The sequence below is a fragment of the Marmota monax genome, unplaced genomic scaffold (assembly GCF_021218885.2).
Source record: "Marmota monax isolate L192 unplaced genomic scaffold, Marmota_monax_Labrador192_F-V1.1 WCK01_AAM20220418_F8-fsc00001, whole genome shotgun sequence".
Classification (NCBI taxonomy): domain Eukaryota; kingdom Metazoa; phylum Chordata; class Mammalia; order Rodentia; family Sciuridae; genus Marmota; species Marmota monax.
In genome coordinates this window covers 36,780,255-37,356,970 of record NW_026693777.1, presented here as the reverse complement: position 1 = coordinate 37,356,970, position 576,716 = coordinate 36,780,255, and the positions used below count along the sequence as shown (strand labels likewise).

General features: G+C 38.4%; 3 protein-coding genes and 1 non-coding gene across 14 annotated transcripts; 3 read left to right on the top strand and 1 right to left on the bottom strand.

Moving 5' to 3' along the window:
* The first annotated feature begins 36,321 nt into the window (after positions 1 to 36,321).
* On the top strand, positions 36,322 to 113,246 carry LOC124104744 (neuroendocrine protein 7B2). 4 transcript variants are annotated; one of them, XM_058584669.1, is made up of 14 exons: positions 36,869 to 37,203; positions 38,463 to 38,533; positions 40,283 to 40,379; positions 40,664 to 40,917; positions 41,889 to 42,052; positions 42,220 to 42,366; positions 44,647 to 44,721; positions 45,655 to 45,822; positions 48,900 to 49,029; positions 60,138 to 60,370; positions 98,547 to 98,696; positions 101,714 to 101,823; positions 108,870 to 108,923; positions 112,701 to 113,246. In XM_058584669.1, exons 1-14 carry the CDS (start codon positions 37,075 to 37,077, stop codon positions 112,794 to 112,796), a joined length of 1,878 nt encoding a protein of 625 aa, XP_058440652.1. In that variant the 5' UTR covers positions 36,869 to 37,074; the 3' UTR covers positions 112,797 to 113,246. The 4 variants fall into 4 exon arrangements, with proteins under 4 accessions (XP_046317790.1, XP_058440652.1, XP_046317792.1 ...); XM_046461834.2 differs by lacking the exons at positions 60,138 to 60,370; positions 98,547 to 98,696; positions 101,714 to 101,823; positions 108,870 to 108,923; positions 112,701 to 113,246 and adding exons at positions 50,052 to 50,160; positions 52,306 to 52,444; positions 52,790 to 55,185 and having other exon boundaries at positions 36,322 to 37,203; XM_046461836.2 differs by lacking the exons at positions 36,869 to 37,203; positions 38,463 to 38,533; positions 40,283 to 40,379; ... (4 more) ...; positions 45,655 to 45,822; positions 48,900 to 49,029 and adding an exon at positions 58,547 to 58,702.
* Positions 113,247 to 134,004: 20,758 nt separating this feature from the next.
* On the top strand, positions 134,005 to 146,196 carry Grem1 (gremlin 1, DAN family BMP antagonist). 3 transcript variants are annotated; one of them, XM_058584668.1, is made up of 3 exons: positions 134,005 to 134,236; positions 141,160 to 141,252; positions 142,245 to 146,196. In XM_058584668.1, exon 3 carries the CDS (start codon positions 142,246 to 142,248, stop codon positions 142,798 to 142,800), a length of 555 nt encoding a protein of 184 aa, XP_058440651.1. In that variant the 5' UTR covers positions 134,005 to 134,236; positions 141,160 to 141,252; position 142,245; the 3' UTR covers positions 142,801 to 146,196. The 3 variants fall into 3 exon arrangements, with proteins under 3 accessions (XP_058440651.1, XP_046317781.1, XP_046317780.1); XM_046461825.2 differs by lacking the exon at positions 141,160 to 141,252 and having other exon boundaries at positions 134,005 to 134,206; XM_046461824.2 differs by lacking the exon at positions 141,160 to 141,252 and having other exon boundaries at positions 134,007 to 134,236.
* Positions 146,197 to 174,080: 27,884 nt separating this feature from the next.
* Fmn1 (formin 1) lies at positions 174,081 to 575,660 on the bottom strand. Of its 6 annotated transcripts, XM_058584664.1 has the most exons (21): positions 575,546 to 575,660; positions 574,938 to 575,077; positions 561,908 to 561,972; positions 540,043 to 542,046; positions 469,349 to 469,524; positions 452,284 to 452,401; positions 412,027 to 412,088; positions 378,640 to 379,424; positions 373,923 to 374,073; positions 325,375 to 325,462; positions 311,113 to 311,174; positions 308,959 to 309,047; positions 302,337 to 302,466; positions 301,294 to 301,440; positions 299,985 to 300,044; positions 292,918 to 293,038; positions 265,253 to 265,345; positions 214,641 to 214,692; positions 209,605 to 209,754; positions 185,805 to 185,889; positions 174,081 to 182,632 (listed from the first exon to the last, which is right to left on the bottom strand). In XM_058584664.1, the coding sequence occupies exons 4-21, from the start codon at positions 541,913 to 541,915 to the stop codon at positions 182,588 to 182,590; spliced, it is 4,287 nt and encodes a 1,428-aa protein (XP_058440647.1). In that variant the 5' UTR covers positions 541,916 to 542,046; positions 561,908 to 561,972; positions 574,938 to 575,077; positions 575,546 to 575,660; the 3' UTR covers positions 174,081 to 182,587. The 6 variants fall into 6 exon arrangements, with proteins under 6 accessions (XP_058440647.1, XP_046317408.1, XP_058440648.1 ...); XM_046461452.2 differs by lacking the exon at positions 575,546 to 575,660 and having other exon boundaries at positions 574,938 to 575,154; XM_058584665.1 differs by lacking the exons at positions 452,284 to 452,401; positions 469,349 to 469,524.
* On the top strand, positions 387,321 to 387,425 carry LOC124104868 (U6 spliceosomal RNA). The gene has a single exon (XR_006855552.1). It is a non-coding gene; the product is annotated as a U6 spliceosomal RNA (small nuclear RNA).
* Positions 575,661 to 576,716: the final 1,056 nt, after the last annotated feature.

The window sequence follows — 576,716 nt, the reverse complement described above, 5'->3', positions numbered from 1 at the left end:
TTTAGGGCTGAGAGTACCCCACATCCTCCTTTGATATGTGTGTATGACACTCATACTAAACAAACAGGGTGAATAAATTCTGGTATCTGCTCATTGTCTGGATTATCGTTTTGTTTTGTTTTTTGTATGTGTGTGCTACCCATTTGGTATGTGTCCTAAACAAAGTTGTAAAAGTTTCTCTAAAGATTATCATGTGGTTTGAAAATAAATAGACACTCAAAGTTAGACAAGAATAATCAGACAGAACCACGTCATGGAAAATCCCCAGTTGTTTCATACTTAATGTGCCTTTCAGTGACAAACAGTGATGGGTGGACAGGGAACATTAGGGCCCAAGCTACTCTTGTTCATGTACTTTTATGGGCTCTAAGAGCGCTCTGCTAAGTAATTCCCTCAACTGTGGTTCATTAACGGATGTTAACAATTCCCTTCTGGCCTCAATTAATTACCTTGCTTTGGAGTTAAAGAGGGGAATGGTTGTCAAGGGCATTATTTGCTCAATTACCCAAAAGCCATAGATAATGTGTGGTAATGAATTGGAAGATAGAACACCAGTCCTTCTCCAGTCCTGCAACTGTAAAACCTCGTTCTGTTCTTTGAGGTGCGCAGTGTCAGCCCTTGGAACGAGCCTGCACTCAGGGCAAAGCTGCATGGAATACGAGGACGCAGCATCCCCATTTTCCTTCCAGCAGAAACACTGAAATTCCACATTGCTTATGAGATTCCATTTCTAGATAATTTGAGGACAATTATTGAGAACTCTAGCTTTTCTTTCATTGTCTGCCTCTCCTCAGAGACTGCTTTTGGGCCATTTGGTGACTATTTTAATGGTGACTTTATCTGCAGGCTAGTATTTATTCCCTTATGATACACTTAGCACTCAGCTTAGAGGGTCCCCGATGATAAAATTATACTTTACTTAAGTTTGCTTTCAAAAATCATGTTCTATTAGGATTGGGTTTGTAATTATAAAAGGAATTCTTTCTTCATTTTTAAAGAAGTAATCTTCATTAGAGAAAAGGTAAGTCGGATCCTATTTGAAATAGTTGCTACGGAGATAATTTATATCATGTTGGAAATAACAGAGCTTTGTTGGGTGAAGAGCTACAGAGAAGTCAGTCAGAGGTCCTTGGCCTCTTCTTTAGTATCGAAAAGGGATCATGACATTTTCCATTGATATATTTGTACGTGTGACTGATATCTTCCTCTTTTTACTTGAACCAAGGGAATGGAAATTCCTTCTGATTTAATCAGAAGTCCTCCATAATTTGTAGCTTCCTTTTGCCCACTTATAACAAATTTTAAGCTGACATTGGCTTGCAGTTCCAGAATGACAACATTACCAAGGTCTGCAGTGGGGTGGGGTCCAGAAATGGAGTTGCATTAAGTAGTGACTACAAACCCCTGTAGAATTCACCCCACTTGAGATATTTTAATTGAGTGTAACTTCTTAATGTAATTCAAACATTGCCGTTTAGAATTGTATATGTATTACAGCAGAGGTATGTCAACTTTCATTGCTAGCACTGAGGAAAGTATCCTTAAATTTGTAATATGTGTGTATATGCACACATGTGAGTGGGGTGTGTATGTGTGTGTGATTGGCATTTCAGTGTGTTGTGTGCCTGAGTGTGTATCTATCTGTCTTGGTGTGTTAATGTATGTTGGTAGTGGTGATGGTGTGTGTGTGAGTGTGACTATGTGTGGGGGGTGAGCAGTGTGATGCTGTATGTGATTGCTTTGTGTGTGGAATGTGTATGTGTGTTGGTTAGTGTATATGTAGTATGTGGTGTGTTTAAATGTGTCTGTGTAGTGGGGCGGGTTTTGCTCAGAAAGTATCTCCTGGGCTGAGTTTTGAAGGATGAGTGTCCCAGGAGGGCAAGAAGATGAGGTCTTGCAAGCAGAATAAAATGCACTTCCACAAGGCACTGCAGAAACAGAAGCCAGATTGGCTAATGCACAGCACGCTGGGAGATGGGACTTCAGAAGGGGACACACACCAGGGCACCAATGACCTTTGTGCCCATTCCCAGGCAAATTACACAGACTTGAGGGGAAAAGTAGCTAGCCTTGTCTTTGATCAACAACTGCCATTCAACTAGCAGTGTGGAACTTACCCTTGGAGGCTGAAATATGGAAAGTTGTTCCTGGGCAAATCTGCTCCCTGCCCATCTCCTTGGTTTCCCTGATTTCAGATGCTAATTTGCCAGTTTGTTTAGACTCTCAGCATTCAAATTTTTGTCCATTTATTTGGTCTGCCTATTTCCCCCTTGTCTAGCAGACACTTTAGACTCTGACTTCAGTTAGCTGACTCAGAATCTTCTTTTCTGCTAAAGGTACATGTGATTCTCTCCTTAAAACAGCTGAATTCAAGATCCTCCCCTCTGTGCATACCTCACCATTGTATCTTTCATATCTGCCCTTTCAAGCAAGAGTTTATTTTGGACATTCTTTTTAGACTGTGACACCAACCTTAAATGCCTCTTACTTACCTATGTGAACAAGAGGGAACATGTGCTTGCACACATATGCTCATTCACCACTACCACCATCACACTCACAACTGAATGAAAAACTGTTTCAGCAATGGCACATTGGCCATTTAGACCAAAGAATCTACTCTTCATCATTCATGGTTTGGAACAGTCCTTCTCGAACATAAAAAGATGAATTTGGAACCTATGTGAATTTTTAACAATTCTGATAACTTTTTAATCCCTAGATTGGTTATCTGAGTAGCACATACATGCTACTCACAATGAAAGATAAATAGTGCATTTTTCATTATTTCTTTTCAAATTTATGATCCCTTTTCAAATTTCTGATTACTTTTCTGTGTCAGGGTAAACCACGTTGATACCTCTCTTATAGAAAGAATGCAATGTCACCAGGAGATCCCCTGCTGCCAGCCCAATGGATGAGTGTTAATTCACTGCCTAGGCATCAGGGCACCATCAGCCTGCAATGTTTGCTTGGGGCTCCCTCATTCTGAGCTATAATGAGAACAGACATATTTCCTGACTTCAGTCATCATCTGACATCCAAGAACCTTGACTATCATGTTGTAAGCTGATTTCTGTCTCCCAGTTCACATTCAGTTGTATCCCATCACCTGGCTCAGCTTCAATGACATTGTCATAATCACTGGAGGCATGTAGTACCCTCTTCTCAGATCAATCCATGAACTTGCAATTTGCAAAACAATTGGGCCTCTAATGCGATGATTTTGAAGTGATTGATCTGAATATTTGGCATGAGGCAGTTTACTTGTTTTGAACTATGTGGGTGTGGGATACTTAAAGAGAAACTCTCTTTTCCAATCACGTCTTATAATAACTCTATTTCTAGTTCCCATTCAGCACCCCACCCCATATACCTACATAATTCCTCTCTGAACTACCAGCGTGTGACAGTTATGTAAAATTGGGACCCCCCCCCAAAAAAAATTAACTATGACATTGACTAAAACAAACCTGTCAAGAAAGGAACACCCAAAGAATAGGGAAAACAGGTGAGAAGATGGGGAGAACAGGACTAAGGGAGAGGGTTGATATTGGAGACTCAAATTTTGGGGATATTCATTGTGGAATTATGCAACAAATACTCAGTTGAGGGGAAAATAGCTTCAAGCAACACTTGCACAAAAAGAGAAGCTTCACAGACTAATTTTGCTGTATAATTTTAAGAGGAAAACCCTTCATGTCTTCCATCTCCCAGGGAGCTCTACAGAATAGCTTCCACCTGTTTTATCATGGGTGCAAAAGAGTTGGGGCTTCTACAAACCTACTATAAAGGGCATTTTATATTCTATATTCTTTTTAAATGTTGATGGTTTTGTTATCCTGGCAATTAGAAGTCTGAGAGGACAACAAGAAACCCTCAACTCTAAAGCAATTTAATTAGGACTTGTAGTGTGGCCAGTCTCTAGGATGGCCCTCAGTGATCCCTACTTTGCAGAATCTCATCCACTGCCACATTGAATAGGGTTGGCCAGTAACCACTAGGATTGATATGGGCTAAACATTTGTGTCCCCCCAAATTCATACATTAAAGTCCTAACCCCCAGTGTGATGGTATTAGAAAGTGGGGTCCTTTGGGAGGTAGTTAGATTTAGAAGACGCCATGAGGGTGGAGCCCACATCATGGGACTGGTGCCTTATCAGAAGAGAAAGAGACACCAAAGCTGCTTCTCTCCACCATGTGAGGATACAGCTAGGGAGAGGGCCCTCACCAAGAGCCCAATCTGCTAGCACTTCTCAGTCTTCCAAACTATAAGGAATAAATTTGTTGCTTCAGCCACCAGTCCATGGTGTTTTGTTGTAGTAGTGTGAGCAACAGAAGTGACAGAGTGAAAACGTCCTGGACTAGGTCATGAAGAACATTGTGGATCTACCTTGCTTTCTCTAGGATCGCTCACTATGAGGGAAACCAGCTGCCATGCTGGGAGGAGACCTTCAAAGAGCCCTATGAAGAGCCCTATGAGGGAGGAGCTGAGGCCCTCCACCAACAGCCATTAATGCATGAGTGAACCATCAGAGAGCGGATGCTCCAGGCCCAGCCAAGTTCAAATGACTGAAACCTAGATGACGTCTTGAACCCTTTCTTTAGAAACCCCAATCCAGAATAATTCAGCTAAGGTGCTCTTGAATTCCTGGCTCACATAATCTATTAAGATTGTTTTAAGCCACTATGTTTTGAAGTAACTATGACTAATACAGAGTTCTTTAAATTAAAATACTATCTCAGTAATTCAGATTTATCATAATTGTTTTGTTATTTATTTATTTATTTGATACTGGGGATTAAACCCAGGGGCACTTAACCACTGAGCAACAGTCCCAGCACTTTTTATATTTTATTTTAAGACAAGGTTTCCCTAATTGCTTAGGGCCTCACTAAATTGCTAAGGCTGGCTTTGAACTCACAATCCTCCTGCTTCAGCCTCCACAGCCACTGGGATTACAGGCGTGTGCCACCGTGCTCAGCTAGATTTATCATAAATTTTCTAAAGGGAAAAACTAAGCAATCTGCATATTCTTAAGTACCTCTTCTTAGAGGTCATATCAACTGCACTATAATTAGTTGTAGGCATTATCTTGCAGGAAAAAAAACGTACAGAACTTCTCTTGGTTCAAATTGAATCTTCAGTCTGCAAGTCTAAATGGTTCTCATATCACACTGTGTGTGTGTGTGTGTGTGTGTGTATGAACATTTTAAAATTGAAGAATTTAATTAAACATGGACTTAGGGTTTCTATTCTTTCAAAAGTAGAATAAAGTAACAGTGGGCCTGCCTTCCACAATGACAACAGTTGGATGGAGCTGAGTGGCAACTGACCCCTTTGGATGAGCCATATGTTTTCTAATTTGCATTGACTGCCCTGACCCACTTAACTCATTTCTATTTCTTGCCTGGTCTCTCCTGATGCTGGAGTTTGGACCCCTGCACTGGGCTGTGAGGTCCTCCAGCTAAGTGGGCATTCTTATTATTCTTAATGCCCCCAACTGACTTCTTATCTCACATCTACTTGGCCCTAAATACATGTTCTGACATTTGAAAATGTATACTAATAAAAATTTTGAATTGGGAACATTTACTACTTTTACAACTACCTACATAAATTGTACTAAAAGTGCAATTACTTAAGCACATATGTGGTTCCTATTGTGCCAGTTTACCCCCACTTAAATGCCCCTTTAAATCCCTTATAAATTTGTGTGTATTCTTTTAAATCTATGGTTAGAATTATTAAATATCCCTTTTTCTGGAGTCAGTATAAATTTATACCATTTTTGGTTTTTGGTTTTGGAAATAAATCTAGGGCTTTGCATATGCTAGGCTCATATTTTACCACTGAGCTGCATCATCAGCCTCCATTATATTTTTAAAATATGTATTTCCTACATCTTTCCACTGAGAAGTCCTAGAAATGAGTCCCACTTCTGGTTACTAAGTATTATTTCCCCGTAAAAAGAAACAATGGCCTTTGTAGAAATTCCAGGCCTGGACTCAGAAATAAACAAGATGAGCCTGGAACATCTTGTCATACCAGAAAGCAAGGAAGCTTTAAGACTGTCTTTACACACTATATGTTATAGTGTGCATCTGGACTATCCCCCAAAAGCTCATGTAATGGAGGCTTGGTCCCCAGGTGGTGGTGCTACTGGGAGGTTGCAGAAACTTTAGGAGGTAGGGTCTAGTTAGAAGAGGTGGGTCACTGGGAGCATGTCTTTGAAGGGCTATTTTGTCCCTGAACCTTCCCCCACCCCACCCCCCCCACACACACACACACTCTGCTTCCTGGCCACCATCAGGTAAACAGGTCTACTCCACCATGCCTGTTCACCATGTTGCTCTGTCTTACCACAGGCCAATAGCCAGCTGACCAGGGACTGAAAATTCTTAAACTGTGAGACATAATAAATCTTTCCTTCCTCTAAAGTTAATTTTCAAAGATGTTTGGTTATAGTGAGGAAAAGCTGACTAACACAGACTGCATGTTTGTGCTTTCTCAAAATTCATAGATGAAACTCTAATCTCAAAGTAATAATTGGAGGTGGGGCCTTTGGGGCCTTAGATCATGGGGGTGGAGCCTTCGGGAATGGGATTAGTGCCCTTATAAGAAGACAAAAAGATCAGAACTCTCTCCCCTATGAATCTACAGTAAAAAATCGTGAAAGACTCTCTAAGAATGGAATCAGGAGGCACAATGATCTTGAACTTCTTAGAACTGTTAGACACAAATTTTTGTTGCGTAAGCCACTTGGTCTATGGTACAGTCATTCATAACTCATGAACAGGGATATATTCTGAGAAATGCATCCTTAGGCAATGTCATCTTTGTGTGAACATCACAAATCTAGGTGATACAGCCTCCATTTAAACTGGTACAGCAGTTTAGGAGGGAGTCTTGGAGGAGAAGCTGGATTACACAGGGCCTCTAATTGCTCCTGTAGCACACTAGCAACGTGTGCTTATTGGTATGCTTGAAGGCCCTAGGGTTCACTGTTCCAGATCACCAAGGGTTTCAACCCGGGTCCCAAACAAGACTCCTGTTTTTTCCTTGAAAGTCTTGAAGCCTGGCATTGACTTGTTCATAGGGACGAAAGCCCTTTCAAGCATCCATTTCCAGAATAGGGAGTTTTTATCCATAATAAAGATATGCTCTGGCAAGTAATCTTCCTCCACAATCTGCTTTTCTAGTATTTCCAACAGTCTTTCAGATGCCTTCACATCAGCACTTGCAGACTCACCACTCACTTTCACATTATCTAATGGATAGCAGTTCCTGAGTCCTTGAAAGCAACCAGAGCCAGCAGTGAATCTACCATCACAGTTGGGCTCAGACTTTTCTTTCCTTTTTTTTTTTTTTAATATTTTTTAAGTTGTTGATAGACCTTTCTTTCTTATTTACATGTAAACATATATTTATTTATTTACTTATTTACTTACTTATATGTAGTGCTGAGAATCGAACCCAGTGCCTCACACATGCCAGGCAAGTGCGCTACCACTGAGCCACAGCCACAGTTCAGCTTCAGCCTTTTCTTTCTGCTTCATAAACAACCTTTCAGCTTTGGCCGTGATCATCATGGTTCTGAGAAGGATATGCTTTTGTGTCTAGTCTTCAGCTAGGGAATTGGAAGCTTCTCCATATCTGAGGTAAAGCCCCTTGAGTTTTTGTTACTGTTCTGGCCTCAGTGAAGTCGATCCTTCAGCTGCCATCGCTTAGTTCTTGTTCTTCAAGACCCTTGCTAAGGTGGAGCGGGGCAGGTCTGACCTGTGAGCAGAAACATCACTGACTTGCCACCTTCATAGTCATTAATCACCTTAATTTTTTTCTCAGGGCAACCACTCAGTATGTCCTTTCGTTGGCAACCTTAGCAGCGTGTTTTGTATGCCTGGAGGACATGATGAGCAACAACCACTAATTGAGATTAAATCAAGAACAGAGAATGATACAACCAAGAGATGTGATAAATCTAAGATATATGAGGCTTCTGCTGGAGCAACACAGCATACTGTTTTATAGTAAATTTTGTTTCTATAAGAAAGAGTACACTCTAAAATAACCACAAAAACATAGCCCAGTAAATACATAAACCAGTAACATAATCATTTATTATAATTACTAAATATTATATACTGTATGTCATTGTGTTATGCTTTTATATTACTGACAGTTTATACATTTGTTTATACCAGCTTACCACAAATGCAAGAGTAATGATTTTCAATGGTTATGATATCACTAGGAAATAGGAAATTTTCAACTCCAAATCTCGTGGGACCATAATTATATATGCTAGCCATCATTGACCAAAATGTCATGTGTGCTATATGACTGTATTTTGTTATAGCAGCCTGAAGTGACTACGATAACTATTGAAGTTGTATCTAAAGAAGTCAGGAGTCTCCCTCTAGCCACAGGTGGGATAATTTTTGCATCAATAAGACCAAAGGACTAAAATACATCAAATATGTGCTAAATCTATTAGTTCATAATGAACAAACAACAAAAATAGATCATCCTTAGCCACCTTTGGCAGATACTAGGGAATGAAATAATTGGCTTGAAAGCTGGTAAATAGAGGGAAGAATTCAATCTCTTATTAAGTCTTATGAACTGAGGAAAAGTTTCTCTTTATGGGAGTATTCCAGCTATTATATAAAGAATTAATAATAGAACATCCTTATTTTGCAATTACTAATATCATAATGGATTAGGGCAAAGATTACCACTGGCTGCTAATTATAAAAAGAGAGGCAATGCAATATTGTGTGCTTCCTGATGGGATACCACCTATGAAGTAATACTGCCAAAAATATCAATTGGAATCTGATTAAGCCTCTAAATCTAAATGCCAATTTACAAGAAATGCTGTGAACCAGAGACTTAATAAATGGCACTATGGAGATGAAATCAACAAAATAAGACTGAAGGACATTAACAAAAGTTATAAGACAGGCACCCTAAAACTTAGTGTCTTAAAACAAAAGTGAATTATTATTTCTCAGCTGTGTGGGGTGGACAGTGCCTCTGCTGGTCTTGCCTAGGGTCACTCATAGTACTGCACAGTTGGGTTGTTAGCTGAATCTAGACTGTCCAAGATTGCTTCAATCGAATGTCTGGCAAATGGTGCCAGCTGTCTGCTGGGGATTCTTCACTTACCCTTCTCTAGGCTTGATGAGGAAGAAATGGAAGCTACAGTCTCCTTAGACTGAATTTCAAAGTCATACAGCATTGCCTGCGCTGTGTTCTATTGATCAAAGCAAGTTACAGGGTCACCCCAGATCAAGAACAGAAGAAAAAAGTCCCCTGCTTCATGACAGAAGTGGCAAAATCAGAGCTCAAAAAGTCACACAGAGGCTGGAGGCCTAGCTCAGTGGTAGAACACATGCTCAGCATGTGCAAGTCTCTGGGTGAAATCACCAGCACCACCAACAAATGAAAATGAAAAGAAGATCAGAGATGTTTTTGTAACCATGTGCTATGATTTGAATGTGTGGCTCAGAGTTCATAAATTAGAACTTAATATTCAATCCAAAGTGTTGGGAGGTGGAACCTAATAAGAAGTGATGAATGGATTAATGCAATTAACATGAAAGCAGTTTGGCTATCACAATTGAATTCAGCCCCCTCTTGCTTGCTTGGGTTTATGCTCACTTTCCCTTCCTCCTTCCACCATGGAATGATACAGCATAAGATCCTCACTAGGTGCTAAGCAGACGCCAGTACCACACCCTTGCACTTCCCAGCTTCTAGACCTGTGAGCCAAATTAATTTCTTTTCTTATAAATTACCCAGCCTCTGGTACTTTACATTATAGCAACACAAAATGGACTGTAATACCCTCTAGAGAACATTCTATGACTCTATTTGAATTATTTTAAGAATAACATGAATCTAATCAAACCTTTAGATGTCTGCAACTTACAAATTTTTTCCTTTTTCAGATAGCTTTAGATATCAGAAATGTCTTTATTATTTTGAGGTTAAAATCTCTCTCTCTTAGACTCATATCCATTTTATAACACAGCACAGAATAAAGCTATATTTATTTATGCTTTATATCAAACAGTTGAAATGGTGTATCTTCTAGTCTTTGGGCCTCACCTCCAAGAGCAAAAGAGGTTTCCAGACCCTGCACTGTTCCTGGTATGCTCCTGTCTCTCCGAGTGTTAGTGTGTCAATATATCCCCCATAAAACATGAGTCCAGAACGAAGTATGAAGACTCAGACATTATCTGATCAGAGCAGAACAGAGTGAGATTATTATTTCCTATAATTCAGAAATATCCAGTAAGTTAAAATATCCAGTGAAGTTGTGTGTTATGTTTTTGGCAGCTGTATCATGCTGTTGGTTCAATATTTGATGAGTAATACAGAAGCCAAGTTTTTCTTTATCATAGTGTGATATAAATACATACTTGTGTTAAGCAATTTACCATAAATATCTCTTCTTTATAAGACATTCTACATAAAGATGACTTCTTCTTCTTCTTCTTCTTCTTCTTCTTCTTCTTCTTCTTCTTCTTCTTCTTCTCCTCCTCCTCCTCCTCCTCCTCCTCCTCCTCCTCCTTCTTCTCTTCTTCCTTCCTCCTCCTCCTCCTCTTCCTCCTCCTCCTCCTCCTCTTCTTCTTCTTCTCCTTCTCCTTCTTCTTCTTCCTCCTCCTCCTCTTCCTCCTCCTCCTCTCCTCCTCCTCCTCCTCCTCCTCCTCCTCCTCCTCCTCCTCCCCCTCCTTCTTCTTAAGATACAGGGATCTCACTATGTTGCCTGGCTGCTGGCTGACCTTGAACTCCTGTGCTCAAGCCATCCTCCTGCCTCAGCCTCCCAAGTAGCTGAGACTACAGGCATGTGCCATAATGCCCACATAAAGACTTATTTTAAAAGTATATCTCTTGACCTATTGGTTCAGCACTTTAAACACGCAAGAGGATATACATAAATAGGCTGGCCAAGTTCTTAAGTTCTCTTAAAAATTTAAGAGAAATGGAGTTCTCCTGCTAAATGGCTGTTTCCTGAAATTGTAAAACAAAAAAATTAAGACTAGGAAAAATAAGTAAGTGACATCACACCACCATTTGCTCAGAGAAGTTAACTGACTATCCCAGCATCAAACAGCAAGCCAGAACTGGGCTTGAAGCTGAAACTGGGCCTGCAGACCTGCAGCAAGCACAATGTATATGACATCATGCCAACAATGCTACCATTCTCCACCAGTATCCTAAGCTCTCTATAGTATTCCAGGACTGTAAAGGTAAAGGCTATCCCACATGCCCTTTCCAACCCCTTTCCCTCTCTGACTTCAGCAACACTTTAGCATCAATTCCCCTTTATTAAATATGACCAGTTGTTTGTTTGTTTGTTTAACTTATAAGGCAGAGACAGTTTATATAGCATAAAATCACCCTTAAAAATTTGTGAGAAGAATAATTGTAAGGAGATTCAAGAAAGGTATAGGTATCTGCTGATTCCCTACTTAACGAGGAAAAGGTAGACAGACAATTCATGAAATTTTCAGGTTGCTGGGGGTCTAGTGAGTTATATCAGTGCAGAGATAGAACAATATGGTGATGTAATGATGGCGTTTTAGTCAGTGATTTTGCTACTGTAACTTAATGACCTGACCAGAACAACTGTAGAGGAAGAAAAGTTTTTTTGAGGGCTCACAGTTTCAGAGGTCTTAGTCCATAGAAGGCTGGCTCCATTCCTCAGGGCTTGAGGAGAGGCAGAACTTCCTGGTGGGAGAGGGTGGTGGAGGGAAGCAGCTTACATCATGGTGATCAAGAAGCAGAGAGAGAGACTCCACTCGCCAGATACAAATATATACCCCAAAGCCACGCCCCAATTCCCACCTCCTCCAACCACACCCTATCACTTCAGTTACCACTCAGTTAACCCCCATCAGGGGATTAAATCACTGATTGAGTTAAGACTCTTACAACCCAGTCATTTCTCCTTGGAACTTTCTTGCATTGTCTCACATGTGAGCTTTTGGGGAACACCTCACATCCAAACCATAACAGATGGATAAAGAGAAGATATATGATCATTTGTAATGAGATATTTTAAGAAGTATATCACAAAGTGGCATCTGATACCCATGCAAATGGGTGAAGTTGAAGGCAGGGTATTGATTAAACTGCAATGAAATTGTTTTTCTTATTACAACAGATCCTTCAATCTCCACACCAGAGGCTCCACTTCAAACTTTCTCATTGCCAACTATAAGCACTTTTTTTTTTTCTCAAAGGACCACATTAACTAGTCACTTTTGTGTTCAAAGGCAAACAATGGCTGATTGCCTATAAGAAGTCTTCTCAGTTACATTTCTCATTCCAGGGTCTCCATAGTTTGACCTCTGCTTTTTCAATCATACTTCTCTTCTGATACTATATTTCCTGGCAGAGGGCTGCTCATTGTCTCCCGTCCAAAATTTTCATTTCTGCTTCAGGATTATTTTCTTACTCTCTTTCAAGCCTGAGAAGCCCCTCTCCAGCCTTCCTTCAAGAGCTGGCACATGTTTCTCCCGCTCCAGGGAGCCTCCCTGATCACTTTAGTCCAGGCCAGTGCATGTCTTATACCTGAACTCACAGTGCATCCCACCCAGAACCACAGCTTAATATTCTTTCATTCTTGCTTATATTGCCTTGACCTTCCCACCTAGATCTTATAGTGCTTTAGACTTGTAACCCTAACTACATCAACATGATGCCCCAAAGGGAGTTCAGATGGGCCAAAGGGATATTCTGTGAGGTGGGCAACAGCAAAGATGCAGTAAGGTGGTTAAATGGAGACTACACCTAGAAGTGACTGTAATAGGCAATTGTTAATAAGCCAGGTATCTGGGTGAGCAAAACAAGAAGCTCCTTTTTGAGGCTACAATATAAAGCAGAAATAGAATGTCCTGGTGTTCCTACAGGTCCATCCCAGTTTCCAGGGTATTGGGAGAAAGAGTACCTGCCATGAGTGCTTGGGTAACTGAATTGGGCTGAAGCTGGATCCAAATGACCACTACCTGGATTAACAGTTGACCATATGTTGTTCCTGTTTTCACTTGCTCTAGGTCAACTAATGTCTACGAAATTCTTTTTAGCACCCACTCTGACTCTTAATTGTGTCCTGGTTTATATATTAAACTATATGATCGTCTGCTATAGGTAAGTTGGGGTAATATGGTTAGCTACAAGAAATCTCTTTCAGATGAGAATGGAAAACCAAGCAACTGGTTCCCAGGATGCTGTGCTAAAGGGGAAAAGGGATCAAGTGTTGTTGGTTCTGTAGAAGCTCACAAAAAACAACAAACAAACAAACAAACAAAAACAAGCAGACAAACAAATAAAGTCAAGGTTTAGTATAGCCATTTGTACCACATACGAACAAACACACAATTAGTCTAGAACCCTCCACTCTCCCTAGGTCTAAGAATTGCTTCCAAGCATCTTCCTCGCCTCTTCCTCCAGATTCTTACAAAAGGTTCTCAAAGATTTTGAGCTTTTGCAATTTCTCCCACTAAAAATGAATTTTCAAAAAATACACTTTTACTTGCTGCCATCTGCAAAAACATATGTGAGCCCAGTGAGGGGAATTCACAGTGTGTTGGGCCTCCTTACCTCCTTATCCTTCTTTGTGGAGGGGAAAGGATGTTTCCCCTTCTCTCCAGTCAATTTGCTGATAGTCAGGACTGGATGCAAAATGAAATTTTGAAAGAGCAGCAATAATGAGGAAGATAGTCCGAAAGCAATAGTAGCTCAAGGAAAAATAAAATCTTTATATGAAATAACAGGAATCTAAGGAAGTAGCCTCTTGGATGCTATTTCTATTTTCAGCATTTCAGGGTAACACAGATTGAGTTAATGATGTTTTCCTATAGCTCCAAGGCAACTCAGAAATGGCAGGACCCAGACTAGCAGAGATGCACTTCCTGCAGATTTGGGAGAGATGAGCAGCCAGGTCTGGGGTTTGTGCTGAGTCCCCAGGGTGCAGAAACAGAGGAAAGTAGTGCCATATCAGGAATTTTCTATTCCTCCCCAGGCATGTGGCAATTTGCACAGATCCTCTTCTTGTCGGTTTCACCACTTTGAATCAACTGCTCCATTTCAGCAGTTAAGAGGCTTTTATATTGAAGTAACCCCAGAGGTTCAATGATGGAAAATGAGCCATATTAGGGTAGGGAATCATTGAAGAATCCTGAATTCCATTTCACCCCTAGTGTTTATGTTTTACATGGGAGATATAAAAATGTGTAGGTTCCGAAAAGGAAATTTCTGAAACTCAACTGGGACAGTTTGAGATATTTTCTGCTGTTAAAGGACTAAGGAATCATCCATTTTTTGGATGATGAGTCATTGTTATTTGGACATTTCATGTCAACATTTTTATGTCAATGAAGATTAGTAGAGACGGTTTGAACTCCAGCTCTGCTTTTTTCTTTAGAAACATTTTCTGAACATTTGTCTTTCATGAAATTATTTAATTTTCTCAACATTGTTTAATCATTAAGAAAACCTGAATCGGCACGTGCATGCATGTATGCTTACCCAGGTCCAAGTGTGTATGTTTATGCACATCCATGACTATGCTCTCATGTACCCTTTGCAACTGTAAGTTTCCTAGTTAACTGTCTGCATGGAAGTTATATTTCTTGGATTGTAAGCTCTGGAAGACTACACCTATGCCTATTAATCCCGAATTTTATTGTGTGGAACTTAAAGCATAACTGTTATGGAAATGGTGCACCATCCCTGAAAAGTAAAATGGAATTTTTTCTTTTGTTACTCACATCATATTATACAGAAAGTAGTCTGACTTACAATGATTGGACTTCCAATTCTTTTGGCTTTATGATGGTGAAAAGTTATATATATATATATATATATATATATATATATATATATATATATATATATATATATTCAGTAGAAACTGTAACTCAAATTTTGAATTTTAATCTTTTCCCAGGCTATCAACATGCAGTATGATATTTCCCCAAGATGCTTGGCCGTGGCAGTGAGCTGCAGATCCCTGTCAGACACGTGGTCATGAGGGTAAACAACAAACTCCACAGTGCACTGTGTTGCTAAGCTACAATGTTCAGGAGGTTAGGTGCACTAAGTGCATTTTCATCTTACAGTATTTTCAGCTTATGATGGGTTTATCTAGATGCAACTACAGCGGAAGCCAAGGAGCATGTGTAATTCATATTGTCATGTTGCATTACTATATTTAAGTATCATATAACATATAGACTTTGGTTTATTTAATAAATGCAAGCATTCAAATAAATTCTACAAAAAAAACATTTAACCCAGTATGACTTACAAAAGCATAGACTGTAGTATTCCCATCCAGTCCTTCACCTCCTGACAGCATCTTCCATGTCAATTGCCGACTTACTTTTTATTATAGTAAAAAACACATAAAATGGACCATCTTAACTATTTTTAAGTAGTTCAGTAGTGTTAAGTATATTTATATTGTCATCCAACAAATCTCCAGAACTTTTCATCTTGAAAAACTGAAACTTTACATCTATTAAACAGTAACTTCTACTTTCCAGATCATGGCAGCCACCATTCAATGTTCTGTTTCTATTAATTTTACTACTTTAGATACTTTATATAAGTGGAATCATACAATGTTGTCTTTGGTGACTGGCTTATTTCATTTAGCATAATGTCCTCAAGGTTCACCCATATTCTAGCAATGTGACAAGATTTTTTTTTCCTTTTTCAAGACTGAATATCATTCCACTGCATATATAAACCATATTAGTTTATCCATTATTTGGTCAATGGACATTTGGGTTGCCTCCAAATTTTAGCTATTGGAAATAATTATGTTATAACCATGGGCATGTAGAAATATCTTTGAGAACTTTCAATTCTCTCAAATATGTACCCAGAAATGTGTATATTTTTGTTTAATTTTTTGAGGAACTGCTATGTTGTTTTCTATAATAGTTGAACCATTTCACAACCTCACAATTTACAATGCGCAATTTCTCCATATCCCTAGTAACACTTTTTTTCTGTTTTTCTGATAGTAGACAACCTAATGAATATAGGTAATTTTTTGTTGTTGCCATTTTGTTTTTCCAATGCTTGGGATCTAACCCAGGTATTTGTATGTGGTAGACAAGTGCTCTACTACTGAGCTACACCTCTAGCCTGAGTAGTTGACTTTTTGAGTAGTAGGTTCCACAACTTCTATTAGAATCTGTTTCAGTGTCCTGTAGTCTTCATTATTGAGTCTCTTCGTGTTCATTCATTCATGCATTCTTTGTTCAGCTACTTTGTGCTAGATAAAGACATTTTTAAAAAGAAATCTTTCATGTTGTCAGAGAGCTGACAGTTTAATCAGGGACAGATCCATAAATGCAAAATCATGTAATTACATGGGATAAAACATTATCTTTACATCACATAAGCAATACAATAAGTATAAACAACCACTTAGGTAAAATGCAACACAATGGTACTAGGAGGAAGTGTTTAACTGTCTGGGAGAGAACCCCAAGGAGGTGATGGTTGAGCTGATTCTTGCAGTATAAGAAGGAGAAAAGAGAGGCCCAAGGAACTTGCATGTGCCGTGGTACAAAAGGACAGAGAGCATTCCAGTTTAGGAAGCCACCAGTTGTTTCCTATGGACATAAGACTCGCCATGATTTTTGTCCTCAATCTTCTCTTCCCACTCTACATGGTGTGCCTGACTGGTGTCCTCCTATCCATGCTTTATTTATCAGTTGTGATTTACAAATGTATGCGGTGATGGCACAAAGCAGTTTGACAAAGGTTATGGCAGAGCTTATGCTAATGCAATCAAGGGGCAGATATGAAGGGCCTTGTGTGGCATGGTCTGGAAGAGGATGTCACTTCCACTATTAGAGAAGTGACATGGATAGAACATGTAATATGGGAGGACAAGCCTGAAGACGGGGGTGGGGTGGGGTGGGATGCAGGAATCACAATCGTCTTAATAACAGTTGAATAAGCAGGGATGTTAATGTAGGACTGGATTCAAAAGATATCTACAGTTTGCATGTATGGTCTCTGATAAGTCACTTGATGTGGCTCATAATGAAGGTGAGGAATCCAGGTTGACTCTCTGACTTTGATTTGGGAAACTGAGTCGATGGTGATGACATTCACCTAGGTGAGAAAATAGGAAGGATAAACAGGCCATTGGGATACAGACAACAGGAGGATTACAAGGAGACAAGTTGTAAAGCACCTATAAGATACACAAAGAGAGATGTTCATGGGGACAGTTGGACAAGTGAGCCTGGAGCCCAAATGAGGTCTGAGCCACAGTAACATAAAATTGAAGGCACCACTGATAAATAAGCAAAGCCATGGGAGGAAATGACATCAGACCACACTGAGTGGGAGCAGAAGACAGGCAAAACCTTGGGGAAGCCCAGCATTTGTTAGGTGAGCAACACAGGAAGAGATTAGGAGAAAGCCAAAAGGAAAGAGTTCTCTAGGTTGGCCAGGGGTGTGAGATAATGATTGAAAACTGTCTGGTGAAGTTGGCAACCAGGGTATTGTCACCTTGGCAAGAGCATTTTTAGTGCATGGCTGACCATGGGATCCAGGCTGCAGTAATACATAGGTGTAGAATACTCTCTCAAGGTTTTTGTAAAAGAAGAATAGAGAGGGTACTGGGGTTGTGGGCCAGTGGTAGAGCACTTGCCTAGTATGTGTGAGGCACTGGGTTCGATTCTCAACACCACTTATAAATAAATGAATAAACTAAAGGTCCATCAACAACTAAAAAATACACGTAAAATAATTTTTAAAAAAGAAGCAGAGGGTAGGAACAGTAGCTTGAGAACTAAAGAAAATTTTTATCTTTACTTTCTTTTGTTTTTCTAAAACAAGTACTTGTTTTTAGGGTGAGAGAAAAAAACAATTGAGAAGGAAAAACTGGAGATGAAAGAAAAGGGGGAAAATAAAACAAGATCATGAAATGAAAAACAGATGGTTTCATACATACAATTAAAACATTGGCATTGGGCAAGAAAGGGTGTCTTCTTTCTCAAAGGCAGAGGTAAAAACAGATGTTCTAAGGTATGCACATCCCTCCTTGTAAATCTCTTAATTCTCAGCAAAGCTGAAACATGGATCAACATCTTTCTTCACTATTAAAACAACAAGAGGAATATAAACGTTATGGCCTATATTTCTACTTCTTTCCTATTATGTGAATTCCAGTCAAAGGTTTTGCAAAAATCACCTTTAGATTGAACAACACAAAAACAATAGAACTTTCCTAAGCATTGCTCCTTAGCATTCCCTACCTAAATAGGAGTCTTGAGTTCATTGATTGTAGAGATGCTAAGTAACCATGTCACTATCTAACCTTACCTTACCAAACTGGCCTGACACAGGAAATAACTTCAAGTGCAAATGTAACTGCATACTTTACTTTGCTCCCTCCTCTCCTTCTATAAATTTGATGGTTTTCACAAAAGGGAAAATTTGCCATAAAATACAAAAAAGATATTTGTTTTCTTAACACTGAAATTTGTTATTTAGCTCATAATGCAAAAAAATAGTACCCATATCTATTCTAGAATAGGAACTCTGAAAATTTTTGAGTTGTTAGAATGATTTCATCATGAAACTCTCTTCCATCAACTAAAAGGTTGCATCATGTTTTATTGTTAGAGAAAATTAGATTTGTTATAGAGAATTATAGTCAAGATTAAGTATAAACAATTTTTATGTGCTTCAAGGGATTATATTTTGAGCATACAGCATGAGAAGGTGATAAATACAATATCTATTATTTACACTGACATTTACTATTAAATTTTTGACAACAGTGTACTTTGTATAACAGATTTATAATATTCAATGCTTATAGACTTTTTTTGAGACAAGTATTTCTAAGATGGATTGTAATGATAAGGGGAATGTAAAGGTTGATAATATTGATTAGATACCCTTTGTAGTCTAGGATCTGGCATATAATTAGCCTCAAACTTGTGCCATAGACCTACCTCTAGATATCTGATAAAACATTTATTAATTGGGAGAGAGAAACCTACTAGAGTTGCTCCCAGGTATACGTGCAGGATAGTTTCCTCTTTTTTTTTTTTTTTTTTTTTTTCTGTGTTTTCTAGCAAGGCATCCTTCAGCTCTGGAAGACTAGGTGATCTCCACAACATAAATCCTCATATGATTCATTATCCCTTGTAATTCACCAGATGCTAACATTATACCTGCTTTCTTACATGGCACACATTTTCTCCTACTTGGAGGACTATTTTTTACCTTCCTTTTAATTATGTAATTCTTACTTTACCTTCAAAGACCAACTAGCATTCCATTTTCTCCAACAGACCTTCTCCAAAAGTCCCAGACTCCTCAATTGCTGGCTTGCTGATCTGGCCCTCATTGAGATGAGTGACAAAATCAGGTCTATTTTATCAACCGAAAACACATTCTGGTATCATGGTGTGTCAATGGATAAGATATCAAGTCTTTTTAGTGGGGTATGGTAGCACACACCTGTAATCTCAGTTACTCAGGAGGTTGAGCAAAAAGATTACAAGTTTGAGGCGAGCCTCAGCAATTTAGTGAAGCCCTAAGTAACTTAGTGAGACTATATTTCAAGATACAAAATATAAAGCTTGGGGATGTAGTTCAGTAGTTAGGCGCCCTGGGTTAAATCCCCAGTACTTAAAAAAAAAAAAGGTGTCAAGTCTTTCTGTCATGACTTGAGTTTCTGGAAAATATCAATATGAATTAAAGAATTTGAAAGCTGTTAGCTAAGTAGGTAACAATGTATATAGTATACCCATTAAAGCAAAGAGGATATTGCTCCTAGATCCTGCATGAAAAGCCAATGAGTGTAATATTGATCTGTGGAAATTTCACTGAACGAAATCTCAAGCTGACATTTTCCTTCTCTGACATGTCAGAGTAGAACCCAGTAGCAAGAGCACAAAACTGTGCCTATCACTCCTTGAGAACTATGAATTAAATGAATGTGAGGGAGAACCTAAAATAATAACTTTGTTAGATATTACAGTTCTGTTCACTGTGGGGATAAAAGTGAACCAGAGGTGACAGTGTACCCAGAGAAGACCCCATTCCTGCATCAGCACAACCTGCTGCTCTGTTCCATGACAGGCTTCTATCCACGGGACATAAAGATCAGGTGGTTCTGGAATGGACAGGAGGAGAGAGCTGGCATTATGTCCACTGGTCTTATTAGGAATGAAGACTGGACCTTTCAGACCATGGTGATGCTGGAAGTAACTCCTTCACCTGGAGATGTTTACAGCTGTCTTTTTGAGCACCCCAGTCTGCCTAGCCCTGTTTCTGTGGAGTGGAGAGCTCAGTATGAATATTCTTGGAAAAAGATACTAAATGGAGTTGGAGCCTTCCTACTTGGGCTAATCTTCCTTCTGTTGGGGATCGTCATCCACCTCAGGGCTAGGAAAGGACCTGTGGAGACTCAGTCTGGTGATGAGGTCTCAAGAGCTATTCTACAGCAGCCATACTCAGATCCTAATCAAAGCTTCTCTCCTGAAGCCTGAAGTAGTGCCGTGGCTTAGGTAAAGGACATTGGAGAGGCCACTGTTCTGGGAATGACTTTGTTCCATGATCCTTGGAGTCTTGAATGGATTTTGGAGTTTTGTGCTGTGAGATCGTGCATCCCCTGCCTTCTGTCCTTCCTGTGATTGTGTGCTTCATTAGTTCCCACTTCAAATACACAGTCCAGAAATTTCCAGAAGGCCTAACTCCTTCCAGTCCCTAACTGTACTTTTCTGTAGCCCAGCCCTAACCCCCACAATTCCTAAATCTGTCTTTCAACTGCAGTCTCCATGGTCTTCAGAAAACAGATGCTCAGTCACTGTTTCCATTTACTATTAAAAAAAAAACAATTATTACAAATAAAACAGAAATACAGATAAACACACACACACACACACAAAAGATATTACATTACAGTTCTGGCTGTTAGTGATTGGACTTTATCTTTACCATGAGAAATATTTTATTGCAAAATATATTCTTACACACCCTCAAGGCAATGACCTCTTTACATCCTTGTGCCTCTAATCTAAAATGATTTAAATAATATGTAATATTCTATTTCAGGTTGTTGACAATGATTGCTGCCAAGTATTCCCTTTAGGTAAGGGTTCCTACATTCTAAAGTCACCTTCTCTTAAGATCTACAGGAATTTTGAAACATTAAATAGCATCCATCTAGAGTCAGTAACTAGATTTTCAAGTTTTTATGCATGTATGTGTGCACATACACTTCTTGTACATTTTGAACACATCCTTTTTAAATCAAATGAAGATGGTGTATGTCTAAGATACAGTCAAATTTTCATCCACGATAACATAGGCAGGCTTTAAAGTGCATGTTGCTAGAATTTCATTCTTATTGAATATTCAAAAATAGGCATGCAAAAATAAGAAAACAAATTTATTTTAGTATAGTAAAACCAATTTCAATATAGCTTCAAGAAAGATGGAAAATAAAGCTTCAAACTGGGGGACTTGGCCATAAAAATGTACTGAGGTAGTTTATTCTTCTCATTTCCTGTAACTTCTGATCAAAAGTCAGTGACCTACAGAGCTGTTTGTTTGACCTCCATTATAGACTGAGCTGTTAATAAAATTTAATGTACTCATAAGGATTCAATGGCTAATAAAAAGGGATAGATTTGAGGACTTTGCCACTCTCTTTATGCACAAAATTTACCTTAAACTGAAAGCTGTTTTGTGTTCCTTTACTCCCCTCTGCTGGTAAATTCTAATATAGTTTTTAACTTTTTTTTAAAGTCAAATTGATAGAAGTATCCATTGCTTTTTTAAAATTATAAAACAACATTGAACACTGTGAAAAAATTATTCAATCTTTTCCAAAAATACATTTCTTTTGATTTGAAATTTGAAATTTCATTTTTTTAATAGGTCACTGTCCTATAATTTGTTTCTAGTGTCCAGATATGTTTACTCCCACCACCCCCTCTAATATTGGATGAATGGTCAAGAGAATACAGCCAGGTGAAATAGGAAGTGTGTCTGGCAATAGAAACTGAACTAATTTACAAATTGAAATAGTACCTGACCATACTTTGTTTATATTGTCATATAAAACTACAAAGCATTCTCAAATCTCATTTATTTCTTGCAACAGTACCATGAGATAGGTATACACATTCTAAAATCTAGAACTTACTGTCTCTAAAAAAAGCTTTCAGAAAAGATTACCCAGGTCAGGCTCAAGTAAAATTCTGAAATAGATTCATGTATTTGTTGCCCCCAGCTGTTCCTTTTTGCCATTTCCCCCATGACCCCTTTCTTTTTCCCTCAGGAAACCCTTAGTCTGATTCTATCAATTCCTCTCATTAGAAAATGAAGTGCCTAGAACACTTATTCACAGGAAATGTCTCATCTGTCTGGATAATTTGCATTTGAAAAGCAAGTCTGAACTAAAGCCAAAGCAACCACCCCTAACAGGAAATCACAGAGATCAGAGAGGATTTTTTTTTTTTTAAGATAGCAAGGTTTTAATTGTCACTCAAATCAAAAACTGATGGCTTTGGAGTCAAGGTTGCTCTCAAAGTCTCCAGTGTGTTCCACATAAAAGGTAAGGCAAGCAGCAACATGAGTCTTAGGCTGAGCATGGATTTGGGGGGCAGGCAGATCCAATTGGAATCTCATGCTGCCATTAAATGGTTTCAGATATACATTTTTCTTAACCTCTTTAAACTCAGCTTTCTTATTTGTAAAATGGGGATAATATACATTTCATAGATATGCTGCAAGGATTAAGGCCTGGCATATTACATCCAATAAATCTAGTTCCTTCACTCTCTCTTTCCTTGATGGAGCTTCTTAGATAGCAGTGTAATGTAGGTTTTGCAAATGACAAGGCAGTAACACCACTAATAATTTTGCTAAGAGGTTATATACAGGTGAATAAATGCTTTCCTAAGTAACTTTTCCTAGGGACTCTTTCCTAGATATATTTCCAATTGGATCAGATCTCATATTGCTTTATACAAGTATTGCTGTAGGTATATACTTTATTCTGAATGTGAGATATCCAATATGTTTCTTTTTGCCCACTTTATTCCTGTGCTATGAAGCTACCATCTTTAGTTAACAGCCACTTCTGCTAATATGCAGTGCAGAGGAACAGAATCTGTGCAGTGTAGTCTCTGCTCATGGAAAGTGGAACAACAGGTCACACATTAACATCATAGGGCAACGGACCAGGTGTCTAATATCCTCAAGACACCTTCCCTGCCTTAGTCACCAGGCCATTTTCAAATATATGAAGATGTCTCATCTGCTGGCTCCATTACCACTCATTTCTTATCTTCCCCTGAGTCTTCCAGGAAGGCTGCAAAGCAAGAACACACAGAGTCCCATAGAAAAATAATTCTGTGAACACAAGAGCAGCTCAGTGAATTCAGTTTGCTGGGAGGGGGTAAGTGAATTCACCCCTGCTTTAATTTTGGTCATAAAAAGTGCTCTTAGGTAGTTCATTCTTCTCATCCCCTATAAATTCTGATCGAAAGTCAAGGCATTAGGACTTTAATGCCTCATATATTTTGTGGATTATAGTGATGTACTTTACTGTGATGACCTTTTCAATATTCTGTAATTTGCTTGACTGATCTTGGAAATCTTTTCTGTTTACAGCATTATTGACTTCCACAAGAGGCACATGGAATTAATAAACACACTAAACTCAGTAGGGGAAACTTGCAAATGGGGCATCCCACACTTTCCATATGAATCTATTAGGGAAAGAGGGTTGTTGTCCTTTTACCTGGTACTAAGCATCTGGAGATGAAGTTCAACACAGAAGGCCTTTGTCTTTCTGAGAAGCAGGGAGAAAGATTACATGTGGAAGATCCAGGGGAATAATTTCTAAGTATTGTGTTGCATAGATGGTAAAAGAGTTCTACCTTTCAGCTTCTCACCCAGCTGTCAAATTTTTCTGAAGGCTAAGACTTCTAACTCTGTACTGGCTATAAGTATCTATAATAAAAGTAGTTAATAGTATATTGGGGTCTTTTATGCTCCAGGCAAAGTAGTAAGAATATTACATATGTCATGCTAGTCTCATAACAATTCTTTGAGGTGGATACTGTAATAATTTCCATTTTATATATGAGGAATTTGGGGCTCAGACATGTTAGATACTTGCCCATAATTAAGTGGTAGAACTGGAATTCAAACCCAGGTTGTCTGAACTCACTCTCTAGTATGGTCATAAAAATACACCACTTACATTTCCTGTTGCAAGAAGCATAAAGCAAATTAGTGAGGGCCTAAGCAGCTTAGTGAGACCTTGTCTCAAAATAAAAAAATTGAAAGGGCTGGGGGTATAGCTCTCAGCTACTAGGCCTCTGGATCACTACTGTTTTCAGTCTGAGCTGCTCCCAGCCAAGAACTGAAGGTTATCAATACTGGCCTATCCATTCCTATAAGATGCTAGGACTCCTCTAACATGTGATGTTGGTGAGGAACTTCCCATGACTGTTCAGATCTTCTTAGAACTATTCTGTAGTTTGAGGTGCCTCCTTATGCAATTCTTCCTCTTTCCTCCTCTTTTTTTATCTGAACCACATTCTGACCTAAAGGCTGTCCTGCCTGCTGCTACCATCTTCGGTTTATCCTCAGCAATTCTCTCTAATACCCCTCTTTCACATGTAATTCTGTCTTGGTATCTGCTTCTCGGTGGCCCTAAACAACATATTACCCCTGGAAAGTGGCATAAAATTCTCTATCCTTGTCTGCTAATACAAGGGCCAAGAAAGAAATGCCAGTGACTTCTGAGTTGTCAAATTGTCTACCTTTGGAAGGCATTTGATCGTCTCAAATTATTATTTCTCTCATACCTATTCTACCTTCTCTTTATTTTAATGAAAAAAACATGTGATCTACAAGTAAGTAAAGATTTCTTATATCAGAGGGACTTATAAAAACCTATTTGACTAAAGCTTGTCAACACTGTGAGAATGCATTGATAGGAAAGCCCAATAAATAAATTTGAAGGGTGTTCTCCATGGGTTTATATGAACACAGTGCAGGGTGCACCAAAGCTCATTCCCCAAACACCAGCCACCAGAGGTATAATTCATCAGTCTACAGCCTCATTCCCTCTCATATTGCAAAGTCTCAGCACACAATGGTGTACTGAAGGCCCATAGAGCTCCTACAGCAAATAAACTGGTTTTAATTCCCACATTTATTTGATGAGGAGTCTGCTTTTTAACATGCTGCAGGAATAGGGATCTAAGTCAGTGTATAGACACATTGATCTATGGTTTCTCCTGCTTTCTCTAATACCAGCTGTAGAATCTTTTGATTTGTATTCTCAAGATGTTTTGGTCAGATTTTGCAATTTTTTGTTTGTTTACCCTATTTTTTTTTAATTTGTTCTAGTTAGTTATACACCAGTGGAATGCATCTTGACATATTGTACACAAATGTACCCTATTCTATTTTTAAGAGTGGTGGCAACTGACAGTTTTTCTTGTTAATATGTATTCTTTCTCACTCAAAAAGAATTCACTGAGAACTCTTCAAAGTCCAGGCTTCATGCTGTGTGGGAAGTGAACATGAATCTGGCCCCTGCTTTCTCTAGGGACTTGGACCTATGAGGAAAGGACTCAGGTGCTGGAGATCAACCCAAGACCCCATGCTTGCTAAGCAAACTCTGTACCACTGAGACATATCCCCAGCTCTAGAAACTTTCTTAAAAATATACATCAATCTCTTACCTGCAAGTCTCTGTAGGCGATCACTTTCTGCATATTTGACTTTTTTTTTTGTCAGTTATTTGAGAGCTGGCACGAGTCCTAGCTTACTCTTTTGGATCTCATAACCCCCTACAAGGCAATCTAAAGGGAAAGAAAAACTCAAGGCTTGAAAGACAAATGGTCTAGTCAGCTCATCAAGGTTCTCCTCTGGATGCTCTCCATTTTTTGTTTAACTTGCATGTAATAAAGCACAAGAAAACATTTGATTTCCCCATTCGAAAAATCAGGGTATAAAGCATTTTTGAGCTTAGGCCATTGTCTTTGAACCGACAAATCACCTGGAAATCTTATGTAGATTCTGATTCAGCAGGTCTGAGGTGGGGTGAAGTCACTTCTTTTTCTATTTCCAGGAGATGCCAATGCTGCTCATCCATGGACCACATTTTAGTAGCAAGGCTCTAGGTTAGTGTGCTGTTTAGGGAAAACCATTGACCCTGTATCTTAAGTTAAACTACCTGAAAAACAGAGGTGAGGTGGAGCTGTGATCTCAAAAGGTTTATTAGCAAGAGCTCTTGGAAGAACAAAAGTAAAGGCATGAAAAAACCAGGATTGGTCAGGTTGAAAGGTTGACTGTGAGAGTTGCCAAGTGAGCCTCAGCAGATTCTGTGGGAGCTCAGGAATTGGGATATCCTTCAGTTGTCTTGAGTTGGGGCAAGGGGATCAGGCCTTTGTACCCCCACATTAGCCAGTCAAGAAATGCTGACTGTCCCCTCAGAGGCATCATGGAATGGGGCAGCTTCTTTCCACAGAACAGTTCTGCGGGGGAAACATGGCTGTGAGTCATCAGTAGCCAACACTCCTATGAGTGGGGAAAGTGAGCTCCCCAGCCCTACAGGGGGACCTAGGTAAAAACACCAGTATCTTCTGTGGGAAGCCATTCTCACGCGTGACTGGGTGACTCCCGGTTTGGGTCTGAGGCTTCTGGCTGTGTCGGAATTTTCCTGGCCCTCTCCTGATGAGAGAACCCGTCCGTGTGGGGGTGTGACTGACCACTGACCCCGGGGGCCCAATCACTGACCCTGACCTTGGAGTGCAGTCCCCCCTCAACCTTCATTGGATGGAATTATCCCCTGAATTTCTTGTTCCCCAATAAAAGGCTACTCCCTGGCGTGTTCACTCTCTCTCTCTCCTGCTAGCCCTGAGTAATCCTTGCTGCCCTGCTGGGCGGTTAGAGGTTGGAGCCAGAGAGGGGAGCCGTCTCGGACCTGGCAATAGAAATAAGGTAACTGAGTCTGTATGTTTTATTTCGATCTCTTCTAGCTAACTTTTATGCCAAGAACCTCATTAATGAAACCATTGCGCAGGCCGCATGGTGGAATCTTCATCTCTGGTGACAGCCCCAGTAACCTGAGAAAATCACTATATTATTTCCAAATCCAAACTTAGAACAGAATATGATAGAAATCCATCTGTTTGAGTCAGCTTTTTCACTTCTGTGACTAGAAGGTCTGACAAGAACAACTGTAGAGGAGGAAAAGTTTATTTTGGGGCTCCCAGTTTCAGAGGTCTCAATTCATAGACAGCAGGCTCCATTCCTCAGGGCTCAAGGTGAGGCAGAACATAAAGGTGGAAAAGTGTGACAGAGGGAAGCAGCTCACATGATATCAGGAAGCAAAGAGATTCCACTTGCCAGATTCAAAATATATACCCCAAAGATATACTCCCAATGACCTACCTCCTCCAGCCACACCCTACCCACCCTTCAGTTACCACCCAGTTAATCCTGTCAGGGGATTAATTCACCAATTTTATGGATTTAAGACTCTCACAACCCAATCATTTCTTCTCTAAACTTGCATTGTCTCACATCTGAACCATAACACTCTCCACATATGTGCATTTTATTAATAAATGGAATCACATGTCTGTGTGAAGTGCCAAGTTCTGAAGACAGTGATTCCAGGAACAATCATTTTTACTTCACAGAAGAAAACTCTGGACCTAATTTGAAAGCTACACAAATCATCTTACTTCAAGCAGGAATGCGGGAAAAAGGTTCAGGAAGGTCCTTTGCAGGCTAATTCATTGGTTGACTCATAGAAAAGAAAATGATGTGTGCCATCTAATGGTATCAACTAAAGCACACTCAAATACTCAAAGATGTTTTGTCTTTTCCTGTTGGCAACAGGTCCACCTTGGCCCCTGGAGCCCTACCTCCACTAGTTTGTTCTGCATGCCAGTGTGGCCAGCTCACAAGGCCATGGCGAACTTGCGGTTTTTCTGTTCCTGCTTGTCCGTCTGAGACATATGTATCCCACGGGAATGCCTTGACCTTTTCTGGTCTGATGGACTTATTGTTAAGGGAGGTTTCGGTACCTGACAATAATAGATGTTGAAACTAAATTTCTCCCCCCTCCCTCCTGCTTTTGGGTAGTTTTCCACTTCTGCTGCTTGGGGTATAAAAAAAGGTGTGTTAGCAATAAAGATTATTATTGACTCCTGGATGAAGAACCTTGGTGTCCTGTGTGTCTTTTAACCTCGCCGTCCCTCGCCGGACTCGGCTCCCTTGGCCGGACGCGGCAATTGGAGGTTCTCACCGAGATCCGGAAAGCAGGGGTAAGCGGACGGGGCTCACCTTCTAAGAAAGAAGGGGGAGGATTGGTTTAAAGATATTTTAAAGAGACAGGGTACGTACCATGGGTAACTCAACAGCGAAGGTTCGTCTGGCCAACGAACTGAAAGAGCTGTTAAATACACAAGGAACAGGAATAAAAACTAAGACTGCAACCGAATTCGTTGAAATTATTGCCCAGGCTTGTCCTTGGTTTCTGACAGGAGGATTTCTTAATAATAGTGACTGGGACCTGGTGAGGCATGACCTTCAGAAATTATTGAGGGACCGGGGCTCGGACAGTGTCCCAGTTGCCACCTTTTCCTTATGGAGGTTGGTAAAGGATGCTTTATTAACAGATAAAGTAAAAATCAAGGATCAGCTTGCTGAATGTGAACAGGCCCTTAATCAGGTGCAGGAAGAGCAAATGGCAGAATCCTTAAAGGATGAGGGTCCTCTTGAGGACTCGGGCTCAGGGGGTAAGAAACACCTCCAGATTTCTAAGCCCAAAAAGGATCCTGAGGACCTCAGTTCTCTCTCTGAGGAAGAGGAGGGATTAGAAAGGGAGATAGAGGAATTAGAACATCGCCTTAAAAGGGCAAATGTGAGGGTGCCTAGGGCCCCCTCAGTTGCCGCACCTCCTCCCTATAATCCTGATTGGAATGAGGACGCCCCTACTAGACGGGCGGGGGTCCACTGGGGTTCTAGAGCGGCTCAGGTTTTTCCAATGATTGAAAACGCCGATGCTGATGGACAGCCGGCCAGAGCCCATGTCCCCCTAGCCTTCAAGGACATAAAACAGCTTAAGGAGGCGGTCATTAATTATGGACCTCATGCCCCTTTCACATTGACCCTCTTCGAGTCTTTCTCAGCCAGTCAACTGATACCCAATGATTGGCAGCAACTTTGCAGGGCTGTGTTATCTGGAGGGGATTTCTTATTGTGGAAAAGTGAATATCATGAAAGGTGCCGCGAGCTGGCTCAGATTAACCTGAATGCGGGCCATCAACGGCGAAATGCTGAAATGTTGACAGGTACTGGGCAGTATGCCACCATAGGCCAACAAATTAATTACGACCCAGGTGTTTATGCTCAAATAGCCTCAGCTGCAGTTCATGCCTGGAAAGCCCTGCCCATTTCTAAGACTGAAGCAAAAATTTCCAAGATCTCTCAAGGACCCTCTGAACCTTATTCAGACTTTATAGCCCGCCTAATGCAGGCTGCTGGAAAAATATTCCCTAATCTGGAACAGGCTATGCCACTTATTAGACAACTGGCATATGAAAACGCTAACACTTACTGCCAAAATGCTATTAAGTCCTCCCGGGCCAAAAGTATAGATGACATGATTCGAGCATGCAAAGATATAGATGGGCCTCATATTACTGGTCAGGTTTTGGCTGCTGCCCTTAAGACTGGAATGCAAAAAGCTGATAACAGGGGAACCTGCTCTAAGGGGTGTTTTAAATGTGGAAAAGAGGGACATATAAGGAGAAACTGCCCGGAAGGGAGCGAGGGTGCTGGCAGAGGGATGCCTGGAATTTGTCCTAGATGTCATAAAGGAAATCATTGGAGCAGTGAGTGCAGGTCAAAATTTGACATCCAGGGTAACCCAATACCGTCGGGAAACGGGAGCAGGGGCCCGCCCCGGGCCCCGGAAGCCAAAGTGTACGGGGCAGTGCAGGGACAGAACAGTGCCCCAGGGAGTGGGCGTCTCCGCCGCCTCCCACTGACCAACCCCTTTCTATCTGGGAACTCCCCAGGGGAACACCAGGAAGCGCAGGACTGGACCTCAGTTCCACCTCCCGAGCGGTATTAACTCCCCAAATGGGACCTCAGACGCTGCCTACTGGGGTTTTTGGACCCCTGCCAGAGAGGACGGTGGGACTAGTGTTGGGACGAGGTAGCGCAACTCAGTGGGGCTTGAAGATTCTTACGGGGGTTGTTGATGCTGATTATCAGGGAGAGATAAAGATAGTAGTAGAAGCTACCCAAGGAATTGTTATTCTTCCCCCCGGGGAGCGTATAGCTCAATTGCTGCTGCTACCCTTAGCTTCCATTCCTGGGCACGCCCTCCGTGGGTCCCGGGGCGACGGCAGCTTTGGCTCCACTGGAACTCCCCAGGCCTTTTGGGTAGCTCATTTGGATTCGCGTCCCAACCTGACCATTGAGATACAGGACAAGGCTTTCAAGGGAATACTAGATACGGGGGCGGATGTCTCTGTCATTTCTGAAAAACAATGGCCACCTGCCTGGCCCCTCCAGAGTCCCTCGGCCATATTACAGGGGATAGGACAGACCCGACCAAAAAGAAGTGCTTCCTTTTTAAAATGGAGAGATGGTGAAGGACATAGTGGCCATTTCCAGCCCTATGTGGTGACTGGACTCCCCACGAATCTTTGGGGGAGGGACTTGCTTCATCAAATGGGGGCTATTCTCACTACCCAGACTTTGAAAGGAAATAATGACTTTGTTAATGATGCAATGCTAGACATGGGATGGATCCCTGGAAGGGGACTAGGAAAGAGACATGAGGGCAGAATATCACCCGTGGATCCAGCAGAACAGGTTACCCGGCGGGGAAGAGACCGGAGAGGACTGGGAAATTTATCCTAGGGGCCACTGAAGTGCGGCCACCTCCACTGTCCATTACTTGGTTATCAGATGACCCTGTGTGGGTAGAACAGTGGCCCCTAACTAAGGACAGATTACAGGCCGCTTCCCTATTAGTTCAAGACCAGCTTAAGTTAGGACACGTGGTGCTCTCTACCTCCCCTTGGAATACCCCTATTTTTGTTATACAAAAGGGGTCTGGGAAGTGGAGACTTCTTCAGGACCTACAAGACCAGATAGACTCTCTAGCAGAAGTAGTTCTTCAGAACAGGCGGGGTTTAGACTTGCTTACTGCCAATCAAGGGGGAATTTGTTTAGCCCTTGGGGAGAGGTGCTGTTTTTATGCTAACAAATCTGGCATAGTTCGCACAAAAATTAAACAACTCCAAGAAGACCTAGAGAAAAGGAGGAGGGAATTATTTGAGAACCCTCTCTGGACTGGACTTAATGGATTTTTGCCTTATCTTCTTCCCTTATTGGGACCATTGTTAGGCCTCCTTCTAGTAGTGGCAATAGGACCCTGCATTGTAAATAAGATAGTACAATTCATTAAGGATCAAATTAATATCTTAGCCTCTAAGCCAATACAGGTTCACTATCAACGCTTGAAGATGGATGATCGCCTCTCTGAGATATACTTCAGACCTATCCGAAGATGAGTGTCCTCCTTAAAAGAAGAACTCCTGCCATATCTTTTCTCTATGCATACCTCTCCCTCTTGCTTTCCTGTACTAGGATCTTTGCTGTCTAATCTCTCGGTCCAATCACATCTGCCATTCGGCGGTGACGGTCATGGGTCCCGTGGGTGGAGACGGTTAAGCGTTTACCGCAATAATGTCTTGATAGGTCATAACACCTTGAGCTGATCTTGTAGTACCCAGTGACGGGCAACTTTCACGCTTGCTGTGCGACCTAAGCCAGGGAATCGGGGCCTTCCCAGAGACGGGTAAGCATCGCAAGGGCTGTGAACGACCTAAGACAGGGGCTACTTGATTCCCACTGGCATGCAAAAAACAAAAGAGGGGGACTTGTTGGCAACAGGTCCACCTTGGCCCCTGGAGCCCTACCTCCACTAGTTTGTTCTGCATGCCAGTGTGGCCAGCTCACAAGGCCATGGCGAACTTGCGGTTTTTCTGTTCCTGCTTGTCCGTCTGAGACATATGTATCCCACGGGAATGCCTTGACCTTTTCTGGTCTGATGGACTTATTGTTAAGGGAGGTTTCGGTACCTGACAATAATAGATGTTGAAACTAAATTTCTCCCCCCTCCCTCCTGCTTTTGGGTAGTTTTCCACTTCTGCTGCTTGGGGTATAAAAAAAGGTGTGTTAGCAATAAAGATTATTATTGACTCCTGGATGAAGAACCTTGGTGTCCTGTGTGTCTTTTAACCTCGCCGTCCCTCGCCGGACTCGGCTCCCTTGGCCGGACGCGGCATTTTCCTATTCAAGGAACTCCAATAAGAGTTTCAGTAATAACATTTAGCTACTTTTAAAGTAACATGTCCAGGAATGGAGAGCCATATGGAAAAAGATAAAATTTGATCCATTCTTTTTTTTAAGATATTTATTTTTTAGTTGTAGGTGGACACAATATCTTTATTTTATTTTTATGTGGTGCTGAGAATCGAACCCAGTACCTCACCATGTGAGGCGAATGCACTACCACTTGAGCCACATCCCCAGCCCAAAATTTGATCCATTCTTTACTTTCTAAAATGGATAAATTCTAAAGAGATCAGAGAACAAAAAACAAACAAAAACCAAACAACACCACCAACAAAAACACAAAACCTAACAGTACCAGGAAAACCTGGAATAGAAAAACTAGTACAAGCATTCACAGGAGTGAATTGCTTTATAACTGACCAGAATCTAGAAGCATTAAGGAAAGAAACTAGTTAACTACAAATTTGACAAAGAGAAAAAAGCAAAGCAAAATGCCCCCCCACCCGACAATGTATAACCTATATCACAGAGTTAATACAAATTTTCTAATTATTTTTAAAAAAGTTCATCTCAATAGAAAAGAAAAAGAAATGCAAATAGCCCTTAAATAGATGAAAAGATGAGTTCATTTATTTGTTTGTTTTGCATTTTAGGAGTTATTTTCTCATTTTATTTTGTATTTTAAACATGTTAAGCATTTACAGGCTGGGTGTGGTGGCACACTCCTGTAATCCCAGCAGTTCCATAGGCTGAAGTTGAGGATTGCAAGCTTAAAGCCAGCCTCAGCAATTTATCTAGTCCCTAAGCAACTTAGGGAGACACTGTCTCAAAATTTAAAAAAAGGTGGTGGTGGTGGGGTGCTGGTGATGTGGCTCAGTAGTTAAGCATTCCTAGATTCAATTCCTGGTATAAAAACAAAACAAACAAAAAAACCCCCAGTTACAGGCTTTTAATATCAAGCTATAAAACAAGAACTATTCAAAGAGGTTTAGCTTCTATTCCTATCCTCTCCTTCACTTATTCTACTCTTCTTACTTGCTACCACTTTTTTTTAGATTTTATTTACTTTTCCTCTGCTTATTTTTGAAATTATAAGCAAGTATCCCCATGTATATTTCTAATTTCCTTTACCCCAAAGTTAGAATATTATACATTGTTTCGTGCATTACTTTTTCCAACTGACTTCTTAGTGGTATATCTTCCATATTCCTTAACTACTTAATAATACATCATTGTATGTATGTACCATTTGCGAAAATGCTTTACATCATCATAATAAGATAAATGCTAAACTATACTGAAACACCATCTCCCATCTGTCAAATTAGCAAAAATTTAGGAGTCTGACCATCCACTCTATTGGAAAAGACATGAGGAAACAGGAATTCTTACATATTGCTGATGTGAATACAAAATTGCCTAAGCATTATAAAGGGGAATTTGGCAATAGTAAATAAAATGACATGTTCTATTATCCTTTGACTTAGCAATCCCACTTGTGGTAAACTGTTAAACACACACTGGCAAAGGCATATTCTACATGCACAGAGAATCTTTTATTATTATAGCAGAAGACTAGAAATAACCTACATCTCCTACCAATACATTCATATATAAGGCAAGAGAATAACTAAGTCCAGTTTGTTTAAAACACAGTATCTTGACTATATATCCCAGTGGGATACAGGTAAAGAAAAAAAGCCACACATGAAACTTAAAACATTATTTATCAGTGGTATTTTAGCAATGTCATTACTCTTATTCATGTTTTAGTTTTTCTTTGCTCTACTGTTATTCTGTTCTCTCTCTCTCTCTCTCTCTCTCTCTCTATATATATATATATATATATATATATATAATAAGATAATTAGAGCTAGATGAAGCAAATAAGCAACTATGTTAATATCATTGTGAACCAATATTTTCATCATAAGAGAAAAGAACACAAAAAAATACAAACAAAATCAAAAGGGTTAACTTTAAAAAAGTACACATAACTACAAGATAGATGAACCTTGAAAACATTATAATTAAATGAAAGAAGTCAGTCACAAAAGATTACACACTACATGATTCAATCTATGTAAAAAGTCCATTGAGTGGAAAGTTTACAGAAAGAAGTCAATAAGTGTTTGACAATATCTGGGAGGAGGGAGGGTGGGGTGGGGGTGGGTGTTGAAAGGCAGAGTGACTGTGTTAAAGGTACAGGTGTTCTCTTTGGGTAGTGACAGTGCTTTAAACTTAGATCTTGCTAATGATTACACAACTCTGTGAATATACTAAATACCATCGAATTGCATACTTAAATTGAAAAAAAAATATTTTACACGAATTACATCTGAATAAAGGTGTTTAAAGGAAAAAAGCATTCAGACATAGATAAGAAAAAGGCACCTAACATTCAAGAACAGGAAATCTGAGCCATCTAAAACCCAGAACGCTATGAAATAGTTTGGAGATGAGATGAGGCTAAACATATCAAAGTTATTTTTTTAAAGTTACATATGAAGCAAGAAAAGACCAGGAATAGGTTCAATTTCATCTCTGTTGCACATTTCTTGTCAAAACGATATTTCTGCAGGAATTTGCCTCCTAAAGCTGGTTCTACTTAGCTATCTCACCTTCACTTTTCACCAAGTTAATTTCTATTGATTCTTCCGGTCAGTTAATCATTAATGTTGCTCTCCCCCACCCGGTATCTTTTATATGTGCTATCATAGAATCATGTTTCTTTCCTTAGTATATTGATAAAGACCCCAAATTTTCCTTTTCCCTTCAAGGGCTGAACCTGCATCTACTTTTTTTTTTTTTTTTTTAATATTTTTTAGTTATACATGGACACACTATTAGTGCCTCACATGTGCGAGGCAAGTACTCTGCCACAGCCCAGAACACGCATCTACTTTTGCTCATCATCCTATAACATAATGTACGCTCAATAAACAACTGCAAAAATAACACAAAATGCTTAATTTCTCTTTTGTTCTTTTCCTTTTCACTTAACAGATTTTTCTTTAGATTGGGAAGAGTAGAATAGCTAAGGACTTGGACTCCAAAAGGAGCAAAATGATTCCAAGAAAATGTTCTCTACTTAAATTAATTCGCTGGGCAAACATTCATTTATTTAGCCCCTGACACTATTAACTACTAGGGATACAATTAGTGCATGAGTTCTGTCGCTGCTCTTTTAGGTGTGCACTGTGAGGTGGGGCAGTAGTAAATGTATACCATGTTGCCTGTATTTAAATTGAGTCCAAGTTTCCCGCCCTAAGAGATTACATCCCAGTAAACAGAACATCCCGACGGGATTGCTGGTATTTGAGAATGGAAAGGCAGGTTGGAGACAGGAGCTGCATATCAACAATGTCGGAGTTGGGAGTGGTCGCGGGCAGGGTTGGAGGTCCTCCGGGTCTTCTAAATCCAACCCCCCCAGAATGAAGCTTCTGCAGCAGCATCCGCCCGCAGACCTAAACATTACAGCCAAAAAGAAACCTATTTCCATAGCCTGACTTCTCACCAACAACGGTAGATCAGGGTTACTAAAACCAGAGTTTGTATATCCTGACTCAAATTGTCTCACCTCGGGCTCCGTAGAATCGGTTTTCGCCGCCAGAGGGCTTTCAGCTTCAGCCAAGGTCTAAGACAAGATAATGAGGTGTCTATTGAATATCCCCGGAAATATTATCTCGGAAGCAGGCCTGGTATACTCAACACACTTTAAATGGAAGTTTTCTCCAAAAACATATGACAATAAAGGAGCAAGTAAAATTCTCGTTTTTTTTTGCCTGCCACACCCATCGCGATCTCTCCTCTCCCAACCTCCCTAGACAGGCAGCTTCTGGCCACCCTCGGAGGGCCTGATTTTGAAAAGCAGAGTGGGCCAATCAGAGAGGAGCACTGTTTGGCGCTGCCATTTGAGCTGAGTCTGGAACTGCGGGTGTGACGGCCGCGGCGGCTTGAAGGCATGGGGAGAGCTGCTTGGTTATAGTCTGCACTCCGGGATGTGCAGGCCGGGAGCTTCATGCAGGCTGATGGGGAGAAGGAGAAGCCTGTGAAACGGGGTGACGGCGGAGACCAGCCCGGGCGGGGACCGGGACTGGAAAAGAGCCTGAGCAGCCGGCTGGTCCGGCGGCTGGGCTGGGGAGGGGGTCGCGGGAGCTGAGACTCAAACGCCCAGCAGCGTCTGCCTGGGCTGGAGTGGCTAGGGGAACTGTCTTCTTTACATTATCCAAGAGAGCTGGAGTGGGAAGAGTGAAGTTTGGAGGAAAGGGGATCATTGCAAGTGACCGGAAGTGGTGAGAAGCTGAAAATAGGCGTTGGTGCAAGGAACTGAAAGGATCAAGGGAGAAAGAAGGGAGGTCCGTGTAAGTAGCGGAAAGGATTTGGTATTCAGAAAGAAGGTAGGTGTAAGTGAAAGAAGAGTGAAGTGTGGCTGGATCAAGAAGCCAGTTGAAGAGAGTTTGTGTAAGTGGATAGAGTATCGAGGAAAAGCCGTGGAAGTGGCCGGGGCCCAGGGCTGGAGGAGTGCCAAAGGTGGCCGGAAGGCTGCGGAGCGGAGCTCAAACCTGAGAGTGTTTGGAAATTGGAAGACTTGGTGGCGAACGAGAATCAGGAACCTGCCTCAAAGAGTGGGCGACGTATCCGGGATGTGGGATAAGAGGCTGGTCAGATTGGCCTTGCTGCAGCAGCTTCGGGCTGTTTACGGCATTAAGGTCAAGGGTGGACGTGGGCAGTGTGAGCGCAGGAGACAAGAAACAGCAGCCACGGAAGTAGGGGTAAGTTCTGGGAAAACGATTTAGGTTAAAAATGGGTGGTCACACCTGGTACCATGACCAGTTACCAGATCATATATAAGACGTTCACTCTTTGGATCAAAAGTGATCAAAAGTGTGTCTAACCCTGTCCATGTGGTCACCCCTATTGATATTTAAATAAAGAGCTTTCTTAATTCTTTTCAGGATCTTTTGGTCATTGAGGGAAAGTTGCAGCATTTTCCAACTTCAGCATTATTGAAATGTTAGACTATAATTGTCAGGGAAAAGGAATGGATTTAATAGCATCTCTGGCTTCTACCCAGTAGACTACCAGTAGCTTACTTCACTTATGACAACCAAAAATCTCTCCAGATATTGGCTATTTATTTATTTATTTGGTTTTGAGGTACTGGAGACCAAGAACTCAAGGCAAAGCCACACACTTCTTAATCAATGACACTTTTTTTTAAGAAGTTGGAATGCAGGTACAAAAACAGTGGCAGATGCTTTATTTGCTCTTGGATGTGCAAAAACATTTAAGTTTACCAATACACAAGTTTACTCTTCGGATTCCTCAGTGTATTAAAATTTGTGCATTTAAAAAAAATGAGTTTCAAGATAGTTAGATGAAATTTAACTTAAATATTTGCCAAAGTGCAGCCTTGTATACCTCAGGACATAGTTTGAAAAGCAGTTTCTATAGAGTGTGGAAAAGAGGTCTAAAAGTAACCACCACCACCCCTCGCCTGGCATTTTCACTGTACCAGTGAGCATGGGCCAGTAAATATAACTACTGATGTTTTAAGAGCTGTTTACATATCAACTGGCTTAATTAGCCCTTTATGTAAGTTAATGTTTATAAGTCACCTTTTTATAAAATGACCAAAGGAAAGTATAAATAAGGTCAGTATTTATAAGATTGCTGAAGGAATCTGTAGTATTTTTTTGGGAAATGTTAATGTTTGGGCCAAATTCTGTTTTAAGAATTTCCTTACTAAGCTCTAACTGGATTGATTTTTCATAAGTCTCTTAATTTTCTAATTACTTAATTCGCTAGATTGTTATGTCTTTATCTTGACTATCTTTGTACTCCCAAATGTCTAGCATCATGTCTAATAATAACTTTTTTTTTTTACCAAAAGCTCAAGTATATATGGTAATATAAGAATGCATTTTCTTGTTCCTAAAGTTTTTAATTTACCCACTGATGAAGAACATTTTTTTTTTTTTTTTTTTTATGCCTAGCATTTGTGTTAGTGTAACTGGATTTGTCTTTTTAGGGTAAAATATTTGGAGTACCTTTTAATGCATTGCCCCATTCCGTTGTACCAGAATATGGACACATTCCAAGGTAAGCAGTTTGAAATGGAGAATAAATATTTCAAACTGGTTTTAGATAGAGGGCTTGAAAATAGTTGATTGACACACACATGTTTCAAGTCAGCAAAAGATTCCATCTCTCAACATAAGCTTATGTGAAAAATAAAATTTTGAGCTTTTACATAACTTAAATATAATTTGTGCTCATTTCCAGGATTGAATTTTAATGTCCATTAATGAATAAATGTTAGAAATAAACTTATTTTTGTCTGCTTAATTTTTAGATTTACACCAGTTCTTTTGTCACAGCTCTCTGATTAAATACTATACTAAATTGCCAATTCAGTATTAATTTTTATATTTTTTATTTAAGAAATGTTGGATACAAATATTTAAAATAGAGGTATTTGCGAATATATATTATATAACACTTCAGCTTTTCTATGCCACTTACTATTTGTAAGTAACATTTTGGACTAGCTACATCAAAAAAAATAGTGTTTGTTTTAAGACAATAGTTTTAAAAGGCATATCTTTTCTCTTTAACTATTTTCCCTTTATACAAAGTAGGGTTCATTTTGTCTACTTTAGTCCAATAATTTAGGTGTTAATTGATGCATCATGCAAGAGCATTTACTGAACCCCTTACTGCCCTAATACAATTTTTCTTCATTTGTCCTTAGATATTGATTCATAGTGTAAGGTAACCACTTATCTGTTTTGCTTTTCACATGATGTATGGAAGACTTCATTTTCCTGAAATGAAAACCTATATTAATTTTCAATATTTGGAATTGCAAAGTCACATCCACAGAATAATGACTAAATCTTTGCTGTAATTTCTTGACCTCCTTTAAAAAACAAACATCAACTATCTGTCAGTTACCCTGTATAAGTAGGATTGACATTCACCACTATGCATCAATACAACTATCTCAGTTGTATGTAGCTGGAATACATTTTTATTTGTTGGTACCAGCTGTTGAATATCTAAGTATTTAACATTAAGTTTATTGTTCAAAATTTAAAAATTGAACATCCACCCCTTAATATGAGAAGAATTACAAGGACTGGGATATATCCTACTTCTTTGAGGAACAATGTTGGGGTGAGAAAAACTTTACCTTATTTTTTGGGCTAATGTAGTAGATGATGGATATTTAAATCTATGTATGCTTTAAAGATCACCGTGGAGAGAATAGATAAAAAAAGATGACCTTGGTCATCCATATGTCATTCCACCATAGAGAGGTCTAATAAAAGAAGAGGAGCCAGAAAAAGAATTTGAGGAAGAGTTATAGGGAGACAGCAGGAAAACTAGTAGAGTCGTGAAAAAAGTATTTTTGAGCAGGGATGGTCAGATGTGTCAAATGCGGAAGGGTTAAGCAAAATGAGTACAATGAATTGACATGTATTTAGCAAAGCAAAGGGCATTGGTGACCTTGATGAGACTTGTTTCATTAGAGTAATGAGGATAACAATCTGGAGAGGGTCAAGTAGAGGTAGAGGCAATAAGTAAGACAAGTCTATGCTCTGAAGGGAAGCACAGAAAAGGAATAAAATTGAAGAGAATGTAGAATTGAGCAGGCACATTGAAGTTAGCATAAGAAGACGAGCCTTAGAGAAAAAAATTAGGAAGGAAGGAGGACAACTAAAAGTTTTTATTGTAAGAATTAAAGAGATTTGTGACATTACAGTTTCTGAAAGTGGCAGAATACTTGGACCGCTCATGTGTTTTGGCAGGAGAATAGGGTCTGGTCACTTAAAAAATCTCTTTCAGCTTTCTTGTTGATGCCTGCACATCTTTACAAGAGCATATTCAGACAGAAGGACTTTTTAGGAAATCAGGATCTGTTATTCGTCTCAAGGCACTAAAGGTGAGCATGTTCTTGAACTATAACTTTTCACTTGTATCATTTTTCTGATTTAGTTTTTATTATTGAAACATCTAGAAATATTATATAAATAATTGATTAGAATTAAATTCAAATAGCTTTTTTCCCAGCCAAATAATCTTTTTTTTTTTTCTCAAAAGAAATTGTGTCATTTATATAGTGTTTTAAAAGTTTAAAGATTAAGAAAATTTACGAAAGAAAGCTCTTTATTTAGATAATCTGCAATAAAAGCATCCAAAATGCTCAAGATTATTCATTTATTTCAGAATAAACTGGATCATGGTGAAGGTTGCCTGTCTTCTGCACTTCCTTGTGACATTGCAGGACTTCTTAAGCAATTCTTTAGGGAATTGCCAGAGCCAGTTCTCCCTGTTGATTTGCATGAAGCGCTTTTCAAAGCTCAACAGTTAGGAACAGAGGAGAAGAATAAAGCTACACTGTTGCTCTCCTGTCTTATGGCTGATCATACAATTGATATATTAAGATACTTCTTTAACTTTCTCAGGAATGTTTCTCTAAGGTAAGTGGTAATTAAAAATTTTGTGAAATGATTGCTTAATTTCTCAACTACCTAAAGATTTACCCTTGTAGATAATAAATTTCATTTAGAATGGAAATTTTTCTAAAAAAAAGTCCTTACTATAAAAAGTAGACCCTTTTTAATGTAAGAAAGTGTGCCAAGTTATTTATTTTCTTACTGTCTTAAGTCATTATGAGTACTTTGATGGCTTATTGGTCTTTATAAGAATCATTGTCCTCTGAATGGCTTTTTTTTTAAAGTCTTTAAAAATTTTTTAAAATTTTTTTCATTGGTACATTATAATTATGCATAATGGTGGGATTTATTATAGCATATTTATACATGCACATAACATAATTTGATTAGATTCATTCCCCAGTACCTTCCCTTTCCTTTCTCTCCAACCTCCCCATGATCCACTTATTCTACTCAAATGGCTTCTGATTAGTATGTTTTAAAATATTTATGGTTTGCTTTGTAAATTTCCCCCTTTCCTTGCTGTCATTGAGTCCATTATTTTACACATACTTGTCACTTCCTAATACTTCCAGTTTTCTATGTGTAGCTTTGAAAATTAGATAAACATGTTTAATTTGTGTGGAGAAGTAAAGTGTGAACTCTGATTAGCATGATATTTTGCTATATATTTAAATATACAAAGGCTATGTATTTTGGTTCTTAATGGGTTTTTTATTTCTGTGATGCTAGAGATTGAGCCCAGGACCTTGAACGTGGTAGTAAGCTAGCTAGCACTCTACCATTGACCACTGAACTATACCATCAGTCCTTTTTTGCTTTTGTTTTTTTAAATTATGTTCAAGCCAATTTTGTTGATGAATAGATTAGGGGTAACTATTTTGACTTGTGTGTGACTGATAAAGTAAGAAGTCTTCAAAATGTGCTCAATATGTTATCTTAACTTTCTGAACTTTTATCTTTTTATCCATCTAATAAACCTTTTGTCATTTAAGATCCAGGGAGAATAAGATGGATAGTAGCAATCTGGCAGTAATATTTGCACCAAATCTTCTCCAGACAAGTGAAGGACATGAAAAGATGTCTGCTAACACAGAAAAAAGACTGAGATTGCAGGCTGCAGTAGTACAAACCCTTATTGACTATGCATCAGATATTGGTAAGATACAGTTGTTATTAATAGGATTTATTTAAGTGAGAGAGATCCCAGTTTTTTCCAAGTGAATCATGAAGACAGCTATTAGAAAACTGGTATATTATTATCTATATATTTGGGGCAGGGAGTGAAGAAAGAATAATAATTGTCTTATGAACATTTTCATTTAGGGCGTGTACCAGGTTTTATCCTGGAAAAGATACCAGCTATGTTGGGCATTGATGGTCTCTGTGCTACTCCATCACTGGAAGGCTTTGAAGAGGGTGAATATGAAACTCCTGGTGAATATAAGAAAAGGCGAAGACAAAGTGTTGGAAGTAAGTGTCAGTCTCATTTTAGGGAGGAGTACTGTGATTTACTTTTATCTAAATGATTTTCTTTTATCTAAAATGTATTTGAACATCAAGAAGCATAAGCTATGATATGTGTCTTTCTGATGCTTATAGCATAGTTGGAAAAACATGACATATGCATGAGAAAAGTTAAAGTGACAATACACTCTAATATTAAGTACTAAATCTTTAGCAAAAATGTAAAATTTCTTCAAAGGAGAAAAGTTCTTTGGGTCATAAGGATCAAGGGACTCCTCAAAGAGGAGGACAAACTAAGCCTCCTTGAAGACTGGATGGAATCAAGGGGAATTTTGTGGAAGATCAGAAAACTTGTATCCTCTAAGAGATAGGAAGTGTGCTATGAAGAATTACAAGTATGGGGAAGATGTAATCTATATCTGTGTCTGTAAGTAAACTAGTGTGACTTGAATAAAGGATTCATTGTATGGATTAGCATGGTATTATGGTGAGCTTGATGTCAGGCTAAAGAACTAGAATATTAACCTGCATGTTGGTGAACCATTGAAGATTTATAACTTGAGGAATGACATGATTAAAGTATTTTTTGAAAATTATGATTTAATTTAAAATTGGAGGCAGGGAGAATGGTCAAAATATGTATGGCGATAGCATAAGTGTGAGATCTTTGAACTGGAAAGTGGTGTGAATTTAGTTAGAAGTGCAAACTAAATAATGAATGAATATTATTGGGAAGGATCAAAAAGATCAAAAGTTATATTATGGTGAGGTTGATAGTAAGATTTCTTACCTCTTGGTTAAGAAGACACAGATCATTTCTCCTTAATAAATTTCTACCACCTTAGGAAGTTTTTCTTTTGACTACAAGAACAAATAGTTAACTATCATTCCTTTTATATCTATTGATTTGTGTTATTGTTTTCTTTTATTTCTTCTTGCATCCTTGTAGATTCCCCTTATGACTTCTATATTATTTCCCTAAGGCTAGTTTATGGTAGCAAAGTACCATAAACTTAAGTGACTTACAACAACAGAAATGTATCTCACAGTTCTCGAGGCAAGACTGCAACCAAGGTGTCAGCTAGGCCTTTCATATCTGTAGGAGATAATGCTTTCTTACCCTTGCCTAGCTTCTGGTGGTATTTCTGGAGCACACAGTTTAACTCATAAATCGTCCTACTACAAATATAGCTATTTCTTTGACAGATCATTTTTATTGTCATCTTTCCTTTTGTGATTTCATTTCCAACTAAATAGATGACCACCAGATCTCTAAACATCAGTTCCACTTTACTAATGGCCTACTAAGGCAGTCTTCTGTTCTTCCTTAGTGCTTTAAGTTTGGCATTTTGGAAATGACAATCTCTAGCTCTTTAAAAACCAATTCTGTTGAATTCCATTTTCTAAAAATAAAACAAAACAAAAACAAAAAAATTCTATTTTAACACTAACACCAGGGGCTGGGGTTCTGGCTCAGCAGTAGAGTGCTCGCTTAGCATGTGCGAGGCCCTGGGTTTGATCTTCAACACCACATATAAATAAGTAAATTAAATAAAGGTATTAATGGGGGGGTGCTGGGGTTTGGCTTAGTGGTAGAGCGCTCGCCTAGCACACATGAGGCACTGGGTTCGATCCTCAGCACCACATAAAAATGAAATAAAGATTGTGTGCCCACCTACAACAAACAAATAAATAAAACACTAGCACCATCACCATTCCTTAGACTCTCAGGCTTTAAACCCTGGGCTCATAACTGTTATTACTTCACCATCTCTATTCACATTTTTCAAATTCTAAGGTTCATTCTTTGCATCTAATGTTCATTCTTTACTGCATCTAACTAAGAATTTCCTTAGACTTTGGGCCTCCTCCTTGAATTCACCCTCTTATTGCTGAAGTCAAGTATCTCACACATCTTTAAAAAACTCTCCTTGATAATACTAATATTTACAGCTTAAATTTTAGTAGAGGTCTTTCATAGGATTGCTCTAGCATGTCTCTCTTTTATAATACCTAAACTTTAGTCAAACTTAGTGATTTGTTGTTTTCAGATACTTGTTCTTTTGCTTATACTGTTTATGATATGTTTTTATATTTTTTCTTTCATCTATTCCTGCTGTCCAGTTTTTCCTATGTTGAAATCATTCTTTTTAAATGAGAATAATTTCAATGTTTTTATAAGTTGATATAAAAATTCGATGTTAAAAGATCACTAGTATCTCTAAGACTTGGTGAAAGGCTGATAGCTGTTAAATTTTAATTATGTGATTACATCTTGCATTTTAGATTTTGTTAATGGAGCACTGAATAAATTGAAATCTAACAGAACACCCTGTATTACCCCTCAGCAGGATAGAACTGGTAGGTAGTTTTTACATTTATCTATTTAAATGAAGTCTATAGTCTACAAAAAATAGTTGTAATAATGATTACCTAACATTTTAGTTAATGATCCAATTGAGCTTAATCAAATCCAAACACTTATTTTCAGTATAGTACTATATATTTTATGTTGTGATATTGCTAATTACATTGGATATAATGAACCCAAAATAGTCTGTTATATTTTGAGCTTACTTTCTTTTCCTTGTGGTGATGGGGTTCAAACCCAGGACCTCACGATCACTAGGCAAGCACTGTAGATACTGAGCTTCAGTATCTTTAGAAGCTAGATACTGATACCTAAATCCTTTAATTTTCTTAATCGTGATATTCAGTTGCTTGTAATTTGGATGCTGCTTAACATATGAAAATAGTTCAATGTCAGTTTTGGTTAAGAGCTGGAAATTTTTTATTGTATGTTCTAGTATCTTATTCTAGTTTGCTTGTGTCTAAAAGTATTGAGCTGATTACAGACAATATGGTATTTTCTGTTTTCCAGAGTGAAGAAATGAACTGGTTAATCTCAGTTATAATGAAAAGCAAATACAATAGATCAGTTTTTGTCTCAATGTCTTGACTATAATTTAGTTATTAATATTCTTATTTTATGTTAATATTCTTTAATTTGTGTTACATGCATCTTTAAGTCTATTTAAGTTACTGCTCCTTAAGAGTCTTACCTCTTTTGCATCTTCCTTATTTTTATTTTAAGTAATTACAGAGTGTTAATGTAGTTATATAACATGTGTTTGATGAAAATGTACCTCTCACATTTTTTTTAATTGATTTTATACTGGTCACATTTTTTGGTTAACTCTAAGAGCTTTATAAGGAAAAATTATATAAAGCTTTTTGTATTTTGTCAGCTTTATAAGGAAAAATTATATAAAGCTTTTTGTATTTCATTTTCAGCTCAACTGTCTGTATCACCAGTGATTCTTACACCAAATGCTAAGCGTAAACTGCCAGTAGATTCTTCTCATGGTTTCTCAAGTAAGAAAAGGAAGTCCATCAAACACAATTTTAACTTTGATCTGTTGCCAAATAATCTCTTCAATGGCAGTTCCACACCAGTACCAGGTAACAAATATAATTTATATAATTGAGTTGTGAACATTAACTTAAGTGTCTATTCTAAGCAAAGAATTATTTCAGGTTAACAACACCTTTAGGAGACTGAATTTTATTTTTACGTTTTATCGAATTTCTGTTTATATTTTTAAATAATTTTTCTGCCTTTAAAAATAGACACTGATTTAATATAATTAATATGTGGATGTGTTTTATGGTCATTTCTATTGCAAGTTATAATGAATAACTCAGAGTGAGAGTTTGGGCTTCTGTGGATAGCATTGGTGCTTAGGTTTTATGTGATTGGACATTCTAAATCCTGCTTTAGTTACATCTGAGTCGATAGTCTATAACTGGCTTTATTGCTGTCTTACGTTGAATTGAAACTGTCAGAAGTTTGGTCATCATGAATCTAGAGTCAAGGTGTTACTATTTAGAGTTATAGTTTAGGAGATGGGTATTTTTATAATTTTTATACCAAAGTACCTTTTATAAAAGCTTTAAAACTTTGTATACAATGTTCTTTGTGGAATGGTTTCCATATCCATTTCAAGGTGTTTATTTTTAATTGACAAATAGTAATTTATGGGGTATGGTATGTTTCAAAACATGTACACAATATGTGGATATTTCAGTACATGTACGCAAATGTGTAATTATTAGATCAGGACAATTAACATAATTTCAGACATTTACCATTTTTTTGTGTCTGGAACAAAGTCCTCTCCTAGCTATTGAATACTAAATTTTTGTTACTGTAGTCTTAGATTTAATTGGCTCTTTTAGCATGTACAGAATAAAAGTTGACTTATACTAACTTTATGATTAAAAAAATAAATAAACCCTACCATTCCCATCTTGTATTTGTCTCTCATTTAATCAAAATATTAGTGGTATCTGAGTCCTTTCTTACATATTTTTTAAGAGAGAGAGAGAGAGAGAGAATTTTAATATATTTTTTTTTTTTTTAAGTTTTTTCGGTGGACACAACATCTTTGTATGTGGTGCTGAGGATCGAACCCAGGCTGCACGCATGCCAGGCGAGCGTGCTACGGCTTGAGCCACATCCCCAGCCCATCTTACATATTTTTTGATTTCAGAAAATGGAATTCAGTAGCTGAGTTTTGAACTTTTCTCCCGCAAAGCCATTAGTCATTTTGTTTTTTTCCTGTTATTCAAAGACTTATGCTTTCCTTAAATTAAAGGGAATAAACTTGTGATTTTTGAAGAAAAACCCTCTTCAGAGGTTCTGTGTGGCTCTTGAAAGTGTAAGAATTCTGATGATTAACATCTGTAGTTATTTCAGGAGTAAGAGATTAGAGATTCAAACTCCTTGGAAGTAACATTAGGTCTTTCCAGTTTGGAAGACTTTACAAATGGCAGATGGGAATTGTAGTTTTACCTACCTTTACTTATTAGCATAACAATATCTTCCCTAAGGAATGAACCTGTGATTTCTTCTCTTCCAAGCTGCCCCCTAAAAGCTTAAACATTCTTATGTTTTTTTAACATTAATTTGAACCTGGGTAATTAGTGACTTCTTTATATATAAAAAAGTTCCACAACAGTTCCTATTATTTTTAACTCACCATTTTTCTTTGACCCAGATTTTTTCATTCATTATTTAATAAATTCCATCTGAAAGAATGAAAATAGGTTGATTTCTAAGTAAATATTTATATAGCAGATAACATGCTTTATTATATATAAGCATTAATCTATAGTCCATAGAGTATGTATTTATAACATTTTTTTTATAGTGTAATAAATTTTACATAGTACATTTTCTGACCATGCCTCCTTTTTATCACTGATACATTTTCAAGATGACTAGCCTGTAGCCCTGGGATAAAGCTACCTATGGCAAATTGGTTGTATTAGGTTAACCAAAGCTTTCTTTAGCCAAATGTACCCCAAAGTCATGAATATCTCTTTAAAATTCAATAAAAATGAATAGAGAGAATTTGTTTTTTCTAATAACTTTATTTATTATTTTCTGTGGTGCCAAGAATCAAACCTAGTGCCTCACATGTGCTAGGCAAGTGCTCCACCACAGATCCCACAGCCTCAAACAAGATAATTCTGGTATATACTGGGTATAATTTAGACATAAGTTATATGGAGCCCTTGTTTATAACTCTTTCACTTTCTTCATAATTTTTTTTTTTACTTTAGTTGATTTCATGATATAAATGATGTTGAACAACTCAATTAAATTGTTTCTATTGTGACCCAGTTATTCACAGGAAAAGGCAGTGGCAAAGTTAACTATCAGCATTGATATAGAAAATTAGGGGTTTTGTTGTTATTGTTGTTTATTTTTATTTTATGTTTGTTGTTGTTGTTGTTGTTTGGTAGCAGGGATTGAACTCGGGCACTCGAGCACTGAGCCACAGACAGGGTCTCACTAAATTGCTTAGTGCCTCGCTTTTGCTGAGGCTGGCTTTGAATTTGTGATCCTCCTGCCTCAGCCTCCTGAGCCACTGGGATTACAGGCATGTGCCACTGTGCCTGGCAGAAAATTAGTTTTCATTTGACAAAATTTTGAACAAATTATACTCCAGAATCAGTAAATAGTGATTGGCTAACAGATGCATTCTGAATACTCAGACAACCAACACATTTGTCAATATTTATTTTTCATAGTAGCATTAATATTTTGTACCAGAGACTACACTGGACATTGTGTGATATACATATGTGTGTGTATGTAATATAAATATTCATCAAAGAAGTCTTATTTTCAGAGTTGACCTGTTTTGTAAGTGGCTAGGGTGGGGGATACTCAATTCTCTTCCACAGCTTGCTCTCTCCAATGTATGACACTGTCCAGCCCTTCCTTGTATTATCAAGAGTTTGAAGCAAAACTAATGTAAAAGTTGTAGTTAGTGTAACCTTTAACTGGCCTACTTTTCTTTTAGTTGGGTCAATTATTTTATATCTGAAGTTTCTAACCAGAAATTTTGATTTTTGTTGTTGCTTAGAGGAGGAAATCGAGGCTTTAAATCTAATTGCTGCTTTTACTATTTTATACTTTGAAAAAGAAATAGTATGTGTGTTATATTACATGTGGTTATTTTTTATAGTTCACTTTGATGCAAGCCCAGAAGTGTCATCTCAGAGTTCACTCTCTCCCATAGCCATCAGTGGAAACCATTTGACCAGCACAGATGTGCTAAGGCGAAGTAAAAGGATTGCAGGCAAAAAAGTCTGCAGGTAATTTATCTAAGACATTTTGTTTTCATTGGACAGATATTTGGTGTGAGTGTATATATATTATACATAAGTAGTAATAGTATATATCATGTGATTCAAATATGATTCTTGGTCAAATATTTTTTCATTCTACCAAGAATCATATTTGAAACATAATTTGTTAAAAAAAAAAATCCCCTCTATAATTCTTTCTTGTAATCAAGTGCACTTCACACATTAACCAGGAATACAGTTCCTAATTTGAGTTCATTTTGCTTACTTAAAAATCTTATTTTATGTCAATATTTTAACTTTTCCTGTTAGTTTAAAAAACTAGTCTAGTCTAGTGATCCTGGTTTATAAGCAACTAATATTGTGATAAATACATTATTTATATATGCAAATAGTGTATATGTATCCTTTTTTTGGCATCAGGGATTGAGCCCAGAGGTACTTAACCACCAAGCCACATCCTCAGCCCTTTTTATTTATTTTTTATTTTGAGACAGGGTTTTGCTAAGTTGCTTAGGGCCTTGCCAAGCTGCTGAGGCTGGCTTTGAACTCACAATCTTCCTGCCTCAGTCTCCTGAGCTGCTGGGATTTCAGGCATGAATCACCAGGCATTTATGGTATTGTTTTTTTTTTAATATTTATTTTTTAGTTTTAGGTGGACACAGTATCTTTATTTTATTTTTATGTGGTGCTAAGGATTGAACCCAGTCTCATGCATGCGAGGCAAGCATTCTACCACTGTGTCACAACCCCATATCTTAAAGTTTAACTAGTTTATAAGAATTTATTACTCTGTTCATTTATTAATAATATAATTTTAGGGGCTAGGCTTGTGGCTCAGCAGTAGAGCGCTCACCTAGCACATGCAAGGTCCTGGGTTCGGTCCTCAACACCACGTAAAAATAAATAAAAGGTATTAAAAATATATATATATATGTATATAATTTGCTGTATACTTTCTTAAATTTCATTTTGCAAGAATATCTGGTATTTTTGCTATAAAAAGATGTTTTAAATTTCACTTTTTTTAGGGTGGAATCAGGAAAAGCAGGCTGCTTCTCTCCTAAAATCAGCCGTAAAGAAAAGGTTAGAAGATCTCTTCGTTTGAAATTTAGTCTGGGGAAAAATAGCAGAGATGGAGTAAGTGTCTTATCTCATTAATCTGTTTATATTAGCATAAAGCTGAAGGCTTGATAATAAAAGACTACTTTCAACCCTACTTTCCCTCCATCTACTATACCATTCTCTACTCCTCTTTATAGCAACACTTTTGTCCCAATAATCTCATGAAACTGCTCTTACCAAAGTTGCCCATAAATTCAGTGTTGCTTAAACCATCAGTTAAATATAATTTCTTCTTTAACCTGAACCTGTCAGCAGCATTTGACACAGCTCCTCTTTGGTATACTCTTCTTTCCTTGGCTTCTTCCCTGCCTTTTCAAATTACTTTGTAACAGAATGCCCAAAATTTAGTCTTTAGGCTTGTTTTCTGTATCTACTCACTCAAGGAAACAATTAGCCTTAAACTTAGGACTTTCAAGTTTAAGTTCTCCCAGAACACTCTCCTGAGCAAATTGACCTTTTTCTTGGCTAAGCATGTACTAAGCCAAGTATTTTTCTTTTATTTATTTTTTTGGCGTGGGATACCAGGGATTGAACCCAGGGGCACATAGCCACTGAGTCCCATCTGCAGCCTCCTTTTTTAAAATTTATTGTTTTTATTTAGAGACAGGGTCTTGCTAAGTTACTTAGGGCCTCACTAAGTTGCTGAGGCTAGCTTTGGATTCACAATCCTCCTGCCTCAGCCTCCCAAGCCACTGGGATTTCCGGCCTCAAGTATTTCTTAACATCTGCCTATCTGAATTCCTTACTTGGATTTTTTCCTGAAGCATAACCTGTCCCAAGCATAGTTCCTGAGATGTGTTTCTTTGGTGCTCTTCTACCCTCCCCATACCACACTTCCACTTGCAGTCTTCCTCATTTCAGTTATACAACTTATTCTAATCACTTAGATGAAAACCATGGCACATTCTTGTTTCCTTAGTTTTTCTCTCTTGTACTACCTCTAGCCCATTAGAAAAGCCTGTCTTCTGCTTTGAGAGCATCTCCAGACTGATTCATTCTCCTCAGTGCACTTTTCCCACTTTAAGTTCCATCTTTTCTCAGCTGGATTACTGCAGTAAGCACCTTTTAACAAATAGATTAACTTGCTTCAATATTATTGCCAAATGATTCTTTTAGTACTCAGATTAGGTCATGTTACTTCTCTTTTCAGAACATTCCATTGACTCTTCATTTCATTCTGAATAAAAAGAATGAAAATAATAATTAGAATAATAATAAAAATAAAAAGGATAAAAAACCATAGCTCCTATATTGACCTATATAATATTCCACATGATCTATCCCCTGGACATGTCTCTGAGCTCTGCTCCTGACAGTGCTTCCTTGCTCACTCTGCTTCATTCACTGACCTCCTTGCCTTTTGTTGAATGTGCCAGACTTTGCTTTAGCCTTAGAGACTGCACTGGCATTTTCTTCTCCCTGAAATATTCTTACTCACCCCTTGAATTTTTTTTTTGGCATTACTGGAATTGAACCCAATTACACCCTACCATGGAGTACATCTCCAGTCCTTTTTATTTATTTTATTTTGAGACAGGATTTTGCTAAATTGCCCAGCCTGGCCTGGAATTATTGATCCTCCTGCCTTAGCTTCCTGAGTAGCTGGGATATCAGGTGTGCGCCGCTGCACCTGGCTTCCCCCTTAAATCTTCATGGCTCTTGCCCTTAGTTTTCTTTACTCACAAATCACCCTATTTAAAAATCACACTCCTACCTTTACCACGCTATATCCTCTATACTGTTTTACTATCCTCCATAGCAGTTTTTACCTTGTATGTTGTATTTATACATATAATTTATTGTTTCTCTTGTTTTGATTGAATCTCCTAATCTACAATATAAATTTCATGATATTAATATTTTGATCTTTTTGTTTATTTATTTTCACTATTTATGAGCAGGCCTAGAGACAGCATAGAATTTGGTTTTAATTAGTAAGTATGGGAGGCTGTTTTTATTTTATATCATTTAATACCAATTGGTGTGTGCAGTTTCCATTAGCAGACAAGAATATTTGTGTTTGCTATAAATTCCCCCAATTATGTCTTTTTATTCAGCTGTAGATTTTGATACCTACTAAAAAATGTACTCTGTCATGATTGTTTGAATTAACTAGGTTTACTTTTTAACCAAAAATTTCAATTTTTCTTTTCTGTACAGAATGGATGTTCTGGTGTCAATAGATATGAAAATGTTGGTCGGAGACTTGCAAATCAACAAAATTTAGAAAATAGGATTGAATCTGTAAAAACAGGCCTACTTTTTAGCCCAGATATAGATGAAAGATTACCAAAGAAAGGTACATTTACATGATATTGTTAGAATTTTACCACAAAATCCTGTTTTAGTTATCTTTTTAATGTAAAGCTATATTAAGCAATATGCTAATCTAGAAATTAAAAGTTTATGTTTGAAAGTGAAAATATTTGACTTGTACTGTATTTTTCTAACAGTAACTAAAGGATACTTATAAGTGTAAATATCAAAATATTTTACTTTTTATAGTAAAAATTATTTCTTTTAACACAGGTGTTTAATTTTTTAGAAGTAAATGCTTAATACATTTATTTGCCAGGTATTTGGGTAATATTTCAAAACTAGATCAGATATAATGGATTAAAAGCACTTAACTGCTTCATTTTAGGTTCAAAAAAGATCAGTAAGTCTGAGGAAAACTTATTAACTCCTGAGCAACTAAATGAAACAAATTACCGGATGTCTTGGACAGGACCTAGTAATTCAAGTTTTCAAGAAATGGATGCAAATGAAGCTTCTCCAATAATGGGAAATCTTGAGGTGGGAAACTTTTCTTTGGAACCTGATATAACTGTTGAGAAGTCACCTGCTACATCATGTGAACTTAGCCCTTCCACTTTACACAGCAAGCCTAACAGCAGTGTAATAGGAAGCTCCCTTAGTGGGGATGAAAATAACTTGACCTCAGAGACTCTGGTGAAGATTCAGAAAGCATTTTCTGAGTCTGGAAGTAATCTTCATGAATTGATAAATCATAGGCAGTCATCAGTTACTAACGTGGGGAAAGAAAAATTAAGTGAAACATCTGATATACAGTATAGTCCAGAGAAAAATGTATTTAAAACTAATGATTTGACTGTGAGAGAATCAGTAGAAAAGTATGAAAACCACACTGGTAAAGACGAAAATTGTTTTTCAGAAATAGACCTCTCACCATATCAAACTCAAAAATTTGGTAGGGAAGCATCTGTAAAATGTTACTCAACAGAGATAAAGGTAGAACATGAAAAAGACATTCATTCAAAAGATTACTTAAATGAGCAAAAATTCCCTAGTGATGAACAAATTAAGGAGCAGTGGTACCCACCAAATAAACTAAATACTAAATCAAAGGAGAATGAGAACATGATCAAAGAGAACTTAGTGAAATGTACAGCTTCTAGGGAAGAAGAGGATAAATCCTCTTTCTCACAGCAGAGTACTTGTCATATAACAGCCCTTTCTAAACCCAGGCCTATGAGAATTGCTAAACAACGATCACTTGTAGAAAAATGTGATAAAACGGTTTCTGAAAGTTTACAAATGACAGAGCATGGAAAAGTTTCAGATCACATACAGTGGTTTAATAAACTTTCTTTAAATGAACCAAGTAGAATAAAAGTGAAGTCACCTCTTAAGTTTCAGCGCACTCCAGTCCGTCAGTCTGTCAGAAGAATTAATTCTTTGTTGGAATATGACAGACAACCTAAACAGCAGAAGTTGGCAAGTCTTGGTGATGTTGCTTCTCCCCTGGTTAAATCAGTGAGCTGTGACAGTGCTCTTCCCTCTTGTACAGAAAGTACGTCAAAAGATTCCTCTATTTCACATATGAAGTCAGTTCCTAAAGATCAGAGGTCTACATTACGTGAACAGTCTGTCATTGGTGAAATTTCAAAATCAAGCGTGGAGTTAACCTCTACATCTTCCTTAAAGAAGAAGAGGCACCCAGGTTCTGTGAATGCTTCTCTTGGGTCTACTAGAGTTTGCAAGCAGGAGGTGATATCGGATGGCCATATTAAGGTTCCCTTTGATGACCTGACTAATCATAATATATTAAAATCTGTTGTAAATAACAATGTGGGTTTTTCTCCTGGGATAAAAAATAAGGTCCTTAGGAAACCATCAGAAACAGAAAGGGTCTGGTACAAAGGTTCTCCAAAAAATCCTATTGGAAAGACTCAACTACTACCAACAAGTAAACCTGTAGATTTGTAATTGGCAAATGTTATACTTGACATTAATGTAAATAAAATTAGCAATTGATTATGTGACTTGTAGGATAATCTACATATTAGTTTGTAGCTCGGGAGTATTGTTAAGCAGTAGATTTTCTCAAACATTTTAATTTCACAACATAACAACTTGGATTTTTATACTTGTACATGTGACTACTATGTTTTTCTTAATTGTAGCAGTATTTAAACTTTAATTTTGTTGTGATCTCTTTGAAACTTACTGTTTTAAAGAAATTGTTGCTTGGATTTAGAAAAAATTAATTTTTGAAAATTGCATGATTTTTATTTTGTATGTGTGATGGGAAGAGTGAAACAAGTTGTGTCTATTTTTTTGTTATTCCTTCAAGTCAGATAAGGTTTCTATTTAAAAAAAAAAATCTGTACTATGGAAAGGGAAGGGGTAAGCCCCACAAATCTTTTGTCTTGAATTATATTTATGGTTATTGTCTTTACCTAAATTCCTGGAAATCCATTTACTTCACTCTGGTATCTTGCTACTTTATTCCTATTTGGGGGCAGATTCATCTGGTTTATGTATCTCCTGTAAATGTACAGTTGTGTTCAATGATGGCTAAAGCAGAATGATGACTAACCTGTGCTCACACATTATTTTTAGGCCATACTCTGTTTCTAAAAGTAATTTGCACAAATGCATTTGTATCTGTTTTGTCCAATATAGAATTGGAAATTATTTAAGGAGGATAATTGAACTTGAAAATTTAATCAAGATGATTTTTTAAATATTGCAGATGCTGGATTTTAGAATTTGAATAGTAAATGCACCTCTGTAAATTTTATTTGGATAAAACTTATGATGGTTTTATCTTGTGTATAAATGTTATTTATTTAGCATAGATATTAAAGATAACTTTCTGCAAAATGACTTGCCTGAGACTCAAATCCAAAGTGGAATCCAAAGTGCCATATCTTGAATCAAATTGTCAAGCATATCTGTCTAAATTTATTTTAAAGCTTTTGTCCTCTTTTCTATATTTATAACCTCAAAATTAATCATTTCTCAAAACTAATCTGTAGTTAAACATGTTTATCTGATATCAAGACAAGTTTGTAATATAGACTATATATACATTTTAGATGTTTATGGTACAGGTTGAGGATACCTTAATTAAACTGGGACCAGAAGTGTTTCAGATTTTGAAATATTTACATAGACTTCATTGGTGGAACATTCCTAATGTAAAATTTGAAACACTTTTTAGGATGTTGTGGATCAAACCAGGGTCTTGGTTATGTTCCGAATGCATTCTACCACTGAGCGACACCTCCAGATTTTTTTTTCTTTTTATCTATAATCTGAAACTTTGATCCTTGTGTCAGTGTTCAAAACACTAATGATTTCAGAGCATTACAGATTTTGGATTGGATTAGGGATGCTCAGCCTATATTTCTAATAGTAAGTAGAGGCAGAAAGCATTCTTACATTGAGATTTATGTTGTCTGACTTAAAGCAGTTTTCACTTCTAAAGTTTTTGATGTCATTTTGTAACTGTGGGGAAGAGGGATAAAATGTTGAATTGGAACACTAATGCAGTAAGAAAGCATGGGATGTTAACTGTACAAATCACCTGAATTACTGGCTTTTCTGAAAGATGAGTCAGTAATGAAAGATGTTCATTGTTTTAAATACCCACTCCTATTTTTGTTAGCTAAAAGCTGCAATGCAATATGTGAGAGTATGGAAATCAATAGCTTGGAAATAATTAGAGAAAGTCTAAAAAGTTAGAGTTTAGAGTTGAATTAATGTCTTTTTCTTACACAGAACAGAGATAATGTTAACTTCATGGCATTAACAGTGAACAATACTAAAATAGAATTCAGGACTTAAAGAACTCAGTTACATCAATCATAAACATTTAAAACCACACCAGGCATGGTGGTGCATGCCTGTAATCCCAGTGACTTGGGGGGCTGAGGCAGGAGGATCGCAAGTTCAAAGTCAGTCTCAGCAACTTAATGAGACCCTATCTCAAAATTTTAGAGAAGGGCTGGGGATGTGGTTCAATGATAAAGTATCCCTGGGTTAAATCCTTGGTACCAAAACAAAACAAAAACATAATGGTCTTTGAGCCTAAAAACAACAGAAAAGTAATCAAGGAAGAGAAAACATTAGGAAGGAGGCTAGGCCCTAAGACCAAAGGTCATGTGTCTCATGAATGACTTTTTCTAGTCCTGCTGCAGAGAAATACTGTAGATAATGGGTTTGCTGCATAAAGCTAAGGTAAAGAGATGTAGATTCTAATCTCATCAAGTTAACTTAGTTATTCTCAAAACCCTAGGTGTTCTCTCTCTCTCTCTCTCTCTCTCTCTCTCTCTCTCTCTCTCTCTCTCTCTCTCTCTCTCTCTCTCTCGGATACTATGGAGGAAGCTCAGGACCTCATGGCATCCCTACTCAAAAATTAATTCCTTAAAGATTAGAAATGCCACAAGCCCCTGGGTTTGATTCCCAGAATCACAAAACATAAACTCTGGAGCTATTTGTGTTTATTTCTGCAGAGTGTAGTTTTTCCTTGGTGAGGGAGTTTAGAAATAGAACTCAGAATACAGGGTCTCAGAACCTCCTGCTGCCCTGGTGAGCTCTCAGGATTATGGCTGGCTGGTGGGTTTTGCAGGTAATCCTGTTCTACATGTTACTTGGGTCTTGGGGGGGCTGGCACTAAATGCCAAATCTTGAGCACTTTTTTTCTCCTTGGTGCTGAGCTCCTATGGAAGGTTGTCCTAGACATAATATACATTTGTCTTTATTTTAATACTGTTCTAGGTTGGAGAAAAATGGAAACCTACACTGGGGAGAAATCCATTTCCTTCATTTTTCTCAGAGACTTTGATGAGGGGTCCTCAGAAGGCCTCAAGTTTCCCAGACCAAATCACCTTTAGAGCAGGTAGAATATCTGATCAACCTGGGTATCCTCCTGTTGCTCCTCAGGAATCCCCAACTCCACCTTATTCCTTTACCTCCAAGTTCCCCTCCCTGCAGCCAGTTGCCTTTCCTGGATTTCTTGACTCAAATTGGACTAAAAGGTGCTCTTTGCCAAACACTTTTTATGCCCATTCCTGCTAGTTCTGCTGCTTTTTGAACTCCACCTTTGGAGCTAACTTCCCAGATCCCATTTCCCATGTTAATTGCTTTAAAGTTAACCCTGGGCGCGAAGACTCAAGAATGATTTTCTGGGCCGTAGATTGAATGAATCAGTGCATGTTGTATTCATACTTTGTTTTTGTTTTTGGTTTTTTTTGGTACCAAAGATTGAACCCAGGGGTGGCTAACCACTGAACCAACTCTTTTCATTTTTTATTTTGAGATGGGGTCTTATCAAGTTGCTAAGACTGGCCTCGAACTTGAAGTCCTGCCTCAGCTTCCTGAGTGGTTGGGATTACACACGAGGGTCATCACACCCAACCTTGTTCATCTTGTCTGCAAATTGGCCCCTGCCATTTTAGAAGCAGCCCCCTGCTCTTATGCTTAAGTCTTCCTTTCTCTTGGTTTTGATGTTTGCTTTTAAAACAACAAACTCCCAGAACAGGACTCTTGAGCAAGTCTGTCTCTCCCATTAAGTAAAAATAAAGAATAGTGGGTTTGTAAACTATTCTGACACAAAAGACAATATAATAGTATTTTCATAAGGAAGAATGTACAGCTTTATGGATAGATGTATACTTTTTTTAATGTAGCATAAAGGGTGACTTTAAAAAAACACAGCTAATACTTTTAGACTTTCCAAGTGTGCCACTTTAACAGAAGTTTCTAGCGTCTTATGTTAAATATCTTCACGGTTTTACTGCTCAAGTAAAAGGACTTCTGAAAGCAGTATATATCTTATCGTTGCCAGTCTAAAAAATCCTTAGGATCATCTTTTGTCATGTCTACTATTGCCTCTTCCCTCTTTAAGCTAGGAATTAATTAAAAACAAAAACTAAAAAACAAGCTATTCTGTTTGCGGGACAAAATTAAAGATATGCTGAACAGTGGCCGTCAGGCACGTTGTTTAGATAACTGCTTGAGAAGAGAAAGGAGGTGAAAGACCTCCGCCCGGGTAGATGGAGGAAGAGGGTATGCAGGCGCTTTCAGAGTAGGCAGAACCCGTGGCCTTGCTGCGGCTCCAGGCCAGAGAGGCGCCAGCGCCTGGGATGCGTTTAGGGAGCTACCGGGAGGCCACTGCCACCTGCTAGAGGAGGGGCCAGGGCGGAGCTAAGATGCGGAGGGCGTGACGCAGGAGCTATCCAGCTCGCTTGCTCAGGCCAGACCCGGACCGAGGCCCAGGCCGTGCTAGGTTCCCCAGCTGCCCTCGGTGAGTTCCACCCTGACGCCGCGGGGGTCCCCCTGACGCCCACTGAAATATGCAATTCCTTCGGGGCTGGGAGTGGGGAGGGTTGGGGTCAGACAAAGGATGCGGGGTGGTGGTGGGGATGGGGGTTGGCTATGAATAAGGGGTAAAGGAGGTCCCCGAGGAAGGAGATTGTCCATCAAACCAGAACCGCGTTGGGGTGGGAAGGAAACAAATACGCTGCGTTCAGAGCCAATACAGGAAAGATGGAGAGGCCTCTGGCCTTTTCATCATAATTGCACAGTATACTGTTGCAATGAAAAACTGTTCTCAGCTCTTTGAAGAGCAAGGTTTCATATCTAGCCATGACTAGAAAAAGCCTTTTCTTTACAGAAAAAAAAAAAAAAAAAAAAAAGGACGGAATGAACGCTTCAGTTTCAGGAAAGAAAATACGTGGCTTTGCCTCCTTGTAGGTTCTGATCCCCCGACCCCCAGTAGAATGTTCAAAAGGAGGTGTGCTTGACCGCTGCCTGAAGCCTGCATCCTAACCAGGTTAAGCAGCTCCAGGGGAAGCTGCATGAATATTATGCTGTTGTTTTGCAGGCATATCCATAGACACCAACATGTAGGCAGGTTGACTCTCCACTTGGTCTTTTCTCCTCACTATGGCCTCCCCAAGTCATCACCTGCACAGTTATACACCAACGTTACCAACATCATAATAGCAATAGGGTGCATTCTGTGCCTGGCAGTATTTCAAACCCTTTGACATGTTTTTACGTGATTATCTTCACAACAGCCTCATAAGGAACATCATTATTATCACCCTTCTGCAGAAGAGAAAGCTGAGGTACTTCCCAAGGTCACCCAGATAGTATGTGATCACACAAGCATGCTTCATGTTCCCCATCAGACTGCAAGATAGGGCCTGAACTGTGTGTACTTTCATTCTCCTCACAATCTCAAATGTATTGATCATTTGCAAAGTTAAAATATGCTGCCACCACTCGTAAACTTTCTGTGCTCCTTTGTTGTTTGTATCTTCCTAACTCCCTCTGGTTAGACTTTTCTTTCTTGAGATTGAAAAAACTCAAGATGTCACCCTCTCTCAAAATTGAAGGAAGTTTTTGTTTGTTTTAGTAAGTTAGGGAAAGAGTAGTAGAGTTAGAGGTAAAGTAAGACTTTTAAGGAGTTGCAAGGAACATAAATAATATGGGTGAGAACTGTCATCCCAGCCTAACTTTCTCAAGAATGCAAGATCAGAGGGAATTGCATACTTTAGACTGTTTTCTTTCTTTATTTCCTCCCCATACTGATGTCTTGCCTTGCATGGACACTTAAGACAAAAGCAAAGCTCTGGGGATTTCTCACTGTAGTCTGGTTCTGTGTGGCCCTTGCCACAGCTGTGTTATAACAATTGACAGACAAGGCAACAGATGTAAATTTGTTCTTTCTTCAGGTTAAAAATGGTCTCCAGGATGGTGTCTACCATTCTATCTGGCCTGCTGTTTTGGTTGGCATTCGATTGGACTCCAGCATTTGCTTATAGCCCACGGACCCCTGACAGGGTCTCAGAAACAGATATCCAGAGGCTGCTCCATGGTGTGATGGAGCAATTGGGCATTGCCCGACCACGGGTGGAGTACCCAGCTCATCAGGCCATGAACCTTGTGGGCCCACAGAGCATTGAAGGTATTTACTGTTTTCTGATGGTATATGACTATTTACAATTTAAATAAGTAGCATCGTTTTGGGACTTTACTTTCTGTTTTCCTTTTCTTCCTATTCTGCACATTTTACACATTCATGCATATATATATACACCCATGTGAGAATATAAACCCTATGCCAGTAGGGACCTTTTATATCTAATTCACAGCTGTAGCCCTAACTCCTAGCACCAAGTCTGCTACATAGTAGTTGTTCAGTTAATATTTAATGGATGAATAAAGGGGCGCACTTCAGTGGTATCCCTAAACAAAGCTTAGGTTCCAGACTTCATGTTTTACCTTCCTGATGAACTTAGGGAAATTGTGTCCCCAGAAACCTTCCTCTTTGAGTCAATGCCAGACAGTATTTGTAAAAGGTTCTCAAACAGCACCTATATGATCTGATTTGGTTCTTAAGATGACTCCAGTATACACAAGAGGAGCCAAGAAGTACTCACATTAAGAATTTAACTATGTCAAAAGTTTTTTAGCTGGGCACAGTGGCACATTGCCAGTAATCCCAGCAGCTCCGGAGGCTGAGGCTGGAAGATTTAGAGTTCAAGGCCAGCCTCAGCAACTTACTGATTCCCTAAGCAACTCAGCGAGACCTTATCTCTAAATAAAAATATAAAAAAGGGCTGGGGGGTGTAGCTCAGTGCCCTTGGGTTCAATCCCTGCTACCAAAACAAAACAAAAATTAAAAATATAACAATTTTATTGAATAATAAATTAAGAATAATTAAATTGTCTCAGAGTAGCAAGACCATTTCCCTCCTAAATATTTGTAAATTTCTGGCAATGTGGTTGTAAAACTTACTAGAAAGGTTTTTGTTTCATTTGTGTGTGATTTAATGATTTATTTATAAAAAGATTCTTACCCATAGGAGTGGATCCTAAAGAAAAAGTCTCTTTGAGTTTTCTTAAAACACATACCCAGCAAACATTATACCCAATGAATTGAATATACTTAATCTTTCCTGAGTCTGTGATGTCCAAACAATGCAGTCTGCCCCAGGGTTCTGTCAATACTGTGAATGCCCCTGATTTTAAGCCACCGAGTAAAAAGAACTCTGTGAGATTGTTGTGCATTTAGATTGACATTTGGTTTCAGAAGTGCATTAACACAAATAATTTGAAACCGTATGCTCGCAAACCTAGCATGGGTCTTGAATCAGGACAGGGCTGCCGGCCCACCCCTTTGGGGAAAATCTAAATCTTTGTCAGCACCAGTCACCTGTTGCTATCAACACACCTTTCATTTCAGACCAGCCCTCTGAGAGTAAATATCTGCCCCTCTAGCACAGGAAGCACCTGGTTAGTCACCCAGCTGTTGTCATGGAGAAGGCCCTCCAAGTTTCCATTAACACCTGAGGCCTGATCAGCTGTGCTGGAGAAGAAACAGCCACCCCCACAACACCCCACCCTCCCTCCTGGGCCCAGAGCCTGAGTTCATCCAGAGCCTCATTTTATCCACTTGTTTAGCACCCGCTCTCTGCCAGGCACTATGTGGGAGCCTGGAGCAGCTCTGCCCAGAGAAGAGTTTGGGTGAGCAGAGGGAGGACATAGAAAATGTTACTATGATATATCTTCGCAAAAAGTTTTAGCATATGTACAAACCCACTGCTGTGCAAGCAAAGAGTAGGAGTACTGCTCAGGGGTAGGAGTACTGCTCAGGGGAGGGTGGAGGTAGTCACAAGGGGACGTTTCTTTGAAGAAGTAACATTTGTCCTGGGATTTGAACTTCTTAGGAAACTGAATCGAGAGGGCATTGAGATATAAACATGTGATTGGGACAATTCAGAATTAAGACTGTTTCCATTATCACTCTTATTCCCTTGGGGTAATGTGCTGTCACAGCAATCTCAGGTCTCCCGACTGGTGCCTGTCTAAGGGGTGAACAGAGACTTGCGTTTCAGTTCTCTATTGCTGTGTAACACGTTCCCACAAGGTTGGCAGCTTAACACTATACCCTTGTTATCTCACTGTTCCCACTGGTCAGGAGTCAGCATAGGTTAGTGTCATCCTCTGCTCAGACTCTCACCAGGTTTAAATTAGGTGTTGACCAGAGACACAATCTCAGCTGGAGCTGATCTTCTTCTCTAAGCTCATTAAGGTATTGGCAGAATTCACTTCCTTTCATTGTAGGACTGAGGTTCCCTTTTCCTTGCCAGCTCTGGGTGATGACCCCTTCCAGATCTTAGAAGTCCCTCTCAGGCCATAAGCTACACTCCCTCTCACAATATGGTGGCTACCTCTTCAAAGCCAGCACATCCTTCCAATCTGATAATGGCAATGTAATATAATCATGGGGGTGTCTATCCTATCTTTTTTTTTTTTTTGTACTGGGGATTGAACCAGGTGCCCTTAACCACTGAGTCACATCTGCAGCCCCATTTTATTTTTAATTTTGGGACAGAGTCTCATTAAGTTGTTGAAGCTGGCCTTGAACTTGTGATCTTCCTGCCTCAGCCACCTGAGTCACTAGGATTACAGGCATGTGCCATAGCCTCTGGCTTATCATTTTGGACATAAGACAAGGGAGTGCTGTCCTATTATATCTAGAGTTTCCTCCATACTCAAAGGCAGAGAATTATGCAGGAATCAGTGGGTAGGAATCTTGAGGATCATCTTAGAATTCTGTCCATTACATCTTGGATGAAAAGTAGCAGAAAGAAAATAGTCCAGAGACAATAAGGAGAAAAGAAATAAAATAGGAAGCCTGAGTTTTTCCCAGTCCTGGACCATGGAATTTCATTTGTTGGGTGGTTTAATCTGTTGGTTTGATCGTCTAATCCATGCAAGTGTAGCCGTGCTGTGCTTCCACTCATCTGTTGATGTGCACTGCCTCTGCCCAGAGACTCACTTATGCTAATTCCTTCTAATAGCGATGTGGACTGTCTTCCATACCCTTTCCTCTGTCTCTCCTGGTCCATTGTAGTTCACCACTCATTCACCCAATCGACAAATAATTGAGTGCCAGGCACTATTTGAGATACTAAGGAAATAAACATGAATCTCAAAGCAGCAGGACCGGGAAATAACCTTGGTCTTTAAATATCCAAATAAGGTGTAGAATATGGGAAGTGGCTTTAAGTATTGTAAAATATAAGGCAGAGGAAGGAGATGGTGGGAACAGCACAGGGGTTGGGGACTCCTTGCTGAGAAAGTTAGCAGAAACCTGACAGAGTTGTGAGTAGGTTGTGATGCTCCTGAGGATGGCATCTCAGGTACAGAGAACAGCCAGAGCAGAAGCCCCAAGTTGGGAACAAGGAGGCTGATGTAGCAAAACCCCAAAGACTCAAGGAGAGGAGAAAGAGAGGATATTGGGGTGATGGCAGGAAGGGGAGCGGGGAGGCTGGAAGTGTGGAGACAGAGTGCATAGGCCTTATAGTCCTGTGAAGACTTTGGCTTTTCCTTTGAGTATATATCAGAAGCCATTGCCGGCTTTGGCCAGAGCGCTGTGGCCTGCCTATCTTTTAAAAGGATCACCCTGTTGAAGATATGCTGGTAAGGAGTGATGAATAGAATTGGGGAGATTAGTTAAGAGGCTATTGTAGTGATGTGGGGGAGAGACACTAGCATGATAGCTGTGATAGTTTGCATCTGGATTATCCCCCAAAGGATCCTGTGTTGAAGACTTGGTCCCTGGCTGGTGGTGCTATTGGGAGGTGGTAGAACCAGGTGCCCTTAACCACTGAGTCATATCTGCAGCCCCATTTTAGGACATGGGGACTAGTTACAGGAAGTAGGTCAATGGGGGGATGTCTCTGAAGGTGATATTTTGTTCCCAGCCTCAGGTGTGTGCTCTCTCTGTTTCTGGCTGTCATGAGGTAAGCAGCTTTGCTCTGTCATATCTTTCTGCCATAAAGTTTTGCTTCACCACAGGTCCAGAAACCATGGAGCCAGCTGCCCATGGACTAAGACCTCTGAAATCATGAGCCAAAATAAATTTTTTACTTCTTTAAAGGAGTACTTTTTCTCAGGTATTTTGTTACAGCAGCTGAAAGCTGACTAATATAATAGCTATAGACATGAAGAGATGTGGTCAGGTTATGGATGTATTTTGAAGTTAGTGCCAAGAGGATTTGCTGGTGAGTTGGAGGTAGAGGCTGAAAGAAAAAGAAGAGTCACGGATGACACCACCTGAGGACCTGAGGATCTAGAAGAGGAACAAGTTTTCAAGGGAAGATCATTTTTGCCCATATTAATTTTGAGATGACTTTAGACTATTTATGTCAAGGTCAGCAACCTCCATCCTAAATTCACCTACACTCTGTCTCTATCCTCCTCAATCTCCTAGAAGTATTTATCACACCTTCTTAAAATCTTATTAAAATTTTCCTTCTTAGTTTTGGTGCCAAGATGTCGACATATGCCCAGATGGCACACTTTGGCTTTGAGCTTTCCCCTTTCCCCTTACAGTCAGCCCTCTTTACCCATGGGTTCTGCACCTGTGGATTAAAACACAGATTGGAAGTATTCAGAAAAGAAATTGTGCCTGTACTAAATATATATAGACCTTTTCCTTGTCATTATTCCATAAACAGTGCAATATAACAACTATTTATGTGTAATTTACAATGTGTTAGATTTTGTAAGTAATCAAGAGGTGATTTGAAGTCTGCAGGAGGATGTGTGTAGGTCATATGCCATTGTATATAAGGCACTTGACATCTGCAGATTTTATTATCATGTTGAGGGGGTGGTCCTAGAACCAATCCTCCACTCATACCAGGGGACCACAGTAGTCATGTCTATTTCATTTGCAGGTTTCTCCCACTTTTCTAATTCAGTCTTTAAATGTTCAGTCCTCCAGGGCTCAGGGCTGGGCCCACTGGCTTACTCTCAGTTCTCTAGATCTCATTCATTCCCTTGACTATAAATCTGTTTCTTTTCTGATGAGCCAACCTTTGTATTTTTAGCCCAAGCTTCTTTCTTACAGGATTAGATGAAATGCTAAATTACTGTGTCTTGATCTTTATTTCTCTATCCACCACCTTCCCCAATTTGTTTATATCAATATTTTTTTAACAAATGGTGCCACTATATAGCCATATATGTAAGTAAAAACCTAGAGTAATCCTTGATGTTCTCCTTCACATGTCACACCCAAATTATATGTAATTTACTTCATTTTGCTTATAAGATATATCTGTAATATGCCTACGCTCTTCTCTCTAGCTCTACTCTGGACACCTTGTCCCAAGATACCATTATGTCTGGCATGGATTTCAGAAACTGCCTTCTAACTGGTCTTCCCCCTTCTACTCTTGATTTCTCACCTCTGGTTCTCCAAGGAAATGAAGAGTTTAAATGAGATCCATGTCATCCCCATGATTACAGTTCTGTCAGTGGATTCCCATTGTGCCCCAATAACCCTTCATGCCATGAATTGCAAGTGTCTGCATCTCCAGCACACCCTTACCCGTACTCTGCTCCTCTCACCCTGGCCTGGGTCAGTCTGCCCACGGCACAAGTTGTTCCTCCCACTCTGTATGTTGTGTCCTCCTGTGCACATCTCTATGTCACCTCCTAAGAGAGGCCTGCCTGACTGCTCTATCTGCATAGGCCTCCACTCTACCACGGTGGCCTTTTGTTTTTTAAAGCTCTATAGCCTTTTGAAAAAAATTATTTATAATTAATGTTTGTTTTCTTGCTTATTGTCTCTCTCCCCGCTGAATTTGTAAGCTCCACCAGGCTGTGACTCTTTTATTCACTGCTTTATGCTCAGGCACAGATTAGGCACTTTGTAACTATGGAGGAATGAGTAGATGATAGTAAAGAAAAAGAAGTTGATCTGGCCTTAGCACATATGTAAATTCTATTTGACATCTAGGTCTGTCAAGACATTTTCCATTTCTATTCTGGTTTTTAAAAATCTACATAGAAGTTCTTGTCAGGAGCTTAGCAACAGTGTGTGTCTGCCTGGAATTGACTGTGACTGTGGACTGTGGCCTCCACAGTACCCTTTGTACAAGCACCTGTGGAGAAACAGGAGTTTTGCAGTTCTAGAACTAAACCAGCAGAGGGCCTACTAGGCCAGAAGTATATTCTCAGGGACTCCTGAAACCTGGTTGTTAGCCTGCAGATAGTTAATGGGGCTCAGTGATCAGTGGGGCAGAAACATCAGCCAAAAGTAGCCAGAGAGGATTGGGGGCTATTTTTTTAAATTATTATTTCTTCATGGACCCTTAGCAACAGCTGGGTAAGGAGCATCGTTCAAATGTATAAATTCTTGTCCCAAAACAAAAGCACAAAGCTAAGACCATTGAACAGTGACCCACTTGATGTTATATAAAGAAAAGAGCATGCTCTCTGTTAGCAACGACAAGTTACTTTGAGTTGTGGCCCTACTGTTTACTAACTGAGTGTGGTCTTGCGGCTTCTCTGAGTTATGTTTTCCCATGTATAAAATGAGGCTTCCAGACCTCTCTTTCGCATGTAGGCAGTGGGAGCTGCTAGTAACTGATTACAGGCTTGCCTCCTCTCTGTGGATTAGCAACAGCATGTTTTAAATCTTTAATGGCCTGCCCAAATCTTATTTTTTTTCTCAAAATATTTTTAGTTGTAGATGGACACAATACCTCTACTCCATTCGTTTATTTATATGTGGTGCTGAGGATTGAACCCAGGGCCTCACACGTGTGAGGCAAGCACTCCACCACTGAGCCACAACCCCAGCCCCCCAATCTTATTTTTTTTAAGAGAGAGAGAGTGAGAGAGAGAGTTTTTTAATTTTAATTTTTTAGTTTTCAATGGACACAACATTATTATTTTATTTTTATGTGGTGCCGAGGATCAAACCCAGAGCCCCGCGTGTGCCAGGCGAGCGCTACCGCTTGAACCACATCCCCAGCACCCCCCCCCATCTTATTTTTGATGGCTCATCCTTTAGCAGTACAGTTTAGATGTGCTCCAGTGCACCTGCTCCAGTGCACCTGGCAGTGCCCATCTTCCCAAAGCTCAAGGTTGTTCCATGGTCCCCATGACACAGTAAATAGCTACTGTTGTTGTTCTATCCCAAGAAGCAGCTAAAGCTATCAACTGTCCAAGCAACTGATTCAGAGAGTTGTTTTCTAGAGGTAGGGGTTCTTGGGAGTCCAAACTGACTTTGACAGCTGACACTGATATTGGACTTGGATGAATCAAACCAGAAAAAGGTGCTTTAGGTTTCAAAATATTAACAGCCTCAGATTAAAAGAAAATTGACCTTCATTTTCTCTATATTCTAGGATACCAGATACCTAGTTTTTTGTTTGTTTGTTTTAGTACTGGGGATTGAACCCAGGGCTGCTTATCCAGTGAGCCACATCCCCAGCCCTTTTTAAGTATTTTATTTAAAGACAAGATCTCACTGATTTGCTTAGTGCCTCACTAACTTGTTGAAGCCCACTTTAAACTTGCCTCAGCCTCCCAAGCAGCTAGAATTACAGGTGTGTGCCATTGTGCTCAGCAGATAACTAGCATTTTGATAACACCAGATATCGAACCACTAAGATACAAATTCATGAATATTAGCATCTGATGGTTCCAAATAATGTCAAACCTCTATTACCAAATATAAAGATACCCAAATTCTTTTTTATAACACTAACTTGGGGACCCTTAATTTTTTAATATTTCTAAATAAGAAGAACCAAGATTATTTTCTTAATAAGTATCAAGTGGAGAGAGTCTTTGATAACATAGCCAACTTGAAGAGGTGGTAAGTACTGAGGATCCTTCACTCCACCATGCTTTGTCCTTGGTAAAGGAGCTGCAGTACCTATACTCTGTCACAGGGTGGCAACAGTTGCTTCCTATTCAAAGGTTGGTGGGCAGGGAGAAGTGAACAAAACTGCAGAGGGCTGGGGTTGTGGCTCAGTGGCAGAGCGCTTGCCTTGAACGTGTGAGGCACTGAGTTTGAGCCTCAGCACCATATAAAAATAAGTAAACCAAAAAAGGTATTGTGTCCATGTACAACTAAATGTATATATAAAATATTATATGTATTATATATGAAAATTTTAAAAAATGCACAGGAGCCTCACTTCCTCTCTGCCTAGAGTGTCTGTCTGTCTCTGCAGTTGGAGGAAGGACTGGGGCTGACTCTAGACCCAGATATCTTGACTAAAATCTGTTCCTAGGTTATCCCCATCCTGGGGAACCAATGAGAACATCAGGTTTGCAGGATGTCTTTGGATAGTCAGGGACCTCCAGTTTGACCCATGTCCTTTGGGGTTACCTGGAGCCCATGCTGAACTTAAATCCTAGGTGATTTTCATTTTTCGTGTTGAGCAATTACATGGCTAAAAATAAGAAATTCCAAAGTTGTTTGTTAAATGGTGGGAGCAAAATAGGGGAGATGAAAATGATGAGTTATTTTTATGTGTGTTTAAAGTGCTTCAAGGTATCCAGGTACTTAGATGTGTATATCACAGGAGTGAAGGGAGAGATGTTTAGAGTCATCCCATGTTGGTGGCTGATGCTGTAGGTTGTCCTAGGTGAGTGTCAAGAAGAACAGAGAACCTAAAAAGAAGGCCCAGAGAACTCAAAACCTAATAGCCAAGTAGGTAAAGAGGAATCAACAAAGGAAGCTGAAGGAGATGGGCCAAGAAGAAAAACAACTAGAAAGATGAAGTTTACAGAAGACCAGGAAAGAGTGTCCCAAGAAGGGGCAGTAGTCACCGTTGTCAAAATCAGCAGCAAGGTCATGTGCAACAAGACCACTGGGTGTGAAGTATTCTTTACGTGTGGCAACACAGAAGCTGCTGGGGGCTTTGTACAGAACCAGTTCTGTGGAATCATGGGCCGAAATCACAGTGCAGTGGGTTGAAGCGATGATGGGAAAAACGGAAGGTGATACAATGTAAAGATGTGTTTCTAGAATGTCAGGTCATGGTGGAAGGATTGGGGGACAGGTGGTTTAGAGCTGAGGAAGGTCTTTATTAAGGTCATTGTTTGAGATTCTAAGAGATTCGAACTGTTTGAGTGCTAATTGCCAAGACCCATCGGACAGGCAGAGTTGAAGATGTGGAATGAAGAGCAGGCCTCTGAGGAGGTGGGAGGGGATGAGACTGGAGCAAAGTGGCGTCCTGGATCTCTGGTCTTTCATCCATTGGGGAAAAAGGGGAAGAGGCAAAGGTATGGTGGGACCTAGAGGAATTTGTACTTACTGGCCTCAGGAGTTTGCAGATACTCCATACTATCTCCAGCTACCTTCTCAGTTAAAATAAGAGTACAAAAATGAAATGTGATAAGTCTCCTAAATCTCATTTTCTTGCAAGCTGAACATTTGCAGGGTAGGCTGGCTGAAGACCCTGGGAAGAGCTGATCATCTTGAGTCCAAAGAGTCTGGAAGTAGAATTCCTTGCTCTTCAGTAAACCTCAGTCTTCTCTTAAGACCTCTAACTGATTGGTTGAGGTCACTGGCATGATTGTGGATAATCTGCTTTTCTCAAAATCTTGATGTAAATATTAATCATCTATGAAAATAGATTCACTGAAACATCTCAGGGACTGGGATCCCACAATCCCTTCCAGGAGCACAACCCCAAACATCTCAGCTTCGTTGAGAACTGGGCACTAGAACTTGGACAGGAAGACATAAAATCAAATAATGCAGTTGCCATCAAGCTGCTATTTTTGAAGAAAAAATTATCATAATCCACCTGGAGACAGAGCTGTCCTTTTGGTGACCCCTCAGAGATTTTGGATCTCCAGTTGTCTTTGTGCATAGTGTCATACTTGCCCTTCACTTCCCTGGTCACTTCCTTGAGACATGCAAGAAAGGCAAGTAAATATTTCTAGCCCTAGGTAACCAATGTGGACAAAGATGCTCAGAGAAGTGACTTACCTTGGACACTGCTTGTCTTGGTCTGTTGGAGTGTCATAACAAAAATGCCATAGCCTGGGTGGCTTAAACAGCAAAGATTTATTGCTGGAGGCTGGAGAGTCCAAGATCAAGGTGCTGGTAGATTTGGTGTCTGGCAAGGTCTGCTTCCTGGTTTGTAGATGGCAGTCTTCTTGCAATGTCCTCCATGGCAAACGTGGCGGAGAGCTCTGTGGACCTCTGTCATTACCATCACATTGGGAATTAGGCTTTGACATATAAATTTTGGAGAAGACATGAGCATTCAGTGCAGAGCACAGCTCCTATTTGTCTTTGGGTCCAGAGCCTTAGCCACACCCGGGCATTCTTGTCCTCTGTCCAGAAGGCCATGCTGCTTCATTGCCTACTAGAGCATAGATACAGAGGCAGACAGGGCTGAATTTAGACCAAACTGTGAAGTGGGTTTATTTTTAAGGATGTTCTTCACTCCTGAGCTCATTATGCAGTTCTTTGTGTTTGTTGATTTGAGACTGTGAATCAGCGTCTATGAAGAATTGCTTGCCTTCCTCCCTAGATGGTAAGACCTGTAAGAACAGACACCATGGAGACACACCTGCTTGTATCTGCAGGGCCTACAACAGGGCCAGGCAGAAAATAGATGCTCACTGAGTATATTTTGAAATAACCTTGTTATGTCTGCTCCTTTGAAACAATGTTGACCTCTGAGATGTCAGCAAATAAGACGAGTACTCTTCCAGTCAAGATGATCCAGTCCTTACAAGCTGTAAGTACATGTGGGACATTTTAACAGCAGTAAACCCACATTCAATGGCTTTTCTCACACTCATTCACTTAGTACCTGGATCCTTGCAAAGTACAGTAAGTATCTGGTGAGTGTAGAAGATCCCTCATGCTGGATCCTGGGGGTAGTGGATTGGTCGTGCTTCATTGCCACCAATTCAAGTATAATGAAATGGATTAGAAAGGGACCAATCCATTTCCCCATTTCTTCCCCCTTTCCCCTTCATCTTGGCTACCACCATGTTCTCTAGCTGTCACCGTCTCCCAGGACAGCTGGTGGATGCCACTGAGCTGTTGTAGCCTCAGGGTCTTTAGTGTGGTGGCATTGGGAGAACAGAAGGAGATTTCTTCTGTGTGTCCTGTGGTCTAAATGCTTGTGTTTCCTTAAATCCATATGTTGATACCACTCCCCAATACAGTAATATTAAGGGGTGGGGACTTTGGGACATGATTAAGTCATGAGGGCTCCACCCTCATGAGTTGATTAGAACTCTTATTAAAGATGTCCAAGGGGACTTGTTTACCCCTTTCCATCATGTGAAAACACATAGAAAGTATTATCTATGAGGAATAAGCCCTCTCCATACAATCTGCTGGCACTTGATCTTGGACTTCCCAGATCCTCTAGAATTATGAGTGATAATTTTCTGTTGTTTATAAATCACTGGGTGTATTAGTCCATTCTGTATTACTATAACAGAATATCTGAGGCAGGATAACTTTATAAGGAAAAGAGGTTTAGTTAGCTCACAGTTTTGGTGATTTATGCTGGCGTTGGCTCTGCTCTGGTAAAGACCTTTTTAGCTTTGTGTGGGCAGCACATGTTTGAAGAGGAGATCACATCACCAGACAGGAAATCAGAGATTGGGATCCCCCTTCCAGGAATACAACTTCAGTTGACCTAAGGACTTCCCACTAGGCCCTACCTCTTGAAGGTCCCACCTTCCCACACTGTCACTCTGAGGACCAAGCTCCCAATATACCAATCTTTAGAGCACAAACAACATCCAAAACTTATCGCCCAGTTTAGGGCATTTTGTTGTAGTCACATAAACCAAGGCAGTGTACCTCATGTTCCTAAATCCTAGTTAGGTTTTGGAGAAACACGGTTTTAGTTTTTCCTAACCCCTCTTTCCCTTCCCACTTTCCATAGGGTTCACCTGGGAGGTTGGACATGGAGATACATCTAAGCATTGGGCATCCTAGGACTAAAAGTCCCTTCCTTCCCGTTGACTGCTAAGGCATTATGTATCCATGCCTTCAGGGTTGGCGGCCTGAGCTCCTCTTCCCTTTAGTATGAGCCATCCCCAGGAGGTTTCTCAGTTCCTCATGGCAAATTAGCTTCTGGCACTTGTCCTCCCAGGCATATCTGTCCAAAACCCAGAACCTCAGACCCTGTATCACGTCACCTGAGACATGGCATCTCTAAAAAGAGTGAGCCAACAAGAAGCATGCTGAGTCACCAGGGAAGTGGCAGGGAACGATTTTCCACAGGTAATTGAAAAGTAGATCATGCACATGGAGGAAATGGGATAGTGGTAACTCAATTTTACATAATATTCTATGGTTTGCAAAAATACTTTCCTGTGTTTAGCCTTATTGGATATAACCCTTATAAAGATTTAAAGTTGCCCACAATTGCTTGAGCTTTACGAGTTAGTTGGTAAGCCAGCCGTGTTAGGTTGGAATGCACCTCTCCAACCAGCTGTCTTGTATTCCCCCAGACTTGTGTAACCCTCGATATTTAGCTGAGAAGCTGTAATGATGCTGGGAGTCGTGGTAAACCACATGTGAATTTGGGTGGATGGTATTTCAGGGACACGAAGCTTCAGGAAGCGAATGTTCTGACAAACTACCCTCTTGGAACAAATTGGCGCAAATACCTTGGGCACCGCAGCTCATAAAGAACCTTATTGAAGCAGTCTGGAAGGGTTTAGCAGACCACAGCTTGGCATAGCAGTTAAAACTGAGTGTGCACTTTTGGCCATGGTGTGACATGTGATTTTCATAGAGGAAGGGGCATGTGGAAGGGGGTGGGAGAGGAGGGGAGGCTGTTTCACAGAGCCAGCAGGAGAAGCCCGGAAACAGGAGGCACAGGGCTTCTAGTCCTGGCTCAGACCAGCTGTACAGCCCAGAGCCTTCCCTCCTATGACGTTCAGTTTCCCAATCCAATAATGGAGACAAGTTGTTCAGGTTGTTGCACAGGGATGATGGAGCAGCCAAATTAAATAACATACATTATGAAGGCATTTTGGAAAACATTAACTGTTAAACACACAAAGCATCACCCTCATCCACCATGTTTATTTCCAGTTGTAAATGCTTCAGGGTTGAAAGATAGTCATGCTTTTCCATCTTAGGTTTTCTGCTCTCCGTGTCCTTCTAAGCATGGCTGGGAAAACCATCCCCAATAGCTGCACAGTAAACTTTGGAGGAATCAGCATCCCCTTGGCCTTATGAAGCACTTTGCTCCCTCTTGGGGTTAACCCTAGGAGTTAGGGGTGTGGGACTGGAGAGAAAGTGGGAGCTTCCCCAGGACTCGTGGAAACAGCAACCTTTCCTTACTTACACTTGCTCTCTTCCATTTCTTGCTTTAATGTCAAGAAGACAGTTTAATCAGGCACCAAGCCAATAATGAAGCATATTCTTGTGGACATAAGAGTGCCAGTTAAGGAAGGTGTGCAGATGTGTTACACGCTTGCTCCTGGGTGTGAGAGCAGATCGTCCACGTGTGGGCATCTCTGGCAGCTTAAACTTCCCTTAACCAAACATCTTATCAAAATATAGTCTAATACATTTCCTCTTTTATCCACTTGGCAAGTAATTATCCAGTGCCTATTATGTGCCAGAAACTGTCTCCTTCGTGTGGTTCAAAACCAATAAACACAGATCCGATTTAGTTACATAGGACTTTTGTAAAGTAAGTAAGAATCAGGCATTGTCTTTGTTAAGGTTTAGATACAAAGTGTCCCCCAAAAGCTCATGTGTGACACAATGCTAGAAGGTTCAGAGGTGAAATGATTAGATTATGAGAGGGGTAACCTCATCGTTGTTTTAATCGACTGATAAGGATTAACTATGTGGTAACTGTAGGCAGGAGAGTGTGGCTGGAAGAGGTGGGTCACTTGGGCTGTGCCTTTGGGGTATATAGTGAGCCTTTTTCTGCTTCCTGTTGCCTGTCCTGAGCTGCTTTCCTTCACCACGCAACCTTCTGCCTCAACTCAAGCCCAGAGCTCTGGAGTTGGCTGACCATGGACTGAGACGCTGAAACCCTCAGAGAAATAAACTTTTATTCCTCTAGTTGTTGACTGAAACAGACTTCTTTTAACCTTTTAGTGAAGGTTTTACTCTGACCAGAGGAATCAAGCTGTTTTATAGAAAATCAGGACTGGAGCAGAATTAAACTGTTTTTCTCTTTACTTTCCATTCCCTGGCCACGTTTTCTGTGGTACTGTTTAGAGGCAGCCAGAAGTAGAAGAATGATGAAACACAAGAATAGTAAAGGAATAATGAAATACATTCTCACATGCACCTCGCTCTAGTGGGCCCCCCCCGGGGGCTGAGCGGGTGTGACACAAACTGGTATCCAGTGGACTGCAAAGGGGAGTAGTGGACCCAACCATCATCTCTCTCTCTTTTTTTAAAATTAATTAATTAATTTGTTCTAATTAGTTATATATAACAGCACAATGCATTTTGATTCATAGTACACATATAGAGCACAAGTTTTCATTTCTCTGGTTGTACACAAAGTAGTCACACCATTGGTGTCTTCATACATGTACTTAGGGTAATGATGTCCATCTCATTCCATCATCCTTCTTACCCCCATGCCCCCTTCCTTCCCCTCCCTCCCCTTTACGCTATCCAAAGTTTCTCTATTTCTTCCATGAAGCCCACTCCTCCATTATGGATCAGCATCCACTAACCACAGAGAACATTCAGCATTTGGTTTTTTGGGATTGGCTTACTTCACTTATCATGATATTCTCCAACTCCATCCATTTACTTGCAAATGCCATGACTTTATTCTCTTTTAATGCTGAGTAATATTCCATTGTATATGTATACCACAGTTTCTTTATCCCTTCATCTGCTGAAGGGCATCTAGGTTGGTTCCACAGTTCAGCTTTTGTGAATTGAGCTGCTATAAACATTGATGTGGCTGTGTCCCTGTAGTATGCTGTTTTTAAGTTCTTTAGATATACACCGAGGAGTGGGATAGCTGGGTCAAATGGTGGCTCCATTCCAAGTTCTCTAAGGAATCTCCATACTGTTTTCCAGATTGCCAACCATCATCTCTTATTGTGACTTGCAGCCCTGGGTTAAGGAACTTGAACACTAAGTAGGGAAAAGGGACACAAAAGTTAGAATGTTTATCTGCAACATATTAGGATGAAAGCTGGGAGCCTGCTGTGTGGATCACACAATCACCACTGAAAGAGTTATGGGGAACAGGGCATTGTCCCAGAGAAGATGTCACCTGTCAGCCATACTTGAGCTGGCCTTCCTTTGAGGGGCAGGTAGGATGCAGGTCATGGGCACTGGGTCATGGGTTTAGGCAGGAAGAAGTGAAAAGAAACATACTTTTAAATTAGTATGTGTTGCATACAGAGTGATTTGGGTTGGGGGTAGTTGGGAAGGCTGGACACATACCAGGCTGTCACCAAGTTGCTCTATGTAAGCACCTGTGGGGACAGGGTCACATGTTTGGTATCATGCAGGGCTCAAGCCCACCCAGGGAAGCTCCTGCCTCCTGTAGTCTATTATCTGCTCCTTAGCACTTTTCCTTAAAGATAAGAGGTCTGCCCCAATTCTGGGCACATTGTCAATGGTGTGGTAATGGCATTGGGTAGGAGGGAGGTTGGCTCGCTCTTTTGGGGTTGGTTGAGTATATGCATGGGCAGCATCAACACCACTGGGATTTCAGGAGATGGAGAAGGTGGGTATTTCCTCAACCACTCAGCATTTCTGTCTCTTCCTCAGTACATGCCAAATAATCTGTAAGATGGATCTTTCCTCCAGGGGCTGCACCTTTTCCAGATGGCTTCACCTGGACCCATTGGATCATAAGCTCCTAGAGGGTCAGATACAGACCTCTCACTGCACTTTGGAGTATCTTCAGTTCCCAGAATTGGGTGGTTTGTCTTGCAGAGGGAAGAGAATTTTCCCACTGGCCTTGACTTGGCCATGACAGAGTGATACCAGTGGCTGAAATGACTGTTGCAATGGCACTTCCAATAGGGAGCTTGTGGCACTGCCTGTCATTTTGCCCTTTAGCCTCTCCAAGTTTTCTTTGCATGATGCAGAGATTGTGGCTGCAGGAACAGCCAGTCTAGGCTGCTGGCCTAAAGAGAGGCCCAGGCCCAGGGGACCTTCCTGATGCCATTTTTCTGTACACAGCACAGCAGGCCTATGTCACAAGCCCCGCATGGTTTGGATAAAATGTGAGTGACTAACGCCTTCCACCCACACAGTGGGGACGGGTGGGCCTGCAGGGAGGGACTCCTTTGCTATTAGCTTCCAAGCACCCTCGCCTGTCATCTCCTGAATGGAACCAGAGGTTCTCTTCTCCCTCTGCAGCTTTCTTGACTTTCTTTATCCTTCAACAGATGATGGGAGGGACCATTTTCTGAGTTTGTCCAGACTCTGAATAGTCCTTGGTCACCGAAGCGTATAAAAACATGGCAACAATGCAGGTGCTATTGTCTGGAAATGCTTCCAAAGGAAGGGGAAAGGGGAGGTCATTCTGACAGTATAGGATCCATCATACTAATTTGGAAGGATTTTTTTTTTTCATACGTGGTCAGTCAATCGTTTTTTGGCAGCCGGCTCTCATTTAACTAGGTCTGTATACAGCACACTGGAGTCTGTTAAGTGCCTCTGGCCTTTTTTACAGGCAGAGTTTTGGTGCCTGGGGGTCTGGACCTCAGACAGGCAAGACGTGCCTGCAGGCAGGGAGTGGTCAGCTCACTCCTAGCACGCCAGCTCAGAAGAGTGAGTTCTCAATGCCTGTGCAGCCCCTTCCTGCAGCCTGCCTTCCCAACCAGGCCTTCTCCTGACCCTGCCTCAGTGTGTTCATTCTCCAGGTAGGGGCAGATCGCCTCCCTGGCCCTCTGTGAGGGCCCAGGGGCATGTATGAATGACCCGTAGCCTCTCTCCTGTGCAGCCCCAGGGGCTGAGAGGCAACTGACAGGAAGTCCTGCTGCTCTTTCAGGAAGCGCCCACTCTGATGGAGAAGCAGCAGTAAGAATGAGGGTCTCTTGGGTTTCAGGTTCTGCTCTTTCTGGGCCATTTGTTATGTCTAGGAGCAGATCTATAAATAGAGCTCATTCAGTGGAAGGAAAATGCTAGTAATACGAATGCATGGATAGGCCCAGATCATTGGTGTGGAGCTTTGGTGGATGATGAGAGAGGTACATGTGACACCTACCCTGGTACTTTGCACCCTCTCAGAAGCTTTCCACACAGCCTGTCCCCACAGGGCAGACCTCGTTAAGCAGATCAGCTTTTCACTTATATCACACTAGTACTTAGAATATGCCTCTATGACATTTTAGTAATTCATATTGTAGGACCAAGAGTTTCTTTCCTTTTTCTATTAATCTGCTATGGAAGCTATAGAATCTGGGGGAAGTACCTCAAAGCTCACCAGTGTTCAATATTATGTTTGAAATGGATAATTGAGATATAATGAAAAGGATAGAGACATTATACTACCCAGAAAAGGGCACACAAAGTTGAGTATTGGTGTTCTAAGACAAGGGAACTGATATGCCAGACACCTAATAGGTTATTATTTCATCTTCAGAAATTCTATGTGGATGATTCTGTTTTACAAAGGAAATTTGAAGTTTAGAGTAGGTGAGCAACATGCCCAGATTGGAGACCTAACAGACTTGGAATCTGGATTCCAATCATGTAAGGTTTAAACTCTCAGCACTTTTGATATTTGGGCTGGAAACTTCTCTGCTGAATGGGGCTGCATTCCTGGCCTCTACCCTCCCTACAAATTTGGACAACCAAAAATGTCTCCAGATATTGTCTAATATCCTCTGTGGGTCAAATTACTTTCTGTTAAAAACCATGGATCTAAAGGCTTTCTTTCTTTCTTTCTTTCCATTGCACTTTCTAAGGACATTTTGGGTAACTTTAAGGACACTATGGTTTAATTAATTTTTTTTTCAATTATGAAAGTAATAAAAGCCATTGTGAACCATTTAGGGAAAAAAATAAAGAGCATTTATAATCTTACTACCTATCTTCTTTCAACATTTGGTTTTGTTTTCTTCTAATCTCTTTTTATTTTTTTAAAATTTATTTATTTGTTATACATGACAGTATAATGTATTTCAATTCATAGTACATATATAGAGCACATTTTTTCATGTCTCTGTTTGTACACTGAGTCACACCATTCGTGTCTTCGTACATGTACTTAGGGTAATGATGTCCTTCTCATTCCACAATCTTTCCTACTCCCATGCCCTTCCCCTCCCTTCCCTTTGCCCTATCTAAAATTCCTCCATTCCTCCCATGCTCCCCAGCCCCCATCCCCATTATGGATCAGCATCCACATTTCAGAGAAACATTCAACATTTTGTTTTTTGGGATTGGCTAACTTCACTTAGCATGAGGTTCTCCAACTCCATCCATTTTCCTGCAAATACCATGATTTTATTTTCTTTTAATGCTGAGTAATATTCCATTGTGTATGTATACCATAGTTTCTTTATCCATTTATCTACTGAAGGGCATCTAGGTTGGTTCCACAGTTTAGTTATTGTGAATTGTGCTGCTATAAACATTGATGTGGCTGCATCACTGTAGTATGCTTTTTTAAAGTCCTTTGGGTATAGACTGAGGAATGGGATAGCTGGGTCAAATGGTGGTTCCATTCCAAGTTCCATTTCCAAGGAATCTCCATACTTCTTTTCATATTGGTTGTAGCAATTTGCAGTCTCATCAGCAGGGTATGAGTGTGTCTTTTTTCCCACATCCTCACCAACATCTAGTCTCTTTTTCTATGCATGCGTTCAGTTTTTCTTTTTTTCCTCTTTGTATATATGTAACTTTAAAATTTATTCTGTAAATACTTTTCTATGCATTTTTATACTTAATATTATAGCAAGACCCTTTCATGTATCATAACAAATCAATGTCATTATTTTTATCAACTGCATTATATCCTATTACAGGTGTGTACCATGGTTTACTTCAGTATTCCCCAAATATTTGGATATTTAGATATTTTCCAATTTACCTCCATCATAAACATTGCTTCAGTGACCATATCTGCACATAAACCTTTATGTAGACTCTTGCTAAATCCTCTAAGATATATATTTCCATGAAAAGCCTCCATTTCCTACCTACCATCAGACTGCACTCTGTAAATGTTGAACCAGTATAGCTGCTCTCTCTGTTCATGGGCAGCTTGTCTAATTTGTTATATATGAATGGTTAAAAAAAATTTTACTTCGACAGGCAAATTGTTTAAATTTGTTTTTATTTGATTACCAACAAAACAGAACATTTTTTCCTTCTATTACATAGATATTTGCTTTACTTATTCTCAAGTATTTGGTGGTTTTTTTTTAGTTTTATTGATTTGATTTTATTTTTTTTTAATTTTTTATTGTTGGTTGTTCAAAACATTACAAATTTCTTGATATATCATATTTCACACAACAGACACTAGTATGGCAATATGTAAATCAATGGATTGTAACTGATGTGATTCTGCAATCTGTATATGGGGTACAAATGGGATTTTATTTTATTTTTTTAAATACACAACAGCGGATTGCCTTACAACTCTTATTACACATATAGAGTACAGTTTTTTATATCTTTGTATATAGAGTATGTTCACGCCAATTCATGCCTTTATACATGTACTTTGTGGGTTTTTTTGCATTATAATTCTTACTACACAAATTTTCATATCTCTGTTTATATATACCGCAATTTTTTCATATCTCTGTTTATATATAAAGTATGTTGACACCCAATTCGAGTCTTCACACATGTACTTTGGGTAATGATGTCCATCACATTCCACTGTGAACAAGATGCACAATTCTTTATTAGGTTTGATTGTACCTAACCCATTTAAGACTTTCTACTTTTGCATTTTCACATGCAGAATTATAATTGAAGTTACTTAAGTGTTTTAGCAGCAGTAGATGATCTGGGGCAAGACACGGCAGACGAGATGCAAGGAAATTCTGTATAAGTTGGAGACTACCTAACTAGAGATAACCTGACTGAAATCGAAATGGCTTGTGTGTGAGGTCCACAGATGGCCCCAGAGCAGGAAGTGCAGGGGGATCTGCCTGGAATTTCCTGTGGTAGCCACCAGGTGGCACCATCGACCCGGGATGGTTGGTGATTTCTAGCACAGGAGGACCAGAAGAGGTTACTGGAGAGTGGTCATGAGAGAGGTGGTGAGTGAGTGCCATTCACACGCCTAGGACATTCACTGGTTGGGCGTTTGTAATTAACCTGGCAATGATCGTGAGTTGACATGGTTCACCTGTGGGTATGTGTGGAGAGGGAAAGGAAGATTAAGGCTTTTTTTTTAACATTTATGTTTTAGTTGTGGATGGACACAATACCTTTATTTTATTTTTACATAGTGCTGAGGATCGAACCCAGTGCCTCAGGCATGCTAGACAAGCACTCTACCTCTGAGCCACAACTCCAGCCCTATGGGCTTTTTTTTTTTTCAAGAAATTATAATGATAGCTTTATGGGTATAATTTACATATTATACAATTCACCCATCTTAAGTATACAATCTCCTGGATTTTAGTATATTCACATAACAACAATCAATTTTAGAACATTTTTATCACCTCAAAAAGAAACTACATCCCCTTAGCCATCCCCCCTTCTATGCCCCCTTTTCTCTTCCCCTCAATCTCGAATCTTTCTGTGTCTGTGAATTTATTTTTAATATTTCATATAAGTGAATCATATAATAGGTAGTCTTTTGTGACAGGGCTGTTGCCTGACTGTTACTACTTGCCTTAGCCCATACTACCCCAGCCTGATTTTGTGGCAGGAGGCATGAGGGTAGCTAAGCAGGTTATTTCAAATGATAGGCATTTCCAGACATTAGGACAGAAAAATCTACCTACAGTAATGATTTTTACCACCTAACAGGTCATCAGAATCAGCTGGGAAACTTTTAAAATGAAAGTTTCCTTGCCCAAATCTCTCCAAGAATTCAAATTTGGTAATTCTGGTCAGTGAGGTTTGCTTAGGACTGTGCGTGTGCGCGCGCTCCTCTGATGATTTTGAGATTGCTTGGCTGTCAGCAGTAGGAATCAAATGGTGAAGAAAAGGAAACCTGGTTTTGAATGGAGGCATGAGAAGAAGAAAGTGGCCTTTCTCTGTCTACTGGTTGTATCTGCAGCAGCTTCAAATACAGCGCCTCTTGTGCAGGCTGCAATGCTGGTTCATGTCAGATCAACATCTTTGACTGAGCATGACAACAGAACATATTTGAAGGCCATCAAAACCAATGACATCAGCCTTATTTGCCATTCAGCTGGCAAATATCTCAATGCAGTATAGTAGAAAGAATACTTAATTTGTTTGAAGCTTGCCAGGTTATTCCACTGCCGAGTTCCTGAGATACTGTGCGCATCCAGAGAGAGTGGATGTGAGATGTGACGTGCTGCACAAATTATCAAGGGACAAGATGAGGGTTTAGAGAGGTGCCTTGTTTGCCTGCCTCATTTCATAGTAGAGAAAATAGTAGAGGCCCCAGAGGTAAAGCTCTTCACTGAATGTCACACACCAGCTGTTGGTAGTGGCCAGCATGAGGACCGGGAGTCACAGCCTTTGCTTCCTCTTTTTTCCCCTATGTTTTACTTCCCTACATCCTTTTCTTTTGGGATCTGGGGAATCATATCCAATCACCTTTCATTTTTAGAAATGAGGAGACCCAGGCCTAATTTGTCCATGGTTACAGAGCAAATTGACTTATATTTCCTTTGTCTGGGTAGGAGTTAAAATAATGACAGATGAAGAATCTAAGACGGTACTCACATATGATTTCTAAGAACATCCCAAAGAAGATTCAAATATGGTGAGGCCTGAAGCTTATGCAATTTAGAAAAGCCCTCTTTAAGAAAATAATACAAGACCAGGGGTGGTAGCACGTGTCCGTAATCCAAGCAACTTGGGAAGCTGAGGCAGGAGGATTCCAAGTTTGAAACCAGCCTCAGCAACCCTAATCAACTTAGTGAGACCCTGTTTCAAAAAGGTGGCGGGGGTGGGGGGCAGTGCTGGGGCTGTTGCTCAGTCGTTAAGTGCCCCTGGGTTCATTCCCTGGTACCAAAAATATAAAAAGTAATACAAAACCAAAAATACCAAATTAGGTCTAGAACCTTGGAAATGGTCTGTACAAATGAGGGATTCATTCACTTCACTGTAAATCCACTTCTTGGAACAACAATGAAGTCCCAAGTCATGTGAATTCTGCTAGATTTTTATTTGTATAGATAATACCTGTCTTTCCAAGTACCATTTAGTTACCTCCACCTCATAGAACAGAGGCTGTTCCATCAAAAAAGTGATGTGCACCTGTTACATGTAAGGGAACTTCGAGGTCAGGAGGCTACTGACTAACTCAGGAGATGAGGCAGGAAGGCAGAGATAGACGCCACACTCCCTTCCCCACTGTGGTCTAGGCCAGGGATGGCTGAGGGGCCCATCTCTATTTGTGTCTCCAGTTTTGGTCTCAGAGAGTCTTCTTCACATAGTTATCATTCTTACTCTGCCTATCAGAGGGGAGGTAGCTGTTGTCATGAGGAAAACCCTTTGGGGTTTTCTGGAGTAAAAATTTTTCAAAATTTACATGACATTTTTGTGATTAACCCCACCCCCCACCCCCCCAAAAAAAACCTCTCTTAAATCTCAAATTACTGACTTAAAATGACACATTAAAGTGCTTTTATACATCAAGGCCACTTTTCCCCAAACTGTGTCTAATGCCACTGAAACAATTAAAATAACAAGGGTAACCTGGATAATCTATGCCTATTCTCAAAGAATGTATTTTAATTCCTTTTGGTAAAATAACATCTTTATCTAATTCTGTTTGTTTAAATAATTGCATTAGTATTGTCTTTTTTTCTTTTAAAACTTTGTTTCTGCCACCTTCTGAAAGATACAACATGGAGTTAGAGATATATCGAGGCTCAAGAGGGGAGCTAGGTTACTTGAGGGGTTTTTTATTATGTTTGCTTTATTTCATGTTTTTATTGTTACCTTCAGTTTTATTGAATTCCTGTGGAGGAGACGGGACTTAGAGCTGTGAACTCAAAGTCCCTTTAAGTAAAACCAAGCACAGTCCTCTGATGAGCATTTCCCTTGGACTGCTGGGAGGGATGGCCGCGCTCTGGTGCCATCCCAGGCTCGTTGCTTCTCATGGCAGTTTTACTGTCACTCGGAAATGAGCCTCCTGAAACCTTAAAGCACAGGGGGGCATTAAAACCCTAGCAGGTTTACAACAGCCCATTGAAGCGCAGGGCGGAGGGTTCCAGAGCCCACAGTCTGAGGAGCGGCTGGTCAATTCTGATGTCACACCAATCCCATCACTGGGGTGTCTCTTCCTGTTCTTTCTGAATCATGGATTCAAACATCCTCAAAAACTCTTCCCGGGTAATTCCAAGACTCTTAACACATCAATTCTAAGGAAAGAAATGAACAAATATCCAGAGGAAAAGAAGTGTATTTAGGATATGGTTTTAATTAAAAATTTTGAGTTTTCCTTCTCAAAATTGAGTATGAACCATTAAAAAAGGGAAAAAAAGAAAAAAACCTCTGAGTATAAAAGCAATAAAAGCCATTATTACCACTAAAGATTTTGATTTTTTCTTTTTTTCTTTTTTTGTACAGGGGATTGAACTCAGGGCATTTAACCACTGAGCCACGTCCCCAGCCCTTTTTAATATTTTACTTAGAGATAGGGTCTTGCTGAGTTACTTAGTGCCTTGCTAAGTTGCTGAGGCTGACTTTGAACTCCCGATCCTCTTGTCTCAACCTCCCAAGCTGCTGCAATTACAGATGGATGCCACGGTGAGATTTTGAATCTTCTAATAAACAAACAAACAAAAACTGGTCTTCTCTTTCCCAAGTTGTCCTCCTTAATAACACAAGGGAATTGAGTCATGTCTATAGCTTTAAAGTGCTAACTATGGCATACATAGGAATGCATCCTATAAGATGCACAGGCACACACTATCAGCCTGCAGATCAGTGCAGAACATATCTTCTAGTGAAGGGACCGCTAAAGAAACAGGGAGCTGGTTGGAGCCACCTGGATGCTTACTTTCTCCTCAGTTACCTTGAGTCTACCCAGATTGCTAGTTATACAGGTCTGTTTACCTCTATCCCACTCAATTGGCCCTTCAACTATTTTTCTGATCATGACCCCTCAATCCAAGGAAAAAGAAGAAAATATTAAGTGCTATGCTTGTACCAGTCAGTCTTCTCGATGAAGAACTATTGTCACCCCTGTTTCATAGAGAAGATAACTTGTTCAGGATCACCTATGTTTTTCAGTTTCATAGAGCTCATGAAATATAAAATGATGACCACAGCTAACTTTCATTAAACACCTTATATTTTTCCACAATTCATGAAAAAGCCTTAAAAAGGACTATTTTAGTTTTAACCTCATGTCAACCTCCTATGGTTGAAATTATGTGTTTCATCATTTTACAGACATGATCATGCAGCCAGTATGATGGGGCCAACATTCAAACTGAGGCAGCTGGTTTGCAGAGACTGCACTTTGGGTCACCAAGCTGAGTCTCCTGTCTTCCTGTCCATCCAGTATTTTGTCACCAGCCCCATGTGGCTCCTGAGCACTCAGAATATGTCTGGTTTAATTTGCATTGGGCTACAAGCAAAACCCAAGCACCATATCTTAAAAACAGTATGAAAACATGCAAAATGTCTTATTGGTAATTTTTCATATCAATTACATGTTGAAATGACAATAACTTGATAATAATAAAATAAACTATTAAATTTAATTTCACGTATTTTTAATTTTTTGAAATGAGGATAGTAGACAATTTTAAATTATATATGAGGTTCACATTGTATCTCTCTCAGATAGTGCTTCTATATACTATTCCAAAATAGTTTATAGAGACTGAACTTTTCTTAGGCCAACATCATTTCTGATGTGGATAGAGAGGTTGAAGCCAACCTTAAATGTAAGGCTGGGGTTGTTTATAAATTTTAATTGCTTATGCTTTCTTTAACCCTACAATCATGTGTGGGCAAGGGAGATTGCCTCTTTTATGGTTCAGAATATATACATATATATATATATATTTTTTTTTCAATGTCTGCATGGGATGCTTCACCTGCTAAGATGTCCCTCTTCTATCTACTATGGTATGAATCGCTTAAGCTTTCAATACAGCTATGTGACCCCCTTGAATCTGTCTCCTACAATGTGTTATTGGATCCCAGCTCCAGGTATGGAGCCTGACAGAAAAGTGATTCTTAGTGGGTAGCCAGCATTTTCTGTTTGTTTCGTTGTTGTTATGTTCTCAGTTACTATCAACAGGCAGCAATTACTTGGATCCAAAAGGAACAAGCGGGGAATATTTGTGTGAGATGGGAATACAGACCAGAAAAACATTACCAGAGGTTCATAGAGTCTCTATTCTTCTCCCAGTCACATGCCCTCCCCTCCTCAGGCTGGAATTTTTTTAAAAAAGGTCATGACTGCTAGAAACTCAGACACAGAAAAGCATGTCCTACAAGAAGGTCAGTGTGTCCAAAACAAATGTTTATTCTAGCTATCTATGGCAGCTTTGGACGGAGCAAGGGAAATAGGAGACTGATAATTAATGCAGGTACCAATTTGTAAGGTTGAGTGAGAAAATGTTCTTTGCCATGGCCCAAATTGAGTCCCCCTGCTTAGGCTACAGACATAGGTAGGGGACTGATGTGATGAAATAATTACATGCTTAAGCCACATACCTCCCAGCCTGTGCTAGTGACGCTCCTCTGATCACAGCTAACCTACAAGAAGAGGACTTTCAGTACCAGGCCCTGCCACCTCCTGCCTCCTTCCCAGCCAGGATGGGCACATCTTCTTGCCTTCTCTGTAGCTGTTTCCCCACTAGCCTTCTTCTCCTGGCTTGATAGAGACCATTAAAGAACTTTGTGGGACAGAGGGTCACCCCCTTTCCCATGGAGTCTTGTTTGAAGTCATCTGCTGGCTCACCCATTCATGCTTTCCTATTTACCAAGCTTCTGCATATCTCTGCCTTTGTGTTGGAAGCCATCCGTCAGGCGCTTGACCACTGATTATTTATGAGCTTCTTACACCTTTGCCTAGCTGTGGTTTGGCCTTGGAGATTCTGCCTTTGTTGATTTCTGCCTGCCTACCAGGATAGTCACTGCTGTTACCCTTTCTCCTTATCTGAGGACCTCATAGAGCCTGCACCCATCAGAGCCTGCTTGTCTTTTTTGCAGTTCTGGGGAATTGGATCCCAGCCCTTGAGCATGCTAGGTAAATGTTCTATCACTAAGCCACATCCTGCTTGTCTTTTTAGCTGATAAAACAGAGGGCCTGGGACCCTGTTATTGAAATCGCTACTTTAAAATCATTACCTCAGAAGTCCTGTAAGTTGCAAATTTATTTCACAGGAGCAGAGCACCACATATTAATTAGCACTCATTGTCATGGTGGTAGAGAACCTTAAACAGAAGAATGACCCTTAAGACTTGTCATGTCATTGGGAGCAGAGCAGCTGACAAAGGATGTTGTCAGTAAGAGTCAGTTCAGAAAGAACGGTTGGGGTGGGGTAGATAGTCGGAGGCAATCTAGTGCCATGTGGAATCAGATGCCAGTGACCCAAATTCATACTTTGACCTTTCACCAGTTTTGCCCAGATTCTCACCTAATCCCAAATACCACCACCACAATTTTGTTTTGTTACTTTTTCAGCAATAACTGATACCTCAACTTAAGTTCCACTCTGACCCCCAGCTAGATCATATAATTTCAGCAAGAATCATAGAATAAAGTTCTTAAAGGACCCAAAATGAGCCTTAACCTCAATATGAAGATACACTTTACCTCCATATAAATTGATGGGTTAAGACTTCATTTCAGGCAGCAAATAAGAGTTAAATTAAGAAGCCAGAAGTGCTATTGCAAATTATCTATTGAAATGGCTTTCCCCCCACCCCAAAACCTGCCATATTTGCAACTATCTCCAAAATGCCTTGTTCCAAATTATTGTATTTTATTCTTTGGATTTGTGTATGTGTTGGGGAGGGGAGGGGCTTGTGGTGACTGCAGGGAAATTGGTTCAACTCATAGAATAAAATTTGAACTTTTGCAAATGAGTAAACAGCCAAAACAAACACTCTTTGGAAAAAAAATACACATTTTCTCCTTTTGAAAAACAAGCAATGCCTAAGCAAAATACCTTAAAAGTGAACTAAAAAGCTTTTCTAAAATAAACAACTCTGCTTGTGATCCTAAATTGGGACCACATGTAGATGTGAAAGCTGCAAATGCTGTATGCTTAAGACTGTGTTTCTGCTTCTACTCTTTGCGTGCCTCCAAGTAGATGATGATAATGTTGCCCTTGGTCCCAAAGGAGCCTGAGCTTTTTGGATCCTTGGGTTGGGGGTGAGGGGAAGGCTGAAGAAGAAAGAAGAGGAATGAAAATAAATGCCTTTCAAGTGAGCTATCTGAACAATGGGTTTTGCTTTGCTCATCTGCCAAGGCTCACCCCAATTCAGATCTTCCATAGGGACAAGATGAGCCAGTGATGGGGCATTTGCCCTGTGGGCTATGTGGGGACCAGGCTCCAACTGGGAGTATAAGTCTAGTACACTGCCCTCGCCAGCCCCCTGCCCTGAAGCAAATCAAGGAATAAGCCAATTCACCACAGATAGAATCATTCCATTGTTTTTCTCAATAGCTAAGTGCTGTGTGCTTTGGGATCACATGTCATGAGTTTGGAGTATGTGGATATTGCAACATAAGCCTTCACCATTCTAAACAGCTTCCACTCACAGGGAGGAGAGTCCAGGCCACTATATCCGTGTCTAAGAGTTAAGGGTTGTGAGCTCATTCTCTCATTCTGGGAGAGGTATTTCTATTCTATGTGCTCATGGTCTCTCTCAACAAACTGGCACTTACATCAGATACATATTTTGTCCCCTTTAGCTGGAAGGCAAGCTCCTTGAGAGAAGACATTATGCCACTTGCTTTGGGATGGGGGAGGCCTGCTCTGAAAAAAATGAAAAGATTGAGCTCAAGTGTTAATTTAATTATTTAGTTTTAAATTGATAAGGAGTCACAGGTGCTAGCAAAAAGCTTTGAGCTGCTGTTGCACAAGATCCCAACTCCTACACTGTGATCAGAATGAACAAACATGTAGGATTCGTGCTCTGTTAATCGTGCTGTTAAGAAATGATGTTTGGATAATAAAGTAGCTGGCATTTATTGAGTACTTACTACATACCAGGCACTGAGATAAGCATTTGATATGCAGTATCTGATTTGGTTCTCCCACAGTATGTTATCCCCAGATTAAAAGGGAGGTAACGGAGGTGCAGCCAGACAGAGAGGTGATAGAATCCCAATGTGGCAGAGGTGGACCTGAATCTAGGGCTCTCATAACAGGAAGCTACAGAAGTTTCTTTTATAAAAAGGATGGTTTTGCTATGGATCCACAGTAGATGAAAAAAGTTGCTTTTCGTAAAATATGTTTGCATTTTAGGACTCTGATTTCTTGGCAGCAATCAAGGCAAAAAAGGAAAGTCTTAATACACAGAGTGGGTCTTGAGATGGTCATGTACAGAAACTGCTCAATTTCTTTTATTTCTTCCTTTGAGCCCACTTGAATTACCTGAATTGCAGGAAGCAGAAACATGGAGATTAGACATCAAGAAGATTAGAGCCCACCCTTGTGCGGGCCTCCTCTTTCAGGCTCTATTTCCTGTTAATAAGGGCTAACTTGCGTTTCCTTCTCCAGCCCTCTCTTCTTGCCCCTGTCTTCTTTGCTCCAGTGGAGACGGTATGTGGGTGACTCTGCCTGTATGCCATACCAAGTAGGAGAAACCGAGGCTCGGATTGTTCAGGTGCTGACTGATGAGTCCTCCCAGTGAGGAGCAGTGATTGTACTTTTTGTAAAAGTGGGTTAACTTCAAGTCATGGGGGAAAAAAAACAAGAAATTTTCAGGGCAAGTGAGATCTTCCTTAGTAAGGCCCTTGGTATCCTGGGATGGGTCCTCATTTAGTCCCTCGTGTCCTCTCCGTGCTCCACACTGGCCACGTTCTGCCTCACTGCTTTCCACGTCAGATGTCTCCTCGGTCCCACTTTGCTTTGCCCTCCTCCTGGCTTAGGGGTGGGGAGTCCTCCCCATATCTCCATTTCCTCTCCTCATTTCTTCGGGTGCTTTCTCCCTTGCACCTTCAGCTTCTGAAGGAGGGTGAGGAAAAAACCAGAGGGGGAGCTATTCCTCAGAGTGACCTGACAGCTTCAGTCTCCCAGACCAGTAATGAAAGAAAAGCTGGTCATCACTTTAGAAATGATTGATGGATATTTGCTGGAAGAATGAAGGACAAGACTACAGCGTATTTTTAGCATCTGCTGTTTGTGGTAACATAAGTGAAAACTGCTGGACCCTGTCCCTCCCGCTGAATGGCTGGTATTGAGGAGTGTGTGCCCACTCCCTGCCAGCCTCTCCTCACGGAACTCCCTTTTTATGAGGTGGGTGTCTGGCTCCTTGGCACCAGGCTGCCCCACCACAATTCTCCTTTCTTGCCGGGCACTGATGCCCAGCTGCAAGAGTCCATGGACAGCTCGGCATGGGGTGCGGGTACTGATGGGACGAGGCTGGCTGCAAGCTTGTCAGGGTGTTACCAAATTGTGAGGCAAAGTCTGCAGGGCAGGGGCTCTGTCTGGATGCTCTCAGCCTTCTGGCATGAGTCAGCACTCAGACACGAAGGAACCATGGTAGTGAGGGCAATGGCTGGTTTCCCATTCAGAGTGGTTCTGCTGGTGCCTGGCTCTGTAGTGGGAAGCCAAAACCCTGGTCATTGCTGCTTTGGGTCCTTTGAGCTACAAACCATGAGAGGCTCCATTATCTTGACAGGTGGTTCTGCCAACTGTTGCTCTGGAGCTGGAGCTAACCTTTGAAAGATGGGACCCCACTGGAAAGGTATGGATGGGCTGTATAAGGCCCCTGGGGATTCTCCTCATGCCTTCTGGAGTACAAACAATATTGGAATTCCAGACTCCAAAAATAGCACTGATTTTCTGGTGACTTTAGGCAAGTAATTATCTTGCAAGACTTTTAAAAATGTTTTTATTCATGCACTATAGTTATACATCTGGTGGGATTCATTTTGACGTATTCATCAAAGTGTATAACAAAATGTGCTCCATTTCAATCTCCAGTACTTCCCCTTGCCCTCCCCTCCCCCTTATCCCTGATCCCCTTTTCTCCATTCTACTAATCTTCTTTCTATTTATTTATGGTTAAATATAAAAGTGAAATTCATCGTGATATATTCATATATGCACATAGCATAATTTGGTCAACCTCATTCCCCAATTCTTTCCCATCCCTTCACCTCCTCCCTCCTCTTTGGTCCTCTGCCTCTACTTTACTGGTCTCCCTTCTATTTTTGTGAGATCCCCATTTTTATTCCTTTTACCTCTCTCACTTTCATATGTAAGAGAAAACATTCAACACTTGACTTTCTAAGTCTGGCTTATCTCACTTAGCATGAGGTTCTCCAGTTTTATTAATTTACCAGAAAATGACATAATTTCATTTTTCCTTATTTTATTAACTTTTAAAGGATAATTAGAATATAGAATGTATAGTAACAGTAATCACATGTCTGCATGGGTGAACAAAAAACAAAGGATAGCCTTAAATCTCTTATATGTTTAGGAAACAGTGTTAATGATCAGAAATATACTTAGTAAAAGTAAATATATATAAGACAGGTCTTCAAATCACAGTGTAGCCCTTCTGTTCAGATACAATGTATAAAAGAGAGCACTTATTGGTTGACTTGTCAGTAAACTTACATAAACTTTCATTTTATAAACTTTTACATAACACTTAGACAAGGCTTAGACAGATAGTTCTCAGAGATGCATACATATACTTAGATACATGTATTTTGGATGTCAACAATATTGTTATAACCTAAATAACAGTTGTTTGTTTAGATAGTTACAAAGTAATCATTTAATACTTTAAAACAGGTACAAACACTAACTCCTTTGAGATTTATTCATAATTTCATTCTTCTTTGTGGCTGAGTAGAACTCCATTGTGTATATATACCACATTTTTTAAAAAATCCATCTGTCTGCCAATGGGCACATAGACTGGTTCTATAACTTGGCTATTATGAATTGTATGTGTGCTTTAAACATTCCCGTGCATGTATCACTATATTATTTTAGTTCCTTCAGATAAATATCAAGGAATGTATCATGTGGTGTTTCCATTCCTCGTCTTTTGAGGAATCTTCAATCAGCTTTTCAAAGTGATTATACTAATTTGCCATTTACCAACAGTGTATAAGTGTACCTTTTCCCCCCACATCCTTTGCAGCAATCATTGCTGTTTGTATTCTTGATGATTGCCTTTCTAAGTGGGGTGCAATGAGTTCCTAGTGTAGTTTTGATTTGTATCTCTCTGATTGCTAAAGATGTTGAATATTTTTTCACATATTTGTTGGCCATTCTGTTTATTCTTTTGAGAAATGTATATTTAGATTTTTGGCCCACTTATTGATTAGTTTATTTGGTATTAAGTTTTTTTGAGATTTTATATATTCTTGATATTAATCCCCTGTCAGAAGAGTAGTTTAGCAAAGATTTTCTCCTATTATGTAGGATTCCTTTTTATACTCTTCATTGTTTTCTTTGTTGAGCAGAAGCTTTTTAATTTGATGCCATCTCACTTATTGATTCTTGGTTTTATTTCTTGAACTTTAGGAGGGTTGTTATGGGAGTTGATGCCTATACCAATATGTTGGAGTGTTGACCCTGTGTTTTCTTCTAGTACTTTCAGTGTTTCTGGTTCAATTCTTAGGTCTTTATGACAGTTTGAGTTGATTTTTGTGCAGGATGAGAGATAAGAATCTAGTTTAGTTCTTGTATATTGAATATCCAGTTTTCCCAGCATCATTTGTTAAAAAGGTTATCTTTTTTCCAATGTATGTTTTTGGTACCTTTGTCAAGGGTCATGATTATTCTGTGTGAATTTGTCTTTGTGTCTTCTATTTGTTCCATTGCACTATGTGTATTTTTTATGTCAGTACCATGCTGGTTTTGTTACTATATTTCTGTAGTATAATTCAAGTTAGGTATTGTGATGTCTCTAGCCTTACTCTTATTGGTCAGGATTGTTTTGGCTATCCTGTGTATTTTATTCTTCTGTATAAATTTTAGGGTTCTTTTCTCTGGTTCAGTGAAGAAGGTGTGTCTTTGGTATTTAATGGGGATTGCATTGAATCTGTAGATTGCTTTTGGTAATATGGCCATTTTGATGACAATAAGTCTGCCTGTCCATGAACATAGTATGTCTTTTCATCCTCTAAGGTCTTCACTCTTTCTTCAGTGTGTCTTAATTTTCATTGTAAAGGTCTTTCACCTCACTAGTTAGATTTATTTCTAAGTTTTTTTTTTTTTTTTTTTTTTTTGAGAATTGAGTAGTATTCTTGATTTCTTTCTCAGCCAAATCATTATTGGAGTATAAGAAAGCTATTGATTTATGTATGTTGACCTTGTATCCTCACAGGATTTATTTTCTTAATTATAGTTATGATTAGTAATTCTTGTCCTACTAAATTCACTAGAAGATTTTTGGTGAAAGATGAAGGATGTAATTTGCACACATTGAGAACATATCTGCAAGGGAGGTGTTTACTTCCAATTCCTGCAGGATTCGTGTGAATGAGAAATGGTGCCACAGGCTGCTTTTCTTGTGAAATGTGGAGGGCCTCTTTAATTGGAATAAAGCCTTGAGTCAAAGGACTTTCACTGCAGCTACAACTCCCTAATCTGAAGCCTCAAGGGGCTTTTAAAAAGGCTCTCAGCAGCTCCACTGGATGTTGCAAATTCCATAAAGCAAGATCAACACCCTAGGGTGCTCTCAGAACTAATTTAATCTTATTTTACATGCAATTTTAATGAACTCTATTTTCTCATTTTTCAGCTCTTTGTTACTAAAAGCATGATTCACAGACCAGTGGTTTTAGCATCACCTGGGAATTTGTTAGATGGTGAAATTTTTCCTTTAAAATGATTAAGTACATGAATATTGATCTTAAAGGGGTTGTTTCAGTTATCTGGGTACTATATGGAAAACCATGTTCCCCAATAAAAAGATGAGTGACATATTACTATAATTGGAAAACTCAGTTCGGATTTTGCTTCTTATACATATATGAGAGTAAAATATAATACCAGAGATTTATTCTAAGAAGCCAGTACACCAGAAATCTCACGGCTGTTCAGAGTTAAGTAAAAATTTTGGTGTTTTCTGGAATTAACTTTTCATGTTTTTATTTACTAGACATTGCAAATGTTCAAAGTCACTAAAGCAGGAAAATGGATTTGAAACTGAAAAGAGTTTTAATTAACCAGAAAGATGCATGCCCTGCTCTGAATAAGTGAGAGGGGAAGGTGCTGAATTCCAACTAGTGTCCTTAAAACTGCTGCTGGGAGTCATGCTGGGACCCGACCAGTTCATGAGTGGCAGAGAAGGAGCTGAGGTCCATCAGAGAACCGAGGCTAGGGAGAGACTGACACCAACAAGGTCAACTGCCTGGCTGGATCACCAACCTAAAAAGCATATGCAGGCGAGGGAGAAAGGCACAAAGCAGAGGATGGGGATGCAAAAGGGAGCCAGATGTGGGTGAAAGCTTAGCAGACTTTTATGGAGTGTTCCAGCACAGTCCAAGAAAGAGATTTAAGGGCTCCAACCCAGATCAGACGAATTCAGGTATCCTTTTCCTTCTTCCTACAATTGCTCCTGTGCATCACAATTGAGTACAACTTTGTTGCCATGATGATATAAGCAAAATCTATCAATAAATCAATATCTAGAGTTTAGCAATAATCAGCTTCCTGATACCAATTTTATCACATAAAGCGTAGGTAAACCAAACTGGGCTTTAAAATTCATTTGACAAAAATTAGGTATTTTCCATTCACTTTAGAGATATTTGTAGATTGCTATGGCTGTAGTGGCAACAGATAAATAACACATCATCACAGGGTAGAATTAATTACCTGAAATAATTTCAAAGCTGTAGGTGAAAGATCCTGTCTTTAGCAATGGTGTTGTTTTCTCAGATCAGCAGACCTGTAGACTTTGGCATCTTCACAGACTTTTGACTCATCTGTGTTATATGTATGGCTACTGTGGCCACCCTATACCCAATCCTTGTCACTACACTCCTGCATTAGAGCAACAGTCTTAGAGTAGCCCTTCTTAATTTCCTTCCAAACTGTTTTGTACAGTGGTCAGTTGCTGTACCACTATGCATTGTCTACACCATGATTAATTGTACTGGGGAGTATATCTTATTACACACCACTGGTTTATTGTGTTAGTCTAAATTAACCATCTAGACTATAGCATCATCTAGAGAATAGAGACCAGATCTGTCATATTTTTATCTTCTATAACTTTAGCAAAATAACTGATATGTTTCTTCTAGCAAGAAGTCTTCCATGCCTTAGAGAAGGGCTAGATTATTCTCTCTACACAGCTGTGACATCCTGCTGTGTCTTGCTTCCAGTATAAGTGCATTAATCTCTTTCTTTTTTTTATTTTCAAAACAATTATCTTTTATTTTTATTTTTAAAAATTTGTTCTAGTTAGTTATACATGACAACAGAATGCATTAAATGTTTATTTCTTTTTTGTATCGCTATAGAGTATACACTAATGAAAGCAGGGTCCACATGAGAATGGTTCATCACTGACCCTCCCGTACTTAGTCCAAATCTTGCCTTATAGAATATACTCAATAAATATTTCTTAAATTGATTAGTTAATCATTTTAAAATGTATCTGGATGTAAGATAGTGAAGGAGATTGAAGTGAGTGGACCAAACATCATTCGTAGCACCATAACATTTTGATTGACGTGGCTTCAGGTCTAATAGATCAACAATATCTAAACATTATAATGAACCAGATAACTAGCATTTTATTGGGTCTGCAACCAGATGATTTTCAAGTTATTTTCCATAAGTGCTTACTTGTCTATAAAACTCCAGGTCCTGAGTGCAAAGGGCAACTTTTTTTTTTTACTTCTACACATCTCCCACAGTTCCTACCCCAGTGACTTTGTTTTCATTTGGTGTCATTAAGTGCAGTTTGAAAAGAGCTTGTGTTCTAATATATCTGCCTGGTTCTAAACATCTGTTGCTCCATAACAAGTGTGGCATTCATTTTAATGGCTCTGGTGCACACAGGTAAACAGAGCCTTGGCAGGCCTTTCATAAGGGAGACTGTGTTTGCTTCCTTCATTAATTACTAATGGGGCATTAAGACATGCATTCACCTTTGAGCCAAGTTGGATAATTCCTGGCATCTAATGCTAGGGTGCTTTCAAAAGTTGAAACATGTATTGACACAGCAGAGAGCATGCCCTATAGCAAGCACAGTGGCAGCGCCAAGATTATACAAAGCTTCAAATATATCAATACCAAGTGTACTGATATGTCTGCTTAATCCTTGCAACTTTTGAGTTAATGTGGAATAATAATTACATATGTCCAGAGTACTTCTGCAAGCAGCTACCACAGCGTGAATTGGATGAACCATCAGAAAGACACAGAAAGGTTAAAATAAAGAGATGACAAACCAATGGAATAAAGAGTAGCAGGCTAATAGGAGAAATATGAATGAAAGCATGCTTTATGAATTAATTTTTATTTAACAGCCAATTACTAATGTAGTTAAAATGAAGAATTTATATCCTTGGACATGCCAACTAACATAGCATCAAAGTGATAAAATGAAAACAGTAATAAGAGATTGGCAGATAAATAGTAGTATTCGTAGATTTTAATATATTGCCATCAGATTATGATAAAATATAAGAACATAAAGAATACACTTAAAATGTTGAATAATTCACTATTTTTTGACGATTATGGGTTATATAAAATACCTTATTCTATTATGCACATGGAAAATATACAAAAATAATAATATACTAGTCTGCAAAACAAATACATTTTTTCAAATGTAAAAATTCTGCAGGCTGCCCACTCTCATTGCAAAGCAATGAAATATAAACATGAATGAAATCAACAACCCAGATGATTGGTGGTTTATGAATTTGAGAGCTAGGGGGAATTACTGGAGATAAGATTGCCTTTTTAAAGTTAAACCTCAAATCAAACATAATAAATGGAGATTGAATGATGAAAGTAACTTTATAGAGATATTATGACTTCCAAGACATGGAGCCAGACATGATCTTACTGAATATGTATACATTCCCAAAGAAAGAAATGTATCAATCCAAAGTAGAGTTGGTTGAGCCCAAAATAACAAAAGCAAGTTACTGCGTTCATCCAGGGAGAAAGAGAAGTCCATCCAGCTGAACTCAGGTAATCTGGCCAGTTGGCAAGATTATCTTGTGGAGGTGGAAGGTGGAGCTCTAATTTCAGGCTTGCCAAGTCATCTTTTGTTTCTGAGTTGTCGTTCCTTGTTTGAGTCTGTGTAGGGGGTGGGGGGTACTGTACACTAAAGCAGCTGTGAGGGGTTCCTGGGCCTAAATAAAACTGAGAAATATGAAGTTCTTTCAAGAAATGGTCTGCTCTCTGATGGAAAAGGAAACTTCCTGAAACTTATAAAATGTTAGGGCTACAAGAAAGTGTCCAGAAATTGATATGCATTTGCACATATACAGTAAAGCAAGTTATGCAATCAGTGTAAGTTGTTCCTATTCTCTGCTGGGCCCTGGGTTCTGAGAAGGTTTTGGTATGAAGTACTTAGAAGTTTGTGGGAGGCATAGAATAAATGGGAAATGACAGAATTTTTTTTTTTAAACAAATGCTGGTGGGATAATAGGTTAACTGTTTTACATATACCAAAATAAATAACATATGTATTAAAGAGTCAATTTAAAAAATAGAAAAGCTAAAAGAAATATCCCAATGTTGGTAGTACCTCTGAAGGGACAACAACTTTGCAAGTTTAGAAGCACAAGAAGAAATCACAAAGGAGAATAAAAACAAGTCTGACTAAACAAATATTAAAAACTTATGTTGGTAAAGTATTGTAATAATGACTAGAATTCAAAGTCAGACAACATGGGAAAATATTTGCCAAAGCTGTGATGGCCAAAGGCCTGATATCTTTATTATGTAGAATGCTTGAACAAATTGATAAGATAAACATTTTAATTCCAAGACCATAAACAGACAAGTCATAAATAAGAAATCAAAACTAGCAGATAAACATGGCAAATATTTGAATGAGCTGAAAAATCAAAAGACATTTAAATTTTTCTAAATTAAAATTAGCAGAGGAAGTTTAAAAAAATATTTTTACAAATCCCAATGGTTACTAAGGATGTTCTAAAATGGTATTCTCATTTTTTGTTGATGAATTTCATTAATTAGTACCTCTTTTTTTGGAAAACATTTGGCATTACAATATCATGAGCCATAAAAATGTTTATAGCCTTTGACCCGGTAATTAGACTTCTGGGAATTTATCCTGAGGAAAATTAATCCAAAATATGGAAAAAATTAAATGCCTAAAACAAACTGGGAAACACTAAATGTCTCACAATAAGGGAATAGTTAATACGTCATGGTACAGCGATTGGATAAAAAAAACTACATAGTCATTCATAATTACAGGAATAGAACCCAGGCAGACAAACGGAAGGGTGCTTGTGCTTTAATATGAAATAAAAATGAGTAAAGCTTTATGTATAAAAAGACATGCTGAGGAGGAAACGAAAGATCAGAATAAATACCTCAAAATTTAAGTGGATTGAGCCAGAATGGCAGGATGAGAGGTGACTTTTTTCTTCACCTTTTTTCTCATAATCTTCTTTCAGTAACCTCCTCCCTTTCTGCCCCTACCCTCAACCGGATCCATGCCCAGCTTCCAGAGTCCTTCCCATAGGTGCCATGCAAATACAAACTCATCCAAGAAGCCCTCCCATCGCGCCAGCCAAGTGAAACTCTCCCTTTCCACACTCCACAGGCTGTATTCACATTTCTATCATAGCTCATATATAATCTGCCTTATGCTGAAATTATGTATATATATATGATATAAATATAAAATCTGTTTCTGCATCTAAATTTCTAAACATCTAAACTTCCTTCTAGGGCAGGAACTGTTTTATTTATTTTTCTTTCCCCAAAGCATAGAACACAGCATCTTGCCTGTATGATATGCCTGAATTAATAGTAGCTAAAAATGAATTTAATTGCACTGCAATGAACTTCTGATTCCTTTGCAGGTGGAGCTCATGAAGGTCTGCAGCACTTGGGTCCTTTTGGCAACATCCCCAACATTGTGGCGGAGTTGACTGGTGACAACATTCCTAAGGACTTCAGTGAGGATCAAGGCTATCCAGACCCCCCAAACCCCTGTCCCGTTGGAAAAACAGGTAATGGACTTACCCTTGGGTTCCCACGGAAAGTAGAGGCTTGGGGAGGAAACTGGAAATTCTAACACCATCTACAATACAGGCTCTCCCTGAGATTAATTGCTCCTTTCATCATTTAAATTGAGGCCTTGTCTTCCCTGGGGCACAGAGCTTCCATCTTGGGATGGAACAACCAAAGTAGTTGAATGTGTCTGAGCAAAATGGAGCTGATGGCCTGGGATGGCAGGAAAACCTGAATCACAGCCTGGCTTCAACCACTTCATCTCCCTTTTATTTGCCTCCAGGGCTTTGGGTGGGTAGGAAGAAAGACCAGTCTGAGTTTGGAGAAGAGCCATGTCTCCAAGGGTCTGGGTAAATTGATTAGCTATATTGTAGTGCAGTGGTTCTTTAAGTGTGCTTCTGGGACCAGCAGCATGATCATCACCTGGGATCTTATAAGAATTGCAAATTCTCAGGCCCTACCCCAGACTTATTAACTCAGAGACTCTGGGGCTGGAGCCTTATGATTGTGGTGTACACTGGAGTTTGAGACCTGCTTTATAAGAGAATGGAAAGGGACCCACAGTTTTAGCCAAGAGGTCCGAGTTCTAATGTCAATTACAGCATGTCATTCACTTCCTTAAGTCCCAGTCTCTCCATTTGTGAAAGGATGACACAGCCAAAGCCTTAAAGAATCATATAGTATAGACTGGGGATGTGGCTCAGTGGCAGAGCACTTGCCTAACAAGCACAGAAGCCCTGGATTTGATCCCTAGGGCAGCAAAATGAATAAAGAAACATACAATGTAGTTCTAAGTTATCTTGACAAAAGGAAGATAAAGACCCATGTAATCAAGCACTAGTTATGTATATCTAGGACTCTGAGAGAAGAGCATTCAAAGTGAGCAGATAGAGGTGGATAAAACCCCAACTCCAGACTTCTTGTCAGGGATTATCTGCCACTGACTTTGCTATTAAGATAACATATTCCACACCATTTGTTCAATCACAGTTTGCAACTTAAAGGGAAATCACTTGCTAAGTGTAACCATTATTTGTGAGAAATTGCTTGAGATCTGCCTCACAGAGAATCATGCACAGCACAGCACAGCATGGGTGAGCAGCCCAAGAAGGAAACCTCTACTCCCTCTCCCCTGCCTGCCCACCTCTGAGCCACAGGCCAAGAGCAGCAGGGCTCCAGCCTCAAGGGTAGAATGTGGATTCTGAGGCACATTTTCAGGTCCCAGATCTTCCCAGAGCAGGTCTCTATCTCTGTATCTCAGTCTCTGCCTACTCACAGGTACTTGAGAAACAATTATGAAAAGGGTGTCAAGCTGCCACCTGCAGACCACCTGAGCTCTCTGTTTGCTCCCCTTCCCTACATGTTAATTGCCATAGATAAAGACGTTAGAAATAGCTCAGTGCAGAGAGGACTGTCCCAGTACAGGTGCACTACGCATTTATTCAGAATGTGACTTTCATACCAGCTTCATGCTGCTAGAGCTGAGAAACTGCATGCTTAAAATTGCTAGAAGGCTTACAATCTGCCTAGAAGCTAGACAACCTGGCAAATTGTAAGTAGACCCCTCTCAGTATTGACTTTTGAAAAGGAATCTTCTTTCCTCTTCTAACCCTGAACAAAATTCAGCCCCTCCCATGCCCCCCCTTTTTTTATTTTAAAGAGACAGCGAAAGAGAGAGAGAGAGAGAGAGAATTTTTTTAATATTTATTTTTTTAGTTTTCGGTGGACACACATCTTTATTTTTTTATTTTTATGTGGTGATGAGGATCCAACCCAGCCAGGCAAATGCACTACCGCTTGAGCCACATCCCCAGCCCCCCTGTCTCCCTTTTTAAAGCCATTGTCTAAAGTCCAGTAGAGATTGAAAAAATAATTCACTTTAAGAACATCATGCCTAGTAATGTTAGAGTGTAGGAAAAAGCAGCAGCCAGGAGGGATAAACTTTTTAAAATTTTATTTGAATGGAGGAGATGCTTTATTTGGAAGAGCAATCACAGAATGAACTGCCATTTAAAAAGGGAGATGGTGGGAGAGGGAACTAAAACATATTACAAAACTATTATGTGCCTGGTGTTCCATAAGTGATCAATAAATGATCATCCTCACAGCAACTCTGTAAGGTAAGTAGTTGATTATTTGTACCTTACAAATGAATACATAGACTTAGAGAGGCTAGGTTGACTTTCCCAAGGAACTAAACCCATCTGGGTCTTATGAGCTGGGATTTGATCCTTGAGCTCTGATCTGACGGACTCTAAATTGTCAGCCATTTCTACTGTACTCACAACCCAGCACTGTCTGAGGATTGTCGCTGCTATTATATACCATACTTTCTCAAAGATGCTAAAGTGTTTCTAAAGAGCTCACTCAAGATAAAACAGTGAGTCATGATGAATGAAAGTGCATTAGTTAAGGAAATATTTAGTGTTATAAAAGATTTAAAAATGTTAGTGACTCATCACAATAGAAATTTATTTCTCACTCATGTGAAGTTCTGCCAGAGGAGGGTGAGGGTGTGGTGGGGGTGGATGGTTCAGCACCCCAGACTACCATCTTTATACTTGACACCCACAATTGCCCTGTTCAGCAACATGCAGTGTGCAGACCCACAGATGGTGGGAGGACCGAATAGGGCATTGCAGGAGGTTCTTATGGGCCAGGTCTGGAAGTGGAATATATCACTTCTGCCCATATTCTATCTATTGGCTCCCAACTCAGGTTTATGACTTCACCTGATTGCAAAGCAAGACGAGAAAATTAGCCTAGTTATGTACTGAGGAGGGAAGGGAAGTCCTTTTGATGAACAGCCAACAGATCTCTGCTATAGGAGTAGAAATGTGGGATAAGTAGTCCCCATCCAATAGGGAGACTAGATACCAGGGGAAAGTAACTTAGAATAACTGATGATATAAATAGACTCTGACCTTTGCATGTCTAGATGTTTTTGATGAATTAACTCTTAGTATAACAATAAATGCTGTGGCCCTTCCTCAAAACCTTTGGCTGTTTGCAGTAGATGATGGATGTCTAGAAAACACCCCTGACACCGCAGAGTTCAGTCGGGAATTCCAGTTGCACCAGCACCTTTTTGATCCGGAACACGATTACCCAGGCCTGGGCAAGTGGGTAAGTCAAGTCTCAGCTGCTAGTATATTTTGTGTTCTGGTACTCCAAAGGTACTGATGGCAGAGGTGAGCAATATGGATAGAAGGAAATAAGAAAACTTGTTTAGAAGTGAAATTTTTTTTCCAGAAATCTCTGGTTGAGAGGGACTTTAATTGATTATCATTCCAAATCACACTCATGTGTCTAGGAGCAACATATCAAATCCATCCAAAGAGACAGCAACCAAAACAGATCATATCAGCTATAGTCTCCAGAGGCTCCTTCTTGGATCTTCTCCACAGCCCACATCCTAACACATTTTTGGGCTTCATCAGTATTTCAGGCCACTCACAGAATTTTGTCAAAAGCAAATGATTTTTTTTAAAAAAGGTGCTTAGAAAACTTGCAAATTTGATCTTTAAACTAAGAGTGATGATCTCTGCAGAATCAAGAGAAAAAGATGTCCAAGCTTTGAAACAGACATATGTAAGCCTTACAGAAAGAGAAATTCCCAATGTATTGTAGCAGTGAGCATGGTTGGTGCCAGTCACCAGTAAGTATGTATTGCTGTCGGTTAAGGAAGTTGTTTATAATAAACACTTTTGAAAGAGAAATCATGAGCCCTTGGTACCGGGGTGCTAAAAACAAGTCTCGTCAATGTGACCACACTCTTCTGTTTGCCAGCACCCTTCACGTACTTTCCAGCTTGATGGGGGATGTGAAGTGGGCATGCTGCATTTGGACATCAGTGAAGTATTTGACAAGATCATGTATGATCTCCCATTGGAAGAGGTGGAGCGATGCAGCCTAGGCAACAGAGGGAGCTTGTTAGAGAATCCATGTCAGGATGGAAGGGGATTTTTACATGGTATCCTGCATGTCTTAGCACTACCCCACTCCATATTTTTACCAATATTTGAAATAAAAATATAGAACATGTACTTATTAGATCCTTAGAGGATGACACTAAGTTGTAAACAATAACCCTGGATGACAGAGTTGGGATTCAAGGAGATCCCAACAGGCTGGAATATTGCTGCACACACGTGTAAAACTGCACCAGGACCTGTCTAGGTTCCTGTGACTGGACTGATGCAATCAAATGCCCAAGTCCTGTGAGGACAGTGGGGGAACACTTAACAGGGTCAACTCACATATAATAGTCAAGTGGTCAGTACTTCTGTAGAACAAGGGAATGAATGAGTGTGTGGGCAGATTTCCAAATTGCCTAAGCCCTTCTAAGTCCTCGATTCACTCTCAGCTCATTACTGGCTAATGACTTGGCTTCCTACTTCATTGGGAAGCAAAGTCGTTAGCCTTTTGAGAGATTTCAAACCTTAACTCCCTGCCTTCCTTCTGTAGCGTTTTACTAAAAGAAATCCCTCCTGGTTAATGACCGCTTGCATTTCTTCCAGCATCTTGCTTCAACCTTGCATGGAAATAGTTCCCTCTGCCTTCAACATACACACATTTCACAAATTGAAGCAACAAAGCAAAAATACTCCTATGTTAATTTTCTTCTCCAGTTTGCCCTCTTCTCTTCTCTTCTCTCTCTCTCTCTCTCTCTCTCTCTCTCTCTCTCTCTCTCTCTCTCTCTCATTCTCTCTCTCTCTCTGGTTCTGTTAGGGAGAATTGCTTTCTGGAGCCTTCTCCAAGCCTACTAGTGGAGTTGGTACATGTTGAATTGAACAGAAAAATATCTGGAGATTCTCAAATAGAATACTGCAATCATGAGACCCTTCTATAAAAGTTGTCCTGGTGGCATTATTAAAAGACAAAATAGAGGGAGAAGAGACTACAGACAGGAAGAAAAAATAGGAGAAGTGATTCTAGTTGTGATAGCTGTAAATACAGTGAAGAAGGTGAGAATCCATGATATTTCAAAGTGGGCAAACTAACTAGAATTATTATATGGTGTAAATGCATGAGGAGGAAAGATGAGAGATGCCAAGTCGATTTGAAATGGGTAGTATGAACCTTTCCTCCCTTCCTTCTGTAGCGTTTTAGTGAAACATTTTAAAGAGATGGAGAAGAGAGGGAGAGGGAACAAAAGAAGGGAGCAGAGAGAGGGAGAGAAAGAGTGGAAGATCATGAAACAGCACCAGGATGGGGTCCACAACGGAGAGGAAAGTATTGCCAAACTGAAGCCAGGGCCAGGTTCACCAAGGAGGAAACAGAAGCTATGGAGCCTGTTTTGTTTCAGGTACTATTAGGTACTTAGCATACGATATTCATCAAGACATGGTACTGTTTTTTTTTTTTTTTTTTTTTAAAGATTAATCTTGTTGTTGAGATGAATGGCATGCAAATAAATTTAGCTTAGCCCTGTTTAGCTTCGTATCCCAGGCGTGTTCCTATGACCAGGGAAATTCTGGGAAAGATGGAGGATAAGGGTAAAACAAGACCCAGGTCTGAGGTCCAGTGTGACTAATTGACATGCTAGCCATGAAGGAAGTGAAGGCACTAGTGAAGGTAGCACTGAAGTCCCAGGTGGGAAGGTATCCAGCCTAATTGGGAGACGCAAATGAGCAAAAGGAAGAAAGGAGATCTAGAGAAGGTCCAAGTGAGGGCAAAGAGCCTAGTTGGTGGTGTGATGGAGTGAGAGAGAGGGAAACTTCCCACTTTCCAACTTTGATTACCTCCTCTTCAAAACCTTTGTAGATTTCTCTCACTATATTCCATGCACTCCCAGTAAGAGGCCAACCACTCTCCCTTATTCTCTTTTCTGCCTTCTCTAAATCCTGACTTGTTTTTCTCTCCTTCATTTTCATTCTTTGTCTGCATCAGAGCCAAAGATTAGAATTTAGGACCATACGTACAAGACAAAAGTAAGATCATAGATCAATGACCAGGAACAGTGTTTAACACCTTTTATCAACTATAATTATGTGTTTGTGTGAACTTAAGTTTCCTTGTTTATTTTATAATTACCACCCAGCAATAAAATAGGACTTGCTTGGCCTCCACATGGAAGTCTGAATGAGTCTGTCTTGCCCTTCTAAACTGGGACCACACAGACTTGCCTCCTCACTTATACAGGGTAGTCTCAAGCTTGTCTTCAGCTCAACTATCCTTTAAGTTCATAAAGCAAATATCTTTGACAGTAGAACTGCAACACAAAACCCTGCTTCTTTATGTGCTAGTAGCCCCTGTTTTTGACATTAGCTGGAGCTAAGCTACATCTTTAGCAGTGATTCACATATTACAAATAATCAGTGTCTGTCCTGTTTCCTGCATGCCTCTCTCATTGTTAATGCAACAAGACACATTTATTAAATGCACATCAGACGCCTTCTGGGCTCTATGTTAGATAATGGGAATACATTGGTGACTAATAATAGTAATTATATTATACAATACAATAGTAAATACAATATACAATGAGAAGCCGTCTGTATTTTCATAGCTCATCGCTCATAATGTGTCCCGCACAGCAATCTTTAAGGATCCCATCTAGGACTGGTTGCCCTTCAGGCAGCATGTGTAACTACAACATTGAGGGGCTGTGACCAGTGGCTGGCTGCTGATGATGTCAGTCCTGTCCTCTTTACACATTAACTGCTAAGCATTTTTCACTTTGGAAAAAGCTGTCTCAAAAAGCAAATGCTTCTCTTTTCCAAGTGCTTTGCACACCTTTTCACCACTAGTTGATTGGAGTCTGAGCTACGGGACAAACGAGGGTCAAGAACCCTCCCTGACTTTCATTGGCCTTCATGATTTCAACTTGTTTGAAAAGTCGAATGTCCTCAGTTGGGGTTTGTCCCAGGGTTATACAGGGTAGTCAGAGCCAAAGATTAGAATTTAGGACCATACGTACAAGACAAATTTGTACCTCAAATTTTCCATTTGACACATAAATAATTATACATATTTATAGGGTACGGTGGGACATTTCAAGTCACATATCTAATGCGTGATGATTCAGATCTGGGTAATTGGCTTATCTGTCAACTCAAACAGTAATCATTTCTTTGGTGGCATTCAAAATCCTCTCTACTAGCTATTTTAAAATATGTATGGATTTTTGTCAACCATGGTTATCCTACTGTGCTATAGAATGTTAGCAGTTATTCCTTCCATCCAACTGCACCCTGTAACCCATTAGTCATCTTCTTTCCACCTCCCCTCTCTACACCCTTCCCACCCTCTGATAACCATTCTACCCTGTACATCCATTAAACTTTTTTTAGCTTCTGCATAGTCATGCCTGCTGCTATCCATGTACTTTACACCAGGGAAGCACATGATGGCAGTTGGTCCCACAATTGGTGGTTTTAACTTAGCTCACTTTGCTAAAGTGTTGTCTACCACATTTCTCTAGTGTAAAATCATCATTTTCCACTTTGAAATGAATAGTTACTCTGTGGGAAAATACTTTTAGACTGTGTAAATATTCTGTTCTCCATTCAAATTTTAACCAACCAATTTAGTATCCACTGCTGATGCTTCCCAGAATCAGCTATTACTATGGTGGTTGCAAAATGGTGATTTTCTTACTCTCCTATTCTTTCTGAATTTACTAGTTGGCATTCTACTCTAAGCAAGTGTTTTCCCTGCTTCCCTTCTGCCTGTCTGTCTTTCATCTATCTATCTATCTATCTATCTATCTATCTATCTATCTATCTATCTATCAATCCATCTATCTACCTATCTATCTATCATCTATCATCGGTCTGTAGGTATGCTATTTATTTAGTATCAGCATACATTCCTGTAACTGCTAATTTTGATGTTTGAACTGTCCTAGATTTGGTCAGTTGGAGTCCCTTCAGGCTGATTTCTTTTCTTTCTTTCCAACATGACTCTATCATTTTCTTGGGTGTTTCCTTGTTTGCTAACCGAATGAACTATTCCAATTTTCTTTGTCCTCATACTATCCCTGCCATAACCCTGGAATCAGATATTTCTCCAAGAAGCCCCTCCAACCCCCATTTCATTTAGGAATGGAATATGAAACCCAGAACTGAGCAGATGTCCAAAATATTGATGGCACAATGGAAAGCCCTTTTAATGAACTTAAACCCACTACTCACATAAAAAGCAGGCTCCCCACTACTCAAAGAATCACAGTGAATGGGTATCAGAAGGTGTGACTTGTTTCTTCTCCAATAGGTATCAAGAGAGGTAGCTGATTTTCTCTCATTCATTCTGTTTTTTTTTTTTTTTTAAATATTTGGTTGGTTTTAGTTCCAGGGATTGAACCTAGAGGCATTTAACCACTGATCCATATCCCCAGCCCTTTTTATTTTTTATTTTGTGACAGGGTCTCACCAAGTTGCTTAGAACCTCATTAAATTGAGCCACTGGGATTACAGGTGCCCAATCCAGCTTTTTAAAATTATGTTTTTGACCCACACTATACCTACCAATCCCTGTCATTAAATCCAGACAATAGCAGGGATAGAGGCAAATGCTCCAGCCACTTCCCTGCAGGGGTGGGGAAGAATACCCTGCTAGTTCTCACCCCAGCTCTGAGGGAAATGCAGAAACCTTCTTTGAGAAGAAGACTTGCCAGCCCTTCTGCATTTCTGTGGGTGTCATCTGCCCTGAGATCTTCTATAAGAGATTCAACTAATGCTGGTGTTAGTTACCCTGATGGTGGCCCTGAGGAACTGTGCCAGAGCTGATTGGCATTCTACCCTATGACACCAGCTCTGGGTCCCTCTGTGCTCCCTCTAGCTCAGGCAGCCGAACACAGTGGTGCCTGTTCTCACCGGCTTTCCCCACAGCCTCCCTTCCTTAGCTCTGGAAGGAACACCTAGGACATGCTCTGTGCATTATAAGTTGTTTACATTCACAGACGGTAGGGAGCCCCACTGCAATATCCTCCTGCCTTGAGGGAACGATCAGCGGGTCTGTCTTTTCTCCCTTCTGATATTAACTTGATCCATCCCCCAGCTGAGCAGGAGGTAGAGGCCACAGCCAGTTTGGGTTTTGGCAGTGAAGGCTCCTGCACTCCTGGCTCAGCCCCTGCATAGTTGAGGTTGGGCCAGGAATATGCATTGTCAATTGCAGGTGGGGTAGATTTTAATGAACATAAAATGATGAAGCTCATTCTTGGCATTTGTCATTTTCACTTTCAAATCTACCATTAAAAAAACCTTTATAACCAGACAGCCCAGAGGATACAAGTGCTGTATCAACTTGTTCCTCTCCAGAACTCTGTCGTCTCCTTTTATTTTTTGTAAAGTCAATATCAAGGTATTTCACTTAGAGCAAGATGAATCACCTCTTTTGTACATTATTTCCCTTCTGATTAAAAAACCAAATAAATAAAACAACACAAGTGAAACTCCCAAATCCCCTTCTCCCGTTCTGCCTTCAGGTCAAGTGCTCTGTCTTTTATAATCTCAATAGAAGGAAATCTGTGAAGCATGTGTCTGATATTCTAGAGCTCATTTAAGTCCACTGTGTGTTTGAAATACAGCAATATGTGGAAACACTTATACAAACTGCGGTAATGGAGCCTCCCCCTGCCCCAACATAACTTTGCTTTCTGCCAAGAAGTTTTTTTGGCAGTTTTTAAAAGGTTCACTCTATTATAAAAATGTTACAGACCAAATGGCTTTCTGATTGTCTTGACTGGGGCCACTGACTGGAGCCACAGAAGGGATGGCCGCAGAAGTCAGCGTCCGTTTATTTACACAGGGTTTGATGTTAATAGTCAGACACGGCTCTTGAGAACAGTTTATGTATGTGCACAGTTCATAAAAAGGGGAGTTGGATGTTGAGATAAAATTATTTATTTTAATCCAAGGCTGTTCACAGTGAGGAGATGGGGTTCCAGCGCCCTGGTATGTTGGACTGTCATGCTTTCCTGTTTATGGGATTGCTGATGACACTTTGTGCCTCAGGGCATTGCAGGGGACTTTATGAAAAGCTGCACAGCCACCCGCTTTTCTCTTGTGGTCTATCGTTCTACATGACATTCCTTTCATCTAGCTTTGTTTCCAAAATATGTGTATGCAAATATCCAGGGCACACACCAAGTATTGCTTTTAAAACAGACATTCGCCAAATTTGATCCATACTTCCGGCATTGATGTTTTCTTTTCTCCCCATTCTAGAACAAGAAACTCCTCTACGAGAAGATGAAGGGAGGACAGAGACGCAGGCGGAGGGTAAATCATGGTCTGCTGGGGTGGTGTTGGGATGTCTTGCATATTCTGAATGGGGCAGTTGACAAGCTGGAGGCTTCAGTTGCTGGAAAGTAGCAGAATCCTGAGGAACAGTACAGTGGTCCGGTGTGACAAGGGCCATGCCCAGAAAGTCCACCCTTGGCTTCTGGGATGGCTTCTTCAAGCTTAGGCACACAATTTTCAGTGGAATGCCCATAACCTCCCATCCAGACAGGAAATGTGCACTGTAGCCCTCCCAGCTGGGTGGGAGATGCAGGGAGAACCCGAGGCTCTGTCTTACCTTGAAGGGTCTGTGGGCCAGGGAAGGAGACTGCTCACATATCTGCCTCAATTAGGTAAAAACACAAGGCAAGAAAAAGGAAGTGTTGAACTGCATGCTCCAGCCATGAGTCAAAAGGAGTGTGGGAGCAAATGATGAGATGAGTCAAACTTCATTCCTTACACATATCTTTTCTTGTGGCCTAACCAGATGGATATAAAACCCACTGGACCTATGGGGTTGGTTTGCTGACTGCTGAGTTTACTGAAGGCTCAGTTGTTAATTATCCCAGGGCTGCCCAAGGTGGGACCTTGGTCTGGGTGCTCTACATTTAGCTACTGCCTAGTCACTTGTATGTGGTCACCTTGTGTAAAGCTGAACGCTGAATCTGCTTCGAGTTTCCATTGCATTTTATGGCATGGAGACATGATAAGTGATCTATCTGTGTATTCTGTTAATCCACTGGTACCTTATTAGATAGAAGGTCCTGGGCACTTGTCTCTTTTTTCCTGATCAGATGAAGTGGAAAATCGCATTATTACACAGTAAAGTACTACAAAATACTAATCACTTTAATTAAAACATACAAATGAAACCATACATCCACAGGAGTATGGTTTATTCAGAATCGCAGTTACCTGGATCCTAGCAAAATTTGGGAATCTGGACAGTGCTAATTATAGCCATTCTGAATAGTTTTGCCAAAGTCAGTCAGAGAGTGCTTTAAGAGGTGTGGATTATCCAGCCTCAAGATTAATCCTTAGGCTCCTGCAACAGACAGTTAAAGCCCCTGTGCTTACCCACAGCCAGTTTCCTATGTGAGAAGCAGAAAGTTCTTACATCTGGAAACACATCTTGGTTGGGAGAGTTAATGGGGTTATTAGAGGTTTTTCTTAGTGATTACAGCTTCCAATGGCAGATGGTGATAGGAAGGCTGTAATGTGTTCTTGAGAGAACATCAAGAAATTCTATTCTAGGAGCTCAGAATACACATAATTTACCAGGAAGATGGCTGGAATATCTCCCCATGGCACAAGGACATTTCCAAATAAGACCAGCGACTGACCCAAAATGAATAACTTAGCATGCAGCTTTAATCGGCTGGACTTTCTGGCCTACCATTCTTTCAGCCCTGACTCAGTGAATGACTGTGGGTCACAATCTAGGTCATTTTTCCAAGACAGCAGTGATTACCAAAACTCAGAAATCTGGCTAAGACACATGTTATAACGCATTTTACTTTGGCCTCAATGTCTTCCACATAGGAAAGGGGTAGAATTTAGGAAAATAAGGGTCACTTTGACCCAAAAGTATCAAGTTCTTCCTATTCTCAGGCATTTATAAAGACTTATTCTCGTGCCATAAGCCCTGGGCCTCTTCAAACTGTTGGGGAAACAGAAGCTACTGTCCCCTCATCAGGATGTTCCCAACTTGAGGTATTCCCATTTTGAGTGAAGACCTTCGACACTCCCTGGAGTATGAATCAATAGGGAGAAATTATGGGCTTGCTTTGTTGAAAAATCAAGGCTTGCTCCAGTAAAGCTAAGCATCTGCTGTGAGTTTCCAGAGGACAGCCCAAGCAAGGATCCATTCCCCGTGGCTCTTCCAGTTGTGAAATGGAAATAAGATTCTCTGTGTAGCCTAACTAGTCTCTCATCCAAGTGAGAAGATAAATACATAAACACTCTTGAGTTCAGGACCTAATTAAAACCAAAGCTTGTTATTATTATTACTCTGAAGTGTTGGATTTAATCCTAATAGTGAAACATTTATCCCAAAAGTTTAAGGGATGACTCCTTTTCCCCCTCAATTTTCTTCCCCTTACCTTCAGCCTTTGACATTTCTTGGTCTGGACAGTGGAACTTTTTTCCACAAAAGTCCCTTATCAAGAAGGAGTCCCCTGAAGTTCCAGCTGAGTGCCAGGTGGCTTTATGTGACTTTTATACTTACTTACTTTCTATTTGTTTCATTAAAAAAAAAAAGATCAATTCACCTTTAGATGACTTTGAAAAATTTTTTCTCTTAAGCTATATCTTGTTAATATTCAATATTTACTATTTATCTTATTTAATGCAATTTATTGGTTTTTTAATCCCATGTTTGATAAACATGACCATCTCATATTCTTTTAAAATGTTACAATTTTCAGAATAAATGCTATTACTAAATAGAAAATATGATATTGAATGTGCTTTTACAGTCCAGTGTTCCACTTACCCCAAGATACTGATACTATCCCCTAGGGTAGGCCAGATCGCTCTAGTTGACAATACCCCAAAAGTATTAAAGAGTATTTTAGAGATGATTGTCTGTTTGTGACATCACTTTTCAAATATATGAGGACTTTGCTCACTTTGCAATTCTCACCTTGTTAATGATGCATTTTTGCAAGAGTGAGTTGAATCATTCATTTTATCAGACATAATGTGAAAGGACGTTTATGGATAAGGTTCCTTTTATTTTCTTTTGGAGAATGTCTGCTTATCTTTCAAGAGCATCAATGGCAGGCCATTTCCCATGGGAAAGAGAGACTCACCTGTGAACTGCTTCCATTTGTCCATGGGGCTTATCATACAATGAGATTGCTGATCATTTGTAACCATAGCTTCTTTCTTATATTTTGGTTCCATTGCTGGAAGGCAACTTCAATAAACAAATATCTTCCAAACTATTTAAAATTTGCTTGCTAAAGATTTTGTTGTAAAGCTCCAATTGTTAGTTCAAATCCAACACCCCCCCCCCAAAAAAAAAGATGTATTGCAGACAGAATGGGAAAACCTTGACTCATTCAGAATATCAAGATTTCAGAGTATGGAATCTTGAATCCAAAAATAAAGGAGATATCGATACAGCCATAGTTTCCTTCTTTCTTTTGGCTTTTGAATTTTCTGAGAGAGGGATTCCAGAGGCCCTGATGACCTTTCATTCACAGTCACAGGATGATCTCTGCCCAGTCTTCAGATGCCAATTCTCATTTGGTGCTACTCTGTCCTCCACTTTAGAAAAATCATCCTTTTTTGAGGAGTGGGGGTCAAATCCATGGCCTAAGCATACATGCACTCTACCACTGAGATACCCATCAATCCCTAGAATGTTCTTCTTGTACAATAATTGAATGCATCCCATATTCCCTTTTTCACCTTAGTAGGACCATAGAATAATGGATTCTAAAAAAAAATCTAGGGCTTGGTATATAAGTTAGTAGCAAGAGCTTATTAGCTGGTCTGCCACAAATTTTTATGCCAAAAAAAAAAAAATTTAAGGACCGCATTGCATTTGATAAGTAACTGCGGTTGTATGATATCATAATCTGTCAAATGGTGTTTCATAGGCCACTGAGGTATAAAATAATACACTGGAGTAATCACTTGGTAGGTGGGAGGTATCATTGTTAGCTTATTGTTAACCCAATAGGCAAGAAACAGTTCTCATTTACTTCTTTTTTGAGATAGTTATATCTGTTGCTCACATATAATACCAAACCATATTTTTTTTTTCAGAGTGTCAATCCATATCTACAAGGACAGAGATTGGACAATGTTGTTGCAAAGAAGTCGGTCCCCCATTTTTCAGAAGAAGATAAGAATCCAGAGTAAAGAGAAGAAGATGCTGGCTGGAATCCCCTCCCCCATGCTGCTTATTGCATGCAATATTAGAGCCTCTGTGAATGGAAGCATGTTTCTTATATAGATAATTATGGATGAAGCAGCTGTATGTGCATTGTCCTTCACAGTGATACCTCTGCTTTCTGCTAATTAAAATAAGAGCTCCTTTTTATGTGGATCTGCAATGAACATTAAAATTAAAATGTATAAGTTGAGTACAATAAAAAACAAGACTTCAAAATGCTCAGATTTCATGCAGTTTAAAATGGTGTTTGGGGCTGTGCTGTTTTGGCTGAGTCTGTAAAAAGCTGGCATTTGATTTTGATTATGTAGTGCATCCAACCCTTGGGTCTTGTTACACACCAATAAAGAAGTTTGTACTCAAGGGGAGGGGCTGACACATCTCACTTGGCTGCTTCTTAATAAATGTGTATGCAAGCATTGGTGTGTGAAGTTGTTGTTGTTTTTTAGTGCATTATGAAAAAAACACTTTCTTTGTTTAGTAGAACACTGTGAGATACATGATCTTATCGGATCTGAACAGTAATTCTGTGAAGTAAATGGAGCATGTGCTATCCCCACTTTACAGATGGTAGAACTGAGAATACTCAACACACCACTGGGAATAATCAGAAAATCCCAGAATAGAGAGACTTTACAGGCCAAGTAACTTTTCCAATAAATAAATGGCAGGAGAGTACACCATGGGAAATAATAGATTTTTAAAGGGCTGTAGAGGCATATAAACTAAATAAAATGTGTGTAGGTCTTATTTGTATTTGAACTCAAGTCAAATTTTACGAACATTGATCAGAAAACTGGGGAAGTTTGAATAATGACTGAATATTTTTTGCTATTTAGTTGTTACATGGCACTAAGTCTGTTTTTCTTTTCCATAGAACCCTTATCTCTTAGGGATAAATATTGAATTATTTTCAGATGAAATGACTTGATGTTTCAGATTTGCTTTAAAATAATCCAATGGTAGTGATTGTAGGGGAGAGAATTTAGAGTACAGATGAATCAGAATTGGCCATAAATTGATAGCAGTTGAAGCTGGGTACTAGGCATATGGGGATTCATTGTACTTCTATCTCTATATTTGGATATATATTTGAAATTTCCCACACCATATATTTTTTTTCAGAGCGTCAATCCATATCTACAAGGACAGAGATTGGACAATGTTGTTGCAAAGAAGTCTGTCCCCCATTTTTCAGAAGATAAATTAGAGGTTAAAAGATAAGAGTAGTTTATGGAAAGCATTGGCCTGGAAATAACAATGTAGACTAGTTTTCCTGGGGTATTGTGGAAGGAAGTAGCAGAGAGGTCCATGGGAGAGAAAATTTGGTTGGGGGGCTGGTAAATTGGATGGCAGGGGCCTAAGTGTCTGGAAGGAAAAGTGATTTTCATGGAAAAAGAAAGGAAACTTAGAGGTCACAGTCTATCAGCCTTTCCACAAGGCTCCGGCCAAGGATCTTTGAAACTAGGAAGTCGGTTGTAACCACCCCAGAGACATGTGGAGAACAAAAGAAGAACATGTGTGGTACAGTAGCCAGAATGGCAGGCACACGGGGCTAGCTCCATCAACCCTCAGTTCTGATTGAACTCCCACTGTGGGTACAGCCCACTGGAGGCCCCCAGGAGCAGTTACCCAGCATGAGGATACAGGCTGCCCCAGAGGAGTTTACAATGGGGCAATCTTGAAGAGAATTGCTTCTTCTTGTTGCTTGCTGGGAGGAAGACAGAGAGAGAGAGAGGGAGGGAAGGAGCGAGAGAGAGAGGAAAAAAATGTTGTTTAGTGTTTTCTGCAGCATTTGTCTGAAGATGCCCTCCCTACCCTCTGCCTACCAAGAAAGTCACCAGGCTGGGTCTTCTAGAAATGGCTTTTCAAAATGTATTTGTACCAACAATGCAGAATGTCCCCGGATCCACCTGAAATTCCTGAAAGGAGAAATTCTGAGCTCAAGTGTTTCTGCTAGGGAGATGGGAGTCTCTCTAGGTTGGGTAGCTACCTGGAGGTGATGTGATCTTGGAAAACTGGAGTCATCCACTCAATCTACAGTACCTCAACCACTGCCACACAGTAAGAAGCAGCCACCCACCCACATCTTCCCACCTCCTGGAACAGATTCTGTCCCTTTGGCAAGCCTGCAAGGAGGACATCCTGTTTGCCCAGCGAGGCACAAAGGCCAGCAGAAACATCCATTCTCTTCTTTTTCCTTGGAAAACTTTTAGAGGTACAAGGTAGCACTGAGAATGGCACAGATTATCAGTCACAGCCCCAGGCTTAGGGCCCAGGGAGCACAAGTCTCAGGGTCCTCTCTATCTCCACTAAAGTGTCACTTCATTGGACCAGGAAAACGAGGAACCAGAAAGTGAGAGTGTATATTTAAAATAGCAAATGGCATTTAGATTATCAGATGTAGTCCTCTTGGGAGGACTGTGGGGACTAGTGGTGGGTGGATGAGGACATGGCTAATCATTGCACCTATTGCCCAGCTGGAGTGAATACAGATGAGAAAGTGGGAGAACAGAGTGGGTATGGGTTGAAAATGCTTGGGAAGCACTGCTTCTGGGGTTTATTCATGAAATTACTTACACAAAATACTTATTTAGGTATAATATTGGGGGTACCAATAAGAGAGGGGAAAATCAGCAGCAAAAGTAATGAATAACGAGTGCAGTGTACTCAGATGAGCCCACACCCACATTTTGGGCATAGCATTACAGGTAAATTAGAGTGGAAAATAAAACTGATAGGGGCCTGGGACAGGCAGCTGGGGTGGGACTAGGTAGGGTGACAGTAACTCCCATTTAGAGTATAGTTAACACCATACTTGAGAAAGCACCTGTTTCTAGACTGATAATCTCGTTATTATCACAAAATAAAATGCAACAAAACAAAATAGATACTGTCCTTTGACACCTAAGAATGACCTCTTGGTTTAGCCAAACCTCACCTGCAGCCCTTTCTAGGGAGATGGGAGTCTGTCTGGTATCAGGATGAATATTACTTAAGGCGGGGGGGAACTACTCACCACAGCATCTGAATTGCAAGGGGTCTAGTGGGCCATTGTCATCAATGTGGACACTCCATGCACTCAGAGTGAACTACAGCTGCAGCTCTTTTGTTTTTTAATAATTTTTCAAGCACATACCTAACGTTTTAATTGTTTTTTTTTTCTTTCCGAAAGACCTAACAAGCACAATTTTAGAGGAGGAAATGTTTATTTGGTGCTTACAATTTCAGAGGTCTCAGTCCATAGACAGCCAGCTCCATAGCTCTGGGTCCAAGGTGAGGCAGAACATTGTGGCAAAAGGGTGTGGCGGAGGAAGGCCATGACAACAGAAAGTGGAAAGAGCACTTGACTCACTAGGGACAAAATATAACTCCCAAAGGCACATCCCCAATGAGCTCCTTCTCTAGCCACTCCCTGCCTGTCTATAGTTATCACCCAGTGAATCCCTATCAATAGATTAATCTATTGACTAGGTTAGAACTCTTTCATAATCCAATTTTTTCACCTCTGAGCATTCTTGCATTGTCTCACACATGAGCTTTTAGGGGATTGGGTACATCTTATGCCTAAACCATAACACCTGATATGCCAGGAGGTGATTTGGAATGTCCCTCCTCAGGGTACCGCCAAACATTTGTGTAAGAATGCCAAGGTCATTCATCAGTCTAGTGGGAAGGTGGAGATTTTTGGAGTGCTGTCAGCCCCTGCTGCCATTTCTAGCTACTACTAGCCTTGCTGCCGAGTCCTGGCCTCACACAGTGCTTCAGTGCTTGTCTAGTGGGATGCCGGGTTGAGGCCCCAGAGCTGCTGACACAAGGGTCCATGCTCAGTATGCAAAGCTAGAGCACTCTTTTTTTTTTTTAAAGAGAGAGAGAGAGAGTTTTAATATTTATTTTTTGGCAGACACAACATCTTTATTTTGTATGTGGTGCTGAGGATCGAACCTGGGCCGCACGAATGCCAGGCAAGCGCGCTACTGCTTGAGCCACATCCCCAGCCCTAGAGCACTCTTAATTCACAGTCACCGTTGCTTTCTAGAGTACAATCCAGGGAGCTGCCCCGACATGTGCCACCTTACCACTCTTTCCTCCTGCCCTTCAACCACCAGTATGTTTTTTTTTTTTTTTAAACACTTAAAAGCAGGCTAGTTACACACTTTCACACTTTCCCCAGCATAACGGGATCTTATCATGCTTCTTCCCTTACATAATCAAAAGGAGCCAGGAGCACCTCCTCCAGGGGTACTGCTCATTCTGTCTCTAATCCACAAGCTTCTACATTGTTATGGTTTAAATGTGAGGTGTCTCCCAAAAGCTCATGTGTGAGACAATGCAAGAAGGTTCAGAGGAGAAGTGATTGGGTTATGAGAGCCTTAACCCAATCAATGAATCAATCCCCTGATGGGGATTAACTGTGGTAACTGAAGGCAGGTAGAGTGTAGATGAAGGAGGCAGGCATTGGGGGTGTGCCTTTGGGATATATATTTTGTATCTGTTAGGTGGATTCAATCAATCTCTCTCTCTCTCTCCCTCCCTCCCTCCCTCTCCCTCTCTCTCCCCTGATCATAATGTGAGCTGCTTTCCTCTGCCACTCTCTTCTGCCATGTTTTGCCTCAAATCAGGCTCTGAGGAATGGAGCTAGCTGCCTATGAACTGAGACCTATGAACCCATGAGCCCCCAAATAAACTTTTCTTCCTTTAAAATTGTTCTTTGAAGGTGTTTTAGCCACAACAGAGAAAACGCTGACTAAAACACACACTCTCCCTACAGACAGAGGATGCTGACATTCAAAGCAGTCTTTGATTGGGCACTATCTCTGCAGAGGGCATTCTTGCACAGAGCTAAGATTCTCTCTAAGATGTTCTAATTCATTCACACCCATTTTATGAGTCAGGACAGGGTCAGGTAAGGGACAGAAGTGATTTAGGAATCAAGATGTCACATATAAGAGGTTGATCAGGGACAAGAGTCATGGCAGAAGCTGTGAGGAATAATAAAGACCCAGAAGAGGGACAGCTGACCAGAGGAAGCACATCAGGAAAGAAAACCAGAAGGTCTGAGCTTTCTGAGCTTGCTGTAGTTTGGATAAGTGCCCTCCAAATGTTCATGTGTTAAAGGCTTGGGTTCTAGCTATGGCACTAATGGGAGTGGTGTGGCCTTAGGGGTTGGGGCTCCTGGGAGGTCTTTAGGTTATTGGGGATTAGCAATTGAAGGGTATTGTGGAACTCCAGGCCCCTCCTCTTTTTCTCTTTTGCTTCCTGGCCGTGTAGTGAGTGATTGCTCTCTGCCGCACACTCCCACCATGATGTTTTTGCTAAGCACAAAGCAATAGGGCCAACTGATCACGGACTAAAACTTCCACATTGGTGAGCCCAAACAAACCTTTCTGTCTATAAATTGATTGTTTCGGGTGTTTGTTGCAGTGCTACAACACTGTCAAAAGAGGCTTTCAAAGCCAGGAGTAAAATTGGAAGCAGAATATTTTAGGCAAAGAAAGATACGTGCAAAATAATATATAGAGAGACAATAGTATATGCCAGAGTTCAGCCTGGTTATAGTTTAAGCAGTAACACATTTGGGAGAGATAAGAGAAAAGCCTGATGAGGTGGGAAGAGACTAGATACAGTCACATGGGAAATGCCAAGGAGTGTGGACTTCATTCTGAAGGAGGTGGTGTTCCCAAGGAGATTTCGTAGGAGAAAGGGTATTATCAAGATTATATCTTAAAATGATCACCAGTAAGAATATGCAGACCAGGCCCAAGGCTGTTGATGTTTGTAATCTAGACTACACAGGATAGAAATAAGGGGGTGAGGGAACAAGAGAATATTCATTATTTGAGAATATTGAAAGTTAACTTTAAGAGAATTTGGACTCCAAAAATTGGGTAAATACTCCCAACAGAAAATTGTATCTAGAAATAAAGTGAATGTCAGTCTTTCAGCTAAATCAGGCAGCCCCATTCTTTATCATCCTCCTTTGTGTTCCTGTGAGACATCACATGTGCTTTCCACCTAGTCCCTATAACAGAGAATAATAATAAACATTGCTATATGTGCACAGTAAGATCTAGATGCATGGTTCATTTAATCCTCCCTCACTATCTTTTATAGAGGAAGCAATTGAGGCTGAAAGGTTGGACAGTTTAGCCAAAACTCTATAATCAGTAAATGATTGGAACTTGAGTTTGGCTTGGAATCCCTGATACTATTCCCTGGACCACACTGCTACCAGTACTTATTTACTTATGTATCTGCCTCGGTTATGTGCTCCTTGAGGCCATGGACTATGTTTCTTGTTTCTTTTTAACTTGAATCTTGCATTGGGGCTAACAAGTGGGCAAAAACTGAATACGAAATGCATGAACATGGAGAACACTTTGAAGAAGTCATAAAAGGTTTATAATCTTATACTGTGTATAAAAATGGAAGAGTGGTATTATCACTTACTTGGTTGGGGCTTACACATTGACTTTAAGCTGTGTATTTGATTCTCCAGACTTTTTGAGAATCAGCCTATAAAAATCCCTTTCTTTCTTTCTTTTTTAAAGAGAGAGAGAGAGAGAGAGAGAGAGAGAATTTTTTAATATTTATTTTTCAGTTTTCAGTGGATACAACATCTTTATTTTATTTGTATGTGGTGCTGAGGATCAAACCCAGCGCCCCACGAATGCCAGGCGAGCACGTTACCGCTTGAGCCACATCCCCAGCCCTAAAAATCCCTTTCTTCCCTGAGTTTCTACCCAAATGTCCCAGTTCCAGAAGTGTCAAGGTGCAGAGGTCCAGCCAAAGACCCCAATTTGCTACATTCCAAGGATGGCCGTGGGTCACTATTTTATTAGAAGATGAACCAGACCAGTGTAATGGCCCTACTTTCCATGAGGGAAAAATCTGAGGGCAGCCACAGCCTTGGGTTATGCTATGGGTTTTCATCAGCTGGTGCTCTTCTGACCATGAAACACCCAAAAGCCAAGTGGGCAGCACATATGGGATATGCCAGCCCTTACCTAATATCCAGTGCTATGACAACAACCTTGGGATAAGAAGACAGAGAACTTGGGGAAAGTTTGCCTATCAATGGGCAACTTTCTTGAAGGTTTGGAGGAAAGAATAAGAGGACAGGGAGCAGATCATTATCTTGCAAAAGAAGCTCCCAGGACATTATTCACTGGATCTATCAAAAGCCAGATCTACATAACTAGGAGTATATCTTTAAAAAGGAACATTCCCTGAAACCTTCTGAGGCCTGGATTTTACCAATGGCTTAGACATGGCAGGACTCAGGGGAGCTTACTCTTACTTTTACTTCCTATTTCCTAAGGGGGGAAAATTGTCTTTAACAAGAATTTTGGCTGCCAAGCTGTTTTCCCAAAACAGGTTGATGACTTAATTACAGATGGATCAGAAACATGTGGATCAAATTTCCTTCTGAAATGCACATGTGTTTTGTAATTAAAAGGAAATGTGTAGAATATAGCAGATTTGGTGGGCAGAAAGCCCTGGGAGAAGGCAAGGTATACTGAAAATTATCAGTACCATTTAATGAAAGAACACTTAAACTGCTAATGGGCACAGAGGAATCCACAGAAAGAGTTGGTAAGAGGTTTGTGGATGTCACACTTTGGCTTCTGAAGTTCGTAAGAAAAGGAAGGGTGTTTGCAAAGATTCTAGTAAAGGCATCCTTGAATTTAGGTTTGGAAACATATTAAGTTGGACGTTGTAAAGAAAAATCTCTGAGAAAAGAGTTCCTATAGGATGGACTGAAATAGTTCATCCAAATAGAATAAAGTTCCTCTGGGTCTGATGAATTTAGCATGAAGGTAGAACTTGTTAATATACCATTCTTCCCAACAGAAACAAAAAATTATATTCACAGGAAACATAAAAATATTTGCAATAGTTCTTAGTGTGGCAATTGGATGCCCCACGAGTGAGAAATATCTTCATAAAGTCCATTTGGCAGCCGTAGTGATTTTCCTTGCAGGCAGGACACATGTGACCTTTATCTTTGGTTGCCACTTTCCTAGAACTCACCATAATAATACCATTCATCTGTTCATCCAGCAGCAATTATCAAAGATCTAGTCTAGGTGACAAATACTGAGCCATGCTCTAGAGCTGGGGAATCTTATTTATATAAATATATAAGATATAGGCTCTTGTCTTACGTAGTTTACAGCATGGTTGACAAAAATGACTTTGGCAATTTGTACATTACTATATTGTACTTGATCCTGTAGCATCATAGTTTGATGGAGTAGTTAGACATGGAATCTTTGTAATTCGATTTGCATTTAACCTTGGGTTTAGCAACTTCCAAGTTGTTCAACCTTAAGCAAATGAATTCGTCTTGTTGAACCTTAGTTCTATTATCTGACAAATGGGAAAAGAACCTTAGTTCTTTTATCTGACATATCTAATTGATGTGTAGGTAAATTATCTACAATACAGTACCTGGGTTAGGATTCAATTTGGAGGCCAAATTCAAAATCAGTTGGATTTTAGTGCAAGAAACAATTTCTTTCTACTCTGGTTCTTTCAAGATGAAATGGATTTCATGCAAGAAATTATGTTCTCACAAAATTATTTGAAAACGTGGAGAAGTGTGAGACAGGAATCCATGACTGGGCTTAAGCAACCCAAGGTCATTAGCATAGCTGGAATCCAGAGGTCAGGAAGTGGCGACTGGTGCTACTGACACCACTACACCACCATGTCTGATGCATGACACCCAGGGACCATAGTCTGGGCATAGGAATGCTGAGGTTGCCTGCAGCTACCACTCTCACAGCCCAAACAGCAGCTGCAAAACAGGTTTTCCTCTCTGTTCCACCTTCAGAATCATCTTGTTTGGTGTTCTAGTTTGCTTCCAGAAAACTAACTGCCAAGTATCACCTATATTTTCCATATTGGAATTGGCAAAGCACAAGTGAGTTTCATGCTTTGTCAAAAGTTAGAGAGCCGGTTGTATGATCTTAAGTTCAGCCATCAGTTCACTATAATAGCTCTAGAAGAGAAAAGTGAGACTGTAGAATTTTAAAGACTATTTTTTCTAGTCTTCTTGTTTGATAAAACAAGAAAGCATGCTCAAACCAACCAACAAACAAACCAAAAACAATAACAACAAAAACCCCCAAATAATTGCTGCAACGATGTAAATCAAACTCAAGTTGTATCCTTAGTTTTGACATAGGAATCATTATGGTCCCCCCACCCCACACCCATCTCAGATGTACAGTGGCAGGAATGGACAAGGTGAGATTGCAAGCTTGTCTTTATAATTTTCCACTACATTTTGGTTTATTTTGTTTGATTTTTAGATTGGGCTGCTAGCTTATTTAACCTTCACAGCTTTAGGAAGATTTCACTAGAGCATCCAACAGAAGATTAATCCATCATATTGAGATGGCACCACTTACCTAAGAAGGTCAAATTACTTAGCAATTAGTCAATCAGACTCCAGAATACTCTGAGAGAGAGTGGCATAGGAGAGAGAGAGAGTTATTTTCATTTAGATGAATTGAGGGAGTGACAGGGGCTGATGGAGGAGCCAGAAAGAAACGGAGAGAATCCCTTGTACTATATTTCTCCCAACCAACAATCCAGGAAACATTTTCCAAATCACTTTTTACATATGTCTTGACTGCTGAGTCACCAAAGATGTCTTCAATAGATTCACAACTCAAACCATATTGCAGCATTTTTTTAAGTGAAGGGGAAGATTGAAAATGAGAATATAATATTTCTTCTATTTTTGTGAATGGATGTGTTTGATATAAAACATTGTGAGCAGCTAATACTATATTTGTTACTATGCTCAGATCGATGGGTGCCCAACCAAAAGCTGTAAGAGTCCCACATGACTCCTGATTACATGCTTGTACATACAGTTTTCCTCCTTTCCTCACATCTTAGGAGAAAGGGCTTTTTTAAGATACATTTTTTGAACACTGAACTGAGTAAACTGCTTTTCAAAAGGCTAAAGTGCTTTCCTCCTGATTCATTGTGGATGCCTACAAGAATATTTCCTTTTAAGTTAAAGCAATTTAAAAATTCTTCCCACTGAATCAATTTACATATTTTTATTGCCACTATTTTTAATAAGGAACTTTTCTCTTTTTTTAAGTTCATTCTACTTTGTCCCAACCTTTCTTGTACTTCTTAGGAGAAAAGAAACAGAGTTCACTTAAAACACTCTTGTTTATGATGGATGTAACCACAAACTTTTTGTGATGTTAACCCACTCACAGAAAGACAATCTGAACTTCAGAGTATTTGTGTTTGGAGAGAAGGCTCACCAAGGAGAATGGGCTCATTTCAAATCAATATATTATAGGAAAGAAAAGATCAAGGAAGAGTGGGTCTTAAAACTGTCAAAATATGAGAATTTGATGGGAAGAAAGAAGGAAAACAGAGCAGTTGGAAATGCAAAGATAAAAGAGCTGGATCCAGACATGTCTATGTAATTTCCCAGAAATGGAAATTGTACTGGCAATTTGGAAAGAGATATCGAAAAACAATATGCATTAAATATTGAGCATTTCTTGCAGCAATGAACTTGGAAGGCTTTTGGAACACATGGCATAATGGACTCATGATTCATCTACATATGGCCTTCTTCTTAGTGACTGCTGAAGGCAGAAACTAAGTTTCATAAGGAATTAAACCCAGAAGAGGAAGCTAAACATATTTTCAGGAAAAAACAACAACAGCAGCAACAATAAAAAAATAAAAATAAAAACTCTGATAGGCTTCTAGGTAACCAATAAACTATTAATAAATACAGCCTATTAAATTCACGTTGAGATAGAGCACATCTGTAATTTCTGTAATTTCCTTTAATTTTCCAACAACTCTGCACTGTGGGTATCATTGCCCCTGTTTTCTTGATAGTCCAACGGTGGACTTGTCTGCAGTTGTTCAAGGAGCTGGTGGTTGAGCTTAGATATGAGCAGAATTCTTTCCAAGGCACCAGTGATTTCCAAACCCGGTTTTGATAGAAGCATTTGGAGAGCTTTGTAAAAATACAGATTCTTGGGGCCCAGCCCAGGAAATTCTGATTCAGTAGTCTAGAGTGAGCTCTGGGAATTAAGATTTTTCAAAGTTCTTCCAGTGGACTCTAACACATAGACAACTTGGGGAAACTCGGCACACAGTTGCAACCAGAGCTAGTGTGAGAATGGCTGAAGATAGAGGCCCAGGAGGGAAGCGGGTAAAAGACAGGAGTGTCACCGATCTATTAGCAGTCTGCTAAACTATACCTGGCTATAATTAGACTCACTAAATTCTACCATATCTATGATCAACCTGGCCTGTGCGAGACCCCCAGGGACTCAAGGGCAAGGAATAAATGACTTCTATTCTCTGAGAGAGTCAACATTCCATTGAAGAAGCTGTGTCTGGACATGTAACCAAGGGGGAATGAAAATGTGACAAGAACCACGGAGAATGCTCAAGGGTCTCAGAGACTTGAAGTGAGAGTAGGAATCCAACAGAGAGATGAGGCTGAGCACTTCTAATGGAGGAAGCAGCAGGCACAGAGGCATGGAAGTGGTAATCTTCAGGGCATAGGTTCCCTTTGGGTCAAGTGATGGATCTGCAGACCAAGACCATCTGGGAAACACTGAAAACAGGGTGAGAGAAGGTGCTCCCTACTCGGCTGCCTGCTTCACCCCTGCTATATGTGCAACTTAATGGCTGCATCAAACAGTTCTATCCAAGCAAAATTTCACTTCACAATTTGTCTTCATAGTGGCAAGATTCTTTTCCCTAGATTGATGGCACAGAGCTCCCATGGTATTAACTGCTATCAAAATAGACACTCAGGACTATGGAGCTAAAGCTTATGTACCAATTATTGGAAGCTGCTGTTGTCTGAAACAATTTGACTTTCTTATTTTAAAGTACTGATGCTCTCCCCTCCGCTCCTTTCCCCTCGCTTCTCTGCTTCCCTCCCTCCCCCGCCTCCCTTCTTTCTTTCCTTTCTTCCTTCCAAGAAGACTGGAAGCACAAGGGGCTTGGGCTAGTGTCTTGGGGTCTTGGTCAGACAGACTTCTTTGATACTGCTGAGAAGCAGCCACAAAAACTTCTCAAGGGGAATGCAAATAAAAACTATACTGAGATTTCATCTCACTCCAGTTGGAATGGCAACTCTCAAGAATATAATTAACAATGAATGTGGAGAAAAAGGATGTGGGGAAAAAGGTACATTCATACATTGCTGGTGGGACTGCAAATTGGTGCAATCACTATGGATAGCAGTGTGGAGATTCCTCACAAAACTTGGAATGGAACCACCATTTGACCCAATTATCCCCTTCCCAATTACGCCCAAAGGACTTAAAATCAGCATACTGTAGTGACACAGTCACATCAGTTTTGGGCAGCTCAATTCACAATAGCTAAGCTATGAAATCAAAATCAACTTAGATGCCCTTCAACACATTTTCTTTATCCATTCACGTGTTGAAGGGCATCTAAGTTGAAATATATATATATATATATATATATATATATATATATATATATATATAAAACTCAGCCATAAAGGAGAATGAAATTATGGCATTTGCCAGTCAATGGATGGAACTGGAGAATATTGTCCTAAGTGAAACAAGTCAGTCCCCCAAAACCAAAGGGCAAATGCTCTCTCTGATATGCAGATGCTAATACACAATAAGAGGGGAAGGAAGGGGAGATAGGAATAGGAAAGACAGTACAATGAACCAGACATAACTTTCCTATGTTCATGTATGAATACACGATCAGTGTAACCCCACATCACATACATCTACAAGAATGGGAAGTTATACTCCATGTAGGTGTAATATGTCAAAATACATTCTGCTGTCATGTATAACTAAAAAGAACAAAAAGAAAAAAAGAAAGAGAGAGAGAAAAAAAATTTCTCAAGGGGAAGCCTACCCTATTCAGTCTCTAGACATCTATGGATTGCTCTGGTTAGCAAAGTAGCTGTTGCATAAATCAGATGATTAATTTTTAGAACTGTTTCTTCTATGACTCTGTCTTCATGACCCGGAATCATACTGCACTCACACTGCATTTATTCTGTGCTCAGCCACTACCCTACAACGTGGTGGAGATGCGGGCAAGATGTGGTCACATGCTAGGGAAGGTCTGAGATCTCCTAAGGCTAAGGCAGATGGGCGACTGGCGTCACTGGAAAACCCCTGCCATACCTAGGAGACTCACGGAGGTCACCTGGAAGTTGGTATCGGGGGCAATGCAGCTATGTTGCCCAGTTCAAAGCATGTCCACTTTATTCTCTCTCTCTTGTCACACAGACAACTAACAAGAGTGTAGAAACAGACATTACAGTCAAAGTTACCTAATCCCTTGGAAATGTTTCCTCCTCCTGGCTGTCTTCCAAGTGAAATGAAAGTGCATCTTAAGGCTTATCTTGGAGATCACTTTCACGTTCTGCATGTGCGCATAAAAGAGTTTTTCTTACAGTTGGCTTCTTCCCTCTCTGATCCTCTCTCCAAAGGCACCACATTTCTCTGGAGAGTGTGTCCCAAATGCTTTATGTCTGCGAGGCTCTTTGCAAACATTAATAGACAAAAGGTTAGTTTATATAAAGCACACATGTATTGCTCCGACATAAGCAGTGAGGAGCCACTGTTTACATTTTTTTGTCTTTCTTTCAAAAAGGAATGAGAAATCATATTCCAGATGATCTAACCTTTTAAGCAAGGAAGGGGAGGAATGGAGAGGAAACCAAGATCCAAAAGATAGTGATATTTGGACTTTCTGTGAGCCAATTGCAAATGGCACTTAAATCCACGTTTATGTTTCAAGGGGAAAGCAGATCTTCAATTTGCTTTCCCATCTTCACTTCATGCTTCTTTGTCTTGAGAGACTCTCCAAACTCTGAACTTATTTATAAGTTTCTGATTTTAAAAATAGACTGATATAGTCACTAATAACGTCATAATGGCAATAGGGCAGACTTGAGTTTTTATACAAATCCCAGGAAGACAGGGCCCATCTGAGTTTTCAATGGTCATGCGTTCAGAATTATTTAAAACTAAAGTAATGTGGTATCTAAACTTGTATTTCTCATATGTTTATATTTTACACAATGAGACGTCTTGACAGTATCAGCTACTGAATTATTTAACGCACTTGGAATTTAGGGAAGCCTTTTCTTGTGGAGAAATTGTGATACGTGGAAGCCAATTCTAACACAGTGTATGAATGTAAATCAGAGCGTACCTTGTTAAGGCTACTTTAGGGGGCATAGTGTAAATTCAGCCAGCTGTGAATTCTTTTCCTGCCTCATATAGTTGTGTGCTCTTGAGATAGTGATACAACTTCTCTGGACACCAGTTTCCTCATCTTCAAAGAAAGAGCAAATAATAGTAGGAATTCCACAGAATTGTTGTGAAAATTAAATTAGATAATGTATACAAAGCTTAGTGTTTGGTACAAATCAAGTTGATAAAAGGGAACTTTAGGAAATCTATATGCATTCATGTATGTTATTCAGCTTTTCTCACTATGACAAAATACCTGAGAAAATCAAGTTAAGGTAGAGAAGATTTATTTTGGCTCATAAAGAGAAGTTTCAGTCTATTGGTACTTGGTTCCATTGTTTCTGGGCCTGTGGGAAGGCAGAATGTCATGGGCGGGGGGAGGCTGTGGTAGAGCAGTACTGCTCACCTAATGGCCACCAGGAAGCAGGTAAAGAAAGGGAGGAAAGGTCCAGGGATAAAATATACCTGCAAAGGCATGCCCCCAGTGAATTATTTCTTCCAGCTGGGCCCAATCTCCTAAAGTTTCTTCTACACATCCCCTCCTGCAGTAGCATCACCAGCTAGGGACCAAGCCTTCAACAAACATATGAGGCTTCGGGGTACTTCCAGATCCAAACTATAATGACATATGTGTATGTATGTATATGAACACACACACACACACACACACACACACACACACACACACACTTTCTCCCTCTCAATTCTAAACAGAAAATAAATAAGTTAGTCACTTAAGGGAGTATTACACAACTGTTAAAATTGCATTTTTGATAGTGGCCTGAAAAATAACTATAATATTAGTATAAGTAAAAAAAGTTATGGGGCTAGGGTTGTGGCTCAGTGGTAGAGTGCTTGCCTTGCATGTGTGGGGCGCTGGGTTCGATCCTCAGCACCACATATATAAAATAAATAAATAAATAAAGATATTGTGTCTATCTACAACTAAATTTTTTTTAAAAAGTTATTTTATCACATGCAGTTTCCTATCACCCTGTCTCCCCCCAACACACAAGCACACATACACACACATTCATGCACTTCATTCAACTGGAGGAAAATCCATGTATGTATATACATATATCATCCATGTTTGTGTCTAAGCAGTGGTTATTTGGGCACTGATGGATTATAGTAGATTTTTAAAATTGTCTTTATAATTTTATCTATTTCCAAGTTTTATATGATGAGTTTGTGATATTTTTACAATAGTTTTATAATGTTATAAAATTATTTAAAAGATGGAATGAACCAGCACAAGTGATTTATGAGATACTTATAGCAGGAGCAAAATTGCATGTGGGCTTCTATACTTAAAAAATTAATTTAAAAAAGTGGAAAGGTAAATCTTTAAAAAGGGTTCCTAGTCGATAACAGAGACCTCATGTAAACGAAGGCTGGAAATGAACTAAAGAAACCAAAAGTAAAAGTATAAGAAGCATCCTAGGGCCCGGTGTAGGGGCACACACCTGTAATCCCAGTGGCTTAGGAGACTGAGGCAGGAGGATCACAAGTTCAAAGCCAGCCTGAGCAACTTAGTGAGGCCCTGAGCAACTTAGCGAGACCCTATCTCAAAATAAAAAATAAAAAGGACTGGGGATGTGGCTTAGTGGTTAAGCACCTCTGGATTCAATCCCTAGTACAAAAAAACAAAAAATCAAGGATAGCAGGGTAAAACCCGAGATCTTTCACCAGCTTTACAAGGCTTAAGCATTTTAAAATTGCAGTAGTATAAACTTTCCTTGGAAATAGTATCTTTTAAAAAGTTTAGAAAATGAAGAACCATAGCAATTCAAGCTATAAAGGAAAGCAGAAAATCAATAACTGAAGAAAGTCCCTGTCAAAAATTTTCCAAGAGTGAGGTCATGTCAGAGAGCTCAAAACAAATAGAGAATTTTCAAACATAACAAGAGTCACTCAGTCTGCAGGCAAGGATGGGAGCCTCAGTTCAAGTGAGTTCTGTTATATTTAGGCACTGGGTATGTGGATTTTTGCTGAGAAATACATTTCTGTCTCTGTTTCTCTGTCTGGTTTCACTCCCCAGTCTCTGTTTGCAATCTCTGCTTGGGAGTTTCAGGCGCTCTAACAAAGCACTCAGGCATCTTCTGCTCTCTTTTTCTCAGCCTCTGCCTTGGAAACATCCTCAAAACTGTAACTTTTGGTTAAAGTGATTGTTATGGTACAGACAAAAGAAAGACAGAAGGATTTGCCCTTCTGCTTATGCCCCTCTGTGGAGTAGTTATACCAGCTCCTGGTTTTCCCAGAAAATAGAAGTTGCTAGTGCCTTTTCCTAGAATAGTGTCAGTTATTTTCTTTCCTTTCTTCCTCCCTGCCCCCTCTCTGTCTTTTTTCCTTCCTCTCTCCCTCCCTTCTTTCCTCATTTTCCCTTCCTTCCTTCCTTCTCCCTATTCAAGTACTCATTTAGTAGTCTTTTCAAGACCTACTATGTGCCTTTCACTGTATTACATACCGTGAACATAAAGCTACACAAGACATAACTTATGTTTCTGTTAAACTTTAATAGTTTGTGTTTCTGCTCCCAACTGAACTTTGGTATCCGTGCTGAAACTGATGTGTATCAGATGGCTCGCACTTTCACAGAGATTATTTTACTTAATTCCATCTTCCGTCCAGAAGTAGCTATTATTACCATTCCTATAACACCGATGATTGAATTTGGCCTCACAGGGTTAAAATACTAACCCAGAGGCATTCAGAAGGAGTCAGGAACTTATTTGGATTCTTCTGTCTCCCAATTCAGCACTATTTTCCACTGTGTCTGCATATTGACTGTGAAAGATCATAGTCATTTATTCTTTCTAATCCAATGCAAGATGGCATCGTCTCTGCCATTGAATGAACAGCTGTTGATAGTTTGCACAGGTCTAAGCAATACCACACCACACATGTAGTGTACACAATAAATACGTATGGAATAAGGTAAAAATTGTATTAAAATGGTTTGAGTAATTCATTGTTTCATATACTTGTATTTGGCAGCACCGTTCAGAATTTTCACATGCACATGTATTTTCCATATACAGGAAACTGGTCAACATTTTACTTTTTATGTGTGGAGAGCAAGGCGACAGCCAGGAATCAATCCTCAGACAGATCAGTAGACTTAAAACCATCCATAAGGGCCTTTCTGTGTTCTGGAAACAAGCTTATTCTGATTGGAGCTGGTTACAGAAGCCATTCAGAAAGCAGAAGTTCTTGGTACACAATGGATAAATCACTCTTATCAGACTTTTAGTTTGAAAAAAAATTATCAAAATTTAAAGAGAACAATCTAACAAATATTCATGGACCCACCCCCCAGAAATTAAAATTGTCAACATTTTGTCGTATTTGTTTCAAGATGAAGAATAATTTTTAAAAAGCATTATAAAGTTGGAATCTCTGTAATGTTTCAACCCTAATCCATCTGCTCTCACTCCCATTCTGGTGAGCACCATCAAAGGTCTGGATTCCAATCCACTATTTATACATTTATACGAACACATATGTTTTCATAAACAAATTATACTATTGTTTCATGTGTTTATTGTAAAGTATATATAATAGTGTCACACTGCTAGTGCCCGTCTGCATTTTTCTAAACATCATTGTTTTTGAGCTCTAAGTTGATATATATATATATATATTCTAGCCCATTTCTTTTAGTAGCTAAATAGAATTTTACCATGTGAGTAAAATATTATATTATGCCATCTCCAATTTTTCGCCTTTTGCATACTACACAGGTGATTACTAGGTGCCTTTGTAATTTTGCAGATCGGCAAATTGCTCACTGAAATGGTCACATCACTTATGTTCTCACTGTCAATGCATTTGGGTACCCACCTCTCCATACTCTTTCCATTGCTGGATGTTGTCAGGCTTTTAAGTCTTTGCTAATCTAATAAGCGACAGTATTTTCTTATTTCACTTTGTTTATCTCTGATTTACTGGTATAATTTAGCATTTTTTCACGTTTATTTATTTCACGTTTATTTTTTCAGGTTTATTTTTATTCTCTTGGTTATTTGTAGGGTCTTATTGATAGATAAGAGAATCCATTCTGAATGTCAATCATTTAACTACTATGTAATTATCACAAATATCTTTTTTTCTTTAGATATTGTTAATCACTTTTTTCTGTAGAAAGGGCACACCAAATGTATAAATTTCAAATATATAAAGGGATTTATTCTTTCTAATCCAATGCAAGATGGCATCATCTCTGCTATTGAATGAACAGCTGTTGGTAATTTGCACAGGTCTAAGCAAAAATTTCCCTACAAAAGCCTTTAAAGTTCTTCCCCAGACCCAGAAAATAGCACATTAGCATCTTGGGGTTAGACACTATATTCTGTATATGCTGTCCTGTAAATAGGTGGACAAAACAAGAAAAAAGGATTTTACAAACCAGTAGCTCATCAGGGTCTATTCTTCTCACATAGCCTCAAGGTAACTTGAAAGTAGATTCACTAAGTACCACTTAGCCATCATTGCTTAGGCACCTTAGATTTAGAAGTCTAACCTTGATAACATCAAGCTATTCTACTTCTCTCTTTACTAAGAGCAGGTTTCAATTAGGTAATTATACTTAAAGTGTTCTAAGGAGTTTTTACACTTTTGCCTTCATCCTGATTGGATAATGGTTTGCAATGACTGGCTGTTATGAAAACACAAACATGAGGCCAAAACTCGCTCAATTTTAATAAATATTTACAAGCATGATGGGCTACAAACTCAATGAGGTAAGGGCCTATGTTATATTGCTGGTGGCTTTGTCCTCAGCACTTGGCATGTTTGGTAATCCTAGTTAGTGGGAATATGATGAACATTCTCAATCCACAAGTATTTATTTGGATTCTAGTTCTGTGTAAGACACTTTATGTTCTGTGTGTTTCATGTAACAAAGTAAGCAAAATGAACAAAGTCCCTACCCTCATGATATTTACATTTTAGTGGGAGGAAATACTTAGATGATAGTGAGAGAGAAGTGACCATGAAGAAAAATGATGGAGTGAATGGGTTAGAGTTTTGTGGTGTGTGTGTGTGTGTGTGTGTTTCTATTGTAGAGATTATGGCCAAGAAGCTTCCTGAGACAGTCACAGTGATTATCAACATTTATTGGATAAAGATATATAAAGCCTGAATGGCAAATTTCCAAAAACAATTACTTCCATTTCAGGAGGTAAATTTCACCTCTTTGTTGGTAGGTGGGATGGTTTATATGGAAAAAAATATATGATTAAAGCATTGCTTTTAGATTAGAAAAAGTCAATAAATGTGTAAAATGTGTTTCCTTTTCTCTGTAGAATAGTTCTCACACAGAGAGCAGCTAGCTGCATACAGCTTGGTGGTGGGCTTTGCCTGAACTCTTAATTATTTTGTGTATTTCTGACTACCTCTCTCTCCAGGAGCCCACTTGACCAGGATAGAACTTTAAGCCCATTGAATGTTCCCATCCTGTAAGACAACTATAAACTATGGCTTATGGGATGATTCAACAACTAACGACTGAAAGCATGTGAAGTGCAGTACTAGCATTCATGTTCAAAAACTGCCATTTGCACAACCAAAACCTTCAGACGATTAAGATTCTCTAGTCATTCACTCAAGGAAACTTTTTCTTGCTTCATTTACTTCTAAAACTCTTATTCAAGTTCCTAACAGTATCTAATAGGTGTTCGTGTTTCTTGTTCTTTCCCCTTAATGCCATATTAAGAGAAAAAAAGTATGCTGTTTTCCGGTTTGGTTTTGTTTTCCTAGACAAGTGTACTTAAACCACGGGTTTTCCCTAAGTATCTTTTGAAGAGTTTCGTAATTTATTTTTGCTTTAGGCAATACAGACACCTTCAAATTTCCTTCTTTAACAAATCTTTTTCAGAGTCTTCATTTGACCTGGCTGATGGAGTCCATCCACAGACCTAGGAGACTGGTTGATTTTTGCACGGACTATAATCGTGACACATACCCCCTCTTTGAGAAACCAATTTCCAAGTGACGAGAACAAATGAATGTGTTCACTCATTGTTTGAAAAATGTTTTCACCCTTGGTGTGTTCTCTGCTTCCTCTTTTCTTCGGGGTATTCTTAATGAATACGGAATGTGACATCGGTTTTCCACATATATAGGTTTTTGTCTTAGATTTTGGAAGTTATATCCTCATCCAACGTTTTCTTTTCTTGATTTATTCTTTTATATGAAAATCCCTCACGCTTAGCGAGTGTGCTCTCTCTTTTTAAGGTCATTTAGAAATGGAAACCTTGATTACTGAGGTTCTTTTAATTTTACCCGCCCCCCCCCTCCCCCGCACCCGGTACAACTCACAGCCGAAGCCGCCGGCAACTGAGCTGAAAAAACCCGTGGCGGGCGCGGAGAGGAGGGTGTCATGTTGGCGACAGGCTCCTGCTGGCGGCCGGCGAGCCCGCGGGGGTTAGTCCGGGCACAGGGGTCAGCGCCCTCGAAGTTGGGGGCCTCGGGCGGAGCCGCCAAGTCGGGGCGATCCAGCGTTCCGCTCTTCTCTTGTCTCCAGGGGTTAAAATCGCCTCATCCGTTAGGATCCGGTAAGGACTTAGCTCTTCTCAGTGCAGTCTCCGCTATTGAGCTAGGGGCTCGACGCCGGAGAAGCGAATTGGTCGGACCTGGGGTGGAGGAGGAATGAGGGGCCAGGAGCCCGGGGGATTTCCTCCCGCGCTTCCCTCTCCAACGGGAGCGGAAAATGTGATTTGCTGTGCATTCCAGGCGCGGTTCCCTGGGGTGACCTCTCCCAGCCCTCCCGGGCGGGGGGAGCAGACAAAGAGGCGAGGCGGGCGGAGAGGGGACCCCACATGGAAGCAGGACGGGTACAGGGGGCGGGGGCAATACCGGGAAAGGGGGCGGATAACGGGTCCGACGGCGGCGGCGGCGCCTGGCCAATGGAGAGGCTCGGCCCGGGATGCAGTGCTTGGCCGCCGGCATTTAAACCGGAGACAGCGAGATGCCCGACACTCGGTGTGCCCTTCGCGGACCGGACGATTCAGTGCACTTCGTTAGCGTCACCCTCAGTCCGGCTGCGCCGAGCCCAAGCGACTTGAGCTGTGGCCGCACCCAGCACCACGCATCGAGAGGTAGGGCAGAAAGACTCACTACACTGACAGGTGAGCGCAGAGACACCCTGTAGGGAGGGACGAAGGGAGGTGTGTGTGTGTGTGTGTGTGTGTGTGTGTGTGTGTGTAGGCATTAGCAAAGGATCCCCAAGTCCCTCTCGATTCAGGCAGCCCTCGGTGCACCCAGGTCCTGCGATTCTCTGGGGTGAACCCTGAAGAACCGTCAGGGGTCCTTCCCGTCGAGGTCGTCGTAGATGCTATGACCTGGCTCAGTTGGGTCTGTTGGAAAACCTAGGGGGAAAGGGTGTCAAGAGTGGGCAGTCCCCTGCATCTCATTTCCCCCTCCTGCAGCCCCATAAACATGCTCCCGGTGCTCCTGGCAGCAGCCTCAGCTGGACTCGCACGTACCTCGAAAGCGCGGAGTCTGGGCTGCTGGAGCTCGGGAGCCGCGGGATCTTGAGCGAGGGCGGCGGGAATTTGCCGCTAGACCGCCGACAGCGCTGCAAGTCGTATCGAGAGGGACCCCTGTAATTTAAGCACTGCGCTGCGGCTGCAGGCGTTTTAAGGGCCCTGTGGGACTCCAGAGAGTTACCGTGCTACAAATCCTGGGATCCTAAGACTTAGTGATGTATTTGCTAGTTGGGGAGGTTAGATAACTCCGTGCAAGAGAGTCTGGGAAGAGCGGAGCCGCGGGGTTTAACCACAAACCCGAGGGTCCAGTAACCCGAAGCTGGAGTGCAGTAGGCGGTCCTGGGGACCGGATCTTGCGAACCCTCAGAGCTCACTCGGCACACAGCACACACCATACAAACTAGCGTTCTGTCCGCGCACTCGTGAGTGCTGGTTTTTCAATTCGAGCCTCTCTAGGTTCCACGCGCGCCTTGACTTGCAGACGTGCGGGCGCCGGGAAGCGACGGTCAGATAGTTCCCTTTTCTGCCGGTGCCCCTTAGTCTGTATCCCGGTGGCACCAGTCTCGCCTTGATACGTGCCCCTGGCTAGCGACAGAAGACGTTGGGACTCCTCTGTGGGAGGCTGGTCCCCTGCTGGAATTCGCTGGTAGCCCCTGTTCTCACCCGCTGCCTGGCTCCTAGTCAGCGAGGGGAATAAACAGGGCTGTCACCTCTCCTGTCATAATTATTTGTAGACTTCAGGTTTGGAAACTGACGCACAACAGCTCTCGCTTGGCACTGTCTTCAGATCTCATTCCGCCTTGGGGGTGCCCCAGCTTGGCGTTTCCCGGTGCCAGGCTCTGGTGACGGTCCCTACAGAGGATTATGAGAATGTGAGCCCCTTCCCGCAAGCTCAGGACCACTCTCTAGTCTGATCCAGCTGCCATTTGCCCCTCCTTGACCGACACCAAATCTCAGCTCTTTTAGGCAGAATTATAGTCTCAAAGTTAGGGATGAAAAATCTGCTCTTAAACGGTCCGAGGGCAGAGAAGCGACCATCAGTGAGTAATTGGATCTCCTGCTGGAAACAGCAAATTCAAGCGGTGTGCGTGTCTGTTTATGTTCCCCAGAGATGGTGCCAGGACACAACTGATTTAAACGGTCTATTGTGTTGAGTGGGTCACCAGGGTTTTATGCTGTCCCAGAGACCCTAGAGTAGTGGCTTCCTTCTGGCTGTACACAAAAGTTAAATAAATAGCGTAGAAGAGGTTAAGATAACCCTGATCCCAGGGTGAGGAGTCTTCTTTCACCCCAGGGCTGCAGGGTTGCCCTCCTCCTTTTTTTTTTTTTTTCCCCCTGAGGAGCGGGAGCTTGGAGGACTTGATGAAATAGATTTTTCTAAAAGCAAAGAGGGAAAGATACTAAGAGAACTAGATTCTCCTTCACTCCCTCCCCCAGCCAAGTCTACAACTGTGATTTAATTACTATCACTGGATAAATTGCACTGTTCAATTGTTAGTATCAAGTAATTATTTAAGGATTCTTTAGAACTGTAGGGTGGTGTTCCCCACCTCAGTGTGTGTGTGTGTGTGTGTGTGTGTGTGTGTGTTTAACTTCCAGGTCATTGTAGGAATTAGAATCTTTTGTAAACTTTGTTATTTCACAGGTTTCCTATTTTCTTAAAAGTTCATTTTGAGTGAAATGTTTTGGTAACCCACAATCTGTAGGAAATCCAGGTTTGCTAATGTAGTCTTTATGTGAGTGGTTATACAGGGAAGAATAGAAACCTGTTACATTCCCAAGTCCCTGAATGAGAGCCCCCTGCACCATCTTCTCAACTGAAGCCATCATGACTTCAGTTTTAATGGTCAAATCGGTAAAAATGTGAAGAAATTTCATGTCATACTGCTCTCCCAGCAAATTCTTGTTGACAGCAAAGCTGTGGAGAATGTTCTAGAGCCAAGAGTAAAAGATAAGACATAAACCTTTCCTATAAAGGAAGGGAGAGGTGGCAATTAGGGGAGGTGACTAACTGGAAGGCACAGATCAGGCAGGTGCTACCAGCCATATCTTATATCTGTGGGGAATTGTCTTTTAACACATGCTTGTAGAAATGCAAAGTACAACAAGAATTCCTGGGACAAAGAAGTCTTTTTCTTCACATGTTAAAGATACAAAATAGATAGTTATTTGATTGACAGTATTCTATTTTATTGCATTAGAAAACAAACCCATGTGTCTCTTAAATACCTTGCTGGGTGTCAGTGGGACAGTAGTTACAGACACGTTGGGGGTGGGGCTAGGTAGAACTGAACTTAAATCCTAGCTCTCCTCTTATAAGCTTGTGACCTTGGATAAATTCCTGGCTGTAAAGACAAAGACAATATTATCTACCTTGTATTTTGTTGTGCAAAATGAGAATATTTGACAGAATTTAGCATTACAATGCTTGGCATAGTAAAGGCTCAAAAATAAAAGATAACTTTTATTATTTGTGGGGGTGTTGGGTGAAATAGTAATATGATACCGAACCAAGATATATCACAGGTGGTTCTGAATTTCATCTTGAATCCCACTTACACAGTGACTAACACACATTTCTCTACAATACACAATCTGTAACTTGGCTATCTCTTCAATAGTGCTTTTGAGTGAATACTTAACATTTATTCTTCTCTGTCTCATTTCCTGTTGACTTCAAGAATTGTATACAATCATTAGCCTCACTAAATAATAATAATCTTCCAATGAACTTTGAGCTATTGAGATAGTTAACCACTAGGAGGTCTCCTTCCTGCCCTATGAAGTGTTGGGAAGTGGCCTGATTTGACCTAAATGGTCTTCAGAATAGGGAGGTTTGGTTAAGAGATGTGCAACAGGTAGGGGATGTGTTGGTATGCCAGCTGTCAACTCTTTTGATCTCCTTGGTGCAAGTTTTCTTTAAAAAAAAAATCGACCCTATTATTAAGAAATTTCTCTGATTTCTAAAAGTTGATTGATTGCCTTTTTAAAAAATTAAAGGTAAAATTCAAAAAATAACCTGTATTCTTTCCAAATATTTAGTCCTGAAAAAGAGGAATAGATTTTCTTCTAAAATCTGGCCTACAAGTGGAACATTTGCATAATTCCATTATGTTTTATGCTGGAAGAATAATTTGATGTATGCCTGTTGAATATCTTTCTAAAAGTTAGTTCAACAGGAGGAATTAACCAGAAGTTCAGGCACAGATATCTGGCTTTCCCTGTAATTTTCACTCAGAACTCCGTTTAACTGAGTAGGAACAGGTCACTTGGCTAAAATGAGAAGTTCAGTGTGAAGAGTGCTGAAAGGAACTGGCCCAGACTTTCCCAAAGACAACAGTATTGGAAACAGATCACACATATTATTTTTATTTCTGAGTCTCCAGAAGTAGAGGAAGGTTTTGTACTTTGAGTCTTTTCCAGGACTGAAATAATCATCATGACCTATCGAGGAGTGAGATGGTTACTATGGTTTGTCTTTTTGATGGCATGTACTCTTAATCATTGGGAACTGGAAGGAAATTATGAGGGAGAAAAGACGTGCTTTAAGAGTATATCTTCCGAGATGTGATTTGGATTGGAGAGGAAGACAGTAGGGTGGGATGGAATGAGCCTTGCTATTAGAGAATAGTTGCAGAGAAAGCTTATTATGCAAATATGATCACACTGCTTGGAGAAGCAGAAATCCACTAAGGGATTGTTAAGGTGGACTTTGGAAAGAATAATAATACTACCTGCAAAGGAGAATCAAGGGATTTGTTGGGTGTTATGATGCATGATGAGTTTATGAGCTTTAATTTAATGATGTGAATAGGTGACTTTATAAATGGAAATTACCATAAATTGTTTGCAGCTAATTGTTGGACATGGAGAATAATTCATAGAAACCTAAATACAGATTAGCATTTGGACTGCTTTTTGATTATGAGGCAACTGCTAGGTGTTCTGTGGAAGAAAATTGTCTTCAAGGAATTTACATCTTGATTTCCGGTACATTTGTGATGTTTACAAGAGTGAAACACTCCTATTCCTTCACTGAATGATCAAGACTGTTTTGGGGGTGGGGAGGGCATGGATGATTGACCACAATGGCTGATATGGCCCTGGTTCCAGTACTAATTCCAGTTCTCAGTCCCTCAATCTTGTTCATGTAGAATATCCACGGTGCTTCACAGTACAGCTGTTCTCTAAGAAGCTGAGATCTCTGTTGATTGACTTTCTTGAAGTTGTTTTTATTTTTCTTTGACTAACTATAAAGTTTAATATCTCAAAAGCCTTACAACAAACACTGAAGATATTTAAAGAACAGACTTTTTAGAAATGAACAATATTTCATTTTCCACACCTAGTAAATCTTATTGTGAGGAGAGTTTACTTTTCTTAAAAACAAACAAACAAACAAACCTGTCACTATAGACCCCTTTGGCTTACAGGGTATGCATGCTTCCATAAGAACAATAAGTTTGTCTAAATTGAAGCTGAAAACCAGTCTACTAATTTTGAATTCATTGCTTTGTTGTTAGTTTCTACCACAGTATATTCAGTAGCTTCAATTAGGAAAGAAAATCCACATTATTCCACATGTTACCAGTAAAAAGTTGGGAACATTTGAGTTTTCCTGGAAAAAGAAAGTCAAGTAGTAGGAAGCTCTTTAGGCTAGGAGAAGTTTCCCATACCGAGGGTCACAAACCCAAAACATTGCAGTTGGCTTTTCTATACTGGCATTAGTGAAGACATTTTAAAATGCAAAGGACAGAAACTGTATCAATCATAGTAATCATTTATTTAATAAATTTTAATGAGCAACTCCTCTGTGCCAAGCACTGATGATGAGCAAGCCCTCATCAACTCTCAGAGTGGATATTGTTCAATAACTTAAGTGAAAATGTCAGGAAGAAAAGGTTGAGTATAAAAAGTATCCTAAGTTGGTCCAGAGAAATAAAATTACATTTTGTGGATAGATGTTTGTGGAAGGGGTGATACCTGTCATATGCAATCAACATACTTTGCAGTCAATCTCAGAATGTCCTCTATGATGGTGGGCTTGCGGTGGGGTGGTGCGGTCCTGGTTGGGAGGACTGAATTGGACTATAGGTCATTTTTAGTAGGTTTAGAATAAGATTGTGGGCATAGATATTATGTATTCCTCCTTTGAAATGCTCAGTGAATGAGTTTTATTTTAGATCTTGGCCCTAAATTGCGTAAACAGCAGAAACTTGTGAAAGCTTCTCAAATTCATGATATATTTGCCCAGGAGACTGAATGGTCACGGCTCATGTTCTCCTAGTCTCTGGAGGAAAATCAGTACTGTTTTATAACTGAACTTTTCTTATAAGTGATTTTTTTAAAAAAAAGACAAAACAAAGAAATTAATTTTTTTGTTATTGTTGGGGCAAAACCAACTCTGTTTAAAGAACAGGGATGTTGTAACATAAACTGACAAAAGCCAGGGAACCTACAGTTGGAACAGGAGCTAAATGTCACATTATCAGCTCCAAACTTGAACTTGCCCAAAAGTATTAGGATACTGTTGGAAAGATGATGACATTTAAGGATGTTTTAAATGTAATATTTAATTATCTTAGTTTGACATTAGCCTTTGGGCTGAATAGTCTTTACTTACCAGAGGCTGTCCATTAGAGAATGTAGATGCTACCCTGCTTTTGTCTTTGAAAGAAAATTACTCAAGATAATCATACAGACTTGTCAGGTTTCATGGGGGAAAATTTTAAGGTTGCATGGCACTTAGGGGTCATCATGTGCTAAGCTAGTGTTTGGAAGAGCAAAGAAATAAGTACTCCACAGCTATGTCCTTCAGCTCAGGAAACCATGGGAGTAGGCCAGAGGAGACCTCAGAAATCAGATCAGATGTTGTGATCACCTGGGGAGGGACCATGTGAATTTGAAACTGTATTCTTAAAAAAGAAAATATGTCCTTTTTCCATGTATGCATGGTATGTCAAAATACATTCTACTGTCATATATAACTAAAAAGAGCAAATTCAAAAAAAAAAAAGAAAAGAAAATACATCCCAATTTAAACAATCCCATTATACCCCATGACCCCAAGTGCTACAGGCCTCCTACAGACTGAGGACTCAGAATCAGGACAGACTGAGGACTCAGAATCTGCATTTAAACAAGATCCCCCTTGAGGGTTGGACTGTCCAGCCCAGGAAGACTTTCTCCAAAGAATCAGGATAGTCTGATGCTTCTCTCTTGCACTCTCTGGCTCTTCTCCCTCCCCTTTTCTCTCCTTCTGCTCTACCTCTCTGAAACAATCTAAGAGTCTTTCTTTCCCTGATAAACTGTGTTCACTCCATTCTTTTTTCTCTGTTGGATAAAAGCCAGTCAATTTTCCCTCTGCCTTATATATTTATGTCACCATTCATATGCCCTTTCTGACCTATATCTAGCTCTAGACCCACCCACAATAATTCATTGTCATTAATTTATTCAACACGCCTGGGGTGTTTATTAATGCAATTTTTTACACATATCTGTTCTATCATGATCATTTTTTAAAAAATCATGTTGCCTCGTGTTTGTTTGTTTGTTTTTAGACACAGGGGTCTCACTGTGTTGCTTAGGCTGGCCTTGAACTCCTGGGCTCAAGCAATCCTCCTGCCTCAGCCTTCTGAGCATCGGGCTTACAGGTCATTTTTCTACCTTTTAAACTTTATGCACACACACAGACACATAGGAGAGTGACATTCTACCACTTAAAAAGTAGAGAAGTATAGCCTATGATGTAAAAAGTGATAAGAGGAATATCTGGACCCAGTTTCAAGATGAGAATAAGTGAGGGGTGGAGGGATCTTTAGAGTTATGTGATCTGCCTGATGTAGTCATTTGTTCTATCCACAATATACTGCTATCTGTATATGTTTATCTAGTTCTCAAATTACTATTATTTTAAAATCAATTTTGACCTGAATGAACTCTTTGAGAGAGGTGTTTGTAACTCTGCTTACATAAGAGTCATGTATCAAGAAAGTGAGTTATGGGGCTGGGGTTGTAGCTCAGTGGTAGAGTGCTTGTCTAGCATGTGTGTGGCACTGGGTTGAACTCCTGGCACCATATAAAAGAATTAATAAATAAGCAAATAAAATAAAGGTATTGTGTCCATCTACAACTAAAAAATTTTTAAAAATTAAAGAACAAAAAGAAAGTGAGTTTATCAAGGTCAGACAGCAAGTGGCTGTCCCAAGACTACAACCAGAAACTGGGCTTGCAGCTTCATCCAGTGTGCTTCCTGTTAAATTGTTCTCTCTCCTGTCACATGCTTTCTGGCCTTCCCTTGCATCTCTGTTTTCCAATGCCTGGTAAGAGTGAAAAGCTTCATGTCATCAAATACAAGAATAAATACAGTTAAGTGACCGTAATGCAAAGTCAATATAATTGGGTGTGAGAAATCAGCAAGGAAATCTTATGTGCCTCCACACAAGGGTCCCGGCTGAGTTTAAATATTGGCTTGTTTATTGTGGAGCCAGGCTGGTTACTTTCAGAGCTTGAGATAGTGGGAAGCCAACGGAGTATTTTACATACAGTGTTTAACAAGCGCCACATAAAATGTTAGGTGCTATCATTGATTTTTCCTTAACTCACTCTTCCATTTGTCCTCTCTTCCCTCTCTGCTTCCCTTTAGTATGAGCCGCACCGCCTACACTGTGGGAGCTTTGCTTCTCCTGTTGGGGACCCTGCTGCCGGCTGCTGAAGGAAAAAAGAAAGGGTCCCAAGGTGCCATTCCCCCGCCAGACAAGGCTCAGCACAATGACTCCGAGCAGACTCAGTCGCCCCAGCAGCCTGGCTCCAGGAACCGGGGGCGGGGCCAGGGGCGGGGCACTGCCATGCCGGGGGAGGAGGTGCTGGAGTCCAGCCAAGAGGCCCTCCACGTGACCGAGCGCAAATACCTAAAGCGAGACTGGTGCAAAACCCAGCCGCTTAAGCAAACCATCCACGAGGAGGGCTGCAACAGCCGCACTATCATCAATCGCTTCTGCTATGGCCAGTGCAACTCCTTCTACATCCCCAGGCACATCCGGAAGGAGGAAGGCTCCTTTCAGTCCTGCTCCTTCTGCAAGCCCAAGAAATTCACCACCATGATGGTCACACTCAACTGCCCCGAACTACAGCCACCCACCAAGAAGAAGAGGGTCACACGTGTGAAGCAGTGTCGTTGCATATCCATCGATTTGGATTAAGTCACACTCAGCCTGTCCTAGGGATGCAGCCCCAGGCAGGCCCAGAGCCACACCTAAGCAACCTGATTCTTACTTGGCTTAAATCTAGAGGCCAGAAGAAAAAGCGGCTGCCTCCCAACCAGAGCCTGCTTGTCCGTAGTTTGTGTGCATGAGTCTGCCTGGGTGTCTGTGGGTGTTTTCAGACATCAAAGGAAACAGTCTCTGATAGAGTTCACTTCCTATTATTATCTGCTTTAAACAGGGATGGTCAAAATGCCCACACCACCCCTGGCATCCACAGAGGCAGGGCTGTGGTCTGGATCTGCATTTGTCTTCTATGTGCCCCCTGGGGATCAGGATCTGCCTTCAGAATGAATGTTAATGGAAGAGGCTACTCTGAGGGCAAGAGACTTATTTGTGTGTTGTGTTAGACTCAGAGACATTATTTTCAGCTTTCTTCCTCCCTTCTTTCTCTCTTCCACACTCCTTCCTTTCTTAGATTCTCAGTGTCTATTTCAGTCTCATCCCATGTCTGCCAAGGCTTCTAAATTAATTTGCTTGACCATGATGTAAACGTTTTTTCATATTGTGAAGACCCACCAGATTCTGGGGAGGCTGGTGTGATCGATGACAATCAGAACAGGGCAGCGACAAAGAGAGCATTGAGGGTGAGGACCAGTCACAGCCAGCAGAATTCAACAGGGAGATATGCAGAGAACTGGAAGGCCTAGTCCAAACACAGCCAGGCCCATGCTTCAGTGAAAGGGTTTCCTGGTATTTAAAAGAACCCAAGTGAACAGAGGAGAAATAAGATTGCCAAAATATCATTGACTTTGGCTGTCACTGGGATCTACCAAAACTAGCTGTAACCCAACACCAAACTTAAAACTTAAATATCGACCACCCCTGTTTTCAGAACCAAGTAATCAAGCTAAACCCAAATAGCCCCAGCTGTTTTGCCCCACAGGTGGACATTTGATGTAGTTTAGAACCTTCCATGCAGGAATAGAAAAAAGCCCAAAACTTCCTTGGTTCAGGTACTAATATTTTTTTCTTGGTTATAATCACCTTTTCCTCAAATCATTGTTCCTACATAATGCTCCCGAAAGCCACAACCCTGTATTATAAACATTCCGCATCTGCTGAGTATACTTGACAGGAAAGGTCAGTCTAAGCTGAGAGTTTAGGGCCTGCTCCATTTTAGCTATAAACCTATTTGGGGTGGTTTTGTATTGCCTCTTGTTAGAAGACTGAACTAGAGAGAAGAGAGAGTAAGGAAGTAAGCGGGATTGCCTCTGGCATGGTAATAGTTAGCTTTTAACACCTGGAGGAGATGTGAGGGGTCTGACCTCCCTTTCTTCATTTGTTCTCTGAGGGTCTGCAAGGACCCTTGGAGCTGTCCATCTGCTACCAGTAGGATCTGTGGGACATAGCAACCACTCTGTACCTACTGGAGGTGCTTTCCACGGAGGAAACTTGGGGCTGCTTGCCAAATGCCTATATAGACTTTTTCTAATGACCAAAGTGCAGGGTATGTGAACCTTACTGCACTTTGAATTTGGCTAAGCTATTCTCTTCAAGCCTGAAGTTCTATATATAAATGCCCCAGTTTTTTTTTTCCTTTATCTTCTCAGCTTCTCTAGCCAAGTCAAGTGTCATTTGGAAAACAAACATCAGAGATTTGAGATTCAGTTGCCCATCAAGATTCCAGCATTCAAAGAACCATTGCAGTTAAAGAAGCTGTTTCTATGTTGCTTTTGTTGTGGGTTAGTGCTCTCCCATCTACCAACAGGAGCCATGCCTTTAGACAGAGGCATGAACACCCAAAATGTTGGGTCTAATTTTAAATATTTATAAATCACTACTGATGATTCTACATTAGGCAAATTCATGCAAACACATAGTCTATGCATTTCATATACACTGTATTCCCCTGCCCTAAATCTTTGCATCATCCACATCCTCCAACAATAAAGCACAACATGGATTTAATTAAGCACACAAATGCAAAGGCAGAATTTTGAGGGTGGGGGAAAGGAAAAGAAAGGGGAAGAAGCTTTAAATGTAAAACCACACCAGAGAGGAAAAATGACATTCAGAACCAGCAAACATTGAATTTCTCTTGTTGTTTTAATTCTGCCACAAGCATGCAATTTTGTTAAAAAGAGATGACTTAAGTTGGCAGCAGCAATCTTCTTTTAGGAGCTTGTACCACAGTCTTGCATGTAAGTCAGATTTGGCTCAAGTAAAGAGAATTTCCTCAAAATTAACTTCACCAGAATAATCAGCAGCATAAATACCCTAGAAGCATAGCACTAGCCAAAGAGGAAAACGTCTGCTTTTCTTACTGTGCCTGTATTAAGATGAGCACAAGTATGGTGTGGCTTCCAACATTTATTGAAAACGCCATATCTGTTACTTATTTTATTGGAGTCACCAATGATGTAATGATATATATTTTTGCATTATTGTAGTAGGATTTTTCTATGGCAAGATAGTTGTGATCTTGATCTTACCTATCAAAAAAAAAAATGCCAAACACCAAAGATGAATTTTATGATGTACACTTTGTGCTTGGCATTAGAAGAGTAAATACACATCTTGTAAGTTTGTAAGTTGTTTTTTGTTACTGTCATTCTTCAAAGTTAAAAGTTGTATGAGAAAAATCTGGAGGAAAGGATAATTTCCACTGTGTGGAATGTGAATAGTTAAACAAAAAGTTATGGTTATTTAATGTAATTATTAATTCAGGTCCTTTGGTCATTGTGATTTCAAGCTTGCTTTCTTTTTCTCCTTTATATGACTTCCTCTGAGTTAGGAGAAGAAGCTGGCACATTGTATGTTGATAGAGACTTGTCAGGGCAGAGAGAAATACCATTTTACACGTATTAAGATGTGTTACATAGTCAAGACCTGAGCTCTTATTTTTTTAAATTGAATGGTCCTTAAAGGTTAACGTTTCTGAAGCAATATTAGGAAGAACTTTCAGTGTGATTTTGGGAGACTTAAGATGAGTGTGTACAAACATATAGTGGATAATGATGACTAGTTCAGAGAGTCCTTTTAAAGAGGAAATTTAAAGTGAAAAGTTAGGGACAAAACATTTCTAAGTGACCAGTTGATGCTAAAGAGTGAAAGGGTGAAAGTAGTTCTGTTGATTTGTTATTACTCAAGATATTTAATATTACCTACATTATATATTGTGTCTGCTTTAATCATTGAAAAACAACAAAGAATTGTCTAGACTGTGATGGAACTACCTTGCTGTGTATGAGGGTGAGAGGGGATTTGATAGTGTCATAAAAGCTATTTTGGCTTAAAGTTTTACGAATCTGTAACTAGAATTTAATTTTCTCCCCAATAATGTTCTATATAATGTTTGCCAAAGAGCAACCAATAAATTAAATCTCTACTTTTTGTGTGTGTTCATGTTTTAACTGGCAGAGTTCCTAGGGCAGAGGTGGGGCAGAGATTTACTTGTTATGGGAATGGATGTAGAAATGAGACACTGAGGTCTCTAGTGACCTTTTGGGGGAATTTACTCTTTCTCCTAGACTTTTCAGATCCCATTTGATTTCCTGAGGCCATGCAGTTAGAGGCAAGAGAGAGTGGGTCTCTAGTCCAAACTACCAGCTTACTGCCCAGAGCATAGCTAGGAAGCTGAGCTAGTGAGGGTGATGATGCAGCTTCATTGGAGTGGTAGAAGGGTTGCCTCACATGTATGATTACAGCTTTATTTCAGGGTGTTCTAGGAGAAAACAGCAGAAAGATCTTAGGATCCATAGAAGGATCTTTCTAATGATACGAGTGATTCCGTAAGACCATGAACTGCCTTTAAGATGATAAACTTCTATGCTTGAAAATATTTTAAAGTATGCTGTATATCATTTCAAAGTGAATTATTGCCTGGGTATACAACTGAACTACTGGATTTCTGAGATCTCTTCCTACTTGGACATACAACATTATTCAGTATTAGTGCTCTGAAAATAACAAAAATCCCAGCAACTCTATATGAAGTGCTTACCTATCACACTGTGCTGAGAGTTTAATTTGAATTGTTTCTCAATTCTCAGGATAGGTAATGAAGTGGTTGCCATTATTATCATTGTGAAGAAGTAGTGAATTCATATGATCTTACTGAAGAACCACAGCCCTTAAACAGTAAGCAAAATTGGAAGAATTTCAAATTTTATTGGTTTGTTCTATTAAGAACCAAAACAGAACTTTAAAAACAGATTTCATTGTTGATCATTCACATCTAATGAGTAAGGCTATTCTGGGATTGTAGTTGGCACCATCAGGACCCCAAACTTGGAAGCATTCAGCCAAATCCTCTTTGCCACCACTCTTTTTGTTATGGCCTCTCTGGACTTGGAGAAGACAAGTGGAAGCAAGTAACAAGGGGACAGTGGTCTCAGAAAAGCCACACCAGGAGGTAACATCTAAATAAGGCTTAAAATATAAGTGGAACTTGACAGAGAAGGGCATCCCAGGCTTAAAAATGGGAAAGCAAGCAAGCTTTTCAAGAATATCAGCTCTTTTAGCAATCTGAAGAGGATTTGTTCAATAAAAAAGGTGAAATATCTATCTGTAAGAACAATATGCATTATGATCTTATAACTTACCCTGTTGGTGTCACCCCTCTCCAGCTCCACAGTGGATTTAAAAACCAACAGCCTACAAATACAATGAAAACTAGCATTCTGGCAGTCACTAGTGGGACAAGGATGAGTTGGAGTTCTTTCAAAGCCTCCTTCCCAAAGAATTGTCACTATTTGACCTGTTTGGCAGCCCTGGGCCTCAGTTGTAAGGATATCTTTATTTGATCTGTCAAAAAGTTTCCCAGTGTGAAAAACTTGTTGAAACAATTAGAGGCAATAAATTATCTTTGGGTGCCTGAAGCAGTGGATAAAGAGTTGGGGAAGGCAATAGCTAAGCAAAAAGTATAATGGGAGAATCCTGGGAATGAAATTTCTGTAGGGACTTTGTAAAGCTCCAACATGTTACCAGGAATCTAGACAGCCAAATGTATTACTATGGTTCTAGGCCTGCACAGGACTGTGCATATGCTCAGATCTTAAGCTCTTATTCCAGGCTGACCTTGAGACTAATATCAGTAACAGGAAATCTACTTTCACCATTTCTATTCAACATTGTACAGAAGGTTCTAGCTAAGGCAATATAAAAGGAATTCAGACAACATTATCTTGTCTGTATGAGTCCTAAAGACCTACAAAAGAACTTTAAGGGTTCAGAAAGGTTGCAGGATACAAACATAAAATTATTCGGATTCTATGTACTGAAGCATTGAAAATAAAATTAAATATTACAAAGAAGAAAATAAGAGTGAATAAATTTGATAAGTACAAGACTTTTCCATGAAAAAGTATAAAAACATCTTTTAAAGAAATTAAAGATCAACACTTAAATAAATGAAAAGGAACCTGTGTTCAAGTGGTAGAAGAATTAATATTGCTCTACAGATCCAACACAATCCACCTATAAAAATCTCATTTGGCTTCCCTGTAGAAATTGACAAGTTGGTCCTAACATTCATAAGAAAATGCAAAGGATCCAGAATAGCCAAAACAATCTTGAAAAATAACACAATTTGAGGACTCGTATTTCCAAATCTGAAAACATACAGCAAAGAATAGTTATAAGGAAAATGTCCTTGTAACTACCACTAGGTTAAGACACAAATGCAGCTTCTCCAAAAGCTCTCCTTATATCCCAGCTAAATATCAACCCTTTTTTGTATAAGAGTAGTAAGTCTCCTAATTTATAAAGTAACTTCCTTTTATCATGTCTTTATAGTTTCTTCAACAAAGAATGCACACCTAAACTCAATAGTTTAATCTAATTAAATAAAAAAAAATGAAGACCTAACTTCAGGCAGCCCTACAACCCTTCCTATCATCTTAATGGGGATCACTAGGGTCCACTTCCTCTTATCTAATAAATTTAGTTTATTAATAAATTTATTAACAAATTTATTAATAAATTTTAAAATAAATTTGGCAGAGATTAAAATATTTTCATATTGAAGCAATTGACATTAAGAAAAGTAGAAAGCCATGAACCTTCCTTGTTCCACCAAAACAACCAACCAAACAAACAAAAAAATACCTCGCAGATAAGTCCTCTTAGTGAGAAATCCAGAAACTAATTGAAAGACTCTTGCACCCCAAGCGAATGTGAAACCCAGACTCACCAAAGTTGGTACAAAGAAGAATTAGGACACTATCTTATTATAATCCCTACAACTGGTGCAGTACTATATGACCTGGAAGGGTCAGACTCTCTATGTCCCAGCTTCTCCCAGGGGAGAGGCAGTGTTGATTCACATGCCTAGTGTCCGGAATGGGAATCCCTAGAGGACTGGTTTCTCCTGACTTGGAACTCTGACATATCTGGAGTATCTAGTTACCTACGGGAGAATGGAGCTAGCAGTTTGCGCTGGCAAGTGCCATGAATTCTTCCCAGTACTTAGTGCAGAGCATGCAGATGACAAATTCTAGCTTTTAGCTTCCCCCCAGGGAGGGGAAAAAGGCGATACTTATGTCCAACACTGCAACTTCTCCAGGACCTTGCAAAGCATTAATATTTGTCTTGTCAGTCTTGGAGCCCTGACAGGTCCAGTGCAATCTAAGCTGCCTCTGGGAGAACAGAGATGGTGATTTAGATTTATTTTATGCCATAGAACCCTGCCCCTTTCCTGGCTCAAAACAGATGAGTAGACAAAAACCACAGATAACTGCTTCTCCTTAGGGAGAGAATAATTTGACGGACACTCCAGAATCTCTGGCCAGGATAACTGGTAGAAATCTTCTCCACAAGGACAGTCAGTGAGGATAGGGATAGGTGCATGCTTTGTCTAATACACAAAGTCAAGGAAAATTGACTTTCACACATAAAAAAATGTTCTAAACCAATGACAAAACAATATAAGTGTCTCAAAACAAACTCTAATGAAACAGAATTATGTAATTTGCCTGACAGAATTCAAAATAATCACCATATAGATTTTCACTAATGAAGAGAACAACACATGAACTAAGTGAGAATTTCAACAGACAGAAAATGTAAAAATTTACCAAGTAGAAATCATAAAGCTAAAGAATGCAATGATTGAACTGCAAATTTCACTAGAGGGTTTCAACCTTAGACTAGATCAAGCAGAAGAAAGAATTAATGAACCTAAATATAGGTCATTGGAAATAATCCAGTTAAAATAGAAATAAAAATGAAAAAAGGGAGAAAATCTAAGGGAATTATGGAACTCCATTGACTGGACTAATATATACAATATGAGATTCTCACAAGAAACAAGAAAGAGAAATACGTATACATAAACATATATATATTTCTCTATATATATTTTATTTATATAAATACCAGTCTCTCTCTCTCTCTCTCTCTCTCTATATATATATATATATATATATATATGCATACAACATATTACATACAATATGAATGTATGTAAATTGTGACAAAATAACACAATGTGTATGTATACATACATACATACGCATATATATATATATATATATATATATATATATATGTATACACCACACATATATACACATATATAACTAAATATATGAAGCATACTTTTTTTTGCCACTGAGCCACATCCCCAGTCCTATTTTGTATTTTATTTAGAGACAGGGTCTCACTGAGTTGCTTAGTGCCTCACAGTTGCTGAGGCTGGTTTTGAACTCAAGATTCTCCTGTCTTAGCCTCCCAAGCTGTTGGGATTACAGGTATGCACCATTGTGCCTGGACAGAGATTTTAATACCTTACTTTCAGTAATAAGATAGAGCATCTAGACAGAAAATCAATAAGGAAATAAAAGTATTCTAACAGCACTATAGACCAATTGGACTTAATGGACACAGAGACCATTTCATCCAATAGCAACAGAATACACTTTTTTTTTCAAGCACAAGAAGAACTTTCTCAGAATAAATAACATGTTGGGTCACAAAACAAATTTTAATATATTTAAAAAGATTAAAATCATACCAAGTATATTTACTGACCATAGTGGAGTGAAACTAGAAATCAACAGTAAGAGGAAAACTGAAAAATTGACAAATATTTAGAGATTAAATAAGACACTCAAAAAACCATTGGGTCCAAGAAGAAACCAAAAAATAAATTATAAAATACCTCAAGGCACATGAAAATGAAAACACAATAGATGAAGAATTATGGGATATAGAAAAAATAGAACTAAGAAGGAAATTTATTACAAATGCCTACATTAAAAAGGAAAAGCTAGATTAAAAAAACCCCAACTTTATGCCTTTAGGATCTAGAAAAGAAGGATGAACTAAGCTCAAAGTTAGCAGAGGAAAGGAAATAACAAAGTATAGAGCAGAAGTAAATTAAATAGAATATGAAAAATCAATCAGAAAAATAATCAACAAAACATAGTCTGTTTTCATAAAAATAAATAAAATCTCTATGAACCTTTAGCTAGACTAAGAATAAAAAGAAGATTAAAAAATCACAAGTGATAAAGGAGATATTATAAACAACTACACACCAACAAACTGGGTAACCTAGAAAAAATGAATAAACTCCCAGAAACATTTAATGTACCAAAATCAAATCATAAAAATATAGTCTTAATAGCCACAGTATTGGTGTGGAGATTAAATTAGTAATCAAAAAACTCCCAATGGAAAAAAAAAAACAAAACAAAACTACATGGTTTCACGGGTGAATTTTACCAAATTCAATAAATAAAAACAAAACAAAACAAAATCAATGCCAATCCTTTTCTAACTATTCCAAAATTGGTAGAGGAAAAATACTTTGAAACTCATTTTATGAGGTCAGTATTACTCTCATATCAAAGCCAGATAAAGATATCATAAGAAAAGAAAACCACAGGTTAATATCCTTGATGAATATAGATGCAAAAATCCCCAATGCAAAACTAGCAAATAGAACTAACCAGTACATAAAAGGAATAATATACAATGACCAAATGGAATTTATCCATGGGATTCAAGGACAGTCCAACATACAAAAATCAAGTAATGTGATACACCATATTAACAGAAGAAAGGATAAAAACTACATAATTATCTAATGAATGCAATAAAAGCATTTGATAAAATTCAGGAAGAAGAAAAAAACCCTGCAACTGCCAACAAATTGAGAATAGAAGGAAAGTATCCACACATAATAATGACCATATATGAAAAACCCATAGCTAACATTATACTCTATGGTGGAGAACTGAAAGATTAGGAAAAAGGCAAGATTGCCCACTCTAACTATTTCTATTAACTATAATACTATAAATCTTAGCCAAGCAATTAGGTGAAGAAAAAGAAATAAAGACATCTAAATTGGAAGGAAAGAAGTAAAACTGTCCATTTTTTCAGATGACATGATTTTATATATAGAAAACCCTAAAGACTCCAACAAAACACAATAAGAGCTAATAAACAAACTTAGTAATGATAAAGGATTACAAAAATTAGTGATGTTTCTAAATATTAACAATGAACTATCTGAAAAAAGAAAACAGGTAAATGATGCCATTTACAACAGCATCAAAAAGAATAAAATACCTTGGAATTAAATTAACTAAGGAGGTGAAAGACTTACATACTGAAAACTACAACACATTGATGCAAGATATTTTAAAAGACACTAACAAATGGAAAGGCATCATGTGTCCATGGACCAAAAGACTTAGTATTGTTAAACGTTCTATACTATCCAGAACAATCTACAGATTCAGTGCAATCCCATGGCATGGAAAAATGCCATTGACATTTTTTATATAAATAGAAAAGAACAACAATTCTAAAATTCATATGGAATCACAAAAGACCATGAGTGACCAAATCAATCTTGAGAAAAGAAGAACAAAGCAGAAGGCATCACACCTCCCAATTTAAAATTTTATTGCAAGACTATGATAATTAAAACAGTGTGGTGCTTGCATAAAGATAGATATAGACAAGAGAAACAATATAGAAAGCCAAGCAACAAATCCATGCATACATAGTAAATTGATCTTTGACAAGGGTGCTGGTACTACTCAATAGGGAGTGGATAATCTATCCAACAAATGGTGTTGGAAAAACTGAGCTACATATAGCTACATAAAAAATGAACCATTGGGGCTGTGGTTGTGGCTCAGCAGTAGAGCGCTCGCCTAGCACGTGTGAAGCCCTGGATTCGATTCTCAGCACCACATAAAAATAAAAAAATAAAGGTATTGTGTCCAACTACAACTGAAAAATAAATATTAAAAAAAGAACCATTGTCTTACACTATTATGGTTTTGATATGAGCTATCCTCTAAAAATTCCTGTGTTAATACAGAAATGTTCAGAGGTGAAACATTTGGTTTGTGAGAGTGGTAACCTAATCAGACCATCCTAGTTTGAATGGATTGAGTAATAATTGTAGGCAGGTGCAGCATACTTCGGTTCATTTTCCCTGATTTCCCTGATTTGCTGCTTCCTGGCCACCATGAAGTGACCTGCTTTCCTCTACCCTGCCTTCAGCCATGATGTCCTGCTACACCTTGGACCTAGAGCAAGTGACTTGACCATCTATGGACTGAGACCTCTGAAACTGAATAAACTTTCCCTTCTCTAAGTTATTCTTGTCAGCTCTTTTGTCACAGCAATGGAAAGCTGAGGAAAACATACACCATACGCAACATCAACTCAGAAATGGATTAAAGATTTAAACATCAGACCTAAAACTGTAAAATTCCTAGAAGAAAACATGGGAAATTTTTTCATTACAGAGTTTTGGCAATGATTTCATGGGCATGACACCAAAATTATATGAAACAAAATAAAAAATAAACAAGTGGCACTATAATAAGAAAACTCTTTTGCACAGGAAACAATCAACAGAATGAAAAGGCCGCCAACAAAAGAGGAGAAAATATTTGCAAACCATTTAGCTGATAAGGAGTTAAAGCCTAAAATAAAGAAGGCACTCCTGCAACTAACCCAATTAAAAATTAGTGTGAGGATTTGAATAGACACTTCTCCAAAAAAGATACACAAAAGGCCAAGAAGTAGATGAAAAAATGCACAATGTCACTAGTCATCAGGGACACACAAATTAAATTCACAATGGCATTTATGAAAAAAAAAAGAGAGAGAGAAAGAGAGAGCAAGAAAGAGAGAGAGAAAACAACAACAACAACAACAAATATTTTCAACAATGTAAAGAAATTAGAATTCTTCCACACTGTTGGGAATGTAAAATGGTGTAGTCACCAAGGAAAATAATATGGAAGGAGGTTCCTCAAACAATTAAACATAGAACTATTATGTAATCTAGTAATCCTCCTTATAGGTATTCATCCAAAGAAATTGAAATTGAGATCCCAAAGGGATATTAGCATTCCCACATTCATTGCAGTGCTGTTCACAATAGCCAAGAGGTGGAAGCAAACTAACTGCCATTGTACATAAATACAGTGGGATACTAGTCAACCTTTAAAAAAAGAAATTCTGGAGTATAGAACAACCTGTAGGGCATTACGGTAAGTGAAATAAGCTAGCCACAGAAAAACAAATACTGTACAGTTTCACCTTTATGAGGTATCTAAAATTCTCACATTCATAGAATCAAAGAGTGGAACATGGTTTTGAGGGACTAGAGGAAGGGACAAATGAGTAGTTCCTTATCAAGTTTCAGTTAAGCAAAGAAAAGAAGCTCTAGAAATCTGATGGACAATATTGTATTAATAGGCAAAAATAATGTATGCTTAAAATTTTAAGAGGTTAAATCTCATAGTAAGCCTTACTATATTAAGATAAAATGAAATAAAATGATTGTCTCATTATATTTAAAATAATTATTCTCATTATCACAGTTGTCCCCTTTATCATAAAAACAAGGCTCAGATACTGACACAGAAGGACTTTATCATCTTCTCTGTTTTTGGCTAAAGCTTCTTTCTCTATCCTATTCTCCTTATGTATCATGGGTAATGAACTTCATTGCCTTCCAGAAAATCCATTTCACAATGCCAATAACTTGAATGTAGAGTTCATTACTGTTATCACAGTGATAACAAAAAAGATAAATGTAGGTGGGGATTCCTAAGTAGACCTATTGGTTTTGACTATTTGTATCTCTTTTTCAAACTTTTTTTTTTCCTAAAAAAGAACTTTCCTTTATTCCATGTGGTGCCATTCAGGCTTCTTATCTCCCTGCCTCTTATCTCTTTTTCCCTTTCTACATATAGGAGTGATGTGAGGTCACATTGGTAAATCAGAATTCTTATTCCACTTGGCTACCATGATTGGTTTCAGAAATGGGGTTGCAATTCCAGCTGGGTCCATAAGAGTCTTCTTTAATACTTGAATCTGAGACTGGGAGAAAGAAGACCTTTTCTCTCCTCTAAGATCATATGTTACAATAAACCTGTAGGTAAAAATCTGTTGATAGTCATCTTTTCCATGTAAATGGGTGAAACTGTCTCAAGAGTAAAGCTCCCATGAATAGAAAACCAGAGCCATAAGATGAGGGAGTATCTTAATGATTTTTTTTTCCCTGAATTGAGCATTGCTTGAAGTCAGGCCAACCTCTGAATCATCTTCTGTTAGTTATAGATTGCAGTATATCTGATTATGCTCAAATTAGTAGATTAAAACAACAAATATTTGTTATCTCACACATTTTTTGAATGAGTATTGGTGCTTCTGGCTCAAAATATCTCATGAGTTGTAGTGAAGGTGTCAGAAGGGTCTGTGGTCATCTAAAGGCCAGACAGGGGTAGGGAATCCATTTACAACATGGTTTATTCTAATGGCTGTTGGAAGGAGGCCTCAACTCTTCACAATGTGGACCTCTTTTTACAACACGGGAACTAACTTCCTTCAGAGTAAGTAATCCAAGAGAAAGCAAATAGGAAGCCACAGTGCCTTTTATGCTTAGTCTCCAAAGTCACATACCTTTATATCTTTCATGTACTTGCCAGACACAAGCCTCTAAGTTTGCCCACAGTCAAGTGGAGGGTACTTAAGCTTTACATATTGAAGGAAGATGTATCAAAAAAAAAAAAAATCATGGCCATATTTTAAAACCACTACACTTTCAGTTTCATGAGTCAATACATTTCATTTTTGGCTTAGCTTGCAATGGGTTTCTGTCACTTGCAGACCAAAGTCCTGACTAATATGTATCTGAGTCACTAAGAAAGTTCCAGATGTTATTATGTATTGTTTTTAATCTAGTGCATTGATACCTTATGATCTAATGCAGGAAGAGACATGTTACTCTTACTGTTCTATGTCTGTATCACCAGTGGCACCTAAATTAGTTCTGTTAAAACTTTAGGTCTAATAGAGACAACTTATTTCCTGACATGCGTTCAATTTTATATATAGGAGGTAATAATCAGTGCCACGCAAGAACCTGTTACACTATCCATCCCCTTCCTATCCCATTCTCTCTAAAAAACCTCAAACCCAGGCATCTTTGGCATAGATCAAATTTTTGGAATCAATTTTTTAATCAGAAGGAAAGGCATAATCAGTACTTGTTCACCTTGTAGTTTTAAATTTGAGCACCTAGGAAGAGAATATTAATGACGTAGATTCTAAATTTCATATTTATTGAACACTTATACCAGGGAAACAAAGAAAAAAACCTCAAATATGGGGCCACAAATCATGAAAAGAAATTTTCCCTGAAATTATATTCATGAACTACTTTACTGAAAAAAAGTACAACAAAAATTTAATTCTTATTTTTATTAAATAAGGTTATACTCTTGGTTGCAATCAACAACATTCCATCTAGCTAGTTTAATCAGAAAGAGGTATATTTAAAATTACAGTTAGTCACAGAATCTTTGGGGCCAGGATCCTATTTGGATGTTAAATAAGAATATAAAGTCAAGAAATGAACTAGGTATAGAAAGTAACCAATACGTTGGAGGACTTTCGTAAGCTATGGACAGATATATGTGAGAGGGTTATTCAACTAGTTCTCTTTACCACAAGGTAGTCTGGTTGTGAGGTAGGCTTTTCAAGGGAGGAGATTCCAAATGCAAGTATTTGGATATTTTTCTCTAGGGCTCTTCAGTTTACCAAATGGAGTCCATTATACTTGTTTTGGGGAAGCTACTAGTAATACTGAAGGTTGGAGAAAAAGCCTGACTGGTCGTTTTGTTCAACAGGAAGACTTTCATTTGTTCCTCTCCATTTCAGCTCCAGGTCTCATCTATATCTTCAGTTGGTATGGTTTTTCTTGGAGTCAAAGCATTTTTTTTTTAAGTTAGGTTGGGTCAGGTGAAGTTATGGTTGCCTGGAATAACCTGGAGTTCAAATTGTCCATTGTTGCACAATCAACCATTCCAAAACTTGTTGTCTTAACTTATTATTATGCTCTCTCAGCCAAGTGATTCTTGATCAGGCAGGAGGTTTCTTAATGTGGTTCCAGATAGCTCTTGGAGCTACAGTTATCTGAAGGTCCACTGGGTAGATACCTGAATGACTTGCTAGCGTGCCTGGCAGTTGATACTTGTCAAAGCTGGAAGCTTAGTTCAAGTGGTCTCTTCATGTGTCCTTGGGCTTCTAAGCTCACTGTGGTTGAGTTCGAAATTGGGTGTTTTAAGAAAAAGGAAGTTTTTCTCCCAGTTTCTTAAAATTGACCCTGAAAACTTTCAGAGTTTTACTTCTATCATAACCAATTAGAAAGCAGGTCTTCACCCTCCCCCAAACAAGTAAGGGGATGCCCCACCTTTTGATGAGAAAGGTGTTAAATTATTTGTGACCATCATTAATAAGCCACACTTGACTTCAATGGCTGTGAGAAGGGATGTCATTTTACTGTCTATGTATAAATGCTGACTCAACTTCCTTGTGTTCAGCCCTGAGGCTCACCATGACACCCTCCTTCTTGGTCTTGATTCTCATAGGGTTTTTTTTTTTTTTTAATTTAATTTGTTTTTTTTTTTTTTTTAGTTGTAGATGGACACAATATCTTTCATTTTATTTACTTATTTTTAGGTGGTGCTGAGGATTGAACCCAGGGTGTTGCGTGTGCCAGACGAGTGTTCTACCACTGAGTTATGACCCCAGCCTTCCCATAGGGTTTTAAGCTCAGTAGTTTCTCTCTTTGTGTTGTCAATTTTCACTCTTCTATCTGCCTTCCGACTCTTGAAAACTTTATTAAAATCACCAAATTTCTATCATTTTTTTCTTATTCTTTGTGCTGATATGTTCATATCTTTAAAATTTTAGCAGAGTTCCATAAGGAAGTAAAGATGAATTCATGGGGTGTTTTTATGTGAGCGCAACAAAAATTAATACCTATTATTACTTGACAACAGCTTGATTTTGTAAAGTGATTTAATAAATAAAAAGTGCACTTTTACATATATCATTTCATTTGGTACTCTTTAATTTTAAGAGAAATACAGGGCAGATATTAAAATTATTTCTATTTCAGAGATGAACAAGTTGAAATTAGAGACATGAAATGACTTGCACAGTGTTGTATGAGTGGCTTGCTTCCTTTTACATTATCTAGAAACTGTTTTGGAATTAAGTGTAAAGATGGGCAAGTCAGAGAAAATAAAGTTTGTTTTCCTTTCCCTCTAAATTTGTTTTTTTTTTTTTTGTTGTTGTTGTTGTTGAGGAGAATATACAGGATATGGAATTCAGAAAAACTAGAATTTGTATCACATTGGAGTGGCCCATTCACAATCCAGGATTTTTTTATACAAATGAGCAGTCATGGAGGGGTGAGCTGGGAACCTATTTAGTGGCAAACTAGGAAGACTTTGATGACACAGCTCAGCTTCCTACTTCAGGTCACTCTCTTCATTCTTTCACTTGATCCACATGCTGGGATGTCAGAGTTTCTTTCTTTTTGCAGGAGTCCATTTTGGCCATGCTTATGGTAGCGACAGAGTTTCAAAGAGGAAGAACCCATAATGTCTCCCAGGCACGCTACAAAGGAAATATAAGTCGTCAGATAGTTGGATCTGGATCTGGGCCAGGATAACTCGACTCTCCTTGTAGAAGGTGCCATGGGATCTATAGTGATGGCAGGTGATGGGAGAAGTGGATCTCCTCCGCTTTGTGCCTTGTCTGAAAGATGATAACCATGATAATAAATTTAGTGCCACATTCTTTACAGTGTGCTCATCCGACCCCTAGAACAAAGCCATAAACCATAATGGGGTCCATGATGCTTTCAATTATTGGACATTCATTTCTGCTCTTCACTTTTTTTCTCTTCTGCCTAAGTTGGACTTTATTGATTATGCTTTCTCCAGGGATGGGGGAGGGCAGGGGTAGGAAAAGGTCTGCTTTTTAGAAATTCAAGAGCAATTATACACCTATTAAAATAAAACCTAGGCTATCTAATGGAGGAAGACAAGATTGTTTTGCCTTTGTTTCTGCCATAAATACATAGACCTATCATAACAGAATCTGTTTAGGGGTGTTCAGGTCTTTTCAGAGTCATAGGCTCTTTTATGACTTTTTAATGTTTTCAACACCCCAATTAAGAAAAGTATTAAGTTGTTCTTTTAGTAATTAGTGGTTAAGATAATTGCAACCCTATCTCTCTGGCTTTTTTGAGAGCACAAGGGCATCCAGTAAAATTCTGGGGATGTGGCACTGAGATCCAAAGAGGCTGAGTTTGTCAAAAAAGAAAAGAATGGAAGTGGGTTTTAAAGATATGCTATTTGAATTTTTTGCCCTGATACTCAACACTGAAAACCTACCATTCCAGTTGTTGTCAATAAGGCTAAAAGGTTTATTTTCTTTCCTGCTGGTCTCTATGCAATTAAACATTTTAATTCTTTGCATCCTCTCCAGACACACTATAAACACTTAATGCCAGATTTGTACCTAATTCTCAGTTACAACTCTCACTCGTGATTCAAGGGAAACTTGGCACTACTGTTAAAATAGAACTAAGGGTCATTAATGTTGATGAGATACTTGATTAAAAAAAAAACTGAATCCTAACTGCCTCCAAAAAACTTAAGACCCTCAAATATTCTTATACTCTGAGACCTGTCATGCAAATTAAAATCTCCCTAACTCATCCTTACCTCTTACCCAATATTCTTTGTATTTGTGAATGAAAGTCTTTTACCAAAAATATGTGGCATGCTTAGTGAAAAATGAATAAATATTGTGGAAGAGAACCATGCCTCTTGCAGAAGATTATCAGGCTAGGATCAGGACAAATCTCTTGGTGATTTCTTTTTGCAACTTTTGGTTGGCAAAGAACTTTCACTTGAAAGCTTAGGGTAAGTAAGAATAGGTGAGGAGAAGAGAAAACTGAAGTAATAAGTGAAGACAATTTTTTAAAGTATCTAGAAGACCCATATGCAGGGAGAGAATCAAAATTGGTAGGTAGAAATTGTCGAGGAGTGGAAATGTATGAGTGAGACGGAGGAACCTGATCTGCCATATTGGAGAAGGAGTAAACCAGGTTGGTAGTCAAAGAATGCTGTGGGGAGCTTCATGTGACTTCCCAAATACAGAATCCTTATTGCCATTGTCAGCATTTTTCTCCAGACTATGGTGAGGGTAAAGGGGGTTATATTGAGGCACTGAGTAATTGGTAAGTATTAATTGTGGCGCATACTTCATTTGATTGTTCTCTTCTGAAATAATTCAAAGAAAAAAAAACATCATGTCCTGTGTTCGTGGGTATTTGCTCAGGATAAAATTAGAGCCAGGTGGGAACTGAAGAGACCCTAGTTTGGGATATTAAGAAAGGCTTTTAAATTGTTTCGGCCCATGACACCAGGACAATCTCATACATGTGATTTAGAATAGAATCATGTATGGAATTTGTAAAGTCACTAAGTCCATTTCTAGGCAAAGAACACAGTCAACATTTCTTTAAGCTCTTGTTATAAAAAAAATTATGGTGAGAGAAATGTTTTTATAACCACAATAGAGGAAAAGAAGAACCAAGTGATTCAGTACCAAACTGTAATTTGGGCAAAAATGGATTCAAATAATGTAACAAAATGAATATCTTCAACTGTGAAGTTAGCAATGCAAACCAGAAAGTTGTAGCTGTGGGGCATGGGACTAGAGAGGAATGGGCCATGAACTGGGCCATATGATAATAACATGGCCATGGCTTGGGTCCTTGAGTGCCTCACAGATGACCAGAGAGGCACTGGGTTGAACTCATCAGTACATTTTTATATGGTTATTTTTAAAAAATATCAGGAGTTTTGACTGATTCACCCAATATGCTTTACTGGGAGCTAAAACAGCCATGTTCTCTAGACTCTGAATATGAGAGAGTGGATGAATCCAGCTATTGGTAGGTAATGTGATCTGTCTTTTGAGCAAGCCAGAAGCCAGATGTCCCCTCCCCTTTGATCTGAATAACACTTTAGGCAGCAGACAATAAGATTGGTTTTAAATTTATTGTCTCTTTGATTTCTGCATTCTAATGCTTTTTAAATTCTTTACACAAGACAGGACTATATATAGGCAACAGGGTGGTTCAGTGAAGGCCAAAAAAAAAAAAAAAAAAAAAAATCTGCCAGTAGCTTTTGAGCAAGTGCTGGGCAGAGCCTCAAGCACATTCTAAGGAAACAAAGCGGACATACTTGGGAGCAGGATCTTTTTCTTTTCTAGTCATGTTACTCCAAAATGAAAGTTCCTGCTTCTAGTTCCAGCCAGACTTATGAAAATGTTCCTTGCACAACACCCCTATTAGCAAAGCACTAAAGAAGAAACTGATTTAAGTGAAGGAACCCAAATCTGAATGCCTTCCTTTTCTAAGCCATCCATAACTTCAGTCTGAAGTTCTATTCATCCCTTTCTGATGAGGTAGTCTGTGTCAGGCAATCAGCTGAAGCCGAGTTTCATTTTTATTAGTTCTGCTAATGTGGAGCTGTAAATATTTGAACTCAACCTTGTCCTAGTAGGAGGAGTTAGATGGCATTTGGGAACTTCCTTCAATTACTTTGAAGTGAACAATGATAACTAGGTGCTCAATTCAATGGGTACAAATGGTTGGCCCAGTGTCTGCTCCCAAGAGGATCTAACCATGAGCAATTGCCCCAAGAAGTCAGCTAGGTCTGGGAAGAACACCAGTTCCTGGCAGCAGAAGAGACAGAGTCTCAGCATGTTTTCATTGTAGCTCTGTGACCTTGAGTAAGTCATGGCTTCTCTCCAGGTCTGTGTTCTCATCTGGAATAGTTGGTAAACTCACATTGACTTAGCATTTGATTAAACTAAAAAGTCTGCAGACAGAATTTTATTTGAGCTCAATGACCTCTCTGTGAGGTAGCCAGGGCAGCACTGTTCTTCATATTTTAGGATGAAGTTGAACTAAAGGGGTCCAGAGTTTCACCAAAGCCTCATTACTAGTCTGAGGCAAAGGCAAGGCTGAATGCAAGTCTCCTCACTTCTTCCCCGGTGCTCAGGCCATTTGCTAATACTCAGCCTGACTCCCTGTCTCTGTCTGTGTATTGAGAGCAAAAGAGAACATTCTATCTGTACAAAACCTTTACAAATAGGTGCAGCAATTGCAGAACAATTCTCATCCTTCTCCCTGGGAAGCCCCTATAATCTTGTCCTAGAAGAAAGGCCTCAGAACCACTCAGCAAGGTGAAGGGTACAGCCCACCTTTGCAGCCTGGGAGCAGAGTTGAGGCTGCCCCTCCCTGTCCACACATCTATCAGATTTTCCAGTCAGTTTTCAATCAATTCCTTGGGTATCAGGTATTAGGCCATAAACCATTTCTTTCTACTTTATGGTTTTGAAATATGAATTATGGCCACAGCTGAAGCTTTTAAGTCTGATGGGATGGCTCCCAAGAGAAGCTCTTCAGAAATCTGATGGGCAGTCAAGAGGGGGTGAACTTGGGAAGCAAGGCAGGGCTTCCCTCTACTGAATAATCAAGTCTCTTTCGTATATTTTCTCAGTGGTCACAAAGCGCTATATTAGATGTTTTGAAGAAATACGAGGAAAATATAGGAGTCAACTTGTATGCCCCAAAGCATCAAAGACAAAGTGGTAGCAAAAGTACTTAATCTGTGAAGTTAGCAGCTATGGAAATATATCCAATCAGGTGCACAGGAAGATGCACTCATGGTCAGGGATTGCTGATATGGCTAGGTTTGAATAGCTGTCTCTTAAAGTCACTGGGAGTCATCTCAAGGTGTCCTTTCAGATCTAGGACCTGCCTGCTCTTCTTTACAATTTCACGCTTTCTCAAAAGGTTCATCCTATCTGAATGAAGCCTTCCAATGTGTAGAATAAATGTCAAAGAAATTCTAACTACATCATCAGGTTGCTTTAATGGGCCTAAGAAATAACTACATAGGGATTATAGGATTGTATCCCAAAGGACCCAATTCCTAAGAATGGGCATCAGTTTTTAGTTCCAACCTGCAGACTCTCTTTCCTCCTGCCTCCCAGTTGGGTAGATGGAGTTGATGGACTCAATGCTGTGGGCAAGCAGCAAGTGCTACTTTAGATTCTGTACACAACAGCGATTGCTGGAACTGAGAATTGTATATGGGTATGTCCTTTCCTGTCCTGGGAGTCAAATGCACATGAGATAACAACTGCAAATCCTACTGCCATCGTGGCAAAGCCCAAACCAAAACTAAAAAGTTAGGAGGAGACACCTGTGATCCTTTGCACACTAATTATAAATTGAAATCACTTGCCCATACATAATATAGGGATATTTAACCATGAAATACAAAGGGTAAAGAATATTCCAGGTCTCCTGGAATATAATGAATGGCAACTCTTTCTTTCTAAAGTGCTATCTGATATCATTTGATTCTTATAACTTGGTAAAGTGGGAATTTGCCTAGGGTCATCCAGCAGAATTGTGACAAAAATCTTAGTCTCTTAATGCCCAATTTAGTCTTTTCGTGTGTGTGTGTGTGTGTGTGTGTGTGTGTTTGGTCTTTAAGAGCACCCTCTCCTACACCCTCAAAATCATGCTTTGTCATTTACATACATAAAAGGCACAGAAAAGTAGGAATTTATGGAATAATGTATAAAACAATTGTCTTTCTAATATTGCCAGCCTCCTGAAGGCCCTATTGTGCACTTGCCCAAGGCTAGCTTCAGAGATATAAGACAAGGTCCTGCATCTAGAAGAGCCCCACTCTTTCATTAATGTTCATCACTGTTTTGAAATTCTCAGAAATTTATGATGAAGGGACCCTATGTTTTAATTTTGCACTGAGCCTGTTAAATTGTGTAGATAGTCAAGCTTCCACACAGTCATATTCCCACCTATCCCCCTAAAATATCATTATCCTCACATTCATGATATCTTCTTTGCTCTTCTCAATATGCCTGTATGACCTCAGAATGCCTGGGTAAACATAATTTATCTGCTTTTGAATTTTATCTGAATGGAATCCTATGATATGTGACGTTGTGTATAAGACTGGCTTCCTTCAACCTTGATATTATTTGTACTTCTCATCCCTGTATAATATCACAATCCATGAATATCATAATTTCTTCTTTATTATACTCTTGGTGAAAATATGAGATGTTTCCAGTTCCGTCTATTAGGAATAAGGTTGCAATTAATATTGTCCTTATTGTTCTATGTGCTTCTTTGTACAAAAGCACGAGTACTCCTGTTGAGCATCTACCTAATTGCTGGGATGTAGGGATGTGTTTGCTCAGCTGTAGTAGACAGTGCCAGACTACTTCTCATGGAGTTTCAATTGACTCTCCCCAAGGCACCAGAGCTTTCCTTGCTTTGTATCTTCACCAACACTATGTGGATATATTAAATCACAGTGATATCACGATTTTTAACATGAACTCTCCTAATCAGTGATGAGATTGTCTTCTTAAAAATTCATTGGCCATTGGGATATCCTCTTTTTTGTACTTTCTTCCTAATTCTTTTATTACATTACTTGAGTATTCTCATATTAATATATAGACATTCTTTATGAGAACTACATAGCAAATCTTTTCTCCAAGTCTATATCAAAAGATATCTTTTGATAAAAAGAAGCTTTTTAGTGTAGTAAAATGTATTAATTTTTATGTTTGGTAACTTTTTATGTCCCATTTTATAATCTTCCACTTTTACAAATCATGGATATGATCTTGTAAAGGCTTGATTGCTTTGCTTGTCACATTTAGAACTACAAAGTGCCTGGAACTGATACTTGTGTTTAATATTAGCTAGAGGAAAGTTTCACTTTCCCATATAAATAAGCCATTATCCTAAAACTGTTTATCGCAAACATCATCCTTTCTCATCTAGAAGCCACCTGTGTCATACATAGATCATCAATCCATATATGAGTCTGTTGGAGGCCCTCTATTTCTATACTATTTGCTTATCTTCCCTTGAACTTGTCCTGCATTGTTAAAATGACTATAGTTTCAAAAAAAATCTTATTATCAGATAGAATACTTTTTTCCCCAAAACTTTTTCTGAGGAGGGCTGTCTGGTAAAGAATTATTTTACAAGGGTAAAGCCCTCATTGGTAGGATTAGTGCCTTTTTAATAGGGACCCTAGAGATCTCCTCACCATCCCTCTGCAATGTGGGATACAAGGAGAAGTCAATGCCAGCAACCGGGAAGAGGCTCTCTCCACAACCTGACCGTGTGGCACCCTGATCTTGGACTTCCAGCCTCCAGAACTATGAGAAATAAATGCTGGTTATTTTAGCCACCAGTCTAGGATAATTTGTTATAGCAGCCTGAACTAAGAACCCCCTTAAATACTCGAAACATAAATATACAACATCCCTCTATTTGTTTAGATCTTTATTCACAATAGTAATTTGTGATTTTCTTTTTATTCACATTTTTTATTGGTGTATTATAGTTGTAATTTATAATTTTTAATAGAGATATTATACACATATTTTGTTAAATTTGTTGTTACTCTGTATTGCCATTCTAATGGCATTTACAAATGTTGGCTCTGAAACTTATATTTCTACCTTGTATTATACTGAAAATCTCTTTTATGTGCTTAATTCTAATAATTTGCTCATAATTTTGGATTTCATGTGTACACAGAATTATCTGTGGATAAGTTTTTTTAAAATATATTTTTTAGTTGTGGGTGGACCTTTATTTTTATTTATTTTTTTATATGTGGGGCTAAGAATCAAGCCCAGTGCTAGGCAAGCATTCTACCACTTAGCTACAACCCCAGCCCCTGTGGATAAGTTTTGTTTCTAATTTTTACAATGCTTTATTTTTTATTACTGCACTGATTAAGAACGCTATCCAGTAAAAAGGTGATTGGAGATGATAATATTGGCTTCTTTATCTTGTTCTCAATCTCCAGGAAATGCTTTCAACCTTTCATTATTACTTACAATTCTCATGTGGGTTGTTTTTAATAAGTATGTCTTTATCATATTCATTCTAGTTCACTAAGGGTACTTTTTATTATTAATTCATAATATATTTCTTCAAATGCTTTTTGGGAGATATCGACTGGGATGATCACTTTTCTCCCTTATTCTGGTTGCTGTAATTGTTCTATTTCCCAATATTAAACAGTCATGGCTTTCCTGGAATAACATACCCAACTTAGTCATCTTAACATACCCAACTTAGGTCATCTTTATACCTACCAGTTGGACCCAAGTGTCTTACGTTTTGTCTAGGATTTTTAGATCTAAGCTAAGGGTCACCTGTGATTTTCTTTTGTTATATGGCTTTACAGATTTAAGATCAGATCATTTGGCCATTTTCCCCTTTTTATTCTCTGGAAGATGTTTTGTAAGATTGGTATAATCTCCTCCTTAAATAATTGATGGGTTTTGCCAGTGAAGTCTTTGGGCTTAGAATTTTGATCATGTTGAATTTCTTTTATAAATATTCTGTTTCTTCTTTGCTTTGGTTAATTAGATATTTCCAATATTTTTTTCATTTCATGCAAAGTTTTAAAATATAAAAATCATCATAAAGTTTTTTAAAAATCATATTTTTATTGTCTACAAGCTCTGTAGTGATGTTCCACATCCCTTTTTTCATTTCTGATTCCCGATTTTTTTCCCTATATATACCTCACTCATTTGATTTAGTCTTGCCACAGGTTTAAAAACTTTATTAGACTTATAATGAAATGACTTTTAGCATTGTTAATCACATTTTCTATTCGAATTATTTCTTCATTCTACTTTCTTTAGATTTATATTTATTATTATTTTTCTAATTTATTGCATGAATATTAGCTCATTAATATTTAGTAGTCTTTTGTAATTATGTATTTAATATTATAAATTTCCCTTTAAACATTGATTTTGCTCCATTTCCACAAGTTTTTCCTTGAAATAATATTACCATTTAGCTCAAAATATGTTGTAATTCCAATTTTAGTTTCTTTTTGTCCACTGGTTATTTGAAGAAATTTTCTAGTTTAAAAAAGTCCTTTTTTCCAACTAAATTTCATTGTTTTCTGACCACATTCTAAAGTTAATTCTGTTAAATTTGATGAGACCAATGTTTTTGTCAATGTTCTGTATTTGTTTAGAGAGTTGTTGGTGCTTTATCCTATATATATCAACAAGGTCAATTTATTAATTATGTTTTCCTAATCTCTATCCTAATTTTTTTGTGTGTTCTATCAGTTATTTACAGTGTTTACCAATTTTTCTTCTTCTTACAGTTCTATTTTTCCTTTAAATATTCTATGTCATCAGAAAATCAAAACTTTAAATTGCTTTATCTTCTGGGTAAGATAAACCTTTACTCAGTGTGAAGTGTCCTTCTTAGCTTACAGCGATTTTTAAAAAAAATCTCAAGTATCCTTTGATATTACTGTAGCTGTGTCAATTTTAGGGCAGGGTTTCTTCTAATGAAAAATCTCATTTTTGTATGTGCTGTTTGAACACTGAAAACTCATGACATTATCTGCTGAATTTCATTATTTCACTTGAGAAATTAGCTGACAATCTAATTTTTATAACTTTAAAGGGTATATTTTTTCATCCTTTTGCTTTTATCCTTTTGAATCCTTGTTAATATCTTAATAGCTGTGAGGTTTTTCAGTCTTCTCAAGAAATCCAGTTTAACAGAATTTATCTTTTACTTGAGATATATATCTCAATATATATGGTCCTTTACTTTAAATGCATTTATGAATGTGAGTTTTAATCTACCATCTTGCTACAATCACCCTTTGATTTTAGTGCTTTTCTCCCTTCCAGATGCTTTTAAGATTTTATTTTTGTGTCTATATTTCTGAAGTCTAATTAGGATGTGTATTCTTTTTATTTACATTGCTAGGGGTTCCAACAGCTTTGTGAATATGTTCACTGATGAATTTTTTTTTTTTTTTTTTTTTGGTTTTGGAACATTCTGCCATTAACTTTTGCTTATATTTATGCTGTTCTCATTACATCTTCTAAATTTCTTACCTTTTCTTTAAACTTTCATCTCTCTGAATTTCATTGATATTTTCTTCTGATCTGTCTTCCAGTTCACAATTTTTAAATTATTATTTCTAATTTGCTGTAACACTCATGCATTGCATTTTAAGCTGGGATTATTCGAAGAAGGGATGGTCCCAGGAAAAACAATATTGACTGTTCTTACAAGAGAGAAGAAAATAGCCTTTATTGTCCTGTGCCAGGAATTTTGCATTCTTTCTTTTTATACTTGGCAACCTTATACAATCCATTTTGAGATTTTTTTTTTTTCTTTTTCAGTACTGAGGATTGAACCCAGGTCTTGGCACATTCTAGGCAAGTGCTCTGTCACTGCTGAACTCCATCTCCAGCCTGAGATATGTTTCATTCCTATTTTTTTGGATGAAAAATATGAGGCTTAGAGTTCTCGAACGAGCTTCAGATTAGTAAGTGGCAAAGCCACGATATAAAATTGAGTCTAATCTCGAAGTCCATGAGTTTTCCTTATACTTCAGTGTTATTGGAGTCATAACTTCTCATTTGAGGATTTGAATCAACCTAACAAAAGAGGTGAAAGACTTATACAATGAAAACTACAGAACCCTAAAGAGAGAAATAGAAGATCATCTTAGAAGATGGAAAAAAATACCCTGCTCATGGATAGGCAGAACTAACATCATCAAAATGGCGATATTACCAAAAGTTCTCTATAGGTTTAATGCAATGCCAATCAAAATCCCAACTGCATTTCTTGTAGAAATAGAGAAAGCAATCATGAAATTCATATGGAAAAATAAAAGACCCAGAATAGCAAAAACAATGCTAAAAGCAGGAAGTGTGAATCAGGCGGTATAGCGATACCAGACTTCAAACTATACTACAGAGCAATAGTAACAAAAACAGCATGGTACTGGTACCAAAACAGGTGGGTGGACCAATGGTACAGAATAGAATAGAGGACACAGAAACCAATCCACAAAACTACAACTATCTTATATTTGATAAAGGGGCTAAAAGCATGCAATGGAGGAAGGATAGCATCTTCAACAAATGGTGCTGGGAAAACTGGAAATCCATATGCAACAAAATGAAACTGAATCCCTTTCTCTCGCCATGCACAAAAGTTAATTCAAAATGGATCAAGGAGCTTGATATCAAATCAGAGACACGCCGTCTGATAGAAGAAAAAGTTGGCTACGATCTACATTCGGTGGGGTCGGGCTCCAAATTCCTCAATAGGACACCCATAGCACAAAAGTTAATAACTAGAATCAACGAATGGGACTTACTCAAACTAAAAAGTTTTTTCTCAGCAAAAGAAACAATAGGAGAGGTAAATAGGGAGCCTACATCCTGGGAACAAATCTTTACTCCTCACACTTCAGATAGAGCCCTAATATCCAGAGTATACAAAGAACTCAAAAAATTAAACAATAAGAAAACAAATAACCCAATCAACAAATGGGCCAAGGACCTGAACAGACACTTCTCAGAGGACGACATACAATCAATCAACAAGTACATGAAAAAATGCTCACCATCTCTAGCAGTCAGAGAAATGCAAATCAAAACCACCCTAAGATACCATCTCACTCCAGTAAGATTGGCAGCCATTATGAAGTCAAACAACAACAAGTGCTGGTGAGGATGTGGGGAAAAGGGTACACTTGTACATTGCTGGTGGGACTGCAAATTGGTGCAGCCAATTTGGAAAGCAGTATGGAGATTTCTTGGAAAGCTGGGAATGGAGCCACCATTTGACCCAGTTATTCCCCTTCTCAGTCTATTCCCTAAAGACCTAAAAAGAGCATGCTACAGGGACACTGCTACATCGATGTTCATAGCAGCACAATTCACAATAGCAAGACTGTGGAACCAACCTAGATGCCCTTCAATAGACGAATGGATAAAAAAAATGTGGCATTTATACACAATGGAGTATTACTCTGCATTAAAAAATGACAAAATCATAGAATTTGCAGGGAAATGGATGGCATTAGAGCAGATTATGCTAAGAGAAGCTAGCCAATCCCTAAAAAACAAATGCCAAATGTCTTCTTTGATATAAGGAGAGTAATTAAGAACAGAGTAGGGACAAAGAGCATGAGAAGAAGATTAACATTAAACAGGGATGAGAGGTGGGAGGGAAAGGGAGAGAGAAGGGAAATTGCATGGAAATGGAAGGAGACCCTCAGGGTTATACAAAAGTACATACAAGAGGAAGTGAGGGGAAAGGGAAAAATAATACAAGGGGGAGAAATGAATGACAGTAGAGGGGGTAGAGAGAGAAGAGGGGAGGGGAGGGGAGGGGAGGGGGGATAGTAGAGGATAGGAAAGGCAGCAGAACACAACAGACACTAGTATGGCAATATGTAAATCAATGGATGTGTAACTGATGTGATTCTGCAATCTGTATATGGGGTAAAAATGGGAGTTCATAACCCACTTGAATCAAAGTGTGAAATATGATATATCAAGAACTACGTAATGTTTTGAACAACCAACAATAAAAAATTAAAAAAAAAAAACTTGTATTTTAGGAGAACACTTAAGTTACCACTGAGTCTTAGGTGGGAATTCTGTGAGAAGCAGCGGTCTGTATGTCAGAAAGAGCTTCTTTGGAGAGGCTGCAACAGCAACGAGAGAGCCCTGGTAAGGTCTTTTGTGTTCTCTTACTGTCACACAAAACCAGAAGTAGAAGCGGAAGAGCAGAAGTATTTTGACTTTCTGGATTAGTGGTCTCCCCCCAGGACTTAGGCAAGAATCCTTTTGGGGAACAAATACCCTTTAATGCAATGTTTTCTCAAATGTAGCCAAACCATTCTGCTCTTTAGAATTATGCTGGAAGTCTTGGAAGATCAGGCAAAGTAATTAGATAATTTGGTAAATCTTGATGTTGTCTAGAACTTGAAGTATGAAGGAGGGTATTTTCTTTTTAAATGTTTTTCTCGTTCCTTCTGGTTCAAGCCAGTAGACAAAAACTGAGTAAAACTATCTGTTGTGGTTCTTTCACTAAAAATAAAATGTTCTCTCAATAGAGGATTTAATTTCAGCAGGAAATATCTGAAAATTGACCCTGAACAAGGTTGAACTGGGTTTTGTTCTGACTTCAGATCAAGCAATGGAGGAGAGCATAGTGTTGGTAGCTGCCTCTGGGAAATTTTGAGTACCACAGGATTCAGTTTGGTTTAAACATTCTTGTTTGAACATAGGAGATTTTTCTACTTTGTCAGATGTATTTCCAGATTGATTCGTTGTAAGGTTACCTCAGATAACAACTCAAAAGTAGATAAGATAGTTGCTCCTTTTATGTGGTTCTTGATAACTCTTGCTCACTTATTGCCTTAGGTTACATTCTACTTTCTCTCTCCTATAGAAGGAAGAACTTTCTGAAAGATGTACAGGAGCTGTCCATGAAGTATGTGCACATGCACAGGACTGTATTGTGTCAGTTTCTTTGACTTTTACAGATGTGCTTGACTTTTATAAAAGTGCTAATATTCTTGGGCTGATTACTTGACAAAAAGTACATTAAGATATGAAAGAATAGTAATGTATAAAAAAGAGTTTGCATCTTGTTAGAAGGTATACATTTTTATCATCTTGACACCCATGTGTCAAGATTTTATAATCATTATTTATACATCCTTTTTATTCCCTAATTTATTTTTTTATGATCATAGAGACAGGATAGTGGCTGAAAGTTATCTACAGAATTTGGATTCTATTTTCTCCACTTATTAATTGCATGAGAAAGTTAGCAACTTCTTCAGGCTTCAGTTTTGTTATTGTCAAATGGGGATAGTAGCAAATTTTACCTACAGTGTTATAAAGATTAAACAAAGTAATGCATGTAAAATGCTTCATATAGCACTTGGTATTTAGGATGTCCTTGATATAACATATATACTGTTACTTTTTTCATTGTGATAGGATATATATAAAACCATTTTGACCATTTTTAAGTGTACCCAGTATGCCTTTCCCTTTTTCCTTATCCCCTGGTAACCATAATTCTACTTTCTGCCTCTATAAATTTGACTACTGTAGGTACCTCACATAAGTGGAATCACATGATATTTGTCCTTTTTAAAATTTTTGGTACCAGGAATTGAACCCAGAGATGCTATACCACTGAGCTACATATCCCCACTTTTAAAAATTTCTTTTCTTAAAATTTCAAGTCAGGGTCTCACCAAGATGCTTAGGTCCTTGCTAAATTTCTGAGGCTGGCTTTGAACTTGTGATCCTCCTACCTCAGCCTCTGGAGTTGCTGGGATTACAGGCATGTGCCACCACACTCAGCAATATTAGTTTCTTTGTGCCTGACATTTCACTTAGCATTATGTCTTCAAGGTCAACCTATACTGTGGCATGTGTCAGAATTTCCTTTCTTTTTAATATAATAGCTATTGTGTGAACTCCATTCTAAGCCACTGAGAAGTTGTGATTTTACTTGCTGTTTGTAATTCGGCTTCACATTCCCCCTCATGTGATTGGAAACACAGGCATATGATTTTGGAGTAAAATCCTAGGATCACTTTTGAGTCTCTCCTTTCTCCTCTGTTTATTAATTTTTAGAATATGTCTCATTTCTTTCAGGTGAACAATGTCTCTTTTATTCAGAGAAGCAAGACAAAATGTCTGTATTCTGATATGCTGGCAATAGGAGGGAAAATTTGCAGAAAAGTTGTAAGGAAAAATTTGAAAAACAAATCTGAAATTTCATTTTAAGACAAAAATAACAAGAGAAGGAAGACTAAAACTAGATAGAATATGGTGGGGCATTGCGATAGAGTGTATTTTTCGAAGATGTTTGCTCCAATCCATATCCCATCCCACAAACCTTTGCAATGTGGTTGACATTATTCCATCAAAAGATGGGTTCTAATTCTCTACTCTCTTAATCTGGGAAGACCTTCATAAATGCCTCAAGCAATAGAGGGCGATGAGTGACCAGGTGTGACTTCTTACCTTTGGTCAAAGAAAGCATTACATTTCCCTTGGACCATTCGAGTAAGCTTCAGTGGAGGGCAGCTGAGGCTTCCAGCCTGGACACAGCACCAATGTGCTCGCTGAGTCAGCTACCTTGGAAGTGCACTTCTTAGCCTCATTCAAGCCTTCCAGTTTTTAGCTGATGAAAGATCCTACTGTCATTTTACTATAAACTTATGAGAGGCTCCGAGAGAGAGAGAGAGAGAGCTACCAAGTTAAGTTTTCTCTTTCCAAATCCTTGACCAATAGAAGCTAATTGTTGCTTTAATGCACTAAGTTTTGGGTTGTTTTGTCCACTAACACGGTTACCCTCTCTTATCATTCTTCATCACATAAAGATGTCCATGAGGCAAGTGTTATTTAGACTCAGAAGGTATTCAAAACAAAGTAATGCAGGTAGGGTCCATGCAGTCAACTTTAAGCTTTTTAATTCCATGAATATAATCACTTGGGAAGATGAAGACTGAGCTGGAATGTTTTGTATTAGAAGTTTATGGCCTGTGCCAAGGTTTGAACGTCTCCTCTAAAACTCAGGTTGAAATTTAATTGCTTGTAACAGTATTTAGAGATAAGCTAGAAGTGATAGGGGAGAGGGCTCTGTTTTCATGGGTGGTATTGATACCATATAAAAGAGCTAGCTGGGCCTCCTTTTGCCTCTTTGCCTTTCTGCCTTCTGCCTTCTGCCTTCTGCCAAGTGATGACACAGCCTAGTTGGGTTTACCAAAGCCTAAGTCTACCATAAATAGGGGAGAAAGAAGGAAATACAATTGACTTATTGGGACTTAGATCTTGCAGCTCAGCAGCAATACTGCATGAGTGGCAATGCAAGTTAGAAATACTGGTGTTTTCTACATTAGAGTACTGTTTAGATACCACTTTAAGTGCTTCCTGTAAACAAATCTGCATTGCACACCAGATGGACTTGAAACCAGGATTTATTAAAATACCCTTAGCATATTTACAATTGGAAGCCATGAATGCAATTCTCTGCAAATTCCAAAAAATATAGTTGTATCTCTTGAAACAAATTAATAGAGGTATCAATAGATTAGGATAAATATAATCTATCACAGAGAATTCTTAGAATAGACAATCTACATTTTTCTAACCAATATATTCTATGTACAAAAATACACTTAATAAATTGACCAAGTGGTGTCAAGGAGGAAAATATATATATGTATATATATATACACACACACACATACACACATTTTCATTATGTACAAATCAATATTGTTTCCTTCACCTTTTCTTTTTAAAAATAAATACTTCATTTGGTTGCAAATTACATGTAAAAATTTAACTTATGAGCAGTTCTCAGCTTTGACAAAATTAAATATGCAAACAAATTAGAAATACATATTCTTAAAAATGTAAAGGGAAAAATACCTGAATCGAATTAGCTTATATTTAAAAATATCCAAGAGCGTGTAATGTAAGGTTTCATGTCTTTAAAGTGCCTTCTCCTTTTCCCCAACTGTCTTTGTTATTGCTCAAAGTCCCTTAAAAGTTACATCTTCAGATTAGTCTAATACTTAATTAAACAGAAAAGCCAAGATTTTACCAGGTCAAACAGTAGACTATTTAAGACATGCTTACACTTTCTTTAAGTGCTTTTAAGAGTGCAATAGTTACTGTTAATGTGAAATTGACCACAAAATGTCAACATCCTGATTCAGCTTAGGGATAATGTTTGAATCATGAGTAGTGAGTGGTAAGAATGGAGTGGCAATAATAAGTCTGATTCAAAATGTTTGCACAGAAGTCAAATTTGTCTGGCAGCACAGAAAGTTACTTGAAAGTCAAACTGAGTCTTCTTTATCACAGCTGTGACCTGGTCTGACTTATAAGTTTATCAAAAGAGTATTCCCTAATTAGATAGTTTTAAAGTAAAATCTATGAAAAATTGAGGACTAGAACACTCCCTGCAAACCTGAATCCAACCCTCTTAAAATAAAGTAAAATAAAATGAAAAATAAATGCACTTTCCATCTCTTTTATGGATTTTCCTTTGGCCTAAATGATGAGGTGACGCTGACATTAACAAGAGGCAGTCCCAGCAGTGTGTCTCACTCTGGCTCCTTGGTGACAGTGGAGCTCCCCATCCAGTGGTGGAGCACAGGGTGTGAGAGGGTGGAGAAGGGGCCCAGGGAGATATTCAGTGTCTATGATGCAGGGATGTGAAAAAGAGTTGGGTTGGGGAGAAACCGTAAAGACTCAGTTAGGAAAGACTAGCTGTGGGATGTGAAGGAAGGGGAGAGGCTGAGGCCTACGTCCAGAAAAGGGAAAAACGAAAGAAGGCCAGAGAAAACAGGCAGGTCCATGAACAAGCAACCCCATGGAAGCAGATCTGAAGTTGATCGAGTTACTGAAACAGCATGCACCAGTTTCACTGGGGTACCTGCTTTCCCAGCACATCTGCCACCGACCAATACAATATATTGGGCATGCCTACTTGCCTAATAGAGATCGCTCAGTTTCCATTAAAAAGCTTCCTTTGATTACAACTATGGCAAAAATCACCAGTTCTCAAACAAAATGAATGGGATCAGCAAAATATTGAACTGGCTTTGTTAAAAATTTCTAGTCCCCTGCCTCCTACTTTTTTCCCTCCTTCCATTGCTTGACATCTCACAAATCTGAACTGAAGACCACTGTATGGATCAAATGCATTTTAGGAGGCAGCATACAAGGTCCAGGGTGTCACTAAGAAAATTAAAACCTAAAGGATCTTGAAATAATTTACATTTCTGTTACATCTGATTCATATTAGGATGCTAACTGATTTCACTTAGGTTCAAGGCAGGCAGGCCAATGCTCATTTTCCAGGCCAAAGCACGATCCTCTAAATCAAAGTCCAAGGGCATTGTGCTTCCCACACTATTCTAATTACAGTTCAATGAAAGGAAAAGGCAACGATGAATCAATGACATGCGTCCTCTAAAGATTCTTAAAAATTATCCAATTTCTAATTTAAGTTTCTATCTTCTTAGGAGAATCTTTGATGCTATTAAAGAAACATCCTTATTTCCTAATGCATAAAAACTCCTCAAAAGTTTTAAATCCAGCTGATGGTAGGGTCACATTATTTTTGTCTTGAGAAACTGCAGAATTAAAGAATCATAAAATTAATGATTTTAGACTAGACCCATGCCTTTGGTAGACCCCATCACTGTAGGCAAACTGAATAATTACTAGACTAGACTTTCCCCCTTTCTGGTTGGTTTATTTCCAATGAAAATAGACATCTTTCAAGACTTATGCAGGACACAGTCTCAGAGGTGCTGAGACTACCTTCTTTATACCTTGATGGTAAGAATATGAATAAGATTATAATCAGAGACAAATTGGCAAGAAGGGGAAAAAAGAGCTATTTATAGTTCATGCAAGCATATCTAAAATTTAAACATTTTAAATGTCCTTCTAGTCTCTTATTAGAAAGAGCAATACAACTTTGCATGCTAAATGTTCCTTTTTATATACCTCACAGAAAGAAAGTAGAATTCAGAATCCATGCCAACAATCCCCAGAGAGATGTTTGTTTCTGAACATCTATCATTCATGCCATGGGAGGTAGAGAATAATTTTCCTGTACATGCAGTGGTCTGTGGGAGTAGCCTCTCACTTTGGAAAGATTAACTTGGAGAGATAACCCAGCCAAACTATCAAAAATGCATTTGCTTCTGAAGATGAAAGTGGAAGAAAGCTCTTTAGAGAACAATGAAGGAAAGCAGGTACAACTTTAACAAAGACATTGACAAACCACTGCTAATGTGCCTGAGAACTTCTGATATCTTATGCAATATGCTAAGATAATGCACAGGAAACTCATACTATACTTGCGGGAAACAGTCATTCTCTTTTAAGATATGCTTACTGTTTCAAAGGTAGAGAGCTCCTCACGTAGAATTTAGGGGAACACTCAGCCTATGAGATAGCTCAAATGTGGTAGAAAGTTGTTTGTTCCAAACACTTTAGATATTAATTTGTGCCTGAATCTATGAGTACATGTGCATTTTATTAGCTGAATACCATCAAGTTTCACACAAAGCATTAAAAAAAGAAAGGCCTACAGAAGTAGATGTGTCAGTCTTTAGGAGATATGTATACCTAAGATTAAAAAAATAGAGAGCTATACAAGCACAAATGGAATGCAGAATAACCTAATGGTTTTATTTACCACTTTCATATAAAAATTGAGATTGTTAGGTTTCTCTTGATCAAGTACTTGATGTAATATGCAATAACATCTGAAGTTCATGTGAGCTATGGACTTAAAGGAACCATGATATCAGAGAAGGGAAGGCTATTGGTTATCCCCAGGATAGTTAGAAGAAGGGCTGGATCAAGGGGAAAATCAGTCCAGCAATTACTACTTGAGGACAGCCAACCTCATTCATGAGGCTTGATTTGCTTCCTTAATCTCTTTGTTGGGAGGAATGTCATGATGACTTAAGAGACACAGTTAGCTACCTGCCATTTTAATAACTTCACGTTTCCAAGCAAGTTGTTAACTACACAGATTTCCCAAATGCAATATAATGTGTTTATATCACATTATTGGTTAAGAGTCTTGGAACAAATAGGGCTACTAAATTGGCTTCAACTTTAACATGTTAAAACTCTCTGAAATTCACTACTTCCCAGCAAAGCGTTGATTTGGGAGTATTTGGTAGGTTGCCCACTCCTTGGGAAGAGAAATGAAGAATTGTGAAACTAAAATTCAGTGCCTCTTACAAGGTGTCAACATGATGAGTATGTAGAAATGACAGAGAGTGGGCCTCTCAGTCACACAAAGCTGTGTAATCAAGTCCATTTATGTCTGGATTCAATTGCTACTGGCATTAGGAATACTGTTCTGTAAGTGTAAAGAGAAGATCTGCTGAGCCTTTTTCTTAAAGAAGATCTTTTTCTTAAAGAAAAGATGCTTTTCTTTAAGCCAATTCTGTACCAGTAATAGCTGCTAAGTAGCTAAGTTGCTCTCTCTATAGCTGGAAAATGGAAATTCATATAACAAAAGTTATTTGCGTCTTGGAAAGGCTAAAAATTATCCATTCTTTTCAAATCCTATCAGCTTGGCCACATAGACTTGGCTCCCCTGTGCTGTAAGAAAAGAAAAAGTAGCTGACATGAATGAAAAATCTGTATTTTTATCTAATCCACTCTATTCAGTTGTAGGATCCCCAAAGATAAAATGGCTGATCTGTGAAATGTGGTATTCATGGTCTTTTGGGTGTTCCACACGTTCCTAAATGGCTCCTAAGAGAACCAGAGGGAGGACATTTTAATGGTCTAATATGCCCACATCCCAACTATTATATCATGTCTTCTTTTATGTTTTTTTTTAAATTTCCAGGACAATCTTTGGTTATTTCAAATCCATATTTCTTAAAACTGTCTAATTTCTTAAAATTGTCTCATGTGGGCAGCAGGCAGTTCATGCAGTAGCCACTGTAGCTTCTCTTTCCTATCCACAAATTTTATCCATTTTTTTGTTTTCTAATTACAATATACAGGATCAAAGAAAATGAAGTTCAAGTTAAACATTCTTTTTGCTAGCAACTTTTCAACCCAATTTAAATTAATTGACAAAATGACATAGTTGATATTTAGATCAGATATTTAGGGTAGGCTCTATTTTGTGGATTTCATTTTTCCTCACCATATAATGCCCCAGATTGGTTTTATTTGTTTTTTTTGGGGGGGTGGGGGGAATGAGTACTACAAAATATTCTGACTTAGGATGCCAGAAAACGAAGAAATTCCCCCACCAAGGCTCCAATCTGCTTGCTGGAAAGGAGAATCTGCAGGTCTGCAGTGCTAATTCACACTGACTGGTGTAATCTGCTGTGCTGCTGCCTGCAATGACCTGCATCAGTGGTGCCTGAAGGGGAGAAGTAGAGCTAGCACTGAGAATACAAAACTGTAAAGGAATCAAAAATATCATTAAAACAAAAACGTCCCTGTTGTAGGCAGCACAGCCTACAATAAGGACAATAGGCAAATCATTACTGAAAATACATTTCTATCTCTTCTACTAGATCTAACTGTAGACTTTAGAAAAACCATACCAATTACTTCTTTATTTTGCTGAAGGGTTATTTCTCTCTCTCGCTCTCTTTTTTTTTTTTTTTTTTCCAGTTTCTTCACCAGTAACATGAGCTTCTCATTTAGGAGACACCTTTCCTTAGGGTACTCATGAAAAAAGGAAGCTCAGTAGGTTTGCAGCTTCAATTCTCCTTCCTGGGAGGGGGTTTTAAAACCTCTCCCCTACCCAGTATTCAATCTAATATTCAATTTTTCAACTGTGTTGGCAATTTGTTTCAGCTGGAACATTTAAAGGTATAGTAGCACCACTGGGTTTCCTTATTTACTTCTCAGATTTTAGAAGTTCTTTTTCCATAATTCCTAGGTAGATGCCACGAGATTGTGAAAAGATCTCATTGACCTCAATCCGAGGATGCAGCAGCAGAACCATCACCTGTGACCCCCAGGGCCTCTGCATCATCATATGTCTATCCTTCTGCTAGGCCACACTTTCCCTCTTTTTTTCTTGTAAGCTGCCTCTTCTCAGATTAAAAATCATATGGCACACTTCCTAACCTAATATTGGACACTGCAGAGGCCTGATGCTGTCTTTTTCCTAATGTGTTTATATTTTAGCACAATAGCTTGTCTACCTGTGTGCTCTATAATTATTGCCAGTGGCACATGCAAGAATTTGAACTGTTGCCAAACTGTGTCCTCTGAGCTAATGAATCTTGACTGGGAAGAGACAAAGCTGTTTATCAGGGAAGGTTTCTTAGCATTTTGCTAGTGAATCAGGTGTGAGTGTGGTTAAATGCAGGGTGGCAATGCTGGTCTTTCTCCTGTCTAGTTCATGGAGAGCTGTGCCTAGAGAAGCCCATTAAACCCTGCTTTTCTAAAGTGCTCCAGCTGCCAACTAGTATTGCAAACATGTCCTCTCTGTGAAAAGTTTAAACATACCTGCTGCATTTAACACAAACTCAACTGCATTTTAGAGGGACCTTTTTAAAGGCCTTCAGATTGTTATAGGTGCACTGCCTGAAGCAAACTGTTACCTTCATTGAGCATGAACTTAAGGTAGAAATGAAGACAATGTCTGCAGTGGTAGATTTAGGAGGTGGCATTTCAGATTAGATAACAGAGGACTCAAACTGGAAGAGAATAGTGGATATTCTGCCATGTGCTTTAAAATGCTCATGAAATACATTTTAGTGTTACAAACCTATTAAGCTTCCCCCACAGAGGCAGGCAGACCTTTAGAAACAGGAACTTTGCAGCAGTTTGCACTGCATACAGGTATGGTGCTGCTTTCATTAGCTCAATCACCAAGTTGGGCTGCATTTGTCTAACTCTCAAACTCATGTTTCCGCTCCTAATTCTTCATCATGGTTTCCCTGAGAGGGAGTCCTTGAAGGACACAGTGACAGTGTCATGTTCTCATGGGCATTCTACTTAGAGACCTGAGGTGCATAGCAGTGGCTTTGCCAAAAGCCTCCTGTGCTCCCTTCCATCACATCCATAAGGATCTAGACTTATGCTGACCTTGCTGAATGCAGAGATAATTTGTGTGGCATGGACAAAACTGGCATTTTTTTTCTGCATCATCATAATAGAAAGAATGTCATGGAGTACAGGATGACTGTAAGTGAAATTTGCCTTAAGTTGATGAATTTCCTTCATTTTCTTCACAGTTATGTGAAAACCAGGAGAAACAATAGGAAAGCAGTAGGGAAAACTTCTTGCTCACAAGCAACTTCAGGTCTTTCTAGTCCAGTAATTTCCTTATCTGTTTATCCATTCAGTTTCATTCCTTCATTTTGAATTTAAAAAAATCCAAGCATGTGACCATCAGAAAATCTGGTTAGTGCCTGTGACTTCATTGATCTCACTTGTGTAGTCTTGATTCTGAGGTTTGCACTGTATACAGGTATGGTGCTGCTTTCATTAGCTCAATCTATTACAGGAATGTCCCTGAGTTCAGGGGCTGATGATTGGCAGGCATATCCTGGGAAGACACTTGGGCACCTGGCAAGTTCGGAGGTTCTAGAAGGATGCTAGGGCAAGGGGCATGACATAGATGGCAGTGGATCTGGATGGGACATAAGATTACTGTTCACCTCTAGACTGTCCCCACCACTGGAGGAGAAAGCTGACTCCAGTCTCTCTTCTTATCCCCTCATAGGACAGATTCAAAGAGTAATGGCTTGAAAGGGAAAATATCAGGTAGATTTCCAAAGCGGTTTTCCTCTGTGAATCAAGAGCCAGGGTCAGAAAGAGCTACCTAGGCCTGATATTCTACTCAAAGTTTAATATTGATATATTTTACCTTCTTTTCATTTTTCTGTAAAGAACTTAAGTGTTGTGCCAGCCAATACCCCCGGCTAACCCTATTTCACATGCCTGTCAGCCAAGGCCATGATAAAAAAGGCACCAGTGGCATTTACCTTCTTGTCTGAAAACCATCTCCTGGGGGTGGTGGGAGAGGTCCAGCCACAAGTCCCAGGACATGATGTGGAACTTGGGTACATGATGGCATCCATCACCCATTCACAATGGATCTGAAACATGCACGGTGCTATGCCCCTGCGTTGCTTGTTCAAACAGATGCACTGACTTTGCCAAGGCTGTCCCTGCTCAGGTGTTACTGTTTCTGCTGGAGGTGGGGGTGCAGAATCTCTGCTGGTTCAGGAACCCACAATGAACTGATATAAAAATAAAACAATTGGCCTTGCTTAATGGCCGAGATCAACTCCCAGTATCATAACATTCTCTGAATGAACTTTATGGCCACTTATGCCCCTTCTCTGCCCACACACGATTCCATTTTGTCTCCCTTCCATTGCATGAACAACGACAGCATCATCATTTCCCTAGTGTGGGGAATTGTTTTCATGAACAATTTTGGTTAGCTTCCACATTGTTGGCAAGAAAGATACCATAGGATCTTGCTGCAACATGATCAAAATTAAGACCAATAAACTAAATATCAAAACAGCAACATGTAAAAACCAAGGCTTAAACTGTCCTTAAGGCAACTGTCATGAAAGATCCTCTTCTGTGACCAGATTGTAAAGATCAAGTTTGGGACAGAAAGTGTGAAATCTCAGCTTTTAAAAAAATTTGGAAAATCTTGTTATTTCTTCTGGTCTTATAATGGAGTGTACTTTGAACTTCTATAAGAAACAATTATCCAGTACTCTTGCAGCGTTTCCTTAAATAGCTTTCATTGCTCCTGTGGCCTAATAAGGGACTTTTAAGAAGGCACAGGGCGCTCCCTGCAGACACCTCAGAAAGGACTGAGTAAGACAGACATTTAGTAACAAATCTTTCAAGAGCTTCCTGCAGCGCTGCAGGGATCCACAGCTCGCCATCCTCATTTTCTTATGTCTCCATCTTAATTGGTGGTCACACTGGCTTCCTTCTGACGCAGTCTTTCTTTCTGTTGTTTAAGGAGAAAAACAGATTTATTATCATTTTTATCAAATTTAAAAAAAAATTTTAATAAATTTTTCAAATTCTGGTCTAGAATGCTGAGAGAAATTGTACCAGATGCCCTGGGAAAGAGAGGTCTCTATCAAATCCCTCAGTTACCTGCTCCTAACAATCTATCACCATTACTACCCTCAAAACATATCAAAAAAAAAAAAAAAAAAGTGTACAACCAGCCCATCAACCAACTCCATCCACCAGAACACTGTCTTTACCAGGCCAGGCTAGTCTGGGCTGTTCTATTCTCTTTTGTGACAAACACCTTAACTCTATGGTGTTACTCAAGTACTCCCACCTCGTCCTGGGCCCAATGTTGGCATTAGGGAATGCCCAAGAAATAATTTGTGGGGGCTTGAGATATAATAATAATAATAATAATAATAATAATAATAATAATAACAACAACAACAACAACAACAACTGTTTCCAAGTTGGAAGTATCTGCAACTGAGCAACTTGGTAGAACTGAACAGATGCCATCCAACCAGAGGACCACCAGGCTCTGGTTAGCAGAATGGCAGAAGGTCCCAGTTTGCTGTGGATGTTCTGCTCTGTTTTCCCTGCACTTCTTCCCCAGAATGGTCTTCTAAAAGGGATGGGCAGGCACTATTGATGAGATTGTAAATTAATATGACTACTGTGGAAATCAGTATGGAGATACTAGGCATGGAATCACCATGTGACCTAGCTGTACCACATCTTGTATTTATCTAGAAGATTTAACATCATTGTACTATAGTGATATATGCACAGCCATGTTTACAGCAGCACAATTCACAATAGCCAAGAATGGAATAGGCCTAGGTGTTTGTCAACGGATGACTGGATAGAGAAAATGTGGTATACATGCATAGTAGAATTATACTAAGTCATAAAGAAGAATGAAATAGTGTCATTTGATATTAAATGGATGGAACTTAAGAGCTTTATGTTAAGTGAAATAAGGCAAACTCAGAAACTCAAAGATTGTATTATCTCTCATATATGGAAGCTAGAGAGGGAAAAAATGGGGAAAAGAGGAAAAAATGGGCAGGGATGGAACCCATGAAGATAGAAGGGGGACAGTAGAGTAGAGGAAGGGATCAGGAGAGGCAGGAGGGGACAGGGGAGGATGATTAAAATGAACTGGAGAATAAAATCAATCAAATTATGCTGTGTGCATACATGAATATGTCACAATGAATTGCAGTATTACATATAATTATAATGTACCAATAAAATAAATTGAACTAATAGAAACAAAAATAAATAAAAAAGCGGCGGGGAGGGCATGAAAGACCTATGGGAAAATGCACAACATACAGGAAGGAACACAACAGAAATGCGGACCCTTGCTGCTTCTATAATTCTATGGAAGTAAATAAATTAAACATGGTGGGGATGGATCTATCTGCTCCTAAGGGAGTGGAAATAACCTGGGAAGGAAAAGGGGAGAGAGCATTCCTTTCAAAAGGTCAAGAGGAACCCTTTGGGAAGTGACCCTCAGGTGCCTGTGATCTGGGATGTTACAGTGCATGACTACACTGGGCTGGATACAAACTGAAGTTGATGCAGTTTTACACGTTGCATCCTGAGTCTGGACCTCAACCCTTGCTTGTGAAACTGATTCAGGGATCAGTTTATAAGCTCTTTCCTAATTTCCAACCACCCTCATAAACAAACAGGAGAACAACATAACAACTCTAACAAGCTGAGGATCACAGTTGGGAGCTTGCTCATAAAGAAGGTCCACTTACAAAAGGTGCCACTGTAAACTCAACTTCCCCTTTGTCTACAGGGCTGACTCCATTCTCTCCAACCCTGGGGAACAAATTTGGCTATAAAAGTCAGAATTGAGGCCCCCAAAAAGGGCCAGAGGCTGATGAAAGAGAAAGACAAAAAATCAAAGTTGAGCTCACTGCCTCTGAAAATCACACAGATAAGTACAATAAATGCCTCATGAAATGGGTCTGTACCCTGTGGGGTGTGGTGTGTCTATTTAGAAAGCGGCTATGGCACTAAACCCTGCTCTACCTGACTTCTCCATTTCATGAAACATTCATTTAGCTGCTGATGGGGTTGTTACAAGAGGTATCATGGTCAATAAACAAATTATCCCATTTTATAACTCCGACCCCACAGGGATCTTTCAAAGGATTTAAAGAAGCTGGCAAATAGCACTTGCTATATGAAAGGACAAAATAAGTGAGATATCAGGCCTCAGAAAATGCAGGGCTTAAAATGCAAAGTGAGGAGAGTGATACTCTCACTTACCACTCCTGTTCCCTACTGCAGGATCCACCAAAAGTGCTGGAATTCACAGTAAACAAGAGAAATAGCTAACATTTATCAAGTTCCTATTATGGACAACCTGTCTTTTCCCAGTTTATGCAAAATAATCCTAAACTGAAGTTATTGTTTCTCTCTTTTCACTGAAGAAAGAAGCAAAATCATTTTACTAAGGTTTTACAACTGTTAAGTTGTAGAGCTGGGATGTGAGTGCAGGCAGTCTCCCTGCCAATATCCTGGGTTCCTAACCTTTGTTCTGAGTATTGTTTGAGATGTTTGGGTAGCAATTCAGTGTGATCCCTACTAAAAATTGGACTTTGGGGACAACTTTCTATCAAATGTAGAAAGTCCAAGTAGACCACTGATTTCCAACATGGAGATATCAGGGCACCCATCTGGGGTGCTGGGTTTTGCTATCCATTTGCCAGTGACAGCAGGGAGGCTGTACCTTCCCACATCTCAGCTTCCTCAACCATCAACATGGAATATCCTGCCCCTTTCTTTAATGGGGGAAAGCAATTGATGAGGGTGAATATGCTTGAACATTTCAGGAGAAAAGTACTTTGAGATAATGGGGATTGTGTGGGTAGAGTGTGGAAGGCTGTGAAATGGCAAGTGATGAAATCTGGTTTATCAGAAATGACCTTGTTGAGTTTTCAGGGGGAAAAGGAAGCCACATTTTGTTCCCTCACCCACACATATTCATTTTTACCATGTGCTATTCTGGGATGGGAACTGAGGATCCAGATACTATGCTTCATCCTTGAGTTTTAGCCTTTAAATTCAGACACACTCCTGGGTGCTCCTCAGTTATAGCAAAAAATCGGGAGGTTATGTTGAAAACAGAGTCTCACCAGACTGGCAGTGGGATTGATTTTCTTTGTCTCCACTTTCTTCTCTGATGTCAACTTGCTGACTGATGCTTGAGCCATTTTCAATCTGAAACAGAAATGGGGAGCAGGGAAGGGAGATGAGGGAAAAAAAAAAGAAAAAAGGAAAAAAGAAAAAGGAAGAGGTCAGGTTAAATGGAATTTTAAAGGAATCTGAATGAAACAACCAGTGTTTTGAAAAAACAGTCATGTGTCACTTGACAATGGGGACATGTGCTGAGAGATGCACCGTGAGGTGATTTTTCTACTACAACCCTCCTCACAGAGTGTCTTCCCAGCATCTAGACAATGAAACCCATTTCATGCCCAGGCTGAGAGGCAACAAGAGGATGTGACTTAGTACAGACATCATGGGAAACAGTATGGAGGTTCCTCCAAAAACTAAAATAGAACTACTATATGAGTCAACTATATCACTCCTGGGTATTTATCTGAAAAAGATGACGTCGCATATAAAACAGATACCTGCATGCCCATGTTCACTGCAAGACTATTCACAAGAGCCAAGATATGGAATCAGTGTCAGTGCCCATTGACAGATTGATAAAGAAAGTATGGTATACATACATAGAGGAGTATTATTCAGACATAAAGAAGAATAAAATCATGTCATTTGCAGAAAAAAAGGATGGAGCTGGAGGACATCATGTTAAGTAAAATAAGCCAGATACAGGAAGACAGGTATTGTAATTTTCTCTCATATGTAGAAATTGGAGGGAAGAAAAAAAGACCTGAAAGTAGAAAAGGGAATATTAGGGATGAGGGAGGGGAGGAAGAAAAAGACAGGGTAGAATAAATGTGGGCATGATATATGCATGTATGCAAATGTCACGGTAAAACCCATCAATTTGTACAATTAACACATTAATAATTATAATAAAAGAGATAAGGCCCAGCAAAAATACTAGGCAATAGTAAATCTTCAGCTCCATTATAATTTTATGGGATATGTGGTCTATTATTGACCAAAATGTTGTTAGACTGTATAGAAATGGATTTTCAAAGCTTTTCATTATTAAATTCAAGCTGTAATTAGGTGAAAAGGCTTCTTCTCTGCTTTGTCACAACTAAATCTTCCTGGGCTGAGAGGCTCATCACAGCAAACAGGGGACATCTGTGTTTGTGAACAATGTCGTCATTTCTGGTACGTGGCAGTGTTTGCTTAATTGCCTCAGGTTTGTTACATGCTCAGCAGAGAATACGGAGGCAATTTTGAAGATTGAAATTTTGAGGAAACACTGAGAACTACAAACATCAGAATTCACCAGTTCACATCAATTTTGTAAAAAGACAATCTACAGAATGGAAAACATTGTAAATCATACATCTGGTAGGGACTTGTATCTAGACTAATAGTAAATAGAACATTTACTATTGCCTAGTATTGTGTTTCTGTGTCTGGCTTATTTCACTTAAGAGAACTCTTATAACTAAACACAAAGACAAATTACCCTCTCCTCCCAATGGGCAAAAATAATTTGAACAGACATTTCTTCAAAGATGATATGCAAATAGTCAACAAGCACATGAAAAGAAGCTTAACATTGGTAATCATCAAGCAAACACAAATCAAAACCACGAGACACCAATTCACACCCACTAAGATGGCCAGAGTTAAAAATTAAAACAATAGCATGGTGTTGGACACAAAGATCTGCAGAAATTGGAACCCTCAGACACTGCTGATGGGACCGCAGTTTCTCAAGATATTAAACAGAGTAACCATCTGACCCAGCGATTCCACTGCCAAGTACATAATCATAACTAAGAAGATTAAAAACATGCCATATGAAATTTGCACAAAAATGTTCATTTAGTAGCATTAGTCACCCGTAGTCAAGTGTAGAAACAATTTGAGTTTCCATCCACTGCTGAATGGATAAACCAAATGTGATATATCCATACAGCGGAATATTACTGGGCCACAAACAGGAATGAAGTGCTGCCACTGACACCTGCTACAACACAGGTGGACCTCAAAAACATTATGCTAAGTGAAAGAAGCCAGTCATGAAAAAATATGTTACATGATTCCATTTATGTGAAATGTCCAGGATAGGTAAATCCATACAGATGGAAAGTAGATTAGCAGTGACACGGGCTAGGGGTAGGGGAAAATGGTGAATGACCGCTAATGGGTTAAGAATTTCCCCTTAAATTAGATAGTGGTGATGGTTGTGCATTCTTGTAAATATACTAAAAAAAAAAAAACCCCATGGAATTGTACAGTTTAAGAGGGTGAATTTTATGGTGTGGGAAGTATAGCTCAATAAATTGTGATAAAAACACAACCTGTACACTCAGAAAAATGAGAAATTATACCCCATCTGATTCAAATGTATGATATGTCAAGATCATTGTACTGTCATGTGTAACTAATTAAAACAAATAAAAAAATTCACCAATTTGACAGTGATATTATTTCTTACCCATCAGATCAGCAATTCTAGTAGTCAGACAATATACATCATCAGGGAGGCTGTGGGAAATTGGAACTGCTACAGTGCACTAGGGAGTGTAAACTGGCACAGTGTCTTTGGTCAAGGAAAACTGAAAGCATGCACACTCCGAGCCACCAACTCCTCTCCTACAGAAATGTCCAACCGAAAATGACAGACACAGGGCTGTCACTGTGACAGGATAGGTAACAGGAAGAAACTGAAAACAACTTAGTGATTAGTTCAATAGGCTGATGGATAGGTGATAACAGCAAAGAGTATCTAACATTTATGGAGTACTCAATCTGTGCCAGGTACTGTCCTACCTGCTTTATTTGAATTAAGCCGTTTAATTTTTATGACAATCCTGTGAGACAGAAACGTCATTATGTCAATTTTATAGTCTTAACCACCATGCAATGTGTTTGCATGTTATATTCATTCTATGGAACATACAGCATAATTGTAAAAAGGAATAAACTATTCCTACAAACTGACGACCACAGCTATCAGAAATGCAGTGTTGAGGGTGAGGACTCTTGCAGTGATATAGGGAAGAGGGCATCTAGCATGATGGTCAAAGGAATTAGTTCTCAGCCCCACCACTTACGAGCTATGTAACCCTATGCAGATGACTAGTCTATGTACCTTGCTTTCCCAATAAAAGGGGGATCAAAACCATAGTGCTGGGCTGGGGTTGTGGCTCAGGAATAGAGCGCTTGCCTGGCACATGCGAGGCCCTGGGTTTGATCCTCAGCAGCACATAAAAATAAATAAACAAAATAAAGATATTGTGCCCAACTACAACTAAAAAAATATTTTAAAAAAGAAATAGATTGATAAATTTAAAAAAAACATAGTGCTTATCATATAATACCATTAAAAGGACTGAGATAATGCAACTCCAGGCAGAGGGCAACCAATCCATAAATGTTAGCTGCTACTGTTACTGTGCATATAGTATACCACATTGATACATTTTAAAATAGCACTCCACAAAACAATATTGCTCACAGATGCATACCTGTGCATATAGAAATAAAACTTCTACCTTTTTATACACAGGCAAGAATATATACACATATATAAAGGTACTCAGAACAGACTGGAAAGATGCTTATTTCATGATAGAAGTTATTGCTAGAAAGACTGGGGAAGAGAATGGGACTGGAAGTAATAGGTCAAATAGAATTTTATTTTGAATCTATATTTTAATTTTTTGTTCTTTTTAGATGTACATAACAAATTATATTTTGACATATTATACATACACGGAGTACATCTTATTCTAATTAGAATCCTATTCTTGGGTTATACATAATGTGGAGTTTCACTGGTGTATTTATATATGAACACAGGAAAGTTATGCTTGATTCATTCTATTATCTTTCCTATTCCTGTCCCCTTCCTTTCATTCCCTCTCTTTGTCCAATCCACTGAACTTCTATTCTCCCCTCCACCCCAAACACCTTGCTTTGTGTTAGCATCTATATATCAGAGAAAACATTTGACCTTTGTTTTTTGGGGATTGGCTTAATTTACTTAGCATGATAGTAATTTAAACTCTTAAAAAATATGCAACAAGATGTTAATAGTTACAATTCTAGGTAAGGATATGGATATGTTATATCATCCTTTGTATTTTTATTTTTTTTAAATTTCTTCAAAAATATTTGATGTTTTAATGACCCACCATCTCACAAACATTTTTTAAAATTGCATACTTTTTCTTCAAGGTCTCAAATACAAAGCTTTCACTCCATATTAAGTATATACTTCTCAGCATCTACATGTGGCCAAGTGGCTTGGCTCTTGGCTGGTTTTACACAATTTGCTTTTAAACACACACACTTGGCAAACCAATTTCCCTGCATATAAGCAGAAGTTAGTTACAATGAATTCAACATGCTGACTTGTGCATCAGAAAATAAACAAAAACGGAATGAAGATGAGTAATGTTTTCTATAATCTGAGAATACTCATGCTTGTAAAGCTGCCCTGAGAACGGCATTTCTCAATATTGACTTAGGTTTGAGTCTACACCACACTGCCCACTAAGCTTTTCCATTTGCAGCAACAACTGGGACTATGCCCAAACAAGAAAAGAAAGCACTAAATGGATCAAATCCAGGTCAGATGACATTGGAGGCTCTGACCACGAAGAGACTTGCCAACCAAGACAGTTGTGCTGTACATGGAGCCACAGCTGAGCTCTTTCTGGCTTCTCTCCAGTCAGATTGCTTTTCAAAGACAGCACCTCCTAGTGACTCTTTAATCCCAGTTCCAGTGGAATGATTGGGAGTTACTATGTCCCTGTCTGTCTGTCTCTCTCGGGCCTCTAACTAAAAGGAAACTTTTTTGAGTTGTCTTTTGCAGTTCCTTTTCATCTTTGAATCCCAGTCTCTTCTTCCTAGAGATGGTCTTCTGTTGGGCTTCTGTTAAGCATCATGTTCCCAGTTCCAGTGTGTTAATGGCCCTGTGACCACTCTTTCTGACCCGTGTGATGATGGTGGCTGGGGACCTAGAGGCACGGGGAGGGGAGACAACCCACTGTCCTGTCCCTACTGCAAACCTCTTTCTGTTGCTCATGGTTCTTCTGCAGACTACAAAAAGTCATATGTTCTTCAGGCTTCCTAGGACAATTCTGATCTCAGTGATTCTTTCCTATTCTCCTCCAGTGTTTTCATTCAATTATGATGTCTCCCTTTCACAGGGTACTCTTTAAAAAGGAAAGCGAGAAAACACAGCTAAGTACCAAGGAGCTTCAGCACCATCTATGCTCAATTCTAATTCTAATCCTGCCAGTTATTAGAAGACTTGGGGCAGGTTAATAATTTTTTTTTTTTGGTTTCAATTCCTGCACTATAAAATGAAAGTTAATATCTATCTCACAATATCATTGAAAGTATTAAATAATGTGTAACATCTAGCATCCTGATAATATATATTGAGTGATCAATAAAGTATAGCCTTTCACCAACAGAAAAAAGAGTTCTTTAAGAATGCTTGACAAGCCAGGTAGGGTGGCTCTCACCTGTAATCCCCGTGGCTCAAGACGCTGAGGCGGGAGGATCACAAGTTTGAGAATAACCTCAGCAATATAGTGGGGCCCTAAGCAATTTAGCAAGAACCTGTCTCAAAATTAAAAATAAGAAGGGCTGAAGATCTGGAGATATGGCTCAGTGGTTAACGGTTAAGCACCTTGGATTCAATCCCCAGTACGAAAAAAAAAAAAAAAAAAAGAATAAAGAATGTATGATCCTGACTACAAACTAAACACATAGCATTGTCTCATAGCGCTGTTTGCTAAGTCCTGTCTCGTAGTAATATTATTTAGCTGTGCCCTGAAAGCAAACCAAATCACCTAATGCTCTTAAGATTTAGAAAGCCCAAGAACTCATCTTAATTTTTCTGATCTACATATAGATATATATCTAGAAGCTAAACCATTGTGCAAGTGACAAAAATTTCTCAGTTTAATAAGAGGAACTGTTTAAAATTCAAAACAAAGGTTATAGCTTCTTCCTCATATTTTTTCTAAATTTCCTGAAGGTAAATATTACAAATAAAATGTTTCAAGAATTATAGAACTTCTGAGTAGAATTTTGTTTTTCTGATAATCAAAATAACACTTGTTCCTTATAGAAAATTTATTTGTGTAGAAATTGAAAATTTTGATTTTATAATGTATGTTTAAAAACAACAACAAAAAAGTAAACAGACTTACTGGATTGTTAATATTTTTCTTAGAATGTAGTTGTTATGGTTTAGATATGCGGTGTTCCCTAAGAGCTCATGTGGGAGACAATGCAAGAGTTTTCAGAGGTGAAATGATTGTAAGATGTGTAACCTAACTGGTGGATTTGTCCATTCATATGGATTCACTGGGCAATAACCGTACGTAGGAAGGGTAGGGTGTGATTGGAGCAGGTAGGTCACTGGGGGTGTGCCTTTGGGGTTTGTATTTTGTCTCCAGTGAGTGGTGCTCTGCTTCTTTGCTGCCATGTCTTGAGCTGCTTTCCTCCACCATGATGTTCTGCCTCACTTTCGGCCCAGTGATATGAGGTCAGCTGACCATGGACTGAACCTCTGAAAATGTGAGCCAAAATAAACTTCTGCTCCTTGTTCTCATGAGGTCTGTTGGTGATGGCAACAAAATGCTAACTAAAATGGTAGTCAAGACATAACTGAAGCAGTAATAAAAATTATCACATGGAAAGCTCTCAGTGAAACCATAGGATCCATAAGGTTGGAGGAGGTGGCTATCATTTTACTGCCATGTCAGTAGCCCTTGGTAGAGATGACATACACATGTATAGCATAACTGTTAAATAAAAGAAGACCCATAGAATAAAATTATTGAAAAATTCTTTACTTTTCTTAAGAACTGCCTGTGTCTTGAAGACACTAAACTCACAGAGCTTCACAGGCATGCAACCTGTGCAGTTACATGGGGTCCCTTGGTTTGATGCTTTGCTGTCACTGCCTTAAAATTTGCTGTTTTTGAACATGTGACCTCACAATTATGTGGTTACTTCTACCTGAGAGTCACCCAGATATTTATGGTCATTTTTTTTTAAGAAAGTTGAACATTTTTCCACATTCTTTCCCCCTGAGGCAAATTTGTTACATAAAGAAAGGTAAATTAGTTGGACAGATTTGACACTTGGCTCTTTTCTTTGCATTGTCTTACAAGGTTCATGAATCTTACTTTGCTGTGATAATTTTTAGGTACCTGCCTTTCATGCTAGACTGGAGCTTCTCAAAAGCAGGAGATGAGTCCTTACTGTTTGACACAGAATTTGACATGTAGTAAGTGACCAATAAATATTGAATAAAAAAATCATTACAAATGATTAGTCTCTATAAAATTCAGGTGTGTTAAGGGTCATGGGGAAAAATGAAATCCCTTAAATCTCAAGTGAATATGTCATCACCAATGTTCAAGGCTAATCCTACAAAATACAAACCAACAAATTCTCACTTATATTCTCTGTATGTCCTTAATGTTAGCATCTACATCATGTTTAGAGGGTCAGGCTGCTTTTTTCATCTACTTTTAATCACACTTATGTAATAAGAAACAAATATTATGACAATCTAGCTCTGTCACATGTAAATTGGTTGACAAGACAGAGCATATAGGTGAGTCTTAAAAACTGTTTTGATCCCCCCAGAGATTGCTGGCCAAGCTGTCTGTTCAACCTATCCATATTTTCAAAATGTACTTCAAAAACTGTGGGCAAAGTGTCACATGCCTGCTGAAGGAGCTACTCTGGGGTTGTTATTGTGAATTGCATTAAGTTTCCCTCATTAAGTTCTGGCAATTACGATGGAAAAGACTGCAAGCTGGAGGGTTGCAGTTTGATCAACCTTGAAGGGCTTAAGTAAATTTAAATTCAGTTTTCACCAGTCTTAGGAGGTTTAAATAAATCTGAATTCAGTTGCTATCATTTGTAAATGCAGGAGATTTCACATAAGAATTCAATTTCTGACTTCTAAAACTGGAAGGCAGGCGACATCAATGTGCAGCAACAGTCAAATGAGGTAGGAGCACCATGGGCCGCCCTGGGGCAGCCAGATCAGCAGATGCCTCTACCAACTTGCCTACAGGGTTGGCTTTCTTAAACCTGGCACTCTTAACTCATTTTTGTTACCTGCCTGACCTCTGTAAGTCTTGAAGTGTCAGGTGACTTCGAGAAAGGCTACTCTGATGACCCAGGAATGAAAGAATGAGAGGCCAGACCACTGAAAGTGTTCTGAAAGGTCTAGTTCCCTCTAATCCATTTTACAGGTGAAGATGGTCTCCATTAGTAATGCTTCCCTCCTCCCACAGTTTCAAAGACTTCCAATCTACTATAGCTGGGGTTAGCAAATATTTTCTATAAAGCGCTTTGTGGGTCATACAGTCTCTGCTGCAACTCCTCCATTCTGTTATTGTAGTGTGAAAACAGCCACAAAAAAATACATGATGACCAGGCAACACTGTGTTCCAAAAAACTTTATTGACATTACTGATAGTGGTTAGATTGGGTCCATAGGCTGTAGGTTGCCAATCCCTGGATTAGAGTATAAGATGCAAATTCTTTAGCCTGGCAATCAAACTTGCCCCTGTTCTGTGTTTGCCTATCTTAACTTTTCAGACCCAGATCTGTTTCCACATGAATACTATGCCAGTTTAGTTAGCAGAGTGTCCTTGGATAAATCACTTAATTCCTTTGGCCTCTATTTCTTCATCTGTTAAAAGTAGGAATAATACCACACCTAAATAACATAGCTGATGTAAATATTGAAGAAAATATTACATGTGATTACTTATCATGTATCCATTGCTTCACTTCACTCCATGTGCTTTATAGTCCAGCCAAACTATGATCTTTGTACATGGCTTTTCTCACCCCTACATCTTGTTTTCACTGTTCCCTCCATGATTGCCTTACTCATTTCCATGTGTTCAAATTCTTCCCATTCTTCTATCCCCAGCTTAAGGGCCAAAGTCATGAAAGCTTCCTTCATCTCTCTTAGTCAGAAGTAATTGCTCTTTTCTCGAGTGAAAAAGCACTTTGTGACTCTCTAAAGGCACTTAGAGCTTTTCATCTTAGAACTGGGTATCTGATTTCCCTTAAACCATTGGAAACACTTGAAGACAAGGACCAGGCTTTAGGCATATCTGGGACCCTCCCTGTTTCTACATCTATCACTGTGCCCTGTAGAAGTCAGTTCTTAGCAAATACCTGACTAATGAATGACCTGCATCAATAACTTTTTCCTCATGGTCAACAGTTTAAGTGTTTAGTAAATACTCACTTGTAAAACGATTCCTTTTTGCATTTATCTTTTGGGAAAAACCCATAAAAACACTTAAGAACCTAGTTCCAGTTATCAATGAGCTGATTGAGTACTAAAGAGGCAAGAGAAAGGGTGCTAAAGGCCACCCAAAATGAACTAAAAATTTATACATGTCAACCTATATATACATTCCAGAATTTCTAAAGGTATCCACATGACTTTGCCCACAGGAGACTGAGATTTACAGAAGTTATATAACTTTGTTCCACATCTGGAATTAGCTTCTCACTTAAGAGGTAAGAACATCTTTTGCATCTAATCAAAGAAAATCTGCTGGTTAGACAATTTCCGGGTACATGTATGCTCAACCTCCTCTTTAGCTCAATGGTTTATGGACTTGTTTTTGTTTCTGGCTCAGCTGTTGTTCCTATTTTTAGTTCTGATTTAAATATTTATTCTAGAATATCACACATAGTTGCTCATGGATACTAATAGGCAAGTACTTAGACTTGATGTTAAAGGCCAATTGGGGAGGCCGGGCATGGTTGTGCATGTCTTTGATCCCAGTGGCTTGGGAGGCAGGAGGATGGTGAGTTCAAAGCCAGCCTCAGAAATGGTGATGCGCTAAGCAACTCAGTGAGACTTTGTCTCTAAATAAAATGCAAAATAGTGTTGGGGATATGGCTAGTCAAATGTCCCTGAGTTCAATCCCCGGTACCCCCGACCTAAGAAAAAGGTCATATGGCAAGCTCTCTCCTCCAAAAAAAAAAAAAATCTGAAATATAGGGGGGAAACCCATATGAACATGCTAAAGAAAGAATATACCTATCCTCAATTCATAAATGGCTCAGTGAAAGTTTTGAAAATCCTCTCTTCTTTCTTATGAGGACGCCTATACTCCCCCCAAGGAGTTGTTGGGGGCCCTGGCAAAGTATAGTTGCTGCCAGTGTTTGCTGAGGAAAGGCACAAGTGTGAGGCAAGACAGTGCAGTGTGCCCTCCAAGGCTCCTGGCCGTGAAAGGGTGGCAGCCTGGTTTCATGTTAGAATCACCTGGAGTGGAGTTCTGCCTTTACCTAGAATATAGAAAGCTGCAAGAGAACACTGATCCCATCCAGCATTGAAAAGAGCAGGATAATAGACAAAATCATCATTTTTCTTCAACCCATCAGAGAGCAGAGGTCACAGGCACCTGGAACGCTGCGTTCAGCCACATGCTTTCCCATAGAAGTTTAGGCCCCCAACTATTGTAGCCTTGTTTTCTGGGAGAGCGTAAAGGTGAACACACTCTGGGCTCTCTACAGGCTAGATTTATGTGGCTGTAGCTAAACCAAACTAATTTGGAATCCAACCATTCATGGATGGAGGGAACATAGTACCATTTTTTTTTCTTTTGATATTCAGTATTTCATTGGTTTATGATACTACAATTATCAGATTAACTAAAGTCATCATCAGTATCAGCAGACCCTGGGGTCATCATCAAGTGCATAATAAGAGAAGCATCTTCATTTTTGACAACAGGATTGAGCAAAAACAACCAATAAAGAGATGAGATATTGAGGGAATGGGATAATGCTGTGTCCGGGCTGCTTGCACCTGTCACAACTGCAAAACTCAGACCTTAGAGCATTAGTTGCAAAGTGTCTTGCAAAGGGTGTTATTAAGCAAAGGTGCTTCGGGGAGAAGGGGAAGAGTTAGGGATCCCTTTAGATCATAACATTTTTTAAGTCCTGCTTCAGTAAGAAAAATTTTGTTTTGTCTATTGAAATTTCAAACATGTATTCATTTGTACAAGAAGTTTTTTAAAAAATTTTAATTTCAGCTGGATAACTCCTGTGTATGGAACTTAAAAGGACCTACTGAGGCTCCTAGAGGGGAATGGAAAACAATCTCCCTCTTGCGGAGAACCACAGTCAACAGAGGCCTCTTCATAAAGATTTGTCCAGGGATATCTTGGAGGTGGACACTGGATTTGAGATGATGAGGCTTCACAAAGGATGATTCTTCTGACAGCCACAGCTATCAGATTCCAGATTTGGGGATCTAATAACTATTAAATCTACAAAAGTCAAAACATGGCCAGCAGTACTACTGTCCCCTACCTATAACCTTCCAGATGTGTTCTGAGGTTGGGAGATCACAGATCTCTGGCAAACAGTCATAGTCAGGTATGTGAGGACAGACGGGGATGAGCACAAATAGAGTAAGTACGACACTATCACTGTGCTACTAAACTTCAAAGAGGAAACCTGACCAGCCCTCCAGTAGTGTGACCTGAAGACATCACTCACAGCATGACACAGACCACGCGCTTCCTCCATGGCTCTCAGTGTCAATGACTTTGGAAACACCGGTGGGTGAAGGTAAAGAAATGGGAGGCACTGGGGGATCATGGTTCATGAAGCGTGTGCCAGGAAAAGCAAGACATCAGATCAGCCGTGATGTACGTCTCTTTTAGGAACTTAGTATCACTCTTCACTAAAGAAGCAGGCCAAAATGGACTAGAGAATGGGCAGAGTGTGCTCTGTTGCCAACCCTCATAGAAATGGACCTCTTAGCATGTCACAGAGAGCACCTAAGCTCCCTAAAAAGCACAACGGCCAAAGCTGAACGTCCAAGCCACTATACCACAAGATTCATCCTCAAAGGTAAAGAGAGCTGAACCTAGAACCTCTCTAACTAATTCAAGAACTCTATGTTCTCATGACTATTTTGAAATACACGCAGGAACACTATGAGCCACACGTGGAAAAAACACGTCTTCATCACTGGCCCAGTTGATTGTGACCTAGGGCCCTTTGAAGGGTGAACAGGTCTTTTGAAGTGGAAAGGTATCTCCTAGCACCTGTAAAATAAATGACTTGCCAGTCTGCCTGATCTATGTGGGTTGGTTGTGCAATCCCTATTAGGGCCAGCATCTTCTACAAGCAAATGATGATACTCTTGTGGTCTCCTTCAGAATAAAAAGTCAGAGAAGGGGTGTAAGCAACTGCAGAGATGACACACCAAATTCCTATTCACTTCTTTTCACAACGATTTTCTTGCAACCCAGGACTAAGTAACAATAGGCCATGGCACAAGGAGCACCTTACAGACTTTAGGGAGGAGTAGAGGGACTTTGTTGCCTCAGAAAATTCACTGTAATATGAATTATGGTTCTCAGAGGAGACTGGGCAACAAGTTGATACTTTCCTTATAAGGATTACTTAAAACATAGATGATATTAACATTACAGAGGCTGTAATGTGCTTTGAGGAAGACGTGGCTACATCCGGTCTTTCAATACCCTATAAGTTAACAAAAAAGTACGGCCACCAGTTTGTTGAGTCAATTTATTCCTCTGTAGCCACAGGAGAAGGGACTAATGTCCAGGTTCAGTTCTAAATAAGTGCAATCATGGAGACCTGCCAGGGGCTGTGGGGACCGCTGTTATTTCTACCCTTCCTGACAGAATTCACTCAACTAGGCATTTCTGAATTCTGATTATTTCCACCATAGGCCACAGTTATAGTTATGAAAGTCAAAAGAATAAGTAAAGTCACTCTCTACTGTCAGTGAAAAAGCAAACAACAAGAAGACCAAACTCAGGCTGGGGTTGTGGCTCAGTGGTAGAGCGCTTGCCTAGCATGTGGAAGCACTGGGCTCAGTTCTCAGCACCACATATAAATAAATAAATGAAATAAAGGTTCATCAACAACTTAAAAAACAAAAACCATTTCATTAGCTCCTCAATGTAAAGGGAAATTTCTCTCTCACTGTAGGAGCTGACAAAAACATCACCGACTAGTCTATCTGGAACATTTCCAAAGGGCAAGAAAATAAAACTCAGAGAAAGGCCATAGACAAATATGAAACACTGTAACTCTCAATCCACTTATCTCAGGCAGGCAAACAGGGCCACATACTTAGATGGACACACACTCTTCTAGGCCCATTCTCTCCTCAGAGCCTGACCCTTGACCCTGGCTACCTCTTTCCCCTCTACTCTCATGCCCCCCAGGTCAGCCTCGTGGGCTGTCATGGTAAGACAGACCAGCAGGAACGAAATACAAGCCGTAGGCTTAGAAGACTGAGCTGCTCACACATCAGGATCTATCGTCTAAAGGTTATTCCATGATAAATTAGCCCATCGTTTCTACTTCCTAAATCTGACAATTTTCTACACCCCATTCCTCAGTAAGATATTTTTCTGTTTTCAACTAAGGAAGTCCTTTTGGAGACTGACTTTCAGCAGTTACACAAATCAGCCACTTGGTAGTTTTTGTGGGTTATCACTTGTAGTACCCAAACACACTTTGACTTGGAGTGATTAATTGCAGAACAAAGGCTGCTTCCGTTTGCAGAGCTTCTCCTCCAGGCCACAGGGGAGTGGAAGTGGAGGGGGGCTAGACTTGCCCTGGAATGCCTGATCAGTTAAAGCCAATCACTCTGCACTTGGTAGACATAACACTCTGAGCCGACCCGGAGATCTAGGTGCAGAGTGAAAGGTAACAGCACTGCCTCTCCTCACTTGGGAAGAGGGCCTGGGAGACAGCTTGGAAAAGTGAGGGTGGCTCTGTGTTATAAACCTGCAATGAAATGGAAGTGCACAGCTCGTCTTTGGAAGACATTTCCAATGCTGATAATGAAGACATGCCTGTGCTTGCTGATGTTGATTCCCCTTTTCCTTTTGAACCCTGTACCACCTAAGGAGTCTCACCAAAAACTCACACTGATCAGAGCCTGTTTGCACAGTGACTAGAACAAAAAGGGGAGGAAGCAGGGGAGATTGTCTGGAACAGGGAGCCTTCCTGGCGCCCCTCAAATCATACTACCCAGGCAGCCCCCTCTGTGCATCTCTGCCCAAGGCAGGAGCTGTCAAGAATCTCACAGATAAGTAATTTAGAAATATTCTGGCTGAATGAAGGAGACTTACTTTGGGTTTCCATTGCTCTCTGCCAAGCTAGAGAAATAGAGTGTGGACAGATGCTCTCTAAGGTCCTGATTTGAGCTCCAAAGAGGTTTGAGGCTTGGCACAGCAATAAATCCCAGGGATCTTCACCTCCTTGTTTTTTTTTTTTTTTTTTTTTCAAACAAATTGAAAGTAATGCAATCAAGAACAGAGAAGGTGATTGTTTTACCCCATCAACTAATCTTTCTTGTTCTGAACATGTCTATTCTCTTTAACAAAGCTATTAAGATTTTTCGATTCTTGGGCAAAAGTGACCCATGTGGGATATATTTGAGAAATTCCACCACCACAATCCAAATAAATAAAATGTCTCATCTCTCTACAGCAGACAGCAAATCTCATAATCAGTTTCAACATGGCAAAAGAAAATATAATGGTCATTTATTTGTTCAAAAATATTAATTGAGCACCTACTATGCATAAGGAAACAGAGGTCCTAGAGAGAAAACAAATTAGTAGAAGACATTGTACTTATCTTCTAGGATCCTACAATTTACTTAAGAAATAAAATGTTTATTACCTAAAGAATGAAAACAAATTAGTAAGTGCCAAAATTGGAGGCTCCATAAACACCCATAGTTTTGGAGGAGAGAGAGAGAGCTCCCAGAGATTGGAGAAAAATAAATGAAGCAGTCTGTGAACAGTACATTAAAGTCTTACAGAAATAGTTTCATAGCTTATATATCAATTAAGACATACTAGATATTTTAAAAGAATGTGTTAACAGATATTTTTGAAGATTGTGTTTAAATTTAGTGGTGAGAAAACAAATTAGTAGAAGGCATTGTACTTATCTTCTAGGCTTTATATTCCAGAAATATGCAAAAACCAGAAACCATGGTAGACAAAGCACTCAGAGAAGGACCAACCAAAAAGAGAGCACTTAGTTAGGCTGATTCCAAAAATCATACTATGTGATTCCTCCAAGCAATGTGACCTTCTAGAATGTTCTCGTTTCTTCCTTTTCTAAGTAGTTGAATTTATCTGCTTTATCAATCTGTAGCTCGTTTCCTACCTAAAACTGCAGGAAATTAAGAGATACCAGATCACCAAAGTCTAGTCCCTAAACTTGGCTGAGGGTAAGGTAAGGTAAGGTAAGTTGTCCTCCTTTCTCCCACTTCTGAAGTTAATTTTGTACATTTAAACAGAGAGGCAGTGGAGTCAAGGCATTTATTGAGGCAACCAAGCACAAATGTTCTTGCTCTGCCATCCTTGTGGGGAACTTCTAAAACCACAGATTCCTAGATTCCAACCTCTGGGGTTCTGATTCAGTGGATCTATTTATAGTGGTTCTGAAGATCTGGCAGTTTTGTGAGCTGTTGATCTCCAACATTCCCCTATTGGCTTCTGTGTTTCCCTTCAACGCCCTGCTGAGGGTATCCTTTTTATAGCTAAATATCCTTCCAAAGCCCTCTCTAGCTTCTACATTTCCTCTGCATCATTTTCTCCTCCAAACTCTCATACCACCCGGGATTTCCAGTGCACACTTGCTACCAATTGACCATGCTGTGAAGCCCTCTCTATGTCAATAAACATGTTTCTAGCCCTATGCTGGAGAACACACCATAGAAGACACAATGGAGAACAATCTTACATCCTGGAGGTGGAAGGAGACACACCAAATGGCTAAAATAACAGGTTGGAATGAGTTAAATGCTAAAGGGTGGTAAGAAAAACATTCTGTCCAAAGACCAGGGAAAAGGTAATTCTTCGTAGGAGGATTTCAGACAATTTCTAGAGGAAATGGCACAGCAGTGAATCCCAAGGATGTGGGGGAGGTTGTCCTTAAAGGATGACTATTTCCTGATCAGAAAATAGCCAGGGATGATGCAGAGTGAAGAGATTATCTAATAAGAACACAAAGCAAGAAGGCAAAGGTGGGAGAACCAGAAAGTAGTCATTATATTAGGATGTGGATAGGAAATGAGGCTGCAAATGGGTTGAGGGCAGGTTCTTGGAGGGTCAGCTGTAACTTGGGAAAGAATATGGACTACTTGAAAGAGCTCAAGCTTTAGTGTCAAAAACAAAAAACAAAATCCCCCTAGGATTTTATCCTCATTCGAATTGGTTATTAGTGAAACTGTATTACTCTCTCATCCTTATCTTTTAGGGTTGCTGTGAGGACTCAAAATATTAATGAATGAAAGTATCAAACATAGCTATTTCTCATCCCATTATTTCACGAGCAATGGGAAACAACAGAATATGCTTACAGAGATTGATCCGGTCTAACTTCTGATTTGAAAGCTAGCTAGATGCAATGTTAAGGGACAAAGAGGAAATAGAAAACCTCTAGGCAGAGAGAACAGTTACAGGGATGTTTCAATATCCCAGGTGTGAGATGACGAGGTCTTGAGTTAAGACAGAGCCACTGTGAGTCTAAGGCAAAGAAGAATGACCTCAGAGGAGCAAAACTGAGAAGTGTCAGCAAGAGGTGGAAAATGAATCTCGCAGCACTGAAGATGATTTGGGTTTCTTGCCTGTCTTTTGCTACTATGAGGAGGACAGTGTTGCAACTGGAAGTTAGGAAACCTAGGAGGGTTGGGCCTCAGTTGACACAGAATGACTTCTAGCGGGGACATGATGAAGTACAGATGAGGGCTGGGCATCTTTAGCAATGTCCCAGTGTGCAACAGGAGATTTACCTAAAACTTAGAAAGGAGGTCAGTTCTGGATAGGAATACTGGAAAGGTCTTGGCAAAGCTGTGAATATCGTTGAGAGAGGGTGAGGGTGGAGAGAAGAAAGGAGGAAGACTGAGACCCGAACCTTGCAAAAGGTCCACCCTTAAGGAATTAATGAAAAAGAGAAGTTAATGGAGGAGGCAGAGGGGCAGTCACCTTCACAGAAAGAAGGCCTAAGTATACTATCAGAAATGAGGCCTTTCAAGATAGAAAAAACTACCAGCATCATCAAAAAATAAGCATCAGCTGGGTTAGCTATTTGATTTTGCAATTAGAAAATGTGGTAAAGGCTGCCAGTGATATCAACATGCCATTCTCTTGCTTCCTTCAGTAACAGAACCCACAAGACTTTAGCTGGGCACATGGCTCCTGGCTAAGCCTGCACTTCTTAGTCTCTGTTGTGTATGTTCATAAGACAAAGTTCTCCCCAATGGCTAAATCGGGAAGAGACATAAGCACCTTCTAGCTCATCCTGCTGAAAGCACAGGGTGTGCTCTCCCCTGCCCTGCCTGGAACTCAGGAGGGTGGTGGACACAACATGTGCCATTTTCATTCAGCCTTGTGACTAGGGATAATGCCACAAGAGAAAGGGAAACTGGGCCCCTGACATCTAAACTCCTTACACCAGATTGTTACACAAAGAAAAATTAATTTGTCTCTTAAATGACAATTATTTTGGTCCTTGTTTTGGAAGCCAGGACTTTATCTTTATAGATATAAGAGAGAGGGTGTGGTGAGGAAATGAAATATAAACCATTCTCCTAAAAGTGAGAAGGGAAAGGAAAAGATAGCTTCCAGAGGAAGGATGGTCAAGAGGAGTGTTTTGTTTTAAAAATCCAGGATTTTACAGTTATTGACATTTTTTAGTATATATACTCTCCTTGTTCATGGAATATTTTTAGTTGTAAGGAGGCAATTTAAAATTTTTGCTTGGGAAACTAACAAGTGGGTTTTATTTTTGTCATTATGATAGTTGTATTCATAAGTAAGGTCTTTGGGGGCATTTACTGTTTGTGTACTTGCACAGAACTATTTTCAAATGGGACTTAGGAAAATTCAAAGTTTTGCCAATTAACTAGAGGGTGATCATTTATATTATTAAGAAATCCCTTTAAAATAAGAAACTTCTTAGCATTTAGGTATACATAAACCATTTAATTACATAATGGAAGGCTAGAGAAAAGAAAGTCACTTGTTAGTGAAATGGTCATGTATAGAGGTCAGTAGGAAAGCAGAATTCAATACATAAATATTTTAGTTTAGGGAGTTTTTTTCAGGAATAACAAAGACATGAAATACCTGCAATGTCTGTCCTGCACTCAATGGCCCTTTTGTGGGTTGAGGGGTGACCATACTAAGTTCTAAACTCTTGATCCTACAGCAACCCAAGCAGTAGGGAGCTCTCAGAACCACCCTTGGGATAACCCCAAACAGCCTGGAACTATCTGCTGTCCAGGCAGTGGCAGTCACATAATTAACCATAATAGCTGCACAAAATATACTTAAAACAACATTCCTGTTGGTATTTAGCTGCACTAAAATAACAAAGTAACTACCCATTCCCCCATGTGTAAATTATAGATATTATGGTTATGTACATAATGAAATTTCTTATTTGCATTTCACATAAAATTCACCAAACTCTTTATCCACTCATTACTTATCCATTATGGGTTTTTTAAATAGCACTTTTAAAAAGTTTGCTTTGGCTCAGGGTGAATTATTTGCCCAGACTTTATTCCTGGAGTCATGACTCCCCTGGGCCTTCTTCACCTTTTGCAAATTCATAGCTCATTTTGTGGGGGTGGGAGTGGTTTGTGTGTATGCATGGGCATATGTGGAAGCAGTCTTAATATTTCCTAAATGATGAAATATCTTATAAGATATAAATATATCTATAACCCAGAGGAATTAAATAGCTAAAACAATCATAATAGGCAGAAAAGGGATAAGGAATATACCATAAAGGTAGCAGCAAGCATTAGGTTATCTCTTTGCCATCATGCATATACTTGGATAAAATTTGTTGATACATAGTGGAAGAAAAGAATGTGCTAAAAATCCAATGAATGTTTAAATATTAAGAGAGACACAAATGTAACAGTATATAAGAAGGTAAACAGGAAAAGCTGCTTTCAAGCTTAAAATACAATCTTGAGGAACTATAATATACCACCAAATGCATTGTTGGATGTGAATAAGCAGAGGAAAATATTTTTTGTGTGTGTTAGTTTAATTAAAAATATGTGATCCTCAATATCAACATAAATATTTTACATGAAGAACTAGGGGAGAGAGGCAAGGTAATTGTAGACACTGACCAATTTCAAGAGGGCAGTGACAGCTTCCAAACTCTCCCCCATTCATCTGTCAGACCTTGGCTTGAATGTCTTCCAATATAGTTCCTAATGAGTTCAAGAGCAAAGAGAGGGATTATCTTAAAAATTAAAGATGGAGGTCTTCAATCTATTAGAAAAAGTCCTTTCTAGATTGATAGATTCATAGGGGCTTTGAGCTAGAAGAGATCAGAGCTAACATTTAGTTCCTGTCTCATCCTAATGCATACATTTCATCATAGGGACAACTGGGTCCTACATAGTAAATGGCCCACGATCATGAAGCGAATTAATGGCAGAGTGAAAGGTTAAAATGTTGATTTTTGACTCTGTCCACTAGAGGTAGAGGTTTCTTTTTCACTGATGGGCACTACCTATACTCAGAAGGAATAAAAGAAAGGACTGGTATGCTTCCCTGGAGGATGAGTCTTGCTAATGGAGTAGTACAATGACTGGGTGGGCACAGACTGAAAGTCTGGGGTTTAGGGGCTTCTGGATTTGTGTCTGGATACAGGAGTTTGCTCTTTTGCCTAAGACTATCTTAAATTAAAAGGAGAATTTGATGCCATGAATATACAACAGACAGTAGATTGCTCTTCTAGTGAGGGTTAATTGACAGAAAAACCATGTCCCAGTGAATATCTTATCTCTTCTACTCAACCAGAGTGATGCCTGACACCAGTTTAATGATATAGTTTATTGCTCACTCAAAAGGGACAGGGATATTGGAAGTTTTCATAAGTCATTTGTGTGTCTATAGATTCCTCCTGGTTTTATTAGGGGCAGCTGTTGCCTTGTTATGGAGATACATTTATCTCAACTTTGCACCAAGCTAATGCATATGCATGGCAGTCACGCTAAGCAGACAAAGTAGTAAACATTCTCTATTTAACCTAAAGTTAACCTCACATGGCCTAACATAGTTTTCAGTACTTTAATTTCATTTGGAAATAGAGTTTAAACAAAACATCATTTTCTTTTACAAAATACTATTACTGATTTCATTTTCCCAAAAGATTTCTTAGCTTTTAGATGACTTCCTTTTATTTATATTTTTTACTTTTTTTGGTTCTTTTTAGTTATACAGACAGTAGAATTCATTCTGATATAATTATACAAGCATGGAATGAATGAATATATATATATATATATATATATATATATATATATATATATATTCTCCCCATTCTTTTTGATATAAACAATAGTAGGATTCTCTATGGTGTATTCATATATGGACACAGGAAAATTATTTTGGATTCACTGCACTGTCTTTCCTTTTCCTATCTCCTCTCCTCTCCCTTCCCTTCTTTCCCTGTTGTCTAATCTACTGAATATCTATTCTTCCTCTCTCCCTCCATATTGTGTTAGCTTTCACATATCAGTGAAATATTCAACCTTTGGCTTTGAGGACTGGCTTATTTCACTTAGCATGATAGTCTCCAGATCCATTCATTTACTAGCAAATATCATAAAGTCTTTCTTCTTTATGTCTGAGTAATACTGTTTTGTACATACATATCACATTTTCTTTATGCATTCATCTGTTGGTGGGCACTAAGTTCATTCCAAAGCTTGGCTATTGTGAATGGAGCTGCTATAAACATTGATGGGGCTGTGTCACTGTATTATGCTGATTTTAAATCCTTTGGCTATATACCAAGGAGTGGGATAGCTGGGTCAAATGGTGGTTCTATTCCTAGTTTTTTGAGGAATCTCTATACTGCTTCCCAGAGTGGTTTTCAAACATGTTTAAAAATAAGTGGGTTCAATTTCTTCTGATGGGATTCAAACTACATTTTTTTCCCCCTAATAGCTACATGATGTCAGGTTCATTTGGTTAAGAATTTAGTTTTTCAGAATGTCTTTGTACTACTCTTGTTGATGATGTTATGTTACCTCTTGACATTCAGTATTGTTGGGACTTCATGAATTTCTGGGGAATGATTAATCAAAATAATAACATCAAATATCATTAAATAAATGTCAAAAAAAGTAATTATATTGTTCCTGTTTAATTATAATAGAAAAATTTAAATTATTTTGCTTATTTTATCCTAATGAATATATGATTGTAAGAGTCTGAAAGCTAAAATCCTTAGCAGATAGAAAGACAAAAAAAGAAAAAAATTCTTACCTCACAAGAAAACCTGGATGATCACTTTAACTGGATAATCACTTTAACTGGTCGAACAGGAATATACATAATGTGCTATTGTTTCCTTACTAATAGATTTTTTCAAACAAGTTGCTTCCAAAAATATTTTGTAAGCTGTCATTAGCTTTCAGAGATGTTGCTTTAGGTGGGAAACCTTGGTGATCCATCTCACAAAGCATGGCTAGAAAGAAGAGACCCTGAAACTGCTAAATGAGAACTGAAAAGTGTCTTGTGAAGTCGTGACCCTTTAAAGGTGTTGGTTTACAGAGTGTGAAACAGGCAATTTACCAGCTGTACCCAGGAAGCTACTCTGAAAATGCTATGGTGGGGAATCAGAGAAAAAGTCATTCTGAAGATGGCTAGATACCACCACCACGGCAGACCCACAATTAGTTTGGTCTAACTTCTTTGACAGGGGAAATTTCTTAATTTGGAATACAATTCAGTATTTCAACAGAAGATTATTAACATGAAACGCAATCCATTACCCTCTCTGCTGTTTTTTTTTTGTTGTTGTTTATTATTATTATTTTTTTTGGACAATTTTTAAAACTCGAAGGACAAATTCACTAAGGACTATGCTCAAAATGGGACATGCAAATTCCTTATCAAAAGCTGCACATTCAGAACCCATTGCTGGGTTCCAAGCCTTCTGTGTGGATCTGGAGAGCCAGTGGGCCCACTGCCATCCTGTTGAAACAGGAAGAGGAGCTCACTCTACCACTCTCATTAAGAATCAATTTTGTGGAAGTTAATTTTAGCTTACTTTTAAGGGCTAGATAAGCAGATAAGCACTGTTGGGTGCCAAGAATTTTAGAATGTTTTTCATAATGTGGTCAACAACCCATTTTTTAACATACCCCTTGACTTTGCTAGATTTTATGAGGCCCATAATTACATTTTTTAGGGGGGTGGTGTGATATTTCAATACATGTATCACAATGTGTAATACCTGGTCAGGGTAACTGCAACATCCGTCACCTTAAACATTCTTCATTTCTTTGTTGAGAACATCCTAAATTCTCTCTCCTAGCTATTTTGAAAAGTGAAATTATTGTCAACCATACTTATCCTGCCATGCTATAGATTTAAATTTTCTCTCTTTGATTTATCTATATGATAAATATACCCAGTTTAATTTCCATATTCCCAAAGAGGTAACTATGGAAAGACATGTCAATAAACTGTTTTTTGTTGTTTTTTTTTTTCCTTTTTCTTTCTTTTTCTGTTTGGTGGAGCTGGGAATTGATTCCAGGGCCTCATGCATGCTAAACAAGTGCTCTACCTCTGAGCTATAAGCTACAGCCCCAGTATTAATAAACATTCTTAAAGCTCTTTGACTTCCTTGGAAAGAATGGCTTTTTAAAAAAAGATTCCTTGAGAAAATATTTAGAGACTCATTAATACTGGGTAAAAAATCTCTAAATTTTAGAAATCTTAAAAACAAGTTCTTAAAATAGTGCTTAAAGGTCAAACATTAGTAGAAGTTTTGTGCATGTTTAAGAACATGGGATGTATACTTTTCTTTGATTACAAAGTGAAGAACAGAAATTATGGCATTTTGGGTCTCTCACTGTTATGTGAGATATAGCTTCTATAATTAAATGAATTGTCTCCTTTGTTTTGTGGAACTTTTTCTCCTTCCAGGCCATTCTGAATGATGCTCTCATACATCTGTTCTTCTAGAGCTAGTGGAAGTCTAAATCCATGTCACCCTTTACAGGATAGCAGCAGCCTAACCACAAGAATAATTTCTTTTTTGATAAACAGGGCCAATGTCAGTCTCTCTAGAGAGAATGAACACACAAACATACACACACACACACACACACACACACATACAGCCTATATTCAGGGCCAATTTTTTTTTCTACCCCCAACTAATAAAATCAGGAGGCTGCGAGGAGGCTGAGCGGCGTGCAGTTTGATGTCCTCAGCAGGATACGGGGAGTCAGAAGTGACGCTGTAAATCCAGCACGGGGCTTCAACACTGTGTGAAGTGTGGCCTGAGCCTCGGAGATTTCCCTTTGATGCAAGTTCAGTATATTAATGGGAAAAGCATTCACTTTTATTTGTCTGTACTGTCTGCGACGGCGAGGCTGCCTCATTTAGGTTGGGCGGACATGAAAATACACAGAGAAGCAATCTGTTGCAAATTAGCACAACTCTCCTTTCATTTGCTAGCTAGTAATTAGGAGGGGTTAAGAAAGTGTAACTTATCAGATTGTATAAGCATATCTGCTTGTGTGGACAGCAAGCTTTCTCCCAATTGCCCTAGGAGCCCTGAGGCAATAATCCTTCCTGGATGTCCACTTGATCCAAAAGAAAACATGGGCGTGTGTGGAATATACACACTTTGTTGGGTTGGAAATTAATGCCTGAGGAGCATTAATGCTTTTTAGTACCTTACCTTTCTTTAGAGATGTTTTTATTCTCCCGTTTCCAAATAGCCTTGAAGTCACTGCAGAACTCATACCACACCATAAACACGTAGCTCGGTGTGATCTCCTTCTCACCGGCCTTTGGCTTCATTCCAAAATATCCTACTGTTGTCTCAAAACTGCAACAGGTAAGGGGAAAAAATGGAGAGAGGTAGACGATGAGAAACTGTCAATACCCAAACCCACCGGGGTGTGGAAAAGCAGGTAGCTTGCCACACACCTATTCTCTAAAGATGAGTTCTGGCTCGTGGCTACTATAGTATACCCTAAGCCTCAGAAAACTAATTTGTCCAAACTGATTTGCCAGTAAGTACAACCTGATTGGGGAAACTTCTTATATCTATTAAAAACAGCACATATAACCTAAAGAAGTATGTACGTTAAACTTCTTGAGTTTGTTCTTCATCTCAAATCCATGTCGCTTACCTGCTCTTCATTTTGTGTTTAATGACTACAAGACTGATGATATACTGACTCAATAGCATTAGTAGTAGTCAGGTAGATGTCCATTGGGAACAACTAAACTGCTGAATGTTTCAAGGAAAATCAGTTCTATCTGTTTTCTGGCATACTCTGGCTTTGTTATCTTGCATTGAACCCTCAGTATCTATGACTCAATTTTCTCAAGGGTACAATAGGAGACTCAGACTATATGATCTTTAAGAGAGTTACATTTAGACGCTTGATACCATATAAAGACATAATCTACCAACAAACAAAAATAGATATAATTGTGAAACTAGCAATGTTTGGATGAAAAATCACCTCTGATCTTGAGAAATGATCTCCAATCTGATCAGAAAAGAACTCAGATTTTCCAGAGTAGATTTCTAGATATCATTAAGACCTACCCCATGGAACCTCACTGTGTAGCCGACTTCCCAGGCCTCCCAAGCAGCCCTCCTTGGAGGCACTAGCTTTGCAGCAATTTTTAGCTCTGAACTCAATCTTTCCCTCTTACCCTCACCCACCCCAAGCCACACAAGCTCATTTGCCACAAGCAAGAACACTTAAATAGCCCCCTTTTCTGGGGTGTTGGAAACTAATCAAAGCAGGAGTGGCTGGCCAGGTTTATTACTCAATACCCTATCATCTGTTCAGACACAGTGTCTTTTTTCTTTTTCTTTCTTTCTTTTCTTTTTTCTTTCTTTTCTTTTCTTTTCTTTTTTTTTTTTTTGTGACCGTCCTGAATACTGAGTTCCTAATGGAACTCTATTCAATGGCATATATAAAACCCTGAAGTCCCTTTACTATTATGGAGCATACTTTCATCTCATTCTCAGTTATTGGGCAATATGTATCTCATAAGATTTTATCACATTTCACAGATGAACTGTTAATTGATTCCATGGCTACGATTAGGTGAGATCCAAGCTGGAGCTACAGCTCTGAGTCCCATAAATTCTTTGTGCTTCTGTAAATAACAAATCTGTTTTTAATGCAAATGAAAACTACTGGTCAGGGAGTTTTGGACCCTGGTTATTAAAAGACTGAAGTGCATACATGGAGAAAGGCAAGGGCTGTAGTAATCTCTTAAGGGGTTCTCTGATAATTCCAACCAGTAATCAAAGAAAGTAGCAAAGTCCACTCTCTGCCCAGACATGATTTCTAATGCTGTGGCAGTCAAAATACTTATAAAACCAAATGCGCACTCTACAGCATATTCAAAATGGAAATTATACTGACTGCAGTATGGGAACACATAAGGGAAGAGTTCCTAAAGCAGCAGAACATAAGTTTCCTATAAGGTCATAGGACTTTAGAATTGAAAGGGAGTGACTTTAATATTCTCATTTTACAGATAAGAAAACAGAGGCATGGAAAGATTGAATGACTTCATTCATTGACAGAGTTGGGTCTAGAACTCAGGTCCTCTGACTCCCTGGGGGAAATGCTCTTTCTGTTCTTCCCTTCTGTGGTTCATGCTCACTGACAAAGGCACTTAGATAAAATAGTCATTTTCCTTGTTTCTACCTTAGACACAGTTGCCCTCTCTATCATACAGAGCCAGAATATTCATCACCCCAGGAGGGCTCACCATCAGTTCTTCTTTTATGTTCACCTTCAATACAGACACAGATGGACTTGTGCATTAACAGAGAAGAGAAAATCTCCCGTTCTCTGAATTTAGATGAAGAGGTTATTTTACAGCAGGACATAGTGATGAGCACAGTGAGTCTCATCACTGAGATTCATGGATCACCCACAGCATTCCCTGGAGTTTAGATTGTGAGACGGAGACATTGCAAATACAGGTGCTGCTTCAGAAAATGGCATGATTGTTGGATGGTGGTTATCATGGAGCGTGAGAGAAGCATGCCAACATCCCAGGACCTCCCTTTTCCCACTTCTAAACTAAAGTCAACCACTGTCCCCTTGGCCTTTCCCTGTGCGTCCTTGCTTGCTCCTCTGCATGGGGATAAAAACTAAAAAGAAACACCCAATTCCAGATGTTTTTGTAACTGCTTTGGGAATGCAGAAAGCAAGTTACCCCCCTTTGGAAGAATCAGGGCAAACACAGTCCCAGAGCATGGTGTGGTTCTGGGCTCTGCAACTCTGACAAAGATGAAGTTGCTCAGAGGATGTCCCTTATTTGATTTCAGTGTAACCCCTTTAAGGAAAAGCTCAAAGCCAGACTATGAACCCACAACTGTCTGATAAGATCTAGACTATTGTCCTCCCCAGACAAATCGCTCTTCATTCCAAATTCAGTTTTGATTCACAGAAGACTGATTGTTGAAAACCTTCTGAAATCTAGGCAAGAAAACTGCTGATATTTAGCCACCAGGATAATTTTCTCCAATAGACAGGAAACAAAGAATCAATGATAAGTTTTGATATTTGTAATTGTCAGCAGATAACTCTAAAAAAGCATTCGGCTTTTAAAAGATTGATTTCTAATCATATGTTTTGTTTTATACAATGTTTTTATTTCTCCCTGAGCTAGTCCCTGACTCCTTTTCCCTCATGCTATAATTCCTTGTCTGATCCGTATCATTTAAATTCAGCCAAACATCTTTAGAGTACAGACAACGATTTTATCAAAGAGCCCATAGCAAAATGAACTGTTCTACTTTTACAGCGCTGGGATGCCAAAGCGGAACACATCCACTTACTGGTTTACATGCATGCCTTCAGAATCTGCTTAGGAAAAGCAAATATTCCTTAGCCTCAGAGTAAACTGTTTCTCTTGAGAATAAAACATAAGAATTTACTAAATCTCACACGAATATTGCAACAGTGACCACAACCTCCTTAAAGAGTATAACCAAACAACTGTGGTTTCTCCATTAAAGATGGCATCTGACATATTTCATGAATGACATGAAAGCTAGACTACCTTCGCCACAAAGCCACGGAAAACGCTGACAACCAAAATTTATGATTCCCCTCAGCATAGCTAATGCACAGCAGCAGCTTCGGCCTCTCTAAGGTGGGCCCCTTTTTCCTTTACTGACAGTCTTGAAAAAGGATTAGAAATTTGACATCTACCCTGCAGCTAAATTTCTATTTGGTCCAATACCAGTGTGCCCTTGTTGCCAGTCTCTTCTCTATGAGCTATTTCTATAACACAGGCACATACTCATTTTATATATCGAGGAAGGAAATTTTAGTGTCGGATAAGAACAGTAGGGGGCATAAAAATCTAAAAACATAACCAGGTAATCATCTTAGTTTTCAATGATTATCATGACAGATTGATACTCATGATTCAAGAACAGGTCTGCACTCAGAAAACTACAAGATGTGCCTTAATCTTGCTTTCATCAGAATTTTAATTTTCTTGGCAATTACAGTAAGAAGCGGGGCAAGATGTTGGCACCTGTCAAAGCAGGGCAGACGGCACTGTCTGGGGGTTTTCAGTACACTCAAAAAAATGTGGCTAGAGCAGAGGAAAATGGCTCATTTCTAGTTTGTTCATTTGGATTTAAATTCTTCTCCTCACCTATTTATGAGGCTCATGGTTTCCTTATATGCTGCTCCCTACCCCTACGTTCTCACCTAATTTTCTAGCACTTTTCAAATCAGTCCTAATAAAACATATTTCAGTCCTCTGCCCTGAATTTGAGAATGGCTGTGTCTATTTCTAGTCACTTCAAAAAGGGAGGGACAACCAAGCCGACTAACCTGTCAACTAGCAAAAAAGAAAGACCTGCAAGGGCTCATCATGCATGATTATTAGGCTATCTGGGATGGAGGGTCTCACTCTGGTGTCTACTGAGAGACAGACAGAGAGAGAGAGGGAGGAGCAGGGAAGAGGCATAGAGTGGGTGTGAGGCTGAACAGAAGACCCGTGAGGTGTCTCCCAATTCTGGGGGGATTTTCCAGATGCTGAAGCTGTCCCTTCTTTCCATCTGTCCCATTGTCTACAAAAATCTTGTAGACTATATTTGAGGAAAGATAAAGTCTCCTAGGTGTTTGTAATAATTGGATTAAACCAGTGGTAAAGGATCAAATTGTTCCTAACTTCCATAAAGTGGCAGAGGAGCAGAGCAGTGGAGGAGACGCAAATGGATGGGATAGTGTCACAGCACATGTATGAGGCAAGTCACTTCTGAATGATTTTCCATTTCTTGGGAAAAATATCCCCAAGTCTTGTAACAGAGCTTTCACCCCAGCTCCCAATTGAACCCTACCGTTCCTGGATGCATGATTTTAACAAATGGAGTCTAAAGAATGGCTACTTAAACATTATGGAAATGAAATAATCCAGTCCCCAAAAGACAGATACTGCATGATCCATTGCTTACATGAGGTCCCCAGAGTAGAGCGTCACAGAGACAGGAAGTAGAAGGATGGCTGCCATGGACTAGGGGAGGGAAATAAGGAGTCAATCCTTACTGGGTACAGAGTTATAGGTGGGGAAGATGAAGAAGGTTCTGGAGATGGATGGTCACACAGCAATGGGAATACACTCAATTATGGATGATGATGATGATGATGATGATGATGATAAAGAATATCTTCTCAAAGAAAGAATTGCAAGTAAGTCAGAATTTCTTACCTTTTCTGTGCATTCTCCAAATGGCTTTCTTCCATTTTATGTTCCTTTTTGGCTGTGAAAGAGAAAATAATTATGATTAAAATGATATTTTTCATCACACTCTTTGTATAATGGGATAGCTTTGAGTGCACCCATTGATTTTTACAGTAAATCTAAGTGCAGGGATTTACAAGCACTTGAGACCCCTCACTTTGCTACATCTGCCACACTACTTTCTTGAAAACAGAGCTAACAGTGACCAAATAATCTTGTGTTTCTTCTGGGACACTTTTGAGAGTGAGAGGGAATGATATTAATAATTACACCTGGACAAAGATATAAATTGGAACAGTACAGGGCAGATTGGTAGATGTGGTCACTTGGGCCACAGCCAGACAAGCTTTGGCATGTTCCTACCATGTTTCCCTCACCCCAAAACAAAATAAATCCACTAGTATTTGCAGCAGCTCTTCTGGGACTCAAATAAACTCATAAGTACCCACGTATGCACACTCACACTCACAACTCCTTTGGCAGTCTGCTAAATGCTTTGGAAAAAACATACAAGACTGCTCAGGAAATCAATGATATGAGATATGTAGTCTGAACCTACAAATTAAGAACCCATGCTCTGTGGGGACTGTCTAATAAGGAGGTTTCACTTTTTCAAACACCATCTTCTCTGGCCTGATAAAGAAAAGAACATACCTCATCATCTGACATGTCACCCACTTCCCCTTCACAACCTGGTGATTACCCTTTTCCTCCTACAGCCTCTGTATTTCTGACAGATTATTTCTTTACTCCTTTGTCTACCATACAACAATTGAATGTAAGCTTCAATAAAGCAGAAACTTCATTCGCCTTGCTTTCTGTTACAGATGTAAATGTGGGAAAGGACCCATGTAAATTATTTAACAAAAATGCATTTATTGGATACCACTTACTTAAAAGGAGAGATACTAGCTTTCCTAAGCATTAACACTTTGTTCAGAACATGAACATGAGCTATAGATTCTGAGGCTAAAGTTTTATACTAGTATCTCCAAGCATAATACATTTCAATTACTAAAATTATCTTGCTTAATATTAAACTAATTTGGTTTTGGTCAGTAAATCATTTTGGGCAGGGCTTAGTCACAGTTCTAGTCATCTGCTGCTGTATGTTCCTCTCCATGGTCATATACCTAGCAGAAATCTCTGTGAAATAGTCTGGTACTCAGCCCAATCAGATATTGAGAAATGACTTTCAGTAGTGAGCAGGTTCCCCCAAAGGTGAATCAAACTAGCTATTTGTTCTATTTGTTCTCATCCAGTGAAAAGAGAGAGGACAACACCTCTCTCAGGCCTGAGTGCCTTCCTGAAGGACCTTAGCTTTTCTCCATCACTAGATGGTTTCTAACTGGGTACTTCCACGCTGTGCTAAGTAGATTGTGTCCAAGTATCACTGCATATGAACTTAATGACAAAAAATACCCCATTCAAAGTGACTTAAACAGTAAGACTTTTTAATAATTCTATGGGAAATAACAGTGTCCAAATGTAAAAGAAGGTACTATGTTTTTTAAAATATGTATTTGCAGTATTGGGGATTGAACCTAGGGCCTCAGGCATGCCAGACACTCTACCACTGATCTGCCTCCCAAGACCTTTAAAATTTTTATTTTGAGACAGTCTTGCTAAGTTGTCCAGACTGGGCTCAAACATGTAATCTTCCATCCTCAGCCTCCCAAGTTGCTGGGATTACAGGCATGCACCACCATGTCCAGCTAAAGAAAAGTGTTATTTTTATTTTTTTAGTTGTCAATGGACCTTATTTTATTTATTTATATATGGTGTTGAGAATTGAACCTACTGCCTCACATGTGCTAGGCAAGTACTTTACCACTGAGCTACAAACCTAGCTCAAGAAAAGTGTTATTAAGAAGCAAAGAACATTATAGTAACTCTGAGTTTTAGGGAAAAGAGTCTTGAGAATGAGAAGAATTAAGAGGTCTGAATTCTTCCCACACCCAGGGACTATGCACAGATAGAAAAGGCCTCCTCCCCATGTGTGACTTAGAAGCTTTTCCAGCCTAAAATACTTCTCTTACCACAACATGTGAAAGTTCCAACTATATCATCATACATTTTAAGTCTCTAAGTCAAATTCACATATATTAGATGGAAAGAAAATGTTTAAAAGACTAGGGTCACAAGCTCAATTTCTAATATCATCAACAAATAAGGTCATTAAGGGCCAAGTGTAAGCATCTTAATGTCCTAAAATTCTATTCCTTGTTTCTCCATGCGGGAACTGGGGAGTCTTATTGTGGGTAAGTGAACAGGGAAGTGGGAAAGCCATGTTCCATTTAGGAGAGATCAGAAACTTGTCAGCAAAACTTCTACTTTTTTGGGAGAATCTGAAAAGGGATTTTTAAATGAATATCTCAACTTTTAAAAATGTTTTCCCATACTTTGTAGAACAAAGCAATCCTTCCTGCCAGCCATATTTATCTCTGCAACCTCTGACTTCAGCCCTTATGGACTATCGACACATCATGAAATAGGCGGGTTTGTTCATGCATCCACACACAGACACTATTCTAGATGCTTGGGTCCCAACAGTGAAGAAAGCAGACAAAGGTCCCTATAGAACTTTCATTCCAGTAAGGAAAGACAGACAATCAATCCTGAGAGAAAAAGATCCAGTGTAAGTAATTTCTGACCAGGGTTAGCAGGAATATTCCAGAGCATAAATGGATGCCTACAAAAGGAACCTCTGTGGGTTATGAATGAGACATGTCTAGCCAGCTAGTGTACAACACATCAGTACTAGGCCGAAAACAGGAGAGACAATATTTAAATTGAAGAGAGTAAGTCTTAGATGAAAATTGTCCTTATCCTACAACTTTGTCAAATAGTGGCTCTGAATCTATGTATGAGATTTATTTAATCTTCTATTCCACCAAGCCCTGTGGACAGTAGTCTTTAGATGCTATTTTTTTTTTTTTTCAATTTAAACTTCGGTACCACCTGTGGGGGTAAGGTGAGTAGGTGTCTTCTTAGAAGAGTAAGTTTGGAGAGGTAGTAGCATCAGGAGAAAGAGAAATAAGCATCCCTTGGCTCTTCTCTCTCTCTCCTTCACAAGAAGCTGTCTCCTTGCCTGCAGCAAGTTAAATTTAACTCTTTTCCAAATCAGGGGAGTAAAGGAGCTGCTTAGAATGACAATACCTTCAAGACAATAAAAGTAATAAGAAATAAGTCAGAATACTAACAATGAGAAGTTTTCACTTAACATTGATCTTTCAAACTTCTTCATCAAGGCTATATGTTCACAGTGATCATGATGAATTTCTGGAAGCAATTTGAGAGAGGGAAGTAAGTTCGCTCCATGACTTACCTGTGGTACAATAATTTTTTCTGTCATTGGTAGAACTGGTATTGCTTTCTTAAATTTTAATTTTTCTCCATGAAACAGCAGTATGTATTTTTCATAATTCTATGTCACTGACATAGAAGCAACAGAGCATCTCAAGAAAATATGTTTTTGTTTAGGAGATATTTATGTAGATTTTATTTGGTGTAGTCTTTACTGAATAAAGACCACTTTCTTCAGCACAAATCTTTTATGCCTCAGGATTTTATTTTCTCGAGCATTGCATGGTTTTTGTCTCATTAGTTGTCATGAAATTGCTCCAAAACAATAATTCTGAAACTCGTGTATACAATAACCTACACCAAGAGAAGCATAAATGGCCCTTTCTAGTCAATGATTGTGGAATAAAGGAAAGCAAATCAGAATGCAAGACAGTTATGTGCCAAGTTTTTAAGCCCTCCTCTATCACTTAAATGCTGTGCATTCCGTTGCTATTTCTACATCTGCTCTTTCTTCCTACTCTGAAATCTTGAAACCGTCAAAGTCATTCATGAGAGTTGGAGTCAACTTCTTCCAAACTCCTGTTAACAAGGATATTTTGCCCTCCTCCTGTGAATCATGAATGTTCTTAATGACATCTGGAATGGCGAGTCCTTTCCAGAAAGTCTTTAGTTTACTTTGCCCAGATCCATCACTATCATCAGCAGCTATAGCCTTGAAATGTGTTTCTCAAATAATAAGTCTTGAAAGTCAAAATTACTCCTTGATCAATGGGCTGCAGAATGGATGTTGTGTCAGTAGGCATGAGAACAAAATTCATTTCATTGTTCATCTCCACTAGAGCTGCTGGGTGACTAGGTGCATTGTCACTGAGAAGTAATATTTTGAGAGGAATCTATTTTTTTTTTCTGAGCAGTAGGTCTCAACAGTGGGCTTAAAATATTTAGTAAACCATGTTGTAAACAGATGTGCTGTCATCCAGACTTTGTTGTTCCATTTATAGAGCACAGGCGGAGTCCATTTAGTATCAGTCTTTAGGGCCTTAGTTTTTCATAATAGTAAATAGGCATTGGTTTTAGCTTAAACTCACTAGCTGTGTTAGCCCAACACAAAACCTAACAAGAAAGTCAGCCTGCTCTCCTAAGCCTGGGAGCCAGGTACTGACTTCTGCTCTATAGCTATGAAAGTCCTGGAAGTATCTTCTTCCAAAAGAAGGCTAGAAGACCGTTTCATCCACATAGGATCTGTCATTGAGTGTGGTCCCATCATTGTAACCTCACCAGTTCTGCTCAATCACTTGCCACAGCTTCTAGATCAGCACTTCTTTACCTTATACTTTGATGTTACGCAGACGTCTTCTTTCCTCAAACCTCACCAACCAACCTCTTATAGTTTCAAACTTTCCTTCTGTAGCCTCATCACCGTTCCCAGTCTTCAGAGAATTAAACAGAGCGGGAGTCTTGCTCTGCATTAGGCTTTGGCTTGGGGGAATGTGTAGTTGCTTTGATCCTCTATCCAGAACATTAAAACTTTCTCCAGATCAGCAATAAGGTTGTATCACTTTCTTTTCATTCATGTGTTTATTGGAGTAGCACTTTCAATTTCCTTCAGGAACTTTTCCTTTGCATTCACAATTTGGCTAAGTTTTTTTGTTTGTTTGTTTGTTTGTTTCTGCAAGAGGCTTAGCTTTTGATGTGCCTTTCCTTACTAAACTTAATCATTTATAGCTTTTGATTTAAAGTGAGAGACTCTTCCTTTCACTTGAATACTGAGAGGCTAGTATGTGATTATTAACTGGCCTAATATTAATATTTTGTGGCTAAGGGAATAGGGAGGCCTGGGGAAGAGGACAAGGATGGGGAAATAGCCAGTTGGTGGAACAGTCAGTACACATACAACATTCATTGGTGTGAAGTTCTGTCATATGGAACTTGAAGCACCCAATGCCAATAGTAATATAAAACATCACAGATCATCATAATAGATACAACAATAATGAAAAAGTGTGAAATACCAAGAGAGGTACCAAGATGTGACAGAACACAAAGTGAGTACATAAATTTGGAAAAATGGCGCTTATAGACTTCCTCAATGTAGGGTTGTACAGACCTTCAACATATTAAAAATGCAAATCTGAGAAGCATGGTGAGGCAAAATGAAATAATGAGATTATATTCTATAGTTCTCTGACTCTAGGATGGGTATTAAAAAATTTCAGAAAAAACAATGGATTTTTTTTTCTGAAGAATATCCATAATCTATTTCAGTAGATGAGATTTTCCTTGTGATTGTTTTCAAGGAAGATTGGGTTTCCTCTGCTGAAAAGGTCAGTTTTTCCCATTTTACCTACAGAACTCATGTCCTTCCCCAGGTCTGTAAGACTTTAATACAGAAGTATGTGTTCCAGGTCCAACCCAAAGTCATGTCATCTCCTCTTTGAACTCATTTTGTCTTACTTAAACCTCAGAATAAAAAGCAAGAAACTGATTTATAATTTCATAAGTACCTGGCAGTCACAGAGTTAGGAGTGAGGAAGACAGAAGTATTTATAATTATTCTCACCTAATTCTTTCCAAGTAATGAGTATTGAGTTCTGTAATCTTTACCCTGATTAACTAGATCATTTTCCCTACACCACATAAAAAATAATGATGCAAAGATTTCTTTAACCTTTTGGCTCTACTGAATGATATTAGACAAGTTCCCTGCATTTCATTGGAATAGGTATCTTAAAAAGCAAGCTGAGGGCTGGGGTTGTGGCTCAGTGGTAGAGCACTTGCCTTGATTGTGTGAGGCACTGGATTTGATTCTCAGCACTGCATATAAATAAATAAAGGTCCATCAACAAGTAAAATAAATATATTTTTTTAAAAAGCAAGCTGAAACACAATAAGGGAGAAGGGAGGGAAGAATAGAAGTTCATTGGCGTAGACAAGGGGAATGAAGAGAAAGGAGGGGGATAGGAATAGGAAAGACTGCAGAATAAATCAGACATAACTTTCCTGTGTTCATATATGAATATGTGACCAGTGTAACTCCACATCATATACAACCACAAGAATGGGAAGTTATACTCCACATAGGTATAATATATCAAAATATACTCTACTGTCATGTGTTTCTGAAAAGAAGAAATAAAAAATTTTTAAAAAGGCAAGCTGAATTACACCACACCTCTGCTTAAATTTTTCTGCCTCACCCACAGTGTAGGATGAAACACCTTCACACTGCACAAAGCAAGTCCTTTGTGACCTGGCTCCTGCACAATGCTTGCACAGTTGCTCCTGTCACAGAGGACTCTGGGTTCAACTTTACCTCTGGGTTCAACCTGCTCTCTCTTGTCATTTTTTTGGCATGTAGTTGCTTCTACTTAGAAAGCCCTCTTCTCCCCTTTTCCCTCCTCCCACCAGCCCTACTGTATCTTCTCAGTCTTCAAAAATCAAGATTAAAAGTTGCCTCTTCTACAAAGCCCTCCAGGCCTCTTCCCTGAGCAATGGAGCTGCTCTTTCTGTGGAGCTCCAGAGCACAGTGTGTTCAGAGCTTGCAATCCAGCACAACAGAGCTCCTGAGGTCACCGCTAGTAGCGTCCCTTGCCGACTAAACTCTGTTTCCTGAAGCCCATAACCAAGGGTGATTTCATAGCATTTCTTTCAACCAACACCCAGGAGACACTCTACTTATCTGACACTCACATTTACAGACCATCATCCCTGCTCATCATCTCATGTGGGGATCAGGGTCTACTTCTTGACAGTATAATTTCTAACCTACCATTTTCTCTGTTTGCAATAAAGTAACAAGAATAAAGTAGTACTGAAGGGTGAGAGAATATTATTTCTATTATGATTTGTCCTGATTCTGACTGAAATCTTTTCATGGGCACAAATGATATTAACCCTTGAGTTTATCTGTAACTGAGTTTTTAAAATAGATTAATTATTTTCTGGGGCTAACTTTGAAAAGGGAAAGCTTTTATAAATAAAATTACATGTCCAGAAAATATGTGGGCTGTGAACACCTATAATAGAAATGTGCCCAAATATTCAATGTTTTATTCTCAAGAGGGTGGCACCTACACAGTGAGAGTGGCTGAAGAGGTTTTACCTTAAACATAATTAAGTCATATTTGTGGATAACCATCTGGGAGGCAGTAAATTGTGAAAAGAGGGGAAGCAATAGGGGCTGGAATATCTTCCTAGTATTCTTTACACACTCTATTACATTTTAATATACCATGGTTTATGGACCTGACATGGTTGGTATAAACCAACAGGATGCACAGTAAAGAAGTAGTTTTTATTATAGCTCTACAGAGAGAGGAGCCAGGTGATATTAATGAGGAAACAAAGGACCATGCTCTGCTTCATTTGGTATCCATTTGATATGAATATGGCTGTCATTTTTCATTTCTTAGAAAATCACCCTGTTACATATTTTCCAGGAGAAGGGAATGCTTTTTGCCAACAGAGGGAATCGCATGCTAACAATGGAAAGAGGAATAGCTTTTTAGCATTTATTTGAGAGGGAAGAAATACAGATATTGGAACTGAGTTATGGAGGACTCCTAACCTTAGTTTTTTCCTCTTAGCATGCCTGCCTATGGAGTGTGATATCCTAACTAGTCTTCCTATCTTATTAGCTTTCCCAGTTGTGGCTAAGTTAGAATCATCATTTCTGATCTGTCACAGTTTACTTTGGCAAGTGTTTAGCTGGATGGTAAAGGGGAGGCACATAAAGGGCCCCTTGGGCATTTTCTGTGTAAAGTGGTGGGAGGCTGTGCCTTGGCACCATGTCAGGGTTCCCAATGCCTGGGTGAAGTCGGACTTCCACATCACCTGCCTAAAGCTAAAGTGCACGGGCAAGTCACAAGTAGAAGACAATGTATCAGAAGACTTTGAAGAGGTCTTTACAGGTATAAAATCAAAGAAGCCCAGATAAAAGGAGTCTTTAAAAAGTCATCTATTCTAACCCTCCAGGCCAGTGTTTTTTTTTAGCCTGGATCCTCTTGTGTTCAGTCAGACTTTTCAGGTTTCATCTTTTCATCATTTTTGTCTGTTATTTTCAGTTGCCCTTCATAACTGAAGTTGATTACTTTTATAGGCATCAAGGAAAAGCAAAATATTGTTTTCCCTAACCTTTGGTAACAGGGGCTGTTCTCAACCAGGTTTCTTCATCTTACCTACAGAACACAGGGAATGATTTCAACAGTATTCTCTAAGTCCCTCTTCTCACCTTCTGCAGATCACTAGTAGTACCACTTCAGATGTTTAGAGACAATCAACTCATTGGTAGACTTAAGGCACTGAGTTTAATTCCCTCACAAATGGTAGAACATAATGGTAGATCCTGATGCAATCCAGCTTAACGAATGACTCATGATCTTCAGTCATTTATATTTTCATACTTCTAAAGCCATACATAATAATATTCAAATATCTCACTAAACACCATATTGGCAAAACTTGAATTAGTACTAAAAAAAACAGTCTCCTTGTGTATATATATGTGTAAGTAAAAAGGACCATATTATTCTTTTTTGATGATTGTAATAATTATTAGTGTAGGTGATGAGTACAATTTAAGGGATCACAATATAATTTTAAGTGTTCATCATATTACCCATCCTGTCTGTGTGCTACTAGTTACTATTGCAGAAGTGAATGCTTCATTGAATAACAATTCTGGGAGGTAACTTGACATGACTATAATTGAAATCTAAATGAAGTAATTTATCCCCACTGCACAAGTCCAACTCACTCTAAAGGCTTTGACTTTTTTCCACTATACACATTTAACTCAGACAAGACCCACCCCACCCTCTATACCTGATAAGTTTTTCAACTGTTCACAACATTGACATTACACGAAACCTTTAGATTTCATGAGGAAAACTGCTCTTTCTTCTTGAAGGAAACCTTTTAATTATCTGCTAATCTTCCACTACCCTTTCCCTTTGCTTCTGTACAGTCCAGTGAACTCTATGTATGCAGCAATTGCTTGTCTTCAGGTTGATACACAGGCAATCACTTGAGAAAGTTGGTGAGGCAGCATAACCTTAACCTAGCTATAATCTAGAGGTCCCGTTCAACTGTATTGCAGAGAAAATGGAAACCCAAGTTGATGAAGTGACTTTTCTGGGTTACACTATAACAGTGGGAGAATTCAGACTTTTGACTCATAATCTAATACACTTTCCAAAGCCCCTGTCACTTCCCCAGGGTGTTGTTTTTCTTCAAAATCCTCAAATGTGAAGGTGGTGTTTTGTAGTTTCACTTTACTCTACATTTTCCATAGGAGTATATACATCAGAGAGAAAGTTCCAAGGTAGAATTTCAGCTTTCACTCTAAATTTCCTGACTTTTGATGCTTTAAAGCAGACCATGGGGTTAAAATTTTAGAATGATCTTGTGAGAGTCTCATTAACATTAATGGGAGGCAGGTGGTCACATTCTCTAACGGGGCCTGAAATTCACTGTGTTATGCCATCTTCTAGACCACATATGCCTTGAACTATCAGTGTTAACACAAATGACGTATGTCTTTTATAATGCTTTTCACTCAGCTATTTTTTTCACAGACACTTCTAAATAAACATATTTCCAAAATATGATTTTTCACTTAGAAAATAATTATGCATAAGCCCTGTTTCCTGGCAATGCCTCCCTTGCCACCTCTCTACCCCAATGGGAAGGGTCATACTTTCTATGGTACTTTAGAATTTTTTTTTTTTAGGTGTCACGTGGGTTAGAGGATTCTATTGTTTTGTTGTTTAGGGAGTGGTTATGATTTAGGAAATTGTGAAAAAGAGCTAGGTTTTTGAAAGAGAGTTATTCTTATTTTATTTCATCAGGAACACTTGTGAAATTTAAAAAACAATGGGATTTAGAGTTATGAGGCTCTAAATAATCATTAAGTGAAAAATTGTAAATATTCCATTATTGGAGGAAGATCTCCTTTCCCAAATAACTCTCTTATCTTGACATTAACTTAAAGGAAGGCATGGACTATTTTGTTGTTATTTGCTTTAAACTTTGTATTCAAATGCTTAGCACTTGGGGTTATAAACCTACTTTTATAAATCAGTTATTTGTTACTCCATTAATTTGTAAGAATGATTACAAAGGAGCTTCTAGTTTGAATTTGTGGTCACAGGATACATGTTTATTTTCCCCTATGATTTAGTGTAGTGCTCTTCAAAAGTAAAGATCTTATTTGTCTTTTTATCTCATAGCATTAGTATTTGATGTTCAACAAATCTAAAGAAAACACCTCATTAATAAATTGGAAAAGTATTCTCCAACTGGCTTTGGGTTTCCCATAACTGTCTCTGATTGCTATCCATATTATTTAGAAATAACATTTGATGTTTTTGTATATTAACACTTTCATCTGTGCACTAGATAAAATACAACTTTACTTGTGAGAACTTTGGAGCTATGAGAGATTACCTAGTGTCAGCCCCTCAAGGTATAGTTTAAAAGTGAGTTAAAAAAACAATAGGAAATCGAATAAATATTGGATTTTTCCAATAACAGAGGATGCACCATACCATGTGCCAATAGCCACAGCTAATGAGATCCAAGGACAGTCAATCCACTGATTGATCAGTTGCTGATGAAGGAGGTTAATGCACCTGACCAGGATAATCAGGCTGTTGGTGGCCACAGTGATGATGGTGATGCTCATTGAGTACTCAGTATGTGCCAGGCATGATGCTGCTAAAGGATTTACATGGATCATTTAAACTTTTCAACTCTTCACAGTAGAGCTGAAATTTCAAGTGTCACCATTACTTTCTAACTACTGGCTTTGCGTAAGATGTTGAACTTGGCCAAGATTCAGTTTTTGAACTTATAAATGGGAGTAGTAATAGGCTGTAATTTAGACAGTTGTAATAATTCAAAGAGATGTTTGTAAGGTGCTTGGCACATTCATTCGATGACTGTCAACTGCTATCATCACTATGACCGCAATTCTTTGTCATGCCATAATTTTAGCTTGTCCACCTTTTTTGGGGGTTCTATGAGGCTTGTCTGAGTAACTAAGCATCCTGTTTTCCTTTTAGTAATGTGTACCCCTACAATAAAATGGCCAAGGCTTGAAGTGCATTTACAGGCTTGACACTCCCAATCATGCATGTGAAAAATACCATGGAAAAATGCTGATACAATTATAAGTGAAAAAAAGAAGTAAGACTAAAATTATGTTAGTATGTCACAGAAATGGTATATAGCCTTAAGATATATAATATTAGAAGGTAATATGCCAAAATATTATGGCTGTTATTTCTGTCTCTTCAGTTGAGATAATTTTGTTGTTCATGTTTTAACTGCTTTTTGATGAATTATATTCATCCAATATAATCAGGAAAAAAAATGAGCAGAGCACATTGAAAGTGTGCGACTAGCCTAAGTTCAAACATATAGTTTTGGGCAAAAAAGAACTTGTTCATTGACTCCAGTCAAGTTTTCACTATACCACACTGTTACTCTGTATGGATTCCTGCTCACGGGCCATAAACCTAGGGGTGGGAGGGAAAGGGAGGGAGAAGGGGAATAGCATGGATGGTGAAAGGACACCCACATCATTAAACAAAATACATGTATGAAGATGTGAATTTGGTGTCAACATACCTTATATATAATCAGAGATATGATAAATTATTGTATAATGGTGTATTAAGAATTGTAATGCAAAATAAATAAATTAATTAATTTAAAAAACTGCCATATCAGTATAAGATGGAACAATAAAAATAAGTCAGAACTGAAAAACAAGCATTTGCACAATGTGAATCACTCACATTGAAGTCCTTTATTTATATCATATACAGACACAAATGTGAAAGTCTACAATCTCTACAAAGCAACTATTTCATATAAATTTTTTAATTGTCCAGAAATTGCCCAATATACAATGATTTTAATCAATACTGTAAAGAGTAAACTTGAGAAAAAAGAATTTATGCATGGGCAGAGATCTTAATACCTTAAGACTGATCTTAACTAATCAAAAGCTAAGAGACGAAAAGTGCCACATTCATCCATGAGATAAAACATAACATACCCTATACCTTTTCAGATCTGAATCCTTCTTTTTCTAGATTTATTTACACGAAACCTCTGACACCTTTTAGCTTAAGACAATTTGTTAGATAATTGAGGCTCTTTAGAAAAACAACTGCTCAGATGTTTAGACATAAAAGTGAGTGCATGAGAATGCCTGGTAAGAAGTCACAGACCACCAGTGCTACCCTTAATCCAGTCTTCTTATGGAACCATGGCCTAAGTGTACTTAGGACTGAATTTACAGGGCCATAGAAACTAAAACAATTCTAACTTCCCTGATACTGGCCATTGTTCTGAACATCAAAACACTTTGTGAACTACTACTTTTGTTTCATTTGATCAAGGATTTGTTATAGTAGGGCGTTTAAATGGGTCCACTAGCACTGGTACCCAAGAAGTACATAACTTCAACAGTTGTGATGCTACTAAATACCTAAGTATAGTGAATAGTCTGTTTTTTGGGTAGTATTTCCAATAAAAAAAAATACTGGGAAAACTGAGTTTCCCAAAGAAAGTGCCATGGAAGACATTTTCCACATTAAAGTGTACTTGATTTGTTCAGCCACTAGAAGACAGGCAGAAAGTCCATCAGCACAAGTGATCATCATCAGAGTCAGTACAAGGAAACAAAGGAATGAGGGTTGGTTTTAAAAGTGACCACACTATCCATTTAGTCTGCAGGGGAGAGAATACTTATAGTGAGCTTAACATAATTCCAGGCGGATTCTTCCAACATCACCTTTCTATGATAATTTCCATCCTCTTGTAGAAAAGCTTTTGCTGGAGAAAATTGTACAAACGTTGAATAAACACTTTGCTATGGTAACAATTAAAAAATGGAATCAGTAAGAATAAAAGTTAAAGTGGGTTACTTTCCTACCCGGCTTTTTAGCAAACCTTTGTATTTTCTTTAGATTTTACAAGTTAAAAAAATCCTCATTGTATAACATCTGGTTATTTGAGAAAGAAATAAGAAGATAAAAATAGTGCACAAGCTTTTCTCCAAGTAATGGCCTTGATTAACATGTTAATTCATTCTCATAAATGTAGGTATCTATTTATAATCACCACTCATTTGTGGTTTCTCATATAGATGAAGTCATACTGAATATATAATGAAGTTTCTTGCTTTTTCTTTTAATATGTCAAGGAAGAAGTCAAATTTTAAATCAGTACTTTTATAATTAATTCATATTTAAATTCATAATTATCGAAAATAATTATTGAAAACTTGGCCTTTGTTCAAGTGGGTATAGAACCTATTCAAATAAAACAAAAAAGAATTTTCTAGAAACTCATGAGAATTTCAAAATAATTTTCTGACTATTTCTTAGATTTTGTAGGAGATAAATGTTTAATTATGAAAGATTATTAAAATATCAAATATAATTAAACAATCCATCCCTTTGGCCTCTAGTTGCCTGTTTTCATAGCTTAGTAGAGAAATGTTATAGATGGCTACAAGTGTTAAAATAGTGTGTAATGATACAAAATAAGTTTAAATTTCTTTTTCACTATGTTTAAACAAAATATTTGGTATTTGGAAAATCCAGTGTAAGGAACATATCCTTAATAGGAAGAAAAAAATTGAGAGTCCTTACACTCTTGGAAGCCAGGGTGAAGCCTCTGAGAGTAGGACAAGCCCCCCCCCCCCCCTTAGTAGGAAATGGGTCTTCCCTGGAAATCTTAGAGCCATGACAATGTTCTGATGTTAGGTAAGTTCTGATGTTAGGTAAGTTGGAGAAATGCCACTGTCTCCTATAGGCAGGAGCCTAAAGCTAATTGTGCAAGTGGCATGGAAGTGATTTCAGAAAAAGAAAAGCTCCTGAAACCAGAGGCTTGAAATGTTTTACTGGGGAAAAAAACCATAGCATTCCCTCCTCCTGTGGGATGATAAGGATGATTTATGAAGCTGAAGTCATTTCTTGTGATTGCGCAGTGGGGAGATTGGTTTCACATGATCTGTGAAGCCAGGCAGGGCGAGCTGAAGAGGAACCCCACATGTTCAACTGAGGCCGGGCAGTGCCTTCCAGGGGATTCCAGGGCTGCCACAGGCGGAGGAGCCGCTGTTGCTTTCTGATCCGCGCACCCCTCCCCCGCTAGCAAGCTCATTAGGCGGACACACGGCTCTCTTATTTTCTCTCTCCTTTTAAAAAGTATTACTACTGCTGCTGTGTGGGAGTAGAAGCTCATTGTAAATGCGCAGCAGGATAGTAGCAAAGCCGAGATTAATTCCCCATGGATTTATATGGGTCGTTCTCACCCACGATGACTTGTGCGTTTCAAAGGTGCTTATGCTGCTGTTTTTATGGCTGGTCACTAACTTTACTCTGGCATATGGTGGTTGGCGCCATGACACGGAGTGAACATTTTATACCTGAATTAAAGTGGATATTTGACAGTTTCTGTCAGAAAGTTCAGAGCAAAGAATTTGTGGGACAAGATTTATTGCATATTTTATATGGGACACATCTGTTTCTTTGCTAGCTTTGTTCCTTCCCTTAAAAAAATTTAAAGAAGTTTCCTAAAGAAATATAATGACGGATAGGAAAAAAAAATCCAGAGCAGAAGAAAAATATGGTCAAAAGTTGGATATTTAGAACCTAACTTAAAAAAAAAAATCTACTTCTCATTTTGAGGAGGAAAAATGACTCATAGTCATGTATAAAAGCTCAGTGAAACAATGCTGTTATTATTGGCAATTATTTTATGGTTGGTTTAATGCCATTTATATAATGAAGTTAAAAAGTTAAGTGCACAACCTACCATTTTCCACATACTTGAGAACGGGACTGGAGAAAACAATCTGCCTTTGATGTACTTTTTAAGATTTCACCATCCCAAATGATGGACTAAATAATAAGTCTAACCACATCAGTGTTAAACAAAAAATTACAGATATTTAAACATTTAAAATTGATATGCCTAAAGATAAACGCAGACAACTTCCAACCCAAATCCATCAACCCAATGTGAAGGGTGTATGTAAACTTCATTCTCATCTAGAAACTCTTCCTATTGTAGCAGGGGAACAGAGTAAGAGATTTGTGATTACATAAACACTGGCCTCAACCAGGATACTTTTTCTTTTAGCTGCAAAGACAGAACCTTTAATTGTGAACACTGTGAAACTGAAAATGTCCACTCTTACAAATCTCAAAAAGTTAATTTTTAATGACTTAGGTAATATGCATCCTCCTTGTAAAGGTATTAAACATACTGATGAAGTACCGTCTGATGGCCCTCTGTGCCCCATTCACCCATCTCTCCCAACACAGTCCCCTCCCAAGATTCAAACCCCTGTTACCAGGGAATGTATCTTTCCAGAACTTCTGAGTAAGTATTCTCAGATACAGAGGAAGTTTTAAGTTTTCTCAGATACAGAGAAATAGACTTGCTTGCTAAAATGTATGTCTAATTTATTTGAGACTGTTGCATGATCTTTCTTAGTGATAGTTATTTTTATAGTCTTAAGAGCCAGTTATTTTTGTTGTCAAACTCTTTGATTTTTGCAAATCACAATAATTTTGGTACAAATCCTGGTTATACATATTGTGTGTCTTTTCCCATGTTTTGCCTTTTGATAGCTATTTTATATATTTAATTTTGAAATAGTCAAATTAGTAGATATTTTCTTCCTGTCTTTTGCTTTACAAATCACTTTAAAGAAGGACTTCTGTACTCCAAAGATCATGAAATTGTCTTTATCTCCTTATAATATTGCTTATGTTTTTTGCTTTTGACTTTCTTTTTATATTTAGATCATTAATCATTTGGAATCATGTGAGATTGCAGGCCCTCCCTCTCCTTTTTCAAAACATGAATAAGCGCTGTTCAAACATCATTGATTTTCTAGAAGATAATCAAGAATATGCAAACAATGGCAGTTTTGTCTTTGCCTTTCTCATGTTCAAATGTATCATCTCTTTTTCATTCACATTGTCTTGGATGGGGCTTTCAGCTGGCTGGGTTAAGTTGACTCATTGTGTTTATTTTGATTTTGATATATTTGGATTTACCCCCATCATATTTATTTTGTACTTCCATTTACCAAGGTATCTAGCTTTTTTTTTTTCTTTGACTTTTGTTGGATTCACCAAATCATCTTTGCTTCATTTTTACTTTCCTGGTTTGATTCTAACTTTTTGACCTGTGAATACCTTTGAACTTCAGCAACTGTAAGAGCTGTGCTTTTAGGTGTACCTGGAGTGATTATATATCAATATCCTAACCTGGAACAATGTAAGTGTGGCCTGAGTTTCCTTTTTTTTGCCCTATAAAATTCTATAGTCACATCCCATGTTGATATTTATATTTTTACTTACAGATTATCAAAAGTAATTGCTGGTGGACTAAAAATTGGTGCAACCACTCTGGAAAGTTGGAGATTACTTAGAAAACTTGGAATGGAACCACCATTTGACCCAGCTGTCCCACTCCTTTGTCTAAACCCAAAGGTCTTAAAAATCAGCATACTAAAGTAATGCAGCCACATCACTGTTTATAGCAGCTCAATTCACAATAGCTAAACTGTAGAAGCAACCTAGATGCCCTTCAATAGATGAATGGATAAAGAAACTGGTATATATACACAATGGAATATTACTCAGCATTAAAAGAGAATTATGGCATTTGCAGGTAAGTGGATAGAGTTGGAAAATATCATGCTAAGTGAAGTAAGCCAATCCCCCAAAACCAAAGGCCATATGTTCTCTCTGATAAGTGGATGCCGATCCATAATTTGGGAGGGGGGGATGGGAAAAATGGAGGAACTTTGCTTGCGAAAGGGAGGGTATGGGAGAGGAGAGTGTATGGGGGCAGGAAAGATGGTGGAATGTGATGGACATTATTACCCTACTAGGTACATGTATGACTGCCCATATGGTGAGATGCTACATCGTGTACAATCAGAGAAATGAAAAGTTGTGCTGCAATTGTGTACAATGAGATCAAAATGCATTCTGTTGTCATATATACCTAATTAAAATAAATAAATTTATTTTAAAAAGTAAATGCTTTACCATTAATACTGAATCAATATTTTATGAATTTCTTTGCTCATAATTCTTTCAAAACTCTACTTCTTCCTGGATTCATTCTTTCTGAAGAAATGCAACTTCAATAGAAGATCTGTGAATAGTAAACCTTCTAGGCTGTGTGTTTCTCAAGACAATTTACTTTTCTCATTCACTTTAATGATAGGGCGACTAAATGTAGAATTCTGCGTTCAAAATTTCTTCCCTAGGAAATTTAAATTTATCATATGCCATATCACCACTGACTAGTTTGTTGACTAGCTCAAATTTTTATAAAACCCTGTTTTCTAAAACTCAATTATAAAATATTAAGGGTGTGTATATAGGTTTACTTGCATTGCCTTTGTAGGCAATGAAATGAAGATATGACATCTTCATTTCTAGGAAATAATCTTGTAATGTAATGTTTATTTGAGTAGTCTTTCCTTTATTCTCTTGATTTCTATTAAATAGATGTGGAATGAAATAGATTAAATTTTTGAGTCTATTTTCCTATGAACTGTACTTGTCCATACTTTACTGAGTTTTCTCTTTATGCCCTATCTGGAAGGATTTCTTGACTTGATTATCTTTCAGCTCATTAATTTGCTTTTCAGTGATATCTATTCTACCATTCAGTGTACACCTTGAATTTTTAAAAATTTCACTGACCAAAATTTTCACCTCTGTGTTCTCTACTGGATTCTTTTTATAGAGGTGACAGCCTCATGTAATTTGCTGAGATTTTTATAATACACACATTCTGATCTGCTCTGCCTACAAGTGTATTTTCTGAGGTGTAAGCTCTTTGATTTGTAACATTTGTTGACTTTCCTCAATTTTTGATTCTAGATAGTAAACCCATCTTTGTGGTTGAAGAATACAAAAGTGGTCTGTGGCTTGTATTCTATTTTTAGGTAGAGTAGAGGAGGGATAGAATGTTTCACTACGCAGGGTGCTGTGTCCCGTCCCCCTTGATCCTGTCTATAGACAGATACTTTCTATTGTGCCCAATGGGATGAGAGAATGAGAGTTTCCCCAAAATGTTATAATTCCAAGGAACTGCTTAAATTTTAAATGAGAATATAGTTCAAACATGCTTTAAGCATTTTTTAGATTTTTTAAACCCAAATAAAATTAAGGTAGTAATCTAACTATTACCATCATAAACAGTGATGTGGCAATGTAATTATAATTAGCTAATTTTAAAGGCACTGTGAGGAAACAAAGCCCTGAAACAAACTATTCCAACTCACACTGGTGGTCTGGTTGCACAGAGTACTGTATGCTTTTTAGGTGACTTTCAGGCTCAAAAAGTATTCTTAGGTAGGTTCCTCTCAGCTTACAAGGGTGAAAGCATAGAGCCTGGAGCTGTAACATCCTATTTCAAAAATCACGGAAGGCCATGCTGGAGGTGTGTGCTCCTGTCAAAAGCCATGTGCTTCCCTTTTTACAGTTCTATAAAATGGCAGCTGTGAATAAATAAGATTTCACTTAAGTGCTGGAAGCCACACACAGTTTCAACAAGGACTTGGGGATGACAGTACATGCCACCAGTAGCAGGCACCATATTGGGAAGATTGGGAGTGAGAGGAAGAACAGAGGGGAGTACGTACTGCATTTTAAAACATCCAGAGCCATTTTTTATTAATAGTATTATTAAATAATTGTGAGTACCATTTAAAAGGTATGTCCCATTTCCTTCAGGCTTTGAGAATCAAGTCCTCTTGGGCAGTGATTTTTGGAGGCTCATATACTTCATAGTTCCCTTCATTCCAACATGGCTTATATGAAGTGAACTCTTATTTGTACACAGATTTGAGAGATTATACCAGAAGGATGCATCAAACCAAAATTCCCTTCACATAGGCCTTATTTAAAGTAATAAAAACATTAAAAACACATCAATTGGGTACAGTGGCTGAAAGAACGATCAAGGCTTGCAGTAGGAGAAAAATGCCAGTTTATTGAGGCAGCTCTGCATATTTATAGAGCCTGGGGTGGTTTGACAGTTGAAACAGTTTAACAATTTAATGTTTTTTTGGCAGCTGGCTTGGGGTGCGTTCTAATTGGTGGGTAAGGATCATGTGAGCCAACAGGGCTCACCATTGGACGGCAGGATCATGTGAGCCAAAAGGGCTCACCATTGGACGGCTCTTCTTGAAGGATGGGGAAGTTAGTCTTTGGAGCCGGGGTGACTCCCAACAGTGGCACACACCTGTAATCCCAGCAACTCAGGAGGCTGAGTGTTATGGTTTAGATGTGAGGGGTCCCCCAAAATTCACATGTGAAACAATGCAAGAAAGTTTGGAAGAGAAATGACTGGGTTATAGCCTTAACCTAATCAGTGAATTAATCCCTAATGGGATTAACTAGGTGATAACTAGAGGCAGGTGAGGTGTGGCTAGAGGAAGTGGTTCATTGGGGGTGTGGCTATGGGATATATTTTATATCTGGAGAGTAGAGACCTCTCTCTCTGGTTTCTGATCGTCATGTGAACTGCTTCCTTCTGCCACACTCTTCCACCATGATGTCCTGCCTCACCTTAAGCCCTGAGGAATGGAGCCAGCCACTTATGGACTGAGACCTCTGAAACCATGACCCCTAAATAAACCTTTCCTCCTCTACAGTTGTTCTGGTCAGGTCTTTTAGTCACATCAGCAAAAAAGCTGAATAAAACACTGAGACAGGAGGATTCCAAGTTCAAGGCAGCCTGGGCAACTTGGTGAGGCCCTAAACAACTTAGTGAGACCTTGTTTCAAAATAAAAAGGTTTGAGGATGTAGCTCAGTGACAAAGTGCCTCTGAGTTCAATTCCCCAGTACCAAAAACAAAACAGAAAAATCCCCAACTTGGATGATTTGCAAGAACTCCTTGACGCTAATACCAGGGACTCACATCTTCCTGAGTCCTTCTCTAACACAAGCCTGTTCCTTCTATGGTCTTTCTTTCCTCACTAAATAGCATCACCATTCCCTGAGATGATCAAAATCTAGGAATTATTTTTGCCTTTTCCTTGCTTCAATGCCTATGTTTAAATACAAGTTCTGTCTTCTCTACTTCAAAAACTTATCTTGAATCCATCCATACTTTTCCAGCTCAGTTTCCATTACTTGGATTGAAAGTGTTCATTTTTCACCTGAGTTACTTCAATAATTTCCTTCTACTCTTGTCCTCTTTGATTTATTTTCTACATTGCAATCAGAAAAATCTTAAAAATTTTTTTTTTAGTTGTAGATGGACACAATTTCTCTCTCTCTCTCTTTCACCCAGGGCGCCTCACACCTTTGAGGAAGCGCTCTATCACTGAGCTACAGCCCCAGCCTCAGCCCCAGCCAATCTTTTAAATATAAGTGTTTCATATTACCTTAACTTAAAAATTATTTTAACATTTTTTATTGAATATTGAATAAAATCTAAATTTCTTCTCAAGACCTCCAGGGCCCTGCATAGGTGACTTGCCTTGGTCTAGTCGCATTAGCCCATTCTAGTCTCTCTGTACACCAAACTCTTAACCATTTCAGAGCTGTTAGAAGGCAGAAGGAGTTGTGATGCCTGTGCTGTCTACCCCCAATATTTTCTATGACTGTATCCTTCCCTGGCTTAATGTCATCACTGTGAGAGGTCTTCTACTCTTTTAAAATAGGTTTCTTAAAACCCTGGCCCAACCAAACCTAAGCTTCCCACAAACTGCAATTATACAGTAGGTTACTTATTTGTTCTTTTCCTCTTTCTCTTGCTAATCATGTTTATCCATTTTGTTCAAAGCCACATAAACTGTGCCCAGAGCACAGTATCTGACACACTCCTCCATACATTAATAAATGTATAAATTAATCATTTTTCTCTATTGTTCTAAGCACTGAAACTGCCCCTACTCCAGAGTCAAATGTTTAGGACTGGCTTTCTAGATGTGTCAGTGAGATGTTCAAGCCAGGGGAATTGTGTCTTGCCTTGCTTGGTACAACATCTGACATTGTAGGCCTTTATCTAGAATGAATGAAAGGTTAAGATTAGATGCTCAGTTATTTTTTTCCACATTATATTAGATCTAATGTGAAAAATCAGCTTGGGAGGTATTGTTGAGAGCTTGGGAGGTACTGTTGATAGTAAATAGTATTGATAGGTAAAAATAAAATTTAAAAAACCCAACACTGCTAACTATCAAATCATGGATAAGGCGTGTTTGGATAATTCAATTTGAATGAAGGAAACAAGTTTGCATTGGTAGTCAGAAATAATTCAAACAGTATCTTGTCTCAAGGGACCTGATTCTCCACTCTCGAATACATGGGGGTTATGTAAATCCATCTGACTTAGTAGTGCCTCAGAGGATCATTTCCCTTTAGGTCAAGAGGCCTACTGTCTGCTTCTTACAAGGGCAATGGGAAGACAAAGTGTGGTTTAATGTCAAGCACTCTGCAGTCCATGGAGAAGCATCTCTCTAAGGAGACTGCTATATGCCCTTGGCAAAAGAGTTGAAAAATATCAAGTTAAATTCCCTGGGGGATAAGGGATGAGATGTTTTCCAGAGAAGAAAGAAACAGAGAGAGGAGGAGGAGGAGAAAAGAAATAGGACAGGCAGCTATGCAGGCTCAGAAACTGATAGAGTTGGTATCATCTAATCTAACTGGAAGATTGAAAAGAAAGAAAAGCCATAATCAAAAAATTCCAGGGATGTGTGATCCATTTACCAGGAAACAGTGAAGTAATGCGAGAAACAAGGGTAGTTTCTTTTAATTTCCTTCTAAGTTCTCAGTTGAGCCCATACTTCTTGCCATTTAACTCAAAGCCTTTGCTCCACGCTTAAATGGTGCTCACTTATGAGTATACTTTGGAACATTTACGCAGGAACCCAGAGACACTCACCCTCTGTTGGAACACTAGGTGATACAACAAATAATGTCATGAAAACCTGCCAGAAGCAGTAAAGCTGTGGAAACTATTCTGCATGCCCTCCTTTCCAGTTTCCCCAGTGCTGACTCTACCCAAAGTTACTGTTATCTCCTGCAACAACTTTCTAGATTAACAAGTTCAGAAAATACAAATGTTTGCCTACAACTGATATATTTGTCCTGTCCTGAAGCTAAATAAAACTCAAAGAGAATTGAAAGGGAGGTTAGAAGGATGGCATTTCCCTCAGGCCTGTTGCCATGTCTCCATTAGGTTCTGGATATGTGTTTATTTTTACAGCTCTCTTTCGTGAATAGATGGTGTGGAGACACAACTCTTATTTCCAAGGTTCATTTTACTGAGTGGCCTCCTGTCCATCTTTCCAAGAAGAAAGATGGAAAATTATGGTTCAGGCAGCATTACTGACCATCTAGGGCTCAAGGGGAACTCTGGACTCCAGCCACTCACCAGCTTAAACTATCATTTATGTGCAGCAAAATGATTGTCTTTAGGTCTCAGTGGCATTATTTTGAGCTGAGTTTGTGACGTTAAGGCCCACCTAAACACCTTTGTCTAATTTTACAATCCTCTTGGTTTTACATACGGATTTTCACTACTGCATTATACAAATAAAAAGGAGAATCCTTGAAAAATCTTGTCTTTCTGTATGGAAAGCATAATGTGTAAGAAATTAGCATTAGTTTTAATGATAGTACCACTGCCTAACAAGAGTTTTAGTCATTTCATGCATCGTCTTTCCATTCTTTCCAACATACTGGAATGAAGTAAGGACATATAGATTTCAGGTGCTCATTTATAGTGAGATTCTAGAACAATATGCCATTAAGAACAGACAGGGAAAGAAGTATGGATAAAGAAAAACATAAATTATTCATGCAAGGGAATAATCTATAACCATTAAAAGGAAATAGATTCATATGCATCAGTATGAAAAGATGTTAATAATTAAGATGCACAATGAAAACCCCCATACGATTCACCCTTTTATTGTCTTTCCACTGCCTTCCTTGGGAAAATAAGAATTTCTTCTTAATTGGGTAAATTTTCATCACTGAAACTCATCCACAGGGAAATTCAAATTTCTAAATTAATGAGCCAATTTAAGAAGCAATTTCCTTAAGGTAGGCACAAAAAGACATATTACATGTTCTCACTTACAGGACAATTAAAGTTAATCTTAAGGAAGTAGAAAGCAGAAGAGTGACTACCAGAGTCTGGGAAGGGTATGGGGTAGGAAAGGGTGGACAGAGGATGGTTAATGGGCACAGGGGTGGCTAGGAGGAATAGCTTTGGATGATATATACATACCTAATGTGTGGTGGTCCAGACAGAGACTAAAATATTTAAAAACTAATTTAAAGAACTCATTTATATATAAAAACTAAATATATAAATGAGTTCTTAATTCTTTATCATTTAGTATTTTCTTTCCTCCCAAGGTTTTTCTGACAGTGAATATTATTTAGTTCAGAGTACAAGATCTAGCAATTTAGATAATAGTTCTGCATAGCATCTATTGCACTCTGCAGAGGACAAGTCAAAGCAAAGGCTGCTCATCTCCTCTGAGAAGGAAAGATAAATATTTGTGGTAGAACTACTGTCTCAACTCTCGGACAATAGGAAGGCTTTCAATTTACCACTAGACCCATGCTCTCTTCTCACTAAACCATACTTTTTCTGTAACCTAAGAAAATTGCTAGAGAACATGCTAGAGAAAAAACATTCAGAGAGCTAGGAATATTAACACAATTTTTTTTAAAAAAACACTTTAATAGTTTTAATGTCTTTTATTTAAGGATTTCAGAAGTTCTCCCTGTCCTACTTTATGGCATTTTCACTGAAAATGAAGATAGGCAGGAAGATAGGAAGGTCAAACTTTTCATCTTCTGGGACTCTTTACATGTGCTACACATAAAATTTTTTGTCATTCCTTAGAGGAAAGATCCTGGTGGATGACAAGCATACTAATATTTGCTTTCTTGTAGCAATAGTGGGCCATTTGATCATAAACTGAAAATGCAATTAGCAAGGCACAGGAATAAGATAGCAAATCTCCAGCCAAATTGAAAAAAAAAAACTTTTTTCATTTGCTTCTTCAAGGTCTATTTTAATACTTATGTAACTAGCCAAATATCCAATGATGAACATTTGTTACGCAATATCTAGTCTAAGACTGTGCAACAGTTCATGAGACTAATCCCATCTTCCCACCGAGTTCAAAACACTCAGGCAAAAGTTTCTTCAACCTCAGAGCTCTTCTGCAGTGTGCGGACAGGAGGACCAGGCCAGCTGCCTTTACTTCCCTACTGTCTGAGCTTCTGGCTGGTGAATAACACAGGACCAGGAAACAGCAGAGGTGGGGATAGTTTTCAAAGAGTGGAAACTTTCCTCCAACTTACATTTTAATTAATATATTAAGGCCTCCATACTTGGCTGCTAGAGAAGACTGTGGTAACCAATCAGCATCCAGGGCCTTCCTTTGAGGGCAGTTTCCTAGAGTTGGTTATGTTGCATGAGCTGACAGCATATGGATGCAATCACATTCCAAGAGACCTTATTTGGAGTCATTATGGACTGGGCCCATTGTCTCAGCTTATGAAAGCAATAAGGATTCTCAGACCCCGCCAATCCATGTAAATCACCCTTTCATCTGTTTAAGGCTAAGATCTGAGAGTGATGAAAATAGTTTCCACTATCTGTTGCTGGCATATAAAACCATGTTTTACATCTAGATATAACTCTCTGAGGTCTCAGGCCCCTGTGGTGGGAAGGAAGAAGAGATTTAGACAAATACTGGCATAGAAACTATGGGTGGGGGCACATTTCTTCCATGTGGCAGTTAGGAGGTACTGAATCCAAATTCTCTTGTTACACAGAAAGTGAATGCTGAGTGAAAGGGAGAAATAACTAAATAAGGATTACTTTTTATGTGCAACTCATTTTAATGTTTCCTTTTTTCTTAAAATCCAAAGGACAAGTGAAGGGAATGTCACTTCTCTGGGTTGTAATAAAGGATCCTACATTCAAGCTATTCAAATGTTAAAAGAGAATTGGAAGGCAAAAGATTGACCATAAAGATTTTTAAATAAAAATAAACAATTAAAAATGAAGTTATGAAAATGGATGGTCTAACAAACAAGACACTGAAATCTTGCAATCAATGGTTCTGACTAGACATTGATAGTGACAACTGAGCCTTCATTGCAGAGGGTAGTTGTTTCTGATTCACTGTACTCTATTCTTCATTCATTTGTTGTTTCTTTTTCTCCAGTTCATAAGTTTGGCCTCATTCTTTTGGTAAGATAGTGAGAGAAAGAGTTTGATTTTCTATTTTTGATCTTGATTTCATCTTTAGATGAATTTCCATCATTCCACTTATGCTGGAGATCTTTAAGTTCTCCTTTCCTTTTTTTTTTTTGGAGAAGTTTCTCCTGTATTTACTGAGTACCTACTGCATGCAAACAGAGGGGATACTAAAGTGAGCAAAACAGATACCTTCTCTCTGGTATTATAGATAAGTAATTTCTTAAAGATTTAAAAGTTGAGATAAATGCCATAGAGGTAAGAGAAAGAGTGAAATTTATATTAATAATAACAGAAACTGATTTTCACAGGACTCTAAGAAAAGCCCTGCACCTATAAGGAAAGCCCTGCGTCTCTAAGGAGGTGTTATATAATCAGATGTACAGGAAGGTAGACATCCATTGAGAGGCAGGAGCGGTAAGGCCCCAGGGAATGTTCTACATCTAGATGTAACTCTCATGTTCTACATCTAGATACAACTCTCCAGGGTCTCAGGCCCCTGTGTTGGGAAGGAAGAAGAGATTTAGACAAATACTGGCATAGAAACTGCAGGTGGGGGGGGCACTACTCACAGTAATGTTAAGGCCCAAGGTGGAACTTTCCAGAACTGAAGGCAGAATACAATCCATCACCAATCTAGTGGGTTGTACCACCTAAATGGACATCATCACCACTGTCGCCCTCCACTTGCCCAAGACACCAGAATCCCACATTGAGTTCTTAACTTGTCTTCCATGTATTCCTCCTATAACCAATAGATCTAGCCCATCTGAGTTCAATTTTATCATGTGTAAAATGGAGATTCTTATGGTTTAGACATGAGGTAGCCCCCAAAAGCTCATGTGAGAGATAATGCAAGAGAGTCTGGAAGTGAAAGGATTGGGTTCTGAGAGCCTTATCCTAATCAGTGCATTAATTCAGTTTAATGGATTAACTGGGTGGGAACCATAGGCAGGTAGGGTGGCTGGAGGAGGTAGGTCACTGGGGGTTATATTTTGTCTCTGGTGAGTGAGAGCTCTGCTTCCTGATTGTCATGTTCTGAGCTGCTTTCCTCCACCACACTCTTTCACCATGATGTTCTTCCTCTCTCCTTGGACTCAGAGCAATGAGTTGGCCATCTATGGACTGAGACCTCTGAAACCATGTGTGCCAAATAAACTTTTCCTCCTCTAAAATTGTTCTTGTCAGGTCTTTTGGTTGCAGCAACAAAAAAGATAACTAAAACAGAGATATAACAATACGTTCCTCGAGGTTTTTTAAAAATGAGAATTAAAGGATATGGTAACCTGCCTGAAAATAACCTGTTAAATAAATGTTAGCTATTATTATTTTTATCATTCTTAATAATAAATCACAAATACTGAAGGCATTTGGAAAGTTTCTACAGAGGAGGTGGGACTTGAAGGCATTTTTGAAGGGCATGCGTCCCTTGGCTAGAAAGGGAAATAGAGCTGGTACTCTAGGCTCAAAGGGTCATACCAGCAGGAGCCTGCAAAATACTGGAGGGGGAGGTTGACAGGAGAGGGTGGTGTGTTGTGGGGAAATGGGGCTGTTGCATGGGTCAGGGAGATACTGAGGTTCATCAGACTAGAGGAAATATCTTTTGTGGGAGCAATAACCTCGGACAAGTGGAAACCGTGAATATAACCTCTGAGAGAGTGATGCAAACAATCTACTCATGAGTATAATCCTAAAGAACAAAGCATTCTTTTAACTAATTTCAGATTCCTGGGGAGTGGAGAATAGGGTGGGGAAGGAATGCTGGTTCCCAGTGTCAGTAAAATATTCAAAATAAAAAATATATTCAAAATAAAATATTGAATATTTTCAAGGACAGTTCAGTGCTTTCCAAAGTGGGGTTGTGGGTGAGGGTGGAAAGACTGGCATCAGGGATTTTCATAGACCTGCCTCAAAATACCGTGCTTCGATCCATGGCCAATTTGAATTTTTGCAACTCTTTACAACATCATCATTCCTGAGGGACTTCAAGCTCTGTTGAAAAAGGTTTTCTGTTCCACAGCCTAACAATACAGAGTTCCAGTAAGCAGTTACGATGTGAAACACAAACTCAGGCTTTGCATGTTTTCAAAACATTCCTATAACTATGGGTTGTTTAAAAATAGCTATACCCCAAAGAGTTGATTTCCAACATCTGACATGGTTGCATTTTGCAGTGCTGTTATGTAAATAATGGTAGCTGAGGAGAAATATGTAAAAGCATTGCCCCTTCTCAAAGCCCAGTGGAATTAATGCTTTTGTTAACTATGGATCCCGAAAACTGAGGGTTGTTTGTTTGTGGTATAAAAGAAAGCACTACATGCCAGTCTCAGCTTTTCTTTTGTGTAGCAACAATTTACAAAGGAGCTACTCTTCCTCTAATGGCTTCCCTAACTTTCCTCCATAGACCACTGTGTTTCCTCGTGAAGAAGAATTTCAAGGGGGCAGTTGTTGAGACAACGTGGTTAAGATTTTCAAATAAGAGGGAGAGTTTTGAAATGTGTTTGAAGTGTTTGAAGAAGTGTTTGAAACAGCTAGTAATCCAAGGCCTGATGATATGTAAGCCATGGGATGAAGTTTCTATTCCTTCAATTCTCATTTCTGACCCAAGTTACCTGACCATTTTGTGTCTGAGCATATCTAAGTAAACTTCACTCTTAAATTTGGCAACAGGAGAAAATAGACAAGATATTTTTGCCCCAGCTCTGTCCTTCCTCCAACACATTATCTTCCCTTTCCCACTCTGCGACCCTTTCCACTCTCCCCTTCTCTTCTACTCCCCCCCTTGTCTACTTCCCCTGCTCCCCCCATCATTTCTTTCTTTTTCTTTTTCTTTTTTTTCCCCTTCTCTATTTTTGGTGGTGCTGGGGATTGAAGCCTGGGCTTTGTGCACAGAAAGCAAGCACTCTACCAATTGAGCTACATCCCCAACCCCCTGGTCATTTCTTGAATATCCTTTGTGTGTTCTAATTGTTTCTTCTAATGGTCATATTTTTTAGGATATCATCCCTCTAATGGCTGCTACTACTTCAAAATCAATTCTAGTAATTTTTTTTCTTAGAGGATACACAGGAAGAGTCATAACATGAAAAAAAAAAGTTTTGGTTTTCAGTTAGTCACTGATAAGGAGGGTAAGGGCTTGGGTTCTGGGAATGTCTTTTCAAACAGCTGCAGTTCTATAAGGAGCTTGTCTGGAGAAGGGGATGTACCAGACACTGACCCACACAAAGCTAACTGGCACCAAAACATCCCCAAGACCAAGGCAGGGAGGTGAGCCTATTATTTCCTGAAACAAGCCCATCAGTGAGATGGAGCAATATCCCAGGGGCCAGCTTGCCACCTAAATCAGTGACCCTAGAGAGTAATGCACTTTACCATTTCAGTTATTAAAAGGGTTAACAGGTTGGGACATTTTTCTGAAACCTGATGAGCTCTCAGAGTATCTTTTTCCTGAAGGTCTCTAGAGACCTTCTTAGTTTAAGTGGGTAGAAAGTGGTATTTCATGCTTCTTGGTGTGACTTATGAAGCAACTGCTTTTTAAATTTTTTTTTAGCTCTTAGAAAATAACCTCAAATTTTAAACATATTAAAAGCCAAAAGTTCAACCTTCATCATACAAAGGAAAAAGAAATGTGAGCATCTTTGTTTCAATATGCATTTCCTTAACTCTCTTCTTACTTCCTCAGACTCTTCTGTAAGCCCAGGTTTTATGTTCAAATTCAATTGCTCCTCATACTGCAGCAGAATTTTGAGAGTGATGACCCTGTATAATCTCCTCCTGGATACTTCTCACTTTTTTCCTGGTTCTCCTGACATCTATTCATGACCCTAATTATTTTGCTCTCAATAACCCAGGATCTAGCTTGCCTGTTTTGCCAAATTCCAATGAAAAAAAAAATTTAGTCCCTTGTATGGTGAATTCCCTCTTCCTAAACATCTAGGTTTCTTTTCCTTGGGGAAATTAGAAAAGGTTATTTATAAAACTAATTTATAAAATTATATTGATATCATATCAACCATGATTCTGAAACCAGCTCAAAATGATCTGCCTTGCCTACAAGGTGATGAAACCACGTAATTCACTTTGATCAATCTCCTCCTTCCACATGGCTTCTGGGACAGAACTTGGTTAGCCTTGAATGTGGTAGCAGCAAACTGAGGAAGTACCATAGAGACAAGCGTCTCATCCTGTGTTAGCTCTGCTCCTTTGTCCTTTGTCCTTTCCTTCAAGCTGCCTGCCTCATGAAGGTGGGACACACACACACACACACACACACTCACACAACAACAGCAAAATACCTACAAAAAGCAGAAGTCAAGCCCCAAATCAAGACTCTTAATAGCTCCCCGCAAACAAAGAAACCCACAGTCTCTGTCCAAGCTCTACTCATTGGGTTCCTCTTCCCACTAAATGTGGCTGGAACTCATCATCTTCCTCTTGGCTCCCTCTCACCTGCACTAATTATTTTCAGTGTTTTTTTTTTTTTTTCCCCCAAAGACAGGCAGCAGCATCAAGAAGTGAGGAGCTAAAAGTCATCTATGTAGCACCTTTCTTTAAACAAGCACTCTTTAATTTTTTAAAATAGTCTACTCATCTTAAAAACAGAAATCACTGTCCAAAAAGGGGAAGGGGGACTTAACTGCTGCTGCTGAAATTGGTTAATTTTAAATGGGTATTTTATAGTTATTGCACAGAGAACTCTGAGGTTTCTACTCATTTAAACTTTTCAAATTGCTAACACTATGATACTAAAAGCTCCCAAAGTTTCATCATAATCAAAATTGTGATACAGTAGCCTTATGGCTTTGGACATGCTCAGGGAAGGCATCACTTTTTTAGAGTTCATGAATTTGAATTAGATGGAGTTTCTCTGGAAGCAGAGCAGCTTCTTAAAAGTACAGGGCTGCTAGAAAGCTCAAAGGGAAGGACTGGTGGAGAGGACAGGATGTGCGCCCATCACTCCACTCACCTGGGATGCACCTCAAGGCCTGACCACACAATTGCAGATATTTGTGTGCAGGTATAGCCAATAATTTCAATAAAATGAAGCACTGATTTTGGAGAAAAGCACCCTTTATTTATTTATGTATTTTTGCTAAATTTTGGCTTTAAAAACTGAACATAATTATTTTCTTCTTCCAAACTGGAATATCATTTCCTTCCTGGCTCAGACCACTGACCATATTTCTGCCATCAGAAGTGGAGAAAATACTGGATATTCTGTGAGGAAGACTGATCTGATGCCCTAGTATTCCAGTTTCCAAGCCAAAGATACCTGAAGATGCAGACACATTTCTTGGTGTGGTCTAATTTGCAACCTCAAAAACTCAGCAGTTTTCTCACCACGGACCATGATGTGAAAGTCTGTTTTCAAAAGGATATTATGGGTAAATTCAGGAGAATCCTATTTCAATACCCATGAGTTGATAACCCTTCCTTGTTAAGTGTAACCTTGGTGTTCAGATAACCTTGGGACATAGATAAGGAGGGTTCTCAGTGGTAAATGTTTATCTGGTGAATGGAGGAGGGGGAGAAAGTGAAGTCTCTAAACTCATGGAAATAAGAGCTTTACATGTACTGTCCCTTCACATTGCTTTATAATTTTTCTTTTATTTAGTTAAATAATAATAATAAAAAAGAACTGTTCACATTTCCTCCTATACATATATAAATATATAAGATTATATATCGTGAAAAGTATGTGTGTATACATATACAAATATATATTTTATTTATATACAAACATAAACAAATAGTTGTAAATAATATTTCTTGTTTTTGTGAATAATATTTCTAATATAGTATATATATATATATATATATATATATATATATATATATATATATATATATATTAAACCTAGGAGCATCTATCACTAAGCTATATCTCCAGCCTTTTTAAATGTTATTTTGAGAAAAGCTCTGTTAAATTGCCCAGGCTGGTATGAATCTTGTAACTCTTCTGCCTCAGTCTCCCAAGTAGCTGGAATAATGGACCTGGCCAATTCTGGATATATTTTAAAAGAAGAGCTGATGGGATTTACTGATAGACTAGTTGCAGAGCGAGGCAGAATAAAGAGTATGATTTTCCAAGACATGGCTGGCATCTTGAAGAATGGAAGCTTCATTTACTAGAGGACAGTAGACATGAGGGCCATAGGGTGGGGTGGGGAAATCAGAGTTTGGTTTGGGGTACCAAGTTTAAGATGCTTATTTGGGGGGCTGGAGTTGTGGCTCAGTGGTAGGGCACTTGCCTTGCATGTGGAGGGTTCGATCCTCAGCACCACATAAAAATAAAATAAAGGTATTGTGTCCGTCTACAACTAAAATAATATAATATAATATACATATTTATATATATATATTTTTTTTTTTTTTTTTTTTTTTTTTTTTACAAAGATGCTTACTTGATACCAAGTGAAGATGTTAAACAGGAAGCTGGATATACAGATCTGGCTTTCAATAGAGAAGTCTCTCTAGCCAGAGACATTAACTTGGGATTCATCAGAATAAAGGCCATGAAGGCAAGTGAGCAAAGCCAGAGAGGGAATTCTCTGGATGGGTCCTGGAACCCTCTCACATCTAAAGATCAAGATGAAGAATCAGACAGAAGACGGAGGAACATGCATGAAGCACAGAGAAGACAAAGAGGGCGGTGGCCTCAAGCTGAGGGCGGGGCGGTTTCTAAAGGACAGCTTGGTTAACAATATCAAGTGGAGTAATATTTTGTGCCAGAGATAAACATTTCTTGAGACTAGAATTCATACCCCATTCATCATCCTCCTGCCCCCGTCCCCAGGTCTGACAGATAGTAGATAACCTATAAATCCTGAAAGAACAACTAAAAAAGAAGAGTTGTAGCTAGGCACAGAGAACAGGATGTACTCTCTGTTGCTTCCTTGCCCATTAAGAGATGCCTGTCCTAGGGCAAGATGGGAAATTGATGAGAACTTACTTCTACAGTTCTCATGCTGAAAATCCTGCCAAACCAAGTGCGCTTGCCTCATCTGCATCCCACCATCCAGAGACACTCCCAGTCAGAGGAACTTCAAAGCTTCTAGAAGGCTGAGGTGGAGGGTTGGAGGAGAAATGACAGCCAGAAGAAAGCAGTGAGGAAAAAGAAAGAGACCAGAATGTGTAGAATGATCCTTCTGAAAAGATCAGGATCCCTGGAGAGCAAATCACAAGAAACCAAAACCAAAAGTGGGCTGGGGGAGTGGCTGAGGAAAAACAGAGAGCTATGAAAGAAGGTAGAGGAAACTGAGGCAGGAGAGAAAAGAAAATTAGAATCAGGTGAGAAAGAAAAAAAAAATACCTGGAGAAAGCGCAAAGGGAATGCAATGCCTCTGTCATGCTGGGGACAGCCTGGGCGCTGGGGACTGGTATTTCTGCCTCCAGAGGAGACACAAAGCAGCATGGGGAGAACCCACACGAAGCCTCTAGGCATTCTGGATCCAAGAAAAAATACAATGGCCAGGGTGAAATGGTCAAGTAAACACCGACCACAGCAGCCTGGGCTTACCCGTGCCTTGACTGCAGGCTCAAACCTCCCCTGGCCTCCAGCCCCCGTGGACAACATATACCCACCTTTTGTTCAAAGAGGGCCAAAACCACCTTCGATAAATGGTCATTAATTTAAGGAAAGATTACCTATACCTCTCTAGGCTTTGGCCCCTATTTCCTGCTTGTGAAAATATTGTTCAAAGAGAAAAAAGCCAAGGCAAAAGAATCTGAATTATTATTATTTTTCCAAAGGAGCTGAGTGGCAGTGGCTGCTGTTGCCAAACATGGTTGAACAATAGGATTTTGACACGAAGACTGAAATCATAGCATGAAGAAATCTCGAAAGCTGAGCAGTCCCCATTATCTCATGTCTGCACAGCCATAGTCCAAAAGATGAGTGATGATTCTCCATCTGTGCAAGCAGAACAGCGGTCCAAGGCCCTGATAGAGCCACTAATTGCCCATCTGCTTGTTTATGCAGCTCAGAGATGGTTACTGGACAAACAGCTCATTTCCCTTGAAATTGGACCAAACTTGGGGGGAGTCTGTTATATGTGACACATGAGGAACAGGACGAAATCTCATGGGAAAGGGCCTTCAGATCAAAGTCAGAGACCAGAAAGCTTAGGACAGATTGGTTCAAGTATTAAACTTTTCACAAGTAGCTTTAGGTCCACCACTTTCTGCATCCCGTATGACCCACACCAACCTCAGCACAGATTTCTCCTAACTCTCTGAGGCCAGGAAAGCTTGAGATATCCAGATGAAAGAATCAGTCAGGGAGTGTCAATACCAAGCTAACCTCCAATCTTTGGCAGCTAAGATGATCTGTTCAAGTCAGCTTCTTGGTCCTTCCAGATTTCACTAGACACTAGGCATTTGCTATACTGTTCAGCTTTTTACCATTTTAATTTTTCTCCTAGACTAGACTGTAAGCTCTTCAGACAAGGACTGAAATTCCTTAGCCCTGCAAATTCCATAGCTGGGAATTTCATAAGTGCATATCTACTAGCCAGAAAATGCTTATGGTTACTGATAACCCACAACTCCTAGTATAGTTTCTGAATTTTAAAATTTGTGTACATCAGAAAGTTTGTTTCTTGAGACACGAGACTCAGACTACTCAGTGATGCCCTTGGCAGGCTATGGAAATTGGTAATGGCTGGAGCTTATAAAAGGCCTTCAAATGGAACTAAGGATTCTCTCAAGAACTTACTTTTCAGCAGGTTGTGATGGCACAAGCCTTTAATTCGAGTGGCTTGGGAGGCAGAGACAGGAGGATTATGAGTTCAAAGCCAGCCTCAGCAATTTAGTGAGGCACTAAGCAACTCAATGAGACCCTGCCTCTAAATAAAATACAAAATAGGGCTGGGGATGTGGCTCAGTGGTCAAGTGCCCCTGAGTTCAATCCCTGGTACTACCCCCGACTCCTAAATGAAAAAAAAACCTATTTCTCCTGAGTTCAGGATTAAAAAAAAAAAAAGTCCCTACTCTTACATATTGTGCCAGTGCACAGCAATATAACCACAAAGTGTGAAGCAACAAATACCACAAGATATCCTTGATAATTTGCTTCTAATTATCTAGAATCAACTATAGGTACACTACAGACTGTATACTGGATCTACATTGGTAAGGCAATAAAACCAATTTCAGATTTTTCCCTCTGAGTATTTGGAGATAAATATATTAGAGGCACGAAAAATTAGTGTTGAACAAGCCTGAGAAGTGGCCAGTCCCCTCGGGGAGGGGGACCATGGCTCTGGAATCCAAAGCAGCATGGATGGCAGTCTAGGTCTGTGGGCAGAACTCTGTGGGAAGAACTCCTTGTCACTGCTGTGTCCAAGCCCTTGGTGAGCATCTATGTGGCTCAGACTGTACTACTGAAGTAGTTGCTAGTGAAAGGACAGAGGAAAGCCAGAGGAGGAGACATCTCTCTTCTGGAGAGTTTAGTTTACCTCTATGACAATCCTATCTTCAGGAGGCTGTTACTTTAGATATTTCTGCTTGGAATTTCCTCTTCCCCTTTTCCTGACCTTTGAATACCTAGCTGGAAGCAGCTCATTCTTACAGATCACTAGTAGAACAGTGGGATCATGTGGTACCAGCACCTAAAGATACCACCAAGGACTTACAGCATGAATGAAATCTCTAATTTCTGCTCATGGCATGACAACATACTGATGACTGAAACCACTTGGCTTCACAAGCAGAGTAGATGTGCAAAAGGCATTTTAGATCATGTGGAATTCACACACAGGCAAGATCCCAGAGGCTTGAGTATTTCACTAAGTGTCAAGGCACAATGGCTGCTGTGGGAAGAGATGGCATAGTTGGCAGGGGAGCAAAGCTTCAGATGACTAGCACAACGGCCCCAGAGGGAAAGGCAACAACGATAAGACAACAACAAATAAAGTTGTGCCAATGGTTTGGCATGTTCCAGTCATACAGAGGAATACAAGCATTGGGCTTTGGGACAACTGGATCCTGAAAAGAGAAGATGCTCACAATTGGTCTTGTCCCAGTATGAGAAGTAAAGAGTATTCTTTTTCCACCCTCCTCCATCTTAGGAAGGTACACACAGACAGGAGTGCCACACAGCATACTAGGTTTGTATGACAGGAAACTTGCTCAAAGGTAGATTTATAGGAACAAAACTTTAAAACAAACCAGCACTGTTTATTAGAGTTTATCCAGTTAGTGGGCTTTCTTCACTTTTTTGGCTGTTACTTTAGATATTTCTGCTTGGAATTTCCTCTTCCCCTTTTCCTGACAGCTCATTGATCTTTGGTTTGGATCATCACAAGCTGTGTAAAACAATAAAAGCTACTTTTGTGGATGGTTCCTGCTTAGATATCTCTTGGATGTTGTCCATTTAATATTTTTGAGAAATATATATTAACACGTACACATACATGGTATTTTAATCTCAGAGTATATTGTAGTATGCCCCTGGAGAAAAGGTCCCAGAGATCCGAGGCAATAATTTCATTATTTTAAATTAAGACAGATGGTGTTTCAAATTGATATACCTGGAACATGTAATCAAAACTCATGAGCTTTAATATAAACTCCAGATTCTGGTTTCTTATCTCTATTTTCAGGAAGAGTAAATTGGCATATAAACTAATAACTGAATAAATTATTTTCAATTTTAAAACAAACCACCACTGTTTATTAGACCCTTAAGTAGTTCTACACATTCCATTGGCCCCATTCCAATCAAATGGGGCCAATGGAATTTTGGCCTCATTTTTAAGTGTTTGTATGCATAATGCAATTGGTCAAAATGACTTCCTGTTCTTTTGTAGTTCATAGTTAATGTCAACAACAACAATCACAGAAAGAACTCATATAAGTACAAAGGATGCATTCTGATTTCACATGAGTATAATTTCCTGCTGCATCTAACAAGAGTCTTCATGGATCTGTCTTAAACAATTTTTACCCTTGCAGGACAAACCTCGACTATAAAGATTTATATTTTTACTGAATTATGCCAGTAACTGGTGACTTCTGCTTTTATGGCATGGAGCTCAGTTGGTCACAGCTCTGTCAGAGCGGAAATCACTACTTTGGCTATTAAGGTTCCAGGTGGCAAATCATGATCCACCAGAGAAAGACATTAAAACTTATGGGTTTTTGAGTAGAACATTTTATTGAAGGTGAGAGTTCAGAAAACCAAGTTACCAAGTTACCAATTTTGTTCTTTAAAGCCAAGTAATATCTGGGCCAATATCTTGTCAGTTTTTTAAAAAATCTATTCCTTTAAAAGGTGTAAAAATAGTTAAGTCCAGATCTTAAACTGAGCAGCATTTATTAAGAATGTGCAGCGTAAAATTTTTCTTCTCATGCCTGTGTTGGGAAAGTGAACTTCTGTAATCTATCTCTTTCCTTTTTTCACACACTGAACCATATTTAAAATAAAGAGTATTACATAGTTGTGGGAAAGGACCTACATGGGTAGGCTTTAAGGCTATCTGTTCGTGGGAAAGGAGAGAGAGAAGTCGTCATGATGTCAGTTATACAATATGGAACTCTTGGGGCACTAATGTGTTGGGGCTCCAACTCCAAGGAGAATATCTTAGGAAAACTGGAGAAGAAATTTCAGCAAGTGAGACTTTAAATGAAGTTGAAGGAAATATCTTCTGGCTGATGGTGATGATTCTCACGTGCTAAAACAGATATGTAATATGTGAGTCACTTTGTAGTACTGGGTTTGTGAGGCTAGGATTTATGAGGTTGTATGTTTCCTCCCATGTAAAAACATAGAGAAATAGTTTTATTCAGAGGATGACTGAGGAGACTAATGAAATCCATCTCCTGGAAAGACCACCTGTCCTGAAGAAGTTTTAAGACCAGAACAGACAGACAATGGCCACCATCACCTCTCTCCTTCCCCGCACATTTCTGTTGTCCTTTTATTGAACAGTGGGCTCTATTTCACTTCCTTGAAATTGGCTTAGGACTTCTTTAACCAAACATGATACAATGTCTTATCCCTAGAGTCTAAGAGGATTGGCAGCTTCTGCTTTCTTTTCCTTGAGACATTTCTTTTGGAAAAAGCCAGCTATCACATAAAAAGTCAGAAGACCCTGAGACCACCATGCTGTGAGAAAAAAATCCAGGCCATGTGGAGAGAATGCACGGACTCTCAGAGATGCCCTGCCAAATTCTACCATTCAGTCCTCCCAGCCCAGAATCCAGACATGTGCATGAGGAAGCCACTTTAGATAATTTCAATTCCAGCTACTCCAAACTCTGGGGAGACCTGGAGCAAGAACTAGCTGATTCATTCTGGTCAATCCAAAGATCTATGAGAGAGAGTAATATATTGTTTTTATCTACTCAATTTTGATGTGATTGATTATGTAGAAACAAATAACCAGAACATACACTATGGATTCCTAATGCCTGCAGGCTACAACTATAATTTCTACTGGTAAAAACTATATTCATCTTGCTCATTATTGTATCAAAAGCAAAAAGCATGGTGCCTAGGACATAATGAGATCTAAAATAATATTTAACAAACATTTTAATAACTTTGTGCTAAACATGGTAAAAGAAGGATTCATGGTCAAATTCTGATTCTGCCTAAGAAATATAGGCAAAGAATAAGAGAAAACAAAGTGAGGATAATGGGAAGGCAGAGAACAAATCTCTGCACATAGGACTGAGATGCAATATCAGGTACCTAACATTTTTTGGCTGATTTGATGGCTGTAATGACCTTATAGTATTAGTATTAATTACCTCTATCTTTGAGATAAGGGAACTCAAGCTTATTTGGAAGAATTCAGTTTTCTCCAAAGTCAGAATGCTAGGTAGGGATTTGCACTCAGTTTTGTATAATTCTAAAGCCAGCCCTCTTTTACTACCATCTCCCAGGAGGCAACAATAGAAACAATAAAGCTGGATGCTGTGGCACACATCTGTCATTCCAGTGACTCAGGAGGCTGAGGCAGGAGTATCACAAGTTTGATGGGCAACTTAGAAAGACCCTGTCTAATAATAAAAAGGGCCAGTGATGTAGGTCAGTGGAAGAGCACCCTGGGTTCAATTCTCAGTACCACAGGAAGGAAGGAAGGAAGGAAGGAAGGAAGGAAGGAAGGAAGGAAGGAAGGAAGGGAAGGAGGGAGGGGTGACAGGGAGGGGAAGGAGAGGGGTGGAGGACAATTTGAAAGAGATTCAAAGCCACTACTGGCACCTTACTCAGGACTATCTAGCTCCATTAATTGCTGTTGACATGCTGGAACCTATTTCACCATATGAAGCTCAGACCAATTACAATTAATGCCACAGACATGACTACAAAGCAGGAACCAATGCCAGGGTGAGCTTAAGTTGAAGAAAGCAGATGATCATGCATAAATATTATGCCAACAACTAGGTTCAGTTCTAGAACATGAAAGAAAGACATTAAGGGTAGATAGTGTCCTCTTGGGAAGGAAAGTAAATTTCAAATAGACTTTTTAGTGGCTTTTCATATTATCTACACTCTTCTAGAATTATTATGTTACAATTAATCCATATTTAATTATTTCAGCAAGGAAATGGGCTGGTACAATGAGCTCAGTATGCAGATGGTTTAGTTATTTCAGTGAATAATTTGAATGTCAACAAGTTGCTGGATGCGAGGATGGGAGGGAATATGGTACATAGCAAAGGTCTGGGTGTCTGTCTCTGAAGTGGAATACAGATGAGTGTCGAGGTTTGTAGATTCAAGAAGTTAAGCATTTAGGTTTGGATGAATTATGAAAGGACATGAACTGATATTGCAGGGTTCATAGAATGAGGAAAAAACTGTTTATCTCTGTTTAAAGCAGTTCTGATCTACTTGAATATACTTTTCTTGGGGGGGGGGTGGTCCTGGGGATTAAACCCAGGGGTGCTTTACCAGTGAGCTACAACCTCAGCCCTTTCTATTTTTTGAGACAAGGTCTCACTTAGTTGCTTAGGGCCTCACTAAGTTGCTGAGGCTGGTCTTGAACTTGTGATCCCCCTCACTCAGCCTCTTGAGCCTCTAGGATTACAGGCCTGCACTACCACACCCAGCTTAAAAAACTGGTAGGGAAGAAGGATACACTTATTCTTAATTCAAAAGATTATAAAAGGATTAAAGAATTAAATATCACCTTCTCTAGCCTTAGGTTACCCTTTTAAGTCTCACTTTCTCAAAATTGAAAAAGCAAATTCTCACTGTTCTCCCAATCTGCTAGAAACAGAGTTTGAGTATTATGTTACTTAACAGTTATCAAGAATAATTAAAGTTGCTAATTCTAATGTTGCATGCTGTCATCTAGAACTTTTAGCCAGGGAGACATGGGATCATGTGTTTGCAGTTGAATTCAGTGGCCACTAGGTGGAGATATTGTGGATTTTGGTAGCCATGACACACAATCCAGAAGGCATGCCAATGGAATTATGCGCATCCCTTCTATCATTAAGATCAAACCATAGCAATTATAATTCTATTTAAAACAAGAACAATTTAATGGTAAAAGATATAACCCTGTAGAAAAGTTCCTTGAAAATTGGTTGTATTTTATACTAAAGCTATTTCTATTTACCTTTTTCCTCTATCTATATTCATGAAAATCTAAAAATTACTTTTTAAAATTGGAGCTTTGGGTCATAGATAAAATCAGCCTATCCACAGTGCTTTTGGCTTACTTTTAGTGGAGATGAACAAGATAAACATGACTTTTCTTCTAGCACTTAAGACTGTCTTCTGTAATTGGAACCCTTCTCTATGTACTGTCGTGTAAATAAACCATCTGTAAGCGACATTCTGAGTGCCCCCTTAACCATCTAAAAAAATTCTGACATAACAACTGAGAATGTAACAGCAACAGATAGCATGAGGCTCTGTACTTTAATTATTCTTGATAACTGTTAAGTAACATTATATATATCAATCTGGGCTCCTGTCAGAGCTACCAATTCCTTTAAAGCAAAATGAGTCCAGCAGAAGAAGCAGGTCTGTATTTTTGAAAGAACAGAGCAACTTTTCCAAATCTGTACATTATATACAAAACTGAGTATTGTACATATTCTGTTATGTATGTAGTGAAGTTGTGTGACAGCAACTGCAAGCAATCACTGATTAAAAACTTGCAATAGTTGTTAAGAATCCAAAGAAGAAGGGATGCCTAGGCCAACAATTACTTGAAATAATTTATCATAAGAACAGCTATTATGCAAGAGGCAGAGCTCAACACCAATTCCATAAAATACTCAAATACTTGTCTCTGCACTCTCTTGTTTATAAACTATCATTGAAATTTTGTTTGGTTGGGGAAGGTAAATAGGAGTCCTGCTAGGACTCCAGGAAAGGAGTGTTTGAGGTCCAGCTACCATCCTCCATCCGGTTAAGGCATGTCAGCCAGTCTGATGTTTTTCTCTTTTAGATGGGGAGAGGGAAATGCTTATGTATATTTATCCATCAGGACCATGACACTCAGAGAAAATAAGTGATTTTCAAGTTATCAGAATGGCACAGAAAACTGGGGTTGAGATCAAACCAACCCTGAGGAAGTTCATGAAACCCTCAGAGTTGGCTTCCTTATCTGGAAGGTTAGGAAGGAATGACAGTCTCAAGGCACCGCTGCCAAGATTAAATCAAGTGCTGTGCTTTAACTATTGGGTTAAGCAACAGCTGCCAGTACTCCCCACCTGCACTGCAAACTCAAGAGGGAAACAGTCAACAAATTGGTGTTTCCCACAGGTGGTAAGGGGACAGTGATAATGCTCTAAACATAACACTTATTATTTATTGGTGCTCCAGTTTGTATGGTGGGTTCATGTGCATGCAAATTCAATTTAATCTTCATAATGACACTGTGAAGTAATATTTCCATTTTATAGACAAGGGAAAAAAAAGTTATGAGAAATTTGTAAACCTGCCTGAAGAAGTGAAATGGTGAAGTAAAGTGCTCTCTCTGGTTCATTCACAACACTTAAACATTTATTGTGCTTATACTTGAAAATGCTGTGTTGTGAATGTAAGAATTTGTAGATCTCATGATAAGTGTTCTTTCCACAATAAAGAAAAGAAGTTATCATGTATGTGTAGAAAAAAGTATTGTTTAAGAAAGAGCATAATAAAATTAAGACATTTTCACTTAAAAATAATTCTAACCCAAAATCGTACATATTCTTAAGTTAGGAAGAGTAAATTGTGCAGTGATGGCTCAGTATCATGAACAAAATTTTAGACATTACTAAAACCCAACATGTAGGGAACATAATTTAGTGTACTTCTAGTTTTTCAAAACAAACCAATGAAACATGGAAAAGGAGACCTCACAAGTAGACAGAAAGGAGGATATATAGAGAAAAGAGTACAGCCCACTTATCTCTTACCTCTATTTCATCAAAAAGGGGTTATAATGATGGTAGCTCTAGAATCTCATCAAAAGATTGAAAATTCTTCCATAAGGAAAAGAAAATGAAGGGATCACCCAATATCACCATCATAAGGTGGACCCTAGTAATACTTTAATAGTAACATGAATAAAGGCCTAACTCAAAATTGAAAAAAATCAACTTAAGATTCCTGGGATAATCCCTGTTCCACAAAGCAATCAAGTAGTCTGGTGTCATCAGTTTGGAGGGGTGTGTGCACATATGTTAGTATGTGTCTAAATATCTGCTACTCTAGAGAAGATTCTGGAAGAATTAACAATATTTACCTTACTTCTTTCTAGATCCTTCTACTATCATCTTCCACTTGCCCATAGTTTCTCAGACATTGTTTAAAAACAGAGGGAAAAGCCTTTCTTTCAAGAATTAGAGTTAAGACTGCAAATTGTTGCAACCACTATGGAAAGTAGTCTAGAGATTCCTCATAAAACTTGGGAATGGAACCACCATTTGACCCAGGTATCCCAAAGGACTTAAAATTGGCCTACTACAGTATGCAGCCACATCAATGTTTATATCAGCTCAATTCACAAATAGTTAAACTATGTAACCAACCTAGATATCCTTCAACAGATGAATGGATAAAGAAAATGTGTTACATATACTCAATGGAATATTACTCAGCCTTAAAGAAGAATGCAATTATGGCACTTGTGTTAAACGGATGGAGCTGGAGAATATCATGCTAAGTGAAATAAGCCAAACCCCCCAAACCGAAGGCTGAATGTTTTCTCTGATAAGCAGATGCTAATCTATAATGGGTGGGTGGGGGAGAATGAAAGAATTTTGGATTTTGCAGAGAAGAATGAAGGGAGGGAAGAGGATGGGGGATAGGAAGCATGATGGAATGAGACAGACGTTATTACCCTATATACATGTATTATTATACTACCAGTGTGATTCTGCACCATGTTCAACCAGAGGAAGGAGTTTGTGCTGCATTTGTGTACAATATGTCAAAATGCATTCTACTGTCATGTATAACTAATTAGAGCAAATTAAAAACAAAAACAATTAGAGTTAAGTCTTCACATACCAATACCCCTAAAAGAGGTCAGATCCTGACTATGGTCCTGATACTTGGTCCTCTTACACTATGGTTAGGTATAGAGAATGAAGAGATAAGATACAGACTCTTACTCTCTTAGGCTGGTATGTTCATATACATGTACACTGAAGCATCTGTGTACAGAAAGCCAAGGGGAGACACATGATATGAAGAACAAGATTACACACATGAAGAAAAGTAAAGAAGAGGTGAAAACACCCTACATTTTAGAGTCCTCCTCATGGTCATTCTGGTTTCAGACATCACAAGAGAGTGATTCAAGTATGAGCAAAATGAGTGAAGTCAATCCAAGTCCAGAAGAAAGAATTTAGGGCTGTGTGTGTGTGTGTGTGTGTGTGTGTGATGGACTGTCTTGGGGTCTCTGATACATCTTTGAAACTTTTTTTTTAAACATTTTATTATTGGCCAGGAGGACTCTATCACCCAGTGCTACTGTGGCAGAGTGTTGGGGAGGAGGATCATAAGGAAAGAAAGTAAGGAACAAGCTCAACAGATGTGGTTCTCCACTTAAGAGATAAGGAAAACAGGTGATCTCCAAACTGCCTTTTAAGTCATCCAGTCCAGCACTCAAAGGAGGTAAAGAGGCTGTGAATGATGGCACTTGGCTTCTAATTCCATGGGTTGTAATATGAAGAGCTAGGTTCAGGAAGCTAGGATCCCAATTGGTAGAAGAATGGAGAGGTACTGAATGGGAAGCAGATCTTGGAAAAAAAAAATCGGAAGGACAGTTTATTTTCTGGCTATGTTTGATCTACAGATGTTGGACTCAGGAATGCAGAATCCATATCCATAATTACATTCAAATTATGTACCATAATTTGATTATTCTATTATGGATGGAACCTGTATTTTGCAATTAAAAATAATGCCTCACTAAGGCGTAGTACATACATCTCTGTGCATGTATCAGCATATCTGAGGGTCTATTTCTAGAAGTAGAATTGTCAGGTCAGAAGGCTTACACATTTTCAACTTTAACACATGATGTTAAGTTAAACTCCAGATAGACTGTAACAATTTACAGTTTCACAATATAGCAACATAGAAAAGTGACATTTATCATACTGCATGGCCAACAAACTTTATTATTAAACTTTTGGAATCTTGCTAATAGTGTGGATAGAAAATGAAATATCAATGTAATTTTATTTTTCATTTCTCCAATTTTAAGAGGTTTGCACCTTTTCATATGTTTTAAGAGTAGTTTTGCCATAGCTAATATTTTTGCCTTTTTATTGTTCAATGTCTAGGAACTCTTTTACATTAGATTGATGGGACTTAGGTATTTTTCTTCCTAGAATACAAGCTATAAATTTGGAACTATAGTAAAGTTTTATACTAAGAAAGTATACATTACTTAATGTTTTATTAATCCTTATAAATCCTTATATATTGAATTCTATCAAATTATTTTTAAGCATATACTGTTACGTAGCAATTATTTGAATTTTCTCCTTAGATTCATTAATAGTGGTGATTACCTTCCAGTATCATATCATCTTTACATTCTGGGAATAAATTCTGTTTGGTAGTGAAGTAGGTTATTAGTTTTATTTAGAATTTTAAAAATATAGTGAGATTAGTCTATAGTTTTTTTTCTTTTTTGAAGGGTTGAGCAATTTTTTCATATATATATATATATATATATTAATATTATACACACATAAAATTTTTAAACATTTTTTTCTTTTTGTAAAATGTTTCACTAGTGAGAAAAGAAAAATAGAACTGAATTCTTGAAAAGATAGGCAACTGGATGCCTAGTTAAAAACAAACAAAAAAGATTTAAAGATTTTAAGTTTGGGGAAGGTAGTAGGAGGTGGGTGGGGAAGGGGAGAGGGAAAAGAAAGAAATTTGCTTTAGAAGGAAAATATGAGCTCTGTGCAGAGATTTCTGGAAAAAAAGGAAAAAATTCAGGCTTGTCTTTATTAAGAATCTATTTCACAAGCCTTTGAAGAGATAGCTTCCTCCACCTTCCAAATATTAAAACTCTTGTTATTTTAGTGGCCCAGAACTCACAACAGATTACCTTAATTTTGGCCATCTGATGATGTCTGTGACCACGTCTGCTAGTACTTTCTGGAATAGCAGTGAGACACACACGAACCCATTCTGGTCCAGGCAGAGGTACATGCATCCTCAATCAGAGTTCTTTCTTTCAAAAGCTCTATAAAGAATAAGAATTGTTTTCTCTCACAGAGGAGATTACCTAATAACCTGCTTTTGGTTCTGTAGTTCGGAGGTTTAGTTATGGTTCCTATCAATCTAATCTGATCTATGTACTTTTTAAGAATTCATTATATACATGTATGTGCCAATACAAAGATACTTTTATATATGGGAAGCCTTAACAGAGACAGGCGTTATTAGCCAAAAATGTATCTTACCAGTTTCTAGCATGCTTTTACCAATTCTGAAAGGATTTAAATAGGAAATCCACAGAAGAAAAAACACATAACCTGCAGATACTTGACACAATTCAGACTATTGGTTAATAATTCAATAAATAATTGTTACCATCTATTATGAGCCAGGCTGAGCCTACATTATGTTGGGATAAGAAAGTAAACAGAACCAGATAGACACAGTCCCCAGGTGTCATAGAGTATTTGGCCATTCGTATACTATAATTATTTTTGCCCTCAATGTGGGAAAACATATTTACTGTTTTCTGTTTGTTTTTAGCTCAATAAAGTTATCTAGTTTTACTATTGGTAGAAAATAGTTTCTTGACATTGAGAATATCTATAATCTCAGCTGGTCAAAGTACTTTAAAGGACAGACAGTTTCAGAAAGTAAGGCCCAGAAGGAGTCATTCAGATTCATTTTGAATTTGGCACCATTCATCAACAGCAGGTAAAATTAATGAAAAATTAGATAAGACCACGCATGAGAAAGCACCGCCATAGAGACCGCTTAGGTTCCAGCCTCCCTGCCAAAGCTATAAATACAAATGGCCAATTTAACAGCATGAAAAGACCACCTACAAGATCTATACCTGGGATCTGACCAGTTGCTCTGCACCTTCCTTCAATTATAGGATCCCTGCCATGTTTATGGGACTTTTTAATTTGAGTATCACATTTTTGAAGGCCATATCATTATGGCCATGTTTGATCTAAGGGTGGGAAAGCATGAGCTTAAAAACAAAAATGCCTATACAATATGCTCTGAACTGAGCTGTAAATTGGTATCGACAAGAGCCTACTGTGGGGAAGGAAAAAGAAAAAACCAAACAAACCCATGTATGGGGAAAGGTTTAGATACCATGGAGCTTGCAACCCTAAAAAAGAGGTGCCATTAAAATTACTAATTCTACTCAGGAAATGAAATCAGTTAAGAATAAGTACCATGGTTTTGTCATCACTATTTAAGGGCATTTTGAGAAGGGAGGAATTATAAAAGACAGTAAGGACAAACACATCATCCCCACTTCAGTGTGGCAACAGGATATGATTTACAAAAGAAAAATTAAAATCATCATGATTGTTAGAGAACTGAATTGCAGCTTATGTAAAAATAATCCTAATCATGAATCAACTGAGTCACAACGCATGTGACTTCTCAGGCATGAAGAATGCAATTGCTTAAGACTTGATGAGTTGGGCAGACCCTAAAAAGAAAATTAATTTCTTGCCAAATAAATTGTATAAGCTCTACTATAGAAATATAGAAGTGTCTTTTCTCAAGGATGGTTCTTATTTGATACTCCGTGCTCAAATACACTGAAACTTTAGGAGCCTTCTCATTCTATATCCTTTCTTTGGGCCTTCTCATTCATTCTTTTGACTGAAACAGCTACCTCTAAATTCTCATCCAGCTCTCTCCTATGAACCCAGCACCTTGACCTATGTGTCTCACACTGCGTCAAAGTCAACATGTCCAGTTTCCCTCATTGTCTTCTATCCCAAATCCAGTCTTGTTCGTCAATATCCAGTTACTCAAAGCAAAAAAGGGAGTACGGTTGTCTATCATTTCATTTTATATTTGACAACACTCAACATAGCCTGTTACTATTAACCATGTCCTTCTTCCTTATTTTTACCCCCATGTCTTTTGCTCTTTACTAGTCTTACTCTTCCAATGCTTTTGGAATGTTAATTAGAATGCATTTCTTAACAACAAAAAGCAAAGTGACATGCTCCCTAAGCCCCTCTGACACCAAAACAAAACAAAAACTCAACATGAATATGTCATTCCCATAGGTACTGTTTTTCAATATTATCTATTGCCTTGCAATACACAATATGGAGATTCTTTATCAAGTCTTATTGTCACTCTCTGCTCCTTTTTGGTCATGAGTGTTCCCTACCTGCCCTGTGACCTGGCCACACCATTCCCCATATATATCGGCTCTTGCATCCTTCTGAGATCTGCAGTGTTTTTCTCTGTCTGGAATGTCCTTTATAACTGTTTGCTGAGAATTCCTAACCCTAAATGTCCTCATCTATAAACAGGGTGATACTGGTGCTTACCACAGGGAATAGAGGATGATGTGAGAAGGTGATCTGCTCCCCCACGGGATCTAGCATATAGTCACACTCGGTGAATACTGTCATTGTCATCACTATCACCATCTTCTTTAAGTTTGAACAGAGTATTTCCTTTGCTGAAAGTCTTTCCTGACATACCCTGGAAGCATGGGTCATTTTTCCTTTCTGATTTTACATGTCGAATAATAGTATCACTTCAACTCCATAATGCACAGGATTTTCACCTTTCAGCATTTCTGATGTTGGGGTACATCTCATAATCTGCACATCCTGGCTTAATTGGCAACAATTTTTCTTCCTTGGTAGGAGATGCAATAATGGTGTTGCTTATAATGAACGGGACCTTAGATGGAATACTACACTTAAACTGTCATAAAACTTTGATTATCGAGGGAGAATAATGCATATTTGTGGTAGGTAGAGAATCCTACAATTTCTATGAATCACTGGAAAACCCACATTAAAAAGGAACTACTATTTGGTGCTCCAAATAGTACCCAAGAGAAATTCTATTTGTGTGTACTGCAACTTGGCAAAACCCTAGCCCCTTAACTGTATGTATCACAATGCTATCAATTATGTATTTCTTAACTGCAGAGGAATGGTCTGAAGTGGCAGCATGCCCTTGCCAAAGTAGTTCTAATTGGCCACCAAACAATGGCTGGACCCAGCTTGAAAGTGAGCATGGGGCTAGTCTTCGAGACTCTGCACCTTAGTAATGAGGTTGAGAAGGCACAGAAAGAATATGAAGAGGAGGGTGCAGGAATGAGAGAAGGAAGGCCCAGGGACCATGTTTATGCACTTTCCCATAGAAATATTATATAAATCACAACAGAGTTTTACATTTTTCTAGTAGCTACACTTAAAACAGAGAAATTAACTTCAGCAACACATTTTATTTAATCTAATATATCCCAAACCATTATCACTTTACCATGCAATCAATATAAAAAAACAGAAATGAAATATTTTTGCATGATTTTTATAAATCTGGTCCTTGGATTAGGCACACTTAAATTGCACAACAGCCACATGTGGTTAGTGTCTGCCCTATCAGACATTCTGATTCCAGACTGCTGTTTCTACAAATTCAGTTAATAAGGTCATACTAACAGGCTATTTCCATGGTGGACTGATTGTGTTCAATGATAGATCTTCTTCTAATAAGACAGTACTTGGGTCAGGATCAAGGAGAATAATTGACCTTAGTATTCCCAGGGCCTTGCATATGGGAGGCTCTGCATGTTTATCTTTGAATATACATTAAAAATGAACTAAGGTTGACAATACTGGTTCTCAATTTGAGATCCACATTGGAATCACTCGGTGAATAAAAACATTGGTCTCACTCATGGAGATGCTGGTGGTAGATCTGGTTTGTTCTGGGTATCTAATTTTTTTTTTTAATCTATCCCTGACTTTAGTGCACAGTAGCATTAAGAACATGGCTCTCAGGCTTTCTTAGAACAGCCCTTGTTTCCCTGATCAGAAGTTTCTTGAAAAACTTAGTTTTTCAAGGTTCTACATCTATTCATATTCAGCCCTTTCAACAAAAGAATACAATTCACAAAATAAGTGTTTTAAGATGTGAGCTGGTTTGTAAAAGAGGGACTCTAAGATCATTAAAGCATACACGCAGATAAAAACCCCAATTATACACATTGTAGAATTTTCCAGATAGGCAATAATAGCAGTTAAAATAAGAATGGAATCCAAGTACACATAAGCCTCATTTCAAGTTAATTCTATATATATTGAACAGACATTATGAAGTGGTAGCAAAGGGAAATATTTCATGCTTTTCTTAAGGCCATTTAGGTTAAATTTACCTGGTAAAATTATAAAGCAATGCATTTACTTTAATAAGTCACATATAAAAACACTTAGTTAAAGTCACACAGCCCGTATGTTGGTATCATGGTATGCTCTCAGTATAGTACTGAGCCTGATCACAATACCCCCCCATCACATATAACATTCAGCAGTGGCCAACTCTGATTTCCGCTTCAACAAAATAACCCCTCATTACAGAGGAGGGAGCAATGATCTATGCACAAAGGGAGCATCTGGGATGGAGTTCTTCTGACTCATGGGCTGAGAATTTCCCTGCCAGTTCCTAAAGTGGTTTGGCCATACTTTGTGAATTCACTCTGCCTAACAGTTTTTTGTTGATGGTGTGGTATCATGTAGCCTTATGCAATAATAGAAACAGTATGTTGAGATATCCCCAAAGTTTCCTATGTACATTTCCTCTGGCTTTCGAGTAAAGAAAATGCTCCAACCAAACATTCCACACTTATATTTCTTTCACATCTTAAGTTGAAATTGAGAAATTAAAATAAGAAATACCTAAATTCATGTTCATGGACTTTGGTTAACAAAAGCTCCCTATGCCTAACAAAGCTGTGGAGGAAGGAACAGAACCTGCTAAGATTTCTTAGTATGGGTTGTGCCTCCTGCTTATTGCTTCCATCTACTACAACCCAAAGGGTCAAAGAGTGCCAAGTGATTGGATATATCACATTCACTGGGCCTCAGCCTCCCCCTTTGAAAAGCAATGAAAATACAACACTAGTTTCCAAGTTGCTATACTCTTAAACCAGGAAGATAATTACCACCCACTTGTGACAGCTGGCCACAAATCTGAGATGCATGACTATGTAAACCTTGCACATAAATTGCTTGTCAGTTAACATGTACTGAGGATCCCCTTGATCTCCATGGAGAGACAAAAAATCTTTGCTCTCAAAAAATTTACAAAAATAACAATAATATTAAAGGATTTAAAATATCAAACAGTCTTGAAAGGTGACAAAAAAGCTATAAGAACATTCCATCTACGCTAAGAGTGTAACCACCCTGGGAAGATTGACTAAAGGAATCACTGGGGCTGGTGGTGGGATAGAAGTGGCAGTGGCCCTCAGCAAAAGATCCGTGAGGTGAAGCATGTTGTAAGCATGTATGTATGACTGACAAAGCCTCCTACCTTTCTGGAAGAACTCCTCCAGCTTATCCTTGAAAGGCTGAAGATACTCCTTGGGGGACTCCTTGCACACCACCATCATCTGCTTCTCACTTGCTGTAAAGAGAAGTGTAGAATTAGACTACCACAAGAATTCACATTTGCTGAGCTCCTTCTAGAAGCCAGGGCCTGTGCTTTGCACTCAGGCATCAAGTGTGTAGACTCCTTGCCAATCACTTTTTATCCAAATTCCAGGGGAAAAAAATAAGGAGTTCATCCTATACCTGTTTTTAAGAACAAGCAAATATATCACATTCAATTTTCTTTTTAGATATCTATAAAAATCTCTGACCTGGAACAGGTAAACTATTCTACCTTTTGCTTCCCCCAAAATAAAGCAGCAAAAACTTTTTAAGGACTTAAGTCAGGGTATTAAGGACCCTGACCTTCTTTAGATTCATACTCCAAAGTAGAAATTAAAATAGATTTTGCAGAAGTTTTCAGGCATTCAAGTTGCCTGTAACCACCAAATTAGTGATTTCTCAGGGTAACATACACATCTCAACATCAGAACTAAGCTCAGGTGAGGAAGGACACTGTCTGTCCTTAATGCTTCCCACCTACCCTTTCTGTTCATATTCTACTAATATATGTGAAATAATTTTATGTGATTTACTTCAGAGAGATTATCTAGAATTCATAACAGATTGTTTTGATAATCAAATTGCCTCAAACTGGAGAGTTCTGATTTGAGTAGATGGAAACCATAATCTAGAGTTCACCATCACAAAAGCCAGTGACCCAGGTAAGAGGCATCTCCTCAAGGTTTTTATATGTTCAGGTCAGTTGTAGAAATGTACTGGAGAAAGAAAGTCTGCATTTCTCAAAGGTAGAACTAAGTCATGACTAGTTTTGTCTTTTGATCATGGTCAGGAATTACTGGTAAGTGCTCGTCTAAGAAACCATATTAAAGCCTTGCATTTTTATCATAAAGAAATCATGTCACCTAGTTTATAAAATGAATAAACATGTACTCCAGGTCCTGCAACAATTTACAAATACAAAGATAAGTCATTTTGGAAGGAAGGTATAGGGAAGGGAACTTTACACTGGGGAAAACACTGATCAATAATTTGATGTTTTCAGAACTAGTGTCCCAGAACATTTTCTACAGGCAAAGTAACAAACATGTCAGTACAGAAGCACAGAAAAAGTGCAAAAGGCCACTCAAAGTGTCCTTTGAAAGTAGTTATATGACACTTTTCATTTGCCACATTGATAACCAGATTGTTGAAATCCTGGAAGAGATCGAAGCATGGTCTAACGGAATCCTTTGTCATTTTCTGAGTCGAGTTCAGAAGAAACTGCATTCTTAGAGGTATCCAGGGATTCATCCTAAGATAAGACTTCTGGATCACAGAACACAAATACCTAAATTCAGGCTGTGTCTATTGATGATATTACTTTCCAAAAGTTTTAAAGAGAGCTTATTTATAATATTTGCCATTATTCTGACAACTATTCCAATGATATTTAGGAAGTCCTGTCCATTGGAATGTAAACACTGATTTTCTTTTTGAAAATGATCTACCAGAGTGAAAAATACAAATTCTACTTTGGGACAAATGAGAAAAAAATTCCTTAAAACCAGCCAAAATGTCATTTCAAAATATTTGTTTTTATGCTTTTATCTTTTTAAGCTTATTTGTCTTCTCAATTATAGCTATATTATAACTTCTCTTATTATTATGAGATTTCCTTTTAGCTCCTTCCAAGTAGATGGATTTTGTGGCCAAATGGCAAGTACATCCTTCTTACCATTTTTCTTTTGTTGAAACAGGGATTTGTTATGGTTTGGATATGAGGTGTCCCCCAAAAGCTCACACGTGAGACAATGTTAGAAGTTTCAGAGGAAAAATTATTGGCTTGTATGGGTCTTAACCCAATCAGTGAATTAATCACTGATAGGAATAACTGAGTGGTAACTAGAAGCAGGAGGGGTGTGGCTGGAGGACATGGTTAATTGGGGGTGTGGCTATTGGGTATATATTATGTATCTGGAGCTTGAGTCTCTCTGCTTAATGATCACCATGATGTGAGCTGCTTCCCTCTGTCACACTATTCCTCCATGATGTTCTGCCTCACCTTCAACCCCGAGGAATGGAGCTGGCCTTCTATGGACTAAGACCTCTGAAACCCTAAGTCCTTAAATAAATTTTTCATCCTTAAAGTTGTGCTGGTCGGATCCTTTAGTCACAGCAGTGAAAAAGCTGACTAAAACAGGGTGTGACCTCAGAGAAGAGAAAGAGGGAGAAGAAGTTGGTAGAATGGAAACATATTTTGGAGATGAACAAATAAGTCTTGCTGATGCATTCAACTAGGGCTGAGGGACAGGGAAGGGTAAAGATGAGCAGGGGTGGCTTATACTGCCATTTACTGACATGGTGAAGAGTGGGGAAAGTATCTTTTTGTTCTTGTTCATTTGTTCCTTCTCTCTCTCTCTCTCTCTCTCTCTCTCCCCCTCCCCTCCCCCCCCCCTCTCTGGGGGAAGACATCAAGAGTTAACTTGGAGCTTTTTAAGGTTTCCTCTGGTCTCCCTAAATTATGAGGAAAGATTATTTCCTAAAAATTCAAAGAAAATATAATGATTGGCTCTCATTGCCAATTCAATTAAATTCAAGCTTCCTAAGTCTGGGATTTCAGGCCAATTCTATTTCTCACATATATTAGACCAACCACAACCAAACCATTCAATGTTTCCTAAGTGTACTGATCAAACAATGTTTCTGATTCATGTCTCCATTCATGTCTTTATTTACCTCACACATAACTCTCCACATAGCCTTATTCATCCTAAAAAGTCTGAGATCCACCATTTCTCATAAGGCCTCTTCCAATTCAGTTTTCGTATATTTTAAGCCTCTATAGTATCTTCCGTATAATGCTTATATTTACCTTTAATTATATTTTCTCATGTGCTTATATTAATACCTGAGAAATTATTAGGCAGGTTTCACCTACTTATCCCCAAATTTCTCTAGAAGGGTCTATGCATTTGGCCACAGCATCAGATTTCCACACCTTAACTAGATTCTTATGTGGAAAAAGGCTAAATAAAATTAGCATGGTTGACCCAGATGCAGAGCAGGCTTTCCAGGGTCACAGTGTGACTTGTTTGTCTCTTCACTCCTGCCTTCCTTTCCAGGAGATGTGGCAAGGTCTCAGTCTCTTCACTTGTCAAGCACCGTGGGGTGTCCCAATCTTGTGTGAAAGGGATTAGTGAATTTTAAGTACCCAAGCAATGTCTACCACTTCACTGGTGAGGCATAAGCAAGGCAGCCAAAGATCATTATCCTGACTTTGAAAGACTTCTACTTTGAAAAATTAGCACTTCTCAATGAATTTTCTCATGTTATTCAGCTATGACTGAGAACACAGGTACCCATATTTAAAGGAAATCAGAATTTCTCATAAATTAGTCCTTTAAATTCTTTAATCCTCAAATGCAAATAGAGCAATTTCCAATATTATGCAAATTCCAATAATTCTATTTTTATGACTATTTTTCATGAACATCAATAATATGAGGCTTACCTGCAAATTAGTAATAGGATATAATTGAAGCCATGCCAATAATGCCTTCAAAGTGACTTCTCCCCAGCCACAGAAAAGCCAAAGGCAGAGCTCATTTCCCCAATTACCAAAGCAAAACTTCCACTTTTGCCTGAATTAAAAGGGCAGATCACTGCAGCTTTCCTGTTGTCCTGGATGTGATGACAGAACCCATAGGGAGCCCATCAAAATGTTCAAATTTTATGAGACCATAGCATGGGGTGGTAAAGGGTTTGTACTTAGATCAAGACCTACCTGGGTTCAGGTTGGCTGTGGCTTCTTTTTCTCATGTGAAAAATGAGGAGCCCTCTCCCCCAGGTATGATATGAGAATTGAGATAATGCATGTGATGTGTGCAGAATGTTTGGTACTAGGAAGCAGGCTCATAAATATTATTTGTTATTTTTATGATTTAGTAAAATTGGTTGGGAAACATGTCATGGCCAGAACAGCAGGAGAGTCAGGGCTTTGGGGATTATGTGCTACAGATGCTGTGCATTCTATTTATAGTGAAAATCTCCTGTTTAGAATATGGGGATAATGGTTTTCATTCCCTTGCTGAAATTCAGTGAGATCACTAAAGAATGCAGGCGAACTCCTGGGGAAAGATGAAGCAAAGTGTGAAACAAGCCCCTTGGGCCTCTGAGCCACTCAGTTAGAAACTGAAACCAGGACCCATAGCAGCAGCTCCACTGCTGTGCTTGGAGGTCCTCTCCATGCCCCCACGGGTTGGGACTCCCATGTGGCCTGTTAGAATTAAGCTTCTCCATACAATCAAAGGGGGAGAGCCGCCCTTCAACCATCTCTGCTGGTAGCACGTTCCGGTGGCCAGGCAGCTCATCCACTTCCATTTATTAACTTGGCTTATTTGAGAAGCTTTCTAGTGGACAAATGGAAGATCTGAAGACTAATTAATGATGACACTGGAGACTGCCAGTGCATAAAGGAGAGAGGTCACGGACACTCCACTAATGCTGGTCATTGTCCAACTGGAAGACTCCTGGAAAATGCTGCTGGACCACCAACGCTGCTCCAGACACAGGCTGTGCCCGCGTTTCAAGGTCAAAAGCCATAGCCACTCCAGCTTCTTTTATTTTAATCTCTACACAATTTTTGACTGTCAAAAAGATATTAGTTTTTAAAGTTCACTACTAATAAGTAATCCTTATGAGAGAACAAATATTAAAAACCAATACAGAATTCAATAATGAGTAAATTGAGAAAGTCCTGATTTAAAGGTTAAAACGCTGTGAAATGTTTTGGTAGAAGAGATGACGCAGCCTTAATGTTTCAAGATTCCAGATGTCAGGTTTATAAGGTCACACACATGTTTATCTATTGTTTATTTTTGACCCCAAGAACAAAGGAATAAAATTTACTGAGCCATGTTGAAAGCAAGATAGGAGAATACAGAGGCAAGACTCCAATATAATTAATCAAAATCTAATACCCATCTAATCTCTTTAACAGATCAAATGTATAAAAGAAATTGTTAAGAAGGCCAGAGCATGTTTCCTTTCCTATAAGTTGAAGGACCTATAGGCTCACTTAAATCAGAATTTTTCCCCCATTGTTAAGGACTGAACCCAGAACCTCTCAAAGTCAGAACACATTTTTATCTAAGCTCTTTGCTTTTCCAATATGGAATCCACTCTTCTCTCTGCTTACCTCGTTCCCACTCTACCCTTCCATGGCCCTGTGCCACATCTACCTCTTCCTCAGTTGTATAAGACCCTTGTCCTTTACACAAGCTCCATGCTCAAAGCACAACCACAGAGGACTGTTGCAGCAACAGAGAGAACTATTTGAATGCAGCGAATTTTTGTCTTGTATCAGTGGGCTTCAAGTGAGACACACAACTCAGATTCAGACTGTAAAGGGCCTAGGAAGCTTCATTAAGGAGTTTATCATAAAGGGGTTCATTCAGAAAATACATCAACTAAACAAATACCTGTTGAGTGTAGACAACCTACCACAAACTGAACCAGGTACTGGGGATATGGCAGTGAAGGAAACAGACTAGCACCTCTCCTCAGACAATGTAGCAGCAGACAATGGGTCACCCACACTTCTTACTGGCTATGGCACACAGTAATTTTTGCTCCTTGTAATATGAACTGAAGCAAACATGTGAGTGATTTCTTCCCTTCTACCTCTACACCTCTACTCTCATCTTTTTAGTAACAAGACAGTACAATGTTCTTCCTGGTGCTTTCTACACATCCAATGTTATGTGTGTATGTGTGTGTATGTTGGGGGGGTATGAGAAAGACTCAGTGCACATTTAGTCCCTATGCCCCAAAATACATTTTTGTTAAGATAAACTTAAAAATAAATTGGGACTCAAAATCACAATATTAGCATAAGGTAATATTAGTATACGTTTTGTTTTTTTCATGGTATTGCCTTGAACTGAATGATTAGGAAACTATAAGAAATTCAATATAATAAAATACTAAAATAAAAACAGCTATATTTTACTTTGGCCAGGAGCAATTCAAGAACTTCTATGGATGGATTAAAATCATATTTAAAAAAAATATTAGATTTTTCATTTGCATATTAAAGGTTGGCACAAAGGCAAATGTACTATTTTGTAGCTGTCTTATGTATATACTGTTTTTTTATAAAGGCCACATAGAAAAGGTCAAGTAAAGGGAGAGTTCCAGTTAACTTAAGTAAAAACAAATGACAGAACCTTAAAATAAAAAGCACATATTTCATGTTCTGAGGTGTTTTTAAAGCATGGCATGGTAAGAAAGTGAATGTCATTACAGTTATCAGCAATTCTGGGGTGAGAATGGTGGGCAGGGGCAAAAGGAAACATTTATTCTGGGAAAGTACTACACTGAATAGATTTTGAAGGGGACCGCTAGACCCCTTTTATGCCAAATAGCTCACCAAAGCCCAAGAAAGTACTACACAGAATAGATTTTGAAGGGGACCACTAGACCCACTAGACTATTTGGCATGGTATTTTATGCCAAATAGCTCTTCAAAGCCCAAATTACTGGGCTTAAATCGGACAACTGTGCATTAATGGCCCATGTGTAGAGAACATGCATGCAACCAAAGGTATTCTTTCTCTAACCTTGGTCTGAGTATTTAGCCAATATCATTGTGCAAATTATTCCTAATAAGTATTCATCCAAAGGCAAGCATTTGGGCATGGAGGCACACAGCTGTAATCCCAACTGTTCAGGAGGCTGAGGCAGGAGGATTCCAAGTTCAAAGCCAACCTCAAAAACTTAGTGTGGCCCTAAACAACTTACAAGACCCTGTCTCTAAATAAAATATGAAAGAGAGCCAGAGATGTAGCTTAGTGGTTAAGTGCCCCTGGGTTTGATCCATGGTACAAAACAAATGAAGAGGGGGGGCGGAGAGAGAGAGAGGGGAGAGAGAGGGGGGAGAGAGAGAGAGAGAGGGGAGGGGGGGCAAGCATTTGTATTTAAATTGGTTAAAAAGCTTCAATAGGTGACTGTATATTAGGGGTTAAAACAGAAGCATTAGACACATGGTACTTGGGTCAGAATGTTATCTCAGAATAAATCTGTAAATACATACATGTATTTACAAATACAAGTGTCACTTTATGTCTGTACATACATAGTGTCTATCCTCCAAAGGCTAAGTAAAACACTCTGCTAAGTTACTAGAGCTTTGGCAGATTCCAGAAAGTATAAATAACTTGAAAATTCACAAGCTGGAAAATGGATAAATAGAATGTACTTTAAATATACACCGAATATTATTTGGCCATACAAAGGAATGAAGTCATACTATTAGTTGGATAAGCTCTGATTATGATAAGTAAAAACATTATAAGTAAAAGAAGACAATCACAAGGACCACATATTATATTAGTCTACTTCAATGAAGTGTCTAGAATAGATAAATCTATAGCAACAGAGAAGATTAGTGGTTTCCTGAAGCTAGGAGAGGAAGAGGCAGAAAGGGAGAGACCAGGGGTACTGGCCGAGGGGTGCAAGATATGTTTTCAGAGTAATGAAATGTTTCTAAAAGTGATGATGGCTGACAACTCTGTGAAAATACCAAAGTAACTGAACTGCATACTTTAAGTGGGTGAATTATTTAGAATGTGATTTCATCTCAAAAATCTGCCAAAAAAGATTAGTAAAAACTCAGACAAACTGGAATTATAATAAACTGATAGTTTCACATTGGAACGAAAGGAAAGACATGCATCTGGGCTCCTTTTATAAGGTAAATTTTTAAATGTTATGTGCAACTATTCTTCATCATAACATTTATTTACTAAGCTGTGGATCTGAAGTAAGAAATGAATTTGAGATGCACGTGTACTTGAGAAATCAAACACAGACTATCTTCAAAAGGTAACAGTGAGTATTACCAAAATAAGAGTCCTACTAAACTACCCAACTTTGACAAGAGAAATATAAACAAGACATTTAAAGTTTTGTTTTTAAAATGTAAAATAACAGCTTTGGAGCAATCTTAATTGTGGGAAAAAGCCATGAATATGAATATATCTATACATACACATTTAGACATAAACATAAACAACTGATACATTACCTCTTTAAACTATTCTTTTTTTAAAAAAAAAAATATTTTTTAGTTGTAGTTGGACACAATACCCTTATTTTATTTATTTATGTTTATGTGGTGCTGAGGATCGAATCCACGTCCTTGCACGTTCTACGCAAGTGCTCTACCACTGAGCCACAACCCCAGCTCTTTAAATTACTCTTAATCTATTGATATATTTATTTATTCTTAGTTTTCTGTATCCTTTATTGTCTGGGAAAATTATTTAATACCTTTTGGACTTTGAGTTTCTTGATACATATGATCTTCTGAAAACTAACACATATATAAAAAATTATTTTGTGTACTGAACAGTAAGATGCTACCTAAAATATTCATTATTGATTTAAAATATTCATATAGTAGAAAGACTGGATAGTTGTTCATGATTCCATTCTTTTAGTTTCCAAGAACAGCTAGCAATAACGATCCCACAAACTCTTTGAATAACTGGCAGTCTTAATACTTATGAGTTTCATAAGCAAATAAGCATATTATGAATGGGCTTATCCCTTACAAGTCAAATCATCTTTTAAAAATTGCCAGTAATCACTTTTTCTGTTTCTCACTCCTTGACCCATTGACATTTACTTCACACCCAATTCTGATACCACAAAAACACCCCAAAGTCACTAATTAACCCACCCTCTGGTCAGTGTCCTGTTTTTGAGTCTCCTGTGAGTTGGTTTCACTGTGCTGCTTCCTCTTTCTCAGGTTCTGTGTCCTCCACTCTGGATGTGACCTCTATCTGATGGCTCTGCCTCCTTTGCAGCTGCAGCCTTCTATACTGTTATTACATGTTTGTATTCTTTTGGGGTTTGGTATAAACATTTTTTCTCCTCCCACCTCTGTTCTCTCTTGAGACAATCTCTTCCAGGTGAACTCTTCAGTGACCTTCTTAGAATGTGCCTTCCAAGGCACATTTCTAGCCCAGAGTTGCTCCCCCACCAAGAGCTCTGACATTCCTTACACCTCTCCATACTGCCACAGTACCTTCCTATTTTTCCCACGTTCACCCTTGCTTTCTGATTTGTTGTCCGCATCTGAGTCAAAGTGACCTTTACAACATCTCATTATGAGTCTTCTGCCTAAATCCTCCAATGGCTTTCATTACTTTTTAGAGATTGTTCCCAATCCCTCAGATGGTCTACCAGGCCCTCCATGGGCTGGGCCCTGCCTGCCTCCCAGCCTTAGCCCTTCCACACTAGCCTGCTCTCATGTTCTCAGACGCGCTCAATTCCTCCCCACTATCTCTGCCTGGACTTTCTCCTCCAACCTCTAGTCACTAGTGGTGAGTCATCAGATAGACCTCCTCTCAAAGTCTTTTTTTGGGGATTTCTTTTGGACCCTCCATTCTATACTAATGAGGTCTCCTCTGTTACAAAGTTACAGCACTGTATAATTTTCCTCTTGTTATTATACTATAGTATCCATGATTATTTTACTATTTCCACCGTTAAGCAGAAACATACAGTTTCTGCTTACTGTGAAATCTCCAGCATCTGCTACAGTGTCAAGTCCAGGAAAGATCTGTGAGTCTTTTATAAATAATGAATATTTTATAAATAAATGAATATACTACCAAATAAAGGGAGAGAAACTTATCCACATGCAGTACTGTTTGCATATTGAACAATTTAGCTCTGATTTTAGAGAGTAGTTGCCTCTTTCCCAAGAGGAAATCCAATAATTTTAATATAATAAAATAAATTTTTTTCTAGTAGGTGTATATATGTATACATACACACACACATATACACAAAGATACAGGAACAATCTTTCTCTCCATTTTGTATTATACATGTGTATTAATTTATTTTGCTAAAATGCAGGTGGATGGAGGGGTCAGAAAAAAAACACAAGGAGACTGAATACCATACCACTTTCACTCACATTCATTAATTCAGATAACATTTTTTTAATTGCAAAAGCTAGATTAAACAATCTTAGAATAGCCATTATTGGAAAAGTCATTATTAGAAACAAAAATCTTTGACAAATTCTTGTAGTCAAGCACTCCACCATTTCCACATGAGTGCTTGGGTAGGTGTTACCCAATTCTTTGCTTTAAAGAAAAGAAATGCTATCTTTCACAAAAGAGGGAGAAGTCTGGATCTCTGTAAGAGGGGAGATGGATAGAGAGAGAAAGGAGGACAGCTTTGTCAAACCTTTAGAACTCATACTGCTTGGTGCAGGTGTGGAACATGAAAGAAGGGCTGAATTTTGAGTTTGGACCTGGTACAGAACAAAGACACCTCACAAGCAGGCAGAGGTTCCACCTGCATCCCTTCAATGCTCTTTCTTTAGAATCTTCTGAATAGCTTTATTTCTGCGGATATGAGATATTGACATAAATTGCTCTAAGATTGCCCTACTATGAGTACATATAGGTTGCAAATATATCCACACTCAAAATATTTTTTAAGTACCTGCTATTTGCCATTGTGCCAAACATAGGGGAGAAGTATATAATGAGACCTGTATTTCTGCTCTAAAAATGTCAGTAGTTCATAGTCTAGCAATAGTAAGAAACAAGGAAATCCAATAATTTTAATATAATAAAATAAAATTATAACATAACATGGTGTCATGGAACACTGGGTAGGGATGTCCATTTCATACAGAGCTGTAGATTTGTGGCCAGGGAAGGGTGTTCAGAAAAGACAACTTAAGAGTTGTCTTGAAAAAGTCAAGGAGAGTGAAGGAAGGGGAAGGTTGCTCAAGGAAGAAGAAATACCATGAGTAAAATAGGAAGGCATTGCATGGGTCATCTGGGGTACATGAAGTGGTACAGTGTGCCTAGAGGTCACCAAGGACTCGTGGACATAAAATTGGTATTTAAAGACAGAGCAAATGGTGAACTGCCACGGGGAGAAGGTACCCAGAGATGAGAAGGGTGCAGGACAAACTCTAAGCCATGCAAGCCAGCAACTGATGGAGAATGAGTTGGTAAGGAGAAAAGAAGGATGTGGAGTTACGTGATCTGAGGGGGAAACAGTAGGCAAGGAAGAAGAGCAGTCAGCTCTGTGCAATACTGTTCAAAGTAAAAGAAGATAAAGACAAAGAAATGACCACTGCTTCAAGCAACATGGAGGTCACTGGTGAGTTCAAGAGCAGCTCCAGGGAAGTGAAAGTGGAGGAAGGAAATCAAGTTGGAGTCTCTAGCCATGTGTTTAAGAAGTTAAGCTAGAACAGTAAAATGGGGAAGTAGGAGGAGTTGGGACTAAACTATAGCTCCAGTTCTCCCTTTCAGGTATTACAGATTAAAAAAAAAATAGGCTAGGGAGGGGTACATTTTTTGGTGATTTTGAAATTGAACCAGTTTCCCCCCCCACCCCCGGGATATTTTAGATGCAGTAGCCTTTGGTGGTAGCAGGACTCATAAGAGTCCTTTTCTACTCCTTCAAGAAAATTCACAGACTTTCATCTCACAAAAATCATTCTGTACAAGAAGAGATTCCTCAGGTCCTAGGGTTACTCTGAATAAGGGCAGAAGAGGCATAGTCCCCTAGAGAGTGGGTGCCTTTTTCCCCAGAGGAATGTTGTGTAAAAATAAACCCACCAGGAAGCTTGAGCTCAGGGAATCCCATGATTCTGATTCACTCCACCGAGGGTGGCTGCCCAAGATCAAATGTACCTTAATGTCCCATGATTGTGAGTATTCTCCATGAAAAAATTTAAGCAGAAGTGACAGGGCTAAGTGAGGACATGCCAGTATGCTTTAGGACTTGGAAACATTTGCAAAGCTGGGCCACCGACTAGAGCCTTTGCACGGTATTGTCTAAAGCACTGTTCATAGTACTATCCTATCAAACATCATAGCTGAGTCAGAATTTCCACTGAAATTATTATGTGGTTATGGACACAGCCTTGTCTGCGAGACATTAGCATGAAAAATATTCATTAATCACCTACCCATGACTAGGCCTAAATATAAATGGATTGGACATGATTTGATTTATAGGGTGTTAACTGATCCAACCATTTATTAAAAAATATTCTTTGCATTGGTCCCCATGAAAATCATCACCATTGGAAGCTTTCCTTTGAAGATGATAATTCCAGAAAATCTTGTTAGAAAAGCATCTATTATTTCAAAAAGAAAGCATTATTATGAAGTATTTATTAACACTTTAACATAAACGTACTTCTAAGACAAAAGGATTTTAAGAAATAGCTAGGAAAGTTGTGTTATAATGGAAGCAAAATACACATTCATCAAGATTTTGGTATTGAGATTGACTGTATAATGGGAGGCCTCAGGCAAGTAGCCCAAGCAGGAAGTTCCTAGACATCTAAGAGGAAGGAAACTCATCTTGGGAGGAAGGACCATAGTTAACTTCTAAAGGAATTATGAAGGCAACACATAGAGATTTGAAAACATTAAAAAAAAAAAAAGGTACAGAATCATTAGTCACTGTACCATGATCAGAATACAGTCTCCATATATTTTTTAGTTGTTTTTTTTTTTTTTTTTGTCCTGCATCTAGGACTCAGCCCTGGATCCTCCATAATTGCCTTTACATATGATTTTACATGCTTATATTTGACAAGGAAATGCTTCCATTTTTATTCTTTCTGCTAATATTGCATGTATTCTTGTTCAGATTTACAAAAACCTACAAACATTGTAATTCACTGTCATATGAAACTTTTGTATGTACTGGATTCACTCAATTCCCCTACAGTTGGGTAGGGAAGCCCTTTCTACCTTGTTCTGACAGTGTGTCAGGCTGTGAGTCACATCCATGTCCACACAAACTAATTCTGAGTTCAGGATTTCTTCTTTAGGATACAAGAAGTGGAATTATGAATAAAATAAGAAAGTTCTTTTTTCTCAATACACAGTAGCCAAACTGATTTGGGCATAACCAAAGGCAAAATTACAACGTGAATGAGGACGGGGTAGAGGGATTTTAAAAAATGAGAATGTGTCTTCTGTGCCTCTTTGTAGAGGTGACTGGGTCACACAAGCTGGAGTGGTGTCTTGCCCTGGAGTCAGGCACTGTGGGCAATGTACTCAAAGTGATCACTTTCCAGAATGGACAACTCAAGAAGTAATTTACTCAAGCATGGATGGGAACTGGTGATATGCAAAGGTTAATATAAAATAATCTGAATTGACCAGGACATAAAAGTAGGTTTGAGGTCTGTTCATGAAAGCAGCTTTTAAAAAAAAAAAAAAAAAAATTTCTTTTAGTTGTACACAATGCCTTTATTTTTATTTATTTATTTATTTTTTGACCATATGATTTATCTTTATTTTTTTTTAGTCATACATGACAGCAATTATTTATTTATTTTTATGTGGTGCTAGGATTGAACCCAGGGCCTTGCACGCACCAGGCGAGTGCTCTACCTCTGAGCCACAACCCCAGCCCCCCCCCAAAAAAAAAAAAACAGTTTTTTTTTAAAAGGCCCTAATGTCTCACATTTGATTTAGATGTAAATTATGCTACTGTCAATATCAATGGAGCTAACTGAATTTGAGGGCTGTCTACAGATAAATCTGCATCAAAAGCTCAGATTTCTAAAGTACACGTAAGTATAATTAAATATATTTTTAAATATAATTTTAGGATGTTCATACTTGCTGATCAACAACATCAAGGAATGATCTGGAAGCATGATACAATCCAAGATATTTGAGAAGAATAGGTAGAACCTCCATTTTCGAGCGGTCCATGGAGTTCTGCTTCAAGAAGTACACACACGCCATTAGTGAAACTCTGAGGTTGTTGAAGGAATCACCAAAGGTAGAGCGGCACTTTCCACAAGGGATGCTCACTCCCCCAGAAATCACACCTAAGGTAGAGCAAAACAGCTCTCTTACTGCTTAATTCGGGAAAATGATTTTCCTGTATGAATGCTTTGGTAGCAAACACGTCTTCTTGAGTAAAAAAGCTTATTTGTGTGGCAATTCATATTTGAACTAGGCGACAGAATCTCTGCACATACAAATCCTAAAGGCAACAGGCTTGCCTCTGTATGATTCAAGGAAATCTGTAAAAGGCAGCAATGCTGATCTTAGAACTATTTTCCTTTCAGCAGAGCAACAGCTGGCTACAAAGAGGCCAGTGATTAAGAAACACAAACTCATTTGCAAAAAGCAACCTGCATCCACACTGCTCAGTCAGGACAGCTGCAAGCTCTCCACGGTTTCTCTGACCTCTGAGCCCATTCTGTGTTTCAGCCCGTCCTGGTTAGTCACATTCACTGTAATTTTCTACTCTGGAAAGTGCTTATATCTAAATGGATCATGAGGAAATAAAGGAGAAAAGATGGAAAGACAGAAGGCAAAAAGAAAAAGGATGGAAAGTTATTTTAAAAACACACAACCTAAACTGGTGGATGGATTCTGGTGTCTCGTCTTGGCTACAGGAATTGCTGGCAAAGCTTGAAGTTGGCAATGAAAGCTAATCAGTTTGCCACTGTCTTCAGATTTAATGCAATATTTGGCTCAGACAATTTTAAAAATCCCCTATTCCAGCTAAAATATTTACACAGTCCTATGTGTCTCACTTAATGCCTGTTAAGCAATCGTCTTTTAAAACTCCACAGACACTTGTAAATCTGTCGGGAGAATTGTGGCCTATAAACAAGGCTTCACATAAAGAGAGCTGCATTGTCAATTTGCTGGGAGTTGGGATGTGTTTGAAAATAGAGTTGGAAGATCAGAAATAGTTTAGAGTGGGTAACAAAGTGGCCAATGGTCTTGCTTGTTGGACACTGTTAGTGGTATTAACGGGAAGCCTCCAGACACTGACCTCAGCTATTTAAAGCCATGCTCCCCTGTAAACCTGTCATTGATCCTACCTCACCCTTGAGTTATGACGCAGGGAGAGTCACTGGTCCAGCAGCCCATGGGAGTTTGCATCCCAGGCCATGTCTGGTTAGAGAGGATGACTTGGTGAAATCTTGAATAGGAGGCTATCTCACGGCTACATGTGATGTGCATGGTGTAAGTGTGTCAGGAAGGGTGAAGACTGTCAGAAGAAAGGGGGAATTCTGGGCAGGGCTGATGCTGGGAAGAAGAAGACAGCTAAAATGAGGACAAACAGTATCCTCTAAGGGAGGCTAAATAGAATAGATTCTGGAATGCTTAGTACATTCTCCGAAGTCTTTGGATCTGATGTTAATGAGCCTAAGAGATAAAATTTAAAGGCAAGGGAGGGCCATTCAAGCTCTCTCCTGCTGGCCTGAGGAGCCCCGGGAATCTCTCTCTTCAAGAACCAGGTACTTACTACAATACTCAGTTATTTACCTGTTCATAGAAGATTAGCTTCCTTTTTAGTTTTGCCCCATTAAATTGAGGAGCCAATTGATTACGATTCACAATTAATTTTACAATAATGTTAAAGATGAAAATAATACATAAAATGTACACATCAGTTTAAAAACTCAACCCCAGCTTAAAAATATTCCATTTTGGGCTCAGTGGAAATATAAGATATAGGTTCATCCTAGATTGAAAAGCATAATTAGGCATTTGTAATTCCAAGGTACATAATCTCTTGACACTGGAGGCAGCAAATATTTGTGAATTCTGTCCATGGGACCATGATCAGGAAGGGCTTTGAAATATTTTTGTGAATCTGCAATGCAGTACAGCTGGAGGGTAAGCTGTGTACCTTTCCCCCACTATCTGATTGGCAAGTGAGGTCACTGTTCTTAGGGACAATCTGATTCCTGTTCCTAGCAAGAGAGAAATAAAAAATGTAAGTAGGAATAAATTTGTCCCCTAGAAAGTGGGATTAATACTTGCTCTTAAAATGTGTTTATAAATGACTTGATATTTCAGTAAGTTTATTTAAAATTAGCAGTTAGCTCAGTGCTTAGAATAAACATTTGCTGAAAAATAAACTGATTGAAAAGGTCAAACAAGTTCCTCCTCCTATTCTGAAGATTTTTCTTATATCCAGATATTCGATGATGTTTTTAAAGACCATTAAAATGCTCCAGAAAAGCAATGTAAAAAATGGAGTCCCATGAGCAGGTTCAGCACATTAGCCATTATGGATTTTCCTTTGGCATTTCCTCATTCTGTATGTTACTGCACAAGGAATTTGACTGGCCTCATGGCACCAGGCCATCCACTCTGACTTGCACATACTGTCATTCATCCCTGTGTCCAACAAGTCCCTGAAAACTATTCCAAGTTCTCAATCCATGATTAAAACTAATTGCCCTTAAATGACCAAAAGTGTTTTAGACCTCAATGGACTTTCTGTCATTTCATTTTACTTCATGTAAGACTCCTACAAGCTCACATCTGCCATTGTCCCCATTTTTAGATGAGGATAAGCAGTCACTGAGTTGGAATCTGGACCCGGGGGTGTCCGACACCCTGGTCTTGTGCCATCATGCCTCCTACCTTCACCATCTACAGGGCAATTCTAGAAAAAATGTGTGCCACCTGTGGAAGTTCCTCATGAACTGTCAGGAATCAGGCAGATGTAAGCTAAACATCACCAAATGCCACTGTAGGGACTCCTTCCTTTTAAATGGGAATAGGCTTATCAGGAAGTTAGGTTATTAAGTGGCATGGCAGAGACCTGAACCAGTAGTGACAGTTCCCAGGAAAGTCACACTGATCTTTCCATGAGTTCCTAAAGAGTGGAGTTGCAATCCTTGCCCCCCATCCAAGAGCAACACTGATGCTAAAATCTGAGTCCTTGGGCAAAACTCCTACCTACCCTCTTTCCTCTGACTGAAGGTCTTCCTTTACCTTCACTCGTTTGGTTGTCTGACATGAAAAGAATCCATTTGTGGACTGTGACTCTTCCGTAGAGTATAAGATACACAATTTACTTGGGCAGGAAAATAGTTTGACATTCACAAATCCACCCAGAAATCTATTTCTGTAAAGAAAATGTTTCAGTGTGATACAAGTTTATGGTCCATAGCTTGAGCAACTGGCTTAGCAATGGAGACCTGAGTTATATGCTGGCTGGATGATCCTGGCCATACTGCTTCCCATCTCAGAGTTTCAGTTTTCTCCGTTGCATATGCCTGCCCTACTCATATCAAAGGATAAAGCTGTACACACAGATAAAGGATCACCATTAAGACCATATGAACAGGGCTGGGATAGAGCGCTTGCCTTCCACATGTGAGGCACTAGGTTTGAGTCTCAGCACCACATAAAAATAAATATTGTGTCCATCATTAAAAAAAAATCTTAAAAAAAATCCATATGAACACCTTTTTCTTTTCTTGAATGGCAAATATAGGACACCATTAATGAACTTGCTGAGATACTCCTCCATTTCTCCTACCTGATTCTGATGGTACGATAAAAGCTGGCAGGTTGCTCCCTCAATTCCTGGGGCAATTCTTTGCCACAGTCTGGCTGGGCACAAATGCCGCAGTCTGGCTGGGCACACAATCACGAGCCACCACACAGCTTGTAGATTCAAACAGCAACTCTTTATTCCCGAACTCACACCAGCCGTCTACAATCACGTTCTGGGGAAATCCACGTTCTCTGCCCAAATCCACATTCTCTGCCCAAATCCACCTCCACTGGGCTTCTATCTCCAAAATATACTGTCTGAATCCCGTGAGAACTCAAGGGGAACTCAGGCAGCAGGATACGCCCTATTCCCAGCAGGAATAATCTTAAACCTTAAACCTGGAACCTAAACTGGGAACGCCCTAAACACGATTATCTTAAAACCGGGAACACCCTAATCTGCCTTGGTCCTTGAGCAAGGTCATGTACATTCAATGTCACTGCAACATGGGGTACGCTGGCAAGGAAATTGTCATACCTACTTGGCTAATGGCTCCCAGCAATTCTTCACCGAGTAGAATCCTTACCAAGGGCACTTGTATTGTCTCCAAACCTTTTATGTCATTTGTTATTTTTATTGTATTTATATAATTTCATTACTTGATGGAAACCATAGGTAAATAACTGTGGAAAAGTACTATTTCTATAAGTGTAAATGAAAAAGATAAAAGATTGCAGATAAACATAGGCATGGGGATCAGTGGAGACTGGGGAGATATGGAACAGTGAGGTACTCAGGATTGAATCCTGGGATTGAAAAAGATATGGATGGAAAAACATCATGAAATACAAATGGAGTCTTGAGTTTAGAGTTAGTAAGTATCAATGCCAGTTTCTTGGTTTTGACATCTATAATCATAGCAATATGCCATATTAACAATGGAGAAACTGGGTAAGAACCATAATGAGAACTCTCTATACTAACTTTGCAAGAAAACCTGTATCTCCAAAACAGGCACAATTCAGGAAAAGGTCTCATTCTTTCTTCAAAAGACTGACAAAGAATGCTATATTTAACTGGCCTTAGAAGAAAAGATAAAGTAATATCAGTATCATTTTCTATGATTCCTAATTTTGGCCAAATTTTTTTCCATTTACTGACCACACTAGAAAGAGCTATACTGCATAAAAATTACTTTTAGATGGTATCAATGCAAGTCATGAATTAATTAAATAGCAGATTATGAAACTCATTTATAAAAAAAATACCTGAGGAGCAGGGGTTGTGGCTCAGTGGTAGAGTGCTTGCTTAGCATGTGTGAAGCACTGGGTTCGATCCTCAGCACCAAAAAAAAAAAAAAAATAAATAAAATACAGGTATTGTGTCAATCTACAACTAAAACAAATTTTTATATAAATATAATACCTGAGATCCAAGACATATAATTTTATGGTTGACTTTTATATTCTGTGAGTATTTAGGATTCCTAGAATTTTTAGTTCTTCTGATGGACTAAGTCTAGGAAGGAACAAAATAATCCTTACTGAATAAGAAAAATTGTAGAACACATTGAAATAGCACAGCAATAATAATAGTAACTGTAGAAACTCAGAGAGGGAATGTTCTTTCAAAATCATCTAGCAGCTATCCTTCTAAACGTGCTACCCTACCAACCCACCACAATCATCTTCTAATCCAGTAGGCAGAGGGAGTAGCTGCTGCAGGGGTCCTAAGGCAGAAACAAGGTCATTGGGCTGGAACACAAAGAAGGCCTGTGTGGGTGGAATTTAGTGGGAGGAGGGAATGGATGGAGGGAATGAGGCTGGAAAGGCGGAAGTGTCAAGGTAGAACTTGAATGGCAAGGATATGAGGTTGGATTTGGTAAAAATTACAATGAACACAAAATAGCAAGGTGCTTTGACCTGTCTGGTGAGTGGACACTAGATTAAAGGGAGGGCAGGAGTGGATGCAGGGAAACCTGCTAGGAGTCCCTTATGGCCAAGTGAGGAGCAGGTAGTTCAGATGAGAAACACAGTGTGGAGATGGTAATGAGGAATGGACTCATGGCACAATTTGAAGGTAAGTCAACAGGACCTGCTGAGGGATGGGAAGTCAACAGAAAGGCACAGGGGAATCAAAGGGTAAGTATTACCCATTTTACTTATATTCTGGCAAAGGGATTTCCTTCATATGATCCTGGTAAATCCTCTCAAAAGTCATTGGAGCAGAGATGCTGAGATGTGGGGGGATAAAAGCTTATAACAGCTTGTGACACAAGAATGTGACTCCAGGACTTCTGATTCAGACTTTTCCAAAACAGTAGCTTCTATTTTCATATTTTATGTTTCTTTCAAAGGAAAAAAACAAACAAAATAACTTCTGTTAATCATGCTGATTTATAATTGGCAGGTGGAAATACAGAGTGCAAATGGAGAGGAAGAAACCAGGACGACATAACTCACCCTTCCCACCTAGAGATGCCATGGTCATGGCTTCAAAGGAAAACTCTAACTTCTTCCATTAATTAACAGATGAATCAAGTTTCAGTTTCCGTATCCTCTCTCCCTTCTGTACAATTTGTCTTTGAAGGCGTTCCATTTGGGAAACGTGTGACCTTTACCCACCATGCTGCACTTAATTGAATGCTTTGCATCACAAGTCACCACACTGTTCAGCATTTTACACCCACTGCCTTTCTGAAATACTTATCCCAGTTCCTTAAAGTCTGTTTTGTTGAAATCATTTCACAAAAATAAATCATATCAAAGTTTTTAAAAAATGATTTCTAAAACTTTGCTTGCGAAACTAAATATTTTCAACACCATGGCAACACGGTCAGGACTCTGGCTAATGTATCCAGTCTCCTACCAGAGTTCAGACTCAGTAAACTGCTGCCATGGGCAAATGGGCTGTGGAGGAGGAAAGAGCTAATAAATTAGGCATGGTCAATAATCATTCAAGTTGTGTCTTCTGGAGCTTCCTAAAAGGTGATGAATGAGCCTGATCTGCCCTAATGGACCAGCTCCCCCTTCTCCCTTCCAGGATGCACACTGCAAACTGCATGGTGCAGGAGTGAGGTTAAGCACCTCCAGCGCCTGAGGAACTTCCCTGGACACCATCTCCACCATCTTTCCTGGCCCTGCCAACACTCCTTTTAAGCTAGGTAGGGTAGAGAAGTCTGATCATCTCCATTGTTTCAAGGGAGATTCACAGAGGTTAAGCTGTTGGTCAAGGTTGCATAGCTCATCATGCAGCTAGTAAATGGCAGAACTAAACTTTAAACCTAAATGTCCTAATCCCAATCCAGCACCATTTTCCACATACCAGCCTCTTCCACTGAAACTTAAATAAACAAATAAGTACTTACAAAATACTTGGTTTATTGTTATTTTGAATTTGATTTTTGTATGTTTACCAAAGGTATGCACCCCCATAGCTTAAAGAACAAATGCCATATTCAATTAAATTTTTCTGCTATGCTAGGTCACACTTACTAAAAACAATTCTTAATTTATCTGAAATTCAAATTTCCTGGGCCTCTAATATTTTATTTAATAAATGTGGCAACCTTAAAGGTAAGAAACAGCATGACAGACCACCTTTAAATTGTTTCCTTTGCTCTTGAAGATAATATCAACAGAAAATTGCCTATCTTAAATTCTGTGTTGGGCTTCACAGTACCGACTGAATCGACAATGGCCGTCCTTACAACAAACAGGTGGAGAGATACATTGATCCTTATTGAGGAGGGGACAAGGTGACTGTAGGAGAGCTGAGAGTCAGGGAGGTGGGTGATGAGGCAAACACATTAAATAACTGGGCAGGGAAAGAGAGCGGAGAATTCTTCCCATTTCCTAAGCTGACACAAACTTGAATATCCATCAGCAGATTGACAAAACCAGTTATTAGCATTCCTCCTTACTTCCTGCAGTCAAGTCTTCATTAGCTGCAATAACAGGAAGAGGGAAGAACAACACACCCAATCTCAAATCAAAACGAAAACAGAACCTCTGAAGGGCAAGATCAAGTGCTCTATGATGTGTGGCCCTGTTTCTGCTAAGTAGGCCCCTGACCTGCTGGTATTGCTGAGATACCAACTCTTCCTCAGGTGGCTTCCCCTTTCCATCAGTGCTCAGAGTCTCCACCCCACCCCACATGGCCCCCTCTTTCAGCACCTCTTTAATACTATTTCAGCAATTTATTGACCCAGACACTTAAATTTTTTAATATGTTAAAAATGAGCTAAATGGCAAAGATGATTGTTCCTACCTTGTGGTTTTGAACAGATGAGGTTGGCCAACATGCAAACAGCTTAACTAACTCAGTGAAACTTGGTTTAAAACGTTAACTTTTCAAAAACCATGGCAAATCCTGAGTCCCGCCAATCTAGCTGCCTATAACTGAGAGTTGATTATCATTTCTGTTTTTGACCAAATTTTAATTCTTACACACACATATTCAAATAATTAAACTATTTCTACTATACAGGCCCTCACAGAGGATGGTGATAAACAACAATTTAAATTATGAAAGTTGTTTCATTGTTTGGTGAGCCTTTGGAAAAAGAGTATAGAGTTAAATCAATGGATGCAATCTGTTATCTTCATGTGGAAGATGAATTGATTACAGAAGAGCTACAAAAAGGGAAATCTCTTTCTTGAAGTTGGTTTTGTATATGAATTTATACTTCCTATAGGTTAGATTTTGAGATAGAAGGCTGAAGCACAAACCCTGTATAAAACAAAGGTTCAACTGGATGGTCCTGGACTAATCTGGGTGTGCCATGAAATAAGGACACAGGGATTTATAATGCCTGTTGATGTGACAGATCTAATTCAACATGAATTTGTCTAAAAATATCACCACTCTTCAAATTTTGAAGATTTTAAAGTTTGTTGAATGCCTGGCTGATGCATTTCATTCAGCATCTTATTTTGGAAAGTCTTAAAAGACTTAACACTTTAGGATAAACATTTCTGGGATAAACATTTATAGAGTGATAACAGATATCAAAAAAAGTCAACAGAGAGTCTTGCCTTTACATAACTGTGTAAGTATATTCCTAAATATTTCTAAATGGTACATAGAAAAGAACATGTTCAAGTATATAGTCTTAAATATTTAGAGAAAAAGACATCATCAGAATTATCTTAAGATACACATGAAATTGTATCTCGGCCAAAATTCTCGAAAAAGTTTGTGAGTATCTTACACTGAGGATTAACTACTAATTACATTTTACCAATTTATATGCGATAACAGGGCTAATAATATGTAGTTTTCAAAGAAAGATTTAGTAAACAGTTTGTTAAGTAACTCAGCCTTAATGGAAGAGGATGCCAAGTAACTACTGTTAGCTATACTGTATTCTTAGTTAAGTTTTATAGAATATGGTAACTTTCCCACACCTCTCTAAAGAGTTCCATCTAATTTACCAATTAAAAAATATAGCTTTGCTATTTTCATAGCCTGAATGAATTTTTCATGATCAATAGTATAATAGGATTATGTCAAACCAATGTGTATTTGGAGGAGATGATACTACATTAATTTTGAATTCCATTAGTGTCATTTATTTTGAATGTGTCATTTATTTTGAATGTCATTTACTGTATTTGGTTACAGGTATAACAAACTCAGTAAGGCTACCATTACTTGCCTCCTCAGTGTAGCCAAGCGGGTATTAAGGGCAACATTACTGAGCAAAGGCCACAGTTGCTCATTTCAGACACTCTAATAAGGTCATTCAATAATGACCATTTAACCAAAAACTGTTTTCTTCATCTTAAAAGTTTGACAGAAATATCAATATCCTTTCTTCTTAAACTGCCTTTTGCATATATGGTCAGTAATTTGTTTCAAGAAAGAAAACCAATGTGTTTTTGCTTTATGTTGGTAAATGTTAAACAGAGTTAAACATTCACATTTTTTTTAAATATAGAACTTTCCAGACTCATTTACAAACTGATGTGAACTGTGAATCCTTACCAAATGATTACAGTACATGAAAATTCCAATTTTGTTTGCCAATAGATTTCTTTTGGAAGAGCGTCAATTCACATTTCCTATAGTATTTGTGAGGGTTACTACTTGAAGAATCCTATGTGTCTTGACAAAGTTGTGGGGGGCTGGAGGCTCTAGGTGGCTAGTATTAACTGGCACAGTCAGAAAGAAGGTGTATTAATTTCCTATTGCCATTACAACAAACCTAAGTGGCTTAACACAACACAAATATATCTTCTAATTCTGTGTTAGAAGTCTGACATGTGTCTCACTGAGTAAAATCAAGGTGTTGACAGGGCTGTATGCAGAGCCTTCTGCTGACTTGAGGGAGCATCTGTTGCTTGCCTTTTCCATTTCTACAGGCTTCCCACATTCCTTGGCTCATTGCCCACTTCCTCCATCTTCAAAGCCAGCAACACTGCATCCCTCTGATCATTCTTCTGTAGTTATATCTCCCTCTGATCACAGCCAGGGAAAGTCTTCAGCTTTTAAAAGCTCATTTTAAAGATTCATGTGATTAGATTAGATCCACTTGGATAGGCCAGAATAATCTTCCCATCTCCACACTGGCAAAGTCTCTTTTGCCATGTAAGGCAACATAATCACAGATTCTAGGGATTCAGGTGTGGGCATCCTTGGGAGCCATTATTTTTCCTACCACATACGAGTTGGTAAAATACCTTGAGTGAATGAAAACAAGGCCAGCAAACAAGGCTGAGTAAGAAAGAAACTATTGCTGTGGTTTGTGATTTCTCAATTATTCCTTAAAACAGCACAGTACCAGTGAAATCAAAATCATTGTCTGATTAAGGGATGTGGAGTAAAATAAAGAAAACATGGAACAAGTCCCCAACCTCAAGGATTTGGTTCTGTCTTCACAATGCGGAGAAGGAGCACAGTTCTCTGGAATTAGATGCTCCACAAACACAGCCAACTGGACTCTTAACAGCATGGGTAATGCTGTAGCTTGCAAACTTTCTGGTTCAAGGCACACACCCTCCTCAGCTTTATGGAAGTTTCTCTCAGGAAGAAACTGTGCATTCATTCTTTCCTATGATGCAGGTACCATATCTTCCCATTTTACAAGTGAGAAAATAAATATTTTTGTTTTGTTTTCTTGGCACTGGAGGTTGAATCCAGGACCTTGTGGATGCTAAGTATGGGCTCTGCCACTGAGCTATCCCCCCCCCCCAAGACACAGCCCCCCAAAATGAACATTTTTTTTATGGTTATGGTACTTACAAGATCTGACTTTCATCAAATCAGTAAATAATACACATTTGATTCCAAAGCCTTTGTTCTTAATCCTACACAATACTGTTTATCTATTGGCTTCAAGACCCATCTATCTTATACTTCTCTCCAGCTCTATTCCCAACCCAAATTAAGTTCGTCCCTGTATCTGTCTTTTCTGAGAGTTTACATATGTATTTCTAGGAGTGTGCATGCCTTTTAGCAACTCTCTGTCATCTGTCTCTTCATAGAGTTTTATGCTTTAAATACACCTCTCTGTTCTCTTTTCCAACATGTTAAGAAGACTTCTAGGCCAGAGGCAGGATAGGTTACAGTACTGAGTCATATCCAGTTTAAAAATGTGGATAGATCATCACTAGGCCAGGCTTGAGCACTATGATCTTTAGCTTCCTTAAACTGTGAGAGGTCAAAAATTGTATCTGCTCCATAGGGTGGGTCATTGTAAGGATTAAGAGAGATGATATATGTAAAGCATCTGAAAAATAATAATCACACAAAAATTGTAGCTATTACTATTATCAATTTCTTACTTGCATAAAGATGCTATTAGAAGTTTGTCTCTCTGAAAGATGCTGATTGGCAACTTTTGTACCTCTCGGTGACATCTGTATGACCATCAACCTCAAGTTAATTCACACCCTACTATTTAGATGTGATTAATACTACTCAAAAAAAGTTTCTTCTAAAGGGTCATGGCTGCTAAAGAACTAGGGCCTGATGCTTCTTGAAATTTGCTAATCACATCTGGTTTAGCTTTAGACATTTTCTGGGATTTTGCCAGCAGCTACGACACTTTAATGGCTACAATAAACCTCAAAGCCTCATCAAATCTTTGCTGTATGTGTGAAAATTATGTCCTCTTCAATTAAACATTCAATCTTGGTTCACACTGAGGCCTTATGGAAAAGGAGGTGAAACCTGAATGGAGATGTGAGATGAAACGGACCGCCAGGATTCTGGCCATCTTGCCAGATGGTATTTAGAAGAAAAAGAAATTCATTAGAGAACCCAGGGTCTGTATTTTCTTTAAATATTTACTGGGTACCTTTCATGTGTTAAAAACACTGGCATCTCTAAAGATTAGCAGGGCGTTTTTTGTTTAAATATTCAATGTGTGTGGGGTGGGAGGGAGTCCTTTCCTCATTTACTTCTGTTGTATTTCGTGTCTTTTGGAGAAGTCCCCGTTCAAAGAAGAAAAATAACTGAGACAATGTTCCATTTTCTTTCCTAAGGCAGCTCCACCAGCCTCAGAAGCTCTTGTATTTCCTTAAAATTGGCTGAGGACAGTGTCAGTTGAGTACTGAGAGATCCAGAATGACACTTGAGAGTCTCTAAGATGAAATGGGGTGTACCAAAGCAAGGGCCTTGGGGAAACCCTGCCCCTCTCTCCCCCTCATTCACACTTCTTACCCCTTTACTATTTATCATCAAACTCACAAGGATGTCATGGGGAGGCAGCCCCTGGAAGGAGAAGGGGAAAGATCAAACAGAGATCAGGTTTCTTCTCAGAAATCTACACAGGGGTCAGGCCAAGGGTTTTATAAGGGGCAAAGAGACAGGAGATGGGCATTCAGATCCTGCCCAAGGTGTAAACAATGGCTCTTCCTCAGCATAGCTAATGCTGCTTTCCTGAGGATTGGTCTGGACCCTAATTCTGCCATCATAGAGGGACAGGAAAAAACCTTCTATGTGATGGTCTACTCTGCTTTATTATGAGACACATCAAGCTCCTTGCCTTATACAAGGATAAAACTCTCAGTTCTTCAAGAGATTGATAAAAATGACCATAAGTTCCTATATCATATTCCTGAACAAAGTATATTCGTTTGGTTGAAGTCACTCTCTCAGCCATATCAACAGGAGGAGAAAAAAAAAAAAAGCCCACACACTTTAAAAATAATTTACAAGGTAAAAATATTCACTTGTAACCACTATCCTTATTTAAGCAAGTTTTATGCCCAAAGTTAAAAAAAAAAACAACTAAATGGCTCTCTCTGCCACCGGGAGCAGATCTTTCCTACTCTGCTTCCATTTCCAAGCTGTTCTCAGCCTGAGACTTAGGTTTTGGAGCACTCTTTCACAATAAACATTTTAAAAATGTTTATTTTATGTCTTAGTGTAAAAATATTCCTGGTTGAAGCTCTCCTTTTCCTCAAGCTCGCCTTCTGGCACACCAAGCCCCATTTCCACATTAACACGCTCCCTGAGTCCTCCATGGAGCGCGTCAGGGGACTTACAGAGACTCCAAGGTGAGGGTTTATATTCCTGGACAAGGAGATATCTTCACAGTGAAAACATAAGACTCTAAAAATGCCAAAGGAAAATTCCTGTCCACGTGAGACCTACTTTCACGTTTAAAAAACAAAAAAAACCAAGAAGGCGCTTTCAGCATTTTGTTTTGAATAATAATTAAAAATATAAACTAAAGGAGAATGTTTGCCAAGAGTGTAATTATCATTATTAGACTCATACATAAATCAAATACACAGAGACCTGTGTGTGTGTATGCATGTGCGTAGATAGATGCAGATGTATTAAGCAGGAAAGAAACTAGCTAAGAAAACACATGGGTTCTAATTGGATTGACCTGATTAGAGTTCAGTACATCTGCTTCTTACTGATTGTGTGAACAAAACTTACCTAAGCCTAATTTTTCTGAGTTAGTGTAGTTCCTATTTATTAGGATTGTTACAACAATGATATAAGAGGAAGTTTTTAATACATGGTTGGTGCTGTCATTATTATTAAAGTTTTAACTACTCAATGTTAGAAAATGTGGATATGACAAAATGTAGACATAATAAGCAAATGATCACCATTAATAAGAGAGAAAGACACAGAAATATAGTTCCTCCAAACAGTGAATAGAGATGGGAAGTTCCATGAAGGCAGCAGTGGATCATAATGGAACTCTTTAACAATTCCATCTCGTGAGCCAGATATAAATAATTCTCTTGAGGCATTTTTTTAAAGCAATTTTAGCTGCTATCATCATAATAGAACAGTTCCTATTACCTTCCAGTTGCCTCTTCAGTTTTCTCAAATCTTTTATGAGGTCTTCAAACTTGACTTGGGAGGCCAGAAAGAAATCTTGTGGTTCAGGCAGGGGGAAAACACTCTTTTCAGTTCCAGCTTCCTAAAAGATATGGTAAACAAAAGGACATTCTACTTCCTGGTTATCAGTTTCAGGTGAAATTCTAAAGCACCGGTCAGTAAAAAAATTAAAAATTTCATGTTTAAATAAGAATCATTGGAACACTCTGCTATTCCTATATTTGGACTCGCTACGTTGAAGCACTTTCACAGCTCACAATGTATTTTTGGTCTTACTGGCACTGAGGTCAGCTATGGCCATGTCATGCATTCTATTTTGCCTTGTAAGTCAAAGAGAAATTGCCAGGTATGTCTTAATCTTAGATACTCGATTCCCATGGAACAAGGCATGGGAAAATGCATGAAAGAAGTTACATTTACAGTCCCATTTGAGTTACCCACTCTAGTGATTAGGTAGCCCACACTTGGGTATGCCAATGGGTTGAACTGGAGAAGAAGGGAAGCCCACCCTTTGCTTTTACCTACCTTTCTCTGCAGCTTGAAGTTCTAGTGTGGGCATGATCAAATTTTGTGTGTGTGTATATATAAAGCTTTTCCAAATGTTGTTTGGTTTATCTTAGTAGATATTTACTGAGGACATGTTGGGCGTGGTTTTTAACAAACTCCACAGCTATACATGATAGAGAATCCTAGCTGAGAAACATCTTAAAAGACAAAATCTTCAGGCACACTGAAACATAAGCTGAGCTTCAAATATCTCTTCCAGCCTAGCTTGCCTTCTTCCTGAATTGTTTAATATAAGCTTTGTATCTTGCATATCTTAGGCAGCCTTCAGTTATTCCTGTCTCTACACACACTACTTTGCCAGTTTTCCTTCACATTCCATCTTCTCTACTGCCATTAGGACTAATTCCAAACTTTAAAACTGCTTTACAAGGCACTTTATGATCTGGCTTCTGTCTACATGTCCAGCCTTACTTCTGCCTTCCCCCATCCCCAACTCCCTGTTCCAAACGTCCATGAACAGTAGAAAGGCCATAGTCTCTTGCCTCCAGGCCTTTGTCTATAAAACTGCCCCTTTCCAGTCCTTCCCATACCTTCTTGTTCATATTCATCCTTCACGTCTCAAAACAAATGTCACTTCCTCAAAGACTTCCCCAAACTCCCAGCATTTGTATGTTTCTCTCCTATACTTCAAGAGGCCCTGAAACTACATTATCATATATTAACTGCTCTACTAATTAAAAAATCGTGGTGTTAGCTCATATATCATCCCCACTAGATGACAGACACCTCCACAGCAGGAACTGGGTCTTGTTCTTAGTGTCTGGTGTATCAATACCAAATTGGTGAATGCTGTCTGCAAAATGCTGTTTTGGAAAAACTGTACCTTTAACAGGAGAACCCTAATTTATAACCATATTTTCTTCTTGTTTTGAGAATCCCCTGGACCCTCCCCTTCCCTTTAAGGCCTTTACCTTCATTTGGGAATCTAGGAGATGGTGGTTTTCCTCATTTTATCTGAACATAATATATATATATATATATTTTCATCTTCCTCTATTTATTTTAGTACTTTAAAAGCAGTGGGAGCAGCACCCTTGGTCTGAGTGCTAAGATGAAACAACAACTAACGTGTTGACCACAAAAGCCCCTGGTCATCTACACTGGAAGAACTGGGGCATGATATCTCTTTCTCTTTTTCAAAGTCATTATCAGACTCAGCCCTGGTTTCAACATTTATTTTTTTTAAGTTACGAAAAAGAGAAAATGCTGCTAAGAAATAAGGCTGGTAGTAGCTCTTGTGAAAGCTGCTCAATTAGAGTTGAAAAGATATGACTTTCATGGGTTTCTTGAACCTCCACAGACCTAGGCTTGGACCTAACACTAGGCATGAGAGACAGGAAGCCTGGAGCAGGAACCACCTTTCCTCAGCTAATTGCTCATCACCACTAACCACAAACATCATCACTCTTGCTCCTCGTGGGAAAGGATGGCTTCATAAATCATAATTCCACACTCTCGTTGAGTGAAATGCATTTTGCTTGGTAAAATCCAGGAGAGCACCACACTAATGCAGACTCCTTATTTTTCCTTGACTGGGCCCATCCCACATTTACAACTTTTGGTATTATAAGATTTTCCTCCATGAATTCAGTTCCATTAGGTTCTGCTCTCTTCACGACAGTTGTATTTCATAGGCCAATTCTGGCTTTCTGCACCATGCATTAAAGTTGGTAGAGGCAGACACTACCAGGCAAATCTGTTAATCTAGTGTTAGAAATTTTACCTCCTAAAGAGTCTTCAGGACAGTTCTTCTGCCACATTGTCAGCTTAGGGTATATACATATGTGATTGCTGTTTCTAAATTTTCTGAAGCTCAATAGATTTCTCTACTCCAGAATTCAGCTTTCATCTCTTCACACCTAGTTCTTTACAGATATCATTTTCCCACAGTCCTGTGGATATTTACAATATACCCAACTCAGCAACAGTTTTTTGGACCCTTATATCATAGACACTAAAAAAGGACCAACATGAATTCTGGATCTCAGGGAGCAATGCTAGGAGATAGTGCTTTTACATATGTATACATAAAGCAGATATGTTATCATGAAAGACTAAAAAAAAAAACAAAGTCCCCAGGCTTCCCAAATGAGGACTTCAGTCTTCCTTCCAAAGTCAGGACAAAAATGTCATGGAAAGAGCAGGTAGGATTGATTGGACTAAATGATTTAAAAAAAAAATTAGTTGTAGATGGACACAATATCTTTATTTATTTTTTATGATGTGCTAAGGATCGAATCCAGTGCTTCATATGCACTAGGAAAGTTCTCTACCACTGAGCTACCACCCCAGATCTGGACTAAATCACTTTTGATGATGTTTTTTTCCCCTTTATAAGATGATAACACGTTCACTATGTTAAGTCATTGAAACAAATAAGTAAAAAAACATTCTTATAATCCTAACACCCAGAAATAATTAAAAAAATTTAATATATATCTTTCCAAGTTCTTTTCTGTGTTTATATACATTTATATTAACATACTTGAGATTATACTATATATGTGTGTGTGTATATATATATATATATATATATATATATACATACACACATACAATTTTGAAATGCACACATGTAATTTAAAAGCAGATCAAGAATACTTTCAAATGCCACCAAGTTTTCCTCTATACACTTTCCACAGAAACATGTTATTCCATTGTATAACTCTAGCACAATTTATTTGACCTTAGTCTCAGCCATTAGACACATACTAAAAATTTTCCAGTATTTTGTCATTACAAATTATTTACTATAAATAGGATAGTGACACAAATCCATACTTATTTCCTTAGGATACAAATTCCTAGAAAAATTATGCAGAGGCTGGGGATATAGCTCAGTTGGTATAGTGCTTGTCTTCCATGCACAAGGTCCTGAGTTCAATCCCCAGCACCACCAAAAGAAAAAAAAGAAAAAAAAATATGCATATTTCTAGGACTTTTGATATAGTGAGGTTAAAACCCTGCTAGCTCAGCACACCTGTGTAGCATGATAAGCACATAACAACTCATGAGGATTTTTGTAAAGATCCCTTTTAGAGGATATATAGTTTAGTGAGTCAAGGGCAGGCTAGTCCCATTTGACTCAGAAACCCTAACAGATTAACTACAGGTTCAAGACCTGGGAAAGGTTTGATCCATTCACATTGCCCTTCTATATCCAGTGGGCAATTTATAGCTTTGTCTTTTGTAAATTATTTTCTGGGTCTCTTGTCATATTTTTATGAGAAGGAATAAGTTATCTTTTTCTTATTGATTTCCAAATAGCTCAGTATCAATTATGTTGCAGATATTTTCCTCACTATGTTATTTAGAAGTTGGCTTTAAGTCATTTTTGAGATACTAAAGTTTTTCCACTATAAATTATTTTTTTTTGCTTTAATGAATTTGAAGTTATAATTCTCACCTTTTATGGTTTCTGCTTTAGCTTGAATGCTTTGAAAGGACTTTTTACCCCGAGATCAGAAAACTATTTACCTATATTTTTTTACATATCTTTTGTGATTTCATTCTTTGTTCTTACATCTAACTCTTGTTCTTTAAATTTTATTTTGGTCTCTGGTATATGGTAGAAGAGAAAACTGAATTTCTTCCTCTTCCCAATTACTTGAAATTACTCATTTATCTCATACTTAACACATTTATTGGGTTCATTTCTGAGATTTCCTTTCCATTTCAAGTTTTTTGACCTATTATTCTAACATTCCACATTTTAATTTTTACATTATACTTAAAAATATGAACAAATTATTCTGTTATTTTTTAATCCTAATCAAGTTTTGTCCAATTATTCTCACATACAATATTTAAAATCATTTTGTCAATTTCTAAGATTGATTAAAAATTTAACTAGTATTTCCAGTAGAGAGTACATGTTACTTTTTCTTTTTATTGTAGTAAAAAACCATATACCATAGACCTATTATCTTAAGTTGTTATGTGTACAATATTGTTGTGCCAGATGTAATGGCATGCACTTGTAATTCCAGAGACTTGGGAGACAGAGGCAGGAGGATCTCAAATTTCAGGTCAGCCCAAGCAACTTTGCAAGACCCTGTCTCAAAATAAGAAATAAAAATAAAAAATAAAAAAGGACTGGGGATAATGTAGCTCAATGATGGAGTTCTGGCCTAGCATGCATGAGGCCCTGGCCTAGGTTCAATTGCCAGTACAGGAAAATTAAAAAGAGAGAGGGAAGAAAAAAAAATATTGTTACACATTTATCTCCAGAACTTTTTCATATCTTATACAACTAAAATTTGAATTTTGATTGAATTTCAACTCCCCTTTTTTGTCTTCCCCCATCTCCTGGCAAGCACCATTTTATTTTCTATTTCTATGAGCCTAAAGTACTTTACAAACTTATATAAATGGGCCATGTAATATGTGTGATTGGAATACATTCTACTTAGCATAAGTTCTCAAGGTTGATCCATGTTGTAGCATGGACAGGATTTCTTTCTTTTTTGCAGTTGAACAATGTTACATTGTAAGTATTCACCATGGTTGCTTTACTCATTCATCTATTAATGGACATTTAGGTTGTTTCCAAATCTTGGTTTATTGTTCATAATGCTGCAATGACCATGAGAGTGCAAATAACTCTTCAAGATCCCGGTTTAAATTCTTTTTGATAAACACCTAAAAGTGGGATTGCTAAATCATATGGTAGTTCTATTTTTAATGTTTTGAGAAATCTCTTTACTGTTTTCCAGAATATCTACACCTCCCACCAACATTGTCCATGTGTTCCAATTTCTCCTCATCCTTGACAACAATTATTATATGTGTGTGTGTATATGTGTTTTAATAGTGGCCATCCTAACAGGTATAAGGGGATCTCTCTGTGGTTTTGATTTGCATTTCTCTGTTGGTTAATGATGTTGAACATTTTTCCATATACCCATTGGACATGTCTGTGTCTTTTTGTTTTTGTTTTTGCTACTTTTTTGATTCTCAGTAAAAGTATGTCAACTTTCTTTTCAAGGGTCTAAACTTTTCTGGGTAAATCTATAATACATATACTAATCATGTCATTGGGAATTTTCTCCCAAAGGATGTTTAGATTTATTTCTAAAAGGGAGAAAAGGGAAATTTATAAAAAGGCTTGAGTTAGGGAGAGCATCAGAAGTGAAAACACATTAGTAAGCAAGGCCTGGGGTGTGTTTGGAAAACAGCAGGTCTTGGGTTGGATCACAGAATAAGTGAAGAGTAATAAAAGTGTGGTTGTAAAAGATCAGAATTAAATTGGGTAGAGTCTTAATTTACTTGAAAATGGGGAAGCCATTTCTTTCTTTCTTTCTTTTTTTTTGAGCAAAAAACGTGGCATCAGAGCCACAGGTAAAGAGACTGTAGTTTGAGATGGCCTAGCCCGGCACTATATGGGGGTAGGGTGAAGAGCCAGGAAGCACTGAAATTTTCCACATGAGTTAATGGAAAGCCTTAGAGAGCTGAGGGAAGTAGGAAGGAAAAATATGGAAAGACACTTGAAACATCTTAGTTGAAGGACAGAGAAGAACCAAATAGGAGCATATGCCTTCATGTCTGAATGACCCAAATTCATGATATCCTTGATAGAAACAGGGAAGAAGTTTGGAGAGGGTGGAATGATCAGTCTGATTTTAGACACACTGAGAACTCACTTGCTGGGGAAGTAGCAACAGGAATCATTAAAGAGCTCATGAGGGCTTTGTCTGTTGTCTGCTGCATAAAATGTAGACCCTTCCAGAACAAGGCCTGGGATCTTTGTTCTTCTTTTCTTACGCCTAGAATACAGCTTGCATGGCTAGTTACGCAGGAGTCCCGACAACATTTTCCTCTGAGACTTTTTCAGTTCATATTGATTACTGTATTTCTCAACAACTTAAATAACAGTCCCTCTTTCTTCTCAAAGTTAGGACTCCTTGTTTTTGGTTTAAGGAAAAGGAATATTTTCTGAGACAGAAAATTGTGCTCAGGTGGATTCTTCAGACATGTTTATTTCTAATTGCAAACACGACCCAACCAGAAAGAATGTTTTTTTGTTTTGGTTTTCAGATTCTATGTCAATCTGCTCACAGAAGCATTACTGGTAAAATATTGGGCTTTCTTTTACTGCATCTTATTTTCTAAATGTTGTTCTATATTGCAGAATCCAGTTTTAAAACTACGACCAGTTACTGAATGGATCTGGAATTCACAGAGAATCTTGCAGTCTGGTTAGAAGGCACTAAGGCAACTAGGGGTCTTTCTGAATTGCATTATACAGTGGATTGAGAGTTGGTAGGTTTGTGCTCTGTAATAACGCTTCTCTTGGCTTCAGTGTTCTCATCTGAAAACCAAGGCGTATGGAGAGCTCCCAGATTCTATGTTGGACTTGAAATCCATCCATCCAACTATCCATCATCCAATTTCTGAATGCCAACAATGTGTAAAAGTTGAAACCCCACTAGTGCAGCTTCCCACACAATGCTATTTCTTACCTGATCATAGTAACGAAGGTAATACTTCACAACATAGTCCACCAGATTAATTCCATTATCCTAGGTTTGAAAGAGAAACTCCAATGACAAACATTCATGTGAGATCTGCCATGGTATATAGTTGAGAGCCGACACCTCTATTTGTGAGATCTGGTCTTAATTCTATTTGAGATGGGGCAGATTTTCCTCCCTCCTCTTGGTCTTATCTACTTTTTAAATGCCAGATATACAAAGAAATGACAATATACTGTCCTTTGTGGAAAAAATTAAACAGATAATTTATGAGACCTCTGAGACAACAGCTAAAACAAACAAACAAAAAAATCCTTGCACAGTATTTTCTGGCATAGAGCCAAGACAGAAGGGGGTGGGGAGTGCTAAAGGGAACTGTGGACTAGAACAGAAAACCATCCCTCCCTTCCCACCTTTCAAAAAATGTGTGTTCTTAATGGCGTGAAAAACAATCAGAGCCAGCTTAAAAGGAAAGCCATGCCACTTTATGACCCTGGGAGGCCAGGGCGAGCGGGCCCTCCCACAAGGCAGCCTTTGTGTTTTGTTCACAGGGGTCTAATTCTAATTTGCCTGTGAGTTTCCCCTCCTTCCACCCCCCTGCCCTCCCATGGGACGTCTAGATATGGGCTAGCTGTTTCTAAAGAGGTCGCTCTGCAGGGGTGTGGAGCCAAATGATAATCAGGCGCAGAGAGTTTGACAGTAGACCCCAGCCCAATTGTTGTGGGCAAAAGAATAATTTAAATGCTCAGCTCAATTGGTGATTCAATGGTGCTAGTGCTCTGCCACTCAAGAATGAGTAAATTAGAAGTAGCCAACACTAAGTTCAAACAGATGACAGCCTTTGCACTCCGGCTATTTCTGTGTGCTTTTTCTCTCTTGTTACATTAGGAGTTCAATATCTTATCATGTATGTTACAGAGAGAGAGGGAAAAAAAAAGACTGGGGACTGTACCAATGAAAATAGGTGTAATAGTGTACAACTAGAGATATGAAAAATTGTGCTCTATATGTGTAATATGAATCATAATGCATTCTGCTGTCACATATAAGAAATTAAAATTTTAAAAAAAAGAAAATAGGTCTAATAAGCAAAACCTGTTTTTACTCCAAATTCAAAAGAAAGCAGTGAGAGGGAGAAAAAAAAAAAAAGCAATGCTCTCAACTAAATGATTATTGTTGGTGGGAGATTAAGGATAAAAGGAACAATCTGGAATACTTTTTTTTTTAAATTATTAAAGGCATAGAAGGAAAATGATGGCAGATCATAGGAACTCACTATGAAAATATGAATAAATACCCGACTTTTGACGTCCTTGAGTTTGGGCAGAATTTCTAAGCTATATCCATCTGCTTGTCCCCGAGTCCTATTTCCTCCATTCATATAATTTCCAAATGCCAGAATGAGACCTAAGATGTCCTTCACACTCTTCATGTGCAGCAAACCCTGCAATGTCAAATACCAATTATTATGGTCTGAATCCCAAATGTACCCACGTCCATTGAATGAATACTTATTAGGAACCCAACAGACTGTTTGGTGGTTTAACCCCTACAGGGTTAATGAAAAGTAAAAAATACACTTTACTAAGGCATAGAGGTCTTTGAAATAAAGGATTAACAGCCATCATTTTCTACTCAATGAAATTATAAACTGTTCTTACTAAGGATTAAATTTTAGTATTCATATTTCCATTTGAGCCAGTGTTATTTTTAATACTTACCTTAAAGTATTTAATGATTGATAAAATGGAGCTAGAATAGTTAGGCTTAACCTATGATGACTTCTGAGCAGAAAGAAGTTTAATATCTTTTCAGGATCTGGTTTGGGTGTATGGATCTATATAACGAATATCGTAAAATGTGTAGTAGCAAGTGTGGGTATGATCCTCAAAGGTAAGCTACAATAACACATTTTAAGGCCATAGGTTATGTTTATTAAGTTTTTAAAATGTATGTTTATTAAGTGTTTGTTGTATGTCTATTAAATTTTACAATTTCAAGATGCTTAGAATTCTTTTCAGCTCCCTATTTCATTTGTTTTCCCTCTCCTATTTTTTTATTATTATTATTATTATTATTATTATTATCATCATTATCATCATCATCATTTCCTCCACCTCCTTTTCTTCTCCAGTCTGGACCTTCTTTTCACTCCCTCCTTCTTTCACTCATAGGGGCACACACATACTTAGAACTATCACATTTGCCCTTATAAAAGCACACAACATGAAGTCCAAAAGGGTTTCTACAAGGCATTAGCCTTAATCTCTCCCACTCCCGATTTCCTCCTTCATTCCCTATAAGAGTAAGGCTAGCTTTCAAACTGCACAGCAGACGTACCTTAGAAGCTCTTGTGACAATCTCTACTTTTCGGTGCAAGGAGGTGATGCCCTCAGAAAAAACAGATCTGAAGATTATGCACTGGGCACGTTCAGCAAAATTGGGGATCTGGGCTAACTCATGTAAAAATCTGTAAAAAATAAAAATGAATAATTTTGCTTTATATGTGGTCACAAGGAAAAGAAGAGTTGTTATCAAGGTCTCACATGAGAATATTCCTTATTTGACAGTTTCAATTTAGCAATTTTAAAAGGCATCAGGTCAACTTGAAAAATTTCAAGGATATGTGTTCTGTTGTTGATGACAGGGCCACAGCCTTATAGGTTTGTATGATGGTAAATAAATATAAGGCATATAAATTACTTTAGGAACAGAAGGTTATGCACGTGTACTGAACAAGTTATCTATATCCTGCTACCAGAACCAAATTAAACCCAAATGGAAAGCTCTAGTCTTTAGTTCTTAAAAAAAAATTACACAATAAACTTCTTTGTAATGTAGTGCAGCATTCTCTAAAGGTATATTTTTGCAGTCTAAGCAAAGGGAAGACTTGAGGCAAATATCTATGGTTAAATGACTTAAAAAGTGAGATCGCTACTATTTTTGCTCAATTACATGAGTCTATAATTATCTAATTCTCCATATATGTATTTATTTTTTATATCAATTTACCCACAAAGACACAGTTCCTAGCTCAGTAGTTGGAACAAGGCAGATACTCATGAAGTAGACAATTTTAAGTTTCTTTAAAAATATGGCAAGACAGATCTTAAAAGCTAAAGGTGAGTATTGACCTACACACAGTAGCTCACTGTCTGAGCAGCTGGGCACTGGTGTCCTTTGCAAAATTAAGTTGGAAGAGCTACATATTCTCCAGGCCAACCACCAGAGGAAAGGGTATAAACTGAAAAGGGTGGAAACAGCTGGATATGAATTCAGAAAGGGAGAGAATCCACTAACTGACATTAATTTCATTCTGGAATCAAAATGATGACTAACTGATATTTCTGAAAGTCATGGTCTACTCATAACATCATTACCTTGAAATTTTGAAATGTCTCACCAAGAATGGTTTTATAGAGGAGCAAAGTTGTAGCCTCCCTCTTTCTATACCCAAAAAAGTTTTCTTGGCTTATATTCTGTACCTTCTATACCTATTCATAAATTTCTAATTATCAGGTCATGGTCTCTCCCTTTGTTAAATGGTACTGAGATGAAGCAAGGAAGACTCACAAAAGAAAACAAAGCTTTGTTTTTAAGTTCTATAACTGATAATTATGAAAATCAGATGATATAATATAAAAGTAGAAACTTAAGAATTCTGCATTGGGACAAGATGAAAAAAATTACACTGTATGTAAACTGTTTCTTCATAAATACAACATTGAATTAAACAAATGATTCATTTATCATGACTGCCACCAAGGTTATCACTGATTTTCACAAATACATGAGAAACAAAAAGCTCATAGGACTAGCAGCATTTGGTCCTGGGATGAGTCTTGGGGAAATTTATGTAGATGCTAAAAGCTCTCTAAAGAAACTTCCCTTCATTTCTACCTGACCCCCTCTCCCCATCACCACCAAATGTGCCATGACACATCATTCCCCGAGCAGGACCCAGAAGATCCTCACAATATGTACGTGTTATACTTAAAATGAACACAGCAGTGAAGTAGTTACAGCGACCACAAGAGAACACACACATGAACACCTCAGCTCACCCACAAGGATAGAAATGAAAAGCAGGCAATGACTTGTTAACGGGCTCAAAGAGGACCTTCAGGACAAACAGAAGACAAGAGACCTTAGGCTCATTAACTTACATTACTCAAGAAAGAGAAAAATAGAATTTAGAGCATCTCCAGGACTAAACCTGACAGGGATTAGGGCTGGAACTATGAAGGCTCTCAAAGATTCCTAAAGTTTCATAGTTTTCTGTATGGTGAAGTCTAGAATGCATACACAGAGTTGGAGGTGGGTGGGAAGTTGAGGGATTTTACATTACTTTTGGCTAGAACCTTATCACTGAAAATAAGCACTAGAGCATCAGCCCTGAGAACAGTCAGCCAGTCCTTCAAGCATGTGTGATAGAATTTACAAGGTGTTAGGCACCGTGCTAAGACCTGGGAACAGGATTTAACTTACACACAATTCTTTCTTGACATCCTGAGAAGTAAATCAGTGATTACTGTGGAGTGTGTTAAGTGCTCTGAATGATGGGAAGCCATCATGGGGCACTGATGTCAGTCAGAGCCTTGGAGGATGTTGTTGGCTGGGTTTCCTGGAGCCCTGTGATGCTTGTGTGTGAGAGGAGCTGTCAGGTTGAACGCATTCTACAGGGGAGATGAGCAAAAGTCAGATGCTAACATGGGTTTTATATTCTAAATTAAGGAGTTAATTTTTTTATGAATGAATGAAGGGTATTAAACAGAGAAGTGATACTTTGTTTTAGACAAACACCATAGCAACAGCCCAGCAGAGTGAAGATGACAGCAGATTTGAAGCTGGAAGACCTATGAGACCACTGCTGTAATCTTCCAAGAGGAAAGATAAGATGGCCTGCAGACTTGTAAAAGATGGGACAGTCTTAACGCAGCAAGACCCAACTACTCCCAAGGGATGTTGACAAGTGTCCAGGATGTCTTGTGAGTTTGGGTTTTGACATATCTCATAGAATGGGAAAATACAGAATATCAGAGAAGAAAATTCAGAAGAAAAATGTGACTTTATGTCATTTTCTGTTCAAAAATAGCCATGTAAATTCTTGAGGGAAAGAACCAGAACTCCTTTTGCATTTATCTTACAAAGTACCAGAAGAATAGGCTATTGAAAGTAATTACCTGATAAATATCTCATTTCCCCAACTGTGTTTTATACTATACCCACAGATGCAGGGATAATAACCTTTGATGTATTTCCAGGCAGAGCCTATACCTTGAACACTGGGCCTTGGTACTTACAAATATTCATTTGACTGAATTACTTTTGAGAGAGTCTAACTTTGTATTTAGGTTCCATAATAGAGAAGCCTGAAGAAGCCACAAAAGCAGGCTTAGTTTCCCAGGAAGGACTTCGACTTCAGTCTATATAAGGAAGAGAAGCTCTGTGCCTCATGCCTGTGGGTTACACATCCACATGCAAGTCAGCTGGCAGTTGAAATGATACTTCATAGCCCTTTATTTTAAAGAAAATAATGTGGTTTATCATCATTCCTTAAATCTCTGAATGGTATTACCTGAAGTGCATGGGCACATAGGGCTATATACACAGTGTGATTCCATACTGTAACCTGGGTCCTTCTAGGGAGGAGAACACTAACAGATCCCAGTTTGCAGAGGTCTAAGATAGCTGTGGACCCCAGCAAAGCATCCCAACAGATATAAATGGCATCCTCATTCAAGACCAGGGTAGGTGCATCAGGCCTAGCCATTCCCCGGGGAGACTCGCCTCAGCACCACCATCTCAGTGGAGAATACAAAGGGAGTCAAGGGCCATCTGTAGAGGGAGTGGCTCTCAGACAGCCTGGTCCCACGCAGACGACACCTCTGTGGGAAATGACTTTCCAAATCTGGCACTTGGGTGTAGGGGAGTTGATGAGGTGAGTGATGAGACCAGCCCTGTCGTGCTATGATTTATAGGACTGGGCACCACAGTATCCTTAGGAAACTGTAATGCTAACTATAAATGATTCATATTTTCCAGTATGTAAAACATGCTTATAGTCCACTCTCTTGGAGTTAATGGTAACTAAGTTGCCAGAGAATCAGCCTCTGGCCTAAATGAAATAAATGCTAGATGGTGCAGGAGGTCTAGAGCAAAGGCTAAATTCACTCAGGTCCCAGGGCCCCCACCTCTCCATGCCTCACCCTCCACCACCTGAGCCCAAGCACATTTTTTCACCAACACAACCTGATGGTCCTCTTTGCTGTCAGTAATAACTGTGAGTGTCCAGGAAGTCAGCACAATAACCATTCATAAACTTTAAAATTGTTTTTCTAGCTGGGAGCTGTGGTGCATGCCTGTAATTTTAGTGAATTGGGAGGCTGACACAGGAGGGTAAGTTTGAGGCCAGCCTCAGCAGCTAAGCAAGACCCTGTCTTAAAATAAAAATACAATTAAAAAAAAAAAAAAAGAGTTGTGGGTGTGTTTCAAAGTAGCGGGCCTATGGTTTCAATCCCCAGTACTATAGCTAGAAAGATAACTGCTCTTCTACCTAGGTCATCAAATCAACAGAAAAAAAAAAAAACAGGAATAATTAGTTGTTTGCTAATTACCTGCCACCATTATTCTACATCCTGGCAATTAGTCTGGAGAAGTAAAGCTAAAAGGCAGAAGCACAAAAGAAAAAGGGAAATTCTCCTGTGGCAGAAACACAAAGCCTCTCCTCAATTGCTCATTTCATCCATCACCATCCCCATAGCTTGAGCAGGTTTTGCTGAGTGGGTGAGGGGTCAGCAAATTTCAGACCACGGGTGAAAGCCAATTTGCCATGTACTTTGCTATGGCTCATGAACTAAGAATGGTTTTCATACTTTTAAATGGTTGAAAAAAGATTCAAAAGAAGCATGACATTTTATGGCACATAAAATTGATATGAAATTCAAATTTCAGTATTTCTAGCGTTATGATTTAGAGATTAAGATCCCCCAAAAGCTCATGTGTGAGACAATGAAAGAAAGTTTACAGATAAAATGATCTGGTTATAAAAAGTTTAACCTAATCAGGACATTAATTCTCTGATAAGAATTAGCTGGGTGGTGTAGCTGGAGGAGGTGGGTCTCTGGGGGCCTGACTTTGGGGTTTATATTTTATCCTTATTGAGCAGAGCTCTCTTTCTGCTTAGTGGTGGCCACATCCTGACCTGCTTTCTTCCACCACACCCTTCTGCCATGATATTCTGACTCACCTTAAGCCCTGAGGAATGGAGTCAGCCACCTATGGACTTAGACCTCCGAAACTGTGAGCCACAAAATAAACTTTTCCTCCTCTAAAACTGTCCTTGTCATGTCATTTCACCCTTGTCGTGTCCTTTGGTTACAGCAGCGAAAAAGCTGACTAAAATACCTGAGTAAAATTTGGTGGGGGGGCATGTCTTCTGCATACATATTGTCTGTGGTTGCTTCTGTACTACAATGGCTGACTTGAGCAGCTGTGACAGATTCCTTGATCCACAAAGCCTAAAATACTTACCATCTGGTCCGTCACTGGAAAGTTTGCCAACTCCAGGGTTAGAACTGAGTTCCACTACACAACTTGGCATAACTAACCCTACCCCAAATTGTTAAGCCCTATGGTTCCCAAATGCCACCCCTCCATTTCCATTATCAGTCACTTAGCTTTCAGTCATCAGCACCTTAACAGGAATTCATTTACATAACATATGAGGAAACATGACTTGGGAATGAGCCACAGAATCAGCTGGGGTGGGAGCTGGTGAGGATGGTGGCTCTGGTCAGCGGAGCAGAAGGGCAATGGAATCCTATTTGAGCCAATTTGTAGTATTCTTAGGTTTTGTGAACTAGTTTTAGAGCAAGGGGTATTGTCAAAAACTCCATGTGAGAAGAACTAATCCAAGGTTCTTAAAACATCACGAAGGTTGTCAGTAACTGAACAAACCTAGGCATCTTTCCCTACCCACAAACCTACTTGTTAGAGGTATTTTTATGGGTCCGAATGTCCAGGTATTCACTGGGAGTGGAATATCCTAGGGGACCCAAGAACAAGGCAGGGAGGCTTCAGCAGAAGCCACAGAAACTTGGATGTCTGTGGTTCTGTGCTAAATCTGATAACTCCATTTCCTTTCTGCTTTTAAATCGGATTATTCCCTTTCTGGTTTGCTTTCTGTACTTGTCTTGCTTCTACGTTGAGAGGGCTGGCCTGAATTGGACATGAAACATTCAAGATAACAACAGGCATGATGGCCCCTGTCCACTCAAAATCAGGTCTAAGGCCCCTGAAAGGGTGTTTAGGCCTAGGCTGCAGGACCCCAGGAACCAGTCTATGGCTTGCAGACACAAAGAGCCCAGCCAAGAACTCAGTTATGCACCAGAGTTCTGGGTTTCAAAGAATTTGGAATGACATCCCAAAGTACAGAGAAGCACCTAAAGTGAGTGAAGAATAAGCCCACAGAGAATGAGGATGGGAAAGCAGCATTGAATTTGGGCAGAACAAGTGGAGAAGTTTGGGAGAAATCTGGAACATTAAAGTTACATTTACCGAACATGACATTTAAGAAAATCAATTTGAATTCCGGGACTCCAATATCCTTTTCACTGGATTGGCAAAATCTTAAATGAAGTAATACCTTCTTCCTTCCTCAGTTACACTTTGAGTTAAAATGTTTAGTCTAGAAGGAATTAAAAAGTTGCTAGACCAAGCAAGGGGAGTCATGTGGGGTGGGAGCATGGTGTGAAATACACTGCATCTAGCAGCACAAAGCTCAGTGCTGCTCTTCCCGGCAGCCGGGTCACTCTGCTGTACGCAATAGGTCACAGGAAGGACGGTGTTGTAACTCAGCTCACTGCACAATTTACACTTGATTATTCAGAATGGGGAGGCAAGGAGTGAGAGACTGAAGTTTATCTTTTGTACTAACAGAAAACTGTTTTAGTGTCCTTACTGTTCAGGTTTGTCCAGCAGCTTTAATTCTTCTTCTTTGGATGTCTCGTAGTATTTTCTTATTTTAACCAATTCATCTTCTTGGCCTCTCTGTAGTGAAACAGAAAACAAAACAAAACTAAATGTATAATGAGAAATCCATCTACAGCAATAGGTCTCAAAGTGTGGTCCCCAGACCTGCAGTATCAGCATTAGCTCCTGGATTCTGTATGTATCAAGCCTCTTCTCCCACAAGACTCCCCTTTCTTGGTCTAGAAACTTTTCAATTCTTTTTAGATGAAACATTTTAACCAAAAAGGTAACTGAGGAAGGAAGAAGGCATGAATCCTTTAAGGTTTTGTTGATGTTGATGCTGCTGTTGTCCACTGTTAGAAATCCAAATTGTTGGCACCACCACCCCAAACATAAGAAACTCCAAAGTCCAGCAAACCCTCCAGGTGATTTTGATGGATGTTAACATTCAGAATCACTGGCAAATGCAAATTGTCATAACCAGTACACTCAGCCTGAAACAGAAATCAGGACATTAGTTTGCTACCTTCGATTCCCTATAAGTAGATAAAGGGCAAGTCGTCCTTCGTATTTGCTTACATCCTCTTGGAACAGCTCTAACTTCCAGAGGCTTTCCACTCCATTATGTGAAGTCAGCATCCCTTTTTCTGAATTTCATAAGCACTGTGTCTACAACTTTTTTTATATATTTAATCACACACTTTCTCCATTTATCCAACTATTTCAGTTGTGTGTGGCTTGCCTCTATTGTGTGCTAACAAGTACCATCCATGTGCAAAGTCCTGAGCCCAGAGTAACAACAAAAAGCTTTTGGAAGGTACCTTGCTTTTGACAAAGTTCTTTAACATCAATTAACGTATTCTCATTTCACAGGTATTCCACTGAGGATCACATTAAGCTAGCAGTAAAGGGCTTCTGATTTGGAATCCTTCCTTCTACTATACCACGTTGACCTCCAGGTACTCAAGAAATGCAGGATTAATTCCCCATGGTCTGGTATTTGTGTGCCTTTGGGTTTATTAATGAAAGTTTTATTGACAAAAACATGAGAACTTGCCAGCAGGTTAAACTAAATAGCTTCTGACGTATACAAAGGATGTGAAATGAGCAGGGAATTGGCAATCCCACCAGGCCTATAATATTAAACTATGGAAATTTTCTTTAAGAGATTTAAGGTCCCAGGGGACATAAATACTAAAATGAATCATCTTTTGAGCTGAGTGTTCACAACATTCCTTGGAGTCTCAGGCAGCTCCCTGGGAAATATCATTACTTAAGAGAATTTCATTCAATTTATATATCTTTTTTTGTTTGTTTGTCTGTTTGTTTTTGCATTCTAACAGTCAGTGAACATCTTGTTTGGATTAAAAAGAAAAGAAAGAGCAATAATTGCATCAATTCAAAATCATGGGGATTCTGACTCTCCAATATCATCTTTCCTGCACATTCTGCTGGTTATTTCCGCATATAACTCAAATTGAAAGAACAAATGTGTGTATAGTGCTGTTTTACTTTCAAGAAACATTGTATTGCTATATATATATTAAATTCTTACTTGGTACAAAAAAAAAAATTCAGGTAGAGTCCTACCTAAAATCTCTTCTACCGATGATCAAACAGTAACTGGCCACTTAAGTAACTGGTAGAAAGTTACTCAGCAAGCACTGGTAGAGGTGTACCTCAAACCTAGACTGTCTGACTCTGAATCCAAGACACATCCTCCTCAGCATACTGAACTGATCCCCACATTCACTGCCATCAGCCTGTGTGGACTAGGTAATCATCCAAGCAGGTATTAGCAGTCCTATTCCTCAAAGGATGGGTGTATGCCTACATCATGTGGCCAGCCTCCCTGCCCTCACTCTGCCATCAAGCAATATGGTGGATTCCAGGGCACATATGTGGTCTCCACCTTGAACCTCTCTGCTTTGCAAAGTGCAGTGAGATCTACCAACCCAGACCCCACAGTGGGAGTTACGTTCCTTTCGTGTCTGCTCCCACTCAAGCTTGCATCCCTATGCCATTATTAAACTCTTCCATGCTAGGTCAAAGTTCTTATGACCAAAGAACATGAATGGCTCAGAGATTTTCAGCGTTGAAAGAAAATATGAAAATTCCAGCTTTGTCTATCTTTGACACTCACGTTTTCATATAAGGCTGCTAGGGTCTCCAGATCAACCACAGAGTCATCCACGTTAAAAATGGCTGCCAAAAAGAGAAAAAGAAAAAAAAAGGTAATAAATTTATTTGATCTCAATACCAATATTCACTCCATGCCCAGCTTCCAAGCAACATAATATTGTTCTTTCTTACACGGGCTGCATCTTTCAACTTGTTTCTGCCCCCCTTCTTTTATCACCAGGGGGGTCAAATGAAAAAAAAAACAAAAATGGTTCCTATCCCTCGCCCTGCCTTGTTTGATTCCTCAGGCTTTTCGTCCTTTCTGTAGTTTAATTTAGACTCCACAGGAGAAGTGTTTGTGCTTTAAAACTAAATCAGTTTGTAGGTTTGAAGCACAATTTTAAATCTTTCTTCCCGGCTGGTAATTGAAGAGATTTAGCACCTAATGCACCAGAACTGACTCTTGCCCATTACCATAAAGGGAGAGAGAAAAAAGACAATGTTGGCAAATTAAATGAATTCAGGCATGTGATTTCAGGCACCTTTCCACAGCCACTGCAAACATCTTGTTTGGATTAAAAAGACAAGAAAGAGCAATAATTGCATCAATGGCAAATTAAGATTATAGAAACCTCCCATGAGCCAGTTTTAAGGTAAGGTCCTATGGTTTCATTAGGATTCTACTTGTTGTTTGTATCTTAAATGAATCATTTAGCAGTTAACTAATATGCTTATTATTTCATCTGGAGAGGTTCCTTCCTGCATATGCAGGGATACAGACATGGAGATTTTAAAACCTTAATGGATTTGGCTATCAAAGTGTTTGAAATTGGCAGGCCCACATCTTTAAATAATTATTCAAAACTAATAAGGTTTGTTCCCTCAACCCTAGCTCCCTTCCCTGACTTTACATTGTGAAATTAACCAGCACGCTAGTAAATTTTCTCCGTGGCAGGCTAATTAATTTTATTAAACCAACCAGTGATATTTAGAATGCCTTAAAATTTTGCTTGTCAACCATTATTCTGTTCATTTCCATTACACCATGTTTTTGGAGAAGGTAGGGATCAAGGTAAAGGGCAGGTTGCCTTTGAATTATTTTACAATTGTATGAACCCCTTCATACAATTTTAACAAAATTAATTAACTGAGCTAAGATCATGTTACTTCACAAAATACTGAGAAATATACTTAAGATTCTTTCACAGGCCATTATCTCTGACTTAGTTGTTAAACAGCAAGCTACTCCTAGATATGTGGATGGTGAGAAGAGAGGAGAAGATGTGTTTGTGACAAAATCAGTCATCTCAGACTCCACCAAGACCAAGGAAAGTATATTTCCAAAAGGCCAATATTACACCACAAAAGAAAAATGGAGTTTGAGGAAAGAAAGAGTTTATGCTCTCAGGACTGGTATTTTGTGTGTGGAGATCAACTGAATTCACTAATATATTAGATAGGCCTGTTAAAATGTCTGAGCTTTTAAAAAATAAAGAAAAACAAGACAAGAATTATGCCAATTCCAATATTCCACAAAATTCAGTCAGCAAGAATACATAAGAAAAGGTAAGTAAAATTCTAGAAATAATTTGTCAGAAATGTGTTTGCTTCTAATCTAATCACACTTCCCAGGTATTATGAACTACATGCTTAATTTAAGTAATATGGTTTCATGAGAATGATCTTTTCTTTCCCTTAGTGAGCAAGTACTTGATCTTAAAAGTTTATCCACCTTGATCCCAGATACATAGTTCAAAGGATTATATTCCAAGGTGCCAGGCAGCAAAATGAAAATACCTAGAGATTGGGACCAGAAATAAGCCTGGACTCTGCAGATGTTTATGCATCCATTCACCCAACCAGCCTCCACATTGAGAGTTGTTGAATGTACACTAAGTTCCAGAAACTGCTCTCTCAAATGCTTTGACATGTAATTCAGAGGTGTATAAGACATTCAAAGTACTTGATCTCATGAAATTGATATCCTAAGATTGGGGACAGACACTAAACAAGTAAATACATAATTTCCAATAACAATATACCTTAAAGAAAGTGGACTAGAGAAATGTGCAACACTACATAGGATGTACAAAAGGAAGGCTTCTTGCAGTAGGTAACACAAAAGACTGCAGAGGTCAGTTTTGTAAATATCTAGGTAAAGAACCTGCCAGGAAGAGGTAACAGCAAAAGCAAGTTCCTGTTTTTGAAGAAGGAACACATATAAGGTACAAAGAAAGACCGAGATGACTCAGGCTGGGGATGTAGCTCAGAGGTAGAGGGCTTGCTCAGCACACATGAGGCCCTGGGTCTGATAACTAGCAATGCAAAAAAAAAAAAAACAAACAAACAATAAAAAAAAAAAAACAACCAAAAACCAGACTCATGAACAGAGAAAAATTTACTACATGATGCTGTTCCTGACATGTCATGTTAAATTGTCTGGACTTCAGCATATTTGTAAAATGCATACAGTAAACTTACTGAAAACACAAAGTGACCTCATATATATGCTTGGCATAGCACATAGAGCAAGGCATGAGTGACTATTATGATTTCAAATATACACATTGTTAATGTGTTTTAATGTTAGTAAATGCCTTATCTCCTTTATCATCTGGAAAGATTTAGACAAAAAAACTACAACTACTAGTATTTATATATTTATAATATAAAATCTAACTTCCCATAATTCTTGGATGTTTCAAATAGAAGTTGCTACAAAACCCTCTTGGTCTTTTAAGACCCCAGACAAGACCCAACTTTAGACAAGACCCAATTTATTAATAGGACAGGAATAGGTACAAATATCTCTAAATTATAAAACCCAGATGTATCACAGGTCTTAAAGGAAATATAAGATACTTCTGGATCTGAAAGTTAACCTAATTTTTATCTTGAATCCATCTTTCCTACCAATCCATCTTTCATTGTATCACTAGAATTAACTTTTTAAAACATGAGATTTGAAGTTTTATTTTGATGTTTAAAACACCCTAGATGTCACTCCTTTAAATACTTGGTGAAGTTCAAACTCCTTGGCCTGACCCCAAACTGCATTTCCAATCTCCTCTTCTACTATTTCCACGCTCCTTAGGCCCCAGCCACATTGTGCAACTCCCCATTCCTGAACATGCCCTGCCTTTCTCCCTTTCCACACCTCATCTTCCAGGGCCCAGAGGTCAAAGGTTTGCTGCCCTGGAAGGACACCCCTTGACCTTCAGACCATTAACTCCTCCGTCTTTTCCTCTGCCATGGCAGCTCACCCGTATTTTACACAGGGTGAAGACAGTGATTTTAAGAATCAGTATCACAGTAACAGTCTCCTTCCTCCACCAGATGGTGAGAGCTTATAGTCAGAGAAAGCTACCTCATGCACCTGGATGACTACAGATCCCACCGTAGTACCTGGGTGACTCCAACTTCCACTGAAGTGCAACAGATACAAAATAAACATGGGTGGGTGTGACGTGTACCCCAAGATCCCCAAAGGATGAGTTTTTCAGGTGGATGTGAGAAACAGTTTCTTGACAAAGAGGACATGAGGTCTTACAGAAAAAGAACACAGAGACTTTTTGCAGGTAGATAAGATTTTAACAGATGAAAGTATTATATTATGGGGCGAGGTTTTTATTTGAATTAAGGATGTTTATTCCTTCTCGATGTGTTCCTGTTCAAAACTTTAGGCTTAGTCAGTAGAGTTGCATAGTCATATTCTCCACTCACACATTCAGTGTGGATACCCGGGTTGTCTGAATATAGTATAACAAAAATATTTTAGTTTAATAAAAAAATTTTCTCTTTATTAAAGAATGAATCAAGGAAAATATCTTTCCCATCATTCTAACCTTCAAAAAATTTTGTAAATAGCAATATCAGCTTGGGGGAAAAGGTTAAGAGTAAATTGGTAGATTCCCTCAGGCAGTCACTTGAAACACCCATTGCTAATCATCATTAATTCAGGCACACTCATTCAAGCAGTGACAATTTGTAAATTTACAGTAAGTGCCCATCAACATCACTGGAAGACTGTAATACATTCCATGTGAAAGAAGATACAAACAGGTTGATGGAACCTTCTGGCAATGGCAGGAATTTTGGCCTCAAGAGAATAAATTAAAAGGACTAGGGAGATAGCCTCCAAACATAGTTTGAGACAAGAAATTGTAGAATTTTGAAAGCCATGATGAAGAGTCTGTAATGCACTTGATATACCTCAGAGAGTTTTTGAGCACTTTTGAGCTGGGAAGTGCATTAAACAGTTATATTATTCAGGGAAAATCAGATTTTTGGGAAGATCCGATTGGAACCTATTGCTGTGGTCAAGAGCTAGCAAAAACCCGAATAGTGATGACAGAAGGGCAAGGCAAAGGAGATACACTGTGGAATACTCTATAGGAATATCACTAAATGGCTCAGGGGCTTTCAGGCTCAAATCAGGGGAAGAGCTCTGTGCCTCACCCACAGAAGCAGGTGGAAGAACACAAGAGCAGATGTGAGTGTTCTTCCTCCCAGGGTCTGGGGAGGAAGGAGGCAATATAGGAAAGGGAATTGGTAAAGGAAAGAGTAGCAAAGGGATTAATTTAGGATTAAGGCCAAGTTTTCGTTGAGGACTCTTCTCTTCCATATACAGATCTTAAAAATAAAATTTAAAAAGTACAATAAAATTCAAAGGTGGAAGCAGCAATATCAAGTGATTGATCACCTGGTTGAGCCCAGGAGCTCAAGGAAATGAAACTGTTTCTATTGTTTCTATCTTACACAGTATCCAAGGAAGGTTAAAATATGGCATAGATCTAAAAAATAAAAACTCATAAGTCCTAAGACTCCTGGGAGAATTGTCTTACATGTACATAATTGCAGTTCCTTTTCATCGAATGTAGTTTTAGATCCCTAAGGGACCAGTATCCATACCTGACAATTCTATCCTAAAATACTGTGAGAATGTATGTGAGAAACAATAAATGCTCTCTGATTTAAGTCATTCTTTAAAGTCCTTACCATAAAACTTATAAGCCATTACATAAACCAATTAATTATCATCACAATGTGGAAAGAAATCTTTGATTAAAATATTTTTAGAGTTGCAAATGATCAGCTGGCTCTATTTTATATTATAAAAATACACGCTTGTCTATTTTACACACAGCACACAATTCATATCTTTCATTCCAAAAACAGAATCTACAAATATACACCCACACAATTCTAAAGCAAGCCCTAAAAGCCTTGATACAGTAATTCAAAGTAATCCTAGCTTTTGCTCCATAGTACAGGGCTCATTATTCCTACACTTCTGCAGATGGTGTCAGAAAGGTGAAGTGTCAAATCCACAAAAGGGAGACCCCAACAACTCATTGCCACTGCAATATCAATCATTCCTGGTGGGTTTTACTTTTATCTCCCTCCCTCCTTAGTTGTCCCCGCTCACACTGTCAGTTCAGTTAGAATATTTCACCTACACCTCACAATATGTCGAAAGGAAGTAGACACACGCTGTGAAAAGCTGGTAATTTTATTGGGGTCCTTTACCTTTAAAAATCTGTTACTTGGTCAAGTCTGGTTTCTGGGCTTCTTTTTTGCAGGGAAATTGAGGCAAACATTTTTATGTGGTCCTCTGGTGCCTGCTCTGTACTACAAGAATTATATACACAAGGATCATTAGAGTAGTGTTTCGCCCATTAAGATATAATAACCGTCAGCAGGGACAAAAAGCAGATCAGTATCACAAATTCAAACTAACAGGCACACATAAAAACTATGTGCCTGCTTTAGGCACATGCGCAGGGTCAGGGTCTCACACAATAGGTACATTCCCTCTCCAGCTCAGAGCTGGCTTTTCACAAGGGTAAGTGGGAAGAGCAACAGGAATTCTTTTAGCCCTCCAGCCATTTTTTAACTCTGAACACTTTTCTATCTCCAAGTGTACCACGTTCAGATAAACAAAAAATGTGCTTGCTTCTAATTATTAAAAAATAATTCTAATTATTAAAAAAAACAAGCAAAGTCACTTAGGACATTATTCTTTTAGAGGGAAAAAGCCACCTTTAGGTGGCAAAGGAGGGAGACCAGGGTAGAGAAGATGCACATCTTAGCCTGTTTAAATTAGCCAAGAGAAATCTGGTCATCTGACATGTGGAAGATCTCACAGGATTGGGTTGGTTCATCAGGTTTTGGCCAATATTGATTTTAAGAATAATTCTGATACAACCCATTTCTTCTTTTTTTGTATTCCCTTAGGTAGCTGACACGATTGCCTTGCACAAACTAGTGTGTAATAATTCTTGTACATGGATTCAATCTATTTCCAGCCCAACAAAGCAAAGGCTGATAGGATTATTTGACTCTACTAATGAAAATTATTTGTTGACAATGTTCACTTCCAATTAGCCAATGTAAAACTTAAATGTTTTATCCAAATTACAGTCAGTTTTTAAGGCCTCAATAAAAAGCTCAATTGCTAAGGAAAAGAAAACAGAATGAGGTAAGTAACACAAGACAGTTTTTTAAAATCCTGCATAACCTATCCCCCAAAACTCTAACAAACTTATTGTCCCAACCTCTACCAAGGAAAAAGAAAGAAAACATGGGGTTCATGAAAGGAGGCAATGATACAATCTGAAAGTTGAAGAGAAAGGGATCTGGAACATCTTTCCACAGTCTCAATACCCAATAATGAGCCCATCACTCAGAAGGAAGACCAAATCCAAGATAAAAGTACAAAACATGAAAGGCCGGGCAGGTAGAGAGAGATGCAAAGAGGCCAGCGGACAGGACTTGCTCCCAGAAGTGCTCTGAGACCACAGCTCTTTACAGTAGTCCCAAATCCCCCAGAACCTCTCTTCAGTATGCCTTGATTTCCCCCAACTGGCACTATGATCTACCTGTGATAGGTGCCAGGCTCACCTATGCAGACAAAGATGTGCAAGAACTTTTGCTGGATGCCAGTATCCAAATGAAATGCTTGAGGGACCAGTTAGGAAGCAGCTCAAAGGAACCTCTGTCCACCACATTAGAAGGATTAATAATTAATTGCTATTAGCTATTACAACCATGACAAAACCCAGGGAAGCAAAAGCTCATACAGAAAAATGAAAGAGCACAAACAAAAGTTGCTTCCAGAAACACAGAGGATAAAAAATATCAAGGGAACATAGTTTCTAACCTTAACTACACTGTTATATGACTAAGTAGAGACCTTAATTCAGGTATCCATGGAATGAAAGGTGAATGTAAAAAGATAAAAAGGGAGATGTTCAGAGGTGGAAAAAAATGACACTTACCTCATAAAACTCCTATAAACAAGGAGTATTTTGCTAATCTATTCCAAATTCTCAAAAATCACTCAATCTCACAGAGCAAAAATCCTAATTCTCGCTTAAGTCTAGGCATGTACTATACCTGAAGGTGGCCAAGGAGCCACTTTAGAGGTACAATTAAAATTGCTCATGGTTCAAACCTTAAAGAAGTGCACAGAGCACAGAATTCACAAAACTTCCTCTCCCTTATCCCCTCTGTTCTCTGAAGGCCAGTGGAATGAGAAACGTTCGGGTTAAGCGGCTTCTGTTCTTCCATTAGTTCTGGTTCTTTTAAGCTGAAATTACATTCCAGGCAGATTGGATGGTCTCAGCCAGATGCCTGAAGGTAAAGTACAAAGAAATGCCACCCTCTGCTTGTTGGTCTCAGCTCTGCAAGTTAAAGAATGTATAATGGTTTAGAAAGAGGTGGGTGAAGTCCTGCTGCTCAGGTGTTTTAGAGAGGAAGAAAAAGTGCGGAAGAAAAAGGAAATGATAGAGCTACTATTTATGTTTATTTTATTAAAAAATTTTAACATATATATATTTAATGAGTTAATTGACACTGGCCCATTCACTGAGTGACATGATGATGTCACTTAGAGAGTAACCTCCTTCATGTATGACATCCACTCTTCCTTTGTTTTTGACATACTATGAGACTTGAGGGGGAAATTAAAGTAAGTTTTTTGATTCTAAACTCTGCTTTCAGCCGAATTTCACAAAATAAATAAGCTGAAGTCAAGATTCCTGAAAAAAAAAAACAACTATATACTTATATCTATCAAAATAAGAAAATGATAGAGTAGATGATGGTGAGCACAAGCTCTTTGTCAGACACAGAACAGAGTAAAAGTAAGGATGGTCACAGTAGATCTGCTAAGAAGTTGAGCTCTGTGAACATTAATTAAAAAAATTATCAAGAAGACTATCTAAAATGTGGGTTTAGATTCACTATTGTCAACAATGAGCCTTGTCCTAATTGTGTTAGGTTAATGAGAACCTGAAACCATCAAAATTAGCAAGGCATTTAAAAGTATTATTGATCTCATTTTAATTCAGATTTCCCTGTTTTAAAATGAGCATGTAAATTTTGTAATGCATTTATGTAACATACACATTTTAAAAAACATATCTTGGAAAACCATGCTCTAAAACTTTTTACTGGTAGGGTATACTATAAAAAATTTTGGAAGTGAAATGCCTTTTGAGTAGTGACTTCTCTAGGCTAGAGTGAGATTTTCCTCAGGAAAGTCCTAAATAAATTGTGGTCAGTTTCAGATGTCTGACCAAATCTATTATGTTTTAGACAGCTCCCATAAATCTGGACATAAGATTTTAGATATTATTAAGGCCAAAACAGATAAGGTCCAGAGGGCATTCTCAGATCTGGGTTTTGGTCTCTTGAGCATAAAATAACCAATCAGTATCCCTTTCTTGTACTGAGATTCCTCAACAGAAAGATAGGTTATGATGCAGCTGAATGCTCAGGCTGAGACTCTGGACTGGTAGAAACTAAAGTGAAAAATGTTTTATTTTGATGTTAGATTAAATATTATAAATATGAATTCTGAGTGTACGGGAAATTCCACACGAATGCCAGGAGGTTTCTGGCACCTAGTGTGTGGCAATGCATATGGAGGTTTATATCAAGAATAGTCAACAGCAATTTTCCATATCCCCTGGGACAGAATTAGAGGAAATCACTAATGTGGAATGAAAACACTCATTTTCAATCATGATAGGCAGTTGCTGTGTCCACAGATGCCAAATGCTTTTAAATATAAGTCATCCCATCTAGCAGATGGAACACCAGCAGTCACTTATTCGGAATCTGTCCAGGCTCTGTGGGCAGGATGGTCAGCCTCCTGGAACCATTCTCTCCAACAACCAAGGCTTTCCTTTGGTGATTCAGAGTTTTAGATTTCAGGCAGTATATGAGGATTTGGCTTTGTTCTGAAAGATGTCAAACATCTCTTTGGGTAAAGAGAACCAGGTAGAGGTTCCTCTTTGAGGTTTATTTTATGTCTCACCTAGCCTTATCCACCTACTGCCATTAACATAATGATCTCTAGTTCTATTCATTAAACTGCTTTTGTTCTACATTTCTACTTTTCAAGTTTTGTATCATTATGCACACTCTTGCTGAATCCAAAATCTAAGGGTGCCGGCTGAATTTCTTCTTCATCACTCTCTGCAATACATTTCTATAGATGCAGTCTTAGTTCTGGCCTTTATCACTTATCATCTGAACAGTTGCAAACTCTTTCTAGCAGACTTATCCTCCTTTAATTTCATTTTTGTTTATTCATCCAACAGGCACTTAGATCAGCACCTGTATGCTGGAATCAAGTGCAAGGTGCTGGGGACATATCAAAAAGCAGTCTCCATCTCGGAGCTAATGTTCTGGTAGTTGATGTAAATAAGAACATAAGCAGATACTTGAATACAACATTAAGTAGGGAGAAAGTGAGATAATTAACTTAGGATGAGTTCTATTAGGAAGCAAGGATGTGAGAAGGCCTTTTTGAGGTGACATTTAAGCTGAAACCTACATTAAAGAAAAAGCTAGCTGTATAGAGCATTCCAGATAGAGACAATGTACTATGCATTCAAAGATACAAAAGGAGGGAAGAACTTGCCCTTTTCAAGGAATCAAAGATGATCACTGTGGCTAGCTAGAAGTGCAGTGAGCAGGAAGGCTAGAAGAGCAAAGGGAAGGAAGTTAGAGATACAGCGCACATAGGGCCTTCAAGGTCGGTCTCAGAGACACTACTGCACTCACAATCAGTCAGCACTGTTCCCCTAAAAGATCTTATCTCTGGCACTGATGCAAAAGGTCCAGACTTCATGTGATGACATTCTGGGCCCTTCCTGTTTTGGATGCTGCTTGTGTTTCCAGCCTTACCCCTGAAACAAACCACATTCTTATGCATTCTGTACATGTAAGTTGTGTCCCCTTTTGCAAGTCTTATTTCCTGTTCTTTCCTCTAGGCGAAGAGCTCTGTCTCTGTGTGTAAGAACTCATCCTCTAAGACTCATCTAAAGTTGTACGTGAAGAGTAAAGATATTTCTGTTATTTCATAGCCCACTCTACTGCAGTCTTGGCTGCTTGTACATCCCCTCCCACCATCGTGTGAGCTTTCCAAAATGTTATACTTAAAATTTTAAATGTTGTTGAAATCATGGTGCCTGATAAGAGCTGGCATTTAATACATGTTAAAGACAGGCAGTTAGTTTTACCCAAATGCACCAGAATGGAATATGTGACGTTCTGATTCTATATAGACTAAGGCTTAGTCTATTAAAATAATCAAATTAAATTTAACAAACATTTGAATATATGGCTTTAATACATGATGCATTAGACCAATTAGTTGTAAGCAATACTTAATCAGAGAACTTCCTAGAAAGCAAATAAACATAACATAAAGGTACAAAAACTGGTTGTTATTTATTAACCACAAGAGCTTGAACATAGAATTGCAAAATTTCACTTCCTGAATGTACACTGTAGACAGACCGCCCTAGTGGACCACATAGAGTAGTGCTCACCATACCAATAAGAAAAATCAGGTTGCTCTTTAAGAACTGGTCCAGTTTTCGGGAAAATGAATAAAACTAGAGACCATTATGTTAAGCAAAATAAGTCAAACTCAGAAGGTCAAGGGTTGTATGTTTCTCTCATATGCAGAACCTAGAGAAGAAAAAGGAAAAGAAAGAGGGGGAGATCTCATGAAAATCAAAAGGAGATCAGTAGAGGAAAGAGGTCAAGGGACGGGAGGTGGGGAGAGAAGGGGAAATTGCTGGGCAGTGATATTGGCTAAATTAAGTTGTTTAATTATGTGCATATATGATATGTAACAACAAATACCATTGTTATGTACAACTTATAATGTGCCCATAAAAAAAGTGGAAGGAAAAAAAAGACCTAGACCAGTAAAAGCCAGATTATCGATCTCATCTATTTGTGGGAGGTACCTTTGTACTGAAATACTTAAAACTCTTATCAAGATGACAAAGCTGTAATCCCAGCAAGACAAGATTGAAATGTCAAAATTGTTATTTAGAAAACTGGAATGCTTGAAGCTCTTCAGGATACCCGTAGGTACTTCTGTTCCTACAAACAGAATAATATTTTTTATAAGAATCAGGCATTTCCAAGAATCAGAACTGTTCCTTTCTACTCATACCTTCCTGTCTCTTCTCATTGATCCCTCTGCTCATCCATTCAAAACACACTCACTGTGTGCTATGCACATGATAGGGATAGGGTGAAGGAGACTGCATTTTCGTGGGGAAAACATCAGGAAGAGATACAATGCCACACAGAGACAAGTGATGGAGAAAACATTGAGCAGATAAGATACTTTATTCATAACAAAGAAATATTCTCCTCCCTAAGTGAACAAACTAGGGTTCTGGTTTATATATCAGCTTCTTGTAAGTTTGGAAAATGTGAGTTAATGCCTCTGGTCTTTGTGCCCTGACAAAGATGAATATATGACCAGAAGGCTTAGGAATAAACCAGAGGCTTCTGAAGTATGGTCATTTCACCAAGGCTGATACACTGTGAGACTGCCTGGCTGCCAGCTGGCCGCCTCCAATCACATCTCCCCTCACATAAAAGTAAATGTTTCAGGCCAACCTCAGCACAGGGAGTCCTTTCAACAGAATGACAACACAAGGCCAAGCACATTCCATTTATGACCAGACATGGATTCAGAATGAAATATAACTGACAAAGCCCTGACTCTTAGTGACCTCCACGTGCCAGTGTCAGTCAAGGGTTCATCTGGAATACATTGCTAAAGGAAAAACATGGAATGGAGATTATTTTTTAGAACTTAGGAGCCAACTCTGCAGTGGATACATAGGTGCCTGAGGCAGACGGAAGAGCTAAAATCATGATCGCACTACTTAGATTTATGTGATGCCAGTTTGCATCTCCAATGCTGAAATAAGAGTTGGTTTTTGCTTCACAAAGGCATGTTCTTGCCCAAAGTAGAATCTTGGAAAGGTCTGGGTGAAATAATTTTTACTCAACTTACAATGAATATTGAGCCAATGAGGCTGGAATTCCATGGGAAGGTTTATGATCCTGAGCAGTGAACTACAGTATCATGGGGCTAGAATGACCCTTGTTCATGTGGCAATCTGTCATCCTGAAGCAGGACATGGCTAATAGGAACTGCATAAAGGCCATGGTGGTGAAACCAAGCACACCTGGCGAGACATGTTGTTCACAACAAGACTCTCCCACCACACCTGCAGAATCCCCTTCTCATTGCAATGACTGCCTCAGAGAGTTACTTTCCCACCACAAGACTACCAACTCCCCTGCAGAATTTTTTTTCCTTTCTTCCCTTTTTTTCTTTGCCGTAGCATCACATTCTCCTGATTTGAATACTTCTCCTAGAAGACCTAACTTTAGACCCTTCTAAAGTCACTGAAGAATCCTAGTGCCCCAAAGTCAAAGAAATCTAGTTACCACAATGTTTCCCAAGGTTTAATATTCATACTTATATATTCAGTTCTACTGTTGAACATAAATGTTAAAAACGTTTCACTTATCCAAATACTTGTAACTGTCATTTACTTTGGATATCCATATTTCCAGCCTTTTGTGGAATTTAAAATCTTTTATAATACAGCAAAATTTTAAGCCCCTGAGAAAGCTACTTTAAAAGGAAAAGCAGCATGTGAAAGGATCTCAAGAGCCTCTTGGTTTAGGCCTTCAGGAGTGGCTGAGTCACAGGGTAAAAAGGAACAAGCAACACCAAGAAAAACCGAAGGGTGGGGTAGCTTCAGAGTGCTCCCACTGTTAAACCAACGCTTAATTCTACTGAAGCCACCTTAAAGATTGTAGTCCACTCAGAAAACATTGTAAGTGACATGCCAAAATTAAGATTTACATTTAATTTATTACTGAGAAAAGGGAACATTGTTCTAATGAAAGATACAAATTTTTAAAAAGTATGATGGCTTTTGATTCCCTTTTCTAGAAATCCAGAGAAGTACACAAATTTTTTTTTCTTTTATAAATGTCTTTTATTTAAAACTGAGCCAAAGATAACCAAGTAGGGAAAAAGAACCACACCATCACCAACAACAAAGTGATTAAGAGACAATGATGTAACCACATGGTTGATAAAAGTATTTCTCTACAGATGTATTCAGCCAATGAGGAAGAAATGATTAAATTAGTACATTGTTATTTTGCAGACTTCTAAAGAAACAATCTGAGCAAAGATCACCAGTGCCTACTAGTGTCATAGACAATATTATATACTTCTTGATGGAATATACAATAACATCTATGAAGTATTCTTCCACCACTCAGATTAAGCTTCTAGGTCAAATTAGCAGTATACAGAAAACACATTGGACAGAGAAACTTAATTGCACAGTAATGTAATCAGCAAAATAAAAAAAAAGGAAATATCTACAGGACAAGTAACCTTCTGTCTTCAATGAATGAATTACAAAGGAAAAAAAAAACACAAAAAGAAGATGGGGAGGAGAAAACTTCAGATTAAAAGAAACTTGAGAGACACATCAATGGCAATGCAGAACATCTGTTTGGATCCTCATCCAAAATAACTGTAAATGAATGGGTAAATTAAGGAGTATAGGAACAACCAGGGAAACTACAACCACAGATGTGAGGACACTGAGAAACTGTTATTTTTCTTTTGAAAGGCATCATATGACACTAGAGTTATGTTTGAAAAAGTGTCCTTATCTTTTATGGCTAGTACAAATATTTTTAGCAGATGAATTATAAAATATCTGAGATTTGCCTCATAATAATCCAGTTGGTGGTAGGGAGGGTGCTGGAGACAGAAACAAAAGTGAGGAGATGGATATGCAGCTGGGCATTGGATTCATGAATTCATTATGACATTTTAATTTTGTATATATTCAAAATTCTATGATAAATGTTTTAAAAATCTAAAAGTTGTAAAAAAAAAATGATGGAAAAGACTTACCCTGCTGGATATCCTTCATTTCTAAATGTAAACTAGATATCAAGATTCCCACGGTTTGAGATCGTTTTCCATCCAATAACTTGATGATCTGGAATTTTAAAAGAAAAAAAAAAAAGAATACAAGCTCAAATGACTATAAAAATCTTTTAGGAAGCACACAAAGAGACAGTAAGACTCAGATACACTGAAGGATGAGCTAAACGGACCACAGACACTACTCTAAATGATACTTGATTGGAAAGCAGCTTAACTGAACTTGCAGATGTTTTACAAAATAAAGGGGAAAATGCTGCGGAGAATTCAACCAGCCCAATGCAAACACTAAAAAAATCTTCAGAATATCTTACTCTGATCTTTTAACTCAAATATTTTTTAACTAAGTTGTAACAGAAACATGATGTACAATGCTACACCCAGCTTTTTCACTTATCAATGGGATATTGTCACATTGCTGCCTAAGTCTCCAGTCTTTGCAGTGATTCTGTCTGCTGAAGAGCTTAGTGGAAAGAATATTCCCATCTTGTGACAGCTTCCCATCAGCAATGTGGCCTCGAGGAATCTAACTTCATCCTGAGCTTATACTTACTGCATTTAGCTTATACATTGATTTTAGATATTAAATGATTTGACATATATAAAGCGCCTAACATATTTGCTGATCTATATTTACTATGTAAATAAAGTTTCCCTATTTCAGGAAGTTAGGTTGCTTCCTATTGTACAATCATTAGCATAAAGAATTGAAATATTTTATTCATGAAGTTTTAATTTTAAATTGTTTCAAATTATTTTTTATCATAATATGTCTCTCAAAACTTTTACAATCTTTTTAAAAACTGCAAGTACTTCATCGCCAATTACTTCAACATTTATGAATAGCCCCTAAAGAAGTCTAGTAGTTTTTTCTAAGCCAAATAAGACAAATCAGCTCCTACTAATGTATAACACAGCGACCACTAAGGGGGGAAATTACCTTTTCCCTAATGTAGCAGGGCTGGGAAAATCAATAGGAAACATACATAAAACATCACCAAATCTTCTAAGTGTTTTTAATGTACTTTTCTGGGTAAAATACAAACTAAACAGCTATATTTCCCTTCCCAACTAGGTGTTTAAAAATTACAAAATATAGTGAAGACAGGACTAAACAATAGCAATATCTACCTCATATTTTTTAGTATGTTAGTCTAGTTGTTTGGTGGTTGAACAAGGGTAACAAGAGTTTGTTACAATCAAGATTATCTAATAGCCTAATTCTCTACCTACCTATCAATTTATTCTCAATTATTACCAGCACTTTGTCTTCCCTTTTCCTAATTAGAATGGATATTTTTATATAACTATTAGGTATAAAATATAGTAAATACTAAACTTTAATCAAGATAAAAGAAAAATCTGATTTTTCAGTTGCTCTGTTTAATCATTTCAACATTAGTCTTAGATAAAGATTTCTAGAGAAGAGAATTTCAGGAGTTTCAAGAAGGATATAAAGAAGATAATTACTATTTTTATAATTTTTCACATAAAAGCAAACACAAAAGAAGTAGTAACAAAGCATAATCAAATATCTTTAAAAATGTTGTTTTTTGGAGAACCCAAATTTAAAGCCAACTGATTTTTAAAAGTCCAATACAAAATTAAGAAAATCCAAATAGGTTATAAACAATGAGCCATGTATTCATTAATTTAAAAAATATTTGCTGTGTATATGTTGTGCTTCTGGGACTATTTTGGACTCTGGGGATGCAGAGGTGAGTGAGACAGATTAAGAAGACACTGCCCTCAAGAAGCATGTAGCTTGGAAAGTTTGAAATTCACTGTGGTGAAATTGCTATTGTCTATCAAAACACAAATAAATTAATTGCCTAAACTACCAAGATAGCAAATTCAAAAGAAGATGGGCTTTGGGAAATTGACTAGATATGTGCTTAAGTGTCCAGGACAGTGACTGATACAACCATGGCATACACATCAATGCCCAGAAGACAGGCACGGGAATTCAACTTATGTCAAGATTGCATTTAGGTCACCAAAGTTTCTTCAAATGAAAAATCAGACTATACAGTCAGGACTCCAAAATCCATTAACCACACATTCTGCCTGCAAGACAATGTTCAAATGCAAGTTGTTCTACTAAAAGTGACAAGCGAGACACCTGAGGAACCCAGCCAATGCATACTGATTCTGCTGTCATTTCTTGCTTGCAAAGCCAAGTCAATCCATCCCCACTTCATCATTCCACCAGGCTGCACTGTGGAAAGGATGTCACTGCAGGAAGCCATCCTTTGAATTTTACCCATGACTGTGGGTGAAAGGTGTTAGGAAGGTGTTACTTGTAGGGTAATGCCTTAAAGAGTTTTTCCTAAATTCGGTACTGCCTCCTAATAGGGTGGGTAAGGTTGGCAGTGGAATTAGAGCCTTTGTATTTTTGTTCCTATATATGTACCAAATTCTGTCTACTTTGGACAGAACCTTTGCAAATATCTTTTTATGTTTCCATTTACTCACTTTTCATAGCAGAATAATTCTGGAGTCCTTCTCAAAACCAACTCAAATATTTGGAACACAGTGGACATTGAATTTATATCCCAAACCCTGTTTATTTTTACTTGTTTTCGTGGATCTGAAAGCTTACTTTTTAAAGATTATTACTGTGAAAAATACATAACATGAAATTTACTTTATTAAAAATTTGAAGTATAGAATACAGTATTACAAACTATAAGCAAAATGTTCATTAGAACTCTGGAATTTTTTCACCTTGCAAGACTGAAACTATATCTATTGAAGAGCAACTTCCCAATTTTCCCTTCCACCAGCCCTTGGCAACCACCATTCTATTTTCTATTTCTATAAGTTGAACTACTATAACTATCTCATATAATGTCACCACGAATTATTTGTCCATCTGTGACTAGATTATCTTCACTTGGCATAATGTACCGAAGGTTGACTCTCATTGTTGTAAATGACAGATTTCCTTTTTTCATGGCTGGATAATATTTTATTGCATGTATACACCATATTTTCTTTATCCACTTATCCCTTGATAGGCATTTCACTTTAGTTTTATTTTTTTCAAATCTTGTTACTGTGTTTAATGCTACAATGAACATGGAAATGCAAATGTCTTTAAGATTCTGATTCCAGTTCTTTAAAATAATCAGGAGAGGGACTGAAGAATCATATGGTAGTTTCATTTAAAAATTCTTAAGGAAACTCCATACTGTTTCCAGTAGCAGCAACACCATTTTATATTCCCATTGACTATTCACAAGGATCTCCAATTTCTCCATATCCTCACCAAAACTTTATATTTTCTGGTTATTATTATTATTTTTTTTTTGTAGGCACCATGCTAACAGGTATGGGAAGCTATCTTACTGTGGCGTTGAAATACATTTCCCATGATGATTAGTGATGGTGGGCATCTTTTCATATACCTAATGTCCATCTGTATGTATTCTTTGAAGAAATGTCTACTCAATTTGAGAAATTAACTAGATGTATGCTTAAGTGTCCAGGACAGTGATTGACACAACCATGGCATACACATCAATGTCCAGGAGACAGGCACAGGAATTCAATTTATGACAAGATTGTAATTAGGTCACAGAGGTTTCTTGAGCCCATTTTAATTGTTTTTAAATGGAATTTTAGGAGTCCTTCCCATAATTGGACATTAATCCCTTATCAGATATACAGCTTGCAAATACTTCCTCCCAGTTTGTAGGCTGCCTTTTCACTCTGTTAATTGTTTCCTCTGCTGCACACCTCCTTCATTTGAAGTTGTCCCACTTGTCTATTTTTGGTTTTTCTTGCCTGTGCTTTTGGTGTTGTACCAGGAAATAATTTTCAGGATCAATTTTGTGAAGGTTTTCCTTTATGTTTTCTTGTAGGAGTTTTTAGTGTAAGTCTTTAATCTATTGAGTTGATTTTTGTGCATGTTGTGTCTAATTTCATTCTTTTGCAAATTATCTTCTTCCCATTGTTTTAGCACTTTCGTCAAAAACCATGTGAGCACACATGCATGGGTTTATTTCTTGGTTCTCTATTGTTCTCTGTTTGTCTATAATGTCTGCCTTTATGCAATGTCATTACTATTTTGATTACTCTATCTTTATAATACATTTTTTTAGTCAAGAAATATGAGGCATCCATGTTTGTTCTTTTTTGAGGTTGTTTCTGCTGTTTGGAGTATTCTTTGGTTCCAGATGAAGTGTAGGACTTTGGTGTTTTGTTTTTTTTCTATTTCTGAACAACTCCAACTGGGATTTTGAGAGGAAGTGCATTGAATCTGTAGATCCTTTGAGGAATTTGGATGTTTGGACTACATTAAAGCCTTCCAATCCATAACATGAGACATTGTCTTTCCATTTATTTGTGTCTCCCTCAATTTCTTGCAATAATGTCTTGTAGCTTTCAGTGTATGAGTCTTTCACCTTCTTAAGTTTATTGCCAAGTATTTTATTCTTCTTGATGCTATTTTAAATGGAATGTTCTAGGGACGAAGTCTTGGATAATCTCTTGGCTTTTGTCTGCGACATCAGACCAGAAATCCATGAAAACTACCGCATAAATGGATAGGAGAAAGAAGCACCTATTCCCTGGTTAGCACTTCAGAACGTGAAGTGCCTTGAGGAATGTGGAGCTTTAGCAGAGCCTGGGTTCTGTTCTTAGAAAGGCATTAAATTATTTCTCTATGATATAGTAGGTCCCTTTTGGAGAGTAGCAAATCTAGCTTCTTTGTACAGCCTTAGTCCTTATCCAAAGGTGTCATCTTTTTACCTCATCCTTCTTAGGAATTTACTGAGTATGTGTTGTTGTTTTCCTATGCCTTCTAGCTCAAGCAATGGATGTATCAATGTTGACTTTTTCTTTCTTAGATCTAGTAGAAAAAAAACAATTCTTTGAAGAAAGAAAGGGATTAAATAATTTTTTTCCCTTATACTTTCTTGAAGGTCAGGGGCTTTATCTATGAAAAAGTAGTAAATAGTTATTTGTAACTTGTCTGAAGCAGCAGCCAGCCTTAAAGTCGTCCATTCTGACTAAGGATTAGAACAATGAATACTAACATACTTGTTTGGGCTGCTGTTAGTTTATTTTAATCAAAATTATTAGATGATAGGACTCAAGAATTTGTTACATGTTATTATTTGGTGTGATGATAATCATTTAAAAGTAAAGACTTTGCCATACATTTAAAAAAAAAAAAATAAATGGAATGTTCTTTGGGGGGTTGTTTGTTTTTTGGTGTACAAAAACAACTAATTTTTATACATTGATTTTGAAGATTGCCAAGTCTAAATTTATTAGTTCTCAGGGTTTTTTTTATCCTTAGAGATTTCTACACATATGATCATGTCATCTGTATAAAGAGATAATTTTATTTCTTCTTTTTCACTTTGGTTGTCTTTTATTTAATTTTTTGGCCTAACAGCATTAGCTAGGTTTTCCAATATTATGTTCAATAGAGGTGGTGAGAGTGGGCAACCTTATGTTGTTCTTGATCTCAGTGAAAATGTTTTCAGCAATGAGTACAATGTCAGCTTTGAGTTTTTAATACATGGGCTTTATTATGCTGAGATAATTTTTCTTCTACTCCTAGTTTGATGAGTGATTTTTTTATTATGAAGTGTGTTTGAGTTTGTCAAGGGTTTTTTTCTGAATCTATTTAGATGATCCTATGATTTTTTTATCTTTTGTTCTGTTAATGGGATGTAATACATTGATGGATGTTCAAATGATGAACCATCCTTGCATCCCAGGGATAAATCCCACTTGCTCATAGTGTCTGATCCTTTTAACGTCCTCTTAAACGTGGTTTGCTAGTATTTTGTTGGGTAAGTTTACATCTATATTAATCAGGGATAATGGTCTATAGTACTCTATATAGTGTCTTTGGCTGTGGTATCAGGTAATGTTGACTTCATACAATGAATCTGTTCCATCTTTTTCAGTATTTTTAGAAGAAAAAATTTTGCTTCTTTAAATGTTTGATAGATTTTTTTCACTGAAAACATATGCTCCTGGGCTTTTCTCTATCAGGAGATTTTTTAAAAATATATTTGATTCAATCGTCTTACTAGTTATGACTCTGTTTAGATTTTGCATTTCTTCATGAATTGATCTTGGTGGGCTGTATGTTTCTAGGAATTGATCCTTGTCTTCTGGGTTAATTTTTTTTGCATATAACTGCTCATACTAGTTTCTCAAAATTCTCATTTCTGTGGCAGGAATCAGTTGTAATATCTAGTCCTTGGTCCAGCTAAAGATTTCCCAATTTTTATTTTCTTTTTAAAAAAACACTAACTCTTAAGCCAGGCACAGTGACACATGCCTGTAATCCCAGCTGCTCAGGAGGCTGAGACAGGAGGATCCCAATTTTGAGGCCAGCTTCAGCAACTTAGTGAGGCCCTAAGCAACTTACACAAGACCTGATCTCAAAATAAAAAAATAAAAAGGGATGGGGGATGTAGCTCAGTGGAGTAAAGTGCCCCTGGGTTCAATTCCCAGTACCCAAAATTAAAACTCTTAGTTTTGTTGATTTTTTTCCCTATTTCCTATTTTGTTTACTTCTGCTCTAATCTTCATTATTTCATTTTCCTGTACTCTGGGCTGTTCTTTGCTCTTCTAGCTTCATCATGTGTACAGTTAAAGTTGTTTGAGATCTTTTTTGATATAAGTGCTCACCCCTATAAACTTCCTCTTAGTACTGTTTTTGCTGTATACATTTTGGTATATTGTGCTTTTTGCTTTTATTTGTCTTAAGCTATTTTCCAGTTTTTCTTTAGATTCCTTCTTTCACCCACTGGTTGTTCAGGAGTGTGTTGTTTAACTTCTACATACTTGTGAATTTTCCATTGTTCCTTTTACTATTATTGCTAGTTTCATTCCATTGTGGTTGGAAAAGATGCTTGTTATGATTTCCATCTTCTTAAATTTGTTAAGACTTGTTTCGTGACCTAACGTTCTTTCTATCCTGGAGAATGTTCCACGTGCTCTTGAGAATAATGTGTATTCTATCCCTGTTGGGTGGAATGTACTTCACAGTCATCCCTTGGTATCCATAGGGGATTGGGTCCAGGACCCATGGTGGACACAAAAATACATTGATGCTCAGGTCCCTTTTATAAAATAAAGTAGTATTTGCACATAACCCACAAACATCAGCCTGCATATTTCAAATTATCTCTAGATTACTTACAGTGTGCAGTACAAAGTAAATGGAGCATAAGTAGTTGTTATACAGTATTGCCTTGGGAATAATGATAAGAAAAATGTCATATTCAGTATAAACACAACTATCATAGGCCTAAGTACACAGTATATGAATAAGAGGCAAAGAATGCTTCCATAATGAGTGTTGAAGAGAACCTGAGGATCTGTAAATTGGTGGAAGGTTACAGTAGAGTATGCCTATGCATTACTTCATTAGCAAGGATTTGGCGCAATGCTCATTGGTTGGCCCATTCAAGTTTTGCTTTGTGGAACTTTCTGGAATTATTTCTTTTAGATATTTTTCTTTCTACAGATGTTTGAATCTGTGGATAACAGAATATGTAAATACAGGGGGCTGAATGTATATATCTGTTAAATCTATTTGGTATAGTGTTGTTCAAGTCCTCTGTTTCCTTATTGTTTTGTGTCTCGTTCTATCAATGTTTGGAAGTGGTACTGAAATCTATGACTGTATTGTTTTTTATCCCTTCAGCTCTACAGTTCTATCAAAGCTTGCTTGATATACTTAGCTCTGATATTGGTTTAATATATATATTATATATTAGTTTCTGGTGGATAATCATTTTGTCGTTATATAATATCCTTCTTTGTCCTTTTCAACAGTTTTTGTATACTTTGCATGAAATAATTATGACTGCCTTGCACTTTTTTGCTTTTACTCCTTAATTTAGCTAAGGGTTTGTCAATTTTGGTGATCTTAAAAAAAAAAACACAATTGTTGGAATATCTTTTTCCATTATTTTTTACTTTCAGCCTATATATGTTCTTAAATATAAAATGAGTCTCTTACAAGAGACTTTGTAGATAGCATACTGATTTTTATTTTTAATCATTCAGCCACTTTTTTTGGTATTGGGGATTGAACCTATAGAGTCACTCTATTACTGAGCTCTATGAATAGTTCTTATTAGTTTTTATTTTTGAAAGAGGCTTTCACCAAGTTGCCATGGCTAGCCCTGAACTGTGACCCTCCTGTCTCAGTTTCCCAAGCATCTGGGATCACAGGTATAACCACAATGCCTGGCCCACTCTGTCTTTTGCATGAGAAGTTTTTCCTTCTACATATAAAGTAATCACTGATGGGGAATGACTTATTATTGCCAGTTTGTTAATTTTCTGTCTGTTCTGTAGCTTTTTAGTGACTCTTTTCCTCTCTTCCTCTCCTCTTTTGTGTTTTATTCTTTTCTTAAAGTTACACACTTTGATTCCTTTTTCATTTTGTGTACCTTTTCTGGGCATTTTCTATTCGATTATCATGGGACTTATACAAAACATCTTATTTTTTACAATACATATAAAACAATCTATTTTAAACTGCTAACTTCAATCACATACAAAAATTCTTCTTTACTTCTCTACGACCTTGAACTTTGTTATTGAAGTCATATATTATAACTTTATATACTGTTCATCTTAGAGTTACACTTATCTTATTCTTATCTTTTAAATTTCATACCAGTTAAGTGATTTACTTGCCACCATTACAGTATCCTCTATTTGTCAATATATTTACCTTCATCCCTAAACTTTGTACTTTCATATGTCTTTTGTGTAACTGGGTAGTGTCTCATTGTTTCAACTGAGAAAAAACTAACTTTATCACTTTTTGTAAGGCAGGCCAAGTCAAGCGGAGATAAACTCTCAACTTTTGCTTATCTCAAATTCTCTATTTCTTCTTCATTTTTAAAGGACAATTTTTATTGAAAATAGTATTCTTGCTTGGCAGTTTTCTTTTAATACTTTGAATATATTATCCTTCTGGTCTATAAATTTCTGCTAAGAAATTCATTGACAGTCCTGTGCAAAGCCCTTATATGTAATAAGTTAATTTTTTCTCTTGCTGTGTTCAAAATTCTTTTTCTTTTGACAATTTGATAATAATGTATATTGGTACGATTTTCTTTGGGTTCTCCTTGTTGGGGCCCATTGGGCTTTCTGAAACTGTATGTCTACTTCCTCTTCCAAAATGGGAAGTTTGGGGCCATTTTATTTCTTTCAATATACACTTTGCCCTTCTATACCTTATCCTCACAGTGTTTATTGACCTGCTTGTTGATATCCTTTAAGATCCCAAGATTTACTTCCCTCTTCCTTTTTCTCTTTGCTCAACTAGCCAGGTAATTTAAAATGAACAATCTTTCAATTCTTTGATTCCTGCTTTTATTTGATCAAGACTGATGCTTAACCTTTCTAGTGAATTTCTCAATCCAGTGGCTGCATTTCATAACTCTCAAAATTATATTTTATTCTTTTGAAACATTCCTCTTTGTGAATACTTGCATTTGTTTATGTATCATTTTCCTGATCTTATTGATCATCTTTATGACATTTCCTTTGAATCAACAAATTCACATATGTCTGTGTCCTAAGAGTTGGTTTCTAATATTTATATTGTTCCTTTATTTTTTTGGAATTAAGCATGTAGTGCTTTTTTGGACACATTATACATATTAGGGGTACAGTATAAGTTAATACATGTATACAGTGTGTAGTGATAATATCAGGATAATTAACATTTCCTTCTCAAACAGTGTTATGGGCCTGCCACTGCTGCCCCATCTCTGAACACAGCAGCCTCCCTCTTAGGACACCTGCTAGGGCCTGGAAACCCAATATCAAGATGTCTTCAGGTATGCTGCTGCAGCCACCATCTCAGAATGTAGCGGTCTCCATTTAGGGACACTGTCCAGGGCCTGGAAGTCCATTATCAAGGTGCCTGAAGATTTGGTGACACCTAGCTCTTCCTGCTAAGTGTGCTAATAGCCACCATCTTGCTGCAGAGCCAGGAGACAGCTGGGCTCTTCTTAGCTCCAAAAGTCCTGAAGTGGGATGGATGGGGCTGGCTATATCAGGTCAGAGGCTGGAAGAGGGAGTAAGGGGATCTTGTTCTCGATTCACCCAGCCAGCTGGTCCAGCACCCAGTGGGTTCCCAGGGCCCACTCAGGCCAGCACTCACTAGTCTCCAGCACCAGCCCAGTGACCAACTCCCTACCCAGTCCTGTGGATGCAACAGGTCTGGCATCAGTCTGGCAATCAACAGGGCCCTCCGGCTCCCCAATCCCCAGTCTCCCAACCCCTCACTAGGCACCAACCCAGCGAGTGCTCACAGCTACATATCTGGTCTATACTCTCAGTACTTGGTCCTGATTCCCCATATATAGAACAGCTCTCTGAGACTGGTGCACAGAACCCAGCACTCAGCCCTCACGACTGCCTTGCAGAGAAGTGCCTGACCTCTTAATAGAAGCTGGTTGGTTCAAGGCTATATATTGTTTGCATTGGGTGCTGTTAATATTGATCTCCCCCCTAAGGGTGAAGTACTGGAAAACTTCAGGGGCAGTATAAGTCTGTGGGGTGAAAACTGTACTACCTCAGAACCACACTGCTATATAGGAAGAAAAATAACAACATGAAAAAACAAGGGAACAAAGCACCCAAAACAAACCACGATGCTCCAATAATAGAATCCATTGACAATACTATAGAAAAAACTTTAGATGAGGAGTTAAGAATGTACATAGTTAAAATGTTTCATTACTTAAAGGATGATGTAAGGAATGAAAACAGAGATAAATTTCAGGAGATGAAATATCACTTCAATAAAGAGAGAGAGGTTATTAAAAAAATCAAGCAGAAATACCCAAAATGAAGGAATCAATAAAACGAATTAAAAATAAAAATTCAATGGAAAGTATCACCAACGGTCTAGACCACATGGAAGACAGAATCTCAGGCAACTAAGAGAAAACATATAATCTTGAAAATAAAGTTGACCACACAGAGAAGATGGTAATAAAGCATGAACAGAACTTTCAAGAATTATGGGACAAAATGAAAAGACCAAATTTAAGATTTATCGGGATATAGGAAGGTGCAGAGATACAGGCAAAAGGAATGCATAAACTTTTCAATGAAATAATATCAAAAAATTCTCCAAACTTGAAGAATGAAATGGAAAATCAAATACAAGAGGCTTACAGGATCCCAAATGTACAAAATTACAACAGACCCACACCAAGGCACACTATAATGAAAATGCCTAGCATACAGAATAAGGATATAATTTTGAAGGCTGAGAGAGAAAAGTATCAGATTACATATAGGGGAAAACTAATTCAGACTTCAGTTGATTTCTCAACTCACACCCTCAAAGCTATGAGGTCCTGGAACAACAAATACTAAGGTCTGAAAGAAATGGATGCCAACCAAAAACTTTATATCCAGCAAATTAAGCTTCAGATTTGAAGATGAAATAAAAATCTTCCATGATAAACAAAAGTTAAAAGAATTCACAACCAGAAAGCCTTCGCTATAAACATTCTCAGCAAAATATTCCATGAGGAGGAAATTAAAAAAAAAAAGTGAAAACCAGCAAAGGGAGGAACTTCACAAAAGGAAAAGACAATCAAAGGAGAAACTAAGTCAAATTAAAAAACAGAAATAAACCAAAATGAACAGGAATGTAAATCATATCTCAATAAAAACTCTGAATGTTAATGGCCTAAACTCATCAACCAAAAGACATAGACAGGCAGACTGGATTAAAAACAAAACCCAACAATATGCTGTCTCCAAGAGACTCATCTCATAGGCAAAGACATCCACAGACTGAAGGTGAAAGGAAAAGAAAAAAACATACCACTCACATGGATCACGAAAACAAGCAAGGGTTTCTATTCTCATATCAGATAAAGTGGACTTCAAGCCAAAGTTAGTCAGAAGAGACAAATAAGGAGATTTCACACTGCTCAAGGGAAGTATACAGCAACAAGACAACAATTGCAAATTTAATTTTTAAAAATTTTTAATATGTATACATTTTAGTTGTAGATGGACTGAATGTCACTCATTCATTCATTCATTCATTCTTATGTGGTACTGAGGATCGAACCCAGTGCCTTGCATGTGCTAGGCAAACACTCGAACACTGAGCCACAACCCCAGTCCACAAATGTAAATATTTATGCCCCAAACAATGGAACATCTATGTACATTAAACAAACCCTTCTCAATTTCAAGAATTAAATAGACCACAACACAATAACACTGGGTGACTTTAACACACCTATCTCAATACTGGATAGATCTTTCAAACAAAAACTACACAAAGAAACTATAAAATTAAATAATACAATCAATAATTTGGACTTAACGGATATATACAGAATATTTCATCCATCAACAAACGAATACAGTTTCTTATAGAGAAGGAGCACATCACTTCTTCTCTAAAATATACCATTTCTTATGTCACAAAGCAACTCTTAGCAAATACAAAAAAGAGATACTATCCTGTATGCTATGAGATCATAATGGAATGAAATTAGAAATCAGTGATAAAATAAAAATAGAAGTTACTCCAACATCTGGAGGCTAAAAATATGCTATTGAATGACTAATAGATAGCAGAAGAAATCAGAGATGAAACAAAAAATTCTTAAGAGGTTAATGAGAACACTGATACAATATATCAAAGTCTCTGGGACACTATGAAGGCAGTGCTAAGAGGAAAGTTCATTGCATTGAGATCATTCATTAAAAGAATAGAAAGTTAATGAATAAATGACCTAATATTAAACCTCAAAACCCTAGAAAAAGGAGAACAAATCAACCTCAAAAGCAGTAGAAGAAAGGAAATAATTAAAATCAGAGTTGAAATCAATGAAACTGAAGCAAAAGAAAAAACTCAAAAAAATTGACAAAACAACAACTTGGTTCTTTGAAAAAATAAATAAAATTGATAAACCCTAAGCCACGCTAATGAAGAGAGAGAAAACTCAAATTACTAAAATCCATGATGAAAAGGAAATATAACAATGAATACTACTGAAATACAGAATTAGAAAGTATTTTGAAAATTTATACTCCAATAAAATAGAAAAATCTTGACAAATTTCTAGAGCCATATGATCTGCCCAAACTGAATCAGGAGGCCCTACACAATTTAAACAGATCAATTTCAAACAATGAAATAGAAGATGCCATCAAAAGCCTACCAACCAAGAAAAGCCCAGGACCAGACAGATTCTCAGTTGAGTTCTAAAAGACCTTCAAAGGAGAATTAACACTAGTACTCCTCAAATTTTTCCATGAAACAGAAAATGGGGGAACTCTTCCAAACTCATTCTATGAGGCTGATACCAAAACCAGACAAAGACAAAAGAAAACTTCATACAAATATCCCTGATGAGCACAGATGCAAAAATATTTAATAAAATTCTGGCAAATCACATACAAAAATATATTAACTCTTAAGATAGTGCACCATAATCAAGTAGGGGCTCATCCCAGAGATGTAAGGTTGGTCCAACATATGGAAATCATAAATGTAATCCATCACATCAAGAGTCTTAAAGACAAGAATCACATGAACATCTCAATAGGTGCCGAAAAAGCATTTGACAAAATACGGCACTCCTTCATGTTCAAAACACTAGATAAAACTAGGGATAGCAGGAATATACCTCACCACTGTAAAAGCTATCTATGCTAAGCCCAAGGCTGACATCATTCTATTTTTTTTTGACATCATTCTAAATGAAGAAAAATTGAAAGCATTCCTTCTAAAAACTGGAACAAGACAAGGATGCCCTCTATCATAAATTGTATTCAACACAGTCCTGAAAACTCTAGCCAGAGCAATAGATAGATGAAAGAAATCAAAGGAATACAAACAGGAAAGGAAAAACTCAATTATCACTATTTTTTGTTGTTGTTTTTTGTGGTTTCTTTTTTTTGTTTTGTTTTGTTTTTTGTTTGGGGTGCTGGGGATCAAACCCAGGGGCACTCAACCACTGAGCCACATTCCAGCCTGTTTTTGTGTTTTATTTAGACATAGGGTCTCACTGAGTTGCATAGGGCCTTGCCAAGTTGTTGAGGCTGGCTTTGAACTCGCAATCCTCCAGCCTCAGCCTCCCAGGCCACTGGGATTATAGGAGTGCACCACTATGCCTGGCTTCCAGTTATCACTATTTGCCGACAACAGGATTCTATATTTAAAAGATGAAAAAAATTCCACCAGAAAACTCCTACACTAATAAATGTATTCAGCAAACTAGCAGGATATAAAATCAATACCCATAAATCAAACATATTCCTATACATCAGTAATGAATCCACACACACACACACACAAAAAAAAAAAATAGGAAAACTACCCCATTCCCAATACCTCAAAAACAAAACAAAACAAAACAAAAAAACCTTGGGAATAAATCTAACAAAAGAAATGAAAGACCTCTACAAAAGACTACACAACACTAAAGAAAGAAATTGAGAATAGCTTAAGAGATGGAAAGATCTCCCATGTTCTTGGATAGGCAGAATTAATATTTTCAAAATGGCCAGATTACCAAAAGCATTATACATATTCAGTGCAATTCCTATTAAAATCCCAATGACATTCTTCATAGAAATAGAAAAAGCAGAGGCTGGGATTGCAGCTCAGTGGTTGAGCGGTTGCCTCACATGCATGAGGCACTGGGTTCGATCCTCAGCACCACATAAAAATAAACAAACAAACAAACAAAAAATAAATAAAATAAAGATAAGTGTCCATCTATATCTAAAAAAAATTTAAAAAATAGAAAAAGTAGTAATAAAATTGATTTGAAAAATTAAGAGGCCCAGAATAGCCAAATCCTTAGCAAGAGGCCCAGAATAGCCAAATCCTTGCAATCCTTAGCAAGAAAGGTCAAACAGGAGGCATCACAATACCAGACTTTCAACTATACTACAGAGCCATAGTAACAAAACAGCACACATAAACCAATGGTACAGAATAAAAGATACAGAGACAAATCCATATAAATACAGTTAACTCATACTAGACAAAGGCACCATAAACATACATTGGAGAAAAGATAGCCTCTTCAATAATGGTGCTGGGGAAACTGTAAATCCATACATAGTAGAATGAAATTGAACCTCTCTCTCTCACTCTGCACAAAACTCAACTCAAAGTGGATCAAGGACTTAGGCACTGGAACAGAGACCCTGCACTTACTAGAAGAAAAAGCCGGCTCAAATCTCCATAATGTCAGCTTAGGAACTGACTTCCTTAACAAGACTCCTAAAGGGCAAGAAGTAAAAGCAAGAATCAATAAATGGGATGAATTCAAACTAAAAGGCTTCTTTCCAGCAAAGGAAATAATCAATAACATAAAGAGAGAGACTACAGAATGAGAGAAAATCTTTACTACCTGCACCTCAGAGCATTAATCTTCAGAATATATAAAGAACTCAAAAAATTTGATACAAAAAAAATAACTCAATCAATAAATGTTTAGCTAAGGAACTGAACAGACACTTCACAGAAGGAATACAATCAATCAACAAATATATGAAAAAGTGTTCAAAATATCTAGCAATTAGATAAATGCAAATCAAAACTACTCTAAGACTTCATCTCACTCCAGTCAGAATGGCAATCATCAAGAATACAAGCAACAATAAATGTTGGCAAGGATGTGGTGAAAAGGCACACTCATACATTGCTGGTGGAACTGTAAATTGGTGCAACCATATGGAAAGCAGTATGGAGATTCCTCAGAAAACATGGAATGGAACCACCATTTGACCCAACTATCCCACTTCTTGGTCTATGCCCAAAGGATTTAAAATCAGCATACTACAGTGACACAGCCACATCAATGTTTATAGTAGCTCAATTCACAATAGTCAAACTATGGAACCAACCCAGGCACACTTCCACAGATGAATGGATAAAGAAAATGTGGTATATATACACAATGGAATATTACTCAGCCTTAAAAAATAATAAAATTATGGCTTTTGCAGGTAAATGCAAAACAACTCATGAGAATATCATGCTAAATAAAATAAGCCAATCTCCCAAAACCAAAGGCTGAATGTTTTCTCTGATATGCAGATGTTACTTCACAATAAGGGAGGGTAGGAAAAATAGAGGTACTTTGGCTTAGGCAGAGGGAAGTGAAGGGAGGGGGAGGGATATGGGAGAAAGAAGGAGAGTAGATGAATGGGACATTAACACCTATATTCATATATGATTACATGAGTGGTGTGATTCTACATCATGTACAACCAGAAGAATACAAGTAAGATTTCATTTATGTTTGATGTGTCAAAATGCATTCTACTATCATGCATAACTAAATAGAACAAATAAAAAACAGTTGTTAGGAAGCTTCAGATTCCTATCCCAATTTTTTATAAAATATAAATTTTCATGAACTATAGTCACCATATTGTGTTTTAGAAAATTAGAACTTCTCCCACCTGAAACATATGGTAGATAATATGGGTCCAATTTTGAGTAAGAATTAGAATCCAAGCATTTTGGTTCCTAATTCTTTTTTTCTTAATAGAAAAGTCTGTTCAAAATGAAGGTGCACATAACATGTTGGTTAAGAGTGAAGCCAGATTCCCGGATGGTGGCATTTCAGTACAGTTATTAGCTGTTATCTTGGGTACATCACCTGTACTCCAGTTTCTTCCTCTGTAAAGTGGTGCTGATGTTAAGTGACCCTTATGTTATAAGATTAAAGCAAACAGTGCAATATGCCTAGAGTGTCCTTGGTATAGTTTGTACAAATGACTGTTAACTAGATTCTATTAGTGAGACAATGGATAAATAGTGAACTTCCTCAGAAGCATCTTGTCAGCTTCCTCTATGTTAAAATGCTCAGCTTACAAAAGTGGAAATTGACTTCTCAGAATATAGTGCTTATTTGTAAAAATGTTTCATTTACCCTGACTAGAGTTCTAAGGTAGTTAAATTTGAGATTTAGGGTTAATGAAAAACAACTCATTAGGAAATGATCAGGAACATCTATAGACTTCCAGATTATTTATATATTGTCATAGCATGGTTTTAAAAAGTGATTTGTATTATTCATATACACTGAATTCATGCAATAGAATACATATTTAACATGTTTTAACGTTCTCTTGATGGGGAACAAAAATTACTGTCTTAATCTTCTGTTAAATTACTGTAAAATACTAATAAATAATCAATTAGATTTGGGGCTAGGGATGTAGCCTAGTGGTAAAGTGTTTGCCTAGCATGTAAAAGGCCCTAGGTTCAATCCCCAGTATGGAAAAAAATCAAATTTCTATTCAATTATTAAGGTAACTATTGGAACATTTATGCTATGCTTCTGAAATGTTATAGTATCATGCTTAATCAATCCTGTTAAAAGTTCTAGAAAAAAATCAAGGCTTAAGCCCTTAGTAGTACTAAATAGATTTACTAAGGCAGGAAAAAAATGAAGTGTACCCTAAACACATTATAAGATCCGTAGGGCACAATCAGCTACGTGCAAGTCTTCCCATCCCTAGCCTTATCTACCAAAGGCATCCATTTTCCTGGGAAAATGATTCTATTTAGGTTTTAAATACCTTTGTAAGCATAGCATGCATTTTAAAATTTATAATATTTTCAGTTTCCCTCCTATTAGTACCATACTCTTATTACCAAAAACAAAACAAACTCAAAACAAAACCCCCTCTTTTTTTTTAACAAGAAAATATCTTCTTATTATTAATGTAAACAATTGTTGCCAAAGAGATTAAGGTAATTTTATGAACTGAGAATTTTTCTAAGTATGTGAAATTTTCATTTTATTATACAGTTTTATATCATACTAGTTCAAATTTATTTCCCTACAACTCTTCCAAAGCTTCTCTGGGATTATTTGAGTCATCCCTAACATAGCTTTACTACTGACCTTGAAGCTAAACAAATAAAATTCCAAATGACTAAACTTTTATATTAATGGGCTAAGAAACAGTCCTCAGATAACTAGGGGTGCTAAATCTCCATCAAGACATGTTGTTGAAATGTTTCTTCTGATACGGCAGTTATAAGTCAGAATTTTTGAAAAGCAAGGGCGGAACAAAAATACAAAGAAATTCATGCACCTTAAACTTCCCACAGTCCTAAGCCTAACAGGAATATCATCAATGATTGGATAGGCTATTCCCAGTTCTTAATTAATCAATTTATTTGTTGAGGTTTCATATGGTTTTAGAAGTCTCAGTCCATAGACAGCTGGCTCCATTCCTCTGGGCCTGAGGTGAGGCAGAACACCACGGTGAAAGAGTGTGGCAGAGGAAAGTGGCTCAGGACATCGCAACACAGAAGAAGCTATTTTGTTCCTTTAATTAGTTCTAACTCTCCTGTTTCTTCATATGTCTTGTTATTTTCCATAGGAATCTGCACATCTGAAAAATTGCCATCTTTCCTAGTCTGAAACAAACTGGTTTCAAATAGGTAACAACCTTCGCCAATCAGCCAAGGTGATTAGGACTTCTCAACCTACTTCTGTGTATGAGTATTCTCTGAACTCATGCATGTAAATTCCCAATTATAGAGGTTTCTCTGGGTTCTTTTGTTGAGGAGCTCATAATTATATATTGCCTGTCTGTAGGTCTACCATTTGTCTAGAGGTGTTAAAAGGTGTTTAGCTGAATTTTGCTCTCATCAGCCCCTGAACATCTGGAGTATGTGAGGTCCCATAAATATAATAAATCAGGTAAAAAAGAAATCAGCCCTCCTTGGTGGTCCCATGAAAAGCTAGAACATTGTACACAACCTCCTCTCTCCCCTCCCCTAAATCATGTGAAAGGGAAGCCACTGAGCTACACCAAGTACCAAAGGTACTCTGTAGCAGCAGTAAGCAGCCCAGAAGACTTTTCGTTCTTATCAGCAATGTCCAAGAAGTATGTTGAGTGCTGTTATCATTCCAAGTCAGATAAGACAAATCCGGGTCCGTGGGTGGCTCTCCCAAGGCCAGAGCAAGGAGTGTGTGCTCCAACATTTTCCTCTCCAGCGAGAATTCAAGAGTGAGAGGTTTACTCCCATTCACTCTGCACTGAAATGGGAGGTGAGAAAATGGCAAAGGAGTATGTGCTAGGTCAAACCATGATCTCTGCTCCAGTAGCCCCCAACTTTATATTTTTCCTGCCAGAACTTGCTTTCAGACATAACAGAAACCAGTCCCTCAGGGACACTTGAATAGTTTTTTTTTTTTTTTTTTTTTTAGGGAGAACATGGGAGCTTTAAGTTTTCTCCAGATTACTATTTGTGTCAAGTGAGGGGCTCCGGTAAGTGACTATTACAAAATTTCCTACCAGTTTCAATGTAACTAGTTTCACAATGGCATGAGGTATAGGATCCTCTTAGCTGGTTTCTGAATTTGTCAAAAAGGGGATTAGTCCTTGCCCTTCTTGGGCAAAGAGAGTCTAATAATTCCTTGTCCATCTTGATGACATAGCCCCCCTTATTTTCTGAGAGCCAGATGCTCTCTTATCTACAGAAGAAGAAGAGCTAAAAATGGCTGGGTTCCTCCAAACAGGTTCCAGTCCCCAGCTGGTTCATGTGGGTTTGGTGGTTGGGTGAGTATGAGCCAATTAATCCAAGATCACATCAGACTTCATTGAAATGGCCTGTCTTCCCCTTCCTACTTCAAGGATGAGATCAAACAAATTGTAAGGAAATGATTTAGGATGGAAGAGAGAATTTTTGAAGAAACAAAACAATCAAAAAAGATAAATATTTTAAAATATTTCTTAAGTCTAGATAGATATTCAAATGACTAAAAAGGAAACAAATGAAGGAAAACTTCACATTGGACTTATAAACAGAGCAGGTGAGAATTTTGTGTCTATTTAGTTCTTTCTGAATTTGGTCAGAGATTGGGCCAGTCTCTGAGAAGAAAGTGTCAGAAGTTTGTGCTGGGGATGTGGCTCAAGCGGTAGCGCACTCGCCTGTCACGTGCGCGGCCCAGGTTCGATCCTCAGCACCACATACAAACAAAGATGTTGTGTCCACCGAAAACTAAAATAAATAAATAAATATTAAAAATTCTCTCTCTCTCTTAAAAAAAAGTGTCAGAAGTAGGGAGAAGAAGAAAAAAGAAACTTGATTGAAAGGGAGAAAAAGGAAGATGTCCCATGAACCCCCTGACCATGTTTTATGAGCTCCCCCAGGTCTGAGCCAATCGGATCACAGCCAATCTGAGCTGGAAAAATCAAGGGTTCCTGCATTGAACATACTTTGTCAAAATGACTTCCATTTGCCAGAAACAGACCTGAAGGTTAGAAAGGAATAAAGTTCTGCCTCTAGAGAGTTCTCAAATTCACAGAAATATTTGTCCTGATATATTTTTTCTTTTCTTTATGTAATTTTATTATTTTCAATTATAATAGTGTGCAAATGGTTCAGAATGTAGAAAAATAAAAAATACTCTTAATACTTCAATTCTACTCCTCAGTTGCCATCATTAATAATAGAAGTTTTCTTCTTCCAGACCTAAACACATGAGTACATCTAAGTGTGTGTAAAGTTTTGAGTTTCTAAAAATTGCAACTTATATATTAGGTTTTCCAGGATGTTTCTTTTTTTTTCTTTTATTCTGCAACATTTCCCCTCTCAAGGGAAATATATTCCTCACATCTTCCACATCATCATAAGCAAAGTCATTTCTAAGTACGTTACACAATTTATTTAAATATTCCTCTGCTGAAGGACATTTAGGAATTTCCCAGATTTTGTCAAGTATTAAGAATGCTGCAATGAGTACCCATGCTGACATATCCTTAGTTAGATGAGTATGTATTTCTATAAGATAGCTCTTCAAATAATTTGCCCATTTTAAGATATGATAAATATTGCCAAGTTATTTCTAATAGGTGGTATGAATTTATACTCCTGCCAAGCATTTGGTAAACTTTAATTTTATAAACTAGGTATCACTAGTTTATAAAATGTCAGCCAAAATTAGGTAAAAAGGTTTTCACTCTTTTATTTTGCATTTTTAATGATTTAGTGGTAAGATTAAAGATTGGTTTAATAATAAAAGCTATAAAAGACGACAATGGAATGTGGAAAGATCTCCCATGTTCATAGTTTGGGAGAATTAACATTGCTAAAACAGCCATATTACCTAAAGTGATCTACAGATTTAATGCAATCCCTCTCAAAACACCAATGATATTTTTCACAGAACTAGAAGAAATCATTCTCAAATTTATAGGAAGGCACAAAAGACCCCAAATGACCCAAACAAACCTGAGCACAAGGAATAATACTGGAGGCATCACAATACCTGATTTCAAAATATATTGCAGAGCCACAGTACCAAACCTGGACAGTATGGGTGTAAAAACAGACCCACAGACCAATGGGAGAGAGTAGAGAGCCCAGAAATAAATCCACACATCATCAGCAAAGTGATTCTCAGCAAAGGTTCCAGAAGGATGCACTGGAGAAAGACCCTCCTCCTTGACAATTGGTGCCAGGAGAACTGGGTGTCCACGTATGAAAGACTGAAACTAGATCCTTGCCTCTCATCCTGTAGAAAATCAACTCAAAATGGACCAAAGACCCCAATGTAAGACCTGGAACTTTAAAACTACTAGATGAAAACACATGGGAAATACTTCAAGATACTGGCACAGGCATTGATTTCCTGGATTAGACTCCAACAATTCAGGAAACAAAAGCAAGATTGAGAAATGGAATGGCATCAAATTTAAAAGTTTCTGCATAGCAAAGGAACAATCAACAGAGTGAAGTGACAACCTACAGAGTAGGAGAAAATTTCTGCTAACTATTCATCTCACAGAGGCCTAATATTCAGAATATACAAAGAACTCAAAAAATTAAACAACAGAAACTAAGTAATCCAATGCAAATTATTTGAATAGACACTTTACAAAAGTAGTAGCACGAATGGCCAATAAATATATTTAAAATGCCCAAATTTTTAGCCATCAGGGAAATAATATTCCTTCTCACAATCAGAATGTAAGTAAAAACAAAAAAATTGTTGGCAAGGATATGGAGGGTATCTAACTAAAAAGCTTCTTCACAGCAAAGAAAATAATCAAGAATGTGAAGAGAGAGCCTATAGAAAATCTTTGCCCCCTGTACCTCAGATACAGCATTAATCTCCAGGATATAAAAAGAACTCAAAAAATTTAACCCCCCCCCCCCCCCCCAAAAAAAAAAAAAAACAACCATATAACCCAATCAATAAATGGCCTAAGGAACTGAACAGACATTTCACAGAAGAAATACAATCAATCCACAAATATATGAAAAAAATGTTCAACACCTCTAGCAACCAGAGGAAATGTAGGTTAAAAAAAACTACACCAAGATTCTATCTTACTCCAGTCAGAATGGCAAGTATCAAGAATACAAGTAATGATAAATGTTGGTGAGGATGTGGGGGAAAAGGTTCACCCATACAATGCTGGTGGGACTGCAAATTGGTGCAACCTCTCTGGAAAGCAGTATGGAGTTTCCTCAGAAAACTTGGAAGCACCATTTCACCCAGTTATCCCACTTCTCAGTTTATACCCAAAGGACATAAAATCAGCATACTACAGTGACACAGCCACATCAATGTTTATAGCAGCTCAATTTACAATAGATAAGCTACCGAACTATGTGCCCTCCAACAGATGAATGGATAAAAAAAATGTGATACACACACACACACACACACAACAGAGTATTACTCAGCCATAAAATAAGAATGACTTTATGACTTACTGGCAAATGGATGGATCTGGAGACTATCACACTAAGTGGAGTATTATCAGCTATAATAAGAATAAAATCCTGTCATTTGTGGGGAAAATGTTAAATTAAATAAGCTAGACACAGAAAGACAAATATCATGTTTTCTCTTATACCTGGAAACTAACTAAATGCATATGTATATGTAATTTTGAGGAATTTCCACACTGCTTTCCATAGTGGCTCTACTAAATTACATTGTCAACAACAGTTCTCTCTGAGATATCAATGCTAACACAGAATAAGGCAGGTGGGGAAGGAAGAATAGTTTCTTTTTTTAAGTTTTTTATTCTTTTTAGATATACATGACAGTAGAGTGCATGTTGACATATTATACATATATGGAGTGTAACTTCATGTGTGTGTGTGTGTGTGTGTGAATGAGAGAAGGCCAGGAGCATGGGGAAGAGGGGAGGGGAAAAGAGGTAGGCATGATCATTATACAATATATGCATTATGGAAATGTCACAGTGAAATCCATTCATTTGTAATATTTAATACATGCTAATAACAAAGATTTGGTTTACTGGTCACATCTTCTTGTGAATTATCTTTTTATCCTTCTTGATATGTTTTCTAAGTGCTAATCTAGCAGAATGTTACAGTACAAAGAAAGTTAAATAAGAGCATAGTTGAATAGGAGTAAGAAAGATTTACAAAGAAACCGCAGTGGATAAAAGGTGTTTTCTAAGAGAAGAAGTGGGGGAGAGCCACCCCTTATGACACCCTTAGGAAGTGGTAGGTATTGCGCTCCTCTGCACATCAGTCAATCAAAACCGATGGATATTCACAGATAGAAGATTGAAACTAGATCCCTGTCTCTCACTCTGTGAATTGGGACCCCAGGCTTCACCACAGTATAAACGGTCACTCCATGACTGGCCCCTGTAGACTCCAGAGCCATAACAACACTCCCTGCTCAGGTCTTGTGAGGGCAGCAAAGCAAGAGGTACAGAAACCAGAAGATCATTTTGTTCTATTAACTGAATCCTCATTTTTTTCTTAACCTTTGTGACCAAATCTCACAACCTCCTTATTCAAATATATATATCCATTATCTGAGGAACTTGCCTTTATAGTAGAGTAGTTAGGAAGAAAACATGAAGAAGCTAAAAAGATGAGTGAAGAAAACCAATAAAAAGAAGAAATGGGAAAAAAAAGAGGAAAAGCAAAGATTTGGAACATATGAAAATCTTTTTTTGAAACATTTTCATATGTTCCAAATTAGTTTTCCACCAATAACTAGTACCTTGTCTAAAAAAAATTTTTAGAATCATTATAAAGTTTCAAATAACCAGAACCCCACTTATGTAGACTCTTCTTTTATCTGAAAATCCCCCTGACTTTTCTTTTATTGCATTGTATGCATTCTTGATGATCTAACAAGACTGAAACAGTGAATTTCAAAAATCCTTCTTGAAAGAGAAAGAGTATATTAGAAGATAAACTAATATTGGAAATTCATTGTCCACAATCTACTAGCTTATCTGATATATAGTGGGCTTGAAGAACTAAGACTCACTTGATTACACTCTCTATAATGGCATATTTGTTTAATTCTGTAAATTTTTCAGAATCCTAAGTTGCCTGAGATTGTCATGTATTTTATATTCTGCTTTTTTATAGTAAGAAATTTAACGTTTTTATGATAACCAAGAATTTTCCATATGAATGTCACACCAAATCAATTAAATAAAAATTTTAATTTTTCAACAGCAACACCTTCTTTAAGCAATCTGTTTCTTCTTATTCTGTGCTATGTTAACATTTTTTTAAAAAGTTGGCCTAAAGCCAAAGGTTCCCAACAAAACAATAATATAAGCAGAAATACAGAAATGAAGGATCCTCATAAATGCACTAGTCCCTCCTTTTGCTTTTAACTTCTGCATGCTGAGCTTTCATGGTCCCTTGGCAAGCTATAGAATGATTGACATCAGGATCTGGTGAACTTGTTGCTAAGAGAAAAATCAGGAGATCAGCCTTCTTCCTCTATGACCACTTTACTCATCATCACACCAATGCTGAAAGGCGGTTGGTCCAATTCAACAGCCCTCACATTATGCAAACTCCCAAGTCTCCTGAAGAGGACATACAGATTGTATATGTATATACATCCTCATTCATGAGAGTTCAAAGACTAATTTCAAGGGGAAACATACATAACATTAAGGCAGAAGGGAGCTATTTATAGGGATCAATAACATAGTTTCTAAATGTTCTTAAATGATCCCTAAAAATGGAGACTCACTTAAAGAGGAGGTTTCTAATGAGATGGCTGTTTCTGGCATAGTCCTTCTGCAGGTTATTCAAAGACATGCTGTCTCCAGCCATCCATGGGCTGCATGTGGGCCACAGCATATTGAAGCCTATTAAATAGGAGAATCTGGTGTCCAGTGGAAGTTTCCTCTGGTTGACTGCCCTGACTCACTGTGAGCCCTATTCAAGCTCTTCCAAAGGTCCCACACAGCACTGGAGATGGGGTGACCTGCTGTAGCCACACAGCCCCTCTGAGATGAGTGTGACATGCCTGGATGTCAATCAACCTACTGACTGTAAGACATCACAAAGCAGTCTCCACCCTTGAAACCTTACCCCTGCCTTTGATATAACCCCTTAAATAAAGCACCGAGCCATCATCTTTTGTCTAGCTCCAGTTCTCATGTGGACTAAACCTATCAGGAGCTTTGCCTTTGAAAATATATTTTTGACTCTTTGTCTTTTGTTCTATCATTACTAATTATTCTAGATTTTAATTTCTCAGGTGGCTTACACCCTCCTTGGCAAGAAGAACCCCCCAACAAGATGCTGGCTGTCGCCCCATAACTTTCCTCAAAGAATGTTAGATCCAGTGCCTTCTTCTTGAACAAAGTCCAAAGTTTCACCTACAGAAAACCTCTCCATGGAAAAGAGTTGAGAAATAAGCTTTGCAGATCACAAACCCCAAATTATACTGTAACCCATGCCATGATTATACATGTAGGATGGGCTATTTCCATTTGCATGACTACTATTCTGGAGGTTCTTCTAGGCATCAGGACCAGCCAACAGTAAGGGTTTCCACACTGCAAAAGACCTGGAGATCAGTCTATCACATTTGATTATTGGACAGTGGTAGAATTCCTGGCCACAGCTTCACCATATCAATGTCAAACTAATGATTTTCCATGTTTATGTAGCGCCAGTAGACAGAAATTCCTTAAGCACTAAGTGTGACTTCATTCCACATAGGTTCTTGGAAAAAAGTGTCTATTCCAGGCCATTTAGGGAAGATATTTCAGAAAGCATTTACTGAAGAGAATGAGTATTTATAACACTTTGCTTATCCAATGTGTACTCTGTTGAATTGGATTCTGGAATCATTTAACCCTTAGCAATGAGGAAATACGTAAATTTTGCCTAATTTATCCTTCTGTTTTGGGGTTGGCCCAGAGCTTGCATATTTAAGTTGTTGGATCTTATTTTAGAAGAATGTGTACACTTCAAGAAATTATTATAAGGTAACATTCATACAATGCACATAAATTTATAGCCATTTTTTCAAACACATAAAACATAGCTCCACTTTAGTTAATTGTAAATACAATTTTTTTCATGCATCTTACTTGATTTGTAATAATCCTCAAAGATATTTTCTAGTATATTAAGTGACTTTGACTTCTAGTATATTAAGTGACTTTCTGCCTCAAATTCCTCATGTTCTCATCCTGAACTACCTTTATTCTGCTCTCAGGGAAGGCAGACAACAGCTGGTCACCATCCCCTACACTAAGCTCCTTCATAAAGCTCAAATCCCTCTTAACAAGAGATGCTTTATATCAGAACCTTAAAAATCAGGTTTTGAGGAATGTTAGCAAGCTCTTGGTTTATCTCAGGCCTATCTGGAGTCAGCTGAACTTGGCAGCACATGGCCTTCTCTTAGGTGTAATTACAGTGCGGGGGAGAATGCAATTTGGGCAGCATTCCACTGACCTACACGCTGACCTTGTACAGGGGAAAATTCACAGGTTGCATTAAACCCTATTAGACATGCCTAGTTTAAGGCAAAGTCTTTCCAGGCTCCTGCCACATACATACTATTACATTGCCTAAGGAGCTCTCACAGTGCCTTCCAGAGAGGGAAGGGCAGGCCCACTTCCACACTGTCCAAATCTGTACCTTGAGCCAGTATATACAAATTATTATTATTTCTCACATATGTGGGTTTTTTTTTTTCCACTTGCCTCTTTGAATAAGAATTAAGACAAAATGGGAAGACAGATTTGCTACACTGGAAAAACCACACCCTGACCACTCAGCTAGAAAAGTCTTGCCAGATAGACTGAGAAAGAATTCTTGCCAGGTACAGTGGGATTTTCACATATACAGAAAATCCATATATATCTTTAGCTTTCTGCCTGAGCTTGGCAAACAGGACTAAAAGTAAAAATAAAAATAAATGATTCTGAGTAGACCATGAATGCTGGCAGCATGCTCAGCTGTGTGAGTTTGGCACAGCTACAAAATTAAGAGCAGCCTAGAAGACTTCTTCCATGGAACCTTCTGTCTGCAATTGAGAAGATTAATTTCTACATCTACACCTTTGCTAGACACAAAACATTCAAACCTATATAAGAGCAAGGGCATATTTCATTCCTTGGCTTATACTTCATTTGAAAATTTTCAGTTTCAGTCACAGATTTACATCTCCAGGGATATCTGTTTTATCATACAGCCTGGAGAACAGATATGTTTATTTCGATACAGTCACGTGGGTTATCAACCAATGAACACCTTTGGTCACTTCGGACAAATAATTACATGTGAATGTTGCTTTTTTTTTTTTTTTGTCTAAATCAATTGCTCACCCCATGCCCAAAGCAAACAAATAAATCCTTATATGTGGGTAGACATTTACTTTAATAGAAATGATATACAACATATATCCACATGAAGTCCACTTTCAGATATAGAGAAGAAATGAGTACAGGATTTGCCTCCCTCAGTAAGACTGAATGACAGTAGAAAAAACACTGAAAGTAGACAATTCTCCTAAAGTAAACTTCTAAGAAACACAATTTCTATTTTCATGTCTTCAGACTACCAGTATCTTTTTCTTATGCTTTACATAAGCACTAACCAAATCCCCTACTGTTCCAAAGTGTGGCCCCAAGAGGTCAGCATAAAGCATATACACTAATGGGGACAAATCAGCTTGTCTAATTAACAGTGATCTTTACCATTTCTAAGTCATGCACTTCCAAGTAGATCAAGGTACTTTCATAATAACTGGTGCGTTTATCGCTAAGTCATTCTTGTGGACTGGGTCGGCAGTCAGGCAGAATTCCATATTTAGAGATATACCTCTCCAAAAGGCTACAAGTGTGGATGACTGAATTGATTCTTTAGCCTGGTTGTCTCCAAATCACAAATATAAATTAGTATAGAGTCTAAACTTTGGCTCAATTAGAGAACAGCAACTTCCTGGCGTAAGAAATGAAATAGCAGAGAGTCCTTAGGTTTGGTTTTTATTCTCATTTAACTACCACCTAGTCACATACACCAAACTGAAACTTGTTTTATGAGTAATAAAAAAAACAATCAAATTTTGAAATTAGAGTGAGAATTCCCCAATGGAAAGAAGTTCCAGGGAGTGACACAAGATGCAAGATGACGAGGTATGGTGGCCTCAGGACGCAAGCCTTGCACACACACATACAAACACACATATACACACAAAATCACGGGAGGAAGCAATGAACACAATCCCACTTGATCATTGTAGCTATTCTTGTGCCTTAACTGCCATCTCCGATATGGCCATGACTGAAGATGAGACAGGTAAGCAACTCCTTCTCCCAGCCAATGCCAGGAATGGGTGCCAGCTGGAAGGAACAGCTGAACAGGGTTGGCAGCCATCTTTCTTTCTCTCCTCAGGGAGACTGAGCGCTTCCTTGGATACATGCAATTGTTTCTTGGCAGGTGCCCAGGAGAATAAATGCTGACTCAAGTTCCTTGTTTCCCTGCTTTTCCCATGTTGCACCCCCTCCTTCTTTGGCATCATACCCAGAGAGGCTGGTTGGCTGGCTCCATGGCACCATCTTATGAAATGGCCTCTGACTCAGTGCCAACAAGTCCTCGTTGCTTATGGCCAGCATGGCCTGGTATGCTTCTGGGTAGAGGCCTCTGTCAACTGGCCTGATAATGCCATTAAATAAGCTTTCCACACGCAGCCTGATAATCTTTCCCATTAAATGATTCAAGGGAAACTAAGCTTCACTGTTCCGCCAAACTGTTAAGTCTGAAACTCTTCCATGGTCTTATTTTTGGGGACACATAAAATGGCTCAGATGAAGTTTACTTTAAGGACTTAGGCTCTTCACCAAGAAAAGTGAAAAGGCAAATTGTCGTCCTGTCCTGAGTCTGAGAACACATTTGGCATCTCATCCCCATACTGATGAGACAGAAAAACCCTTTTATTGGTTTTCAGACTGATGGATTCTGTTCAGAAACCAAAATGTAGAGGAGGCCACAGCAGGTGAAGGCTGCGGCTGGGCACCATGGTACAGCGAGAGGGGTGTGTGGGTGGTGATACTTCTGATGGTTTGGGACTTCTTGTGTTAATAGCAGTAAGCCCCTAAACAAAATCACATGCACTTTCCCACTGGTTATGGATTTTGAGAGAAGAAATGACCAAGAGAAATTACAGCATTCATCACCCTATCTTCAGACAGGATCAAAGCTATCAAAGCATGGTCCCCTCATATTTTGATTTTGAATTTCTAGACTCCAGAATTATGAGACATTAATTTTTGTTGTTTTAAGTCACCATTTTGTGAAAGTTTGTTAAATAAGTCCTATGATTTACAGGGTCTGATATTCTTATATTTCTAATGAGTTCCCAGGTGATGCTTCTGCTATTTGTCCACAGACCACACTCTGAGTAGTGAAGTAACATAAATGAATGTATAACGTCGCTGCCTACAACTGGTGCATAGCACAGTGCTTGATATCTATGTCCGCACGTATATATCATCCCTGATGGCCAGGGGTTTATTTCTGCTACATAGCTAGCTGCAAGTGTGCCCTTTCTCTATTAGTCTCCACAGAACACTCGCCTAATACTACCTACTTAGTCAATAAGGATCACAAATAACTGTCTCATATAAAGCCAATCCCAAGAATATGGACAGACTTTTGGCCTCCTAAAATCTTTAAATTTTAAGTTTGCAAGACCTTTGAACTTCCTATATTGTCCGTATAATTTTTCCTTTAATAATATAGTCTCATATATATTCAAGGTGTCTCAAATAAGGCTTTTATTTCTAAAATTTTGAATGCTAGACTTTTGAAATGAACATATGCTAATAATTACTCCAAGCTGGTTAGAGATAATGGGCAACAGAAAAGTTATTATCTTCAATGTCATCGTATGTCTTTGATATGATAATCATTGCATTCAAGATATCAGAAATGATGGATGGCCTTTGATTTTGAGTGTATCCATGATGCAAATTACCTGGCTCTTTCCCACTCCTGCTTGGACAGTGAGGCGCTATCAACAGCGAGCCCTCCTAGCTTCAGGGCCTGGGCTCACTGGATGGCAACTCTGAGAGAACTCAAAGGGAACACTTCCTCCTTTGAAGATACCTAGGTAACTTTCATATTTTGCTTTTGCTGACCTACTTCACCTAGAACAATCTTTTACATAGTCTTAATTTTCCATGATAGCTACATGTTTATGTCCCAAGTCATTCTGTTGTCTTAATTTTCTGGGTAGCAACCACTGACATAAGAAACATATATTACTTGTAGTGGGTGGAGCTCCTTCTGTACACCTAAAAGATTCCAAAAAATGTTAAATAAGAAAGCAAAGATGAAACAGTACCATGTATACATAATTTAGAATTGCTACAAAGATCCTGGTAGGGTTTGCAGTGTATATCCTAGCATATTTCCCTATAAATAGTCTTATCCTCCTCCTTTCTCTCACAGTACAGCTGTTATGGGAAGTAAGCACACATACTCTCCCTTTATCTTCATGTAAAGGGAGTACTATAGTGATCCAAATTATCTTCTCTCCACCATCCCAGAAAAGTGACCTCCAAACCCATCCTGAGTAGAATTAGAATTATACACACCCTGAGGATCTATTATCCAGAAAAGAACACTACAAATACGTGTAGGTGATTTGTCCAAAGTCACCCCATTGTCTAACTGCTAGCCTCACATTATATCAGTTGAGTATATCTCATTCCAGCAAAGATGCGCATCCCTAATCAATCACACTGGAAACAAGGCAATAGCCTTCAAGATGTAAAAATCAAAAGTACTTTGAGTTTCTAGATTGCAGAGTAAAGGCCTTTCCACTTTTTTCTCCTATGAAATTGGAACAAAATTTTGAGACCGAGGATCTAAAACACAAAAATCTATCTTCAATAAAACCAGTCTACCCTTTCAATTTCAGAACAGAAAATATATTAGAAGCAGTTGGACGAGTGGTAAATTTGTTGGCATAGTGGTAGAAGGTAGATACCAGACACACATGAATGTGAGGCATCATGTGCTGGGGAAGGTAGGGTAGGCAAATCATTCTTTAAAACCTCATTTTTCACTGAAAATCATGTTTAAGACTCATCAATGTGAGTGCAGGTAGCTGTAGTACATTTTTTCAAAGCTGTATAGTATCCTATTGTGTGACTATACCTCAATTCATTTATACACTCCAGTGCTGATGGACAATGTTGATGTTTTCATATTTTTGGTATTACACAAACATTTTCATTATGTGTCTCCTGGTACAAATGTGCAAAAATTTGGGCAGAGGGTATGGACTTGTTCACATGAACTAGACAGAACCAAGTTGTTTCCAAGTGCATGGGACAAATGACCCTCTCATTAGCAGCAATGGGAGTAACTATTACTCCACACCCTCACACCAGCACTTCCTAATTTTAGCTAAGCCAATGGGGCAAGAAGAACATTTCAGTATAGTTTTTTTTTTTTTTTTTTTGACTTTTTAAAATTTCAGATGGACAAAATACCTTTATTTTATTTATTTTTATGTGGTGCTGAGGATCAAACCCAGTGCCTCATACACACTAGGCGAGCACTCTACCACTGAGCCATAGCCACCACAACCCCAGATCCTCGGTATAGTTTTGTTCTGCATCTCCTAATTGCTGGTTTGTTGATCATCTTTTTCTAAGCTTACTGGCCATTCATTCTACAACAAACCTGTTTCTTTGTCCCTTCTTTCTATTGGAAGTTGGGCTTTTTATAACTAATTGGTAAGAATTCTACATACTCTTTGGATAATAACTTTACTTAGTTTATGTGTATTACATATATGTTCTCTAAGCTTACAGCTATCTTTCATACTCTTTGGGGGGTACCATTTCATGAGCAAGGGTTCTCTAATAGAATTTTATTTTAAAGTAGTAATATTTCTTATTGTTTTGTGTTTTTTATGCCTTTTCCATGTGAGGTCAAGAGATATGCTCATACATTCTTTTCTAAAATGATAACTTTTTCCTATCTCATTTATATGCTTAATATATCCAAGAATTGATTTTTATTCATGAAGTGAGGGAGAGATCCATTTTCTTTCCTTTTACACCATTTTTATTTAACTTTTAAAATCCTTCTTTTAATAGGCAATTTTCCCCACTGATGTAAGATATCACATTCATTTTTTTTTATGTTTCTATCAGTTACTGCCCTTCTACAGCTACCTTACTGTTTATAATTTTACTTCATTAAATATGCAAAGGTGTAAGTCTTCTACTATGTTTTTGTTTTTTGGAGTAATTTGGTTAGTTTTGAAGTCTTTTTCTTCTGCATAGATTTTAAAATAAGCTTATTAAATTCCAAATAATCCCACTTGGATTTACTTTTAAGCCAGAAATCAATTTGAAAATCACTGACACCTTTTTAATATTGGCTTTTCTGTTCATAAAGAGAATGTCCCTCTATCTTTTTGAGTCTAATTAAATGCTTTCTTTCTTTTTTTTCAGGGGGTAGAGGTGGTACTGGGGAATGAACCCAGGGGGTCTCACTAAGTTGCTTAGGGACTTGGCAAGTTGCTTAGGCTGGTTTTAAACTTGGGATCCTCCTGCCTCAGCCTCCCAAGCTGCTGGGATTACAGGCATGAGCCACTGTGTCTGGCTAAGTCTACTTACATGCTTTCAATAAAGCTTAATATTTGCTACACTAAATCTTGACTACATTCACTTAGATTTACTCTTATTTTATGTTCCTGTAATGATATATTTTTTATTATTTGTTTTATTTAGTTACAGATGACAGTACAATGATCTTGACATATCATACATTTGAATCAGATGGGGTATAATTTCTCATTTTTCTGAAATTTTCAAATTTTTGAAAATTTGCAGAATCACATTGGTCATGCAGTCACGTATATACATACAGCAATAATAATGTCTATTTTATTCTGCTGTCCTTCCTTTCCCCCCTCCCCTCCCCTCCCCTCCGATCACTTCTCTCTACCCAATATAATGTGACCCACTTCTTTTTTTTTTTCCTCACATCGTCATACCTGTATTCTGTATATCAATGAGGGCTGTAATGATATTTTTAAATTACATATTCTACTTATTGCTAGTATATAAAAATGTGCTTATTACATATTGATATTATGTCTACCAGATATACCATAGTCTTTTTAAAAAAATATTTTTATTTTTTAGTTGTAGGTGGACACAATACCTTTATTTCATTTATTTATTTTTATGTGGTGTTCAGGATGGAACCCAGGGCCTCGCACGTGCCACACGATCGCTCTACTGCTGAGCCACAACCACAGTCTTTTATTTTTTATGATTTATCAATAGAGGTTTTCAATACAGAAAGTCACAATCTCTAAACAACTTAATTCCATTTTTCCCTTCCTAATGTCTTTCAATTCCTTTGCCTTATTACACTGTCATGGGTCTCCACCACAATGTCAATTAAAAGAGGCCAAAGTAGATATTCCTCTTTTGTCCTCATCTCAGAAAGAAAGCTGTTCGTTTTTCACCAACATGATTTTGTCGTATGCCTTTTTTAGAGACATTCTTTGGGAGCTAAAGATGTTCCCTTCCATGTTTAGTTAGCTATAAAATTTCATTATAAATCATAAGAAAATTTAATAAAATGTTTTTCCATCATTTTTTGGGATAGTCATGTCGTTCTTCTTCCCTTAACCTATTAACTTACAAAAACATTTCCTAATTTTAAATCAAATGTGAAATAAGCCACATTTAATCATCAAACATTGATAGATTTAGTTTGTTAATACTCTGGTTAGGATCTGTATATCGATATTGACAAGAGAAATTGTCCTGTCCTGTGCTGGTAGTACCATCAAGGTTACATACACTAGCCATGAGTTTAACATGATTTTCTATCCCCTAAAGCATTATGTGTAAGAGAAGGAAATGCGAGGGTAATAAAACAGTCTGGGCCTGTTACTTTGTATGACGATTTTAAACTACCAATGTAATTTCCTTAATATTTATAGAACCATTCAGGTGTCTGTTTCTTCCTATTTTGATGATTTTTTTATATTTGAGGAAGTCATTTCATGTTATTTTCATCTATTGGTGAAAGTTAGTTCACAGTGTGATCTTACACATTTCCATGCATCTGTAGTTACATTTACTTTTAACTCTCTGATACTTATGTTTGTTTTGCCTATTCTTGCTAAATGTTCTTTAATATTGTTATTGTTTTCAAAGCAAAAACTTCCATCATTGATCTTCTGTATTTAATTTCTAAAAAATATTCCAATCTCATCTCTTAAAATTGTATGAAGTTGAACCAGATGAAATTGTTTATACCTAACTTGTAAAAATGGCATTTTTTTAATAGTTCATCCTGATAGAAATATTGGGAAATTATTCTAATTTCTTGAGTTTGCTTGATTTTCTTTCTTCTACCTAATTTTGGAATCTTATTTTTGATCTTCTTTTAATTTAAATATTTATGATCATATATTTATTTTAGCAATACCCTGTTTTTGTATTTACTCCTTGTTGTTGTTATAAGTGTTTTCTGAGTGTCTTATAACTAATTTCTTAACACATGACTTATTTGTGGTTATGATTATAAATTTTAAAAGGTAAGGAAGTTTTTTTACATCAATACCTTTAAGCTATACTTTTGTTATTGATAGGATTTCTAACTTGATTTCATTTTGATCATAAAGGTAGGCTCTGTATGGAAAATTTGTTGAAATTTGCATAATTTTTTTTTCGGTCTTTTAATACTGTTTGACTTTTAAAATTATATTCCTGTAATTCTGATGACAAAATTTAGTAAAGTATGATAGTTCCTTCAGTCTATTCAATTGTTAATAGAGAAAACAACCTGAGATAACCTACTTTAAATGTCTGACCATCCCCTGAATTGGCCATTCTGTGTTTTGGGGTTTTTTTCCTGCTGTGCTGGGGATCAAACCTTGCATATGCTGGGCAAGTGCCCTCCCCTGAGCTATACCCCAGCTTTCCATACATGTTCACGTTCATTTACTACCTATCATGTTCTACAAGATTTAAGGAGGACACATTATGTTACCAGACATCAGCTAGCATATTTAAAAGTATACTGTAAACTTAATTTACCCAGAATGCCAAATAAAGGCAGTACTAGAAAACAGACTTTATCATCTTCTTGTTCTGCTTCATTGTTTTACCTTGGCATACATTGAGGGCATTCATCGTAGAGTATCCGGCTAAAATTCTTTTTCTTTAACTACATAGTTCTTCCCCTTGATTATCTCTCTCTCTCTCTCTCTCTCTCTCTCTCTCTCTCTCTCTCTCTCTCTCACACACACACACACACACACACACACACAAAGTAGGGGGCAAAATGGAGTTTTTGCTAGTCCCGGGGGCCCAGAGCCACCACTGAATGAGAGATGAGGCTGCAGGTTATAACCAATCGGGGGGCAGGGAGATGATATTAGAGCATTTCCCATTAGTCTCATCATTTTTATTCCTTCTGATGATGGTGCTAATGATGGTGGTGACAGAGCAGAAGCAGCAAACACTCTAGGGGCTCTTGGCAAAACACATCAAATATAATATTAACACTCACAACCACACCTTAAAGTACACCTGTTTATTATTCTCACTTTGCAGATGAGGTGGGGAGTAACTTAACAAATGATCTTTAGGAAGATGGAAGCCCTTATTCCATAAGCAAAGAAATGACTCTGAAAATACCAGGCCTTTCTATAAGGTCCTTGCTTAGTGTCTGGAGGGCCATCTTAAGTGACAGCCACCATTTTAAGGAAAATTTCCCACCTAAGGGTATTTCTGAGAAAGGCTCACCACTCTCTCATACCAACCCAACCCCTGACCACCCACATTAGGACCCACCCTGCTCTGATTCCTGAGCCTGCCCCATAAAAGTCCCAGAACCCAAGCCTGTTTTGCCTCTCTACACTACAGAGAGAGATGGCCTTCATTTATCAGTTCTGACAAATAAACTCTCATGTTTATCCCTGCCTGGTCTCCATCTTTCATTTCTTGCTTTCCTGTCTCTCCTTCCTCACTTTCCCTTCACTTTCCAAATCCCCCTGCTGCCCTCCTATCCTGCCTCCTCCAATACTTACTCTACTGTGGACCCTCACTGCACAAGGTGTGCTGGAGGAAGCAGGTGGTAGGAAGGCTGGAGTTCAGGCCTTGCCACTGGATTGCTGCTGTTCTGAGGCAAACACCAAGGTCCCAGCTGATAAGTGGGGATTCTGCATTGCTCTGAGTCCTCCCTCCTCCTCCCTCTTGCTCCCTCTTCCTCCCTCCTCCTCCCTATACCTTCATGTCAGATGTCCCTCACTTCCATGGGTGGCAATTTAATGTCTGAGTTCAACTGGATTGAGTTTTTGAAAAAGCATAGCATGACCTACCTTCTCTAGAATCTTACTAAAGTATCCTAATCATAATGTGCTTCAGGGATTTTACTGCTACATTCTGCTCCATGTGATCATCCATCTCATCACCTCATTTTTTCCATTAGTAACATGATTATAGCACAGAGTGATCTATCTATAATGAGCCCCAGCTCAAGCAGTTCGGCTTTCTGTTGGCCCAATTTTAAATAAATCTTTCTTTGTTAATTAATGTGCCTTATCCCATTGTTGCAAGTAACATTTATGTTCCTGGTTTGGATGAGAGGAAGGAGAACCACACCCAGGGTGCAACATCCAAAAAACTTCTGAATCAATATGAATGCAACGACCATTCAAAAGCAAACTTTAATAGTTAGTTCGAGTGCTTATTTTAAACCAGGGAAATTGTACAAGAGAGTCTACAGGAAAGTAAAAGGTGATGTGATAATTAGGTCATGAATTAACCCCCTGGTACTTGCAGCTCTTTGGTATTTTTAAAGACCTCCTTCTTACCTCCTAGGATATTCTGCACATGCAAAATGCCTTAATGTGACTAATAAGGTACCTAGCATAAAAGTTAATTAATGAAAATGAAAACACTAAAACTCAGGTTATTTGGCAACCAGAACCTGGAGCCAGATCCCAATTAAACCACTTTTGTGGTGAAGGAAGGGATCAAAATGCCCAATAGGTTCCATCTGGCTGCTTCCACAGGTCACCGCAGAGCCCCATGTCCATGTCAAATCAGCCTTTGCACCTCCTTTCCACTCCTCCCACTGTACTGGGGAACTCCCAGGCTCCCCCACTCACAAGGCAGGGGCTTGGCAGCTAAGGAATCCAACTGAAAGCAACTGTGATTCACTAGTTCTTTGCAGTCCAATCCCCTTTGTCATTCATTCCACTGGAGGGGTCCCTAAACCTCCAATCCCATTTGTACCCTACCCAGGAGATTTGATAATGGTCCTGGCAGAGCAGTGGCTTTTCATAACTTCTGGCAGGGGCCTCATTGACCCATAACATGGCTACACACATGATTTCTTCTCATACTGTCTTTGTAAATTGACCATGGCTAACCTTGCTGCCCTAATCAGATCAATCAGAATAACATTTCTTTAGCTGCTGCAGGCTGGCAGCCTCCTGGGCTGAGGCGTGACTCAGAGTCAGCCTTGGATACTGAAGGCGGATTTTTGAGTTTCCAGTGGTCTCAGGTTTCCTTTGCTTTTATCACAGTTGGTGAGCTTTGTAAGGACCGTGTTTACAGCCATGCAAATTAGCCTCAGCTGGAGAGAAATCAGGTCAGGCCTAAATGAAATCAAGCACTGGGTCAAAGGTATTTTATCAAAAAATTAGAAATGTGGCCATAGTACTTGGGGTCAAGCCAGACCCTCCTAGGAAGTACTTGGACAGCACTGTCTGGTGCAGCCTGAACTCTTGGCCTCCAGACCCTGGAAACTGCTAAAGGATGAGGAATGGGTGATGAAGGATCACACTAGCCTGAAGGGCATTAGCCAGCTCAATCAAAGACCAACTGCTGCTGCTGCTGCTGCCAGCCAGTTTTGTTACATAAGGACAATTGTGAGGAGGGAACTGCATCTTGGAGGAAAGAAGCACTGTGGTTCTAAGCCTGGTTTTATGGTATATTCCATGTTACTCACTGACTAGGCAAAGTTCAAATTCACAGTTTTGTTCTACTTACACACTTGCACACACAGTTTTAAAAGTATGTGTGAAAGTGTCCAAATGCAGATAAACTCTGATATTTTGCACCTGGAGTATTTTTAAACTTCCACTCCAGATGCCAAGTTTGTTAATGAAACTAAGGTCACTTGACCAGACACAGCAACTGCTGATTCCAGTCAAGACAAAATCTCTAGTTAATTTCCACTGCAGTATTCCTATCATGTTTCCAGCACTTTAATACCCCAGTGCATAAAGAAACTTGGTTTATCTAAAAGTAATTCTCTAAAGACTGGAAGATTATTAAAATCACAATTATTCCCTGAGTGCCCTTGTACCTATGACTCACCAAATTGCTAGTGATGGTTTACAGAAGGCATCCTGATTTATCAGAATGTGCATGAGTCTGAGAGCTAAGATGTTGGTTCATGTGACTCCCTTGTCTGTCTTCCCTCTAATAAGTAAAATGAAAACTGGTAAATTTCAAGTGTCCTGTCTGCAAAACAGAAGTAATGACCAGAGTCTTGGAATTTTTACAAATTAAAGTTTAGGGTTTGACAAATGAGAAAATTAAGACCTGGAGAATGTAAAGGACTTGTCCAGGACTCACCAGTTGGCTAGGGTGAAAGTCAAACAAACCACATTGACTAACACCAAGCCAGTGCTTCTTTCACTATACAATGACCATGAAATAAAATTCAGCTTTGCCAAGTAAACTTAAAGATAGGTGTGTAATTAAATTCAGACCTACATGCTATTTTTTAAGTCATTAAGAGGACAAGCTCTGGGCTTCTTGCTGGAGTCACTCATTTGCTCTGCCACCTGAGTTTGGTTGTGACAGGCAAGTTCCTCAACACATCAGGCTCTAGTTTCCTCATCTACAGAATGAGAATAATAACAGTAACCAACTCATTGAGTTCTGAAGATTAAATAAGTTAATATATGGCAACAATCCAAATCTACTGAGCATTAGATCATTTCTATTAGTGATACCTTCCATTGTCATTTTCATTTGAGAAATAGTAAATAAATACCAGGCTATTAATACTTTCTTTCTGCTCACATTAAGCACGTGAGGTCACGTGTGTGTGAAGGAGCTGCTCAGATCTTCATTTACTTTGCAAAGCATTTGTAAGCTCAGTTGTGAAGCAACCATGTAATCTGGGTATATGACTTAAGTATACATATAGATCTTTCCATATTCTTGCTATGTACCCTACATATTTCTAGCTGGGACCTGGAGGTCAGAGGAATGACTGCCACCATCAAGGTCCTGGCACAGGTACTCAGCCCCAACCAGGATGAGCTCCTATCCATGCCACTGTCTTAGAAAGGACCTATATTGAGGATAAATGAATGACCCTCATGAAAATATGCATGGATTTCGAAACTTTCCTCAACTAGAAGGAGTAGATAAATGCTTTTGAAAAATTCATGTCTTTCAAGATATTCTATGAGAGAACTACTAAACCAATAAACAATCTCCAATCACATTGTTTTTCATTTTCAAATTAGATAATCCCAAATTTGTATTCAAGTAAAGATTCTATTTATAAAGGAGATTTTTTAAATTGTGTGTGTGTGTGTGTGTGTGTGTGTGTTGAGGGGTGGATTCTGGAATCAGACCCAAAGGGATTAAGTCTAATACTTCATAAATTTTTATGCTATGGTCATTCATTCTAAGCACTGGAATTATGCCTATGAATGATTTTTATTTTACTAATACCTACAAGACTTTCTAATATGCATTTGGCTCCCAAAACTCTGTGTGGGTAACATGCTATGAAACATGGCCTCATAGTTCACAACAAAAAGATTTAACTAGACTAAAGAGGGTGCTTGGGGGCAGCTACTCTTTTCTTGGTTCCTTAGGCATGGGGAAACCATTCTAGCTCAGAGCATTCTAAGGTGCCCTCTTGTGGTTTGGGGTAGGTAATGAGCATCTTAATGACTCTGCAGCTGGCTTGAGGTACAAACCCAGATTAAGTTACTGTTCAACAGCCAACAAGAGAAACAAGTTGAACTCCAAGAACAACATTCAGATTCAACATTCTGAAAGAATCATTGATATCCATATTTGACAAGTTCTAACCACTTTTTAAAAAATAAGCAAATAAAGTAAATGTACAACCTAACTTTTTGTGCCATTTCATTTCCAAACAGAATTTACAAAGCGAGATTTTATAAACTGGTGCCCATCATGGAGTAGGAGCTGCTGCTTCCTTTGGGTCAATTTGGCCAGTCAGGTCCTCTACACTGAAGAACAAGCAAACCTAATCATTCTGCAGCCTACTCAAGGAGTCTGGACATAGCACTAACAATTTCAGGTCATGTATTGGTACAATCAACACAGAGAGCATTTTCTTGATGATATCTGCTAACACACTACTCATTTATTAAACACATGAGAAATGTAAAAGGGTTGACAAACTCAGCCCTACCCCAGGGGAAAAAATAATATACATACCTTTCCAAGGCAGCCAAGAGAAATCATCTTTGTCATAAATGCTGAAATACTATAAACTTGGAAGGCAATAGGTTATGAAAACCCTATAAATTTACATTCAGCCTTCCAAACAATGCTCTCCTTCCACCCTTCAGTCCTCCCCCAATAAACGGAGACACCAAAGTCTAGGATTTGAGAATTACAACTATGATCCTGGCCAAAGTGACCAAATTACAATCAATGCTGAAAACTTTTGGCACCAGAAAATTTCAACAGACAAGCATCAGCTGAACCATCACAGCCTCCCTCCCCCAAAGCACTCAGAGAAAATAGCCAGCATCTCATTAGTTCCTAAGAAATGTCTACTAAAAAGACAGAAGGGAAAGGCAGGCTTATCTACATCTCACAGAAGAGGAAGCAGAGATGATTTATAATTCAAAGTCAGATCACATCGTTTGAAGAGAGGAGGAATATTGGCAGGTAGTGCTGATTCTCAGAAAGTTGTCAGGCAAAATATAGAATGCAATTGGAAAGCTTATCAAAGTAGCTACTTCCTTCACAGAAACCATGAAAAAGACTCTCAGACAATGAAGGTAGATTTCTGGATCCTGATCAGGGTACTCACCTGCTCAGAAGCAAGTGTAACTTAAGGACAATGTAAATATGGGCATATTGACAGAGGACATTCTTATTTTGTAGTACAAGGACTGTATATAAACCAACCTGAGATGAACTACTACATGTTGGAGTGCATCATGAAAGGAAGTTGTGAAATTGCTACAGATATTGACAAATAAGAATGACCTTGAGATCACCATTTGTAAATAGTTTCAGGAATAAACACACTGATTATTTAAGATCATGAAAACCTCAGGAATCAATGATGTTCAGGATTTTCTTTCTAAAACTTTCACATTAGTTCATAAACTAAGAGATTACTACAACATCCCAGAAAAGGGATGTCAAAGTGTTTTCATAATGATAATTTTCCTTTATTTTCATAAGTGCCATGTTAAGGAGTTGTAATTCCCAGTTTTGTAGAGAAGAAATTAGTGTGGGAAGATTAAATCAATCTGAAGTTTAGAAAATAGAAAAAAAAAAAAAAAGATAAGTACCAAGTGTTGGTGGCGCCCTCGAGTGCTGATGTTTTCAGCTCTGGTTCTTAACTTGGTTACTGCTGTGTTTGAAGTGGCACAGTATTCTAGTGTCACAAATGAGGATGACACCTACCTGAGTATGCAATACAAATTTGTAATAATTAGTGTTTAATTTTTTTGTTATAGCTAATATGTAAAATGGAATGATAGAGTCAAAGGAAAATACTAGGCTCCAAATCTTCACATTCCTTGCTGGAGTTACATGTAAAGCACATCTTTTCATTCAAATATTTGTTTTTCTGTTGGAAAACTCTGAAAAACACTCTGGAGAATCTTAAAACACAAGAAATACTTTGGACTTGCTCAAGTATAGCTGTGACTTGATGGTCTTGGTAGCAGCTGTTCTCATTCACGAACTTCAAATCGAGCATCCCAGTAAAAGTTGCTACTATCAGAGGTATGGCAAATTACCATTTAACTATCAGGGAAAGGCTGACATATGCTGAGGTTCTTGAATATCCATTAGCTCAATGTTCCTCATTATTAATGTCTTCTCAGGTAAGATGAGAAAACCTCTTGAAGACACTTTGTCTTTCTAGGCCTCAATTTCTAATGTGCCAAATAAGGGAATGGAATTAGATGATGGGGGAAGTTCCTTCTAGCCTTAGACTACACGATGTTATGGAGCAGGAGCTCTGCTCAGTTTGAGAATACACATATTTCTGCTTACTTGAAACCAATGCAAGAGGTTGGAAAATTAAACACCATTATAGAGACTGGATCTAGAAAGTAGTATCTGAGTTCAGCAGACTTGACAACTCTTCTCATTCTTTCTGAAATATGAATGTGGAATGTGCAGAGGGATAAAGACCATCTCTATTTAAGGGATGTGCTTGTTTATGTCTCAATGCTGGCTAAGCCCCTACGAGACAAGATTCAGAATGCTGGATTTTTAAATACACAGTTCTTTCTTCAGTTAAGTCATCAGCATCATCCTAATAAAAACCTTATTTGGCAAATGTTCTCCTGGTCTTCTTGTACAAGAACCATTCTGTGATTAAGCTGAAGAAGTTTGCCTCCAATGCTGAAACTCCTCAGCTGTGCACAGCTCCCCCCCCACACCCCCCAATTTTGTTTTCATTTTGAGAACAAACAAACAAACATCTGACTCTTGAAAGAGACCAAGGAACCCATCTTGATGTTGGAAATCTGGCCACAGGCATAGAGGGAAGACTCATAGGAGGCAGGCTTTAGAGTTTTCTGGCACTGATTCAAATCATTATTTGCTTTAAAGCTTAACACCTCATCTCTAAGGTAAGCCACAGAGCTCTCTGAATGCAGCAGCATCCTCACCATAAAACTCCAGCAGACTCCCATTTCTGCCTCCACTTACAGAAAACCACACACACTGCACGTGCACATCAATTCTAGGGGGTAACCAAACTTCACTATCCAGAAAGTTCAAACGAAGGTATCTACCCTCTCGGACAGAAACAAGATAAATCATGAAGTACTGACTGCCTTAATTAAAATCCACTGTTGAACAGGCAAACGATTATGAGATATGAAATAAGTGACCAGATATTTTGATATCTTAAAAACAAACATTCATTCACCAAAATGGAAATATTTCATTTTACAGGTGAATAATATGGTACCAGAGAGAAACTAAGGGAGTGACAGCAATCTAAGAAGAAATAGAAAGCACAAGTAAATTTAGTATGGTACTGTATAACATTCAGAACTTTCAGTTAACCGAAGAAGTTTTCCCAAGAAAGGTAAATGGAGGCTGTTTATAGAATGTAAAATTTTTTCCTTTGTGTTTTATGTAGCAACAATAGTCTTCTGTTTCTATAGGTGGCATTTTAAAAAGTCAGCCTGACTTCAAGGCACAGATGTACTACATCCTATACAAATCTCCTGGATGGGAATGCACATTACAGTATATCAACTGACTTCTTGCCTGGGACATACTGTTTTATTAGAAAAATTCAAACTATTGCATGCAATATGTTCTCTTAAAAGATTTGCTCTGCTATCCAACAATTGAGAGTATTTTGTCATGGTAATACAATTCTTATGAACTTAAGAAATAAAAAAACTTCATGATTTTCATTCATAATTCAAATCAATGGAAAAATCTGATATGACTAGCAGAAAGCTAGTTTTCACATTTTTTTATCTGTAAGTTGCAATTTCATAATCATAATGTTGCTCAAGTTATGAACTAATGGATGAACCCCATCATATAATTTAAGAAGGAAATGTTGATGATAGTAACATCATTCGATATTATGCACCTTTTAAAACACTTCCTCAAATCCTCATGGATTTGAATCTTATAACATCCTGAAGGTTTGGGTAGATTTGAATATTGTTAATCATGTTTTAAGGAAGAGGGAAAATGCAAGGAGGAAGACAACTAGCTCAAAGCTCACATAGAAAATCAACATCAGGCTATTGTGTGGGATAGTTTTCCTGTTTTCTCTTTCAGCTGATTCATCATTGGTGTATAGGGACACAATTGATTTATGGGTGTTAATTTTATGAAAGGCCTTTACAATCAAAACTACAGAACACTAAAAAAGAAGTTGAAGAAGACCTCAGAAAATGGAAAGATCTCCCATGTTCTTGGATAGGCAGAATTAATATCGTCAAAATAGCCATATCACCAAAAGCGCAAAACAGATTTAATGCAATTCCTATTAAAATTCCAGTGATGTTCTTCATAGAAACAGAAAAGCAATCATAAAATTCATTGGGAAAAATAAGAGGCCCAAACAGCCAAAGCAATCCTTAGAGAGATAAGTGAAGAAGAAGGCTTCACAATAACACACCTTATATTACACTATACAGAGCTATAGTAACAAAAAACAGCATGATATTGGCACAAGAAAAACAGGCATGAAGATCAATGAAACATAATAGAAGACACAGAGAAAAACCTATATAAATACAGTTAACTCGGGGCTGGGGCTCAGCAGTAGCGTACTTGCCTTGCAAGTGTGAGGCACTGGGTTTGATTCTCAGCACCACATAAAAATAAATAAAATAAAGATCTAGCAACAACTAAGGGAAAAATATAAAAATAAATAAATACAGTTAACTCATACTAGACAAAGGCACCATAAACATACATTGGAGAAAAGATAGCCTCTTCAATAATGGTGCTGGGAAAACTGGAAATCCATATGTAGTAGAATGAAATTGAACCTCTATCTCTTAACCTGCACAAAACTCAACTCAAAGTGGATCAAGGACTTAGGCACTGGAACTGAGACCCTGCACCTACTAGAAGAAAAGGTAGCCCCAAATTGCTATCATGCCACTTAGGAACCAACTTCCTCAATAAGACTCCTAAAGGGGAAGAAGTAAAATCAAGAATCAATAAATAGGATGGATTCAAATTAAGGAAACAATCAAGAATGGGAGAAAACCTTTGCCACCTACATCTCAGATATAGCATTAATCTCCAGGATATACAAAGAACTCAAAACCTCAACACAAAAAAACAAATAACGCAATCAATAAATGGGCAAAGGAACTGAAAAAGTGTGGAGAGCAAATGAGCCCTGGTCAGCAGGTGACAGTGTGGGGTAGGCAAAAGCCAAGCCTGGGAAACATTCCTTACCAAAGGTGAGGATGTGAGCAGCCTTGGTATGGCCTCTGACATCAATAGTTAACAGACATTCCAGTACAATGGGTTTTCTGGTACAGGAGGATAGCCACAGGAGGCTCCTAACACTGTAATAGCAGAACAGCTACAAAATGTTTCTAGCTCTGTAACTTTTTAGTGCACAAAGAAGCCTCCTGACAACTCACAAGCCTTGAACAATTTACAAAGCTTCTGTAGTTTACCTTTCTGATTATGAGATCCTATATAATAAACATGCTGAGCTAGTTCTGGGTCACTGTTCCTCCATCAGATGACAGTGTCCCACCTGGCCCCAGCATTTCTTAAAAATGTCTCGGTGTTTTTCTTTGTCTCTGTGTTTTTCTTAATCTCCTATCGCCCCTACTTGAAATCCTTTGTTCTTGATGCATGGGTCATGGCAAACAAGCACTTCACAAAAGAAGAAACATAAATGGTCAAAAATATATGAAAAAATGTTTAACTTCTTTAGCAAAAAGAGAAATGCAAATTAAAACTATACTGAGATTTCATATCTCACTCTAGTCAGAATGGCAATTATCAAGAATACAAGTAACAACAAATATTGGTAAGGATGTGGGAGAAAAGGTTCACTCATATAATGCTGGTAGGACTATAAATTTACGTAACCACTCTGTAAAGCAGTATGGAGATGCCTCAAAAAACTTGGAATGGAACTATAATTTGACCCAGTTATCCTACTCCAAGCCTTATACTCAAAGGACTTAAAATCAGCATACTACAGTGATGCAGCCACATCAATGTTTATAGCAGCTCAATTCACAATAGCCAAACTATGGAACCAACCTAGGTTCCCTTCAACAGATGAATGGATAAAGTAAATGTGGTACATGTACACAATGGAACATTACTCAGGCATAAAGAAAAATGAAATTATGGCATTTTCCAGAAAATAGATGGACCTGGAGAATATCATGCTAAGTGAAATAAACCAATCCCAAAAAACCAAAGACCAAATGTTATCTCTGATTTTTGGATGCTAACCCACAACAAGGGAGGGTGAAGAGGGGAAGAATAGAAGTTCAGTGGATTAGACCAAGGGGAATAAAGGGAAGGGAGGGGTGAGAAGAATAGGAAAGACAGTAGAATTAATCATACAAAACTTTCCTATTCTTGTATACTAATACATGACCAGGGTAACTCTACATCCTGTAAAACCACAAGAATAGAATCCTAATTAGAATAAGTTATACTCCAGGTATATATGTCAAATTATACTCTACTGTCATATATATCCCAAAAGAATAATAATTTTAAAAAAAAGAAAATCAACATCACAACTATTCTATTGTCTTCTTAACATCACCTCTGCTATTATCAAAACACCAATACAGAGAAATAGTAGCAGTGGCAAAAATGCCATTAGCTATCATAGGTTGAGGACTGATTGTGTGCCAGGAACTATAATGAACCTAACACACACATTTACTTCATTAAATCATCACTTAGACTAGTATTATGAGTGGATGTTGTGTTAGCTTTTGTCACTGTAACAAAATACCTGAGACAATTAACTTACAGAAGGAAAAGGTTTACTTTGGCTCACGGTTTTGGAGGTTCAATTAAAAGATCAGGTGGCCCCATTGCTTCAGCCTCTGTCAAGGGCAGCACATCAGAACAGGGATGCACAACAGAACTAACCACTCACTTCATTATCAGGAGAGAGAGGAAAAGATTCGAGTCCCATATTATCTTTCAAGGGCATACTCCCAATGTCCTAAAGACCTCTTGCTAGGCCCCAGCTCCTAAAGGTCTCACCAACTTCTACTAACAGGAACTTGGGAGCCAAGTCTTTGATACATGGACCTTTGGAGGGGACAATTCTAAACCTCAGCAGACTTCACTTTGTGCTATGGCTCGGGGACTAAGGTGCACAAAGTTAAAGGGCCTAGTGCTTTCGATTTAGACCCCACAGACAGTCTGCCTCACGTCTGCCTGACTGCTGGGGATGGTAAACTCATTCTCTCGCAGATGACCAGTGGCTCATGGTTCTCGCGTTTGCTGAGAAGTCACCTCCCCAGTGAGAACTGCACTTTCTTTAGAATTGAAGACCCCGTCCCCACCTTGCAAAGCTGGCACTCCTCACTCTGCTCCACTTCTCCACGAGGGGACTGACAAGGTTTGTTTTCAATGTTGATGGTTAATATGAGCTCTACAGGCAAGGATCACCAGTTTCATTGCTTTTTTAACCAAAATATTCCAAATACTTAGACAACGTTGTTCATCTGAAATTTCTGTAATCATGGAAATGTTTGATTTCTGCACTATTCCACATGGTAGTCACAAGTCACAAGGACAGAGCTGAAATGTGGATAGTGAAAGTGAATATCTATTTTATTTATTACTTAACTAGCTACATAGTTCTACTGTACAGTGTAGGCCTAGAACCACCCGGGCACCATAAGATCCCAGTAAATATTCATTAAATGAATAAATTTATAAATAAATCCTGCTTTTCTTTCCTTTTTTTTCTTTTTTGGTACCAGGGATAAAACCCAGGGGTACTTAACCACTGAGCCACATCCTCAGCCCTTTTTAAATATTTTATTTGGAGACACTGAGTTGCTTAAGGCCTCGCTAAGTTGCTAAGGCTGACTTTGAACTTGGTGATCCTCCTGCCTCAGCCTCCTGAGCTGCTGGGATTATAGGCCTGTGCCAATGTGCCTGGCTGAACCCTGTGTTTCATATAGCCTATAAGCTACTTTCACTTACAACAAATTAAATATTACATTTTTTCCCAACAGAATTAATTGTGAAAGAATCCAGGTTAAATTTTGAAAATTCAGAAGATACAACCAAAATAGCAAGCACAGATTTCTCTCATTATTGGCTCCCTTTTGCCATTTATGACTCAAAACCTTCCAAAACGTTTTCTGAAAACAGAGGGAAAGTAAAGCAGCAGTACATAGTATATTCCCACAGACGCAAATGTATATGTAATTAAAACCATTACTATAATCACTCAATACCTTTTTGACCTTGTTTTTTTTCTCATAGGTCTCTGACAGAGGTTTTTTCTTCTGTTGAGTTGTGTCTTTGGAGAATAAATACTCAAATTCACTAGTGTCCCGAATATCAGGTTCTTCTAAGGAGTCCCATAAGGTCGGTGTAGCATTTTGGCTTAAATGAGAAAATGGCAAGTTAACCTTAAGAACAAAAGCAGAAGAGAATATAATACAATCATATCTCCTTCTAATTCATTTTTATTTAATGTAAAAAATATAAAGCCCTCAAAGTTTAGAGGAAATCTTTTATGCTATACTTTTAAAGTCAAAATACACCATAAAACATTTAAACACACACAAACACACACTTCCAAAAAAAAGTATAGTCATCAGATAATCAGAAAGCTCTAGGGAAGCATTTTGGGACTAGAAGTCCTGGGCCTGAGGTTGTGGTCACAAGGTTCTCCTAAATCTGGAACATTTCTATCACATGACAGGCAAAAGTGGGCATCATTGAAGAGATAACCATTTCTGAGACATAGACATTCTTAAAGGGCCTGAAAATGGAGCGGTAAGGTAAAGATCTGCCTTAATTGGACTTTTGCTATGGGTTTTAAATATAATTTTCAGGATTAAGTAAACTTAGTTCAAGGTTGTTAGTATGTGTGTAGTCTGTGCCCATTTAAAAGTATTTGATTAAAAATACCCCACCTCCAACAGGGTGCTGTGGAGCACGCCTGTAATCCCAATGGCTCCAGAGGCTGAGACAGAAGAATCTCGAGTTCAAAGCCAGGACACTAAGCAACTCAGTAAGAACCTGTCTCTAAATAAAATACAAAGTAGGGCTGGGGATGTAGTTCAGTGGTCAAGTGCCCCTGAGTTCAATCCCAGGAAGGAAGGAAGGAAGGAAGGGAGGGAGGGAGGGAGGGAGGGATAACAATATCCCACTTTCAAAAAATAAAACCCTGAAACTCCTCCATGCCACCAGCCCCCACAGGGATTTCAACTAAAGTAGCCATTTGAAGTTGGTGTTTTATCTTCTAGAAATAGGAAAATACCCAGTGCTGAGGCTGAGAAAGAGAATCTGTCAAAAATCAGTTATGTCAGCTCAACCTCTGAGGGATGACCTAGATGTTTATCTTTTAGGCTTCCCTCAAGTCCGATACATCTTCTCCCAAATTTCTACTTTGTTAACTTAATTTTAAACATTATTAATACCCACAGAAAAATAATAAGTCTCACCTATATTTTTTTTCAAGCATATATATGTCATGATCCATAACACCAAAAAGTATAAATCTTTGCTTCAGTACATATTTTCTATCAATAAGAACTACAAATAAAACTATTATTAAATATTAATATATTGCATAATTACTTTTTAAATACAAAAAGGTGATTTTCATATTCAAAATAGTTGGCAACACTAGCGGATCTGCTTGTTCACATTTTGCTAGGTCTGTCTTTCTCATGAAAGATGACAATTTGGTTCTGGCCACATTCCATTTTTCCTTCTACTTTTTTTAAATTATAATTTTTCTAATATAATAGTTGAGCCATTTAACAGTATATATAGGACATACTTAAGTTATAAAGTATAACAATGTAATAAACACCTGAGAAAGCATGGCTCATCCCAAGAGCTAGAACAGTCCCAATGAGGTGAATCATCTGTGTTCCTTCCTCAGTCACACCTTCTGTGACTCAATTAATTTTGATTTAAAATCTGTATTTCAAATTATGAAATACCATTATGGATAATATTATGTTAAAGTCTCATCTCAGCTGCACTGAGGAAAGGGGGATCTTTTTTTGGCGGGGGGGGGGGCGGGGCGCGGTGGAGGAGCAGTTACCAGGGATTGAATCAGGAGCACTCGACCACTAAACCACACCCCCAGCCCTTTTTATTTTTTATTTTGAGGCAGGGTCTCATTGAATTGCTTAGGGCCTCATTAAGTTGCTGAGGCTGGATTTGAACTCGTGATCCTCTTGCCTCAGCCTCCTGAACCACAGGGATTATAGGTGTGCACCACTGCACCTGCCAGAAAGGGGGATCTTGATTAGGAGAACGAGCCCTGGTAAGGGCTACTGGTCTGGGCTTCAGGCAGATTCTGGGCAGGTAAGTAGGAGTGCCTGCAAGGAAGTGTTGCTATAATCAGGCAGACAGCTCACACCTATCTTTCCTCTACTGTACTTGGTTGGTCAGCTCCATTGACACTGGAGTCAGGCCAGTATGGCTAATGTTATAATTCACTGATATTCTGGAGCAAATTGAATTTGAAAGTCAAATTGAGCACCTCATTACCATTTATGGCACAGTTTCTGTGGGAAAAGCATTTCCAATTCTAAATAAATGAATTCTGGAACACCTTCTCTCAAGAGTTATAGGGCAATAACAAGGACTTGCTCACACAGATAACCTGCCATAATGGTCAACTGTTTTCTGATCACTGAACATACAGTTATCACTGAAAAGGGAGGAAAAGGTGGAAGTGGGCAGGGAAGACCAAACTTACTAGAGTAAGCTGGAAAAGTAATTAGAAGAGGATTTGTTTTTCTTCAAATGTGCCTTTCCTACTCTAGAAATCAGAAAATAGACATCAAAGAAGGAAAAGTGGCAAAAGAAAAAACAAATCAGTTCATGCAAGTGGTGAAAAGGAATTTTGGTGGGTGAGATGAAATCACATTTTGTTCCTGGCTTCCCAGAATATCAAGAACAAAATTTATCATGTATCTATTATACAAAGTGCTTGCCCCTCTGGCACAAAATATTAAAATACCATCTCACCTCCCAAGTGATTTTCATTTTACTCATCAGTGAATACTATTCAGACTCTTCAAATCATTTTCACTGGGGAAAAAAAAAAAAAGCAGTTGTGCTCATAGGTACAAAGTATTTTGAGGGACTCAAGATGAAAGGGACTAAAAGTGTGGTGCCTGTAGGAAGTGGCCATGCTGGGGTCTTAACATGGTGGAGGGCAGCCTCCACGGCCAGCACTCAGGCTCCAGTCTGATACATTCACCAAGTACCAGCTCTCTCAATGTCCCATTCATCTCCTTTTCATTTTGCTCAAAAATAAAGCTCTAGATAGAACGAAAAACTAGGAAGAACTGAGTATTCCAAGTATTCAATTGTTTTCTTTCTCAAAATGGTGAACTACAAGGCTGAGGATGTAGCTCAGTGATAGAGCACTTGCCTAGCATGCACAAGGTCCTTCTGGGTTCAATGCCCAGAGCAAATAAATAAATGGCAAATGATAAAAGGAATAAAATGTGCAACAACTATTCCCAGCCTGACTTTATCCCATCTTGAGTAGTGGGCACACGGCCCATATCTTCCAGTGAAATTGTTATATGGCTGCTATGGTCTGTGATATTGGTTGTTCATGAAGTCTCTCAGGGAATGAAGTCAGGCTAGTGAGACACAGGTGTGGAACAGCTCTGTGTGCTGCCAAACACACTACTCCAGGGCCAACAGGTGGGATTCATCACCCTGGAATGACTGCACACTAATTTGAGAACACTAATAAAGGAACACAACTCAAAATAAATTTCCTGGGAACTCATTTCTCAGGACATACCTGAGTCTCAGATGGGAAAGGAGACTACTAGCATGTTAGTTAATGATAGGAGTTATTTCAAGATGATCTCATTTTTTTAGGCATTCATTTGGGAAATTATAAGAATTGGCATTTAAAAAAATAACAAGATAGTCTACAAATAAACTCTTGGTTTATTTTCACATGGTTTTAAGGCATTCTCCATTTCTCCTCCTGTAAGTTCTGGTTGTTTATAATTGTGAGCCGCATGTTATTTTGATTAGTGTCCTGCCTTCTCTAAGCAAAATGTTGTATCAACTTAAAAATTCACTACCACATCTTGATTTAGGGAATAAGTTTAGAAATGTGTTCTCTATTAATGTTCTTTGCAAACAAACTCCAAAACTAAAAAAGTGGACAAGAAATAACTCAACATCTCTCATTGTCTTCCTGACAAGCTCAGAAACTAGGCAGAAGTAACGAGACTCAGATCTGTTTGCAAGGAAGTTTCTGAGCCACCAGATAGTGTTGTCTTTCGGGCCAAATTTAATCACCAAACAAATGAAAAGGTGCCATCTGTCTATCCATGTTAGTTATACACACACTAGCACTCTCTCTGAAGGGAAACAAGGAATAAAGATGCAAGGATGTGAGCAGGTAGATGAACTAGAGTTCAAGCAGAGGGAATTTATATTTTAGGAATTTCTTCTGATCTAAAGAACTAATAAGTCAGCCATGTATCATTCTTTTAACAAAAACTGAAAAATACACATAACTTAAATATCCAGAACATAAGGCTGGTGATAGCATCTAAAAACAAAACAAAACAAAAGTATATCATAAAAGATACCCTAAAAATCCTCAGTGAATATATAGTATAGATTGAGTTTCTTTATGATTACTCATTAGTTACAGATATACTGGAGAAGTCCCTTGCTTAGACCTGGATTCTTGTCAAATCTACAAAGTGATTATCTTAGAGAAGAATCAGACACTGAACACATGGTTTCTCCCAGCATCAATTTGTAGAGTGTAACGAGAAGACCTAGTAGAGATGGATCTTCTCCCTAGACATTGCAACCTGATTATTTATCTAAGGAATTCTTATATCGCATTCAAGAATGGTTGATGCAAGAATAAAGTATCAAGTGGACAAAATCCTTAGAATTCACAAAATGAGAACAGACCAGGGAAGAGCTTACCTCTTATCACTTATTTGTATTCTAGTCCAGTACAAAGGCTTCATAGGACAACTGGGCTCAATGGCTGGTTTCCGAGGACATTGGCTAGAAGAAGAGCTGAGTCCAAAGAAGAGTCCAGGAGGAGGTGGGGGTACAAGTCCAGGGGGTGTTGGAGCAGGAGGAGGTCCCCCACTGCTGGGTAGAGCTGGGGAGTTAGGTAGTGGTGGTGGGGGAGGAGGTAGGAGAGGTCCCGCACTTGGAGGTAGCGGAGGTGGTGGAGGGGGCAGAGGAGGAGGTGGTGGTGGCCCAGCAGTCACAGGTGGTGGTGGAGGCACTGGTGGCAGAGGTCCAAGTCCAGGTGGGAGGGGTGGAGGGGGAGGGATGGTAGGGGGTAGAGGTGGTGGAGGCGGTGGAGGAGGCGGGGGTGATATCTTCTGCTGATTTGATGAGACGCCTTCCCCAGTCTGAAGTGGTACATGAATGTCTTTGTTGTCATTTGGGGGAGAAAGCTGACTTAAAGAGGAGATATTCAGCTTTTTGGGTACTATTTGGTTACTTCTGGTTGTCTTGCTTTCACCTTCACAAGGTTTAAGGAAGGTCTCTCTGTCTGTCTGGACACACACATTTCTGTAGGCCTTTGGAGGGCAGCCATCATCGGTGGAGATGCAGACATCTCTCATCTCTTCACCTCCTCCTCGCCATCTGTGTTCTAACTCGTGTTTAAGATTTTCAATGGTTTCTTCTAGTCTTGCTGTAATCACTGCATGCTCACCCCGGATATGAAATGCCTGAAGTTCAAACTGGGCCTGTAGGAAAAATCAGTGGGATAGGAAAGCATTTATATACATATATATGTATATAGATATAAATATTTATATTTATACATAAATTTTAAATTTTATATATATATATAAAATCCAAAATAAAAATGATCTCAATACCATCAGTGTGCCGCTGTCAAACAGCCCATATAAATGCAGTCAAATACAGGAACATTCTTTTGAGAATCTAATAGGGTGTAAATTTCACTTTATGAATTTTCCAGGGACCTACACAGTTGGGACTTGATGGGTAATTTCATCCAATCTGAGCTCATGGGAGATAATTACTGTGGATTAAGGTTTAGAGTAAATCCGTTACTTAAGAACTTTCACCCGGTTTTCATATCAAATGCAAAACAAAATTTTTAATAAAGGTTTGAATATATCTTTCATAACTTTTGGTTTGGGTTTGGAAAAAAAGAGAACTATAAGAAAAAAAGTGGTTTGGAGATCCTTCTGTTTAGCTGCTATTTTTCCAAATCTTTCTTAGAAGGTTTCCTTTATCAGGTTTCTAGGACAGTACAGCAGAAATGGAGGGCATTAAAGCAGCAATGATACATATTTTTTTAAAGAGTTCCCATATCATTACTGTCCAAGATCAGTATTTATGTCTGTTTCATAATAATTTCAACATAAATACGTAGAAAAGGGGGAAACTAAAGTTCACCATTTTGAAATTTTCTACACATCAGCATTTTAAACTGTATTTTATGGGTTTTACAAAATTATTTTTCATGTTTATTTCTTCAGCTATTTTAATGCATTGAGTGTGTAGTTTTGCACACAGAGCTGGTGTGACTCTAAGGATGGAAGAAAATTTAGTTTTCAAAATCCAGTGAAATGGAAATTAAATATTTTTGGTGAGTTTGCATAATTTTTACCTCCCCCATCAGGTTATTAACTCCACAAGTTGAAATCAGTGTCAGTGCTGTCTTTAGTACACAGCACTGATGAGGTACATGGATGAAGTCACTGTTATATCAACAATCATTGTCTCAAGATCCTTTCTATGGCTAGTTGGGTCTTTCTTCACCAAAATTTTAGCCCACAAAGATCTAAATGCAAAAGTACATATACATTCCCAAAACCTTTGATGGTGAAAAATTAAAGACATACTTCTAATGGCCTAGTTGGGCAAGATAAAGTCATAGGAAGCCTTTTTACTTTAATGTCACTTTCAATTATTAGTAATGAGGCTCAACTTCTCTCTAATGTTCATTTTCGCAAGCCAATCCCTAAATAGCTATAGTGAGTAGAATTTAAAGGTTTTTTTCTAAGGCTGATCTTTTTACCTATGGACTTGGTAGCCCTAAGCCAACTCAGAAGACTTGGAGAGTTCTAGGCACTGTCTGTTTTGGAGCCTGGGTTTGAAATCACACCACCTGGCTCCCACCTTGGCTGAGCCACTTGTCAGCTCTGTGATCTTAGGCAGAGAACACTATGTGCAACAGTCTGAGTTTCTTCACAAGCAAAGTGAGGATAAAAGGGAGTCATCTCCTAGACTTTTATAAAGGTAAAATGAGACATTTGTATAAAACAGTAGGCACTGTGCCAGTAAGTTCTGAATAAGTATTTCTGTTACTGTTAATAATGACAATATTAGAGTGAGCGACTAACAAATTCCCATTATTCTTATAAATTTTCAAATAATGTTACCTTAGTTGAGTGCTAGGCCTGGAACTAGGAAAAGCTTAAGGCATCAAGAAGAACAATGTACCACAAATACAAAAGTTTTTCCAAGTTTTCATGGGTTCCACTACCAACTGCCTGAAAGTAAATTTCAAGCTTAATGGTCAAGATCATCTCTATTTCAATAATGCACCATCTCCATCTCCATCCTCAACTCCCCAACATCCTACTCTAATTTCCACCCCAAATAATTTGCCAGCATTTAATTTAATTCTCATAACTAGTTCAGGTCAGTCACCATAGACTAACTCTTGTTTGGTGTTCCCTACTAAACCTTCTTCCAAAAAGGCTAACAGTGAAATAACCCTGACAGGGGCATCATTTGACTCAATCTTCAGCTTCTTCACAAGTAAAACAATTGCAAAAACATATACCATGGATATAAGACATCTCTATAAGACATCTGAACCCTGTGTCTACAGCAAATGCCTGAGACACCACTTCTCAACCAAACCTGTTTTAAATCTGCTGATTTGTATTCCTATGTTGTTTTGGTGGCTCTGATTTAATACATGGGTTCAACATAGTGGGAAAAACACAAATTTGGCAGGTTATTTAACTTCTCTGTGTTACACTTTTCTTGCAAGTAAAACAGGGATGATGATAATAGGATCCACTTACAGAGCAGCAATAAGAGGCAGACAAATTTCCATATATAAAACATCACACAGAACAGCATTTGGAACATACTGCTGTACAGTTGCTGTCCTTATCATTGTCTTTTTCAGTGCCTAACAGATCAAAGGCCAGCAGCCACATCAACTTGCTAGGGACTTAGCACACTTCTCAGTATTTTGTATCTACCCTGTTCCATGTTCTAAAGCAAAGATAAGGATATCCACATCCTTCTTTCACATGAGTAGCTATCATGCTCCTTCTCATCCTACCCGGGTTCCTTCACAGCAGAGCTTTTGAAAACTGCATTTGATCCTTGCTTTATGTTTTCTCACCCTTTCCCTTTAAACCAATTGCACTTAGTTTCCATCCTACTGTCCTATTAACACCATGGTTTGATTGTCACCTTCAATCAGCATTTTTCAGTGGTTTTGCCCTCTCCTCTTGGCACTGTTGCATGTGCCTTGAAATTGCCTCTGCTTCCTTGGATGTCTGATTCTACACTCCACTCCTCCCACCCCTCTGGTGTCTGCATTCACCCTCTTCCTCCATTCATGCTTTGAATACTGATCCCAGGCATCTTCCTTGCCATTTGTTTTCTCTCTCACTTTCTAGGTGATTCTATGTCCTTATATGGTAAATAAAATTCATTCACTATACGCTGGTGACTTCTAAATTCATACCTTAAGGCCATAATTCCAACTACCCTTTCAAACCAAAATCTACCTGCATATTTAATCAGCTCCCTCAGACTCAACATGTCTGAAGTTGAATTCATTGTTGCTAAATCTCAATTTCTTCCCCCCGTGAAATTCCTCTGGTAGTTTGTGGCATCATCACCCACCAATCACCACATCTAGAGACAGGGTAATCACCACATCTAGAGACAGTGCTGGTTCACACTCAATGAACTATTTGTTTTTCAATAAGTTTCAGAGATTTCTCTGATTCATTCCTTTGTTTTCATCTCCACAACCTCAACCTTTCACTAGGTCCTCTTTACCCGGACAGTGGCAAAAGTCACCTAAGTAATGTTTTCTGACCCAAGTTTAGCCAACCCTGGTTCCAGGAACATTTAAAAAAAAAATACAACTTTTTTTCCTTAAAATACCTTCACCACTTAGCCATTGCTTACACAATGACAATGGGGCATTTTAGCATAGGCAGCATTTCTCAACTGTTTTCTGCCTACTTTCTCCACTTTGGGTTCTTACCCCAACCCAGAGAAGTCCTGGATTCCAGTCTTACTTAACATAACTTCCTGCCTCTCCCAGCACCATGCTCTTCATGCTTCTGGGGCTTTGCAAATACTATATTCACTCAATACCCTTCTTCTGCTGCAAACACCCAAGAAAAGGAGCAAATTACCAAATATAAGTCCATGAAAGGGTTCCTCACAAACCATACCCACAGTTATGGAGAACAACCAAAAAAGGAAAACAGTGCCTTTCCACAGACTCCACATCAATATGCTGAGATGACAGTAAGAAGCCCTGTTGATCGCTAAGATTTAAATGTCCCTGTGTCAGACAAAAACAACAACTTACCTTTGTTCTTTCCTGCTTCATGATACCCTTTGATTGTTCCAGTTGTGGTGCATTCATGAGCTCAGAATAACACAGTAATTTGAAATGATTAAAGTAATAAGACCTTCATTCATTCCATATCTGTCCATATCCTATCAATTATTTCTAATTGTGCCTCGCTGTATGACAAATGAGGTATCACAGGTCCATGCATACCATGAAATGAACTTTACAGAAAGCTAGTTTTTAACCCTATTTGTCACTCTACTACCTGTTAACTTCAACTTCTCTGCACATACAAACTATGAGCTACTTCCCCTTCTTTCTCTAGCTTCAGTTTTAGAGACACTGGTAATAATGTGGTGATTCAAACATGGAGCAGAACTTTGAAAATTATATACTCCCAGACAATACTTGCCCAGCATTCTGGTAATCTTTATGAACTATCCTTGGCCTTGTTTCTCTATTTCTTTATCTCTCCTAGCCCTGGCATTGGCAGACAAAACTAAAAATAAAGGTAGACCAATGGAACATGAAGACTGCTTTTCTTGCACATTAAACACACTTGTAAGCAGCCGACAAGCAATTATAAATCCTCTATACATTTTTAGATAAGTATTCTTTAGGATATATGAGGCCCCACCAGTTTTTCTCTCCTGGACTCTCCCTGCTAAAGGTCCATTGCATTGACCCCAATACATTATCTGAAAAGAGACAGCTTTGACATATTTCCAGTCTTCCCCAAGTTTTATCTACATTCCTCTACTCACAACTTGTTCCCTTCTATTACTTTCACTTTTGGTCATATCCTTTTCCCACCTGCAACAGTCTGTTGATCTACAGCCATCTCTTAAGCAAGATTCGAACTTTGAGAAGGTAACTCCAATTAAATCATTCTGTTCTCTTTCATTTGTACTATGTCTGTTGGTCTACTGGAGGACCCCTTAGCCCAACTACCCAATAGAATCACCTGGAAAGTTTGGTAGAAGATACTGGCAATCAGACCCATTTCCAGAGATCCTCACTTAATCAGTCCAAGATGGTACCTCACACTGGTATCCTTAAAGCTCTTCAGGAGATTTCACTAGGAGCCAGAGTTGAAACCAACAGTAACTTTAGTCTGTTCTAAAACAACAGCTCAGATAGTATGACATCATAGTATCAGTAGGTTCTTTTTGGAAATGATTTTTACTTGGATTATTTCAGAATCTTCATGGGAACATGTGTTATTTAAAAAAGCCCCTTCCTAATTCTGATATGTCCCAATTTGGGGGAGCTATCCCTTCATTACCCATGTTGAGAATAATTATTCAACAAACAGACAAAGCTAAATTCTTTACATGATACTCCTGGCTCTTCAGAACTTGACCCCTACCTACTTTTCTAGACACATCTCTATTCTTTCCTTGTTGCCCCAGTACAGCTCATATGTATGATCAACTCCCGCATCTTCATGCTTCTACACATGCTGTTTCCTCTACTGAGGACACCTTTTCTCTCCATTTTCACTTAGTGGAAACAACAAAGAAATATCCAGTAAAGCTCAGCTGAACCTTTTCTTGATTTTTCTTAATAAGTTTTCCTTTGTCTTTGTTGCCAACAAACTTTCTAGGTTCATACTACATGACGATCATTTATAAGTTTATCTTCTTCGCAAATCTGAACGCTCCAGGCAGTGGGGGACCACACCTTATTCGTGTTTAAACTTCCAGAACATTACACACTCTTTGGCTAATCAGTGATCCACAACTGCTTACTGAATTGATGATTTCTTCAGCTGAAAATATGAAGACTTCCTTGATCTTCTGTATTACCCACACAGGGACACTGGAAGCTCCAAAATACAATTAAAAGAGATGAAAGTCCCCTTCTATCTTTGATAATCCCATGTACAGCGTAAGTGATAAGGCCTCATGATCATCACTTCCAGACTAATGCAAACTGTTCAGAGCAGTCACACTATTCTGTTTTCTGCCCACTTTTCCCATTTTTGGCCATGAAAATTCAGATGAAACATTTAAGTTTTGTTTTTAAATAAAGGTTCCAAACATTGATGTAAATCATATTTAGTTTTAATAATTCAGAATACTTGATAGACAAGTGTTCTACCCACAGCAAGTGCAGAGGATATTCCCATACATATCATAAACTGTCCAGTAGAACTTAACCACATCTGTGATTCTAATCTGATTAGGAAATGGGCTTTGGGTAACTCCCCCAGTCTCCTCTGGGGCTGGCTCTCCTTCACCTACCAAATCCTCATTAATTTTTAATATCCTCCACCTTACCACTGCTTAGAGATAGCATCGAAGGAACACAGGGTACTGAAACCCAAGCAAAAGAGGGAAACTTTTGCTTGTCTGGTCTCCACAAGCATGTCTGTCAAAAAGAAGATGGAAAAGTGCCTACTGATGAAAGACACAGTGTTGGTGCCAAGCACTGCAGAAAAACCACCCTTTGGCATTTTGTTGTTATGAACATTCTCTCTCAGGGGTACTGCCAGGTCCAGTAAAAAAAGAAAAGAAAAATCAGGATATCTGCTGCACAACTTTAGTAAGCCAATCTTTTTCAGGGACTGTTCCAAATTCTACATTCATGGGTTGGAGAAAGCTAGATAGCTCCTGGGGGCTGGGCAGAAGCACAGTAAAGCTTCACCACTTCAGAAAAGTGTGGTGTGAGCATAGAGAAGGGAAGGAAAGAAAAATAGGGCTGAAGAATACAAAGCATCTCAAAGGGCTGGGATTCCATTCTTACAGAATGACTGGGCAAGGCAAGAAGGTAGTGGATTTTTGTCTTTGGATGTGTGAGCACTGGGTCCTTTCTGGGTTTTTATTTTTGAAGGCTGCATAAGAACTTCAATAACCCCTTATTTAATTGCTTTATCTTTGCTACTGCAGAAACAAAAGTCTCCACTAATAAAAAGAATGGCATTGGGTTTGATGAGAACCCCATAAATTAACAATAACTGGTTTTAATTAACTGTTATCAATAATTTTTTCTTATCAGAAATAAAAGCACATCAAGTTACAAGCAAAAGGGCATCTCAGGGACACTCAGAAACATGAGGCACATCTGATATATCACTGTAATTAGAACTTACTAAGAAGGATAAAGAAATAGAGAAACAAGGCAGGAAAAGAAGGGGAAAAGACAATTGATAGGATAAAATAGCACTAAAGTTGCCTCGGGAGTAAAACCCAGCGCATGAAATTCTAAAGAGTACAAAGTGACATTACATCAGTAAAAATGTGTAAAAATGGTTCACTCATCTGCCATGCGGATGCTCAGTGAAGACCAGGGTAAGAATGCTACCATCATGAAATGAGCATGGAGAGCACTGTGCCTGGGGCTTTCATTTAGCCCTTGCAACTCAGTGAGGCAGACTTGGGGGGTAAGGTGGGGAGACCTGTGTAAATTCCCACGAAAGGAAAATGGATACAAAGAATGCAAATCCGGTGTGAGATTCAAATTCATGTTCTTTCCACTGTGACATGTTGAACTGATTACAAATGACTCCTCAACTTGAAAGTGAATAAATTAACCATGATAACTAATAATAATTAATGACTAATAATATTACATATCACCATTATATACAAATCTTTGTAACACATTTGGTATTATATCAAAGCATATAATTTTGGCAATCACCTGAGAATTGCTGATCTTTTTCCAGATGGAAAAAGAAGAGCATAAAGTAATTAATAAAACTACTAATAAGAAATAGACTTCAAGTCTACTATTCATCTTACCATTCATTCTTAATATTTTTAATGTTATGAAATCAGGATACTAACACAAAAATAGAAATATTTTAAAAAAATATCTGTCTTCTATCTTTCTGAAAAATAATTGGAGTCATTAAATGAATAATAGATATGAAATTGTTTGGTTCCCAGGTATATAGTGGGAAAAGCATTGGCTAAGTATCAAAAACCTAGCCCCTTCTCCTGGCTACCTCAGTCATTGGCTACTTGCCATTAGCCAACTTTTAAATTTCCTCTTAGCTTCATTTTATTGACTGAAATTAGAGGTTTAAGACTTAACCACTGTGCTCACTTCAGCAGCACATATACTAAAATTGGAACGACTCAGAGAAGATTAGCATGGTCTGTGTAAGGATGACATGCAAATCCGTGAAGCATTCCATATGTTAACAAAAAGGACTTAACCTCCAAACTTTCCATTAGTTCTAAAAATTAATAATTTCCACACCCAAGACTTCATCAAATTTCATTCTCTTACAACTTCCTTAAATACAGTTCTATTCATGAAACTGTAAAGCATAGCATTATTTAATTCATATAATAAGAGTCTCAATTCAGATGAAATGGAACACTGGGTTTGAAAGGCAATAATTTTAAGAATTAAGTACAAGCAAATATAACTATGAATAGTCACCCTAGGAAAATAGGAACAAATGTTGGAAATCTGCTCTTAAGTTCTTACTTGGGACCCAGTACAAAAGAAGATTGCCATCAGAGTGCGTTTTGAGAAATTAAAAAAAAAAAAAGAAAAGAAAAGAAAAGAAAGAAAGAAAGAAATCATTCCTCATGGGGAATTTCTGTAACATTTTATTTCTAAGTTATTACTATCACCAAATATAAGTCACAGAATGGATATACACACTGGAGTAATCCATGGAAACAACTTTCAGCTTCATTTTTCCAAAATGTAATTCCCAATCTAATGAGTAAACCCAAGACTGCAGATTTTTAGGCAACGAGCCAACACTACTTCCTTCTCTAGTGAGAGGACTAGTAATTTTCTGCTGAATTGCCATTACTAAGCTAGAGGTAGCCCAGAGCGGTGGGACCCATTGAAGATCACATGCAAGGTCAGAAACAACAGAGGATGAACTCTGGCCCTGACAACTATGACAAACTAGATTATACAAGGAATTATGGCAATCATTTTAGTATTTTCCTCTGGGTGATTCATCTTGTCTGAGAAAGGATACTATACTGTGGCTCATGCCCCATCTGTCCAATAGCATCATTTTGGAAATATGATGTGGTATCATTTAGAACTCAATTATGTTTGCCTAACATACTCCCAAGTTTGTGTTTTCTTTTTATTTTATTGGAATCTGGTAGGAACTATAAACTATTTGGTCAGTTATACAGAATTATCAAATGAGGCCAGATCATATCAAAAGGAGCCAGTTATTGAGGGTTTTTCCCCCCGATATAAAAGTAAAGATGAAACTTATGTGTAAGAATCTAGGATTACTGCCTAGAATAGAGTTTCCATATCTTTACAAATCATGTAGGCTCTTCTGGTAGCAAGAGGAGGCTCTGGGGAGTGGCTGTGACAATTCCTACTCATGGGCTTACTCTTCAAGGTGGTATTGTCTGTTCCAGGCTGACTCTACACACACCCTCATTGTGTCAAAGATGACTTCGCCACCATTTACTCTCCAAACAAGTTTGAATGAATATCTGCTATATACGAGGGCTTCTGAAAATAAGCTAGCTATGATTCACACTTTGAGAAGTGTATATTCTAGCTGAAAATAGCAATGTAACCATAAGTTATGTCTGGTCTTCAGGACAGCTGAACTGACATGAGTTTTCCAGTATGATCATTACTAGTGCTATTATTAATATTCAGATGTACTGTTTTCCTTAACAACTGCAGAAAATTAAAGAGCTACGCAAGTCAATTCATTCAGCAAAGGCGTCACAGGTCAACCATGTTGCTTTCATTACACAAGCAACAAGCCATTCTCAGGCCCAAACTCCAATGTACTTCCACTGAGTTTCTGTCCATGAGTAAGCCAAGAGGTATTTGGCTTCCTACCTTCATTATTTGAACAAATGACCAATGATGTGTGCCTAGGCCACAACCACATTCTACTAGCCACTTTGGGTCTTCCCAAGGATTAGTCACATGGTAAATCTGCCACTGAATAGGTTTTAAATTATAGGCCAATCAACAAAGAAAACAAGAAAGTTTATGTGTTTTTCCTTAGGCTCTGGGTTGCGACCTAAGATGCTTCCCTTAGAGGAGGCTGGGAAAGGAAATGTCTTGAATTTCCAAAATTGCTCACTAGAGCCAAAAAGCACACTCATTGTATAATATGTAAGTATAGCAGCCAGAAGAGGTTCAGAGAATCAAGAACAGTCTTCATTCCTTCAGTAATGGACCCAAGGAGAAATATTTTCTGCTATACTTTTAGAATCTGGGTCAGGTAACATGAAAAAAACCACTGTGGTCAGAGAACCTGGCTGCAGAGTGAACTTAAATTTGTTTCATATTCTTATTTTCTTCTTTGAAAAGCAAACAAGTCAGAAGATCAGGGGGCTTATACACTAGGTTTTAAGGACTCACGGAGGTGTTTCAGTGATTCTGCAAACACTTAGTTTTCATGAGATGAGATTTTTTAAAAATTTTAACCTTAAAAGCAACTGTGACTGTAAAAGCTGTACTCAGTATGTATACATTTGGATAATGCCAGTGTATCTACACCTACAATGTGTGGGGTTTGTGGGGTTTTTAACATTTTTTTTTTGTTTGCAGTCTTTGGAATACCAGGTTTCTCCTAACATCTTTCCAGACCTATTTGGATGCCTTGAGTACTGTTTCATTGGTGAGGAAAGTTGTAGCTGCAAGGGTCTCTTTTCTTTCCTTCATTTCCTTTTTCTATTTATGAGCTTCTGGGCTCATATGTACACCACTGTAGCTTGTGTACCTTCTTAACTAAGCCAAAGGGTGTGCAATGACTAGCAGGTGAACAGGTACTGTGCCAGGTGAATAGCTACCATGCCAGACAACTACAGCAGAATTTCTTACATGGTGCTGTTTGAGAGAGAGATGTTTATGATGAAAAGAAAAGTTCTAGCAGTTCTTATTTCTTTAAAAAAAAACATTTATTTTTTAGTTGTAGGTGAACACAATACCTTTATTTTATTTTTATGTGGTGCTGAGGATTGAACCCAGTGCCTATTACATGCTAGGCAAGCACTCTACCTCTGAGCCACAACCTCAACCCCAGTTCTTAATTCTTGCTGGTTCAACTATAAAATAAGATTTTCCTGTGATTCATGTTTTAATCTGAAGGTTTATTTTGAGTAGAATACTGGAATTATAAGGAAAATATATTTTTTTAAAAAAACTGTTTCCTTTCATAATTCCATGTTTTGTAAAATGTGATTTTACAGATTTTTCTGTCAGTAAAGTATACCACAGAAATTAATTGGATGCTGTTACTAATATAAGACTCAACAATAAACATCCCTAAATTCAACTTTGCATTCATCAAAAAGACATCTAAATTAAAACATATGAAAACATGCTTGTGTCCCTGGGTTAGGGAAAGAGTCCTTAAATATACCACCAAAAATGCAATCTTTTTAGGGTATGTTAATCAGCTTGATTTAGCCATTCCACAATGTATACACACATCAAAATATCACATTGTACAACATACATAAATATGTTTGTCAATTAAAAGTTTTTAAAAGAAAAATTTATTTAAAAAATAAATTGCAATTTTTCAAGATCAAAATCTTCTGTCTTTTGCAAAACACTATTAAAGCAGAAAATGAGTCTCTGACCAAGAGGTATATTGGAAAACACATATCTGACAAAGGAATTTTTGTTTAGAGCATAGAGAGAATTATTAAAACAAGCTAAGAGTACAAACTATTCCCACCCTCCAAATGGGTAAAAAATTTGAAGAGGAAATTCACCAAAGAAAAGAACATATGTGGTCAGCAAAAAAGCAATAAAGATTCTCAACATCATAGGGAAATGCAAACTAAAATCTCAATATGATATCATAACACATCTAATGGAAGAAAGGAAGGGAAGGAGGAATAGAGGGAAGGAGAGGGAAAGAAAAAAAGAATGGAGACTAACCAACCAAACAATAACAAGTGCCAGTGAGAATATGGAGCAGCTAGAACTCTCAGATCACTGAAGGAATTTGGAACTGGTACAACTGCTTTAGAAAGAAGTTTTCCCATCCTTATGAAGTTCAATATACACTTTCTATATTATCTATCAATCCCATTCCTAAGTAATTGCCAAAGTGAAGAAAAAACATTGGTTAACATGAAAATCCATACATCAATGTCCTCCACAGGTTTATTAATAATCACCTGCAATGGTTAATAGCCTATGTCAACTTGACTGGGACATGGGGTATCTAGATATTTGTGAAGTATTTATTATTCTTCATGTGACTGTGAGGGTGTTTTGATGAGATTAACATTTAAATCAGTAGACTGAGTAAAGCAAATTGCCTTTCCTAATGTGGGTGAACTTCATCCAATCAGTTGAAGGCCAGAATAGAAGGAAGAGATTAAACTTTCCCTAAGAAAAAAAAATTCCTCCTGCCTTATGACCTTCAAAATGGGATGCAAACTTTTTTCCTGTCTTCAGGCTCAAACTAAAACAATGGGTCTCTGGGTCTTGATCTTCCAGCCTTTGGATTGGAACTATACCATTAACTCTCCTGGTGCTTGAGCCTTTGTATTCATATAGCTACATCATCAGCCCTGATGGGACTTAGGACATATCAGCCTCCATAACTGTGTGAGACAATTCCTTACAATAAATCTCTTTATATATGTTTTTAAATATGTGTGTGAGTATACAAACACCCATCCTATTAATTTCATTTCTCTGGGAAACATCAACCAATACACTGCCCCAAACTGGAAACCACCCAAATCTTCTTCAGCTGATGAAAGGATAAACCAACTGTGGTACATGCACAAAGTAAAATTCTACCCAGGAATGGGTGACTGAATGAATTTGGATGAATCACAAATGCATTTTATTAAGTGAAAGATGCTGATCTCCAAAGCTTACATCCTGCAAAGTTCCATTTATATTACATTCTGCTAAAGTCAAAACTATAAGGACAGAAAACACATCAATGGCTGTCAGCAGTCTGAGGTCAGGAAAAGGGTCATCATCCATGGGACACAGGGGAATTTTTTTTATGATAATGAAAACATTCTATATTTTAATCATAGTATTATTATGTGAACACAGGTTTGTCAAAGCTCAGGACAATTCACTTAAAAAAGGTTATTTTATTGTATGTAAAATTATATGAATAAAAAAGTACCCTAAAGATTGACATCATAGTAAGTTAAAGATAGGTACACATAAGTACATTTATATAAATTTAAAACAGTGAATAAAGAAACCTGCCTCTTATCACTTAGGCTTTTAAACAGAATTTTATGTGAAATAATCTCTCTGTTGAGAAAACACACTATAATAAAACATCTAAAGAAGTGCCTGTCTTAAAAAGACACAGGTTTCTACCTTCTTCAAAGAGAAATGTAACCTTTTTCATCAATACTGCAGCATTTCACACCTATGGCCCACATTCTGGGGATTTCTCTTTCTGGGTCAAGGCTGGGATGGGATCCGTGGGAACTGTCCAAGATGGTGCTGCCACATTCAGCATTAAACACTAGCTAATGAGACCATAACCAGGGAATGAGTGAAGGGTCATCAAAATGCTCAGGGTGTTAGAATGTTACATTGTATTTAGTACTGTGATGTCTCATTTCTTCCCTTGTCACAATCTATTTTCATATTCATAATACTCATGATGAGTTGAATTTCTCATAGCAGTTGATCAATAAATGTTGTCAAATAAAGAAGTTCTATTATTCTGCCTCCATAAAGAAACAAACAAAAAGACCTAAGATTTTCCATTTCCAGGGCAACTAGAAGTTTTCTTCATTAGTGTTTTTCTTAAGCCAGCCTCTAATACAAGGATCAATCTTAGGTTAAGAGTGCCACAGTTTTTGTTGTTGTTGTTGTTCTTTTAAGCAAAAGATTTCATAGTTTTTTTTTTCTTTTTAGTTATAGAGAAATCCACCCATTATAACAGAGTCCGTTTTGCAGTACAATTAGAGCAGTTCCCTCCTATGACTTATAGGGTCTCCAAAACAACAGTGGACTACTATTTCACAGTATGCTGCAAATTCTCCCTAAGATCTTTATTCTACAAAAACGAGGATAATGTTACCTGTCTTGCTTCCTAATATATTTTTCATGAGAAGGGAGAGGAATTCAGAAGAAACCTCACAAAAATTTAAAAAACACTCTTCAATAAACATTGCAGGATTTATATAATATTAAATGCAACTAACAGCAACAAAATGGGGTTAGATACATTGTCAATCAGATGATAGAGCACAATCCATAGGTCTGGGTTTATATGTATGTTTAGATGGCGATGGCTTTAGAGTAAAGACATTGTGATTAAATGGTTAAATAGAATTCCACCTTTCTTCTACATAAATTGTATTCAGTGGGATCCATATATCATGAGAATGCACATTAAACTAGTATTGTATCATACAATAAAAACTGAGATAACACTTATGTAACACACTGATGGATAATCAATCTTTGAGTGTTTTTATAATTAATTTAAAAAGGAGAACATGTGAATTTGCCTAAACTCTGCCCCTTCATCAAAATAAAATTTCCCATTATATTCACAGACCAGTGTTGCTCCAAAAGATTTGCAGTTATTTATTGTCTTCACATCTTTACCATTCTCTACTTTAGGTTGCCACAATTGTATAAAAATGCTCACATAAGTAACTAATGGTTTTGTTGAATTACCCAATTTGGTCAATTTTTCCCCCTTCGTTTTCCTTTAGAACTTTGCACAGTTTGACTTGAAAATGGCATCTTGATATCTCTGAAACTGAATGCAAAATCTTGGGCTGGGAATATAGCTCAGTTGGTTCAATGCCCTGGGTTTAATCCCAAGCAAAAAAAATCTTCATCTTCTTGATACCTTTGAGAACATCTTGCCTACTATGCTTCCTTCTCTTCATCTATAAGTCAACTTCACGAGGTCTATCATTTTTGTCTTTTGTTCACGTATGTATCCCTGCATCAGGAATTGTTGAATCAATAAAGAATTTTCACTGTCATAGTCAACTCTTATTAATCTTTAAGATTTTGTGTCTATGACTATTTGGTTCACTTAGTAAAAGGGAAGGAAGGGGAAAGTAACTACCAAGCAGTACCCATATAAGGCCTATTGCATACATGGTAGATGCTCTGATTTGTATGATTACTGCTATTATTTCTCAGTGGGGTCATATTAATTAGCACATAGCTACCTGTGACAATGTTCTTTCCAACAAGCCTCATGAAATCATAGCACTCATAAGTTCAAAGTTTCAGGTCCACCCACACAGAAATGGTAAGTTTGTTTTACTTAATGTTTCTTTCAACTGAATCATTTTATAATATGAAATATGAGAGGGCTGGTGCTGTGGCTCAGCAGCAGAGCACTTGCCTAGCATGCGTGAGGTACTGGGTTTGATACTCAGCACCATACAAAAACAAACAAATAAAACAAAGGCATTCTGTCCATCTACAACTACAAAAAAAATTTTTTTAAGTGCAATATGAGAGTCAACAAATTGATCCCAAGCTAGTCAAAATTAAAATTCTACAACAAAGATGTTAATATTAATATTGTGAATATATACCACATTTTTTTGGTAAATAAATTTTATAATCTAACTATATTTCCATTTCAATATCACTGAAGAACCATGGAAGATGTTTTATTCCCTAAACAACCAAGCAGTAAGAGTTGTTTTCCACTGGGACAATACTAAAATGATGTGAAGAGGTTCATGGAAATGCCTTGGGCAACAGAAAGTGCCCTGAAACAGCACCCATGTTAACATGGGTGATGGATTTATTCTGTGTAGTGGCAAGACTTCTTTTTTGAGTTTCTGTAGAAAAGCCATCAAGCTTACCAAACATCTTTGGTTATGGATCTACCCAGGAAGAGGCAAAAACATTTCCAGAGCTATGCTTGTGGAATATTTGCAACTGAGGATGTACCTAGGCAACGGGGTATAAATTATAAAGTGCATCCACAGCACGTAAATTTATGTGCTTGAACAAAACAACAGGATCAAAAATAGTGGTATTTTTGACTAACAAGAGAACAAAGAAAGGTACTCTGACCACAAGGCATCAATACCCACCATTTTTAGAAACAGTTTTGGCAAAGTGTCACACCGATTTATTTGAGCTCACAAAGATCTGATGTCCTATTTAAAAACAGAGCTCTTCTTTGTGTAAACATGAATTAAGAACATGTAAATCTCTCATTTAGATTTATTTTTTTAAATAGGGATTTTAATTATATATTTATAAATCTAGGGTGCTCAATGCCTTAAACAGTTAAGATAGTAAGTGGGGTTTGGCAGAACATTTGTTCTGATTACTAGATGTTTAATGATACTTGGAACATCAAGATGCATGTGAAATTACACTCTACTACAATGCAGGCAGAATAACTTGGAAAGGATCAGATCTCATTTTGACTTGATTCTTTTCTCCTGGAATATAGACAAACTACATTCCTCTTGTCCTCCCTTCCCCCTCCCATTAAACTATATTACTTTTGATTGATAGTCATCTCCATAATTTGTGCTTTTTGAAAGGATAATTGCTACAAGACCGGTTCTTTTCCAGTAAATGGAAGACATAAATTTAAATCAGTCTTACTTCCTAACTGATCAAATGTGGAATATAATTTATAAAATATTTTCAAAATAAATCTTTATTCTATGCAAAGTTTGTCACTTTAAATTTAGTTTGACAGAGGGATATGGATGGGTATAATTTTTCTCCCTGGCAATCTTTCTATTTTAAATGTTATGGCAGCACATGTTAATAATGTGAAAAGACAGGGGCAATTTTATCTGTAAACTATACATCATTCCTTTAGAAGTCATTTGAAGGTTAATAACTAACTATGTAGGTTAATGATGATGGGAGTAAGCTGCATTATGTTTTATCAAATCACATGATTTGATACTATTTGATACTACTAAGCATTTCCTACCAGCAACAAGCTGCTGTTTCATGGAGTGAGTTTGTCAACTATGAGAGATAACCCAAGTTTTGTGCCCAGGCAGCCTTCGTGAAAAAATGAACAGGCTCAAGTATCCACGCCAGTTGTCTACTCTAAATAGTTACAAACTACTTACACTCTAAATATTTAGATCACTAGGAATTTCAACATCGGACAATCACCGTCACCTTTCCTCCACTGCATGTCAGAGCACAGGAAGGCTTTCTGATTGCATGTCCTTGAACATAATATTAATATGACATATGAAACTGATTAGGATGGTTGAGGTGTTTGAAAGAAAGGAATTTTGATTTTTATAAAGATTGGCACAAAAATAATTTTTCTTTATCCAAATTTACTTTGTTAAAATATAACCCTGTCTCAATTATAGCTGTAAAAAAAGAAAGAAAGAAGTCTATATTCTTCTGGGTCTTTTTTTTTTTATATTTGTCTCTTATGGATTTTTAGATTTTCAAATCAATATAAAATAGGTAAGAATAAAAAATAAAATTAAATCCAAACATGACCTATGAGAAAAATACTTCAGAGTCTGCTAAGAAAAATTGGAGCTTATGAAGGGGGACGCATCTGTCTCTGAGTATGATTGCTTTTAAAAGCTGAGTTTGGAAGCTTCCTACACAAAATTCTTTAGCTTCTTGGTAATAGTGTTTCTAAAAATTCTTTGTTATGGATGGTGCTTGGTTGTAGGTTTGGAGGAAAAAAATGTAAAATCTCTCCAAGAGGGACTACTGACAGCTGGCAGTCTCTCTGTCTCTTCACTGTTTTTAGGTAATTAGGGTGCTAATGAGCAAGGACTGAGTGATGCTGTTGGAGGCCAATGTTTGAGTCTAACTCACCATAGGATAGAGTCAATCTGGACACTGTGACCCATATCTCACAAATCTAGAAAATTTCATCTGAGAATTATAGCCTATTAAGCTCCTATTTATAAACTCTGCTACAATTCTTAACCTCGCAGAGATAAAGAGTCAGGATATGGAGAAGTAAAGCATTAGGCAACCTTTTGATCTTAAAAAGTATCCAATTTAAAATTGAATTAAATATTTGAAAAATGTGGTCCTATTCTCCTCCAATTGATTTGTACATTCCAACTGAAATGTGTTTGATTTTGTTCATGTATATGAGGATTTTGCTTTCAAATGTGCTTCTTTAAACCTCAGGCAGCATATTCACAGACCAGCCTCCGTTTGGGGCAGTGTGATGGTTTATCTGCCTATCACTTAGATTGTAGACAACACCTTCTCCCTCTTTGGCACAGTGATCTCTGTACAGCAGAAGTGATAGAGCAAAGGACTGAGAAAAGACCTGATGGTCAGTCATGACACTTCTATCATCTGTCTTTACAGCAATGGGCTCTACTAATGCTAATTAATAGTCACCACACCATGACTCTCAATGTGTGGTTGGCTTTTTTGCACTATAGGATTTTAACAAATCCTGTTCCTAGTGGGAACATGCTAGTGGTTAAATGTACCAAGGAAGGAAAAGGATGAGAACAAATAAGCTAGATTTTAAAACCAGCTCTTTCAGCTTTCAGTTCCTCATCTGTAAAATGAAAGAATTTACAAATAATCACAAGTTCAAGCAAGTCAAGTCCATGTTGCATTCACTAGAACGAATGTGAATGATCACTCGCTACAGGCTGATAATTTTTCATGTAGGATGATCAGAAGTCATAAACACCATTCTTCTAGCAGAAAATCATAAACTGCCAAAAATTCCTTTAAAAAAACTTCTGGGAACATAGTTTTTCAGTTACAGTTCCCCTTGGTCTCTGGATTTGAAAAGTAGTACCTATAAAATCACTTTGGTTTAAATCTAGTTTCCACTATAGGGGAAAGAAAAAGGAAAATCCAAAGAGTGGTTAATTTACTATGGTAATTTACTATATTAATATAATCCATCAGGTGCATAGTACTGGTAGTGGGTGGCAGGAACTCTGATTTCATGATTATAACAATGGGAGAAAAAGCTGCTTGTGTGCCTAAGTCAGGTATGAAGAGCCCAAGGTTTCAGAGGAGAGAGCCTTGGGAAGCTAGAAATGGTGTCACCTATGATGATGAAGACTTACTGGGATCAGAGGATTGACCAAAGTAGATGGCAGATTGAGAGCAATTTGAATGAAAAGAAAAGCTGCAGTGATGAGAAAGAATGGGGAAATTGTAGAAGAAAGAATTTAATAGGTTGGAAGCTGATTCTAGAAGGCCCTAAGCACCATACTAAGAAATTAGTTAACTTGTAAGTGAACAGTAAGCCAATAGAGCTGTCTAAGAAAGAAGAGCAACAATGCATAAGTAACTTATAAGATAGCCTGAGTCTAGGTAAACTAGCAAAGACCTAAATTAGGATGATGGCACCAGGGTATCAAGGCGTTAGTGTGTACAAGGGACCATACACTTAAAATGAATATAATTTGGCAATCAAATAAATTCAGAGGCTGAAGATGCTACAGTTGTCAAGAATGAACTTGACAGTTTGGTTTGGATTTTTACTTTTAGGAGAACAGTGGACTTCAACTACATGGAGCAGCTAAGAAAAGAGACTGTTTTGTGTTATGTACATCGGGCATAGAACAGGTTAGTCAGACACAAGTAGATGAAGATGAAGATCCCATTCAACTTTGGGATTATAAGATTTTTCTGGTGCTCTAGCTTTCAAAATTGTAAGATTGAGATACTGAAACATTTCCCAGTGTAATTTTCCACAAAATGTTGGAAACATGCATCAGGAACACAGGGAAAAGTTTGAATCCAAATAAATGAGTTTGAACAGAGAGAGAAACTTGAAGCAATAAGTGAAATCTCTAAGTCACAAGGTTTAAAAAGAAAAACCATGAGACTAAAGGCTAGTTTTTGGAGGGCCATATTTGGGGTGTTACAGAGAACCTGAGAAGGCAGCAAAGATGAATAAGAAGTATGCTCAGAGAAAGAGAAAAATAAAGAGGAGAACCCACTGTCCCTGGTGTTGATGGAAATGGAGAATTTCAACACTGACGTGCTCCAGCACAGAGCCCGACAAAGACTGATGGGTTTAACCTACAGCACCTCGTCTGTGGTTTGGAAGCTGCTTCAGTGGAGAATAAATGATAGAAGAATTTGCTACATGTAAATAACATCTGAGAACTGTGCCAGTGAGTGGCGGATGGAAGCTCAAGGAAGCTGTATGATTGAGGGAAGAGTAATTTTAATACAAAGGATGGCTGAACTTACTACTAGAAAAAAGAGGAAGGCACCTGTTCAAAAGGGAACAACAAATGAGCAAAAGGACAGAAAAGCTTAGAGGATGATGCCACGATGACCAGATAGAAAAATACCAGGTGTCTCATTTTGTTTTTTCCTCTGAGGCAGAGGGACAAAGATAAAACCCCAGCAAAGAAATAAAGGTATAAATAAGCCTCCATTTTCCTCATCTTGGGGGCAGGGCAGGGAGCCCCCTTTTTCTCCCTAGAGCCAGTTCGCCTCCTGGATTCCTGATTTCACCATCTTTCACTCTCAAGAACATTTTCTCATCAATTTACTCCTTCCTGGCCAGCTCTCTGCTCTGTGCTCTCAGGTCTCCTGCTCAGACTGGTTTCGCATTTAATCTACATCCAGCGCATATCCATTCTTTCTTACTGCTTGTGACCTCACCAGATTACCCCACTCATTCTAAACACTGTAGTGAAGGTAGGATCCTCATTTTTTGGATGGTCCAAAAATCTCAGTCCTAGGAAACATCAGGGCTTCAATTCAAGACTGGGTCTTCTGATGCGGAAGCCTCGTGTTCTTTCTCCTTATGCAGAGCTGTTTCTTGACAGTGGTGAACATGCAGGCAGTGGACTCTTGTTTCTGTCTAAACATTACAAAGTACCTGGCATGCTGTCAGAGACCCAACTTTAAATGGCTGAAATAGCTTGATAAATGGTGTGAAAATTTTATGGTCCTTCCGTCAGACATCATAATTTATTATCACATAATGCACAGTTAGAAGAACCAAAAGAAACCATCCCACAAGGACAAACAATGTGGAGGCAGTGGCCCTTTGACACTCTAAGGCCACAGGCATTATATGGATCCAATAAGAAAGCTGCTTCTACAAGCAAGAGAACAACCTCTTGATCTTGCAAAATGTTTTTGGACACCTAAAGGCCCTTTTATTACTGCGGTTGATTAAAATGAAAAGCTTAAACGACTAAAATGTTCTTTTTGATGAGTTTTTGCCATGAACTATGGACCTTATAGTCCAGTGGGATTCGAGCCCTTTGATCCTGGGCACTCACATAAATTTGGAGTCATAAAACAACATTGGATTTGATTTTACTAGTGTGGCTGATGTTGCCAGATTTGTAATGCAATCTTGTTTTCTCCCCTCCTCAGATTTGAGCCCATCCACCATTGTTTTATAGCAAAAGGAAAAAAGTTTCAATTTGTTTTTGGCAATCAAGCTTCAAGATTGAGCCACCTCTCCAGAATGTTGGAGTTTCATAGAAAAACCATTATCCTGTATTATATTTATGAAGACTGCAATCAAGGTTATTTTACGTGCTGAAAATAAAATGTCAAAAAGAAAAACCCTTTCCTGCATTGTAATAACCACAGATTTTCACTACTTAAGATGTTTAGAAGATGATGCAGTTGAAAATAGTAATTCAAGTTTGAAGAAGGAAAAACCTTTAGATTTAGAGTTCATAAATTTCCAGCAGGATTAATTGAAAATAAATTAGAAAATCAGTAAATAATAAAGGTTATTTACTAATGAGTGGCAGATCATATCTTAGTTTGCAAATGTTATTTAACTAAAAAATACACTGGTCTCAAGGGAGAAATAAAGGAAATATTCAATGAGACATTTGTTTAATGAAAGGACATGGAATAAATATAACTTAAGATGTTTAACTCCTTTCCTTTTCTAATCTCCTAATCATTTTCAAGTATATACATCTATATCATAATATCATACAATTTCCAATTTAAGAAATGGAATTTTTATTATAAAAGATCTATGAGGGAGCAAGAACATAAGTAATTTTTACAAAGACCTGTATTATAAAAACTAAAATAATCAACAACGGATCATAATTAGTTTTGCTTTTAAGGAGTAAAATATCAGTTTGGGCCTAATAAGAAATATTAATGACATATCTAGCTTATTCACCAGGCCAAGGAATGCTAGTTTAAGTTGAGTAAACAGTTTTCACTGATTTTATTTTCCTTGGACTGCCTGAGGCTGGGAAATTGCTCACCAAGATTGCTCTTTCAGTGACACAGGACACGAGAGTCATGAGATGCCTCTAATCTAAAAAGACAGTCACCACAGAACACAGGCTTCACTCTCCTAGAGCCAATGCCTCGTGACATTTTCAGTTACAGTCCCAAAGCCCTGCTGGAAGCTCCAGTGAACACTCAGTATGGTCCACCCAGGAGAATGTCATTTGAACACACACTCACCTCCCTGCCTTCTGATGTAAATGTACTAGATAGGGTAAGCCATGTAAACTGCTGTTTTGTAAGCCCAGTCAGGGTGAATATTAGCAATTTCATATGATTTAACTCATACATTTTCTCAATTAATTCTTTGTTTATTACATGTACTTGTAACAGATAAGGGTTTAGCCACAAGTAACATTAAAACAACACAAATAAGAGCTATATTACACAGACACACTTACAACAGCTTCCAGAGACATAAAATTGTCATTCAAGAAATGTTTAGTGTATACCTCCTAGGAACCAGGTAGCAGAGGGAGAATCAAGTTGTTAATGTCTGTAGAGAAGCAATGATGAAAGTTGCAGTAGCTCCAGTTCAATGGATCATCAACAACACTGGTAGAAAATGAGCAGCATGACTCCCCTCCCTCATGCCCTGCCTCAGTAGGGGCCACAAGCACCTCTCACCTGGAGGACTGCAGCCCTCCTCAGTTGTGCTCTCTGCCTTTTCACTTGTCCCTGCCATCAATCCTCTTCAACAGCAGCCAGGGAGAGCTCAGAAAATGCAAATCTGCTCAGATCACATATTCCTCTGCTCACAATGAGTCAGCTGTAGCACTGTGCTGAGCATGAAATTGGGGAATTTCAAAAAGACCTTCAAAGACCTCTTGTCTTCCTCTACTATGATAGTTCTCAAACTATAGGCCATATTAGTGGGATAACAAATTAGTAAAGCAATTTGAGCTGCACCTCTATCATTTCCTTAAGAGCATCTGATGCATCACATACATCACATATACTAAGTTTTGTTTAATAAAACTTTCCCCTCTGCCTCGTGTGTGTGCACGCACGCATGTGCACACACGCGCAATCTGGGTCTCGAGGTAAAAATGCACTTCCTATTCTTAAACGCACTATAAAAAGTTTGAAAAATGCTATTCAGAACATCACTTCCAACCTTTCTCTTGCTTCGCAGTCACTATGCTCTGGCTACCCAGGCCTCCCTGAGGTCTTTCAAAGAAGCTAAGTTCCTCTTCACTCTGCAGCCTCCTACTTGAATGTCACTCCCTAAGAGTACCCTTCCTGGACCACCAAATTTAAATTATACCCATTCAGAGCATCTCCACAACACTCAGCATATTTCTCGAGTGACTATTTTATCAACATCTGTCTCTCTGGCGGCATTACAAGCTCCAAAGGAATCAGGGCCATGTCAGCTCTGCTCCCTCCAGCATCTGACACACTACCTATGCCCAGCAGGTACTCTGTCAATATCCACTGAATGAAATAATGATAGACCTCTAACTTTCTCCTGATTTTATTCTTAAATGAAACACATGATCAATTTCCTAAGTCATTGTTTAGGTGTCCCTTTATCTTTTATCATGTAGAATGTACATATATACACATACATATATTTGTACATACAGCCATAAACACAGGATGAATACATAAGTATTCTGTAAGTAGGTTAAACATATGTGTGTGTGTGTGTGTGTGTATATATATATATATATATATATATATATATATGGGTATATGTATATCCACATATACACACTCATAGAAGTACACACACACACACCCAAACATGCACAAATACATACACTCAGACACGCAGACACACACACACACACACACACCAACACACACACACACAGGCATACATACTTTTATGTGTATTTTTTTTTCTGCGAAAACTAATATGGAGGGTTTTTTGCAGTTATTTTCTCATGTGTTTAAATCCAAAATTCTTAGTATAAAACTGGAGTGCTGCTTTAACCATTATTTAAAAAAAAAAAAAAAATCTACTTGGCGTTTTAGAAGAAAAAGGGTCAAGCTGACCCCCAGTGGTGAGATTGCAAAATGGCTCCTAAAATATTTGGAAAATACCCAGATTACCTATCACACAGAACCACATAGCCAGCCATGCAATATACATTACTCAACACTTTATTTTTCTGTATATTTGTAGCAAGTAAGGGTAATTTCATATTTTCATTAATATAAAATAAACAGAATTGTATCACACAGCCAGCTGTAGCAGCTTCCACAGACAGTATAAGAAATTGCCACCCATTTATGGGCAATCATAAAATTTGAGAAATCTCTTAGTTGAGATTTAAAATCTGAAATTAGCAAATTACATTCAAAGAACAGAATTTAAAAATGCTAACACATAATCTTTCATTTCACTAGTCTGAACAATATTAGGCTCTTAGTTCAAGCTGTCTGTTGTTACTTAGCCTTGATGGTATAAATTCTGTTTTTCCAACTAAACAGTAAATCCCCTGAGTACAGAATCTATTTGAGGATTAAATAAAATAATCCATGTGTATGCTAAGTGCAGTGCCTGGCATAGACTGATATGCAATAAACTCTAGCTACTATTATTATCATCATTACCAGTATTATTAAATGACATTTTATTTCTAACACATCTCATATCTGACAGGTGCTCAATTAGTGTTACTAATTATAAGAGAGAGAAACTCTAAAAAGCAGAGTTATGCATATGAAATTATATTCTAGGAAATTTGTCCTTATAGCAAAGTTTGGGAACGCAAGAAGACTGAAGATCGTGGTGCCTAAAGAAGAAGATGCTACCATCAGCCTCCAACATATACGTGAGTGAGGAACACATTCTTCATTCTGCATCCCGCCTCCCTCTGCCAGTGAGCACAGCTTGACATAATATCTGAATTTTGTGGGGCAAGGCACCATGATGAAGATTGAAACAAAGGGCACCCACCTGCTTGATGGGCAAGGGAATTAACTGTTTCATGGTTCTCATCAAAATTCAACTTCAAATGTATCTACAGACTTCTGGGTAGCTTATCAATGCCAGTGATAGGCTACTAAACTCATAATATTTCTCAGCCTTTCCCCCCTCTTTTGGCATCTCAGTAATGATATACACTAAGATGAACATTTAGAAAATCAGGAAGGTTTTTACAAAAATCTTCATCTTTGTGAAAGTTCTGCCTAATGGTCTACAAATTGCTCCTTTTCCCTCACAGAATTCTCCAGAAATTAAGAGATTTAAGTGTGGAGAGTTGATAATGACAAATATAACACATGAAAAAGGCTCAGGACTTATGCCTTTATAAACGTAGCTATCGCAATTCAAATATAGTCTATACTCAATTTTGTTCCAACAGCGGTGTATAGACTACTAGAAAGGGACCAGAGGACTGGATGGAGATAGGACAGTCAGGATGTCTGCAGGTCTCTCATAATGGATGCCAACCTGCCATTTGGTTCTTCTGGGGACAAAGTCCAACCCAAGTTAATTTTCCACTTGGCAATTGTGCCTGGATCATTTTGCAGTGGGAGTTACCATAAATGTGACTGTGTTGCATAATGAGCAAGGGCCTGCCAGAGGCCAGTGCTCAGTGACGTTTGCTTTCAGTTAGGAACTGTGTGTGTGATGAATGGGGTAAACGAAAATGGTTCCTGTAAAGGAAATGTCAGTGTTGGCAGGACCCACGACCCAAAGAATATCAGTTAAAAACAGATAAAACAGTCTTGTCATTTTCATGGCACCTGCTTCCAAAGTGCTTAAAGTTCTGGCCCAAAACAATATTCTTAAATTATCCAATTCCTCACAAGGCAGACAAAAGGGCATGCAATATTTTTTCTCCTCCACCTTTAAAAACCAAGGAAGTCGAGAGCTAAAGTCCTATCTATCCCATTCTAATACTTCCCTCCTGTCATAGGGAAGAATAGGACCTCCTACAGAAGGGTTATTGACCACTGTAAGAACTGCATCTCTCCAATGAATGGCACTTCTGATAAGATACCAGAGACTGGAGTGTTTCATTTATTATAGAGCCCAAAACCTGACCATGTTGCTACACAGAAGTGAGCAAAATTGAGATGGACCTACTGGTTAGAAAGGAGAATCTCTAGAAGTAGCTAAATGGTTTTTTGGAAAAAAGGAAAAGGGAAATCATAGGGATTTAGAGATTGAGTTAGAAAATCCTAAACTTTATAATCAGACTTTGGGTTTTTGTTGTTGTTGTTATTGTTAATATTTGAGTGGTCTTTTTTTAAAAAATGGTCAATCATAGCATTCAAAGAAGCAATTAGAGATTATATGTCCCGATCCCTCACTTTAGAAATTAGTAAACTGAGCCCAAAATATTGCCTCAAATTCACAGTGTTCCTAGTGCCAAGCAAGAGAAAAGAAACCAGATCTTCTGATTCAAAATCTTATGTTCTAGTAATGCTGCATGTTCAATGGAAAGACTGCTGGCTCTGAATCAGACAGACCAAAAACAGGTTCCCAACTCACTACTCTTAAAACTTTTGCAACTCAAAATCTGCTTTGGTTATCTGGAAAATGGGAACAAATCTATTACTTTGCTTGTATTTCTACAGTTACTCAAGTACTGACAATTGTCTAGATCAGAAGTTGGGCACACAGTAGGAATTTGACAAAAGTTAGGCATTATTATTTTTCAATCATAAATTTTAAGAAATATTTGTGTGTCATTGGTGGCCTAAAAGCTTTGCTAGGTACTATAAAGGACACATACAGAAAAATAAAATCACTGTTCCCTCCAAGATGCTTCTTATGAGCAGGACCTTTAGAGCATAAAAAGGAAAATGAAACTACTCAGGGAATTGAACTTTCAGTCAGGAGGTAGATTATATATTGAGACGATAAGATTATGTGAATATACATAACAGTAGTATTTCATAAAAAATGGGTTTCCTAGGTTAAAAAAAAGCCTATAATTTTCTCTATTTCAGTTCTTCTCCAAATGGAAAAGCCCTAAGAAGGGAATGCCAGATAGTTCTCTGAAGCGCTCCAGCCAGACTGCAGCAGTTCTCAAACTTATTTGACTATGAAACCTTTTTGCCAAGGAGCATTTCAAAGGGTCTTTGTTTGGTATAATGACCTTTGCAAGACCCTGGTTCAGACCACCCTGATATAGTAAACAGAGGCAGAAGAACAGCTGGAAGATCATGGGAAGATTATCCCTAAAAGCTAAGTCCAAGGTCCCAAAGAAGTCCTCCACCAAAAAAGCTTGAGACCCATGCTAAACTCAGGTTGCCTAATTACAAGGAGATTTGCACAAAGAAGAAGGCATGAGAAATAATATTTACTTGGTATGTGCTACAGAACCAGTACCACCTGAAAACATCATACTGAACATCCTGGGAGAGAGATCTCATCATCACCATCATGATTATTATTGAACAGTTGCCAAAAACTGAGAAAGCTAAATCCCAGACAAGTTGATTAATTCCCAAGGTCACAGACAAGGAGTTGGAGTCCTAACTCCAAAACCCAAGTTTCTTTTCTTTTCTTTTTTTTAAAAATGAATTGCTGAGGATCAAACTCAGTGCCTCACATGTGCGAGGCAAGCGCTTTACCACTGAGCTACAGCCCCAGCTCCCCCCCAAGTTTCTTTTTCACATTGTCATCAAGCATAAAATAATATGCCACCTAGTCTTCAAACTACAATATGGGGAGAGATCCGCTATAAAAGATCTGTGAAAACAATTTTCAAATCTTAGCTCCTAAGCAACCTCAAAGCAATAACTATTTGTACTGTCAGAGAATGAGTTTTATCATAGACCTCTATAGGTTTAATTCTGTTTCTACCCAGTAATCATGAACTTGCTGTGCAATGGCTATCCCATGCAAAACCTTCTCAAATAAAAAACTGCAAGGAACCATTAAACATAAGATGTTGCGTTTCCAAAAATGAAGTTAGAAACACAGAATTGAAAAACAAACAAGATGGATGCAGAGTATCATGAAGCAACCCTAAACTCAAGGCAGTTTGATAAGTAAAGGGCACACTTGGAAAAAAAATTAAAGAACTTTACTGTGGTTACATTATAAATGACATGAAAAATGCTTGATATGCCACCACTTCCCCTCTAGATATTTAAAAAGTTGATCAAGTTCAGTGAATTTGCAAAAAGGTAAGAAGGCAGAAAATGATTGATTCGTGCTATCAATAAATTTACTTCTGAGCTATATGGGGAATACGCATGTAATTTGTTACACATTTTAAAAAGCCAATCCTGGGTCCAAGCACTGAGCCTTCTCTGCAGCACTCAACAAACATCAGCTGCAGGGCATACATGATATTAAACCTTCTAGGCTCCCCACTCCCTAAACTTTCAGACTATGGGAAGATAGTCAGCCATCCAATCAAAATATTTTAGGTGGTAAGGTTTCCATTTTGCTGGTGAATGAACTGAACAACTTCTCTACAAATCCACAGATTGGAAGACTAAATTTAGATGCCTTGTTAGGCAAATCATACTGCTTCTTTAACTCCTATGGAAGCATTCCCCAAAACCTAAATGTGATGCAAATCAATTCTTGTATATGGTGACAGAATGAACCACCATTTTGGTGCACTTCAAGAATTAAATCCTTCCTATTCTAGAAAGGCATGTTGAAGAAATCCTGAAATACATATTTGTTAGAAATTCTAACAGGCAATAAAGGCTCTAATGAATGAATATCATACAAAGAAATGAGCACCAACACAGCAGCTCCCCCACCATTACCTTCCACCAATCCTGTGACAAGAGGGACTTTGTTTTAGTCATGGAATAAAACAGGTAGGGATGCTATCCCGGTGGGTACCCACAAGGATAGCCAGGCTGGGATTTTTCTTTCTACGTATTTTATGAACAGCATCTTTTCTGACAGGTTGGTGCTGCTGCCAAACTAGCTGTTTCACTGTATTATTATCACTGAGAAAATGGGGTTAGTTAAAGCACAGAGGAGTCAACAGGTGACCTGGCCAGAATGGACAGTGGCAAACTGGAGAGAAAGTCCTAGTTGAAGTGATGTCTACTACCAACACTAAGAGGCCAAAGTCACATTGAAAAACACTGTCATCAGACTCCTCCCACTTTTTTTAAGAAGCTGTTAGAAATCCATCTTTTTGTATAAAAATCTCTACATTTAAAAAATGTTTATTTATTCCTAGAAGTTCAATTTTAAAAGGTTGTGCTTGCAAAGCAATATACTTCTCCAGGTCAGATGAGAGCTAAGAGTGGCCAGTTTCCTACTAAGGGTTGTCTTTCTGTGACTGCTGGAATAGAGACTGCTAGTGCCCCAATGGGAGTAGTGTGCCTTGGCCATAGTGTCTTAGCAATTAGGTGTAAAATCGTATGTGGGACAGAAAGAAAAAAAAACTTTTAAGTTTACTAATAGCATCAAAGAGTAGATAATGCTTTGAGAAATTAACTTTCAAAAAAAATCTAAGCTATAGTTACATTTTTTTTTTAACTTTTCACTTCAGTGAATCATGCCTTATTAGTCTAACTCGTATTTTAAATGGAGATCATGATCACAATATACTGTCTTTTCTCCACTGCCACAGTTTGGATCTGGAATGTCCCCCAAAGGCACATGTGATAAAGGTTTGGGCCCCAGCCTTTTACACTACTGGGAGCTGGTTGAATCTTTAGAAGTCGAGCTAGTGGAAGGAGTTGGGGTCATAGGGGGCATGCCCTTGAAGGGGCTATCAGGACCTCAGCCCCTTACTGCTTCTCTCTTTGCTTCCAGCATGCCATGAGGTGAACACACCTCCTCTGCCACTGGCTCCAGTCATGGCAGACTGCACTACCACAGATGCAAAGCAACAGGGCCAAGTGACCACAGACTGAAACCTCTCAAACCATGAACCAAAATAAACCTTTCAGCCTTTTAAATTTGATTCTCTCGGGTATTTGTTATAGTAATAGAGAGTTGACTGATATAAGAACCTTTTCTTTGGGGCTGGGTTGTAGCTCAGTGATAGAGCACTTGCCCAGCATGTGGGAGGCACTGGGTTTAAATGAAAATCCATCAACAACTAAAAAAAAAGATTAAAAAGAACATTTTCTTTGAGTTTGAGATTTAAGATCATAGCATTTGCAGAGATGACATGAGATAATATATGTAATGTGCTTAGAGCAACACCTACCACAGAGTAAGAACTCAAAAAGTGTAAACACTTAATCCTGCTGTGAATATTATTTAGTGGTCCCAGCTTGACTAGGCTAGATCTACAATTTGGGGAAAACTAGTGTCAACTCTTATACTTGACTGTTAATAAAACTTCTGTTTACAGAATCACTTCTATACCTACCCTCTTCACAAACCTGCATCTTAAATTATCACCCATCAACTTCAAATCCTGAGACAGCTGACAATCTATTCCACACCAGAACAAAGAAAAAGAAAGAGAGGTCTCTGTAGGGCATTCTGCAACAAAGGAGATGAGGATCTTTCTCCCCAGGGGACAAGTACTTTTCAACTCTCTTGTTTCTTCATGAAATGGACTCATTGCCCCCAACTACTTAAACCTGCCTGGGTTGGTTAATTCACACACCATGCTGCATATATATATATATATATATATATATATATATATATATATATATTTTTTTTTTTTTTTTTTACTTTTTGCTACTGATAACGACTTCATGTATAATGCAGAATACTACCTTAAGTATTTTATAAAGACATATTATCATTTGCTAAAAAGGAGACTATTGCAATACATCTAGTAAGTGGCTACAAAATATATAAAGAACTCAAGTAACTTGATGGCAAGGAAACAAATGAACTGATTTAAAAACAAGCAAAGAAACAAATAGACATTTCTCAAGGGACTGGGGTTGTAGCTCAGTGGTAGGGCACTTGCCTAACACATGTGAGGCACTGGGTTCAATCCTCAGCACCACATGAGTAAATAAAATAAAGGTTAAAAAAAAAAGAACACACACAAAAGGCCTGCAGGTATTTGAAAATATGCTCAATGTCACTAATCAGGGAAATGCAAATTAAAACCACAATGAGATATTACTTCATACTTGTCAGAATGATTAATACTATAAAAAGGTAAAAGAACAAATGTTGACAAGAATGTAGAGAAAAGGGACCCCTTGCACGCTGCTGATGGAAATGTAAACTAGCAAAGCCATTATTAAAAACTGAGATCTACCATATGATTCAGCAATTCCACTACTGGGTATCTATCCAAAGAAAATGAAATCACTATTTCCAAGAGATATATGTACTTCTTTGCTCATTGCGATATTGCTCACAAAATCCAAGACATAATACCAGTCTATGTATCTATCGGTGGATGAGAAGATAAAGAAAATGTGGTAGCCAGACACAATGTAATACAACTCAGCCTTTAAAAGGAGGGGACTCTGTCATTTGCAATCACATGGATGAAACTAGAAGACATTGGATGAAGTGAAATAAATCAGGCAGAGAAAGACCAATACTGTACCATCTCATTTAGAAAGCTGAAATCATAGAAACAGAATAGAATGTTGTCTACTAAGGGATAGGGAGTGGGAGATAGAAGAAAAGAGAAGGGAGAGATTGGTCAGAGGACACAAAATTTCAATCAGAAATTAGGAATGGGCCTAAGAGATCTACTGTGGTAACCATGGTTATGGTTAATAACAATGTATTTTATACTTCAAAATTGATAAGAGAGTAGAGTCTAAATAATGTCATCACAAATAAATTACACACATGAATTAATGCATGTCAATGAACTCAATTTAGTCACTCTACAATCATCCATATTTTAAAACATGCTATATACCACACATACATACAATTTCTATCTGTCAATAAAAACAAATTGAAAAAAAGAGAAGAAGAATATAAGATCCATGAATTCATTAAATTAGCAAGCAATGAGTTAGCATTAAATGAACATGAAGCTTATTTAAATTTTGTTATTATTTTTTCCTGAAGTATGGGGTTACCCCAGCCATCAATAGACTAGACTGCAGGTCTGATTCACTATCTAGTTACTTGAAGCTAACATTCTAAACTCCCTGCTGTAAGCAATGCAAGCAAAAGCCAACAACAGGACACGAGGATCAGATGGCAAGACAAGGGAAATGATCCCTGTGTTATGCTGGGCTTCACAAGTAAGGATGGAGATGGTAACTTCCCAGCACTTCCTTTGGATACAGGATGGCTCACATACCTCTTACTCCTACCAGCTCCTTTTCCTCAAGGGCCTTAATTTGCAAGACATCACACTGCAGGGATGTGCTGAGACAGGTGGACATGAACTCATGCTTGGGAGCAAGACCAACACAAATAATCTACACTGTGCATAGGAAAACTTTTAAAATAAAATTCATACAATGAAAGTCTAAATACTCTGTCTTCTTCCCTGCTTTAAAAAAGTTATTTTTTCTAATAAAATACAAGTCTTTTATGTTTCTCCCCCTGCCAAAAAAAAATTAAGAACTGAATTCAATTAAATATAGAGTCCAAGACTTACATCCCCAGGATAAGCTCGTGCCCACTGGCAGGTGCAAGCTACAGATACTGGCAGGTGCAAGCTACAGATACTGACTAGTTCAATACTTCACACCAGAAGAATATTTACTTCAGCACATGACAAAACTAAATATCAGATAACCAGTTCAGTAGAATCAAAGAGATATACCTGCAGGTTTTCAATTTCTTCTTTGTGTTCCCTCTTCAAGTGTAAAATAGCAGCTTGGTATTCTGTAAGATCACAAAAGAAGCCAGGTTACAAAGAAGCACACAATGAGGCACAAAGTTCAAGTGAGCATCTCCTAGGTCCCAGAGTCCTTTCTACAAATAAGCTGAGACAACAGAAGACACAAATGACATTAACCTGATGAGAGATGTTAGCCTTTGGGCCCAAAGATTACAAGTAGCTCGGGGTAAAGGAGAAATTCCTTCCTGTGAAAAACTCTGAATTATTTTTTAAAAGTCCCAAATTAAGCAGATAGGATAGGATTAAAAAGGCAAAAAAAAAAAAAAAAAAGCAAGATAAGTGTGTTTCAGATAAAGACCTGGTCAGGTGTTTATCTTGAAGGAGGAGTTGGAAGCTAGGGCCCCACAGAGAACAAACACAGATGTGTTAAGAGCAGGAAATCAAAGAAAACTTTCTATGTGAGATCAGAGAACTCTATTTTTAACTGCTTCCAAAAAAGAAAAATCTCCATTTGAATACAAGGCTAAGTAAGCACACAAGGGCTGGTTTCAGTCTTCAAATCTCTCAGGAAGACCAGACTATTTGTCATTTGAATGAGAGATTCTAGAGCAAATTGAGGTTGAAAGGAGGACAAAAATAAATTTCTGGTCCAATTTTCATCTGTGTCTAATAATGTTTATTCCAACAATAAGTCCCCTGTGCACATGGGAACTTCAGCCAACCACTAAAACTCTGCTGGCTACAGATGAAGCAGCCAAGGCAACTTATTTCTACTCCTAGGAGAGCAGCTGAGCATGTGGGGTCACAGAACAACACATGCTGCAGAGAACTACAAAGCAAAATGCTATGAGGATGTATTTTTGTGGAATAAGCCAGTTCTTTTGCCTTTTTTTTTAACAAATGTATTCAGGAATTATATGAGTAGGAAAGAAATCCGTCCCTCATTTAAAAATGTGCAGAAGACAGTTTCTCTATGTGGACTTCATAGAGTAGACAAAGCTGAGGTTCCACTTCAAAAGTGGAGGAGGAAAATCTCTGGTTCAGCCCCACCCGGCAGCAATCACAGCCAGCCACACCGCTGCTCTTATGAGGAAGGGGCTTCCTTCTCAGAGCTGTGAATTGGTTAGCAAGCTCTTGGTTCTACAACCACACCATACCTCAAGTCAAAACACCTGTCAGCTTCCTCCCACAACAACTGCTGTAATCCACCCACTACTCCTCCCCAGACGACTGCAGTGCCTTCTAGGAGGAAGCCTGCTCTCTCTCTTAAAAACACCATGACTGATTCTCTTCACATCAGCCTGAGTAATCTATTAAAAACATGAACTAGCTCATGTCTCATCCCCAGCTTTCCACTGCACCTACAATCCAATCAAAGCTCCTTGCATCAGCCCAAGAGGCTCTTGGTTCCTGCATACATCCTCTCCCTGTCCTCTGGTACTCATGCTCCTCCTTGCACATTACAAAACCAAGATACTAGCTAGTCCTTGAACCTATCAAGTTCTTTTCTACCTCAAAAATCTCTGTTAATACTGGAGACCAAAATAATAATGGGCTGTGTACTCCGTAGTAAGCATTATTCTAAGTATGCATAGAGCACTGATTCAGGACCCCTCAAGGATTCCAAAATCCACAGGTGCAAGTCCCTTATATAAAATGTCATAGTAGATGCATATAATCTATGCACATCTTTCCACATAATTTAATTCATCTCTAGATTGTTTATAATACTAACGCAAGGGAAATGGTATGTAAATAGTTATTATACTGCATTAAGGAAAAATGGCAAGAAAAATATCTTCACTATAGACACAATTATTTTTCTTTAAGTATTACTGTAGTAGATTGAATCCACAGATGGGGAACCCAAAAATATGGAGAACTGGCTACTTCATGTGTGTTAACATACTCATCCCCATAATAACCTGTTAGGTAGGTATCATTATTATCACACTGTCAACGAAGAAACTGATACACAAGAGGTCAAGTTTCATCCAAGGAACTGGAGTAATTTGAAGAGTCAAAAAATAATAACAACAACATAATTAATTTAATAGATGAATAAATAAACTTTGGTATGTCTGTAGAATGGAACACTATTTAGCAATAAAAAGGAATGCATGCATTAACATGGATGAATGTCAAAATCACTGTGTAAAGTAAAAGAAGTTGGTCTCAGAAAGCCGACACTGCCTAACTCCATGTATATGACATCTGGAAAACACAAAGCTAGAGGGAAAAGAACAGATTAGAGCAGCAGTTGCCAGATAATGAAGATGGGAGGGGGTCTGACTATGTAGCCAAAGCACACAAAGGAATTTTAGGGAATGATAAGCCCATTCCCTATCCTGATTATGGCAGCACTTACATACATCCATACATGTGTTAAAATGCAAAGTACTGTACATCAAAATGAAAAATTCTATAGTAAGCTAATTTTTTAAATTGCACAAATATTATACTTCAAATCTGTGAGTTTAACAGAGCTAGTACAAATGAACAAAAATATGCAAAACCATCAAACTAGCAATAAATAATTTAAAAATCTAAAAGATAACATTTATAGTATCTCTGAGAATACAAAGTATCCAGGAGAAAAACTTAAAAAAAACATGTAAAGTCTTCAGATGATAAAATAATAACATTATTAAAATAGTTTACCAAAACAGCCAGTGAAGAAGCTGGTTTTCACTTTCAGGACTCAGTATTGTCGGGTGCCAACTTTCCTAAACTGACCTATAGATCTAAAATTTCTTGAGAGCTTTGCTGGGTTTGAACCTAAGGAGCTGATGCTAAAGTATATATGGAAGCATAAATTGCCAATGAAGGCCAAGAAGTTCTTGAAAATATAGATTAACACTATATAACTTGTCTAACAAGAATTATTATTAATACAATGTCAGAATTGTGGGACTAACACAGGAATAATGACTAGTTAGAAATATACTATGAATTTATGGTTATTTGTGATAAAACTAGCACTGAAGATCCTTTGCTTACCCAAAGAATAGCATTTCAAGAACTATGGGCTGGGAAAAATGGGTATTCTTAAGAAAAAACATGAAATTGGACCCCAACTTTATAATAATCTATTTCAAGTTAATTAAGAGCTAACCTTAGGCTAGGAAAAGGTTCTTTAAGACACAAAAAAAGCACTATATATAAAAGGGAGAAAAACCTGATAGACATATGACTACATTAAAATTTTAAAAATCTTTTTTCCCCTAAAAATACAATATAACAAAGACAAGCCATGGAGTGGGAGAATCTAATTGAAACACACAGTCAACCAATATCTAGTACAAATATATAAATAAATTCTACAAGACATGAAGAAAATGGAAAACATGTTTTTAAAACTCCACAGGTACTATTAAAAGATATCCATATAAAATATAAACACGCACACATACACACACACACACACATACACAATGATTCTCAATAGTAACCATGAATATGGTCATCCCTTGGTATCCACGCAGAATTGGTTTTCCAGAACCCTCATATATAACAAAATCTGCAGATGCTCAAGTCCCTTATATAAAATGGCATAGTAATTGTATATAATCTACACAATCCTCCCATATACTTTATATCATCCTTCAGTTACTTACAATACCTAATAGAATGTAAAAGCCATGTAAATAGTTAGCATACCATATTGTTTATGGAATAATGACAGGAAAGAATCTGCATATGTTTAGTGCAGGGGCAATTTTTTTTTAATATTTGCAATCCAAGATTGGTAGATCTGCAGATGCATAATTTCCAGATGTGGAGCGCCAACTATATTTAAAGTCTGAAAAAAATTAGTGTTGGTGAAGAAAAAGAGCACTGAGAGCACTCATACATTGATAATAGGAGTGCAAACCAGTATAATCACTAACAAAATGTTTAGCATTTTTTAATAATGTTAGAGATACTTATAACTACCCAACTCAAAATCCTTTTTTTTTTTTTTTTTTTGCAAAGGGGGTGGTTACCAGGGGCTAAACTCAGGGGCACTCAAACACTGAGCCACATCCCCAGTCCAATGTTTGTATTTTATTAGAGACAGAGTCTCACTGAATTACTTAGCGCCTCGCCGTTGCTGAGGCTGGCTTTGAACTTGTGATCCTCTTGTCTCAGCCTCCCAAGCTGCTGGGATTACAGGCGTGTGCCACTGCACCAGGCCCAAAAATCCTAACTCTTGTTGTTTAGATCCTAGGTGTCACCCAAAGTCCCATGTGTTAAAGACTTGATTCCCCAGAGTGGTAGCATGGGGAGGGGGTGGAACCTTTAAGAGATAGGACCTAATGGGAGATCTTAGGTCCAGGGAGCAAGCCCCCAAAAGAGAGGGTGGGAATCCAGACTCCCTTTCCTTTTTTCATGCCCTGGTCATGAGGTGAATGGGTCTTCTCTGCCACATACTCCCACAGTCCCAGAGCAATGGGACCAATAAGTCTCTAGATTGATAAACTAAAATCTCCTAAACTGAGCCAGAATAAACTTTGCCTCTTTTTAGGTTAGTCAACTTAGTTGTTTTGTTACAGTAACAGAAAGTTCACTAACACGCTAATTCTAGGCACTTATAAGTGACAAAAAACTATAAAGGAAAGCAAGTAGTAATATTAAAAAGTCTGGAGAAAGATGTCTCTGGGAGAAGAGGAATTGAACTGGGTTGTGCTGGAGCAATATGGTCTTACATGGGTGTTCAAAGAATGATATTTAACCTTATAAGTTTTATATAAGTATCTCAATATCTAAAATTAAAACAGGAAAATCTGCTTTTCTTTACAAAGGTACATTAGTTTTCTCATATATCATATACAGAATATTATATAGGCACAAAAGGATCTCTAGATTGATTGAATAAGAAGTATAGAACAATTTAGAAAGTTTATAAATATTGTATCTTATTTGATAATATATATCTAAACCCTAATCAATGTCAAGCTTCTACAAAGTAGTCAAAGAAAGCCTAGTTAAAACACACTTCTTGCAAAATTGAAGCCCCTTGGGAATAACATCTACCTTCCAAATAGAAAATACACAGACTATATTTTGAAATCATTCGTTCTATGTAAATTATACATATAAGGGTGTGACAGAGTTATGACTAATTCATTAACACAATGACAAAGGAGATAATTGCAAAGCCAACACCCAGCCAGGCATGCTTCATCTCCTCCTTAAACAAATGTTTTTGCCAACAGTACCATCGTTACAGGTGGCAGGAAAACGCCCTCTCCCAACAAGCATGATAAATAGGATCCCTGGGCGGCATGCAGAAGGAAGTCAATGCCTACACTAGTGGAGAGTTCATTCTGAGGGCTTGCAAGGGAATGTAACAGAAGATAAGGGTTTCAGAATAAGGTCCAGGAGTCAAGGCTAAGCTGGGGTTCCCAAAGGTGTGCTAGGGACAGTCCTCCTCAGTTAAAAGCAAAACTGAGGGGTGAGGATGGTGAGGTGGAGATGTGAACTCAAGGCCAAAGATGTTTGTAATTGTTAAAAAGAGAACTTGACTCTGGTATCCAATAGCTCCAGGACTCTATAATCCTGTGAAAAAGAGAAAGAGATTTGGGACCTAAGTGCTTGAAAAGGGCAGGTCCCTTTGAAGTCATCTGGGTCCCAGTGGAAGTTACTGAATGAATTAAAATGATCTAACTCACACACACAAAAAAGGCAGCCTCAGGTATGTCCTTTAATAAAAGACCAAACAGAAAATACAAAAGGCTCCTAATGCAGAATTCAACATTTTGGGGGAAAAATAGGAGAGAACTTCCCCCCATAAAAATAAAGTTCTTTCCAGCCAAGTGTTTAATATATTAGTCCCTTCTTTTTGTGGTACACAAACCTTCCTTTGCGATCAGTTCATAATATCAAAACATCCCTTTTGCCAGAGGTCTGGTTTGTGTTCTCCAACTTGCCAAAAGCATAATTAAAACTCATCTCATAACATGCAAGGTAGGGATCTGCCATCACTGATCAAATCATTGTGTCTCAGTTACATTTGAGCGCAGGTCATATTACTGAGCCCTGTTTCTCAAAAACAGTTCTAAGAACTTCACATTCAATAACTCAGGCTATCGTCATATCAAACTTCCATGACAGGCCCTGTCATGTCAAGGCTTATTTGGTAGATGAGGAAACCAAGGTGCTTAGGTCGAACGACTTTCCCCAAAGCCCAGGTAGTTAAGTGTCAATGATGATATTCACACCAGAAGAACCTGTGCCGTTTATCCTGCTGACTTTTTGTTTGTTTGTTTTTGATTACGTGTTTGTTATTGCTGTTCCTTTGGTTGGGAAACACCAGGTACAAACAGAACGTAAAATCCCTAGAAAGTTAAAAGTTGCTAGCTTTATCCAGATATGAGAATCAATCATAGACTTGGGAAGACTTTTCCATAACATACATACATTTATTAATATACTTATAATGGGGATTGAACCCAGGGGCACTTTACCACTGAGTCACATCCTCAGCCCTTTTTATTTTTTATTTTTTGAGACAGGGTCTCACAAAGGTGCTGGGGCTGGCCTTGGATTTGCAATCCTCCTGCTTCAGCTACCAAAGTCACTGGGACTATGAGCATGCACCAAAGTGACCAGTTCCATAAATTTTTAAAAAAGGTATTGTGTATTTGTGATCCCATGGAGGTTTAAGTAGCCTGGGGTCAATATGACAGTTATGTCTAGTGCCATCAAACTATGAGGTTAGGGGCTGGGGATGTGGCTCAAGCGGTAGTGCGCTCGCCTGTCATGCGCGGGGCGCTTGGGTTCGATCCTCAGCACCACATAAAAATAAAATAAAGATGTTGTGTCCACCGAAAACTGAAAACTTAATATTAAAAAAAATTCATTCTCTCTCTCTCTTAAAAAAAAACAAAAAAACTATGAGTTAAAATTTGTTCATGTTCTCAAAGAAACTCCCAGGCCCCTACTCACAGTGATTAATTTTGATTTTATTTATATACTCTTTCTCTTACTTATATGTGCTAGACTTTCCTCATCACACACTCATATAACAATGGCAAACCCACATCATGCACACTGTTGGGGAATTAGAACCACAGCACTATTCCTGTGGATATATTCCTGTAGATTCTGATTTGTGCCGATTCTTCTCTCATTAGTCTGACCCCTGCCCCACATTTTTAATATTTTCAAGTTGTTCAAACTTCAATCTGAAAAGGAAGGGATTCTTCCTCAGAATTATAATAAAAGAATATTCAGTGCTTCCAGAGTTATAAATCCATGTCAGAAACTTTTGTTTTGGCGGGGGGAGTAATAGATATCTGGACTTTGACCATTGATTAGTTGAATATTTGTTTTAATGTTCACTAAAAAAAAAAAAAATCAAACTAGCACAGAAAACCCATGACTGCATGAATATCACCACTTTAAGAAGATGTAGATCAGAGTTTGGTCCCTGGACTAGAAACATCAGCATCACCTGCAATTATTTAGAAATGCAAATCCTTATTCCTGTCTTAGACCTGTTGACTCAGAAACCCCAGGTGTTATAACAAGCCCCCAAGTGGCTATATTACAACACAGTTTGAGAACAATCCCTTTAAAATAACTTTCATTTTATTTAAGAAAAAAATTTATTAAAAGAACAAATTAAATGAGAGTAAAAGGATCACAAATACATTCCAAAAATAAAGAAGCTGGCACTTGAAGGATGACATTTGGGGAAATGTGCTAATTATTAACGGATGCGTACAAGTTAAACAAATTCATCCATGAGTGAATGGAGATACTTTTTCTAATCATAACACTGATGAATGGCCACAGTCATGAAAGGCAAACTCACAAACCATTTGCTCCAAAATCTATGAGTGAAATATAATTTGAGCTCTTATATTTAATGAGATTAGGAAGACAAATTGTGAAGCCTGATCTTGGTACACCATATACCCATCCATAAAGAAGTCCACAGTAACTCTATGGTTTGGAAAGAACATGACTACCTTTATGTCTGTCATAAATGCTGGAGGATTTAAAGTCAGTGACACCAAAAGCAGAAAATCTAGTGTGAATGCAACATCTTTTATTTGTAGTCCTTCAAGAATCTGAGGTATGGTATACTAAATATGGTGCAAAATTTAACTCCATTTTTTGATGTTTGGCTGCTGAGAGCTTTTAAACTTCTCTCTTCCCCTGGGCCACACTTCTGGGCAACATGATAAGCAAGCACTGGCAGGGTCAGGTCATGCAAGCTGCTGCCCATAAGTGTGGACCTCAGCCAGGCATAATCTCTGTACACCGTGGAAACCCCAAATCAGTCTTGTGCTCTTACTCTCCCTCAAGTCACTTCAGGGCCAGCTTGGAGGAGCCTGCCCTTCTCTCCCTAGAAGTCTCATTATATGAATAATAAACCTTTGCATGTCCTTGTGTGTGTGTGTGTGTGTGTGTGTGTGTGTGTTCAGTTCAGTAAAGAGTCCATCTTGCCTCTTCAAAAATGAAGAGACCATGTAGAGGCTAAATGAATAATTCATGAGTGAACCTCTTACATTGTTTTATATGGGTACAGAAAAGGGGACAGGTTTTTTATGTTTGAAAAATACAAGTTTGGTTAATAGCTGAAAGAAATAGTATGAATTTAGGAATTATAACTCTCAACATCACTCCTTGTTCAAGAACATTTAGGATTTTCTTGGCAGAAATATAAAAATTTCAATATTAACCCCACCCCCACCCCCACAACTCAATCCCAAGTCTCCAAGTCCACCAGCTCCTTATTGTTATGGTCTGAATGCTTATGCCTCCCCAATTCTTATGTCAAAATCCTACCCCCAAGGTGGTGGAATTAGGACATGGGGGTCTTTGAGAAGTGATTAGGTCACTAAAGCAAAGTTATCATGAATGAAATTAGTGTCTTTACAGGAGATTTCAAAGAGCTAGCTTATTCCCTCCACCATATGAGGACACAACAGAGATCATCCACCCACTAGGAACATGCCATTGATGAACAAGGAAATGGGCCCAAACCAGACACTGAATCTGTTTACATCTTGATCTTGGATTTCCCAGCCTCTAGAACTACAAGAACCAAATTTCTGTTGTTTAAAAACACCCCAGTTTGAGACATTTTGTTATAGCAGCATGAAGACACTAAGACACTCTCCATAATTGGTATTCTCTTTCATTTTGCCAGGTACTGAACGAAGTATTCAGTGCATAAAAATGAACAGCACCCATGTCTAACTCAAAAGCCTTCTCAGGGTATATATCTTTGAAATGTCTAAGAAGCTTTCAGCATTTATACTCCAATGTTAACTCATGAAGTTTGTTTTCTTAAAAAGACTTTTATTTCATCTAATTATTTTATATAAGGTGTGAAAAGCTGGAGCATTGTTAAGCAAATATTCATCCACTTCCACCTCCCCTTTCCACTGGGAGGCAGAATACTTCCCATGGCTTTTGGCTTGGCCATGGGTCTTGCTTTGACTATGAGCTAAAATGGTGTAAGAGGAGATTTAAATTTGATTGAAGAGTTTGGTTTGCCTCCTCTACTCCTGGTATTTCATATAAGAACACGTCCTGTGTAGCTACTTACTACACACTCAGCCTGGGTCCCAGAGAGAAAGATGTACCAACCCACACCCTACCCAGAGTGAACAGTCAAGCCTAGCCTGGAAGAGCCCAAACTCAGCTGAAGCACTATTGATCCTTAATACTCATACAAAGAATCTTTCTTACTGGAAGCTATTAAATTTTAGCATGGGTTGTTACACAGCGACATTGTGGCAATGGCCAATGAATACATATAGTAAGTTTCTTGCCAAATGTACTATTTAGAGGCACATATCACTTTGGAGACTTGAGATAAATGGGATGACATCTAACCAAATAAAACAGAGAAAAACGGGTTAAAGGGAATAAGATAAAGGGTGAAAATTAACATATTTGTATTGTTTAATATTTTGAAAAATGAATTCAAAATAGCAATTGGGCCTTTATGTTCTAGAATGGTAATATAAAATAGGTACAAAGGTAAATGAACTCATGGCTATGTCCCATAGACTTTTACTTGTGTTCCAAAAGTAAGTATTTGGGGCCATTTATGGACATATTACCATGGAGAAAACAGTCATTAAGTCAAATTCTATCTGCCAATCCTTGGCTACTTTGCCTTTTTATTTTGTCCTCTTGCTCTTATTTTCTGTAGCTTTAAAAATCATAGTCAACCATTAATGACTAAGAAACAGCTTCTAGAAAGTCACACATTTACATTAGAATAGAATGTAGGAAACAACTGAAAGTACCTGATTCCTGCCACTAGGTGGCAGTCACAATACTCCATATTTAAAGGAAACCTGCTACCAAATGCCACAGCAACCCCTGAAGGATTTGATCCGGGTGGAAGGGTATAGTAGGGGAGAGATGAGGTGAGCCAAAGTTGTGAGACCACCACTTTTCTTTTACTTGAAGGGTGGATTAGTGTGGATATGGTAACCATCTGAGAAAGATTAGAAGAGTACATATTTATTTTCAATAAAGTGACCCAACAGACTTCCAGTGTTAGAGGTTCATATTTGTTAGCACACTTCCAAGCCTACATAGCAATGAAGTCTAAAATATAAAGCAAGAAAGTTAAAAGTCAAAATTGGGTAGCAAAACAATTGTAACACGTTGGAGAAACAGAAACGGGACAACAAAGCAAAGAGTGCTCATGGCCTGGAGCTCTGGGCCTACTGTGCCCCAATTCCAGAAGCAGACAGGCAGGATGGCCCAGAGTTAAGTTACTACAGAGTGACAGGGACCCAAAGTACCCTGTAGAGCAGGAAATCAGGGCCATGCTTGCTGCTTAGAAAAGGGAGTGAGCAACCATAAAGAAGAATGAAATCATGGCTGGTAAATGTAGGTAACTGGAGGCTACCATGCTAAGTGAAATAAGCCAGTCCCCAAAAACCAAAGGCCTAGTGTTCTCTCTGATATGCAGATGCCGATTCACAATAGGTGGGGGAAGAGAGGAAAGATGGGAAAGGAAAGATAGCAGAATAAACTGGACACAACTTCCCTATGTTCAAATCTCTAATCCAGTCCCATCCCTGAGGGTGTAGACAACAACCACACCATTAACTCAAGTGAAGAGCCCTGAAACACTATTATAAGACTAATTTCTGGCCTGGAAGTCTTACAAGGTCAGGTAGAAAAATTGCAAACATAAATCATCCTATAGATCATGAGCCTTCAGACCAAACTTCTAAAACATGGATGAAATCTGTCAAGACAGGCAACAAAGCCAACTGAAACACAAAAACCACTGAATAAAAAAACATTTTTTTTTTGGTACCAGGGATTGAACTCAGGGGCACTCGACCACTTAGCCACATCCCCAGACCTATTTTGTATTTTATTTAGAGACAGGGTTTCACTGACTTGCTTAGCACCTCATTTTTGCTGAGGCTGGCTTTAAACTTGTAATTCTCCTGCCTCAGCCTCCAAAGCCGCTGGAATTACAGGCATGCACCACCACACCAAGCCTGAATACAAATTTTAAATACTAAACATATTGGAAATATTTATGTTCAGAATTCTTATCAAGGTAAATGAAAAATAATAATTATTATAAGGAATAATGACAAATCACACAAAAAGGAACAAAAAGAAACAATAGGAGGGGATTATAAATGTTTGAAATATTTGAAACACAGTCATTGAAATGTAAAGCTGAAAAGCTGGATAAACTCTGACACAAATACTTTTTTAGTAAAAGCTACTGAATAATTAACTAACAACACAGCATGGGACAAGGAAAGGTGGCATTAATACAGGGATATCAAAATAGATCATATACTAAGAACAGAAAAGCAAGGATGGAAATAGAATAATCATAGGAAACTTGACATATGATCTGAGGCTACACTGAAATTTGTAGGGAGAGGATAGACTATTCTTAAAAATCCAACTTCAAGAAAAATATTCATACTTCAAACCATACACATGAACATTTCCAGGAGATTAAAAACCTAAACGTGATTGGGCTAGGGTTGTGGCTCAGCGGTAGAGCGCTCGCCTAGCACATGTGAGGCCCTGGGTTCGATCCTCAGCACCACATAAAAACAAATAAACAAAATAAAGGTATTGTGTACAACTAAAAAATAAATATTAAAAAAAACCTAAATGTGAATACAACAGAAAAAGCCTCAAAAGTATATTAAGAATATCTTTAAGATACTGGTATACAAAAAAGATTTCTTAAGACATTTTAAAAACAAAGGAAAACATTTTTTTAAAATTCAGGAACATTAAAATTACCAAAATTAGATATAGCAAAAGATGGCATTAAGGCCAGGCACAGTTGTGCGTACCTATAATCCCAGCAGCTTGGGAGACTGAGGCAGGAGGATCATAAATTTGAGTACCGCCTCAGCAATTTACTGAGAAACTTAGTGAGACCCTGTCTCAAAATAAAAAATAAAACAGGTTATGGATATGGCTCAGTGGTTGAGCACCCCGGTGTTCAATCCCTAGTGCAAAAAAAAAGGGCATTAAAAGGTGACATGAAGCCATCTGCAAAGTGTTTAACCAATAAAAAGTGAGCATCCATAATAAACCCATTCCAGAAGTAGGTAAGAAAAGCAACCAACAGAAAGATGGATGAAAAAACAACAATAAATTCATGGAAGAAGAACTCCAAATGATTAATAAACATATAAAAAACAATTTTTACTTGTCATTAAGACAATGCGAATTTCGATGACAGATTTTTATAACTCATGGAGACCATGAGGGGGATTTTATATGTGCATGAGATTAATAACAGTTTCATGTAAAGGGAAGGTGGAAGTCACATAGAAAGCTTCAAATGTATTTATAATGTTTTATTTCTTAAATTAGGTAGTGGTTGAAATCATGAAGCTGAATGTGGCTAACATCATGGTCTTAAAATAAAATAAAAGCTGGCCAAAATATAAAAACAAATTAATAATTGAAATGCTCAGAGATAAATAATACACATCTATTAGAAATAATAAATCAAACAAAACCATAGCATCTGACATAATTATAATTATATATATATATATATATATATATATATATATATATATATATATATATATATATATAAAAAATCTCCTAGAACTTAGCAAGTCAATAAGATGCATCCTTTACAGGTACCAGAAATATATTTGCAAAACATTGTGATTCATAAAAGAAAACCTCTCAAAATATTTTCAAAGAACTATAGCCATGTGAACTATGATCTCTTTCTAGAACGTAAATAAATTAAAATCAACAATAAAAGAAAAGGAAAATACCTAAAATCAGCAAATCAAATTCAGCAGTTCATGAAAACAAACCAACCATGTAACTATGCAGGGCTATTTTTAAGAACACAATAAGTACAAATTTATCAATGATATCTACCATATTAATATACTAACAAAAACCCTTTATCTGAAAGTGATACAGAATAATATAAAATATCTTGATAAAGCTTAACCATATTCTTGATTTAAAAAAGAAAAAGACAAAAGAAAGAAAGAAAGAAAGAAAGAAAGAAAGAAAGAAAGAAAGAAAGAAAGAAAGAAAGAAAGAAAGAAAGAAACTCTCCTAGCTCATTTAGAAGAGAAAGAAATCAGATTCAGGATATTTATCTAGAATTTTGAGCAAACTTCAAATGTAATGGTGAAATTTAAGATTAAGAATGCCCATCATCACCCATGTTTTCCTACCTTATACTCGAGTTCTGAGATAATGAGGTAAGTAAAGAAGAACCAGAGAGAAAGAGACAGAACTAGTATTTTTTTCGGTACGGGTCTAGCAGATCCACACTCTCCATCTTCAGAAACACTTTTGCAGGTAGGCTGTGAATGACCCCATGCAGTTCTGCAAGACCCTAGTTGCACACAAATGCTGGAGGAGTTAGCCAGTTCTGGGGAAAGCAGCAAAGGAAGTGGGCAAAGGAGGAGAACAAAAGGGGCTTTGACCCTGCTTTATAAATTTAAAGATAATATGATGAAATGTTTCCATATAGATGGTTAATATACATAGTGCTATCCTCTTCCATAAGTAATAAGAGCTGTGCCCAAAATTTTATTTATATGTTCTACTTAAGACTAGGTTTAGCCTTATAGTGAGAAAAAAAAAATCACCTGCCTCAAACACAGTGAATATAAAAAGCACTAGAAGAAAAACTACATTTTTAATGTGGCATATTTAAGTATTAATTGATTTGACTGAAAACTTTAGACGTTCTCTGCTCTTTCACTTGTGCCTTGACTGAATCTCTGACAAAGCCCTTTATTTAAGCCTGACAAAATGAACCTCAGGAGAGAGATTTGAAGGTCAGTCTCTGGAGAGGCAGGTGAAAGTCAGCCAGATTTAACTGGAATGAGAGTGGAATTTTCTGGTAAACCAGGCCAGACAAGTACCCAGGAGTTCAGGCCACCTGCCCAGGTTTCTAAGAGAGACAAGCCCTGGGCCTCCCACATGGTGGAAAAGTACTCCAAAATATAACATATTGCACCTGCCACTGGACTTACTGCCTGGAAGGATAAGAGCTTAACTGGTGTCACTTCTTCCATTCAGAATTTAAAAACTGAAGTATGTGTGCATGAGTATGTATGTATGCTATTTTAAAGCCTGTCCCTCTCATTCCTAACACCAAACACAAGAAATCCTAAACACATACAGACAAAAATAGCAAAAGAGAGAGTTTAGAGTAGAAATTCAAGTGGCAGCTTATCTGCAGAAAAGTGGGGTGAGTTGGGATCTTATCATGGACACTGAGCCCACAAACAATGGCCAGGGGTCCGGTCCTCTAGTCTAGCCTGCATCCACAGGGTTGCCAGATTTATAAAGTAAAAATACAAAATGCTCAGTCTTGTGCAGAATGTGAACTTGCAGATAAGTGATATAATATTTAGTATAAATATGTCCCATGCGATATTTAAAACATACTAAATATTATTTGGGGTTATCTATAAACTTCACATCATGGATTTTATCTGGTAACTCTAGGATCTCTAAGGATGCTTAGTAAAAATTATATACAACAGGTTAAAAAAATTACAGGAAGGGAGGACTGCACAGGCACATGGGTAAAAACAACTAGAATCTTTGCATTCAAATTCTGGTTCTAAACATTTCAGCTTCACTTGTCTTGTTTTAAAAACGTAATAAATCTGGTTTATTGTTGCTTATAGTAGTTGTTTTAATTCTTTTCTTTCCTAACTAATCTGATCTTTCCAGATAGACAACTTCATTGTAGGTGATTCAATGAGAAATTTTCAGTTTTCCAAGTGAACAGGATGAACATTACGACACTAAATGGAGACAAAACACACACACACACACACACACACAAATATACACAGCACCCCTTTGCCTCCTTGTCTGGGGTTAGGAATACCATGGACAAGAGCATATGAAGAGAAAAGCTGTCACTGATTCTGATGGAAATACAGTGGAAAATCAAGTTGCCTCCAGGGCTGTAATAACACACTTTTGAAGATCAGTCATGCACAGCTGCCACTGTGACCTTGCTCCAGAGTCAGTAACCAGGGACTCAGGAATCTAAAATGGAGATTCAATCAACTCTCTTGTGCAAACCTGAGTTTTCCTTCAGTCAGACTGATTCCTCATAGAGCCTTTATCCCAGCACATTCAGCATCAGCTACATATTAGAATGACCTAAGGAGGCTTAAAAAACACTCAAGCTTCATCCCAGCCACAGAGATAGACCCAACTGGTTTGAGATGCATGTTAGGCACCAGGATTTTTTAAAGTTCTCCAGGTGATTCTGATATGCAGCGGAAGTGGGCATTTGTTAGTTACCCCCAAACAATGACTTCTGGGGATAACTCAGACAACTCACATCTAAATTGTACAAGGCATGTCCCTTGTTGCTGCCAACCCCAAGCTCTCTTGCCTTCCAACTTGATGAAGCCCTAAAGTGAATTTTGCACTGAGCCTTGAGCTAAGATAAAGAAAAAAATTGGGTTCTTCCTTGCCCTACTGCAGTTCCCCTGAAATTCTAGCATCTACAAATAATGCTTAAATGTTAGGAAAGCATAGAAAGGACCACGAATGGGAAAAAATTTAAAAAAAAAAAGGCAACTCCATCTATTTACCTGCAAATGCCATAATTTTATTCTCTCTTAATGCTGAGTAATATTCCATTGTGTATATATACCATGGTTTCTTAATCCATTCATCTACTGAAGGGCATCTAGATTGCTTCCACAGTTCAGCTACTGTGAATTAAGCCTCTAGGCAGAACCACTTTATTGGCAAATCCCAAATTAATCTGTCAAATTATCATTTTTTAAACAAACCAAGTGGGAAGCATGCAAAGGACATCAGTTCATCTCACAGAAATGTTCAGTTAGGTCTGGTAACAAAGCACAAGGTGCTATTGATGGAATGGCCCCTCCCAATCTTCAGTGCAGAACCAGCTCAGGAAGCAACCCTATACAGGAGAAGCACCGGTTAGAGGTTCAAGACAAAGTCTAGATTAACTCTATTACAGAAACAAGCACTTCTTAAATTTCTTCAAATGTTTCCTCCTTCATATTGATATAATGATAGGCCAAACCATAAAGTTAATTTCACTAGTTTTTAATAATTTCATATTAAAAATAATATGATAGAATAAAGAAAATGTGACTTCCTGATTTCTGTGGCACATAAGAATTTTCCTGTCTTATCTAGGAAATGGCATTGCCAAAAGTAATCTCCATCTGTAAATTAGTTTGAAGAAACATACAAAACTTAAATGAAACCTTAAAAATGATACAATCTTAAGAGAGTGGATCTCAGAGGCCACTTACGCCAGCCCTCCTCCCTCAAAATACATAGGAAGAAACTAATTCCCAAATAAACTGACTCATTTGATTTACAGGAAAGAGAATCTCAGATCCTTATGCAGATGGAATCACATTTTGTGGCCACACAGAGGGAAAAAAAAAATCACATGGCTCTTCAACAGAGGCAAGTCTCCCAACTACCAGTTTAATATATCTCTACCATACTTTGAAGCCTTTCATGGCTTTTAAATGAGATCAGATGTTCAGAGTATGAGAGAAGGAGAGAATGAGGTATTCTGGGGAGAGTGGAAAACATCTGACATGGTAGCTGCTGGGGGCGGAGTGCGGACTGGGAAAACACGTGAGAGCAGGTGGGCAGCATGCAGGGCCCACTTGTCACTGAGACCTTGTACCATAGTGGCACAACCTTGGCAGTGTACACTTTTCTCTAGCAGTTTTTGCAGTCCAGATGAAGGTAGGAAGAGATACACACTTGGATCTCTCCAGAGCTGCAGCTGGGGCAGCTGCCTGCTGCGAAGGCAATGGGTTAGGCAATCAAGGACAACACTGAGAATGTGACATCACAGGAAGGGCTGCCAGACATGGGGGAAGAGGTACAGAGTTGGGTTCCTAAAGAGGAGCAAGGGTCTCTGTTTTGGGAGAACTGAGGGGGGGGGAGCTGGAATGATAGAAGGTGGTAGACAGAAACTGAAATGTTATAGTTATTTCAAAAATAAAGACCTCTTAAGTAAACATAAGGTCCAGGATATAGACAGATAGTATTAGCTGACTGAAGCAGAAAAGAATACCACTGGAAGTGAGGAGAAGCCAGCATGTGAAATGGGTTATCCACATAACCCATTGTGAATGCGGTCAGCAAAGGAAAGTAGAGATGCCAGAGACCTGGGAGGTCCAGAGAAGAGTGTAATAAGAAGGGCTGCCTTCAAAGTCACACAATACATCCCTAAAGCCCCTAGGATACAAAAAGATCACATGACTCTCTAAAGGCTCCATGTTCTGATTCCTTATGGGATTTCTGTTTTGCTTTTAAGAGTTCTCACAATACAATGACAGGAGCTTTTGAAAAATACATCCCTCATAGGTTAGCGAGGTCATCAGGATCTAATAATGCTTATAAAACCAAGTGATAACTGTCACTTCCATAGCATTTTACATTACCAACCCACATTGTGATGCTTTATAAATGCCATTATTTCCTCAAATACAAAACGCCTCTGATGCTAAGATGCCTCAGCATTTACGTGACACAAAGAAGTAGTGCTGCTATTTATAATTGTAAAATATTCTAATTTCAGATGTGGAAAATGTGCAGCATTCATCCAATAAATTATTTGCTCATTTAATCATCATAACAACTTTATGTAGGAGACATGATTATTGCCTCCATAGGGAAATCAAGACACAGAGAGATTAAATAGTTGGCCAAGCTCACCATAGGTCACATGCAGCACAGCATGTATTTGAACCCAGAAAGCCTAGCTCCAAAAGCTATATTTGCTGAGGAGGAGAAAAGAATTGTGTATTACAATACACACACCTAAACACAGGTATCAGCAGAAGAAGCCAGAGTCATAGAGTCTGCTGCTGATTCAGGGTGTGGACAATATCCAAGACTTCTTGCATTCCATGGGACAGATTCAACTCAGGCCTAGTACTCTCCAGAGGACCAATTAGCAATTTCCTGAAGTAGCCCTCATGGCAGCATGAGTCAGTGCCAACTCACCTCCCCCCACCCATCCACAGGGTTGTTTTTTTTTTCTTTTTTTTTTTTTTTCCCCATTTGGCCATTACACCTTTAGCAATATGTAGTCTTCCCCTTCTTCCGGTTATCATGTTTTATTTCAGGATGGCAAATCCTATAGCACCATTTACAACGCCCCCAACAGAGAAGCCACAGCTGAATATGCACCAGATGTATTCAGCATCTGATTGCACAGCCTCAGGCTGCTCCATCCTCTCTGGCATTCCTAACTAGTAAGCTGGAGGCCAGGCTCATGAAATTTATGCACTTCCTTTACAGCTTACCACCTTGGTTACTGTGGCAACTGGTGTCATAAAAATAGAAGGTCACAGTCATCATTTATATATTAGTTCCTATGTTAATTATTAACATAGGAACTAATATTCAAACATACTGGTAATCAAAGAAATATTAGTAAAGCAATAAGACATTGTTATTGTCTCTCTCTTTAGAAAACATAAATCATACAACTCCATGTCTAAATATCAATAAATATGATCATTAAGAGTTATCATCAGGGCTGGGATTGTGGCTCAGCAGTAGAGCACTCGCCTAGCACGTGTGAGGCCCTGGGTTCGATCCTCTGCACCACATATAAATAAATAAAATAAATATATTGTGTCCAACTACAACTAAAAAATAAATATTAAAAAGAAGTTATCATCATTATTGACAACAACAAAATTAATACTCAGTGATACTAGAATTACTGCTACTATTAACACTGGTTGATTGTGTTTTAGGAACCAGGCATTATGCTGAGCATTTTATATGACTTGCTTTCTTTAATCTATAGAGGAAGGCTCCATAGTAGTCCACTCAGGAGGACACTCAGTCACTGGCTTAAAAAGAGAAGTAGGTGCTACTTTTTGAGAAGCTAATTTGGCAACTGGTATCAAAGACAGAACAGGTGCATGATGGTGGTAATGATGTTTTCATTGATTCGCCCCTCACAGAAAATCTAGAATATATTCTGAGATTTAACTAAGAATTAATTACAATGTTATAATGTCAAAAATAAATATTAATTTATTATGTTTAATAAATTCAACTGAGGAGGGGAAAAGAATTGTGCATTACAATACACATACCTAAACAGGGTATCAGCAGAAGAAGCCAGAGTCATAGAGTCTTATGACTTTTTAACTTATCCACCAACACTATAATACTCCATAGCTATTAAAATAGTTGATTAAGGATTCTTGTTTTCTTCTGTTTGTGTATATATTTTCTAATTTGTCTACAATAAGTTTATATTATTCATCTAATTAAAGTATTTTATATGAAGTGTTCCGGTTTTACAAGTGCAGCTCTGGTTCCAGTTAAGCATTGAAGAGTTGCTGTCAATCAATGGCTGGATCATACTACTCTAAACAGATTCACAGATGTGAGGCAGGATGGCATCAAGATTGAGAAAGCAGACTTTGTACTGAGAAGCCCTGGTTAACATTCGAGCTCTGCCATCTACAAGCAGTGGGACCTGGGAGTTATTTTACCCCTGTGTCTCAAGTTTCCTCATCAGTGAATGGCAATAATGATGACTCCCATCTCACAAGGTCTTTGTAAAGCTTACAGATAATATCTATATAAAGCTCACAGCAGTGCCTGGCACCTATATATATATATTACTAGCTATTATTATTACTATTATTGTTCCGTATTCACTCTAAACTGAAAGCTTTGCTTCCTATTGCATTGACAAAACTGAAGCAGCCCAAAAGAATTTCCACATCCTCCCACCTACCAGCTGCCCTGGGACCTATTACTAGAGATGGTTTTCCTTGTTCCTACCAAAGCCAACCCCCTTCCTACACAACAGCACACTTCTTTTCTCCATCTCAATGGCATTACCATCTTAAGGCATTACATGTCTTCCATCTTCCTCCATCAAATTCTCTATCTCTACTAGAACCTTCTCTCTGGCACACAAAAATACACTATTTTATTTATTAGTAAAAAAATGAAATCTTTTTTTTTTTGCTCCCACTTGTCCCACCAGCTACCATCTCGTCTGTTGTTGTTTGTGTCCCTTTGGCAGCCAGACCCTTAAAAACTTACCTATGTACTACCTCCAACTGTCATTCTCTTAAGCCACTCCAAATGAGACCTTTATCCTGACACCTCCACAACATCCTGCAGTGTGAAAATCACCAGTGTCCATCAGGCTTCTCAACGCAGTGGTTAATTCTGTCCTGATTCATTTGCTCTACCAAGCAGCACTCTCCCTTCCTTGAGATACTTTCTTTACTTGGCACTAGGGACTTCCTTGGTTTTCCTCCTAACTCACTGCAGGCTCCTTCTTATCTTCATCTCAGTCTCTTCCTGTTGGAGTCCTCATGTCAGGCCTGCTTCCCCTACTCTATCTACACCTACCATTGTACCCAGGCTCCAAGTTTTAAACACCAACTTTCATATGTGCAAATGATCCCCCAATACACATCTACAGCTTAAGAGCCTGCTTCTCCAACTCCATACTCACATAACTGAATGCTTGCTCAACGCTCTCTCACATCTGTCAAACCAACATCTCAGCATTCAATCTTCCCCCTTCACATTGCCTACCTGGTCTTTTCCTTCCCCAATTCATGGCAATTCCACACTACCATCGCTCGGGTCAAAATCCTGACACTGTCTCTGATTCTTCTCCCTCACATTCAGTCTTTCAGAAAATCCTGATGTCTCTATCTTCCCAATAAATTCTGAATCCAATGACTTTTTACTCCCTCCTTTACTACAACACAATTTACAACACCACCATCTCCTGGGCAAATATAACCTCTTACCTGGATTACCACAAATACTCTCTGAATAACTGGTTTCCTTGTGACCCTGGACCCACTTATCTCCACTACCTGCTGCCCCTAATCTCCAGTTCATCATAGAAATAGGGAGCCTTTCCAAGCACAAGGAAGATCACGTCACACCTCTGCTCAAGGATCTCTGTATGTCTCTATTAGGGATTCACATCTGATTTTTAAAATGACCTTAAATTCTTTAGTCATTGATTTCTTTCATTTCTGATTCTTATTAAAATTGACAAGAAAAATGAGACAGAAAACACACTCCTATCTGGCTGACCTCCCAGAGGCCAGTCAAAGTTCTGAAAGATGGGCTCACCTAAGAAACAGATTGGGCGATTCTTGAGTACCCCACTGTGGAACAGATCCTCTTGTTCCTTGGCAGAGAGACCTGCATTCCTACTCTCCTGCACAGCTTCAGCCCTTCAAGCACTCCTTAGCTGATCTGAATTTGGGTAAGGGGTGAGGAAGGAGTGTGGGTGGGAGGACAGATTATGGAATCTTGTCTAAGACAGCTGCTGCATAGGCTGGGCTGATTCCAAGGGTATCGGATAGAGTGGGTGGGGGAGTTCTCTGAGCAGGCTCATACCTGAGGGAATTGGCTGTGTCCTTTATAACCTTAGACTGCAGTTATAACCACTGAAAACCTGTAGCAAGCCACGTTGAAAGGAACTTTGCCATACCCTTGGGAAAGATCAACAGTATTGACACTTTTGTAGAAAGAAATCTTCCACTTTCATTTGCTTTGACTCACAGAACTGACTCAATAAATGTCACCCATCGCTGTGCATATTCTCACTCCTGGAAGGTGTCTGCGTTTTTAACATAGTGGCAGGTGATTTCAGTATAGTATTTTTCAACACGTAATCCAGAACAGTGCTTTTCAAACTCTTTTCTTCATGCCACCACTAAAACTTTCTAAAAAATAATATTCCTTACACATAAGGAAACTGACTCCTAAAACTTTTTAAGTTTAAATGTTTGTAAGGAACAAATTTTGAGAAATTTATGAATGGTGCTCTTTTTTTTTTTCAATATTTATTTTTTAGTAGTAATTGGACCCAATACCTTTATTAATTTTATGTGGTGCTGAGGATCGAACCCAGGGCCTTATATGTGCTAGGTGAGTGCCCTACTGCTGAGCCACAACCTCAGCCCTGAATGTTGCTATCTTAAAACTACTATATCACTCTTTCAAATGTAGCTAATGGAATCTAACAATGCTGCAACTTGCCACCCAGCATCACCCATTTAAAAAGGGTGTGGACAAATTCTACTTTAACATTCAAAACTTTTAAATGGTTCTTTTCGTAATCCCTTAAAACATTTCAAATTTTTCATAGTATTTACCAAAAATAATACAGTTTTGCGCTTGAATGTTTTTATTAATAATTTCCATGAGGATACAAACAAAAATAACTAGATTTTTTGACATTCCTGCTATCACAAGAATTTTAGTTTTAGGTTTACTTCTATGATATCATATTTTTATTAGCACCTTCTATAAAAATAATTTCTATTAAAATTGGAAAATTATTAAACATAAAAATTAAAATTTTATTGAAAATATACATGTATTGGAATGGGTAGGACAGGCTTTTAGGTAGACTGTTTAATACAGAAAGTCTCTCAGGTGTCATTATTTGGAATTGTTCTTACTTCAACGACCAGGGGGTTTTTACATTTGAGCGAGGTATCCCAGAAAGATTTAGAATGGCTGAGACATGGGTCTTTCCTTGGTAGATAGGATAAATAATCCACTTAAATTAAAAATACTAATGGAAGCTGAAATTCTGGGAAGTAAATTGTTCAAAATTATCCATACCTCTACTCTACCCCTTATAAGGTCCTCCTGTGCTCCTGTTTCAGGATTGGTCTTCATATCAACAGTGCCCAGACATCTTGTTAAAAAGTCAGATTCAGGGACCCCATTCCAGATATCTAAATTATAATAGCTCGCCAGAGTAATTTTTTCTACTGAAAACTGAGGAAGACTGAATTGGAAGATAAAACAAACACATAAAATGTTAAACAGTATAAAATTTAAATAAAAATTCAACAATAAAGGAGCTATCCTAGTATCTGATACCCTAGGGCTTTAGAAAAGGTCATGGGAGGGTGGTTATTAAAAGGCTTTATAGAGGAAGCAAAACTAGAACTGAGAGGTGGGTAGAATTTGAAAGATAAAATAGCAGAGATAAATAATTTACCAAAGTCTGAAAAGTATTAGACAGTGATATTGTTGGCTAAGATGGAAGAAACAGTTTTGCCTTCAAAAAGTGTGTGGCTTATCATAGAGACCCTGGTGGGATGGCAGAGGGTTATTTTGTCTGAGTGTTACAAATATAATTATTTGCTGTTAAAAATAATATAAGTTATTAGTAAAATTAGTTTTCAGGTAAATTGGTTTTAAACAACTTCTTTATGAGTTCCTTTCAAGAAAATCAACCTAGAGATGAATGTATATTTTATCCAAGAACTGAGTAACCTAAAAGTGTAATAAAGACTAATATGTATTACTATTAAGTCTCACATCCATCCCAAGATCTACTAATTTTCATTATCTTTGATCACATTAACACTCCACATCATGAGCAATAAAGGTTTTTAGCATAACTGTTCATAATCCTTGATGGTCTCTATCCTTAATCACCTAGGCTACTACAAAGAACTCCAAACTGGTCTTCTCCCCCTCAATCCCCACCCCACCTCTCTCCCAGACTCATATTCATCCTTAATACTCCCAGAGGATCTTACATACCCATATTGGGTTCTGTAATTCTCCTTCCCCACTGTCTACAGCCCAAGGACCCCAACATGTCATGCCACCAGATTCTCTCCCGCACAAGACCTGGTCTCCTCCAGGTCTACAGGGTTAAAACTCTCATGTGGGAAGCCATTCTCGCACGTGATTGGGCACCTCCCTGACTGGGTGTGAGGCATTCTGGCCAAACTGTGTCGGAGCTAATCCCCACCCTCTCCAGGTGCGAGAGCCTGTCTGTGTGGGGGTATGACTGACCATTGACTCTGAGACCAATCACTGACCCTGACCTTAGAATGCTGCCCCCCTCGACCTTCATTGGATGGAATTTTCCCCTGAATTTCTTGTTACCCAATAAAAGGCCACTCCCTGGCATGCTCTCTCTCTCTCTCTCTCTCCTGCTAGTCCTGAGTAAGCCTTGCTGCCCCACCGGGTGGTTCGAGGTGAGAGCCAGAGGGGAGAGCCCTCTCAGACCTGGTCATAGAAAAAGGTAATTGAGTCTGTGTGTTTATTTCGATCTCACTAGTTAACTTCTATGCTACGAACCTCTTTAATGAAACCAGCGTGCTGATCGCGCGGTGGACTCTCACTTACCATCCCCTTTGTCCCTTATGTATCAATCCTGGAAAACCCAAGCAAGTGCTGCTGCTTTCTCTATATGCTCTATATGCTCTGCCTTAGCTGTTTTACCCTGACCCTTGTCTTCCAAGTTGGCTCAGGAGTCCTATGCTACCTGCTCTAGGTAGGATTGATGGCATTTCTCCTCTGGGTCCAACTATGTGCTATACATTCTCCCATAAGAGCATTTAGAATGTTTATTGTGTTTATTTGAATACATTTCACCTCTCCCCACTCTACTTTCTGTCACCTACTCACTCTGGCCAAAAAAAAAAAAAAAAAAAAAAACTAAATTAGATTAAACAAAATCATAAGCTGCTTGAGGACAAGGATCTTATGACATTCGTCTTTGTATTCTAGGCACTTGCCAAACTTACCAGTACGTAGCAGATGCTCAGTAAATATTTGCCAAATGAATGAATGCATCATTATTTGCAACAGTAAACTTAAAACAGCTCCAATGAATTAGACACTAATAATATACTGATTGTTACTAAATAAGAGTTAGATATGATCTGGGAGCATCAATGACTCTGATGTCACAGCCACTTACTGCAACTTCTAAGATTACACCACGGGATAGGATATGTGTTCTAACCAAATCAAGGGAAATCCCCTAGGAGCCACCCTAGTCTCGCCATGTAGCTCAACACAAAACAGCTTTTCATCACAGTTCACTTCTGCCTATCTGGAATAGTGGTGCACAGAAGGAGTCCTAATGTTCAGAAAAAAATAGCATCGTAGAATAGCACAGAGGACAGATCTGAAAACCACTCAGTTTCTATTTTAACAAATCCAGTGCTCTACTATGGAGTCATCATATGCTTTCCTACTTAGAATACAGAAAAACATCTTAATAGTTTCCCATATCTTGAAGTCGCAAGGTCGATTATTTTGGGTGAGGATTTTTCTTTACTTAAAATGACCTAAAAATCAGTAACTCAAATTCAGCATTTTATCACAATTAGATAAACTTGTCTAAAGAAGATAGAAAAATGGTTCCACATTAACAAATCTAAAATGTAAATCACGAATCACATTGAAGAAAATCACACATGCTGCATGATTGTTGAAATAACTATACCCCAATGTATTAAATTCAAACTACTTTTTCAGATCAAAACATTTAGATTCCTAAGTCTATAATAAAGATTGTTGATGCTGAATCACTAACTAATGTAATTCTCAGCTGGAAAATATTATAAAGACGCCTTTAAAATCAGGAATAACCTGAAGTCTGCTGTTCATTACATTCCCAGCCTTGTTTTGGAGGTCCTAGCCAGTAGAAAAGGGTTAAGAAAAAATAACTGATTTGTGTTTTATTTTCTAATATTAAAAATACAATTTAAAATAGATAAAGGACTTGAGTGGGCATTTCTCTAAAGCAGATGTACACATGACCAATAAGCACATAAAGAGATGTTCAACATCACCTATCATTAGGAAAATGCATATCAAAAGCACAATGAGAGCTGGGTATCCACTAGGCTGGGTACTGTTGGGAAAAAAATAGAATGTGGAAAAATAGAACTGGTTCACTGCTGATGGGAATGTAAAATGGTGCCTCTGTTGTGAAAGACATTATGGAGGTTCCTCAAAATATTAAAAGTAGAACTACTCCACGATCCAGCAATTCCATTTTGGGATCTGTATAAAGGCACACATGCAGCGCACACACACACACACAAACACATACGCACACAAACTGAAATCAGGATCTTGAGGGTGTCCTGCATTTTCATGTTCGTAGCAGCATTATTCATAATAAGCAAGAAGTGAAGCAATCTATTCCATAGCTGAATGGATAAACAAAATGTGGCAAGACACATTCAATGGAATGTTATTCAGCTTTAAAAAGAAAAGAAATCCTGTCATGTGCTACGAGATGGATAAACTTTGAGGACATTATACTAAGTGTAATGAACCAATCACTAAAAGACAAATACTGTATGATTCCAGTTTTATGAAATTCAAATTCATAGGAACAGAAAGTAGAACCGTGATTGCCAGGATCATGGGAGAGGAGAGGTTTTCACTTTGAATGAATGTAACTCCAGTTTTGTAAGATGGAAAAGTTCTGGAGAGTCATTGTACAGCAATGTAAATATCCTTACACCAGTAAACTATACACTTAAAAGGAGTTACGACAGTAAATTTTATGTCTTGTATTGTTTACCCACATCTGTGAATAATTGCTTCAATCTCTTGGCTATTATTTTATAGCATTAAAAACAAACGAAACACAAATTATCATGGTCTGTCTACATAAAGATATCCCAAGTTAGCAACTAAAAAAGTAAAAAAAAACTAATAAGAATACAGAGTCAAAATTAATAGAAACATAAGAAAATCAATAGCTTTATTCTATTAACAACACCAGTTGGGGAAAACAATGGGGAGAAAGTCCCATTTATAATCAAACACCCAGAAATAAATTTAAGTGTACAAGAGCTATAAGAAGAATACTGCACAAATTTACTAAAGAGCTTTTAAAAAATCCTGAATTGCTAGAGAAATAAATTATGCACCTGGATGGGAAGACATGATACTGAAAGACTCTATCACACACTAATATATAAAGAAAAAAGGTCAACCCAAATCCCAGTGGGATAATTCACAAATTTGAGAAATAGACTTTAAAGTTCATATACAAGAGTGCATGTACATAAGTTCCTGGAGGAAAAAGATCAAGTGGAGGTGATTTGCATAAGGTCTAGATAAATATATCAACAAAGATTAATAAAGGGTCTAGAAAAAGATCAATATATGAAAGGAATTTATATATGAGAGTTGGTACTCCTTGTAAGAATGAAGTATTTGTTAGATGGTGCTGGGGCAAAAGGTTATCAGTTTGGAAAAAACAAAACTAATAAAAGCAGCTTCCATTATTTTGATTTAACAATGACACAACTACTCTGATAAGATCTTTAAATGAATTATTTCATTGAAACCTAAAAAAACAAAAATTTTTAAAAAGTCTGTTTTTACAAATAAAGAATGTTAAGTACAAAATGTGAACTTACCCAGAGTTACACAGCCACTAGCTGCTGGAGCCCCTAAATTTGAATCTATAGCCCAAGTTCCCTAATCATTACAGCACACCATCACCCCTGACCATACCCTTATCTATACCACACACAAAATCAAACATTCAGTAGAATGAAAATCTAAATATAGATGCATATTAGTTAAGATATACATATTATTAATCTTTACATTGAGGAGGGCTTCTGTAAGACCATAATTTACAAAAACAGACACAGAAAAGATTTAACTATAAAAATTCTGGCACAGTGAAAGATACCATGAAATAAAAAGACATAGCAACTTAGAGACTAAAACTATAATATATGCAACAATCAAAAAGACTTAATATAAAAAGAAGTTTCTTCAAGTCACTAAGTCACAAAAAGAAGAAATCCAAATAGTAAGTCTTATGAAAAGATGTCCAACCTTGCTTATATAAGAGAATTACCTATTAAAATTATAGTATAAAAATTTTAACCCACATTAAATGGATATTGGAGATTATGAGTGACAGGCATTCTTGTTGTGGTTTAGTATTAATAGGGTCATTATTTTTGTGAGGCCAAGGGAGTAACATGGACCAGTAGGAGAAGTGACCAGAACTCTTTTAACACAGCAATTCTGCTTCTCCCTATCAGAGGACTCTGCCCAAAATAGATGAACAAAAAATTTATTGCATCACTGTTGGTAATAGTGAAAGATTCTAAGTGAATAAAAGGTTCAGGATAAGGGAATGGCTCAATACGTCACTTATTATTCTATTGAATACTATGCAGCCATTAAGAATGTGAGGGAAAATGTTTCCTACTTTTCCGACAGGAAAAGTTCTCTAACATATGGTAGAAAGAAGTTGATCTTAGAAGTTTGTACAGTATAATCCCTCTTACATGGAAATGATTTGTCTGCTGTGTCACTCTGTGTGTACACAGATGCATGTGACAGTGTCTGATAAGCTATATTTTAAAAACCCTCTAAGAAGTCTGAGAGATCAGGGGGTGCAGTGTGAAGGGAAAGTTTTGCCTTTACCATGATAGATTTAGCATTGTCTGAATTATGTATAATCACTATGGAAGGGGTATTTTGAAATTTTTAGACCATTCCCTTCCTCCTCTGTCCTTCTTGAAAACCAAATATGTCCTTTTTAATTAGGATGAATGAAACAATCTGGGGGAAAGGCTGAAGTAAAGTATGACTGGACTAAGAGAAAAGGGGGGCTACATTGCAAATGGAAAGAAAAAATATAAACACTGGAAGTCAGAATTTGCATTTGTTTTTATTACTGGTCAGCAAGCAGGACAGTCTTTGAGAACATCCATTCCTTCACCTGAACAAGAAGAGAGATAAATAGACATTCTCTGAGCTGCCTTTCAATTCAAGGACCTCATAGGTGCTATGAAAAAATTCAACTTGTGACCTGCCTCAAGATTCAAGTTTCCCAGCCCCAAAATACTTATTTTATAAAAATCATCATCAGTATTCAGCCATTAAATGTGGTGATTATGAAGACTGTGGGGAAGCACAGAAAATGTTCAGAAGGAACTCAGTAGAGTGCTGACTTGGAATGGTCACCAACATGCCAAGTACACACGCACAGAATTGAGGACCACAACATATACACAAAAAGAAATTTAGTTCCTTCACCATATGATGCTATTGTCTGATAGCCTCAGTTCTCCAACAGCCATGCTGATTCTATGACACAATACTATTCTGACACCACTACCAGACTTAGCTTGTAGACTCCATAGGCTTATGGCCTCAGTCCCATAAGACTGCCCCACGTAAGAGGCCACTTCCAAGAACTGGGTCTGCAGGTCACCCACCTACACCTCTGTAACAACTTGGCTACAAATGTGGAAGCTCCTAACTTGCTGGAAGGACTCATTTTTACAAATGAGGATACAGACCCAGAGTAGTCAAATTTCTTGTCCCAGGTCAAAGCTAGTACATGACAGAGCCAAGCTTCAAATTCAAGTCTAGATGATGCTCAAATCCACGAAACCTGTGGTAAAGGTACTAAACTTGATGATGTCCTTGGGATTTCCCTGGTTCTATTTTCCTTTCCCTCTCAGATAGTTTTCTACCTCTCTCATCTCTTGTTCTCACTTCTTCATCCAATGCTCCCCTGTATTTTGTGGGGAAATCCTCGAGCATTTACAATTAACACTTTAGATTTGGATAGTTCTCAGAAATAATTTGTTCTTTCTATAGATGAAGAAAAAAATTTTTATATTATTTGAAAATTGTTATTTACCCACTGCTGTCTATGAAGAAGAAGGGACCCATAGGAATGCTGTTTGATGAGTGGTTGAAGGCTATAAGCATATGAAGGGCAGACTGAGATGAAGGGACGAAATTATAAAGATAAGGCATGGTAAGGGCTGGCAGTGCAGAGAGCTGAAGCCAGAATGTGGAGAGGTTGCTGGGTGGAAGATCTGGGAAACAACCCTTAGTGGCTGGTAACAGACAATGATTTACAGAATAAAAGAAAAATGGAGTCACTGCAGAGAAAGTTTGAGAAAGAAGACAACTAGTTAAAGGAGATGTTTATAAAAATGTGAGCTACTTGGGAGGCTGAGGCAGGAGAATTGTAAATTCTAGGCCAGCCTCAGTAACCTAAAAAAAACCCTGCCTCAAAATAAAAAATAAAATTAAAAAAAAAGGTTGGGGCTATAGATCAGTAGCTGAGCACCCGTCTAGCATCCATGAGGCCCAAGGTTCAATCCCCAGTATCACCAAAATAAACAACAACAACAACAAAAGGAGGCACAGGATAATTAAAATATTGGTTCATATACCTCCTAAAATCAAGTACATGTACAATATGCGTTTTACCACACAAACTGTGGCTCCATGAATAATAACTGAATGAGCCTCACCTGAACTTTGCAAGAATATACAATAACTAGACTCATTTTTATTCTCTTTAAATTGCTTAGGTGAGCTTCTTTGACTAAACACCCTTCTTTGATATTATACAAGGAATCAAAAAAGCAGTGTGAAATGACAAGTCATTTTCTGTAGACGTCTAGTGAGCCAGTGGGCCCTCACATGCTCTTTTCTAATTATTCAGAATGACTCACTTTAAGTCCCATATTTTTTTTTTTATTAACAGCCATGATTTTTAAATGCTTTACTACGACTGTGTTTTCCTTGTTGGATCTTTAAATACAGGTATGTTGTCAAAAAAACAGAAACAAAACCAAACAAGAACAAAACCATCGATCTCCACCCTCTCCCTGACTTGGGGCTGTCATTCTTTCCAAATTACAATTTCAGCCCATTTATTAGTTACAGCAAGTCATACTCTCACTGGCTGTCGTCTATAAAATGAATAGGATCTCTAAGATGCTTACAGCTATAAGTTTTTAATATTTAAAAGCTGAAATTCTACATTTTAATCTCTTGCTTTGGCTCCATTTTGAGCCAAAGTTCTTTACTGATATTCCTTGAACACAATATATGAATTCTAAGTCACTGGACCACACTCTGACATCCCCTTCCTAAATCCCATTAATGTTAGGGAGTCTGTCTCTGCAGCTCCCAGGTCTAGAGTAAGTGGAAGCTTAGCACCTTGGCTTCACCTCCAGTTTCCCAGTAAACCCTTCTTTTTCTTTTTTTTGGGGGGTGGGGGTTATTGAACCGAGGGCCTTATATATACAAAGCAAGAACTCTACCAACTGAGCAATATCCCCAGCCCACACCATTCTTCCTATACCCAAAAAATGCAAGGCCTCCCTAGCCTTTAGTCTGTTTGGCTTCTGATTTCCATGCTATCATAATCACTGTTTGCAAGTGGTGCCACAAAAGCCTATGAATATAGGATGAAAAAACCCTTCGCCTAGGTAGTGAAAGAGTACATATGTGATCATTTGTCTGGACACATAATCTTAAAGGAGTATCATTCATGGATAATGCAGTCTGCTAGCTATGAATGAAGAAATTTAAACTTCAACTACATTGGTTAATAAAATTTTCCAAGATATTTATAGCTCTCCCTGGCTGATGAAGCAAGGGCAGCTGACTCACCAAGAAGAATGACGAGCACTTTTATCACTTTACAACAAAGCAAACTCTAACTAGTAACACACCAGAAAGTAGGCAGAAAGAATGAGTTGATCCAAAATACTCAGAAACATTTCTGAGCTGCCCCAAGGGTCTGCGATGCCACCTGCATCGACAGCTTGCTCACAATGACCTCAATACCCTGTGCTAAGTTCTCTTTTCTACAAAAGCCATGGTCCTCACACTAAGCAGGGCAGTACATATGCCATCCCCCAGCCCAGCCCAGTCTGGAGGCACCACCAGTGGAGAGAGAGAGCTTTTCCAGATGCACACTGGAAGAGAAACCAAATGCGCACAGTTCCTGTTGAGAACATGAGTGTTTTTCTTTCTTCCTTGCTCTGTGGGTCACTAAGTTCCTGACAGATTCCCAAAAGGTACCATCTTCATTCCACAAACATCAACTTCATTTCTACTCAGAACTTTGAGATATCTACCATAATATATTTTTAAAATTTCTTAATATTGAGACATTCCCAGCAATCCTTAAAAATACAGAATAGGACACAGATGGCAAAGGAAGCCAAGTTTGGGCTGACTGAATAAAAGCTTCCACCTCTGAACTTGGGGCATACACAGATGGCCAGGTTAGGGGAGGAGGGTCTGAAATAGATGTTAAATTAACTGCAGGGTTTCCTTCTGGGGCTTTCTATCATCACTAGCTTTTTAAATTAGTCTCAAAATATTAAGACTCAGTGACCACGGTAAGACTGAAGGGGCAGTTTATATAAATGTGTCCCTCACCTGACAAGCCCCGGGCTTGGGAGGAAAATCATCTGTAGAAACTGTCATGCTTAAGTCATTAGATTCTTATGGACACATCAGACTTTTGGAACAGGAAGCAAATCTGCTAAACAAATTCATACTGTACATTTATTTTTTCAAGATACTATGTCTGGGAACATACTTAGAAAAAATATGTAAGATATGCTCATATACATATATATAAATATGTGTTTATATATAAGCACATATTGTATGATTTATTGAAAGGCATAAAAACCTCTGAACATGTAATTTTATAAGATGTGATTCTGGATGGAAATATTAATTCTCATTCCTACCTCACATTAATTTATAACGCAATGTAATAAAAATTCCATAAGGATCCTTTTAAAACTTAGCCAAGTAAATGGTAGGTCTTTCTTGAAGAATGAATATATTCTCTTGCTTACTTTTTTAAAAGTATGCAAGAGAACTCGAACTGCAAGACTCTGATATGCACTGTAATGTTACAATAATGAAGATTCTGGTATAATACACAAATACATCAAGGAGAGAGAACAAAGGCCGAAGCAGGCCTAAACTTTGGGAAAATAATTTCAAAGCCTGCTGTAAAATAGTTCACAATTTAGATCTCTACCAGATTGTGCACCAAATTTAAATTCTGATATGAAATAGGAGAAAGAGAAGAGCAGCAGAAAGAAACAACTTAAGAAATATGAAAATATAGGTGATCTTAGGAATAGAAAAAGTTTTCTAAGCCAAATGAAAAACATAAAATTCTACAATAAAGGAGGACAGATTTGACTGCATAAGTATTTAAAACTTCTACACATTAAAAAAAAACACACACAGTAAATGAAATTAAAAGGAAATGGTAAGGAAAAATATTTAACAGTTTCAAACAATATTAATTTTTCTTCTAATCCTAGCTGAGGCTGAGGCAGGAGAATTGCAAATTCAAAGACAGCCTGGGCAACTTAGGGAGCCCCTGTCTCAAAAAAATTTTTGAAAAAAAGCTGAGGCTGTGGTAGAGCATTCACCTCACCTGCCCAATGCTCTGGGTTCAATTCTCAGTACCACAAATAAGAACTGTATTAATTTTTACATAAAGACACTCGGTAAGAAAAAACAACTATGGCAATTTGATAATATGCATCAACCCCTTTAAAAAGGCATTTAACTTTAATGGCCAATAATCCTATTACCAGGAGTTTATCCTAATTGAAACACTGACTTTCTAAAATATTGATAATATTTAGTAAAAATCACTTGTGTTCAAATGAGAAAACCAGTCTATAATATTGCCCAAAATTTCTTTTTTATTTCTTAGTGTTGAATTCAATAGGCTTTCCATATTTCATAATTTTGACAATGGTCTCTCTGAAACAGAATCATAGAAAGTTTCTTTTGTTTGTAATTTTCTGGATATTTCCAATTTTTATTTTATTTTGTAATATACAGAACATTTAAAAACTTTTTAGATCAGTAAACAAACCCTGTACATTAAGAGGAAGTAATTATCCACACAGCAAGGCCCTAAAGAATAGTAATTATATTTTCTAGGAAATAATGGGAATAAAAAATACAACTCCCCCATAGGGTGACAAAACAGGATTTTACCTTTGTGCCCTTGCATTAGAAGCCTGTGTTGTGAGGTATATCAAGGCAGATAACATGTGCCAACTCTCCTCCATGCAGGCTTTGGAAGCTTCCATCACCAGGGTCCTGTTGGCTGCCCCTGGCTGGCAGTGTATGCAGGGATGATTCATTTGCCTTTCTAGATCTACTCTTTCCCTTCTTCACCCTATTTTAGGTCCTTTCTGCTGCCCTAAAAAGCTGGCACCATAAGGTTCCTACTCCCCTGGCTTCTCTTCGGATTGGCTGATGGGAATGACAACAAATCATAGAGTGATGAAGAGGGTCAGGCTGTTTCTCCCCAGCTCCCACCTGGCATGTCACAGTGGCCTGGGTGCACCTTTTTACTGAAGGACATAGCACCTCTCCAGCAGCCCTCTCCAAACCACTCATCTTCCCTTGAAGATGTTCGTGTCCCCACAGTCACTCTTACTCTTGCCCCTCCACATGAAGGTGTGGCAAAACTCCTCATTATTATTAGCCTCAGAGTACCTCTCTACCTACATCACTTTTCAAAACAATGCCCCATCTTTGTGAACAGGGTCTGATAAATTCTCAAATAACCCAACTTGAGTGTTACCTAATTCCTGATAGGACCTGAGTTGATGGAGTTTATAAAGTTATGTATGTATTTTTCCAAACCACATTTCCAAATCACTCTTTTCCTTTGTTTAGTATGAATGCACTTACATTTATTTTTTCTTGGAGTGTGTGTGTGTGTGTGTGTGTGTATAATATGGTTTAGAAAATTTTTTCAAGTTTAGGATGAACAAAAGTTTGGCCTTATGCTAACTTTATATTTCAATTACCTAGAATATCTTATGTTTCTAGTCAATGTTTTAAAAAGAATACAGGCAAGTTACTTTCATACAACCTCATTAGATACAACAAAGTGGCTCTTATATGTATAGAAGAAAACATAGGTTATATTGCTTCTGTTCCACCAAATTTAAAGGTAAACTTTTTTCTTCTGGGTCCACTTTGTATGATATCACAAGATACCTTTTCACTTTGTTTCATTTGAACAGAGCACTTCAGGCACAATATGAATTAGTACGTAAGTCCCCCCTCGCCCCCAATCAGCAGTAGAGATCAACTACAACTCAGGTGGCAGTACCTTGAGTGACAGCTCTGGAGGGAGCTGAGGCTTCTCTCATATATCACACATCACCAAGGCTCCTAAAAGCTCAGGACTGGCAATAGAAGTGCCCTTGACATGGGTACAGTTTCATGGCAATCCCACCAGAGAGGCTGCAACAGGAGCCAAAGGCTTCAACTGTGGGGGGTTGGCAGGCAGGAAGGGGGGCTGTCACAGTGCTATCAGCTGCAGATGCCAATGGCTTTGGGAGTGGGAGGAGAGAGCAAACCTGACAGTGGGTACCAGCAATAGTGTTGAGCCACCTTTACATAAGCTAAGAGGACTCTAGAAGCCATAAAGGGTAGTATCTCTGCCTTCTTATCCTGAACAAAAGTGATTTTTCAGGTATTGAGATGTAAGTTCTGACAAAAAGAAAATCAAAGCAGTGACAAATCTGAAGTGGCCAGGGGTGGCACAAGGACAGTGGAGGGCTCATGGTGAAAACACCACCTCTCTCCCAGCTCTGCCAATGACTGGCCAGGGATGTCAGCAGCACATAACCCAACGGCTCATGAGAAACAGCAACACTGGAGTCTTAATATTCCATTTCACTAGATTAACAAGTAATGCACTCTGGGAATAAAGGAGATATAAAAGCATAAGACTTGAACAACTTGGACTCTCTGGATCTAATTTCTGTCTCTGTGTTCCCTATCTTTTTTAGTTGTTGATACACCTTTATTTTATTTATTTATATGCAGTGCTGAGAATCAAATTCAGTGCCTCACACAAGCCAGGCAAGTGTGCTGCCACTGAGCCCCAGCCCAGCCACCTCTGGGTTCCCTACTGAATGGCAAATTTTGCATGTTTCTCTAAGAGGGGAGAAGCCAATGGGGATACCACAAAATGTGTTCAATTATAAGCTGAATACTCGTAAGATTCCTGTTCACTTGAAAAACAGAGCTTAAGAAAATCACAGGGGAAAATGTCAACTTTCTCGAAGTTAGCAATAAATGACAAGGCAACCTCATACAGATAAAGAGTTAATGGGGCAAAAGATAAATTTCCTTCAGGCATGGAATATCTCATGCTTCTTTGGGAATTCCCCTCCCCTAAAGTATGTCAGCTGATTAATGAGAACCAAGAAGGCTCTCAAAATGCTGAGCACTAGACCCTGGAGCACAGTTGGAGAGCCACAGTACTGAGGGGGCTGGCTGGGGCCTGCACACCTCTGCAGACTATGTCAACCCTCCCTGCCTCACTGTGCAACAGAGATCACCTATTGGAACTATCAGCCCCTCCCTGTCACTTTTCCTTATCTCATGTAAGATCTTCAATGGGACACATTACATGAAAACAGGTAGGAAAAACCATCACAAAGGTAGATTGAAATGCTCCTGAGAGAAATAGAAAAGGACAGAAAGCAAAGACTAAGGACATACATACTCTAAAATAGTACTCACGGTGGATTTTAAAACATTTGTGATATTTTGGTGCCGGCAAAACTGTAAATCCATATGTAGCAAAATGAAATTAAACCTCTATCTCTCACCCTCATAAAAATCAACTAAAAGTGGATCAAAGACTTAGGCACTCAAACAGAGACCCTGCACCCAACAGAAGAAAATATAGGCCCAAATCTTCACCACTTTGGCCTAGGATCTGACTTCCTTAACAAGATTCCTAAAGTGCAAGAAGTAAAATCAAGAATCAATAAATGGGATGGATTCAAATTAAAAAGCTTCTTCTCAGCAAAGGAAATAATCAATAACCTGAGGAGAGAGCCTACAAATTGAGAGAAAATCTTTATCATATGCACCTCTGATAAAGCATTAATCTCTAGGATATATAAAGAACTCAAAGACTTAACACCAAAAAAACAAATAACCCAATCAACAAATGGGCTAAGGAACTAACAGACACTTCAACAGAAGAAGAAATACAATCTATCAACAAATATATGAAAACGTGTTCAATATCTCTAGCAATTAGAGAAATGCAAATTCAAACTACTTTAAGATTTAATCTCACTCTTGTCAGAATGGCAATCATCAAGAATACAGGAACAATAAATGGAGGTGAGGAAAAGGTACACACTCATACATTGCTGGTAGGACTTGCAAATTGGTGCAACCACTATGGAAAGATTCCTTAGAAAACTGGGAATAGAACCACCTTGACCCAGCTATCCCACTTCTCACTTTATACCCAAAGGACTTAAAATCAGCATACTTCAGTAACACAGCCATATCAATGTTTATAGCACCTCAATTCACAATAGCTAAACTATTGAACCAACCTAGGTGTCCTTCAATAGATTAATGGATAAAGAAAATGTGATATACATCCTCAATGGAATATTACTCACTTTAAAGAAGAGTGAAATTATGGCATTTGCCAGTATATGGATGGAGTTGCACAATATCATGCTGAGCGAAATAAGCCAATCCTCAAAAAACAAAGACCAAATATTTTCTATAATATGTAGATGCTAATTCACAATATGGCAGGGGGCACTAGAGAAGAATAGTGTTACCTTAGATTAGGTAGAGGGAAGTAATGGGAGGGAAGGGGAGAGGATGTATGGATAAGAAAGACAGTAGAATGAAACAGACATTATCCTTTATGTAGATATGTGTCTGCATGACCAATATGATTCTACAACCCGTACATTCAGAAAAATGAGAAATTATATCCCATCTATGTATATCTAGTACATAAATGAATTCTACTGTCATGTCTAACTAATTAAAACAAATTAAAAATTAATTTAAAAAATTGTGGTATTTATTTCCTTTTCTACTCAACAAATGCCCATTATCACAAGCAAGACTGCCACACTGTTTGGGACAAAACTGTAAAAGACTAAAACCAACAACATAAAGTAGGAATGAGAGCTCATGGTATTCTGAATTTTTGTTTTGTTTTGTTTTACACAATACCTTTTGTTTTCATGTGGTGCTGAGGATCAAACCCAGTGCCTCACATATGTCAGGCAAGTGCTCTTCTACTGAGCTACAACTACAACGCCTGGGTTTTGTTTTTATTAGAGAAACCTTGGTACATCACATTGTGCCACATGATGACAAAAAAGAACGTGGCAGGTGCTTCAATATTGTACTCATAATAGTCCAAGTCTAGAAAACCATAGATGTGCAGGCCAGCTGAAATGGCTATGTATACTTTCACTGAAGATATTGGAACTTTTCATTCTATACAAGAAGCACTACAGAAAAATAAAATGCTAAGAATCACAAGTCTGCAGTTGTTACTTACAGTAGAGGTTAGAAATGACTTGAAGATTCACCTGCCAGTATGCTCTCAAGCACTAAAGATATTTGATATTAAGAGAAAAACCTACTGAACCACCCAGATATTGATCCACTTACAAAAAATATTTTTCTATAACTATGTATAATGATCTTAATATACACATCTACGTAAGACAACCAACAAAATGTAAGTCATATACAGTGTAGAGATGAAAAGAAAGGCTTCCTTTACCCTCTAAAGGGTCACTAGAATGAACTGACAGTAAATGGATGAGATGGGAGAAAAGCACAGTCTTACTGTGCATGTGATGGCAATGAGCCCACAGCCCAGCAGGTTCTGAAGCCTATGCATTTTTATTTCATAGGGGGAGGGGAAATGGGAAATTTAGTCAATTTTTAGAGGAATAGTACATGATTTCTAGGGACCTCTGAGAGCCTGAGAAAACATCTGGTAGATTGGGACAAAGTCATTGGGTCCCTAGAGTAGGTAAAGAATTGCAAATGATCCTCTTTACAAAAGAATCTTAGTTCCCTCCCCACACCAATACTGACTGGGGTTGAAATAGAAGACAATGATGTTCAGCAAAAGTCCACCTAGGTATGTTAACAGTCTTTGGTCTTTTTTCCTGCCATATGAGTTTAGTTAAAAGAAAACTCAGCAAAAACCCCAGAGGTGATTGCTTTCTTCCTTAGTGGATACAGACTTTAAACAGATAAGGAGGTATCACAGTAACATCTCTTCTAGCATCTGCTGATTTTTGTTGTTGTTGTTATTGTTGTTTTGGGAGGGGGGTGTACTAGGGACCGAATCCCACGGTGCTTACCCATAGAGCTACACTCCAGCCCCTTTTCTTATTTTTTATTTTGATATTTTTGAGACAGGACCTCACTAAGTTGCTTAAGGCCTCACTAAGTCGCTGAGGTTAGTCTCAAGTTTGTGATCCTCTTGCCTCAGCCTCTCAAGTCACTGTGCCTAGTGCATCTGCTACTTTTTAAGTTCCTTTAAAGTAAAATTACAGTGTACCAGGGCACCACATTTTGGAGTGACAGTCCCTGGACTCCTTCAATAGGTAATCCCCAAGTATCAGGAAGAAGGCAAAGAGGTTTCATCAGAGATACACACACACTGGATGGATATATTAAAACATATCCATCTGTAACTCTTCAGTTAAAGAATAAAAATATCTAGATCCTATTCCATTTAAATAGACCCAAGAAAATTTCCTGGGAAGTTTTCCAGAGAGTTAGATTGCTTTAAAATTGGCCATGCATTAAATAAATCTTTGTTTAACGAAAGTGAACTAGTAACTGATACGGTATCTGTACATTCACTCTGCACAAGGTGCCTTTATCTCAAAAGCATTACTCAGAGACAAACAAGAAATCAGATTACAGCTCTGGAGAACCATACTCTGCATCTTCCAACAACACTGCCCACTCATACATTATATGAGCACCAGCCACCTGCTGCTTCCCAAGGAATGTGCAATCTACCTTCTCCATTCACTCCCCAAAGACTCTCCTACTTGACACACGTGCCCCTTTTCCATTCATTCCACAGCATTCACCTTTCATCTCACTAGCAGTAAATGTTCAAAGAGGTTTTCTTTAACAGCAGAACCAAAGAGAAGCATTCAGCATTACATTTTATAATGAAACAAAACCCCAAATCCTGAGAGTCTACTGAACTAGTGTTAAAAGCTATTGTAGGAAGAGATTTGTTCCTGGGTGCCTGACTTCCTTTCACATTACCTGCTTCAGTGTACTTCAGTCCCACTTTTTCTTCTGTGTCTTTTGTCTTTGGGGGTGGCCAGACAGCTTGGAGTCTGCCAGGAGTCCTGTCGTCCTGCTCTGTAGGGCTCTGGTCAGGCTGTTGAAAAGTAGGCAAAAAAAAAAAAAAAAAAAATCAGTAAAATGAAATGTGGCTAGAGCCCATTAATTATTGAAAACAAACATGCTAACACTAATTCTAATATTAATTTTAATGGCCAGATGCACACTGCTTTCATTCATTACAGTCGAGACATCCTACTAAGGTACAACTCTTTTCCAGAAGTATAAATGATCAGTTGGGGTGAAAATTAAAAACCAACCAAAAAGACTTAAGGCAAAGTACTACACAACCCTTATTATCTTTTTTATGGCTATTTTTTAAAAGCACAAATAAACTTTGAGTTGAAGAAACAGACACAAATGTACTGTATTTTAGTACATTTATAGGACTGTTTACAATCATATTCCAAACAACTCCAGGACTAATAAGGATTAATTTTGCATTTTCCATGAACATTAGCACAGGCCAAGACACGCTTCTTTATGTATTCCACACTGCTTACTTCTTTCTTTCCTATTAAAAAAATGAATGAAATTGCCTTCACATTCAAGTTATTTTTATAGGAATTGATTTTTACATCTATAAGAATGCTATTTTTTGTTTAGTTTCTAACCACAACCTGAGAACATTTTTCTAATGACTTGAATTTTTTATTCAAAAGAGCATAGTAAATATACAGGAGGGATTGGTAATCACATTCTGAATTGATCTTAAGCAATAAATTCTATTAATTGTTTTTATGAACATTTAATATCCACCAGACAGGTGCTTCCTAGTCTTTATACATACATTATCTGAAGTTTTTTTCTTTGAATAACTGTTTTCATGAATTAGATACATTTTATGCAGAGCTTAATTTAATCTTCATGATAACCACATAAAGTAAGGGTTATTTTCCTTATTTTGCACATAAGGAGATTGAGACTCAGAAATTATCAGGGTCATCCAGCCCGTAAATGGCAGAGTTAGAATTAAAACCCAGTTCTCACTCTAAATTCAGTGCTCAATCAGGAAGCCCCACAGCCAAATGGAACATTTCAATTACATCAGAAACACATATTTTGCTAAATGGCAGACTTTCAAAGGAAATCATAGTTTTCACAGAGGGGTAATTAAGCAGTGAGGAAATCCCTATAAACGCAGGCTATACCTCCATATGCATCGCTTCCCATGATGCTAAATCTTTATAAGTATTTACTATTGATGTTTAAACTCAGAGCAAGGGTTTCCCCCTTCCTACTCACACATCTCTACATATATTCCTCTTATTACACTCCAAGAAATATGCGAAAGAAAGAAAAGCACTCCTCTCCAACTCAATACTCTTTACAAGGATGATTTGATTTCATTAAAATCATTTTTCACCCACGCAAGAACACTAACGATAGGCAACTGGAATTCGCTTTGTTGGCAAACCTGAAAACAAATAATGTGGCATCACGTTTTATGATAAAATGCAAAACCAAACTCTACATACGCTTTTGGAATCAGACGGGCTGTCTGCTGGTTTGGACTTGGACCGTTCAAACACAGCTCTTAGTGACTCCTTTTCATGTTTCATCTTGCGCTTGAGAGCTTCCAGCTCAGAGGTGTCAGCCGTAGTCCCCTTTTTGGGGGGACGGATGAATAAGGCTTTAAAGGCCTCCAGAGCAGTCTCTGGTGGTTTTGGCTTGACCTCGCCACTCTGGGTTTGGACATCTTCAGAGTCCCTCTGGCTCTCCTGATCAGCACTACAGCCCATATCTCCTCCCCCAGGCGACTTGGGGTCTGCTCCCTTTAGTTCAGTTTTGGGCATGTCAATGTTGAGTAGCTGAGAGAGCTGCTCCAGGAGAGTGGGAGTGGCCTTCGGATCACTTGCTCTCTCCCTGCTCTTCACAGTCTGTGGCCCTGTCTGCACCAGAGACTTCTGAACAGGCTGGGTCAACTTGAGCAAAGCCAGGTCCCCATCCTTTGGTTTAATTTCAGTGATGGTCTCCTCTCCTTCTGCTGTGGCTCCTTTCTTCAGTACACGAAGCCCACTGAAAAAAGCTGGAAGCTGGAACGACTTCTCTCCAGGGACTTCTCCTTTGAGAGAGACACTTGCAGTGACATCGCCGCTCGAGTTCTTGCCTGTTGCTACAGGTGGGACTTGGGACCCTTCTTCTCCAGCCTGGCCTTGGCTGGGGCTATGCTCTGTCTGAAGGCCATCATCGCCAGGTTCCAATTTGCTGCTTATCTCAGATGGACTCCTTTGAGGATTTTCTGCACAGAGCTCTGCATCATCCATTTCCCCAGTGCTAGCATTTTCTCTAGAACCTCCTGGGTTTTCTTTGGGCTCCTGAGATGGCTCAGATAAGTTAACACTAAAGGATTTTGGGTCATTGGTGCTGCTTCCCTCTTCTGGCTCTTGGCCTCCATCATCAGAGTCAGAATCACTGGTGGTATGCACAAGGGTCCCACGGACACAGATGACATCATCTCTGCCCACATTCAAAGTAGCAAGTGGAAGAAGCTCTTGACCACGGAGAGAACTCCCTGCTTCTGCTTTTCCCTGACTTCCCTCCGATTCTCTCTCCACGCTTTCAGTCTTCCCTTCACTTCTTAGATCAGGTGGCACCTGAGCCTCTGCCTCCAGCTCATCTGAGCCTTTGCTGGGATCATCCTGCTGAGGTGTGGGATCCACATCTAAACTGCGGAATGCTTTCAGCACAGCATCCTCCTCTTCAGGCTTCACAGATTCCAACTTGTTTGTAAATCCAAAGAGGGATTTCATAGAAAACTTACTCAGGATCGACTGAGCCATTTCAAGTCCAGCTTCGGATTTTTCTGGTTCCGACACATCACTGCCATTTAGAGAGTTCCCAACCTCCTCCATGTCTCCACAGGCCCTTAGAGGAAGTTCTGACTTGTGCTACCCTCGCTGTGTTCTCTCAATTTATCCATTCCATCTGCCCTGAAATTACAGGGCAGGGAGCAACAGGACCCGGGAGGGAGCCAGGCTCTCAGCCGCTCAGAGAATACACTTGGTCTCCCTCGGGTCACTGTGCCCTCCCTTCCGGTTTACTCGATGACGGAGGCGTGCTCGGGGCAACCGTAAAAAGCCTGTGGAGCTCTATGCCCAGGAGCAGCTGAGGCTACGCACCTTTACTACACGCGGACAGGAGGCTGCTCTTCTTGGACTTCCGTATTTATTCCCCTGGACAAAAGACTTTTTGTCATAGGAAAGTCAGCCTGCCCCGTAGTCCCAGTCAGGACTTCAGGAGGAGCTCCGCCCCAGTGCCTGCGGTTCTCCTGGTTGCATTCAACTTCCTCATTGGTGAGCAAGTTGAGGTTCCTGAAAGTGCTGAGGCGGCAAGCTGATCTTGACAGTCCTAAACCACCCCCTGGAGCAGCCTAAGGGATTCAGAAGTGAATCAGCAGAAAATGTTTGAACTACTCCTTACATGAGCCCTCTTTTCCATCTGGAAAATGATTAGAGGCCTGGGCCCGCCAAGCCAAAACAACAACTACACTAGTAGGGCACCCACATCAACAGCCACTTACCAGCCCTAATCAAAAGGGAAAAAGTAAAGATCATCTTAAAGTACCCAGAACTTTCAAAGCAGTCAATTTACTGCCCTTGAAGTCTTTTTTTTTTTTTTTTTTTTTTTAATGCTTTCTTCCGCTTCTCGCAGGTTGCATCTGGAATGCAGATTTCAGCTGCTGGCTGGAGTAGGAAAACCAACACTACTGGTTTCAAATTACTGCTGTTTTAGCTCTGCCCTAGCTGCCCGAGTTCTACAAACAGGTACTTAGGAAAGTACGCCCACCACACCCAGTGTCTGTCAACCATTAGGTGGCAGAGTAAACAGCTCAGCAGGAATAATTACTAGCTGCGCTCCTGTGCCAACATCAAGCTTTGACTTCCTGGCTTCCTTAGGAATCCTGGTAGCAGAAGAAGGCAGAGCATCCCTCTCTGCTTTAGTGCTCCAATCACCTAAACAAATCTGGCACACAGCACAATGAAACACATGCTCTGCCTTGTTAGGCAAAGTAATTCATCAAAGATCCCTGAGGATCCACATTCCCCTAGTGGGCAAAACATCTGAAGCCTTTGTCAGGTGTCTACCATAGACCCATTTTGCCTTAAAAAAAAAAAAAAAAGACACACAAAACAACCTCTAAACATCAGTTTAATGTAATATCTACCACTCTGTTACATGCTGGGAACCTGGCAACTTAAGGACAGGGGGAAAATTGAAGCACTGTTTCCTAGCTGCCTACCTGCCTCTTGGGGCACCTTCCTGTTGTACCTGAAAGTCTCAATGTTTTTCAAATCTAGTTCAGTGAGCAGACACATAGTGAGCCGCTGGAATGGACAGGGCACTGTGCTGGATTGAGAGAAGAGTCAAACTGGCTTAACGGATATTGCCAACTCTCTTTGAGCAAACCTCCAAGAAGATTGCAGCCAAGTATTAAACACAAACAGCAATTTCTTCTGCAAAACAGAAGCCATAGCAACCAGCAAAATGACAGTCTTGCTTTATCTGAAGTGGGGAATGGCTGCAAGTCACCCTTGGATAACTTGAGTCATATTCTCTAATACTAAAGATAATGCTCATTAATACTGAGAAATTCTGATTGCAACAATGTTTTTTTTTCCAATGTATTCAAAAGGAACCCTCACACAAATTTGAAAAAAAAAAAGGTACATATCATTATAACCCACCAACACCTTCTAAACCTTGATTTGATCTTGTGTCTAAATGGGTACTTTCCTCTTTGCATCTGATTCTAACTTATTTGGGGATTATTAACTGAAGTAAAAGTTAAATCAAAAACCACCAGGACACTAGAGGAAAAAAAAATCAATGGTGTCATTTAAGTCTCAGCACAAGCTTGCTGTCTAGAGGAAATGCCTATTGATAAAAGTCAGACTTCTGCTTCTTCAAGATTATGAGAAAGAATTATCTCACCAGATCATAGATCATTCTTCTTAAGAGATACATATGCAAAGATGGGTGAGGGGTGGAGACACCACATATACTTGGTGAGAACCTTTCATTTTCTGCAACACAACTAATGACTGATTTCCAGAATAAGTTTCCAGGCCCCTCAACAGACAAAAATAGGACCTAAACTGGAAGGGTGTGTTAGTTCTTCCACACTGTGGAACTGAAATTATAAGGTTCAGCATCCTCTCAATACCCACCAATTTCATGAAAAGTGGGGCAAGTCTTTGGTCCAAGGAAATTTTTCTTTGGCCCTAAGTATGTAAAGTGTTTTGAGGCTCATTTTAAAAGTTAAGAAACCAAGAATTAAAAAATTAAATTAAATAAATAAAACCAAAACCAAAAGAAGGTAACTAACTAAGCTAGTGAATGGGGAATAATGTAAATAATACCTAACATTTGAATATTTACTATGTTCCAAGCTGGTTTTGGTGCTCCACATACATTAACCATTTGATATAAATCTCAACTATATAAAGTCAGTATTATTATTCTCTTCCTGCTAGGAAATTGAGGCACAGAAATATTAAACAGCTTGCACATGTTTAGAGACCCACAGAATGGTAGGACTAGAATCTGAATCCAGACAGACAGGTTCTAGAATCCATATTCTTAACCACTCCTCTACAGCCCAGGGCTACACTTCCTGCCCTCATAGGATGCCACACACAGCTGAGACTTGAAGTACAGAGGGGCTTCAGTCCAGCTTGTTGGTGGACTGTAAGATGCAAGATGCACTTCTCCTCCAGGATGACACCAAAGTATAAATGAGTTCATGAAAACTTACCCTGAGGATGCCCATTATGCTATTAGTTCAGAAGAAGTCTAGAGATGCTTCTTAGGGGGAAAAAAATCAAGCAAAAACTCCAGTAACACCTAGCAGGTTTGTTTATTGGCCATAGACAAGATAGAATCTGCTGGAATTGAGCACATCAAGAGCTTTTCCAGCTTCCTCCTACTATTCCCTTCATTTATGAAGCACAACTTCAATTGCAAAGACTCACTCATCCAGTGTCATTAATGAGCACCAATTAGGTCTGGTGTACAGAGATGAAGACACTCCACCCTGCCACCATCATGAAATGTGTAGTTGGGAGGGACATCAGCCAAGAAAGAGGAAATTCTTTGCTCAGAAAAGGTAGCCAAGTACTCTATACCCAGGACTCAGTCTGAATAGCAGCAGCTGAGCTGAAACAATTTTGAATGAAAGCAAGCAGTGACCATTTAAATATGAGGAGGAGTGAAGAGCAGAAGCCTGGTAATTCGGAAATCAGAATACTTACTCTTCCAGGCCACTAGTTCTCATGACCAGAAGACATTCTGGGATTTGAAAAGTGTTTCGGACTATAATATTCAAATAAGCAACTCACAAATATGATCTAAGTGGGTTGGTCTTGAAAAATGAGTCTATTTAAAGTTTAAATACTTCCAGGAGTGGAGATAATCACCTTTCTTGGACATTATTTATCTCAGTGTCATATCACATTGTGATAAATACTTGGGAAGCACCTGCTACACAAAACCAGTGGAAGCCAAGACTTTCATTCTTTACAACCCACTATAACCTCAACTGGTTCTCTTTGAGTTGTAATGAGACACATAAACTGTCTAATAGCCACATCGGTGCAAAAGGCCAAATGAAAATGGTCCACCTCAGGCAACTGAGTCAGTATATAGGATAAATAACTAAGCAGGGGCTGGGGATGTGGCTCAAGTGGTAGCGCGCTCGCCTGGCATGCGTGCGGCCCGGGTTCGATCCTCAGCACCACACACAAACAAAGATGTTGTGTCCACCGAAAACTAAAAAATAAATAAATAAAATACGAATTCTCTCTCTCTCTCTCTCCTCTCTTTAAAAAAATATAACTAAGCAGCATTTGATCCACATGATACTCTTCATAACTATTTGTTAGAGAGTTCCTATTTAAAATCTGAACATAGGGGGCTGGGGATGTGGCTCAGTGGCAGAGCCCTTGCCTCGTACATGTGAGGCACTGGGTTTGAGTCTCAGCACCACATAAAAATAAATAAATAAAAATAAAGGTATCATGTCCATCTACAACTAAAAAAATTTTTTTAAATCTGCACATAATATTTGTGGGGAGAATGTCCTACCAGTGAACCCTCCTACCATTTCACCATCCTCTCAACTAGATAGAAGCTGGAATTAGTTCTACTTCAGGACAACATATGGGCATCAATCCAGCCAGTGGATACTGTTGAGATAAGAATGAAAGAACTACAACAGAAGGCACATCACCACCTACAGGCTGTAGTGCGTAGCTCTGTGACCTTCACGTATTAAAGAAATCAGCATTAAAAACTATTTTTATATCACTTTGTGCAAGTTGTACACTGCCTAGAAAGAAAACTTCTGAAGGCCCCCATCCTCTATGGAGCCCTTTCCCATGTTTTTCAAGTTAGATTTATTTACTCCACAATCTCAAAGAGCCCCCAGAAAGGCAAAGGAGATTGCTTCCACTGTCAGGCTAATTGTCCTGTTTCTCCTTGTCCAGTTTATTTCAAGCTCTGGGACTGATTTTAATGATTAATTGCTTCTAACCTCTCAAAATTATTTGAATAGGTTCATGTAGCAATTGCTTGAAACAAGTAGAAAGTGGAATTAGAATTAGTAAGGGTAAATAAGAGTGTAGAAAGTATGTGGGGAGGGGCTGAGGTTGTAGCTCAGCAGTAGAGCGCTGGTCTAGCATGTGCGAGGCCCTGGGTTTGATCCTCAACACCACATAAAAATAAATAAAATAAAGATATTGTGTCCAGTTATAACTAAAAAATAAATATTAAAAATTTTTTTAAAAAGGGTATGGGGAAAATTTTCAGAGCAAGGGATTGGGTAAAATAAGTACACTATGAATAGGAGGAATAGGATCACGGGTAAAGATGGACTTTTGTTCTTGTTGTTCAGAAATATATTTCAACTTAACGAACGATGTCTGGTATAAAAGGGAAGGGCTGAGGAAATTATGATGTCAGGATTATCCAAAAAAAACCTATTGAGGGCCGGGGTTGTGGCTCAGTAGTAGAGCGCTTGCCTGGCACGTGTGAGGCCCTGGATTCAATCCTCAGCAACACATAAAAATAAATAAAATAAAGGTTTGTGTCTGTCTACAACTAAAAAATATTTTTTAAAAAAAATCTTTTGATTGGTTGAGGTGTCATACAAAAGACATAAAATTATGGAAGAATTTGGGTAGAAATGAATTGTTGGGAAGCTGACTGGGTCTTTAGAAATATTAGAAATCATCTAGTTGGACCTTATTTTAAAGATGAACATAGTTAAAGTCAGGAGAGTGCTGAGCCTGCCGTCCTGTTCAAGTGCAGCATCTCCATGGGGAACGAGGCTTCCCATCTCCCACTCCTCTCATCACGCCACCCTCCAATAGGCCCTGTGATCCTACCCTCTTCCTCAGCAGCATCCTCCACAGGCCCATTTTCCACATCTTTGAAATGGAGAGGACACTCTGCTTCTACTTGATGCACAGGACTGTGATGGGACCAAACCAGTGACCTCCTCAGACTCCTCCTAGTTTTGCAGCACTCCTTCTGCCTTCTTGGCATGGAGTTCCCCACCAACTAACCTAGCCCCTCTGCACAGCCTATCAAAAGCTGCAATTGTTTCTCCTAATTGGTTAAAAAGAAAACAGGCGGCACCTGCTTGTTTCAAGGAATGAATCTCAGTGATTAAGGGTTTTTGTTGTTGTTGTTGTTGTTACTGCTGAATAGTCGATGTAAATATTTCTAAGACTGGTTCCCCCTGACGGTATCAACGTTTCTATGAAAATGGGTTGAGAGCAAACTAGAAGAGTCTAAAAGGGAAGAGGAGAGGCTGGGCATGTTATGAAACTGGGAAAAAAAAGGAGAGCAGAGGGTGTGTGATCATTTAGAGATCAAGAAACAAGGGCACTGGGCAGAGCTAAGAGCACCGTCCTGGGCGCAGATCATGTTCTGCCCCTGTAAGAAGCTTGACCATGGGCAAGTTACACAGACACCCTGTGCTGCAGCTTCCTCACCTGGAAACTGAATAATCCCCTACACCTACCCCCGTAAGCTCCCTCCACTGTGTACCAGGACAGACAAATGCAATGCCTTCCTAGACCACTGCCCCATTGTGCCACAAGTGAACTAAGTCCCAAAGAAAAATCTTCCAAGGCATCCCTCTGGGTGTTTCAGGGCCAGTGCTTCCTGGGTTGGTTTTTTCCATCTGTTTCACCTGAGGAGAGTAATTAGCCTAGCATGGTCTCAGGAGGCACTGCAGAAGGTTACAGAGTTTTCCCTGTTCTTTATATTTCCTGAGCTCCAAGGTGATTTTTTAAGCCTCCTCAATCATTTCAGAAAACAAGTAATCCTTGAATTTGGACCTTCTTTTCATTCTTTTCTCAAACCTCAACTGAAGCATACTGATAATGACACTGCCATGCTAGTCCTTTGGGGAAGGGCTGTTCCCAAACAGTGCCTGGCCCGGGAGGAACACAGGTCCTGGACAGCAGAGCACTGACCATTTTCTTTTCCCTTTGTTGTTTGTTTGCATGTCTGTTTTTAGGTCAGTTCCTTAGACTTGAAAGGTGCTGCTTTGTTTTAAATTTCCTCACTCTTACAAATATAAAAAGCAAATTCAAAGTTGTTAATACGTTACTGGTTAGGGTCCCACTGGAAAATATTTCTAAGACTGGACTCCACCAACCAATCTCAAAGGTTCGCTGAAAATGGATTTAGTGTTGATGACAAAATAAAATAATGTTAAAAATAAAAAGAAAGGCTATAACTGAACTTGTGAAGCTAATGGGACAAGGAGCGGTTAAGTGGGAGCTATCTCTCATGGGACAGGTTTCGGAAGGGCTTTGAGCTTTTCAAAAGTGAAGAAAATATTATGATTGGCCCACTTGGATAACGACAATAGAAGGCACAAAGTCTGTGGAGAACGCATCTCATTGTGGTTAAATTGCTCCTTATCAAAGGTAGAGATGAAGACCTGGCATCTAATAAGCTATTTATGCCCATTACTGCCTATAACTCCACTCCTTCTCAATTAGTAAAACTAGACCCCTCTTGGGTCCTGCTATTACTAGTTATTTTTTTACTTTTCTTTCTTAATTTTCTTTTTAAGAGAAAGCTATTCTGGGAGTTAGTTCAAACTCTAAAGATTCAGCTATCATTTAAAAATATTTTTAAATTTAGAGGAGTCAGTAGAAAATTTAGAGAAGGCGGAGACTTAACTAAAACAAAGTAGAGGTGGATGAGAAGAGGTGGATGAGGGTAGAATAGGAAGAAAACCAACAATTTTTTAGGATATCATTGTTGTTCTCAGTAAGCATCATGCTAGGTTCTTTAGGTAAGTTTTCTTGCACCCTAGTTCCTTCCATACGTCTATGAGAAAGCTCTCATTAATGCCATTTAGATTAGTGTGGTCCAGTGCAAGGTTCTGCAATAAAGGAAACATATTTCTGTCATTCTGTGTGGTAAATACCAACCACAGAGGCCTCCAAGAACTGAAAATGTGGTTAGTATGACTGAGGAACCAAGTTTTTAATTTGACTTAATTAAATAACCACATGTAGCGAGGAGCCACTGTATTAGGCACTACTATAAATTAATACTGAGGTTCAAAGAAGTTAAGTCAATTCTAAGATTACATACTCAGGAATGGCAAAGCCAGGATATGTATAGAATCCCTCTGATTATAAATGTTTGTTATTTTTGTTACAATGAGAAGAAGGAGAAGGAGCCATGATATTTTATAACATTTTTCTTTCCTATTGAATATAGACAGGGATGAAAAACAGATCATGCAGTTACCCAAGCCAACTGCCTACTGAAGTCAGAAGAAGTTTGTGGAGAGTAGAAAGAGACACAAAGATTGTAAATTCAAAATCAGTAATAATTCCTTGAACTTAATACCCATATAAGAAATCATTTTAAGAGAAAAAAATGTGGAAACAGATATCACTCATTAAGGTTACAAGGAGAAAGAAATGAGGAACTGCCATGGATCCTATTTTTAAACATAGTTAAAGAGAGAGCAGAGAAAAAGTAGTAGAAGAGGCCAAGGCTGTAATTTTGAAATGGGGTGCACTTGGGTTCATTATGAAGTATTCAGTAATGATCATACACTAGCTGTGTCACTTTAGGCAAGAAGGTAAGCTTCTTTAAATTCTTTAAGCCAATGTCCACATGTATAAAATGGAAAAATAATAACCCAGAATTGTTCAAGAATTAAATGTGCTACAATTCCTAATCCACAGATGGCCAGTGTGACTACTCTTACTCTGAAGCAAGTATGGTCGCAGGGATCAGTGGATGGCGAGGAAAAATCCCATTTCCACAGTTTTGAAATGTATTGCCTGTTGGTGCCATTTGGCACACCACTTTAATTGGAGATTTAATAAGACAAATATATATAGCGCTGTGGTCATTTTCAACACTGGAAAAAGTATCATGAAATACTCTAAATTAATGTTCCCAAGAACCAAGGTCATATATTTTCTATAGCTAGAGAGGGAGGTTTATGATATTCATATACAAGACATGTCTGTAGTAGCTGCAGTCCTTAATATAATTTAGAAATAATGATATTAATAAACCAGAATGACTTAATTAAACTCAGAAAAACCCTAAGGGCAACCGACAAATATTTAGGCCATAAAAATTGAAACTTTATGTTAACATAGGCGTGTTCTCTAATGGCCTCTGTTCAACAGCTACTGCAGTTCAAATTCTCAATGGGCCATATGGGATTATAATTTTAACCACAAATTCCCACCCCATCCCCCATCTTGGAGGAGAAAGAGACCAGGGTTTAAAGAGACTATGTGAGAATCACAGTACCCTAAGTCCAATGAACAGAGAAGTGAAACTTTTGGGACAAAAAAAGGAGGTCAAAAACAACCACATGAATTTTAGAGAAACTGAATAAAATATTTCCACAGCAATATGCCATCTTGCTTACATAAAATTCCAATAGAAATTTCTCATTTAAAAAAAATAAAACTCAGTTCTATACTGTGTTCTCTCAGGTTCTGAAAGTATACTACAAAGTTTTCTCTGTGTATACAATCGAGAATCCAAATTTTATATGAACCACTATTTCATGTCAGAATATATAAAGAGGAAATAAGAACAAGGAGTGTTATAAAGATCAAAGAAAAATGAATTTAACAGCTACATTAACCATTAAGTTGGTTCAGTGATTAAGTTTATTGTTCTTTTTGTTTTACAAAGAAATGTGGTATGTTACCAGATTTATCATTACCATGCAATTTGTGGGGAATATACAGGTGGATGTCATAGAATTGTGGAAATGGCATGTTGACTAAACTCTGTGCTTGACACAAAAGAGGATTTTTATTGAAGTGTAGTACCAAACCACCACACCAATTCCAAAATTGGAACTAATTTGAGAGAGCAATTAAATTTTATGTGGATTTGGAATCATATCAGCTTGTTTTTTCCAACTGCTTTATTATGACTTCAAGAGACAAGATTTTTTTAAAGAATCCATTAAAAATTCATCAATTGCAATTGTTCTTTTTACCTTGCTAATTTCTTGATCATTTACTGTACCACCAACAGACATATGTCTCTCTTTCTCACACTGTCAGACACACACACACTCACAAATATACCCACTCCTTCAAGAAACAAGCAACTTTGATATTTCTGAATTCATTTCACTTGCAGTACTAGCCCCATTTGCCCTGAATATTCTAATCCTAATGATTTGGGCAAGTCAATCCTGTGGCTTTAGTGGGAGGGTGATTCTCATTGGCTTTCAAAAAAGCAATACAAAGATGTGGGCCCTTTCCATGTCATGCGAAGGCACCATATCAGAGAGCAATTTGTTATTGATGTGCTATCTAGTTTACACTGTGGGGATTGCCATTTAAGAGTGAAGGAAAGTAGGTAACTGACATCTGCTTATATCCTCACCTATATGCGACTGGTACATGATGAGGGATATAGTGCCCCGGATTAGCAGCTGCAGTATTTTCACTAGATGAGTTATGTGTGTTAATACTTGTTGTAGTTCTAACTACCTAATTCTGAGCCTGGTCCTCCATCATCATCACTGATGATGGAGTTAACCTCTACCCATTAAATGAATGTCCTTTGTTCTTAAATTAAAAGAAAACAAACAGATAACAACAATAATAACACACACACACACATTAAAAAAAAAAGAAACAGAAGTATCCAAGTAGTGAAGAGATAGAGGGGATTAACATTTAAACACTTTATACTCAGACCTGGGTTCAAGTACTGCTGCTGTCTTCACTGAACCTCTTGTCTGATTTGCACAGTAGACACAATAATACTGCAGAGAACTGAACCTGACATTAGAAAGTGATCAGTACCTCTAAATTCTTGTTACTGGCTTAGATAATTCAAGGTTGCATGTGGAACTGATGATTATATCCTTCGGTTCATAAAGTGCAACTTATTTGATTCTGATGCTGTGTTTTCCCCAGACAATTAAGCCAATTCACTAAGGAGCATTCACAAATAAAGAGACTGATGATCCTTGTAAACTAGGAACACCAATATGAATTCAAAGTTTGTATATTAAGAGCTGGCATGCCAAGTCCTACTTTCAAAGGTTCCTGCAACCAACAAGTAACTCTGATGACTGTTCACCTCCTCTGCTTTTCATAGCTCTGTTTTCAATCTCAGGCTGCACCTGTCCTAGTACCTTTTCTCCCTAACCATATGCCTTATTTTTTTTTTTTGAGAGAGAGAGAGAGAGAGAGAGAGAGAGAATTTTTTTAATATTTATTTTTTAGTTTACAGCGGACACAACATCTTTGTTTGTATGTGGTGCTGGGGATCGGACCCAGGCCGCACACATGCCAGGGGAGCGCGCTACCGCTTGAGCCACATCCCCAGCCCCCCATGTGCCTTATTAATAGACATTTTACAAACTATCCTTAAGCATTCCCCTCATGGATGCTTCAGGAAACTGCCCTTGGTGTAATGAGTTTGGTCACTTGGGCTCTTTAGTCTCTCACCACATTCAGTTGCCTGGTTCGAGGTACACCGCAAACTGAGGTGCACAGTTAATGGTAGCTCCTAGTTTGCTGGAACATGGAAACTTCACTTTAAGGCTAAGTTCTTCATTTTTATGCTCTAAATGGCTCTCTGGGATGACTGAGGTGGTATCATACATAGATGCTGTCCTAGAGCAACTCATACATTTGGTGCTTTTGAACGTTGTCCCAAAAGTGATACGCAGGGTTGGTAGATTTAGTCAACAAAATGCAGGACATACAATTAAATTTGAATTTCAGACAAGAATTGTTTTTTAGTATAAGGCTATTCTATAACAATATTTGGTAATCGCATAATACAAAAGTGGAGGTAACAGACCATAGGGTACAGTCCTCTAGAGCTTTGTCATTTGCTCAGGATGGTCTGCAAATATGCTGAAGGAGCACTACAGGATAATCAGCCTGCAGAGCCTCTCCTCACAGCAACTTCCACAGCCACAAGACCACAGTGCTGGTTGCTTAGGAATTGAAATACACACTGGCTGTTTGGTATGGTGACATAAGAAGACATATGGATCTGGCCTTCATCTTTGGTGTCTGGCCAGAGCTCTTAAAATTATTTTATGTGATAAGTGATAGGAGCATCTTTTGTAATAATATTTGGGTTTTGGCCCCAGCTCCTAAAACAGCTCAGGAGTGATATAAGTGAAAGGAGTAAGTCCCTTTTAATGACACCTGAGTTTATATTAATGAGGGGATTTTTGGAAAGCCTCTAAGGATAGGAGATTGGCTTCCAGGGAAACTAACTATGTGACTGGAGGACTAGAGGTTGCAGCCTCACCTCTGACCTCCAGGGAAGGTAAAGGGGCTGAGGTAGAGTTCATCACCAATAGCCAATTACTTGACCAATCATGCCTACATGATAAGGTCTCTACAGAAAAAAAAAAAATGGAAGGAGTTCTGTCTCCACAGGGACCCTTCCAGACCTCACCTGTGTGTCTCTTCTCCCTGAAATTCATTTTTATTCTTTAAAAATATCATTTATAATAGATAGGTCATGGTAAGTAAACAAAGTCCAAGTGTTAACAATGCTGATCTAGATAATAATCCAAAGAAACTACTCCCTCCAATTTTTAAAAATTATAACTAATGGAAAACTAAGAAACATACATGCTCATTTATTTTTATTGTATATTAAACAAACTTACATATTTAGCATATAAAGACATGTATACATGTATTACACATGCATTGTATATGTATAGATAATGCATACTTACAATATGTGATATATGACATATATAATAATAGGCTTTTTATGTAGTGATATGTATCAAAAGCCTAAAAATATTTATACAAAATCATTTGCCTCCAGAAGTTTATTATAAGGAAATAGTTTAAATATTGAAGAAAGTGTGGTTATAGTATTTGTTTCCAAACAGTAGTACTACTCTAGAATTAGAAACAACTTCAACGTCCAATAATGAAAAACATGATTAAATTTTGGCATATCATTAAGTGGAATATTATTCAATCACTTAAATAACATCTATAAAGATGTTATAAATCATGGGTAGGCAATGTAAAAGTAACTGGTTATAAAATAAAAAAGGTTATAAAATAGTAGACTTATATTTTAAAAAAGCTTCATTGAGAATACATCATCCAAATATATCAAATTTTCAGCTGTGGAGACTATGGGTTAATTTCTTTTTTCTAATGTATGTACATGTTTCTAATTGTCTATAAGGATTGTGTATGATTTTTAGAATTGTAAGAAATTTAGTAAAGTTAAAAAATAATTTCATTCACAAGAATAAAAACTAGGAATACAACAAATAAGAAAAAGAAAGTAGCCTTTATGAATTCCAAGGCCTCCTTCCCTTTGTCACCTGCTCAATTTAAAGTAATTCACCAATAGATGTCACTGTTACACTTCTTTCTTTAAACACATCTCAAGATATACTTTTCAGGCAGGGAGGACAAAGACAAGACTTTACAAATCCCCATCACCTGAAGAACTATCAATCTGTTATCTTCCAGCTTTATTCTAAACATCTGGTTATAAAAATTAATATCAACTGCTTTTCTAAAATAATGTGCAGTGACTATGGTTTTATGGTTATGAAAAATACAAGGTTCTCCTACTCACTGGTTACCACCTACATGATGCACCTAACCCATGAATTTGAAAACCCATGTTGCTCCCTATGTGATCATAAGTCTAACCCGTGCGCATCCTTGCATAGTTCCAGGTTGGAAAGTAATAAACCCGAGAACAAGATTATCAGCAGGGCGTTTACTGCTGTTAGCAGAGAAAGAAAAACTAAAATGCTTCTTGGATTCCCAGTGCTCAACCCCTCTGCCGCAGGAAACTGGGTTGGGGAAAGGAGAGTGGTGAGAACCATGGCAGTCTGGTCTATCCTATCAGGCCATCTAAATGTGGAAGTAGCTAAACCCCAGCCCAATGCTTTGTATTAGGGAGTCAATGCTTCTGTGTCAATGAACATACAAGTGAATGAGAAAGGAGAAGGCTATGTTTTTTAAATGGGTCATCCTGTATTCGACAGATTTCCTGCCAACCTGTTCACCTGTTATTTGAGCAGCTGGAGAGAAAGAAAGGTTTATAGATGTGCGGGAAGACAGGCTACTTGGGTTTCACTGGAGAATGCAGGGCATACCAGTCAGCTGTCATGTGTTATTCATAAATTTTTAGTAAAATGATATTAAATGACCATCAGCAAATAAATTTTCCCACAATGAAGTTTAGGCAGCAAAGCTAATGTGAGTACTCTGAAAAAACATTCGGTTAAATTATAAACATAGTCACTTTCTAGTGTACACATTTCAGATCACCAAGATACAACTTGCTTTTCTACAACCCAGTGATTCATCAAAATACTGGTCCACACACAAAATGCAGCCTTGAGAGCTTTATATGCAAAATTAATATTAAATGCATAATAGGTGAACTTGTGTTGACCACAAAGAACCACAACACAAAGATTTCTACTTACATTGAGATCCAAGTGCAATTCGATTCTGTTTGACTTCTCTCTTTCCTCGTGAAGAAGGAATGGACAGGGTGGGCCTGCTCTGTAGCCCAGGACCCATGCACTTCCATCCCTGGAGGGAAGGTCTTTAGTTGTCTGCTCATTGAAGCAGTCCCAAGAAAAGCTCTCGGAGGAGATACCTAAACAAACAGAGAAGATGATCATTGACACAGCCGCTGAAATGAAATGGGGAACTCCTATCCATCCTTCCATATTTGGGGAACTTCTACAAGGGCCTTTTCAGACTCTCTCTCTCTTCTCTTTCTAATTTTAGAATTTTCTGTCCTCCAAAAGTGCTTCTACCAATTACTCTTTCTGGATAACACCAACAGAAAGTTAAAACATATGCCCTCACCACAACTTAAAAGGATAAATCTATTAGCTGTACTCTATGCTTACCAACCTGGGCTTCATGATTCATGCTAGGTCAGAATGAAATCAGGAGGAGATGCTGTTAAAAGAAATCAGAAGGCCTGGGCTGTTGGCTTTACTACTAATTGGTGTCACCTGAACCAAGTCACTAGTGCATCTGTTCTTCAGGAGCAGGAACTGTGCCTTGCTCATTTATGTTTCTGGGGACAGAATCATCATGCATGGTTTGTTGAAAGAGTGAGTGCTGTATGAGTAACCTGTTTGGGACTCACTTCAGTTGTCTCTCAAATTGAGGGTACTAAGTTGGCTCATTCTCACCAAAACTGTCAGAGTGATAATAGCACCAGGCATTGTTCTTAGCCCTGTTCTTCAATTTTTAAAATAACCTATAGTTACATATCATTAGTATTCCCATTTTAGATGGGGAAACTGAAGCACAAAGAAGTTAAACAATGGGCTCCAGATCATAAAATCAGTAAATGGTGAAGCTAGGATTTGAACCCAGGCCATTAAACACTAGAGGACATGCTCTTAGTGACTACGCTACATGGCCTCTGACTGACATTCTCAAGTTGGCAACGTCTGTTCTGCACTAGAAGGACTTTGTGGTCAGAAAAGCCACATGCTGTATCCCTTGGAGAGCAGGATTCATGTTTGCATACTGAAGACCTTCAGAAGTCCTTTGGTAAAGAAACATAACTCTGTATAACAAGGTTTTCCAAACTTATTTGGCCACAGGATTCATTTAAAGGGACATCTGCATAATACGTTGCAGACCATTTGTATTTTACTGGAACACCGTTGGGAGAATATTAGATTAGATCAGATCATCTCTAAAGTCCCAGATAACACTCAAATCCTAGTCCTCTTTTAATGCCTGTGATCAACCTTGGCAAAATATTAAGTAATTAGGTGGAAGTTAAAGATTTAGGCTCAGTGTACTTTTGAGGAGAGATCATTGTTGGACATATGATAGGGTGTTTATTACACATAATTCTGTCAGAGTCTCTTTGGCAGTGACCCAAAGACAACCAACGGCTTCCACCACACTGAGTACCTGACTTACAAGTAACTTGAGCTGAGAATAAATCAGCATACATAACATGCTTCTCCTTTTATATTAGAGTAGCATTCTAGAAGAAAGAAACTTTGAAACTAGTAAGGCTTTACTTTTTGATTGCTTGTTTGGTTCATTGTTTTTAATCACATTTTCAAGTGAAAGTGATACAGGTCATAATGTTTCTACAGGTGCCCTGGGAAGCTTTCCACTAACCACTTTGTTGCAGTCACTGAGAAAAATGAGAGTACAGGACCTCATAAGTCTATTCTCACCTCTGTGACATAGGGTGCCTAGAAGGTGAGACCTCTAGAGGGCCAGATGCTCTAGAATGAGTGCATTTTCAGCCATGCCCCTTGCTACCTACTGTCTGCAGACAGAAGGTCTCCTAAGCTTTCATTTAGGAAGCCACATGTTTTGGAGCAACCCTGCTCCAAAGACAGAAAAAGACTACTGCCTAAAATTATCTCAGGAAGCAGGCAGACTGCTAAGTACCTTCACTTTTTCCTGAGAGGAAGTCAGTGTACTTCAATAGATGAAGAAATTAAAGCTCATACTCCTTTAACATCTATGTACATAATTCATCCCCCTCCTAGGGTATTTCAGTCCATGATTGGCAAGAAGAGATATACCTTTTTCGATGTATAGTGTGCTCTTACCATACTAACTCACTTCCAAAACATTTAATTACTAATCGGACCCCTCATTTTAAATCCCTTCACTTTTTATTATTTGCTGGTTTTGGTCAAGTTCACACACACTAATAAAACAATAAAAAACATGATATGTACATCACAAAACACAGTGTACAACACCTAAGGTAAGACATCTATATCATCAGAGGCACATTGTCTGGTGAGTCTAAGTTCATCATTCAGGTTTGAGAAAGTGGTAAATTCCCAAGATAACAAGGGCTTAGATAAACACATGTGCACACACAGCAAACACACGCATGCCTCCAGTGGCTATCCAATACTGCAGTAATCAGGGGAGGCATACAATCCAATTCACTCTTCATGCAGAGCCAAAACAATGGAAAGTTTAAGAGGAAACAATAAAAACTAACTTGGCCAGGTGCGTGGCACACACCTGTAATCCCAGAGGCTCAGGATAATGAAGCAGGACGACTGAAAGTTCAAAGCCAGCCTCAGCAATTTAGTGAGGCCCTAAGCAACTTAGCAAGATCCTGTCTCAAAAAAAAAAAGGGGGGGGGGGCTGGGAATGTGGTTCAGTGGTTAAGCACCCCTGGGTCCAATTCCTAGCACCAAAACAAACAACAACAAAATGAACTTGGATTCTAGAGATGGCCTCAGTTTTAAAGAGCCAATTTCTAATTGCCTAATATTTAACCAGACAATATCCCTATGAAGAAAACATGCAAGGTAAAACCAAGATGCGTAACAATTTTGATAAGGATATTTAGGACAGGAAAGGGCTGAGGGAAGAAACAAGTAACATGAAGGCCATTATTCTCCAAAGTCAGACAAAATCAGTTAGGACACAGGACAAATTCACCTTTCCAAAAATAATAACAAATTTGTGAAGTCATTTTTTTAATGCAGAGTTTTAATAATAAAAACACAAATATTTTAGTTAAAAATAAGGTGTGTCTGTAAGTATTGAAATAGGTAGTATCCATGTTACTCTCTTCAGCTGAGTAAACTTGAAAGAGAAAAATTACCTGAAATTAGATATATTCAAAACAGTTAACTGCCATTTAGGTTCTATTACAGATTTTAGAGTGTCAGATTTTCAGGAACCTTTTATAAAAAGCTGAAAGTGTCTTTTTTTATTTAATCATGTTTTCTCCTTTAATGTGCAAATTACAAATCTGCTTTATTCAATATTTATTATTTTGTTCCTCAAAGACATTTCAACAGCTTGATCAATCACACATACACACACAGGTTAATTCTACAGCCAACCATGGTTAATACAACATACAGCACAGATACACAACAGGTAGGTGACTTACCTTGTGACCACTTTGAAAGTCTGTGCTTTTTCCAACCATTCAAATGATGAGCTGCACTTCCTGGTGCTAACCTATAACATCAGCCTGGGGTTTGGCTGTCAATTATCAAAGCAATAAAAGCAGACAGAAAGAAAAGGTAATATGCCATTCAAAACAGAGGCAGTATCTATAAACCATCTTTCCAAAATGGAATCAAGCTCTCTACCTGTAGTACACTGGATTACTGCTCAACTTCTTCCCTCCCTCCCTACATTACCATTACGGACTCAAGGCCTTTTCTATTGCCTCTGTAGCTCCTTGCATTGGAGTGAAAGTTGTAGATTTCCTCATATCATGGAAGTTGAGTCTGGTCATATGACTTGTTTTGGTCAACTGAATGTGGGCAATATGACAGGGCACCAAAGTCATAAAAGGGTGTTTTGACACCCTGCTTTGTGCTTCTGCTATCATCATGAGACAGGCATGCCCAGGGGATCCTTGAATTAGAAACATGCCTAGATACAAATGCAGCCTAGAACCAAGTTCAGCTAAACTCACATTAAGATCAAGTGAACCTCGGTCAATTCTTGGGCCAATAAATGGGAGCAAAAACTAGCTGTTGTAAGCCATTGAGAATTGGGGCCTATTTGTTAAAATAGTGCCTCATATACTCTATGATCTGCCCCTAACAGCAGATCTATAACTTAAAAACTTAACTTTTTCACTGAGGGCTTGAAGACTATAGAATTTTTATTTTGTACTGAAACCAATTAATGCATGAGTTTTTGAAAAGTGAAAACTCATGGCACACCCATTTCCTCATTCATACCAAGATCTGTGTACATTTCATTAAAAAACCAATTAACCTTATTTACTAGGCATTAATTACCCTTAATCAATCTCTCTCTCCCTTCTCTCTCTCTCTCTCTCTCTCTCTCTCTCTCTCTCTCACACACACACACACACACACACACACACACACATAAACACACTTCTAAGAGAAGTTTCAAAACACAGCATAAAATCAGAAGATCTAGACAAAGTCCCTAAGGAACAAAATTAGAGTGCCTTTCAGCCTTCCTCTTCTAATTTTCTTGTCATGCAAAGCCCTAACTTGACAGAAATGATGAAGTGGTTACGCCTCCAAAAAAAAGGGGGAAAATACCCCTCAGCTTGAAACCCTCATGAGTTTTCATTCCTATGCTGTAGTTCCTGAGGCCATCCATCATTCTTGACTTAAACCTAAAGAGGTGAAGTTTTCTCAACCGCAAACATCAGAACTGACATGTAAAGGTAGACAGGTTGTCTTCCATTATGTTATTCAAACATGTTCTTACAAGGCAGAGAGACAGCAATCTGGACACACAACTAATAGAAAGTGACATTGTTAAGTACTGGTAGAGAGGGAGTGTGCCCATATGCATAATCATTCACATCTATGTCCAGAGCACTGGCAATAATGGTTTCTGTCCATTAGAAATCAATACTTGCCAAAGCCACTGCCCCCATTTTCATTCTCAGTGGTGTTAAATGATACCAGGTAACTAAACTAGCTATGTAGATATAATTCTGAGAAAGTATCTTATCTACCCATCCTAGCCTCTAATTGTCCTTGAGGGAAGCATTGAGGAGCAAAATTATGAGCTGGGACCGACAGGTGGAGTGTGTACTGCTAGGTGGAAGGAGGCTGTCATGAATAGAGAAATAGAAAGGGCTGGGGAGTAGGCTTCAGCAGCCGGAGAATCTATGAGGAAGTATCACAGCCATCAAACAAGATATTGCCAGAAATTTACACTCAAATTAAGTAAACCAGAATTCAGAATTAGAAGTGTTCTTGTAAGTCGCCCTGCCTACCTGCTCATTTTAAAGTTGAGGGAAGAAGACTGCAACATTCCCAGCACTTCCAGTTAGTGGTAAAGACAGAATGAAAATCCTGGTTCTAGGGACATCTCTTAATGTACTTAGAGAAGGACGCTATTGCCCTGCACAGAGGAGAATGATGAGGTCTAGTACACATGAAGGCTTGACAGCCTGGGCACAAGGCTTTGATAGGTGGCTCAGTTGTTGGCTATGACTTTTACTAATTGTTTGACCCCCTGAGCCTTTATTTCTTCATCAATAAAGTGAAGATAGTAAGAGCATACCTGATATTGAACCAGGCTCAATTTTTTTTAGGAAACTTTTTCTGGGCTGAGGGTGAGTGGATTTGGTGGGGAATATAAACAAGTCCCTGTTTTAAATAAACTAACCCATATGCGATGAGGGCATATTAACTATCACACATTCCTGTGAAGGAACAGCTTTTGTCAAATAAAATAAAGAGAATAATTAAGCTCATGAGAATTCATGGAAGCACTGCAGTGCAGCAGATCCCAAATCTGTTCAAATTCTAAAAATAGAACTCACGTCATCAAGTGGAATAGCTCCAAGGAAGTGGCTGATCATCTCGGGAAACAACTGTTCCTCAGGGTCCTTCACAGACACCCTGCATTTCCTCCCTGAAGGTCAAACACATAAGCCTCGAGCCATGAATAAAACTATTTACAGGCACAGTTTTAAATGAAATAGCATGTTACAGAGGCATGTAAACACATGCTATTGTGATTGTAACATTCACCTTCTCCCATGGTCTTTTCCTATGAAGAATACAGATGTTAAATGAGGGGCAAATAATACTCAAGCCAAGAAACTCATTTATGGCTGTACTTTTGCTGAATATTTTAACACCTGGAAAAAGGGGCACGTATTTGAAGAAAGGAGCAGTATTGATGCTGTAAGTGGACAGAAAGCAGGTGCAGCTCGGCAAGGTCTGGTTCAGAAAAGACCAGGAAAGCACTGAATTTAGAAGGCTGTAGGGTGCACTGAGAAAGTAGGACCCTCTGTCTATTCTCAGATAACAAATATTCAAGAAATCAGATGTTGTTATTTCAAATTCCTAAATTATCAAAAAATTTGGTATATCTGCTTATAAGGAATACACTTATTTAAAAGTGTTATTGAAATGAAGAACAATGATACCTAAAACCTGTCATGTAGCATTCATTACAAGTAAATTTGAATAACATTTCTCCTTTAATGTCGCATTATTCCAATTATTATCTGAATAGTAGCACCACTGGGAATCCTGAGTTTTAAAGAGATATGATGTAATTATTAATTAAAGAGATATGATAAAGAAAAAACTTCAAAATACTAAGCCTTTAATTATAAAATATATTACGAATGTTTTTTTAAACTCCAAAATGAAAGGACCTTAAGAGACTCATAAAAATATGAATATACATGACAAGCATAACAAAGAAAAAAAGGTAAATTTGTTAATATTAATGGTAAACATGTAAGAGCTAGGAATAAAATATGACACTGAGCACCCTTGCAAACAAAGCTACAAAATGCATTCCATTGTTTCACTGCTGTTATCAAAAAGAAGAAAAATACTGGTCCTTCTGATGATTTTTCTGATTTGAAATAAGAGAAATAGCTGTATAGCTGTGTTCTTACCTGAACTTTAGCTCCATCCCAGGTGTTTTGGCCAATTATCTTTACAGAGCCTTATTACCAGCACAGGAGATAATAAGGCTGATCTAGTTGTCTATCAATAACTTTTGTTTTGCTAATCATAAAAGTGTGAGCATTTTCTTGAGTGGCCAATAATGTAGAACTGAAGTGATACGCTGTCCAACAGTGGCCTCTACGGAACATTCAGATTCCCAAATTACCCTCTTTGGCCAAAGTGTCTTAGGTACCAGAATTTTACTATTTTCCACTAGGCATTAGTGCTTAGGAAGAGCCCTATCCTTTGCCCCAAAAAACCTTAATTAAGGACTGACACTCACTTTACCTTTCAACAAATTCTTTTGCTTAAGGGTAAGTAATGTCTGATGCTTGGGACATTTACTGTATGTCACATACTTTATAAACATTATACATTATTGAGGATCTTCTCAATAATCCTGCAAGACAGTAGCAACCCCATTTCAAAGATGGCAAAACAATAAAATAGGAAGTGAATTTTTGCTCATGATCTAATTGCAAGTGGTAGAACTGAGTTCTGAACCCAGAACCCAGAATTAAACTGCTGCCATAAACAGCTAAAAACTAAATACATATAGGAAGAAACTATATTTACATGTTCAAGTACAAGCAGTCTAATACTATAATCCTTGGGAGAGGTAAAACAAATGAGGTGAGCCACTGCCGAAAAGCGATTTCCGGACTGGAAAAAATTAACAGGGCCCCAGTGACCTACAGGACATTGCCATGCATTCTAACACATATATCATTAGAAGCAGGGGGCTAGGACAGAAAAAAAATATTTAAAGAAATATTGTCTTCTATTTTCCAAATATGATGAAAATTCTAATCATATAGGACAAAGAAGCTCAATTAATCTAAAGCAAGATAAACACAAAAACACCATAACAAATAAAATTGCTGATAACCAATGATAAAAGGAAGATTATGAAAGGAAACAGGAAAAATTGATATTATGTATTGAAAATTAAAGAAAAGAATTACAAACTTCCTATCAGAATTTGAAACCTAGAAGACAGTAGAAGTACTGACAGCTTTGGGTGAGGAAAGGATGGGATAAAGAGTGAAATTCCACATTGAAAAAGGAGACAATTCATCAAAAAGATATAACAGTTCTAAATTTGTACTATTTGTACCTAGTAACAGAAGTGCAAAATACATGAAGAAAAACTATCACAACTGAACGGAAAAATATATAAATTCAAAATTGTATTTGGAGACTTCAACATTCCTCTCTCAGTAATTGATACAAAGGTTGACCACAGAAATCAGTGGGGTTTTAGGGAGATAGAAGAAATCAGAAACATTAGCCATCAATTTCATCTGATATTTATGATATTCTTTTCAATAATTGCAAAATACATATTCTTTTCAAGAGCATATGGAATTTATTCTCAAATATTGGAAATTAGATAACCTACTTTAACTCATAAATCAAAGAAGAATCACAGGGAAAATTAGAAAATGTTTGGAATGAAGCCAATGAAGTGAGCCTTACTTAACATCCAGTGACTTCCCCTCCCATACTCTGGTCATCAGCATTTGTTCTCTGGACTGTGGGATGTAAGGCCCAGCTGATGCATAGAAACAGAGGAATTGGTAATCATGTGCTTCCTAAATGCTAAATGAGGACTTAGCTTTTCTCCCCAACAAGGGTCCCAGAATACTTTTAGTTCTAGGGTTAGGCAATTACTAAGACATTATTTTGGAAGAAACTTGATCAGCTCAAAAGAAAGAAACTGGACATAATGTCATTGGAGGTTCCTCAAAAGGCAACCACCCCAGATCATGCTGCATGAAGTTCAAAGCCAATATCCTTACAGAGGCACTCCGAATAGCTTTGCAGGCCCCAGACCTGAAGCAGGCACACTGTCAAATTGCAAGACAGCTGAGGAGAATTTCCAACATGAGGAACAGAGACAGGAGAGCAACAGGAGAAAGAGGCTGTGCCACTCTATCCACACTTGCTGGACCAAGAATTTGGAGGAGGCTACTTTTTTCTACAAACAACTTACTTCATGACCCTTTTCCATGATTCCAGCCTTACACAATACTGGTCCCTTCTTTCCCCTTCAGACCTGGGCTTGACAAGGGCTTTCTGCTGTTGCTAGCTCTGGGAACCTCATAAACCTTTGCTTGTTTTCTTAACTCTGTCATTTGGTCACAATCTCTAGTTGTTTTCAGTTTATACCCTTTGAATGTACCATCTATTTTCTGTCAGGCTCTGACAAATATAATAATTGGAATCAGAAATGGTGTTTATTTCTTGCCCTCCAGCATGTTTGTATTTACTAAAGCATCTAGGTACTTGCTACCTAAAGCTCACTGTAGTCAATTAGAATGATAGTAGCAAGGTAATGAATGGATTTATATAATCTTCTGTGAGCTTGAAAATGATCAAACTCCTTTCAGATTATATCATGGAATAGGAAATTTATCATGTCCCTAAAACAAAGCAGTTATGGTTCCTTCCAGATAAAGATGAACTGATTAGTATAAAAATGAAGCATTTTTAAAAACAAAGGTATATTAGGTCCAAGGAGCTGTGTTGATACATTTGGTATGGATATCACATCTGACATAACACTTATAATTTGCATCTCCATTTAATTAAATTTATAATATTACTGTTGTTCTCCAAAAGCCACCTAGTTTTTTTCACTAACCAAAAGGAATTTTAGGAGATATGTGGTATGAATCACCATCTCTGCATCTTTCCAATGTTTGATGTTGGGAAAAATCTGCAATCTCTCCAGGGTTAAACATATGCCTCCAACTAGCAGGAAAAATATGGCCTGTTTCTCCTAGACCATACTTCCTAAGAACCACTATTACATCTAATAGATACTTCCAGAATTTTCTCTGTCTATCCATGCAAACTTGGGTGTGGAGGTGTTGGGGTCTTTGTGCCTAAAAGAGGTAAGCTTCCAGTAGGGAACACAGCCATGGGGTCACTAATCAGGAACTGACGATACTCCTACATAGAGGTGTTCTTATTGGGTTTCAGTGCCTAAAAAGGAATGTCTTAAGAGGAATATTTTCAATTGTGTCTGGAGTCTTAAATTTCTGGGGTGAAAAAAAAGTAAAAACTAAAAATAGCAGAAAAGGTGAAACTTTACATTTTGAATAATGGTATAGTACAAGAATGAGTCGTTGAATGGAAGTCCTTCATATCAATATTAAGATAAGGAATAGTCTTGAAGATTACCAATAAAAGAGTACATTGGCCTATAACCTTGAAAAGTTATTTGGTAATATATCTCTGAAACAGGGTTGGCAACTACAGCACTGGGGCCAAATACAGCCCGCAACCGTATTTATTTATTTATTTATTTATTAACACTTTTGAAGGAGGAGAAGGAGAAGAGGGAGGAAAGTAGAGGACAAAGAAAGTGGCAGCAGTAGCAGAGACCAAATAGACCACAATGTCAAAAATATTTACTATTTGACTCTATGGAACAAGTCTACCAACTCCTGTTCTAAAATATTAAAACATGTTCTTATCCTTTAACCTATAAAATTCCATTTGTATGAATCTTTCCTAGACTATCTTTGTTTTCAAGATCTGTATATATAAGATGTCCATCAAAATATGATACATGATAGAAAAAAAGTGAGAAACTAAAGTCATAAGTTATAATACAGCCAATATTGTGGAATATTATAAAGTTATTTAATATCATATTTTCAAAGAATATTTATATGTAAAAAAGTATTCAAGGTATGATATGAGGTACAAAGTACATTTTTTACCTTAATTTAATGTATGCAAGGAAAGATAGCAAAATGTTTCATTTTATTTACATTTTTCTGTACTCTCTACATTTTTTCCAATGGACCTTCAAATTTTATTCAGTAAGAAAGTGTTACTTTATAATAAAAAAATAAGAAAAAAAGGTAAGAAATGCATTTAAATAAGCCTGACCACCAAAGAAAGGTAAAGCATCGAAAATTCTTTAGTGAATTAATGCTGCATTGTGAATCAAATGTGGCCGGTCAGTCCAAACCACTGACTGTGATGTATTTTTTTCAAGATGTGCAAATTCAGAAAAGTTCAGAAGGTTGCCAATGTGTTAGAGTATTCTAATTTAAAAACTACATCATTCTGTAATTCTTCAAAGTAACCCCTGCCTGATGCTTCGTACACACATCCAAAGTGCAAAATAAATTGTATTTCAAACACAGCTATATTTACCTGATATTCTTTGCTAGTATGAGATCTAATGATACTTTGTGTAGTTGTTTTTAAGTCCTATCACCCCAGTCCATGATGACATTTCCCTTCTTATAAATCTTCAATGACTTCTTATTGCACAAAGAATAGTATCCAAACTCCCTGATGGGATAGGAAGCCCTTTGATACTTGGTCTCAACGCACTTTTCAAATTCCCGTCTACGACCTCACACATGGATCCACACAATGGTTGCTTTCCATTCCCATACCACACAGTATTACCTGACCATCTACCTGTATCTGAAAGACAAACCACTGTCCATCCTTCAGGGCCCTCCTTAAATCTCAGTTCCTCTAACAAATTTATTTGTGTCTTCCCAGACAAAACTAATCTCCACTTTTACTTTAGCATACTCTGTACTCATGCGAAAACTCTTATCATGTTGTAGTTTGTCATGTGCGAGTTAATTTTGTGTGTTTGCTTCACCAAGAGGATGTGAGACTTCAGAGGGTTTTCCCAATGCTGTGTCTTCATAAGCCACCTAGAAAAAGCCTCAGATGCATTTATACTTTTATTAGAGATGCAATTTCCTCCTTAATTTCCAGTGAAAGAATGCTATCTGTAGGAGAAGTGAAAATGTGCTGGAGTGGGTGTGTAACTAGAGGAATAAAACTTTAGGGGGCAGGAGAATGGAAACTCTCTTTCAGGCTCCATAGCTGCATGATTTCCATAAGACTAAAATTTAAGCAAACAGAAACTAATGCCATCAGGTAGAAGGTAAATGCAGTCTCAAGTCACTCCTAAGTTCCTCCTTCCCTCCCTCCTTTCTTGTTTTCCTCCCTTCTTCCTTATTCCTGTTTTCTCTCTCTTCTTGACAAAGAACATATTCCACCATAAAATTTAAATGCTATTGGGTATCACTGAGACCAACATTATAAGATGAACCCCAAAAGTTTGCTTCATCAGGCATAACCCATGAGAAAACCCAAATGAAATGATGCCCTTCTGCTTTTGCCCCTTCCATATGCCTTCTGAAGTTGGAGACAGAATGTGGAAACACGGTCTGACTTCAGTTTTATTCAATTTCCATTAGAGGGAAATTTATGATAAAATCTTCACATATGAGTATGCAATATTTATATATTTTTCCCAAAATTTTAAAGCAGGAAACTAATTAGGCCTTCTCTGATCTTCTTGTTTAAAATTGATGACTCTAGAGTTTATTTTCACAGCCATCTAAGTTTTTCTCTACAGAATATATTTATATACTTGTTAATTTTGTCTCTGAGGTCCAGGGGAAAGTTTTATGGGGAGGTAGAACTTTACCTGGTTCATTCTTCAGCTTCTAATATAATGACTGTTTTTAGAGGTATATAATGATACTTATTGAATGAATTTTGGAAACATTGCATGAACAGTGTATGTATAGAAGAACACCCAGAAATAAGTCCCATTCCTTTTTATCAGTTGTAGTGAGCACCTACTTTTAAATTTGATGTGGACCTTGGAATAGAACAGCCTGAGTTTGTGTCTCAGTTCCAACCTCTGACTAGCCAAAGGAACTTGGGATATTTACTCAAACCTCTCTACATTCCAGTGTACTCTGTGAAAAGATGGTTCCTGTCTTCTGGAGTTGCTATAAAGATAAAAGAGTTAACATGTGCAATGCACTCAGAGCAGGGTACTACATAAATTTTTGCTGTTAGAATTATTACTTGTTGCCAAGTGCTGAATTAGATGCTATTGAAGCCAAAAAGATAGATTGGGACAGAACTACATTCTTCCTTAAAGTTCATATTCAAGTTCAAATAAGTGGTTCAATGAATACATTCTCAAATTTTATTTTACTCACTTTGAAATATTTCTGTTGTTCATCAGCCTCCCTTCTAAGTACAATATGACAAAGGTGGGGAAAACCACTAAGGCAGCAAAGTGAGTTTCATGTTTTCATGCAGTAGAGGAGTCTTTTCAGAAGTCTTATTCAGCTAAGTTATCATGTACTTTTTCCATTTACACTTTAAATCTATTCAGTCAAACATAAAAATAACCTTAATCACCTTCAATTTACTAACTTGTTTTTAGCATTTTATCACTATTCTGAAAATTGCCATTTTCTTCCTGAGGGGATGATACAATCTCCAATGTGATTTTGTCATGCCTTTGGGCTGTAATCCTACTAGAAAACACAACTCCAATTTAAAATACATGTCAGCATAAAAAATCAATTTGCTAAAAGAAAATTAACTTCATAAGCAAAATTTTCAGGAAAATAACTGATCCATAAAGTGAGTTAAATCTATACTAAGAATAAAATGGAATTCATCATATACTTTTCAGCCAATAAGAACTTATCAATATATTCAAGATCATGATAAACTTTCCCAGGAACAATTCCACAAAGTAAGAGTCTAGTATTGTTGAGAAATTGTAAGTGCAAAGATAGTCAATAATGGCTTCAGAACTGCTAAGATGATTAGACTGAATTGTGTTACACTGACAAGTATTTCAGGGGTCAAGTCTTTACTATCAGCTTACATTTTACAATTTAAAATAAGAATGCAGGTCACAAAGAAAGACAGTGGAATGAGTTTGATATGACTTTCCTATATACATATACAAACATACCATAGTGAATCTTACCATCATCTACATCCACAAGATTGGGATACTAAATAGAATAATATATATTTCATGCTTGTATAAATATATCAAACTAGATTCTACTGCTATGTATAACTAAAAAGAACCAATAAAAAATAAAAAGAATACAGGTCACAATAGTTACTCATTGCTAGTGAATGACAGCACCAAATGTTTTATCTTTTCTTCCTTTATTTGCAATGATGATCATATATTAAAGATAAGAATGCAGAAAATTCCTTGGGACAGCCACCCCCCCTTCATATGAAGTTAGAGAAAATGACAAATCAGAGAACTTAGCACACCCAAGACAGCTCCAGCTCTTGGGAACCAAATCAGCTGAAGGAAAAGAAAACATCATTACTAGGGACACTGGAAATAGGCATCTATTCCTGCAGCAATGTCTTCAAGCCAATTTAATTCTAAAACAGTTCTGTAATTTGCTAAGGAATCAAGGACAGTGTGAATTAACTAAAAAGAGAAAATAGTAAAGGAAGAATTGAATAATTAGATGTAAATTAGAAAAGAAATTACTTTGCTGAAGGGACTTGACACGATTTTCTTTGCAGATTTTTTTAACTCTATTTTTAAAACAACAGTAATATGAGTCTTAATATTTGTACCAATTTTTTAAAGAAGTCATGAGAAGGTTTTAATTTCATTTATGGTGTCTGTAGTAAAAGAAGATAGAATGTTTTTCTTCCAAGGCCTCAGAAGGGTGGTAGAAGTACCCTGGGATTCAACACTTTGTAAACTGAGGAATTACAAAGAAAATTTCTTGGGAAAGTCACAAACACCCTAACATGAAGTTAGGGAAAATGACATATCAGAGACTCAGCACATCCAAGATGGCTCCAGCCACTGAGAACCGAATCCCCTATGAGCAGGGGTGTTGTCTTACAGTAGGAAGCACATGCTCTGGCCTGAAAACCAATGCACAATACTCTCTCTTCCACTGCTTAGATCCAGGGGATCAGAATGGGAAGGGCTGTTGAGAGCCTTGACCAAATGACGCATGGCATTTTTGCCAGAACGAGTGGTTTAGAGGTGACCAGCAAGCCATTGAGATGATAATGGTTATGTTAAGCTGTGTATATTAGACCCCTGCTGTCCACCTCGGCCTGCTACTTTGGATTCTCGAGCTACTTTGGAGTTCTTGCGGGGATTCCCGGAGAGTTCCCATTGGTTGGGGAAGTGCTGGAGGAGGGAATTCAGGTTGGTGGTTCCTGCGTGGCGTTCGGGGGAGTTCCTGGGGAGCGTGTGTGGAGTGTGCTGGTGGAGTTCAGAAATAACGTTTGTTCCTGCTTCAGTGGCTCGTGATTTGTGCCCAGCCAGACTACGGCAAAGGGCTAGTATTAAATAGTTTTATTCTGGCTCTATTGATTCTATGCCATATGCTAGGGTGCTCTGAACATTTTATTACTAAATGGAAACATGTTCTCAGACAGCAAGAGTCATCCCTCACCATTAGAAACAAAGATTTTCTCTGGGACATTCTGAGTTCCTTCTATCAGGAAAAGAGCAGGCAAAAACAAATAAACAAACAAAAAATCAGCTAGCATGAGTTATGAAAGGGAAATATTCTGGGCAACTGAAATAATCTCCATCTCTTCTCCCTTCTACTATTTCTGCCCCTCCCACCACACAATATTCTCCACAAAGCACACAAAGGATCTTTTAAACAGTCACACCATTCCTCAGATCAAAATCCTCTAATGACTTCCCATCATAGTTAAAACACAAAGCAAAACCCTGGCCTTGAGAGTATCCCCTACCCTGCTCCTTACTCATTCAATTCTTGCCACCTCGACCTTCTTGTTCTGTGAACATAGCAACCTCACTCTCATCTCTGGCATTTATACTTGGTGCTTCCTCTGCTGGAATTCAATCCCTACCCCCTTCCGAGATTTTTTAACGTCATTCAGACTCCTGCCCAAATATTCTTCCAGCTGAATGGCCTTGGTGTAACAGCCTTTTTGTCATCAATTTTCTCTCTCAAGTAATTTATTCATAGCACTTACCACCTCACTCTATGAGCCTCAGAGTTAGCTATAGCAATCAAAGGAATCAAACCCATTTCCATCTACTTAGATGGCTTTCTGTTTGTCCCTCTTTTAAGAAAAAGAAAAGGGAAATGACATTATATTTCAGATATTTCATGTAGGCCACTCATCACTGAACTCAAGTTAACTTTTGAAGCCCAAAGGTGTGTTGTAGATCCAGAAAAGAACATAGGTTTCAGATTGGATACCATGTTGATGAGAATGAGTGGCTAGAACACAATGTGGCAAGAACTCTGAGGCCATGTTCAGGATCCATGGAAAGGTCTGTGACTTGGTAGTGATGCCTTCCCTGGCACAGGAGAGAAGAGTGTCAGGGTGTGTGCCATGTTGTGGCCACCCTTCCACGAAGCCCTAGGTTCTCATTTCTATGTGCTTACACTTTAGCAGTTTTTTCTCATGGGCATCTCTGTCAGCCTAACAAGAAATCAGAAGCAATATTAAACTCAGTCAGAAAACTTAACTAAATACTTGCTACTTTGGTGAAAAGTTTTCATGAAAGGGGAAAGAACACAAAGGTAAGGAACATGCTGAAATAATCAGTGGGTGTGAATCTTCTATATATCTCTTACCCTCATGAATAGAGAACAAAGAAAATAAAATAATCCCAAATGGAATTATCCTGCTTCTCTTAAACTTAAGGAAAACAGATCAAATTATGAAAGTACAAGAGTGCAATGTGGAGGACCCATGAAGAGTCTCTGGTATTAGCAAGACATTACTTTTATTTTCTGATCATTTAACTGCTACTGAATAACTGAGCAAGGATGGGCCCAGAGAAATTTAAGATGGAGACCAAAAAAGGGGAAAAAAGTGAAAGGATAAAAAGAAAAGGTCACTGTTATCATAAAAACTACCCAATCATCCAAATTCCTCTCTCTGCTCTTAAGAAAGGTCAACAGATAGCCCTTGGCTCCTGATATGTAATTGTATCCGATTCCTCTTTTGATGTTCTCACTGAGAGGGATTTAACTGCCCTTTTCTTGATTCATTAGATGGCCACTTCAAAGAGACCCTAAAAAGACAATATTTGCCCAAACAACTCCCTTGTCTTAGTAGATCCAGACAAACCCGCAAAAGCAATTCATCCTAAATTTCACGCATTATTGCCTTTGGCCCCTGTCAGTGACCTCAGCCTACAATATTGATTACTACTCTGCTTCCCAATATGAATCCTTCAGATGATCAGTTTGTAGAACAGGGAGTTATCCAATACCAAAAATGGCCCGACGTCCACAATTAACCCAAGAAGAAACCAAACAACTTAGCAAACTTGCCAGAACTTTATCTCAAAACCAAGGAAGAAGTTGGTCCAAATTGGACTGGAGCATTCCTCAAGATTCTAACCAACATGAAGATGGGTACTTGGTTTAGTCACAAATAAACTAAAATATTTTATTAAATTAACACATGTCTTTATTCTATCATGCAAATAACACTTGGGAGGTACCTGGGCAAAGACACCATGCAAATCCATGATAGTTTCTATATTTTTGTTAACACTTTAATAGATAATGGGCAAAGTACAAATAAAGATAAATGACCAATCAGTATGGGGAAATGTTCACTATCACTAGTAATGGAAGTAATATAGTTTAAAAGAACAATAAAATATAACACTCCCCCATCAAATCAGAAAGGCTAAAACTACAAAACCATGCAATGTTAGTAACAGATTAGTGGCTTAGGCCCTGTCTACCAAGAAAGCAGGGCAGAGCCCACCATGTGTGCTAGCTCTAGTCTTCATGCAGCACCTGGACATGGAAGTTTCTGTTAAGCTTTGTCAAATAAATACATGAATATATGCAAAAATACTCTTTGGGTAAGAATATATGGAATACAATTTGGATGAACAATTTGATAATAAATATGAAAAGGCAAATAAAATTCATTTTGATAATATACTACTTCTTCTAGGAACCTACCATAAACAAATTTTCTAAAATGCATGTCCTATGTTTATCACATTTTTAAAACATTAAAAAATTATAAAAAGCCAAATTAGGAAATTATAGTAAATGGATAGCTTATTCTCTCAAGAGAAGAATTCACAACATTAAAACAACATGTTTGAAAGATTTGAAAATATGTGATAACGTTTATAACAGGCTGAGCTAAAAACATTATATACTCAAGTACAGAGATTCTTTAAATGTATTTTGAGAAAATTGGATGGAAATATAATTGTAACAGTAATTTTTCTGTGAGTGATGATGAGAGAAAATATTTTCTTTATCCTGCTGATGCATTTTTTCCATAATGGTCATAAAATGTTTTTTTTAATGACCAAAAAAAAAAAAAGAAGAAGAAAATTCTGTACTAGTAAAGTGGGAAGAGCCCTTTTTGAGGAAAGCTATTTTGTTGCACCCTCCAAATTACATCAATAGAGGATCATACACTTTGCATGGGAGTTTCTCTTTTCTCTGTCTTTTAATGTCTGACTACATTCAAGATGGATTTCTATGTATGCAACTCAATAAAGCATTTTTGATATAAGGCATTTTAAAATAACAAATATTTATTTTAAAATGTATTCTATCCAGTAGACATTTTCTTCTTGGTAGTATAGACAACTTGTCAGTATTCTTAGCTCATTAAAATTTTTCCACACAAAAACAATTTTTAATGCCTTTGCATGTAATATATTTTTATTAACCTTAATGAAGATTCAAACACAGACCTTTACATTTTTTAAAGTTGCCTTTGGATAACACTTAAGATGATAATTATTCAGAGTAAATGAGTTAATATATATGTGCTATGTAGTTATAAACTGCTACTCAAATGTTAGTTGTTTTTTTAATGCTATTTCAGATCTTATATTTATTTCTGATGGCACATGTCTCTCACAATCTTTAAGCTGATTGATTTCTGTTGTTTTCTATATGCTTTGCATATTCATTCTATAAATTATATTGATTTTAAAAACATTTAAAAAATGTTAAATGTTTTAAAAGCATTTAAAAAATGCTTTCAACTCTACCCAGGTAATTTAAAATATGAAAAAATTTTTAAAAATCCTGTGAAATGCATATCAATAAAATACCTAATAGAGTGGCTATAATCAAAAAGACAATAACATGGCTGGAAATACAGCTCAGTTGGTAGAGTGCTTCCCTCACATGCATGAGATCCTTGGGTAAATCCCCAGCACCACACACACACAAAAAGGCAGATAACAAATGTTGGAATGGATGTAAAGAAATTGGACCCCTCATACACTGTAGGTGGGGAGATAAAGTGGTGCAGCAGCTCTGGAAAACAATCTGGCATTTCCTCAAAAGATTAAACATAGAATTACAATATGACCTAGCAATTCTACTCCTTTGTATATACCCAAGAGAAAGGAAAGCATATGTCTATACACAGATGTTCGTAGCAGCATTATTCATAACCACTAAAAGGTAGAAACAACCTAAATGTCCACCTGCTTATGAATGGATAAACATAAGGAGCTATATCCATACAATGGAATATTTCTTTATGTATATATTATATTATTATATATTATTTATATTATATTATATATATAATGATTCCATTTATTTGAAATGTTCAGAATAGGAAAATCTACAGAGGCAGAAAATAGTGGTTTCCAGGGCTGAAGGGGATTGTGGGGAAACAGTGAGTACTACTGCTAATGGACATGGGGTTTTAGAGGGGGAGGATAAAGAAAATGTTCTAGAATTGTAATGATGGTTGCACAACCCTCTGAATATATTAAAACCTACTGAATTTTACTTTTTAAATGGGTTAATTGGATGGCATGTGTATTATATCTCCATAAAGCTGCTTAAAATAAAGACTGTAATTACCATTTTATTTGTATTGATAGTGTTATGTATTAGGATAATTCTTTGGAAGAAAGCATAGTATTAATAAAATATATCATTTTACTACTTATATTTCTATAAATTTGCTTTAAGGAAATAATCTAATAGAAACAAAAAGCTATGTGAATAAAGATATCAACCATGGTATTTTCTATTAATTTCAAGTCAGAAATAACCTAAATGTTTAATAATAGATTTAGTACCATGGTTCATCTAAATGATAAAATATTATCATCCATTATAATTTAAGAAGCTATAATTAACAAGATTACATAGAGACATTAAAGGTTTGAAGTAACCTTAGGAAGTAGTATAAAAATATAAAATAGATGGACCTTATCTGCCTTTATGAAAAGAGTTGAGGCAGTTGGGTTATGGAAGATTTTATTGTTGCCTTTTTGTTTCCTATAGTAGTTTTCTTACATAATTCTTTTAATTAAGAAAAATATTGAAATTGTTATTGTTCCATTTAACCAATAGTAAGCATAGCAATCCAAAAACATTTTAAAAATCCTTGGAGGTACTTAATGAAAGGGCTACACATGGGAAGAATTTTAGACACCAGGGGGTTTAAACTCACAAAAACTCTCCAGTGACAGTAGAGGTGAGAAGGTGGTTACCAAAGACCCCAATGCATTAGGTGACTGGCATATGCTCTACTTCATTGCTGCTCCATCAACAGAAGTTTAAGATGTCATCTCTGTGCTCCAAGAGCCCACAACTTAGAGTTGAGGAATGGCAATCAATGTGCGATACAGATAATGGGATGGGAGTCTTCTGGCAAGTGATGTGTGCAGACGGGAAGAAATGGAGGGTACAGCACAAAGTTACACAACTCTGAAGTCCTAGAGCTACTGAGCTTATATTGTCAAAAAGGTGTAGCTGCCAGGTCACAACCGCACTCTGTAGTACCAGTGTGCAGAAATGAAAAGAAGGTAGGAAGAAGTTCACAGAACCTTTGCTCTCACACACGTTGACAATTGAGTAAAGGCTTCTCTGTTTTCTTCACAATGGCTTCAGTGTGGAGGGAACAAGGGAATAAAATACTTATGGCCAAAGCACAAACAAAATGTTTGACACCCCAAGGCATATCAACCTCTAAATTGGCTACGTCTCCAATGTCTGCATTTCTTGGTACAATTTGGAGCCCTGTGTCCAAACCTTGACCCATGTACTCTGTGGTCATTTGTTCTAACGTATACTTCCCAAAAGTCGACTGACTACTTGATGTCAATTCAGTCAACTTCGAGGTAGGAATTAAACAAAATGAGTATTTCTATGTATTTGTGATTTGGAATGATCCATTGTTTTGAACCATCCAAGCCTCTTATACCTTCAATTAGGAGTTAATTAAAATAAAGCACAAGCTGCAGTTATACCTCAAATGTAGAACATTTGCCTGGCATATGCAAGGTCCTCGGTTGAATCCCCAGTACTGAAAAAATATTAATTTTTAAAAAAATGAAGCAAAGCTGCGTAGCTGGTGACATTTGTATCAAGAGCCCTTCTATCTGTCCCTTTTAAAATTTATTATTAAGGAAGAATTTGCTTTTAGTGAAGATACACATGAATACTAGGAAAAAAGTCAACCATAGCTCCAATATCGAGAATGACTATTACAGTATTTTAGTGGATTTCTTCTAGTCTTTCTTTCTATACACAAGTTCTGCTCTTGTTCAATATTGTTTCTTTACATAAAAGCTGTGAACATAGGGTAGGGTATACCCAATTATGAAGCCATCTTCTCCAGTGACAGTTTGCTTCTCCATGAAGCATGGCCCTTTCAGTCAATAGCTGGATTCCTACAGAACACACAAAACTCACCAGGCATCAGTACATGAAGGTACAGTCTACCCCAACCTTAAATTAAATAACACCCACCATTATTACAGTCCTCTTTCTAGATGGGAGCCCCTTGAATAATAATACCAGCCACAATAAAGCACACATTTCCCTCATCACTTTGAACACTTTGTCTGTGATTTTTAGTGCTCCATCTCAGAGCCAGCTCCATGGCCATGGCGGTGAGTACCTTTAGCTCTGACTCCTTTTAGACCATCTCCTCAATTATAAGGAGTACCATTACCACCTTTTCAACGCAGATGGTTCTCCCACAGGCCACAGCCACAAAGCAACCAGCACCTACTTCAAAGCAGAGATCTCTTTAACAGTGAAATCAATCCTGGCTGAAAATTGCTTCATTAATTAGTTATGCAGAATTAGTTACCCTACCCTTTAATTATTCTTACCAAGTTTTTACCCACAACTGTGGGAAACCAGATAAAGAGCCATTTGCTGCTCTTTAGCTCAGGAATTTCTCCAGGCTTGGCTCCCTGAGGTCTAAGTCAAGTCTCCTCCCTTGGCAGCTCTCCAGGGTCTCCCCAGCTAGTTTCCTACTGTCTCTTCTGTATAGAATGTCAACTTGATTTCCTTCTCAATCTGCTGTGTCCTAAAGGCCCTATAGGATAATACTGCTAATACCTGCACTTTATCTTTAACTTCTGCAAGAATGGACAGCCCAGGCCTATGGAGTATTAGGCCTGTGGAGTATTGCTCCTGTTTGTCCAAGGAGGAACAACAAAGCAGCCCAGGACTCTGAGCAAAGCACCCTAAGGGCCTAACCTCAGGGCAATGATATAATTAGAAATAATTGGCCTAGTGCTTCCTGAACATTGAGACCTAATCATACATATACAGAAATCATGAAAATCTGAATATTTTCCAAGACATTCTTTTCAGGAAAGAGTTGAACGTGCAATGTATGGTCACTGGATTGCCAGAAGCCTGTCTGTGTCGCATCTGTTCCTTTTCTGGAACATGTCATTGTTGTTTCAACCACTTGAATCATCCAGCTGCTTGTCTGCAGTCACCACAAGAACATCATGCAAACATGAGTCTCTCTTTGTCTCATGACAAAAGCACTTAGGATTTCCTTCCTCTGCTGCATGACCAACAATGCACCTTTATTGGAGACAGCCAGTAAGTAAATACAGAGTAATGGCTGCTGCAGTGTCTCATGGGAGCTGTAAAGTCTGTATTTTCCACCTCCTGACTACAGACAAAACCCCAATGCCTGTAAAGCACCATAATTAAAAAAATGAAAATGACTATTTTAGCTGATAAGATCATTGACTCCTGGAAGTTTTCTTCCTTCCTAATTTTGCCTATCTATGTTTGAGAAGTTGCAAACATCTCTATCGTTACCATTCAACCAACTGCTAAGCAGACCTCAGAAGATGAACTATGACCTTTGCTCATCTTTAGTTCAATATATGATCAGTGTATCAATTTTACAAGCGATATTTACATAGTCATCAAAACTTCATTTGTCCATTCAGTCAATGCTGGTTAAGCACCTAGTACACTGGGTACTGCATTATGTGATGCAAAGAGAACTAAGGCAAGTCCTTGCCTCCAAGGAGTCAGTCTCCCACAAGGAAAATGAAGAACTAAATGAATCTAAGTGCTAAAGGAGAGTACTAATGTGACACAGAGTAGAGCCATCTAAGGCAGTGCTAAGTGAGAGGGGCAGGGGCAGGACCATTCTCACAGGAAATAATACTTGATGCTTGCAGAATATATACAATTCACCTGGGCAAAGCTGAAGGGACACATATGGAACACATAAGGAATGTGTGTGTTCAGAAGATGGCATATGTTTCAACAGACTGGATCATAGGCTGCTCAGGGAAGAGATATGTAAGGCCCAAGTCCTTAGGGCCTGTGCTCAGCCCTGATAAGGAGATCAGATTCATGCTCAACTCACAAAGATATCTTGATCAGAGACAGACTTGCTGTCTTGCCAGCCTCCCTCACATCCACCCCCATCTCCCTCATCACCACCTTTTCAATGCAGATGGTTCTTCCGCAGGCCACAGCCACAAAGCAGTCACCACCTGAGGCTCAGCTGTGGTCAGCACCTGCATTAATCAGGTGATTGGCACTGCTTACCTGTTTCCACTAGACCTGTGGTTCTTCCTCACCTGTCTGGCCTTCATGTTCCTAAACCTGCTCTCAGACTCCTGCTACTGCTTTTCTTGGCCAGATTTCAGTTACCACTTAAGGAGTTCTCTTTCTACACCACTGCTTCACTCTTAACTCTTTGTAGTCAGGAGGTTTCATAGACCTTAGTGGTTTCAGGTGACAGCATTCCCCACCACCTTAACTTCTCCCAGCAGAGCCATTTGCATCATTATATTTCACTAGATTCTTTCACATGCCTGCTTGTAACAACCATCACAATGTTTCTCAGGTAGCTCTGGGCAGGTAAGAGTCAAAGAGTCTAGTTGAGGTGGACAGTGGTTGGAGTCTCTCATCTTAAAGGAATATACAAGGTCTAGCTATAAAAATCGGATCCCCAGCAGCTTTGGAGGCTGAGGCAGGAAGTTTGCAAGTTCTAGGCCAGCTTCAGCAATTTAGTGATAGCCTGTCTCAAGATAAATAGTAAAAAGAACTGGGGATGTGGCTCAGTGGTTAAACACTTCTGGGTACAGTCCCCGGTTTTTTGGTTTAAAAAAAAATGGGTACCAAATTTTAGCTATTACCCTGACATTTGGTTAGTGCTATGACTTTTCTTAGCCCTAAAAGCAAGTACTTGAATTCCCATTTTACTGAGGAAATACTGTTAAAATGGTCATATTACCAAAAGCAATCTACAGATTCAATGTAACCGCTCTAAGCAATCAAAGATTCAATGCAACCCCTCTCAAAATACCAATGACATTCTTCACAGAACTAAAAAGAACAGCTTGAAAATTTTAAACAAAACAAGGAATGCTGGAGGCATCACAATCCTTAACTTCAAAATATACTACAGAGCTACAGTAATAAAACTGGTATGGTACTGGCATAAAAACAGACTCGTAGAAAACAGAACAGGATAGAAAACACAGACAAACCCACAGAGATACAATCATCTGACCCTTAACAAAGGCACCAAAATCACACATTGGAGAAAAGACAGCTATTTTTAGATTGAGTTTTTCACTGGAGTTGACCTATAGAGTTGACCTATAGACCAGAAAGCCTAATTTTATTCTTTATAACTGATTAGAAAAAAATTCCCTATTTTAAAGTGTTCTTTTTTTTAAAATACTAATTCTTGCTTTGTTCAGGGACATAACTTGGAAAAAATCTTCTTTTGCATTCAAACTCCTGGGATTAGATTCCTTCTGCTCACGATTAGCTACCCCATTCCTCTCTCAGTTAAACTGCCTGCAGAAGGGAACTCCAGACACAATCATAAATTGCAAAAATAAATAATACAAGATACAAATTTTTTTTCCATGAGAAAATCTAGGCCTTGGATTCAGAATGGTTACTATCCACCTGACTTTGGGCAGATTTTTCATGTATAAAATAGAATAGAGATTTCCCAAACTTCCTGTGAGAATAAACAAGGTGAGATCCTAAAGCACTTTTTATAGCACTCACTAAATGGTTGTTATCATTATTACCACCAACACTATTTACTACCACAACCAATTAAGCACAGCAATGAAGTCAATGACCCAGAGTTAATATGAGGTATGGATCATCCCACAGGGGCTGAGAATATCTGGCTTGAAATTAAACTCAGTCGCAGGTCCAGTTTATCACTTATCGAGAACTCAAAGAACAATGGGGGAGAAAAACAAAAAGATCCAGTTTTCGGTCTGTGCCAGTAGTAAAAGGACACAGGTCTTTGCTAGCAGTTTCTCGATGATTAATGTAGGAAATAATGTTTTGACTGTTGAGTGTTGACAAAGAAATCACACCCTTCCAACAGCGCTCACAAACCCCCAGCCCCCATTTCAAAAGAGAGAGAAAGAAAACAAACCCAGGTGCCACTGCTGGAAGCTATACACCCTCAGATTCTGGCAATAGCAATGAAAGCATTTGTAATTTCCTGCCATAGAGAGGACAATGTGGATATCCGAAATTTACCTGAGAGTAATTTAAAATCTGGAGTGAAAGGAAGCCATAGCTACATTTTGATTACTAGCATTCTGGGAAATACAGGAGCTATGAGATTTACAAGGTAGCATTCATTTCTTGGAGTATTCTTATTTAACTCAGATATGCTCTTTAACAATTTCCCCCCAAAACAAATAATTTTACTGTAATAATTGCTATTGAAAAAAAATCTCAACTATATGGATTAAACTAAATGTGTTCTTGAACTCCAATAAATTTATAAAGTCCACTTCAGAGATAAGAATTTATAGAGGTGGGGATATAGCTCAGTTTGGGGATATAGCTCACCACCAAAAACAAAAACAAAAACAAAACCACGAATTTATAGAGATATGGAATAACAAATGTAAAATAACAAATGTTTTGCAGTGATTCTGATAATAAACATTAATCTGTGCTATGTGCTTCACCCACATCTACTAACAATTAGCACTCATTATACAGCAAACATGTTTGTATAATCCCAATTAAGACAGAAAGGACACAAAGAGGACTATCTTCTTAAAGGAAGAACCATGAAAGCAAACATTGGTTATAAAAAAATGTACTCAGGGCCATGGAGCAAATTAGTTTTTGGACTAGGAATAGAATTCAGATTAACCCTGCATTTCAATGCCTACTGTTCTTTTATCGTAGGTTATTGGTAATGGGATGGTAATAGGGAAGAGGAATAACAACCTTCTCTATGTTCCTAGAAAGAAAATCTTTGATATCCCAAATCAAAATACTGATACAATATGTTCTGAATTTGCTCAAACATTTCTTAAACTGATTCTGATTTATCTTTATCAGATGAAACTGTGTCAATTCTAAGCAAATGTGAGCCTGCATGTATCTCTAACTAATGCTAAAAGTTCACAAAATGTAGTCTGGAAACTTAAAATTATCTTACTCATTGTCTACACATCTCTATAAAAATCTTCAGCTTTTTCTGTTTTAATTACTAGTCTCCACTATGCAATTATAACCTAAGGAATATTCTCATTTGTTTTATCAATAAGTTTTCTCATGGTTTAAAATCCACTCCACTTGTAACCATTGGAAATGGCTGATTTCCTCTCCAAATGAAGATTCTCAGGGGCATATTAAGAAGCCCATCTAAAAGATTAGAACAAACTAGAAAAAAGAGAAAATATAGACGGCCTCAAAATAAGCACCAGGAAACAGAAATGGGAAAGTAAAAAATGTCAACTTTTCCCTTAAGACTGAAATTAATATATTTTACATAATTTATTTCTCCTAAGTAATTTCTCTAACTTGAACATAAAGTTAAACAGGTTTGATAGGGATGAGAGACAGTTCTTACAGGTAAAAAGAAATAGAAAAATCTCTTCCTCTTACATTCTAAAAATGCCCACATTAACTATTAAATGCAAAGAATATTATTTAAATAAGTTTCATATTAAATATTAGGCACAAAATGTTTTTGCATACTTTGGCTAAATAATCTAGATAAACTATCTGTCAATATTGACATAGCATTTTATTACATCAACCTGTCTTTAAAGTGTGGTATAGAGCCTTTGTATTTAAAAAGAAAGTCAAAGGGGCTGGGGATGTGGCTCAAGCGGTAGCACGCTCGCCTGGCATGCGTGCAGCCCAGGTTCGATCCTCAGCACTGCATACAAACAAAGATGTTGTGTCTGCCGAAAACTAAAAATTAAATATTAAAAAAATCTCTCTCTCTTAAAAAAAAAAAAGTCACGTTCATACTCCAAAGACCTTATGATGAAAACAATCTCTCCAGAGAAAGATTACTTCAAAACTTTCCTTTACAAATTAAACATACTAATCCTTAGTTTTGTGCAATGGAATATAAGAAAAATATTAATATTCAGATGATATGATTTTTAATTGAAATCAAAAGCTCTACAGGCTATGATTGCAGGACATCTAAATTAACTTATGTGCCAGACAATGACCTTTCACGAAGAATTTTTCTTTCACAGTACAGTTCATAAAAACTAGAAAAGTAAAGAGGAACTTCAACTCTTATAATCTAGACTTATCTCCATTTCAAATAAAACTCTTCTTTCCCCACCTGCAAGTAAGAGCAGGGTTCTGCTTTCAGGCTTACCTTCCTCTGGGGTTACTGACCTCCTGAGTCGGCACTTCCAAGCCTTGGGAACTGAAATCGGCTGTCTGTACCTTGGACTATAGTGGTAGCGCGCACTCACAGTGCCAAAGGGTGGGGAGCCTGCAGTAAACATGCTGGGCTCTCAGGACAGCCTGAGAAGGAGGAATGTAGGGAGAGGACGTGCGTCCTCTGCTCCATCACAGGAGCAATTGGTACAATGCCACCTGGGAAGAGACTGCCAAGCAGCGGTGAGTCAACCTTCCGTATGCACCGTGGGTCAGACAGGTTTCACCACTTCACCAGCATATTAATGATAAAACTTTATAAATAGCAATGATATTCTTGAAGAGCTTCCTTTTATTTTTTCCTCTTTCAGGAGATGGGAGAGATCATCTCTTTTATAAAAGATGTTTTCAGCTAAACATAGAACTTAAAATAATTTTGTACTTTCACATTTTGAAACATCTCTCAAAACTAAGCTGTGTTTTTCTAAAAAACAATATTTCTACTATATCTACCCTCAGCATGTGTTAGGAATTTTATTTTCAGATTTAGAAAGACAATCTCCATCCATGCTCTCCTAGGATGACCTCCATCATTGCATTCAGCCTTGGATATAAACCCTAAATGTGAAAAATCACTGTATAATTATCCTAATGAGACTTTGTGTTTATATTGTGTCTTTTATCTAAAGAGCTCAAAACATTTTGCCAACATGATCTTATTAAACATCACAACACCCCACTCAGGAATGTGACGTTAAGGATTATTATTATCAATTTTAACAGGTGGGGGAAACAAGAGATCAGCAATTAAGTGACTCAATTTGAGGTCACAATGCTAACTGAAGGCACAGTTTGATTCAGGACTCTGACCTCTAATTCTAAGGACATATACAACTGACCGAGAGCTTCAAGTTAGAGGAGAATTGTTTTGTATTTCTCACAAAGAATCTGTTCTTTTGCTCTAAGTCTTTAAAGAACATTTTTTTTAAAAAGGCAGATAAAAATATTTTATGCTTGCAATTTATGGCACACCTGCTAAAGATAGCACGAGTGCTAACTCTACTCACTGTATTTTCCGCCTTACCTTTCCCAAGGGCCACCACCATCTTCTGTGTTATGAGTCAGACCACAGACTGTGCTCATACTGTGTATACAGGGTGGTTAGCCAGGATGCTTTTCCATGCACCAGGAGGAAAAAAAAGATTTTCAAAGTTGATCATCTTGTGCATGTTCATTGGGGAACACTAATCAATTTGGAATTGAATGATCCAAAAATGAAAAAAAAATTCTCATATGTCAAGAGCTTTGTAATGTTTTGAACAACCAATAAAAAAAAAGAAAAGAAAAAAAAATTCTCAAGTTCCCTCCCTTAGAGATTACTATTGTTTTATGAGGGGTGTATAAACATATCCATGTAGTGAGAGAAACATACAGCTCTCCAGGTTGATCTAACTGTCTTTTCATTTTCCAATATTTCTTGGTCATTATTCTTTGTTGGTTCATATATGGCTACATCATTTTTAAAAAATAGGTGACTACATACACATTTCATGGATATAGGTACAGGAATTTATGCAAATTTATTTTACCCATTCCTTCTTTATTGGATGCATCTTTTTCTCTTCTGTGAATTACAATGAACATCCTCATATATTTAACTTTATGTGTTTTTTTAAAGTATTTCTTTTTCATCTACTTCTCATTTTTTTTTATTTTTAATTTTTTATTGTGGGTTGTTCAAAACATTACAAATTTCTTGACATATCATATTCCACACTTTGATTCAAGTGGGTTATGAACTCCCACCTTCACCCCATACACAGATTGCAGAATCACATCAGTTACACACCCATTGATTTACATATTGCCATACTAGTGTCTGTTGTGCTCCGCTGCCTTTCCCATCCTCCACCCTCCCCCCTCCCCACCTCTCCCCTCCCCTCCCCTCCTCTCCCTCTACCCCCTCCACTGTATAACCCTGAGGGTCTCCTTCCATTACCATGCAATTTCCCTTCTCTCTCCCTTTCCCTCCCACCTCTCATCCCTGTTAAATGTTAATCTTCTTCTCCTGCTCTTCGTCCCTACTCTGATCTTAGTTACTCTCCTTATATCAAAGAAGACATTTGGCATTTGTTTTTTAGGGATTGGCTAGCTTCACTTAGCATAATCTGCTCTAATGCCATCCATTTCCCTGTAAATTCTATGATTTTGTCATTACTTCTCATTTTTGACAATCTCTAAGATTCTTGCTTCTGAAAATGTGTGGACAAACATCTGTTGCTCTATACACTGAGTTGCTTATAGTACTATGAGCCTACAGTCTGGGATGAAAATCAGGTCACCTCCTTCTTCCTATTACTTCAAGTAGAAATTTGGGCTTTTTCTGTAGGGTACATATACATATACATCTATATGTCCCCAGATATGTGAACTGGAGAACATTCTACATGGGACAGATGGAAGGATGGCTTGAAGATATTATAAGAACAGTATATAAAACCAACCATCTATGATTTACAGTCCACTTTCTCCAAAGGCTTAGTTCAACAACAACAAAAGTTAACTTGCCCTTTGTCAATAAGCAGAGTCTACTTTGTATTTTGGCTCCCTCAGGCCACATGGGAGACTAAGGGGGCATATTCAATTCAATGCCAATATTGTTTGCAATGTTCTGGACTGTCTATAGATCAAAGCTCAACGGAAGTACCATATTCTCTCATCTCCAGTAGAGTTTGCCACAGTATCACATTTATTTTCCCATGATATAAAAGTAGAGATCCTCTATTATCTCACTTCCCAATAACAACATTGCTGACAAGAATTATTTCTCAGTTTTAAGAACCTAAGAAGCAAAACAAATAGAGTTAGGGCCACAAGAAAAATATCTAGAATATAACTAGGTCTTCATCATTGTTTTTCCTATTAATTAATTGGTTTAGGTACTTACTAAACATTTACTTCAAACAGTGTGGATGAGGCACAATCTCTGATTTCAAGAGGCTGATGGTGCAGTCAGAGCAGTGGACTAAGGAATCCACAAATGAAGAACAACAACCCCTAAGCACAGCAGAGGATTCCTAGGAATTATCACCACTAACCAAACAGTGAAACAAATCCTCCCTTGCTGGCAGGATGAAGCACTATGTTCTTAGTCAGCTGAAGCCTAAAAGATTTTGAAAACCCTAAGCTACACTCACCCCAAACAACTAAGTCAAGGGGACTTATTTGTGCTCATGATACTCTAATTCTATTAGTTTTTATTCTTCCTTAAAACATTCTTGTGCTTTCTGAGCTCAAGTAACTATGTAATTGCACTTTGAAATAAAAATTTGCCATAGTGGGAAAGTAAGGTAGTTCAGAATTGGCTTTATAAAATTAATACTGATTCTAGGAAGTATACATCAGACTCACCCTTTCAATGCTTAGCCCCCAGTAAATTTCATGCATGCCCTCTACGTGCCTTGAGTGTATAAAATACAACAAAATAAACAACCAGGCTGATATCCTGACATCGCCTTCTAAACAGTCCCACTGGATGATGCAGCGATATTCACATCTAAGGGCTGCTGGTGACCCGTGCAATGTGAGAGAACAATCTTGGTGCCTGTGTCAAAGCTGTGAATGCCAAGCTGAACCATGCTGGCCTATCTACTCTGAGCTTGTTTCTACAAAGAGCTAAGAGTCAGGGTCTTTGTTCAGAGGGCTGCTATGTCCTTGCTTCATAATCCGACAGGAGAGGAAACTGGTTATATTTCTTATATGTAGGAACAGTGGGAGATTGGCACAGTGCAGAGTCAAGTACTAACGTTAATTTAGCATGTACCAGGTGCCAGACATTGAGGTAAAAGCTATTACATAGCTATGTCTCTATCCATCCTCATAATCACCTGCTAAGTAATTACTCATAATTAATGCCTCATAAATGAACAGACAGTCCACGAGAGCTTAAATAGTTTGGCTACATTCAAATGGGTTTATGGCATATCCATATTCTTATCACTGAAGCTCAAATTTTAGAATTATTTAGAATCCCTTTCTTTCCTTCAGTTGCAGATTATCAAGCCCTGGATCTATTTGTACAACGGTTTTCATATCCTTCACTTTCTTACCAGCCCCCATTTGAGTTCTCAATTGCAACAATCACAAATTGACCTTCTTTTTTCTAAACTCTTGCCACTGTTCACTCTGCTGTCTGGTTACTCTTTCTGAACCAAGGTTGGGGACATCACTTCTCTGCTCAAAGGCCTTCCCTGGCTTTTCATCATCTATCGGATTAAGTAAACATCCCTGAACCTGGCATCCAGGTCCTCTGCACTGTTAGTGTATGTCCTTGATTCAATCCTGCCTGTGACTTAACACATGGCACACAGCTGAGCCTCTCTCCATATGGCCATGGTTCCCAAAAGTAGTGTTATAACACATTAAGTACTAAATTAATTTTCATGGGTCAAATAACAAGGCCTAGACTCTGTTTAGCCCTAAACCAAGCATATCCAGAAAAGGAAACCCTGAAAGTAGTAGGTGGGGGTAGATGATATGGAAAGGGTTGTTGGTCAGACAGACCTAGTGCTTTGGGGTGGGGGGTGTTTTAACAGAAACTTAGACTTCCCAGAAGGGTATGTTCCTGTCATGATTCTTCAGCCCAATAGCAACACATCATTTCCTTTGTTTGGTGTCTTGGCCCCATTGAGAAGAGTTAGTTTTAACTCTTTATGTTTCAAATGACAGAAATCTAACCAAACTGGCTTCAGTAAAATGGAATTCAGGAGCTCATTTAACCCAAAGGTCCTGGATTATGGACGTGGTTCAATCCAGGTGCTCAAACGCTATCATAAGGTGTCTCTCTGCACCTCTTGATTCTACCTTCCCCTTGTGGGGTCAGGATGGTCAAGAAGTGTGCCAACTGGTCCAGCAAAAGAGTGGGCAGTAACTCTTCAAAGCTTAACTTGGAAAATGTGCCCATCCCTGAGCCTGTCACAGTGATCAAGTGATATAAATTTGCACTGGCCACCTGTGTCACATGATCACCTCTAGTTCCAGAGACTAGCTTCATTCTAACCACACAAAGAGATAAGAGTGCGATGCAAATCCTCAAAGAAAAAGAGGGGTGCTAGCATCAGAAAAAAGGAGAAATAAATGTGGCGTGGGTAAAAGAAAACATAGGCATTCACTGTGGAAAAGTTCTAAAACATAAAAATGAGGTGGAAGTCGTCAATTTTTTGCTATGCTGGTTATAGTACTGTGCCATTCACCACTTCTGACCATGTATGTCACCCACCTGTGCTTATCAGAAATGTTGCCCATGTCCCCACCATTAAGCAGAATGTATGGGGTCTTCTTTTTGGATTACTGCTTGGGATTGAGCATTGGAATTTCTTTAAAGTTCTCTTAGTTGGTCATGATGTGTATGCAGCCAGGGTTGAGAATCAAGGGAATAGAAAACAGTTTTTCTTTACCATCAACACATAAAATAAAATATTGCTTTAATCTTATAGCATCTATTTTGCCTAACTTAGTAATATATATATATATACACACACACACACACACATATATATATATACATATATATATATATATATATATATATATATATATATATTAGTTGTAGTTGGACACAATATCTTTATTTTTATGTGGTACTCAGGATTGAACCCAGTGCCTCACACATGTGAGGTGAGCGGTCTACCACTGAGCTACAGTCCCAGCACTAATATGTGTTCTTCTAAAAGAGGAATCTAAGAAGGTTGTTTTTATTTTCAAAAACTGACCCACAAAATTTGGAAAGAGAAGGAGTAAAAATCCATAAACCAAAACTCAAGAGGATCAAGGACCTAGGTATAAGACCCTGTGCTACTAGAAGAAAAAGTAGGCCCAAATCTCCATCGTGTCAGTTTAGAAACTGAATTCCTCAACAGGACTTCTAAAAGCGCAAGAAGTAAAACCAAGAATCAATAAAAGAGATGGTATCAAACTAAAAGCTTCTTCACAACAAAGGAAACAATCAAAAACATGAATAGAGAGCATATAGAATGGAAGAAAATCTTTGCCACCGACACCTAAGATAGAGTATTAATCTCTGGGTTATATAAAGAATCTTTGCCACCGACACCTAAGATAGAGTATTAATCTCTGGGTTATATAAAGAACTCAAAAAACATAACACCATAAAACAAGTAATCCAATCAATAAATGGGCAAAGGAACTGAACAGATACTTCACAGAAGAAGAAATACAATGGTTAACAAATATATGAAAAAATATTAAATATAACTAGCAATCAGAGAAACACAAATTAAAACTACATTGAGATTTCATCTCACTCCAGTCAGAATAGCAATGATCAAGAACACAAATAACAATAAATGTTGGCAAGAATGTGGGGGAAAAGGTTCACTCATACATGGCTGGTAGGATTGCAAATTGGTGCAACCATTCTGGAAAGCAGTATAGAGATTCCTCAGAAAACTTGAAATGGAACCACCAAGTGACCTAGTTATCCCACTCCTCGACATATACCCAAAGGACTAAAAATCAGCATGCTATGTAGTAACACGGTCACATCAATGTTCATAGCAGCTCAATTCATGATAGCTAATCTATGGAATCAACCTAGGTACCCTTCAACAGATGACTGGATAAATGTGGTACACACACATAATGGAATGTTACTCAGCCATAAAGAAGTATGAAATTATGACATTTGCTGGTAAATGGATAGAACTGGAGGCTATCATGCTAAGCGAAATAAGCCAATCCCAAAAAACCAAAGGCCGAATATTCTTTCTGATATGCAGATGTTGACACAATAGGTATGTGTAGGGGGTTCCATTGGATTGGAGGGAGGTGGTATAGGGAAGAGGAGGAGGATGGGAATGGGAAAGACAGTAGAATGAACCAGACGTAACTTGCTTATGTTCATATATGAATACATGACCTGTGTAACTCCACATCAGTACAACCACAAGAATGGGAAGTTATATTCCATGTATGTATGATATGTCAAAATGCATTCTACTGTCATGTGTAACTAAAAAGAACAAATAAAAAAATCCATAAATCAGACACTGGATGCCACAGCTTTCTTTCATTCCCTGTATTACATTCTTTGCACAGGATTAATTAACACTAATTTTTTTAAAAAGGGGAGGAGATTTGTTTTTATTTTTCTTCACTTTTTTTTTTTTTAATTTGGAAGGTCACCGAGACTTGCTTGCCATAAGGACAACTCTTAAAGACACAATGTGTCACTGTCTTTTGCTGGGGCCTTGAAGTCTTTGACATCAGCAGAAACTCAATGAGGTTCTTCCCTGGGATACATGAAAACCCTTTGCAAGCCCACTGCCCCCCTATTGTGAAATTCTGAAATAACTGAAAGGGACAGAATTTCTCCTTATCACCCCTTTCTCAAAAAATAGCATGATATCTTATAATAAGATTATATCCAGGGAGGGCTCATGATGCAGTCAAACACAGAAGCTGATCCCTGTCCAGTTCCCACTAGCTGTGAGCAATCAGCTAAGAAGGTCACCTTTCATCCTCTATACACTGGAGGAAATAACCTCTCTCAAAATCTCTGGTAAGGTTTGGAGATAATACATAGAAAGTTCTGACACCTAGTAACCTGTAAATAAATGTTAGCTATTATCATCTGGTAAAATAATTTTGTTTTAAAATTTGGTCTTGAAGATTAGTTTTAACTCCAGAAAATTAGACTCTTCCTGGATTGCAAGTGCCAAAGCACTCAGACAGTACCTATGAATACTTAGTTACTTAAAGGAAATATCTAGTGGGGTTTACAAATTGTGGTTTGGCTTTTCAAATATGGATATCTGGATCACAGCTTTAAAAGGCAAATTTTATATGGTGAATTTTTTGTAAAAGTACACACATCTCCAGTGACTGAGGACATCTTATTTTCATGCAAGTTCGTACAGAAAGAATTTCGGTATTATGCCTCTAAACCCCTAAATGTTTAACTTCGTAAGCATGATTGATTGGCTATTTACAGACCATTTTAAAAATGCCAAATTTCCCATTGAAAACCATCTCTTTTAATGATTAAATGCTATTCTTTGCAATAAGTCACTCAGTTGAAACAGTGGCTTCTAAAAATCTAAATACAAGCTGATGATGATAATACCGACCTCACAGTGCAGTTGTGAAAAACAAATAAGATTATACAGATGAAAGGGCTTCGCAAATGACAGAGCACTGTGTAAACGTGAAACTTCTGCAGGTGTAGCTGCCATTTCACACACTGTAGTTGTTGACCACAAGGAGTTTTCCCTGGTCAGGAGCAATGTACATCCTCATCAGAGACCCAGTGTATTATTAAGCACCGTGTACAGAGACACAGAATGTTCTCCTGAACTCTGGAGGAATACACAGGCAAAGTGACTAAGGAAGTGTCACCAAGATGGGGACAGGATGCCAGGTGAATGGGAAGGAAGCTGAAGGGCATGGTGGGCAGTTCAGCAAAGCAGCACGCAGTGCTCAGAAAAATGTGGAGCCTTGAGGCACACAGTTTGTGCAGGGAAGCAGCCTGTGAGATAAGAGCTGATAGCAAGGTGGAGCACATAGATGGTGGGGAGTCGGGGCCTCTAATGTCCAAAGATTTGAGAGAGACCAACTCTACATCTACTCTCATTACTCAGGAGTACCTCCAAAACTCACTGAAGAAGTGTCATAGCTTTAGCTGAGGGTTCTTAGCACTTCGGCTTTTTTCTGCAGGAAATGTGCTGAAATGAAAGAGCCGTGAATCCTGGCAGCAAGCCTGGATCGAACCGATTCAGCAGACAAGAAGAGGAGGCAATAAAAGGGCAATGCAGGCTGCAGGCAGGTTGGAGCAGAAACCAAGGAAAGGGAGGAAAGCAAATTACTGCCCTGGCCAACATGCAGGAGCATGAAACCTGAACTCCTCTGGATCCGCCTTCTCAGTGAGTCCTCTGGCCCTGAAACCTGGGGAAGGAAAACTGATACCCGTAAATAACTGTGGCTGTGTCACTGCAATGTGGGACAGACGCTACATGTTGATTAAAGGCAAGGTGATTCCTGACAAAGAAAGAACTGTGGTTGCGAGGTCTGCAGAGAGTTTGCAAGATGCCATCATGGTGCTATGTGGGAGTTAGAGAAAACTGCAAGAGGCATGTTGCAAAAAGCCATGTTGAGCTCCTACTGTTTTCCAGGCACTGTATTAGGAGCTGGCTGGCTGGGGAAGTGATGAATGAGACAGTCCTGTTGACAAGGATTGAGGAAGAGGTTTCACATCTTAGGTTCCTTCCAACGGAGAGGTGGTCGGGGCCAGTCTGTTTCCCTTCAAGAAAATCATCTCAAAAAGGATCACATGGGGGCTGGGGATGTGGTTCAAGTGGTAGCGCACTCGCCTGGCATGTGCAGGGCACTGGGTTCGATCCTCAGCACCACATAAAAATAAAATAAAGATGTTGTGTCTACCGAAAACTAAAAAATAAATATTAAAAAATTCTCTCTCTCTCTCTCTCTCTCTCTCTCTCTCTCTCTCTCTCTCTCTCTCCCCCCTCCCTCTCTCTCTCCTCCTCTCTCTTTAAAAAAAAAAGGATCACATAGTTGCCTGGATCATCATTAATCAACCACAGATTCTCTTGCTCAATAAATTTCAGAATAAGAACCACTCAAATAAGTAATGCTATGGCTACTGTTCCCCCAGGATCATATTAGGTCCTGAGACCCTCTAACAAACTGGATTCTGACCAGGCAGAGACCTCTCACTTAACCACTGTCTCAAGAAATGGACAAGAATTAATATGTTAACAGGTGAGCCTAGATCTAACAAAGAGATACTATTACTAATTGAAATACAAGTATAATTGCCTTTTTTTTTTTTTTTGGTACCAGAGATTGAATCCAGGGGCACTTAACCACTGAGCCATAGCCCCAGCCCTTTTTATATTTTATTTAGAGACAGGGTCTCACTAAGTTGCTGAGGCTGGCTTTGAACTCTTGATCCTTCTGCCTCAGCTTCCTGAGCCACTGGGATTACAGGTGTGCATCACCACACCCAGCTAGTAACCTACTTTATAAACTGAAAACTCAATAAAGATTTTTCACACACTGATGAAACTTTTAAGATAGAAACCAAATCTGAAAGTGTCCTAAAGCTACTCAACTAGTATAACAGTTAAAATACAAATATTTTCAGGTCAAACCCAACTCCATCCCAAGTGAATCTCCTACTTGGATTGTGGGCTGTGAAACACCCTCTGGGGTGTAGGCTGTGCTGAAACTTAGAGACAATTTCAGGGGTGTTGCATGGAGCAATGGTTTTAAGGACACCAAAGTCACATCCACTTGCCATGTCTGGAGAATGAGAGGACACATATCCAAGACCCTATTCCAGGTCTCCCTGAGGAACTCCTGAGTAGGAGAAAGGGAAGTGAGGATGGGGCAGTGGCTGTGCTTCTGAGGCTCTCACACCTCTGCCTCTCTACAGGATATGGAGAGAGAGGGGAGGAAGGAGCAGCAACAGGACAGGAGAGCGAGAGACAGAGAGCAGACCATGCAGAATGTCCAGACATGGAGGCCCACCAGGAGACAAGAAGAAAAGGGAGTAAGGGCTGGAAGGGAAGCAAGGAATGAGGCAGGAGGAAGAAGGAAGAGGAGAGAGCTCAAGAGAAGTAGAAAGGAGAAGCAGAGGTGAACAACTTGTCCTGGAAAGAAAATTAAAAAAAAAATGGAGCAAACAACCATAATTTCTAACATCCTCAGAGGGAGGCAATGAGAAGCTGGTAAATTAAAAGTTTGGTCATGGTGCTGCTTAGACCAGAAGGTCAATAAAGGCTCTGACTCTGGTCTGCTGACTCTTATAGGACTCCCCAGCTCCCCAGCCACTCTTTGGACTCTGATCACCTGTCATTTGCTCAACAAAAACAATCTTTCCATCTCCCATAAGAAGAATTTGTATTCACATGACATTTCAGAGTCCATTTGTAAAAAGCCTCACCAAAGGCATCCGTCATTATGCTGAGGATGAGACAACATGATATTTTATGTAAAGATATATTTTAAGGCCCATTAACATAACTCTCAGGGAAAACAGCAATTAGGCAACACTACCATGTGATTACCTACCAGAATCTGGAGATGAGAAATGAAATCACTCAGTGAAATCTACAAATGGTAGGTTATAAACAAGTGTCTTAAATATAAAAATTTTATTGTGTAATTTTTTTCCAAAAGGGGTAAACCACCAAACTTAAATAAATCTGGAGCTGAAAGAGCAGCGGGCATGAATAGCCATGGTGAGATTACCAAAACACTGCTGAATCTGGGTGTCTTTTAGAGCTGTCGGCACCTGCGCTCTCCTCATCTGCAAATTGAAATTCTTCTTATTTCTAACATACCTTTCAACTGACAGTTTAAACTGGCGTTTTCTGATGTCTACTTCATGGTATGCCCTGTGCCAGACACCCCCATATGTATGACTTCAGAGAGTCTCACAGACGTCTACTGTGGTAGGTGTGATTACCCCAATTCCACAGAAGGGAGACTGAAGCCAGAGGTGGTTCAGGTCACAGAGTTGGTTACTAGAGCCAAGACATGAACCCAGGGCTCTGACTGTGCGTCTGACATAATTTATAAAATACCAGACTGATTCCATTGTTTATACCTCTGACGAGAAAGGAGTAGATTAGCATCTAGATAGGCAGGATGCTGGAATGTAAAGATTATCTTTTTATTCATCTATGAGCATGTCAAATATTTCACAATAAAAATATGTATGGGATACTGGTATAGGGAATTATGTTCCTCCAAAATTCCTACATTGAAGCCTAAACCTCCAGTACTTCAGAATGTGATCATTTTTTGGAGATAGAGCTTTTAAAGAAGTAATCAAGTTGTAATGAGGTCTTTAGAGTGGGCCTGAATCCAGTCTGACTCGTGTCCTTACAATAAGAGGAGACTGAGGTTGACCGAGACTCCAGGGGCACATGTACTCAGGGGGATGATGGTGTGAGAAGGCACCAGAGGGGCCTCAGAGGATGCTAGCCCTGTGGCCTCTTGATCCTGGACTTCCAGCCTCTGTAACCGTGAGGAAATAAATCCTGTTGTTTAAGATGCCCCTCCATGGTATTCTGTCATGGCAGCTCTAGCGGACGACTACAAGTACCTACAATGTTCCAGGCTTCGTGCTGACTGCTATGAATGTGATGAGTCCCTTTTCTCAGGAGGTGGCAGTTTTGTTGGAGCCACTGGAAATAAACAGGCAGGAAGAATGTGGCAAGTTTAGTGCTTAAAGGGACGAGTAGAGAGTGCCATGCAATATGTAGGAAGACTATGTGATCTGATACTTGATATGTACACCACAGGGATGTCTGGAAACGTTTTAAGGGAAATACTATCTAAGCAGTGATTTAGAGAGTTCTGTCCCATATGCCTGGAAGAGCCTCCAATTTCCATTGACCAAATATCTTTCCAGTCTTGATCCCTCTATGCCAGTCATGTAAGACTGCTCTGCTGGCATTTTGTTTCTATGCCTGTTATTTATGGTAACTATGATAACATAAGAAACTCATCATGTTGAGAAGACTATACAGAACCCAAAACATGGCCCTACCTGTGAATAAAAGTGTACATACATTTCAAACACTAAACATGTAAACATGCTTCAAATTCTTAAGTCTGGGAATCAGTTTTATGAAACTACTTTGAAATGTCAACAAATATTTAGATAAAAGTTGTGAACTGTACAGTAGTTTATGCTAACAAAGATTAACACAATCCAAGAAAGCAATAAGAAGCTTTTTAAAATTATGATGAGGGGCTGGGGATGTGGCTCAAGCGGTAACGCATTCGCCTGGCATGCGCGGGGCACTGGGTTCGATCCTCAGCACCACATAAAAATAAAATAAAGATGTTGTGTCCACCGAAAACTAAAAAATAAATATAAAAAAATTCTCTCTCTCTCTCTCTCTTAAAATAAATTATGATGAATTTAAACACTAGAATATATACAAACATTAGAATTGATTTTAAGTAATTTTGACAAGATGAAAATGCTGGTCTATTACATAAAGCAATTTTATTAATATTTATTTTAAAAATCTAAATTATTAAGTGGTAACTTCAGATTTTTAGGATTTCAAGTAGTTTTTATGCATATGTTTATAAAGAATAACTTCTGAGTCTCCAATGTGCATACAAGGCCACACTATACTCTTCCAGTTTTAGAGTCAAAATACCCACTCTGTCTTATATTTGAATCTCATAATTTAAAAAATTTGCACTGAATAATCAAGATATGAGTCTGGGCTCTATCTCTGACTAGCTGAGCTCTTTTAGAGTTTACTTGTATCCTGGGCCTCAGTTTCTTCATATGTAAAACCAACAGTGATGCCTGTCATGGCAGTCATGCCTGATGGGAGGATCCAGCAGAAATGTCTGTGAAAGTGCACTGCAAACCATAAAGAGCTGTATTAACATGAGAGTGAGTGTGCTTATTATTTTTATTGGTTTTACTGGCACTTTTCCTGAACAAGTCAGTGTCGGCTGAACATGGAAACAAGTTTTGAAAAAAACTCTCTATGACTAGTCACCAATATATTTGCTCATTGTGTGTCAGTGTGGTTTGGACCACTTTGGGGTGGGCTCTTGTGGGGCAGGGATCACATCTCATAAAGTGTGAATGTACTATGCCATGCCAAGAGCTTCCCTCAGGGAGTATCTTTCACAAACACCACTACCCATGGAGAGGTTCCTAGAGACAGAAAATGACGTCACTGTAGGCCACCAGCCTGAGCAGACAAAGGACAAGCATCAGGAAATTAAAGAATATGGCAGGTCAGAGCACTAGACAAGGGCAGAGTGAAAGAGGTAGTCAACACTTACTAAGTAGATGCCCTCGGGGGTGATCTCGCTCAAGTGACTGAAACACTCACACCTTGCCATTACATGCTATTTAAATAGATGCGAGAAAAACACTCCAAGAGCCCTGCAGAAAGCAGTGATCAGATAGTGTGCAGCACTACTTTCCCACACCTGCCTTGACCCTCTCTATATGAAAGGAAAACAAAGATAAAGGCAACCAAGGCCTAGGAAGTGCCCTGAAGTAACCTCTGCCTTCCTCCCCATCCAGGGCCATCTTTCAGGCGAACGACCTGAAACAGTATTTTCCATAGCTAATCAAGATCTGAGTCTGGGCTCTATCTCTGACTAGCTGAGCTCTTTTGGAGGTTACTTCTGTCCTGGGCCTCAGCTGGATCAGAAGAGTCAAGAATTTCCTTTTCCTTCCGTCTGCGCCAGTAACTGTCCAACTCTTGAACGTGTCCATTTTTTCCTCTTTCCCTCCTTCTTTCCTGACCATAAATGCTAGTCTCAATTCTGACTGTATGAAATATGAGCAGTGGGATATTTTTAATATGACAGCTCTTCTCCTAATCTACACTACAGCTTCAGCATTTCTAAAACTGTACATCTCCCTCCTGCTCTCTTCCATACTCACACAGGAGATCTGGCCTCCTGGGACTCTGTCTTGATCCACTGGGGTCTCCCCCTGAACTAAAGGAGAAAGAACTGGCTGTCATTTCCCAGACCTCAGCTCACAGGCTTCAGGTAAGAAGATGCCACCTTTGTAAAAACTTGATGCTGGAAGATATGAACTGTTCACAACAATCTCCAGTCACCTCCTACTCCAAGGGACTATTTCTTCTACTTTGCTGCTACCTCTGCGATTATTAAACTTCCATTTGTAAAGACTAAATAAATAAATAAATAAATACTGGGTGCCAAAAGGAGACATTATATTTCTTCCTAATGTGCCCACATTATGTCATTTAGAAAAGGAACCTCAGACCAGAACTGGCACGACATGAGGTAGAGCTCTGTGGGCCATAGATAAGTGCCAGACATTTGCTGTATTACTATTATAAGCATATGTGACACCCAGGACTCTCATCATGCCTAAGAGCAGAGGGAAGTATGGCAACAGGAATATCCAAGCCTGCAGCTTCCCAGCCTGTCGTTCTTCTTGGTGTGGCCTTAACCTAAAAGGAACTTTGAGGGCCCTGATGATTTGTTTCCTAGGCATACTTTCAATTTCCTTTGCTAATGGCATACATTACAGGCACTTGAACTCTTCCACCACTGTTTCCAACCCCAGCCTCCCCCCTGAGACCTGCCTGGGCTTGTCTCTTAACCACACCCTTGGGGCATCTCCACAAGGATCCAACCTGGAGGAGCACAGAGGGGCTGTCAGTCTATGAGCACATACCCCCCTCTACTGGGCAAAACATGAGACACAAACACATCTGGAAAAGGGTCGCAGAATTCTAAAACATAAAGGGATGACTACACCTCATTGCCCTCTCACTGTAGGCAAGAAAGCTGAGGCCCACAGGAGGGCCAGGAGTCACGGACTCACAAAGGGAGATGGACGCAGAGCATCACATCTCTCAGCCTCCCATGTCAAACACCATCATCACATGGAACTGTGTGTCCTTCCACAGTTTAGCGCACCAGCAAGAGGATTCGGCACCTGAGTTCCTGGGAGTCTTGGTTATGAGTTAAAACCCTCTCCAGGTACATCCATCAGCAAAGCAGCAGTGTTGTATGTCAGAACCACATGCTGGAGTCAGGAGCTGGTCCAGTCCTGGTTCCAGCACCCGCAGCCTTCGTGAGTCTAGGCAAGATGGGGTCTCTGGGCTTTCATTTCCTCTCTGTGAGTAAAGGATCTAGAGTATGTGGTCTCAAAGGGGTCTCACAGTTAGAAACCCATGTGGCCTATGAGCACAGTCAGCTTCCCATCTGTACGTGACTGTAAGTGACGGGGCCTAAGAGCACCACAGTCACAGCACTGTAGAGGAACAAGCACGAACTGGAATGCTGTGTCCTCATCCTGGCTCTGAGACTAATGAGCCCCTTGGCCATAGAAGAGTCAGTTCCTCTCTCTGGAACTCTGGCTTAGGAACAGAGATGAGGCTGGAAAGTCTTCCCAAATATATAAAATCATGAGTAATGATAACTGTGAGTACTGATGCTCTCTTTAAAGGATCTAAACAGCCACAAGGACAAGCTTGTGCACCTACAAGATAAAGTATGGAGTATTAACCTCTCTACTGACAAACTATTTGCTTAGGGTTCAGAAGAACATAACAGAATGTGCTTACTTCCACCCCTCGTTATAGGTGAGATGTGTGCCCAGGGCACTGCCATCAAGCTACAAAGCCCTGTGGACCATGCCAGAAAACAGCTAGAAAACCTCTGCCTCCTATGAAATGATAAGTAATCCTAACAAATTTAAAAATCAGATAATTAATCCCAGTGATTTTCAGGGCTGATGCAAAATTTGAAAGAAGAGACAAAATATGGTAAGGATGCCACTGGATGGCTCACAGATGGCTCAAGAAGCAGTGGAACAAGGGGTTCCTGAACTAAAAGTTCCACCTCACCCCACCACAAATTACCCAGTAAAAGTAATCTAAATAAAAAGAGGGTGCTTTTCAATCAAATGCAGTTTCAAAGCAAGTTCCCCATCTGGCTGCATCGATACCCCACTTTGCACCAGGCTGCAGGCTGCAGCTGTCCAGTCATTCTGGATCTGCCATAAACACAAGGGGAAACAGCAGTGGATTGTGACAGCTTCAACACAAGGTCAAGTGCAAGAGCACTGGATGGAGAGGAAATGAGAAAACTGAGACCCTATCAGAGAGGCTTAACCCCCATGAGATTCACCTCTTCTGAAATATTTAAAAATACATTTGAGTCACAATGTTTTGCCACAAAAATAAAGGAAACCTACACATGGAAAATTTTGTTCCTCAAGGAAAATTCCTCAAGGAATTTTTTAAGTGTTAAAATTCAAATGAAGTTGCTGTTTGACTTGCACACCAAGACCAATAAGCACTTCAAATGTTCTGAGACCTTGTCCCAGAAGGTTTGCTATATAAATAATCTTTTCAACAGGGTCAGTATAAGAGTCTTTAGAACCTCACCCCCTCTCTTAAGTCCTCTTTTGTAAAGACAAGTCCCTGAAAATAATGAGAATATCTATTTTAAACTTATATGCAAACTGAACAATAGCAGGGAGATTTCAAAGTAGATAAGTCTCAGCACAGAGTAGCCCAGTCAGAGAGGAGGAGAGGGTTGCTGTGTACAATGCTTACTCCAGAGCAGATGGCTTTGTGGTAATAGGGGTCTTCACAGTGTGGAGCAAAGGGGCAGACAGGTGACTTAAGGTCAGTCTTCCCCCCGCCATTTCTTTAGCAAGTTGCCCTCTGACTTGCTTCCTACTCAAGCAGAGATGACATTATCTCTCAAAGATAGGGTGGTTAAGAGTCTCACAAAAAGTACAAGATCTTGAAGAGGCTTAAATCTCTTGAGAGAATATGAAGAATACACATTTTTATGCATATATACCACCTACTCACAAGAAGAGAAGCATAAGTAGAAACATTGACAGAAAGAAGTGTTTGGAGACAGCTTCAAATTGAAAAGTAAGCATTCAGCTCCTAGGTCTGTGAAAGAGTTCTTACACTCTGCTTCCCAATATTATAATATACTTCAGGTTGAAAATATCCAAGCAAGTGCTTTTCTTGGCAAAAGATGTTATAGCTATTTCTTTCTGAAAACTGAGGCAAAGGTTGCAGTAAGGGTTCCATAGCGTTTGACTCTCAAATATATCATTAATCTCAACAATTCATGCTGGTCAGTATTACCTATTGCTTTCTTTTCTAGTTTTTATCACCTGTTTAAAATACATTTTATTTGCTTTGTTGGATGCAGGTCCCTTAATCCTTTCTGGAACAAACCAAGTGAATTATACAAAAGCAAACAGAAATATACACACCGGCCTCACAAGGATTTTGTGAGAATCTGTTGACAGTGCATGTGAAACTTCTATGTAAGGTGCCCACAGAGGTCCCTGAGTTGGCCCCTATTCTTTACAGCTATCTTCAGTCAATGCCACCCTGACTCTGTTCCAGGTTGCAGTGAGACCTTCACTTCTGTCACCAGATGCAGCAGGGTATCTCTTCCACATTTCTCTCTTCTACTTGAGAGTTTTAGCAGCATTTTGGAGTTCCCCCTGCCTGCCTTGAACGAGAGGGGTAGCTATATTTCTAAGGACAGGAAAAAAAAAAAAAAAACCTGCATGATTTTGAACTAACATAGTCTCCAAAGAGTGGATATGACAAGAATGAGCAATTAAGCCCCAGATTGATGAGCCCAAAGAACAATGCTTAATGTTGTCAGCTACAATGTTCCCAAGAAAGATTCTTTTTAAAAGATTTTTGTTCAGATTCCGTTCAAGAAATTACTTTTCCATAGGCCCAAATCTTCACCATGCTGACTTAGGAACCAAATTCCTCAACTGAACTCCTAAAGCGCAAAAAGTAAAATCAAGAATTAAATGGGGGCATTGAGGTTGTGGCTTAGCAGTGGAGCACTTGCCTAGCATGTGTGGGGCCCTGGGTTCGATCCTTAACACCACTTAAAAAAATAAATAGATAAAATACAGATATTGTGTCCAACTACAACTAAAAAATAAATATATTTTTTTAAAAAGAATCAAATGAGATGATATCAAACTAAAAAGCTTCATCACAGCAAAGGAAAGAATGAAAACCATGAAGAGAGAGAGAGTATCAAATGGGAGAAAATCTTTTCCACCTGCACCTAAGATAGAACATTAATCTCTAGGGTATATAAAGAACTAAAAACCTTAACACCTAAAAAACCCAAACAACCCAATCAATAAACAGGCAAAAGAACTTAACAGACACTTCACAGAAGAAGAAATATGAACAGTCAACAAATATGTGAAAAAATGTTCAATATCACTAGCAATCAGAGAAATGCAAATTAAAACTACACTGAGATTTCATCTCACTCCAGTCAGAATGGCAATGATCAAGAATACAAGTAACAATAAATGTTGGCCAGGATGTGGGGAGAAAGTACACTCATACATTGCTGGTAGAACGCAAATTGGTGTAACTATTCTGGAAAGTAGTATGGAAATTCCTCAGAAAACTTGGAATGGAACCACCATTTGATCCAGTTTCCCCACTCCTCAGCATATACCCAAAGGACTTAAATCAGTATACTATAGTGATGTAGCCACATTGATGTTCAGAGCAGCTCAAATCACAATAGCTGAGCTATAGAACCAATCTAAGAATGGGGGCTGGGGTTGTAGCTCAGTGGTAGAGTGCCTGCCTAGCACATGTAAGGCAGTGGGTTTGATTCTCAGTACCACATAAAAATAAATAAATAAAACTAAGGTATTGTGTCCATCTACTAAAAAAAAATTTTTTTAAATAGATGAATGGATAAAGAAATGTGGTACATATACATAATGGAATATTACTCAGCCATAAAGAAGAACAAAATTATAGCATTTGCTGGTAAATGGATGGAACTGGAGACCATCATGCTAAGTGAAATAAGTGAATCCCAAAAACCAAAGGCTGAATGTGGTTCCATTCCAAGTGGATGCTGACTGACGATAGGTGGTGGTGGTGGTGGGGGTGGGGGGTGGAGGGGTTAACCAGATTGGGCAGGGGTAATGGAGGGGAGAGAGAGGAGATGAGAATGTGAAAGTCAGACATAACCTTCCTATGTTCATGTATGAATACACAATGAGTGTAACTCCACATCATGTACAACCACAAAAATGGGAAGCTAAACTCCAGGTATATATGATATGTCAAAATATTTCTACTGTCATATATAACTAAAAAAACAAAAATTTTTTAGAAAAAGAGTTACTTCTCCTCCCCAAAACGATCAACATATTTCCTTTCAACATACTATATGAAATGCTTGCACATTTCTTTTTTATAATTTGTCCTAAAAATTATAATTATAATTTTTTTATAATTTGTAGTAATACATGGTAGTAGAATGCATTTTGACATATTATACATATATGGAATATAACATCTCATTCTTCTGGTTGTACATGTGGAATTACATTGGTCATGCAATCGTATCTGCATATAGGATAGCAATGTCCAAAGTCATTCTACTATCTTGCACATTTCTTTTTACTGGGGTAAGGCTTCTCTACATGATTCTGAGCCTTAGGGAAATTAGGAGAGTATCAGGCACTGCAGCTCTTTAAAGAGCCCTCCACCAATGGGGAAAGGGGAAATACTGGGGAATGATATTGGCCAAATTATACGGTTATATAATTATATTGTGTGGATGTACATATATATAACAACAGATCCCACCATTATGTACAATGACAGTTGTACTAATAAAAATATGGAAAAAAATCAAATTAAATAGGGCTCAATGGATTGGCTCAATTCCGTGTCACCAGTGAACAAGAGACTGAAATTGCAGTTGGTCAGACCTAGGTTGACTCTGGGTGCTGCCACTCCTTAGCTCGGGGACCTGGGAAGTTTAATTCACTTCTATGACTTTGAGTTTCTGCCTCTGTAAAGTGACAGTAATAATAACTATGGCATAGTTCATGGTTCCAATGACATAGAATATTTATCAAGTGCTCAGTTCAGTACCTGGCACCTAAGAGGTGCTGCTCAATAAATGACTGCTGTTGTTGTCACCATCGGGTGTCAGCCAGAGGCCGCAGGCACAGCCTATTTATTATGGCAAGGGCAGAGCAAAGTCTATGTAGGAAAGAGAAGAGATGAAGGAACACGGGAAGAGAAATAAACAGGTGCTGTGCTGGGAAAGGCCTCCAGGAAGGGCTCAGTCAGTAGGAACAGTCATCGATTGCCACACTCCTGGGGATTAGATGCCTATCAGGAAGCCTACAGACGAGTGGGTTGAGATGCATCGCCAGCTCCTGGCCGCGGTGCTCTGCAGCTGCTGCTCTTTATGCTCACCAGCTACCTACTGCTCCATTCTCTTCCGTGTTGCCAATGGGATGTGGCCAAAGCAGGTGTCCATATATGCTCCCCACATGTCCTCCTCTGCCATCCCCTCTCCAAACACAGCCTGCGTGTCCCTCAGTGCCTCTCCCCAGTGAGACGCTGCCATTTTCTTGTCTCACCCTTCACAGTGGACACATGGAGGTTTGTACTAGCCTATCAATTCTGCATTTTCCTGGTTATTAGATAGCCCTCATCTTTCTAGAGGTGAGGAGACTATTGCTTCCCTTATGAAATGAGGTACATGGTTTTGAAATACAGATTTGATGACTCTCTAGGGTTCTCTAGGTACGACAGCTATGAATGAGGGCTCCTATACCCACTCAGAATCAGAGTTCACACCATCACTGCAGGACCCCCTTGGCCTGAAGAGATGGGGGCCTTGCAGTGGCAGAGGCCAGAGAAAGGGTTCAGGGCACATGCCAGGAGCAGCACTGGTGGGTCTTTGTCAATTCTGATCTATGAGAAATAAGGACTCTCTGATTTCAAGTCTCTGGAGAGCTTCATGAAGTTCAGACCACATCTGCTCTGTGCAGATGCTGTGCCCTGGCTTCAGTCACCCCAGGACATGCTGCTGCATTTCACAGGTAAGAAGAACAAGACTCCAGGAAACTCACCACTCAAGACCATGGGGCTGGTGAGTGACAGAGCCAGGAGCAAAACCCAGGTCTTGGAGTCTCGGGCTTCTAAACTGGAAGCTTTCAGAAAATAAAAAATCAAGTATTTGTTTGTTTTATTTCTTTTGTTGAAGGATTCCTCCTTATTTTTCTAAAGCATTGTATAATTTCCAATTTTTTTGTAACGACTATTTTCAAACACACAAAAACAGACAACCACATAATAAAGCCATGCATACCAAATACCCCAACTCAATTATCAATTTCGCTACACTTGCTTCATCAAATCCTTCAATATTTGCACTAAGTATTTTAAAACTATTGCTTTGTTTAAGACCTTGCATTCTTTCACCTCTATTTACTACCCATGCACCCCTTTGGAAATACGGATAGTTTCTTACACCAGTGATTCTCTCCTTTCTTTCTGGGCCCACTCTAGAGTTTCTTATTTAGAAGGTTTGGGGTGGGGCTGGGAATGCTCATTTCTATAGTATCCCAAGAGATGCTGTTGAAGCTGGCAAGCGGCCACACTTGGAGAGATACTGTCCTTACATAATCACAATGCATTATCAAATGGCAAAAGGAAACCTAACAGTAAGTCCTTAGTATCATATAATACTAATATAAGGTCCACACTCAATTTCCCTAATTGTCTCGAAAATGCCATTTTATAGACAGCTTATTCCAAAATCTACACATTACATTTGCTTGCTATGCCTTTTAAGTTTCCTCTGTACTCTTTCCAGATAAATCAGTCTTCCTCTCCTCCCCAACCTGTCTCATTTAATACCTTACCTTCTTAAAGAAACCTAATCCCACATATATTTTTAAATAATACCTATTTTTAGACTGCTTAAAAATAATTCATGCCCTTTATGCTAAAGCACTCTGGAAACTTATGGATTCATTCCTCTTTTTTCCCTAAGAAATTTTTTTCTCAGATGCTTCATTAAGCCACATATCTGAGACCCATTTCTTGGTTATACTGAGTCATTTTATACACTCAGCCCTCTAAAAGCTAACATTTGTCCCGTGAAATGCCTGCAATCTGATGAGGAAATGATTTGGTTTTGAAATAATGAAGGATGCTATCTGCAGAGACTACTGTCTTGAAACCCGCATCTGCCTAAGCTACTCCAACCCCAGCAGTTCTGTCCGCAGTTCTGTCCGCAGCCCCTCTTCCCCGCCCCAAGGTGGCAGGGAGCCATCCTGACTTGTACCTGTGAGCTGAGGAAAAGCAAACAAGCTATTTAGGGATGAAATGTTATCTAGTGGATAAAAGTGATGAGAATTCACTTTAGGAAGCAGAATTCTTGGGAATCAATTCCAATTCCTGTGATCTAAAAAGCAGGGGTGGCATTTTAAGTTCCTAAATCATAGACGATAGATTAGACTTTCAAGAAAAGGGTTTATATTAACAAAATTACCTTCTCAGCAATAAAATAATATTTACCTAATGGAGTTTTTTTTTTTTTAATCAGAGTATAAAAATGCAAGAAGCCAAAACTAAAACCAAAACTATACTACATAAGAGTCCTCCTTCAGAGGGTCTCATTTCTGAGCATGGAGGACGTGACATGATGGTAGAGAGCGCACAGACTCCTGAGGGTTAAATTAATTCCATGTGATTAGCCCCACACAGTCAGGGACACTGTAGTAAATGTCAACCCCTCATTCACTCTGGTTTTTCTATGCTTAGGCAAGGGAGAAAAGAAGAACTGGGCTCTGGCAGTCAATTAATTAATGATGAATAGATTCTTCTAATCTCTTCTCAGTAAATTGGAGGAACAGGAGAGGATGGAACACACATTTGTAAGTGTGGGCAGAAATATTTTAAATTGTATACTAGAGGAAAATTTTGCAGCAATTTAAAAAAACAACTTCTGGTTGTAATAATGTACTCTAAGCAGCACCAGGTCATTGATCAAAAACTTAATTTTAGATAAGAATTTTCATGGACAGGAATAAAATGCTTTAGCAATGCAGTCATATTTGTCAGACCAGTACTTAAATAAACAGCACTGCTGGAAAAAAAATATTTTGTTGTCAGCACATTTTAAATTCTTACACTCACTGTTTGTTTTTTTTTAAAATTGGCACTAGTATAATGCATAACCCACTGGGCTAGAAATATTCTTAATAAAGCAGCATTCTCTTAAGAGCTATTGCTTATTCTAGTTTCACTTATTCTGGGAATAAAAATCTTGTTTATAATAATTAGGCAAGGCCTTTAAATCTGTTATAACAATATTCAGCAAGGGACTATCTTTAACTTATGACTTCACAAGGACAAGAGAATTATTTGACAATGAAGAAGTATATACGATCATTGCACATTATCCTGAGCAAAATACATGCAAAAAAACTGTAATATATGGTATAGTCAATTTGGATACAGACTGCTAGATTCTCTTTATGAAAAACCAATTGAAGCACCACTGCTTGTGTGTTTATGAGAACAGTCTTGGTTGAGGTCAAGTCTGGCAGGGAATCTAGTTCTTCAGTCATTGTTTAGATGTTGTGATCATCCCCTGCTGATGGTCTCTTGCCAGTCTTCACTGGTCTTTGTTACTCCTTTGTTTCAGAAATATTATGAATATGGGCCACAAATGATCAGTTGCTTCATATGGAATTGATTAAAGTTCCTTTTAAATAACCAAGTCTTTACCATCACAATTTGGAAGAAAGTTCACTCCATCTCATATGCCCTACAAAATGCTCCTTATTCACGCTGGTTAGATGCTGAGGGTGCACACATGAAAAAGACTCGATTCTACAGTAAAGAAATTCACAAGTTACCTACTCCAGCTTCCATGGAAATTTCCTATTTGGTCTTTCTGAAACTAGCAGAAAGCTAGAAATCCTTTTGTTTTGCTATTTCTTTAGGAAGGAAAGCAGAGGGAGTATTGTGAAGATCAGAAACATATTCCCCTCTTCACCAGTTCTTTCAATTTTTGACATTTGTCTTGAACATGCGATCAATAAGTTCTGTGAATCCCAGTGGCTCAGAAGGCTAAGGCAGGAGGATCGTGAGTTTAAAGCCAGCCTCAGCAATTTAGCGAGGTCCTAAGAAACTCAGTGAGACCTTGTTTCTAAATAAAATATAAAAAAGGCCTGGGGATGTGGCTCAGTGATTAAGTACCCGTGGTTCAATCCCCAGTACAAAAAAAAAAAAAAAATCTGTGAAAACACATATGCTAGGACAGCAACAGAAAAGTACTCAATGCTTCTATGAAATCAGTAGAAGAAGAACAGCGTCAGCACCAAAACGAGAAATGTTGCTAGCAGTTATTCCACTGGGCACATCCTAATGGTGTGACTGAAGACAGTGTGACACTGCATGGCATCTGGTTTACTTTGCATAAGAACTCTATAAAGTACATTTTGTTATTCCCATCATAAACAAAACTGAGAGGTTATATAACTTGTATTAGATCATAGCAGTAGAATTCAAATTGATTTTCTTCCATGATGCCTCCTTCAAACCTTATATTTATCGAATCAAGTATAGAGAAACCATACTCAAATATTGATTTGAACACTATATTTGGTATCAGTAAATGATAATTTTATCAATAAATGAAGAATAGAAAATACATATATGAGGGATTACTGAATGAAATTCCTAAGAACCTTTCAGAAAGACAGAATTTTAATTATATATCACTTTTCAGAAAACTAATAAACAATCCATTACATACAAAGAAATCCTTCTTTGATGCTTTAAGCAAAACTTCAGACATAAGTTACATTTGCAATACAAGCAACATCTGGGTTATTAAAATCACAGAATCAGAATATTTAGAATTAAATAATTCTCAAAGGTTGTTTGTCCCTGGAGATTTTCCCTTTGTAAGACAAATTTTACCTATGGAATGATATTTCAATTATTATATAAGATTATTACACTTTGAGTCTTTATTGTAACTTAATTGATGAGCAAGTAAATATTGAATTTATTTTGCAAAACTTTGACTCTTGCTCCTTACTGACTAAAGGTCTAAATAATTATATTGCATTGAAATAGAGGTGCTTATTTCATTGAGTTTAGGTACAAATTAAAATTAATTATTAACAATACAAATTAATTATTAACAATACAAGGCAACTGCTTGAAGGGGAAATTTCAAGTTTCCCAAAGTAAATACTTAAGTAGTTCTTGTCACTCAAACTCAGAGTCACCAGGAGTCCACATAAATCTCCCATTACCTTCACCCTGGAGTAGGGACAGTATATGAAGAAAGGGAAAACAATAAAATGAAGTTAGAGAATCATGTCCATGCTGTCACTCAACACTGAGCATGCTTTGGGTGGAATCTTGTTTCCATTATCTGAAAAAGAAGACCCTGGGACAGGGATCCCTCCCTGGTCTACCACTTTATAATCGCGATAAGAGACGACAAAGAGTCACCAACTTAGTCTTGTACTCCCAGGCAAGTTTGTGAAACTGTCTCTGTCTGGCCTTTAAAAAATAAATTAGAAATTGCTTAAATGTCTTAAGGGTGTATGCTTTCCAAGCCAGATTTCCTGAGGGAGATATTTTACTGTTTAAAAATATGTCAACATATTTCATCTAAGCAAAGTATACTTAAATCATATTTTTTTCAGAATTAAAAATAAGCCTCAATGGTAGTATTAGGCGGCAATACAGCTGAAAGAAAAGCAATGAATTAAAAAAGAGAATCAAAACTTATTTGTCCCTATGCAACTTTCCTCCTATGGGAAAAAGACTCCACGAATCCCCTCTAATTAAATTGAGGGTGGAGATCAATTTAACCACATGCTTCACTGTGGGTAACTGTCAATTTTAAGAACTCTTCAAAAGCAAAATTAATCTTGCAATGTTATAGGGTACACCAAAAAAGAAAACCAAGTAACCATCACTGAGCATTTGATTTTTTTTATCTCTCATTTTTGAAGGGATCTGATCTTAGGGAAAAAATTGCTGGGGCAAAGAACTGGTGCCTTTACCCATCCAATATGTATTTGCTGATGATAAACATTAGAGGCAACCCATAAACACTCTATGATTCCTGCCACCCAGAGACTGGTAATAGTGTCAGTGATTCACAGGCAAATAAATAATTACAATAATGTTGAGTGTTTTAAAATGGAGGCAGCACAAAGCCCTATCTGGGTATGTAAGAGGAGGGGCTTCACTCTAACCAGGGAGGCTGGAGAACTTCATGGAAAAGATGGCGTGGGTATTTGAAGCTCCCTCAGGGAATAGCATGTGCAAGGCACAGAAGCAAGGGAAAAAAAAAAACAAAGATAGTAGAAAATGAACTAATGTCTTCTAATGTGACATATATGAACTAGGAGCCAATTTTGTCATTTCCCTGATTGTTTGTGAGATTAAGAAAATTTTCATACACTCTTTCATAGTTCATACTTTCTCATGAGCAAATTGATGGTCTTTGTTCATTTATTCCTCCCGGGTACTCTGCCTTTTCTTTTTCTTTTGGCAGTACTGGACCTTTTCTTTATTAATTTAAGTAAATTCCTTTATTATTTTGGATTCTAGTTTTTTGTCACTTATAAATGCTGCAACTATCTTCTCAGATTTTCTTACTACTTTAAAAAATATTATTTATCATCATAGAATGATTTTAATTTATTTTTGATTTTATGTTATTTTCATTTAGACAATTCACCAATGATTTTTTTTAATGGTTTGTACTTTTAAGAAACATTTTTCTAATCCTTCTAAATTTTCTTCCAAAAACTATAAAGTTCTTCTTTTCACATCTTGGTTCTAAATCCACCTGGATTAATTTTGTGCATGTCATGAACTGGATTCATATTTTTTTTTTTTTTTTTTGTGTGTGTGTGTGTATATAATCAATTGTCTCAGCATTATTCATTGAAGAATTTATCCTCTTCCATCACAAATAAGGAAAGCTGTTGCAGGTAATGCACCATGGTGTCAGCAGCTACAGGAAGGATTCCCTGGAAAATGGTCTCTAGGAAGAGAATAGCTGCAGGAGGTTCAATGGGGATCCCTCTTGGGAACAGCCACTGTAGAGCACAGTGAGTGAAGCAGGTTCGGACAGAGAAGATGTAGGTGCAGCAAAGGCCCGAGTTGATCATAAGGAGCTCTGAAGCTGGGATGGCTTCATCGGCATCCTGCACAAGGCACTGAGGCTGGGCATCTAAACCTTCACATCAGACCAGTCATAGGACAGGGCTGCCCTCCTGGGGGTGGGGGGTATATGTGAACTTGATCAAGAGAGCCTCCTTCTGCAGAGGGCAGTGCCTGAAGTGACTTAGTTGTAAGCCATCAATCAGCAACACTCAGGAGCAGAGGAAATAAGGGCCTTGCTGGAAAGGGTACCTGGGTAGAACACATATATAACTTCTCCAGATTTTAGGCTCACTACTCTAGTGGACTCTCTTTATTAATGAAATAATTCCCAGATATAATTCCTGGTTTCCTAAATCTATAGGCCCCTTGAAACCATACTGGTGACTACACCAAAACCTTCATCAGCCACTGTAGACACAGTAGCACATCTTCCCCCTATTATGAATATCAATTACTACTGCAGCCTTTTTTTTCAACAGTTACATTATGCACTGGCTCAAAACCAATAGGTTGTCAACTAAAGCTGAAGCCAAGGTCTGCCATGTCCTTTACTTGTAAGTGGATATTTTAATCTCAGTGCAGGATGTTTCCATTATCCTCTTGATTTTCATCTTGTTCCATTTAGCTTAGGAAGAATTTAACAAGCTATGATTCTGTCATCTAACACCTCTCTCCATTTCAGCTTTTCTCTGAATTTGATCAAGGATGCCAACAAGATGTTGAAAGGGAAAGATCCAAATGTGACAGAGAGCAGTGAGGAGTCTCGTGGCATGCCAGTGATACCCTTCTGCTTTGACACAGATCCGTTAATCAACCATCTGAGTATGACTGTTCAGCTGCTGCAGGCCAGTGTATTTTAATACACAATCTGTCTTCTTCCCAGTCACTCAGGACAAGGACCTTTGAGTGAGCCTGGACTTTTTTCTTCCTCAGCTGCAGATCCAATCAAGTCCATCCAGTTTTGAGTCTACAGAGTTTCAGAATCTATCCCTCATTACCACCAACACCAACACAATTACAGACCTTCTTCATTTTCACCCCTGTTTTCAATGTATCACATTCCCCTATTCCCACAGCTCTTTGCCTTGAAATGCAAAAATGTTAAAGTTATTACCCTTTACTGGTTCCCTGTCTCGAAGAGTTGACAATAAATTATGCCCCTGGAGGATGAGAAAATAAGGGTAGCTTCCAAAATGTCTGTAGAGAATGTTCATTTACTCCCGGCCTCTTCCACATAGACCCTACTGGGCTCACTAAGAATTATGGGAGGGTGAGTGCTCTTTTGGAGGCAGCCACTTATAATGATAATTCTTTACACTGTTTAATTTTTTTTTAATGATTCTGAAAGAGTGCTATTTTCTCCTTTTATTAAGCAAGAGAATTGCAGTGGTCACATATTTCTCAATGAAACATAACTAGTCATTGACAGATGTAGGATTTTAACATAGGTTTACTGATATCAAGCCAGAGGCTTCTTCCTTACCCAGCTCAATTGATTGGTTGTGTGAACTGTGGTCTGTTTAGTATACACAGGAAAAAGCTATTTAAAGGCTTGTGAGTTCTCAAAGGGCAGCCCCCATATCTCTAAAAGGAAAACCTTGTTCAACAGATATAATGAAGTGATTTTTTCCCAATATCCCAGAGGGTAAGATCTAGCAGCCTCTGCAGCAAAGAGGCTGGAGAACATGTTATTCCTGACGCAGGCTCTTTGCGAGATTAGTCACATGTTATCATGTGATTTTTCAAGACATTTGCCCTTAAGAGAGTTAGAAAGATGGCCACACACAGTAGTATCGCTCATTAGAATAAAGCCGAAGACGGGTGCTTATAAAATCTTAAATGTTTAGTAGATGAAATCCTGTAACTTAATCAATATTTGCTGATAACATCAAGCTGGTTGTAAGAGCTACATACTAGAAGACCAGTGTGTGCTTAAATATACTTGGGAGAATAGTGTCATTGCAACTAGCACTTAGCAGCAACTAGCACTTAGCAGGCATCCAGTTATATGAAGACACCGGTAGGGAGGCCAGAATGGCACTATTAGGATTAATGATAAAAGAATATGTGATGGCAGCAATAAATGTCAGACAAAAAAATGTCAAGACCAGCATTATACCTTCCATTGCTTCCAGTATGAAAGCAATGCATAAGAATTGGTTGGCATAAAGCTAATGGAAAAATTATAGAAAGCTTACTTATGTTCACGAGTGTATAGGTCCCTAAATCTGATGTCTACAATAAGTATTAAAATTATTTAAATTTTATTCTGACTTAATTAACTATTTATCAAGGATAACTCATCTTTACAATTTACTTCCAATAAAATATTTGAGCTTAAAATATTTTAAGTTCATTTGACATAGCTATATGTTAGTGTAATGTTTTTATGTTAGTCTCCACTAAAGTAGTTAAATACATACTGCTCTGCCTGCACCCCCCTAAATTTCTAATTCAATAGGTCTAGGGGAACAGAGCCCAATAAACAGCATTTTGACAAGTTTCCAGTTTTCTAGTAATGTTGCTTTCCAGGGACCACACTTTGATAACCACTGTTCTCCACCATGTTCACTCCCGTAAGTTAGAATTACCTATAATCACAATAGGTATGTACAATAAACAAAAAACATTAATTTCATAATTATCAAGCCAGCTTTTATGTGGTACATGCCATAAACTGTGTTAAATAGTGATATTATGTACATAGGAGATACAGAGATGAATGAAGTCTAGTCTGCTTCCATGGATTCAAATCCTAAACAGGTATATAAATAGGTAGTTATGATGCTATTCAATAAGCATCAATAAGCATCATGTATAAAGTTCCATGTAGATACAGAGGAAACAGTCTTCATTCTATGAGGAAAATCAGAGAGCTTTATAATGAAGATAACATTTGGGATTTTTAAAAATCTTTTTATATTGAAGTGATTCTAGACTTATAAGAAAGTTTTAAGTATAGTTCCCTCCCTATATCGTTCCCCTAGATTCCCAACATTGTGCAAAGATAAAGATTTTGAATAACCAAGGTCAGAATGGGTTTTGAAAGATGCATAGGAATTTATTAGGTTACCCCATGTAGGGAAATAATATATGAATAAAAGCACTTAAAGAGTTTTTGCTAAAAATAATATGTAAATAGTTTTGGAGAATTACATATATATAGTGTATACAATATTTTATTTATTATATATATAGTATTCATCTATTTGTTCTGATAAAGGTGATTATGTTGTCAAATTATTCCAATAAAAAGAACAGGGTCTTTTGTTGTCACTGTTCTTGTTCACAGAAAGACTTGTCTTTGAGTACCCATATTATATATATAAAATACTCATTTATTATCACTTCTGTCTATGTGTTAAGAAGCAGTTGTCATCTCTGATTGGTAGTTAGATCTGGGATTTGACACTAAAATGCCCAACTGTAGTACACTTTCACACCCTTATACTCTGACTGGTATGATCCAAAACTAGAGGGCAATCTATTAGGATATAGGTTCTTATATTAGGGTAAGTTGTAGGGACAGGGTTCTCATAGTGGAGGCAGAAAACAAGACCAGAAAGGGAATGGACAGTTCCAGACAATGGAAGCCTTCTGTGGTAGGCAGACTTCTAAGATAAGCCCTAGAATTTCTATCCCTTGGTGTACATCCTCAGAATAATCCTCTCTTTGAGTGAGCAAAGGACCTGTAAAAATGATGGCCTATCACTTCTGTTATTAGGTTACATCATCTGGCAAAAGTGAAGGAATCTTGCAGATGTAAGCATGGCCCATGGGGCTTTCACCCTGCTCCACCAGCCCAGGGCCCCAAATTCTCATACCATTGTCCACATCTACCCACACCTTTACTAGCCTTGGCTTCTGCATCCACTCTTGGAAACTTGCCCATAACCCATTATGTACAGATCCTGCTCTTCTAGTTAATAACAGCAGCTTTATAGGCAAATTAATAAAATGACTTAGAATGAATTTTGTGCATAGCTTTTGGAAATCAATCACATGGCCATAACTTAATTTGCATCGTACACAAGTTTTTAGCACAGTGTTTTTACATAGAAGGTAAACTTGAACAGTATGCATGAGACCCCTGAATCACAGCCTAGAAGACTTACAGGTGCCTGCCCAGCCTTCTAGTTCACCAATGTGTTGGGTCATAAAGTATACCTCAGTGCAAATGTGCTGGCCTTTGATCATGCATAATACAGCACAGTTAATCTGTGACCAATTGAATTACATGAAACGTTAAGCCGTCCCCAGTTTCTATTCCAAGTTTGATCATTTGGCTGCCCCTCAGTGACTGGCTTTTACATGAAGTGCAGTCCCATTTTAAAATGTAGTAATATTTGTTCTGATAAAGGTAATTGTGTTGTCAAATTATTCCAATAAAAAGAACAGAGTCTTTTGTTGTCACTGTTCTTCTTCACAAAAAGACTTGTCTTTGAGTACCCAAATTTTGTTTCATTTCATTCCCATCTTCTGAGTACATTTGGATTCCAAAACCCATGCAGGGATGAATAGTTTTAAGGTTACTTAAAAACCAAAAAGGCATAATCTACCAAAACAGAATTAGGAACACCATCTAACATTGATAGTAATTATATAAAAATGTCATGAAATCAGTTTCATCCTGTTTTACCTAGGATTAATGGGAAAACTTTGTCCCTCTTATTAATAGATAAGTTCTCTCCCCCTTCATCCATCTACTTATTCACGCATTCATTCATTTATTCAGTAAAACACTGTGTATGTGCCAAGTGTCAGTGACTGAAACTGATTCCAGATATATGTGACATCAGTGTTGTTTTTGAGAACGTGTTAGAAAATTTAAAAAACAAAATCAGTTTCAGTTCTAATATGTTCAATCACCAGCAGAACGTGTTCCAAGTGATCATGGGACACAAAGAACAGGGCAAGAGCAAAACCAATTTGTTCCTCTGGTAGTATATCAGCTGAAGGAACTTCCAACCATTTTGATGGGATTCTTTCACAGTATTGGGGATTAATCCAGGGTCTTGTGCATGCTAAGCAAGCACTCCACCACTGAACTACACCCTTGGTCTTTTCCATTTTTTATCTTAAGACAGGTCCCATTAAATTGCTCAAGCTGGTCTCAAACTTTTAATCCTCCTGGGATTACAAGTGATTGCCACCAAACCCAGTCTAAATACTTTATAAGGACAATTTGTCATTCATAGTCACTGCTAGTCATGGTAAAGGTTGAAGTTTGTTTCTAATTAAATTCAACAATCACAAAATTTTTTTTCAAATCAGTACCTATTGACCGACTCTTTAAGGATCGCACAAGATAGGTCCTGAATTAAAAAAAAGACAATGAGAATGTTGTAAACACACACACACACACACACACACACACACTTGTGATAAAATATGGATAACTGAGGTCCAAAACCTATTGCCTTGATGAGAAAAAGAATGATATGGAAATCAAGAGGAACAAGTTTACTATTATTGGCAGAAATTGAGAAAATTTTGTAGAGGGAAAATATGATTCAGAAATTATTGGTATGAGAAAAGGAAAGCTCTGTTTTCTTTTACACTTTCATCCTTTAATTTGGGGTTTCCTATTGAAAAGATACTTTTAAATCAGATACCCTTTGTGATTTAATTCAATCAAAATTTTGAAGCCCCAATTAAATTAAAAATCTACTGAGTGGACCATTATAAACTAGATTCTGTGGTGAGTGCATCAGAGGTATCAGACATGTCCCTTTTGCTCAAGTTTTTTTTTAATACAAATTACTTAGGATATGCAATATTAATCTACAAAATAATAAGACCAATAAACATGCTGTATAAGTGCTTCAATAAACAGAAGCAAAGGTGGCAATTTTAGTCAACAGAAAATTGAAAAATTCACATGAAATAACTGGTTGTGAACTATATTATTTGTAGTACCATTTTATCTCTGAAAAACACTCCCCCCAAAAGTGAGCCCTCTGAGGCAATAACCATCAGTGAATATAAATAAGGTATTTTTTCTTGTGCTATCTGAAATACATTCACTAAGATTTTTGCATTCGATTCTCATAGGACCCCTATGAATTTGATATTATTCCTTCCAACAACTGGTTGGAGTAACAGTGAGATGCAAAATTAGTATTTTGCTGACTCCACGAATTTTGGTGATACCCTCCCCCCACACCAATTTCTCCCAAATCCTTCCAGAAATCACTCAATCCCCCCACCCCTCATCACCACTGTCCTTTTTTGCTCTGGCTACTTAAGATGCCTCTTGATGCTGCCAAAATTGGCACCAGGGTTGCCATATTCACAGGTGCCAAATTCACTGGCCAAGGCACAACTACCCACCCCTCCCATTTTTCCTTAAGAAAAGATCAAATCTAATTCACTCTACCAAATCATACCTTGTCAAACTGCTTCCAAAGATGCTGGAATAGGGACTCTGCATCCACAGAGTCCCTATTGTTCATTCTGTTATGCAGATCTTGCCTTCAATGTCTTAAAGAATTTTTAGCAACACTAGTCTTGAAAATTTGGCACTGCTTTAGCTTTTGTTTCTGTTTTGCAGTTTTCTCTCCCTAAGATCCAGGTGTGGGTCCACGGAGCTGGGTCAGTGGATGATCAGGGGGATGTGTGTCATGCTATTTTCAGAGTTGTCCCTCACTGCTTAAGCCAGTATCCTCCTATGTACCTCAAATCCTTGTCTTCCTTAGGATGAGCTCTGTCCTGTGATGATCCTCCAGGCACTAAGCAGGAGATTCTGTTCAGACCCAGCCAGCTAATTATCCAGACATGCCCAGACAATTCTGAATCCTGGAGAGACTAGCTGCAGCTCAAGCTGCACATATTATTCACCCTCCACAATTCTTCTGGGCTAACCTGGAAATCACCAACTTTCTCATCAGTCATAGGATGATTTAGGGCTATTTCTCCAAACACAAAATTTAAACTCAAAAACTTTAAACTAGGTTTAAAAAAAAACAAAACAATATCATTAATGTTTTAGGAAAAACATGTGAAACCTGGATCACCCAAAAACATGTGAAACTTGCCTTCCTGTGAATAAAATTATGTTACACAAATTACAAAAGTCTGAATCACAATGTGTGAAGCCCTCATTCCCTTGCTAGCAAGAAGGCCAGTTGTTTCTCCTCCCCAGGGATCTCCAGGGGTCTCATGGGTTCTTGGGTCTGAGGCCTGCTGCCCTTGTTGCCCCTCTGTTCTGTTGCTCAGGCACTCTGCTGTCCTTGGGTTGCTAACAACCTCCTTCAGACTGCTGAGTCTGGGCCTGTCCTTCTGGCCCACAGGAAAGGTTCTGTTTGTCTTCAACAGTTTTTTCAAACTGCAAGCCATTGGACTGCTAATGACAAAATCATTTCTTCCCTTCATGCCAACGTCCCCTCTCATGAGCACACAGGGGCACTCCTAGGACAATTACGGAATATTTGTGCACAGACATCTTGACCCAGACTTTTTTTCTTGGTACTTGATCTCAGGCATTGATATTTCACCCTCTTGCCCAACATCCTTCAAATCTTTCTGTATCCTATCTATGCCTGAATTCCAATTTTCACCCAGTTTCAAATACTTTCCTGTAAGGCTCTGGGAGCCATAGAAAGCATCAGGTTCAATGTACTGGAAAGATCCATAACCATGAAAAATACCCTCCTAGCACCTCTGGGAGAGTAAAAAAAGAAACATGCTATGACAGAAGGTTGAGCCACTGGGTCACATAGAGGAACTCTAGGCAAATGGTAAGGTCTGATATCACAGCCCATGTGCATTAACTATGATTTGATTTCCACTTAAGAATTATCTAACAGAAGTTATTATGCACATAAGTGATGAAAAACTAGATGAAATAAGATAGGTGGAAAAAGTTATTTCCTGATAACAGTTATCAACAGGAAGAGGATAGACTCAGAGTGATATTGACTGTTTTCAAAAAGCACTCTCTCCCAGAGCCCATAATTAACACAACAAAAAACACACTTTCAATACTCGCTACTTTGTTTTATCAATTTTATAAAATGCTTGTAATCTGATTACGCTTGCAAAGGCTTGTAATTTTTTAATGTCCCAATCGATGATATCATAAGGTAGAATGGTTGAGTTATATAAATAAACATATCCAAAAACTTCCTGCAAAATTTAATATCTATTCTTTTAAATGTGATTTTCTCTTTTAGATTTTTCATTGACTCTTCCTTTTAATCATGGTGTTAACTCTGCCACTTCTGTACCCTCTTTGGAATCACTTTAGATGGCTACACATAGCCTAAGACCACAAACTGTTGCCCTACTTTTAAATCTTGTGCTCTGGATCTAAGAATAGAAAAGAGACAAATAAAAATTTGGTAGAAGGTGTCACTCTCAAAGCACAATTTAACCTTAATGGGGAAGAAAAAGTCACAGGTGTAAAGCTGGTTTAGGATTTTTAAACATTAGATCTTGGCCACAGTCCTGGCCTTTGAAACATATTTGCCTTTAAAAAACAAAGCTTGAATGAGAGAAATAATTTATTTTATAGGAAATAAATTATTTTATAGGAAAACTGACTTCAAATTCAAATTGTTCATTGGTAGAAAATGTATTTCCTGTTTCATATGCTAATTAGCTATTCTTAATTTGAGATTTCTGGGGAAGATATTTTTAAATCTTCTTTGTATTTTCCACAAAAAACAAGCAGTCACAATGTGATATTATTGATATGTATAAAAGCTTTGTTTTTTAAAAACTGAATTTTTTCCCCTGAATCTATAGACTGAAAGCTATATCACCTGGCATTCTAATTCATTCACTTCCTCTATGTATGAACTTTTGACAATTAATGAAAGAGTCAACCTGACTAAATTTAGAGGTAGAAGGTGATATGAAAAAGATGTAAAGATTACAGTAATCACCTAGTATCAAGATAGTCATTGCTTCAGAACAAAACTTACATCACATAAACACACATTCTTCTTTACTCGGTGTAGTTCATCTAAAGTATCTTTCTTTATTTCAGTATCCACTCACTAGTAGTTGGGGGAAAACTGTAGCCACTATTTCCACTTCCCCATCACTTTCTCATCTTCAGCCTCTTGCAGATGATTCTCCGGAAATAGCCCCCATAATGGGAATTAGAGGCCAGTTCTATCTTGGTCTTCATGGCTCACTCAATTCATTTGCATCATCCAGTCTCTCATCTGCCATCAAGATCCACTCTCAACTCTTCCCACCTGCTCTTGGCCCTGGAAGATTGACCTTGAAAACCACATCCAGCAGCTAGGCTCCCTTACACTTATGTAAAGTCCTTGCTTAGCATCTGGATGGCCATCTCAAGTGACAGCCACCATTTTAAGAAAAATTTTGTTTTCCCACCCAAGGGCCGTTTCTGAGAAGGGTTCACCACTCCCTAATACCAACCCAAACCTTCACCTCTATTCTCCACCCCCCACACCAAGGGAGTATCACCACTCCCTCATAGTGAGGATGGTCTTAGGCTTGAGCCTAAGCAACTCCATTTTAAAAACTCCAGTTTGAAACCTGAAGTCTCACTAGGCATGCCTAATGCAGCCCTCCAGTATGGCCCTCAGACACAAACAAGTCACTTCCCCCCACCCTGATAAACTCAGAGTGAAGCCTCTGGCAGACTGTCCTGCCTGATAAGAGGGAAAGGCAAAAAGATCAGGGTGGGGACCACCAGACCAGATGTTTTAGCCCGAGGGTAAATGATGTCACTGAGAATCAGGTGGTAGCTGATAAGGATTGAAAGGGGGGGTCAAAGCCCCAAAATTTAGTATAAATAATAGAGCAAATGAACAGATATTCAGCCAGCCAACACTGATGCACACAAGCCTGAGCCTGATAAGGACCTGGACTGACAGTCCACTCTTCTCATCTGTCTGAAGCTCTGGGTTGTTCTCACTGCTTTCAAACTCTACAGCCACATCTTGACCCTGTGAGAGCTGCAACTTCTCCCTAGGACCGCCTGCCTCTTCAGCCGGCCATCAACTCCACCTCAGGAGAAGCCTACCTTGGTTCCAGAGCTAATCACCATGGTCTGAGTGTGCATCTGCTGCACTTAGAGCCTAAGGCTTGAGACTTTTAATCCGACTCTTGAACTTAGCACGCAGAGGGAATGTCTGTCATTAGCCTGTCATGATTAAGTATGTTTGCAGTGCTTAAAATTAATTAATCTAGAATTATTTGCTGTGAATTAATCTAGGATTGTCTACTGCAGTGCCTTGCATTTAGGATTGTAGTTTTCTTGATTAAGAACCTATAGAGTGAAATTGTATTGAGTGATTTGAGTGAATAAAGCATTGAAAAGGACAGAAGTGCATGGACATTTTTTTATTTCTCCCCCTCAACTGTATAAATTGCACCTCTTGCCCATGGCAACCCCACCCTTAACCTCCCACATGAGAACCTGCCCGGCTCTAATCCCTGAGCCTGTTCCATGAAAGTCCCGAACACCAAGCCTGTTTTGCCTCTCTCCATCTATGCAGAGATGTGCCTTTGTCAGCTCTGACAAATAAACTCTCTGCCTGGTCTCTGTCTTTCATTTCTCCTCTCCTAGTTCCTCACTTTCCTTTCAACTTAGTCTTGTGGTAGGTTCTGTTAGAGGAGACAAGAGCAGAAGTTCAGAGGAGAGCAAGGCCACTATATTTATCCCACAGCTTCCTCTCTGCTGGGTGGCTCTACCACAAACCACTGCTGCTGCCAGATGGTCCTCTCCTAACCCCGCTCCCTGGGTTCCAGTAACCATATCTTCCCTTGCTCCTTCAGGCCTGGGTGTATCTGTAGAATCCAGGAACGATTCTGAATTGCCACCTTTTGTTGGCTTCTGGATGTTTTCTCTATCCTCATCTAACCCTGCTACCAATCAGCTTTCTTTGGGGTATTGCTTTAAAGCTCTCTAGCCACCTACATTTCCCCTTGTGACAAGGCTGTATTCTCAATGCTGAAGTGGTTAAAATCACTCTTCAAATATTGTAAAAGTGACATATTCATCACATCCAGAGAAACAATGTAAAAACATGCAAGGTAAAAAAGCCCACATTCTCCCCCAGTGCTTGTGCCCCTTCCCATTCACCTTATTCCCCACTTCCACCTGCCTGACTGTCTGATAAGGTACTCTACCTGGTCAGTCTTTTTCCACACCCATATCCATGATATTCAAATGCATACTAAACATCTGTGTTCATTGTGGGAAGAATTGATACTTGTTTCACTAAAAATTAAAAATGCTAAAAAATATTTTGCAACTCAATAGACATAAATCTAGATCAATACTCCTTATGATGTAATAATGTCATCATATGACAAACCATAAATGAACTATAACTTATTTAACCATTTCTCTACTGGTGAACATTCATTTTTTCCAGCTGTTTTTGACAATACAAACAATGCTACAATAAACTCCCTAACCCATGTATTTTGTTGTTGTTGTTGTTGTAGTAGTTGGACACAATACCTTCATTTTATTTTTATGTGGTGCTGAGGACCAAAATCAGTGCCTTGCACATGCTAAGTGAGTGCTCTACCACTGAGCCACAACCCCACCCCCACCATATATTCTTACTAGTATAGCAACTCAGCTAAACTCACCGTGTCATTGTAACATGTAGTTTCAGTTATAACCCCTTTACATATCCTATCAATTTAATTCTTAAATTCATTTTATAGACTGAATATGATATATCAATTTTGAGTCTTATTTTCCCTCTTAATAATTACCATTTACCACCTACTATTTGAATTCATTTAAGTGGCTGCATATACTCATTAACATTGTGAAGTTTCTTTATATTTGATCAGAATTGCAGCAAGCCTCAAAGTTTACATGGGAAGAATTCCCAAAGAAGTATTTATATCTTCTTCCCATGTGTGTCCAGAGAGAAATCAAAGCTTTGACAGAAGCATTAGATACAATAAAATATTACATTCATGTCTCTCAACCCTTAATTAGTTGGCATCAATTGGCATCTTTTGATGAGCATGAGAATTAGTCAAATGATCCTCAATATCAAGAAGAACTATGCCTGGGGCATGTGCTTGCCTCACCACCTCAGTGACTTCAATCAAAGGAAAAAGATCACAAGACAGCTGAAGAGCACAGGGCATCTCCCAAGTACAGTGAGCCAACTTTCATGTGATTTTCGTGGCATTAAAAGGTTGTTTTTTTGGGGGGGATTGAACTGAGGGGACTTAACCACTAAGCCACATCCCCAGCCCTATTTTGTATTTTATTTAGAGACAGGGTATCACTGAGTTGCTAAGTGCCTCGCCATTGCTGAGGCTGGCTTTGAACTCACGATTCTCCTGTCTCAGCCTCCTGAACTGCTGAGATTACAGGCATGTGCCACCACACCAGGCATTAAAAGATTTTATTTCAGATCAAAGATAAATAAAAGCAGCAAACCAAAAAAGAAATCCCAGCACCAACCCCCAAGGACACTGCTAGGCAGGGCAGGTCATCACTATTAAAATCCCTCAAGGTTTGAGGAAACTTCACATTTCACAAAAGCTTTAGAACATTTTACCTTTGTCTCCATCACCAAATCAAAATACTATAAAACCAATTCCAAGTATGGAAGAAGTGGTGTAGCCATGAGAAGATGAATCTGATCACCATTTATAGTTATTCTCAGTTATCACCATATTCTCACATTACTACCAGATAAGAAATTCTGTGTGTAGCTCATAGAATGAAGAGTTAGAAAAGATTACAAAACCAATAAATAGAAGGTAGCTTCTTTGGGACACATTTATGCTATTTCCTGCACAGGAAGCAATGACGTTGCCTTTACTGCTTGGTCTTGGGAGAAGTACATTGCCCTCTTGGGTAGGAACTACTCCTTGCCTGTAACACTAGAGTCTTCCAACTGGAAACAGATCTGATTACTTTTGCCAGACTTAATCTCTTACTTGAGCAGTTAATGAGAGCTTTCGATAATCTCACTGGCATCACTTGTATAAAATACCTAGATGTTATTTCCACAGGAAATAAATGTCCACAGACCATGAACTCAATCCGGTTAATAGCTAACATGGGAGAAAGGCAGGAGTTGGCTCCAGACAAAGGGCCCTTGCATGGTGATCTGTAAATGAGTTACACTCCCTTCTGGGCTGCAGGCTACTGTCTGAGGCCTCCCCTGGGACTGAGCAGGAGGAGAAATGGAGTGAAAGACAAAGGCAGCTAGAAGCAGGAGATTCTCCCTGCCTGAATGCACCAGCTGTAGGAAGTGACAGCAGGGTCTAGAATAGAAGAGGGCTCCTAGACACAAGAAAGGGAAGGTAAAAAAGAGTAAAGGGGACAAGAATGCATGCTAAAGATCAAAGATACTATTTCAAGCTCTCCCTCCTCCATGCCTTTCAAAGATGGGTCAATAAGAGAAAGCATCTGTCTGGGTGTCCCAGGGGAAGATATTCACATAAAAAGAAGCTATTTTCACTGGGGGAAAAAAAAAAAAAAAACAAAGTAGAGGGCTGGGGATATAGTTGGTAGAGTGCTTGCCTCATATGTAAAAGGCCCTGGGTTCAATCCCCAGCACCACAAAAATAAGTAAGTAAATAAATAAGTAAAGGCGTGTTTCATTCTTATTCTTCTTTCCCTTTTCAAATTCTCTTTTCTTCAGGTTAGGAGCACAGGAAGTCTCCCTGGCAAGGAAACCCCACGATCCTTATGACTGATAAAATTGCTACTGAAGATCCCAAAGGAAGGCTGGGGCCAAAGCAAAGGGGCCTGCCATGAATAACTGCAGGGAGAGGCCTCAGGAGAAGCCTCAGGAAGGTGTGACTATCCACTCAACTTGTCCCTCAGGGGGTTCACCACTGGTCACCAACAGAACCTGAATGTCCTCTGTGTGCCTCCATATGATGGACTTCAACCCATATACAATGGAGCTTATATAGTACTTCTATATTAAAAAGGGTAATGAAATAATAATCCTAAATCAAAGGGGAATAAAAAGGTTTACTGAACATCAATGTATTTAATGCAGTTTCTGGATGAGAAGCACACACGATCCTAGAATTCAATGTGATTTCTAAAAAAGACCTTTTGGGGTTATGGCAGCTGTTCTACACCATGACTCCAAGAGTCTCCCATTCACCTCTACAGTGTGCTTCCCTGCCAAGTATTTCCAAGTCTTCAACATTCACGGGAAGAAATAATCTTGTCGCTTAGATTCTATGATATATGATATAAAATTTACAGTTCTATACAGACTGGTTGTATTATGAAATTAGCACGTATTACCAAACTAAGGTCAATATATTATAAAAATAGGAGAAAAAGTATTTATCACATTTTTAAAGAACCCCCCCCCCATCAGTGATTTGGAGATTTATAATATGTAACCAGTTCAAAATAAATAGAAAGCTTTTGAAACTCCTCTTTCCTAGATAGATATTGTATCTAAAAAATTGCAGGAGAATTTTCTCTAACCTTTAAAAGATCATATATCATATTACAAGCTATTCCTTAAACAAAGACATTCACCATATGCTGTTAGAGGATGCTGGAAAAGAACATATTACCCACACAATGGCACAGAGAACCTGAGCATCAGCCACGTTAGCTTAGAAAATGTAATGAGTAGAGGACTGGCACCTCTTACTAAACTCTCCAAATTGCTTTCATGTAACATTTTAAATCACATTAAGCACATAAGTCAGAAGAGCTCTTTAGTACCCTTTGCATGAGAAATAATATCACCCTAGTCATAGCAGTAACCCATAAATAAAACATAACTTTAGAATAAGCAGTTACTTTGTGCTTGTTTATGGAATTAAGCAAAAAACAACAAGAACAACAAAAATTGGAACCAAGTTTCTTCAAGTTAGACTGAATTCTTCCCTTCTGGTAAAAATGATTTTTGTCATACATGATGGCACTTATAACAGTGATTAAATACAAGCAAGCAAAAAGCAACCCCCTAACTACAGACAGATGAGCAACAACACAGCCTGCTTTTATGCTTCTTCTTAGTAAATCCCTAGAACAACTGTAGCAGATTGAGTGTCAGAATTAGGTCAAGGGGCCAATTACTCAGTTAGCATCTAGGGCAGGGACAAGTTACTCCTTCTTTCTGCCTGTTCCTGTTTCCTGGAGCCCCTGTGTTAAGTAACCATGGAGGCAACTTTAGAGTGTGCCATAAATAAATAAATAAGCAAACAAACAAATAAATAAATAATAAGCACAAAGCATGTATACAGCACTGCTTCTGGAAACAACTACACCTTTTAGTCCCTAAGTCAACACCACCTTCACCCTCTCCACACAACCCTGTACAAACTCCCAGTTCTCTTGCTACCAGACAAAGTAACAGGCCCAGGAATTCTGGTCTGTTGTTAATTGGTCAATCTCTGAATGACACAAGTAGACTGATAGTTCCTGAGTTGCTCAAAGATTGGTCTAGATATCTTAAACAGGACTGACCTGGAGGCGACTGATGCTGGGCCTGAGCTGTGGTCTTGCCTGGCCCCCAGCTTTTTTCCAGAGGTTCCCCAGGCACCAAGGGAGATGGGCCTGTTCTGAAGGAGGTTGGGCTGGCTCCTTTGGTCTCCGTGACCTTAGCAAAGGAGGGTGACTCCAAGGTATCGGCAGAGGGGGACACAGAGAAGACACAGCTCTTTCTATCAGGAGAGTCATTAAGAGCAGCTTCCCTCTCTCCAGGCAGTGTAGGAAGCCGGAGGATCCTGTGGTGCTGCTGGGGGCTGGTGCGCCTTGGAGGTAAAGGCGAAGGAACAGGTGATGTCCGTTTGCATGCGCTGGACTGAGGGGATGAATTATTAAATACCATACCAAGAGCGGCTGGTGCTGGGGGGGATGGCCTCCTGTCAACGTCTCTGGGTTGGGAAGAGTCAGGACGTACAGCACGCTGTGGATCCAGAAGCAAGGATCTGCGGCCCCTCTGAGATAGCCCAGCCCTCCTTTTGCTTCTGGTTTCTGGGAGGGTGGAGGTGGTCCTTGTGTTGAGGGGGAAGCCCAATCTTTTCCCCTCAGTGGCCTCATCTAACTTCTCACTCTCTATCACCTTCAGGAGGACCTTGTTCACAGCCCCCTCAGCACTGGCTAGGGAACTAGAAATGGACGCTGTTTCTCTGGCCAATGACTGGGATGACCTGTCCCCTTGCTGCACTTCACCCCACCACCTGGAACCAGGAGCCCCAGCCTCAGGTCCTGGGAGCTTGAGCAAGTCTGCTTTGGATATGAACTCAGCCTGGGCCTCTGGGCAAATGCCAATGCTTTCCTCGGCCTCAGGATCCTTTTTAACTACTCTTTGCACCTGGGAGGACAGATCCTGGACTTTGGCCACTACTTTGGAAACAGGTTTCGTCCTACGAGTTTGCCCAGCCGATTTCCCCATTCTTCCCACCTCTGCCTCTGGACGTTTCTCAGCGTCCAGATTTTCAGGCAGACCTGTTTGCTGACGCTCCAGCCCACCAGGACTGCTCAGTGGGCCTCCAGTGCCACCATTCCCTGCCTCTGTGGAGCTTCTGTCAGGGGGCAGTGCTCTTCTTCCAAGCCCAGCGGCCTCTGAGGCTGTCCCAGAGGTCTCGATGCCAAGGTCTGAGTCCGGTGTCCTGGGGATATCTGCAGGGCAGCGCTCTCTCCTCTGCAGGGAGGATGTAAGTGCCCTATTTGGGACCAAGTTTCCTCTTTCCTCTAGGAGCTGAAGATTAGGCCTGGCTGGAGAAAGAGGAAAGGAGTTGCTGGAACAGATCTGGTCTTTCCCCATCCAGGGGGCTGGTTCCCGGCCTCCACGCCCTTTCCTTCTTGTTCTCTTCTGTGGGAGTTCCTCAAGGCTCTCTCTCCACCCACCAAACCTCAGGGGCTGTTTGTTCCCATGGGTGCTTCTCTTACTGAGAGGGCCCACAGGCTGCTCCCCCGACCCGTCTCCGGCACTTGGGAAACAGTCGTCCTCCTGGGCCAGGCTCACCGACAGCTCCAGCAGTTTCCCCTCCTGGTTCCCCGAGAAAATGCCCAGGATGTGGTCTGAGCTCAGCAGATTGGCCAGCAGTCTCTCCCTCTCTGCTGTCAGTTTGTACAGCTCAGTTAGGATGTCTTTCGTAGGAGTCTGCTTGAAAAATATGTCGCCAGGATGTTCATTGGGCTGCTGGCTGAGGCTGATGATGTCTGGCCCCTCCCTGACTTGGTAGCAGTTTTGAAAACCTTTACTGGCTCTGTCTAGAGTTACAGTGCCCTTGTATGAAAAACCTCTGATGTCCCCTCTTGGAAGATAGAAGCTGATGTAGCACAGTTCAGTAATGGGCTTGCGCAATTGGAGTGTGCAGCAAGTACCTTCCATTATGCCTACCTAATTATTCATGCCTTGGAGATGCTGGTCTGTGGTCAGGCTTCCCAGGCTCCAGTGGTGAGGCATGTGATGGTGTCTACGCAGAGAAGGCAGCTGACAGTCATCTCCAGCAACGAGACTGCCTGTTAGAGGAACAGGGGAAGAAAGCAGCTTGTCTAACAGAGTGCACAAATCACACGCCAGCATAAATCTAAGCACAACCACCGCTTACCCTTCCTCTCAGGCTGACCTCAACCAATTCAAGGCGTCTGCCAACAGCCTGACAACAGCCTCTGCCTGCTCCCTACCTTGGCCAGTGGAGCTTTTTCACAACTGAGAGATGGCAGAGTGCTCCAATTTTAGCCCCAAGTCAAAAGTCCCCCTGCCCCATGTGGGGACTCACTGTGTAGCAGATCTCTCAACTTCTCCAGGCTGCATTTTATGCTCTTCTATAGAATAGAGCTATCAAACCTCCCAGAAAAATCTGAGGAAAGAGGCCTTTGAGATGTTTAGAAAACAACTGTTTTAATGACTCGTGCTTGGAATATTGTGCAAAGAAGCCTTTGTAACCCTCCAAGAAGCATCTTTTAACTTAAAGCACAATAAGAGGGAAAGATTTTACACCAAAATTTTGAAGTTAGAGGTGAAAATTTAAATTTAAAAGATTAAAATTTAAAGAAATCACTCAGGAGGTTTGATCAAATTTTCTTGGTCTTTTTATTGTTGTTGTGTTTTGTTTTTCCTACTTCTTGCCTATTTGAGGCCAAGTAGAATGGCAGAGAAAAATACCTCTGGCCCTGATATGTTTTTGTTGTTATTGTTTTTTTTTTTTTTTTGTTATTTTTTGTTTATTTCTTTTGGTACTGGGAATTGAAACCAGTGCACTTTACTACTCAGCTATATTCCCAGCCCTTTAAATTTTTTTTTATCTTAAGACAGGGTCTCATTAAGTTGCTGAGGCTACCCTTTAACTTGCAATCCTCCTGCCTCAGCCTTCCAAGTTGTTTGGATTATAGGTGTGCACCAGTGTGCCCAGCCTACATTAATTTTTAATCATTTCATCAGATGTCACTTAAGTAGTGCAGGTGGCTTGAACATTTTCATAAATGCTTCCATAACCAGCATTCCAACACCTGGACATGGGACTTAGAGTTTTATATTGCTATGCTTCATTTCTTAAATAAGATGCTCAATAATCAAAACTTCCTCACTTAAAAGAAATCCCCCTAGGAATGACAACAGAATAACTATATATTAATTATTCATAGCTTTAAAAAAGGTTAAAGGGACATGAAGAGAAGATATCCAGAAGAGATGGTAAGCCAGCTTTTGTTACAATTGTATATGAGATGATTCTTATTCAACTAGTCATATTCTTAAAACCATCCTAAAATGCTCACTGTAGGAGAGTCCTAAAGATGCACACATGCATAGATACCTAATAACTATCCATATATATCCAAGAACTCACTTGAGAGGTGTTCTTTTATTATGTGATTTACAGCCATCAGTTATTAAAGCAGAGCTGTCAATATCTACTATGCCTGATGTAAAGCATGAAGTATGAAGAGTTCAGTTTGTGAATTCTCAGAAAAATTGAAGGAAAGCAAAAGAAATACTATTCGATTCTGAACTGTGGAAAAACAGATGGCTTCCTCTGTTCTCAAGGACAATCCTCCTCTATCTTTTCTTACCTCCTCATATTCCCTGGATTAGAAGTGTGTGATGTGGGAGAAAAGTGAAATGAAAACTTTTTCAGAATCTGCACTAAGTAGCAGCACAAAGTTTGTGCCATCATTTCAAATTGGATCAGAACTTTGTTCTGAAAGCCTGTTTCTTAAGAGGGAGAATTCTTATGTATTGAGGATATATACACACATCCACTTTTATTTTGTTACTTAGTCAGCAAGGCTCTATTTCACATATGAGAACATTGAGATGAAGAGAGATCGTGGCTCAGCGGTAGAGCATTTGCCTAGCATGTTCAAGGCATTGGGTTTGAGCCTCAGCACCACATAAAAATAACTAAAATAAAGGTGTGTAGTCCAAATACAACTAACTAACTAACTAAATAAATAAATATTTTTTAAAAAAGAGATCAGAAACTTGTCTGAAAGGATATGGCTCAGAAGAAACAAGCTTCATAGTGAGGTCTTCCTCACTCCATTGCTTCATGGGTGATGTGGCTCCTCTGTCTTCTACCAATGAATTGATTTTTCCAGGCAGTTTGAGAAGAAGAGCTCTTTCATTTGGCTAACTTGATGTTACATAATTGCTTCAGCACTGTCTCACTTCTTCCCACTTTTGACATTTATTGGAGAGACTCAGCATGCCTGTATTGCTCCCTAAAGTTATCCCTTAAATGATGAAAGTTAGAAAAAAGGGGCACTGAAAATGTCCTGGGTCTGGAAGTAAAAACTGCCAAGTGGAGGCCAATGAAAATTCTGATTCAGAAGTTAAGACGGAGAGGCTCTCACATAAAGGCCATGCCCTTTAGGAAGATTATAGACATGTGCTGCTCTATTGTAGGGTTGAGCACTTTTTTCTCCTGGTCTTTGTGAGTCTTGGTTATATAAATGGAGAAAACTTCATGATTAGTACTCCATATGTTATTCACAGTTGGGAAAATTCAAGTCAAGGTTTAGTGAATTATGACATGGATTTATACTAATAAATCCATAATGCAAGGCATGAAGCTATTAGTATAAACAAAACCACATCACACTACTGCCTCATCCATCCAGAAATTTCAACACAGAGTGCTCTTTCCAGATTTGTAGTGCTCATGTCTGGAGCTAAGGAGGAAGCTTAGTTCAATAGTACATCTTCTTACTATGCTCTTCTTTAAATCTCCAAACTCAAGCTTCAAAATCTTTCAGTGAGTCTGTATCCAGCTAAGACCAGAATCCCCCTCTTGAAAGTCAGTGTTAAATAAATAGTAACTTAGTACATCCACAATCAAGCAAGTCTTTCTTCCTATTATTAGATTGAGCCTCTTCTATTCACCCCTTATTAGAGACCTATTTCATTTTCTTTCTACAATTTCTTTTACTACATTTTCTTTGCAGGGCAATAGTATAAAATAGTTGAAGTCACAAGCATGGTGTTGTATTTGCAGGTAATAATGATTCAGCTAGGGATCAAACCATAGGGTACAGAAGATAAGAGCAGTGATTTGGGGATAGCAGATCTTAACTTTTGGCCATGTGATTTGGGGCAAGAGGTACAGTAAAAGTAATTCCTCTTGAATTAAAAAATAAAAAGGTCTCAATTTCTGGAATTCTGAAATTTAAAAACATAATCTTAGAAGTTGTTCTCTATTTCCAAGATGAAATCTTCTTCCAGGTACCAGAGGTCCAAATCCAAGTGCATGATGTACTTCATGTTTCTTTAAGATATACTTGAGATTCCAATGGTCATATAAAAAAGTAGGGAGGTACTCCTAGTACCTCTCACTCTAGACTTTGTCATTTAACAAATAAATAAATAAATAAATAAAGCAAAAGACACCATCTGCATTATAAGGCAGAAATTAGGAAGCAGAATGAATTATTTTAATTTATAAGGTAGAGTGACTTGAAAAGAATGAGTTTCTCCTCTGAATGCATTTGTCTGAATTTGGCTACTACATGAAATATTAGAGACAACTTATGAAAGAAGGACTCTTCCCTATTTTCTGGTCCTAGCATGAGTTTTAAAAGGAGTTTTGCTACAATTATGGACATCCAAAGTCCAAATAATTTAGGGTAGATTATTTCAAAGAAGTAAAATAGACATTTTTCATATTTTTATCCCCTCTTTTCCATATTATAATTTATTTTTATCAAAATAGTTGTGCACACTACCTCCACTACCATAAGAGAATATTTATAGAGCTGCCTCTGGAGCATAAAATAACTAAATTCCTCTCTTTACGAAAGAAAAGCAGTCAGCTATCAGTCTTCTATCCCTAACGTCTCTGCCTAGTCTGGATCTGGAAGAACATCACATCCACTTTCTCCCTGCAGATCTCCTGTCCTTTGTGGAATGAGAAATACAATCTTTAAATTTATAGCTTAATAATTCAAAATATTATTTAGTGAGATCTACTAGATGATCAAGAAACTACAAAACAAACAAACAAACAAAAATGAAGAAACACATTTGCCTTGAGAAAACACATTCTTTGAAGAAGAAACACATTTGCCCTGAGCAAAAGAACTTCAATCTACACCCTCTGACCCACCACATGAAAAGAAGGCTTTAAGGCAGGAGGAACTTTTCACTGTGACTATCCATTAGCATGTCAGAGTATAGAGCTTAGTCATCACACGTATTTTCCATCTGAGAAACCAGGGGAAAAAGAACTGCAAGTCTTAGGAGGAGGAAAAAAAAAATAACAAGGAAAGCAATGTGGAGTGGTGTTAAATACACCAGCACTACTGTTCCATGCTGTGTTCACAGGGCTATTTCAAGCACCATTTCCTCATTCTGCTTTGACTCAAATTCAGTGGCTCTGCAGGCGCCACGTGTTAAATTATACATCTTAATTCAGCCTAGGAAGTGACCTTTGCTGGCACCGCTCAATGTAAAAGCACTTTGTATCCCAGGGAGTCTCCACGTCTCCACATCCTCTTGCAAACTCCAGGCTGCCATTCTCTCTATGACAACACCGCTGCAGTGATTTATTCCTTGCCTCTTTTTTCCAATAAGTAAGTAGATTATTTCACTCTACCCAGATGGAAATATCTGTTGTGCCTCATCATAATGAGAAATGACTGCCTTTTAGGAGATGCTCTCCAAGGTTCATAATATATTTCACATATGTCTAAAGTAAGATCTAAGAATTAGCTGCAGTCATTCTGTCTGCTAACTGTAGATTTCCTAATTGATTCTGGTCTGAAAGGGCCAGTGCAAAGTGTTTTTTGTTTTTTTTTTTGGCCTGGTCATGGTGTAGGCATACCCTGTGACTTCACTGGAGCCCAATACTGCTGTGATAGGTTATCTGTAAGTTCTATTATTGAACTGGAAATTTCTCATTGGTCCATCCAGATTTATGCTCTACCCCTTACACCATTCTAAGCACCAGAAGACTGACTTTTATGGACTCAATCTATGATTTCTCCTGTGCTCTGGCAGCTACTGGGGTTAGCCATTGAGAAACAATAGTAGCAGGATTGCAAGGCAGACTGGAAAAGGGGTCAGGATCTTTACTCCCCAGCCTCCTTTTTCCTGGGATATGGTCTGCTGTAAGTGTGATTGCAAAGAATAAGAAAGTAGGCTGATGGTTAAATGAAGAAAATGTGAGTAATAATCTAACAGCTTTTAAGGGTCTGTCTTTGCTAAGGAGATCACAGCTTCTCTTTGGGTAGCTTACCTTCAGCTGCAGCTGTTTTCTCTGGGTACCAGTTATTACTGCCTCCTCTCTCTTACTTAGTTCTAGATGCCTTTGAATTCTGCCTCTCTTATGATGTTGGGCAAGTTGGTACCTGCCTATCTCCTTTCCACTCATCCCCTGGGATGGAGTACTGTGCTACTGTTTTTCAAACAGGTGATATAAAAACAAAAGAAGTTCTGCAAGTTTCCTGGCTCTTTTCTCCCTGGAGGATTTTTTTTTTTCTTCAACGAACATACATTCTGCAGGAGTAGGAATAGAAAAAATAGGGAAATCGCAATATAAACCAAAAAGAGACCATTCTGTAATCAAAAGAGACCCATTCTATATCAAAGGACAAATCTGACTGACTACATCATGTTTATAAGATCAGAATAATTCTTCAGGTAGAAGAAAATATTTGAAATAATTCCTCACTAGAAGGATTTGATAAGTAGAGATTTAGAAAATGGAACTCCAAGAAGAGGGAACATTATATAAGATATAGAAATCAGCTAAAATTTTACAAAGACAAAAATTTTCTCTGTGTTTTAGATATGTGTCAAGAGAGACTAGTCAAGGAAAAACTAGAATTGTCTTAGTTCATTTTGTACTGTTATAACAGAATACCTGAGGGGAGGTGATTTATAAAGAAAGAAAATAATTAGCTCACAGCTCTAGAGACTGGGAAGTCCAAGAACATGGCTCTGACATCTAGCAAGGACCCTATTAGTGCGTCATCCCATGGCACAAGGTGGAAGGGCAACAGTGTGCATGACCAAACTTGGTTTTATAACAGACACTCACAATTAGCAAATCCACTCCTGCAATAACATTAATCTGCTCAGGAGGGTGGAGCCCTCACAATGTACAGACCTCCTGTAAGCCCCATCTCCAAACATGTTTGCAATGGGAAATGTTTCCAACATATGAACCATCTCCAAACATGTTTGCAATGGGAAATGTTTCCAACATATGAACCTTAGGGGACACATTCAAACCATAGCAAGAGGTGTAAAAGATTCGAATCCAAGTTGGGAAATTAATGCTAACTTCAAAGACAAGTGAGTCATGAAGCTACTGTGAGTTCTGATCAGGGAAGAAGTATATTCAATGCTGAACTTCAGGGAGGTTAACTTGGCAGTACTGTCAGAACAGATTGGAATAAAAAGAGCTTGGACAGGAAGTCAAGAATGAGGAGTAGGGACATCAAATTCTGCAAAGAAGTGGAGAAAGAAAATAGGAGAGATTAACAGAGTTTTAGGTGGTTATTTTAGTAGAGCAACAGAACACCCGACCGTATTGCAAACAGCAAAAGAGAAGACTGATGGTTAAGAGGAGGAAATACAAGTAATCACCGGTACAGCTATTAAGGTTTTGTCTTTGCCTTTATTTTTGTTTTGCTGTTTTAAGATGTGGGATGTTTTTAGGTTGAGAAGGAGCGATTGAAAAGGAAATTAGTGATGACATAAGGGAAAGATGGTGAAAAAAAATATGGGACAACAGACAGAGGTAGGTCCCAGGGGAAGGAAAAGACATGGGACCAAGGACACATGGGGAAGAATTGGTCTTGACAAGAAAGAGGTCTGTTTCAAAAGACTAGGACTAAGGAGAGAAGATAGAATGAGATAGGAAGCACTAAAATCAAGGAACTTTATAATTCTTCCAATCATTTCTGTTTTCTTCTTACAGACTCTATGACTTTCTTGGCATTCTTACAGTGTCACAAGAAGGGAAGCATTAAACCAGTCTACACTGCAGATGCTATACTCCTGCCTTTGAAACTGACTTGACCATGAAATGACCAATGCTTCCAGCTAGGTCTCATTATACTGGCAAATCTCTATTAAAAAACAGAGGTCAACTTTTGGTCAGTAGGGTTATTTTAGTCAATAAAGACTTAGCCAAAGTCATAGAAAGCTATAAAAGGGGAACAAAAAGGGCTTCTTTTTCTTTTGTTCTTTTTTTTTTTTTATCTAGGAAACAGTCTGCTCAGTTACAAGCTGTCAACCTTGAAGAGCCTTTCAAAGACTTTAGGGAATCCTTTCTTCATGTCTTCTTCACCTCCCAAAAGCAACATCACATAAGAAAAAAATGAATACCAGTTTCCCATCTGATCTCCATGAGAATTTAGGAATTGGAGATACTCAACACATCTGGGTTCATATTGTTACCTGATTTGTATCATCATATGGGTAAGATACATTAAGCACACTGAAGAATAAATCTTTTCCCCACAATTTGAAAAAAAGAAGTAGATATGAGATTCTTACTTATTGAATGCTCAAGGCTTTACCAATAATGGTTGACTATAGAGTATCTAACAAGGGTAGGCTGGGTACATTCTATGTCACAGTTAGTTAAGATTGTAGATAGCTTCCTTTCAAAAATTAGAAGTATTTCTGTTCAGATATGTGAACTCATTCTGTGGAATATATTTTTTTAATGGGAAATTTAAATCAGGGACAATCATTGCATATGTTAAGTGAAATCTGCATTTCCAGATTAAGGAACTTGCTTTTGAACAATAATTCTCCAATTAGACCCAACAAGGAGGTTTAAATTGGCTTTTCTGCTCAACAGACATTTTCGGTACCATTTTAGAAAGGATCAAGGACTCAGGCAGGGTGTCTTGAGGGTATATCTTACTTGAAGGTCTGCCACAAAGCACAGCCTCTGAGGAGGGGAGGAACATGTGAACTCAGAGGGGAAGTTGCCCTGATATCCCCCTACTCTACCCACCACTAGCCACCTCTGTTGAAAGAAAACCCAATTGTTTCACATTGTGTGTGTTTAGATTTTATAAATTCTACCAGTACTTGACAGACCACAGTAATAGAACATCTGTATAAAACTTTCAGAAGAAAGATTGTTTGGATGGAACTTCATTTGAGACACCCAACTACCCTCTAGGGAAAACATAACAGATGTTGTCACTCTCAGGGTACTCACAGGAGGCTAATGGAAACCAGAAACTCTTAAGTGACTTGCCCCTGGTCACATGACTAGTGAACAACAGACATGCAACTTGGACTCTAGTATGGTTCTCTTATCATTATCCCACCACTGCTGACAGTCAGTTAAAAAAAAAAAGACCAAGAAACAAAATAACATTTTTAAAAACCCAACACTTACCATTGGATAGGATTTAAAATGCAATGCTGCACTACACAGAATGAAGCAAGTGGGCAAAGCCACTCCTTAGTGAAGCTTTCCCATTTAATATGACTTTATTAAATCTTGAAGTAGATATCTTTTGGGGAGCATTGTATGTCTGGTTAAATATTCAGTATTCTATAAGGGCTATAAGTTATAGGCAACAGTTTTATGGGTTTATCTGCTTCTCCTTTTGACCCTGTTGTTGTTTAAGGGGACTTGTCGGTATTAAGAGTTCAATGAACTCTTACGTTTGCCATAGGGATCAAAGAAGGTCCCTTCTTCACATTAATCTAGTGTCACTTTAACAAATCCACTGTAAGAGACATTTTGCAAGATATTCATTGTCGTATAGAGTGCTTAAGTAGAGGATCTCCTTGGGTAGACCAGGACAGGGCAGCCCAGTGGGGAGAGCAGTGGCCATGAGTTTGGGGCACTGCAAGTCAATCCAGCAAGGACAGCTACAGTCCCCACTGCTATTTGCCAAGCTCATAATCAAGGGGCAGGAAGATAACATTTGAGGAGAAGCAATAAAAATTAAAGATAGGTGTGAGTTAAAAAGGTAAGCAGATTTTTGCTGTTAATAAGGAGGTGGAAGAAGAGGAAGTGGAAGAGGAAGATAATATTCACCAAACCTTCATGAGTTCTTAACCAGATTAGGCCCTAGACTAAGTGTGTCCCCTGCCTCATTCATTTAGTTCTCACAGTCTAAGAGGTAGGTACTAGCAATAGTCCCATCTTAACCACATCAACTTAGGGAGGTTAGGTAACATGCCCAAACTCACAAAGCTATTAAGTCACAGAACTAGAACTTGAATTCTACCTACCTTAAGATGGTCTACATATAGAAGTTACAACATATTGTATTTCTGAAAACTTCAGGCATAAATAACTAAATCTGCTATGGAAGGCCCTTTGGGGATGTAAGGTTCACTACAAAGGATTATATTCCTTCTCCTAGAAAAAGACTATTAGCATAGTGTTTCTATTAAGCAGGTAGCACCATAATCTATATACCCTTTAACCAGAATATAAATTACTTGACCACAAAGAAAAAGAACATACAATGTTTAACACATTCCTGTTAGAAATTCTATTTTGTCCTGAAAAAAACTAGTGCCCTTGGTTTAATGTTTCTGCTACAGCCCGGAGAAGAACTTGCTCACCATGTTCCACCATGTCCTGCAGTAGTTTATCTACTTAAAATGTCTCTTACAGTAGATTTCTTAAAAAGAGAAAGGTAGAAGTTGGACATCAGTATTACATCTGCCTCAAGCGAAGTAAGAGGATTATGACTGAATATCAATGGTTTGCTACCATAGAGGATATACTAAAAAGGATCAGAGCACCCCCACCTTTGGCACAGTCCCCCTTGTGATGGAATCAGCTATGAATGTGGACAGTTGAACTATGTCTGCTCAAACATTTAAACCAATTCCACTTTTGACTTAAGGCTGCAAGTTATGATGGTAATACAGAAACTATCTCTAACTATTTCTTTTCCCTTGGCATCAGAATTTAAAAGATTTAAAGTCTCAGTCACTGAGGGAAATTATTATCATCATATTCCTCATTCCAACAACTGCTAAGATAGAGACTGTCTATGACACAGCAGGTATGTTCTGACCCAAAGGCTTAGCAAAGGGGAGAGTGCCACCTTGGGATCAACAACACTGTCTTCAATAAACAGCAACTCTAAGAATTCCCCATTGGATGACCACTCACAGTCTCATGACTTTATGCAAAAACACACCCACAATTCCTGCAGCTGGAGATATCACATGGGTGTCTAACAATTCTTTCACAGTTTCATTTGATTTTTGAAGCATTTCCAGGTGATTCCATAAATCAATTTTCAAAAATCTATTACTTGATTGCAATAGAAAGAAAAAATATAAAAAAGGATATTATATCAGAAATAATAATTTTCAGTTGTTTAAATGGCAGATTTAAAAGAATCAAGGAGAACAAAACTATCTATCAGAATAATGTAAAAACCAAAGTTTGTGATATAGACAGTTGTCCTAGAGAGTAGCCTCATGCCACATTTAGAAACCTGTTTTCCTGGAGTTTTAAAATATATCCAAAAATAGATGAAAATTCTTTGAAAAATATATAATAGTTTAATAGAAATATTTCTGGTTTTGATATTGCTAAAACTTCTAATTTTAAGAAATAAATCCATCTAGTGAAAAACAGAAATTGAGTTTTGAGACAAATGACTGTCATTTCTATTCTTAATGGGAAGAGTGGTGGGAAGAGTGATTCCCTTGCCAGTATGTCAGGGAATCCCTGGGAATGAAAGGACTCTGAGCATAGAAAGATTTATATTGTCTCTGGCAAGTTTCAAAGACAGATTGAAATAAAAGCAAATATATAAGTACAGTAAATACATTGGCACTAGTATTAGGAATGAAGAGTGAGAAGGAAACTAGGCCTGGGGCTCCAGCCTTTCATAAAAGGGCTTTCTTTTCTTTTTCTATTGTTGTTGTTATTGTTGTTATAGCCTTGAATAAAAAGTACCATTGGCACATTATTTTATCTCCCAGATTGCTAAATAAATCTGTGAGCCAGATGAGGCCACCTGTAAGTAACAGTGTTCTCTAAAGTAGACACAAGCTTGCGCGATGAATCAATTTTCCAGTTAGAAAATTCTATATGGATTAAGAGATCAAGTTTTATCAAGAAAGCAAGTTTGAAAGGGCCTGACATCATAAGCAGAAATATCCCTTTGGCTGATTGGGGACCTATTGAACCAAATAAATTTTTAGTTTCCATATTTTATTAGTGCATCTTAATTATGCAGATGGTGGATTTCACTGTGACATGTTGGTACTATATATTATATAATGTGATCAATTTCGCTGCCTTAATACCTCCCTGTGCCCTTCTCCCTCCCCCTGCTCCCCTTCTTCTATCTTACCAGTCTCCCTTCCACTTTCCTGATGTCCTTTTTCCCTCTAGTTTCCACATAGGAGAGGAAACATCCAATTCTTTTGAGTTAGGCTCACTTCACTTAGCACAATGATCTCCATGAAACAAATAAATTTTCAACAATCAACTCTTTCTTCTAAAAACCATGTTTTATAACATTAAATGTTTTAGTAAAGGCCGACATCCATAATATAAGTAACTTCAATGCATATCAATTCCATTAATGGTTCTTAGAGTTTAATTATTAATGGAGGAGAAAATGAACTATGGGGTTTTTTGTTTGTTTTTAATCTTGACAGGATCCAACATTTCCCTATTTTTTCTTCCATCTTAATTGCCTTCCCAGACCAAAGTATCACTAATATACTATAACTGGTTAATGCTTCCTCATTCTAAGATGTCTTAAGAAAATATACAAAATGCAGTTCACAAATACAGTTAGAAACATGATGAGTTATGCAATACCATAAGGCAAACATAGTGTTTAGACACCTGATCCAAAAAAGACAAATGTGTTTTACCTTTACGGTGCTCAGAGATTTTATGGTTATAATGAAAATTTCATGCCATTACTAAGGTATAAAAAGGTGGAACATGTGGATTTATAAGTAAATGATCAACCTTACCCTAACTTAAGTTTCTTTGAGGAAGCCAAGGCCAAGGCCACTGCTATACTCAGCTTTCTGGAAGTAGAACAGCAAGATGAAGAAAGGCATGACAGATGCTGTGGGAATGTTATGCAGATTTCACAAGCTGAGCCACAGCCAGGTGTGTAGCCAAGCACAGCAGAGTCATCAAGGGATGGGATGAAAAGAAGATGAGGAGAAAGATATTGGTTATGCGGTTTGACAGTGAGTTGGAAATTCTATTTAATTTTTAGCTCATTTAACCCTAGTAATTAGTTTCTGCTTCAGAAGTTTGTTATTCTCATTTTGTACATACATCACAGTAAATGAGCTTCAGAAGCAGCTAGTGGCAGAGTTGGGCTTCTGTACAAGGTCAATATAACTCCAAAGTCGATAGTCCTCTCAGTACAGCCCATTAGAGTAAGTTGGGCTTGAAGACCATTAGTATTCCAGCTTATAAGGAAGGATTTTAAAAACTGAGAAAAGGGAAAAGAGAATGTGGATAACTTCAATAAAGGTGAAGAAAATATAAAAGACAGAGAATTTAAGAATGTAGCTTTGAGGATGAAGAGGGCAGGACAGAGGAAGAAGGAGAGCCAGATCATAGAACTATCACAGTAAACATGAGGATGATCTTCCAGGGAGGCTTTCTGATAATAGCACATCATATATCCCACAAGACAAGGATGTGTGTCAGGGGGATCTACCAGAGTCCAGCCTACTCAACCTCTTTGTGAAACTGATGGACAAAGATTCCTATTAAAGGAGTAGGCAGTCAGGGAGATGTACTTGGGATTGAAGGAGGAAGAGGACACATTTGTTGAATCTGGAGGAAAGGGGGAGCTGTAGGGAAGAGGTATGAGGCAAGAAAGATGAAGGCAATGGTGAGAAAAGGACAAGATCTGACTTATAGGAAAGAAGGCAGCAAATTTCTTTGTGTTCATAAAAGATTTTGCAAGACCTTAGTATCAGGCAGTTCTGCTTCAGGGCCCCAGTGAGAAAGGATGTTCAGTGTGCAACAAAAGGCCATTCTCTTCTATGTGCCACCTCCTTCAGTGCTCTAAGGACTCAAAAAGTCTGTTACAGAAGCCTGCTGTGCCCAATTGGGCATTGTTGTTTGCTTTTATTTGTTGTTTCTTTTCTGCTGCTAGAGATTAAACCTCACATGCTGGGCAAGCACTCTACCACTGAGCTATTTCCCCTGTCCAGGAGGCTGTTCTCATTGAGGGAACCAATAGTAAAAAGCCCAGGGACGGGTGCTGTGAGGAGGAGGCTGGAGCAGAGCATGACTGATCTGATTGCTGAGCGCACACAAGACCCTAAGAAATAACAGGGAGGATTTAAGAATTGGATAAAGTCCTGCATAAATAGAAAATAACTAAGGAGCCACATAATAGCATCTTATTATTATTATAATTAATAGGGCTTCCCTGGAACTCATACACAAGTAATTGGTGGATTAAGTTTACATATTGCCGCAGTCTGGCTGGGCACAAAATCACGAGCCACTCAAACAGGAACAAACTTTATTTTTGAAACTCCCGCCAATGCCCTGTATGCTCCCGGGAAATATGCCGACCCACACATGCAGCATTCTCCCGGGCCACACTACTCCAAACAGGAAATCCCTCCTCCGGAATTCCCTCCTACCCGCACTTTCCCAACCAATGGGAACTCTTTTGGAATCCCGCTAGAGCTCCAAAGTAGCAGGCCGAGGTGGACAGCAGGGGTCTAATATCCATTTGAATGCAGATCTTAACATAATCATATCATCTCAATGGTGTCACCTTTCAACCAAAAATGCCATGCATCATTACTACTTGGCTATGGCTCTTAGCAACATATGATGAAAAAGAGATAAGTAACAGAGAAAAGAAAATGAAAAAGAAGAAACCCCATGTTAAATATGGCTCGTATCTTGAAGAAAGAAAATAAAATGTATACAAATGGAATGGGTCATAGGGAAAGCTTTTTACTCTTGAGCATTTTAAATGCACTTAATGACTATTTGAAGGAAATTAAAATTATCCATCCAGTTCTACAGGTCAATTGGGCTTGCTTAATACTTCTTCCTTTTCAGATTCTAAACCATGACCAGGGCCTGTTGATTTTACCTCCATGAAGGCTAATGCTTGGATGAGTTGGCCTTCAAAACCACTTCTATCCTGAGAGAGCATTTGTGTGTGTGTGTGTGTGTGTGTGTTTTGGGATGTGTACTTCTTGGAAAGGCAAATAATTTCTGATGTCTTAAGTTATATTCCATAATAGTTAAAATCATAAAATTTTAGTTTCCACCAAAAAATAGGTTCCAATAATTATTATGTTTTCTTGATTCAGTTAGTTGGATCATTTAATTCCTCAATACATAAATTTGATCCATCAATATTTAAGGGATAAATAAAGAGTATCCAGCTAAATATTAGCTACTGGATTCTCAGGAGCATAGGATCTCTTTTCATATTCTTCTATACTACTTTCCCCTACTAATGTCACTAATGACAAGATCTCTGTGTACAACTGACCAATATTTCAACTTACACAATAGTTGAGCAATCAAAAATATTTCCACAATTTACATTACGGTTTTCAAAAGCAAAGTGCAATGGACCAATTATATCAGGATTTCTGTTTCAAAATCTGGGTCGTAACCTGTGAGGCTCAGTGGGGATCCCATTATAATAAGAAGAGCTTTCAGATGGAGTGAATTTTCCTTTCCACATGCCTGTGTTCATTAGTAAAGCTATATTCCTTTCAGAGGAAGAAACTATTCTTCAAGAGTTAGGGTCTCAGTGATAGAAACTTCCCAGGTTATTTCTAGGAGATAAATGATATTCTGGGAAAAAAAATGCCGTCAGTAGTTTAAGAATCATGCCATCTATTTTTTCCTTTCACTACTTTTGTTTTGTAAGAAATTCAAGATGACATACAGCTTCTATTATTCTGCATCTATTCCCCTTTTCTTTGCATCTAAATAAAGAACTGTTATGGTTTATATATGAGGTGTCCCCCCAAAACTGATGTGAGACAGTGCAGGAAAGTTCAAGGTAAAATGTTTTGAGTTTTGAGAGCCTTAACCTAATCAGAGCATTAATGTCCTGATAGGGATTAACTGGGTGGCAACAGTAGGCAGATAGGGTATGGCTGGAGAAAATGGCGGGTGTCGCTGAGGAGTGTGCTCTTAGAGTTTATATTTTATCAGTGGCCATGGGAAGTCTCTCTCGGCTTCCTGGTTCCATGTCCTGAGCTACTATCCTCCACCACACCTTTCCACCATCATGTTCTTCTGCCTCATCTCATGCCCTAAGGAATGGAGTTGGATGTCTATGGACTAAGATCTCTGAAACCATGAGCCTCCAAATAAACTTTTCCTTCCCTAATTGTTCTTGTAGGATCTTTTGGTCACAGCAGCAAAATAGCTGACTAAAAAAAGAAGTGTCTTTAGAAATCAAACACAGAACACTTTACATGGTCCTTGCTCTATATTTGTGTCCTGACAACAGCTAGGTGAATAGCATAGCAAAAATTTAGTACACAGCAAAGCAGAGACACCCTGAAAAATACCACTGCACCCCCCCGCAACACACATACTTAGAATTTTTCACATGGATGTAAAAAAATCATGTAAGAAATTGTCACCCATATTTGAATCCTCTCAAATGAGTTGAAATATGAAATATTTACTATTATCAGAGTTGAACTGAATATGACCATCGGGTACAGTGCCTCAAAATTGCACAGTGCCTTATAGTTTTTGAAGGAATCTCATAAACATTAGCTTATTTAAATAAGCAATTTATATGAAAATTCTATCAAGATTAGCATGTAAAAATGTGAGACACACAGACTTCACTGAGGGCGGTTTGAGAGAAATAGCTAGTTGGAGGAACACCAGAACAAATGGTATATTTTCCATTTAAAAATCACTCATGAGGTGCCCGTTATGTGTCAGGCATTCTCCTCTGCACTGTTCTAGTTGGATAGTCTGTCTTTAAGCATCTCTAACCAGCCTTTTCACATTTCCTTTCCCTTAGTTGTAACACTTTCTTTCTGTCCCTAAGAAAATTCATTCTCAAAATATGGCCAGTTACAAGCCATTTAGCTTTTGATTAAATGTATTAGCCATCATGTGATATTCTCATTTTCAAGGTCATGCTGTCGATGAAGAATGACAGGCTGTACTAATCTCTAGGGTATATAAATAACTCAAAAAAAACAAATAACCCAAATAATAAATGGGACAAAAACCTGAAGAGACACTTCTCAGAAGATGATGTACAATCAATTAATAAATACATGAAGAAGTGTTCATCATCACTAGCAATTAGAGAAATGCAAACCAAAATCATCCTCGATCTAAACCCAAAGGACTTAAAAACAGCATACTACAGGAACACAGCCACATCAATGTTTATAGCAGCACAGTTCACAATAGCTAAACCATGGAACCAACCTAGATGCCTTTCAATACATGAATGGTTTAAAAAAAGTGGCATATATATATACACAATGGAATTTTACTCAGCAATAAAAGAGAATAAAATCATGGCATTTGCAGGTAAATGGATGGAGTTAGAGAAGATAATGATAAAGATAAGTGAAGTTAGCCAATCCCAAAAAACCAAATGCTGAATGTTTTCTTTGATATAGGAGGCTGATTCATAGTGGGATAGGGAGTGGGAGCATGGGAGGAATAGATGAACTCTAGATAGGGCAGAGGGGTTGGAGGGAAGGGAGGGGCATGGGGTAATTAATGATGGTGGAATGTGGTGATCATTACTCTCCAAAGTACATCTATGAAGACACTAATTGGTGTGAATATACTATGTATACAACCAGAGATATGAAAAATTGTGCTCTATATACGTAATAAGAATTGTAATACATTCTGCTGTCATATATAAATAAAAAATTTACATAAATAAAAAATATGAAAATTAAAAAAAAAAGAATGACAGGCAATGAAGTCATTTAATGAAAAGAACTCCAGCTTCACTTAAACAGAAGAGGCACTGACAGGGTCTTCCTGGCATTAATGAGGTCCTTCTACTGCTGCCTGCAGCCAAGGTGCCACTTAGTGATACAAAAAGTATTTTTAAGCATTGGTTCTTAAGCAAAAGATGAAGAAATACTCTGTCTTTAAATAGTTAAGATAATTACTATCACCTATTGATCACTTGCCATATATACTGGCCATTCTTCTGAGGGTTTTACATGTTTTAACACAATTTTCATAAAAATTCCATAACGTAGGTAATATTATTGTTCCCATTATAAAAGGAAGAAAATGAGACATAGAGAGGGTAAGGACCTTGTCTATGGTGTCACAGGTAGCAATGGCTGAACTGGGATTGGAATTTAGGTGGTCTGACCCAGAGCTAGGTTCTCAAGAACCTTTATAGGACTGACAGGGTCCCCAGTCTCATTCAGAAGACAGACTCTCTCCTTTTCTAACTTCTCTTCCTTAAGTTATAGAATATGGAGCCTCCACCCATGTACAACTGGTCTGGAACTTATTAGTCTTCACATGACATAGTGTCCCTTCAGCACAGACTAAGGAAAAAGAAACCTATTCAGAGTCAGAAGCCTTGGACTCAAGTGTGGCTTTGATAATCACTAACCTCTCTTCACATCAGGGTTCTCATCTGTAAAATAGCCTTTTACTCTATTTACAGTACAATTCCATAATCCTCCTGCAGAGAACAGAGACCACTCACCAAATCACCTCTCCAGATAGACAGTAAATTCAGGGAACATGGGACCAGAACCCACACTTATAGAGTCAAAAGACACAACAAGACAGTAAGGGGAGGAAACAGGCAAATTAAATGGTATAACAAATTAAGCTGTATAGAGGGAAAAAAAGCCAAACCTTCATTAGGAACACTAGAACCAAAAGAACAGCAAATGAAGTACTGAAAATAAGTAATGGCACTTCATATAAAATTAACATGGGTGAAAATGAATGAATTAATCAAGGCATATTATTTCCACCTTCATTTATAAACAGTCATTGCTAATTTAAGTGAGACCCAGGCCACAGTCACCTCTCCCCCACCGCCCCCCCCCCAACACTTCTCAGGCTCCTTCCCCTGCTTTGGTCCAAATACTTTGACACTTAACATGTACCACCTGAAGTGGTGCCAATAACCACTCCCTCCTGGGCCATGTATAAAAGAAAAATCTCAAACTTGAGGCCTTGTAGGGCTTTTATCTTTTGATCTAATCAGTTTATGATGTTTCCATATGCCTTTCTGAGTCTCCAACCTGTTTGGCCATCTCTGTCACAATGATTGGCTCAATTCCAACCATGTCCATGAAATCAGGCTCTGCGCTCCATACTTCACAGTGTAAAGGACCAGAGTATCCTCTCTCCCACCCCTCAGCACAATGTTAGGACCTACAACTGCCTAAGTTCAAATCCTAAGATGGCTACGTAAGTTTTTTGTGTTTCAGTTTCTCATCCCTAAAATACAGCAAATAATGCTGCTCGATAACTCATTCGTAACTAGAACATGGTATGTGGTTCTATGTACTAGGAGTGATATAAATAATTGCAAGTATTATTATGTGCTCTAGACCCTCATTATCCAGGAATGGAATCCCAATGCACTCTGCTTCCTATTGCCAATGAACTTTTCATAGCATATTTTTCCTATCTAATCAAAAGTTCCTTAAAAGGAGGGACTGTCATCACTACCATCTTTGTGTTCCCTGTAGTACACCCTTTAAAAACAGCAGATATAAAATAAACAATGGATTAAAATATCATTATATAAAATCAACGTGTGCCTTTGCCTGAAAATTCAAGCATGATATTATTTGTGGTTATCATGAATGATTAGTGATAATGATAACTTGAGCTTTACTTTCCAAAAATCCCAACAATAAAATAGATGATAAAATCATTATCAGGAACAAAATCAGCTCAAGTTAAGTTCAAGAATCAAAGACTAGCTTGATAATCAAAATTCCACCATCAATCAAGTTAATGTAAAAATCATTTTAAAAAAGATTTTTTTAAATGTTCCCAGATACTAAACAGGGGTAGGGAAATGGATTTATGAAAACTTGACTTGTCCCTGGAGTGAAAAATAAAAGCTATGATTTCAAGATTCCAACATAAATTTTAAAATATATTTTTACAGTTCCCTTTACCTGAACTGCCCCAGAATCTTTATGACTCAGTATCTGGCTACCTGCAGGTATCTGCTGAAATGATGTATCATTAGAAAGGCTCCCTTGGCACCTGATATGAAACAGGGCCCCTGGCCAACATCATTCTCAAGTCCCTTTCTCTGATGTATCTGGCTCCACAGAACTTGTCATCTGTCACATCATATTCTTATAGTTCTCGGTCTCTTCCCAAACTAGAATGTAATCATCAGAAAAGAGTTTTTCCACTGCAATGTCCAGTGTTGGCGATTAACTAGAAAATTGCAGGATCTCAGTAAAAATTTGTCCAAGGAGGGATTCACTTATTAATACTGATACTAACAAATATATAGGTAATGCTTTTAAGAGTGCCTGGCACACAGTGAGCAGAGTTATGTTAGGAGTAGAAGCAGCAGTTTTATTCCTTCATCTCTTTTTGATTGCCTTGAGTGACCAGAAAAAAACAATAGGAAGAGTTAGATAAGTGTGTGGACAGGAGAAGCAGCTTTGGAATCTAGGAGTAGAAATATCCACTTCATGGGAAGTGAGAAGAGACATCTCTGGAATGTCTTTCTCCTAGCTTCCTGGTACACCTGAATGAGCTCTTGAACACAGCATGGGTAGAGAGCAAGCTTTATTGGAACTGGAGGAATAAAAATGTGAGAGGGAAAACAAGGCTACAACCAAGAAGCTAGGAGTAAGACATTGCAGAGAAGCCCAGGACCAGAGTGTAGCTTGACCATGAGCCAAAGGGACCAGCCATGACTTGGTCCACCTTCTTACCTAGATTGGCCTCTGCTTGGGCAAGCTTCAGGCGTTGAGATGTCAAAATTGTGATGCCACCAGGCCTGTATAGAAAAAATAAGCAAGGTTTACCTGAAGCAATTTGCACATGGGGAGAGGGGGATGTTGCCAGGTTGCCTGTTGCTTATATATATGGGGAAGCCGTTTCAAAGGGGTTTTTAGACTAGGGAATCATGATTCTGACCCCATTCCTTTAGAAGATCTTACATTTTCCATGAGAGAACCATGACCTTTCACCTGCACACTGCACAGTACACCAATATGCTGGTTTGCATGATGGAAGAGTTTCCAGAAGGCAGAACTTTCTGTGCTAAAACCAGCAAAGTCCAGGCAAACCAGTGCCAGTGACAACCTGCCACTTCAAACTTGTTCCAAACTTGTAGATTCTCTACTTGTCCCCACTTGAAGAAGAACAATCTTTTCAAAACAAAGAGTCTCGCCGTGTTACCTTGTCAGTCACACGTCAAAACCTTTCAGTGTCTTGCTCTTAAGACAGACATCAGCCCTTAAAATCCTGAAAGACCCTACGTGGTCAGACCCTTATCTATTTTTCTAGCTTCATTTTGCACCACCCAGGGACAGTTACCTTTTGGTGGCTCACATGCGGGCCACAACTTCCTGCTGTGGGGGTTCCACACATGCCATTCCTTCTGCACAAAATATGATTGCCACTGCTCTTTTACATTCTTTCTCTCCCAAACATTTTTTGCATATTTCACATAGTTTCATTCCTAAACATTTTTTATATCAGAGTTTTATCAACTGACACTATTTCAGAGATGTCTCTTCTCACTTCCCAGAGCAGACAAATTCCCTCTTCTGTGCCCTGAATAGTAGCCACTGCTATTGGCACCCACCCATATCCTCTATATATCACCTTCACATAGAGAGTTGCTCACTGCAAATACCCATGGCTTTCTATCCAATGTCTTTGTTCTGCCCATGAGAGTACCTCCCTCGCACACAGGCTGGCAGTTGATAAGTTTGGAGGGACTGGCAGAAACCGGATCAGGTAAACTTTAGGGCCCATGACATAAGTCTAAATTTTGTCCTAAGTCCAATTTATGAGAAGCTACTGGAGAGTTTTAACACAGGGAAGAGAAAAGATCTGATTACACTTTAAAAAGTTCACTTGAACTGCTGCTTTATATGAAAGGGCAGGCATGGAGACACAGAGAGACTAGTTGAGAGATTAGTTCCAAGACTACTTTTCTAGAAGGAATCATTGGAAGTGCAACTGAAAGCAGAGTGGCCTTCTATAGCTCAGCAGCGAGCTCCTTCAACTTCAGGTCAGCCGCAGAAGAGCAGATTGCCTAAAAGGGACCTCAGAAATGTTGTTCATTCAAGATGGTCCTCAGAAGGGGATTACAATTGTATTATTTTAATGTATAAAGCAGAGACAAGCAAACAGAACATAAAAAGGATAAGCAGTTTATCTGTGGTACTAACATTTCACAAGGGGAAGATAATTAGGTGAATAATGTCTAAAGGAAAAGAACAATGAAGAGAAGTTTGAGAAACACTGTTCTAGAACATTAGGCTGAAGGCTCCTTCTTAGGGCCACCAGTTGCTATTACGCTGGCCTGGGATGGCCCCCAGCCTCCTGAACCAATAGCCCCAAAACTGCCCTGCCACCTCATGTTTCCTTGGAGAGGTACAGACACTGACTCATTCTCCTTCTCAATGGGAAGATGGTCCAGTAAGATAAGATGGTCTGTTTGCAAGTCAGCCTCTCTGAACACAAATGCTCCTGTTTGCAGACTCTCTAGAAGCACAGTGAAAGAAGTAAGTTTCAGGAGTTACGTAGGGTAATGCAGATATTGTGCATCTCAGCAGGACCTCTGGTTCCATGTTTCACGTTTCTCTTTCTACAAAGACTCCTTCAACCCCTCACCTGAAGTTCTATGCTTTCAACAAAGTACAGGCAAAAATATCTCCTGCCCTGGAATCTGGGGGAGGGGAGGTTGTGGAAAATTATTCCTTCCTTTAAGAATCCTGAGTACTTTATAAAAATAATAGCAATAGCTACTATTTCTTGAGAACTTGAGACAGGCATTATGTAAGCATTTCATCTGAATGGTTTCATTTAATCCTCCCACTATAACCCCATTTTACAGATAGAAAACCAAGGCTTAGAGAAATGGAAGCACTTGCTTGATGTCAGATAGCTAATGCATGGTGGAATGGAGATTCAACATCAAGCAGTCTCTTAACCTGTAGACTCTACAGACACTGTTATATTACTCACTCCACTGAGTTTTAATCAGCAGTGCATGTGCCTCTTTCCTCTATTAAATCAAACATACACAATCCAAGCCTGGTATCATAAAAACAGAAAGAGTTTTAAAATAAAACCCTTTTGTATAACTTTAGGAAATGACTTATTGAGACTCTGCTTTCTCATCTATAAAATGGAGACAATAAATGCCTATCTAATAAGTTTGTTGTTGAGACAAAATTAGATCCAAACTTCAAGGCACTTACCATAGTGACACATAGAGGCCTATTTAATTAATCATGTCTTAACTGAGTGTCTATGGAATGCCAGCCCTGTAATGGAAACAGAAATAATGAAACACCTGTCATGGAGCTCACACACCAGGAATTTAGTACATGTGGGCTGCTCTCACTCTTGAGAATAGGGACTGTGTTACTAAGCACGGGATTTCTAAAGTTCTGTAACACCTGGCACCAAGCACACAGCATAACATCTTAGTGAGTGAATAATGATGACTTACACAATTCCAGAAACCCAGTGTACTGGGGATTATGAATGATGATGTTAAGGTTGTGGATTGATACTTATCAAACAGCAGGTAAAACACCTGAAAGTAAAGGGCAGCAAGATCACACCTGGAGGTTATATGTATGAAAGCCATTTAATTATAGAGCTACCTCTGAACAACTCTTAAAATTATATTTATGGAACAAGGTAGAATGTAATAAAATAAATGATATAGAAATAAAAATACATTTAGCAATATTCAAGAGGTGGGGTGGGGAAGAAGATTCAAAAGCATTAATCATCCCCAAAAAGGTAGTAAATGGATACTATCCATTTAAAGGACAAAGTAATTTACAAATACAACATCATAATGACAACAATAATTTATTTTTAACTAAACTCATTATCATTTATTTTTAGATAGAGAATTTTTGTTAAAGAAATAATATGTCTTGAAATGAGGTAAAATTATTTGAGGATGTAGCTAATTCTTCCTACCAGAAATACAGATCATTGTTATTTTATTCTTGATATATTTTTTCTTTTTTATTGCAAAGAAGTTATTTCTTTAAAATGATTTCACATCTCTATTTCACATTTATGATTGTTTCTTTTAATTACACCTAAAAACAATAGAGTATTTTTTTTTTTTTGCTTATGCTGCAAATGGTATCTTTAAAATCACTTTAAGAATACCATTTGCCAGGCAGAAAAGATTGGGTTCTTTTGCTCTTTATAAACCAATCCACTTAAAAATACAGCTAATGAATAGTCACATATATGTTTATACTTTTTAGGGTTTTTACATTAAGACTAAGAGATTATGAAAAAGCTTCATGATGCTAGACTATGTCTGCTGGAGTCTTGAAGACAAGGATTTTCAACCTCAGTGGCTTTCCTTGTCCCTTCCTGTTTAAGACATTATTATTATTGAATGTCAATACTTGCTTGCTGTCATAAATGACAAATTGGAATAATCTAGACCTAGATAGGAATAATAATCTGAAATACACAGCAATGACATAGATGTTAAACCCAGCTTCTACCTGATGTTTGGTTGATGAAATAGCTGAGCTACCTGTTTAGGTTTGGCAAAAGGTACCATAGCAACTTTTTTGTTTTTGGGGAAATACTTTGGGAGAAAAGTTGGTATGGTATTCTGCACTGCTGGTGGGACTGCAAATTGGGGCAACAACTCTGAAAAGCAGTAGAAGATTCCTCAAAAAATTAGGAGTGAAACCACCATTTGACCTAATTATACCAATCCTCAGTACATATCTAAAGGAGTTAAAAATCAGCATATTACAATGATGCAGCCACATCAATGTTTACAGCAGCTCAATTCACAACAGATAAGCTATAGAATCAATCTAGATGCCCTTCAACAGATGAATGAATAAAGAAAATGTGTTATATATACACAATGTAATATTAAAAAGTCACAAAAAGAATGACTTCATGACATTCGCTGGTAAATGGATGGAGTTGTAAACTAAAAGTAAATAAGCCAATACCCAAAACCCAAAGGCCGAATGTTCTCTGAGATATGTGAATGGGTGGGAGAAGTACAGAAGTTCGAAGGATTAGACAAAGGGGAATGAAGGGAATGGAGGGAGAATAGGAAAGATAGTAGAATAAATAGAACATAACTTTCCTATGTTCATATATGAATACATCACAGTGAAACTCCACATCATGTACAACCACAAAAATGGTATACTAATTAGAATAATATATACTCCATGTATGTATTGTATGTCAAAATACTCTGCTGATATGCTTATCTAAAAAGAACAAATAATAAAAAGAATGAGGTGGCAACATATGCAGATATGGAAAGCTCTCCAGGACATATTGTCACATTTTTAAAAAGCGAGGTACAGTGCATCACATAATGATACTAACTATACAAATGTTTAAAGTGTATTTATGTATATATGGCATTTAATTAATTTTAAGATGTATACTTTGTTTCCACAGCAGAATTTTTCTTAGCATTTTTCTTTATGCAATTATACAAATGTAATTTGTATTTGTGTAACTGTATAAAATTATAATCAATAATTATTTAGGTTTGATAAAATGTAATATAGGCTTTCCAGACAATACAAGATAAATTATCAATAATAAAAAAGAAAACCTGGTATTTTGATTTATTTCTTAGACTAATTCAAAGAATCTGCTGAGTTCTGAATTATTACATTAAAATTACAGAAGGTATTTTCAATTTCGGTGACCCACTAGCTGTGATAATTTTAGTCACTGTAAATTCCAGTTTAGAGAATAGAAAATATATTTTTGTTTCATTTACTTTTGGGAAATGTCTTCTCTCAAAGAAAGTTTGTATGCTGTGTTTTTATAAATGAAAGAAGAAACTTTTCATAAAATTATTTGTGAAGTACTTTAACTCTATTACTGCTCTCTATTAAAATGTGGGTTGGCATTTCTAGTCTAGGAGTTAGTGATATTCACAGGGAAAAATGATCGAGTTCTTTGTTTAAAGAAAACTCAGACATTACCCATCCCATCTCTCTCCCAAAGCTGAACTTTCTTTCATTGCAACCCTCGTGAATGGCCATCCCATCTTGCCTTAAATTCTTCTATAGCAAAGAGTTACCCATCCCAAAAGGAAGGCTTCGTGGCATTTCAGACACCTCTAATTATAAAAGCTTTTCCCTTATTTTGAGCCAAAATGTATTTTTTATTAATTTCTTTCCAGTGGTGTTTGTTCTTACTTTCAAAACTGCAATGAGTAAATCCATATTGTCTTCTGACTAATTGCCCTTTAAATACCACCAGCCAACTTGTTTCCTGAGACATCATCCTGAGCAAAGCACTCAACCTCTTCAGTAAGCTCTCAAATGCAACAGTTTTATCCTTAAAGATCCTGTGTATCAAATAAAAAGTACACTGAAATTTAATTTCACTCCAATCAGAATGGCAATCATCAAGAATACAAATAACAATAAATACTGACAAAGCTATGGAGAAAATGCTACAGTTATATATTGTTGGTGGGACTGCAAATTAGTACACCTACTTTGTAAAGCAATATGGAGATTCCTCAAAAGATTAGGAATGGAACCACCATATGACCCAGTTATCCTTGGTCAAAAATAACTAAAATTAACATACTGTAGTTATACATCCTTGGTCCAAAATAACTAAAATTAACATACTGTAGTTATACATCCTTGGTCCAAAATAACTAAAATTAACATACTGTAGTTATACATGCATACCAATATTTATAGCACAATACACAAAAACCAGGTTATGGAATCAGGCTAGGTACCTATCAACAGATGACTAGATAAAGAAAATGTGGTATATATACAGTAAAGTTTTACTGAGCCATAAAGAAGAATGAAATTATGTCATTGCTGATAAATGAATAGATCTGGAAAACATCATGCTAAGTGAGATAAGTCAGACTCAGAACCCAGAGGGAGGGAGGTAGAGAAGGAGAAAATAGGGGCTAGGAAATTAAATTTACTAATTTATGCTATGTGAATATACAACAATGAATCCCACTATTATGTATAATGCACCAATAAAACTTTTGGAAATTCTTGTGTATCATCCAACTATTATCTGTGGTCAACAGTTTTACTTTACAAGGTAGTTAAAAACAGTTCCTTTAAAAAAAATGCCAAAATTTGTTCTAGGATCAAATATAATTCATACAACTGTCACTTTAAAACATTAGATGAACACATAGTAAATAGCTAGACATTATCTTACTATCCCTTCACCTATCTTGAGTTTCAGTTTCCCCTTTACCATAGTTTTCTGCCTTTGCAACTTTGGAGACTATTCTTAAATTCTGATTGCAAGCAACTAAAATTGGTTTTGGAAACCTTAAAAAAAAGCAGACATATTTAATTTTATGAAATTTGTGGAAAATTTTATGAAATAAGAGTAGAAAGCCAAGAGTAGGAGGAACAGGAAGTAGAGCCTCCAGGGCCTCTGCAGCAGGTTCACAGGCCACCCCTGCTGCACCTCCCTCCCTATGACTTAACTCCAGTGACTCCTAGTCACTGTAATCCTCCAACCCAAAACACTAACTTGGGAAAGAGAAGCGATGTGGCCCAGGTTGGATCAACTCTCTATTCCTGGTTTAACTAGTCTTGATCAGGGACAGGGTCATGCAGGGGACTCCAGGCCTGCAGACTGAAGTCGTTCCTAGAGAAAGAAAAATGGATGTGAACAAGACAAAACCCCCAAATTGTTGTATTTCTAAAGGAAAGTAATGATCAGAGATGTTAATCTATTTATTCTTATTTCTTCTTATTCCCTCCTTTTGCTTGAAACCCCCCCCCCATAAGACAAGTATCAGAATTGATACTTATTGCATCAGGAGAGCTGTGTGACAAGGAGAAAAAGAGAAATAGTCATGGATATTTCTAGATTTTCTCAAATCCTAAATTTCTAGAACAACATAAGGAATTTCTGGAAGGATATTTAAAAAAGAGAGATTTATGGGTAAGCAAAGTCTTAAAGAAATATGAAATATGAATGATCTCCCCAGGGTTATCAGAAAAGGAGGGAGGGAGGCTTGAGGACCCTAGAGAAGAGAGCTCACAGGCCCTGCTTCCTTTATAAATATCTACCCTAACCCCTCCTCCTTCTCAGATGCAGTTTGGGCAGTGGTTCCCTTCACAGCCATTTTAGAGTCTTTACTGGCTCTCCAGTTTGTCATTTGCTCTTGATTTTAAAATTTTGTTATTCTTAACAAATTATGTTAATTAAGCTCTTGAATTTAACAAATGGTGATACAAATTGGCAGCTATGGATATGTTATGATTACAACCAAAGATGAAAAAAAATCACCCCCCCCCAAAAAAAAAATAAAAGCCCAGCCCCAAAAGCTGAGTCTGGGAGTTGACTCTTTGTTTTTTGTAGTCATCAGGGATATTACTTCCTGAAGACAAGTTGAGTGATGTAATGAACAAAGCCCAGGGAGTCTGGTGACCTGGATCTATTCTTAGCTGAATGTGTGTGACCTTGGGCAAATCACTTTTGTTTCCCCTCTCAATATTCTCCATGTATGAGAAAAAAAATCTTGTCACCTACATAGAGAATAATTTAGGTACAGTAATTATACCCAAGATGTAAGATGCAAAATATTGCTGTTTCAGAAAGTGTTGTTTATTTCTAGAAACAATCAATATGCTAGTTTTCCTTAAGACACTGCAGTTTTTTGGAATTTTAGTTCTTCAAATAATCATAAAAATTAACTGATGTTTTTATAGCCTAAAATTAGGGCCAGCTTAAGGCAAATCAGAAAGTGACCTTAACACAAGGACAATACCCCCTGTTATGTGAGATGTGTTCTAATCATATTTACTTGGCGGCTGTATAGGTAGAAAAGAGAGGGAACAAAAGCCCTGCCTGTTTTCTATAGGTAAAATGTTGATGATGCTACAAAAGAAAAGAGATAAATGGATATAAGGACACTAGCAAATGAGAACAGGACTGATGCCAATTTTGTAGATGAATTCCATTTTCTGCAAATCTGTGGGCTTTTAAAAAAATTATTTGCAAAGCTTTCCAAATATAAGCTAGGCTTAGAAAATTTTCTAAAGTGGATGCCTTCATCTAAAAGAGGAAAGGATGACCATTTTAATGCTTAAATAAAAGCAACCCCTGCTTTTCACTAGATCCACACCCACAATACTGCATTATATTTATGGTTTATCCTGCTTTGAAAGCTTAAAAATAAAATTTAAAGCCAGGAATGTTCTCTGTGGCTTACTAGGGCACAGACAGAAAGTAGTATGCAAGTCCATCAGGTAAATACTACCCATATTCCATTTAGACCTATACCCCTGAGCACATTAGCCTCTCTGAGTCCTGACTTCCTCATCTATGGTGAAGCAGAGCACCATTTGCCTATTGCACAAGAGCTATGATCAGAATAAGTAACCTAAGGAAGGAGCTTAACTGGGATATATAATTCATTCTCACTGCTGCCCTTAGAATAGACTTTGAGGACAATTTTCTCAGATTAGAGAACATCAACAAGTTACACGGACCCTGTGGTGTAATGGTGAGAAATCAGCTTTATTAGGATGCACAAGGCTAAGATCACAAGGATGTGCTTCCAGTAAGTGAATGATTCAGAGCAGCAAGGCACCCTTTGGAAACAGTGGCAAAGATTTTATTTACTGCCTCCTGGGCACTGAACACATTTAAACATAATATTTGCCAAGTTGTAATTCAATGGGAAGAGGAGAAATACCATTAAACACGATGACAGCAATTATTCCAAAATACTTTCTCCTTCCTAGCTCATCAATTTTATAACATTAAAGAGCAGAAACTCTGCTCTGTAGCACTTGGAGAAACTGAGACCCTGGAAAGAGTTCTTGGGATTCTGAAGAGGAGCTCTTGGGGAACATGAGACAGTACTATGATCACATGTGTCCTCTTCAGAAGGGTTCTCACTCAGTCACATGAATGATGTGATTCATTCAACCAATTCCATATAACTTCATTTGTGCAAATATCAAAGTTTGGGGAACTTTGCAGTTCCCCAAAATTACCACAGTGAGTAGACCACTGGGGAGGCAGGTTCTCTTTCTTTTTTAAACACCTGTATTTTGCTTTCCATGTTCCACAAAGGATTTCGTGAGAGAAAGCATCTGAACCTGGATGAGTATGTATAAAAACTTATGTGGGTAAAAATGGAGCAAACATGGGCTAACAATAGCATTGCTCTCTTTGATGGATTTTAAAAGTATCAGTCTTCTGGTTACTAAGGTGCTTCTTTCATAAGAGCATGCAGAGCTTAGAGCACTCTTATCTGACATGAAAAGCCTAGGGAAGATATGAGAGTACTAGGCCCTTAGAGTAGCCACATAATGGTTGCTCTACTTTTATCTCCCCTCCCCAGTCAGCCTTTTAGCAGTGTCTGCTCCTTCTCAATTGATGTCCAGATCCTGACGGCCAAGACAAATGCTGATGCATCCTGCCTACCTTCAAAATATTTCTCCTAATATCTTGTCACTTGGAATACCAAAAGAAAAAGTGTTTAATTTGGAGAGTGTTGATCTTTAATAACCATCTATGACACTTTGGAAAAGAGAACTAAGCATGGTCTTAATAAGAAGGAACACAAAAGAAATCAGTTTTGATTACAGTAAGGCTATTAAAAAAAAAACAGGTTTAAAAAGAAGAAGAAGAACTTAACTAGAAGCCTGCTTCCTGTAGAGAATTTCAGAAGTATTGGTCATTTCAGGAAAGTGGAAGGATAAGGAGGCCCAAAAGAGGACCAGCCCTCTCCCTCCTTCCAACACCCACACATCACTAAGGCAGTATATGTTCAATGCCTAGAGAAGGACAGAAATCTGAACTACTCTGGGACATTTTTATACTCTTAGCCAGAGGACTCTAAAATCTAAATAAGAGAGAAATGTTCATTCCCCAGATCTTTGTTTTACATGTTGATAAGGTAAGGAAATTTGAAGCTTTCTTTACATCTTCCCACCATGGTAATTATTTTACAGGGCATGCAAATAACTGCTTTGTCAGCACTTTAACACAGGCGCCAAATTCAGGGATGTGTCAATTCCTTCACAAGGCCAGCCTGTTGGTGCAAGCTTATATTTGCTGTACAAGAACACAATTCCCATGGTTTAGCATCTTTGCAAGATCAAGCAAATCAGATTAACAGCTGTAACTTTGTCAACACACAGGTTGGGGCCTGCTGAGAATTAAGCTTGTTTTTTAATAGAGACTATGTACCTCTAAAAATAATGACTGTTATTAAGGGTTAGGGCCCAACAACAGATTATGAGTAACCCCCAAACATGATCCAACTACCAACAGTGGAATCACTACATGTTATTAAATATCTCTGATGAATTTTCACACATAGAATTTTAAGGTCATCTGAAACACTACAGCTTGGAATGACATGCATAAGCCAAAAGCCTTAACATAAGATTAGACTTTGAGACATGGTATATGTGTTAAGAGAGGTGGGCTTCTCCATCCTCTATCAAGGGTGTTTAGCATCATCACATCAAAGTAGAGTCTCTTCTCACTCCCCTTCCTTTGGGGATAGCGCTATCAACTATATATCTGCATATGGAGGAAGACCAGGATATGAAACCCACTCTCAGAAAATCATAGAACCTACTGAACCCCATTCCCTTGGTCAAAGCATTTAGTCTACACAGATTACAATCATGACCATGGCCTCATCAATCAGATTTCTTTTCTGGGATTTTTCACTTTGGAGGTAGAGGAGAAAGGAGCTGTCTTTGGGTAACAAAGCTAGAAGGATGTGAATCTAGAGCTTATGAAGGTGATAAAACAGGGTCTATGATATAAAAGAATAAGGCCAACACAGAGAAAAAAGAACAAGCTAGATAGAAGAAACAAAATATCAAGAGACAAAGAGACAGAAACTTTGAAAGTTTCTGAATCTTAAAACCCAACTGTAGGTAGACCAGCTTGGAAATTCAGACATTTGAATCTGCTTTTATTCAGTTAGGAAAACCAAAAATGCTTATTTTTGCATAAGATTTTTTTTTTCTGCTGAGTTTCTATCCCATATATCAGAAAGGATCTTAACTAATATAACTGAAAAAAATACTCTAAATTTCAAATACTCCTCCACAAGTGGATAGAACTATTAATAGCCTTTTCAGAATGAGAGAATTGATCCACAGAGATGTTCAGTGATTGCTTTCTGTTTTCTATATGAATAAGGAGAAATATATTAGAAAAGAAAAATACTGTAAAATATAAGTTCTTCCACGTTGGCAAGTTAAGAGTTTAATTCCCAGGAACATTTGAAGAAAAGCACTTTGGCTTCCTCTGGGCAGAAGCCAATGCATTCACTAATGATTCCATAAAAAGCACAATTAACTAAATCAGTGCACTGAGCATCCAGTGAGAAAGCTACAGCCTAAGATAGGCCCAGAGGCCCAGAAATTGTCTCTAAAGCTGCATCTTTAATGCATCTTAACTGAGACCTTGATAAGGACTCGTGCTGGTAAGAGAAATTTCTATCCCAACACATGTTACTTCAGTCAGTGTCACCCTTGCAAGATGTAGTCCTATGAGGAATCTGAAGACTACCATCCCCCTTTGCATTATCTCTGAGACCTAAAAGGGTTGGGGAAAGTTAAGTAGGAAAGAATGCACACTTTTAAGGTCTTTATTATCCCTTTTGGCTAATATCATTAATGGCAGTTAACATTAGTTCTCCACTTATTATTTGCCAGTAATTACTAAGCATTTTACTTACATTATTTTCTTTAGTACACACAACTTCTTGTACGAGGCAGGTAATATTATTCCCATTTTAGAGATGAGAAACTAAAGCTCAAGAGCCAAAATCACTTAGCTAGTAAATTACTGGTCCAGAATTTCAAATTATGTCTGACAGGTTTATGAGCTTAGCCATTATGATATACTGCCTCTTGACCATTGTCCATCATATCCCCCCAGTGATGCCACTACTTCTTAGTTACTGCAGTCTCTCTAAAAACATTTTACTTTTTGGTTCTGCCACTAGATAGTAACACAGTTGAAAGGGGAATAATGTTTAGATATCTCTGATCAAGGAGACCTAGGATTCACAGAATACTCTTAAGGCAACATCTTTCACAGTGACAGTTAATTTATTATGCAATCCTCAACTTTATAGTTTTCTTCCTGAAAGAGGGTTAGTAAGTCTGAGACCCAAGAGATCTTGCAGTAAGCCCTGGAAACAACTGAGTAATGACTGTCAAATCTCAGTGATATGCCTATGAGTTGCTATTTGGTGTGGGAAATCGAACCTAATTCTCCCTCTCAGGAACTCAGATCCCCCAAGGTGGAATAGCACATGATGAGACATACCACCTATGTAAACATGGACAATAAACATGCTTCGGTAGTAACTAGAGCCCCTCTGAGATAAAGTTAGATGCTTGATCTGGACCTCTTAATGGTATGAGTCTGGGCATTCACCTCTCCATGACTGAAATACTCATTGCACAGGTCTATAGATAGGTCCAAGACTCTGCATTCAGCCCATCAGGAGTGTGTGAATGCCAATGTCAAACTCTCCAGAGTCACCAAGACAAAATGTGAATGATTAAAATACTGCTTTTCCTTTGGCAATTTCAACTGCAACTGGGGATAAGGAAAATCACTGCCACCCCACTCTCACTCTTCTCCAACTACATGTCCTTGAGTTCACTGAGGGCTTGGCTGTGGCCTCAGGAGATAAGGGTTTGCTTGCTATTTGGGGGAAAAGGCGGGGGGGGGGGGTCCAGCACTTACATGCCTGAACAGAGGCTGCCTTTACAGAACCTGAAGAGCTCTGATGGAGGAAGAGAGAAGCTGTTGATGGTTGTGGTCGTGGTGGTGGTGATGATGATGATGATGATGATGATAAAGAAGATGATGAAAACGACGAAAATCTATAAATAGGAGCACAAAGCAGCAACAGATATCCTTCTAATCATTGCCAATCAGAATCACTAAACGATTTTGTTCTCAATCCAATCCCACTGCGGTGCTCGACCTCCAAGCTAAACACTTCCAGCTTCAAAATAAAGCACTGCATCCTTCCCTCCCCAGCCCTCCAACCCTTCCGTCTTTCCTTTGCCAAGCCAAGAATGAGACTGCACTGGCGGGTCAGAAACTAAGACCTGAGAATTAATGACAGGAGTTCTGTAGGGAGGAGCTTTGGGGTAACCCCCGGGGGTGCCTATCAAGGCACTTCCGAGTAGCTTGGTTGGGGAAGCTCTGAAGAGCCAACGCAGGAGAGGGAGATAATGTATGGGGCATAACCGATTTGACAGAAATCTGCAGCCAGGGGAGGTGGAGCCATTGGTCGGGAAGAAGAGATGGGGCAGACGGCCGGGAAGAAGACTGGCTTTCTTTACCTGACCAGGTGTAATAGCCGAGGCGGCTGCAGCGAGGATGCTGAGCTCCAGTCCAGAGCCAGAGCTGGAAGAGGCTGCTGCGCCGTCCTGCGCCGAGGCCCCGCCCCTAACCCGAGGCACCGCCTCCCTAGCACGCGCCCGCCGGACTGGCTGTTTGGGGGAGGTGAGCAGTGGACTGATTGGCAGCGATCACGCCCAATAGAAACTTGCAGCGGTTCTGGGCGGTGGATGGGAAGGTGGGGCGGGAGGCGAAGGCGTCCAATCAATAGCCGAGCCGCTAGGCCTGGCTGGGGGCTCCGAGCTGCCACTGGGGACCTCCAGGTTCCGGCTGCTGGGTTGGGGGCGGTGGTCGTTAGGTTAGGTCTAAGGTGAAAAGCCAGGGCAACCACCAATCCTGACGCCATGTGCCCAGTTGCCCGTTCGCGGGCGCCTCTCAGGGCCCATTCTCTGGCTCTGGATGGTTCGAAGTAATGGGGGTCCGGAACGCCCTCTGTCTCAAAGGTTCCCTCACCTCCACGGAGGGGCAAGGACTGCGGCTCCAGCGGTCTGCTCGGCGCCCTCTGCCCCGGCACGCTCAGCCCAACCGTTCTCCATCCTAACTGCTCAAACTAACAAAGGAGGAAAACTGAAGAAATAGAATCCACGCGTAAACACAAACCCTTATGTCAACACCCCCCCGCCCCGCGCGCACACACACCCCAGCCATCTCCAGCCCACCCTCCCTGTCTCCGCTCCAAACCGTGATTTAGTCATAACTGCCGGGTAAATTCGTTTGACTACTGTGAGGTAAAAGCTAAGTCGGCTTACCAGAAAATGATCAAAGACCTTTAGCCATCAGGAAAAGAAAGACTTAGTCCGGATGTCAAGGGGCCTGGGCCTCACAAGGGAGCTTGTCTGCTTGGGTGAAAACTGCAGAATTAAAGATCTTGTTACCACTATTTCTGTGCTGGTGATTCAGTAGGGACCTTGAAACCAAGGCACGATGTTTTGCCCCAAATAAGTGTCTAACCATTAATGATTACAGTTTAAACCTGCAAGCCTTTCATAAGAGGATTTGGATCCCCAGTGACATTGAGATTTGGTGTGATTTGGAACTTTTTGCAAGTCGGTAGGTAAGAAGTTATTTTAAACTGATTTTTCCCTTCAAATTTTTATCTAGAAATAATAATTT

What these genes read in the sequence shown, in the direction of transcription:
- LOC124104744 (XM_046461834.2), top strand. Translation starts at nt 37,075, where the DNA reads ATGTGGGATAAGAGGCTGGTCAGATTGGCCTTGCTGCAGCAGCTTCGG. An exon ending in TGACTATGCATCAGATATTG is followed by an intron (nt 42,053 to 42,219) that starts GTAAGATACAGT and finishes ATTTTCATTTAG; the next exon opens with GGCGTGTACCAGGTTTTATC. An exon ending in TGAAAGATTACCAAAGAAAG is followed by an intron (nt 52,445 to 52,789) that starts GTACATTTACAT and finishes GCTTCATTTTAG; the next exon opens with GTTCAAAAAAGATCAGTAAG.
- Grem1 (XM_046461825.2), top strand. Translation starts at nt 142,246, where the DNA reads ATGAGCCGCACCGCCTACACTGTGGGAGCTTTGCTTCTCCTGTTGGGG.
- Fmn1 (XM_058584664.1), bottom strand. Translation starts at nt 541,915, where the DNA reads ATGGAAGGTACTTGCTGCACACTCCAATTGCGCAAGCCCATTACTGAA. An exon ending in AAGAAATTGAAAACCTGCAG is followed by an intron (nt 379,425 to 412,026) that starts GTATATCTCTTT and finishes TTTTTCCTACAG; the next exon opens with GCCCAGTTTGAACTTCAGGC. An exon ending in ACCTTCGTTACTATGATCAG is followed by an intron (nt 293,039 to 299,984) that starts GTAAGAAATAGC and finishes CATATCTTTTAG; the next exon opens with GAAGCTGGAACTGAAAAGAG.